The sequence below is a fragment of the Homo sapiens genome, chromosome 4, assembly GCF_000001405.40.
Source record: "Homo sapiens chromosome 4, GRCh38.p14 Primary Assembly".
NCBI classification, from domain to species: domain Eukaryota; kingdom Metazoa; phylum Chordata; class Mammalia; order Primates; family Hominidae; genus Homo; species Homo sapiens.
In genome coordinates, this window is record NC_000004.12 from 133,861,046 (window position 1) to 134,412,730 (window position 551,685).

Consider the following 551,685-nt stretch of genomic DNA (forward strand, 5'->3'; position numbering starts at 1 on the left):
GTATTAAATGTTGTATTCACATAAGCATACTTATTCAGCAATTGATTCCAGCACTGCATAAACTGGAAATGATTAAGAGCATAAGTCTGTCCTTAAAGGACAATGTACTTCTACACATCTAGCCATAAGAGTAGTTGTTGAACCTCTTAAAGTCCACAACAACAGAAGGATTTCTTTGTCACGTTGTGCATTGTTCAATTTATAAGTAGTATTACATTGGAGTGCTAAGTGAAATGAACAATGCCTGATGCTTCCTTTTAGAAATGTGTATATATTAATCTCAAAGTATAATAGCTGTAAATGAAATGTATGGTAGGTTATCAAGAGCCCAGCACGTCTTTTTGAAGGGCACTCTATTTTCATATGACAAATTTGAATCCCCTCCCTAGATTTTTAGTTAAAAGATACAGGGGAATGTTGTTCTTCAGTATTGCAATATAAAGGTACTCAAACTACACATAAGTAAGATGCCCTTTTTGATGCACTTTGAAGCATAGTTTTCACTTCCATAATTCTCTACTGTTTCTTACACTGAATTCTGCTTTGTTAGTTATTTTAATACTTTTTCTGTACAATTCAATTTAGTCTGACAGTGTTAAATCTATTATTTGCAAATCTAAATACACAAAACTGTTTAAAATAAGAAGTTTATTTGTAACCCACTTGGCAGCAAAATATAACACAATTTACATAGGCTACGTTACTCTTTGTTGGAATGGACATTCATATGTTTTACTGATAAATAATAATATGAAGCTGCCCAGATTCAAGTGGTGATATTTTCTAATATATAAGGTGTGAAATTCTGAAACACTTATTTGCAACATGTTCTCTATACTTTATATGTTTAATTTAATAATTTGAGGACTTACTACAGTTTCTGACTTCTTACATACTATTGCCAAAATAGTTATGTTTGGTGGATTTTTCCATTGTAATATAATTAGATTAAATAAAACACACACAAACACACAAAAAATAAAATCTGTGACCATATGTTCTTCACTTTATTTAGTGAATTATCTGGGCTGCCATTTTAAGCCAGGAATTATTCTTTCATTCATTTCAACGAAGCACAAATATTTAAATATACCAGCAGTTCTGCAATGTTTGATACAGTTACTTATACAGAAAAATATGTTCTAAGTTCCTAGTTACTAATTATCCATTTATTAAAGCAATCAGGAAGCAATTCATGAATATTATATGATATATTGCTAAATTGCAATGATATATTGCAATATTATATGATATATTACAATGAAGTTCTAAAAACTACTGGGCAAAGAATATGCATTATTCAATATATTTTGATATCACCAGTAAATGTGTAATAAAATGGAACTGACTTACCCTTCTGACATAAAAGGTAGTTTTATGAGATGTCATCTAGGTAGTATATTGCGGTACACTCAAAATTCATGAACTGTTTCACATCCATATTGATATCAGAAGGATATGACAGCACAACACATGGGATATAAAATTCTTCATAAAACATTACAGCATGATGAGGAAGGGTTTAGGCTGTTTCCTCACTTCATTTAGAGTAATTAGAATATTTAGCTTTTATTTAAAGACACAGATGCTCTTAATGTATAATATTTAAATGTTTACTTTTCTTCTAAACTGTATATTGTCTTTGTCTCAAATGTTAAGTGTTAAGGCAAGGCTTTCCAAACAGCATGAAGGAGTTTCAATTATAGAAGTTGTGAATTGTTAATGAGTCATATGAAAAGCAAAGATCAGAAATGGTTCAGGAATATAGGTAATTTTTGTCGGGATATAGCACTTTAAAAGTATTTTTCAGGAAGTTAAGACTAGCAAACGTATCCACACACAATTTAATTTTAAAGGAAAAATGTGAATATACATTTTTGACACTGCTTTGCAAAGCAAAAAGCAAACCATAAGAAAACAAAACATAGTTTTGTATTTGAAAAAATAATGGAGCTTTCTGATTCCATAAAATAAGCACTTTCTGAAAGTGTACATGCAAATGGGTTTACATGTCTTAAATTTCTGTCACAAATAAAGTTTTATATTACTTATTTTAGAAACAAATGTTTAGATAATAGTGCCAATGAATTAACATTGACATGCTTGACAAAACAGAAAGTTCTAAAGCAAAGGATGGCTGCAGTGTTTTGCTCCTGAAAGTGAAATAGAGTAACTACTGCCATTGCACCTACATTCTGAGACTCCTTCTACATTCCTGTTTCTCTAGTAATGGTTGGCTGATGCATTACTACCCACTGGGGCAATACCGATAATGCTGTTGCTGCAATTGCTGCTGCAACGGCATCAAAAGACTTCCTTAGGCTATTATACCAGGTATAAAAGAGAGATACAAGTTCAGTCTGAACCCCTAAAGAGCCCTCTCTAATGTCTTGTCAGCCGCAATCTCTCTGAAAGCTTATGTTCATCAGGTCCAGCCTACAGCAAATAGGAAATCCCAATAGGTAGTCTGTTCAGGAGAATAGGAAAATCAGTAGAATTAGATCATTTCATGGCAATTCAACCAATGAATGAGTCAATTTTCCCATTTTTATCTATTTTTTAAACATTTTATTTGGCTAATATAGGCATAGCATCTGAAAATTCTTTGAAAAGTCAGTGCTCTGCCACTCATTTTTTTTTTTTTTGTATTGAGCTTACAAATTATTCTTTTAATAGAACAGGACTTCTGAAGACAAGGGAAAGAAATTTCAATCAGTGAAACTGAATATGTGAAGCTGAATATGTATTGTATACTTTAGTGCAAATGAATATAAATTCCATTTGGGCTACCTATGTTTTCTATAATTAAAAAATTATTTTGTTACTATATTATAAACTATATTGCCTACTATTGATATATACTTACCTACATTGACATGTGACACACATTGACCATAAAATCCATTGACAAACTATTTTGTCTGAATCCATTTAAGTTCTAAAGAGGCATACTTTGTAAGAAAAATATGATGGGAATGTGCATGATAACAAATGTTTTATTTATATTTTAATATATTTTTATCTCTCAGATTTTAGTAACCCAAAATAATATTATTAGTAATATACTGATTATTGTTAGAATAATAAAATTATTTTGGGTCACAAATATATAGGATAAATCTATTTAAGTGTGAATAATATATTTATTAACATGCTACTTGATAATTATATTTTGGAAACTCTTTTTGATTTCTAAACTTAGGAGGTAGACATATTCGCTAAGTAGTAGAGAATAATATCACCAGTGTTTGTATCTTCTAAATATTTCTTTATTGCTTAGAATTTGTAACAACAAGTATAGTGACTTCTAATCTTTAACAATTTTCATGACGTTTTTAATCTGTGAAGGTCATACTTTTCTAAGCAGGCATATGAGAGAGGGGTCGCTTGAAACTCTTAAGAGTCCAAGGAGAAACTGATGGTGACTTACCAGAAAAACTGCCTTCATTGGAATGGCTTATATTGTGGATAAAAGTACTAGCTTTCCCTGCTCATTTATGGACTGTTTCTCAGTTCTAAATTTTATAAGTAATTAGAAAAGCGTATCTGGATATTTGAAATATTATGACGCAAATCCATATGTATATGATATTAAATAAATTCAAATGTATATATCATTACTTAAAACTCTTTTTTACCATATGTAATTTTCAAATCCTTTCACTGTTTTTTAATTTCTTTTCTCCCTAATAAATATGTGTATTAATTTATGTGTATGAATTTACAAGTGTTTTATTTGACATTATATAGACTGAGATTGCATGTAGAATTTGTCTGATTAATTAGTGATTTGAGTAAAAATATGTGTTACAGTTGCATAATACAGGTATGTAACATTGGTGATTGCCTTGCCTTTTTAAAAGATTAGACTACATGTTATTGAAAAAAAAAACTTCAAATAGATCTAGTAGCATGTTAAATAGTAAAATATGTAGATTCACAAATATGACCATTTCTCCATGAATAGAGAATGCGGATTATTTTATATTAGTGCTCTGAGTCAGCCATATATAAACTACCATTTCTAAAATTGTTATAAATGATGGAAATTCTAAGGTACTTAGGTAGGTTAGAATACATTATATTTATATGGTGTTGAATTAATAGTTGGGTGAAAATTTAAAGTTTTCAATTCTTCCCTAAATAATAACTTTTGACAGTATGATGAGAAAATATTGATGATTGCTGAATTTATTAAATTAAAATAGTTCACTGTAATTTACTCAATAATTAAATGATTATAATTTTTAAAAAATAGATTGGTCGTTTACTAAATGTAAGTATAGAATTGCCAAGTCTCACTTTTGATCCAAAACTAAACATAATACATTTGATGTGATTTTGTACTTTTTCACTGGCAACTACAATATGCTTCAATTCAAAACTGAATTACAGGGCATTGTAGAAGCATTATTTTATGCTCATTAAGTCTCAGGAATATTTTAGGAGAATTAAAACCTATCAACCTTTTAGTGTATTTTTTTCTTTCTCAGTTTATAAAATAATCTGTGAACATACCCACACATATAGTGTGTATCAATAAGAAATAGAGTTCAATGGTTTTCCAAGAAACATAAAAACAAAGTAGTCTTAATGTTTTTTTTCATTAAAATTTGAATACAAATTTTACAAACACAAATCCAAAATCATTTCCACAGACCCTGTGGTCTGGTGTCAACATTTGTATCATAGGCTACATGTGGAGAATTCCTAGGTTGGGTAGTAGTGACCACACTCTAATACCTTTATCAAGTGAGTCATTGGCTGTGGCCTGATTAAGAAGTGCGTGACCTTAGAAAGCTGAGTCAGAGCCTGAGGATGCTAACAGCTGGAGACTGTTAGCTAACTGCACTTCTTTCATTTGAACAGCAATTTCTCTATTGAGGAGAGATTTGAGTGGCTTGCTTCCATGGCTGCTATAATCTTTATTTTTGCATCATGGATCCACTTCTCCATTAATACTCAGAGAATATCCTTTTTAGGGATCCAAGGGGTCTCTCTTCCTGAGGAAAAACTTAAAAGAGGATATAGTAAAACAAACTGTTGCTCATCCATGGTGGGAAATGAAACAAGGGGAAGTTCATGCTTTCTCTAGTGTAGCCTCTTGGTTATATGATCACAGAAAGTGGTTAGAGGCTTGACTTTTATTTCCATTTTGGCTTGTGACTTTAATTGGCTACTTCAACACCTGGAAGTTTAGCCCTCTCTCTAGCTCACCTGAGCTTCTGAAAACCTGGCTCAGCAAAAGGGTAATCAATTAAGCAGAATGCCATTATGAAGAGCCAAAAGCTGAAAGATGCTGCAGGGCACGTTTGAGAGGTGCTATTGTAGCCTCTCTTACATTCTAAAGGAGTGTGCCAGTGGATGATTTACAAGAGTCTGAGGGCCCTGCTGAGTACTTCAACAATAAGTGTCGGGAAGTGCTAGTGGAGCCAGTGAGGCAGTTGGCCAGCCATGCCAGTTGGTCTTGGGAAGTGCTAGCAGGAGTGCAGCATGCTTGGAGGATGCCAACAGGTTGTTTATATGTGGTTTTTGGTTCCAAGAGGGGGGTCTTTGGTTGTCTTTTGTTCTTGAATCCTGGCTAAACTCCCTTAGTGAGTCAGGTTAGAGATCCAATGGAGAGATTTGAAAAAACAAAACTAGACAATCAGTTTCCTAACTGCTCCCTAGCTGCTCCTAGTGGCTATAACCACTGTTTGTCGGCTTCCAGCAATAGGATCAGAAATGGAGTTGGGACTCGTGGGAGCTGAGGTACTCTAAGCAGGTCCCCAATACTGATAAAAACTCTGCTACACAGTAAGTTGTTGAAACCTCAGAAGAAAAACAGAAGAGTCTAGAGCCTTCAAGATTACTTTGCCTAGTGGCCCCAAGAAACTTTAGAGATTTGGTTAGTACTTCTCCAGAAGTAATCTTACCTAAGCTAATAAGAGAGAGTGGCATGATGTAGGGCACATTACTATAAACTCCCCCCCAAAGTGCCCTGAGAAACCCCTGTCAACAACCCAAAACACAAACGGCAACAGTGATAGCAGCAGTTACTCACGCTAGCTCCCCACCTTCTCTTCACTACCCCAGAAAACTTGTGGACAAATCCTGACAAAGATTTCACTCCCCTAGTTCTCCCTGTGGGCCTGGAGGTGAGTCAAAGATCTCTGTCATTCTTTGTCCAGACCTCTCGACTTTCTGAAATAAACTCAACCGGGGGTTAAACCATATCTCCCTGTTCCCAGGAAGGACTAGAGACCTTATGCCAAGATTAGAGTTCACTGTGGAAATAAAAGAAAATTACATCTCTTGGGCCTTTTAGATAATTGTGCACAGGTGACTCTGATGCACCAACATGAAGGAAAGTTAATGCTCTCTTGCTTGGGGGTTGAAGCTACCAACCTTGGGACCTTTGCCCAAGTGTAACTGTGGATGAGTCCTTCTGGGGCCTACAAAACTACTGTTACAGCCCCCCCACTGCTGAGTATGTCATTGGTATTGATGTAATTTCTATAGACACCCCTACTGTTTACCCTTACATTTTTTTTACTTGGTAACTGTAAACAAATAGACAGCTTATATTTAAGATCATTAGTGCTATAAACTCTAAAGACAAATAATGACAATTAAATTTCAAATTTGAAGGCAGGATTCTTTAGGGTTGATAGTACTTCAATGTAACTATCCACGATATGTGCACACAGTGTCCAATTCTTCATTGAATCAACAAATATTTTTGAGTGCCTGTAATGTTTCAAATTCTACTGCCAACTCAGTTTCGCCTGGCATACATATTAATTTCTAAAATAAACATTATGAGAAGTAGTTCCAAATCAATAATTAAATAAAATTTGAAAGACGTTGACATGGTTTGGCTCTGTGTCCCAACCCAAATCGCACCTTGAATCCCCATGTGTAAAGGACGGGACCAGGTGGAGATAATTGAATTATGGGCGCTGTTTTCCCCAGGCTTGTCTCATGATAGTGAGTGAGTTCTCATGAGAGCTGACAGTTTTATAAGGGGTCTCCTCCTTTACTTGGCTTTCATTCTGTCTCCTGCCACCCTGTAAAGTGGTGACTTCTGCCATGATTGTAAGTTTCTTGAGGCCTCTCCAACTATGCACTACTGTGAGTCAATTAAACCTCTTTTCTTTATAAATTACCCAGTCTCAGGCATTTCTTCATAGCAGCGAGAGAACAGACTAATACAGATGTTGTAAGGGATCATTAGAGACAACAAGATGAGAGCCTAATCTGGTTGGTTACTATTTAATGTATTCATAATATCAAGTGAGGACAAGTAGACACGATTCTCTTTGATAGATATTATGGATAAAGTAGTGAACAGATCTATTACATTCCTGCTCCATTAAGCTTATCATATGAAACTAATTATGTAATCAGAAAAAATATATGCTACAGCTGCTAAGGGCTTCACATGATGTTGTGAGCATAAAATAGAAGATGTCTACAAAAATAAGGAGCACAAGGATGTCAGTGAGGAAATGATGGGAAACCAGAGATCTAAACGAAGTACAAATGTGTTCTCAGTAAAAATAAAAGTCTACAAAGAAGGGTAAGTCTCAGGAAATGACTGGCAGCAGAAGGTAACATTAGTCGTTTGAATAATTAGACAAGCCAGGGATATTAAAGTGAGTATGAGAAGAATAAAAGGCTGCTGGAATGAAGTAGGGCTCCATTACACAGGTCTGTTTAGTTCATGTTGTGGATTTTGGTTTTCCTTCTTAGAACAGTGTGAAATCATTAACATACTTTACACCAGAATTGTGGGGTTTGGTTTTGTATGTTGAAAGTTCTGCATTGGTTATCCTATAGAAAACAGATTGGAGAAGAGGCAGAATTAATGTGTGGATGTGGTGGGGAGGGAGGTTAAATAGGAATTCAAGTCTCAGTCTCAGAGAAGAGAGCTCCATCCAGCCTGCAGATGCAAACATTTAAGCCTTCTGCGGTATTGATGGTAATTAAAGCAGGTGCAAGATAAAAGTTGGCTATGGACATGTAATCCTAGCTCTTTGGGAGGCCAAAGTGGGTGGATCATTTGAGGCCAGTGGTTCGTGATCAGCCTGGGCAACATGGCTAAATCCTGTCTCTACTAAAAATACTCCCCCCAAAACATTAGCTGGACGTGGCAGTGCATGCCTGTAGTCCCAGCTACTTAGGAAGTTGAGGCATAAAAATCTCTTGAACCCGGGAGGCAGAAGTTGCAGTGAGCCCATATCGTGCTACTACACTCCAGCCTGGGTGACAGAGGGAGACTATGTCTCAAAAAACAAAACAAAAACAAAAAAACAAAAAAATTTTGAGAAAGTGTAGAAAAAGGATAAATAAAAGTAAGACTAAACCTTGAAGAACAAATGCTGTGTGCATGTGTGTGTGTGTGTGTGTGTGTGAATGTGTTTTAACAGTGTATGTGTATGTGTGAGGATGTGATTCAAAAAGTACCCATAAAAGTAATTCAAGAAAAGATTAAAAAAAATTAAATTTTGCAATTTATGTTCAAAAAATAAACTTTGTTCTATAAGCTGGAATATTTTTTCCCAACAATAACTAATATGGGGTTGCTGAACAGCAACAACATAAACATTTGAAACTATGCAGCCTTTGACCTCTGAAACAAAGTGCAAGATAACAGAGAATGTGTTGGAAAAGATTTTTAACCACTGGTATTGCTCGGAAACACAAATCAGGCAGCAAATCAGGCAGTCACGATCTCTATGGGGAAGACGAGCTTTGTGATGAGGCCAAAGTTATTGCCAGTCACTCTTCCATTACTGAACAATCTCCAATTTTACCTTACTTTTTAAATTAATGTTAACCAGGTGTGGTGGCTCATGCCTGTAATCTCAGCACTTTGGGAGGCTGAGGTGGGCAGATCACCTGTGGTCAGGAGTTCAAGACCAGCCTGTCAAACATGGTGAAACCCTATCTCTACTAAAAATACAAATATTAGCCAGGCGTGGTGGTGGGCACCTGTAATCCCAGCTACTCAGGAGTCTGAGGCAGGAGAATCTCTTGAATCTGGGAGGCGGAGGTTGCAGTAAGCCGAGATCATGCCACTGCACTCCAGCCTGGGCGACAGAGTGAGACTTCGTCTCAAAAATATAATAAAAATAATACCAGAAAAAGCCTGCAGTGTAAGAAAATGTGGTCATCAAAAAATAATAGTAATTTCATAGGTAAATATAAGCAAGCACTTACCATATAAAATGGTAAAAATAATAAATCATTGGGTTAAAAAGAGAGAAAACAAATATAATAAAATATTACATAAGTCAATAGGGGGGGTAAGCAGAATTATTATTCACCCAGTAATAGGGTGAATAATTTCTAAGTGAGCAGATAATGCAAGTGAATTTAGTGAAAAACTAAAAAATAAACCAAAAGAAAGGCAAAGATTTGTGAAAAATGAACAGGAAGCTTGGAAACACTAGCATGTATGTTAAATTAATAAAATCATGGTTTTTAAAAGTCATATTAATTTGGAAATTAAAAAAGCTAAGTGACACATCAAAAATATCATTAAAATTTGAAATTTTTTTAAAAATTGAACAATTATAAAACATTACATATTTCATTGAGATGGCTGAAACCAAAGTAGTAATTAGAAAATTTTAGCCTTAAAAAGAGGTGGAGCTAATACTTAAATGTACCACTTAAGATGTTTTAAAAAGTATCGAAAATTTTTCAAAAGGAAACTAATAAATATTATAATAGAAATTAATTTGAATATAGAAATATTCTAGAGAAACCACCAAAAGCAACATCTTTTTTAAATAGGCTAGTAGAATTCATAAACAGCTTGCAAAATCAATCAAAAAATAAGAAAAGACACAAATAAACAATATTAGTTGGGAAACGAAAAAATTCTAGAATAAGTAACTTGTGAAAACCTACTAAAGAGAAATTTGAAAAAAAAAAAAGCTTTTATTGTTCTATGATCGTTAAAAACAAACAGTAGTTAAAAATTTTCCCAGGTTTAAAAGGAAAGATTGAGAAGATTTTTTATAACTTCTCAAGAAACAGATTAGTTTTCACTAAAAATTTCTCAAGATAATTAAAAATAAAATAAATTCTCAAGAGAATTAAAAATAAAAAAGTGCGTTTCCATAATACTTACAAGGTAGTATAAATTTAATTGCAAGACAAGATAAAGATATTAATATAAAGAAAGAAAAAATTATAGTCCAGTCTGTCTTACAAACAAGAATGTAAAATCTGTAATAAAAATGTTATCAAACTAAATCCATCAGTGTATATTCAAATATAATACCTCATGGTCAAGAATGGGTATCCTGGGGCAATGTAAGCAATGTTTTCAATCAGGAAGTGATTTAGAAAAATCTTGTGTCATGGAAGACTTCACTCCAGCTGAAGGCTTTGCAGAATGCTGAGGAAGTAGGTGTTGAGGAAAGGAAGAGCTAATGTTTCCATTTCCAGGGTACAGGCACAGCTCACTTGAGGCAGGACTGCAGTGAAGGAAGAACTCAATGTCCTTTTTCATGTGTTACCGAAGCTAGGAATAGAGCCTTTGGTCACATTCTGGCCAGGCCTTCACCCTTGTTTGGCTTCACCAGGCTCCTAGTGCTACACCTATTCCAAAATATTCTCTTTTATTAAATTGACACATAATATTTGTACATATTTATTGAGTACATTGAATTTCCCATGCATATAATGTGTAGTGATCAGTTCAGGGTAATTAGCATACCTATCATCTCAAACATTTATCATTTTTTTGTGTTGGGAACATTCAATATCCTCCTTCTAGCTACTTGAAAGTCTACTAGTGTTAACTACAGTCATCCTAACAGTGGTATAGAACACTAGAACTTATTCCTCCTATCTAGCTTTAATTGTATATTCTTTAACAAATCTCTCCCTGTCCTTTTCTTCCATTACCCTGTGCAAATAAGACCAAGCCAGTAACTTTATTTACAACACTGCATATTATATTGGAATAACAGGTTTGTGAGGCTATAGTGTGCACCACATTAAAACAGCAAGGAAGAGCTATTTATATAGAAAGGTTGGAATGAGGGATTTTCACTAGAGCAAATTAACTTCTTGTCAACTGCCAAAATAAAACAAAACAAAACTGAGCATATGAATGTTAGTATACTGAAGGCATGTTATACCAGTTTCTGTGCAGCATGCTAAAAGTTAGAACTTCTTCACTGGTGCATATCAATCATCAATAGTCATGTTTTATCCCCTTCTTGACAAATTTCAGGCATGTCTTATTTTAGATGGAGTATAGCTTTAGATCCTGAAAAGGTAACTGTTTAGTATGTCATGTAAACATGGTTTAATGGACATTAATTTCTTGCAATATATACATTATGAAACAACTTATTTGACAATATTACTCTATGAATATACTATGATGAAATGTGCTGTAAAATGTAACATCATTTCCAATAATCTGTGGAAATAAACTGTTAGGGCTGCCTAAAATTTAATTTCCCAAATTCCAAACAAATGATGTGTTAATTTCAAACAAATAATCTACTTACATAAAGGGTAACTTTCTGAATATGTACCTAAAATTAAACTGTATAAAACTATTTATTAAAGGTAAAAACTTGAATTCAAAATAGTGTTAAAATTTTATGTAGAAAGTTACTCATCTTATTTTGCTATATATACCTATAGTTTCTTTATTAAACAACTATCAGCTCAACGTAGGTCTCTGTATACTTACGAATTTTTGGTTAGTTAGATCTACCATGACTAGATGAACAAAGTTTGAATAATGGAAATATCATTTAAAAATAGGCTCTCTTTTTTAGAGCAATGTGCATATATATGTATATTACACGTATATTACATATATTACATACATATGTATATTACACGTATATTACATATATTACATACATATGTATATCACACGTATATTACACATATATTACATACATATGTATATTACATGTATATTACACATATATTACATATGTATATTACATGTATATTACATATGTATATTACATGTATAGTACATATATTACATATGCATATTACATGTATAGTACATACATATGTATATTACATGTATATTACATATATTACATACATATGTATATTACATACATATGTATATTACATGTATATTACACACATATGTATATTACATGTATATTACATACGTATATTACATGTATATTACATACGTATATTACACGTATATTACATACATATGTATATTACATACATATGTATATTACATGTATATTACATACACATTACATATATATGTATCCATATTGCTTCACTGAACTCTGTTACCACAGAAAAAATTATCAGGTATGCAGTAATGTTTTGCACATAACTTCTAAGAAATAAGATAAGAGGTTTTTAATGTCATTGAATCCTTCTATATAAGCATAACTTTTAATAAGGTATTTAAAACAGCTTTAAGAAAACACTTATATAACCATTAGTTTTAACTACACCTATTTTCCCTGATTTTAACTTCAGATATCAAAAATCATTTTCCACAACAAAATCATGTCATTATCATTTTAGTTATACATAGTAAAAATATTTATTTAAATTTGCATTCAGAATAAAATGATAAAATATTTTTCATCCAAAACCAGATTTTGTAAGATTGTAAGAAAAAGACAGATACAGATAAACAGTAAAACTGCTAAAGGAACTATGCTTCAAGCAGACAGAGCAGTGATCTCAATGGCGGCTATCCATGAATTTTAAAGGAAGTGAACAAGAGAACCAGTGAACCTTTAACTGACATTTTTTAAAGTTCACTAGACTTGGGAGAGATTCTAGAGGATTTGAAAGCAGTAAACATGACTATGTTATTTCAAAAGGGTCAAGACAGAAGCAAAAATATATATATTATGAGAGCAGCAAGTTGAGAAAAGTCTTACTAAAGCTGCATGCTGAAAGAATACTAGTAAAAGAGAATTCTTTTAATATAAAATGTTCACTATAAATATGCTCATTAAAGTGCTTAAAGAATATAAACATATCATAAGAAAATATATATTTAAATTTAAACTCAAAGTTGATATTGAAATGAACCTTGAATGGTCATAAGCATTGAAGAAAAAGAACATAAAATGTTGTAGTATTTGAATTGTTTTGACAGGGTAAAGAGAAGAAGAAAAAGAACATTCCCTAAATTTAGAAAACATTGCTTTAGTATAGCATCTAAACTAGGGATAACTAAATTGCAATGTACAAAACTGCACTTAAATGATTTCAATAAAGGAGGATGATCCATCATAGGATCACTTAATAACTATTTGAGTCTATTTCCCTCTCTCTCTCTCTCTCTCTCTCACGCACACACACACAAACACACACACACACACAGAGACACACACAATCTTTCATCCTTTAAAGCTTTTAGTTCTTACTCTCTCATAATAGCAAAGTGGGTTTTGTTATCTCTAGTTCAGGTCTGACCTTGACTCAAAATGAACTTAGATCCAGGAACTGTCACTGTCTATCCAACCACATGCCTTTAATTCCAATTACAAAGAGGATCAGTAGGTTTGGGTTGGCTAATGTACCCACCCCTGAGTCAGTAAGATATACTGAAAAAATCTGGGTCATATGATCTCCTAGAATAATAACTTAATGAGAGCATGCAGTGGTACACTTCCAATGAAAGGATGGTATAGGCAATCTATATCTTTTAAGTCATCAATTATGAAGGTTTTGCTTGAGGCTTTGAGACTTTCTTCAACACAAGATGATGGTAATAAATGATAAGGCTATAAGTAATATACATTGTATGTTAGTGAGAGGGCAAGTATATGTTTATATCTATGTCTAAGTGTAAAGTATATGTCTATGCCTATGTCTAAGTGTATGTGTATGTATACGACTATGTCTATGTCCATGTCTATGTCCTATACATAGCAAAATAATTGCTACAGTTACTACTGAAACGTGTTACTACAGGATGGCTAAGGGTTGCTTTTTAACCTTTAATTTCAGGGGTACATATACAGGTGTGTTATATGTAGGTAAACTATGTCACAGAGCTTTGTTTTTACAGATTATTTCATCACCCAAGTACTAAGCCTAGTACCCAAGAGTAATTTATTTTTCTGTTTCTCTACCTCGTCCCAGTCTCCACCTCAAGTAACCCCCAGTGTCTGTTGTTCTTCTCTTTGTGTCTGTGTGTTCTCATCATTTAGCTCCCACTAATAAGTGAGAACATGCAATATTTGGTTCTCTGTCCTTGCATTAGTTTGCTAAGCAGGATGACCTTTGGCTCTACCCACATTGTGCAAAGGATATGATATTGTTCCTTTTTATGGCTGCATAGTATTCCATAGTGTATATGTGTCACATTTTCTTTAACCACTTTACCATTGACGGGCATTTAGGTTGATTCTATATCTTTGCTATTGTGAACAGTGCTGCAATGAACATACACATGCATGTATCATTGTCATTATGGTAGGATGACTTATATTCCTTTAGATATACACCCAGTAATGGGATTGTTGGGTTGAATGGTAGTTCTCTTTTTAGTTCTTTGAGGAATCGCCACACTGCTTTCCACAATGACTGCGCTAATTTACATCCCACCGTCAATGTATAAGTATTCATTTTTCTCCACTATCTAGCCAGCATGTGTTGCTTTTTGACTTTTTAGTAATAGTCATTCTGACTGGTGGGAGATGGTCTCTCATTGCGGTTTTCATTTGCATTTTTCTAATAATCCGTGATATTGAACTTTTTTTCTGTGTTTGCTGCATATATATATATATATATACATTCTTTTGAAGTGTCTGTTTATGTTCTTTGCCAGCTTTGTAACTTTTTTTTTTTTTTGCAAATTTGTTTAAGTTCCTTATAGATGCTGGATATTAGACCTTTGTCAGAGGCATAGTTTGCAAATATCTTCTCCCATTCTGTAGGTTGTCTGTTCACTCTGATGATAGTTTCTTTTGCTGTGCAGAAGCTCTTAAGAATAATTAGATCCCATTTGTCAATTTTTGCTTTTGTTGTAATTGCTTTTGGGGTCCTTGTCATAAAATCGTTGCCAGTTCCTATGTCCAGAATAGCATTGTATAGGTTGTCTTCCAGAGTCTTCATAGTGTTGGGTTTTACATGTAAGTATTTTATCCATCTTGAATTGATTTTTGTGTATGGTATAAGGAAGAGGTCCAGTTTCACTCTTCTGCATATGACTAGTGAGTTATCCCACCACCATTTATTGAATAGGGACTCTTCTCCATCGCTTGTTTTTGTCAGCTTTGTCTAAGATCAGATGGTTGTATGTATGATCTTATTTCTGGGGGTTCTATTCCATTCCATTGACCTATGTGCCTGTTTTTGTACCAGAACCATTCTGTTTTGGTTACTGTAGTCTTGTGGTATAGTTTGAAGTCAGGTAGCATGATGCCTCTTTGTTCTTTTTGGTTTGGATTGCCTTGGCTATTCAGGATCTTTTGTGGTTCCATATGAATTTTAATATTGTTTTTTCCTAGTTCTGTGAAGAATGTTATTGGTAGTTTAATAGGAATAGCAGTGAATCTATAAATTGCTTTGGACTGTATGGTCATTTTAATGATATTGATTCTTCGTATTCACGAGCAGAGAACGTTTTTCCACTTGTGTCATCTCTGAGTTCTTTGAGTAGTGTTTTGTAATTCTTATCGTAGAACTCTTTCACCTCCCTGGTTAGCTGTATTACTAGGTATTTTATTATTTTAGGGCAATTGTGAATGGGATTGCATTCCTGATTTGTTTCTTGGCTTGGCTGTTGTTGGTACATATGAATTCTAGTGAATTTTGTACATCGATTTTGTATCCTGAGACTTTGCCAAAGTTGTTTATCAGATCAAGGAGCTTTTGGGCTGAGACTATGAGGTTTTCTAGATATAGAATCATGTTGTCAACAAAGAGGGATAGTTTCACCTTCTCTCTTCCTATTTGTATGCCCTTTATCTTTTTCTCTTGTCTGATTGCTCTGGCCAGGACTTCCAATATTATATTAAATAGGAGTGGTGAGATCTGGTATCTTTGCCTTTTGCCAGTTTTCCAGGGAAAGGCTTCCATCTTTTGCCTATTCAGTGCGATGTTGGCAGTGGGTTTGTCATAGATGGCTCTTATTATTTTGAAGCATGTTCTTTCAATATCTAGCTTATTGAGAGTCTTCCATGAGGTGGGTGCTCTGTGCTGGGGGTTCAGACAATCCTCTTGTCCTGTGGACTTATCAGGGCCTGGAGACAGCAAGAAAGAGGGTTGCAAGACAGCAATGATACCAACCCACCCCTTCCACTGGGAGCTCTGTCACAGGGAGTTGCAGAGCTGCTACTGGCCCAATAGTCCTTGTGGTGGGTGGCTGGTGACCCAGGCTGGGAGGACCTGCTCAGTGAGAAGATATGGGATTGGTGATCCATGTAACAAACAGTCCGGCCACTTTTTCATAGGACTCCTGCATTATACTGGGGGTCCACTCCGGTGCCTATTGACCTTGGATTTTTCAGTACCAGAAAGTATCAACGGTGAAGTCTGCAAAACAGCAAAAATGGAGGCCTGTACCTCCCTCTAGGAGATTCATTTCAGGGAGGTATGAACCTGTTGCCAGCCCAGACACAATGGAGGGTGAGTGGGGGGCAGTCGAGAGGTCCTGCCCAGTGAGTAAAAATGGGATTGGGGACCTGCGTAAAAAAGCAGTCTGGCGCTTTTATATAGAGCAGCTGTGCTGTGTTGGGGGATCCACTCTAGCCCCTAGTCACCTTGGACTCTTCAAAGTCCAAGGGCAACTATGGCTGAGCCTGTGAAACAACAGAGGTGGTGGCCCGTGTCTTTCTTTGGAAGCTCTGTCTCAGAAAAGTTTGGAAATGCTGCTAGCTGGAAAACACTGGTGGGGATGGTTGTAGACTCCGGTCCGTGAGATCCTGCCAAGTGAAGAGAAACAGGATTTGGGACCCACATGACAAAGCAGTCTGGCCACCTCTTCACAGAGCTGCTGCCCTGTGCCAAGTGACTGCCCCAGTCTCTAGTCACCTTGGATTCCCCAGAGCCCAAAGACATTAATGGCTAAGGCTGTGAAACAGCAAAGATGGCAGCCCGTCTTTCCCTATGAGAGCTCTGTCTCAGGGAGGTGTAACAGTGCTACCCGTGGCTGGCTGGAGTTCCAAGCCAGTGGGTCTTATCCTGTGAGGTGCCTTGGAAGTGGTGGCTTGGAAGTGGTGCCTGCAGACCATTGCTGTTCAGCCCCTTTCCTAAGGGTATGGAAAGGGGTCTGACCTCCCACTTTGCCAGAGTTTAGCCGCTTTTGCCAGGAAGCTGGTATCTAAAGCTCTCAGGGCTCCACGTGTGCCTGAGCAGCTACTCTGCTGGGACTCCCTGCAGCTCTGCATCTCAGATTGAAGGACCACGTGCAGTGGGTTCATGAGGTTATCTCCTGACTCAAGGGTTGCGAAGATCCATGGGAAACGTGTGGGTATCTGAGGTCTCTCACTCACTCACCCATCACTTCCCTGGGCAGGGGAGGCTTCCCAGGCTCCATGTCACTCTCAGCTGGGCAGTTGTCCTGCCTTCCTTTTCTCCATTCTCCATAGGTAAAGTTGTTTTCTTGATGAATCCCAATGCATGTACCTGGGTGTTTCAGTTAAAGGTGCTCTGGTTACTTGACCCTTGTATTTCTCTCTATGAGAGCGGCACACGCTAGCTGCTTCTAGTTAGCCATCTTGTCCCAAAGGTGGCGAAGAGTTCTTATTACTACTGGATGTCCAAGGGTTTGATCTCTTATAAGTCATATAAGACTATTATATTTACGATTTTACATTTTTTAATGATCGAAAGTCAATTTATAAAAAAAGTCTATGTATACCAGAGATGTTCTTAGGCTATCTTGTCATTTGCTTGTTAAACTATATTCAGTGTCCTTATATTATATTCATTTATACATTTAAGATATACATCTATATGCTACATTTATGTATTGAAATGCATACACACACCCAATATGTAATAAATCCACCTCCTTGTGGTAGGACTTTCTCCACTACCCACAACCCAAGCCACACCATTACTCGCCTGGATCATTCCAGCAGCCTCCCTGATGACTTTGTTTTACTCTCAACAAAATAGCCAGAAAGAGACTTAAAAGTTTGGTTATAGTGTATCACTCCTCTGTTCAATCTTGTCCATTTCACTTATAGTAAGTCTAATTTATTTTAAAAGCTAAAAGGTCCTCTTTCCCCATTTTTATTCTTTCTTTTTCTAATCACATCTCCTACTACTTTTCCTCTTTCTTAGGTGGTTCCAGAAATAGTGGCTTCCTGGTAGTTCCTCAAACACTACAGTTACTCACCAGCCTTATCCCCCTTTCACTGGCTGATTCCTTTTCTTTGTACAGAAGTCCCCCTTATCCGCAGGAGACGTGTTCCACGGCCCCCAGTGGATACCAGAAACCACAGATAGTACCAGACTCTCTATATACTGTTTTTCCTGAACATACATACCTATGGTAATGTTTAATTTATAAACTGGACACAATAAGAAATTAATGATAATATCTAATAATTAAGTTACTATTAGTAAAGTATTATTAGGTAAAATAAGCATTACTTGAGCACATGCACTGTAATACTGTGACAGTAAAGACAGTCAATCCAAGGTAACTACTAACAGGTGGGTAGCACCTACAGCAAGGCATGCTGAACACAGGGTTGATTCAAATCCTGGGTGGGACACAGTGAAACAGGATAACATTTTATCATGCTACTCAGAACAGCATGCAATTTAAAATTTATGAATTATTTATCTCTGAGATTTTCCATTTAATATTTTCAGAACCTGGTTGACCACAGATAACTGATACTGTGGAAAGCAAAATCATGGATCAGGTAGAACTACTGTAGACCATTCCTGCAGTTGATTATCCCTGCCTTGCTTTCAGTCTTTGTTCAAATGATACCTTCTCAATGAAGCTTACCTAAGCACCCTATTTAAATACACCCTGCTATTCCCGTCCCATTTACCTTGCTTCACTTTTACTGCTTCTCATAGCATTTACCTCCTTTAGCATATTATATAACTTATTAAGTTCACTTTTATTGTCTACATTACATGGTAATGTGTAAGTTCCACAAAAGTAGGAATCTTTTTCCTCCTTTGTTCACTGATGTATCCCAGGTATCTAGATATATTCTTGATACATAAAAGTAATCGATAAAGATTTATTGAATTAATACATCAAGTGTGTGTTTCAATTTATTTTCTTTTACATATTGGGAATAATGGTACTTCTCATAAATGATTTGCTTTTAACTCAGGAACCATGTAAACATAAAAAATAACTTTGTAAGATTAGTACATTTGTCTAGAAATATCCTAATTTTTTATTATAGTTTAAGTTTTACAGTACATGTGCACAAAATATCCTAATTTTATAGGCCATAATATTGGATATATAGTTTTCAACTCTAGTAAGTGCATAGGATTTTTCTTATTAAATATCACTTAATTGTCTCCGATTCAATTTTTTATTTGTTATTTGTCTTTTTTTAATTATGCTTTAAGTTTTAGGGTACATGTGCACAAAATATCCTAATTTTATAGACCATAAAATTGGATAGTTTTCAACTCTAGTAAGTGCATAGGATTTTTCTTATTAAATATGACTTAATTGTCTCCAATTCAATTTTTTATTTGCTATTTGTCTTGCTTCCTTTTTATGTTATTTATATATTTAATTATTATTTACAACTCTTGGCAACCTTAAGCCCTTTTAAGCTAATTCAGGAGAGAAAATACATAAAATAGATCTCCTTGAGATCTTATATTTGCTTTTGGGGTTCACTTTCCTTTGTTCATAGATTTCATCCGAATTTTGTATATGTTTGTGGTTTTAGCCATTATAACAATGATGAGAAAATAAATTCTTTAGTAGGAAGATTAAAAAGGAAAATGAAGAAATATATTATGAAGACAATTATTTGATCTAAATTTTCAACTATAAGCTGCATACACATGGGAAAAAATATAAATAAAACTACAAAGCTAAATGTGTTAGAGAAGAGTGAGTGAGAAAAATGTTATCATAGGTTTGGCCACCAGTATTTTAAAATAATAGTAATAATAAAAGGCAGAAGATATGTGCACAAGGTAACCATAGGGCTCAAAAATGCACTGGAAAGAAATGAGTTTACAATTTTCACAAAGAAAGTTATTTATAAGGTTCTGAATTTATGAAGAAGTGGAAAAATGAAATTCATCCTTAGCATGCAAAATTATTCAAAGGATAGGAGCCTATCATGGGGAATAATCTGTCTTCTGATTTTCTGCCAATTATAAATTTGAAAATGGTAACATTAAAAATCTCTGATGAAAAACATGGAAAAGAAAAAAAGATCTGATATTTTCTTAAACTGCAGCTTTTTATTTTTAATAGCATTATTTATATTTAAATTTCAAAATTTCTACATTTATGAGGTAAAGTTTAATATTTTTATTGTATGTTCACAGAGTTGATGAACCATCAACACAATTGAATTTTAGAATATTTTTATACTAGCCACCAAAAGAAGCCTCAAACCCAATAGTAGTAATCACCACACATCTACCATGCCCTATGCCACCACTAAGCTATTTTCTGTCTCAATACATTTGCCTATCATGGGCATTTCATGCAAATGAAGCCATACAATATGTGGTTATTTATGTTTGGCTTCTTTCACTGTGCAGAAAGCTTTCAAGGTTCATCCATATGTTGGCATATGTCAGGACTTCATGTCTTTCCACAGCCAAATGATATTTCATCATATAGGTATGCCACATTTTGTTTATCTATTCATCAGTTGATGAACATTTGAGTTATTTCTACTTTTTTTGCAATTAGAGATAATGATACTACGAACATTCATGTACAAGATTTTATGTGGACCTGTGTTTTCCTTCCTCTTAGATATATAGGTAGACATGAAATTGCTGGGTCATATGTACATATGTTAAAATTGTGAGGAAATGCCAAATTGTTTTCCAAAGTGGCTTGTGATTTCACGTTCCCAGAAACAATGCATGTGGGCTTCCATTTCTCCACATTCTAACCAACTTTATTATTTGGTTTATGATTATGGCAATCATAGTGGATGTAAAGTAGTACCTTATTGTGGTTTTGATTTGCATTTCCCTCATGACTAATATTGTTGAACATCTTTTTACATACTTTTTGTCCATTTGTAGATTTTTTTTGAAAAATATCTATTCAAATTCTTTGCCCATTTTTAAATAATTGAGCTACATATCTACTTATTATTGAGTAGTTTAAGTTCTTTATGTGTTCTGTGTACTGGGTCCCTACCAGATACACGATTTACAAATATTTCTCTTATTGTGTTGGTTATCTTTCTTGCTTTTTTGATAATATCATTTATGACACAAAATTTTTTATTAGGATGTAAGCCAATGGATCTATTTTATTTTTGCCACTTTTTGCTTTTGGTATTATATCTAAGAAACCATTGCTTTACACAAGATCACGATGATCTACTCTATGTTTTCTTCTGAAAGTTTTATAATGTTAGCTCTTACCTTTAGGTCTATGATCCATTTAGAGTTAATTTTTTGTATCTGTGTGGTAGGGGTCCACCATTATTCTTTGGCATGTGGATCTACAGTTGTCCAGAGCAATATTTATTGAAAATACTATTCTTGCCCCCATTAAATTGTTTTAGTACCATGCTAAATATCAATGGATTGTAAGTGCGTTGCTTTATTTCTGGACTCTGGATTCTTTTCTTTTCATCTATGTGTCTATTCTTGTGCAAGTACCACACTGTCTTGAGTTCTTCAGGATTGTAGTAAGTTTTGTAATGAGAAAGTATGAGTCCTCCATATTGTTTTGGCTAATCTTGTGCCTTGTAGTTCCATATGAATTTTAGAATCACATAATCATTTTTTTTTTAAAAAGGCAGCTGAGATTTTGAAAAAGATTGTTTTGAATATGTAAGTTAATTGGGGCAACATTGCAATTTTAACAGCAGCAAGACTCCCGATCAATGGATTTGAGATGTTTCTATTCATTTAAAACCTTAACTCCTATCAGTAGTGTTTTATACTTTTCTCTATGCAGCTCTCGCATCTCTGTGTATTTATTCTTTTACTATGCTCTTCTAAATAGAGTGTTTTCTTAATTTCTTTTCTGGTGATTTTTGTATCCTGCAAACTTAGAGAACTTATTCATTAGTTTTAGTAGTTTTTAGTGGGTCTCTTACAATTTTATTGATATAATATTGTATCATCTGTAAAAAGATACAGTTTTACTTCTGCCTTCCAAATAGGAATGATGTTTATGTCTTCTTCTTGACTAACTTCCCAAGTTAGGACGTTCAGTACAATGGTGAATAGAAGAGGCCAGAGTTCAGCTTATTTTCCCCCTATCTTATCTTAAAGTCTTTCACCATTATTTACAATATTATCTGTAGGTTTCTGAAGATGCTGTTTTTCAGGTTGAAAAAGTTCACTCCCATTGCTTGATGGTTAAACATTTCTATAATGAAAGGTGATGAATTCTGTCAAATTTTTTCCTGCATCTAAAGAAATAATCATAGAGTTTTTACCATTTATTCTGTTAAAGTGGTATATTATATCAATTGATTTTTATATGTTAAATCAACTTATATTTCTGGGATAAATTTTACTTGGTCATGGGGTATAATTCTCTTTATATTGCTGGGATTGGCTTGCTAGTTTTGTCTTTGTTTTGAGAATTTTTATATCCATGTTCATTGCAGATACTGATCTATACTTTTCTTTCATGTGGTAGTTTTGTCTGGTTTTATTACCAGGATAATACTGACTTCACAGAATGACTTGAGGATTATAGAAGGGTTTGTGAAGAACTTGTAGTAATTCTTTGAACGTTTGATATCACTAGTGATGGAATCTGAACCTGAGCTTTCCTTTGTGTAAAGTTTTTTCTTTTAATTACTACCTTAAGCTCTTTCTATATTATAGGTTTATTCAAATTGTCAATTTATGTTTTACTCACTTTTAATAATTTGTGAATTCCTAGAAATTTTTAAATTTCATATAGGTTGCCTAATTTGTTAGCAAGCAGTTGTTTATACAATTTTCTTTCAGTCCTTATTTCTGAAAATTTGATATAGATATTACCTCTTTTATTTCTGTCTTTAGTAATTTGAGTCTTCTCTCTTTTTTTCTTTGTCAATATACCTAATTGTTCATCAGTATTGTTGGTCTTTCAAAAAACCACTTTTGTTTCATTGATTATCTCCGTAAGTTGTCTATGTTGCATTTTTCTTTATTCTGCTCCTCTAATCTTTATTATTTCCTTCCTTCTGCTTGCTTTGGGTTTAGTTTGCTCTTCTAGTACTTATTTCTTAATGTGGAAAGTTAAGTTATTGATGTGAGATATTATTTATTTTACACAGGCATTTGCAGCAATAAATTTCCTGCTGAGCACCATTTTACCTGAATTTCATGTTTTGGTATTCATTTTCATTCATTTCAAACTATTCTATTATTTATCTTGAGGTTTCTTCTTTGAAGCACAGATTCTTCATGAATGTGTTCATTTCCATATGTTTATAAATTTCCAAATTTATTTATTTAGAAATCAGTAATAGAAACAAAGTTGTTTATATGTTTATAAATTTCCAAAATTTCTGAATTTATGAATATACAAACAAATTTGTTTCTATTACTGATTTCTAATTTAATTCCATTTTGGTTGAGGAGCATAGTTTTTATGATTTGAAAGGAGTAAATACATTAAATTAGTTAAGATAAATCTGAATACAATATATCCAGAAAACACAAAATGATAGCTGGAAATCTCAGTATAAAAAACACATGGTAAACATTTAGAAAATAAAAACAAAGTACCCCACTATATCATTCAGAGAGATTTGCTTTTTTAAAATAATGTTATAACTTTCTCCTTTTTAACAGTTGCTTTATTTGTGAAGAGAATTTCTAGAAAACAATGTCATAGGGTAGAAAATATGGGTAAGATGTCACTATATGAAAGTTTATATCTAGTAGAAAAATTCTGAACTAATTGATTACTAGTATCAAGTCAATTCAGAAAAATCTTTTACAGAAATTTATCCTTGGCACCAGCTTGACAATGTTGTACAAGGAAAACGTAATTAATAATCATTAAGTCCTTGTTTAGATGGATATTTTTAAGAAGGAAGACACAACCCAGTTTCAAACTGAATTTAATATAATAGAATGAATATAAAGAAAATAACAAGATGAAAGTTTAACAAGCATTTGAATTCAAAGCATCAATTTTTCCATTAATAATAGTCATTTCAGGAAAGCTCAGTGGATATTCACTTAATATTGACAAAGCTTAACAGAAATAAAACAATATGAAAATTAATTATATACCACTCCAATACTAAGCATACACAGTTCACTAAATCCTTACGTTTGTGCCTGTTTGTCCCTAGCTAGTACCCTGCTTCCCTGATCTTTCCAATAGAATTTCCCAGTTGAGTTTCTGTTTGTTTTCTCTAATTCTTTACCTCCCTGTTTCCTATTCTATTCACTCTGAAAGTGCTTTCATCCTCAACACTTCACAAACATGGTCATTTTTAATTTTTAATTTTTATTGATACATAATAGTAGTATATATCAAAATACATGTAATGCTTTAATAAAAACATACAATATATAATGATCAAATCTGAGTAATTGGGATATCATCCATCACCTCACACATTTGCCATTTCTTTGTGTTGGGAACATTCCAAGTCTACTTTATTATTCTGCCATAAAAAAATAATAAGACCTTGTCATTTGCAGCAACATGGATGGAACTGGAAGTTATTATTTTCAGTGAAATAAGCCAGGCACAGAATGACAAACATTTCATGTTCTTACTCACTTGTATGTGGGCGCTACAAGTTATATAAAATATAATGGGGGTAGTTACTAGAATGGCAGTTACCGGAGGCTGGGAAGGGTCATAGGAATTGCAGGGATAGAGAGGTGTTGGTTAATGGGTACAAAATACAGTTAGATAAGAGGAATAAGATCCAGTGTTCAGGAGCAAATAGGATGACTATAGTTAACAATAATTTATTGTATATTTCAAAATAGCATGACTTTTTATCAAGGTTGGCCAGATACCATCTTCCAACAACTAAAAGTGAATTTATGTTTTTGTAACTTGTTATTTTTCTTGGCTTTTGTGATATCAAATTTATGAATTTCTTACTACTCTATGGGCCATTTTTTCTCAAAATCTTTTGTTGGTTTTTGCTTCTCTGCTTAAGTTATTGATTAGGCTCTTCCTCTGGCTCATCTTCAGTATCATGTTTATTTCAAGATATTATATATTTATTCACTCATTGAAAAAATGTTTGTTGAGCAACTGCTTTATGTCATTTGCTATTCTGTAATTTGTAAATTCAAATTTAAGTAGAATTATTTTACCTAATGGTTCACACAGGATGAACAAGACCAGGATTTCTCAAAAAAACAGGAATATTATGATAATCATAATTGAGTTGGGGGAAGGTATAATGGAACACAATATTTACAGGAAGTAGGTCATGTAAGAGGAAATGTGCCAACTAGAACTGATGAAAACAGGTTTTACAGGTGAGATTGAAAGTAAGCATTAAAAATAAATAGAATTACATTATGTGACAAGAGAGAAAACACACAAACATGATATGAAAATGGTAAATAATTTAAATTACTAGAATTTACAACTGTAGTGAGAAACAAGATAATAGAAGTAAGGAAATGCCACTACGTTATAAAAGGGCTTTTATAATACGCTGAAATGTTAATTTTTTATTCAAAAAGCAATGAGTTGCCATTGACGATCTGTAGAGAGGTGGTGACTGGCATAATGAGATTTGTATTTTTAAAATGCTTTTGTTATTCATATTAATATTTTTCTCACATTAATATAGTAAGTATTTGGGGTGAGGGAAACAAGTAACATAGTTACAAGTTCTGCAACATTCTATTTGAAATGTTACTGAGGCCTTAAATAAGATATGGGCAATTAGGCTGAAAAGGAAGGGTTGGACACAAAATATAAATAAGATTTATGGAATTAATAAGACACAGGAATAAATTAAATGTAGAGAGGAAAGAGCACAGGTACCACTCATGTTTCTGGTGTGAGTGACCAGGTGAAAGTGCAAGTTGCTACAATAATAAACACTGAGGAAGTAGAATGCTCTGTGTTTGGCCAGCCTAGGAGGCCCATTCTGGGATACCATCAATCCGGTGTGTTTGTTTTTTTCTTTCCCGAACAATATCCACTGTCATTTTTAAGCAGAGAACAAATGAGATTATTGGAAAGTTATAGAGTAGCTTAGAAAACAAATGAGGTCTACAGAACTAGATAAAGAAAACTGTCAAAAGCAGTGGAAGGTTAGGTAGAGAATTCACACAAGGTCATGACATACAGGAACAGCATCAGTAGGGTACCACTGTGGCATGACTCCTGCTGGCCTCTTGACACTGTCACAACCTCCTGCACCATTAATTTTTTTTTAATTTTTTACCAGAATTTCCTTGTTATTTCCTATGGATTCAAATCTCAGAGGGAAGCTAAGTAACTCGCCAGACTGCAATCATGTGTTTTCTCTTGGCCGCCTGGCATCAGGGAGAGGGTTCTTGGTTTTTTTTCTAGAAGACAAAGTCCTGCCTGCCATGCAGGAAAACGTCGAGGGTGTTCCACTCAAACCACAGGTGTTTTTAGATGTTAGTTGGCTAAAAAATAAAATAATAAACAAAGTGATAAATGTCATCTACATGAGTAAATGAGGTGAGAAATCTCCATAGGAGATTCCACCTACACAGTTGCCTGTGTGAGTTTGGGACACCAATATTGATTTAAGTTTTCTACTCATCAGATGGAGCTGGAGCTGGCACGGGTATTCGCTAAAGCTATAGCAACAGCTTTGATTATCCAAGTAATAAATCTAGATTGGGCAGAGGAAAGATTCCAGACTGTTAGGACGATTAGTAATGCTTAAACACAGAGAAAACCTGGTAGCCCACAAAGCAGAATTAATAGAAATAGTCCGTAAAGCAGGAAAAGAGTTGTTTTCAACAAAACACAAAACTCAGAGTTTCAGGAGGAGAGATTAGACAACTGTGTTAAATGCTTCTGCAGTGGAATAACACAGCAGTTGGTAACAGAAGCTAATGCAGGGAAGGTCCCTAATGACCGTTAATTCAGTGAAAGCTTGAATAGAAGCAAATAATTATTGGGTTAAAAGGATAGTAGAAAATGATTAATCAAGGACAATATGCATGGAAAATAATTTATTGTTTTACTGCAATATTGTCCTTTTACTGGGAAAGAAAGGAAAGCAGAATAGTGGATAGGAAGAAAAAGGATTTGTGGTATTTTTACTTCTTTGAATATTTATTTCGAGCAACATTAATGTGATAATAGGCTCATCAGATGGGGGTTGAAGATCTAGGCATTGAAGTCATGTGTGAGAGGAAATTTTGGAAGAAAAATTCTAGAATTAACACTTTATAATGAAATATTTTAATTATCAAGCTATCTTGTTATCCCTTTTTGGTATCCTTCAACTTAAAATATTTCCAAAGGAAAAAAAAAAAAAAGAAAGGGAACAATATAAGAGAAAAGAAGACACTTAAAAAAAATCCTTACAGAGGAGCACAGACAAAAGCCATAATGTATTCTGCATTGCTACCTATATTTTTTTTTCTGGAAAGGAGAAGTACTTTTCTTCATACAAGCCAAATATTTTGTAATAATACCTTTAGCTAAAGAATCCACTGATGACTTCACAGGCAGAATTTTCTATATAAAGCATAGGTAATTAGTGCCTCAGATTATGTATGAGCATCTGATGGCCCAGTTAGTCCTTCAGAGAAGCTAGTTTTATTGTTGCATTGTTTCTTCTGCATTATTTCCAATTTTAATGTGGCCTCACTATTTAGAGAACTCACTTTATACTTTAATGACTCCACCTGAAAATTGAGGAACTTTAGAATCTAATTTGTATATATCTTCATACTCACACACAGGATAGCTAAAATAACATCAATATAGACGACGTCTGACAAAATCTCATTGACTAAACTTTAGTCAAGTTCCTCTAGGCCCTCTTCTCAATGAGACACTGTCCTTGCTAGACATGCATAGCCTAGCAAGACTGCTGTTTAGTCAGTTTAGCCAGACTTATGCCCAACGCTTGATAACCAACCACCATCCTCCACCATCCACCCAGATGGTATCTGGTCAACCTGGCCTGCCTTGAGAAAGAATCCTGTTTGATCAGCCTATAGGAATCCTCTAGCCTTGATGTTTCCTCTTAGTAATTTCCCTTCCACTGACATTCCCAACACTGCTCCTTGGCTATACACCCCTACTTTACCTTGTATTTGGAACTGGTCTCAGTTCTATACTGAGCTCTCCTTTCTCCCATTTTAATATGTTGAGAAAGGCAGTATCACATGTACTGTCTTTTGACTCCTACTAGGCAACATAAGAATGGGCCTTGGGCCTGGCACACTTCCTTACCAAGAGGTACCACGCCCACACCACCTGTGTGGGCTTATCACCTATGTAAGAATATCTTTTCCTGTTTGACACTCAGTGTCTTTGTTCTGCTTAAGTGTGCATATCATTGGTCGTCAGGCATGCCTCAGCTTTCAGTATTTCAGAGTCATGGGATTGGGTCCTATTGCAGCAAGAGAGGGCTGCTGTTTACAGCCCAATCCCTGTGTAGGCTGAGAGTGGGGTGGGGATAAAGACTTAGTGGCCCACTAGCCCTTGGGGTGCAGAGGATATAAATGCACATTATTGCACCGATCTTGCTCTGTCTCTTCGACGTTAAATAAGAGTATTATTCCATCCAGTTCTTGACTGTGTTGTGTTTTCCTTGGTGACTCCGATGCCAAGTTATAAAGGGCAAAGGCATTTGGACTTTCTTTCTTTTGGTTGGCACAGTGATGACCTTTGTTATCTTCCTCTGATGTTGGTAGCCAGAGCACCGTTTTCTGCTCCATAAAATAGTTCCTAAATTAAATCTGTTTTTCCCACTTCAAGTACTGCCCTGCTCTGTTTTTTTTTTTTAAACACTTCCTTCAGTTCTAACAACATTTTAAAGTGAGTCTTATTCGTGCGTCTATATAAATGCTCATACATGTTTATTATATTGCAACAAAATAATTTTGAATATAATTGAACTTTTACCAGCTTTCATTTAATAATAATTATATTATTCAATAGTTTTCCATTCAGGTATTCTATAGATTTACTTCAAAATTAATCATCTCTCTCCCTGCTCTTTTTATTTGCAGTGATCACTACTCCTTTAATTGTTATATATATGCTCAATTTGACCTTCAGTATTTCTTCCTTTCAAAAGATTTTGTTAAAAGGTCTTGCTTACATTTAATAAAATTATAGTCCTTTGGAGCCATCATTTATTATCAGATTAAAGGAAAACTGTTTTATACTATTTACATTTTCTAATAATAAAGGAATTTATATATAAAGTACTTTTAGAATACTTCTTAAATTGCCATGATAATTACAGTGACATTCTCCTCTGTACATTTTAAATAATATAATCATTCTTCTTTACATATCACAGTTTGAAATGCCTTAAATATTCATATTTATTTGAAATATAATTCAGAGAAATGCATTGGTATGTTTGCCTTCTTGTTGAGTGTGCTTTATTACCAAGTGTTAGCCAAATATCTCACATAATAGCTAAAATTGTAAGTGATCTACAGTACTTACCCTCATTGTCAAATTTGCCCTTCTCTGTTATAAGTTTAATAGAAATTAAATAAGCAAATAAATTAAAATGATTGTTACTTATTCATGTAAGTTACTTTATAACAGTTATGTTGGCATAGACAATCAAGAATTTACATATTCTTTGGGCTTTTTAATTTGTTTTTTTACTCTGGAAAAACACCCAGGTTGATCTCCTATAAATTCACAATTATTCTTTTTGCATGTTTCTTTTTACAATATCTTTTTGCAAGTCAAAGGCATTTTATTCAATTTCTATTTAGACCAGTACTGCTGCCCTCTTTAAGATCTGGTTCATTTCATCCAAATGACTACTAAAGTTAGAAAGGAATTGCCAATTTACTAATCCCCTACTCTACCCACTCCCTGCCAGTTTCCCCCAGGTCAGCCTTTGATTGGATGAAAAATTTATGCATTTTTACACAAGCCTAATCAGAATGCGTGCAGAAAAACTCCATTGCACAATGGAGATGACTGCAAAAGCCCAGAGTTTATGTAAATAAGGGGGTGTTTGAGGTAGCCAATCTAGGACTCAAAAAGCCTGATTTGAGTGTGCCCAAGAATAGCTATAGAAAAGCATCTCTAGTTTGCATTTTAGCAGATGAGCTCTCCTTGCTGATTTTTGCATCAAAGTAAGTTAGTTCAGTTCTTTAAAGAACACAAAAGCATTACAGAAAACACTTTTTTCAAAGGTACAACCAAGGACTGCCAGCTAATTAAATTAACCTACATTTTTAGAGCTTTGTCATTACATATGGAAAATGAATGTAAGTGCTTTCTTTGTCAGAAATCAATTCAATCATCATTAAAGTAACTCAAAAGAATCTCTCTCTCGTCTACTTTTGACACTGACATACACTAGTCAGTAAATTATATCAGCTGTTAATATATCGTGTCTCACTTTTGTTTATTTTTTAATGTTCCTATACAAAATATTAGGTAAAGGAAAAATAACAGTTCCTCAGTTCTTATTTTGCATCAACCAGAGTCAACTAAAATATATATATTTCAAAGGGAGTATTTGGAAATTATTGAAAAAAATCCATATTATTTTAAATTATTTTGGTATTCTGGATATAGCTCATTATTAATTTTGCTGTAGCATAAATGTATTTGTTTGACAGTGCTCTCCAAGACTTCTTCTTGATTGGTCACATTTGAGGATTAATATTTTATCATAATAGCTACCATCTAAAAAGGCCATCATTTAGAGGTGACTTTTTCTTTTAACTTTCATGCCAATAGCAGGCAATAGCCTATTGTTATTTGAAAAATGCCATACACACTTCAAGATACACCCACGTTCTAATTCCTGGAACCTATAAATGTGACCTTATTTGAGGATTAAAAATGTGCAAATGCAATTAAGTTAATGATCTTAAGAGATCATCCTAGATCTTCCAGGTGGATAAATTCGATCACAAGTGTCCTTGTAAGAGAACTAGAGGGAGATTAGATTCACATACAGGACAAGATGATGTGAAAACAGAGGCACAGGTTGGAGTAAAGAGGCCATGAGCCAAGGGATACCAAGGAATGCTGGCAGCCACCAGGAGCTAGAGATGTGAGAAACAGATTCTCCCTCAGAGCCTCCCAGGAGAGCACAGTCCTTCTGACACCTCGATTTTGAAATTCTGGCCTCAAAAACTATGAGATAATAAATTCTGTGTCTTAAGATAACAAGGTTTTGGTAATTTGTTACTGCAGCATAAAGAAATATACACAACCTAAGGCCTTTTTCCTTAGCAAAGGCTTGAGCATCTCTCTTCTTCTCTTTCATACTTTTCTGAGTATCAAGTGTCTGGCTTGATAAAGTTCATGAATGTTGACATTTTAAAGTACTTTCTTTCTTTTCTTTTTTTTTTCCTACCTTGAAGAAGCCTGAGACAAAAATCTAAACTTCAAGTTTTTCTGTGGAGTAAGGGGTAAAAAAGCAAAATAAAGTTCTTTGCCTGAAGGTATTTAGGAAGCAGAATTTTGCATGTCAGACTATTCAGTTGTGATATTTTTCTGAATTGGAGGTTGGAGCAAAAATATCAACTAATCATTTGTGTATCATAGTATTTATTATTTTTATTCTGTATTTACTACATTATCTTATTAGTTGTCCAATGCAGTTTTCAGATATTTTTGGCCAATTAATAAGAATATAAAAATGTATTTTATAAGAATTATTAATAAATCAAAAATTGTTTACATCAAAAATAAAATGTATTAGGATATTTTTAATGAATTTTTATTAGTATTCCTTTAGGTATTACTACTCTATATAGGCAAAGCAAGCTTTTTACAAAATTCTACTAGTAGTCTAGCATGTCAGTTTAATCTGAAAAAAATTTGAACAAAAAGCCCAGTTAAAAAGAGACTCCCAAGTGTATGACAAAGTGTTATTTTACCTGGCACAGAAATTGTGCATTATAAAGGTGAAGCGAACTCTTAAAGAACCAATGCCCCAAGCAAAAAGAGTGAGAGAATCTTAGACCTACAGCAATTCAATGAATTAATATATCTGAGAGCCCTGAAGTAGTTAGTACTTGATTCAAGGCAGAAGTGGAGTTGCTCCACTCTTCATCTTCAAGTAAAGATGAATGGGCTTTTATAATGGACCTTGCTCTGACAATGGGAATAAATGACTGTGATAGCTGAACACTTTCAAGGAGACTGGGAGATTCAATATGCAAAGTTTTTCATTTTATCATTGGAAGTACAGCCTTGGATTATTACTGACAGCCAAGATGCAGTTAAAGTAAAGGCCACACATACTATTGGCAATAATAAATTTTAAAATCTGGTATCTTTTTGCTGAGGCCAACTCTGAGTCATTTATCAAAGAAAAAAAGAGGATAAAGAAAAAGAAGTACGTTGCTCTATTCCAGCTAAAAACAACATATATACATTTTCCAGATTATTTTTGCATGAATACCAAAAAAACTATAGTTTTAAAATTGTGTTAATGAAACTATTCTCTAAATTCCTAATAATAGCAAATCCTATAAACACTAATAGTATAATGTAATTGAAATTAGTATACCTCCGTATTTTGATAAAGGCTTACAATATATTGTAAGAAGTTTATTTTTATTATACAAGCCCAGAGTTAATAGATCCTTCAATTTTTTATTAACTAAATGCCTATTGTAATTATTTATTAAATAGTTCTGAGTTTTGCTTGAAAACCAAGACAAAATGTAGTTTTTAATTAACTATCAAATGGTTATTGAAGTGTTCAAACTGCATGGATAATTAGAAAATAATTTTTCTTTTTTTCTCAAAAATTATCTTCTTAATATAATGATATATTTCTATCAAAAATGATTTATTTATCTCTATATTTTTATGAACATCAACTTTCTTTCATATTTGTATTACTCTTTTTATGTAGAATAAAGAACATATAAAATATAACTATAAAAAACAGTTCCCTATATTCTTCAATTTTACGATATATAGATGTTCTCATCTATGCAGCACAGGAAAAACTTGTTGACTTAGAACTTATTTATTTATTTGAAAGAAAATCATGGAGAAACTAAACTTTTCAATTGGGTAAGCAATGAATACAATACATGGAAATATTTGATTCAAATACCACTCCAAATTCCCCCAATAAAGGTGGTTCTTTTTAATAACATAATGAGAGCAACATAGAGTGACAGGAAAGCACACAAGTCACAACAGTTAGTGATAAAGCGTTGCTAACAGCCAATATCTACAGACATATTAAGAAATATTCCGTTTGTCTTACTTTCCCCTAATGCACATTTTTTGGCACTTCCACAGGGAAAACTGTCCAAACTATTGTTTATTTTTAGGGTCTTCGTTGTGGTCATGAAAATTGTGTAACCAGATGCAGGAAGCCTCAACCATCTCATTATTGAATTTTTATATTATTTTAGCACAGTCACAGTGAAGAATATAATGGAAAACATTCCAAGAAAAGGTCCACTCCTAGAAAGGACACAGATTAATGATAATAATCTCTGCTCCCAATTCTAGCAAATTACTTTGAGAGCAGGAGTTGTAGCTTCAAATGCATCTTTACTGTGTAGATTACAGGTACATAGAGCATCTGGGAAAGTTTGCCGGAAGTGTAGAACCTCAACACTCACGCCATGTGTGTGGTATGACCCATGAACTTAAAATTTGCATTTTAACAATCTATTGCCATTTAGATTTAAATGGTGACAGGAAACATTTTAAAAGAAACATGTATTAATCACCTACAGGGTAGTTAGCTCAGTGTCATTTACTTTAGGTGCTATAAAATACGGAAGAAATATTCTGCATGATATAATCTGTGATAATTGCAAAAGACTTACAAGCCCGGATCTCTTTGGTTTTATAGACACTATACATACGAGCATTTTATATGATTTTCTTATAAATGCATATTATTGCAGTGAAAAGTCAGAAACTTTATACTAATAATTATGGCTAATATTACAAAGCAGAAAGATTGCACTGATATAAAGTTTTCCTTTTGGAAGCTATATAATAAATTATGGTCTCTGGTGCAGTTCTATATTATTGGTTGATTTTATATAATATAAAGACTATAAATATAGAAAAATGTAATATAGACAATAAAGAATTACTCTTATAATAATGATAAAATTAATCATAAACCTATATTGAGCATTTCTCATATATCAGGCAGTTTATTAACTCTTTGTTAGTATTAAAATATTTAACCTTTTCAACAACGTATGTGCTAGGTGATTTTTTTTCTTTTTTTTTTTGAGACAGTGTCTAGTTCTATCACCCAGGCTGGAGTGCAGTGATGCAAACATGGCTTGTTTGCTGCTTGGAACTTCTGGGCTCCTGATCCTCTCACCTCGGTCTCCCGAGTAGCTGGGACTGAAGGTGCACACCACACCTGGCTATTTTTTTTGTTTTTAATTTTTTTATTTTATGTTGAGACAGTGTCTTACCATGTTGCCCAAGCTGGTCTTGAACTCCTGGGTTCATGGAATCTTCCTGCCTCAGCCTCCCAAAGTGTTGGGATTATAGGCAAGAGCCTCCATACGGGACTCTAGGTGACTATTAATTTCTATTTTAAATATGAGAGAAGTGTGGGAATACAGATAAACTTGGCCAAGTGTTCAGAGATTGGGGGACAGAGTCAGTGTTCATAAGATGACAACTTGAAACCTGGGTCATGTACATGGATTTATCTGTGAATTTGTTGAAAGAACTTGGAGAAAAAATTAAGAATTACAGAGATTAAATATTCTGCCAAAAGCCAGCATCTATATGCCAGTAGTCATCAATACCTATAATTAATTTTATGCATAATTATCTATATAACCAGAATGTTAAATTTTTTTTCTCATATTATTTGGCTTTCTCTATCTGTAAAGGACATAATGATGTTGGGTTTACCTAAAAATTATGTACAATTTATTCCACATCATCATTTTAACCTTATATTCTACTTATTCAAGTGTGGGTGCCTTTAACCCATATTGCTTCATGTTCTATAATATTTCACACACATTATTTATACAAAAGCAATATTTTATACCTGATTATAAAACTTTTTTTGAGCTAGGATGAAGAGACAAGTGAACCACAGTCTCATATTTTGAAGACAGGAAAGTGAAAACACTTACAAGGAAATAGTCTATAATATCTACAAAATGGTTTCTCAATTTCTGAATAGCCCATTTGTAAGACATGGTTCTAAATACATTTTAAAGGAAGATGAAGATAGGTCTAAGTCAAAAATAAATGCCATATATTCATATGCTAAAGGGTTGATGATTCAACATTAATGAAAGTTCCAAAGAAACTATAACCTTCAACCAAAATAGAGAAAAAAAAGTAATAAAATCTCATCTTTAAAGGTAAAAAAATTCATCTATTTAAAAAGTAATTATTGAGTGATTATTTGGTGTCAGGCAGCATTTTAGGTGCTTGATTTACAACAATAAAGAAAACAAAAATCCCTGTACTTTGGGAACTTGCATTCTAACAATCACGTTTAAAAGAAAAAAGTAATTGGCTGGGCGTGGTGACATGCGTCTGTAGTGACAGCTACTCTGGAGGCTGATGCAGGAGTATCTCTTGAGCCCGGGAGTTCCAGGCTGTGATGAGCTATGATAGAGCCACTGAACTCCAGCTTGGGCCACAGAGCGAGAGTGTCTCAAGGAAAACAAAATAAGAAATAGAAAGGAAAAAAGGGAAGAAAAGAAAAGGAGAGAAGAGAAAAAAAAAAAAAGGAAAGGAGAGGAGAGCAGGGGAAAGAAGAAGTGAAGTGAAAAGAAAGGGGAAAGGGAAAAGAAAAAGATATTAGTGTTTTCTGTTTAATTATTCAGTATTATTTACTTTGGCCCATGAGATTATTTTTTTCTTCAAACACTCTTTAGATTGCCTAAGAAAGTAATTTGGAATACATAAAATAAAAATGTACAATAATTAAGTTTCCAGGCAAGGTCATATTTGGCCCTTACATTTTATAGGTTTGCTACAAACCATAAATGGTTTTCTTCCTTAATTTTTGAATGTAAACCCTTTAAACTATTTTAATTTAAATATTTTACTTGAATTGAATTAAATTTTAATTTAAACAATTTTTAAATTTGAACACTTTACAGAGCTGGCAGCAAATTTGCTGAAATTCTGTTGTATGGATATATACAACCCCCCTTTAAGAAAAACAGATTATTAAATTTTAACCATTTGTAATGTCAACCAAATAGTCACATATTCAAATTAGACATCCAAAAATTCTTGTTTGATTAATTTTGGAACAAAAATTTAATCACAAATTCTTTAAGCTATGCTTTTGAAAAAATACATATTTGTTTAAATTGTGGTAAAATACATGTAACAAAATTTATCCTTTTGGTTATTATGTTTTATGTGTACAGTTCAGTGATATTAAGTACATTGTCATTATTGTACAACCGTTACCACTATCTATCTTCAGAACTTTTGTCCTTTTGCAAAACTGAAACTCTATACTCATCAAATAACAACTCCTCATCCTCCCTCACTGCCTCTAGCAGCCACAATTATATGGTCTTTCTTTATTAATCTGACTAATATAAGTACCTCAAATGAGTAGAATCATACAGTATTTGCCATTTTGTGATTGGCTTATTTCACTTAGCATAAGGTCTTCAAGGTTCAGTGATGTTGTAGCATGTGTTAGAATTTCTTTCCCTTTTAAGACTAAATAATATTTCATTGTGTGTGTGCGTGTGTGTGTGTACACACGTGTGTGTGTGTACACGTGTGTGTGTGTGTGTACATACACTACATTTTGTTTATCATCCATATATGGACACCTTGGGTTGATTTCACCTTCTAGCTACTGTGAAAAAACATTGCTATGAACATGGGTGTACAAATATGTTTCCATGTTCCTGATTTCAGTTATTTTGGGTAAATATCCTGAAGTGGAATTGTTGGATCACACAGTAATCCTATTTTTAATGTTTTGAGGGACTGCCATACTAGTTTCCATAACGGCTGTGGCATTTTAGATTCCCACCATCAGTGCACTAGGGTCCAGTTTCTCCACATTCACATTAACACTTGTTATTTCATGTTTGTGTGATAATAATCATCCTAATGGGCATAAAATAGCATCTCAATTTATTTTGTATTGGCATTTCCCTAATGATTAGTGATTGAGTGTCTTTTCATGTGCTTATTGACATTTGCATATCTCTTTTGGAGAAATGTCTATTCAGATTTTCTGCCCATATTTGAATGAGTTTTTTGTTGTTGTTGAGTTTTAGGAGTTCTTCATATATTCTGGATATTAATCTCTTATTAGATACGTGATTTGTAATTTTCTCTCCCATTCTGTGGATTGCCTTTTTACTCTGTTGATAGTCTCCTTTGATACACAAAAATTTTAATTTTTTAAAAATCTAATTTGTCTATTTCTTCTTTTGTTTGTTTGTCAAGATTGTGAGATATTTGATATTTGAGGACAAGCTTGTCAAAATACTAACTTCTAAAATTCATTTGTAAAAATAGATTTTTATTTCAGATGCCCAGTAGGTACTAAGTAGAAAAAGGATTGAGCTGACGAAATATTTGTATTTAATAAGCATAAATTGAAGAGAACAGGTAAAATGGGCACATTTAATAACATATATGAAATGCTTTACTAGGATTACAAGAAATGTAAAATAATAAAGCATTGCTGTATATTACAATAAGATTTCAAAAGCAGATGAAGTTTAAATAGAAAAACAAATATGTTTATATAAATCAAGTGTCATATTGTTCAGGCAGTTGAAACCAAATCTAATTAAAAAAAAACACTGAGTGCATAAAAATTAATATTCCGAATTCTTAATATATATATTATTATTTACAAGTTGCTAATAGTAACAAACTTTTTTTTTTTTTTTACAAATCTGTCTTCTGGAATATAAAATAAATATTTACAATTCAAAAATTCAGAGGTTAAACACTCACATTTTTTTCTCTGCTCTATATTTCAGTTTAAGAAAATAAGTATTCTAAATTGTTCTAGGTTCCTCTTATCATTTACCTATATATTCATATTTACAAATGAATTTAAAAGTTAGACATGTACACTAATGTTGATACTATTACAAATAACATTAATAATAAATCTATGTATTGATTATTTACTAAGTGCTAGGATTTTTGCTAAGTGCTTTATATACATTGACTTTTTTAGTCCTGCAAATAAAATATGATAGATGTATTATTATCTCCTATTTTCTACTGCTTTAAGAAAAAGAAGTTATTTGCAGTGGTCATTTTGAAAATAAACAGCATTATTTCTAAAATTTTAATCTCATGTTTTCAAAAAGAATGTAAGTAATCTGAAAAATAATATTTGCATTCAAATTCCCAATGCATTACACACTTTTTATAAAAAAACCTAACAATATATTATATAAAAACACAAAAATAATAGTTGGAGGATGAAAATCTTACCTATCATTCTCTTTCATATTTTGTTCTTGTCTTCCTAATTACTTACTACTCTCAAAATGTAATGGCTCACCACAGAGCACCAAGTAGAAAATAATATTTTTGGTCAATAGATTTTGTATTCTAAAAGGGTCCAAATTCATTGATTTTCTAGAAATAATAAAATAATCTTGGTTATTTAAGATTGTTGTTTTGATAGGTTTTTCTGTTCTAATGGTATATTGAAATTAAAATAATGATTTTATATGTGTATATATATATATATCTATCCACATATTCATACATTATATGAAAAGAAACAGAGCCTTTCCATATTAAATAACTACTATAAATATTTTTTAATCTTGTCTTCTATGTGCTTTTTATTTATGCAGTTTAAATTACATTAATGTTATGTTTTTAATAATAACTAAAACAGAAATAACCATTTCCAACTACTCGGTGTTATTTGGATTTTTAAAATATAATGTATAATATGTTGGGAAATTGGATATTTGAATATAATTTCTGTAATTATTTTATGTTGCTTTTTAAAGAGTTGAGAATAGAATTTTAGAAACTTTTTAAAATGTTGTTTATTTACAAAATGACCACTGTAAATTAACATTATTCCTTCGAAGAGGTGAATGAGTGGTAAGTTTTGCTATAACAAAACATTTGATAGCAGATAATAACTGCCACTGTATAGTTGCCATTTCGCATATTTTTAAACCAAATAATTGAATACTCAAGAGCTTTAAAGGGGGGAAAATAATTACTCAAGTTCCTTGGAAATGCAAAAGGCAATTATGTTGCTCTATGCACTACTGCATTTCTGGAGATGAAAAAACTTTTGTACAATAATTCTCCTAGCACCTGAACCTTTTGTTCAGTAATTCTCCTAGCACTGTTTTCCCAAACAAGTCAATTGTTTAATCACTTTTAGCAAGTTATGGAGGGATTCATTATAGTTTTCAGATGTTACTAATCATAAGAATAAATTCATTCTAAATTATTGATTGAAAGAAGTGATGCAAGACTTGTATTTTCTAATTTCCAGGATATTGCAGGCTGGAAAGAAAAAAAAGAAAAAAAAGCTTTAAAAAGCAGTGCAGGTCTAACGTTTATTCCCTGGTTATGCAGTCCATAATGAGAATACATAATCCTTCAGTATTCCTAAATTTATAGTTCAACCCAAAAGATGAGATTATAGTGTACCCTGACTCGCCCATTCTTCATGTCTCTATCAACAGGAACAAGTCTTGTGTTTAGTTCTCAGTGGTTGTTTGGTAGGTTGGTCAGTTTGCTTTCCTTTGTTATTTTATTATTATTTCGGCTGACTGCAACCTCCAACTCCTGGGTTCAAGCGATTCTGCAGCTTCAGCCTCCTGAGTAGCTGAGATTACAGACACTCGCCACCATGCCCCGCTGATTTTTGTATTTTTTTAGTAGAGATGGGGTTTCCCCATGTATTTTGTTGTTTTTGTTGCCATCATGGGTGTTTTCCATATTCATGACTGCTCTTCATCTTTTGAATAGCCTTTTTATATTTGAGGCCAGACCTATGTATTGAATCACACGTGCTGCTGCTCACAAAGAAGTCAGAGCCTATTACCCATTCTCTTTTACAATTAAATTGTATATGTGTTACTTAGTTTCCCAAAAAGAACACCCACATAAGTATTTAATTCAGAAGTGAGCAATAAGATGCAATAGGTTCTTCTGAAATGTTCATTTTTTCTGGCATAATAGGGAGCAGATTATCAGTATTCAGTGGCGGCAGAGGTAGCTGTAATGGCCCCAGGTTTTCAGTGGTGGCAAACCTGGTTCACGGCGAGGGGTGGAGAAGTCTCTGTGCTAGCAGCAGTAGCAGATTGTGTAAAGCATTGTTTTCCCTAAACATCTGAGCACTTCTATAACCAATTTAATATCATTTAATATATCAATTGTTGAAACTTTCCAGATTTGACTTGTAGATTTTGTTTATTCTAAGAACCCCTGGCAATATTTGTAAATATTCTTGTTTTGAAGAATAAGAGAATTTGAGTAGAATATTTTCTGCATTGTATGTATGGGACTGTAGATATAAATAAAAATAAAATTTTCTGATGTAAAATTTTGGAAACATGACTGCCTCCATTCAAAAATTTTGAAGCATTGATTACTTTTCTTCCAGCATTTATATGCACTACAATCTGAATATTTGTTAGAAAAACACTAGAAATCCCAGTAATGCTGGTAGGTATAAGTTAACCTCATGATCTAACGCTTGCAGGAGATAATTGCAAACATACTCATTTTTTGGTGTCTTTCCTTCAATCTTTTCCTCTCAATAACCCTTCAACTTATGTTCTTTGTTGTTGTTGTTTTTTAACCAGTTGTTCTAGGCTTCCTATTCCACTTCCATAGGTGTCATGGTTTTGTATCCTATTAAGGATGCTAAATTGTCAAAAATTTTATCATGTAGTCTTAGAATAGATCATTTCAATGAGGCTCCTTCTGCTGAATTCTCAGAATTTATTCATTCTGTCTTTCACTATTTCATTTGGTAGATGCTTGCCAAGCCCCTATTAGGTCTCAGATACTTTTCTAAATGTGGACACAGAACAAGGAACAAAACAGATGAAGGACCCAGTGCTCTCTGAGCATATAATCTGTTCATCAAGACCACTACTAACAAAGAGAAAAATAAATAAATCACAGTTCATAGGTAATAGGCACAATGAAGAAAATAATGCAGGATAATAGGTAATTGAGTGACTTCACGTGAGATGGGGTAGGGGAAAGGGAGAGGCATTTTAGATCAAAGTTATCATTAATGTTGTTATTCATATTTGTCCATTGTTGTAAGGGGAGATATCACATCCAAACAACTTGTATGTATAAATATATAAAGCTATAGATCTTAGTATGCATAATTCCCAGACTGATTTCCAGTATTTTCCTGCCATTTATCTACTATGTTTTCACCTGTTGATGTGGGTGAAACCACATTAAACATGTCTAATGCTCTTAGGAGATGGAGAATATTAAACAAATTACTTAATGCAGAAAATAACTCTATTAGAGTTTTCCTTGATTTCACCCTCCTCAGTTAGTACTCTAGTTATGGGAATCATATTATCAGAATTCAAATAATATCAAATAAACCCTTCCTTCCCTTAATCCAATTTTGTTGTTGTTGTTTAAATCATAATATCTGAATGGATAAAGAATGAGATATATTATTAGGGGTCAAGGTCAGGGAGGGGGTTATGGGAAACCATGTAACTGCCTAAAATTTAGCATGCAGTCAGTAGAAGGATGGCTATCCAATGTTCTTCTTGGTTCAGATTTTGTTTCTGGTCCAAAGATTAGAGGAAAAGGGAAGAAATAAAGATCTATCTACTTTCCAGCAGGCAAGCACACCAGCAGCATCATACTGATTATATATTTAATCCACTCCCATTGGCCTTGTATTTAATGGAAATTCCTCTCATATTCTGACAATAAGTTGACAGTGAGTCCCAGTTCATAGTGTTGTGCAATTTCATCTTTTCAAGTCTCTACCTAATGACTTTAGTGAAAAAGGTGGAGGAGGTTGTTTCAAGGGCTGCTTAGACAGATGACATTTTAAACTAGAAATGAAAGTATAGGTTTTTATGGTTTCCAATATATCTGTGAATTCTGTATAAGAAATAATTTGGTCTACTACAAAACAGATGTGTTACACATAGACCTCATAGCAAAAGCTAGAGAGTTAAAGCTAAATAAATAGGATATGTAGTTTGCTAAATTTCCATTGTGATCTCTATTCGTTTTTTTCTTTAACCTGTGTACAATTATAAGTTATTTTTCATGCACTCTTCAAGACAATTAGCATGTTAAGGAAACATAAAGGTTATTAAATAAAAGGTAAGTTACTTGACCTCTTCAGTATAGTTGTAAAAAATTACAATGTGGAAGCAATTGGATATTTTTTGAGAATACATAAAAATTATACATAAATCTTTTATGTGTCCCCTGCTTAGAAAGCCTGCTTTCTGGAATGTTTCAAATTTAGTAAATAGTTATTAATGGAGAATCAACTGGTTTCTCAGCACTGTTCCATACACACAGGAGTAAATAAGACAGGTGAATATGTCTGTCTACATGGAGGAGCTTATATTATTTCCTTTTGTCTGTCTTTGCTAAATTCTCATGCATTTTCCAAGTTTCATGTCCAATGTTACTTTTCCTGACCTGTCGGCTAGTTCATATTCATAGTATCTTTAAAGGTGGAAACCATATTTTTATCATCTTAAAGCTTTTAACCTACTTCCTTAGGATGTGTTTATTGAATAGAATTATATTTAACTACCTAGGTATGCCATTCACAGAAAATGGTGTTTTGTCTTTCTTGTATTTACCCTTTAGAAGAAGTCATTTATTTCATTTGAATATTTCATATTTCAAACAAATATGAAATAAATGACTATAATTATTAGGTAGAAAATAACTCTGCCTTAAGTTTATTGTTACTGGGAATTCGATTTTTATGAATGTATTTAAAACATTGCAAAATTTTGTCAAGTAATATTAGAAAAGTAAACTCATCATAAGTACACTCAAAATGTACACACACACACACACATACACACACACACAATTTTCAGATTAGCTGATAATAATAGCAGTATCCAAAGCAATAGTTAAGTTTATGGAACTTAGTACCATATTAATGTAAAAAGTGAGAGAGATTTTCATAGAGAATATTAACATTACATAACTCTGAACTTTATTTTGCATTTCTTCACTAACAAAAGAATTCATTATTCATAACTGAGTATATATTCCCATAATTCCTCAATCTCAATGTATGGGAATTGAGTCATTACTTATTAGTAACTGACTTTTTAAAATAAAATTGAGAAGTTTGTTTATATTTTGTTCTGTTAGTAAACTGAGCACAGATGTGTGGCTAAATCCATAATGTAAACAAAGTGTTAGGCTTGCTTATAAAACTCTGATTTGCTTCATTGTATTTTATCATATTGTTTTCCTTTTATATCAAATAATAGTTTTCACTGTTATATTTTTACATTTTTCAAACAGTCATATTCATTGTGGAAGACGATAACATGTTGGTCATTAAATATATAAGAAAAAAATATAAAACCTGAAATTCAGGTAATTATTTTCTTTTTCTTTTTCTTTTTTGGAGACAGGATCTTGTTCTGTCACCCAGGTTGGAGTGCAGTGGCATGATGGGGGCTCACTACAGCTTCAGCTTTCTGGGCATGTGCAAGTGTCTTTTTCATATAACGACTTCTTTTTCTCTGGGCAGATACCCAGTAGTAGGATTGCTGGATCAAATAGTAGATCTACTTTCAGTTCTGTAAGGAATCTCCACACAGTTTTCCATAGTGGTTGTATTAGTTTACATTCCCAGTAGCAGTGTAAAATTGCTCCCTTTCACCACATCCATGTCAACATCTATTATGTTTTGAGATTTTGATTAAGGACATTTTTGAAGAAATAAAGTGGTATTGCATTGTAGTTTTGATTTGCATTGTCCTGATAATTAGTGATGCTGAGCATTTTTCATGTTTGTTGGCCACTTGTGTATCCTCTTTTAAGAACTGTTTTTTCATATCCTTAGCCCACTTTTTGATGGGATCGTTTTTTTTTCTTGCTGACTTGTTTGAGTTCCCACAGTTTCTGAATATTAGTCCTTTGTCACATGCATATTTGATGAATATTTTCCCCGAAACTGAGTTGTCTGTTTACTCTGCTGATTATTTTGTTTTGCTGTACAGAAACATTTTAGTCTAATTAAATCCCTTCTATTTATCCTTGTTTATGTTGCATTTGCTTTTGGTCATGAAGTCTTTGCCTAAGCCAATGTCTAGAAGGGTTTTCTCAATGTTAGCTTCTAGAATTTTTATTGTTTCATGTCTTAGTTTTAAGTCTTTAATCGATCTTGAGTTGACATTTGTATAGGGTGAGATATGAGAATCCAGTTTCATTCTTCCACATGTGGCTTGCCAGTTATTCCAGCACCATTTGTTGAATAGGGGTCCTTTCCTTGACTTTATGTTTTTGTTTGCTTTGTCAAAGATCTGTTGACTGTAAGTATTTGGCTTTATTTATGGGTTCTCTATGCTGTTCCATTTGTCTATATGCCTATTTTTATACCAGTACCATGCCGTTTGGGTGACTATAGCCATATAGTATAGTTTGAAGTCAGGTAATGTAATGCCTCCAGATTTGCTCTTTTTGCTTAGTCTTTCTTTGGATATGCAGGCTCTTTTTTAGTTCTACATGATTTTAGAATTTGTTTTCTAGTTTTCTTAAGAATGATGGTGGTATTTTGATAGGAATTGCTTTGAATTTGTAGATTGCTTTTGGCAGTATGTTCATTTTCACAGTACAGACTCTACCCATCCTTGAGCATGGGATGTGTTTTCATTTGTTCATGTGTTTGTGTCATCTGTGATTTCTTTGAACAGTGCTTTTTTAGTTTTCCTTGAGGTATTTTATCTCCTTGTTTAGGTATATTCATAAGTATTTTATTTGTGGCTATTGTAAAAAGGGTTGAGTTCTTGATATGATTCTTGGCTTGTTCACTGTTGGTGTATAGCAGCGCTATTGATTTCTGTATATTTTGTACCCTGAAACTTTACTGAATTTATTTATCAGTTTTAGGAGCTTTTCAAATGAGTCTTTAGGGTTTTCTATGTATATCATCATATCGTCAGCAAACAATGACAATTTGACACCCTCTTTACTGATTTGAATGCCCTTTATTTCTTTCTCTTGTCTAATTCCTCTCTAGGACCTTCAGTTCTATGTTGAATAAACATAGTGAAAATGGACATCCTTGTCTTGTTCCAGTTCTCATGGAGAATGAGCTCAACTTTTCCCCATTCACTATAATGTTGGTTGTGTGTTTATCATAGACAGCTTTTATTACCTCAAGCTATATCCCTTCTTTGCCAATTTTGCTAAGGATTTTAATCATAAAGCGATGCTGTATTTTGTGTTTTCTTCATCTATTGAGATGATCATGTGATTTTTGTTTTTATTTCTGTTTATGCGGTATATCACATTTATTCACTTGTGCATGTTAAACTATCCCTACATTGCTGGTATGAAACTCACTTGATTATGGTGGATTATCTTCTTGATATGCTGTTGGATTCATTTAGCTAGCATTTGGTTAAAGATTTTTGCATTTATGTTCATCAGGGATATTGGTCTGTAGTTTTCTATTTTAGTTATGTCCTTTTTTAGGTTTGGTATTAAGGTGATACTGGCTTCATAGAATGATTTAGGGAGGATTCCCTCTTTCTCTATCTTTTGGAATATTTTCAATAGGATTAGTACAATTCTTGTTCAAATGTCTGATAGAATTCAGCTGTGAATTTGCCCACTCCTGGACTTTTTTATTGGCAATTTTTTAATTACCATTTCCATCTTGCTGCTTGTTATTGGTCTGTTCAGAGTTTCTATTTCTTCCTGGTTAAACCTAGGAGGGTTTTATATGTTCACGAATTTATCTGTCTCCTTTAGGTTTTCTAGTTTATGTGCATAAAGCTATTCACAGTAGCCTTGAGTGATCATTTGTATTTCTGTGGTATCAATTGTAATATTCCCAGTTTCATTTCTAATTGAGCTTATTTGGATTTTTTCTCTTCTTTTCTTGGTTAATCTCACTAACAGTCTGACAATTTTGTTTATCTTTTAAAAACCAGCTTCTTGTTTCATTTCCCATTTGTATTTTGTTTGTTTGTTTCAATTTCTTTTAGTTCTGCTCTTCTCTTTGTTATTTATTTTCTTCTGCTGGGTTTGGGTTTGGTTTGTTCTTGTTTCTCTAGTTTCTTCAAGTGTGAGCTTAGATTGTCTATTTGTGCTCTTTTGGACTTTTTGATGTAGGCATTTAATGCTATGAAATTGCCTCTTAGGATTGCTTTTGCTGTATTCCAGATGATTTGATGGGTTGTGTCATGATTGTCATTCAGTTCAAAGAATCTTTAATTTCCATCTTGATTTTATTATTGGCCCAATAATTATTCAGGAGCAGGTTGTTTAATTTCCATGTATTTGCATGGTTTTGAGAGTTCCTTTTGAAGTTTATTTCTAATTTTATTCCAATGTGGTCTGAGAGAGTCCATAATTTTGATTTTCTTAAATATTGAGACTTGTTTTGTGGCCTATCATATGAACTGCCTTGGAGAATGTTCTGTCTGCAGATGAATAGAATGTATATTCTGCAGTTGCTGGGTAGAATTTTCTGTAAATATGTTGAGTCAATTTGTTCTAGGGTATAGTATAAGTCCATTGTTTCTTTGTTGACTTTCTGTCTTGATGACCTGTCTGGTGCTGTCAGTAGAGTACTGAAGTTCCCTACTAGTATTGTGTTGCTGTCCTCCTCATTTAGGTCTAGTAGTAATTGTTTTATAAATTTGGGAGCTCCAGTGTTAGGTGCATATGTATTTAGGATTGTGATATTTTCTTGTTGTACTCATCCCTTATCATTATACAATGTCCCTCTTTGTCTTTTTAACTGTTGTTGCTTTAAAGTCTGTTTTGTCTGATATAAGAATAGCTATTCTTGCTTGCTTTAGTTGTCCATTTGCATGGAATATCTTTTTCCACCCCTATACCTTAAGTTTACTGGAGTCCTTATTTGTTAGGTGAGTCTCTTGAAGACAGCAGATACTTGGTTGGTGAACTCTTATCCAATCTGCCATTCTGTATCTTTTAAGTGAAGCATTTAGGCCATTTACATTCATCGTTAATATTGAGATGTGAGGTACTATTCTGTTCATTGTGGTATACCTTTTTTTCCATTGTGTTATTGTTTTGTAGGTCCTGTGAGATTTATGCTTTAAGAAGGTTCTATTTTGGTGTATGTCAAATATTTGTTTCAAGATTTAGAGCTCCTTTTAGCAATTCTTGTAGTGTTGGCTTGGTAGTGGTGGGTTCTCTCAGCAATTGTTTGTCTGAAAAAGACTGTATCTTTCCTTCATTTATGGTGTTTAGTTTTGCTGGATACAAAATTTTTGGCTGGTAATTGTTTTTTAAGGAGGCCAAAGATAGGACTCAATCCCTTCTAACTTCTAGGGTTTCTGCTGAGAAATCTGCTGTTAATCTCGGTTTTCCTTTATAGGTTACCTGATGCTTTTCCTCATAATTAATATTCTCTTCTTTGTCTTGACTTTCGATAACCTGATGACTATGTGCATAGGTTATGATCTTTTTGCAATGAATTTCCTGGGTGTTCTTTAAGCTTTTTGTATTTGAACATCTAGATCTCTAGCAAGGCCTGGGAAGTTTTCCTCAATTATTCCCTCAAATATGTTTTCCAAACTTTCAGATTTCTCTGCTTTCTCAAGAATGCCGATTATTCTTGGGTTTGCTCATTTAACATAATCTCAAACTTCTAGGAGGCTTTGTTCATTCTTTTTGATTTTTTTTTTTTTGTTGATTGGGTTAACTTGAAAGCCTAGTTTTTAAGCTCTGAAATTCTTTATTCTACTTGTTCAATTCTATTGATTAGAATCTCCAGTGCATTTTAACCTTTCTCTAAGTGTGTCATTGATTTCCAGTTATGATTGTTTTTTATTTATGCTATCTATTTCACTGGAGATTTTTTCATTCATGTCCTGTATTTTTATTTATTTAAGATAGACTTCACCTTTCTCTGGTGCCTCCTTGAGTAGCTTAATAATTGACTTTCTGAATTCTTTTTCTGGCAATTCAGATATTTTGCCTTGGTTTGGATCCATTACTGGTGAGTTAGTGTGATCATTTGAGGGTGTTAAATACCTTTGTTTTGTCATATCATCAGAATTGTTTTTCTGGTTCCCTCTCATTTGGGTAGACTATGTCAGTGGGAATATCTGGGGCTCAAGAGCTGCTAATCAGATTCTTTTGTCTCGCAAGGTGCTCCCTTGATGTGGTGCTCTCCCCTTTCCCCTAAGGATGAGGTTTCCTGAGAACCAGACTGCAGTGATTGATATTTCTCTTCTGGGTCTAGCCACCCAGCAGAACTACCAGGCTTCAGGCTGGTACTAAGGGGTATCTGCAAAGAGTGCTGTGATGTGATCCATCTTCAGGTCTCTCAGCCATAGATACCAGCACCTGCTCTGGTAGAGGTAGCAGGGGAATAAAATTGACTCTGTGAGTGTCCTTGTTTGTGGTTTTGTTTAATGCACTGGCTTTGTGTTTTTTGGCCCCTAGAGCATCAGCTATAGTACTATAGGGAGAATACGAGCTTGCCCTAAGGTCACCTGAATAAACATTCAGGTTTCTCAGGCAGTGGGTGGGACCATAGAGATCCCAGGGGATTGTGTCCTTTGTCTTCCGCTACCAGGGCACATAGAAAAAGAACATCAGGTGGGGCAGGATTAGGACTCTCTGAGCTCAGACTCTTCTTGAGCTTGCTGTGGCCACTGTGGAGGATGAGGGTGTGGTTCTCAAGCCAATGGAGTTATGTTTCCAGGGTAATTATGACTGCCTCTGCTATATGACACAGGTCACCAGGGGAGTGAGGGAAAGCCAGCAGTGACAGGCTTCACCCAGCTCTCATGCAGCCCAAAAGGCCAGTCTCTCTCCCAATATGCTCCCCCACCCCCAACTCCCGTCAACAGCATTGAGTTTATTTCCAGGCAGCCAGTGAGCAGGGCTGAGAACAACTTGCTCTAGGCTACATGCCTCCCTGCTGAGAAAGCAAGCAGGGCTTTCAGGTTTTACCTCTCCCTACCTACTGCAGTTTCTGTGCTGCTATCCACACTCCAGGTTTTCCCCTGTCCCAGATTCTGTCCAGGAAACGTTGGGTTCTTTTGAAATTGTTACATAGTTCAACTGGAAGTTTCCTTCTTCCTGTCGTCTTTCCCCAATTCTACTGGCAGCCCACCCCGAGGACCCCTGTGAGATGAAGTCAGAAATGGCATCCCTTGGGACCAAGAGTGCCTACAGGGCTTTTCCCACTGCTTCCTTTAGTCCTATATTTCACTTGACTCTCTAAATTCGTCTCAGCTCAAGGTAAGATCTAATCCTTCTCCTGTGATCTGGACCTTCAGGTTCCCCAGTAAGGATGTGTTTTTGGGGACAGATGTCCCCCCTCATCCATTGGGGGAGAACCCTTTGGGCTCTCACAGTTTTCAGCTGTCTCACAAAGCCTGCAGAGGTAAGTAGCTTCCTTCAAAGTGTCTACGGATTCTCTTGGCTTTCCTGGTATGTTCATGTAGTATTTCTTGGAGCAAAAGTGCATGATGTGAGCCTCCATATGTTGCTCTGTTCAGCTGAGTGGGAGTTGCAAGTTAGTCCAGCCTATCTGCCATTTTCACCTATTGTCCAGGATTCCCTGTTTAATAATGGTGCTGGGAGAACTGGCTAGCCATATGCCAAAAATTGAAACTAGACACATTCCTTACACCATATACAAAAATTAACTCAAGATGGTTTAAAGACTTAAATGTAAAATCCAAAATATAAAAGCCCTTGAAGAAAGCTAGGCAACACCATTCAGGACATAGGCACAGACAAAGATTTTATAGTGAAAACACCAAAAGCAATTGCAAGAAAAGGAAAAATTGACAAATGGGATACAATTAAACTAAAGAGCTTCTGCACTACAAAAAAACAAAAAACAAAAAACAAAAAAAAAAAACATCAAATTGAACAGACAACCTACAGAAAATGTTTGCAATATATTCATCTGACAAAGGTCTAACATCCAGAGTCTGCAAGGAACTTAAACAAATTTACAAGAAAAAACAAACCCATTTTAAAAAGTGGGCAAAGGATATGAACAGACACTTCTCAAAAGAAGACATACATGCATTCAACAAACATAAAAGAAGCTCAACATCACTAATTATTAGAGAAATGCCAATCAAAACCACAATGAGATACCATCTCATACCAGTCAGAATGGTTATTGTTAAAAAATCCAGAAACAACCGATGCTGGTGAGGTTGTAGATAAAAAGGAGCACTTTTACACTATTAGTGGGAGTGTAAATTAATTTAATCATTGAGGGAGACAGTGTTGTGGCTTCTCAAAACCTAGAAGCAGAAATACCATTTGACCCAGCAATCTCATTACTGGGTATTTACCAAAGAAATGTACATTATTCTATTACAAAGATGCATGCCTGTGTATGTTCATTGCAGCCATTGTAGCACCATTCACAATAGCAAAGACATGGAATCAACCTAAATGCCCATGAAATGATAGACTGGATAAAGAAAATGTACATATAAACCATGGAATACTATGCAGCCTTAAAAAGGAATGAGATCATGTCCTTTGCAGGGACATGGATAGAATTGGAAGCCATTATTCTCAGCAAAGTAATGCAGCAACAGAAAACCAAACACCACATGTTGTCACTTATCATTGGGAGGCAAATGATGAGAACACATGGACACATAGACATAGACGGGAAGAACACACACAAGGGCCTGTTGTGGGGGACAGGGGAAGGGAGAGCACCAGACAGAATAACTAATGGATGCTGGACTTAATACCTAGGTAATGGATGATCTGTGCAGCAACCCAACATGGCTTACGTTTACCTATGTAACAAACCTGCACATCCTGCACATGTATCCCTGAACTTAAAATAAAAGTCAAAATAATTTGATAAATTCATTCATTGAGTTCCCTCTCTGTCTCAAATAAATATTAATAGCAATAAAAATTAAAGCTAAAAAGACAAATTGACAAATTTAAAAAGCATGTTCAATCTGCAAAACATAAAATAAAAATTGTTTTGAAAGAAAATAGTAATTATACAAGTGGTCCAGAAAGTACAAGCCTACTGGGTGCAGGACATGATGTGTGATTGACAGATGCTTCAAAGTAATATAAGGAGAATAAATATATTTCATGGAAACCAATAAACTAACACCAGGCTCAATGGTTAAAACCAGAGTTGCTATGTACAAGGGCATAATGGCTAAAACATTTCAGAATAGAAGAAATAAGTAAATTATCAGTTTAAAAGTTTAGTCTAAGTTCTGAAGAAGAAAAATAAAATGAATTAATAACTAGATATTTGTCCTTGACACTAAAACACAAGAAGCAAAAAGAAAAAAGAAAGAAAATTATTAAAAGTTACCAGAAGAAAAAAAACAGATTTTCTACAAAATTAAGATAATAGATCACAGATGCCTTTATTTTATGGTAAAAACAATGAGAGAACAGAATGAAGTACTCATTGTACATGCTTAAGGAATTCATAAGATTCAGAATGAACTTCATAACTAAACTGTCATATAAGAGTTTATGTAAATTTTGTTTGCTTGTTTGTGTCTATGAAGATAACCTAAGTGATAGCCTGATAATCTTTTTTCTAAAAACACTTAAAAGTGCTGTATAAACATTTAAATCAAATACCAATCAGAATAACTGAGATTTCGTAAAATAAAACATAACCTGAAACAGGAAGTGAAAAAAAAGAGAGGATTCTGAAAATCCTCAAGGAGAAAAGGCCTTGAAACTACTCAAATTGGGAAAGTGAAACTGAGATTCCATACATCAAGTACGACTCTTAAATACTTAGCAAAAAGAAAAAGAAAGAAAAGTCTGGCCAACTACCGAGAGACAAAAATGTTCAAAGAATTTAAAAATAGATAAATATTTTCTAATGCTTATCTATTAGATTATTGAGAATAAAAATATCGTAGATTATTGAGAAAGTTCCTGTGCATTTTTAAAGTTTAAATCTGAACATTATTGAAAATACCAAACACCAAATCTTACAAAAAAGAGATTACATTGTACTCATAGGTACCTTTTATGTTATAAATGTTTTTAATAAATATACAAGAAAATCAATGAGATAAGTATTGCATGCAAGAAAATAATAAAATAGAGTAAAAATGAAAGTAAGCAATAAGAGTTAAGATGAGAGGAAATTTATATAGTAAAAATTAAAATTAATCCAACATGGATATCAAGAATAGATAAAGAAAACCATTGTTATAAAAGGTTTAAAACACCTTGCGAGCAAAAAACTATATTTCAATAAATTTTGAATCATATATAGAATGGTAATTTCAAATAAATTGTCAAAATTTAGTCAATAAAATTAAAAACATTTTTAAACCAAAACCATGGAAGTGATAGTAAAAAAATCTCCATTTAACAATCTCCACTTGATACTAAATCAAGGTACTTTTAAAAACATGTTTTACCAAAACTTAATGAAACATAAAACTATTATCCTATTTCAAATTTTTAGAAACCAGAGGAGGATCCCACACCTAGTTCATTTTTACGAGGCTAGTACAGCACTGACACCAAAGTGAGTACCAATGCAATGTGCTTTATAGAGCTAAGACAAACATATATCAATCTTATTTACAAAGGTATACATAAATACCACCTAAGTAAATTATATAAAACAAAATACCGAATTTTTCTAAGAAATATAAAGGTAGTTTGTCATCAGAAAAATTGTCTATATAACATTAGATTATTAAAAATCAATATAATCACTTAAATGGGTTCAGAAAAATTATATGTATCAACACTCATTCATGTTTAAAACCCATGTAACCAAGAAAGACAAGCTTAATAACTAGAAGAGAACTGCCTTATCTGGAGTTTAGAACATACATCACTCTTAAGGAAAACTTGAGAAATATATTAAAGTTAGGAACAAGAAACATATGTCCAGTGTCACCTACATTATTGAAAACATTATTGGCCTTAGATAATATAAGAAACCAATAAAATAAATTAAATATAACAATTGTAAAGTTAGTCATTTAAGGATGATACAGTTGACAACATATATAATCTAATGAAGTCTAGAAACAATAAAAATTAATTAGAAATTTCAGCAAGATTGCCAGATATAAGATCAAGATCCAGAAATCAATATTATTTCTATATACCAGCCACAACTTCTAAAATGTAATAATAAAAAATTATGTTCTGCAATAACAGCAAGAATTGTAAGTTACCTGGTGATAAACTTAATAAAAGATATTTAAGACATTTATAGAGAAAATTACTGAAAGCTATAAAATACCTAAACAAACAGAAGTATATCTGTTGCCTAGATGAGAATCCTTTCTAGTTTGTAGTTTTTAATCCTCTGATAGTGGATCTATAACTCAGAAAAATTTCAATTAAAAGCAAATATATTAAGTGAAACTTACCAAGTTGGTATGAAAATAAATAGCTAAACTAGTCAGAAATATATAAAGATATTAAAGTGGCAAATTAAACAAGCTATAAAGAATTATTGTAAAGTCAGTAATTTGGACAGTTTGCTCCTGGTGTAGTTTTATAAACAAATATATCAAAAGAATGTAGAGGACCCAGAATGGGGCATGTGTATATTTAAACTTAGTATGTAAGAGAATATATTTACAAATCAGTAGAAAAAGTAAATACGTTCAACAATACAAAAATAATTGTAGAACAATTTGTTATCATTGTAAGAAGTAAAATACAACTCTATCCTATTATAACAATATACTTAAATTAAGTTTCAGACATATTAAAGACTTGAACTGAAAATATATTCTTGAAAATTGCATTAAAAGTATAGAGAAGAATATTTATAATCTCAGGTTGGGAAGGATTCCTTAAGCAAAATTCAAAAAGCATAATCCATTAAGAAAAAGCAGTATAAATCGAAGTATTATTTTGGTCCATCAACAGGTACCTAAAAAAAGACATGCCAGAGACTTGGAGACAATATTTGCAAGGCAGTACAAGGTCAAAGATTTCTAATCAGATTATTAAAATAATTCCCAAAGAATAAATAGCCAAAGTAAACAAATGAAGAAGACCTTGAAAAGATGATTCACAGAAGTGGAAATATTAACTTAAAATTGATCATAAGAAGGTGCTCAAAAACATTAGTAATTGGGAAAAATCTAATTTAAAACATTATATCATTTCCTATCTATTAGATTTGCCAAAAAATTCAAGTTCAGTAAGGATAATGTATATGGGAACTCTCCTTACTGCTGGTGGGACTGTGCATTACTATGTCCACTTTGGGGAGAAATTTATCAGCAAGTGTAAAGGGAGATGTGCCTACAAAGGTCACATTTCCACTAATAAGTATATATCACTCACAAGTACACACTGAAATCTATACAAAGATTTTCACCGCATCATCATGGGTAATGCAAACATATTGGAAATATGCTTATCAAGAGTATGCATAAATAGCTGTGTGACTATGTATGAATGACACGTGTATTTGTGCTTTTCTTTGTATTTAGGTACATAAAATCAAGCTAATCATATCATTTTTGTGCCACTACCATATCAGGCAATATAAGATTAAATTTTTTTTTATTTTTTATTATACTTTAAGTTCTAGGATATATCTGCAGAATGTGCAGATTTGTTACATAGGTATACATGTGCCATGGTGGTTTGCTGCACCCATCAACCTGTCCTCTAGGTTTTAAGCCCCACGTGCATTAGGTATTTGTCCTAATGGCCTCCTTCCCCTTACCCTCCACCCCCTGACAGGCCCCAGTGTATGATGTTCCCCTTCCTCTGTCCACGTGTTTTCATTCTTCAGCTCCCACTTATGAGTGAGAACATGCGGTATTTGGTTTTCTGTTCCTGTGTTAGTTTGCAGAGAATGATGGTTTCCAGCTTCATCCGTGTCCCTGCATAGGACATGAGCTCATTCTTTTTTATGGCTTCATAGTATTCCATGGTGTATATGTGCCACATTTTCTTTATCCAGTCTATCACTGATGCGCATTTGGGTTGGTTCCAAGTCTTTGCTATTGTAAATAGTGCTGCAATAAACGTATGTATGCATGTGTCTTTATAGTAGAATGATTTCTAACCCTTTGGGTATATACCCATTAATGGGATTGCTAGGTCAAATGGTATTTCTGGTTCTAGATCCTTGAGAAATCACTACACTTTCTTCCACAATGGTTGAACTAATTTACACTCCCACCAACAGTGTAATAGTGCTCCTATTTCTCCACACCCTCTCCAGAATCTGTTGTTTCCTGACATTTTAATGATCACCATTCTAATTGGTGTGAGATGGTATTTCATTGAGGTTTTCATTTGCATTTCTCTAATGACCAATGATGATGAGCTTTTTTTCATATGTTTGTTGGCCATATAAATGCCTTCTTTTGAGAAGTGTCTGTTCATATCCTTCGCCTACTTTTTAATGGCATTGTTTGTTTTTTTCTTGTAAATTTGTTTAAGTTCGTTGTAGATTCTGGATATTAGACCTTTGTCAGATGGATAGAAAGCAAAAATTTTCTCCCCTTCTGTAGGCTGCCTGTTTAAGCAATGGGGAAAGGATTCGCTATTTAATATATGGTTCTGGGAAAACTGGCTAGCCGTATGCAGCAAACAGAAACTGGACGCCTTCCTTACACCTTGTACAAAACTTAACTCAAGATGTATTAAAGACTTAAATGTAAAACCTAAAACCAAAAAACCCTAGAAGAAAACCTAGGCAATACCATTCAATACATAGGCATGGGCAAAGACTTCATGACTGAAACATCAAAAGCAATTGCAACAAAAGCCAAAATTGACAAATGCGATCTAATTAAACTAAAGAGCTTCTGCACAGCAAAAGAAACTATCATCAGAGTAAATAAATTATTGTTTTATATAAGTGTGTGTTAAATTTTCCCTTTCTGAGTTTACTTACACTGGAGGCATCCAGATGCCAATTTGTGAAGACATTCAGGCAGCTCAGTGGGCACGCCCATAGGGCAAGGAACTGAGGTCACCAGCCAACAGGCTTATGTTATCCAAACTTTTTTGGGAAGTTGGTCTACCAATCCCAGTTAAGTTTATAGATGCCCATAGCACCAGCCTACATTTTGACTACAGCCTCCAGAAAAAGCCTAAATCAGAACCACTCAGCAAAGCCATTTCTAGATGTCTTACCCTCAGAAACTATTTGAAGTAATAGATATGGTGTTGGGGTACTTTATTTATTTATTTATTTATTTATTTATTTATTTATTTATTTAAGACAGTATCACTCTGTCGCCCCGGCTGGAGTGCAGTGGCGGGATCTCGGCTCACTGCAAGCTCCGCCTCCCAGGTTCACGCTATTCTCCTGCCTCAGCCTCCCGAGTAGCTGGGACTACAGGTGCCTGCCACCGCGCCTAGCTAATTTTTTTTTGTATTTTTAGTAGAGAAGGGGTTTCACCGTGTTAGCCAGGATAGTCTCGATCTCCTGACCTCGTGATCCACCTGCCTCGGCCTCCCAAAGTGCTGGGATTACAGGCATGAGCCACCGCGCCTGGTCCATATTGGGGTAGTTTTTCATGCGCCAAAACATCACTAATACTACCCTTTCTTCTTAGGTAGCTAAAGTATTTGATATCTATTCTTTGGTAAGTATTAATATATATCCTTGTAGGATATATAATGTTGCTTTTTATGCATAAATTTTGAATTTATGAAAATGCCACTGTGCTTTAGATGTAATTTTCTTTCTTTTCTTCATAGCATGTTTTAAAGACCAATTTGCTGAATGTAGATCTAGTATTTTTTTTCTCTAAATGCAGAAGACCATTCCATAATATGCATTCTTTACAACTTGTCTTCCTCTCTGACCAGTATTCTTAAGGGTATTAAGGGATTGCTGGGTCATAGAGCATATACTTTCCATTTTATTTTTGAAGACTGTCTTTATTGCCTCCCATCTCTTCTCTACCTCCATGAACAATTTTTAGTTAACTTACTATTTTATTAGATAATATATTGATAGAGGGCAATATTTAAAATATTCTAAAAGTTTAAGTCTCCATTATGGCTATTTACTTTTAGCCTCTCATTTTCTTTCTTGAGAGGGAAGTCAATACAATTAGCCCCTTGAAAATTCTATTAAAATGATTTGTTGTACAGGTAAGTGAATATGGGTTATTTACATTTTTACCCAAATACGCATTAAGCATTTTGTTCATGCAATACTTTTTTTTCACTTTAGAATTTCTCTTAAAGAAATTTCCACTTCATAACATAAAAGACTGAGTTCTATAAAAATACATAGTATACCATTGTTTAATTTTACCATATTTATTTAATAATGTCTCTCTAGATGGGTAAATTAGATTAATTCCTATCTATGATATTTCAGATAGTCTTGCAAATAATAATCTCAGATAAAAATTATTTTACATGTGTACAAGTTTATCAGTAAAATATAAATTAACAATATTTTTCTAGGTCAAAGGGTAAGTACGTTCATAATTCATGTAGATATTGGGAAAAACCTCCCTGTAGAGGTTGTACCAATGTACAAATTTATATCAGAGGGTCTCAATGCCTGGGATTACTATAATTTCTCATTGTCTTCCCTTGACTTCAAGCTTTTTTGTTTCTTTAATTTGCTCTGTGTGTGTGAATTTCCAACTGTGGCAGCCATGCTTACCAACTACATAGACATGTAAGTTTGGGTATATAAAGGAATTCCTCTTGTTTGACAAATTTGTACTTTCTGTTGCATTACAAGAATTGAAGTGTGAAAGCTCTTGCCAATTGCTATTTAAAAATAGATTTCTGTATAACCATTTATGTTAGAAATATTTGTCTTTATTATTTCAACATTCAGCCTCAGCCAAATATCATCATTGATGTAGGTCTTAACAAAGTGATGCTTTTATTGACTTTCTGTTTTTTTCAAAAGACCATGGATAAGGGCCCCTACCTTGTTAATGGTCATGATGCTTGAGCCTGCTACAATCTAGATGGCTTAAGTCTGTTCCACAGCAGTCATTCTGGGAGCACCATTCACCATCTTCCAGCCAGTTATTTGGCTTGCCATTGAGTTCGTTGAATCTATAGGTTTTCGACATATTCTATGAAATCCTTTTGTTTGGTTTACTCTTTTTTTGATTGGGGACACAGGGTAAAGCACATCCTCAAGTAGCTTCCTCAGAAAGAATACACAGAAGGTTATCAAACAGACAACCTATATAATAGGAGAAAATTTTTGCAATCTATCCATCTGACAAAGGTCTAATGTCCAGAATCTACAAGGAACTTAAGCAAATTTACCAAAATAAAGCAAACAGCTCCATTAAAAAGTGGACAAAGTTCATGAACAGAAAATTTTCAAAAAAAAGACATACATGTGGCCAACAAACATATGAAAAACCTCAGCATCACTGATCATTAGGGAAATGAAAATCAAAACCACAAGGAGATACCATCTCACTCCAGTCAGAATGGCCATTATTAAAAAGTCAAGAATCAACAGATCCTGGTGAGGTTGCAGAAAAAAAGGAACACTTTTACACTCTTGGTGGGAATGTAAATTAGTCCAACCATTGTGGAAGACAGTGTGATGTTTACTCAAAGATTTAGAACCAGAAATACTATTTGACCCAGGATTCCCATTACTGAGTTTATACCCAAAGAAATATAAATTATTCTATTATAAAGATACATGCATGTGTATGTTCATTGCAGCACTATTCACAATAGCAAATACATGGAATCAACTCAAATGACCATCAGTGGTAGACTGGATAAAGAAAATGTGGTACATATCCACTGTAAAATACTGTGGAGCCATAAAAAGGAATGAGATCATGTTCATTGCAGAGACATGGATGAATCAGGAAGCCATTATTGTTAAACTAACTCAGGAACAGAAAACCAGACACTACATGTTCTCACTTATAAGTGGGAGCTGAACAATGAGAACACATGGATACAGGAAGGGGAACAACACTCACTGGGGTCTGTCGCAGAGCCAGAGTGGGAGAGCAATAGGAAAAAGAGTTAATGCATGCTGGGCTTAATACCTAGGTGATGAGTCAATAGGTGCAGCAAAACATCATGGCACACGTTTAACTATGTTACAAAACAGCACAACCTGCCCATGTACCTCAGAGCTTAAAAAAATATCAAACTTAAAGAAAAGATAGCATATAATTTGGTTAGGTAAAAAATTTCAAACTGGAAATTATTTTCCTACAGAATATTATTTATTTGTCTTTTGGCTTCCAATATTAGAATTGAGATATCCAAAAATCATTACAATTAAATTTTTTTTAATTTGACCTCTTTCTATTTCTTTTATTACCCAGAATTAGAACAGAGAAACAGAACCACTAAGAGATCAATATTAAGGGAATGTTCTGAAGTCATTGTGTGACTTGATTCACTGTAGTCTCTGTAAAGGTGTTGTTGTCTCCCTGTCCAATGCTGGAACTTGAGTCCTTTAGGTTTAGCAAACACTACTGATAGATGTGATTGCTTATCTGCTGGGATGACCTAAACTTTCATTTCTGAGGGGTGTAAACTGTTACCAGTCCTATTCGATTGGATTTTTGTAGCTTACCTTTGTCTTTACTCACTGAACATAAGAGTAATAAGAGGCATTCTAGAGGATCTGTGGCATTCCAGGCACATTTTTTTTTTTTACACTCACTATATAGCAGTGACCCAATTTCCCCTGGGTAATCAGAATCAAACACTGTAGCAGTACCATAACCTCCATCTTTGCTCATTGATTCATCACATGTGGAACATAGTGTGTCAGGTGGCAATCTTAAGTTCCAGTTCAATGGAATAATTGCTTTAACCCCAGAGGGAAACATTTTTCTCTTTAAAACAAAGTGTCCTAGACCATAAAAGCCCAAAATTTTGGAATAGGAAGCAAAAAAAATTGCTAGTGGATCACTACGGTAAATAGTAAAAGTAGCTACTCTCATTTTCACTCCTGGTTTACTACATCTATGAATCTTGGTTATGGGGGAAATAGCACCACTTATTCAGCTATGATTTAGAGTACATTCTGCAACCAGAGTGCCACCTAGCTGGTGTTGTAACTAAGCCATTCTACTATTCAAGCCAGCTGCTTCAGCATGATGGGTGATATGGTTTGGCTGTATCCCCACACAAAATCTCATCTTCAATTGTAATCTCCCAAATCCCCATAATCCCCACATGTCAAAGGCGGGACCAGGCAAAGGTAATTGGATCATGGGGGTAGTTTTCCCCATGCTGTTCTTGTGATAGCGAGTGAGTGTCATGAGATCAGATGGTTTTATAAGCGTCTGGCATTTCTCCTGCTTGCACTCACTTTGTCCGGCAACCCTGGGAAGAAGGTATCTTCTTCTTCTTTGCCTTCTGCCGTGATTGTAAGTTTTCTGAGGCCTCCCCAACAATGCAGAACTGTGAGTCAATTAAACCTCTTTTCTATATATTACCTAGTCTCGGGTATTTCTTCATAGCAGTGTAAGAATGGACTAACATAATGGGGAACAACAACAACAAAAAAAAACAGTGACTTCATGAACATGAGCCCATTGCCACACTTCATTTGTTGTGAAATGAGATCTTCAGAAAAAGCGTGCTATGTGGAATACCATAACAATGAATAAGATGTTAAGTCCACAGATGGTAGTTAGGCAGATGCCTTACAGGCAATTAAGGCAAATTCATATGCAGAATAAGTGTCAATTTAAGGAAGATACTGCACTTTCTATGACAGAAATTGTAAAAAACAATCAACAGTCACCAACTCTGTGGCTGATCCCTTTGGGGAAAGGTGCTATACCAGAAAGTTCAAAGTTGCTATCTAATGTTGGCAGATGGGCCACTCAGAAAAGAGTGTAGCCAGATAGGTCTTGGTCAGTAGAAGTCCATGTTTCTGAGTCTACCCATAACCATCACCCATGCCAGCATGAATACTTGTTCATGAGGAATAGAACATGCATAAAAAATGTGGTACTTTGTTTACATTTTAAAGTTTTAGCTTTTACATTTATATCAATAATCCATACAGAATGTACATTTATATACAGTGTAAGGAATGTATCTATATTTTACTTCTTTTATAGGTAATGAATTTCTTCAGTGTAATGCCACTTTTATCAACATGTCTATTTCCATATATGTCAGACCAGTTCTTGACTTTCTTATCTGTTTCTTTGTTATTTTTTTGTCACTGACAATATTATAATGCATAAATTGCTTTCCATCTCTTACAGAAATTTTTTCAATAGAATTCTTCTTTTAATTTTTGTTGACAGTTTTTTCTTTACCCTTTCATATGAATTTTAAAATTAGATTTTCATACATCACAGACTCAGGTAGACACATACACACCTCCCTATTGGAATTTTCATTAGAATCCCTTTGAATTAATAAACCAAATTATAAAGCATTGATCATTATATGGACTTCTCTCATTCACAAATATGACAAATTTATCAATTTATACATAGTCTTTTTCCATATATTTTAATACAACTTTTAAAAATCTCTTATCTGTGAGATTTTTAAAACCTCACAAAACTTTTTAAAATCTCATTTTTTTGTATGTCCTGTAAAACATCACTTGATATTTTATACCACTTTATTATATTACAAATATTATCTTTGCTTCTTTTGTATATTCTAATAAGTATTTGTTACTGTAAAGGAAGAAAAACAGTACAGTGTACTGTCCATGACGGCCATTATATTAAGTAATATTGTCAGGATGTATAAATATCAATATCAGGATAACAATGGTCAAGTAACCATGGCCAATCTCTCTAACTGTACATGGTTTGGCTTAATAAATTAGAGGTAATAACGTGTATTCAATTTCAATTGATATAACAATCATGTAGTACAATATATAGAATCTCTGCATATATTACAATATGATGTACAAAGTAAAGTGAATGTAATATTGGTAGTTTGCAGAATCCAACTCACAGTTGTTGAGTTATTGAGTGCACACTATGTCCCAGGTACAGAATTTTGGATAACAAATAAAAGCCAAAGAAAATAAACAACAGCAAAAATTTATAAAAGAGGATAACAAACTTTTCGACTTAAGAGACTTACATTCTAAACATTCTCAATGATTTAGCTAAGTGTCCCACTAAGCATTTATTTCTATTCATGACTTCTAGGGCTTTCACCTTACAATCCTTCCCACAGTTGATCAATGATTTTGTGAGTCTGCTGCCATGTAAAAGTTCTTTAAAAAGTGAGGAGAAACAAAATACCAGATTTAGATAGGGGTATTTTAAGATAAGGTCACACAATAGAAATAAAATGTTAACTTAGTCATCAACTATGTTATCTAAAGGTGGACCAAATCTAAAATATTTCAGTAGTTATTTAACTCATAACCTCCTATATCTTTCTTTCTTTTCTCTCTCCTTGATTAAATGTCGTTTCACTACATGAGATGTCTCTATAACAGACATTATATGCTCTATCTTTACATAGTCTCTAAATTTAGTTTTATAATAATTACATAGTCTCTAAATTTAGCTTTATAATCACTAAAGCTTTCCATAAGTTATAGTTCTGAATCTTCAGTTTTCTTTGACAAGGTCTTTCCTGTTTTTACATAGCAATAACTTCAGTATCTCTACATGATAGCCAAATCTCTTCCTCAAATTTCAGAAATTACTCACGGAATACCTGACACAACCACAAACGTCCCATAACAATTTCAATATTAATGTGTCCAAAGTCTAAACTCATTTTAATTCCTTTAAAAGTATTTCATATTCAGTGTTTCTTACTATCATCCATCATCCTTTAGGCACTCAAGTCAGGACCTTGATAGTCTAAGCGTACCTTTCTGTCTCTTGATTCCAAAATGTAGCTTATTGCAATCGTGTGGGTATTAAATTCTAAATACCTTCTTCACACATTTCTATCTATCTCATCCCCTTACCAGAGACTTATTGACAACCCCCTTCAAATGTTGTTTGATGTTAGTGTTGTTTACAGTAACACTAATACCCTATGGTTTCTCTGACACCTTCCTGCACTACATCATTTGACCTTTACCACTGCTATTAAGAGTTTGATGTGCACTTTTCACCTTTGTCTTACCTTATTTTGATTTTTCAGACTTTCCAGGAGACTTAAAACTCTTTATGATTGAGTCCAGCAAACCTGTCCAGAATCACCTTACTATTCTTACCTAAGCAAACTCTATCATTGCCAGAATAAACTACTTGATGCCCTGCACATCTAGTGATCCATTCCATATACTATTTCCTCTACATGGATTGCACTTGCCTCTTCTCTCCTAACAAATTCTACAAAGTGTTTTGCCATTTATTAAGTCAGAGTTCCTCCTACCTGTCTCCATAATGTTTTCCTTACACCTCAAGAAGAGCACTAAGATTTCATTTTATTACTTCTGTTTGGACTCCTAGATAATGTGCATCATTGCAGGGTTTTATATTCTTCTTTAGCCTTTTGCATACTGCTTTGAATATAAAGATATTTCTCTAACTTTACTATATCAACATGTATTTATTGTATTTTCTATTACATACCATGATTTTTTTAATTGTATATAAAAAATTAGCTCTCTGTCTATCTTGGTCTATAAGTATGAATATGTGTTTACATGAGTAACAAATGGCTTATATGATAATATAGAAATAAACAAGATTACTCTAATGTAAATCTCATTTTGGTCCCATTCTAGGAAAGACTTTACAAAACAAACACAAGACAAAATAGGTATAGAAAAATGAGTTTCTAAATGTCTTAAGATACATTGTAAGCTCTACGTATATGACAGGTAAAAGCGAGCATTCAGAACATCTGGCCTCTCTCATATGGCATTACTTACTGTAATGTGTATAAATAGAAACAGCAAGAAAGAGTGTGGCACATTCATTTTTGCATTCTTTGCTAATGCAAGTCTAGCTGATATTTATACCTCAGCGATTTTTGAAAGAAGATTAATGACATGAATATTTGTAAAGAAAGTGTCTATGTGACCAACATTGAAGCTGCTCTTGGATATCAGTGTCATAGTTTTTTTGCAATGGCTGCCTTTTTGCCACACAACCTTATTTTATTGAGGTGACAGGCTGTCACATGTAAGGTTTATTTCTATTACCTCTTTTGCTGCTTTAATTCACAGTCTATTTTCAGTGTCTTTCTTTCCTTTCATATGTTAATTTTGATTTGAACCAATTAACATATCTAACAAATCCTAGAATTAATTTTTCAATTCAGATTGAGCCACATATTTTTGCTGAAATATATTAGAGAATTTTTTGATAGCTCAGTTTTCAATAATTCCCCACATTTTGGAAGAAGGTTATGCCTATAGTTACTTTGTTGTTTCCTGACTTCCAGAGTTACTTCTATGTCTTCCTTCAGTGTCCAATGTTAGGAATTTGATTTTAATGACAACAATTGGAATACATTCTTGTTAAACTCTGTATCTTAAGGCAATCTCTGATATTTGCTGAACAATCAGATTTTTTCCAGAATATGGCTGTGAGCTCAAATGAGACAGTCTCCCTTTAAGTCATATGAGTGGAAGTATGAAGGAAAGTGAGAAATAAATTGGGGCTGGAAAATATGGTTACATTTTTAAAATGAGAGTATCTGAGATGTCAAGGTTGGGAGGAATAAATAACTGTACTTTGCTTCACATAATACAAATACTATTTTATAAAATTTTGATAAACAACTACACAAGGCAGAAATCATTGAGTTGCATAGAAAACCTTTTGGGACCATTTGGAATTAGCAGGGATTTTACATTTACCTTTTAGAGTTTTTTTTTTCTTGCAAAATTGCAAAGAGTTTAACGACATACTAAGTCAAAATCTGCAGGTTATAGAATTGCATTTCCCTTACATCAGCTTTTAGCTTAGTTATTAAGCATCCTGCATCATTGTGGTTTTGTTCAGATGTGAATAAAAGCTAATGTTTATTGAAAATTCTATTATTCCCTGAACAATTTAAAGATTCACAAATCTACAATGTAAAACATAACAAAGCATAACAGACAATGCTCTGTTCACCATCCAGATCTTAATTACATCAGGTGAAATGTGGTCAATTGTAAACTACAGAAAACCCAACTCAAAGTGACAAAAGCAGATGTAAGTACTTGCCTCACATCCACACCAATGGGGTTCACCAAGATGGGCTTTTCCATCTCACAAATAACTAAAGAGCCTGGATTAATTTAGATCAAGTGACCACTCAATATAACTGAAAGACTCTCAGCTCTGCCACTTCATCCACAGGCTGGCTTTTCCTGTAGTAGTGAAATCGATGCCACTATTTAAGATTTTACATTCATTTTCCACACTGTCTAAAAGGGAAAATTTTATATCTTCCAACAATTACCACCATCTGGGCTTGATTTTGTTTAGAACAATTTAGGTTCAGCTTTTGAAGCAACAACTTTTGCAAGAGGAGGTGCCAATCATGACCCATTCTTGGACATGGAAGATCGAATCAAACCCACTCATCCTACAGTCTGGGAAACAATGACACAGGAATAGATGATGAGGAGGCAGTCAACAATGCTCACTGTATTCCTATAACAATGTTATCTTTAAAAATAAGTCATTGTAAAATTCTATAGTAATGGCCAATTAAAAATCCTATACATATTTTACTATAGATTATTTTCAAACTACAAAAGCAATAGTTATTGCAATAAAACAAACCACATACACATGCAGATAAATAATCTGCACATTTCCTTCTATGCAAACCTTCATCCCTGATGATTGATGATAGTCAATCATCAATTTAAAAACAACCTCCATGTCGATCAGAGATATTTGACTAAACATTTTATTGAGTTGAGTGCATAATGAATACTAATTTTTCTGAAGAACAAAGAAAAGTACCTTGTCTTGTTCCTTTTTACAAATGTAGTCTATTACTTCTATGACTCTTTTATTGAGAAGTAAAACCCACATAGAGAAAAATTGAATAGGCCAGGCGTGGTGGGTCATGCCTGTAATCCCAGCACTTTGGGAGGCTGAGGTAGGTTGATCATCTGAGGTCAGCAGTTTGAGACCAGCCTGACCAATATGGTGAAACTCCATGTCTACTAAAAATACGAAGATTAGCCGGGCATGGTGGCACATGCCTGTAATCCCAGCTACTTGGGAGACTGAGGCAGGAGAATCGCTTGAATCTGGTAGGCGGAGGTTGCAGTGAGCCGAGATTGCCACTGCACTCCAGCCTGGGCAACAGAGAGAGACTCTGTCTCAAAAAAAAATTGAATAAAATATGAGTTCAGTGACACACATTGTTTTAAAAAATAACTCCTCCCAACCTCCCAAAAGAAAACAAAATACTGCTATATCGTCATTATCTAAGATAAGAAACGAAACATTTTGATAGCTCCAGAAACATTCAACTTCTTCCTACCAAACATAATTCCATTACTCTCCTTAAAGAAAACCACTATGAAGGCTTACAGTATTCACACCTGTCTTTGTAGGATTACACTTGAATATCCATCTCTGTATGTTAGTGTTTCATTTTGCCTGCTTTCAATTTTTTAATAAATAGAATTGTACAGTAAGTGTACTCTTGTCTGATTTCTTAACTCATATACTTAGAGATTCACCCACTGAAAACATGCGTTGCCATAGTTAATTCATTTTTCATGCTGCATAGCATTCTGTTAAAGGAATATACCATATTTCATTTACCTATTCAATTACTGGTCAATGTTTTATTTGTTGTCAGTTTGGGGCTATTATGAATAATACTGTTTTTCATAAATGTGAATATCCCACAGTGAAAATGTGCAAAAAATTATGTTATAGGTCCAGTAATGAAATGGGGTAGGGGAACTTCCAAGTATTGCTGTGAACTAATGACTATCTAAATAATATTTTTATCAGGGCATACTGGTCTGTCAGGGCTGTTTATTGTAAATAAACCCACAGTTTGTGGTCTTATAATCCATAGCTTTGATGAAAAGTTAATCATGCAGTTTGTCCAGCTATGATTGGACAAACGAGTTACTTCACATAAAACTGTGACAAATATTAGTTATTTTTATGGTTTGGTAGCATCATAAAGTGCTGAATATCCAGATTCACATGCTATACTAATCTTATTCAGCTCTGAGCTATACTAATAATTAACCAAGTACACTAAAAGGGAACCACAACAATGCTACATATTGCTAGCATGAACTAGTAGCAATATATGAAAAAGGAGAAATTCTAGACTAATTGACTCTCCATGATAACTTGTACCATACACAGTTGGCACTGTGAACCCAAAACATGTCCTGTGGAGAAAAGTAACCTTAGGAAGCTGTCTATGACAAGCTCAAGGCCCCACCATTATTGATGTAGCATTGTTGTGGTTCCCTTTTAATGTACTTGGTTAATTATTAGTATAGCTCAGAGCTGAATAAGATTAGTATATCATGTCTGGATAGTCAGCACTTTATGATGGTACCAACAAAATAAAAATTACTATTATTTATCACAGTTTTATATGAAGTAACTTGTCTTATATCCAAAACAACTCTGGCTTTAGGACTACTGTAATTCCTTTCCCAATGTGTACCTTCTTGCGAAGAATAATCTCTAGTTATAATATGAGTCAGTCTAGATAGCATGCTATTTTGAATTTGTGTTCACTCTCTGCAATGTTTTTACTCTAAAACATACTATTATTACCCAGATATAAACAATTTCCAAACATTCCAAATCTAGCACGTACAAAATCATGCCAAAATATGACCCATTTCTAATAGTTACTGAACATATTTATGACATGGCAGAGGTGTCGTAGCATGACATCACTATACCGTGTGATCTGCAGTGCTGTGGCCTGAAAAAAAAATAAAGGACTCTGTTGCGATTCTGGGATGTTTTGTAGATTCCCTTGTTTTGAACTGGAAACAAATCTTCAGGTGTCCCACCTGGGCAATACATGATCTGCCTCTTATGATGAATGTTATTCATATCTGAACTCACCTTTCTGAGAAATTGATGCTACTAAGTATTGTGTTTTAGTTGTGGGTTTTTTTCTTTATTCTCATTTAATGTATATTAAATTTTAATACTGTGACTATAAGCATCAAAGTAATATTTATCTTATGATTACTCAGAAATAAGTTCATTAGTGAACTTTAATATCAAAATATGCAAAAAGTTTTTCTCATTTTTAAACTATTTGATCTTGTAGTGCACTATAAGAGGCATATTGTGGCTGTAAGATTAATGATAGACATAAGGCCCACTCAAACATCTCACAGAACCTACCCTAGTGTCACTTAGCAGTATGATGCAACCTAGCCTGGGAATTTCCAATCCTGACCCAGGGATTTACAGGGGAAAAGATTACTTCAGCACAGATGCAACTCTCATAAACCGTAGAATCAAAGCTCACTCTTACAAGAATTCCAAATCTAGCACATACAAAATTGTGCCAAAATGTGATCCATGTTTAATAGTTCTAATAGTTATTGAACATATTCATAATATGGAAGAGATGCTTAAGCACCTGCTACCTGACACAGACTGACTACTGCTATAATAATGTGTATTCTCAGGACAAACTCTGAGATTGTCTCCAAATGGAGACCCTCTCATCATCTGGCCCCTGACTATATCTGGCTTGTGACATCAGCACACTCCTGCTATCCATCTTGTAAGACTGCTGCCATAACAAACTGCTTGAACAACTGAATATGTCTAAGAATTATGTTTGATATGAATCAGATCAAAGGGAAAAGGTAGCCCCAAACATGACAGATCTCTTTCCCAGGAAACCTATATTGTCATCATTATCATTGATGCTAATAACTACTTGATATTAAGCACTTAATATTAAGTGCTAAGCACTGTATTAACTGCTTTATGTACATTTGATATTTATAATAGTTCTGCCGCTCAGGCCAATGTGGTAGCCACTAGCCATATGTGGCTATTTAAGTTTAAATGAAATTAATTCAAATTAAATAAAAATTAGTCTCACTAGCCACATTTCTATTACTTAATATTGGCAGACAGAACAGATATAGAGTATCCCCATCATCACTGAAAAGTGTATTGCATAGCCCTCTTTGAGACAGAAACAATATATAACCTCAAATTTCAACTATGGAGTGTCTGACTTCCAGAACTACGGCCAGATATTTCACATTATATTGTACATTTTATGAAAGCAGAAACCATGTCTGTTATGTTTGCAACTGTTTTGGGTTATTTTCTTAGCAGAATGATTATGCATGGTAGATCAGTCATGAAATGGTGACAGAAGGAATGTCTGTTTGAGTGAATGAAATATCAAGATAAAACATTTGAAGCTAATTACATATACAGCAATTCTATATATAATTATTCAATATCTGATTCAGTGTATGACCCTGTTACAATTTTTATTTTTTAATACAGAGATGATAATTCATATATGTTTTATGTTTCTACCATTTGAGATTTGTTATGTTACTCTATATCCTTAAATTAATCTCCCCATTGTACATGTTATATTTTTGTTGTTCATTTTGCATATTGGTTAACTTTTTAAGATTTATTCCATCAAAATAGCAATCAATTTAGTCTGAATGACATTTGCCTTTTGAGTATGACAAAAATAAAAATGAACTAAATATTTCATTACTATTCCCAATGGATTTTACTGATGTATTTTCAATACTCATTTTATTGTTATGACATTGTTTTATCAATTTACAAAGTATGTAGACTTCCTACTATTTTCCCCTGACTATTCACTGTATCATCCAAATTTGAATTATGCAAACTTTACTTTCTACTATGTTTCTGTAGTGCACTGAAAATGGCATAAATCTTTTATTTGTATTCAGTTCCTCTAGAGATTCAGCAATTTCACAGGTACTTTTATTCATTGAATGGTGTTCAGAGAACAGTTGTGAATATTGCGAACTTTTCCTTCAGTGCTTGCATAGAATTCATTTTGATAACTAACGTGCATCTGAGAATTTTTTTTTGGCTTATGTATTTTCTTTTTCGCCTTCACCTTGATAGACAGCTTTCAACAGCTGTCAGTCAGCAGTTTTCTGTACACTGTGGAATATTTCATTCACATTTGTAAAAATTAATGAAGGCAAGAAAACATTACTTGTAAATTATTTTAATATGTAGGAATAAATTAATTCTACAGGAGAAAAATTTCAACAAAATTCTATTTAATATGCCTTGTTTGTGGTTACCGAAAAGTGTAACCAAAGGTAAGACCTCAATCTGCTCTCTCAGTGTGAAGATAATACCAGCTAGAATAAATTGTTTGTGTATCTGGATTTGTGTTGTGTAAGGACTAAAGTTAAGGCTCAATATTATGTACTGCCTTGACATCTGGTAAAATTGAAAGAGCTTCAAACGGCCTAACCCCAGTACCCCCCTCTCCTTCTGCCCCCATGGGTAAGGTTTCCTAGTCAAACAACCCTCCTTGTCTGGGGGACCAAATGTAATTCCTGCTTTTCCTTGAGTAATGGATCTCAATTCTCTGGTGGCCTACAGAATGATTCAAATAAGCTAATCACATCTCTCCGTTAAATACAAGGGCACACCATCCTCATCACACTAGAAAGCCTGTCCCCTCCCACAGCCCCTGGTTTACCCTGTTCCCAAGGACAGCCCCATGTGGCTACTGCATGGCATGTGGTGTCCTCTTCACTTCAGGCTGTGCATATATGTGGCTAATAATCTGCTGTCACCCTTACCTGTCTGATGTTGTATGTCCTGTGCTAGGCCATTCACATAACCCTAGGGCAGGAATTCCTCCCATAACAGTAGGATGAAACAAAGGAGTTTATGACAATTTAATGTTTTGTTGCCTGCCACATGAAAAAGTATTTGCATACTCAGAAACAGAAGCATTATTATCTGCACCAAATGAAAATACACTGCAATCTTTTCATAGCTAAAAAAAACTCGCTAGATCACTAAAATTATAAACCTTTCTAATATTTGCTAGATCACTAAAATTATGAACACCTAAAAGACAGTGACTGACTATAACTTGAAGTAACTTAGAGTCTAATGAAAGACACAGAGATATCAACAGGAAAATCAACAAGATGATAAGCAGTGCTATGTGATCACATTTTTGAATCTGGTTTTCTCAGTATGCTGTGAGGAAGCAGAAAAGGCATATTTCCTGGCACACAATATGCATTCAGTGTGGTTTTGAGGGGAAAAAAAAAGTGAAGGACAAAACATAAGCTGGCTAAATCAGAAGGAGGAATGAGAAAAGGCTTCTTTTAGGAGCTACCAGAAACAAAGAAGGAACTCCAAGACTTAGCAATTTGGAGCTGATAGCATGCTGGCCCAAGATACAGGCTTTAGGAATTGAGATTGAGTTTTTAATACATTCTTGTTTAAAAGCTATGTCACCTTGATCTTATACAGTATGAAGAAGTAGAATGAGCTGAAGACCTTGTCAATGTACATGAAAAGCAACTTGATTAAATTAGTTATCAAGTAAATACAAAATAACTTACAACTGAGACAACAGTTCATATCCATCATATTCATGTAATTCAAAATGTATTCTAAGTATTGTCTACATCTAAAGGATGAAAGAAAAGGAGAACTCTCATGTATTATAAATTGTTTCTAACCTATTGTGGTTAAGGATAGTGTATATTAAGTAAAACATCTTAGGAGAGGAAATTCTATAGAATAGTAAGTTAGAAAGTGTCATATTTGCTTTTTTCTTCTCTCTTGGTGAATAAAATCATTTAGAAATATCTGTGGTTATATTAAGTGATATTATTATCTAGATTTAGCTAAGAGTCACAAATGGATAAATGACAAAATATTTTTGCCACAAAACCTTAAATTACTACTAACATAAGATTAAAAGTACAATCTAGAAATGATTGGAAAGGATAATCAACTCTTACATGATTTCAGCCAAAAAGTGAATTATCAAGATTATTTTAAACATGAATTCACTTCTGTGATATTCATTGCTGGGCCAGAACCTAAGTGTGTATTTTGACTTACCCTTTTGGAAAGCTTGAAATCATCAAAAGTAAATATATTTTATCAACAATTTTGTTCTCTATTATATAAATATTTATTTTATAGTATATTAATTTTAAAAATGCACATATATTAATATAGTGGGGGAAGAGAAATGTTTGAGTGTATTGATAAGAGAATCACTGAAATAATAACTTTTGTCATTTCTACTCAATAGGGAATCACCTTGGGAGGAAAACAGAAGAGCTCAGTGGAGATGTTGAGAGAAAAATGTAATGCTAGTGGAGGGGAGCAAGATTTGATCTGTTCACCAAGACTGAGGACTGACTCTTGGTATAATATGGGAGGAGCAGAAGCATAAAGGATTTAGAATTTAGGACTTAAATAAGGTTATGCTTCCAAAATTATTTTAAAAGTTATTTATTTTCTGTTTGAATTTCTGCTCTAACAATCCCTAACCCCAACCTCCAGGGAGATAAATCTGATAAACAACAGCACAATGTTTTTATTATGCATGACCATTAGAGGTACAAACCTAAAAGTTAATATCATTTGTTTCACTAAAACATAGAACCAGCCCTAAGAAATGTCTGGAGAATATGATTGATTCAGAAACAATGAACTCATCTGGAAAAAGAAATCCAGGAGAGAAGCTTGAAAACTCTGAGTCAGAGAAGAGGGAAAAGGAAGGAATGGAACAGCATTATTAAATAGAGAAAAGAGAGAAAGAAAGGAGAAATAAAATGAGTAATTATAATTTGTTGACAGTCTTCTATGCCAAGCAGAGGGCATAATGCTTAATATAGGTAAAGAAATCTCAGTTTGAAACTTCACTGAGTAGATGGCTAACTCAGACTACATTCTCCATAGGATTTTCTTTTTTTACACATGATCTACGCTAAAAATTTTATGAGAAATGAAGAGAAAAGAAACAAAGCAACACAAAATAAAACAACAAAACCTCACAGGGTGGAGTAGGGGTGTAAAGAAAATAAATAGAATAATTCCAGTCTTATTTCAATCACATTTAATCAAATATTGCTTGCCTACTCAATTTATGGAACACCAAATCTCTATTTCTATATCTTTGTTTTAACCCTGTCTGGTTTAAATGTTAAAAACAGAACAAAGTGCACAACCCCCCATTAGAAGAAGAAACAGGGGAAAAGACTCAGAGGAGGAGCAAGGCATGGAGGGAGAAGTGTAGCAAAGACAACAGCTTCCTGAACTCCACATTCTTCTCTTTCCTCTGGACTCACAGCTGGACCACATAACCTTCCCAGCTTTCCTTCCCACCTTTTCCAAACGTGATTGGGTTTTGGCCAATGGAATGAGGGTGGAAGAGAGGGTCCCACTATCAGGTCTAGCCCATAAAAATCTCACAGAAAATTCTCCTCCATACTCTTTTTCCTTCCACGAACTGAATGGAAACGACTTCGGCGAACTTGGAAGTAATGTATTGAAAATCGGAAACTCTCTATCAGCCTGAATCTTTTATCCCTCTTCACCATCCTATCTACCCAGAAACCCTTGCAAATGTTAGGTAACCACAAAATAAATGTGTATGTGTTTAAGCAAAAACAAAACAAAACAAAAAGCACAGCCAATGTTGTTAATAGAAAAATAATTTAAAAATAAATAAAAAATGTCCACTTAAGGACAGACTTGATGAAATTTTAGCATCAATTTTCTTCTTCTTCTTCTTTTTTAATTTTAGAGATGGAGTCTCACTCTGTCACCCAAGCTGAAGTGCAGTGGTGTGATCATAGCTCACTGCAACCTCGAACCTACCTTTCGGTCTCGCAATTAGCTAGGATAATAGGTGAACACCACCATGTCTGGCAGAAATTCTGTATCATTTTATGTTCCAAAGCTGTCCTAACTTTGTATAGCTACTTTTACAGTTCTTTAGTTGTAGCAGGCCAGGTTGTCCCCGAGTCCCTGGAAAAGTAACACACTTTGACTAAGTATTTTTTGCAATGCCCTCCTCAGGCCCCTTACATGTCTATGCCTATACCTACCTCCTCAGGGGCACTTCTTTTGTCTGATGAATATCCTTTGGGTCATAATTAAGCATGATACTTTCTTTTGGTAAAAAATAATAATAATATTCTTACCATATTTTCTTTTTTTAACTTTTATTTTAGATTCAGGCCTACATGTGAAGTTTTGTTTCATAGGTAAACCTGTGTCACAGGGGTTTGTTGTACAGATTATTTCATTGTTCAGGAATTACGCCCAGTACCCAATAGTTCTCTTTTCATAACTGTAGGCTCACGTGCAGTTGTAAGAAATTAGGCTGTGTATATCCTTTATCCAGTTTCCTTCAATACATCTTGGAAAACTGTAGTATAATATTACAGCCAGAATAATGACATTGATACAGTCAAGATGAGAATAATTCCACACTACAGGGATGCCTAATGGTACCCTGTTATAGCCATGCCCACTTCCCTTCCTGCCCCTACCACCTCCTTAGCCCTGGTCAACCACTAATCTGTACTCTATTTCTATAATATTGTAATTTCAAGAATGCTCTGTTTATCAAAATTCTATCTTTAGCAAAAAAATAATAAATCTAGCAAAAAATGTTATCTTTTGGGATTGGCTTTTTTCACTCAGCATACTTCTCTGGGGATTGAGTAAGACGTTTTTGTGTGCTAATAATCCATTCCTTTGTACTGCTGAGTTGTAACTAATAATACCCATGTATCACTGTTTGTTTATTAACTTTTCACCCCTTGAAGGACATCTTTCCATTTTTTAGCTGTTACAAAGAAAGCTGTATAAACATCTGTGTACAGGTATTTTGAGGGAACATAAGTTTTTGTTTTGGGTAGGATAAATGCCCGTGAATGAAATTCTTGGAATATGTGGTAGTTGTATGATTAGTTTCTTAAAGAAAATGAAAATCACTTTTACTAAGTGGCTGCACCATTTTACATTCCAAGTAGCAAAGTGTGAGTGATAAATTTATCTGCATCATTGTTTGAGGTTGTTTGTATTTTTTATTTTAGACCTTCTTGTTTCTTCAAAAGTGTTTAGTCATTTTAGTTATTTAGACTTTCCGTATAAATTTTAAAATAAACTCGAATATTTATTTTAAAAAATTCCTGAGATTGTGATAAAAATGGTGTTAAATCTCTACATCATTTTTGGAAAATTGACATTTTTGCTATGTTGAGCCTTCTAATCCAATAACATTACATATGTATATATATATATTCATAATTTATTTAGTTTTTAATTTCATTCTTCAGTGTTGTGTAGTTGACAACATTTAATTACTCTATGTGTTTTGTCACACAAGTATTTTATTTTTGAATCACTGTAAATGATATATGTTGACCTCGATGCCCATGGGTTCATTGCTAATATATATAAAAATAACAGATTTTTGTATGTTCATCTTGTCTTTTGTGAACTTGTTGAACTCTCTTACTACTCCAAGGAGTTTTTTTTATAGAATCCTTTTCACTATCTTGTCATCAGCAAATAGGGGCGATTTTATTTCTACCTTTCCTATATTTATGTCTTTCATTTCTTTATTTGCCTGACTCCCAGGATAGACTTCCAGCACTGTATTGAATAAGAACGGAAGAAAGAATTTGTTCTTTCTTACATAGGAGTAACCTCTCAAACTTTCATCATTGTAAATATGTTAGCTGTAGGTTTTTAAAGATTTCCCCTATCAAATTGAGGAATTTCTCCTCTATTTGTATTTTTCTAAGAGTTTTTTGATAGTAGGTGTTTACCTTTTTCTGCACAAGTTGATCTAATAATGAAATTTTTCTTCTTTATACCATTAATATGATAAATTATATTGATTAATTTTTGAATACTGAAAGTCTTGCAACTCTGGAATAAACTCAGTTGGTCATGATGTATTCCTCTTTTTACATATTTTAAAATTTTAATTACTGATGTTTTGCTAAGAATTTTTTCATCTGTATACATAAAATAACTATCGGTCTATAGATTCTTATTTTGTGCTATATTTGGTTTGGTATGAGAGTAATACTAATTTCATAAAATAAAGTGAGAAGAGTTTCTTTATTTTTTTTATTTTCTAGAAGAGAACATGGAGTCTTAGTTCTTGTTTAGGCATTCATCCAGTGAAACCAAGTAGCTCTGGAGATGCTGGAAGGATAGGGGAATGGAAGTTAGATTTTTTAAGTCACAAATTGAATTTTCTTAATAGTTATCGTATATTTAAAATTAAAATATTGGGTGACACATAGTAGTTTGTGTTTATTTTAGGGATCAATCTACATGTATAGAGTTGTTCATAGTATTTTTTCATTATGCATTTTCTATCTCACAGGTCTGTAATATTATCTCATTTCATTTCTGATTTGGTAATTTCTCATCTTCTCTCTCTCATTTAATTTGTTAGAGCCTTAAGAGATTTATTAATGTTTCCAAAGAACCAGCTCTTTGGTTCATTGATTTTCTCTTATATCTGTTTTTAATTTCATTAATTTCTTCTCTTATTTTCATTATTTTCCTTGCTTTGAGTTTATTTACTCCACTTTTTCTAGGTTATTGATGTAAAAACTAAAATTTTTGATTTTAGACAGTTAATGTTTTATAATGCAGACTATTAATTTTCTTATCACCATTGATTTACCTGCATCCTAATATTTTTGATATATTGTATTTTTGCTTCTATATAATTAAAGGTATTTTTCATTTTCCTCAAAATTTCTTCTTTATGAATTGTTAGAGTGTTGCTTAGTTTCCAAGTGTTTGGAGATTTTCCTGTTATGTTTCTGTTACTGATTTTCAGTTTTATTCCACTGTGGTCAGAGAACATACTATGTATGATTTCAGCTATTGTAATTTGCTGAGGTTTGTTTTATGACCCAAAATTGGCTCTGTCTTGGTATTTACTCTAGAGGCACTTAAGAGGAATATTTATTATGCTGTTGTTGAGTGGAATGTTTTATGAATGTTGAGTAGATCCTGTTAGTTGATGGTCTTAAGATGTATATTCTTGCAGGTTTTCTGTCTATACATTGTTGAGAGAGGGGTGTTAAAGTCTCCAAATATAATTATGAATTTTTCTATTCCTACTTTCATTTATTTTAGTTTTTGCTTCATATATTTCTAGCTATGTATTTGATATATATAGGTTTAGGATTGCTTGGTCTTCTTGGAAGAGTCATTCATTTATAATTGTATAATGCCCTCTTTGTTTCTGGCAGTTTTCTTTGCTCTAACGTGTACTTAGTAGCCAATACTCATTTCATTTGGTTAGTATTGCATAGTAAACTTTTTTCATTTTTTTTTTACTTTCAACTTGTCTATACTGTTATATTTGAAGTGAGTTTCAGTTTCTGGTTGACAGAAGGTAGTTGAGGCATATTTTTTAATCCACTTTGTGAATCTTCATCTTTTATTTGCTGCATTTACATATTTATGTTTAATAAAATTATTGATATATGAGGGTTTAATCATTCCATTTGAATTTTGGATTTCAGTTTGCCTCTTTGCTTTTTAATTTTTTCTTATTTTATTATTTTGTGCAAAGTTTAGAAACCTTACTTCCTTTACATTCCTTTGCCTTCCCTTATTTAAAACTGTCAAATACATTTAGAATCATGTCACTGTTAAAATTTGTTTCCATCAACAAATATAATTCAGAAAATTCAAGAGGAGGGAATCTACTGTCTTTACTCTTTGTTTTTGCTTATTGTGTACTTTACTGATGTTCCAGGATTCCTTCTTTTCTCATTTCCTTTCTGCTTAGAGAATTTCACTTAGCTATTATTTTAGGTTATATCTGTTGGCAACAAATTATTTTAATTTTCCTTCATCTTAGAGGGTCTTGATTTTACTTTCATTCTTGAAGTTTATTTTCACTGGCTATAGGATTTTAGCCAACAATTACTTTCTTTAAAATGCTACTTCATTTCATTTTGGTCTCTAGCCTTTAAAAGAGAAATCCACTATCATTTTAATTGTTTTTTCCCATAGAAGTAGGATGTCATGTCTGTCTTGCTCCTTTCAAGTTTTTCTGTGCCTTTAGTTGCCAGAAGTGTCATTATAATGTGACTTGAATTGGATTTCTTTGTGTTTATCTTGTTTGTGTTTCACTTAGCTTATTTAATCTTTAGATTGATATCTTTTGCCAAATTTTCAGTCATTATTTCTTTGAACTTTTTTTCAGTCCCGTCCTTATTTTCTTATCTTTCTGGAACCATGATGACACAAATGTCATTCTTTTGTTATAGTCTTACAGATCTCTGAAAACATGTTTTTTTTTTAAATCTGTTTCCTCTTTGTTATTCAGATTGAATGAATTTCTGTTGTTTTATCTACCAGTTCATTGATTTTCTCTTTTATCCTCCCAATTTTGCTCTGAGCCTATTAATTGAGTTTTTAAAATTTAGGTATTATATTTTTCAGTTCTAAAATTTGTGTTTGGTTCTCCCATATCATTACTAAGAAAATCTTTTCTTCTGCTGAGACTTTGTTTTCTATTTATTTCAAACGTTTATAAATTGCTTATGTTAGCACTCTTATAGTGGCTACTTCAAAACCTTTAAAGCTAATGATATTATCCCTCTACTCTTAGTGTTGCATCTATTTATTATCTTTCTTTATTCCATATGAGATTTTTCTGATTCTTCTATGACAATTAATTGTTTATTGAGATTTAGATATTTACAATGCATATTATAAGACCCTGGATCGTATTTAAACCTTCTTTTTTAACTGGCTTCCTTTGAACTCTTGTAGTAGAAGCTGATTTTTTATTTTGCTTCTTTTGACACCCAATGAGGGAGAACCATCATTACTCCTGAGTAATGGCAGTTCTCCTTCATAGGCCTCCAATGATACCTGACTGGAAGGAAAGGAATGCCTTGTTACTGTTCCCCATGTGTCCTCCAGTGACAGAACAAGAGAGGAGTTTAGTCACCTGTCAACCACCGGTCTATGTATAATTCCTTACTATTCACTAGGATAGATATTATATCACCCTAGTGAAGGTGGCAGTATCTCACTACTGAAGGTTAAGAGTGGAAGTCCAGGCTCTTTGTCTGGTCTCCACTGAAATGTGAAGAGGTGGCCTCATTAATATCTGGTGGAATGAAAGTCCAGGCTCCCTACTCTGCCATCTCTAATGCCACTCCAAGGGGAGAGTTGCAGTACTTTGTTACTGCTTAGCAAGCATTGAAGTCTGAGTCCCCGTTCAGCCTTTGCTGACATGAGTGGGTTTTGACCCACAAAATTTTCTGTGGTATCTGTCTGGAATAGAGAGGTTATTCTCTAAAAGATTTTTTGTATTGCTAGACTTCCGTTTTCATGGTCCTTTGACTGTAAAGAGCAAGATTTGAAGGAGGTTTTTGTCAGCTCCAATTGGTGTTGACAGATTCCAGACTTGGAGCTGAAGAAACTGGCAAACAGATAGGTGAGACAACCTATTGACTGTGTTGTTCCTTGGGTCTCTAGCTGATCTGTTTTCTTCTTCTCATTCAGAATCTTCTTATGTTTGGTTTATATATGATGTCTAGAGTCATTTGTTTTATTTGGAGGGTGACATACAGAAATCATGTACATCCAATGATCCTAGAAGGGGAAATACTGTCCTAATGTTTTTACATAAATATCTATTAGGGCAAGAGGTTTTTTTGAATGGTATTACATCTCCTTAGACATTCATTACAATAAGAAAGTAGATCCTTGCTTCTTTGGTTTTTTGAATGAGCCTAATTTCTAGCCTTCACAATATTAAATTAACTCATGTTGAGTTAGCCCCTCCAGCTCTTTATTTTCAGTTCAGAGATGACCTAAATACCTAATGGCCAATGGTTCTAGACTATACTATATTTTATCAGTTCTAATATGTCATAGATTGTAAGATAATTGTAACAAGAGTTAAGTGGGAATGAGTTATATATCAACTTAATGATATATTGCAATTGCAGTAATAACATAATTGAGAGGATTGTCTAATTCAGTATAAAGGTAAAGAAATATGTGATATTTCTTTTCAAGTTTTCAATTCCTGACACTCATGTAGGGTACTCCTAAAATCAACAAGTAAACAAAACCCAGCAATGTAGAGCAACATACGTATTTGTGATATACCAGTATGTAATAGTTAAAACCATGAACCCAAAGAATATTTCATTAAAAATGCTTAAATTTTTGGGAGGCCGAGGCAGGCGGATCACGAGGTCAGGAGATTGAGACCATTCTAGCGAACACGGTGAAATCTCATCTCTAATAAAAATACAAAAAATTAGCCGGGCATGGTGGAACACGCCTGTAGTCCCTGCTACTCAGGAGGCTGAGGCAGGAGAATCACTTAAACCCATGAGGTGACCGTGAGCCAAGATCACGCCACTGCACTCTAGCCCGGGCAACAGAGTGAGACTCTGTCTCAAAAAAAAAAAAAAAAAAAGCTAAACTTTTAATGATGAATAAAATGAAAGAAATTAATTGAAAAGCTAAATATGTTACTATATGTCTTCTCTTCTTACTTCCCCACAATTTTCTGCTTCTCAGTCTTATGTCAATATATCTTTAAAGTTATATATTAGTAAAGTGTTTAAGTATGGCTGAAGATATACAGTATATCTATTTTATATGATCTAGATTCACAATGAACTATGATAAGAATTTAAAAATATAGATTTCTATAACCAAATAGCTAATCTTGGTGAAACAGTGTGAAAGGTATCCAGCCTAGTATCTGGAAACTTTTGGAGATCTTGCAGATTTGGCTTCCCAGAAAAGTCAAGGTGAAGCCATGTAGCCTAGATTTAGCCAATTAAGATCTCTTTCCAGAAGTTTTGAATTTTAAACGTAATGAATCAAGGGTAGAAGAAAACATTAGATTTTTTAATACTAGTACTAGAACCCTAATAATTTGTAGTTTTTGTTCCAGGTAACTATCAAGAGTTCTGTATTTTTCTTCTTTCTACATCAGACTTGATTACCACATTTGCTACAGAAAAAAAAATCCTAATTAATATTTGTAAAAACTTAAGTTAAACTGTAGATATTTAGAAAAATACTTAAATTGTGAAAAATTACTTAACACATTAGCACATAGTGACTCTATTAAGTGATAGCAGCAATAAAATAATTATTGCTTATTTTCCCTGTCATCAATACAAGCAAAATCTTATGATTATTATTTTTATAACAAATAAAGTAATTATAGCGTAAGTAAATGATTCTGAATATACAGCAGTAGAAATTAGAAAACTAAGGTCAGTGAAAGAGAGAACTTGCTCAGGGGGTAGCACTGCTCCCTGTGTATGTACTGCTTTTAGCAACTGTTAGTAAAAATGCAGATCTGGTAAAGTTTACATAAGGGATGTATGCAATGGATGTCACCTTGCTGAAGTAAAATTTTTAGTAAGTTTCTCAATTCAAAATGCAATTATTTTCCAGAAAAATTCAAATATGAAAAATTACATATACAAATTGTATTCAGTTACTCTTTCTCCATTTCTCTCTCTCTCTCCTCTTCCTTCTTTCCTTCCTTCCTTTCTTCCCTCCTTCCTTCCTTTCCCCCTCTCTCCCTTCCTCCCTCTCTCCCTCTCTCCCTCTCTCTCTCTTTCTCTCTTTCTTTCTTTTTCTTTCTTTTGTCTAATGGAAAAATAGATGAAATAGTTTTGATCATTCAAATTAATTCAGAATCCCTAATCTTGTTTCTATTAGTCTTTCTTTGAAAATTATGACATTTGTGCTTTTGGAATTATATAACATTAAAGCTAGTGTGATTTCTTTCAGGGTCTGTTACCTGTCATGTGATGCTATACTAGAGTCAGGTTGGAATTTGTCATCTTATTGCTACACAGAGTCTGTTTTGTCAGTCTTAAGATCTCTGTTTTAATGTTAATGCTGGTAGTTGAGGTTGAATTCCAAAGGCAGTAGAGTATAATGTGGCACGTTAGAACCCCTTTTCCAATCATGGCCTAAACTTGTTTTTCAGGTTAACTTTGGAATGTCCTTGGCTAAGAGGAGGGGTCTATTCAGTCAGTTGGGGAATCTTAGAATTTTATTTTTGATTTATACTGTCCAAGGCACACTTCTGTCACAGATTCCTCCCAGAAAAATGAAGGAGTTATTGTCACATCTGTTTGTCAGTTAGGAAAGAGAGGAAGGCATGGTAAACCACAGGGTGGCCATGATACAAAATAGGCTTCCTGAAGCTGTGCATCAGATGGAGAAGGAGAACACATGAACACACACTGTATGGAGAATACCTGGACACCAAGGCATGAAACCAAAGCAATGCATGGAGTGATATTACTGTCTTGTGAAGATCAAATGAATCTTGAAATCTAGACCTGCTTCCTCAACATTCACATCAGTTACAGAGTATAAGCCTTGGAAACTGAGAAGCTATGTCATAAACTCTTGTATCAAAATAACAAGTGTCTGACTTGATATTACTTTTTGACATTCAAGCTTCATAGCTAGAAATATTTTTCTTTTTCATTGTCACCATGAAGAAAGTTAACATCTCTGCTAGGTAGCTTAATCACCTGTTCAAAAATAAATGTTTCTTAGTTCCTAAAATATGGCTTTCATCTCATAAATGACTTGTGAATAGTTTACCAAAATGTTGGAATAACACGTAGTAAATCTCCAAGGCTCTGCATTTTGTTTCTAGTACACTTGCGAAAATTATATTAGAAGTAATAACTGACTTTCTGCACAGGAAAACCTTGGTCTTGGCACACACACATGGATCATATTCTCATGCTTTGAACTTTGATTTCAAAGAGAATTTTATGAGTAGAGGAGATTTGGAGATCTTATTTTTGATGCAATGTCTATATTCCCAGTGTTGATGATGTCTATGTATAATTAATGCACATCCTTCACTGATTTGAATAATGATGAAATGTTTTAACATTTCTAGGATTAGGACAAAATATAACTGGGTAAACTAAATGTCAAAGTGTCAATATCATCATTTTAGCTCTATTATCTTCATATTTGCAGAACTTAATTTCACTGCTAACCCATTTAAGATTTTCCTTTAGTAGTGGTCACGTGTGCATCTGAGACATAGTTGTTTTCTCAAAAAAATACTGGAGAGAGAAGCCAATGTTTAGTGAATGCAGACAAAAGCAACATAATGGCCTCAGTTTTCCATAAGACATTGGTTCTGGAAATGCTGTCAATGGATTTAAAATAGGGAGTGCATTACAAATGTCATTAGTCAGGCTTATTCCCTACCTTTCAAAAGCCCTCCTGTACTATTACCTTTGAGGAAAATGGATGGAGTCATTTCTCTTTGAAATTCTTACTTGACCCATGGCAGAGTTTTCTCTTCTAAAATTCTTTCTCTTTCATCTTACCAACTCTTTTTACCTTTGAACCTACATTGGCTGCATTGTGTGAAAGTCTACAAACATCATTTACCCTCTATAATAACGGTGTTTCCACTGCAGTGCTGAACTCAGGGATGAGATGATTTGAGCACAGATACGATTCCTGTGTATGTACCATCATTTAATTTCAAGTACCACCACTAAAACATAAAATGTTTTTGTATGTATAAATACATCCAAGCTCATTATAATGTAAAGAACACATATTAAAGGGACAATGTTATATAATATCACAACCACTAGAAGAAAAAAAGGGACACAGTGGCTCACCCTTGTAAACCCAGCACTCTGGGAGGCTGAGATGGGAGGACACTTTGAGCCCAGGGGTTTGAGGTCAGTCTGGGCCACAAAGGGAGATTCTGTCTCTACAAAAAAAAAAATCAAAAAATTAGCCAGGCATAATGGTATGCACCTGTCATCTCAGCTACTTAGGAGGCTGAGGTGAGAGGATTGCTTGAACCTGGGAGGTCAAGGCAGCCACGAGCTGTGATTGCACCACTGCACTTCAGCCTGGGTGACAGAACAAGACTTAGCTAAAAACAAACAAACAAACAAACAAACAAAAAAACTGGTGGACTATCAGTGTTGAGGAGAAGATTGAGTACAGTGAACTCTGCTTTACTACTTTCTTTTGGAAGTGTAATTGGCAAAACCACATTGTAGAAGGAGTGGTAATTATCTTGTAGTTAAACCTGTGAACAACCTAGGATCCAACTGCACTCTTAGACTATGCACTAGAGGAATTATTTAAAATGTGCATTTAGGCCAGGCGCGGTGACTCACACCTGTAATCCTAGCACTCTGGGAGGCAGAGGTGGGCGGATCACGAGGTCAGGAGATCTTGACCATCCTGGCTAACACGGTGAAACCCCGTTTCTACTAAAAAATACAAAAAAATTAGCCAGGTGTGGTGGCGGGCACCTGTAGTCCCAGCTACTTGGAAGGCTGAGGCAGGAGAATGGCGGGAACCCAGAGGCGGAGCTTGCAGTGATGCCAGATCGTGCCACTGCACTCCAGCCTGGGTGACAGAGCAAGTCTCCGTCTAAAAAAAAAAAAATGTGCATTTATAATAATGCTCAAAGATTTTTTTAGCAATGTTTTTTAAAAAATCATGAGGTTTCAATCAGGATATGCGCATCACTCCAGTTACTTTAACAGAGAGAATTAAATATAAAAATTATTAACTATATATAATTTTGTAAACTAGATTGATACCTATCAAGGCAGAAAGAGAATATAAAGTTTTCACAAAGGAAGAAACTGCAGGAAGCAGCTAACATCTTTAGGACTAAAGAGTACAAAATGGAAGAGATGGAACGTATTAATATCAACATATTAGGGTGGAGGCCCTGCATACCCAACATGTAGCTGAACCCTCTGAAGGAGGGCTTGGCTTGTTTCTAAACCTCTCAGGAGGAGGCATCAGTTATCTGGTGCTGGTGTCTTTGAAGGGACAGAATAAGGCTAGTTTTTTGGAGTTTGGGTAAAAGCAGATCTAACTACTGCGGTGGGAAGGAATTTCCATTGCTGAGTACAAGATACTTGGTAAGATGATGCTGAAAGGAAGCTCAAGTAAGCAACAGAAAACTAATAGGAAAAAGCAAGTCTATTCTCCCTCCTCTAATTTGTAGTTGCCTTATAACAACTCATATTAATTGAATCTAACTGAAGTCAGCTGGCAAAGAAAAATGTGCAGTTCAGCCGAGGCAGGTGGATCACCTGAGGTTGGGAGTTCAATACCAGCCTGACCAACATGGAGAAACTTCGTCTGTACTAAAGACACAAAATTAGCCAGGTGTGGTGGTGCATGCCTGTAATCCCAGCTACTATGGAGGCTGAGGCAGGAGAATCACTTGAACCTGGGAGTCAGAAGTTGCGGTGAGCCGATATCACGTCATTGCACTCTAGCCTGGGCAAAAAGAGTGAAACACCATCAAAAAAAAGAAAGAAAGAAAGATAAAGAAAAGAAAGAAAGAAGAAAGAGAGAGAGAGGGAGGGAGGGAAGAAGGAAGGGAGGAAGAAAGGAAGGAAGGAAGGAAGGAAGGAAGGAAGGAAGGAATGAAGGAAGGAAGGAAGGAAAGAGAGAGAAAGAAAAAGAAAGAAAAGAAAAGAAAAGAAGGAAAGTTCAGTCCCAGAATCACAAAGCCAAGCAAGGAATAGAATTATAGGTTTGGAGCACAGGTTTAATACCCTGATAATGCGCAGACTGGAAATAACCCAAAATATCCACTATTTTGTAAAAGGCTTTGAGAAACAAACTCACCCATCCAAACCCAAAGAATGGATTCACAGACATGGAGGAAAGTAGAAGTAAGACTTTTAATGACAGTCTTGCAAGATAGGGTGTCTGATGTGAAGTCACATCCAGCACAATTACAACAAGCAATTTATCCCCTAGTTTACAGGTCCTTCCCCTAGTTCTTCATAGGCTGAGTACTGTGGGGTCACAATCTTCCCATACGTCACCTATTGGTTGTTAGGTAGGGGCTTTCGCGTGTCATCTTTAGGGTTGTCTCACTGCATTTTGTTGAAACCCACAATGCATTGCAATTATAATCAACTTAGGGGCTTTTCAAGTATTTTTGACTTATGACCTAGGTAGTCAGGCAAGCTGGTAAGAGGAGATAAAGTGAGCTATTTTGCAGGCTAGTAAAGTTTTATTTCAGGCTAAACTTTTTTGGTTTGGGTGAGGGCAACTAAGGGGGGCCCCCAATAAGCAGGTGCCAGCTATCAAAGCAGGGGCCTAGTATATCCTGTCATTTTGTAGTTTGCAGACTCAAGCTAATTCAAGGCACTTTGTCTTGGGAACAGACCATCATACACATTATTTCCTTTAATTCCCTTCTCTTTTTCTTTTTACCCCAATAACAGTTGATACGTTACTGACATTTGTTTGCTCACGGCTGTTTTTATTCATTACTGTTAACCCTTTAACACAGGGGATATTGCAACACCCTACAGCTGTTAGAACTCCAGCCATTATTATAAGAGATGTTAGAATGGAAGTTACCATTCCTTTCCATTTCCCGAACCAACCCTCTAGCCAATTAGTAAATGGGTTATTGATTTCAGCATTTTCTGCCAATTTATTGGTTAGAGTTGTTAACCCTTGCAATGCTTTTGTGATTGTTCCATCTGGGGCAGTATTATTAGGAATGAAAATGCAACATTTTTACACCCAGCACAATGCATATGCTCCCTTTCTTTGCTAGGATTGTGTTTAACACAAGTTTGTTCTCCCAGGCCATTCAGCTGGTGGCATTTAAATGGCTAGCCACTCCTTTGAGAGTGTCTTGAGTATAGTTGATGAATCTTTCTTTATTATAATAGAAGTAATTAATCCAATCCACATTTTTATTAATAGTGGAGCACCAGAAGAGTGCTGACTTAAACCTTGCAGCTATTTGGTTTTGGCCCTTAAATTTATTAGGTACTCCTCTAGGGTCTCCTATTGAGTTAATATAAATGTTGGGATTCAAATAATTTATTAAATCTCTCCAACTTCGGTGGCCATGTGAATTCTCAGAGATCTTATGGAATGCCAGGGTGAATGGAATGGCCAACTAAACTAAGGCACAAATCCTGGTCCAATTGGATGGTAACAGGTCACGGAGGTTTCTCTTCCCACAATACCACCAGATATCAGCCTGGGGTATATGAAGAGCCAAGAAATTACCTTGTTTTACTCACCAGTCATGTTTAGGATGTGGGTACAAGTTGAGAGTTCTCCCATGGGCTTATAGAACTATGTCCCCTGCCTAGAGAGGCAAGAGGAGTGATTCATATTCCCTATGGAGAATGAGAAGATTGCTTTAGGGTCTGATCTTTGCAAGGTGGGAAAGAGCAATGATAGACTTTTGCAAGTCTTATTTCCCCATGCATTCCTGTCCTGGTATAGAGCCAACATACAACACATTCTTTTCGAATTGGTATTCCATCCTAGGGGAAATGGAACCACCTGTGCCTGAGGCCTCTCAGCAGAGCATGCATAACAGTCGCTTTTGTTGAGGGCTAGTACCAAAAATTTGACCCATTGAACCCAACATTTACATCCCCATATCTGGTCTCAATTTTTAAAGTTTGTCTGAGATCAGTTATCTTAATTAATTTTACTCTCTCAGGGTTATTGCCTGGTGAGTTGAAGGAAGTCATGGGACTAGGAGTTATAGTAACCCTGGGTGAGCTCAAGTTTGAGTTGGTGAATAGCCTGAGAGCTAACCATTCCATGAGATCCCTTCCTGAGATATCTATTCCTAATCCATACCTCCAAGGTTCCTGGTCTAAAGTAGCTAGTTTATTGTGATTGATATAGGATTCCATTCTAAATTTTCACAGTTGTGTGGCATGGGGGCCCTTATATATATGTATTTTATCCCTTAAAGTTCTGTTTTTGGAAGAATGACTCACCCAACCTTGAAATTGAGTGGTCCACCAGACCTCATTCCAGCTAGCACAGGGCTTTCCCCAATAGCAGCCCATTTCAGAACATAAATATTTGTCTGCTTATGACAACTGCCTTTGGTTTTTTAAAATTTCCACAAGGTGACTTGGCAGGCATCAAACTTTAGGGTCTCAGGGGTGGAGGCCCTAGTTATGTTGATTATCAGCTTGATTAGGTATTCCCTACTTTCCACCACTAGGCCCCAACCAATACTCGGGCTTTCTTTCACACCTTGTATTAGGATTAATCCTAATCATATCCACCCCCAGTGAAGGGGCTCTCTCATAGTTCCCTTCTAGGTTTTTCTCAGAGTTAACTTTAAGGGTTCCTTAAGTGATTTATACATTTCCTATTAGCCCCTTTTACTTTTTTCTAGGATTTCTTTTACCAGTTTCTTGACCCGAGTATAATGAGTACACCCTCATTCAGCTCTTTGCACTCCTGTCTTCGTGGTCAGGAGCACTTGTTAGGGACCTTCCCAGTTTGGGTGGAGCTTGTTTTCCTTCCAAGTCTTAATTAGCACCAAGTTGCCAGGCTGGAAGTAGTGGACTGTGAACTCAAGAGGCAGAGTTTGAGTCAGAAGTCCTTTTAACTTAAGGGATGACAGGGTAGAGGATATGGCCAGTATATAGTTTCTTAATAATTGGTCTTTAGTTTCCATAGTAGGAAGGTCAGTAGCCCTGCCTAAATACGGGAGTCCATATATTAACTCATAGAGGGACAATCCCAGGTATTTCCTTGAGGTTGTCCTAATCCTAAGGAGTGCTATTTGGAGACATTTTGTCCAAGGCATTTTAGTTTTAAGATGAGTTTGCTAATATGCCCTTTGAGAGTTTGATTCATTCTCTCTAGCTTTCCAGAGGAAGGGGGATGCCAAGGGGTGTGGTAATCTTATCTGATGTGTAAAACTTCCATAATTCCCCTTAGCATCCTCGAGTTTAACTGGCTTCCATTGTTTGAATCGGTATTTTTCACCAAGCCAAATCTGGGTATAATTTGTCTTAAAATGATTTTGATGACATTCTTGGAGGTTGCAGTTGGGAGAGGGAAGGTGTTCACCCAGCCAGAGAGGTGGTCTACTATTACTAGTGGATACTTTAGTCTCCCTTTTATTGGCATTTCTGTAAAATTTACTTCCATGTTTTGAAATGGTCTTAACCCGGGAGGTTTTCCTTCAGTAGTCTGTGCTCTAACTACTGTTTTGTTTATTCTTTGGCAGATCACACAAACTCCACATACTTTTTTAACAAGGATATAAATCCCTATATACCCATAATTCTTCAATATTGCATGACACATATGCTGGGGACCCCAGTGACTTCCTTTGTGCAGCATGAACATTAGTTCTCTCATTATGGGTTTACTTATCATTTTTCTCCCATCAGGGAGCACCCATCTTCCATCTTCAGTTTGAGCGGCCCCTATCTTGCCCAGTTCCTCTTTCCCCTGTTTGGAAAATTGGGGCTTAATACTACCTTAGAGATATCTGGAATTAGGCTAAATAGTCTAACTTTTTCCTCCAGGGAAGCTTGCTTAGCAGCTACATCCATAAGCCTATTGACTACAACCTCCATAGTGTTCCCTTTTTGATGGCCATTTATATGAACTGTGTTACCTCTGCTGGAAGCAAGAGGCTACTGAAAACTTGTGTGACCCATTCCCCTGTAACAATTATTTTCCCCTACTATTTATTAGGCCCTACTCTGTCCAGATCTTTCCAAAGGTTTGTATCACTCCATGGGCATATTTGGGATTAGTATACATAATGCTGTCTTGGCCTTGTAGGAGCTTTAGGGACTGGTTAAGAGCATATAATTTACAGGTTTGGGCTCACCAGCCATTAGATAAGCTACCTTTCTTACATAAGGATTGTTTTTTATTTTTGTTTGTTTGTTTTTTTGTTTGTTTGTTTTCCATTAATGACAACATAGCCATTGTCTCTTGCCATTTATCACTCAGGACGACTCATCCACAAGCAGCCTTATCTCATCATGTAATGGAGCTTCTTTAAGGTCTGGTCTAACTTTGGTTTGATATTCTATGATATCTAAACAGTTATGGTTTGATGCCTCTTTATTCTTCTCTCTTTTCCATAAGAAACTGGCTGGATTCAAGCAAGTATCTGTTGTTAAGACCAAATCATCTTTTCTAGTAATATGGCTTCATATTTTAGAATCTGGGAATCAGTAAACTATCTCCCAGCTTTTTTGATTTAATATACTCCTAACCTGATGCGGGGTGCTCACTAACAGGGCCCCATCCAAGGTCAGATTTCGACTCTCCTCTACCAGCAGGGCCTTGGCAGCTACTGCTGGCACACATTTGGGCCACCCTTTAGAGACAGGATCAAGAAGCTTGGAGATAAAAGCAACAGGTTGCCTCTTCTGACCCCAGGTTTGAGTGAACACCCCAAGGGCCACACCCTGGTCTACTGTTACAAACATATGAAACATTTTTTCTAAAGATGGGAGAGCCAGGACTGGGGTTGGGATGAGGGCTTGCTTTAAATCCTCCATTGCCTTAATGGGGTCCCCTATGGGGACCATTAAGTTACTAGAAGGGTAACCCCATTAAGTTACTAGAAGGGTCAGGTTCCCCTTCTAGTAACTTAAAATACAGAATCTTTTTCTTTAGAGCCTATGAGTTAATCCATAACCTACAGTAATGAGTTAAACCTGAAATTTTTTCAGAGTTCTCTCTTTGTCTTAGGCAAGGGCAGACCCACTATTCCAATATTCTTTCTGAGTTTATTCTCCACTTTCTGTCACCAATTAGATGTCCTAAATATTTAACTTCTTTTTCTACAAATTGCAATTTGTTTTTGGAGGCTCACAATCCCCTTTCCCTTAGGAAACTAAGCAAGCTTATGGTAGCTGCTGATACCACGGCCCTTCTTTCCCCCGAAATTAGAAGATTATCCACATATTGTAACAACTGGGTTTCTCTTGAAGGTTGGAATTCCTCCAGGACGTTTTCTAAGACTTGACCAAATAAGTCTGGGGCTTCCATGAAACCTTGTGGCAGCACAGTCCATTGGTACTGTGGCTTTCTCCCAGTTATGAGATTTTCCTATTCAAAGGCAAAGAGTGTCCTAATCTTAGAGTCTAGGGGACGCCCAGAATGCATCTTTTGGATCCATTACACTGAACCACTTATGTTCATAGGATATTTTACTAAGGAGGCCATAGGGGTCAGGCACCACAGGATGGTGAGTTTGGACACTTTGATTTATATCCCTTAGATTTTGCACTAATCTATGTGACCCATCTGGTTTCTTGACCGGGAGAATTGGAGTGTTGTATGGTGACATGCAGGGTTCCAATAGTCCATCTTTAATTAATTTCTCTATTACTGGTTGAAGAACTTTCCTCCCATTAATGAATATGGGATATTCTTTTCTGAAAACTATTTTTCGTGGTTGTTTTAGTTCAATTTGTAAGGGTGTGATTTTTAATCCTCCCCTGTTGCCTTCCTTAACCCACACGAGGGGATTAATTTTACTTTTTCCCTCCTCTGTTAGGAGGCCTTATCATTACTTTTATTTGCCCCTCCTCTACTCCTAATCCTAAACCTAATCTAATAATCAGGTCTCAACCAAGGAAGCTAGTTTCTGCGTCGGGGACATATAGGAGTGACCACTTAATTTGTTCTGATCCCAGCCTAATTAACACTTTCTTAAATATTGGAAACTAAAATCCCTCCCCCTTCACCCCGATACTGTTAACTTTTCCCTAGAATGTTCTGTGCCCCTTGGTTGGTACATTAGGGAGGAGCAAGCCACTCCAGTGTCTATCAAAAATTTTATTTTTTCCCCTTCTGGTTCCACCCTCAAGTTTATCAAGGGTTCCTGGTGGGACCTGCTCAGAAAGAACCACTGATACCCCTATTCTCCATCAAAATTCATAAAGGGGATCACATTCTCTTCCTTTTTCCATTCCAGACATTCTCTCTTAAAATGTCCTGGTTTTCCAAATTTGTAACATCCACTTGCAGTCTTTGGAGTTGTTCCCTTTATTTCCCTCCTGTCTCTTTTCTGAGACCTAGTATTCTCTCATCTTCTCCAAGAGGGGTCTTGATTTAAACTATTTCTAACTACTTCCTCTACAGTGGAAACCATGATCTTTGCCTTTTGTTTCTGTCTATCTTCCTCTCTTCTTAATAAAAACCTTCTGAAATTCCCTCAGTAATTCCTCAATTGGTTTCTCATTCCGTCTATCAATCTTTTGTAGTTTCTTAGTAATATCAGGCCAGCTTTTAGTTACAAAATTAACATTTAAAAGATCTTGCCCTACTGGGTCCTTTGTATCTAATCTTGAACATTTTCTTATTTGATCCCTGAGCCTCTGCAGAAACTCAGAGGGAGTCTCTTCTTTTTCTTGCTGAATCTCAAATGCTTTCAAGACATTTCGTGTCCTAGAAGTGGACTCTTGAATCCTCCTAATTATTACTTCCCTAAAATCTTGCATTTGGGCCCAATTCCTGGGGTCATTATTATTACATTTGGGATATACAGTTGGGAATTTCTGCCCAGATGGCAGGACTCATTGCCTGGGAGGATGCTCTCTCTCCCAAATGATCATGGCTGCCCTTCTAATCATTCCCCTCTCTTCCCCAGTAAACAGAATATTCATGATTGACATTATTTCAGCCCAACTATAAAGATTACATCCTAAAAATTGATCTAGCTGTTCTGCTAAACCAAGCGGATCTTTTAGAAGTGGCCTCATTTCCTTTTTAAGATTTCTAACCTCAGTACTTGTTAAAGGCACACTCACAAATGCAACTCCTACCTGTCCCATAGGGACTTCTCTGAGAGGGAACCTGTTAGACAGACATCTGCTGTTTGGAGGGAACACATAAATTCTTAATGTCCTTCTTACATTGTTCTAATTCTTTCCTCAAGTTCAGATAATGATTTAAGGGAACACTGGGTTTAATTCCCTTAAGGGCCAGATTTCTCTTCCTCTGGCCTTCCTTTTGCCCCCTGATCTTCCTGTTCTTTATTTTGGGAGACATATGTCGGGGGAAAGCATGTTAGGGTATCCCAGGGATTTTCAATGGGTGAGCGCTCTTTACTACGCTCTTTTTCTCCTTCTTTAAGGGGGAACATGGGGACGAATTACCTGATTCAACAAAGAGCATAACCCATCTCTTCTTGTGAGGATGGAGTTTTATCATTTACATAGAGAATTAAAACTTGGCACATTCTATCCTCCTGAGCCAAACATAGGCCAAAAGACCAAAGACTTATGAATGGGATCTTTGGGCCAGGTAAAACAGCAAAACTTTATCATCTCTTGTTTTTCTTTGTCGGTGGTTTAAGGGCTGTCCCTCCAAACCTTCAGAATTCTCCCCAACAGACTATACAGGTGAATATCAAAGGGGTCTCTTTAGTTCCCTCTTTCCTTTGTTCCCTAGGCCTAGAATTCTTGTTTCCCATTTTTGGTTAGTCTCTGTGTTTGAGCTTTTCCCCGTGTACATTTACATTTATATAAAATTAAAAATATGCAAAATTGAACAAGGCATGCTTTAAAACATATAAATAGATGCTGTATGAAAAGAATATTAGGAATTCTTTACCAACTTTAGGATAGGTTTTAACTCTGGGGATAGTAATCAAAGAAGTACATAGTGAACGAGCTGGTTAATGATATTGTTCCCCCACAGGAGAGAAAGATGGAGAATTTGAACAGGGGAGGACAGAATGGTGGATAAGGCCAACAGTATACCCAAACTGCATCAAATTCAAGTTTCCCATGCTCACCAGATTTTTTCCTATGCCCAACAATGCACACTGGGGTAATTTTTGTTCCTATTACAAACATAAATATTAAAAATACAAGTATCACTCTGTAATTAAGGGATAATAACACAGAAACATGAGAAAAATTGATCACTCAAGTCAATAAAGGAAAAAGGGAAAGATAAACAGGCTTATGGAACATTGTGAAAAATTAAATCTAGAACTCACCAATTTGTTTCAGTTTACTCATGGCATACTACATAAAACTGGGGGATAGTTTAATACTTTGGAAAGAAATATTCAGGAGACTGGCTTTGAAAAAAAAAGATTTTTTTTTAAACCTGCTTCATAATCAATGAAAGAATTATATGCACTAAAGTCAATATGCTAATATTATGCTCATAATTTATAATTCAAAAGTATACTGATCTTAAAATTTTCAACTATTAAATAGTTAATTGATTGGTTTAGATTATAGGTATTTCAAATTAAACACTTAAGCTCTGAATTTTTATTACAATTATTAACAGATACTTCTTTTATGAATTTGAATATTATTTGAATATATGAATACATTTTACATGTATTTCTATTTTATACATATAATCCATAGGTTTAAAAATTTAAATTTTGAAATTAAGTCCCAGTTTCATGTAACATGACAGAGAAAAATTACATTTTGTAAAAGAGAATTAAATTTAACAATATTAAGAGGATGGCTTTTAACTTGTAAAGTACCAGCAATGGCTCATCAAAAGAATTTCTGCCAGTTTCTGGAATGCATATTTGATTAACAGTGCCATAGTACTGGGGGTTATGCCTGTATTTTTAGGACACAAAGACTTACTTATTAATGCACCATTCACAATGACTGTATCAAAATATATGTGACCATTTATGCTCTCTTTTTATTCTGAAGAGTCTTACAAAATAAACCTGTTGTCTCTATGTTTTCATTTAACCCCTGGTTATTGGATGTGTCTTGAAATCAGCTAAAGAAGAGTCAATAAATGCTCTTAATCAGCCCTTTGGTGGCTTATCTATTAAATTAATTTGCATCTTTATCTACTCATCTTTGAAGTCCTGTTGAATCAAATGGACTTATTAAAAAAAAATGAGGGATTTCAACATTCAAATCATAAGGGTTTTTCTCATTAACTTAACAGAATGCTTGAAAAACAAATTTAAATTAATTTTGCAAAGAACTCTTTCTTTGATTCTATTATTAGAAATAAAAACACTTTTAAGGATACTTTTTGGAATCAAATTTTTATAAGTGAGGGACACTAGGAATGTAATTATAATTAGTATGGTTCTTGTGAGTCACTTTATTTTCTCTTAAAAGAGTTATATTTTGAAGAAACAAGTGTTAAAGTAATAATAGGGAAGGAGATGCATTGAACACCATGAAAAGATAGCAAAAGGAGAGGATAGCAATGAAGATTCAAACTCACCTGTGTTTCTGCTCTTAATTTGATGCTGTTTTTTTCTCTTTAATTTATCTCCTGATAGGATTCAGGACAAGTTACCCCCAAATATGGTACCTTGGCATTTGAGAAAACAACAGAAACAGGATGGTCACTCTCTGACCTTCTTATACCTTTCTTTCTTGAAGCGGGTCATAAAACCCTCATGTGAGGGGTGTCTACTATGCACTGGGAGGAAAGGAACAGCCATATCTCTGAAGATAGTGTATTAGTCCATTCTCATGCTGCTATGAAGAAATATCCAAGACTGAGTAATTTACAAAAGAAAAAGGTTTAATTGACTCACAGTTCCACATGGCTTGGAAGGCCTCAGGAAACTTACAATCATGGCAAAAGGTGAAAGGGAAGAAAGGCACCTTCTTCACAGAGCAGCAGGAAGAAGTGGTGAGCAAAGCAGGGGAAAGCCCATTTTAAAACCATGAGATCTTGTGAAAACTCATTATCATAAGAAGAGCATGTGGGGTAACCACCCCTATGATTCAATTACTTCCCACTGTGTCCCTTCAATGACACATGGGGATTATAGGAACTACAATTTTAGATGTGATTTGGGTGGGGACACAATCAAACCATATCATTCCACCCCCAGCAGCTCCCATATATCATGTTCTCACATTTCAAAACACAGTCATGCCTTTACAACAGCCCCCAAATGCTTATCTCATTCCAGCATTAAACCAAAAGTCAAAGTCCAAAATCTCATCTGAGACAAGGCAAGTCCCTTCTGCCTATGAATCTGTAAAATCAAAAGCGAGGTAATTACTTCCTAGATACAATGGCAGTAGAGGCAGTGGGTAAATATACCCATTCCAAATGGGAGAAATGGGCCCAAAGGGTCTACAGGCACCATGCTAGTCCGAAATCTAGTGGGGCAGTCATTAAACCTTACAGTTGGTACATAATCTCCTTTGACACCATGTCTCACATCCAGGTCATGCTGATGCAAGAGATGGGCTTCTATGGCCTTCAGCAGTCTACCCCTGTGGCTTTTCAGGGTACAGCCCCTGCCTCCTGGCTGCTTTCACAGGTTGGCATTGAATGTCTGCAGCTTTTCCAGGAATATGGTGCAAGTTGTCAGTGGATCTACCATTCTGGGGTCTAGAGGACAGTGGCCCTCTTCTTACAGCCCCACTAGGCAGTGCCCCAGTAGAGACTCTGTGTGGGGGCTCCAACCCCACATTCTCTTTCTGCACTGCCCCAGCAGAGGTTCTCCATGAGGGATGCACCCCAGCAGTAAACTTTTCTTGAACCTCCAGTCATTTTCATACATTCTCTGAAGTATAGGTGGAGGTTCCCAAATCTCAATTCTTCACTTTTGTGAACCCACAGGCTCAACACCATGTGGAAACTGCCAAAGCTTGGGGTTTGCATCTTCTGAATTAGTGTCCCGAGCTGTACCCTCGTCCCTTTTAGCCATGGCTGGAGCTGAAGCACCTGGGATGCTGGGTGCCATGTCCTGAGGCTGCGCAGAGCAGGGGGCCCTGTGCCCAGCCTAGGAAACCATTTTTTCTTTCTATGCCTCTGAGCTAGTGATGAGAGGGGTTGCCATGAAGACCTCTGACGCCCTGCAGACATTTTCCCCATTGTTTTGGCAACTAATATTTGGCTCCTCATTACTTATGCAAATTTATGCAGCCTGCTTGAATTTCTGCTCAGAAAATAAGTTTTCCTTTTCTATTGCATCAACAGGCTGCAGATTTTCCAAACTTTAATGCTCTGCTTCCCTTCTAAACATGAGTTCCAATTCCAAATAATCTCTTTCAAGTTCAAAGTTTTACAGATCTCTAGGGGAGGGGCAAAATGCCTCCAAACCCAATGCTAAAGCATAACAAGAGTGACCTTTGCTCCAGTTTCCAAGAAGTTCCTCATCTACGTCTGAGACTACCTCAACCTGGACATCATTGTCCATATCACTATCAGCATTTTGGTCAAAGCCACCCAACAAGTCTCTAGGAAGTTCCAAACATTCCCACATTTTCCTGTCTTTTTCTGACCCCTCCAAACTATTCCATCCTTCGCTTGTTACCTAGTTTCAAAGTTACTTCTACATTTTGGGGTATCTTTATAGCAGTGCCCCACTACTCCTGGCATCAGTTTACCATATTAATCCATTTTCATGCTGCTATGAAGAAATACCCAAGACTGGGTAATTTGTAAAGAAAAAAGGCTTAATTGATTTACAGTTCCACTTGGCTGGGAAGGCCTCAGGACACTGACAATCATGGTGGAAGGTGAAAATACCTCTTCACAAGGCAACAGGAAAGAGAAGGGCTGAGCAAATGGGAAAAAGCCCCTTAGAAAACTATCCGATCTTTTGAGAATTCACTTACTATCACAAGAACAACATGGGAGTAACTGCCCCTAAGATTCAATTACCTCCCACTGAAGATTATGGGAACTACAATTCAAAATGAGATTTGGGTGGAGACACAGCCAAACCATATCAGATAGCAATGCAGAGAAGAAACTAAACAAACAGACCTTGCTAAGTTCTCCCAGTTTGTTACCACTAGATCATGCTCCCTTTGTCCAATCATACTTCTTCACAACTATTCACTTCTTCATCAAACTTTGTGTAAAAATATACAGGTTTTCCTGTTTCTATGGGTATTCATTTCTGAAGGCTCCCATGTTACACAGTATTTAGATTAAATAGAGTATGCCAGGACAGTTAAAGAGGCTTCATTCCAAAATACATTTGTTCATTCATTCAGCAAAATTTCTTTAAGTATCACTGTATGCCAGAAAATATGCTGTGTCACAGTAGATAGTAATCAGCAAGAGGACACAATCTGAAGTTTGCAGAGTATACAACCTAACAGGTGAAAAAATACATCATTAGAAATTGTGATAATAGCAATGAAGGAAAATCAAAGGCCTCAATGACAGAACACTATGAGGTGTCTTTTTCAGATAAATACTATGAGAAGGCCCCTCTGCAGAGCTGACATTTTAGATGAGACCTAAGGATAAGAAGAAGCCAGAAATGTGAGTATGCAAGGGAAGTATTTCCAGAAAGAGTGAACTATAAACAAAATGAATTGACCCAAGAGAGAGCTTACCATTTTTGAAAACTAAAACAAGAACAATGTGTTTAGAGTGTGCTGTGGGCTGAGACTAGTTCAAAATAAAATACAAGATGGATTTGATAGGTAGATTATGCAGTACCTCCTAGGCCATGTTTAAAAGACTAGGTATTGTTATAAGCGCAATGAAGAGACCCAGAATGGAAGATGTGAAAAACACACACGCACTGGGAGAAGAAATGCAGGACCCTGAAATTCTAAGCTGAACATAAAGTCTTAAATGACAGTACTAAAAGCTTATTTCCCAGGCCATGCCTATAAATGTGAAGGTTTGTTGATGTTTATACATGAAATTGTTTGGCTATGTTCAAGTCTTTTATGGTATGGAGACATATAGGTGAGAAGTTCATTTTCATCTTTGTCCTCAAAATTGGCTGACGTATTTAAAATGTCTCTTAATGAATATTTCTTATATACATAAATATTTACAAAGAATAACATAATTCTGTTTATATGTGTTTATCAAACTACCTATGTATTACTATATCCAGATGTCAACGATATTCTTTTTTGGACAGAAGGATCATCATTGAGGACGGGAGGCAGAATTACATTGCAGCTCTGACTCAGATGGATAGAGCAGCATGCAGAGATTCGCATTGTGAATTTTAACTCCAGAATGACTGTAGGAATAAATGGGGAATCCCAAAAGGACCCACAGACTCTCTGAAGGAAGCAGACTGCTCCTGAAGGACCCAGGAGACACCCTAAATACTGTGAGTGCCCAAACTGCAGAAGTGGGAAAGGAAGTTCCTCTTTTCCCAAACACACACCCCCACTGAGGAAACTGAATGTCTGGCTTGCAGCACAAGATTTTGACCTCACCTGGAGCTGAGACAATTTAGAGAGCCAAGCAAAATACAGAAGTAGAGGAGCAACGGAAAGACCCTGGGAGCTTGCTGGGTCCTCAAGCAGGCCATTCCTGCCTGGCATCACAAGGATCCTTAGGGTGTGTGGCCAGTGGCCCAAGGAAAATGCCATAGGAAGAAGGAAGTCTTCAGTTGAACTTTGTAATAATTTGGACCAGTCGAGAAGCCTCCTGGTCAGAACTCGGGGGAGGGCACAAATCTGGTGTGCAGACTCCGCAGGCAGGGGAAGAACTAAAGCTCTTTTCTTTTGCAGCTGGGAGGCAGGTATCCTGGGGCAAGTACTCAACCCTGATTGCCCACTGCCTGGAAACAGACTTGGCTGTTAGGGGGAGCATGATGGGAGTGAGACTGGCTCTTCAGATTGCATGGGAGCTGGGTGATGCCTGTGACTGTGGCTTCCTCCCACTTCCCTGACAACCTGCATGACTCAGCAGAGGCAGCCATAATGCTCCTAGGTACACAACTCCATTGACCTGGTAACCTCACCCACATCCCCCACAGCAGCCACAGTAAGATCCGCCCAAGGAGAGTCTGAGCTCAGACACACATAGCCGTGCCCTGACCTGATGGTCTTTCCCTATCCATCCTGGTAACTGAAAAAAGAGCGTGTACTCTTGGGAGTTCTAGGGCCCCACCCACCATTGGTTGCTCTCCTTACTACCACAGCTGATGCTCTCTGGAAAGCACCACCTCCCAGCAGGATACCAACCAGACCAAAAATAGAACATTAAACCACAAAAGCTAAGAACCCTCACAAAGTCCATTTCACCCTCCTGCCATCGCCACCAGAACAGGTGCTGGTATCCACAGCTGAGAGACCCACAGACAGTTCACATCACAAGACTCTGTGCAGCCAACTCCCAGTACCAGCCCAGAGCCTGGTAGACTTGCTAAGTGGCTAGACCCAGAAGAGAGATAACAATCCCTACAGCTCAGCTGTCAGTGAGAGACAGGACTAGCTGGATTTCCTAGGCTGACTAAGAATCCCTAAGCCTAGCTGGGAAGGTGACTGCATCCACCTTGAAACACGGGCCTTGCAACTTAGCTCACACCAGACCAATCAGGCAGTAAAGAGAGCTCACTAAAATGCTAATTAGACAAAAACAGGAGGTAAAGAAATAGCCAATCATCTATCACCTGAGAGCACAGGGGGAGGGACAATGGTCAGGATATAAACCCCGGCACTTGAGATGGCAATGGCAACGCCCTTTGGGTCCCCTCCCATTACATGGGAGCTCTGTTTTCACTTTATTAAATCTTGCAACTGCACACTCTTCTGGTCTGTGTTTGTTATGGCTTGAGCTGAGCTTTCGCTTGCCGTCCACCACTGCTGTTTGCTGCCGTCCCAGACCCGCCGTTGACTTCCACCCCTCCAGATACGGCAGGGTGTCCGCTGCACTTGTGATCCAGTGAGGCATGTCCATTGCCGCTCCCAATCAGGCTAGAGGCTCACCATTGTTCCTGCCTGGGCTAAGTGCCCAGGGTTTGTCCTAATTGTGCTGAATAGAGCTATAACACTCACTGCATGGCCCAAGATTCCATTCCTTGGAATCCATGAGGCCAAGAACCCCAGGTCACAGAACAAGGGGCTTGCCGCCATCTTGGAAGCAGCCTGCCACCATCTTGGGAGCAATAAGAAAAAGGACCCCCCAGTAACATCAGGAATCCACATCCATAGGAAAAGGGAGAGAGTTCTACATCAAGGGAATTCCCCGTGGGACAAAAGAATCTGAACAACAGCCTTTAGCCCTAGACCTTCCCTCTGACAGAGTTAACCCAAATGAGAAGGAACCAGAAAACCAACTCTGTTAATATAACAAAACAAGGATCTTTAACACAACCAAAAAATCACACTAGCTCACTAGGAATGGATCTAAACCAAGAAGAAATCCCTGGTTTACTTGAAAAAGAATTCAGGAGCTTAGTTATTAAGCTAATCAGGGAGACGCCAGAGAAAGGCGAAGCCCAATGCAAGCAAATCCAAAAAACAATGCAAGAAGTGACGGGAGAAATATCCAAGGGAATAGATAGCATAAAGAAAAAACAATAAAAACTTCAGGAGACATCGGACACATTTATAAAAATGCAAAATGCTCTGCAAAGTCTCAGCAATAGAATTCAACAAGTAGAAAAAAGAAATTCAGAGCTTGAAGGCAAGTTATTTGAATTAACCCAATCCAGAAGCACCAGGTAACCTATAAAGGAAAACCTATGAGATTAACAGTAGATTTCTCAGTAGAAATTCTAAAGCTAGAGTTTCTAGCTTGAAGGGATTGGGGCTAGAAGGGATTGGGGTCCTATCTTTAGCCTCCTCAAACAAAACAATTATCAGCCAAGAATTTTGTAGCCAGTGAAACTAAGCATCATATATGAAGAAAAGATACAGTCTTTTTCACACAAACAAATGCTGAGAAAATTTGCCACTACCAAGCCAACACTACAAGAACCACTAAAAGGAGCTCTAAATCTTGAAACAAATCCTGGAAACATGTCAAAACAGAACATTTCTAAAGTATAAATACACAGGATCTATAAAACAAAAAACCAAGATATACAGGCAACAAATATCACCATGAATGGAATGGTACCACACATCTCAATAATAACATTAAATGTAAATGGCCTAAATGCTCCACTTAAAAGATACAGAACTGCAGAATGGATAAGAATTCACCAACTGACTATCTGCTACCTCAAGAGACTCATCTAACACATAAGGACTCACATAAACTTAAAATAAAAGAATGGAAAAGGCATTTCACGAAAATGGACACCAAAATTGAGCAGGGGTAGCTATTTTTATATCAGACAAAACAAACTTTAAAGCAACAGCAGTTAAAAAAGACAAAGAATGACATTATATAATGGTAAAAGGTCTTGTCCAACAGGAAAATATTACAATCCTAAACATATATGCACCTAACACTGGACCTCCCAAATTTATAAAACAATTACTAATAGACCTAAGAAATTAGATAGACAGCAACACAATAACAGTGGAAAACTTCAGTATTCCACTGACAGCAGTAGACAGGTCATCAAGACAGAAAGCCAATAAAGAAACAATGGATTTAAAATATACCTTGGAATGAATGGACTTAAGAGATATATACAGAACATTCCATCCAATAACCAGAGAATAAACATGCTATTCAACAGCTCATGGAACTTTCTCCAAGATAGACCTTATGATAGGCCAGAAAAAAAACTCATTGAATTTAAGAAAACTGAAATTATTTCAAGCACTCTCTCTGACCACAGAGGAATAAAACTGAAAACCAACTTCAAAGGCACCTGCAAAACCATGAAAATACATGGAAATTAAATAACCTGTTCCTCAAAAATGAAATCAAGATGAAAATTTAAAAATTCTTCAAACTGAATGACAATAGTGACACAACCTATCAAAACCTCTGGGTTACAGCAAAGGCAGTGCTAAGAGGAAACTTGATAGCCCTAAACACCTACATCAAAAGACTGAAAAAGCACAAACTGACATTCTAAGGTCACACCTCAAGGAACTAGAGAAACAAAACAAAACAAATCCAAACCCACCAGAAGAAAGGAAATAACCAAGATCAGAGCAGAACTAAATGAAATTGAAACAAAAAAATATACAAAATATAAATAAAACAAAAACCTGTGTCTTTGAAAAGATAGATAAAATTGGTAGACCATTAGCAAGATTAACCAAGAAAGAAGAGAGAAAATCCAAATAACCTCAATAAGAAACAAATGGGAGATATTACAACTGACACCACAGAAATATAAAGGATCATTCAAGGCTACTGTGACACCTTTCTGCACATAAACTTGAAACGTAGAAGAGATAGATAAATTTCTGGAAAAATACAACCTTCCTAGCTTAAATCAGAAAGAATTAGATACTCTAAACAGACCAATAACAAGCAGTGAGATTGAAAATGGTAATTTAAAAATTACCAAAAAAAAAATAGTCCAGGACCAGATGGATTAATAGCAGAATTCTACCAGACATTCAAAGAATTGGTACCAATCCTATTGACACTATTCCACAAGATAGTATAAAAGGAAACATTTCCTAATTCATTCTATGAAGTCAGCATCACCCTAATACCCAAATTAGGAAAGGACATAACCAAAAAAGAAAATTACAAACCCATATCCCTGATAAACATCAATGCTAAAATCCATGATACAGTACTAGCTAACTGAATCCAACCACATATCAAAAAGATAACCCACCGTGATCAAGTGGGTTTCATACCAGGGATGCAGGGATGGTTCACATATGCAAGTCAACAAATGTGATATACCACATAAACAGAATTAAAAACAAAAATCACATGATCATCTCAATAGATACAGAAAAAGCATTTAACAAAATCCAGTGTTGCTTTATGATTAAAACTCTCAGCAAAATCAGCATACAAGAGACATACCTCAATGTAATAAAAGCCATCTATGACAAGCCCACAGCCAACATTATACTGAATGGGGAAAAGTTGAAAGCCTCCCCTCTGAGAACTGGAACAAGACAAGGATACTCATTTTCACCACTTCTATTCAACTTAGTACTGGAAGTCCTAGCCAGAGCAATCAGAGAAGAGAAAGAAATAAAGGACATCTAAATTGGTAAAGAGGAAGTCAAACTGTCACTGTTTATTGACAATATGATTGTTTACCTCAAAAACCTTAAAGACTTCTCCAGAAAGCTCCTAGAACTGACAAAATAATTCAGCAAAGTTTTCAGATACAAGATTAGTGTACACAAATGTAGTAAATCTCCTACACATCAATAGTGACCAAGCAGCAAATTAAATCAAGAACTCAAGCCCTTTTACAATAGCTGCAAAAAATCTGAAATATTTAGGAATATACCTAACCAAGGAGGTGAAAGACCTCTACAAAGAAAACTACTAAACACTGCTGAAAGAAATGAGAGATGACACAAACAAATGAAAACACATCCCATGTTCATGGATGGGTAGAATCAATAGTGTGATAATGACCATACTGCCAAAAGCAATCTACAAATTCAATGCAAGCCCCATCAAAATACCACCATCTTTCTTCACAGAAAGAAAAAAAAATCTAAAATTCATATGGAACCAAAAAAGAGCCCACATAGCCAAAGCAAGACTAAACAAAAATAACAAATCTGGAGGCATCATACTATCTTATTTCAAACTACACTCTAAGGCCATAGTCACCAAAACAGCATGGCACTGATACACAAATATTCACATAGACCAATGGAACAGAATAGAGAATCCAGAAATGAACCCAAATACTTGCAGCCAACTGATCTTTGACAAAACAAACAAAAACATAAAGTGAGGAAAGGACACCCTTTTCAACAAATGATGCTAGGATAGATAATTGGCTAGCCATATGTAGGAGAATGAAACTGGACCTTCATCTCTCACCTTAAACAAAAATCAACTCAAGATGGATCAATGACTTAACTAAGACTTGAAACCATAAAAATTCTACAAGATAACATCAGAAAAACCCTTCTAGACATTGGCTTAGACAAGGATTTCATGACCAAGAACCCAAAAGCAAATGCAATAAAAACAGAGATAAATAACTGGAACTTAATTAAAATAAAGAGCTTTTGCACAACAAAAGGAACAGTCAGCAGAGGAAGCAGAAAAACCACAGAATGGGAGACAATTTTACAATCTGTATATCTAACAAAGGTCTAATATTCAGAATCTACAAGGAACTCGAATCAACAAGAAAAAAACAATTCCATCAAAAAGTGGGCTAGGGACATGAATAGATATTCTCAAAAGAAGATATACAAATGGCCAACGAACATTATGAAAAAATGATCAACACCTCTAATGATCAGGGAAATGCAAATCAAAACCACAATGTGATACCACATTACTTCTGTAACAATGGCCATAATAAAAAAATCAAAAAACAGTAGATGTTGGTCTGGATGCCAGGGAACACTTCTACACTGTTCATGGGAATGTAAGCTAGTAAAACCGTTATGCAAAACAGTGTGGAGATTCCTTAAAGAACTAAAAGTGAAACTACCATTTGAACCAGCAATCCCACTACTGAGTATCTGCCCAGAGAAAAAGAAGGCATTACACGTAAAAGATACTTGCACACATATGTTTATAGCAGCACAATTTGCAATTGCAAAATCGTGGAACCAACCCAAATGCCCATCAATAAACTAGTGGATAAAGAAACTGTGGTATATTTATATACAATGGAATACTACTCAGCCATAAAAAAGCATGAATTAATGGCATTCACAGTCTCCTGGATGAGACTGGAGACTATTATTCTAAGTGAAGTAACTCAGGAATGAGAAACCAAACATCGTATGTTCTCACTGATACGTGGGAGCTAAACTATGAGGACACAAAGACATAAGAATGATACAATGGACTTTGGGGACTTGGGGGTAGGGTGGGAGTGGGGCAAGGAATAAAAAATAAACTGCAATGAGAAGCTTTTGAAATGGTTTCAAAAACATATTAGCAATGCAGACCAGTTTGAAGGTTATTTTGGTGTTCCGGTGAAAGAAATGTACCTTGATCTTTAAGGTGGTGACAGTAGCAGAGGAAACAAGTAACTGAGAAACTAGAAAAAACAAGTAATGGAATTTGGAGATGTATGTAATTAAGGTATTAAAGAGAAGGAAGTACCAAGAATGACCCCAAATTTGCTCTAAAGGTAAATGGTAATGATATTTGAGGAGATGAGAAAAACAGATAGAAAAACGACTAGTATGAAAGAAAATCAAGAGTTCAGTTTTAAATGTATTAAATTTAAAAGTGTTGAGAGGGCCAGGCACGGTGGCCCATGCATGTAATCCCAGCAGTTTGGAGGCCCAGACAAGACGATTTCTTAAGGCCAGACGCTCAAGACCAGTCTCAGCAATATAGCAAGACCCAGACTCAAAAACAAACAAACAAACAAACAAACAAAAAAAGAATAAATAAAAGTCTTGAAAGACATTCCACTCTAGGTGAAAAACAGATAAACATATGAGTATGGAACTCAAAAAAGTGGTCTACTTTGGAGATATATATTAAAGTGGTCTACTCTGGAGATATACATTTAGTGCAAAGTGTCTTAAAGATGTCCTTTAAATAACCTAAGAAGAGAATGCAGAGAGAGAAGAGAGACCTCAGAACAATGAAGACTTCTAATATTTGGACTTTAAATAGAAGAAGAGGACCTAGACAAGGACACTGAACAAGAATTGCTAGAGGATCAGGAAAATGTTTAGTTGATATGCCAAGGGGAAAGAATGCAATGAGGCGGCAGCATCTCTAAGAAAAAGATAATAGTTAACTGCCAAATATTCTTACTATTGAACAAAGGCTAGAATCAGGATATGAGCAGAACTATAAGAATGTAGGCTATGTCAAAACATCACAGAGCCCCTGAATATGGCACCAGGACTCAGGCAAAGTGTAGGAATGTGATGCCAAGCAACTTTAAAGGCAAGGCAAGAATATAAGCTTAAAAGTTAAAGGTTTAGTCTTATGAAATATGAAAATGTGTTTAGAATTGTGGATGTCCCAATAGAATACCCCCTTTCTCTGGCTGAGTTTAATATAAAGTGAGACAATAGACAGAAAAGAGTGTAACAGATTCCTTTATCACTGATAAGACCTAGATTGGATGGTACAGGAATAAATGACATCCTACTAGTGAAACACAAAATTATAGAGTCTTCGCCATTTAGTCGCAGGAATATTATAGGCTTTCCATATAGGAGATCAACCCATACAAGACTAATGGCATAGGGAACTAGACCAGAGAAATTTGCTTTCTTTGAGGTTTAGGATTCCAAATTCACCACCTCAGAAATTACTCCAAGTTCCCTTGGAAAGTAGTGCATGTGGGAATAGGCTAGAGATTAGGAGGTCTTAGAATAATCTCATTTTGTGGAAACCAGAGGAGACAGACTGGGAAAAAACATCCTCCTCACATCCCAACAGACATGCTTGTTGACAACGTGATAAATGTCAAGTTCTTGGTCAGGAAATAAAGGGTGGAGCTAATAAAATTGGAGTACAGAACAGAGAATCCATTGTCTAGGACGTCTTGGGGCTGAATAACACAAACATTACTGAGCAAAAGTTCTTAAACTTCACCATCAATAGCGACAGGATTGAACTTGGAACTGGAGAAAGATTTGATCTTTGAAGGGGCTTAAAGTGGCTCCAGTTGTGAATACAAAAAACAAAAAATGGGCCACGTAAATAGACCATTGCCATGGATAACAAGGCACTATAGTAAACGGATAACTAGCCAGAAGTTATCCCTCTTACATAAGAAAAAAAGAAAAAAATAATACTCTATATGACATAAAGAAAAACTTATAATGCTGGAGAAATGATGAAATCTGTTTCTAGGTTACAGGCAGGTAAAGACATAGGTGATTTGACTTTGATTCCAAATACATTTATCTCAAGCCATACAAGAGTGATTTTCATACACAGGTCAAAGAGAAATGGCAATATTTAATTTTTCATTTATAAAATATGCAGTGTAGTAATCAGAATGTTTTAGTTTAAAATGGCAAAATCCTAACTCAAACTAGACACCCAACCTGGGGTCTAATAGGAGAAACTTTTAAAAGGAAATTGATTGTTATTAACTGGGAAGTACAGGTGTGGTTTGGGTCTCGGGTCTGAGAGGGGCACAGATTATAAATTCAAATCTCTCTCTCTCTGTGTTTGTGTGAGAGACAGAGAGTTTGATGTTTTCTCACTTCTCTGTTCTCATACATATTTCCTTCTCACTCTATATACACTTGATACAAAGCTTTGTGCATGTTTCTCTATGAACTAATTCCAGGGAAATGGCAAGAGATTGCTTTAATCAATACCACCACTGAGTGGTTTTTATGAAACTTTTCTGTGAAACTGAAAATGAAATTGTCTAGATAAAGAAATTATAAAATCATACCCCATTTAAAATAGACTCAGCCATATGAGCTGGACTCATCAGAGAAAAGTGTGCCTCTTCCTCTGGTGGAAGCAGGCCTGTGTCGGCACATGGCTTGACAAGTGGCATTTAGGCTGAATTTCATCTCCCAGTCACTAACTTTTATCTGCCTTTGTGCAGCCAGCAGGAGTCCTTGGTGCCAGGCTTACATTATTCCATAAAAACAACTGAAAGAAACAGAAAACTCCCTCTCAAAATGCACATATGTAATAACCCCAACAAAGACTCAATGACTGCATCAATGTGGTCACAGATTAGGATGCTTTGATTAGCTAGCACTTGCAGAAACACATGGCATGTGGGGTGGGCATTCTGCCAAAAGGGAAGGGTGTTGTTCCCATATGAAGAAAAAAGGGCTGCTGAGTAAAACAAAGCGACAAATGTTCCCTGCCTTCCTATTCTCACCTCTCTCACACACATACGCACACTACCAAACACACAAACAAAAACGCTTATCTTGACTATCATACTTCAGCTATCCAGCTACCCTTTTCCTCTTATCTCTTTTGAATGCAGGTTTCTGAATAAAACAGTTCCTAAAATTGCTGTCTCCACTTTTTCTTTCACTTCTTCTTCAGCTCAGTCTGATCTTTCTCAAATCAATCTACCAAAACAGTGCTTGCTAAGGTTACACACAACTTTCTTGTTAAATCAAAGAAATATATATATATTTATTTATTTATTTAAAATATTTAAAATATTTAAAAAATATATATATTTAAAAAATATATATTTATTTATATAAAATATATATATATTTCTAGTTTGTATCTAACTTGACATCTTAGTAGAATTTGACTTCAAAGATCACGCCTCTCCTTTCTTGAAGAAGTCCTCCTTCGACAAAAGTGACTCCACATTGTCTCGATTTTTCTGCCATCTCTGGCCAATTTCTTTTTAGTGTTGTTGCATTTTCATCTGTTTTATTCCAACTATTAGATATTGGAGCATCAGGAATTTTCATGCTTGGTCTACTCCTCTTTCCTCATTTTACATTCTATCCCTAAGCAATCTCATCCACAATTATATCTTAAAATATACAGAGATGGCTGAAAATCTGGACCCACAGCTAAAGCATCCCCTCTGAGCTATGATTGCATCAAACTGCCATGTTGAAAATTGCTTTTGGCTATCTTAGAGGCACTTTTAATTAAATATGTTCCTAGTTAAAAATGTTATTTTTCCCTCTTTCTTTCATCAAGCATATCTGCGTGCATTTACACAGTTCTCTTTCAGTTGAACCAGTCTCAGGGTGTAACATCACTGCCATGTTCTGGATATATGTGTCCCCTCAAAATTCATACGTTGAAATTCTAACCCTCAAGGTGGTAGTATTAGGAGGTAGGGATTTGGGTAGGTGATTAGGTCATGAGAGCACAGCTCTTCTGATGAGATTAGTGTCCTTATTAAAAAGGACCAAGAGAACTCTCTCACCCCTTCTGCTATGTGAGGATGCAGTAAAGAGACTGCCATCTGTGAATCAGAAAGCAAGCCCTGACCAGACACAAAATCTGCCCAATACCTTGTCCTGGAACTTCCCAGTTTCCATAATCATAAGACATAAATTTCTGTTGTTTATATGTCTCCTAATCTATGATATTTTGTTATAGTAGCCCAAACAGACTAAGACAATCCCCATCCATCATGACCCAGTGACCACTATCTCCTCTCTTTTACTCATCATGTTCAGTGTATATCTAGGTCCTGTAGAATTCACTACCTAGGTAAATCTTATATTCTTTTTTTTTTTTTTTTTTTTTTTTGAGACGGAGTCTCACTCTGTCGCCCAGGTTGGAGTGCAGTGGAACAATCTCGGCTCACTGCAAGCTCCGCCTCCTGGGTTCACGCATTCTACTGCCTCAGCCTCCGGAGTAGCTAAGACTACAGGGGCCCGCCACCACGCCCGGCTAATTTTTTGTATTTTTAGTAGAGACGGGGTTTCACCATGTTAGCCAGGATGGTCTCCATCTCCTGACTTCGTGATCCGCCCGCCTCATTCTTCCAAAGTGCTGGGATTATAGGCGTGAGCCACCGCGCCCGGCCTTAAATTCTTTAATATTATTTCACTTTTATTGTTACTACAAAAACCAGCCTCACCCTCACACCTGGACTGCCACATTGGCCCAGGAGCCAGTTTCGTGTCTAGCATCTTCTACTCTGTCCTCCAGTTTCTCTTTGTCAATGCAGCCAAAGTAATTTTTCTGAAGATCAAATAATATCACTCAGCAACCAAAATCTCAGACAGTGCTTAAAATGTCCCACATTGTCTGGTCCTATCTATATCCATGATTTAATGTTTTGCCACCTCTGTCACTTGGTCTTTCTATTCCAGAGTCACAGGGCTTCTTTCTGTTTTTAGCATGTACCATTCCCTCACAAAATAGGATCTTTGCACATACTTCATACTTTTCATTATGAACAGCATGCTTTTTCTCCCCGTTTTCATGTTGCAACCTTAGATCCCACAGATTTCAATTCAATTTTCAATTCCTCAGGAATGTATTGTCTGACTTTTAAACTGGGTAAAATATTCTTAATATGCCCTCTCAAAAATTTGTGCCCTTCTCATTCACAATACTCTTTATATTGGTAATTTTGAATTTAATGTTTCTTGGATAAATAAATTACCAACATTCAAATAATTTCTTCACTACCATAACCCAGCATACAAAATAAACCATGCTTAACTTTCTGAAAAGTAGACTTGTCCAGGACTCTACCAATTACTGCACCTAATTGAATGCTAAGATCTAGGAGTTACGATTGTTCTCATTGCTTAGATCCAGATGGAGCTCCTTATAACCCAGTAACATATTCCTGAATGTTGTAGTATGTATTTTAATGAACCCAATATCATTGGTGGCATAATAATTTCATTTTGGTTAGGGGTGATTAAAGCAAATATACTCTAGTTGCTAGTCCAGAACCCAAACTATATACTGCTTATCAAAATAGTATACTTATTTTGAATGAATCCCTACTTTTCTGACAATGAAATTATTTCCTTGGACAGATATAGCAAATACTGTTATGTGTCACACATACCCCCCTGTTTTCACACTCCAAGACTGAAGCATCCATTTATCTAGGGGCAGATAGTATTGTCACTCAAGACTCTCAGATGAGTCCATCTCTGGGAGTTCCTTTGGGTCAAGAAAGCGACTTTACTCAAGATTATTTTCATGTTTCGTGGTGATGATGCAGACATAATAAGATGTTTCATAAAACTGAAAAAATGGTGAACCTCAATTAGTAATTTGATGTGAACAACAATTGATAGGACTGCCATGGCAAATCATAGTGAAAAAGATCAAAAGACTCATATAGTTGAGCATGCTAGAGTGAACATATTATGTAAGGCTGAAAAATCCATCTGCTGCCTATGTCCCATGAGAGAGCCTAGAGGAGACTCTGCTTACCGACATAATAAATATGCACTGGGGTAAAGGGCCCTAGCATCATTAAGAAGATCATTGTTGTAGGTCTCATATAATACAGTGCTGACAGTAAGAGATACTATACAGCACTGTTTTGTTTGGCAGTAATTGTTATAACAGGACCTCAAACACAGAAGCGAGATGGCAGAAACTAGCTGTCAGAAACATGCTGAGTGCCATTAGCATAATTACTCATAAGGTCTGGATGTCCTGACAAGCAGAGAGCCACAGAAATTGTTAATAGATAGAATATAATTTCCCTACATGTAAGATATCTAGGTAGCCAACAAGTTTACTGCTAAATATATATGACCAAAATAAAGCAAGAATAGTTGATAGAGGTTGATGCCATAAATCCCAATTAAATGTCTTGATTTATTGCCTTGTTTATGAAATGGAGCAGGGATTCAGACCCACAATTTATTGGCTAAAGAAGATCTTCTAAAAACAAACAAAGAAAACAGGAAACCACCATGTCAAGTATATATCATAATGGGAACACTTCCTGAATGGCAAAGAAAGGACTTACAAAAATCTGATGCCCCATAACAGCAATAAGAGCATAGGAAAAAAAAAAAGCTGATATAAACTTTTTCAGAACTCTGGAAAACAGCTAAATGTTTACAACAATTGAAGGAAGACTTATCCAATAAAAATAGCTGAATCTAGGTAAAATATTGAACTTTGTCACTATTTTAATGTGCTCTAATCCCATTCCCTTCTCCATGGCTTTGCATTATCCTTGAAAACCAATGGCCTCATGATTGTCATGACTGATGAAAACCAGTACCTTATCAGCCACTGAAAGGAACTGAATGGGTTTGGAGATCCCAAAACTCCACATCACAGGGAATTATCACTATTTGACCACCTGGAAACTTTCTGGAAAACACCACTCAGTTTATCTTTATTTGACCTAACTTAGACTTCACTCAGTGTTAACAATGCATATACAACACATTTGTCAAAAACAGTCAGCTGCCATTGTTTAATATTAAAGGTTCTTCAGTCAGCCCCACCTGTTGGGACTAGTAAGAGGCTAGCCAAACCACTTAAAATGAAAAATTAGGGAGTTATATGTCTATAGGTCCTTTGAAAACTCTGACAAGCTCCTGGAAATATAAAATGTTATGTATGCAAATGCACAGAGATGTTCATATACCCAGGATTGTGGAAACACTCAGGAGGCTTGAGATAATCTAAATCTAAATCTAAATCTAATAATGTAAGGAAACCAGAAAGGCCAAATTATCCTTGAAAAGTAAAAACAATGTTGGATAACTCACACTTTCTGATTTCAAAAGTTGCTACAAATTGCAGTAATCAAGAGAGTATGCTACTGGCATAAGGATAAAAATATAGATAATTGGGAAATAATTGAATGTCCAAAAAAACCCCTCAAATTTATGATCCACTGATTTTCAACAACGGTACCAAGACAATTTAATGGAGAATAGTCTTTTCAACACTTGGTGCTGGAACAGCTAGATATCCACATGCCACAGAAGAATGTTAAACTCCTACCTCACACTGTACACAAAAATTAACTTAAAATAGATCAGAGATGTAAATATAAGACTACAAACTAAGAATTTTAAATTATGAAATCCTTAGAAGAAAACATAGCGTTAAATATTCTTGACTTGGGTTAACCAAATGTTTTTTAAATGAAATATCAAAAGCACAGTGAAAAGAAAAGAAAAAAAACAATAGATATATTGGGCCTGACCAAAACTAAAACCCTTTGTGTTTCAAGTGATACTATCAATTAAGTAAAAAGATAACCAACATAATAGAAAAATATTTGCAAATTATATATCTGATAAGGAACTTGAATACAGACTATAAATAAATTCTTCATCTGAACAACAAAAAGTCACATAAGCCAATTAAAAAGGGTCAAGTAATTTTAACATACGTCTCTCCAAAGGATGTGTACAAAGGCCAATAACACATGCAAATATGCTTAAGAAAATGAAAAGAACCATGAGATACCACTCGACACCTACTAATATTGCTGTAAATAAAAATATGGAAAATTATAAGTATTAGCAAAAATGTGGAGCAACTGGAACTCTCAAATTTTGTTGTTCAGAATTTAGGATTATACAGCCTCTTTGGAAAAAAAGTTTGATAGACTCTGATAAAGTTAACATAGACTTATCATATGATCTAGCAATTTCACTCCAGGTGTATACCCAGGAAAATTAAAACTCATGTTCACTCAATATCTTGTACATAAATATTCATAGCATCATTATTCACAATTGCCAGATAGTGGAAACAACAAAAATTTGTATTAACTGAAAATTGGATCAACAAAATGGGATTGGCTATATAAAGGAATATTATTCAGCAATTGAAAGGAATAAGGTACAAATATATATCACAACATGAATAAACCTTGAAAATATACTAAAGAAGCCAGACATGAAAAGATGCATATTGTGTGATTCCATTTACATAAATCTCCATAATAGGCAAATCCATGGAGAAGAAAAGTAGATTAGTGTTTGCTGCAGACTGGGGGAAGGGGAAATGTGGAGGGATCACTAATGAGTATTGGGTTTCTTTTTGGGTGATGAAAATTTTCTAGAATAAGATATAATGGTAGCACCACCTTCTGAATATACTAAAACTCACTAAATTGTGCATTTAAAAAGGGTGATTTTTATATTACGTGAATTATATCTCAATAAATTTGCTATAATAAAATTTCTAAATGACTCTCTAATTTTTAGTCAGAAAAACACATTCTTTGGTAAAGATACACTGGGGAAACTGAAACATCCAAATACTTTGAGGACTGTATGGTCTATTTTAAGATTGATTCTCAGAGACTAAAGAGTCATTTTCCCTCCTAACCCCCATTATAACAGAGGCATGATGATAAGGCAATAAAAGGAATCCTAGCTCAGTTCGGGACATAGTGAATCCACTGTATCCAGGAAATGAGCAAGTGGTCACTTTTCATCATACCTAACTCCATAACTGGAGTGAACATACTTGGTGGTAGAATTTTCACATCACTTTCTTGAATCCTGATATAAAAATATAAGAGCATTTGTAATGAGAAAGCCCAGGAGAAAATTTCTCATACACACACACTCTCTCTCTTTCTGTCTCTCTCTCACACAAACACATATATTTATTTTTATTTTATTTTATTTTAAGTTCCGGGGTACATGTCAGGATGTGCAGGTTTGTTACATAGGTAAATGTGTGCCATAGTGGTTTGTTGCATCTATCAACCTAGGTATTAAGCCCAGCAAGCATTAGCTATGTTTCCTGATGCTCTCCCCTGCCACCTTCCCCCAACAGAGCCCAGTTTGTGTTGTTCCTCTCCCTGGGTCCATATGTTCTCATTGTTCAGGTTCTACTTATAAGTGAGAATATGTGGTGTTCGGTTTTCTGTTTGTCTGTTAGTTTCCTGAGGATAATGGCTTTCAGCTCCATTCACGTCCCTGGAAAGGGAATGTTCTCATTCTTTTTATGGCTGCATGGTATTCCATAGTGTATATGTATCACATTTTATTTATTCAGTCTATCATTGATGGGCATTTGGGTTGATTCCATGTCCTTGCTATTGTGACTAGTGCTGCAATGAACATATGCGTGTACATATCTTTATAATAGAATGACCATATTTATATTCCTTTCGGTTTATACCCAGTAAGGGGATTGCTGGGTCAAATAGTATTTCTGATTCTAAATCTTTGAGGAATAGCCACACTGTCTTCCACAATGTTTTAATTAATTTACATTCCCACCAACAGTGTAAAAGCTTTCATATTTCTCTGCAACCTCACCAGCATCTGTTGTTTCTTGACTTTTTAATAATCACCATTCTGACTGGCATGAGATGGTATCTCATTGTGGTTTTGATTTGCATTTCTCTAATGATCAGTGATATTGATCTTTTTTTCATATATTTGTTGGCTGCATAAATGTCTTCTTTTGAGAAATATCTGTTCATGTCCTTTGCCCACTTTTTAATGGGGTTGTTTGTTTATTCCTTGTAAATTTGCGTGAGTTCCTTGTAGATTCTGGATATTAGACCTTTGTCAGATGGATAGATTGCAAAAATTTTCTCCCAGAAGCTCTTTATTTTAATTAGATCCCATTTGTCAATTTTTGCTTTCGTTAGAATTGCTTTTGGTGATTTTATCATAAAATCTTTGCCCATGTCTATGTCCTGAATGGTGTTACCTAGACTTTCTTCTAGAATTTTTATAGTTTTGGGTTTTACATTTAAGTATTTAATCCATCTTGAGTTAATTTTTGTATAAGGTATAAGAAAGTGGTCCAGGTTTAATTTTCTGCATATGGCTAGCCAGTTCTCCCAGCACCATTTATTAAATAGGGACTCCTGTCCCTATTGCTTGTTTTTGTCTTGTTTGTTGAAGATCAGATCGTTGGAGATGTGTGGTTTTATTTCTGAGTTCTCTATTCTTTCCATTGGTCTATGTGCCTGTTTTTGTACTAGTAGCATGCTGATTTGCTTCCTGTAGCCTTGTAGTATAGTTTGAAGTCAGGCAATATAATGCCTTCAGCTTTCTTCTCTTTGCTTAGGATTGTCTTGGCTATATGAGCTTTTTTGTCGTTCTGTATGATTTTTTAAATAGTTTTTTTCTAATTCTGTGAAGAATGTCAATGGTAGTTTAATGGGAATAGCACTGAATCTACAAATTGTTTTGGGCAGTATGGCCATTTTTTTGATATTTCTTCCATCCATGAGCATGGAATGTTTTTCCATCTGTTTGTGTCCTGTCTGATTTCCTTTAGCAATGGTTTGTAGCTCTCCTTAAAGAGGTCCTTCACTTCCCTTGTTAGCTGTATTCCTAGGTATTTTATTCTCTTGGATACACATATATTTACATAATCTTGATGGATTTTGTAGAAACTGGTGTCACTCTTAAAAATTTGAAAGGCTCATGAATGCCAATAGACTACTACAAAATCAACCCAATAAATTGTAATCTCAATAAATATTGCCATGCCAGATGCTATGTATTTTCTAGAACACGTTAACATATTCCCAGGTACATGGTATGGTACTATCTGGCAATCACTAATATAACATTTGTTTTTCCATTTCTATTAGAATAAAAGGTCAGAAACAGTTTGCATTATTTTTGGGTAGAAAGGCATAAACACTTACCTTCTTGCTCAAGGGTAGTGTTAACTCTTTTGGCATGTGTAGTAATATAGTGCACAGGGAACTGGATTACCTGGACATCCTGCAGGACATATGTATAAATAACATTTTTTAAATCACAGTATGTATGAATGACATCATTGATCTACTCTATGAATGACATTATTTTAATTGCACCAGATGTGCTGAAAGCAACAAGTATGTTACAGGCCATAGTAAGATGTATATGTTCCAGATAACTCAAACAACTCAAAGCTGAGGGCTCTGTTGCTCCACCCCATCTGGACCAGCAGAGGTGCTAGATAAGAGCAAAAAGAGTTCAGAATGGGTAGTAGAAAAGAGAGATAGTAAAAATCAGTTGCAGGATGGGTGTGGTGGCTTATGCCTGTCATCCCACCAATTTGGGAGGCCAAGGCAAGAGGATCACTTGAGCCCAGGAGTTCAAGACCAGCCTAAGCAGCATGGCAATACTTCATCTCTACAAATAATAATAATAACGACAAAATAGCTGGATGTAATTGCGTGCACCTGTGGTCCCTACTACCCAGGAGTTAGAGGTGGAAGGATAGCTTGAGCCCGGGAGGTGGAGGCTGTGTGTGTGTGTGTGTGTGTGTTGTGTGTATCTCCAATATAAAATATTCTAGGTTAAAAAGGCAGACATTATTCTTCAGCCTTGCTCACATGTTTTACAGTTGGGAAAACTGGCCTCTCTGTTAGGAAGAATTGAATATAAATTTATATTATTACTCTCTTGTGATCTTGTTTCTACTTTTTGCTTCTTCTCAAATCCCAATATTCTCTTTTGTTATATTCCCTAACTTAAGTTTCACTAACTTTAGCAAATTGCAGAGATTTTATAATATAATTACCTTGTGATGTGATATCATTCTTTGCAGATAATAAAATTTCTATCCAGGAAATTACTGGACATCTACAAATACAATTAACAAGACAGTTTGTCAGTTATGACCTTATAAACCAGCAGCAAACATTCATATAATGTAATTTGAAAAGACGCAATTATAGTAGCAACAAAAATTGTAAGTTACCTAGAGATTGATGCTTTCAAGATCTTTTGTATAATTATAATTAAAAACATAAAATCTTCCTAAATAAATGAAAAGATTTTCCATGTTCATGGGTGGGAAAAATTGATATCGAAAAGATCTAACATTGATCCAACAATTATTAAAGTTGACTAAGTGTCAGGCCCTTTTCTGAGGAATTAGGGAATCTCAGTGAGCAAAACAGAACAAAAATTTCTAAGTCTAATTCTTTCCATGTTATTTGATAAATCTAATACAATTTTTATGCAATTTACAGCAGAACTGTTTTTCTGAAAAATTTTGTAAGCTAATCCTAAAGTTCAAATGGAAGAGTCAAAGAACAAATATAGTCAATGTAATTTTTAAATAAAGGAGTAGGAGGAACCCTGAGAACAATGAGTGGAAGGAAGAATAAGAACACGTTGTATAGAAAGTATCATTATAGTGCTTTCATAATGAAAACATTCTAGTCCTGGCAAGGGATGTTTCCAACAGATGCAATACAGACATCAAAGCTTCTTCACTATAGGACTGTGCATCGCTTGCCTGGGCTTTCCGTATTAGTTCCATAAAGACGTCGTCCTAGCCCCTTGATATGGCCTGAAATTATCACTTTAAGCATACAACAGGTCCTCTCACATTTACCAGATAAAAAGAATACTACTGAGAATATTACTTTTGCAAAGAAATCAATCAGTTTTTTAGAGAATATCAGGCCTCATGTGACTGTCTAAAATCTATGGATTTTCTTTATAAAAATGAAGTTTTAAAAATATTTTTACCTTATTAAATATTAATTTTGGCATGAATTTTTACAGTTCACTTAAGCTTGCAACACCACAGCCTTCCTGTCTTCCAAAAAAATCAGATGTTTCAAATAATTGATCTTGTTTTTCCATTGTAGGCTACAATAATTCCCATTATTCAAGTGTTATATGTATTTCTATTTTCTAGCTTTAATTTGGTTCAGAAATAGAATATCTTTTGTTTTCTTTTGATTATTTCCTGTTTATAGTGCTTAGGATGTCATACTAGGTACATGTTTTACTACGTGTTGCCTTCTCCACCCCATCTCCTTGAGACTTGTGAAATATCTGCAAATACATATATTTTATAATTTGGCTTTCCATTCTTAATCACTACCTGTCAAAGTGTCTTATAGTCAGTAGACAAACAGTATTTTTGTATAATAATTAATCATTATTCTACAGGAACCAAAATCTAGGCTTCTTATATGTCAAGCTTAATCCCAAACCTTGAGACAAATTAACAAATATTCATTTCGTTTTTATTTCTCTTATTTTTTAACAGCAGCCTTTACATATAGGGTAAATTGGCTTCAACCTGAATAACAAAACTACCCTTGGAAAGATGTGGTCTTAGAATCAACCCACAAGTTGAAATTTATAAGCTGGAGAAATATCAAAGTGTGTTTATTACTTTTTGTTTGTTTAGTATAAGCTTGAGTCTAGAAAACACAGTAAGATGTCAATACACCAGATTTGAAGAGGCATAGGCTATATATGCACACACACACGAGACAGGGAAAGAGAAACTTCTAGTTACTGGCTTGTCCAATAGCTATATTTACCAAACATGTTGGTCACCCCATTTTATGAGACATCGAAATGCGCCAAGAGAATCATGAAAATGAGATATTTCTTCCTTGAGGTTAATCAAACTCCAATGAGTTAACAGGAAATTTGGGGAACTTGTTATGAAATTTTCCACTCTTATGAAGTGTTTATTAACTTTAAAAAAAATGATCATCTTAGAAATGTAGCTAGCCTCGAAATATCCCTTGATATACTTGTTTAATATGTACATAGCCTTTCTGCTCTTCTCACCTCATTAAAAACCACCAAAAGGCCGGGCACAGTGGCTCACGCCTGTAATCCCAAAACTTTGGGAGGCCGAAGTGGGCAGATCATTTGAGGTCAGGAGTTCGAGACCAACCTGGCCAATATAATAGTGAAACCCCATCTCTAATAAAAATACAAAAATCAGCCGGGTGTAGTGGCACACGCCTGTAATTTCAGCTACTAGGGAGGTTGAGGCAGGAGAATTGCTTGAGCGTGGGAGGCTGAGGTTGCAGTGAGTGGAGATCGTGCCATTGCACTCCAGCCTCTGCGACAGAGCAAGACTCCACTGGGGAAAAAAAAAAAATAGTAACAAATATTTTCAAGATCCACTATGTTGAGTAAAGTTAACTTTTATGTCATTGGTTTATTGCTGAAATACTTTTAGGCAACCCTCAATTAGGTTTTATGTGACTTAGTACTGAACTGCACTAATACCTTTGGATCAGTAAAGAAGGAAATATGTTAAAAGAATAAAATATACATTTATACCATTTATATCTTGTATTGACTGAAAAATGTCGGATTTCTGTCTTCTCTAACCTATATAATAATACATTGAAAACAATTCTATTGAAAAAAATAGATGTGCTCAATTAAAATTGCATTACTAATGTTATTCACCATCAGATATTAATTCTAAGTGGTTATTTAGCAGAATCAGCACTTTATCTTAACAGGGGGAAAAATTGTCTTTTAATTATAATACTTCGGTCTGTTGAACATTTGACTTATTGTTTCTTTTAGATTACAATGACACTCAATCAATTATTTCTAGCATAATTTGAAGCTGAAAAATACTTAATTATAGAGGCAAAGAGAAATAATGTGTTGCTTGATATTTAAAACTCAAAAATGAACACTAATGCCATTGAGAAGATGAAATTCTAATGTATATCTTTTAAATTGGTACTTTTCATCAATGTTCTGGAACTCTTTATTAGTTTCATTTTGCTGAAATACTAACACCATCAGCTTTTTGGATATTACAAAGAAAGTAAGTACAGAATATGGTATTTTATTATGCAATTATTAACTTTAACTGACTTGGAAAAATAATTATAATTCAAATCAACATATGTTGTATTGGTTGGACTTTTTTGTATATTTAATAAAGTTACTGTATAGGGACATAAAAAAGGAAAATTTCATGAATATTATTTAATGCCCTTTTTAACATCAGAGATACTAATAATATTGAGGAAATTAATTTTGCCTTGCCATCAAAAACCTTGTAAAATATAAACGTCTATTCCTGAACTACTTCCTATAAAAACGTAATGGAAAGTCAAAAATAAATCTTTCTTTAAGATGTTAAGTAAGGTATTTTTGAAGCAAATGGAGAAGGTAAGCAGAGATGAAGCAGCTTATTTTTTTAATAGTGTTACACAAATTTATTCATATTATTTTGAGCATCCTATTTATATAGTGTATGCCATAGTGTTAAAGACAAAACATCTACTCCTCATGACCTTAACCTTTAGTTAAACAGGTGACTAATGCCATCTTAATTCATGTTTAACTCTTTCAACAATTATTCAGTAGTCCAGGACAGATTTTATGCACCAAGGGAAACTTAAGAAATAGTTGCTTACTTGAAATCTAATTAAGCCTCTAGTGCATTTATGGTGAATTCTTTTTGCAGTGGTTGAATATGCATAATTATCAAATTCCTTATATAAGAAATGTGTGTGCATTTTAAAGAAAGTGTTTATTAATAAATAGTAAGAAGTTTCAAATATTTACTTTGCTGGTTATGAACGTTTTGGAGCAGAAAAAGTAACTCATAATCTCCCATCCTCTCTTCTTTATTTCCCCTCATCAATCCACAAGCAAGCAAAATAGTCATGGTTGCATTCCATGCTAATTTGTAATTGTGGCTTTATGCAGTAAAATTAGTTCTTACATAATTCTAAGTACATATAAAAATAATTACTCAGAAGTAATTTTTAGCTTTCTGAACTGCTCAGGAGCACAGTACTTGTCAAACATGTAATTCACATGAAACTAATTATTTTGTCATACTATAAAATATGTATATACATTTAAACATGCTCTATTCCTACAGTTACAAATATGAACATTTTTAAACTGTAAAACACACAAGCTGATCTCTAACATAGTTTTGTGATGCTTCATAAACAAATAGACTCACCAACTTGTCTCAAGTTTTACATATTCCAGAAATGCTTTCCTGTTTCAAGTCACAAGTGTATTTGTCCAGACCTTTCAAAGAAAATAAGCTCCACTGTACTCAAAGAAATTAGTTGTGTTGCTGAAGTAAATGAGGAGGTTTAGTTCTTACAGTGTCAAATCTCAAACCTAATTTTCCAAAGAAACCTACTTGGTGTACTAATTGGAAAAGTTACCTTCAGTAAGTAACTTAGCCTCTTTGAGAGTCAACCTCATAAACTTTCTCAACAGGAAGGTAATAACATCTATATATATTGTCATATGCAAAATGTCTCATGTCTACTACATGCTCAATTGGCCCCTTTCTGGTAACACAAGTACAATAAGAAAATTACTCTAGATAGTCATCCAGCTCTCAGAAAGGTAAAAAACACAGATTGACAGAATAAACTGGAGTCCTGAACTGACATAAGCCCAGCGAAGGTTTGAAAAAACAAGAAAGAAATAATAACACAATTAATATTTGATAATTAAATGAGAATCTAAGAAGGGGAAATAATATTCTGACAATAAGTAGTAGCATTTAATAAACAGCAAGTATGCCACAGCCTTACCAGAAAAAAAGAAATTAATTAGAACCAGATTTTTATAAAATTTTATTCTTTCAGATTACTAAGTGGATATAATTCTATAAACTTGGAATATTTTGTATTACATTTTAGGACAAAATCAATTAAGCTTTATTGCATCTTATAGGTATATTGGAACATTGTCTCACTCAGAAAGTGTAATTCCTGAAATACTGATAATTTATTTTATTAATAGTAATGCATTTTCTGAATTCCCCTAAAAACAACATATTTACAATTACCTGAATAACTTAAGGGTGTTTTTGGAATACAAATATTCTTGAAATATTGACTAATCATTAATCCCCATTTAAATATTTTGTATAGTCTTTCACATAGAAAGAGTACAAAGAAATCTATATAGGTAAATTATATATGTAATCTAGTGCTGAAAGCTCTGATCCACTGAAAGTAAAATTTTAGGTGAAGAAGTTAAATCATATTGTATTAAAAATATGTTTAAACATGGCATATTTTCAATTGCACCAACAAACACATGTCATCTCTCCAGACATGTCAAAGAATATTTGTTTGTGTAAGCAACTTATGAAAGATAATTATTGACTTTAAAAACAATTTCTAAAGATGTGTTAAATTAAAACACCAAATTCTGTGAAGGGGTAAGTAGGTAAGAGGCAGTGAAAATATTCTCTTTTACAGTATTGGAAGAGAGACAATATTGAAATTGGGATGAGATGCATAATTTTTTAAATTGTGGTCTCATTTTTAATTGTCTACTCTTTACTAAATAAAATATAGTTAAAGGTGTTGAGTTAGATCAGAAATGTAAATTCAAAAATGGCATTTTTTCACTTTGTGAGCAAATTAATGCTCATCACTAGACAGGCATTATTTATGATCTAAATATAATTGTATATCATTAGTCATGTAGGTAGACTAGATAGTAACTAGAGCACAAATATATTTACACTATCTCTGAAATCTATGAAAGTCAGGATAATAAAGAATCATTAAAGTACTGTTTTCAGGGCAGCTTCACAGATTACTTGGGCCAGTAGGTGTGACATGAAATTTCTTTTCATTTCTCTGGGTACAATAGATCATGTAAATGACCCATTCTTTCATATAGCTTTGGAATATTACATATTTAGCCCTGATTTCTTTTTACACCCCATAGAGATTTAAAAGTGTGTTAAAATGACAGCGAGATTAGAGACACTTGTTGTAAGTTTCTCTTTCTTGCAAAAGGAGTTGTGAGCACTCATAGAGAAAAAAAAGTAGATTTGAGGGAATCAAATGGTAGAAAAGAATTAGTAGTAGGACTAACCCAGGAACAGGGAATTTAATAGGACAGCATATGCATCTCTGACTAGTACAAGAACTAAAGGAAGAAAATAGAATTATGGACATCTTTAGCCGAATAAAGTATCTACCACTACTTTCATAGGAAGAAATGCTTGTTGTTATCGAGCTAAGAATTTAAAAACCAAAAACAAATGAATAAACCAAGAAAACGTTACATAAACTGACTCTGGTGTCAATATAGACCATTAAGACTTGGAAGATACAATTTTGCATATATGTCTGAGATAAACCTGGAAATGCCTAAGAAAAATATTTTTCAGAGAGCAGAGATGGTTATCACAACTATAGGTTCCACAAGGGTAGTAAAACACCAGGTTTGAAATATAAAACACCTAAGTCACAGGGTAAAGGAAAAGACAGGCTTCATTCAGAAGTACCTATTTAATTAGCAAACAACTCCTTGCTTCATATTCAATCAGATATGCACTTTGGGGGTGATATGGAGATTGGACTATAAGCAGGAAAAAGCATGATACCAGTATAAGAAGTTTCTCCAATTACAAATCCAAATATATCTTTGCTTAGAAAAATTTGAAGATTAAAATATAGATATTTCTCATATTCATAATTTTTAGAGAAAGAATAATTTATTCAAAACTGAAAGAAAAAAAGAAGGATATTCAACAAGGTGTCAAGTTCTGTTTTTAGAGAGACTTCTATTGTTAATCTAACAGGTATAGTTGCAATTATAATGATTTTAATAGATAAAACAAAAAATTGAGTTGTCAGGTAGTAAAATTGCTTGAGGCAGAAGTATTTGGGGTTTGTTTTTGTTTTGTCATCTCTATTTTCCCTGTTCTAATAAATTATTCTTGAATCCCAAAACATTGAAAGTATAATATTCATATTTCAACATAATGAAACCAAATAATTTCTTATCATGAATGTACCATATAATATTACTTGTACTATAAATTCTCTAACTTCTGATTAAGGTTTCCAAAGCTATAGCAATGCAAGTGACTTGATTCCAGATGAATAATGTCAAGCTCAGTAAAAATTATTAAGCTCTGGTGTCTGCAGAACGTTACAGCACTTGTTTTATATTGTACACATCGAGAATACTCAAGGGAGAATAAACTCTTATATAATCATTATTAAATATTTATTAGTCACAGCTTAAAATTTCATTAATTGTATTACCATAGAAAACTATTTCCCAAACACAACACTTTTAAGTTTTATAATTAAAACTTTGGATGTCAATATCCTTCTAGCTTAAGGTAGCAGGTATTAAATGCTTGTCTGGTAGTGAAAACTTATTGCCATTTAATTTTTCCATTTATAACATAAACAACTTTTTATATCTTTCCTTTCAAAATTATCCCTTTGAATACTTTAAAACTATTGTTTTCTTACTAAGATAGCAAAACAAACCAGAAGCAGAATAAAATACGAGATATATAAATTAAGTAAAATGAAGCACATTGATGACTTTACACTACAAGTTAGAAAAAAGCACTATTTTGGAATTCAGGACATAAAAATTATTTGTTTGCATTTTTTTCCCTATTCAGGACAAATACTTAATGACAATGAGAAGAAAATAAGAGAAATAAAATGCTTTGATTGTCTACAATGTCAATGATCTAAACACCTACAAATATCACTGTAAAGTACTGAAATTGATTTGCAAAACCTCAACATACTAATAGACCAATATGGTCATAAATTAAAAACTTGAAAAAAAGAGAAAATCAAAAAATAATAAACATCTCGGGACTGCCTATTAGATGTGCCTTCATAATTCTGTTTGTGATCATGTGGTACTTTAGTGAGAAGACTTTTTTTTTTTTTTGAGAGGGAGTCTTACTCTGTCACCCAGGCTGGAGTGCAGTGGCACGATCTCAGCTCACTGCAACCTCTGACTCCTGGGTTCAAGGAATTCTCCTGCCTCAGCCTCCGGAGTAGCTGGAACTACAGGAGCTTGCCACCATGCCCTGCTAATTTTTGCATTTTTAGTAGAGATGGGGTTTTGGTATGTTGGCCAGGCTAGTCTCTAACTCCTGACCTCAGGTGATCTACCCGACTCGACCTCCCAAATTTCTGGGATTACAGCCGTGAACCACCGCACCTGGCTGAGACTTTCAATTGTTGATAATGTTCCACAGTCAAAACTGGCTTGAGCTACAAATGTAACTCATCTAACAATTTCAAAGGTTAGTTTTGTTGTTGTTGTTGTTGTTTTGCTAGGGATTTGGTTTTGTTTTTAACGAAGACAAATGTCAATACTGCTCATATCACATTGTCCTGTTACTTATTATGGATGCATCAGGGTGAATACATTTCTAAGGTATGTTATATAAATGCTGAAGCAGGTGATAAGCTGCAAGGCTTATCAAGAAAAGCTAACTTTATTCAAAGATGTATTAAATGAATGCTGTAAATTCAGGGCCAGAAGACAAATAGCTATTTTCTCATTTGTAATTTCTGGGAACAATTATTCTCCTATTTAAAGAAAGTCCATCTCTTCTCCTACAAGAAATTCCACATCCCAAGGAAACAGGTTAATACTACATGTCTATTTCCAATTAACTCTTCTCAAAAATATATTTTCACTTCTCTGAAATGAATAAAATATAAATAAAAATAATATAAACATATCTACAAACATACTACCCATAATCACCAACAAGCCTATACAGATTTTGTGGGATCTAAATTTATAAAATTTGAAAGACCTTTGGTCTTAAAAAGAATACAAACATAGGAGTAAAAAATTAGGTGCAAAGTGAATATTTCTTTAAAATTATCAAAATAATCAAAATGAACTTCAAATTGTAAAGTGTTGCATAATATTGCTAATAAGAAAAAGGACACACTATTATTTTTCTTCTGATATACAAGCATACTTTGTATTAGTTTGTTCTCACACTGCTATAAAGAAATACCTGAGTCTGAGTAATTTACAGAAGAAAGAGGTTTAATTGACTCACAGCACTGCAGGGCTAGGGAGGCCTTAAGAAACTTACAATCATGGAGGAAGGGGAAGCAAACATATCCTTCTTCACATGGTGGCAGCAAGAAGTGCAGAGTGAAGTGGGGGAAAGCCCCTTATGAAACCATCAGATCTTGTCAGAACTCACTCACTGTCATGCAAATAGCATGGAGGTAACTACCTCCATGATTCAATTACCTCCCACAATGTCCCTCCCATGACATGTTGTGGTAACTACACAATTCAAGATGATATTCGGGTGGAGACACAGCCAAACCATATGATTCTCCCTCTAACCCCTCCCAAATATTATGTTCTCACATTTCAAAACACAATCATGCCTTTCCAACAGTCTCTCAAAGTCTGAACTCATTTCAGCATTAATTGAAAATATCAAGTCCAAGGTCTCATCTGAGACAAGGCAAGTGTCTTCTGCCCATGAGCCAGTAAAACTGAAAGCAAATTAGTTAATTCCTGGATACAATGAGGGTACAGGTATTGGGTAAATACATCCACTCCAAATTGGAGAAATTCACCAAAACAAAGGGGCTACAGGCCCCATACAAGTTCAAAATCTAATAGGGTAGTCATTAAATCTTAAAGTTCCAAAATGACCTCCTTTAACCCCATGTCTCACATCCAGGGCACACTGATGCAAGAGGTGGGCTTCCACAGCTTTCAGGAGCCCTGCCCTGTGGCTCTGCAGGATACAGCCAAGTCTCCTGGCTGCTTTCACAGGCTCACATTGAGTGTCTGTGGCTTTTCCAGGAACACAGTGCAAGTTGTCAGTGGATCTACCATTCTGGGGTCTGGAGGATGGTGGCCCTCTTCTCACAACTTCACTATGCAGTGTGCCAGTTGGGACCCTGTGTGGGTGCACCAACCCCACATTTCCCTTCTGTACTACCCTGGCAGAGGTTCTCCATGAGGGCTCTGCCCCTGCAACGAACTTCTGCTTGAACATCGCGCATTTCCATACATCTTCTGAAGTCTAGGTGGAGGTTCCCAAACCTAAATTCTTGTCTTCTGTGCAACTGCAGGACAAACACCATGTGGAAACTGCCAAGGCATGGAGCTTGCACCCTCTGAAGCAGTGGTATGAGTTGACCTTGGACCCTTTTACCCATGGATGGACCTGAAGCAACTGAGACACATGGCACCATGTCCTGAAGATGCACAGAGCAAGAGTTCCTGGGCCCAGTCCATGAAAGCATTTTTTTTCCTCCTAGGCCTCTAGGGCTGTGATAGGAGGGGCTGCAATGAAGGTCTCTGATATGTCCTGAAGACATTTTTTCCATGTTGTTGGTGAATAACATTCGACTCCTCATTGCTTATGCAAATTTCTTAAATTTCTCCTCAGAAAATGGGTTTTTCTTTTCTATCACATCATCAGACTGTAAATTTTCCAAGCTTTTATGCTCTGTTTCATCTTGAAGGCTTTGCAACTTAGAAATTTCTTCCACCACATACTCTAAGTAATCTGCCTCAAGTTCAAAGTTCCACAGATCTCTAGGGCAGGGGCAAAATGCTGCCAGTCTCTTTGCATAACAAGAGTGACTTTCACTTGATTTCACAACAAGTTTCTCATCTCCATCTGAGACCGTATCAGCCTGTACTTCATTGTCCATATGACTTTCAACATTTTGGACAAAGCCATTTAACAAGTCTCAAGAAAGTTCCAAACTGCCTCACATCTCTCTGTCTCCTGAGCCCTCCAAGTCTTTAGGAAGTTTTGAACTTTCCCACGTTGTTCTGTCTTCTTCTGAGCCCTCCAAACTGTTCCAACCTCTGCTTGTTACCCAGTTCTGAAGTAGCTTCCATATTTGGAGCTACTTTTAAAGCAGTACCCCACTCATGATACCAATTTTCTGTATTAGTCTGTTCTCAGGCTACTGTGAAGAAATACCTGAGAATGGGTAATTTATAAAGAAAAGAGCCTTAATTGACTCACAATCCTGCAGGGCTGGGAAGGCCTCAGGAAGCTTACAATCATGGCAGGAGAAGCAAACACTTCCTCCTTCACATGGCAGTAGCAAAGCAGAGCACAAAGTGAAGAGTGTGGGTGGAAGCCCTTTATACATAAGATCTCATAACTCACTCACTATTATGAGAATATCATAGAGATAACCACCCCCATGATTCAATTACCTCCCACCAGGTCTCTCTCACAACACATGGGGATCATAGGAACTACATTCAAGATGATATTTGGGTGAGGACACAGCCAAATCATATCATACTTCATTTTTCCACACCTTATTGCACATCACAAACATTGATTTTTTATAAAATAAAGTTTTGTGGCAACGTGCATCAAGCAAGTCTATTGACTCCATTTTTCCAAAAGCATGTGCTGACTTCATGTCTCTGTATCACATTTTTGTAATTTTCATAATATTTCAAAATTTTTCATTATTATTATACCTGTTATGATTATCTGTGATCAGTGATCATTGATGTTTCTATTATAATTGTTTTGAGGTACAATAAATGATGCTCATTAAGACTGTCAACTTAATTGACAAATATTATGTGTGTTCTGACTGCTCCACTGACCAATTTTCTCCCCATCCCCTTTCCTAAGTGCTGCCAAATCTGTCTGGCAGACTCTGGCTGAGTAACAGATGAAAGAAGTATGCTGACACAGGTATTTTGCCTGACAGCCTGTCTAGGGGACTGCACTGCTTAGCACCACCAATGAGAGTGCAGCACCACCAATGAGAATGCAGCAGCAGCAACAGCAGCAGCCCCCCTAAGCCAAAGATGATTGCATTTATTTAGTACAGATTTAATGACAAAGGCTTGGTGCAAACACAATTTGTGGGTAATTAACATTGCCGACCCCCCCAGTAGAGAGCAGTCCTGCAGCGAATGATCAAAGGTTGGTTTCTGGAGACATAAGTAAACAGATTTATCGAGATAAGTTCCTTTACATTCCCTTATTATCTACCCTTTGCTCTCAGTTTCTGGATAAGAGAATTAGCTGCCTTCAGCTTAATCCTCTCCTGAAGCTTTTTCAAAATCTTCCAGCCTTCCAAGAAAGTTTTCATCTTTCATATAATTTTTCCCACCACCCTGACCAATCTCCTTCATCTCCCTCTTTTCTGTTTTTTGTTTGTTTGTTTTGCATCAGGTTTTGTTGATTGAAGAGTACAGATGTGTGCAGCAACAGGTTTGTCAAGCACAGTGATTATAACTTGTATTCTGGCTTTGCAACATAGAATTACTAAATAACATAAGACAAACATGAGTATAATCAGCAATATTCTTTTCCAATCAAGAAGTGACCCCCAGGAGCGGGGGTCTATCCAAGAGAGATGTTCTCTCACATCCTTCCATATGGCTGTTTGTTGGGTGTATAGACTATGGCATTTAGGGATTCTAGAATTTTAGTCTTAAGTTGCCTTACATCTGCTGTTAAATTATCCTGTAAGGTTCCCCAGAGGTGTTGTTTCACCTTATCCCAACTACGTATTGATTGATTCCAAGGTTGAGAGGTGACACAGATATGCTTATGCTTCCAGTCACAGTTTAATTACTGTTTGAATGCCAGTGCATCTTGCCGCTCCCCTACATATTCCAAGGCAGGCTTGAGGGCTTGCAGGCATGTAAGAATCTTTTGATCTGTATCCTGCTGTAAGAGAAGCTTGTTAGACACATTTCTGGCCAAGCTATCTACAAAGGTAGCTGTTTGTGCTGATTCAGTAAAAGAGGCCACAGCAACACTACCAGTTGCCAAGATGACTATGGCTGAGACTATAAAGGCTATAAGTGTGCCTATGAATCTTTTGTGTCTGACCTGGGACAGGGCACGTTCTAAGGTGGCAAGAGCAGAGGAACCTTGCCAGTTGCGTGTTAAATTGACTGGTAGGAATGCCTCAGATTGTCTCCTTAATACCATGACACTAGTAATATTTAAATTAGATATATTGTAATTAGTGATACATGAGGCAAACCAAGCCTCTCCTTGCACTCAGGTCACAAGTGTGGAGTTTCGGGGTGTAATGGAAATATTGGTTCCCATAAGGAAAACATATGAATGGGTAGTGCAAATCAGGCATTGATCTGTGTGATTATGAATAACGGTCATAGTATAGTTGTTACTGGAATTATGATATGTCCCATGCCAGGTATTAAGGGAGGTGCTAAGATGTCCCAGGTGCCGTAAAGTGTTTTAGGGTGGCATGGACTCTATTTGGGGTCTGGGATGTCCCATCCCCCCATTGGCCCAAATCATAAGGGAATGGGATGTGGCTATGAAATTGTGATCAAAGCCACGATGGATGCAGACATCAGTATGGTCGCCCTGCAAATGGCAGTGGGAGTCTAAGATGTTATAATTGCCTAACTGGAGGCTATGGGCTTCTCCCCTGTGGTAGACCTCTCAGCCATAGTGGAATTCATTACTTTTCTGGCTACATCCTTTTGCACAAGAAGGAATGTTGGAGAAAGTGGCATTAGTTGCATTGCCCAGTTTGAGGCTACCTTCAACAAAGAATGTTAAGACATTTCCTTTGCCCTTATGTAGCCATAATTGTGTTTGGGCAGGTATACAGTAAGGGTTAGAACTTTTATAACTTACACACAGTGGGAGGATAGTGGAGTGATATGTAGTTTTACCTGGCACCTTAGTCCAATGCATGTCATTAATGAGGGACCCCATTGAGAGTAAGTCAATCCCTCCTAGCCAAGCAGTTATATTATTAGAGGCTGGGAAGGGGGTGTCCGCCCAGGTAACAGAGTGGAAGAAGGGTGGATCTAAGAGATGAGGCCAATAGAATGTAGCAGGTACGGGTTGCAGACAAAATGAGAGCATAAAAAGGATCAATACCGTATGCAAATTGCAATGTACAACAGAGAGCATAGCAAGGAACAAATTATGTGGAGTGAATGGTGAATGGTGTCTGTATCCAGTGCAGGATTCACTCAGCCTCCTGAGTTGTCTTTGTCAGCATCCCCCAGGTGATGTTCGGGGCTTGTGTCATCTGAGGAAGCCACATTGTCTGGGACTGTGGGTCTTGCAGGGTCATTTCCTTCATTTCTAGTACCAGGTTGGGTCCTAGCCATGCCATGGTATGGTTTAATGCATCGTGCTGGAATCCAAGGAGGGCCTGAGGGGGTGTGAACATAAGCATATCCTCTTTCCCATGTTAGCAAATCATTTGGACAATGCCATACATTAACATTTACATCCTTCCATAAAACTGCAGGTTTTATGTCTTAAGAGGTTTTAGAAAGTGTTTTTCTATAGCTGATTGAAATTTATGATGTAAATTTTAAAAATTAAGGTAAATAAGGCTTGTGCTAATAGTGTTGCAGGGTCCTTACTCATATTCCCCCTTTTTTGTTTTCTGAGCATATTTTTAAGAGTAGAATGAACACGTTCTACTGTGGCCTGTCCTTGGGGGATATATGGGATGCCTGTAGAATGTTGGATGTTCCACATGTGACAAAATTGTTGAAACTGTGAGCTGATGTAAGCCAGACCATTATCAGTTTTAATTTTTGTGGGCTGCCCCATAAATTCAAAAGTTGAGAGAAGATGTTTAATAACATATCAGGTGGACTCTCCAGGAAGAGCATAAGCACTAATTAAGTGAGAATTGGTATCAACAGATACATGTACATATCTAAGTTTTCCAAATTCAGGGACATGAGTAACATCTGTTTGCCATAACTGATTAAGTTCTAGTCCTCTAGGGTTAATACCTGTTGAAGGAGGGGACATACCTATGAGCTGGCAATCTGGGCATTGCAGGATAATATGTTTAGCTAGTCTTTGGGTTAACTGAAAAGGTTTAGTTAAGTTTCTCCAATTTTGGTGGAAAAATTGATGTGATTGAGTGGGTGGGTCAAGCACTGATGTCATAACTTGCAAGTCGGCTTGATTATTGCCAAAAGCCAGTGGACCAGGCAGTGAGCTGTGGGCTCGAATATGTGTGATAAAAATAAGATGTGTAGATCTAGCAGTTGCTGAAGTAGAAGAAAAAGTGCACACAGGGTGGGCTCAAGAGTAGACTTAATGAGGGCTGTCTCAAGGTTCTGTAATAAATAAACAGAGTAAGCAGAGTCACTAACAATATTGATAGGCTGAGTGGAAAAGGTCTCCAAGGCCAATATTAAGGCTCCAACCTCAGCTCTTTGAGTGCTAGTAAATCCAGAAGGAGTAAGAGCCAATCTTGAGGAATCACTGTGGGGAATTGTTGAAGGGGCCCCATAGGTTGCAAATTAGCATTAATAGCTTGTAAGTCATGAAAAAGTCTCCCTTTGCCAGACCTTTTGGGAATGACGAAAATGGGTGAATTCCAAGGGCTGTTTGATGGTTCTATATGGCTGGCTTTTGGTTGCTCCTCAACTAATTCATAGGCTCTTTGTAATTTCTCTCCCTTTAAAGGCCACTGCTTTACCCAAATTGGATCTTGAGAGAGCCACATTAAGGGTATGGGCGGAATAATAACAGTGGCCATTATTAGAAAGGGGTCTACAGAGTGATCCCCCATTGGGCTAATAGGTCCTGTCCCCAAATATTAATGGGCATAGGCACAATTAGAGGTTGTATAACTGCTTTTCTTCCCTCCGAATCCCAACATGTTAGGGGATGCGTGCTTTGCTTGGCTGTGTGCACTTCCCTCATGCCGATAATTTTTTGCTTCTGAGTGACCCGAGGCCAAGTTTCTGGCCAGTCTTGATCACTAATGATTGAAATATCCACCTCTGTGTCCAATAAGCAATTTTATTTCCAATTTTTAAGGTAATCATGTGTCTTTGATCTGTGATTAATTGGTTCCAGTATGCTCCTGTGGCTCCCGTGCTTCCAAAACTTCCCTTTCCCGTTTCCTTTCCCTGGGCATTGGGGACCCAGTATGGTAAAAGTAGCAACTAAACTATCTTTGATCCAGGTAGAAGAATATGCAGACTTTTACATTTCATCATAAATAATATCTCACTATTAATTACCCCTGTGATCACACTGATTCCTTTACTGGATAGGCTTGATTGCACTAGGACTAATCCCACTGTTCCCAGAGGCAGTGGGCCCCAGATCCCGGTTGCAACCTTTTTAGGGTCTTCTTCTTTAAGGACTAATTTTTTGGAGCAGAGTAAGTCCAGTCATGCACTCCCAGAGGTGGCCGCTCTGAGAGAGAGGACTGTGAACTTTCCATCTGACTGAGAAAACCCACTGGCATTGCCCTAGTTTGGAGCGGGGCCTGGGGCCAGCCCCTCATGAAGTTTCCCACCTGATTACTTAGGGGGTTGCCGTTTTTATCAAATTTGGACAGTCATTGATTTGCCAAATGTTTCCCCTTTTTACAGCAGGGGCATATAGAATGGGGTTCTTTTCCCACGTTACCTTGGTCTCTACTATTGGGGCACTCCCTCTTCGTATGACCTGACTCTGCATAGGAAACAATTTGGGTTTCTCTCCCTTTTCACCTTAGGAGGCTTTAATGCCATAGCCAATATTTTGGCTTTGTGTGTTTCAGTCCCCACCAGTTGACATGCTCATGTAAGTCCCCAGACTGGGGCTGCCTTTCCTCTGATTGCCTGCATTGCTTGCTGGCAGTCAATGTTAGTGTTTTCATAAGCCAATTGCAACAATAAGATATCAGCGGCCTGGGTATGACTAATTTGTCTCTTAATTCCCTGGGCTAACCAATTGATAAATTCAACAAATGGCTCCTGAGGCCCTTGCTGAACATTTATAAAAGATCTCTGTTGAACTTCACTTTTGAGAATTTGGTCCCAAGCCCTGAGAGTGCACAAAGACACTTGTGCATAGGTTTGGGAAGCCAAACTTAATTGTTGTTGTACACTGGCATAGGGACCCCTCCCCTGGAGCATAGCAGCTGTTACGTCTCGCCCGGCCACTTGATTCTGGTTGGCTTGTTCACACAACTCATTATATTCTGCCTTCCAGAGGAGATATTGGCTGGGCTGTAAGGTTGTTTTAGCTAGCACTGACCAGTCCCATGTGGGTATATGGAAGTTGTTTGCTATGGCTTCAATTAATCCTTTTGTAAATGGGCTAGTGGCTCCCTTTTCTCTAATTCTTCTTCATATCTCTTTATAAGCATCAAAAGAAATAGGTTCATACACCTGATTGACTTGTTGATCTTGTATTACCAGGCAGGCCAAGAGCTCCCTTTCTAATGCCACTTGCCTAAGACAGGGTCCCATAGCTGTAGCATATCTCTTCTCTTTTTTCCAATTTATTGCAGGAGGGGGCTCAGGCAAAACCTCTGTTTCCTCTTTGGTATTTTTGCCAGAGAATGGTGGGACTGAGGTAAAGAAGGTGACGGTTCCTCCTCCCTTCCCTTTTTAGGCTCTTCTGTGTAGAGTGGGACCAAAGCAGCCCTAACTAAGGCCCATAACATTAGAGATGTTATTGGGACCTGTTGCCCTTGTGTATGATGTTCTTTAAGATTTCTCCCCACTTGTTCCCAGAGCTCCACATCTAGCAAGCCTTATTCTGAGAACCATGGGTTATGGGAAACAATAGTCTGCATTAAGCCCCTTAATTGAGCCTGCGAGACGAAGGCTCCACTAGCTTTAAGCAGCTGTTTCAGTACTTTTATATACTGTTGCTGTTGAGCTGATAACTGTTGTCCCATGATGTAACCCTAGCCTGAACAAGTCGCTCAAACTTGGAAATCCCCTGCAGGCACCAATGACTTACTGACTGTGCAGTCTCTTCACCTTCATTTTTGAGAGTTCTATTGCAATCCGTTGCAGCATTCCTCACACAGGGCACCACCTGCCTCTAAGTCTGTCCTGCAGACTCTGGCTGAGGGGTGGATGAAAGAAGTATGCCGACACAGGTATTTTGCCTGACAGCCCAGGTAGGGGACCGCACTGCTTAGCACCGCCAATGACAGTGCAGCAGCAGCAGCTACCCCCATAAGTACAGATTATTTAGTACAGATTTAATGACAAAGGCTTGGAGCAAACACAATTTGTAGGTAATTAACATTGTCGACCCCCTAGTAGAGAGCAGTCCTGCAGTGAATGATCAAAGGTTGGTTTCTAGAGACAAAAGTAAACAAATGTAGATAAGTTTCTTTACATTCTCTTGTTATCTATCCTTTGCTCTCAGTCTCTAGATAAGACAATCAGCTGCCTTCAGCTTAATCCTCTCCCAAAGCTTTTGCAAAGCCTCTCGGCTTTCCAAGCATCTTTCCTATAATTTTTCCCACCACCCTGACCAATCTCCTACAATTAAGGCCTCTCTATTACCTGAGACACCATACTGAAATTAGGTTAATTAATAATCCTAAAACGACCTCTAAGTGCTCAAGTAAAAGGAAGAGTCAGGAGTCATACATCTCTCGCTTTAAATCAAAAGCCAGAAATGATTATGTTTTGTGAAGAATACATGTCAAAAGCCAAGACAGCAGAAGCTAGGCCCCTTGTGACAAACAGCCATATTTTAAATACAAAGGGAAAGGTTTTTTTTCAAAATATTACCTCTCATTTACAATGCACCTGGTCACCTAATGGCTCTCATGAAGATGTACAATAAGATTAATATTTTCATGCCTGCTAGCATGACATCCATTCTGCAAATCATGGATCAAGGAGTAATTCTGACTTTCATGTCTTATTAAAAAAAAGAAAAAAAAACCTTTTGTATAGTTGCCATAAAGAGTGATTCCTCTGATGAATCTTGGCAAAGTAAATTGAAAATCTCTGGAAAGAATTCCCACTCTAGAAGCCATTAAGAAGATGTGTGACTCATGGGAGGAGATCAACATAAAAACATTCACAGGAATTTGGAAGAAGTTGATTTCAACTCTCATGGAATGACTTTGAGGAGTTAAGACTTCAGTGGAGGAAGTAACTACAGATGTGGTGGAAACAACAAGAGAACTGAAGATAATAATAATGTCATATAAAGTGTTATGACAAATGTCATATCTTCACTTCCGTGTAATGCATGTTTATATCACTTGAGCTATGTAATTAAGCTGAAGTTATCTTGTCTTATCTTTTAATTTTTAACATGCATGTTTTAATTTATATTTTATGTAGTATTTTATTGTTTATATATATCAGCAATATCTTCTCATTTCCTTTTTAATTTTCAGTACCATTTGTATAATTTTTAAACTTCAAGTACCACTTGTATATAATCAAATGTACAAGTATACATTTGAACCATTTGTATGATCATGGAATTTGTTACTTATATACTTCTGATGTGGTTAAAAGACAAATTATTTAATCTATAATTTTTATAATATATCTTATTTGAAACCTTTTCCTATCCTATGGTTATAATTATATTCTCTATTTTCATTAATATATTAATTATACTATTTCTAAGGCTATAATGATGGTCTATATTTTCTTCAGAATATGATATATTTAGTTTTGTATTAGGACCTGATTTATTTAATTGGCATGAGCTGAAGTTCACATTTTCCCATGGATATTCCACCGTCACATAATATAGTCAATTACCCATTGATTTGCAATGTTATCTCTATAATACATCATGAATCCAAGTAAATGTATGTATCATTTTCTTTTATATCTACTTGATTCTATTCATAGTTTTATATACTATTGCAAAAATAAAAATCTCTCACAAAATACACCTTTATAATAAGCTTTGCTATTTGATGAGATGTTCCTGTCTTTCAAAATCATCTTGAATATTATAAACCCATTACCCTAGAAAAGATCTGTGTTTGTTTTTAAGAGAATAAGGGAATACAAATCTGTGAACCCTTTTTTTAATCATTGCAGTTTTTAACTACACATTCAAATCTGTAAATTCAAATACAATACTCAAACATTCTTAGGTCTATAGTTCAATTGTTCAAAGAAGATGATAATTATGGTTTTTTTTTTCTAATGTTGGCATGGAGTTGGATATTTTTCTTTTGCAATCATTATTTCCATAAGTAGGATCTTTCCCCCTAGTTTAATTGAGAGTGCAATTCATTTGAATGTTTTAATTTTAGTTAGGTGTTTCCAGTTCTGCTTTCCACTAAGTTGCTTGGGTAAACATTTCCCTCTGATGCCAGCTATTTTTTTATTTTTATAATTTCTACTTCTCTGCTGATCAATAGACCCTCATTTTAGAGGTGTCCACCCTATACCCAGATGAAAGGACTGTTCTTATCTTTCTTATCTCTTAAGGCACAAAAAATAATCTGAACATATAGACCTTGCTAAGCTCTTCCCAGTTTATTAGATCATGCCCCTTTGTCCAATCATACTGTTCCACACATATTACATCAACAAACATAGCATAAATATCAACAGGTTTCCCTGTTTCTTTGGGTCTTGACTTCTGAAAGTTCCTATGCTGTGTAAAACCCAAATTTTTACACTTTTCTTTTGTAAATTTGTCTTTTGTTTTAGGGAACTCAGCCATGAACTCAGAGATGGGAAAGAAAGATATTTATTTTCAACCCCTACAGAAGCAAAAGTCTACTGCCATCAAACCTAACACTGGAATTGATATGATTCCAATGCAGCCCTGGCTTTGATGTAATGCTTCCTTTTGTCGTTGTTGTTATTATTGTGTTGTTTGCTTGCTTATTTTGGTCTTGTTGGTTTTATAATTTTTGCAAACATATCAATGACACAAAATATATATTTTATAATGTTTCACATATCTAGGTAAATTTCATCAGTAGATTTCACAAATTTTTTATGTTATTGTAGTAGACAAGAGAAGGCATTGTTTAATTAGCCTGAATATGCTTTTTATAAGATATATCTAATTTAGTGACATCCCTATTTCCTATGAGCTTATTTTTAGTGCAGGAATACAAGGGGAAAAAAGTTTCCATGGGAGTACAGGAAAATAAAGGCTTGGTTCTTACTATGTTTCATTAAAATAATAAAGATATTTGGTCGTTTGAGGAGAGAGAGTTCAATTTTCAGTTCCTTTGTTGAGGGAAATTAGTTATATTTTCCAATGCAAATCTGCCCAGGGATGAAGGGAAAATACTTAAATTTTAAAAAGCAAAGTTTTTAAATGGATTTTATTAAAATATTAAACTTGATATTACAAAGTAATATCACTTTATACAAAGTAATATGTATGTACTTTTAAGTTTAAGTGCAAAATAAAAATATTTTTTTCAAAATTGGCTTGTAAGTTATATTTTAAAAGCACACAGATCAATGATGCACCTGAAATTTTGCTCATCTTCGTGAAGATTCACATGTGTTTACATGGAAATATTTTCAGGCAATCTGAAGAGTTTTAAATAGCAACCACAAGAAAATGGAAATGAATAACTTCATTTTCTTAATGAACTCACAAGTTAGTGGAAATCAAAAAAGCATATACAACTTACTCTGACCCATCATAGTACATGGCATAAGGGCACAGCATTAATGCCATGAACATTAGATGACAAAAGCAATGATTCGTCTAGAAAATGTAAAATGCTTAACAGAAAATATAACATTTGAACTAAGACTTAAATGAAAAGTTAAAGGAAAGGAAGACTATAACAGCCAACAATTTAAAGTAATAGGAAACAGTTACTGGTACTTATTCTTTATCAAATAACATTTTAAGTGCCTCATATTCCCTGAGTGGTTTTATTCTGGCAATATAAAAAGTTAGACTTAATCTAACCTAAAAAATTGGTTTTAATCTTAACCCTTTAAACATCTGTGATAGTTACTTTTACGTGTCAAATTAACTGGATCTCAGAATGCTCAGATAACTCATTAACTTTTTTTCTTGGTATGTCTGTAAGGGTATTTTCAGAAAAGATTAGCATTTGAATTGGCGACTGAGTACAGTGGATTGCCTTCCTCAATATGAGTGGCAGCAGTCAACCCATTGAGGACGTGACTAGAACCAGAAAGTGGAGAAAGGGAGGACTCCACCCCTCTCTGCCTAACTGGTAAGCTGGGAAACTGAATTTCCCTGGCCCTCAATGCTCTTGGTTCTCAGGCCATCAGATCTGGACTGGAACATACACCATCAGCAATCTGGCTTCCAGGCCTTCACCCTACACCACCGGTTTTCCTGGGTCTCCAGCTTTCTGATGGCAGATTTTGAGACTTCTTGGCTTCCATAATCTCAGGAGGCAACACTTCATAATAAATCAGTTTTATATACATATATAAAATCTCCAATTTGTTCTATTACTTTGGTGAACCCTGACTGATAAAACATCTGAAGAAACTAAGCCATAGAGAGGTTACGTAACGTTTTCAACAGCACATATGAAATTTTTAGCAGAGTTTGTATTCAAACTCAAGCAATCTCTGTCTACCATCTGAGTAATTGACCTCTATGTTATGCTAACAGGTTTAAGCATGACAAACATTTTTACAAGCTGAAAAATGGGAGTAAGCACTCCACCCAGAAGAAACAGCATGACAGCATGAGCAAGAGCACCAGACAATTAGAGCACAGATATTCTAGTAAGGCTAGTGAACTGGACCCATGGTAGCTAGGAAGTCATATTATACATTATCCTACACTGCTCACAGAAAGAATGAGCTAATTATGTTGATGTGACCCCTTTATTTTGCCGTAATTAGTCAGATGGTATTCATCCCAACCTCAACCAGTTGCCTTGAGCAATGTTTTATCATCATAGTCATGAGCAGGACTTTACTAGTATTACTTTCTATATGAACAGAAATAACCCAGTCTAGAAAAGTATTTACTTAGCCTTTCCCATTTGTGAGAATGAAAGAAGTTGGGATCGATACTATAGTGATAAGATTAGAATAGTTAATGTGAACTTTCTATTAATATAGGGAAATAGAATCTCCAGGGACAAGATGGAATCTGTGGCATAATTTTTATAAGTGAAGAAAACTTACAATTAAAATACACATACATACTATATAAAATAATTCTCTTTCAAACTAATATGGTGCTACTTTTTCCTTATATAGTAAAAAGACATCAAAACAATTATAAATCATATCTATAGTAACCAATGTGTGTTCACACTCTATGCTTAACAGATTTTTATAAAAACAGATCAAGAAGACAGGATTATAGAAACTCAGTAGTGTTCATGGTTTCAGAGTAGAGCTAATGATTTCAGAATCAAGTGGATAAGCCTGAAAAGCCACAGATTCTTGAAAAATACAATGGCAATGAGATATTGATTAAATAATATGAATCTGCCTGAAAACTGAATTTCAAAATGTGAGATAATAAAATATTGGTGTTTCAATAAATCTTCAGATGTTCTCTATTCTCCAATATGTGGCTTCTTCAGATCATAATAATAATTTTTAAAGTAAGATATATATTGCATAATAATTGGACAGCTTCAAAGAATAACTTAAATCCGGTAAATATTGAAATATCCCTAAAAATGAAAAACTCATGCTTCTTTTATTGTTTCCTAGGGGAAATTTGAAGATATTTGGCATTCACCAAATTTAATACAAAATATTATATTAAAGTATTCATTATATCCTTATTTAAAAGTTATGTAAAAATTTATATGCAGGAATAAAAATATGAAATCATTTTTATCTTCAAGCATGTCTGAATTTAATGAAAGTGATAGACATATATTTGCAATTTAAAATGAATGCTAATACAAGATTAAAAGGGATATACATAAATACAATTTAAGTCAATAATCCTAACTTAACTGAAAATAGGCTAAATAAATCTTCAGAGAAACTTTTTTTATTGTTGTTTTGTTTTTTATGTATTTAGCCATGAATTAATAACTCAAAAGTTTATATTACCTATTTTCCTTGAATAGAATTTAGTTATGTGCCCTTAAACTTAATGATAAGTATCACCTTATATTTGTTCACTACTTTATAATGAGTTTAATACAAATGATTTCTTTGGAGTCTTACAATAGCCAGGATATGAGGCAGGCAAAGAATTATTAGTGCAATTACACAACAAGAGAAATCATGGCTCAGAGAAAATGATACCTTGCAAAATGTGGAGTAATTAAAATGAGTACATGGGTTTTCTGATTCTTAAACTAATGATTTTTCTCCTCACATTGTATCTTCTTCTGGGTATAGCTTGGCAAATTGAATCATCTATGGAACATGAGGAGTCTATTGTTTTTCATGCACCTCTAAAAACTGCAAAACTAGGAAAAAAGACTATAAAAGTTCAGTAAAATTACCCTAAATCACTATTGCACCTGCTTCAGAGGTATATATTGCATGAAGGCTTAAATTCATTTCAGGGGTGTCTCACTTCTCATTGTAAAGTCCTTCAGGCTAAAATAAAAAGAAAATTATAAAGATTCATTAATGTCAGAAGATTATCTGATATAGTCTCTAATGAGGCTCAGCAAAGTCTCACAGTGTCCTTAACAAATTAAGACAAAGAAATATTTAGTTCACGGAAAGGAGAATATGCCTAACACCTTCCAGTTATGTATATTCACATGTCCATTAGAAACACTTACATTTTTTCCAACTCATGGAGAACCCTACTCAACATCCATCACCTTCTTTACATATTTATTCCTCTTAGAACTTATCATCATCTTTGAACATATTGCATATTTCATCTGTTTATGATCTATTATCCTTATCTGAATATAAGCTCTCCAAAGGCAGGGCTTTTGTCTATTTTTTCCTTGTTGCATTTCCTGACTATAAAACAGTGCTTTCATGTGGGATTTTGTAAATATTTATGGAATAAATAAATCATTCATCAATTTTTAAAAGTCTCATTCAATAGCACATTTTAAAAAATAATTTATTACTTTATTAAAAAATAATGATTTCCTACTGTGTTTCTGGCACAGTACTGTATGTGATGAGCCATGCCCATGTTCAGGGAGTTTATAGTCTTGTGGGAAAAAGACTATAGTTGAACCAATTATACTTGTAACCGTCAATGACAATAGAACAGATGGCACACTTTATTTCTCATGGGAGCATCAAGAAATCTTTACACGGGAAGCAAAACGCATGCAGAGACTTCAAGGATTATTAATGTTAAACGGTTGAAAAATAGGAGATTTGAGTTCAGGAGTAGGATATAACATGTGTGAAGGTGTTGAAGCAGAAATAAGCTAGGTATGATTAAGAATAAAGTAATTTTAACTGAATATCCACAGGCAAAACACTGAAAGTGTACCTCATCTCATACACAAAAGTCAACTCAAAATGGATTAAAGACTTAAGCATAAGACATGAAACTCCAAAACCACTAGCCAAAAACATAAGGAGAAACCTACTTGACACTGGTTTACGCAATGATTTTTTGGATAATACCTCAAAGGCACAGGCAACAAAAGCAAAAATAGACAAATATGATTCTAACAAACTAACAAGCTTCTCTACAGCAAAGGAGAAAATCAACAGAGTAAAGAGGCAACCCGAGGAATGGCAGAAAATATTTGTAAACCATATGTCTAATGAGGAGTTACTCCAAAATATATAAGAAAATCAAACAATTCAACAGGAAAAAAAATACGTAATCTCAGGAAAACAAGGGCGAAGGACCTGAATAGACATTTCCCAAAAGAAAACATACAAAAGGCCAACAGGTATATGAAGAGGTGCTCAATATCATCAGTCATCAGGGAAATGCATATTAAAATCACAAGGTGATATAATTTCACATTCATAATAATAGCTGACAGAAGATAAGTGTTGGCACAGATGTGGAGAGATCCTATGTACACTGTCAGTGGGAGTGTAAAGTAGTACAGCCACTATAGAAATCAGTATGGAGGTTCCTCAGAAAATTACCATATAATGCAGCAATCCCACTACTGTGTATATATTCAAAGTAAATGAAATCAGTATGTTGAGGAGATAGCTGCACTCTCACGTTCATTTCAGCATTATTCACAATAAACAAGATATGGAACAACCTAAATGCTCATCAACAAATGAATAAACAAAAAATAATGTGCTATATATACACAATAGAATACTACTGAGATTTTAAAAAGAAGGAAATCTTATTTCCAACAACATGGATGAGTCTGGAGGATATTATGTTAAGGAGATAAGCTAGGCATAGGAATACAAATACTGCATGATCTCTTATATGTGGAATCTAAAGATAATGGAAATCATAGAACCAGAAAGTACATTGGTGGTTGTACTCAAGGCGGCAGTGAGACGGGGTTGGTAAGTGGAGAGATGTTGGCTAAAGGGCACAAAGTTTCAATTAGACAAGAGAAATAAATTCTGGAAATCTATTGTACAGCATGGTGACTATAATAATGATAATGTAAATGTAAAAATTGCTGAGTAGATTTTAAATAATCTCATCACAAAAAATAAGCATGTGAGGTGATGGATATGTTAATTAGCTGGATTTGACCATTTCACAATGTATACATGTATCAAAACTTCATGTACACCATAAATATGTTTGATTTTGTATTTTTCAATTAAGGAAAAAATAATAAAATATTTTTTGTGTGACTCTAACCTAGTGATGGAGGAAAACATACAAGGAAATATGGTTTGACCTGGAAACTGCCATGTATACCTTTGCATATAATAATGAGTATTTTTATCTTTTATTAGTACAACAGAAAATAATGGGAGGGCTTTAAGGAAGAGATGTGATTGTGATCAGATTTATACTTTACAAGATCATTCTTTGTAGTGAAGAGGATATGAATAATGGATTAGTATAAGGCAAAATTAGATGCAGAGATTTTTTATAAGGTATATTTTAGTAATCCAAGTAAATAAATGATAATGGCATAGTTATGTTGCTTACAGCTGGAAGAAGATTGAGCACATTAATTCATTCATTCACTCACTCATTTATTCAAAAAGTTGGTTTTGGAGTGGTTACTGCTTTTCATGTACTATAGACACTAGGCAATCAGAGCTAAACAAAACCCTCATGGACTTAAGTTTACTAGGAAAATCAAATATTTTAAAACACTGGTTAATTAAGAGATTATGTCACTAGGGATCTGCTTTAGATTGGGCTGTGAAAGTTGGCTTCTCAGAGAAAGTGACATTTTACTCGCCATCTGAAAATCAAGATGACTCAATCCAAGCAAACGACAGGGAACAGAGATTACCAGGTAAAGTGAAAAGGTGCAGAGAATATATTTGGATAAAAACATAGTGAGTTGAAACAGTCCAATCTTATGGCTCCAATGTCAGGTTAGGAAGCATAAATTTCAATGCAGACATGATTAGAAGCCATTCACAATTTAAGTTGTGTAATATGTATGTGAAATATATACTTAATATATAAGTAAAATATATACAAATATAACTAAAATCATCCTGTTTCTTTTTAGGTCATGGGGATTACTCACATGAAAGTGTTTTACAGTTGAGAAAGAGTGGACACAGCTTTGTTTTTTCCATGCTGCTCATGGATTGGGCTAATTATAAGAATTTATTAATTTTCATCTAGTTCAATTTATAACATTTCTTTGTGATTTTTTTTCTGTTTTTAAGCTAGTATTGTATGTATATATGTAGTTACATCACATCTTGTACAAACCCACTAAAAAGGGAACAAAAATAATGCTTCTAGTACTATAATCTTGGTAACAAGGTTAATGACCTCATATGGTAGCTATAAGAAAGTAGGGAAAATACCAAGTCCTTCTCCTCCTCTTAAGAAGCATGTCCCAAGCATATGCTACCTGGGCTTTTTCAGCCTTTCTCAGTTTCTAGAAAGTGAGTGGGCAGCCCAGCTACTTTTGTCTCTTTCTGCCTACAGGAATTTCTTGCTTTGGTATGCTTGTGCCTACAGCAAGGATGCATCCAATAACATGCTTCTCATTATGGGTAGGCTTAGTGGGGTAGTATTTAACTTCTAAAGGGTAGGCAGGCTTCTCTGGAAAAAGTATGTTCAAGGTATTTGGGAGGTTGCTTATATTTACGAGTCTATTTTGCCACTTCTACATTACATTCTCCAAATTTCTTTCTTAGTAATATTGCTGATATTTTACTCATCATCTCTCTAAATCTTTTATTTGGTTCAAAACTCGTATGGAGAAATTTTATGTAGTTTTACTTATGTTTTCCAATCTCAAAGTGTGATCTTCTGCTAACATATGAAAGGCAAAGCAATGATGCAAAAAAAAAATTGTGTTGATACTGCAAGTTGTGAATACTGTCAAGTTTATGATATGTAATTAACAGTAACTATTACTACATCAGTTATAAACGGATAAAGTTGTGTTTGGATTAACCAAATGCTCCAAAATATACAAGCAGCATAAAGGATAATGTTTTGGAATAGATAAGATTTTTAAGGCCCACAACCACCACCAAATATGAAAACAAAACAAAATTATGACAGAAAAAGAAGCTCTTCTGAGAACATTATATGGAATCGAGGAAAGACTAAGCATAAGATATGAGTCATCTATTCCCAACTTTACATAATAGGGTTTTATATTTACTATATTTAGACATTCATTCTTGTAATGATGTTAATTGAAAGTTTTTATCTAATTCTTTTAATATGTGGATTAAAGATGGCATTTTGTTTTGTCATAAAATATTACTTTTTCAAAAAAAAAATGACACTTATGTACCTTAAAATAAATTATCTTCCATAAAATACCAACCATATTATTCCTAGTACTACTTCTTTAGTAACCTTTAATAATTGTCAATCACCTTATTGTCAGGTATTGGGCTAAATGCTTTACATATATTATCTCATCTATCCCACACAATTCAAGTTGCTATTACCTTAGTCTTCATTTTATAAATGAGAAGGCTTATATGTAATAAGGTTAAATAGCCTTCTCAATATCATAGATTCCATATGAGATTATACCTCAATTTCAACATAAGTAAAATAATCTGAGCCCATGAGCCTAATTATCATCCTATCTACTACACCCAAAACTATAGATCTTTTTGTATAAATAATACTAATATCAACTTTATAGCATTTTTAAAAATATCTGTATGACCAAAAAGAAAATAGATGTAAATAATGTCTTGAGTTTTCAAGTTAATAAATTTACTAAAATACTCTTAAAAGTAGAATAATACAAATATTTTATTGTCAAAACTATTTTTACATTTTACAATTATTAAAGGAGATAAACTGTTTTACTGAAACTTTTACTATGTCATATTTTAAAAGAGAAATAGTAAATCTCAGAAACTTTGACAGCAATAATCATAATCTAAGATGTGTAAACTATAATGAAATCTGTTATTCAATTATAATCCTGATAAACATCCTCAAGTGATAGTGGAAAGTTATAGATTTCTAGGAGATCATCTAGTTTGCTATGTTGCTCTCCACTCTTAAGTTAAATACAGCTTTCATGAACTTGATGAAGGAGTATTAAATGGTTATTTTGTTTCAAATAAAATCTTGGTACTTTAGAAAAACTTTTAACATTTTTTAAACTGCATATACAGTGGCATAAACCATGTTTTCGAGAAAAATTTTGAAAATTTGTTGGCCAATCAATTATTTGACTTTTTCAAAGCACAATATATTTGGCAGCTTCCTGAACCATTCCATGCTTTGACTTAGCCAGTGTGAATGGATTATAGATGTCTTGCCACAACTTTGTCCTCTAATGTGGAAAATTTGATTGTTGTTTTACTAGTAGACTTACCTAATGCACACAATGTGTCCAAAGTGAGCCTATAAGAAAGTATTAAAAAAAAACCTAAATAACTCAGAAGGTAAAACATGAAAACAACAGCTTGTTTTCATCAAGTCATAAAAATTAAATTATAGAAAGGGGTGAAACTATTTATCCAAACCCTGAACAGAGGAATACAGTTCAAAATAACAATAATGTAGAAATAGATCAAATTTAGCATACATAAATACGGAGATATAGTGAGATGAATATATTTTGACAGTGGGAATTGGTACTTAGGAAAATTACTTGGAAGTATGTAGCAAGAATTTCTAAAATGTGTTGTTTTCTTTTTTTCTTTTTGAACCAGTAATTTCAATTCCTGAAGACATAATATGTAGGATGGTTGAGGAAATATCTCAGTATCTTGACAAAGGTGCTCTTACCAATGTTACATATAAAGTGAAATATTGTAAATAACCTATTGAGGTTCAACAATAAAAGAGAACATAAAATAAAAGGTGAGCATTTGAGTAACACTTGTAAATACTTAGAAGTTGTGCTGCTATAATGTGAAATGGTAAACATAGAGATATAAAATTTTATATGTACCAACTTTTTAAAAATGTTATCAGAAATTATTGGCTATTAAAACACCAAAATATTAGTTGTAATTGCTTCTGGGTAATGAGATTATATGTACTTGTAATTTTATCCTTACATTTTCTGTGTATCCAAAACTTTTCAAAGTAAGAACAAGTCACTCTTATATAATAATAAAAGAAAATTTCAAAATTAAAAATATACACACATATACACAATTATTTTTAACTAGAGAAATTCAGGAGCAACTAAATTTTAAAACACCCAAAAGAATATTTTCTGTGAGTTATTGACATTCTTTGATTGGCACAATACAGATTTGAACATCTTTCATAATATTTACACATTTTACTTATATTTCCCTTGTTTGTGGACTATAATGGACTATACTTAATAGACTATAAACATGTTTAGCACAGTGATAGCACAACCTCTATGGTCTATCTGCTCTCATTATGTTCTCAGCCAATAATTGTTACATTGAAATTTGGAATTAAATATATTGGCTACAGTACTAATTCTGAATACCATTTCAATAGATGTTTGGGCAGCACATAATCACTGTTCTGCAATTTCTAGCCTTTCACTTTGATAGCTTGCAGAAGGAAACACTGCTAGGTTTAATTATTTCTTTCCTATTGTGGAGAACATTTTTTTCAGGCATATCAACCACAAAAAACTTACCATCTTTCTGAGAAATTCATTGAACTAGTAGAGTTTCAGATGTCATAATAGCATATATCTTCCTCTGAAGGCTATGTTGAATTGTGCAAAAAATCCTGAATCTTTGCAATTCTTTTCCCCAATAGAGGGAATTTAGGGACAGTGGTGAACATAAATGTATATTAATTGTTCTATACTAATGTCAAAGAGGACAGTTCTACATTGAAAAGGGTATTTGGGCTGAGTTTGATCTTAATTCTTTTTAGTAGATTCTCATTGATCTGGTTATGAAGCAATTACTTGACAAGGACATAGGAAACTACAAAAGAGAAGCTCAGCTAATGACGGTATAAAGACAGTTCTGATAAGTGGTCAGAAATATGATCAAGGGCAATTTGAGTTACTTTAATCACTCTGTATGGGTTTCTGAATTGTATTAATGATGGTTACATTCTTGTGTTATTAAGCTTCATTTTATACAGGCAAGTGCATGCCAAGAATGTAGTATACTTAAGTCAAAATATTAAGGGTATAATAATTATATTTTCTACTTCTATTTATATTATGTATAATTTGCAACCTGCTTTACAACTGTCTAAAATGTATATTTTAATGCTTTTAGGTACTGCTTTAAGCATGTGAAATCTAAGAAACAAAGCTCATGTAAAATAATACAGATTTTCCTATCAGTGATCAATCAGAATAGATTAAGCCCAATAACATTATTAAATATCTGGCATTTTTATTTTGAACATTCTGACGTAACCATAAAAGCTTTCTAATATGGCTTTATATTTTATTAGTCAAAATAATTAATTTCTGGCTGCTGTCAAGAACAGCCAAAATATCTTAGTGGATTAAAATAATAAAAGCTTATTTCTCCCTTTCATAATAGTAGGGATAAAGTAGGTTTAAAGCGATGCTCTCGTACGAGAAGGATCCAGGGATCCAAGCTACCTGCAGCTTGTGTCTCCAACATCTCTAGGGCTGGATGCAGAATTCTTCATTGGATCCGCTGAATACAGTTGGCAATGATAGCCTATGACAGAGAGTAAAGAATGTATTACAGCCAAGTCGATGTATGTAAATCTCTTCTACCCACAGTCCTTTGGCCAAATCATATAGCAAGTAACAAACCACAAGAGGACTGCAATTTTTTGAAGTACTGTTTCCAGATACCCATGATGAAAAAGTGGGGTTGTGAGAAATCACCCAATCTCTGTCACACATGTTATCTGTTTAGACAGCCCTTTAATAGTTGACATAAGGGAATTACATAACACATATAGCAAGTTTGAAGAATAGAATATTATTTTATGATAAAATAAAATGTAGACTTCTATTTTCTTACTTTTTGGCACTTAAAATTGTGAAAATAAAGCTATTCTTTCAGATACCAAATAATACATTCCTCTGAATAATTTTTAAACTTTAAATTTTAATGAGTGTTGTATACTTTGTTCTACTGTATTATTTACCCTTGATTTAAATTTTGACTCATTTTGTGGCTCAAATAAGATGTATAGAAAAGACACCTTCAATTTATATTAGAAATTCCCCAAATACCTTTACACTGATTTCCAAAATAAGTAGCATCAGCTTCCCAGAGACCTAATGCTAATTTTTATTGATGGCTACCATCAGGAAATTAGTTAACATTACATTACAAGTTTCATTTTGAAAATCATAGAAAGTAAAAGAATGAGGATGCTGGTGTCATATTGTTATAGAATGCTGAAAAAAAATTCCAGGAATATATTCTTGAAACATTTTGTAAATATCAATTGCTTTGGAACTTAATGCAGAAAAGGTAACAAATCATTTTTAGAGAAAAATAATCTCAACATTTTCTTTTTCTAAGCTCCATATTTATTTACTATGCAAGAAACTTTATCAGAATGTGTAGTAGATAGTTTCTTAATATAGGTATATTATTTGACATATTTTCTATAATTATGAATACGATTATTTTATTCTCTCTTTTTTTGCCCTACAAACTAAACAAATTTTTATTTAAATAACGCCAAACTTTTTGAAGACAAAATAAAACAGATATGCTCTCATTCTTTGCTGATGGCTTTCTGGTGCAGTAACCCAGAAGAGTAATTTAACGATATGTAGAAAAAGCCATAAAATCTTGCATATTTCTTGACTCAATCATTCTGTATTTAGGAATTGCTTAAGCAAATACTTAAGCAGGATGGAAAGCTATTTACACTTAGATGTTCATCACAGCATTGATTGTAATAATAAAATATTGGGAGCAGCCTCCCTCTGACTTTAAGTAGTCTCCCTTTTCTGTTTTTCCCTTATTTGTGCCCATATGTACTCTCACTCTTCTTGTTAATCTTTGTATATACTGTATTGAAATCTCTATTAATATATTTATTCTTGAAGATTTTCTTTCTCTTTTGGGCTTTAGAGTCTGTCTATCTGGTTTGAAATGCTGGTTTCAATGCTAGCTCTGTTGCCCCAAACAAGTTTAATTTCTTCATCTGTAAAACTGGTATAATAGTACCTAGCTATACAATTTTTTAAACTTTTATTTTGCATTCAATGGTGTCAGGCCTCTGAGCCCAAGCTAAGCCATCATATCCCCTGTGACCTGCACGTACACACTCAGATGGCCAGTTCCTGACTTAACTGATGACATTCCACCACAAAAGAAGTGAAAATGGCCTGTTCCTGCCTTAACTGATGACATTGTCTTGTGAAATTCCTTCTCCTGGCTCATCCTGGCTCAAAAGCTCCCTACTGAGCACCTTGTGACACCCACTCCTGCCCGCCAGAGAACAGCCCCCCTTTGACTGTAATTTTCCTTTACCTGCCCAAGTCCTGTAAAACGGTCCCACCTCTATCTCCCTTCGCTGACTCTCTTTTTGGACTCAGCCCGCCTGCACCCAGGTGATTAAAAGCTTTATTGCTCACACAAAGCCTGTTTGGTGGTCTCTTCACATGGACATGCATGAAATTTGGTGCTGTGACTTGGATCGGGGGACCTCCCTTGGGAGATCAATCCCCTGTCCTCCTGCTCTTTGCTCCATGAGAAAGATCCACTTACAACCTCAGGTCCTCAGACCAACCAGCCCAAGAAACGTCTCACCAATTTCAAATCCGGTAAGCGGCCTCTTTTTACTCTCTTCTCCAACCTCCCTCACTATCCCTCAACCTCTTTCTCCTTTCAGTCTTGGTGCCACACTTCAATCTCTCCCTTCTCTTCATTTCAATTCCTTTCATTTTCTGGTAGAAACAAAGGAGACACGTTTTACCCGTGGACCCAAAACTCTGGCGCCGGTCATGGACTGGAAAGGCAGCCTTCTCTTGGTGTTTAATCATTGCAGGGACACCTCTCTGATTATTCACCCATGTTTCAGGGGTGTCAGACCACACAGGGATGCCTGCCTTGGTCCTTCACCCTTAGCAGCAAGTCCTGCTTTTCTTGGGGAGAGGCAAGAACCCCAACCCCTTCTCTCTGTGTCTCTACCCCTTCTCCGCTTTTCTAGGGGAGGGGCAAGAACACCTCAACCCCTTCTCCTTCACCCTTAGCGGCAAGTCCCACTTTTCTGGGGGAGGGGCAGGAACCCCGACCTCTTATCTCTGCACCCCAATCCCTTATTTCTGCACCCCGACCTCTTAATTCTGTGCTACAACCCCTTATTTCCACACCGCGACCCCTTCTCTGCTTTTCTGGAGGGCAAGAACCCCCCACCTCTTCTCCGTGTCTCTACTCTCTTTTCTCTGGGCTTGCCTCCTTCGCTATGGGCAAGCTTCCACCTTCCATTCCTCCTTCTTCTCCCTTAGCCTGTGTTCTTAAGAACTTAAAACCTCTTCAACTCTCACCTGACCTAAAATCTAAGCATCTTATTTTCTTCTGCGATGCCACTTGACCCCAATACAAACTCAACAGTAGTTCCAAATAGCCAGAAAATGGCACTTTCAATTTTTCCATCCTACAAGATCTAAATAATTCTTGTCATAAAATAGCCAAACGGTCTGAGGTGCCTGATGTCCAGGCATTCTTTTACACATCGGTCCCTCCCTAGTCTCTGTTCCCAATGCAACTCCTCCCAAATCTTCCTTCTTTCCCTCCCACCTGTCCCCTCAGTCCCAACCCCAAGTGTCACTAAGTCTTTCTAATCTTCCTTTTCTACAGACCCATCTGACCTCTCCCCTCCTCACCAGGCTGAGATAGGTCTCAATTCTTCCTCAGGCTCCACTCCTCCACCCTATAATCCTTTTATCACCTCCCCTCCTCACACCCAGTCAGGCTTACAGTTTCATTCCGTGACTAGCCCTCCCCCACCTGCCCAGCAATTTACTCTTAAAAAGGTGGCTGGAGCTAAAGGCATAGTCAAGGTTAATGCTCCTTTTTCTTTATCTCAAATCAGATAGTGTTTAGGCTCTTTTTCATCAAACATAAAAATCCAGTCCAGTTCATGGCTCATTTGGCAGCAACCCTGAGACACTTTACAGCTCTAGACCCTAAAAGGTCAAAAGGCCGTCTTATTCTCAATATACATTTTATTACCCAATCTGCTCCCGACATTAAATAAAACTCCAAAAATTAAATTCCAGCCTCAAACCCCACAACAGGACTTAATTAACCTCACCTTCAAGGTGTACAATAATAGAGTAGAGGCAGCCAAGTAGCAACATATTTCTGAGTTGCAATGCCTTCCTTGCTTCCACTGTGAGACAAACCCCAGCCACATCTCCAGCACACAAGAACTTCCAAACACCTAAACCGCAGTGGCCAGGTGTTCCTCCAGAACTGCCTCCCCCAGGAACTTGCTACAAGTGCCAGAAATCTGGCCACCAGGCCAAGGAATGCCTGCAGCCCAGGATTCCTCCTAAGCTGTGTCCCATCTGTGTGGGACCCCACTGGAAATCGGACTGTTCAACTTACCTGGCAGCCACTCCCAGAGCCCCTGGAACTCTGGCCCAAGGCTCTCTGACTGACTCCTTCCCAGATCTTCTCGGCTTAGCAGCTGAAGACTGACACTGCCCGATCGCCTCAGAAGCCCCTTAGACCATCACGGATGCCGAGCTTTTGGTAACTCTCACAGTGAAGGGTAAGTCTGTCCCCTTCTTAATCAATACAAAGCCTACCCACTCCACATTACCTTCTTTTCAAGGGCCTGTTTCCCTTGCCTCCATAACTGTTGTGGGTATTGACAGCCAAGCTTATAAACCTCTTAAAACTCCCCAACTCTGGTGCCAACTTAGACAATACTCTTTAATGCACTCCTTTTTAGTTATCCCCACCTGCCCAGTTCCCTTATTAGGCTGAGACACTTTATCTGCTTCCCTGACTATTCCTGGACTATAGCTACATCTCATTGCCACCCTTCTTCCCAATCCAAAGCCTCCTTTGCATCCTCCTCTTTTATCCCCCCACCTTAACCCACAAGTATAAGACACCTCTACTCCCTCCTTGGCGACTGATCATGCAACCCTTACCATCTCATTAAAACCTAATCACCCTTACCCTGCTCAATGCCAATATCCCATCCCGCAGTGCGCTTTAAAAAGATTAAAGCCTGTTATCAGTCACCTGTTACAGCATGGCCTTTTAAAGCCTATAAACTCTCCTTACAATTCCCCCGTTTTACCTGTCCTAGAACCAGAAAAGCCTTACAGGTTAGTTCAGGATCTGAGCCTTATCAACAAAATTGTTTTGCCTATCCACCCCATGGTGCCAAACCCATATACTCTCCTATCCTCAATACCTCCCTCCACAATCCATTATTCTGTTTCGGATCTCAAACATGCTTTCTTTACTATTCCTTTGCACCCTTCATCCCAGCCTCTCTTTGCTTTCACTTGGACTGACCCTGACACTCATTAGGCTCAGCAAATTACCTGGGCTGTACTGCTGCAAGGCTTCACAGACAGCCCCCATTACTTCAGTTAAGCCCAAATTTCATCCTCATCTGTTACCTATCTCGGCATAATTCTCATAAAAACACATGTGCTCTCCCTGCTGAGCGTGTCTGACTAATCTCCCAAACCTCAATCCCTTACAAAACAACAACTCCTTTCCTTCCTAGGCATGGTTAGTGTGGTCAGAATTCTTACACTAGGACCAGGACCGCACCCTGTAGCCTTTTTATCCAAACAACTTGACCTTACTGTTTTGCCTAGCCCTCAAGTCTGCGTGTGGCGGCTGCCACTGCCCTAATACTTTTAGAGGCCCTTAAAATCACAAACTATGCTCAACTCACTCTCTACAGTTCTCATAACTTCCAAAATCTATTTTCTTCCTCACACCTGACACATATACTTTCTGCTTCCTGGCTCCTTCAGCTGTACTCACTCTTTGTTGAGTCTCCCACATTATTCCGGATACCACACCTGACCCTCATGACTGCATCTCTCTGATCCACCTGACGTTCACCCCATTTCCCCACATTTCCATCTTTCATCTTCCTCACCCTGAACACACTTGGTTTATTGATGGCAGTTCCACCAGGCCTAATCGCCACTCACCAGCAAAGGTAGGCTATGCTATAGTATCTTCCGCATCTGTCATTGAGGCTACTGCTCTGTCCCCCTCCACTACCTCTCAGCAAGCTGAACTCATTGCCTTAAGTCAAGTCCTCACTCTTGCAAAAGGACTAAACGTCAATATTTATACTGACTCTAAATATGCCTTCCATATCCTGCACCATCATGCAAGAGGTTTCCTCACTACGCAAGGGTCCTCTATCAGTAATGCCTCTTTAATAAAAATGCTTCTCAAAGCTGCTTTACTTCTAAAGGAAGCTAGAGTCATTCACTGCAAAGGCCATTAAAGGGCATCAGATGCCATCGCTCAGGACAATGCTTATGCTGATAAGATAGCTAAAAAAGCAGCTACCAGTCCAACTTATATCCCTCACTTTCAGTTTTTCTCCTTCACATCGGTCACTCCCACTGATCCTTCACATCCTACTCCCCCGCTGAAACTTCCACCTATCAATCTTGTCCCACACAAGGCAAATGGTTCTTAGACCAAGGAAAATATCTCCTTCCAGCCTCACAGGCCCATTCTATTCTGTCGTCATTTCATAACCTCTTCCACGTAGGTTACAAGCTGCTAGCCCGTCTCTTAGAACCTCTCATTTCCTTTCCATCCTGGAAAACTATCCTCATGGAGATCACTTCTCAGTGTTCCATCTGCTATTCTACTACCCCTCAGGGATTGTCCAGGCCCCCTCCCTTTCCTACCCATCAAGCTCGGGGATTTGTCCCTGCCCAGGACTGGCAAATTGACTACTCACATGCCCCAAGTAAGAAAACTAAAATATCTCTTAGTCTAGGTAAACACTTTCACTGGATAGGTAGAGGCCTTTCCTACAAGGTCTGAGAAGGCCACCGCGGTCATTTCTTCCCTTCTGTCAGACATAATTCCTCGGTTTGGCCTTCCCACCTCTATACAGTCCTATAACAGATCAGCCTTTATTAGTCAAATCAGCCAAGCATTTTTTCAGGCTCATGGTATTCAGTGAAACCTTTATATCCCTAACAGTCCTCAGTCTTCAGGAAAGATAGAACAGACTAATGGTCTTTTAAAAACACACCTCACCAAGTTCATCCACCAACTTAAAAAGGACTACACAATACTTTTATCACTTTCCCTTCTCAGAATTCAGGCCTGTCCTCGGAATGCTACAGGGTACAGTCCATTTGAGCTCCTGTTTAGATGCTCCTTTTTATTAGGCCCCAGTCTCATTCCAGACACCAGACCAACTTGGACTGTGCCCCAAAAAACTTGTCATCCCTACTTCTTCTGTCTAGTCATACTCCTATTCACCATTCTCAACTACTCATACATGCTCTGCTTTTGTTTACACTGCCGGTTTACACTGTTTCTCCAAGCCATCACAGCTGATACCTCCTGGTGCTATCCCCAAACTGCCACTCTTAACTCTTAAAGTAAATAAATAATCTTTGCTGGCAGGACTATGCTGAATCTCCTTAAGCACTCTCTAATTAGATGTCCTGGGTCTTCCCAATTCTTAGACCTTTAATACCTGTTTTTCTCCTTCTCTTATTCCGTTTAGTTTTCCAATTCATACAAAACCGTATCCAGGCCATCACCAATAATTCTATATGACAAATGTTTCTTCTAAAAACCCCACAATATCACCCCTTACCACAAAATCTTCCTTCAGCTTAATCTCTCCCACTCTAGGTTCCCATGCCGCCCCTAATCCCGCTTGAAGCAGCCCTGAGAAACATCACCCATTATCTCTCCATACCACCCCCCAAAATTTTCGCCGTCCCAACACTTTACCACTATTTCATTTTATTTTTCTTATTAATATAAGAAGACAGGAATGTCAGGCCTCTGAGCCCAAGCTAAGCCATCATATCCCCTGTGACCTGCACGTACACATCCAGATGGCCGGTTCCTGACTTAACTGATGACATTCCACCACAAAAGAAGTGAAAATGGCCTGTTCCTGCCTTAACTGATGACATTGTCTCATGAAATTCCTTCTCCTGGCTCATCCTGGCTCAAAAGCTCCCTACTGAGCACCTTGTGACCCCCACTCCTGCCCGCCAGAGAACAACCCCCCTTTGACTGTAATTTTCCTTTACCTGCCCAAATCTTGTAAAACGGTCCCACCCCATCTCCCTTGCTGACACTCTTTTTGGACTCAGCCTGCCTGCACCCAGGTGATTAAAAGCTTTATTGCTCACACAAAGCCTGTTTGGTGGTCTCTTCACACTGATGCGCATGAAAATGGTATATGTGCAGGTTTGTTATATAGATAAATTACATATCACAGGCATTTGGTGTCCAAATTATTTTGCCACCCAGGTAATAAGCATAGTACCCAACAGGTACTTTTTCAATGCTCACCCTCTTACCTCCACCCACCTTCAAGGAGTCTCCCATGTCTGTTGTTCCCTTATTTGTTTTCATATGTACTTTCACCCTTCTTTCAAATATTTGTATATACTATGTTTGGATATCTATGGATACAAAGATTTTCTTTCTCTTTTGCCAGGTTATTCTACTGATTTATTCAAAGCACATTGTTTACGTTCATTGAAATTTCATTTTAAATGCCTTTTTATTGGTGATCATATACAACAATTTTCTATTCTAAGAAAAAATTTTCTCCATATAAATTAAAATATAATTAATTGATGATTATGAGTAAAAAGTAGGAAACTATGAATGAAACTACAGATGGCTTCAAATTTATTTCTTAAAGTAACTCCAATTTGATTTCTTTATTGAATTCAGAGTAAATAAATAGATTAGTGGTATTCTCCTTTCAATATTTTATAAAATGCTTGACTCACTCCTGACATTTTTTGTGTTATTTCCCTTCCAAGTGTGATTTGTCATTGGTGCTATAAAGGAATGTGATCACTTGGGTTGGAAATGACTTAATTTGAATAGTATGCATAAATGTTTCAAATGCAAGTATCCTTCCATTGAAACAACATTTAAATAAAAATTAGAGAAATATGGCTTAGAGGATAATTATTGCCATATGAATGAAGTTGAATAAAGAATGAGAGAAGGAATCTGTTTGTCAGCCTAACTCATAATTTCAATATTGGGCATTAGCATTCATTGGATTTGTTACTAAATGACAAGGGATGAATTGAAAACATTTACATTTTGGTAAGCAGTATCAATTAATTGACAACATACATAAACACATGAATAACTGAAATTGCTGAATTCCAGAAAATATTTTGATGCTTCTTTTGGGGTTCATCTATTAGAAAATATAAAAATGCCTCTTTATAACTTTCTGTTTCTTCATTTGAATAAAGCAGGAAACTGATTTCCATCAAATAAGTTGGCTGCAATGAAATACTTAATTTGGAGAATTGAATTAGCAACAACATAGTAGAGCACTACCAGAGAAGAAAAACACCTTAAATGACAATCGGTAGCTATAAGTTATAGCAGAAAATAAATATCTGATTATTCTCATAGTTTTCATTACAAAAACATATTAATAATTAAAGATGATGTGAAAAATGCAAATAGTTTATCACTAAGGAACAACTGCATAGGTGTATCAGTCTGGTTTGTATTATGCTAATAGACAACCCTAGAATCTTAGTAGTTTTAAACAATACATGTTGAATCTACATGTCTATCACAGATTTTCAGATCTTTAGGAGGTTCCTGCTTATCATAGTCATTAGTCATTTACAACCCAAGATTGATGAAAGAGACACTGGGGTTGGCAGTTATGTACCAGGGTAAAACAGAGAACTTAAAGATGTCATTCTAGAAAATAAATGTTTGACTTAGAGATGACAGACAACCAGAACTAACATCACGTGTTTCTCACACCCACTCACCTATCAAGTGGCCAGAATGTATAAATCAACTGTATTATTTCTCAAGTTAAGAGCTGAAATATTCCTTGAATAATACTAGCTACTACCACAACTAGGTATTACAACAACTACTGTTACAGGAAAGGAGTCCCTACCCAGACCCCAAGAGAGGATTCTTGGATCTCATGCAAGAAAGAATTCAGGGTGAGTCCGCAGTGCAAAGTAAAGGCAAGTTTATTAAGAAAGTAAAGTAGTGAAAGTACAGCTATTCCGTAGATAGAGTGGGATGTTCCTGAAAGCAAGAGGAGGAATGGCGTCCACCCTAGGTACAATGCTTGTTTATATAGGATAAAAAGATCATGGAAGATGTGCTCTGCTACAAGGGTTTGTGATGAAGGATTAATTTTCTTAATTACTGTATTTTGAAACAATCAATGTTATTATCTTTAAAGCAAAATTAGGAATGCCTTTGTTCTCCAGATATTAGGATATCTGGACACACCCAGGTCTGAGTCTGTTTAGTAAACATTACTCATTTGTTCCCTTAACCTTAAACATCTAGAAGCTAGGAATGCCAACTTTCTGGGGAGGGAAACCAGCAAGCCCCAGCCTCATTTTCCTGGCCCTCACTCAAGATGGAGTTGCTCTGGTTTGAATGTCTCTGACACCACTATTCCTTGAATAAGTACTAGCCTACAACACCAACCTGTTCCTGTATTATAATGGTATGTTCATACAAGTTGGTGGATATGGAATTCTGGAACTATACATTAGGCCAAACAGATCATCCCAGGGAGATACTAGTGAAAACCTCCTAGTGGAATTTAAAGATAGATTTTAAAAAGAGATTATAAATATAGGTATAGGTATGGGTATATAATCTCATAATATAGTTATATATAATTGACAACTACTTAGGATATTGCTATTCTATTGCTTTTCCTGTCAGAGTGTTCAATATATTGTACTGTTGTAATTTCATATTTCCTCACAAGTCCTAACTAACTACTTCATTTGGGCACACAAGAATTTACAAAATAAAGTGAAAAGCTTGTTCTTCTAAGTTGAACTAGGAATATAGCAATTATGGCAGCCCAAGGCTTGTATGTCCCAGGATATAGTAATTGCTTCATAAATTATACCTCTTATTTAAGTTTCAACATTCTTTCCCACAAAAAAAGCAAAATAAAACAGTTTGACACATGAACAACATCACATATCACAATCACATATACAGGTAGTTTATTTAAGGAAGTAATCTTAAGAAAGAAGAATAGGAAGCTGGGTAAATGAAATAAACAATTATTAAGCTAACCATCAAAAGAGCAACTGGGGGCTCATTTCCACTAGAACCCACAAGGACCTGTGTAGAAGGTGGCACAGATTGTTTCCTGGGGTGGATAGAAGGAAATCTACAAAATCCCATCCTTTCTAGGTCAAAAGTTGCCCTGTGATGTATTAATAGCTTGCGCTTTCAGGTTTGATCATGCATGGTTCTTTGCACTAGTTCCCATAGTGTCTCCATCAGAAAGGTCCTGGGACAGAAAGTAAACATAAAGTAATTTTGAGAGGAGCTCCAATCAGTTTACAGCTGTCCCAAGCTGTTATCCTAAAAAATGATTGATGTAAAAGGTGTTCTCAATGATCTGAGGTAGGACACAGAGGTGTCTAGTTAAGGACCATAATTAGCTATTATAGTATCAGCTATTGTAATCCAAATAGTCTGCTCCTTCACACCTACTTTAAATTTTCTAATGTGAGTTTCTTCTAGTACATACTTAAAAATGAGCCACCATATCATATTTATTTTGAATGGTCCATTTAGATGTTGCTTCTCAATTTTATATTTCCCTGTTCTAGACATTTTTTTCTGCCTTTGGCTTCATTAATGCTCTTCTTGAAACTTCTAGACACCATTTCCTCATTAGTTACTGTTCCTTTACTGCAAGTTAATGAGCTTCATGTAAAATAAGCTAGACTTTCCTTGCCTTCTTTGTCTTTATTCTCCACAATACTAACAGACAGCTATATCAAACTTAACTGAGGTATTGGAGGCAATTTTTTAATGCTACACAGGAGCAGAAATTTTATAGCTGTGGCTAAATACAGCATTTTCCAAGTCTAGAAAAAAACCCATCAGTTACTTTTGATAGGTTACAATTGCCAGATTATGAATGCTGCTAACCCGGCTTCCTTATCCTGAATTTCTGCTCTTTCCCAAACTCTATTTATTCTGTTCAGTCACTTTAATTTTTCACTACCAGTTTTAATACTGTTTGCCCCAGTATCCAAGTTCTTAATAAATAAAATCTTCATATACTCGGTACTCAAATACATTTAATTAGCATATTTCCCTAAATTAGCCGCATTCAGTTTTGATAACATCCCCAAAATCTTCAGTGATGGAATCTGACACACCAAATATATTTAGGAGGCAAAGACGTTACGAATAAAACACACACACACATGCATGCACGCACACACGCACACAGAAGCATTGGACTGCTACCAGGACTGTGTAATGTAAATTCATAGAAGATAAATATTTTCTTAACTGGCTCATAATTTACAAGACCCCTCTTTTATCAATAGAGTCCTTTCCTTAATTATTAGTTTAGTTTTTTTTTTATTTCCTTTATTCCCTGTTTTCCATCATGAAGTTGAATATAATAATATAGTAACTCGACTATCACCCTCTCCTTAGGGTTTATTACTTTTGGGATTTATTTAGTTTAGTTTTGTTTTTGATGATTATAGACTGTCTTTAAGCTCCACATCAGCTTGAGGTGTAGCCTTAAGATATTCTCATGTCTTCTATGCTTTTCCCGGGGCATGCACAGTGACTTTCTATTTTTCCCCATATATGCAGGAGTTTTGGGGGAATGTTTTGTTTGCTTATTATGTTCTTTATTTTTTAATATTTTAGTCTTTAAAATTTGAATACTATATTTTAGTCTTTAAAGATTTGATATTAATTAATTAATATCAGGATTAATTAATATCAGGATTCCAAAAGGGTTGGGGAAAGAAAAATTAAGGGGGAAAAGACTTTCAGCTCCTTAGATCTCCTGGAAGTTGATTTAGCCAGAAAGAAAGGGACTTGCAACAATGCCCAACACTGTGTCTGCACCTGTTATCAGAAGCAGCAATAAGCAAGTAGAACACAGACCTAGGTATTTGGAAGACAGAGCCCTTATTGCCCACTCTGATTCTGCAAGATTTAGGCAAGCTGTTCTAGGAATATGTGCACAGTCATCTGACACTGAGGCATGAGGAATGGCTGCTCTATGCTAAGATCCAAAATGGACTGAAATTAAATGCAATTTACCAAGTCTAAACTTTTATTGGAAGTTATAAGCCTGTAATATAATTCAAAATTCCAGACAGACTTTCAGTGCGATTGTTGTGTATGTGGGGAGACAGCTTCCTGGTGCTTCCTACTCCATCATCTTCCCAGAGTTCTCTCAGAATAACTTACTTTTACAGCAGTTCCTGATCTGGAAAAGTATTATAAAAGTGGTCTTCTTTGATTCTTCTCTGGATTAAGTGGTTGTGAAAATGTATGTGCCCTATTCTACATATCTTTATAAATTAAAATTATTTATTATTTTTCACTTTTTAAATGTATTCCCAATTTCAATTGCATTTCTCCTTATTTATTTAGGCTTTTAAAAAAGCCAGTATTATGAATTATATTTTTTTAAAAAACATGTAAATTAAGAAACAAAAGAGGGTGTTTTGGTTAGATAATCTATTTTGTTTTCCTTTTGAAAATACTGAATAATGTATTGATTTTTATCATCTTTACACTGAATAAAGAATATTATTATTCTTAGGAACAAGAGTAAGAAGTCACAGATCTCCTTATAAAGCTTGTAACTATGTGAATACATGAATATGATTTTTCCAAATTTATATTTTATTTGGAATAAGTAATTGAAGAAAGTTTTGCTGCAGATTTTGGAGAAAAAAACTTATAAATCTAAAAATCACATACACTTTAAAAATAAATTGATTTCAACACTATTAATTATGATCAATAACAAAAATACATTAAGTAGTTTGTATAATGAAAAGGAATCTGATTCATGTAAAAGCAAGTTCTTGCATACTACGTACAGGCATGACAAAGTAAGTCTACTAACCAATAGTGAATAATCTGAACATCCTTTCTTGATCTGGTCTCTGTTTCTCCAGGTGCATTTTTCAAACTCTCTCTTAGGTTTGAATTCTTTCAGTTCTACTTAAAGATTCTGTCAGCTCTGAATATTTACATAGTTCATCAACTCTCTGGAAAGCCCTCTCCAAAACTCTCCTGTGTATAGAACCTCATTTTCCCCACTTGTCTTGGTCTACTTGGGCGCCATAACAAAAATATAACAAACTCAGTGTCTTAAACAACAGATATTTAATTTCTCACAGATCCAGAGGCTAGAAGATCAGAATCAAGGTCTTATCAGTGTTGATTTTTGGTGCGGCTACTCTTCCTGACCTGCAGATGGCCACCTTCTTGCTTTGTTTTCACATGGCCTCTCTTCTGCCAATGTTCATGGGTGAAGAGGGAGAGCTGTCTGGTATCTGTTTCTCTTCTTACAAGAACAACAGTCCTATTGGATTAGGACCCTATCATAACCTCATTTAACTTTAATTTCCTTTTTAAGGCCCTTTCTCCAACTCTCTAGTGATATTGGGGGTTATAGGCTTCAAAGAAATGAATTCTGGGGGAAACAATTCACTTCATAACACGATTTACATCCTTTAGTTCTCAGATTCAATATATTTTTTAAAAGATTTTTTTTAATAAGTTCTTATTGAACATGAACTTTTTAAACATGTACTGTCTTTATAATAAACTAGCTTTTTTTTTTTTTTTGGAGACAGAATCTTGCCATTGCAGACTTGAACTCCTAGGCTCAAACGATTTTGTCACCTTAACCTGCTGTGTAGCTAGAACCCAGCTAATTATGTAATTTTTTTTTTTTTTTTTTTTTTTTTAAGAAAAGGGGTCTTACTCTTACAGGTCTTACAGGTTGGTCTCAGACTTCTGGTCTCCAGTGATCTTTCTACCTTGGCCTGCCAAAGTGCTGGATTACAGGGCCAGGCACGGTGGCTCACACCTGTAATCCCAGCACTTTGGGAGGCCAAGGTGGGTAGATCATTTGAGGTCAATAGTTTGAGACCTGCCTGGCATACATAGGGAAACCCCGTCTCTACTAAACAAATACAAAAATTAGCTGTGCATGGTAGTGCATGCCTGTAATCCCAGCTACTTGGGAGGCTGAGACAGGAGAATCACTTGAACCTGGGAGGCCACTGCACTCCAGCCTGGGCAACAGAGCGAGAATTCATCTCAAAAAAAAAAAAAAAAAAAAAAAAAGAGTGCTGTGCTGGGGTTACAAGTGTGAGCCACTATGACAGGCCTACACTAGCTTTTGAATATTTCTTCTTCTATTGGAAAATTTACTCCAAGAAGGGTAGAATATACCTATTTTTGCTCATTGCTAGAGCACCAGCTCTTAAACCAGGAGCTGTGTATAAGTGCCAGTGAATAGTTTATCTAATACATTGAACTGAATTGAATCTATGACTGTAAATAAGAGCATGAGCAAAATTATTTTCAGTAATATGCATACAAGGATTATATTTCACATATTTATTTTCTTAAGGAAAGTATTAAATTCTCATTTTATCATGCACCCCACAACTAAATAAATGTTTTAAAACATTTTATATATAGGTAAATTTTCTGAATTTTCAGTGGGAAATCTCTTTTTAAATAATTTTAACTGATTAGGAATACAAATTTAATGTAGTAATCTGTTTCTAAATATTATTACATTATGCTAACTATAAGACTGAAGTTTTGTCAATGATAAGAGAAAATATTTTTAGTAATTTATTTTTCATTCTAACATAATTTTTTTACCAGCATTTGAAGGAAAATTAAGGTAGGGCATGGTATTTCAGAACCAAGGAAGGGAGATATTTTAAACCACAGTTGTATACAATTAAAAGTAATACATTTTTCCACTATTTTATTTCCATGTTTAACAGCTTATAATGCCAATGGCAATATTTTAAAAGATTAAAGCTTTTATTTTTCCCCTTTTAATGTAGAAAGAACAGATCTTTTGTTTTGATTGTCTGTCACCCTGGTGTTTGAGTTTATAATTGGCACTTGTAAATGATCAGTAAATACTAGTCTCTTATTTAAAAAAGGGTGAGTGAGTGAAGTTAATACAAGAATAGCTGAAATATTTAATGTATATATTCAAATAATTTTTGCGATTTTTTTTTTTTTTAGACAAACTCTGGCTTTATCACCAGGCTGGAGTGCAGTGGCACAATCTCGGCTCGCTGCAACATCCGCCTCCTGGGTTCAAGTGATTCTCCTCCCTCAGCCTCCCGAGTAGCTGGGACTACAGGTGCACACCACCACATCCAGCTAATTTTTGTATTTTTTTTAGTAGAGATGGGGTTTCACCATATTGGCCAGGAATTTTTGCAATTTCTGCTTATACATCCCTGTCACCTAGAATTATTTCAAAATATAAAAATGTAGTAGTTAATATGCAAGTCTGATTCAACAAATGAACTAAAACTGCCATATCCTTGTGTATTCCCTCTCTGAATTAGGGGTAGCCCTATGTTATGGGTTGAATTGTGTCCCCCCCCAAAATTCATATATTGACGTCGTAACCCCAAACATCTCAGAATGTATCTTTATTTGGAGATAGGGTCTTTATAGAGATAATGAAGTTAAAGTGAGGTCATTAGCGTGAGCTCCAGTCCAATCTTACTGGTGTTCTATAAAAAGGAAAAATTAGACCTAGACAAACATACAGGGAAATTTTCTTGAGAAGATGAAAACAGAGGTCTACGAGCCAAAGAATGCCAAAGATTGCCAGACAAACATCAGAAGCTAGGGAAAAGTCACAGAATGGATTCTTCCTCATGGCTCTGAATCTAGGAACTGGCTGTCTTCATACCTTGATCTAGAATTCCCAGCCTGCAGAGGGAAAAAAAAAATTTACGTTTTCTAAGCCACTAAGTTTGTGGTACTTTGTTACAATCGCACTAGAAAACTAATATACCCTGTTACTTGTGCTTTTGTTTGTTTTAAATTATTTATGTACTTATTTATTTGATGATTAGCCTTTGACAAATAGAATGTTGCAGAAACAATACTGCATTACTTCTCTGAGTAGATTATAAGCACCCATGCAGCTTCTGCCTGGATCTTTGGAATGCTCTTTTTTTGTGGAAAAGCCAGCTGACATGTAAGAAGTCTAATTAACCTGAGATTGCAATCCTGTGATGGCAGGATGGCAGGATGGCAGGATGGGCCAAACCAGTCACTGGGAGTGGTCACAGGGAGAGAGACAGAGAGAGAGTCTTGAAATTCCAGCCAACCCAGCTATTCCAAACCAGGTGTCAGACATATAAGTAAAGAAGCCACGTTGTTTTTAAGGATGATCAGTATTCCATTGTGTATATATACTACATTTGCTTTATCTATTCATTTTTTGTTGGACATTAGGCTAATTTCATATCTTCGCTACTGTTAATAGTGCTACAATAAATATGAGACAGCAGAAATCTCTTCGACAAACTGATTTCCAATCTTTTGGGTAAATACCCAGAAATAATATTGCTGGATCATATAGTAATTGTATTTTTTATTTTTTGAGAAATCTGCATATTGTTTTCTATGGTGACTATACTCAAATATTTGAGATGATGGATATGTTAATAGTTTGATTTAATTATTTCACATTGGATCATAAATTACAACATCACATTGTACTCCATAAGTTTATACAATTACAAATTGTCAATTTACAATCTTTAGAAAGCCACATTGAATGTCCTCTTCAGTTGAATCTTCAGGTAACTCTAGGTCCATTTGCCAAATGATGGCTGCTGTCTGAGACACCTAAAGTGAGAACAATTTACACAAGCTAAGCCAACCCACGGAGACATGAGATATCATAATAAATTGTTCTAAGTTACTAAGTTTTTGAGAGATTTGTTAGGCAGCATTAGATAGCTGGGACACTAATTTCTGTAGTTAGGTTGGTGTAGATGGGTGTTTCTCAAAGTGCTGTCACCAGACCAGCAGCATCAGCATCATTGGGAACTTGTTAGAAATGCAAATTCTTGGACTCCAGCCCAGAAACTCTGAATCAGAAACTCTAGAGATAGGACTCCACTGTTTGTTGTTTAACAAGCCTACCAGGTGATTCTGACTCACATTATAGTTTCAGAACAACTTTAAATTCTTTCTTAATGAAATCTTTACACTTTTGGTTGATGGAGACCAAATACAGGCAAAAAGATCGACCTTATCATAGCTTAAGAAGTGCTGTAACATCTGTGCACTGCCAGCGTTTCATCCTCTCCTCATGCTAAGCCTCCTCAGCTCTTCATTTTCTATGTGCTCTGCTCTCTCCAAAAGTCCATGGGCTTCCTGAATTTCTTTTCCTTTTTTTTTTTTTGATATTTTTGTCAGCTTTTCCCAGTAACCTATATGTCTTGCTAAGCTTCACTTTTTCATGGGAATCCTAGCTGACTTCTTGACTAGGTCAACTTCACTGTTAATAGGCCTTTAGTGCACTATGTACCTTTTCTTCAGATTGCTTGTCACAGTTGAATGTGCACACATTTGTGCAATCATTTAGAAGTGTGCTTCCTCCCATGATAAACTGTAAACTCACCAAAGCAGAACAATGTTAGCATGAGAATGAGCAAGATAAAAAATTAGCAAACTGATTTCTCACTAAGGAAGTAATAATAATAATATTTATGCAAACTCTCATTAGCACTCCTGTGCAGACCATGTACATTTGGTGAATTATCTCATTTAAAACAGCTTGTAAATTACAGTGATAAGGTCAGATCCTCAAGTTCTAGTTTAAAGAAAAAATTATTTTTGTCACTATTTCAAGCATATCATACTTTTTCCAAAACCAGTGAAGCCTGTTGAAACATAGTGTGTATTTTGACTTTTAAAGTTGAAATTTTTTCTATTACCAAGTAACAGTATTTTTAAAAGAAGGATACTTTGGAAGGCTTTTTATGTAGTAATAGCTTTGTTGGCTTATGTTCTTTGTATAACATATTTTTATAAGTATATTCAGATATAATAATTAAACAGCAAATGTATGAGCAACACTTCTTTTAAGGGATTGTTTTCAATATATTTAACAACCAGCATGCTATAGATAATGAGAAATCAAAGTGGCCATCTGCTACCATGTTCCAGCAGGATCCGGGAGGACGACCTTTACTGTACTAGGCCTGAATTCTTTCTTCTCACATTATGGTTCCAAGAAGGTCTGGGAAGATGCAAAGGAGGGGCCAAGGTGACCTTTGTGCTTGGGAGGGGTGAGCATCAAACAATGGCATTATCTGTTCACACCAACTACTGGAAACCCCTAAGCCTGGTTTTGTGAAATTTAGGGTGAGCTAAGTAGGACATATTTCCTGCCATGAAAAAATGTTATATTCTAGCAGGATATATGAAAATTATACAAACAGAAAAAAATAATTTTTAAAAGTGGCAAGAAGTAATAATAGGTTTGATTAGTAAACATTGCTGTTTGCTTAGCTAGATATACAGAATAGGGTAAACTTTTAAAAATATTTAATAATATAAAATTCATTATTTTCAGTTATTTCATCTTAGTTTAAATTAGTTAGATTATTAAATTATTTTCTTTAGCTTAATTTAGAATTTTAATTGTTACTTATGATTTATATTTTAATTCTGGACATTTATATATATAACATATATATGAAATGTATTTTTTTTAATTTTGAAATACAAATAAAAAGGAGGTGATATGGCTGTGTTCCCACTCAAATTTCATCTTGAATTGTAGTTCCAATAATCCCCACATATTGTGGGAGAGACCGGGTGAAAGGTAATTGAATCATGGGGACAGTTGACCCCATGCTGCTGTTCTCATGTTGGTGAGTGAGTTCTCATGAGATCTGATGGTTTTATAAGGAGATTTTTCCCCTTTGGCTCAACTCTTTCCCTTGCTGCCACCATGTGAAGAAAGATGTGTTAGCTTCCCCTTCTGCCATGATTTTAAGTTTTCTGAGGCCTCCCCAACCCTGTGAAACTGAGAGTGGATTAAACTTCCTTTCCTTATAAATTCCCCAGTCTTGGATATGGCCTTAAGGCAGCACGAGAAAGGATTAATACAATAAATTGGTACTGGGTGGGGTGCTGCTGTAAAGATACCCGAAAATGTGGGAGCGACTTTGGAACTGGGTAACAGGCAGAGGCTGGAACAGTTAGGAGGCCTCAGAAAAAGATAGAAAAATGTGGGAAAGTTTGGAACTTCCTAGAGACTTGTTGAATGGCTTTGACAAAAATACTTATTTTTTTCTAAAAGCTTCAAAGTTTTAATTTTGGCACTTAATTCCTTAATTCGTCTTGAATTGATTTGGCTTTATTTTGTCAGTTTGTGACCCATTTTAATTTTTCTCTACATAGATACACTGTCTTACAGAAGAAATCACATATCAATCCACCTCTTCTGCAATGAGCTATAAAAACCAGGTCTAATATTTATGTTTTTGACATATGCACAGATCAGTATTTCCTGTTGTTCTACTCTGTGTATTTATTCTTTAAACAATACATCACTGTTTTAATTCTACAGTTTTCTAATAATTCTTGACATTTTGCTGGACAAATCTGTGGTAATGAATGAACATTGAAATATCTTTCTTCCTACGTATTCTCAGTGGAGAAAAATAAATGTTTATAAAATAATATTTTGCATATGCCCTAAGAATAAAAAACTGAAGATAGCAAATTAAAATAGAAGAGATTAATAATATAAATATACCACTCTATTCCTTCCTTAATCTGAATAGTTATGAATCCAAATGTGGGTAAAACCTAAATATTCATCACAAATTTTCTTCGTCTGAAGCAGCCAACAGAGTCTGTTTAGTGACCTAAACATTATACCCATTTATGATAATAGCTTTGAGTATCTCTGAAAGGTTAAAGAATTATTAATATTTCATGCACATGCAGACATATGTAAATGTACTACTTGAGAGCGCTATCCAGCTCTAAATGGTTGCTTAACATTCATGTGCAATGTTTTTTGAAAACTGGATATTCCAGATGTCTAATTTCATAACAAGAAGGTTTTTTTCCCAGTTCTCCTAGATATCCATGTGCTTATATCTTAAATCCCTGTTTATATCTGTTATAGTTTATAGTACCTCCTATAGGAAGGAGTCCGCCATAAACTCCTTTCAAAAATTTTATCTGTCCTCTAATTTGTTTTTCTACATTTTTTTCCTATTTGTTTTTGTTTTTTTAGTAGCATCATTGCCAACTAAAATAGTATTTATTTGTGTATTCATCTCTTTTAAGATCTGTTTCTTCCATGGGAATATAAACTTCATGAGAGCAAAATTTTCATCTGGTACCTTGACTGCTTTATCACATCATGTATTACTCACAGTAAATTGAATTTTTTGTAAAATAGACACATTTTTCTTTGAGACTCTTGTGGCTCTGACATCCTCAGTCTTTGATTTTCTATGGTGTTCTTCTCTATCATTCCCACCATTAAATTTTGCAGTTATTTCTCAACAACAAAACAGAGAAGATGATGCAGAAATGCATGTACCACTTCACTTCTAACTGTATGTAATAAGGTGAAAACTTAGTCACTTTGCAACTCATAGCTCCATTGGAGGCTGGAGAGTCTAGACTCTAAAGCTGGTAGCATCTGCCAGAAAAAATAAGAGAGATGATATGGGGATATATAACAATAATCTCTGCCCCTTCCCTCTAAAATCATTTTGCAATGGAGAAGATCCTTAATAAATATTTGTTGAATGAATGAATAAATGCTTCTAAGAAATGTATTAGAATTGCAGACAGAATGAGGAGAAATTGTTCTGTAATAAATCTATACCTAATCAAAATTAAATTTTAGTTTATATTAATAGATCAATTTTTGAAGAGAAGTATAAAAATATATATCAATTTCTCTCTAACCAAATGTTTATTCATAATATCTTATATTTTAATTTACTTATTCCATTGGATCTCTACTGAAAGTGTGGAGAAATATAAGATGACAATATCTTCTTTATAATCATACATACAGAAATAAAGGAAAAAGGGAAGGAAAGGCCACATGTTGATAATGCTTTGACACGGAACAACCCTTATTGATACCATAGCAAAGGCACAATTCCTACAGGAGGGTCATTTGTTTTGATTGTTAAAAAATAAAAATATAATGTATGTTCCATTCTTCCCCTTTAAAAAACATAAATAGGTTTAATTTAGTTATAGTATACATTTCTTTTCTATATTTATCAAGTCAACTGAGTTTTATAAATTCTACTAACAAAAGCACAGTGAGGAGAAGCAGGGAGAGAATTGTGATGGAAGAAACAAGCCTTATTTCTTCAGATTCTAATGGTGTGAAAAAATACAGGAAGAAGAATCTGATTTAGAAACACATTCCACCAATTACTTTTCTTGTTGTCTGCAATCATATATTCATTGCCTGTTAGATTTGTTTGCAAAAATTTGCTTTGTGCCTTGTTCTAAAATATGGTAATGTGAAAATATGCACACACTATAACAGTAAAATGAAATTAAAAGAAGTAAGCAAAAAAATAGTTTAGAAAAAGAAGATAAGGCCTGGTATGCTTGATATATAGGTTTTATAATAAGAGGTGATTTCTACTTAATAAACATGGGTTACAGAATGAATAAAGAACTATCTAACATCCAAATGACAAGAAAAAATAAGTTACAAGATTTAAATCTTTAATTATTCTAGAAAAAAGTGATTAGTTCTAACATCTAGATCAAAGATAATACTTACTTTATTATAAGATGTTAAACTGAGTTTTTATGCTGTGACCATTACTGTCGTGTACAATTTTTCTGAATAAACAAATGAACAAATACTGACTGGTTAGGATTAAAGTTACTTCATTGATTTCTAATTGTATAGAAGTATACCTTGTGTTATTGCAGTTTGCTTTATTGCATGACACAAGTATCCTTTTTTTTTTTTTTTTTAACAAATTGAAGGTTTATGGTAACCCTGCATCCAGCAAGTCTATAGGCACCATTTTTACAAAAGGAGGTACTCACTTCATGTCTCTGTGTCACCTTTTGGTAATTCTCACAGTATTTCAAATTTTTTCATCGCTATTATATCTGTTAGAGTGATCCTTGGTATTACAATTGTAACTGTTCTGGAGGACCACAAACCACACCCATATAAGACTGTAAACTTAATTGATAACTGTTATGTGTTCTGACAGCTCCACAGACCAGTCATTCTGTTGTCTCTTTCCCTTTCCTCTAGCCTCCCCATTCCCTAAGAAACAACAATATTGAAATTGTGCCAATTAATAACCCTATAATGACATTTAAGTGTTCCAGTGAAAGGAAGAGTTGCATATATTTCACTTTAAACCAAAAGCTATAAATAATTAAGTTTTGTGAGAAAGGCATGTAAAAAGCCAAGGCAGACCAAAAACTAGGCCTCTTGTACCAATTAGTAATTTGTAAATGCAAAGAAAAAGTTTTTGAAGGAAATTTAAAGTGCTACTTTAGTGAACATACAAATGATAAGGAAGTGAAACAGTTTTATTTCTAATATGAAGAAACTTTTAATGGTCTGAATAGAAGATCAAACCAGACACAACACTCACTTAAGCCAAATCGCAATCTAGAGCAAAGCCCTAATGCTCTTCAATTCTATAAGGGGCTTAAGAGTTGATGAAGCTGCAGAAGAAAAGTTTGAAGCTAGCTGAGGTTGGTTCATGAGATTCAAGGAATGAAGGAATGAAACCATCTCCATAACATAAAAGAAAATAAAAGTGTAAGGTGAAGCATCACATGCTAATGGAGAAGCTGCAGCAAGTTATCCAGAAGATCTAGCTAAGATAATTGATAAAGGTGGCTACACTAAACAATAGATTTTCAATACATATATAACACTCGTATATTGAAAGAAGATGCCATCTAGAACTTTCATAGCGGGAGAGGAGAAGTCAATTACTTGCTTCCAAGTTTCAAGGGACAGATTAACTCTCTTGTTACGAGAGGTAATCCATCTAGCCACTTTAAGCTGAAGTCAGTGTTTATTTACCATTTGAAAATCCTAACACCCTTAAGAATTATGCAAAGTCTACCTTGCCTGTGGTCTGTAAATGGAAGAACAAAGCATGGATAGCAACATACCTGTTTTTAGCAGGGTTTGGTTAATAGTTTAAGCCCACTTTTGAAACTACTTCTCACTAGAAATATTACCCTTTCGATTATCACTGCTCATTGACAATGCATCTAGTCACCCGTGAGCTCTGACCGAGATGTACAAGGAAATAAATGTTGTTTTCATGCCTATTAACACAACATCCATTATACAGCCATTAATCAAGGAGAAATTTCAAGTCTTATTTAAGAAATATATTTTGTAAGGCTACAGCTGCTATAGAGAGTGATTCCTCTGATGGCTGTGAGCAAAGTAAATTGAAAACATTCTGGAAAAGATTTATAATTCTAGATGCTATTAAGAACATAAATGATTCTTGGGGGAGGTAAAACTATCAACATTCACAGCAATTTGGAAGAAGTTGATTCCATCTCTCATGGATGATTTTGAGGAATTCAAGACCAGTGGAGGAAGTAAGTGCAGATGTGGTAGAAACAGTAAGAGAACTAGAATTAGAGGTGGAGCCTGAAGATGTGACTGAATTCCTACAATATCAGCATAAAACTTGACAGGGGGAGCTTCTTATGAATGAGTAGATAATGTGGTTTCTTGAGATGGTCTCTACTGGTGATCATGATGTGAACACTGTTGAAATGACAACAAAGTATTTAAATATTATATAAACTTAGTTAATAAAGTAGTGGCAAAGTTTGAAATAATTGACTCCAATTTTGAAATAACTTCTACTATGCATAAAATGTTGTAAAACAGCATCACATATGACAGAGAAATATTTCATGAAAGGAAGTCAGTTGATGTGGAAAACTTTATTTTGTCTTATTTGTAGAAATTGCCACAGTCACTCAATCTTCTGCAACCACCACTCTCATCAGTCAGCAGTCATCAACGTGGAGACAAAGTCTGCCAACAGCAAAAAGATTATGACTCTCTAAAGGCTCAGATGATCTTTAGCATTTTTAGCAGTGTTTTTAATTAATGTATGTAACTTGTCTTTTTTAGGCATAATGCTATTGATCACTTAATAGACTACAGTATAATGTAAATGCAACTTTTATATACACTGGAAAACCAAAACATTTGGGTGACTTGCTTTAGTGCTCTATTAAATTTATTGTGGTGGTATGAAACCTGTAATGTCTCTGAGATATGCCTCCATATTAATTTTAAAATAGACACGAAGTAATCCTCAACATTTAGAACATTTATTTTGGACTGATGCTTGGTTATTAAGCTAAAATAATCAAGTAATTCACTTTATTAAATTATAAAAATTATTAAATCTACTATTTGTTTAAGTTTCCATTACAAATTTGTGTGCTTCATGTTTGAAGTTGTATGATAATCTATTTATATGATATAGCAGAGAGGAAAATAAAGGCATAATGTTTATTTTTAATTGAATTTGTTCTTAGTCATTTGTATCAATAAAGTAAGAAGATTTCCAACAACTTAATGTGTTTCTATTAGTCATAAAAAGTATCACTATACTAATGTATAGTCATCAGTCCTCAATTATTTTCTGGACATAGGCTCAGCTCTTCATGTGAAGGTCATTATTATATTCCTATATGATGGTTGAAATGATCAGTGACTTCTGCGTAATAGATGTCATGTTTTTATGCACCTTCATTCATCTGCCTAATTTTATATCTCCTCCTCTAATATATTTTCATTTGCTTGTTTTTCTTATTTTTCAGTGTACTTTAAATTATATGGCCTTATAAAGAGTCCCTTATAAAACCATCAGATCTCATTAGAACTCACTCACTATCACAAGAACAACATGAGGAAAACTGCCCCTATGATCCAATTACCTTTACCTGTCCTTTCCTTGACACTTAGGGATTACGAGGATTTTAATTCAAGATGAGGTTTGGGTGGGGACACAAAACCTACCATATCAGTAGACATTATGTTAGTTTCTTTGAATACTATGAATAAGCTGTAAATAGATAATAAAAGTTTCTCAATGTGCTTTCCAACAGTCAGTAAACAAGAGAATTTTGTAAATAGTATACAATTTTATATCACTGCATTCTTGAGGAATCTGATACTGAATAAACCTTTACCTTTCTGACTTACTATACCTTATTTTTAAACAAATTTAGTTATTTTAACTGCACAGATAAAGCATATTCATGATCTGTCAATAATTCCTATAGACTGAGGATCAACTTTGCTGCATACCAAGCTTCAAACATATTCATAGCACTGGATTTTAAAAAGTAATCATAAGTATAGTACTGGGCAAGAAATTTCAGTAAATCATAGTAGACTAATTACTGTTGGGAAAACAACTTATTTCAAAGAATCTCTTTTCTCTATGTGGTATAGCTTAATAGTAATTTCAGGAGTATAATTTCAGCCACTGGAATCAGATATATCTAGGTTTTAATCTCCATTTTACCAACAAACGACTTTGTGATCCAGAATTTATTTCTTAAACTTTTTGCTGAACATTCTCTATGGCAACTCTATTCTGTTACATTGTTCTATGCATCTTATTTTCTACCAGTAACATGCTGTTTTGATTACTATAGCCTTGTAGTTTAATTTAAAGTTGGGTAATATAGGCCAATGCAGTGGCTCATGCCTGTAATCCTAGCATTTTGGGAGGCTGAGGCAGGCAGTTCACTTGATGTCAGGAGTTCGAGACCAGCCTGGCCAACATGGTGAAACATTGTTTCTACTAAAAATGCAGAAATTAGCCAGGTGTTGTGGTGCGTGCCTGTAATCCCAGCTACTCGGGAGGCTGAGGCAGATGAATCATTTGAACCCAGGAGGTGGAGGTTTTAGTGAGCTGAGATCATGCCATTGCACTCCACCCTGGGGGACAAGAGCAAAACTCCATCTCAAAAAAAAAAAAAAATGGGTAATATGATACCTCCAGATTTATTATTTTCGTATAGGATTGCTTTAGCTATTTGGGCCCCTATTTGGCTCCATAAATTTTAGGATTGTCTTTTCTAATTCTGTAAAAAATATATTGGTATTCTGTCAGTAATTGTGCTGAATCTGTAGATTGCTTTGGGAGGTATGGTCATTTTCATGATATTGACCCTTTACATCCGTGAGCATGGATGTATTTTCATTTGGTTGTGGTCATCTAGATTCCTTTCAGCAGTGTTTTATAGTTCTCCTTGTAGAGATCTTCCAGGTCTTTGGTTAAGTATGTTCCTATGCATTTTATTTTATTTTGTATTTCTATTGTAAAAGGGATTTATTCTTGTAATTACTATCTTTGGAAGTTTTAATATGTGCTTGATGGTGTGCCAAGGACTTTATACTATCATGTTAATACTTCAAACAAATCTCTGAAATAGATGATACTCTCTTGATCTGCAAGGAATACAAACAAATAAGCAAGACAAAAGCAAATAATTCCATTGAAAAGTGAGCAAAAGAATAGGAATTTATCAAAAGAAGATATACAAATGGTTAATAAACATGTGAAAAACATGCAACATCATTAATCATCATGGAAATGCAAATTAAAAGCACATCAAGATAACACTTTAGGGTGAGACGATGGGGTTTTCTAAATATACAATCATGTCATCTGCAAAAAGAAACAATTTGACTTCCTCTTTTCCTAATTAAATACCTTTTATTTCTTTCTCTTGCCTGATTGCCCTGGCCAGAACTTCCAATACTATCTTGAATAGGTGTGGTAAGAGAGGGCATCCTTGCCTTATGCCGGTTGTCAAAGGGAATGCTTCCAGTTTTTGCCCATTCAGTATGATATTGGCTGTGGGTTTATCATAAATAGCTCTTATTATTTTGAGATACGTTTCATCAATACTTAGTTTATTGAGAGTTTTTAGTATGAAGGGCTGTTGAATGTTTTGAAGGTCTTTTCTGCATCTATTGAGATAATTATGTGATTTTTGTCATGGGTCCTGTTTATGTGATGAATTATGTTTATTGTTTTGAGTATGTTGAACCAGCCTTGCATCCCAGGGATGAAGCCGACTTGATCATGGTGGATAAGCTTTTTGATGTGCTGCTGGATTTGGTGTGCCAGTATTTTGTCTAAGATTTTTGCATTGATGTTCATCAGGGATATTGGCCTAAAATTTCCTTTTTTTGTTGTGTCTCTGCCAGGTTTTGGTATCAGGATGATACTGGCCTCGTAAAATTAGTTAGGGAGGATTCCCTCTTTTTCTATTGTTTTGAATAGTTTCAGGAGGAATGGCACCAGCTCCTCTTTGTACCTCTGGTAGAATTTGGCTGTGAATCCATCTGGTCCAGGACTTTTTTGGTTGGTAGGCTATTAATTATTGCCTCAATTTCAGAACTTGTTATTGGTCTATTTGGGGATTCAATTTCTTTCTGGTTTAGTCTTGGGAAGGTGTATGTGTCCAGGAATTTATCCATTTCTTCTAGATTTTCTAGTTTATTTGTGTAGAGGTGTTTATAGTATTTTCTGATGGTAGTTTGTATTTTTGTGGGATCGGTGGTGATATCTCCTTTATCATTTTTTATTGCATCTATTTGATTCTTCTCTCTTTTCTTCTTTATTAGTCTGGCTAGGGGTCTATCTATTTTGTTGATCTTTTCAAAAAACCAGCTCCTGGATTCATTGATTTTTGTGAAGGGTATTTCATATCTCTACCTTCTTCAGTTCTGCTCTGATCTTAGTTATTTCTTGTCTTCTGCTAGCTTTTGAATTTGTTTGCTCTTGCTTCTCTAGTTGTTTTAATTGTGATGCTAGAATGTCGATTTTAGATCTTTGCTGCTTTCTCTTGTAGGCATTTAGTGCTATAAATTTCCCTCTACATATTGCTTTAAATGTGTCCCAGAGATTCTGGTATGTTGTGTCTTTGTTCTCATTGGTTTCAAAGAATATCTTTATTTCTGCCTTCATTTCATTATTTACCCAATAGTCAGTCAGGAGCAGGTTGTTCAGTTTCCATGTAGTTGTGCGGTTTTGATTGAGTTTCTTAATTCTGAGTTCTAACGTCACTGCACTGTGGTCTGAGAGACTGTTCATTATGATTTCCATTCTTTTGCATTTTTTGAGGAGTGTTTTACTTCCATTTATGTGGTCAATTTTAGAATAAGTACTATGTGGCGCTGAGAAGAATGTATATTCTATTGATTCAGGGTGGAGAGTTCTGTAGATGTCTATTAGGTCTGCTTGGTCCAAAGCTGAGTTAAAGTTCTGAATAACATTGTTAATTTTCTGTTTCATTGATCTGTCTAATATTGACAGTGGGGTATTTAACTCTTAGTATTATTTTGTGGGAGTCTAAGTCTCTTTGTAGGTCTCTAAGAACTTGCTTTATGAATCTGGGTGCTGCTGTATTGGGCGCATATATATTTAGGATAGTTAGTTCTTCTTGTTGCATTGATTCCTTTACCATTATAGAATGCCCTTCTTTGTGTCTTTTGATCTTTGTTGGTTTAAAGTCTGTTTTATCAGAGACTAGGATTGCAAGCCCTGCTTTTTTTTGCTTTCTATTTGCTTGGTAAATATTCCTCTATCCCTTTATGTTGAGCCTATGTGTGTCTTTGCATGTGAGATGGGTCTCCTGAATGCAGCACACCGATGGGTCTTGACTCTTTATCTAATCTGCCAGTCTTTGTTTTTTAAATGGGGTATTTAGCCCATTTACATTTAAGGTTAATAATCTCCTTAAGCTGATAAGCAACTTCAGCAAAGTCTCAGGATACAATATCAATGTCCAAAAATTACGAGCATTCCTATACACCAGTAACAGACAAACTGAGAGCCAAATCATGAGTGAGCTCCCTTTCACAATTGCTACAAAAAAAATAAAATACCTTGGAATACAACTTACAAGGGATGTGAAGGGCCTCTTCGAGGAGAGCTACAAACCACTGCTCAAAGAAATAAGAGAGGACAAAAACAAATGGAAAAACATGTCATGCTCATGGATAGGAAGAATCCATATCATGAAAATGGCCATACTGTTCAAAGTAATTTATAGATTCAATGCTATCCCCTCAAACTACTATTGATTTTCATCACAGAATTGGAAAAAAAAAAAAAAAAACTACTTTAAAGTTCATATGGAACCAAAAAAGAGCCCACATAGCCAAGACAATCCTAAGCAAAAAGAACAAAGCTGGAGGCTTCACACTACTTGACTTCAAACTATACTACAAGCCTACAGTAACCAAAACAGCATGGTACTGGTACCAAAACAGAGATATAGACCAATGGAACAGAACAGAGGCCTCAGAAATAACACCACACATCTACAATCACCTGATCTTTGACAAACCTGACAAAAACAAGCAATGGGGAAAGGTCTCCCTATTTAATAAATGCTGTTGAGAAAACTGGCTAGCCATATGAAGAAAGCTGAAACTGGATCCCTTCCTTACACCTTATACAAAAATTAACTTAAGATGGATTAAAACTTATACATAAGATCTAAAACCATAAAAACCCTAGAAGAAAACCTAGGCAATACCATTCAGGACATAGGCATGGGCAAAGACTTCATGACTAAAACACCAAAAGCAATGGCAACAAAAGCCAAAATTGACAAATGGGATCTCATTAAACTAAAGATCTTCTGCACAGCAAAAGAAACTATCATCAGAGTGAACAGGCAACCTACAGAATGGGAGAAAATTTTTGCAATCTACCCATCTGACAAAGGGCAATTATCCAGAATCTATAAAGGACTTAAATTTACAACAACAAAGAAACAAAACCCCATCAAGAAGTGAGCAAAGGATATGAACAGACACTTCTCAAAAGAAGACATTTATGTAGCCAACAAACATATGAAAAAAAGCTCATCATCACTGGTCATTAAAGAAATGTAAATCAAAATCACAATGAGATACCATCTCATGTCAGTTAGAATGGTGATCATTAAAAAGTCAGAAAACAATAGATGCTGGAGAGGATGTGGAGAAATGGGAACACTTTTACACTGTTGGTGGCAGTGTAAATTAGGTCAATCATTGTGGAAGACAGTATGGTGACTCCTCAAGGATCTGGAATTAGAAATAGCATTTGACTCAGCAATCTCATTACTGGGTATATACCCAAAGGATTATAAATTATTCTACCATAAAGACACATGCACATGTATGTTTATTGCGGCACTGTTCACAATAGCAAAGACTTGGAGCCAACTCAAATGCCCATCAATGGTAGACTGGATAAAGAAAATATGGCACATATACACCATGGAATACTAGGCAGCCATAAAAGAAAAGGATGAGTGCATGTCCTTTGCAGGGACATGGATGAAGCTGGAAACCATAATTCTCAGCAAACTAACACAAGAACAGAAAACCAAACACCACATGTTCTCACTCATAAATGGGAGTTGAACAATGAGAACACATGGATGTGGGGGTGGGGGCATCACACACTGGGGCCTGTCAGGGGATGGGAGGCTGGGGAAGGGATAGCATTAGGAGAAATACCCAGGTGATGAGTGTAGCAAACCACCGTGGCACGTGTATACCTATGTAACAAACCTGCACCTTCTGCATGTGCTCTCCAGAACTTATAGTATAATTAAAAAAAAAGATACCACTTTGCCCAGTCAGAATGTTCATTACTGAAAAGTCAAAAAACAATACATATTGGTGTCAATGTGGTGAAAAGAGAATGCTTATACACTGCTGGTGATAATGTAAATGAATACAATCTCTATGGAAAACAGCATGGAGATTTCCCAAACAACTAAAAGTAGATCTACCATTTGATCCAGCAATCCCACTAATAAGTATCTACCCACAGGAAAAGAAATCAAAAAGACATCTGCATGTGTATATTGCAGCACAGCTGACAATTGCAAAGATATGGAATCAACCCAACTGCTCATCAACAAATGAGTGGATAAAGAGAATGTGGTGTGTAAATATAAATCTACACACATATATATAATGAAATATTACTGAGTCATAAGAAAGAATGAGCTAATGCCTTTTGCAGGAACTTGGATGATACTGTAGTTTTTTGATCTAAGTGTAGTAACTCAGGAATTGAAACCAGCTACTGCATAGATACTGCATGTTCTCCCTTACAGGTGGGAGCTAAGCTATGGGTATGCAAAGGCATGCAGAGTGGTACAATGGACATTGGAGACTAGAAGGTTGGGGGTGGGCAGGGAGTGAAGGATGAAAAACTACCTATTGGATACAACGGTCACTACTCAGGTGATGGGTGCACTAAAATCCTATACTTCACCACTATACAATTCATCCTTGTAACTGAAAAACCACCTGTAACTTTAAAGCTATTAATTTTTTAAAAAAGTAATAACATGTATTGACAATTTATAATTATGTTTCGTTCTCAAAACAATTAATTGAAAAAGAAAATTACTTTTATATAAAGACCTCTATAGCTGGAATGACCATATAATTTATTTTCCAAGTCAGTACAATTCGAGGGGGAAGGGAACACTATTAATAATTTTGCCATAACAACAAACTTGGGTCGAGCTGGCCTAGACTTGTGGTGCCTCTAATTGGAGTTTTTCTGCAGCAGAATAGAAATTTTAATAAGTTTTGTTTGATTCTGACATACCAGACTTTCTTCCAACAAAACATACATTAAACATAAACAATAGTGAAGAAAAATTTATATGGATATTCATTGTGAAGTAAACCAAGTGAGAAGGAGAGACAAAGTTTATTCTAGAGCCCTGAGAATGAATATAGTCACATCTTTTTTTAAGGACTCTAGATAGGGTGGCCTATTTTTCCTGTCATTAAAATAAAAAGCTTAGAATTCCGTGACTCATTGACCTCTTTCAATCATCAGTCCCAAAATGTTCACCAGTAAATGAAGGTCTTTTCTTGTATTTTGCATAGATTACTTTGAAATCTCTGGGATTCTAGAATTTCTGTAAAATGTTCAAATTTCTTGGAATTAATAAAAATGCCTTTGTTTTCTTCACCACCAAGGAATAAAGTAACCTCCTTCCAGCTGTCCTATCCAAGAAAATTGCTTCCTACACCCACACACCATATACAGCACAATTTGTTATTTTATTAAATTATGTTGTATTTTCTCCATGATACTAACCACAGGAAGAATTGATGCTATTAGTTTATTTAGGTCTTTGTTTATTGACTGTTTATCTGAAAAGTAAACTATATGAGGACTGTAGTTTTATCTGTCACTGCTACGTCCCTAATGAGTAGAATAATAACTGGAACGATAGATGCATCATTAGTATCTATAGAAAGAATAAGATATTTGCCCCTAAAATGAAACAGTTTTGTGAAATTTGCCACATCAGGTGGTTTTGGAAAATACTATTATGTTGGTGCAAAAGTAATTGCGGTTTTTGCCATTGAAAGTAATGGAAAAAAACACAATTATATTATTGCACCAACCTAATATAAAATAATGATGCTAATTAGAACATAGGTGAGAAGCAGGTACCAAAGTTACTTTCAGCAGTCAAAAGTATTACAGCCAGAAAATACTGGAGCTCTAAAACTTGCCAAAAATGTACTTTTTTAAAAGAAAAAACAAAATACATCAGACACATCAATAAATGACACAATATTAATAACCATATGTAATACAGTGCACTATTGCTGTGTGTGGAAAATTGAAAATAGCACAACTGACCCTAATTTCTGACTGAGAACAAATGAAATCAAATACAAATCTGAGTGTAAATAAATTCCAAATAACAATGTTAGGATTAAGGTTTATTGATAGTTCTACCCATATATGCTGTATATATATGTGTGTGTGTGTGTGTGTGTGTGTCGACGGATGTCTGTGTGTGTGTGTGTTTTGAGACACATTCTGTCACCTAGAATGTGTCTCAAACGACACCTAGGTGTCATTCTGTCACCTAGGCTGGAGTGCAGGGGCACGATGGTGACTCTGGTGATCCCTCCACCTCAGCCTCCAGCTTATCTGGGACTACAGCCATGCTAATTTTTTTGTAGAGACAGGGGTTTCCCCATGTTGTCCAGGCTGGTCTCGAACTCCTGGGCTCAAGTGATCCACCTGCCTTGGGCCTCCCAAAGTGCTGGAATTACACATGCCAGCCACTGCACCTGGTCTATAATGAGAATTTAATATATTTTACTTTTATTATTATTATTATTATTTTTTGAGAGAGTCTCACTCTGTCGCCCAGGCTGGAGTGCAGTGGCACCATCTCGGCTCACTGCAAGCTCAGCCTCCCGGGTTCACAGCATTCTCCTGCCTCAGCCTCCTGAGTAGCTGGGACTACAGGCATCCGCCACCACGCCTGGCTAATTTTTTGTATTTTTTAATAGAGACGGTGTTTCACCGTGTTAGCCAGGATGGTCTAGATCTCCTGACCTCGTGATCCACCCGCCTCAGCCTCCCAAAGTGCTGGGATTATAGGCATGAGCCACCAGGCCCGGCCATTTTACTTATATTATAATGAGCTTCACCACCACTAATTTTAGACATGCTCCATGTTCTTTCTCTGATTATACTTGTCATAGGCTAGATATGAAAGGCAATGGAATTCTGAAAATTCAGAGTACCTGAACATGGAAATGTCTAATGCTTATTAATGTGAAAGCTGAATGTTATCAAATATTTTCAACATATGTTAATATTGCAAGTTTATGCCCCAGCATTAGAATTATGAATTTTATATTTAATGATGTGTCACCTACATTCTCTCCATACCTTATTATTTGGCAGTGTTATGTTTCTAATATAATATAATCTCATTTTGTTTTAACCTAAAGAACTAAAGCAATGAGATAATTCCTTACAAAAACAATTTCCAGTAAAATCATTATCTGCATCTTTCAAATCAAATATTTGCCTAATATTCAGTATGTTAATGGCTGGGTTAAGGTTGGTATTTATAACTTTGTCTTTCTTCCAAGGACAGTTTTATTTTATTCTTTGATCGCAAGAGGAAATTAAATAAATTTTAAAATAAAGTAATAATGCATATAAAATTTATACTTTACTAACATTATGCATTTCTTCTGATATAATCATCCTCTGAAATATCAGCTCTAAAACTGATAGATTGCACAAAATTAAAAATCATAAGTTAAATTTTAAAATATTAGTGAAGATCTATTATACCCATGAAAAAACAATTCTCCTAGTTTACAAAACATGATCACATTATTCATTACCTTTTTCTTATCATTTTTCTCCTCTTCAAAGTGCAGATAGCAATATCTCCTGTTCCTACATTTCGGTTTGGAAGTGCATAGGAAGTAATTCCATCTTTAGATACCTTACTGAGGAAACTAGAATACCAATGCTCTCTTTTCTTTTGCACTCAGTGTCATAAAAGTATGAGAACTGAAGTGTACACATAGTTATTATATTTGAAATCATGAGGAGAAGTGCATAGAGCTTCAGGGCAGACATAGTATGAAACAGAATACTTTGTCCTTGGAAGAGGCTTACATAAGGTTAGTTTGTCTTCTAACCAGCAGCGTGGGTCTAAATTCCAAGTCAATCCTGTTAGGGAAGTTTCCAGAAACTATGTTCTTTTGTGAGAGCCCATGATCCTGCAATTTTGCCGGTGCCGTCCTACTTACTACTATCCTCTGTCCTTTTGAACCACTCCCTTCACCAATAATTTTCCCCTTCAATCTGAGCATGCTGAATGTCTGGCACTATTATGTAAATTATTATTAATCTTTGCTAAGAGAGCATACTGACACATAATTTCCTTACTATGTTCTCTAATACATTCATTATGAAACAATGTGTATCAGAAACATTAATGTAGTATCCAAGTTACCCCATTACCATTTTCATCAAATTTCATAAATCTTTGTTATTTTCAGCTCTTACAAACAAAAAACTGAAGGGGGCCAGCACCTCCACACCTGTGAGTATTTCTCGTCAGGTGGGACAAGAGACTGAGAAAATAAATAAGACACAGAGACAAAGTATAGAGAAAGAACAGTGGGCCCAGGGGACCGGCACTCAGCATAGGGAGGACCAGCACTGGCACCAGTCTCTGAGTTCCCTCAGAATTTATTGATTACTATTTTCACTATCTCAGCAAGGGGAATGGGGCAGGAGGACAGGGTGATAGTTGGGAGAAGGTTAGCAGGAAAACATGTGAGCAAAGGAATCTGTGTCACAAATAAGTTCAAGGGAAGGTACTATGCCTGGATGTGCACGTAGGCCAGATTTATGCTTCTCTCCACCCAAACATCTCAGTGTAGCAAAGAGTAACAGAGCAGCATTGCCGCCAGCATATTTCGCCTCCAGCCACAGGGCAGTTTTCTCCTATCTCAGAATAGAAGGAATGTACCATCTGGTTTTACACCGAGACATTCCCTTCCCAGGGACATGCAGGAGATGGAGGCCTTCCTCTTATCTCAACTGCAAAGAGGCCTTCCTCTTTTACTAATCCTCCTCAGCACAGACCCCTTACGGGTATGGGGCTGGGGGATGGTCCAGTCGTTCCCTTCCCATGAGGCCATATCTCAGGCTGTCTCAGTCGGGGGAAACCTTGGACAATACTCAGGCTTTCTTGGGCAGAGGTCCCTGCAGCTTTGCGCAGTGCATTGTGCCCCTGGTTAATTGAGAATGGAGAATGGTGATGACTTTTACCAAGCATACTGCCTGTAAACATATTGTTAACAAGGCACATCCTGCACAGCCCTAGATCCCTTAAACCTTGATTCCATACAACACATGTTTCTGTGAGCACAGGGTTGGGGCTAAAGTTACAGATTAACAGCATCTCAAGGCAAAACAATTTTCTTAGTACAGATCAAAATGGAATTTCTTATGTCTTCCTTTTCTACATAGACACAGTAACAGTCTGATCTCTCTGTCTTTTCCCTACAAAAAACAAACACTGGCTGGTTTATAATTACATGACAATCTGTGACAGAATTAAAGGCAGAGTCTAAGTCTACAAGCATGCCTTCCTTTCTGCCACTATGACTTGCTGTTTAGAATTAAACCCAGCTGAAAGCATGGCCATGCATCCTCTTGAGGGAGACAGAAAGGACTGGTAAGTGATTGAACAGTTAGCTTATGCTTTAAATTTGAGTTTCTTTCATATTGCAGTGGTGGTTCAGAAAAGAAAGAATTGGTCACTACTAGAGTCCTTGGTTCAATGTAAGCATCATCCCCACAGGGTTGAAAGAGCTTTGAAATATAACGGATCCCTTCCCAATCCCCAAGCCTACTCATCTCCAGCCCTGAACAAAGAACAGAGAGTGCAAATAATACAAAAAGAGATGATGGAAACGGTGAGTGTTCCAGAATACCATGGGGTCCTGATCTGTTTACATCTGAAATAAAATTCCCATAGCTAGAGGCACGTCTTTGAATTGAGGTGAAATAATTATCTCTAGAAAATTACTATTAAAATATACAAATGGCTCAGCCCTCATTAACACACTGTCACAGTTTACTTTATCAAATTAAGAAGTTTATGCTCTCAGGGCTCTGCAGATAAATGGGAAAAAAATGTTGCTTTTACTTCAGGAAATTGAAAAGATCTCAAACATAGCCCTGGGTAGGAAGGGAAGGTCTACAAAGGACTCCACAGTGGAGTCTGCCCTCCCGAGGGTTGTGAGGGTAGCATAGCCAGTCATAGTGCCTGAGGTAGGCAGGCTGCAGTGAGTCTAAACTTGTGTTTTTTTCTCTACAGCTGCACCAGGGTTTTTTTTTTTTTCTGATATGGTCATGCTTATGATGTGTCAGAACACTTAAAATATTTCCTTCAGTATTTTAAAGGGAGTTGGAGAAGGAGAGTAGATTTATAAATGTTGCTATGCTGCAAAATTGTTACATTAATTTTGAAATTTTCTGACGGCAAAGATGGCTGAACACTGTAATAATATTTTAGAAATCATTTTAAAACATGCTTTTTTCCCAAAAGTTTTATTCGATTGAAGAAATCAGGAATTACAACCTTATTTAGAAGTCTTCCTGATGACAAAGGAAAAAAATGTTGCCCTTCAAGGCACTATTTTAAAAATAGTAATTTCATAAGATTTTAGAAATTTGAATATATACATGTATAGAATGTAAATTTAATATTTATATGTCTTTAATGAAAAATAAACTAATAAATATACTTGAGAGACTTATTTGTAACCACAAATATCTGAGATCAAAGTTTAAGAATAGCCCAGATATTTCTTCCATTCAATAGAACTGTAACCATTTTAAAAATATATCTCAATTGAAATTTTCATTCACCATGCAATGCAGTAATATACCCAGATGTTTGGAGGTATTTAACCAAAATGTGCTTTCATGAGGAATGAACTTACATATTTCATTTTTCCTACCTAAACTGGAGAATCTCTGGTAATTAAAGCAATTACTGAGCTTATGCCTTTTCAGTCATTCTTCACAGGTGAGGGTAGAAGAAACTCTATAGTATATCACATTTACTTAATAGCTTTGTGTGTCAATTATACAACACTGCTGAAAATACAATTATTACATTTGGGATTGTTTATTAATTTCCTAATTTGTCTTCTCTCTTACTTGTAGATATAGTAGTAATGATCATTCAAATCACATTTTCCTGTTTTTATTTCCTTTTGATCTTGAATAATTTTCAACATTAAACAAAAACCAATTTTATGTATCAAAGTTATCATCAACTCTTTAATTATGTGATGTTCCAGCTAAATTAATTAATGCTGAGAAAGGAATAATAACTATTGCACAGGGCAAGACAGGCTTTATTTTGAGGAATTGGATACACTTCCTATTTCTCAAATACCTAAATTTTAAAGTTTGTCTTAATTCTATATTTTACCTGTTATGTTAGTAATTGTGTAAAAATAAGGAAAAATTCTAGATTCAAGTATAAAATACAAAATTTGGGGCTTCTGGGTCATAGTCCCATCATCAAATGTTTCAACTGAAATAGAAAAGATTGAAGGAAGAATCCAGGTCTACATGAAGAAATTATAATAATTAAGTAGCCACTGGTATCTGATCCCAAACTCTCCAATTACCCATTTTGACAAGATACTTATTAATGCTTTAAGAGTTGAATACCAATGCTTTCAAATAACACAAATATTTTTGTCATCAAATTTATACTGAACTAAAGCCATTATTTTGAAGAATTTGAAAGAGACTATAAAGTATTCAAAAAACTCACACCAATAGTAGTAACTTAGTGAAAAACCAAATTATTAACAATTCCAAGATGCCTTTCCTCTTTTATTTAGATCAGTTAAATAGATACTACAATGTCAACAAGAAAATAAAGGTATTTTTTATTCTTATAAAGCATACAATTGAGGAAAATGTCTGGCTATAGGCCAACATTATAACTGGGTATCTCCTATTGTATTATGTATATAAATTATCACCTTGTTGTGACAAAACTTACTAACACAATAAGAATTACAGTGCAGATTACATGAACAACTTTGTCAATTTTAACACGGAAAAACTAGCCTCCAGAGTAACAGGCAATTCATCATGTAACTGTTGAAAATAGCTATAATGTAGCTGACTACTCTGCAGTGCTATTTGTTACCAGTTATGGAAACATCTTACTTTTTCTCCTACGGCCAGATCAGGATTGCATATTCTGTTTAGGATATTTGAAAGTGTTTTTTAAAAGATGTTGTTTAAGTGAATATGCAAATTGCTTAATCAACATGCTGTCCCATATCAGGATTAACTGATATTCAGTTATCTGAACTAAAAATGGTAAATGAGACTAACTCAGTTTTTCTTGCTTATGACAGTTTAACAAATCTGTAAAATACAAGAATCTCATCGCATGACTGCAGAGAAGTCACCCTAGTATTCTGAAAATTAATGCAGTTCATAAGATGTCAGTATTTTAAACTCCTTTCACTGGTGGGATCAGACTCATGTGTCTTACAGCTAAATTTAATTAAGCAGTTTGATATGTTGTGATTAACTGATGTGCACTCTTAAGACTAGATGAAGTATATTGCTGAAATTATTTAATAAGCAGAGAAGATTAAGAAAAAGGTTAGAAATTAAATAACATTACATTAAAAAATTTTTTTCAACATCATGGGTTTGTTCTTTAAATAGGGACAGCTAGGGACAGGTTGAAAGGTCATTTGATTAAGACATCTCATGAATGCTCTAAGATATTTTTAATATACGTATTGAACAACTTGACATACCACAAGCCCCATCTGAAATTATGCCTTGCTGTTTCTCATGAATGACAATGAAATAATATCTTGACACATCAAGTAATCGCTGCCATATTTAAAGCATGAATGGACACTGTAAAATCTACAAAAGAAGTGAAAGACGGCTGATGCAGTGGCTCACGCCTGTAATCCCAGCACTTTGGGAGGCTGAGGTGGGTGGATCACCTGAGGTGAGGAGTTCAAGATCAGCCTGGCCAACAGGGCGAAACTCCTTCTCTACTAAAAATACAAAGATTTGCCAGGTATGGTAGCAGGCGCCTGTAAACCCAGCTACTCGGGAGGCTGAGGCAGGAGAATCACTTGAATCTGGGAGGCAGGGGTTGCAGTGAGCCGAGATGATGCCATTGCACTCTAGCCTGAGCAACAGAACAAGACACCGTCTCCCAAAAAAAAAAAAAAAAAAAAAGTGAAAGACAACACGTAAGGATATACTTCAGTGAAACATAAGTACATAATAACAAAGGTTCAGATGTGAGAGTCTTTGAAAATTACAAGCTATGAGTAGAAAAATCACAGACGTGGCCCGACAATTCCTTCAGAACATCTATATTGACCTTTATTTTTTTTTTTTTTTTTTGTATTCTGTGTACCCACATTTGGAAAAGAGTTTTCAAAAGGGTTGACATTGCTCTTCACCTAATGTTACACATTATATTTTGGGACATATTTTAAAATATTGTTCTATTGCATATTTAAATCCATTTTGCTCTTCTAGGTAACAAAATTAAGTCTCTAATTATTAAAGGTTATCAACCAGATGTCATAAAATGTAATAAAAAGTTGATAACAACATGCTATCAAACAAAAATCTGAAAATGTTCTGTTCAATTTCCATAACAGAGTATCTTTCATGTGTGGATAGAAAACAAGACTCAGTGACAAGGTGAAAAGTAGGTCAAAAATGACTTCAAAATGTCAGTGAAACTAAAACAATTGAAGCCCTAATTGTTTTCTTGCCCATCGAAATTAATCTCATTTGCTTAAACTTAGGCCATAACTGTTTTGATCACAGATAGGGAAAGAGTCTAGCAAATTATACTGCTAAGTTTTCAAAATCTTTTAGCTGACAGTTTAACTGAAATGGTAGTAATGCTTAGATTTTAACTCCAAGTCAGAGATGCCATAGGTTTCAAATCCAAGACAGAGTTTGCAATGTGGAGAACTCCACTGCCAATTGAGCATTCTGGGTAATAGTGTTTTAAAGAACGGATGTAGTCAAAACACATTTAGATACCCTGATTACTTTAGCTTTCAGGTTAAGAAATTTTATTTGAAAATGTTCTTTTTAGGCATTGAAAAAATCTTTAAAGTGTAAATAAGCCGAGGGGAGTTATTTCAACTAATGACATGGCCTGAAAAGAACTGAAGCAGCAAAACTCCATGTCTGAAGTTTAGATTGATTGCCACTATGCTTTAGAGTTTCATAGCCTCTCTAGAATAAAGGAAATATCACATTTTAATGTGAAGTTACAATTTAATTTTGTTAGCTGATGTAAACTATTTTTCTGATTTTAATGAACCTAGAACAATGCTTAATGTTTATACATGTCTTCAGATGTTATATATAGTCATAAACTGAGCCAATAAAAATAGGTTACAGGATTAGATATAAATTAAATGGTACTTGCTTTTCTTCTCTTTTTATGTACATTATTTTAGATAAAAATAGAAAACGTTTCTTTTAAAAAAAGAAAAAACAATAATACAATCATTATTATTCTTTGATAGACTATACACAGGCTACTTGGCTGTGGCACCATGGATATAGGGTACCAGCTGATTACAAAAAGAGCCTGGGAATGTCCCCTAGAGACATTGGATCCAGAGATTTTGAGGCTTATGGGATACATCACCTCCCTAGGTTAATTTCAAAGTAGGTTGTTCATTGCCACAAATATTTATATTAAAATATGTACAAGTTGTAATGACATGAATATTCTCAATATATTCTAAATTTAAAGTTTAATTTATCATTAAACCATTTAATTTTTTTAGCCCAGTCAAATTTGTACAAGGTTTAAATGTCTACACAGTGAAGTTGTATTTTTATTTCCTCTCTCATATTTAGAAAACAGTGTTTTACTCTCAAAATTGATCTGGTTTCATCAAGTACTTCCAGTCATTATTAATTATTTTAATAATTTAATCTTTCACTTTTGAATTTTATTTATCAAAATATGGACTATTATGAATAAGAGGATATCATTATGTGTTCCGTGATGTGTGTCAACTTTTCCTATATAAGTAATCTCTTGTCGGTTCATTTCTCCCTGGAACATGAAAACAGAGCAAAGTCAAAATATAGTAAAATGTGACCACCAATCCTGTGTGAAATTGGTCATAACAGGAAAGTCCATATAATTGTCATCTCCAATTTAAAAAAAAAATGACAAGAAACACCTATATTTATTATGCTTGAATGGGAAAGGATACAGTCATCATGTGAGTAAATTTAATAAGATTTGCATTATATAATCCTGATGCAAGAGTTTTTGGTATTTTACAAGAAGAAATAAAAATGTGTGTGTGTGTTTAAGTTTTAGTTTTATATTTTTGTATTTTTGCTCACAAATTATTTTTGGTGTTACATAAAACCTAAGCAGATACATAGTAATTAGGTATTTTAAAATTATTTATTTTCTTTGGAAGCATGACTGTGATAATTTTCTTCTCTTTAAAAAATTCTGTTGTCTTGACTGTCTATAACCATGCTTTGAAGTAGCTAAATAACATGTATTATAGACCTGCAAATTAGCACTTAGTTGCCTTGAAATCCTAGTTGCAAATTAGAGCTTGACCACACTAAATAGGAACAATTCTGTTGCTCACTTAGTTCAACATCAACAAATTTCTTTCCTAAAGACACTAGGAAAAAAATAGAATGTAATAAGCCTTGATCTGTAACAGTTTCCAGAAATGAACTTGGTATATTTTAAAATTGGTTTTATATGCACAACTGCAAGCTATTGATTTGATTATTCATGTTGCTAAGCGCTGCTGAATGTGGATGGGCACCCTTGTTTACTGAGATAGAGCAAGGTCTCCTCAATAGGCAACATAACCTGTGGCCATAAATGCTTAAGTGGATGCAATGACTTCTTCACATGCATGCAAAGCAAGGCAGGTAAAATCAACAAACTAAAGGCCAAGCCCATTGTAATAACCCTGTAGAGAATAGAGCTAATTATCTAGAAAATTCAGCCTACCACCTAAATATTTAGGAAAATCTTGGATTAAAAACACCAAAAACAAACAATAAATCCAACCAGTTTCCAACATTTGTCCCCAGATCTACTTAAATTGCATCCCACATGCCACCACCCTTTTCCTAAGGATATGAGCATCGTTTCAAGTTGTAATTTGTGTATACATCAGAGCACAGGTCTTATGAGGACATTGGTAAAACTTCAAATAAAAGAGAATAGATATTTTTTAAAATAATATTCAGTATTAACCACTGGAATAAAGGACTCAAAATTCGGAATATTGTGCTTATTCTTGTTTTGTCGTGTATTAATACAAAAACCATGACGAAAAGTAATTCTGAGTCTAAGCATCTATATAAGAGGTCCTGATGCTTCTTCCTCACCTACCTTGCCTTTTTAGTGGAATGATGATATCCACACAAAGAACCTTAAACACAAAATCCCAATTGTAAATGAAATCATAAATTTTATGAAAAAAAATACACTAATTCCTTCTGGTCATCTGCAGTACATTTCTACAGTGACAAAGAAGTGAGTATAAATTAATGAGACTTAATACTAGACAAATAATAAACTTTAATGAGAATAAGAGAGCTCTTTCTCCATATAAATTAACAAGCTTAATTTAGTCATCTTCAAGTCTATGAATTTCTTTTTTTAACTATATTGCCTGTGTTTCTAATATATTTTGATTTTTTTTAAAGAGACTACTTTAGTTGTATATGTATATATATATATATATATATATATATATATATATATAGTTATGCTAGTAGTTTTGATTGCAATTCTGGAGTTTTAAATAAATTTTTTTTTATTTTAAGTATAAATTCAGATGAAAATTTCAGTATAATAGAGATCCCTTGTATCCTTTACATAATTTCCATCAATGATAACATCTTAATAACTATAGTATAATACCACAACAAGGATATTGACAGAAGAGTCCCATCACTGGAAGGATCCCCCATTACTGTTTTATAGCCACATCTACTTTTCCTTTGGCCCCTATCACCTCATTAGTTCCTGACAAGCACTAAACTCTTCTTCATTTCTCTAAATTTTGTCAACTTCAAAAATGTTATATAACTGTAACTAACATGTCACATAAAGTATGTGATCACTTGAGATTGCATTTTTTTCACCAAGTATAATGCCTTTGATATCCATTTGAGCTGTTTATGCATTGGTAGTTTATTTCCTTTTTATTGCTCAGTAATATTCCCTGGTATCTATGTTCACTTTGTTTAACCTTCCAACTCATATAGGGTATCTAGACTGTACAAATAAAGGTATGATAAACATTCATGTACAGGTTTTTGTGTGAACATACAATTTCATTTCTTTGGGGAAAATGTCCAAGAATTCAATTGCTGGATTGTATGATAATTTTACTGTTAATATTTTAAGAAAACACCAGATCATCTTGTATAGTGGCTAGACCATTTTACATTGTTGGCAGTGATGTTTTAATGATCTAGTTTTTCTGAATACATGCTAGGGTTTGGTGTTAGTAATGATATATCATTGTGGCTTTAATTTGCATTTTCCTGGTTACTAATGACTTGAAACATCTTTTATGGATTTATATGCTGATATGGATTGAATGGTCTTCCCCATAAAAATCATATATTGAAGCTCTAACCCTCAATATGACTTTATTTGGAGATAAATATGACTTTATTTGTCATGGTTTTCATATTAATACACAACAAAACAAGAATAAAGTGCACTATATAGGAGGGCCTATATAGTGGAAATAAAGGTTAAGTGAGGTCTTAAGGGTGAGGCCTTGGTCTGGTAGGACTGGTGTCCTCATAAGAAGAGGAAGACATATGAGAGAGCTCTCTCTGTCCCTGAACTGCACAGAGAAAAGGTCGTGTAGGGACACAATGAGAAGATGGTCATCCACAAGCCAGAAAGAAAGGCCTCTCTAGCAAACAACTCTTAAGGGCACCTAAATCTTGGACATCTAGCCTCCAGAGCAATGAAAAAATTTTTTTCTATCGTTTAAGCCACCTAGTCTGTGGTATTTTATTATGACAGTACTAGAAGACTAATACATATGCCATCTGTGTCTCTTCACTGAAATGTTCCCCGTGGTTTTTTTTTTTTTTTTGGCAATTTTCTAATTGGATTGATAATTTTTTTTTAATGTTGAGTTTCAAGAGTTTTTTACATATACCAGATCCTAGTGCTTTGTCATAAACATTGTTTATAAATATTCTTTCTCAATTTTGTATCTTGTCTTTTCATCTTAATAGAGTGTTTTGCAGAAAAAGAAAATGTTTAATTTTGTTGAAGTCTAATTCATCAAATTTTTTGTATGGACCATGCTTTCAGTGTCAAGACTAAGTACTCTGCCTAGCCCTAGATTATGAAGACTTTTGTATGTTGTTTTAAAGTGTCAAAGTTCTGGATTTCATACATAAGTCTGTGATGTATTTTGAGCTAATATTTTATATAATGTATGAGACATAGATTGAGTTTTATTTTTTAACTATTGATGTCCAAATTGCTATAGCACCATTTGTTGAAAGGCTATCTTTCCTTCATTGAAGTGCTTTTGCACCTTTGTAAAAAAAAATCAGTTGGGCATATTTATATCGGCCTTTTCTGGATGCGCTATACTGTTTTATTGATCTGATATTGATCTGAGTGTTTATCCTCTCCATATTAATTGAAATATCAATAACGCACAGTTTTGAGTACTCTATATCATGATCTTGAAATTGGTTAGAGTGTTTCCCCCTATTTTATACTCTTTTTCAAAATTGTTTTAGTAATTTTAGATATTTTGCCTTTCTACAGAAATATTAAAATAGTTTATATCTATATCTACATAAATATTACTGTGATTTTGAAGGGAAAAGCATTAAATCTGTATATCAATTTGAAGACAGTTGACAATTTTGCCATGTTGAGTCTTACAGTCCATGAGCATAGTATTTCTTTGCATCTATTTACATTTTTCATTTCTATTAGCAGTGGGTTCTATTTTTAAGCATATAAGTTCTATACAGTTCTGGTTAGAATTATACCTAAATATTTAATTTAGGTATGAATTAATACATAATATTATTTAAACTTTAATGTTAAATTATTAATATCTAATGATTGAAAATCTTATTGTATTTTTTAATTTTAGTATCCACATATTTACTACTAGTACTTAGAAATACAATTGATTTTTTACTATGTATTTAATACCCTCCAAACTTGCTAAACATACTTGTAAGTTCTAGATGTTTTTTGGTAGATTCCTTGATGTTTCCTATTGGGACAATTACATCATTTATAATAAGGACAGTTTTGTTTCTTCTTTTTCTGGCTGTGTATCTTTATTATTTCTTTCTTCCATTATTGCACTGGCAAAAACTTCCAGTTTTATGCTGAATAAACCTGAGCGCCATAGATATTCTTGTCTTGTTCTCAATTGTAGGAGAAAAACACCAAGTCTTTCATCATTAAGTATAACATTACCTAGAGGTTTTTTGTATACTTTATCAAGATGAGTTAGTTATCTCCATTCCTATTTTTCTGGGAGTTTTTGTTATGAATAAATATGAAGTGGTTATCAAGTGTTATTTTGTGTGTGTACATTGAATGATATGGCCATGTGATTTCTCATGCTGACATCTTTCTCCTCTCCCTCTGTGACTCCAGTGACACTAATGTTATATCTTCTGTTATAGTCAGAGAAGCCTCTGAGCCTTTTTGTTTATAGTCTGCTTTGTCTCTGATATTCAAATTGGTAATTTTTACTATTCTACCTTCTAACATATTATTTTTTTCTCTGTCTTTTCTGTGGGGAGTTACTGCTTCATACATGGTTTCCATTGATATAATGAGGGAGTGGTGATGGCCTCGTTACCATTTTGCTGTGATGAAAGTCGGACTGTTCACTAGGCCTCATCTAGCACTCTGACATCATCCCATTGGTGAGAGGGAGGATTGATTTGTCATGGCCAGTTGAGGATGGAAGCCCAGGATTTCCACATGATCTCCATTGGCACAACAGGTGTGACCCTATTACTGCTCATTGAAGATGAAAGTTCTGCCTCCTGACTCAGCCTTTTCTGACACCACCCTGAAGGGAGCATTAAGGTGAGCTGTTGTAACTTGTCAACAGTGGAAGTCTGTTTTTGGTGGTGCGTATCTATTCATGTTTTGGAATTGCTGGCTTCTTTAGCTCCAAGCTGGCAATATATGAGGCAAAAAGAAAACCTACAGAATTCAACACCATGTCATTTCTTGTATCCTATGTGTCTAGGCCATCTGTTTTCTTTCTACCTTTCAGTCTTCTAGTGCTTATTTTATATATAATTTTCAGGGATTCTAGTTATACAAAGATATCTACTTCGTCTTTCTGGAAGCAAAGTAGCTATATTTTCTTTTTGGGGAAGTAAATTAAAATAATTCTTATGAGAAAGAAAAAACAGTATTTCATTCTTTATAATCACAATCAAATTGTGACAAAAACAGCATTTTTAAATATGAGTTGAGGTGATGAAAAATATTAGGATCTAAGTGTCTAATAAGAAACGAAAATGTAGTTATGCTGCTCAAGAATAAAACAGGGCTGTAAATGTCAATTTGAAAACTATGTGCATATCACTAATTAGCCAATTGTGAAATGATTGAGACTACTTAAAAAGTATTTGGAAAAAAGGAAAAAAGAAATATAGAATTTTGAAGATAAAACATACTTAAATAAATTGAGAAGAAGAGTAAGAAAAATAGATTTGTTGTTTTTCCAAAATTTATCTAAAAATAGGCAAGCCCATTCTTTTGGTCTTATATTATTCTTTAAACATAGTTTTGAAAATATATACTAAAAAACTGATAAGCACTTCTTATGATAAACTAGGGTCTGTGCTTCAAAGAACAATATTTGTCATTTTTCAGTATATTAAAAAAAGGTGCCTTAGGCTTTAAAGATGTTAGAAAGAGGAATCAGACACACATGCACACACACACACGAGTTATTGCAACAAGATGGAAATAAGAGTATATCCTATTTCTCAGTCTCATTCTATTACAGCACATCATTTAAGCAGTTTGGTAATATGATATCCTGAGTGTGAAGGCAAGGTAGATTCATTCCTCTAGATGTTTACTTCTTTGATTTTAAAAACTGAAATATTTACTCCTCTCATATCAATATCAGAAAATACCACTGGCCTTGAAATCAACTTTAATTCTTCAGATAAATATATTGAGAAATATCTTTACTATTTCTGCTTCACAAAATTCCAGTTCAGCACCAGTAAAGACATATAATTTTATAAACCAAGGAAGACAAAGAGAATAGCAGAGAGCATGACAACAGATGGGAGATGTCAGTGAAATTATAGAAGAGTAAATTAGTTTAGAGTGTTAACTGATTTAGACGAGCAGTGAACACTGAAATCTAAGTGTTAAAAGAAAAGCCACACCTCAAAAAATCAAATTGAACTGCAATATGACACTCTAGAAAGTTTTATTTATTGAGTGAACAAATATCTCAAGAGAAGGGGGTAAACGGTAAGGCTGAAAAGCAGAATAGTTATTTAAAAGTCTGTATCAGAACAGTAGAAATTCCAGATTTCCTATTTTGTCACCCCAAATCCAGGTAACTAGTACTCCCCAATCTAGGAAAATGATATTTCATGACCTACTCCAAAAATGATCTGATTCCCACCAGATTGCCTGCAATGAAACCTCTTTTCATCTATCCTCATCCATGTACATACATCTCCAAATTATACTTAAAGGTTCGTCGGAAAGTTGAGTAAAGTCTTATCATACAAGACAAGGATGAAAGAAAAAAAAAGAAAAATTAATTAGAGAAAAGCAGAAACAATTTAGGAAACAAACTATATATATATATATATATAGTGTGCGTGTATATATAGTGTGTATATATGTATATATACACACATGTACACATACACACACATTATTTGCAAATACATTTAATTATTTTATATTCTCAGAAAGAAAATACTTACATAAGTTTATGTTCACCTATATACAAATTATTATCCTCAGGGAGATAATAGAACATATGGCACTGATGAAATATGAACAAGATATCATAAAATTAATAATAATCAGAAATAGAACTATAGAAATAATATTATAGAAAAATTTTAACAAAGTTCAATAGAACGGTTAGTTGGCAATATTCAGGAAGTCCCCTGAAATGTTGATGAAAAACAGGAGAGAAAAGATAGGAAAATAAAAGCTTCAAAAAAAGAAAAAAGAGAGGCGAAGCAAGATGGCCAAATAGAAGCCTCCAACGAATCATCTCCCCGACAGGAATACCAAATTTAACAGCTATACAGAAAAAGCACTTTCATAAGAACCAAAAATTAAGTGAGCATTCACAGTACCTGGTTTTAACTTCGTATCTCTAAAAGAAGCACTGAAAAGCACAGGGAAAACAGTCTTGCATGGCTGATGCCACTCCCTCCCACATACTCCAGTAGCCTGGTGCAGAGAGAGAATCTGTATGCTTGGAGGAGGGAGAGCACAGTGATTGCGAGACATTGCATTAAACTCATGCTCCCCTGTCTCAATGGAAAGCAAAACATCACTGAACTCAGCTGAATCCCACCCATGGAGATAGCATTTAGACCAGCTCTCACCAGAGGGGAATGGCTCTTTCCAGCAGTCAGAATTTGAGTTCTGGTAAGCCTTGCCACCATTGGCTAAAGTGCTCTGGGGTACTACATAAACTAGAAAGGCTGTCTAGGCAATAAGGACTGAAACTTGTAGGCAAGTCCTAGTGCTGAGCTGGGCTTATAGTCAGTGGACTTGGGGACCATGACCTAATGAGACACCAGCCAGGGCAACTAAGGGAGCACTTGTGCCAACACTCCCTGAAACCTAGGCAGCACAGCTTACAGCTCCAGATCAGAACCCATCCTTCTGCTTGAGGAGAGGAAAAGAAAGAGTAAAGAGGACCTTTGTCTTGAATCTTGAATACCAGCTTAGTCACAGTAAGATAGGACACCAGTCAGAGTTGTGAGGTCACCCATTCCATGCCCTAGATCCAAGATAACATTTCTAGGCATACCCTGCACCAGAAGGGAACTTGCTGTCTTGAAGGGAAGGACTCAGTCCTGGCAGGACCCATCACCTGGTGACTAAAGAGCTGTGCACCCTAAATAACCATCAGCAATATCTAGGTATATGGTACATATACACAGGGAGTATTGTTCAGATGTAAGAAGAATGAGATCCTGTCATTTGCAACAACATGGATGGAACTGGAGGTCATTATGTTAACGGAAATAAGCCAAGCATAGAAAGACAAACTGCATGTTTTCACTTATTTGTGAGAGCTAAATATTAAAACAATTGAACTCATGAAGATAGAGAGTGAGAAGGATGGTTACCAGAGGCTGGGAAGGATAGTGTGGGAGTGAGGGAGGATGTCAGATGGTTAATGGGTACAAAAAATACCTTGAAAGAATGAATAAGACCTAGTATTTTCCAGCAAAAGAGGGTGACTATAGTAAAAAAATAATTCAATTGTGCATTTAAAAATAACTAAAAGAGTATAATTGGATTGTCTGTAACACAAAGGATAGATGCTTGAGGTGATGAATACCTCATTTACCCTGATGTGATTATTATGCATTTTATGCCCATATCAAAATAGCTCATGTAACACATCAATATATACCCCTGCTAGGTACCCACAAAAATTAAAAATTAAAAGAATTCCAATTAGAGTATGAGTGTTTAAAAAAAACCATAAAAACAGAAAAAATACATAATCAAATAAATAATTCAAAAAATTTCCCAGGGCTCAAAGATACACTCTTATATGAAATGACCCACCGAATTAAAGATCAATGAATGCCAACAGGGTCACTCCAAGATATATCATACACCACTCTGAAATTAAAATCCTGGAATAAAGAGAAGATCCTAAAAGCTTGCAGAAGAGAAGAAAGTTTTAAATCTTAAAAGACAACAGAGATGTAAAGAAGGAAAGTCTGAGAAGAATAAAGAGGGGAAATGTCCTGTAAGAACAATCAAGAAGTGGAATGACACCAGTCTTTAATATAATACACATACACACAAACACAAACATACACAGAGAGAGAGAGAGAGAGAGAGAGAGAGAGAGAGAGAGATTGGAGATATTAAACATTAATCCCCTCTGTATACTTCAAAAGAGGAGGGGATTCAAGAAAAAGACAAAAATTGAATTTACTTAATAGGATCTAAAACAAGAAGTGAAGCATAAATGCTCATGTCTTAATAGTTATTGTTAATTACAGAAGTTTTAAGACACATAAGAGAAAAAAAGAAAAGAAAAAGAAGAAAGAAGGAAAGAAAGAAAGAAGGAAAAAGGTGTCAAGAAAATGACAGAAAATATTATTAAAGATTTTTAAGCAATTTTTAATTATATTGAATACCAACCCTCATAGGATGACAGTTATGCATCAAGGAAAATGCAATAAACATACAACTTGTAAATGCAAGCCAGAAAACAATATGATACTAATCTTAAATCTAATGGAATATCATATGATTATGTTTATTAGTTGGGTGGTTAAGATAGGAAATGTATGAAAAAGAAAAAAAAAACATAGGAACTCTGCCTGTGTCAAAGGGTTTTAAGCCTACCCAGCACTATTTATTTTATATATTGAGGCAAAAAATTACTAACTGTATTGGAGCTGAGAATTTCTGAGGTTTGGAGGTATATCAGCTTTCTTCAAATTCAGGGAGTATATGATTCAAGGGAGTATATGATGATTTTTCATGAGACTCGCAGGTCAGTATATTTTTTGCAGGTATTCATTTCCTAATCCTGTTATTGCATTTACTCTTTTCTAAACTGACCTGCCAAAAGGTTGCAAAATTAGTTTTACTTTCCCATCTCCCCTGCACAATCCTTCTTTTGCCTTTACAAAAGAAAGGCAAGTCTCTTATTCATCTCAAAGTGTTAATATGGAGCATTGTGCTAGCATGTAAAAAAAAATCTTCAAGGCATCAAATACAAAAGTGATTAAACAAATTGATGTTACTAGTAAGAAAGCAGCAGAGAAACATATCCCATTACAATTCAAGAGACTCCAATTTATAGATTTCCACAAAATTAATTAAAACTTAGGCTTACAAATGGTAGATGATGAAATCAATTTTATGATATTTTACTATGCTATTTTGACTATAAAGCTGTTATAAAAATAATTCAGTGATATCACTGTACAAAAAATTTGACCAGTACTACCTATCTTTACATGTGAAAACTAGTTCTTAAAACTTTCATTAATAAAAACAAAAGTTAGGAATAAAAATTCATGGAAAACCTGGATCATTCTACCAAAACTAATATTTATTCATGAACTATATGTAACCTATTTGGAGAAAAAGGGAGGTGAAATGCATTTCACCACAATGTTAATGCTTCATGTTTAAAAATTATTTGGCAGGTTTCTACTTCTGGCTGTAGTGGAGTATGTGGTTTCAACCAGTCTTCTCTCATTGAACAACTAGACAAGCCAGACAAAATATTTTAATGTATTTTCTTGAAGATTGTTTGAAGGCTTTAGCGAGCAACTGAGGCTGTGAAGAATTGTCAGACCAAGGTCCAGGAAAGAAGAAAAGTCTCAAAAGGTGAGCTTACCTTTTAGGGTGACTGTTCAACTAGAGGCATTTATCTGTTCCCATATTGAAAGAAAAGCTGTGTGAGAAATGCCAAGAAGCTAAGTTGAGCTTCTAATAGACGTGTTGGTTTGAGGGGACAAAATTTAGATTCCAGAGCCTGGCAAGGAAAATATTCATTATTAATAGCTTTCTCTTGAATCTCATATCCTCTTGAACTCTCAGTTCTCTTTATAATTTCATAATACAGTGCTGTCAACATAAAAGGCACAGCAAGATAGGGCAAGCCAGGGCACCGTATGCTGAGGGGCAATGGGCAAGGTAAATACATGGGTAACCTAAATTAATATGTATTTGATAAAAAATAGTATAAAGACAATTAAAGTAACAAGATTTGAAATATATACCCACAATAATATAAACACTTGCCAATATTGACTGTATACTGTGTCACAGAGGAGATCTCAACAATGTCAAAGTTACAAATCATAGTAAAAGTGTTCTTCGTACTATTTTTAAAAAGGAAACTGTATGCTAATTTTAAATACTTGTATTAAATCATAATTTTGTTTAATATATAAAATGAATATGAAATCTTGTCATTCTAGGCAGTAAATATAAATACTATAACCAGACCAATAAAAAAAGTAAATGGGTGCTTATCTTTCCTACTAATAAATAAGTTATTTATTGTTCTTCTGTTAGATATGAAATAAAAGTTTCTCTGACAATCTTTTCCTTATACTTCACTTTGCTTATGAACAAACTTGTAATATGGTCTCAATGCTGAGAAAATTAATCAGATATTATAATCATATATCCAAGGACACTCCTGAAAATTATTCCTAAAACATTTATGGTGGCAATTATTGATTTGAATCACCAATTTTCTAGATTTTTATCTTATTCTAAAACCAAACACATGCATAAAGAAAATAATGAACATGCAGAACTTATTCTCCACGATAATTAGGTATTTTATAAATATTTATAATGTGTAATACAAATTTGGGGAGGAATAATATCTAAATCCGATGAGTATTGGCTTGTCCAGATTAGAAGTTGCCCTTGTTTCCAGTTAAAAACTTAAGGGGAAACCAGATGAATGCCAAAAAGAAATTAAGTTAATCAAATTCCCAAGTAGGATTTATGAAATTTGAGATTTGGGTTTACAAAGAGTCTCAGGACACCTTATTATTAAAATCTTGATTTTTAAAATGTAATTAGACATATTCACATATTATAATAAAGAGGCAAAGCAAGAAACTTAGATGGGGACCACTTGGTTGATATTAATTGATAAATAGTAACCGGTGTAATGGGTTAGATGTGCTTTTGGGAGAATAATACAAATAATTTAAATGTGATCTCTTTATAAAGTCTGCCTCTCTCACCTCTCTCGGAATGAGATATCATTCATGACCATATAGAAACACTTGCTCTTTTTTGGTTTTGTTTATTATTCTAACTTTTATTTAGGTTCAGCATACACGTAGAGGTTTGTTATATAGGTAAAGTGCATGTCACAGGAGTTTGGTGTACAGATTATTTTGTCACCCAGGTAAGAAGCATAAAATGCAATAGGTAGCTTTTCATTTCTCACACTTCTCATACCCTCCACCCTCTAGTAGGCCCAGTGTCTGTTGCTTCCTTCTTTGTGTCCGTATGTACTCAATGTTTAGCTCCCACTTATAAGAGTGAACATGAGGTATTTGATTAACTGTTCTTGTTAGTTCTCTTAGGATACTGGCCTCCAGTTGCATCCATGTTGCTGGAAAACGATATGATTTTGTTTTTTTTGGCTGTGTAGTATCCCATGGTCTATATGCACCACAATTTCTTTATTCAATCTACTGTTGATGGGTATTTATATTGAATCCACGTTTTTGCTATTGTGAATAGTGCAGTGATGAACATGAGTTTTCAGGTGTCTTTGTGATAGAACAATTTATATTCCTTTGGGTATAGACCCAATGTGGGATTACTGGCTCAAATGGTAATTCTGTTTTAAGTTCTTCGAGAAATTGCCACACTGCTTTCCACAATGACTGAACTTATTTACATTCCCACCAGCAATGTATAAGCTTTCCCTTTTCTCTACAACCTCCCCAACATCTATTAATTTGTGAATTTTTAGTAATAACCATTTTGATGGGTGTGAGATGATATCTCATTGTGATTTTGGTTTGTATTTATCTAATATTAGTGATGTTGAGCATTTTTTATATGCTTGTTGGCTGTACGTATGTCTTCTTTTGAAAAGTTTCTGTTCATGTCCTTTGCCTGCTTTTTCATGAGGTTGTTTGTTTTTGCTTATAAATTTGTTTAAGTTACTTGTAGACCTTTGTCTAGTATCCAAAATCAATAAGTAAATTAAACAAATTTATATTTACATTGTCTGCAAATACTTTCTTCCATTCTGGAGGTAGTCTGTTTGCTCTGTTTAGAGTTCCTTTTGCTGTGCAGAAGCTCTTTAGTTTAATGATTCCCATTTATGACTTTTTTATTTTTTTCGCAGTTGTTTTTGTCATTTTTATCATGAAATCTTTGTCACATTCTATGACCAGAATAGTATTTCCTAGGATATCTTCCAGGGTTTTTATATTTTCAGGTTTTACATTTAAGTCTTTAGTCCATCTTTGGCAGATTTTTGTATATGGTGTAAGGAAGGGATCCGGTTTTAATCTTTTGCACCTGGCAAGCCAGTTATCCCAGCACCAATTATTGAACAGGGAGTCCTTTTCAATGTTTTTGTCTATCTTGTTGAATATCAGATGGTTATAGGTGTGCAGCATTACTTCCGGGATGTCTACTCTGTTCCATTGGTCTATGTGTCTGTTTTTGTGCCAGAACCATGCTATTTTGTTCAACTTGCAGTATAATTTGAAGTTGGGTAGTGTGATGCTTTCAGTTTTGTTCTTTTTGCTAGGCTTGCCTTTGGTATTAGGGCTCTTTTTTCATTTTGTATGAATTACGAAATAGTTGTTTTTAATTCTGTGAAGAATGCCATGGTAAATTGATGGGAAAGTATTGAATCTCTAAATAGCTTTGAGAGTTTTGTTCATGTCATCTATGATTTCTTTTATCAGTGTTTTGTAATTCTCATTGTAGACATATTTCACCTCACTGGTTAGCTCTATTCCTAGACATTTTTCTTTTTGTGGCTATTGTAGAAGGCATTTCATTCAATTCAGCTCTCAGTTTGGATGTTGCTTGTATAAAGAAATGCTACTGATTTTTTTAGATTGATTTTGCATCCTGAAATGTTGCTGAAGTTGTTTATAAAGACCTAAGAGCTTTTGGGCAGACTATTCGGTGTTCCAGGTATAGAATCATACTGTCTGGAAGCAGAATAGTTTGACTTCCTCTCTCCCTATTTGGATGCCTTTTATTTCTTTTTCTTTCCTGATTTCTCTGGCTAGGACTTCCAGTTATATGTTGAATAGGAGTGGTGAGAAGAGCATCATTGCCTTGTTCCAGTTTTAAAGGGGAATGCTTCCAGCTTTTGCCCGTACAGTATGATGTTGGCTGTTGATTTGTCATAGATGGCTCATATTATTTTGAGGTATGTTCCTTCATTGCCTGTTTTTTTGAAGGCTTTTAACATGAAGAGAGGTTGAATTTTACTAAAAGCCTTTTTTGCATCTATTGAGATGATCATTAGCTTTTTGTTTTAGCTCTGTTTATGTAATGAATTAAATTTATTGATTTGCATATGTTAAACCAAACTTGCATCCCAGAAATAAAGCCCAGTTAATCATGGTGGATTAGCTTTTTTATGTGCTGCTGGATTTGGATTGCTAGTATTTTGTTGAGGATATTTGCATCTATTTTTACCAATAATATTGCCTTGAATTCTTCTTTTTGTTGTTTCTGCCAGGTTTTGGTATCAGGACAATGCTGGCCTCATATTATGAATTATAGAGAAATCTCTCCTCCTTAATTTTTTTGGAATAGTTTGAGTAGGAATGTTACAAGCCCTTCTTTATGCATCTGGTAAAAAGTAGCCGTGAATTTGATCCTGAACTTTTGCCGGTTGGTAGGTTTTTTACTACTTATTCAATTTTGGAACTGTAGTTAGTCTGTTCAGGAATTCAATGTATCCCTTGTGTAATTGTTGGAGGTGGTAAGTTTCCAATAGTTTATCCATTTCTTCTAGGTTTTCTAGCTTACGTACATAGAGATGTTCATAATTGTCTCAGGATTTTTTGTATTTCTGTTGGGTCAGTGTAACATCCTTTTATTCATTTTTGATTGTGTTTATTTGGATCTTCTTTCTTTTTTCTTTATTAGACTAGCTAATGGTCTACCTGTCTTATGTATTCTTTCAATAAACCAACTCCTGGACTCATTAATTTTTATATGGTTTTCCACAACTTAATTTCCTTCGGTTCAGCTCTGATTTTGGTTATTTCTTGTCTTCTGCTAGCTTTGGGGTTGTTTTGCTCTTGTTTATCTAGTTTCTTCAGGTGTGATGTTAGGTGGTTAATTTGAGGTCTTTCTGACTTTTTGATGTGTGCATTAAGTGCTACAAATTTCCCTCTTAACCACCTTAGTAATGTCCCAGAGATTCTGATATGTTATATCTTAGCTCTCATTAGTTTCAAAGAATATTTTATTTCTGCCTTAATTTTATTGTTTGTCCAAAAGTCATTCAAGAGCAATTTGTTTAATTTCCATGTAATTGTTTGGTTTTGAGTGATTTTCTTAGTATTGATTTTAATTTTTTATTGCATTGTGGTCTGAGAGTGTAGTTTTTATGAGTTTGGGTTGTTTGAATTTGCTAAGAATTATTTTATGGCTGACTATATGGTTGCTTTTAGAGAAAGTGCAGATAATAAAAAATGTATATTTTGTTGGTTTGGGGCAGAGTGCTCTTTAGATATTTGTTAGGTCCATTTGGTCAAGTGTTGAGATCAGGTCGTGAATATGTTTGTTAATTTTCTGTTTTGATGATCTTTCTAATAACGTTAGTGGAGTGCTGAAGTCTCTCACTATTATTGTGTGGGAATCTAAAGTCTCTTTGTAGGTCTCTAAGAACTTGCTTTACAAATCTCAGTGCTCCTATATGCTGGGTGCATATATATTAACATAGTTAGGTCTTTTTGTTGAATTAGACCTTTACCATTATGTAATATCCTTCTTTGTCTCTTTTAATCTTTGTTGGATTAAAGTAGGTTTTGTCTGAAATTAAAATAGCAATCCCCGCTTTTTCTTTTCTCCATTTGGTTGGGAGACTTTTCTCCTTCCCTTTACTTTGAGCCTGTTGGTGTCGTTGCATGGGAAACAGGTCTCTTGAAGACAGTCTGCTATTGGATGTTGCTTCTTTATTCAAATTTCCACTCTGTGCCTTTTCATTGGTGTATTTAGCCTGTTTACATTCAAGGTTAATATTGGTATGTATGAAATTGATCATGTCATCATGTTGTTAGCTGGTTATTATGCAGACTGTGAGGTTGCTTTACAGTGTCAGTGATCTATGTACCTCAGTGTGTTTTTGTGGTGGCTATTAGGTGTTTTTCCTTTCCATATTTCTATATTTAGCACTCCCTTCAGTACCTCTTTTAAGATACATCTTTTTTTTTTTTTGACAGGGTCTCGCTCTGTTGCCCAGGCTGGAGTGCAGTGGTGCAGTCTCGTCTCACTGCAACCTCCACCTCCTGGGTTCAAGTGATTCTCCTGCCTCAGCCTCCCAAGTAGCTGGGACTACAGGGATGCACCACCACTCCTGGCTACCTTTTTGTATTTTTAATAGAGACGAGGTTTCACCATTTTGGCCAGGCTGGTCTCGAACTCCTGACCTCAGGTGATCCAACCACCTGGGACTCCCAAAGTGCTGGGATTACAGGTGTGAGCCACTGCACCCAGCCATGATAGGTCTTAGGGTAACAAGTTCCCTTAGCATTTGCTTATCTGGACTAGGATCCTATCTCTCCTTCGCTTATGAAGCTTCATTTGGCTGTATATTAAATTCTTGGTTGGAATTTCTTTTCTTTAGGAATGTATGTCCCCAATCTCTTCTGGCTTGTAGGGTTTCTGCTGAAAGGTCTGCTGTTACCCTGTTAAGTTTCCCTCTATAGGTAACATGCCCCTTCTCTCTAGCTTATTTTAACATTTTTTCTTTCATTTTGGTGTTGGAGAATATGATGACTATGTGCTTTAGGTATGATCATGTTGTATAGTATCTCAGAGGGGTTCTCTGCATTTTTTGAACTTGAATGTTGATCTCTTTAGCAAGGCTGGGGAAATTTTCATGGACAATATCCTGAAATATTTTTTAAGTTGCTTGCTTTGTCTCCCTCTCTTTCAGGGACATCAATGACACACATATTTTGTCTCTTTACATAATCCCATATTTTTGGAGAGTATTTGTTCTTATTTAATCATTTTTCTTTATTTTTTCTGACTGAGTTATTTTGAAGAACTGGTCTTTAAGCTCTGAGATTCTTTCCTCAGCTTGGTCAATTCTGCTGTTAATACTTGTGATAGTATTCTGAAATTTTTGAAGTGAGTTTTTCAACTCTATCAAATCAGTTTGGTTCTTTCTTAAAATGACCATTTCATCTTTCGTATCCTGTATTATTTTATTACATTCCTTAAAATCCTTGCGTTGGGATTTGGCTTTCTCCTGAATATCAATAATCTTTATTTCTGTCCATATTCTGAGTTCTATTTCTGTCATTTCAGCCATTTCAGCCTGGATATGAGCCATTGCTGGGGAAATAGTTCAGTTATATGGAGGGAATAAGACATTCTGGTTTTTGAGTGGCCAGAGTTCTAGCATTAGTTTTTTCTCATCTGTGTGGTCTGATGTTCCTTTGGTCCTTGAAGTTGCTGTCCTTTGGAGGGTTTTTTTTTTTTTTTTTGGCTTTTATTTTCTTTGATGCCCTTGGGGGTTTGATTTTTGCATAAGATGGATTTATGCTACATTTCCAGACATTTTTAGGGGGCCAAGGCTCAGCTCAGCCCTCCAGGAATGTGTGCTGTGTGGTTTCATGTTGGTCCCCAGCTTTGTTTTCTGGACCCTTGTGAGCTTAGGAACGTGCTGCATTGGTGGGGCCTAGGTGCTCCCGTACCACTGACCACAGCACTCTGATGAGTGGTGCCAGCCAGAGTGGTTCTTTAAGACAGTGGCAGCAGGATTCAAGCTTGTTCACAAGTGCCAGCAGCAGCGGCAGTGTGGTGGGGTGCATGTGCATCGGCTGTGGTGAGGTAGCAGTGGGGGCTGGGCTGACACATTTTTGCAGGCCTTCATACCAGCAGCAGGGGTGGTGAACTGGCCTGTGCAAGGCTGTTGGCCTCCTTGTGTCAGATTAAGGCAGTTGTGGTGATGGCACAGCGGGGCATGGGGTTGTCAGTGCAACAGCAATGGTGGCATAGTGGGGTGGAGGGTGAGGTACGCTCATGCCAGCTGCAGTGTCCCAGTGGGTGTGCATGCACTCACATGCCGCTGGAGGAGGGGAGGTGTGGTCTGCCCACCCAGACACTGGCAAAGCAGTGGGGGTGTGGCTGTGGGTCACTGTGGGCCAGCAAAATGTGCAGGTGAACTGGTACATGTTGGTGGAGGTCACTTAGAGCTCTCCCATGGTCAGGTGCAGTCTGCTGGCAAAAGAGCTACCATGAGGGCCCCAGGGTAGCATCCCAGTTGGGCAGCTGCAGCTTCACTGCAACAAGGTGGCCAGACTTGTGCCCCAGGGGAGGCCAGCAGAAAAGAGAGAACACAGATCAGACTGGCCTTGTCTCATGGACAAGACTACTCTGCTCTCTCCAGGTCCGACATTCTCCATATGGCTAAAGTCTCCTAGAGGAGCATGGCGAGCCTTGGGAAATGGGCATTACTGGACATGCTCCACTGCAGATGTTCCCATACCAAACCCTGAGGGCTTCAGACAGGCTGGAGTACTGTTCCTGCCACCTCTCTAAGCAGTTCTCCCTGATAGCTGAAGTGTTTGTGGAGGTCATAAGGTCTCCTGCTGCCAGGATTCTGGAGGTCCATGGCAAGAGCACGTTGCTCAACTCCTGTTCAGCTCATGGCTTCCTGAGGAGTCAGTGGGAGTCAGGAAAGTCCCTGTGTGCAGTAGTGCCATGCAGGGTTCCCAGCTTCCTCCTCATTCTGCCCATCATCTGTGTCCTCCCTCTGTCCACTCTCAGTGCCTTCCTCTGAAGATACACTCTGAGTGTGCCAGTCTTCCTTATGTACCAGTCTCTTGGTGGTAGATGTTCCTTCTAGCTGCATCTTATCAGACATCTTGAATCACTGAAACACTTGTTTTGACAAGTTATGCTAATTGGCCCTAGAACCGATTGAGAACTTTGATCAATATCCAAACACAAGTTATTAAAATTCTTTGGTGTTTTCATTCCTCTACTAATAGATTTCTATGAGTGATCATTGTACCTCTCACACCACCCTATGCCTTTTGAGGCAAACTGTTATAACAATATTGAAGATAATTTAAATGAAATAGTGGGGAGTGACTTTAGGCATGAGGCTGAGGTAGTTTGAAAAAGGAGACTGTTGTTTTCTCTGTAAATTAAGAAACACAGTAATGCACAAAAAATATGGGCAAGGTGATTGGGTTAGACATTTTAATACAGTAAATAATTTAAAATACTCAGTTTAGAGAACCAGGAAGTGAAACAATTTAGAAAAATCTTGTAGAAATTCTAAGCATTTAATGATCCCTGTTAAGAATAATGAAGATAACTTTATAGTTGCCTGTTTGTCTTTAGTAATCCTCAGCAATCCAGACAGGAGTATAGAAAAAGTGGAAAGAGGGGTTCCTTTAGACTTTAGGTTTTAGTTGTATAGATAAGAATGTTGAATGGACAAATGGGTGTGAGAATTTAGCATACTGACAAAAGAATACATGACATCATGGACAAATTAATATAAGCATAATTCAATAGAACATTGTTCTAGGGCCTGCAAAATTAGGATGTCATTTCTCTCTGAAAAAAAAAATGTGATTTCTTTTTGCCTGAAATGAGTATAAAACAACCAATGACATAAATCACAAAATGCCTTCAGCTTCCTTTTTCTCCCTATCAAATGCATTGTCCCATAATACCACAGTGTTATCCCTTTTAGTTCCAGTTCTCTCCATAAAGATGTGATTCTCTCAATTTATGAATGAATGTTTCCTGGCCCCAGAGTTGATGTGAGTCTGTCAACAATGAGTCACATGATAGCCCTCTTTCTGAGCCTTTCAGTTAGTCCTGTGCAAGCTGTTAAACCTAGAACTAGCAGTAGACTAAGTGTTCACACCATTTTATAAGTTCCTTTAGGGCATAAAATGTGACTCCATAGGGATACCTTGTCAATTTTAATTTTGTTTTACTTCTTTAGAATTGTAGGTGTGTTTTCTCTACATTTTATAACAACCTGCAAGTAGGGAAGTGACATTTCTAAAAGCAAGAGTTTAGGAACAGAGGTTTAAAGAATGTATATGGTTCTCATAGATTTTCTCAGCAGACACCCATATATCTTGGTTAGCCTTTGTATTAGTCCATTCTTACACTGGACTTGGGTATGAAAAAATACCCAAGACTGGGTAATTTATAAAGGAAAGAGGCTTAATTAACTCATAGTTCCACATGGCTGGGGAGGCCTCAGGAGACTTACTATCATGGTGAAAGGGGAAGCAAACACATCCTTTTTCACATGGTAGCAGAAGAGATAGCTGACGAGCACAAGGGGGAAATGGGCTCTTATAAACCAACAGATTTCATGAGAACTCACTCACTATCACAAGAACAGCATGAGGGTAACTGCCCCCATGATTCAATTACCTCCCAGTGGGTCCCTCCCATGACACATAAGGATTATGAGAACTAAAATTCAAGATGAGATTTCGGTGGGGACACAGCCAAACCATATCATTCCACCCTGGCCCCTCCCAAATCTCATGTCCTCACATTTTAAAACACAATCTGGTACTTCCAACATTCCCCCAAAGTCTTAACTCATTTTAGCATTAACTTAAAAGTCCAAGTCCAAAGTCCCATATAAGACAAGGCAAGTTCCTTCCACCTATGAGGCTGTAAAATCAAAAGCAAGCTAGTTACTTCCTAGATACATGGGAGTACAGGCATTGGGTAAATACACCTGTTCCAAATGGGAAAACTTGGCCAAAATTAAGGGGCTATAGGCCCCATGCAAGTCAAAAATCTAATAGGTCACCCATTAAATCTTAAAGTTCCAAAATGATCTCCTTTGACTCCATGTCTCACATCCAGGTCACGCTGATGGAAGTAGGCTCCATGGCCTTGGGCAGCTCTGCCTCTGTGGCTCTGCAGGGTATAGGCCCCCTGCTGGTTGCTTTCACGGGCTGGTGTTGTGTCTGAGGCTTTTCCATGTGCACAGTGCAAGCTGTCAGTGGATTTAAAATTCTGGGGGCTGGAGGATGGTGGTTCTTTTCTCACAGCTCCACTAGGCAGTGCCCCAGTGGGGACTCTGTGTGGGGGCTCCAACCCACATTTCCCTTCCACACTGCTTTAGCAGAGGTTCTCCATGAGGGCTTTGCTCCTGCAACAGACTTCTGCCTGCACATCCAAGCATTTCCATATATCTCTGAAATCTAGGCAGAGGTTCCCAAATCTAAATTCTTCACTTCTGTGAGCCCTCTAACACAACACGTAGGCTGCCAACACATGGAATTTGCACCCTCTGAAGCAATAACTTGAGCTGTACATTGGGCCATTTTAGCCATGGCTGAAGCTGAGGTATTAATAGCTGGGATGCAGGGCACCATGTCCCGAGGCTGCACAGAGCAGGGGAGCCCTGGGTGTAGTCCACAAAAGCATTTATCCCTCCCAGGCCTCCAGGCCTGATGGAGGGTCTGCTGAGAAGTTCTCTGACATGCCCTGGAGACATTTTCTCTGTTGTCTTGGTGATTAACAATTGACTCCTCATTACTTATGCAAATTTCTGCAGCCAGCTTGAATTTCTTTCCAGAAAATAGGGTTTTGTTTTCTATTGCATTGTCAGGATGCACATTTTTTGAACTTTTATGCTCTGCTTCCTCTTGAATGCTTTGCCACTTAGAAATTTCTTCTGCTGGATACCCTAAATCGTCTCTCTCAATTTCAAAGTTCCACAGATCTCTAGGGCAGGGGCAATATGCCAATAGTCTCTTTGCATATGAAGGGTGATCTTTACTCTAGTGCCTAACAAGTTCCTCATCTCCGTCTGAGACCACCTCAGCCTGGACTTCATCGTCCATATCACTGTTGGCATTTTGGTCAAAGCCATTCAACAAATCTCTAGGAGGTTCCAAACATTCCCACATCTTCCTGTCTTCTGAGCCCTCCAAGTCTCTAGGAAGTTTCAAACTTTCCCACATTTTCCTATCTTATTTTGAGCCCCCAAAACTGTCCTAACCTCTGCCTGTTACCCAGTTCCAAAGTCGCTTCCACATTTTCTGGTATCTTTACAGCTCCACTGCTCCTAGTACCAATTTACTGTATTAGTTTATTCTCATGCTGCTATGGAGAAATACCCAACACTGGGTAATTTATAAAGGAAAGAGATTCACAGTTCTGCAGGGCTTGTGAGGCCCCAGAAAACTTACAATCATGGTAGAAAGGGAAGGAAACAAGTCCTTCTTCACATGGTGGCAGGAGAGAGAGGTGGAAGCAAAAAGTGGAAAAGTCCCTCATAAAACTACCAGATCTTGTGAGAACTCACTCACTATCATGAGAACATCATGAGGGTAACTGGCCCCATGATTCAATTACCTCCCACTGGGTCCCTCCCACTCTACATGGGGATTAGGGGAACTACAATTCAAGATGAGATTTGGGTGGGGACACAACCAAGCTATATCAGCTGTATTTTAAGACAATTGAAAATAATCATGGTCAGTTAATCTCCTTGGGGAGGGAGAAAAATGATTATGTTTAAATTATATTAAACCTAATATGGGAATTTGTTTAAGCATTTCTTATAATTGAATTAAAGACAAAAAGTGTCTAATGACTGGATATTTCCAAGATTTCAAATACAGGAGAAGTTCAGGGTTTTGAGTAGATAGTCCAAAGGATTTGAAAGTGTCTGATGTCAATGTAGGAGCACTTTAAGGTGATTTTAATTTAGAGATTGTGAATGTGAGGGTTGATGGTAAATGTTTAGAAAAGGAGAACATATTGTGATTAAGGAGGTCAAAGAGCTGAGAGGCCAAGGTTTGAATGTTTCATCCATCTCTTGAACCTACCTAGATTTCTAGCAGTTCTTAAGATAAAAAAGTCTTAGTCAATATCTTCATTGAGTAAATAAATAAATTAATTAATTAATAATGCATTCAGAAGCTTCAACTGGAGTGATATCTGCTGAATCAATCTACTGTTCTTACTTATTGAGTAATGAGTATCATTAATTATCTGAACTATTCTAATAGCATCCGAAGTAGACTGTGTTAAGACTTTTAGCTTTATCCAACATATTCCCCCAAGCGGACACTAGTTATTTTTCTAATGTGATTTAATATAAGATGACTTCCTACTTTCAAAAAATAAAACTCTAAAAATCTGTAGTCAGATTCCAGTTTAATTTTCTTTTTCCATAATTTTTATTATTATATTTTTTCTTTCTTATCTATTGATTAAACATCAATTACTTGCTTCTTATTCTTACTTGACCATGTAAAATTTTATGTGTTCTATAGCATCTGCTGGAGCATGCTGTCCTCGTGGGTACTCCTGGACCATGCCTCTGCAAGCATGTATCCATTGATTCCAAAATATATATTGATTGTTTACATCATTAAATTGGTCAAAGATAAAGATAAGTTGGTTAGCAAGGCACACATTTTCCAGGAAATAAGTAAAGTAAATAAACAAATGAACAGGGCAATCATTTCTTATAATAGGAACTGGAAAAAAAAAAAGAGAAGTGAGGAATGAGGAGCTATAGCTACAACACACACTACCTTTTTTTTTGAATGCAGTTACCTGGATACCTAATTTCAGGAAAATTTTCAGAATGACTTCTTGTTGAAGATAACTTAGTTGAAATAGGAATTTAAAGCCATTTAAAAAGTGGAAATCAGAATTATGACACTTCAAAAAGCCTTAAAAAGGAAAAAGGGTCTGAAAGTTTCTGATGACTGGAGTTGCAACAGATGAGTTTAGAAGAGAGGCTGGGTTAAAATAAGAAAGTTTAGATTTTTATTAACACTAAAGTAGGAAGTGTGGGAGGTGCCTTCAAAGTGACAGCATTTGATTTATTCTTTCTGATCACATTCCTTGGAGAGTGCAGAATGGATTGATAGGTGAAGCCGAAGTAGGGCCAGCAGTAACAGTGAAGATGGGAACATCTTCAGTGCAGAAGGAAGGGACATACATGCGAGAGAATCAACAATGCTTGCCTCTGACTTATATGTGGGGAGTCAGGAAAAGGAAGGAGTCAAAATTATGTAGGTTTTGATATAAGCAAATGAGTAACTAGTGGTACCATTTTGTAAGAAGATAAGACTGATGGAGGTAATCTTTGCGGGCAAGTAATAAACCAAAGGCTCAGCTTTGGAGGTGATACATTTGAAATGCTCATGAGATATCCAAGATTTGTCAGGTAAGCAACTGAGCATGTGGGTCTGGAGCTTTGAGGGGACAACTGTTATGGATATATAGACATACCCATATAGATAGATAGATAGACTTTCATATATACCTAGTTTTATATACATATATGTATATGTGTGAATGTGCGTATATGTGTATACATTTTGAAAGCATGATGTCATCATCCAGATGGCATTTATGTCTATGATAATTAAAGAGATTGCCTGTCATAGCAATATATCTCATAAAATAATTATATTTCTGTGCTACTATTGCTCTATAGAACATTTTTATAGCATGAATAGTTCATATTATAGCTTACTGCATACATGTTTGCAATTTCACATGGTAGCAAACTTCCTTGGGAAGGTTTGACATATTATTCTTTTCTACATCTTCTATTGTGCTTAAATTGTATGTTTATGGGTATATATGTGCACGCATTTGTCTGTGTTTTCTATAATACACATGGATTGAATTAAGTTTCTTGAAATGTTCCATCTTGAAAACTTCTGTACAGCTATGTATTCTTTTTCTGCTCCATTTGTTGAACATTGCTTTCTTTATATTAATATATTCAGTGCAGCCATAAATATAGGCAATCTGGGCACAGAGTCTTACTTTTACTTTTTTCTCCCCAGTAGTAAGATTGTTTTATGAAAGCCTAAAAAAAGCATCTGTGATCTTTGCTGCTATAAAAATAACCACTGATTCATTCAGTGCATTAGTGTTGCAGAAGAGGGGAAAAAAAAGTGTAATTACATTATGCAAATTAAAGAAGCTTAGATAGAATGACTGACCTTGTTATGTGGGTTAACATCATTGGGTGGGTGAGCTAAACAAGATATCCTTTTGGAGTAAGTAGGTTAGCAATAAAACAGAAATCGTAGTAGTGTCTCCAGTTGTGTGCACATTTTCACCTCCCACGTAGAAAGTCTCTCCTAAGGACCAATCATAAGTCCCATATCCTTTACGCTTTTTTGTCTACCTCTGGCCTTTGTGTTCTAACCTCCCCTTCATTATTCAATTAATTTTCTCTATTTCCAGTATTCTCATATCTGTTTATTCCCATGGAAGGTTGTTTTTAATATAAAATCTATTTTCACATAATTTTTAAGTTGATTTCATCATGTTTGCAATTATGTGACACATGGAATCTGATCATGCTTCGGCAATCAATTAAATATTTATCTTTAACTAAATTACATAGAACATCAGCACCTAGGCAAATGCCCATGGGGGAAAACCAACCACCCCACAAAAAAACAAAACAAAACAAAGCAAAACAAAAAACAGAGATTCATACTTGCAGGACAAAAAAGATATTTAAAAAATCAAACTATGTACATAAAAATACTTATCTAAAACAAACTATTTGAAATACAGTGATATAAGGTAAGTGATAACTAACCTAAAATGACCCCCTGGACTTAACATAAGTAATACTAAAGTAAAAGCTTACATAAGTATCTCTATACTATACCAAGCACAGAAATTATTAGAATTAGTTCACCCATGTTCATGCATTCTACTTTCCTAATCAAGGCATAACATATTCCCTGAACTTTTCCATAAATGGAATAATGAGCACCAAAAGCACGTGTATAAAAATAACAGACGTGGGCTGCTTTCTTTTCTGGTTAATATCACCTGTGTATATGTCACACACCGTGTACTTAAAGGAATCTAAAAGGAAAGTGGTTATTCAAAAAGAAAATGAAACTACTGTTACTATTGCTTGTGCTTGCCATATTGCTTAGCACTAAACAAAAAACGAAAGAAAGAACAAAATATTAGAAAGAGAGGCATGATGGGCTAATGTTGGTCAGAGTCCTGGAAAGTGGAATTATGTATAGTTGTTAAACTGATAAAAAAGACTCCAGTGACAGGAAAATACTCATTATAGTCCTAGAATTAGGCTGAATTTTCAGCATAGAGATAAGTTTTGTAGCTTTTTTTTTTTTTTTTTCAGACGGAGTTTCACTCTTGTTGCCCAGACAGGACTGCAATGGGGCGATCTCAACTCACCACAACCTCCACCTCCCCGTGTTCAAGCCTTTCTCCTGCCTCAGCCTCCAGAGTAGCTGGGATTACAGGCATGCACTACCATGCCTGGCTAATTTTTTTTTCTTTTTTTTCTTTTTTTTTAGTCGAGACGGGGTTTCTCCACGTTGGTCAGGCTGATCTCAAACTTCGGACCTCAGGTGATCTGCCTGCTTCAGCCTCTCAAAGTACTGGGATTACAGGCGTGAGCCACCGTGCCCGGGCTTTTTTTTTTTTTTTTTTTTTTGAGGTGGAGTCTTGCTCTGTCGCCCAGGCTGGGGTGTAGTGACCTGATCTTGGTTCACTGCAACCTTCGCCTCCTGTGTTCAAGCGATTCTTCTGCCTCAGCCTCCAAAGTAGCTGGGACTACAGGTGTGCACCACCACGCCCAGCTAATTTTTGTATTTTTAGTAGAGACGGTGTTTCACCATATTGGCCAGGCTGGTCTCAAACTCCTGACCTCGTGTCCCGCCTGCCTCTGCCTCCCAAAGTTCTGGGATTACAGGCTTGAGCCACCACAACCAACCTGTTTTGTAACATTTTAAAAAAAATTGTGCAGCCGGGTGCGGTGGCTCACGCCTGTAATTCCAGCACTTTGGGAGGCTGAGACAGGCGGATCACGAGGTCGGAGATCGAGACCATCCTGGCTAATACGGTGAAACCCCATCTTTACTAAAAAAAAATAAATTAGCCAGGCGTGGTAGCGGACGCCTGTAGTCCCAGCTACTCCAGAGGCTGAGGCAGGAGAATGGCATGAACCCGGGAGGCAGAGCTTGCAGTGAGCTGAGATTGTGACGCTGCACTCCACCCTGGACAACAGAGCAAGACTTCCTCTCAAAAAAAAAAAAAAAAAAAAAAAAAAAAAAAAACTGTGCATCTTTTAAAACTGCTAGTAAGAATACAAGGATGTGTGTCTGTGTGTGTATGTCTGTGTGTGTGTGTGTCTGTGTGTGTGAGAGAGAGAGAGAGAGAAAGAGAGAGAGATTTCCCCCCAATTAATAGAAATAGAGATGAAATCTCATCTTACTGAACTGCTGAATGTGATAATAGCCAAGGTCCTTGGAAAATAATGGTAATTCTAAAATTTAATATTATATGGTTTTTATAAAATGCTTTCTATTTGTGTTAGCTATGACAGTGACAGGTCTTCAGAAAACTATATAGTTTAAAAAAATTTTTTTTTGGAAATGACCAGAAAAATACAACTAATGAGTATAAAACCTGGTATTAATTTTTTTCCATTTTATTTCTATTTTTTTATTATAAATTACTTTTAACCTACAGACATACTATGCTTTAAATATTGGAATGAGATTATTTCCTACTGAATATTGCTGGAAATAATAATAGCTTCAACTAAGAAGATAAATATATGTGGTTTAATCTAGTATTTCAGAACATTTGGAAAAATATCTTTGTCCTTAAATTTGCATCTATTTTGAAATGTCACATGAGTGAATTAGAAAACACGATTTGATCCATATTTCTACCTTAACTACTTTGACCAGTGCCATAGTTCAAAAGAGAGTCTAAGAAGTGTTATTCATGAGCCTGTCACCTCTCAGATATCACCTTATACAGCTTTGCTATTATACCCAGAGCAATGTTTCTCTTTCAATGGTAATTTGCATTTGGCACTTTATCCAGCATTGATTTTTACTTCTGTTCCCAATATAGCAGTAGGAGTTGGAATGTCTGAGTTGTGATTGATGTTTCATTTGGGAATTCTTATATTCTTTTATTACCAAGAAAAAAAATCCATTTTCCAGAGTACTAGAGTTGATTCTTCAAATTAAGTCTGAGATCTTTAATTCTCTAACTTCAGAGTGAAAGGTACAGTGCTAGTTAACTTGGCTTATGAAATAAGAAGGAGTCACCTAATCTCTTTGGTTAATAAAACATCATTTTTATGTATCCACAGAAAGCTTTAAAATGATATTTACATAAAAATTATAGGAAGTGACACAACAAAATAATAAAAATTAAATTCTGAAAAGTTATGTTTCCCTTTAGAATTGTCTCAATTTGTAGAAGTCAAAAAAGGTGATTTTAGGTTATGAAAATTAGTCTATGTTTAATCTACATAGAACTATGGATTACTAACACACACCAAGAAGGTTCCATAGGGATGTCTGTTGTCACTAACACACAGTGTATCATATTGACCATGTAACTGACAACTTCTGCAAACAGACATGTATGCTAAGTTCTAAGGCAAAATCAAGGGATCACTTATTTTATGAGTCAGACTCCAAAGCAATTTTTTTATTTCTATTATAGACATCTAATATATTCAAATTTAAGCATATAGTTATCCAATACATATTTTAAAATGTATGTTCAGTAAAGCCTCAAACTGAATTTACAAGGAAGATTTGAAAGTAAAAGTAGGTATTAAGAAGGACTGTTACTATACATTTAATGGCTGTTGAAGTCTTCATTAAAACTCAATCAACTAGATAGAAATAGAAACAGATGTTTTGTGAATAGATGTGGTGGAATGGGGTTTAGTCCAGCCAAACCTGTGGCTGGAGTTGCCCCGAAAGCAGCTGCAGAGGAATTTCCACAAGAGTGCCCCAAATTAGCCAAGATGGGGCTAGTTGAGGTTCCAAAGAAAGAAGCACTAAACATCAGAGTGGTCAGTCCAAAGCATTTATTAGAGGAAGTTGCATAAAGAGTGGGCTGCAGGAATTCTCACCAGAGGCAGTAAGAGAAGAGGGATGTTCTTCCTAAGTATGTCCACAGCAATGAAGTAAGATTATGGAGTTTATTTGAGAGTTTAAGGAATCTGGCTCAGGACTGAGGCCTTTTTTGGCAGCAGCCTAAATACTTTTATCAGTGCCTGGGGATGTTCAAGGCACCAGATTGGGTTCAAACCTGCTGTGAAAATCCTGCATAGCCAACGGTACTGGAAGACTCTACAAATGGTGTACTTTTAAAATCACAATGCTGTTCTACTCTCACCTGCTTGGTAGAAAAATGTAAAAAAAAGAAAAAAGAAAAACCAACTAACCAAAAAAACACAAATAAACTTAGAAAAACCTGAATAAAATGACATACAGTTCTGACTCCCATTAAGGTCCCTAATGATGCTCATTACGACCCCAACTGCATTTTGATGCTGAAATATAATGCTTCTATTCATCATCGGAATAGAATATGGATGCTGACAATTGACAACACTTAATAATAATAGAAGAGTTCACAAAATTCAAAACTCCCTGTGTATATTGTCAGCTTGAAAGAAAATGTGTGATGGATGTTGATCAGCTCCAAGAAAAGTGAAATGACATGTTCTGGAAGAGGAAATAAAGACAAAGTGATCTAACGAGGTTCAGCGGCATCATTCACTTCAGCAAATAAGCATAAGACAAAGACTTTCTGACATGATTCAAAAAGAATAAAAGGGATGTCTTATTACATTATTTTTCATTTTAAGGAGGTTATTAAAAACAGCTTTTAATAGTCCTAAAATCTCATTCATCTTCTAGTCTCTTTTAAAACTTGTTAGCTTTGTTTTTATTTCTGTATCTGTGTGTACATATCTGTGGTTGTTTTCTTTTTTGAAAAAAAAGATTACTTGGTTTTTACAGGATTTGGGGTATAAAGATGGGAGTCAGACATGTAGGCCAGTGTTAGTCTCAGGCTCAGAGAAATCAAAAGGTTAGTAAAGGTCAGCTATTCCATAGGGATAATTTGTTTGTATTCTCTGTTCTAACAGTTGAAGTATTGTCTTGAGATTCGTTACTAGGATGAAAGCTATCATGTTCTTATTATGTCTATTAAAAAGTTAATTTTTTAATGTTTTTAAAATTTTTATAATTGAAAAAAGTTTATTATAGAAAATTGTGTAAATATAAAAACTAAGAAGAACAAAATAAGCATAATCGATGATCTCATATGGAGAGTCTCCTTGCTGAGAATTGAGGTACTTCTCAGTGTATTCTGATTTATATTGGGCCCATCTCTCTATTTCATTCTCTCCTCAACCTTACATCATTAGCATATTTTTCCTGTTAATATTTTCAAAAAGTCCCATACATTATTTGATAAGATCCTACTGAAAAAAAAAATTATCCCTCAAAGTGTAAAATAGTCTATCCAAAAATTTGTCTTTGTTACGGCAACATGATCGATATTTTCCAGAGCCTAGCTGGAAGCTGGCTGAGACTGTGAGTGTGATCTAACTTCGGAAATAACTTTGGAAGCCCTTCTCTGTACTGCATGAGCACTGGGGTTAGCATGACCATCACCATAGATTATACTACTCTTTCACCTCACAGTGTGACAATGGGACACAGCAGTAGAATTGACTTGATTCAATTTCCAACTCTTTCTAATTTCAATTTTCATTCATTCATTCAGCAGATAATTGTTAAGAACCTACTATTTGAAGAAAAAATAAAGCCTCCTAAATTAACATGCCTGCCTTTCTGTAATATACATTCTGGATGGTTTACATTGAGTCTCTGAATTGGAAGATGAAATTGGTTCCTCTGTTTATCCTCCACTTTCCTTTGACATTTTGTTATAAGCTGTAACCTATATGTCTCCTTATAAATAACATTTCTTGACTGCCAGCTTTACTGATCGAGGATTGGATTATATTTTAAACATATCATGGCATTGTTTCCAAAACAATGGTCAAAGCAACTTGCCAAAAAAAAAATACCAAGAGGGATATATCCTGATTGATTCTCACATTCCTCTCAGATACATTTTTAAATGTGATATACTGTCCTATAAATGTACTGAACAACGTGTGACAGAAACCAGGCAGGGACATTCCTGAAGGCAGGTTTCCGCAGCTGTCTCTAGCCACATACCTGATATGCAACAATCTGCATTCATTCTGATTGTATCAGGTGAAAGCTATGGAAGATTAAAGTGGCCAAAGTGAAGTTGTACTTTGGCTAGTATTAATTCATTCAGAACATTCCTAATTGTGCTAAAAAGCATTCAGATCACTGTTCTAAATTTATCAATAAACCTATGTAAAACACTTTTTGACAACAGGTCTAAAAGCATCATCAGAATAATACATACATTCTAGACCACTTTATGCTGAAAGGCAAATGTATGTTTCCAAATCGAAAAGCTTATATCAAAAACACAGGTATATGTGATACATTATAAAATTAAGATATTATATGTAATATTTCCCATTCTAAATTTATTCATGTACATTTATTAAAGTGTGATTCTTAGGGAAAAATGTTCTTGTCATTTCTTATTTTTATTTAAATGGCTTTTATTTTGTGAAATCATAAGAACACTAGAATTAATTTTGTGTCTAATGTTACTTGTGTAATTTTTATTTTTTTGAGACAGGGTCTTGCTCTGCTGTCCAGGCTACAGTGCAGTAACATTATCAGAGCTCGCTGTAGCCTCAAACTCCTGGGCCCAAGGGATTATCCTGCCTCAGTTTCCCAAGTAGCTAGGACTACAGGCTCACAGCACCATGCCTAGCTAATTTTAAAAGATTGTAGAGAAGAGGTCTCCCGATGTTTCCCAGGCTGGTATCAAACTCCTGGCTTCAAGCAATCCTCCCTCCTCAGACTCCCAGGGTGCTGGGTTACAGATGTCAGCCACCTCACCTGGCTACTTCTGTCATCTTAATATAATCACTTGATACATACAACAAGGAGTGTTCTCTATGAGTTTCCTACTTTATTTGATCTGATATTTTTATTTTAATTATTTCAAGCATCGGAATTTTGATGTTTTAAATTATGTAGCAAATTGATGGATTTTTTTTTAAAAAAAAGATTATTTAGAAAATACCAAATTATCTTAGAAGTGACATTATATGCAATTTATCTTCAAAGGAGATGGATCTACTAAAATATGTTCAGGTTGCCAGTTACATCTTACAGAAAAAGAAAGGAAGAAAGAAAAAGAAATGCAAATGCAATGGAATAAAAGGAAAGAAAAGAGAAGTCTCAGAAGGAAAGATCAGAGAAAGGGAAGAAGACTGAAGTAATACACTTTAATATCCTGTCTTTTCAACACATTTTTTTTGTTCAATGTCTCTGAGCCCTTCATTTTTCTAGCCACAGTGTACTGTTGTTGCCAAACTTTCTCCATAATTCAGCTAAAATCAGAATCTCATCACAAGACAGGGAAAGATTAGGCTCACAAACACATGGAAGGGTGAGGAAAATTGAATTTATTTGATGAAAAGGAAAAAGAAAGGAAAACCCTCAGCAAAGGGAAAGGGGGTCTTGCCAATGACTTCTACCTCATAGATTGAATACCAAGTCCCCACACAGGAACAGCAGAGGCCAGGCTCCTCCCTCCTGCAAATGGTGCGAATTTCCTGAGGCTCCACCCGCTCCTCCTAGTGAGCAGGTGGACATTATTCACGAAGAATCAGTTGAGAAAGGTTGAGCTTCATGTGGGACCAGCAGTCCATTCTTTTAACCTTCAGGCTGTTTTAGGCTTGAAAGTGGGGTTTCCCAGGGGCCCTTGGCTGCCTCCTGTCTCTATCACTGTTTTCATAAACTTTTATAAATTTTATAAACTTTAAAAAGTTGGAGTATGTATGTACATATCATATGTGCATGTACATAAAATACATATATATATCATATGTACATGTACATAAAATACACATGTACATATACAAATCTATGTAAACATATGTGACATATTATACATTCTGTATTATAAATTTATAAAATATACACACATAATACACAAACACACACGCACTAACGCAAAGTCACAAATCCTAAGTGCACATCTTGCTTAATTATCACAAAGAAAACACACTATATAAAAAATAACAAAATCAAGAACTACTGTAGAAATCTGTGTCCTATCTCAGTCACTATCGTTCTCCCCTCCAAGAGGAAACCACTATTCATACTTCTAACACCATATGTTGTTTTTGCTTTTGTTTAACTCTATGTAGATGAAACCATGTGGCATGCTTTGTTTTGCATTTGAATCTTTCCATTCAAAGTTATGTTTGTGGGAGTCTACAATGTTGTTTCATATGTTTATTTTCATTGCTGTATACCACTCTGTTGTATGTATATACAACTATTTGTTCTACTTTTGATATGCATATGTGTTCTTTTCAGTTTGGGACTATTGTGAATAATTGTGCTTTGAGCATTCACGTACATTTCTTTTGGTGCACAGATATCTGCTTTTCTGGTAGATATGTAAGTACGGAATTTCTGTGTCATAGGGTATAAATATGTTCTGCTATAAAACTCATTGTGAAAAATTTCTTCCAACTGATTGTAATAATAGTAATAATTGTAATCACTTCTAACAATAGTGATTTTCCTGAATCTGTACAAACTGTCTAAAATATTATTGGTCTTTTTTACAGTGTCATGAATCCTTGAATAAACAGTAGCATTTCACTGGGGGGTTCTTTTTTCTTTGGCATTTTCCTGGTAATGTAAGAAGTTGGGTTTTTTTTTTCTTCCAATTTTTGAACTTATTGGTGATTTTGAAAAGTAAATATTTACTCTCCTTCTTATTTGGATTGTCTATCTACTCCTTATTTATTTGCAAATATTTTCTATATAATCCAGTTCTGAGTTGTCAATGTTCTATTTTGCAGCTATTCTTTCTTACTCAGTGGCTTGCATTGTCACTCCCCTAAAGGCAGCACTTTGGTTAAATGGATGCATCATCTACTCTCTATTTACTCTCAGATTTAAGCTGTCCTTGAGAGTCTGGACCACAGGGATGGTCTGTCTCTCTGCTCTTTTCCTTTCTTAATAGTAGAAGATACACAACACTTTTCAATTTTTTTTTTTATCAAAAGAAGTGGAACCCTCTTTTTCAAAAGAAATCTCATATGGAACCCAAAAGATAAAAGTAGAGCAGATCTTATTGTAGCAGGGAGATAGTTCCAGAATATTTTTGGCCATGCCACCCTCCCGCTCCACCGTCACAGGGACCTATGTGGCACCTCCAGGAATCCTACGATTCTGCAGAGCAAAGCTTGAAAGTCTTTTTTTTTTTTTTTTCTGGATGATAGGGTATTCTATTTATTTCTTTTTCTTTGTTTGTTTGTTTTTGTTTTATTTGTTTTTTTTTCTTTTATTATTATACTTTAAGATTTAGGGTACATGTGCACATTGTGCAGGTTAGTTACATATGTATACATGTGCCATGCTGGTGCGCTGCACCCACTAACTCATCATCTAGCATTAGGAATATCTCCCAATGCTATCCCTCCCCCTTCCCCCCACCCCACAACAGTCCCCAGAGTGTGATGTTCCCCTTCCTGTGTCCATGTGATCTCATTCTTCAATTCCCACCTATGAGTGAGAATATGCAGTGTTTGGTTTTTTGTTCTTGCGATAGTTTACTGATACCCAAAGGACTATAAATCATGCTGCTATAAAGACACATGCACACGTATGTTTATTGCGGCATTATTCACAGTAGCAAAGACTTGGAACCAACCCAAATGTCCAACAATGATAGACTGGATTAAGAAAATGTGGCACATATACACCATGGAATACTATGCAGCCATAAAAAATGATGAGTTCATGTCCTTTGTAGGGACATGGATGAAATTGGAAATCATCATTCTCAGTAAACTATAGCTTGAAAGTCTTGTATTCATTTTCAGTTCTTCTTTTACTGAGTTCTCAAAAGTATTTGACTCCTTTGGTCACTCACTATTTGGCTTCTGGGACATCACTTTTGGAGAGTCCTATTGCAGGTCAAAATCCTATATATAAACTTGCACACCCAGCCATAGGGCAATTATAAAGGTTTTACATGGCAGATCTCACAGGGTAAAGCTGCCCGCCTAACACCAGTTGTGCTGCAGACCAGTGCAATGCAGTCTCTGGAGGGAGTCACAGACAAGGACTCAAGCCCACCTGCACTGGCAATGTTCCTGTATATAGCTGCATTCCAAGCTCAGGTGCTTCCATCCAGAGGCCCTCTATATGTGAAGTCCTTACCCAAGTCCTTTCTTGGTTACCTCTACAGAGACTTCCTCATCAAGGGACTTTGAAGGCACTATTCTCTACTCTCAGCACTTTCTCATTCCTATTTATCTCCCTTCTTCCTTCCTCCTGGCCTTTTCCCTCTGGCCTCTCGGTCTATAAAACATCATAAATCTTTAGAGCAAGGCTTCTATGGCAATGGGACATACATTCTACGTTAATACATCTAGTACCATTCCACAGGGAAAAATAGAAAATGCTGGGAAAACTGGCAGCTTTTCCTGCTTTGGGTGTTGATTATACTACCTGAGGAAGTGTATAAAGCCTGACTGTTCTTTTCAGTTTGGCTTCTTGTCTTAACTGACCACCTGACCACCTAAGAGCTCAGGCCTCTTTTTCTCTGACAGATTTCTGTTGCTCCTCTTACCTCACCGATCTCCCCTTCTGTCTCCCATTGTTATATCCTCCTCATCTCCCTGTATCCTAAAAATTAGAATATTCTGGGGTTTACTCCTTAGAGCCCTCCTCTCCAGTTATACTCAAGATTCATAGTTTTAAAATCATGTGGCCTCCAACTAAATTTATAGAAATTTATATCTCCAGTTTCAATTTTTCCTCAAACTCCAGGTATCTCCAAGGGAATGGTTCAAAAGCACCTCTACTACTGGGACCTAAGCTGGTAGAGGAAAAGTTTTTCTTCCATTGATACTTTCTAGTCAAGTTTGTAATTAAGTAAATTACAAAGTTACTCCATGATATACATTCCCTCATTATCCATTTGTTCTCTTAATATCATTGCTATGGTGTGAATGTGGCCTCCAAAATTCATGTGTTGAAACTTAATTACCAATGTGAAAGTATTAAAAGGTGGTCCCTTTAGAACATGATTAAGTATAAGGGTGAGCTCTAGTGGATGGGATTAGGGCCTTTATAAAAGGGCATGAGGGAGTGGGTTTGTTTTCTGCTCTTCCTTCATGTGAGGTCAAAGTACCAACTTGGTAGTAAAGACCAAGTTCTCACCAGACACAAAACCTGCTGGCACCTTGATATGGGGCTTCCCAGGCTCCAGAACTGTGAAAAAGTAAATTTCTGGTCTTTATAAATTACCTCATTTCAGATATTTTGTTATAGGAGCACAGATTGAGATGATCATTATTATGATCATTATATTCATTATGTCCACAAATCTTTATTACATAGGCTTGATAAACAATAAAAAATAGAACTAGCACCTGACCTTGAATGGCTCACAGACTGGTGAAGAAATGTATTTTAAAAGTAATTTCAGTTATTTGGAGAGAGGTGTAATAATGTATATAAGTGATTTTAGCAATTTTTTGTCTATCTTCTTGCTTTAAAAGATGAGGAAAGGAACTAAAGTCAGCAGGTTTATATAAACTAAATGTTGTAGTAACAAAGAAAAAGTAAGTTTCAGCAACTGCTGATTGAAAGAATATTTTATTGCTAATAGTAACTAAAGTTTGTTTCACTAAGCAATTTTTGTAAATGTTTTATAAATTTTTATTATTTATTTTCTATGAGATTTTAGACTATTCTTTCAATTTTTTAGTTCTTTTTTAATAGTATTTATTTTTAAAGCAATATTGAACAGAAGTTACAATTTCCCATAGACTTCCTACGCTCACGCACCCAGCTCCCTCATTATTGAGATCCTCCACCAGAGTGCTATATGCGTTGCAATTGATGAACTACATCCACACATCATTATCACCCAAAGTCCACAGTTTACATTAGGATTTACTATTAGTGTTTTACATTCTGGGGTTTAGACAAATAATGACACTTAGCTACCATTATAATATCATATAGAGTAGTTTTTACAGTATACATTTATAATTGTTCTATTTTATTATTATTGTTAATGTCTTACTGTGCCTATTTATAAATCAAACTTTATCACAGGTTTGTATGTATAGGAAAAAACATAATATCTACAGTTATCCTTTGAACAATACACAAATGCACTTATACATTTTTTTTTCTCCAGCCAAACTTGAATTGAAAATACAGTATTCCTCAGATGCAAAATCCCTCATATCAGGAAGGTTGACTTTTCTTTATATGTGGGTTCCATAGGGCTGAGCGCAGACTGTATTATGCCAGGATTTTGGTATACATGGGGATTCTGGAACCATGCCCCTGTGTATAACCTGGGATAATTGCAGAGAGTTTGTGCTGAATGGTTGTAGGCATCCACTACGGATCTTGGAACATACCCTTCATAAATAAGGGGGTAGACTATTGTAGTCTTAGACTCATGACAATATTGAAATCAATTGAGCCCTCTGCAGCAAGAAAAGAGAAGGGTGAGAAGTTTCCACACTGTTTTGTTTTCCCAGAACTTGATAACCAGAAAGGATTACTCCGTTCTCAGGTATTCAGTGATAAGGCCCAACTCCACCTTTTCTTAATGACTCAGATAAGACATACTCATCCCAACGGTTCTGCATGACTCCCATAAGTCTCCTGAATGACTCTCTTGATTGCTTGCTTCTATAAAATCCAGTTATTTGAGATGTTCCTCATTATTTAATGTTTTTTCTGTTACAATTGCCTGAATAAATAATCTCCTTAATTGTTTGGTGTCTTGTGATTTTATACTCAGTTTATAGAATAATTCAAACATGTTATATACTAATACTTTAATAGTTTCATTTTTTTTAAACATTTAGATTCCTGATCCATTTGAAATACATTCCTTCACACAGTTGATATAAGGAATTGCTTTTATATTTTTTCAAATGGCTAACCAAAGTCTCAGCACTATTCATTAAAAAGGCTGTCTTTGGGACCAGGTGCAGTGGCTTATGCCTGTAATTGCAGCAACTCAGAAAGCTGCGATAGGATGACTTGAGGCAAGGAGTTGGAGACCAGCCGAGGCAACATAGCGAGACCCCATCTCTAAAATAATTTTAAAAATTAACCAAGTCTGGTGGCATACCTGTAGTCCTAGCTACTTGGGAGGCTGAGACAAAAGGATTGCCTGAGCCCAGGAATTTGGGATTAGAGAGAGCTATGATTATACCATTGCACTCCAGCCTAGGTGACAGAGCAATATCCTGTCTCAAAAAAAAAAATAAAAAGGTGGGAGGGGTTGCTGCCTATGAAATGATGCAATAGTGAATAGTGATTAGATATGTCACCTTTATCATATAGCGTATTTACTTGTATATTTGGATCTGTTTCTGGATTTTCTATTGCATTTCCATAAACTGTTAGTCTAGTATAGAGGCTTCTAATATCTGGTAAGTCTGACCCCTAAATTTTTCTGGTAATTTTTACATGCTTATTTTCTCATTTTTCCATATTACTTTTGGTATTAACCTGTGCAGTGATATAAGAAAAAAAATGTGTGTTTGTGTTTTGGGGTAGTATTATTTTAACTTTCTATGTTAACATAGAGAAGACTGAGGTCATTATGCATGTGAGTTGTCCTAATCGAGAGTATGGATCCTTTTCATTGATTCAAACTTACTTTTGTGTCTTTCAGGGTTTTTAAAAAGTGTTTCCTCATTTACGCTTTCTACATTTAGTATTAAGTATATTCTTCAGTACTTAACTTTTATTGCCACTGTAATTGACTTCTTTATATTCTAATGGGCAGTTTTTTTTTTATACGAAGACAATTTGATTTCAGTATGTTTGTTCTATAAATCCCTGCCATAGCCCGGAGATTTAAAATGCTTTCCTTTCTTCTTTCAACTTTATAACTTATTGAAATTTTTCTTTGTTTAAAAGTAATTTTTAATTTATTCTTTAGGAACTTTCATCTCTATTATCATCTCATCTGCAAACTGAAATAGATCTATTTCCAGTATAATAGTACAATGTGAAATAGTAGAAAAGGTAGTAGGCATTTTGCCCTATTCCTGAATTTAATGTAAATTCCTCTGATATTTTCCTCTAAGTAAGATGCTGTCTTGAAAACTAAGATAGATAGACAGATAATAGATAATTATATATAAATATAGATAAATACATTGTCAAGAATAAATAAATTTTTGAGTTTTTTTTTAAAATCAGAATTGGATGTTAAATTTTGCTGAAGGCTTTTCCATCATATATAGAAATAGTAACATGATTACATCTAATAATCTAGTGAATTATATTGATGATTTTCCTAATATTGAATCAGCCTTGAATTCATGGAATAAATGCTGGTTGGTTTTCATATATTACTTTCTTAATGTAGCATTGGATTCAGTTTGCAAATATTCCATTTAACACTTTTACAGCAAAGTAATAATGATCTGGCTTTATTTTTTGGGTACTGTTTTTAGGAGCTTTAATAATATATTTGCTTCATAAGAGTTATTGATAGATTTTCTTCATTTTCAATGCTCTGGAACAATTTATGGAGCATTGAGACTGTTTGGTGTTTGTGATACAGACAGGAGGCAGGGAAATACTGGGTAGAGGGGGGTGGTTCCCTGGAAAAGGCCCCACTCACAAGCCTGGGCCCACAGCCCTAAATGAGAACTCCACATCTTTATTTTTCCCACCCAATGTTGCTTTTTCCAAAACCACCCAGGCCTGCCACACCCCCATCCTCTACCTATAAAAACCCCAAACTCCCCTGGCAGAGGAGCAGAGTGGTGTGGCAGAGAAGAAAAGAGAGTAAGTGCCTGAATGTCGAAGAGGCAGCTGGACATTCAGAGAGGAGTTCAGGAAGGTTATCTTCCCACTCCATCCCCTTTCAAGCTCCCTATCCCACTGAGAGCCACCACCATCACTCAATAAAACCTCTTCATTCACCATCCTTCAAATTCCCATGACCTGATACTTCCTGGATACCAGACAAGAACCCAGGTACCAAGAGGGTAGGGTATATATCACCCTTACTCTCCACTGAGCTGGTTAACACTTAGCCATCTATGGACTGCCACTGCTAAAAGGGCATTGTTTGAAACACACACCCTCTGGGGCTCTAGAGGTCACGGTCAACCACTAGACACTGCTGTGGGCCAGTACAAGAATGGTTCATAAATGCATTTAAGGGCACTCACCCCAGCTCCTGCATCCACTCACCTGTATCCTCTCCCTCCCACAAGGGGTTTGAACTCAGTGGTGAGCAAAACAAGCCATCCCTCCCACCATCGCAAGTCCCACAAGAGGGTCAGGGAACACTCCCGCCTCATTTGGAAGTTTAAAACAATTCCCCAGTGAAAATATTTTGCAATGGTCCTTTTCTGAGGTAATTTCCTCACAACTCTCTTATTTTTTTCTACGGAAATTTGACTATATAAGAATTCTGTGAGGTTAATTTTGATAAACTTTTTCTAGCGAATTACTCATTTTTATAGGTTTTTGAATCTATTTGAATAGAGAAAAGTAGCTCAATAATTTTTTTTGTGTTTACTGTTAAAATGGCCATTTTCTCTTTGTCATGTCCTCTCTCTCATTCTCCCACTTTTCTTGATAAAATAAACTAGTGGTTTGTTTAAAAAGCAGGATTTTTATGTATCTTTTTTTTTTGCTTTTTCTATTCTCTAACATTAATTTTTCATTTATTATTATTTCCTTCTTTGTGCTTTCTTTTAATTTATCATTTTGCTTTATTTCTGGTTTTTGAGCTGAAAATTTGACACATTCATTTTCATTCTTTCATTTTTAGTGACAAAAGTACTTAGAGCAATACATTATCCTCTCCTTTGATCAGTTTTAAATCTCATAAATTGTATTTTTTTTATTCTGGTATGTGCTTTTTCCTTTTCATCCAAGAGTTGTTTAACATAATCCATTTCTATACTTGACATGGTTTGTTCTAATTGTTATTCCTTCATTCTTTATCTGTATTTTATAGTTTATAGTCTTCGTAGTGATACATTAAAGTCATCAAAGACCAGGACCCTTTATTTCTTTTCTTTTCTTTCTCTTTTTTTTTTTTCTTTTTGAGACCAAGTCTCACTGTGTTGCCCAAGCTGGAGTGCAGTGGCACTTCATTTCTAATCATGTATGAGACCACCATCAGGGTCAGAGGAAATTCAAATAGCTTTTCCTCATAAAGTAATTTTGATTTATTACAATGATTAAATTCATGGCTTGCTTTGGAAGGGAGTCTTTTTTATATCAGCTAGTCATTTGGGTCTAATTTCTTTTTTCTGTTTATATTGTTCTTCTATTTGAAAGATGTATTAATACCTGCTATTTTGAAAGCCTCAGAAGCAGTTCCCAGCCTATATTTATATTTGTATATTTATGTATTTACATTTTACAATATAATGTGTATTTATGTATTTGTAATATATATTTATATTTTTAAAAATTTCTTGCTGCCATAGCCCAGGGATTTAAACTCTTTCCTTTCAACTTTCAATCAGCCATGATGCATGCCATGTATGAGAAGTCCATCTCTAAAGAAAAGCTTCTTTTTCTCTTCAGAGAGAAGTTCACTAGTAGTTTTAATTTCAGTGATTTTACTGGTAATTATTTTGGGTAACATAAATTATAAAATAACAAACCTTAATGTGTTACGAAGCTTGATGAAATGTTACAAATATTGTTTCTCTATTTTTTCATATCTATAGTCCTTAATTTTTTCCATATTTTTATTGAAAGGTATCCTCAACCAAGATAGCCATTCACTTACAGCTGCCCCGCCCCATGCAGCAATAGAGGATTTGTTATTATAAAACATACAGACCCTAACTCCTAAAGTATAAAACAAGTTATGATACTAAAACTCTATGTCTACCTAGGTCTATAAAGACACTTTAGCTGTAGTTATATACTCTATATCATTTTTTGTGTAGTAAACTCACTTAAAATTCCAAGTAATATAGCATAGCAATTGAAAGTATAGAACACTTCTGATGAAGTTATGGTTTAAAATTAGTTTAATAACATTAACTTTTTTTCAGCTATAGAAACATTTCATATAGTTTTCTTAACATAAGGATTAAATAAGTCTAATTTATGCTTGTAATAACAGATTTTTCCATCATTTGCCAAGTTACTGAAAAATATGTTTAAATCACTAAAAACATTCATACCAGACATTTAACAAATAAATTATAATTAACAAAATAATATTAAAGGTAGCATTTTTCTTTTAAAATAGTGTTACCCATAAATTAAACTGGCTGATTCTGAAATAGTATTCAAGAAGGTAAGTGATTCTGTTAATTTCATTAGAAAAATGTGAAATATAAATTGCTTATGAGAAAAATAATACACTGTAATTTTTCTTCTGTATGTTCTTTTATTTCCCAAACACAAAACTTGCTAACGTGTTTTTTAAAATGGCTAGGTAAAACAATTTAGAAAATTTTATATGAAAAACAAAGTTAGTGTTTGCATTAGAATCATCATTATTTAAGAAAAGTCCATTAAAATTCAGTCTCTTATAGTTTATTATTTCAAGGTAGTACTTCTTTTACAGAACAGATTGTTCTTATAATGTTTCCATATTCTTGGTAAATTTTTTTTAATAAACATGCTTTTACTTCTTTATCTCCTTTGCCTAATTACTTTCTGATTTTTAAGAGATCTGTAATATAGAGCTTGAAAATATACTCCAGATGTCTTCCATCTGATGGTATTGTTCTGAAGTACAAAAGACAACAATTCTCTGTTATCTTTCAAAAATATTTGCCATAGAGCAGTATTATAAAATGAAATATTCACTCTAGTGTGATACAATAGCTATATATGGAAAAGAATGTTAAAATACTCACAAATAACATTTAAACAAATGCATGTTTATATTTGTATGTATGTATGCATTTATTTCTATGGTCATGTTAAACTTTTTTTGCACAAATAACATGAAAATAAATTAGTGATATTCAGAAAATAGATGGAATATTAAATAGACAAACGCCAATCCATATATTCTTTATACTTACTAGTAGTGATCACATATTGCATCCTTGGCCTAATATCTTTAATATTCAAATCTGCAACTTCTAAGTCAGGCAGTAGTTTTACATCATCTTGGTAAATTTTCACTTTTCATAAGCCCTTCAATGTTAATTTTATCTTAGTTGCTTTATCTTGCTATATGATAGGTTCAGTAAATCCTTATCACTTCTCCTTCAGCTACCTTGGCTTCCTTGCACTTTAGTACCTATACACATTCCTATCTTAAGGTTTTCCATTTGCTCTTTAGGGGAACATTTTCCCCCCAGGTACATCCTTGGCCAGCTCTCAAACTTCATGCAGGACTTTGCTCAAAAGTTGCACCCTGCACAGAGAACTTCCAGATCACTCTGGCCAAAACAGCACTCCTAGTCACTCCCTACTCTTTTATTCTGCTTACTTTACTTCAATATCATTGATCCCCAATTGACATTATTTCTCAATGTTTATTATTAACCCCATGAGAATGTAAGCTTCATTGCTTCATGAGGCCAGGGATTTTGTTAGTTTTGTTTATGACTGTATCACCAGGTCTTAAAGCTTTACTTGGCACACTATCAGTGTTCAATGCATTTTAAATAAATAGGTGTGGTACTCATTTTTTATTTATTTTATTGCCATTCTGGGTTGCAAAGAAAATGGAATAGTTTGAAGAAATGTCGGTTTTTTTCAAAGTAAGAAGATGAAAGTGATGGGACTGAAGGGTAAACACACAGTAGATAAATCACAAAGATGATTGTGAGGGCACAATACAGGTTTTATATGGAAGTATGAAAATACTTTTACTTAGTAGAACTTTTGCTTTGATAAATTACTAGTTGTGCCTTAAGATCAACATAGGCTTAAATTTTAAACTTTCAATTAAAGATAAGGAAACAAAAGGGTCAAACTACAGTGGGCAAAATATTCATAAAAATATTGGAAGCCTACAAGTTTTTTGTACATATTGTATACCTCATGTAATTTTCAGATAATAAACTTCATTCTGGGTATTGCATATTTACAATGGCTTAAGTCAGGAAATTAGGGGAACAAAGACAATGTCTACTATCTTCTAAAATAATATTTTTATCAACTCTATAAAGATATTTGCATGTTTCCCATGAAATATTAGTGTGCCTTTTGGTAAACATTTCAAACATTCTACCTAGCCTCAGGAAAACAGAGTTTGTTAGAAACTAAAGAAATAAATGTCCAGTCAATAGAAAATATCATGAAAATATGTTATTGTCAAATTTGTGCTTACATTTTTAATAACGTTTTAAATCACATTTGGTGTCCAGTAACTTTTAGTGAAGCTCTATATTCTTATGCAGATTATGTAAAAATGCTACTTGCATAACATTCTGGGAAGAAGACTTAAAAAGTGTTATCTTCTAAAGATCATTTAAATATAAGCCTATGGAGCAATTATCCATGGATGCTTAAAACATCAGATGGTGGGAAAATCACCTCATGTTGTTCAATGGGAACAATCTGGAGGCAAGTAGTGTGTAATTGTTTTATTACTTTTGGTTGAGGAGAAAATGCTCATCAGAATTTGATTACCTGCCCTAGCCTATACAGGCAGTTATCAAGGAAAAAATATACACCTTGGCAAATTTTGCCTATTAGTTAAAGAAGTGCTTATGTTCAGTTTGTGTGTGATGTTTGAAGACAATTTAAAATTAGAATCTTAGAGACTCTTGACATACTTTTTAAGATTCAAAGATTATATGAAAGAAGGAGACTCAAAAGAAATTCATGTTACATCCACTAAACAGCTGAACATCAGACTTGAGAAAGAAAAAAAGAATTTTTATTCTCAAGCTGCTATGTCTTTGAAATAACTTACAAACACCAAATGGAAATCATTTTTGCCATATTTTACCCTTCGCAGACCAATCAACTACCTCAGAATAGACAAAGAAAAAGAGAGAAACAGAGAGAGAGAGACAGAGAAACAAAACCCTGATGTTATACTCATAATTCACTTTGGATTCTAGTTCTGGAACCAGTACCCCTAAATGAATCTAGAATGACTGTGCAAACACATGCTCAGGATTGGAATAGGTCACAACAACATTTTGTTCATTCATCAAATGCTTGAGTGCCTGTCAGGTGTCTGGCATCCTTCTCAGACCTGTGGATACAGCAGAGGACAAAACAAATCACGACTCGACTCTAACAAAACTTACATTCTAAAAGTTTTTTGTGCTCCACTTTACTCAAACCACCAACCAGTGAATACTTCTGTTTTATTTGTATGTCAGCTTCTGCAACCTCATGATTTATCTTATTTTCACTTGATGCTGTTTTTACTTTCTGTGCCATTGTTCCTAATTGAGAAACTTGTTTGGACTTACTCCTGCGGTTTTGTCATTAGAAATCTTGATAACAGGCAGTAGCTAGACCTACTTCTTGTTTATCCTGATAGGGAAAGGTTCAGAAATGCATTTAATTATATTAAATGAGATCTTATTCATTTCTGATTCCTCTTTAAGACCTGAAAAAAATATAGGTATTCATTAAACTCTGAGGCTGTTAATACTTATAGCAGTCTTACATATTTCATACTATTTATAAGAGCAATTGAAGAAAAGCAATTGGTTAGGACAGGAGGCTAAGAGATTTGCCTTTGACTTGAACTGTATTTGTCTACTGTCAAGTCAATATGCATGGACATAGCGCTAGCACTCCTTTATATGAATATAGTGTAATATTTATTACACAAATTTATAGACAGGCATAAAATTAGTATGATTTGCAGATTTACAAAAAATATGATTTTCCTCTGTAAATGGGGGTAAGAGTTGTTTGCTAGACATCATACTCTATACTATATACCTGGGAGTAATCTGTTTCTTTTGTTTGTTTGTTTTTTTATTTTTTATTTTTATTGTTTTACTTTACCTATGATCTGTGATGGGGAAGACATCATCAATATTGGTGGTAAAGAGGGAGAAATTAAGATTTTGGTTAAATTTTCAACTTGTTATATTTGAGTTACTGATTTAGAATTCCAAATGGAATTGTCAAGCATTTAGTTATATATCCAAATCTAATAAGAGATGACCAGGTTTTAGATAACCTAAAGTTAATGGGGTCTTATGAACATATAGTTGGTATGTAAGCTTATGAAAGAGGATCACAAAGGAGAAAATGCAGATAGAAATGCTAGTCAGACTACCCAATGATTTAGATGATGGGAAACTAAAGAGAAACTAGCAAATGGAGAATGATAATAAAAAATGGTTACTGTGATAAGAGTATCATCTACTAGGAGGTTGTGATATCCTTAAAGCCAAGTGAAGATTTTGTTTCGAGAAGGAATAGTAAGTCAAATACTAATAGAGGTAAGATGAGAACTGAGAACTGACTGTCGGAGTTCAGTACGTGGAGCTTTTTGATAACCTTGCCAAGAATATTGACTTATTTCTAGGAATAAAAGCCTGATTCAAGTGGAGTTTAGAAAGAAGAAAGGGAATGTTGAAGCCAGCAAGTACAGACAACTCTTTCTAGAAGGTTTCAGTAGAGAGTGTTTGTGAGAAACAGGAATCCATTTATTCACAATCCGATTTTACTCTTCAAATGGGAGTTAATAAGAGTAGTTTCCTGGAAATAATATTCCGTAATATTTTAAAATATACGTGGTGATAATACTCTCCAATGTTTTTGCTGTGGAATTCACTCATCTTTTATTATAGATTAAAATTATCTTTTTCTAAAACAAATATGACTCTTTTATATAAGTTTTATGTTAAGTGCATCATTCAAAGCCAGATAGACTATTGTCTCCAAAAATCACTAAGTTTTATAACTGCAGGCTAAGCATGTACATCTTGGAATAAATATACTTAACCTTTATATGCTTCATTTTCCTCATTTACAAAAAAACTGCTGACGAAATTACTTGCACAAAACTAGTTTGTAAATATCAGTTATTTGGCCTCCGTACAATCTTGCTAGAATTCCAGATGATACAAAAACATATTTTTTCTTCTGCTACTTTTTATTTCCAATGAATTCTGTAATGCTTATTTTGAAAGAAGAGTTTTCCATTAAAAACTTTTAAAAAACAATTACAAAATGGGGATTTCAATTTCTAAGTCAACTCTGCAATTGTAAAGGAGTGGGATTTGGAAATAAGCTTGACATTCAAACCTCATAGTATTAGTTCCATTGCTGCTTACTACAGGGATGTAATCCTCACAAAAATGCTATTTGATCTCAGGGAGGGGAAAAAAAGATAATGGATTGACCCTCCACACGAAACCGTAAAAGAGTGTTCTGGGTTGCTGCCATTCAAATGAATAGAAACCGGCAGCAATTCTAACACCTATCCAGTTTCAATTTTGTAACATCTGCAGGCATCATTCTGGAAATGGTAAACATTTTAATGGTCAGACCCTGTCCACTTATGCATTACTATTTCCAGTATTATCCCCCATTTCTATCTGGAAACAGAAACTAAAATGTGACAGATTGCTGTGAATGAAATGAATGAATGAAATGAATGGAGATGCCGCATCAGCAGCGGCAAACTCGCTCCTTTCCCATTCTTTTGTTGTCCTTCAGAGATCTCCCTTATTGCTTTGGAAAATTCAAGAGTCAGACACTACATTTTAATAATGTGGCTTGAACTCCAAGCATCAGCACATGAATTGATTTAAGAGCATCGAACAACTTTATAATTGCAGTCGATCTCTGCCTTTTAAATACAAATTCATTCTGATTGAATTAAGATTGAAGCTGCACCTTTTTTGTAAATTGAATTTTTATAAATATAAAAACTTTAAAGTGTCTAGTATACACCCATTGAAATTCAGAAACTAAACAACACATTACTTGCTTTATATAAATTTAAGATTCAATGAACTAAAACCCTTGCATTTTCCTTGAATCCCTTGTATTAAAAAAATACGTTCATTTCACTCATTTGGTAACCATACCTAGAAGTGTCATATTTGGAAGATGATTCAATGCGTGTGCTGAGTGCATGAATACAATAATGCAACCTGGGTGCACACGCACATATTCTGTTTTTGTAAAAGTCTAAGGAAAAGAAACATTTTTTACTACCTCTCTATGTACCCTCAAACATACACCGAATTGTATTCTGGGTTATATAGTACTAGGAAACTTGCTGAAACATATCATCTCACTTGGTTGATCAATTAAAGGTGAACCATTACTGCAAAACAAAGCCAAATGTGACACCACTTATATGTAAATTACAGTTCAAATTTTTCTCTGAAAGATATCCCTTTGCAATTTTAGAAAAAGACAATGTGCGAGAGATCTAAATCATATTAAGTATTATTTAAGGAAGATAAAACCTTATAATAGAGCTTTAATGGAGAATTTATTTATAGCCAAAATAAAGATATAAAATAATAATTTTAGTGATGTATTTTCTTTCATTTGCCTTTTATCTTCTAAGGAAAATACATATTTCCCATCAAAAACAAATGTATTAGAAGAAAACATTAGAAAATTAATAGCATCTGACATATTGGATCAGCTTGGCAATCTATATTTTGCAACTCTAAAGGCTTAAATAATAATTACATAACAGGCTTTATAGTATGATTGGTAAAGTTGCTAGCTGTAGTTGAATTTTCCTGTTTGTTTTTAAATATATTTTTGTATTAAAAGCATTAGTTATCCAGATACAAAGATGGAGGCGCATTTAACTTAAATGAGGAATACATGCCTCTATTGACTGGTTATCAGTATTTGCATTTTGAAGTTTTCCATTAAAGTAAACTTTAATAATATCAGAGAATACTCAGATTTGATCTTACTAATAATTTTAATTTAAGCAATTAACACAGTGAAAGTCAGAATGTTTTATTTTGCATGTGATAAACTTGCCCAAAATTCTGCTTTCCAACATAAATTCTGATGCACGAAAGATGTTTTACTTGTGAGAAGTTTTTTCCTTGGATTAATTTGAAGTTGTCATGGGTATTTTACTTGGATAGGAAAAGTTAGAAAATATACAGAAAAAAAAAAGAATCTTATTTCTCCAAAGAAACCTCTCATGAAGCCATAAATTGTTTATTTCTATTTATAGGCAACATTTTTCTTTTTATACAGCTGTGGGAATTAACAACCAACCAAGTCAGGGAAAGGAAAAACAACAGTAGCCTCTTTCGTGACACCTTTCAGTCATTTGAGTATTTAGATTGATTGGTGGAACTACAATAGTGTTATTTATTCAGTGTGTGCGTGGATAAAGCATGAGACAAGGCCATACATCCTGTCCTAAATAAATATATGGTAAGGCATCTATCATAGCTAAAAATAGTGTATCCCTTCAATTCCCATCTGATTTTAAGTTATATACAAAATAGCATATGTTTCATTCAACCCATGCTTTAACTTAGAATATGTCACCATATTACTATCCAGACTAGCTTTGTCTCATTTTATAGAATTAAAAATATTCCACTTCTCCAGAGCTGTTTGAATTCTTGTCCAATATGATTCAGTCCATACAAATCTAATTTCACTTGAAAAGTTTTATTGTTCCTGCAAATACTAAGTAATGCCATTCCTCTCATTTAAAAATAACCCTGAACTCTCCAGACCTCTATACATAAATTGACAAACACTATGTTAACTAAGTAGTTAAACAAAATAATTTCTATGCCAGTCAATAGTCTCCAAGAATACTGCGTGATTTCCTGCAAAATACATGATTTTACATAGGGAGTAAAATGACCTTCAAGATAAATAAAATGATATAATAATGTTATAAGTTTCTATCTTAACTGAGCTCATAAAAGTGCTATGAAACTAAAAACTGATTTATGGAGAAGAAATTTTTACCTTGTCTGACTATAAGAATCACCTAGGACATTAAAAAAAAATGTTGATGTTCCTGATACCCCAGCACAACTTAGTCAGAATCTCTGGATGTATAGCATGAGAATTATAATGTTTAAAAAGTTTCTCAGGTAATTCTAATGTCCAGTCAACTTTGGAAAACTCCGCCTCAAAGGAAGAGTAATGATTTTGATTTTCCACTCTGGGCATCACTTATATAAGAGGTTTGGTTCAACAGCCAATCATGGAACAACTCAATAAGTTAAACCACAGCCAATCACGGAAGAAGTCAATCAGCTAAACGTTTGCTGAAGTTTTAAGTGATCTATTTCTCATATTATAGAATATCCAAATAATTTAATGATATCAAAATGTAAACCAAATAATGATATCCATAAAAAGGCAAAAGGCAGAATTTGAACTTAATAAATGTTATTTTATATAATTTCTATATATATTTAAGTCTAAATATGTTTATAAGTACATGTAAAATGGTCTCTATTTTTCTACCTATATGGATGTATAATCCATCTATTTCTATATAGCTATATGATAGTGCATAGAGAATATATAAAATATTTTTGGAAACATTAAAATATTATATTTGTATTTCTACATTGTTTATTTCTACAATTACATGTGGAAGGTTCAGAATAACCCTTGAAAACTGCTCTCCATGTTTGACATTCCTCTAATGTGGGGCATTTGGCCAGGTGTGGGCCGATACTTAATTTCTTAAAGTTCCACAGCAAGATTAAAATATAAATCATGATTTATAATTAAATAAAATATAGGTTATTCCATATTTATATCCCTCAAAATCTCTTGGTATGTTTATTAGATAAGGTGTCACTGCACTAGTATAGCAGAGAAAGCCACAGACTTATGAAAATTAGGTTTTTCCCAAAATATTTTTTGCAGTGATGGGTAGTGTACTTGTTTTCTAAGGTTGCCAAAATATCACAGACTGGGTGGCTTAAAAAATAGAAATTTTCTTACAGTTTTGGATGCCAGAAGTTGAAGATCAAGGTGTCTGTAGATTTGGTTTCTTTCTTCTGAGGCCTCTCATCTCGTCTTGTAGATGGCCACCTTCTCACTGTCCTCACATGGTTCCCGTTTGTGCATTCTCTGTATCCTCACTTCCATTCCTTAAAAAGATGCCAATCATATTGATTAGGGCATATCCATATGACCTCACTTAAAATGTACTACCTCTTTAAAGATCACATCTTCAAATACTGTCACATTCTGATGTACTGGGTATTAGGATTTCAACTTGTGAATTTTGGGAGACAACTCAGACTGTAACAAGTAGATAAAGGAAAATAAATAATCAGATCTATTGTTCTTAACTATTCTGTTTCCATGACTAGCTTTAAGAAATATATTCCAATATCAAGAGAAGTAGTAATATAGTTCATCGATAACTGAAAAGCAGTGTGTGAATGTACATGGAGGGAGAAATCAATTAATTTTGTTAGATTCTCCAAAATGCAAACCTTGCCATTTGTTTGTCATCAGGTGCAATTTGTCTATGAGCTGCTTTTTAATCAATTTTTTCCACATAATACTGATGCCAGCTGAGTTTTTCTAGGATCACCTATAGCATTCATTTGCTTTGATTAAATGCTTTAGGTACAACTGTTTTCCACATTTGCCTAGATATTGTAGCTTCTTTAGTGACATTCAAAAATACACTAAAAGTTTTTGCTAATATTTAAAATAACTTTATGAATTCTGATTCTAGTTACCCTTCCAGTATCACCAATCAGAATCAAACAAACCGCTGGTCTCCTGAATGTGAATTTCTCTAGGCAGCCTCAAACTTCCCTGGAAGTTCTCAAGCTGGCCTTCTCAACAGAACTTTCTTTCTGAGCAAGCATCATCAGAGAGTGCTGATCTTCAAGAAGTACCTCCACTTGTTCCTTTCCTTTCCACCTGACCATTATCAGTTGAACAAAGGCAGTGACTCCTTGGCAGTCATCTAGGTGTTCTTTCTTGAGCAGCAAAGTTGGTGTAATCTAATAGCTTGTTAGATATTTGGAATCTCAGGTCCCATCCACCACCTACTACATACAGCAGAATCCTCATTTTGAAAGGACTCTAAGGTGACCCATATGCCATATAAGCTTGGAAAGCTCTGATCTTTGAGAAAATACGTTTCTCCGAAGCTCAGCACCTGTTTGAGGCATCTCTCCCAACTTGGTTGGTTAAACACCCTAGGTACCTGCCTAGTTATATTTGTGCTCACAGGCCAAAATATGGTGCCTCTTCCAAATTTCCAGTTCTCAAATATTTGTAAATATTTTCACGTCCCTTTAGTTATCCTTTTCTCAGGTCAGCTTCTTTAGTTCCTTCAACCATCTCTCATATAATGGGTTTCAGCTATCTTCAGACTTCAGCCATTTTCCTCAACATGATTTCAAATAAGTCAACATCTATGGCAAACTGCAAAATACCTACTGCACAATTATCTACACAAAAATATTTGTTATACAGAAGCAAATACTGAGAGGTAAATGTAAATGGGAGACAGGCATGACCAATTACACATTACCGGTGTGCTCTCATGTCTTAATAAAGTTGAGATATCAATTTGATTTTTAGCTTTTTTCCAAGAAGTGCTGCCCAACAAGATGCAGAATGATAAATGTTGACCTCTTAAAACCACTAAGGTATAAAGTGCAACAAAAATTGTTAATACAACTATGTGATTAAGTGTGTCTCTGTCAATGAATCACAGTGACAGGAGTATTCCAGAGTTTGCCTGCAGGAGTGAAAAATGAGGTCGTTAGTGAAAATCAAATGCAAATATCATCAGATTCTGGAACATTTCTCTTTACATATTAAAAAAAGATATCTCCAACTTACAGTGACGTACACACTTCAATTTAAAAATATATCTCTGTGGAATATAAAGTTTTTAAACAAAAATAGCCCAATATTTGGAATTCTGAAACTGATTTTGTTTAAACATTTGAAACATGCATGGTTATATCACAAAACAAGTGAAAACTATCCTAAAATTTAAAAATAATAGGTGTATTAATATTAAAATTTCCTGTTATGTATTTTCTATATATGTGGTTGATTTACTTCTAAGAGGCCAATAAAACTGAAATATTGCTGATTCTAAGGATGCCTCCATTTTTTAGAATGTTGACTTTTTATAAATGGAAAAGCTTTGGGTATTAAAAATATAATTTACATTTTAAAATATTTATCTAAGTTTTCTTTACATACAGACATACAAATCTTAAAAACAAAATAGGAAAAGTGTGTTGTTTGGTTTTAGAATATGCTTGGATTTCATCACTAGCGAAGTACAGAGAAAGGAAAATGTTGAACACATCTTATGGATAAAAATATGCAATGAATCAAAACTAGAAAGGTGGCTGTAGAAAGTTTTTTAGTGGGCTTTATTCTCTAATCAATTGTGAGTCATAAAAGCTTACTGAGAAGAAAATTATGTGATTCATGTTTTGAAAAGTTAACTTTGGAGGAGGAGATGAGAAAGCTTTTAAATAATTCAGTCAAGGAGACTTGTTAAAAGACTGCTGTAATAATCCAGAAGAAAACAATTTACTTTTCTTTATAGTTCCTGCTTATAAATTTTTCTAGATAGTGATTCAATTACTCTTTAAAGTCATGTTACGCTTATCCTGTTGCTTCTTTAGATGAATTCCTTAGCTAACTCATTGCCCCTGTTTTATTATGGTCAATATTAATTCATAGCCTGGTACCAAGCTCTCTACTGAAAGCCGTGATTTGTCAACCTGTAATTCCAGATTAAGTTTAATTTTCTTTAAAAATTATTGTGCTTTGATATAATTCTTACTCACTTACCCTGACTATCATGCTCCTGGTGCTTTCCCAATTGCCTGATAATTGAATATTTCAGTAAAAAGATTTACCTACAGTTACACAAAATTCATAAATACATAAGAATGATTTAGGGAAATAATTTAGAAAAATATTTGTATAGAATTAGTCTAATTAATGAAACTCAAATCAATTTTCAAAAGGAAAAAGTGAAGAAAACCATCTCATTCATTCATATGCTAAGAAAGAAAGAAAGAGAAAGAAAGAAAAATAGAAGTGTAAGAAGCAATAAAAAGAAATGTAACAGATCAGAGGAACAAAAAGATAATGATATAATCATTTGCTTCATGGAATTTAACAATTAGTGAGACAGAAAAATATGAAAATAGGTTACTTTTAAATTTAGTGACTATATCAATGGAAACTAATAGCCATAGGTAATTAATAGCAGTAATCAATAGAAAAAATTGGAAAGGAACTTAGCGAAGACTAAGGGATGAGAAAGTACATTATGGAAGATTTCTAAGGGTGGTAATGTGATGAGTCGCATGCACTGAAAAGAAATTTATGTCATGTATTTTCCAGTCTGATTCTTTCTGATACTCAAAAAAATGCAGGCTTGATTTATTGATTTGGGTAGGAGGTTGCATCCTTTCTCTTAAACTATCATCATAGGACTTTTCCTATGATGGGGCACTAATCAGGGGCCATTTTTAACCTATTTATATCATGAGCATACAGAGCATTGGCAAAGATTTAACAATGCTTCTTTCAAGTTTAAGTAAGCAGTTAGTATACTAAACTAAGTGGAGAATTTACCTAGCGAGGAATCTATCATTTAAATAATAATAATATATTGATTTTGTGACTTAAATTTTTTAGGGCACATTAAAATACTGTACCATTTTTGAGCTTCATTGCAGTCTTCTAAATTTTTTTTTCCTTTTTGTTTCACAGAGCTAAAACGATTTACCTACAGTTACACAAAATTCATAAATACATAAGAATTATTTAGGGAAATAATTTAGAAAAATCATTTTATCATTATTCTTCATCTATAAAATAGAGTAGATAGATAATTCCTCTCTAAGGATACTTCCAAGCCTAGAATACTATGATTAATATTTTAATATTTTCTTCACTTATATAATAATTCTAATATTACATTTACCTTATTAATTTGCTTAACAAACAGTTTTATTCATAGTTAATGAAATATCACTGTTTAATTTAGTTAAAACGTGTTTACTTAAAGGAAGTAATGAAAACTTGTCTATAAAATTCCAGGTAAAAACCAATGTACTGTATACATTAAAGTGTGAGTATTGCTCCTATTTGGAACAGGATGCAAGCTTAAGATCATTAAATTCAGCGAGCATCTTCTATTTGCCAAGTATTTTTATACATTGTTTTGTTGCAACAGCCTTTTTTGGTAGATAGAACCTATCTAACTTCTGGTATGTAGAAACAGAACATTTAATTAATCAATAATTTACCCAAGATAGATTGGTTTATAAACAGCATAGTTTGAATTTAAATATCTCTTTATTACAAGCTCATAATTTGAGACACTATTATGACTTCTCAATTCCGTGTGTTCAATTAGTAAGATTTGTTACTTCAGCTTGTTTTAAATATTCTTAACATTAAATATTAAATTATTTCCTTCTAGATATAACACCTAATGCTTTTTAAATTCTATGTTGACCCAAAGACATATATTTTATTCTATTCATTTTTGAACTCACACTTTTACAGTAGAAGAGATATGACATGGAAATTGATTATATTAAAGCTTAAGAGACAAATTTAGATGTTTTAAATAAAAAAGACCATTTACTATATACTTATAGAAATTTGAAGTCCATTAAAAAGTAAATAATAATTTAATTATATTCAGAAAGATGGTCTAACAATGTTACTACTTATATTTTCTGATATCCCTTATTTATAAAATACAGAAAAAGGTACATATGCACATGTACACATATATACTGACATACACAGCCCTAGTCTCATAATTGTGATAACATATTATGGCTCTGATAAAAATGTTCCATACTTCAATTAACTAAAATTATGTGACAAAGTCAAATTTAGACTAGTGTTACTTCTAATTTTGTGTTGTATTGAGTCATGTTTTAAGAAAATTGAAAAGCTTTTGCTCTTTTATTTATGTTTGACACTGGCAAAAGCCTCTTCTCAAATGTAATGAAAATGATAACCTAATAAAATTAAACAGAAAATTGAACCCTTGGGTCTGACATTACTTACACTTATCTCCAGCATAGCTGGCATCTGACCAATTCAAGAATAAAAATGAAGGACTGAAGAATCCACAACTGATATTTATGAGTATATTTAATAATTCCCTTCAAGAGCATATAAACTTAGGCATTAGACAAATTTGTGCTTTGTTTCTTGAATCTTGATTTTTACAGGTTATGATCTTAATTATGATTTCCATGTGTGAATTTTGATGTTCATTGACTCTTCCTTGGTTTCAGAGGTTTCTGGGTCTCCTCAGTTCTCTAGTGCAAAATATATAACCTAGACCCTGATTTTTTTCTTGATTTGGAGATGGTGTTCTCACTCTGTATCTATAAAAACAGACCATTTTGACATGACCAGTTTTGTACAAATATAAAGACAGTAAGGAGGACATTTTTATATAGGTATTTATATACAACATTTTAATTGCCTAATAATGTGTTCAGAAGAAATCCTTGACTGACTTCCAACCCATTTCTGAACTTTACCCCATGGACATTTTCTTATTTAAAAAGTATCAAGTTTGATAAATAAACATTCATGCCAGGTGAACAGTTCAACATATTGAGGTGTACCAAAATCAAAAAACTTTATGTAACCCTAAACAATTATTTTTAAAAGATGTATATTAGTTGATTTGTAAGGTTTGTAATGCTTTTCATATGGAAATATCAAGGTAGAAAAGCAAGATGCAAAAAAGTATGTATCATAAGATTTTCTTTAAACACAAATTACAATATTCATATATGTATACTTGTGTATATGCAGAATGTACATCTTTATGTATACATAAATATATACATATTTTTAAAATGTGCTTTTTTCTATTAAAACATTTGGTGGCTTTTAGAGAATAATTACAGTTGAGCCTAAATTGGAGGCTTTGAATATCAAGTAAAAGCAATATTTAGAAGTATAAATGAAAGAAAAATTAAAGATAGGCTAATTGTGGAAGAAAAAAATGAGAGAAATGACAGATGAATCCAGGTGATACAATATGAAATAAGAAGAAGTGAAATAAATAAATAGAAGGGAGATACTAATTATTCTGATGAAAGAAAAATAATGTCCCTATGGATATTATTCTGGGTAGTATTTATAAGAGAACAATGCAAACTTTGAAAAATTCAAGAAATAAAGGAAAATTCTAAAGACTCCCACTGATAAAAAAATTAATAAAAAAATTAGGTTTCTTTTCACCAATACTGGAAGAAATAATACATTGATCACAAGGAGAATCTTGATATAAATTTTAAATCAAAGATTTTATTATCCAAATTTCTAGATCATTTTTTTTTTTTGAGACATCGTCTTGCTCTGTCACTCAGGCTGGCAATGGCATGGTCTCAGCTCACTGCAACCTCTGCCTTCCAGGTTCAAGCAATTCTCCTGTCTCAGCCTCCCAAGTAGCTGGGACTGCAGGCGTGTGCCACCCAGAAACTCTTGATGGTTTGGAAATTATAGAACAAATTCTGCAAACAATATTTATAGCTACTGAACAAAAAACTGCTTTGCAGAGCCCTGTACCTAACAATGCAATTATGTCATTCATTTGACAAGGTGAAATAAGTTAATGCATATGCAAAGAAACATATCACTTGCTTTTCTACCTGAGGAAAATACTTGACAAAGGATTGTAAAAAATGCAACTAAATAACCAGAAAAGAGCCTCAAGAAAGAGAGCATACAGAGGGAAAAATCAATGGTGGGCAATAAAGTAAGCATATACATAATTAAGTTAAATGAATAAAGAAAGTATACTATAATTACTGAATAACTCTTGGAAAAGAAAATGTTTGCTATACAGGAAATGGTAGTAATTACTGTCAATTAAAACTGCCATTTTAACTAAGAAAAATTTAGGATACTTTGATAGTGTAGGGTTTATTAAAAAGAAGTAAGATTATTCTAAAGGATTTTCAGAATTTTAGATGTAAAAAGAAGTTGGAAGCAGAGTATGAAAAATATTTTTTTCTTAGAAAATAGGATAAATATATGCAGGGAAAAATAAGAGAAAGTAACCATTAATAAAATAGAAAAGTACAATAAAATCCCCCAACTAATAACAGAATAAAAAGTGTATCTTTCTCTCTGTCTTGTGTGTGTGTGTGTGTGTGTGTGTGTGTGTGTGTGTGTGTGTGTGTATTCATTGGGGGATTAAAAGATTGGTTCTAGGACCTTCTGTGGATACCAAAATTCATGGATGCCCAAGTCCCTGATATAAAATTGCATAATATTTGAATATAACCTATGCTCAACCTCCTGTATATGTTAAATCATCTCTAGATTACTTATAATGCAGAATATAATGTAAATGCTATGTAAATAGTTGTTATACTGCATTGTTTAGGGAATCATGACAAGAAAAACAGTCTGTACATATTCAGTTCGAATACAATTTTATTTTTCTGATCCACAGTTGGTTGAACCCACAAATGAGGAACTCAAGGCTATATATGTATACAAATACGTATGTGTATATATGTATACACACACGTGCACAGACACACACTTGCCTTAGTCCATTTGTGCTGCTACTACAAAATATCTGAGATTGGGTTATTTTTAAAGAACAAAAATTTATTTCTCATAGTTTTGAAAGTCGAAGATCAAGGTGCCAGTAGTTTCAGTTATCTGGTAAGGGTCCATCCTCTGCTTCCAAAAAGGTGCCTTGAATACTGCATCCTCCACAGGGGAGAAATACTGTGTCTTCACAAGGCAGAAGGGGGAAAGGCAAAAGGGGCAAACTCCCTTCACTAAGTCTTCTTATAAGGGCATCTAATTTAATTCATTAGAGCAGAGCTCTGATGACTTGATCATTTCCCAAAGCTACAGTTCCCAAATTATTGCATTGGGGATTTTATTTCAACATTTTTCAAATGAATTTTGGAGAGGAAAAAAACATTCAAACGATAACAATATATAGACATAGATGCAAATATAGATATAGATGATATAGCTAGATATAGATAGATACACACACACATGTGTATGTAACTGTGACATATTAAGTGTTATCCAGAGAAACACACACACAAGCACATACACACATATAGACTTCTATTTGTTCTGTGTCTCTAGAGAACCAGGACTATTGCATTGACCACACAGAAAATCTTGATATGATATAAATTTTAAATCAAAGTGTGGAAGGGATCCAGGGGGAGGTAACTGAATCATGGGGGCCAGTCTTTCTCGTGCTATTCTCGTGATCGTTAATAAGTCTCATGAGATCCGATGGGTTTATCAGGTGTTTCTACTTTTGGTTCTCTCTCTTCTCTTGTCTGCCACCATGTGAGTCATGCTTTTCACCTTCCACCACGATTGTGAGGCCTCCCCAGCCATGTGGAACTGTAAGTCCAATAAACCTCCCTCTTTTGTAAATTGCCCAGTCTCTGGTGTGTCTTTGTCAGCAGCGTGAAAACAGACTAAGGCACAAAGATTTTATTACCCAAATTTTTATAGAATTTTGATAATTAGGAAAAGGTAACCAGAAAATCTTGATGGTTTGAGAATTATGAAACAAGGAAGATTAAAATCAAATATGAAATATCAAACTATACAAGAAGTAATAAAATTGTTATTCTATATAAAATAATGACATAGTAAAATCTGTACTCAGAAGAAAAAATACACATTGCAATATAGTCATTAGTGAAGAAGAAAGAATAAAATAGTTTAACAACAGGTCACATTATTTAGAAAACTACAAAGTAACCAAGTGAGATTAGGCTAAAAATATTATAAAGATAAAAGCTAAAATAAATGAAATGAATGAAGTAGCTATGCAAAGTATGCATACATTCAAACTCTGATTTCTGGAAAATACTAGTTAAAAATTGGTTTGCATTTCATCACATAATAGCTTCACCTTCTTTGTAAGAGTAATATATTTTACGGATGATTTTATCGTTGTCTCTTTTTTCACTTCTGTACTCCATATGTCAATATACTCTAGTAAGTTCTCTCTGATTTTAGATTATATACAACAATCTATTGACCAATTTGAAGTTATCTACTCAACTTATAATAATCCTTTCTCTTTAAGAGAGTTGTTACTGCAAAAAACAACTGGATCCATTCGGGTAATTACTATGCTCCACGTAACTATCTATCTATCTATCTATCTATCTATCTATCTATCTATCTATCTATATATCTATCTATATATCATCTATCTATCTACATCTATACATATATGCACACTAATGTATATATAATGGTTAACATATATGTATATGTATGTGCATGTATATATATGTGTGTGTGTACATATATTTGTAGGTGATTTTACTATTCTATGCTTTCTAGAATAGTATTAGAATAGTCTACTATTTTGCTATAGTATAAATCACACAAATAAGCTCAGGGAGGTTCTTTAGGAGATGTTCCAGAAGAAGGCATTGTCATAGGAGATGATAGCTCAATGCGTGTTACTGCTTCTGAAGACCTTCCCTTGGGACAAGCCATGGAGGTAGAAGACAGTGATATTGATGAACCTGACTCTGTGTAGGTCTAGGCTAATGTGTGTGTGTTTTAGTTTTTAACAAAAAAGTTTAAAAACAAAAACAAATTGAAAAATTTAAAAATGGAAAAAAATTTATAGAATAAGGATATAAAGAAAGAAATATTTTCATACATCTGTACAGTCTGATTGTGTTTTAAGCTAAGTGTTATTACAAAAGAGTCAAAAAGTTCAAAATGTTTAAGAGTTTAGAAAGTAAAAAAGTTACAGTCAGCTAACGTTAAAGTTAAATGTAGATTAAATGTGCAATGTTTATAAGGTCTATAATAGGGTACAATAATGTCCTAGACCCTCACATTCACTCACCACTCACTCACTGACTCACCAGAGAAACTTTCCATCCTGCAAGCTCCATTCGTGGTAAGTGACGTATACAGGTATACCATTATTTTTTCTTTTATATCATATTTTTACTCCACCTTTTCCATGTAACACAAACACCATTGTGTTATAACTGCCTACAGTATTTAGTACAATAACATTCTGTACAGGTTTTTAACCTAGAAACAATAGCTGTATTATAGCTTAGATGTGTAGTAGGCTATACCATCTGGTTTGTGTAAGTACACTCTATGATGTTTTCACAAGGATGAAATTGCCTAAAGTTGCATTTCTCACAACCTATCCCCACTGTTAAGAAACACATGATTGTACTGCCATACCAGATATAGTAAACATTTTTGAAAATTAGAGAAATAGAGGTAACTAATTCAGTTACAGGGGTTAAAAAAGACTACTGAGCTGATGCTTGAACTGTGTGGTTGAACGTAAGTAGCATTTAATCAGTGCAAAATGTAGGAGAAAGTCACGCTAGACAGCAGAAACCTGTATAAAGGCCCAGAGGAATGAGAGAGAAGGTCATTTTCAAGCATCTATAAATAATCAAAAGTGTAGAGAGAAGAGGGTGGCATAATGGAAAAAGGAATGTAAATAAGGCAACAAATTATACTCAACCTTTTGCTGTGTGTAATAGGAAGTCACAAATATTTAAATCTGGGTGTTATGATAAATTTTAAATTCAGCGGAACACTTTGGAAATACTTTGGAGGACAGGCAATGGGCAAGAAGCAAGTGGAAAGATAAGTGGAAGCTATTTGAAACTTCTGCTTGAAACGGGGTGAATAGTTCAGCTAAGCAGGGGGAAATGGTAATAGGAACAAGAGGGTGGATTTTGGAGTTCACCAGGAGCAGACCTCCACAAGCACAAGTTGGAGTCACTTTCAGAGACTCTCTTCACATCTGTCACACAGGTAAAAAAATGTGAAATGTGAAACATCTTAATGGTTCATTTTCAAGGCATGATAAATATAAATACTGGCAGTCAGCCTGCAGATGTAACAAACCTCATGGCTCATGCACCTAGAAGGTTACAATAAGCAAACAGAATGTAGAGGAGGGGTCAGCCCATAAAAGGGAAGAAAGTTTTGTTTTTGGGAAATCAAAACTTAAGTGGGGAAGGAGATGGGGTATAACCTTATAAGGGAGATGGTGAAACTTAGGTGACATCTGGCAAGATTGTACCTCCGTAATACTCAACCAATGAGGAACTGGGGGAAGGACTTCCATCTTAGGAGATAAATTACCTGCTGTAACTGCCCTGGGTGTGCCTGCCTACCAGACACTTGATCTTGCAAGACCACCATTAAAAGTCTCACTTCTCTTGTTCTTCGTGTCTCCAAGTCTATTCGTTGGGTTTGGACGGGTGAATGTGTCTTTCTCACAAAACCTATTCAAACTTTTATGTGAAGGCAAACTAGTTAATATGTGTCAGAGCACGTTAAAAAATTTAAAACTATAAATATCTTTGGTATTGATCTTATTAAAGTTACACCAATTAAAGTTAGAGTCATTAAAATGAATTATCATCTCTGCCTTTTATAGTACAAATAATATCCATCCTTTTGTTATCAAAGAATTGTAGTCAATTTATTTCAAACATTTTAGATAGAAGACAGTTGCCTTATACCAGAAATTGAACATTCTTTTTGATCACTCCAATTAGAGCTCCTTTCCATTATATTGGGAATGCACCACTGTGTACTCTGCTTCAACATTTCTCATTTCTGCCATCTTGCTTACATCTCCTTGCTTTCTCCACTTTCCTTTTGTATTTACTCAGCTCCTCTTTCCTTTCTTTCCCAAAGAACATGTTTTCAAAGAGATAACACAGACTATGAATAGGGATTAATACAATTCCTCAGAAATCAAAATGTATTTATTCATTGTTTACTTCACACTTAGACAATAGGCGAGGCACTGTCTATGGTCCTAGTGATCAAATAGTGATGAGGCAAACTTGGCCTCTGTCCTCATTAAGCTTATAGTCTACTATGAAAGGTAGTCAATTAAATAAGTGATGACTTGCCTGAGTGTATGTGTGTACAAGTAGAGAGAGGGGGAGAATGAGGGGAAGAAAAGGAGATAAGAAAGAATTTGAGAGGTCTTTGAATTTCTATGGAATTATAGAATAGGAACCTAATATACAGCTAGTTGTGTCAACCTTCACAGAGGAAATTATGTTTAGAAGGAGATCTAGAATAAGAGAAAAATTTATTCAGGTACCAGTGAGAGTCAGGGGGATGAAAATTTCTCCAGGATAAGGAAATAACTTTCTTGAATATCTTCATGCAGAAGAGAAAATAACTGTTTCCAAGAATAAAGAAGTACAATTTGGCTGGAAAACAGAGTGAAGACAGAAATAGTGAGGGTTTCGCTGCTGGATGTCAAAATTAGTATGGTGATACTACATGAAGAATACTGCCTGAAGAATAATATAGTGCTACCAAGATATGTTTTAAAGCAAAACTCCACCTTAAGAAAAAACATCTGAATCAGAATAATATTTTCAATTATTATCACATCTGCGAATCTAGGGAGTATTAAACTGATTGGAAGAGGAAGGAGAAAAATGGTGTTTTTATAGAATTAAGTAAATATTATTTGTATAAAAGAATATATTTGATTAGATAAAAAAGATAATGTACTGACTGAAAACTAAAATTTTAAATGCTTGCATAGTAAAAGGAACATACTGTACTTGAAAAATAAATGTATAATTGCAGCATAAGTGGATTATCTGCTCATATAGAGAGGGTCCCACTTTCAGAAATAAAGACAGAAAGAACAATTAATAGGCAGAAGCTGCATCAGGGACTGCAAAGTAGAAGCACATCATTTCCACATGGCATGACCTCCATTATCTGCAGACCTGTTATTCACTCCCAGTCAGGAAGTTAACTGGTAGTGTTCAAAGAAGTTTACAATTATAAGTCCAAGTGGAAGAGTCACATTACATGTAAGTAAATTGCCCATCAGCTTACAATGGCAGAAACTCTTCAAGAAATGATGCAAAGGGCAAAGGAAAAGTGACTAAAAGCCCACTGACCAACAATGTTATAAGACATAGTAACTATTTTAAGTTATAGCTCTTTGATGTTTTTCAAGTACTCAAAAACTTATTAGAAAATCCACAAACCCCTTTGTTCAGAACTAAAGCCATCGGAATCACTAAAATCCTTTCTAGTGTAGGAGAAAATACTTAACCTAATGACCAACTGAAATTTAAGTTTATGTGGACCTATCTATCTTAGTTACTTACTTATTTCTATCTATGCTCCTAATATGGCTATTTTTGTTTTACTCAAACTACTGTTTGGTGTGAATCAATGTTAGGCAAGAACAGAATAATATTACATTATTAACAATGAAAATTAAATATAATAACAATATTAAGATGTATAAATTTATGTTCCAATTAAGAAATATATATCTTACATTTATGTTTAAAGCACCCAACCAGATCTCAATAAAATTTCAATAGTTTTCCAGTTCTTTATTCATCCAGTAGTTCCTTCATTTGATATAAACTTATTTGGCAATCAAAATCCTAACATAAGAATAAAATAATTAAATGTATGCATCTACAATAAGATCTTTGTATGTTTTACAGTTTTGCCCTGTTACTATAATTATATTCTATGATATTTAGGTTATATTTCTATGTTACTCTAGGTTTGTTCTTTCTTTCTTCTTCTATTTTTCTGTCTCTTTTTTTCTTTTTTCTATCCTTTCTTTCTTCTATATTCTTTTCGTTCAGCAATAACGTCTAAAAGAATGTAGCTATTTGCATTTTCAAACTATAGCCATGACAGTATCTCCCATTCCATATTTTCATCTTAAAATGTAATCCTGACACTTCTACCATGGTGAGAGGGGTCCTATGTTCTCCCTGTTGTGTCTGAGCAGGCTGCTGACCATGGAGGAAGTAATTCCTAAAGCAAGCTAACAGAGAAAAAGTAATTCTCTGTCTTACTTTCTGGAACATTCACTTTTAGAGCTCTGAATCTAAGTACCTCAAGGAAGTCAAAACTGCACAGTTACGCATGAGGAGAGACCACATGAGAAAGCCCTGATAACTACATGGAATGATAAAAATATCCAGGCAGCCACCATCTTCTCCAATTTTCTAGAGTTCCAGCTGTAGCAGCCATCTATCTGCAACCATTTGAGAGATCCTGAGCCAGAACTGCTCAGACAAGCTCTTTTTTATTTCCTGACCATAGAAACCGTGACAGTTAATAAAATTATTGTTGGTTTGAACTATTAAAATTGGGATGATTCATTACACAGCAATAAAGAAGCAGAGAAAACACTGAGTTGATGTCAGTGTTCATAGATGCTAAGGTCACAAGCATGAATGGTTTCTCTCAGTGTTTTTACAGCCTAGTTTGAAGAAAAAAATCAATATATATTAAAAAATGGCAATATAATGCAAAGAGTACAACAACAAAGTTAGCCCATCATGCTGTGGGATTCCCAAATAATTGTAGGGAGAGGCAATGCGCCCTGAGGATCCCTGCACATTCTTGCTGCATATGCCAGGAATACATTTTCTGGGGTTGGGTTTATAGCCAACAATGATCTGGGATGAAGTAATAACTCCTCTCAAAATAAAAGCAGCTTTGCTTTTACTTCCCATAAAACATGCTAAGCTCAGCATTTTTCTCCTGTAATCCAGCCCATTACAGGTGCAGGCAATCATCTAGCCCAATCTGTGTTCCCCTACTGGGACTTAGGGGACCTAAGGATAATGGTGTCAACAACATGAGGACCATGCTGCTTTCTCTGCCATGAGTAATAAACTCCTTTGCCCCTGACTCAGTAGTGTCCTACCTTTGCCAGTACCCATGAGAGAGTGACAGTCTGGCCTGTTATTCATAAGTAGGTTAAAATGCCAGACCTTACAGAGTTCCTGTAAAGGATGTCTCAACTTTCCTTGGAAAGTCATGGAACAATTCAGCAAATGATGGTTCAATTGAAAATCATGGTTCAATTCACAGTTGAATGTTACAGCTTTTCAGGTCTATGTGGAATAGCACACTCCATTTTCATGGTTACATAGGCTGCCTTTTGATTAATGAGAAATTAAAGCTAGCCAATATAAAATGTAATTTTATAAATGATATTTTATGATAATGGAAGATTATGATTGGAGTGATTGACAGTCTAAGGCAACACTTAGATTGACAAATATTTAAAGATTAATTTTTATCCTGTTTGATTGACAAATATTTAAAGATTAATTTTTATCCTGTTTGACCAAGAATTTCAAACAAATAGGTAAAAAAAAAATCAATTTTCCCTTATTGCTGATATTTTATATTTTAATTAATACAGCTGGATTTTATTTGTTGGCATTAGATTTCAGAGAGATTTCTCTTTTTTTCTTTACTTGCTTAAATTCTACCTTCCATTTCAAAAGTATATTCCCTAGTTTGCTTCAGTAGAATAGCATGTTCTCAATTAGTAATTGACATTTACCATCTGCTTTTAAAGAAATGTAGCTGTCTCTTGTGTGTTGTAATATGATTCATCAACTTAAACACAGACTGAGGCAAAATGGTTAAAGGAAATTTTATAAAGCAAATTATTGGCATCTCAAAACAGTATAACAGTGTCTTGTTTTATAGCATGATTTTTTTTCTAAAATAGTTTAAATTCCTCACAATTAAGGTACTACATATAAATGCAATATTTGTTATCAATCATGAGTCTTAATATTATTAATCACTGTGACACTATGTTTTATGCTTGAATTCTCAAGTATATGCTTATGAAATTTGATATATCATGTTTCTTAAACAAGTATTATCGCATAACCACATGCAAGATGTTAATGTAAAAGTCTTAAAGCAAGAGGAGAACCATGAAATTTTATAGTACCAATCTCTCTTTTACAAATTAAAAACAAGCGACAGTGACTGGTCTCTCCCAGTATCACACAGCAAGTTAAAGGAAGATCTACATTTAAAACATGTTTTCTGACTACAAACTGATATAATTTTAAATGCTTTTTAAAGAGAAGTAGATATGATCTTCTTGCTCTTGCACATACCTTATACATTGGCCTCATATAATTATTTCTGATTATTTCATTTTTTTCAAAATAATAGTTGCCTTGAGGGTGTGGGGGGAAATAATGTGAGAAGGAAGACAGAATAATGTTTTATTTTTTATAAAATATTTAACTGGAGCATATAAAGTAAGTTATTAACCACAATATTATGCCAGTGTATTTTTTATGTAACCTATTTATATTAAAATGTAAAGAAGAAAAGTACACAAATCTTACATTTACAAGTCAATACATCTTACCCTGCAAACACACCTGGTAGGTGTCACCCAAATCAATGTTCAAACATCACCAAGTACCCAGAAACAACCTATGTGCCCTCTCATTATGTTCTCCAAAATATATTCTCTCCTCTGACTTCTGTCTCCAGAGATTAATTATACTCTTTATATTTTTAAGAAACATTACTTAAATGATGTCATATGAAGTGTCCTCTTTTATGTTTTGTTTCTTTCTTTTAACATTATGTTTGGGAGATATGCCCATCTAGTTCTTGTAGCAGTATTTTGTAAATGTTCATTGCTGCACTCTGAGTGAATAGATCACATTTTTAATCCATTTTAACCTTGAAGGACATTTAATTCATTCTAACATTGATAGCAATCATTTGAATTTGGAGTGTTTTATATACTGCTCTGGACATTCTTTCACATATTTTCTGGTACATATATACATTTATGCACTTCTGTTGACATTGATCTTGGAGTGGAATTTCTGGGTCACAGGATACACATAAACTATCAGTTAATACTGACAGTTTTAGAAACTAGTATAGTAATTTGTACTCTGATTAGCATTATGTGAAGGGTCCCCTAGCTCCAAGCCCTAACCAGCACTTGGTATTGCATTTTTGTTCTTTGGTTTTTTTTTTTTTTTCCTTTTAGCCATTCTAATGAACTAGAGTGATTTTTTACCATGGTTTTAATTTAAAATTATCTTCCACATATAGGCTATTATTGATAATTAATTTAATATTGTGTGTATTTAATACTTCCAAAAATATTATTGCTAATATAAATTTTTAATATTCATTTATATTTAATAATTTATTTATATATTATAATGTTCTTCATTCCTTCTTCTTGTATGTCCTTCCAAGATCCCCTTATTTATGCCTTAAACAATTGTTTCATGAAGGGCCGCTGGAGAAAATTTTTTTAGTTTTTGTTTGAAACGTCTTTATTATAACATCATTTTTGAAGAATGATTTTACCAGGTATATACTTCTATGTTCCTTCAAGATTTTAAACATGCTATTACATAATCTTTTGTCATTCTTATTATAAAGTCAGCTATCAGTCTAATATTTACTTCTTTGAAAATCATGTGTCTTTTAATTTCATTTAGGACACTGAATATTTCTCTTTATGTTTGCTTTTTGTTGTTTACTATATGTGTTTAGGGTTTGTGTGTGGGCAAGTGTGTGTTGTGTATTTATTCTTTTTGGCATCGGTAGCAGCTTGATGCATTTTTAAATCTTTTTAAATATATATTTTTTAAATTGTTTTTCTCCTCTCTCCTCTGTGGAGCTATTTACATTTATTCTGAGCTTTTTCACATTTCTAAATGTGTCTCATATTCTTTTTAGTGCTTTATTTTCATTCATTTTTGTCTATGTGTTTTTAATTCTGTAAATTTTCTACAATTCTACTTTCTATTTCTTAACTTTCTATCCCACTAACATAATATGCTGTTAACCCATATGGTGAGTTCTTAATTTCAACTATAATTCAATGATTTTTAGAATTCTCAATTCTTTATGATCTTTATAAATATTATCTCATAAAAGTCTTAACTTTGTAATCTCTTTAAAAAATATATAAATTATAATTATTTTGTAACTCTGATAACTAATATCAGGATTACCTGTGGGTCTGTTTATATTATCTTTTTTTATTATTTACTTTTAAATTTTCAGTTTATGTCTTCCTTCGAGTTTTGTAACATTTTATTGAATGTTGAACATTTTTATGATAAGTTATAGCGATTCTGAATGATGTTACCTTTCTCCAGAAGAGATACAATTTTTAATAGAAATTTTGTCTTAAGTTAGAGTAGGGACAGATCATATTGATCCAAACAGATTGAGATGGTTCGGAGCTAAATTTAAAGTTTATAAATACTACTTTATTAGAAGCTATCAATTTCCCCAGAATATAGCTTCCCATAGGTCTCAATTAAATACCTGAGATGTTTTCACTATCCACTCTCCAAGGTAAGCCTTATTCTCCTTTTTGTTTGTTTCCCACAATTCAATGATCCTGTTGAAATCTTTGCTTAACCCTTTAAACTGCTTTTTTTCAACTTCCAGCTCCTGCACAAGTTAGAATTCAACAATTTCCTGAGGACTAACGCCATGCTGAATATCAGTGTTCTTTGTGGTTACCTTTTCTATAGGATGGTGATCCTTTACTATTATTGCATCCTTGTACTCCAATATTTGTTTCAAAAGCTTATTTATTTCTGTTTAGGATCAAAGCACTGTGTAGCAAATCAACAAATATCCCATGAAGAAAAATGAAAGACAAGTTCGCCATGATGTGTTTTCTTTAATTGTTGAATCTTGGCTTCCATACCCTGTCTTAGTTACCCGAAAGTAACTTCAAACTTATAATTTTTATTTTTTTATATTTTAATCAAATTTCATAGTAATTCTCAAGCAATATGTTTGGATTGACACAACTACACTACCATATCCAGAAGTAAAAATCATATTCACTTGTGTTTGGTCAACAAAGTCAACTGTCATTTTTTATTATTTCTTGGTGTGGTTAAGATTAATTCAGAAACAGCAAATGTAATTACACTATCAAATCAGCGTTCATTTCAGTTTTCTTATTCCATTATACTAAAATGATTTTCTTTTGCACATATGACTGTATTGCCTCACAGAATATCTGCCATCATGTACCATGATTTTATCACTTAATATTTTCTCATAAGCATTTTTTTAAGTAACTTAAAAATTATTTTACAGACTTAAAATTGTGCAATATGCTTATTAATCATTATTTAAAGCAATTTTAAAATATTAAATTGTATTGTGTTTAACAATAACAATGAGCATCTTAGAGACTTCTCTATCTCACTTTTATAGTTTTGTACACTACAGTCTTAGAAATATGAAAATTAGATCAAAAGAAGTAAGCATTTTAAACATTTTCTACATAATACCAAATGCATTCAAAATGTTGAAAAGCAATTTCTAGTTCCATCATCAGCAAATATTTCATAATTTTAAAACAAACTTGATAGCATTAGTTGCTATCATTAAAAGGGAACTCAATTTAAAATATTATCTAAAGTCTCTCTAATTTGCTTCTCTTTGATTATTAATACAAATAAAAGTATTTCTACATATTTGCTTACAATTTTTACATTTCCTTTTTATTAATTGTTTATATGCTTCTTCTACTTATGTATTGATGATTTTATTGTCTTCTTATAGTTTAAGGTGTTTTGTTTACATCACATATTTATATATACATATATTAACTATTTGTCATAATTTTCCAAATATTTACTCAGATAGTGACTAAAATTTCTCAGTGCTTTTGCAATTAGGAATACAGACAATTCTCATCATTTACAGTAGTTACATTCTATAAAGCTGTCACATACACTAAATTAAACTATACAAAGCATTGCTCCTAGAGGAAATACAGGGTTAGGTACCTGTGAGCCTCTAGTCACGTCATTTGTATCAATATAGACTTGTTTTATGTGTGTCTTTTAAAGGCACCTTATTTAATATATATTGCTGATTTACTAACATTAAAGTTCATGGCCCACAGCACTATCACTCATGCCTGAATTAAGGTTATTCAACACACATGTTTTCTCCATAATGTACCTATTAGCCTTCTTGTGTTTAGAAGCACTAGACAGCATCTCAGAACTATGCTTAGAGACAATTTTAAACAGAAAAATTACCAATAAGAAGCACACAAATGAGAAAAAATGTGGCAATAAGTAGATTACCAAGTAGATTATAGCCTGAGAGGTGAAACAATAACTCAGGGCATCACCTTATTTAACCTCAGCCAGAAAGGTGCCTGTCAGGTGACTCAAGTGTTTGGTGCAGTGCACATGTCTGCAAACAACTGTGAAAGTGCCATGAGCATCGATTTAGTGGTTACAAAGAAATTTTACCTAGTATGCAAATTTACAAATATTGAATCCATGAATAATCAGAATAGACTGTAGACTATACAGGAATTCCTGTTATATGTTTAAATACAAAAAGCCACAAGGCAAATACAGAGCGAGAGAGAGAAATCTTAATATCTTGGGACTTGTGAAGAAAGTCTGACCAACATTTTAAATCATTATGATAATTTTAATTTTTAAAAAATGCCTAAGAGAAAGGCATAGAAGAAATATCAGATGTGAGCGTATTTAGTATTTGGTAGTTCTTAAAAAAAAAAAGAAACTGTCAAAACAGGTGTAAATGATCTCCAGCCAAAGACTACCAGATGCAGAGCTGCAATTGAAAAAAAAGTTGGGTATACTGGTTATTGCATTGAGGGAGAACACACACTAATGGGAATTTTGTGATGTCTCAGAAAGAAGTGTTCAAAAGTACTTACAAGGTTTGACCTTATGTTAGGTGATTTTTAGAGAGAGTTCAAAGTGATGCTTTCTTCTGGATTGAACGCAATCAGAAATCAGGGGTAATTCTATGGTTGACCATCTTAGTAAATATTAACTAAATCATGGGAAGAGTATGGTGAGGTTATACCTGTAATAAGTACTGTGAAAGCTAATCATGCAAATTGGGTTTTTTGTCATACCCAACTAAAACAGAGTCAAGAGGCCAAGGGACAAAGCACTCAGGGTACATAAGACCTCCTTGAATGCAATTCTCTGCAAGCCTGGCTGCTAAAACTGCCTGCTATACTTGGAAGTCAGTTTTATCTAATAACTACTAAAACAACCTGCTGCTACTCTAAAACTAGTTTTACCCACCACCCTCACTTACCAATTGGAGCTTGCTGGGTCCCCAAAAGTTTACTAGTACCAATTAAATTTCTTATAAACAATATATAACACTTCTCTTTTCATAAAACCTCTAACCTTCTCTTTGTTCTTCAGGTACATGGAAGATCACCCTGTCTGTGTGCATACTCCAAATTGCAATTCTTGTTTTTCAAATACAATGTGTTAAATTTACATTTCTTTCTATATTTTGACTTCAGTGGTACACAGCAGTAGGCATTCTTCCAGGAAAAGGAGATGTTTGGTTATATTTATGGTTTAAACAATTTTCTTTCCCTTATCTAAGTTCAGTCATAATGATAAAGTAGCCTTACTTTTGTCTTGATCTATCAAATTCACAGGGTGGCCTGGTGCAATTATGGCATTTTTTACAAAATTCATATATTCAACAGGAGAGTACAAAGAACAAAGACCTAGCTGTGAGCACCAAGCCATCTCTTAGCAACACCATGCCTCATGGGTAATAATGTCAGGCAGGTACTGATAGTGAAGGGCTGTTTTTTCTTCTTTCTCAAGGGTACAAAGCATTAAAGGCATTCCCAATAACTGGTACTGTGTCATCTCTAGTATAATACTATAATATATTATTGAAGACCACACCGGTAATCTGATCTGTGCATATAGGGGATGGTAGTAGAAAGACTAAAGGACACAACCTGTATTAACCTTAAAGTTTTAAAATACATTCCTGAGCAAGAAATAGAGTTTTGAGAAAAATATTGCAAAATCATAAACTGTTTACAGAGTCCGTTGTCTACATTAAATTGAGAATACTTTTTGAAAAGAAAAAACACACCCTGATGGAAAAAAACCAAGAGCTCTATATTGAACCTGGGTACTCCTTTTCCTTTTATTTAGTCACTTGCCTGCTTTTACTTCTGTACATATTTCCGTCAAATATCAACATCCTCCTCTTTTTTTTTTATTATTATACTTTAAGTTTTAGGGTACATGTGCACAAAGTGCAGGTTAGTTACATATGTATACATGTGCCATGCTGTTGTGTTGCACCCATTAACTCGTCATTTCAACATCCTCCTCTTAAAAGGGCAGTCTGAATTCTTCTGTATGGAAGTTTATATTCAAAATTCTTGGATGTACATTTTGCTATAAACTGTTGCCTGGTTTAAGAAGCTACGTATGGATACTGCAGTTTATGGTGAAAATTAAATAAATTAAAAGATCATTATTACATGAAACAATAAACAAAGAATCATGCTGACATATATCAGTGGCCAAAATATGTTTATTAAAATTCAAATATTAATGTTATTTTAAAATGTGAATATGTATCTGTCATTGTAATAGTCATATCCAAAAATGTGTCTTTAAAATGTGCATTAGTAAAAAACAAAGTCTTGGATAATGATCTCCAAAAAGTAAGAAAATCACAGAGTTTAAAATTAAAAGCTAAATTGATAAAGACATTCATTTGATGCTTTAAAAAAACTGTTGAATTGTGATGTTTATTCACACACACACACATATACATTCACACACAGAGCTATTAACTCTTAGAAGTGCACATTGGGTTAAACACACATACTCTAGAACTGCAGGGTGTGGTGCCTTGGGGAATAGTAGGTAACTTTCAGGTCAGTAGGATTTGATGACATTTGAGTAGACTTCTGAATATTGAAAATATTTGATATTTGTAGGACTTATATTCTTTAATAAGTAAATTGATAACATTACCATTTTATTTCCTATGCACTCAAATACAGGAGAGTGTGGGAGAGAGAGAGAGAATGCATCATATGACAGTCCTGTATTTCCTGGCTCATATCATTTGCCTACTTACAAACATCACAGCTGAATTAGATGTGCCCCTGGGGACATGTGAGAATTCAACTTGAACTAACATATCTATCCCCACTGTCAAACTACTGGGCTTCAGTGATTAAGTCTCAACTTCCAGACCTGCAAAGACTGTAGAGACTATTTCTTAGTCTCAGCTGGTAGAATCAACATCCTCACTTATCAGAGTCCTTTTGAATATGCCTTTTGAATATGACTTATCAGAGTCTCCAGATTATGTATCTGGATCTTTATCTGGCACTAAATTCTTGACTTCTTCAAAGGTTGGTGTTACTTCCCATGCTTATTAAAGAGACCCTGTGGGATACTTCGTTATCAGAGGCATTTAGATGTATTTTACTGAATTTCTGGTCACATCAGTCACATTTCCCTTTAGTCTTTTTTTTTGGTTTTTATTTTTTCCTCTATCCTATAAAACTTCCAAATTGTAATTTTTTATTTTCCTTAAAAAATGTAGAGGCAGCTCCCACTTGGATGGACAGAGCAGTGTGAAGAGGCCCACATTGTGAACTTTTATTCCAAGAACTATCACAGAAACATACGAGGAAAGCCCAGAGAAACAGACTCTTTGGAGGAGGTAGATTTCCACTGCAGGCTCTGTGGGACAGCTAAGGAACTGTGAGTGGGACTGCTTTCTAAGATGGGAGGCTTGTAGCCTGGGGCAAGTTCTCAGCCCTGCTCACTGGCTGTATGAAAATAAAATCTATGCTGTTGTTGGGGGCATGGTGGGTGTGAGACTGGCCTTTCTGGCTGAGAGCCGTATGGGCGCAGGGTGAGGTCTGTGGCTGCCGGCTTTCCCTGACTTTCCTGGTGACCTGTCTGACACAGAAGAGACAGCCATAATCCCCCTGGGAACATAACTCTATTCCCTGGGAACCACACCCCTATCCCACCCACACAGCAGCAGCAGCAAGCCCCACTCAAGGAGAGTCAGCTCAGACAGTCCTAACCCTGCCCCCACCTGAGGGTCTTTCTCTACCTGCCCTGGTAGCCAAAGACAAAGGACATAATCTCTTGGAAGCTCAATGGCCCCGCCCCCCACCTGACCCTAGGGCAAGCTTGTATCTTCCCTATACAACGGCAGCTGATGCCCTCTTCAAAGCTCCAACTCCTGGCTAGAGGACTACCAACACAAAACCAGTGTACTAAACAAAAAATCAATGAGGACCCTCACAGAGTCCACTTCACTCCACTGCTACCTCCACCAGAGTAGGTGCTGGTATCATGAATGAGAGACCTGAAGACGGCTCACATCACAGGACTCTTTGCAGACACTCCCCATTACCAGTTCAGAACCCAGTGGCTCTGCTGGGTGGCCAGATCCAGAAGAGAAGTAACAATCACATCAGTATGGCTCTCAGGAAGCCCCATCCCTAGGGAAAAAGGTAGAGGACTGCATTTAAAGAGCACCCGTGGGACAAAAGATTCTGAACAGCAGTCCTTGAGTCCCGGATCTTCCCTCTGACATAGTCTACCCAAATGAGAAAGAACCAGAAAAACGATTCTGGTAATATGATAAAACAAGGTTCTTTAATACCCCCAAAAGATCACACTAGCTCATCAGCTATTGATCCAAACCAAGATGAAATCTCTGAATTGCCAGAAAAAGAATTCAGAAGGTCTATTATTAAGCTAATCAAGGAGGCACCAGAGAAAGGTAAAGTCCAACTTAAAGAAATAAAAAAAGAAGAATTGATACAGGATATGAATGAAAAAATCTCCAATGAAATAAATAGCATGAATAAAAAACAATCACAACTTCTGGAAATCAAGGACACACTTAGAGAAATGCAAAATACACTGGAAAGTTTCAACAATAGAATCAAACAAGTAGAAGAAAGAACTTCAGAGCTCAGAGGTAAAGCTTTTGAATGAACCCAATTTGACGAAGACAAAGAAAAAAGAATTTTAAAAAATGAACAAAGCCTACAAGAAATTTGGGATTATGTTAAACGACCAAACCTAAGAATAATTGGTGCTCCCAAGGAAGAAAATGTATCTAAAAGTTTGGAAAACATATTTGAGGGAATAATTGTGGAAGCCTTCCCTGGCCTTGCTAGAGATCTAGATATTCAAATTAAAAAGAAGCTCAAATAACACATTGGAAATTCATGGCAAAAAGATCATTGCCTAGGCACATAGGCGTCAGGTTATCTGAAGTCAAGACAAAGGAAAGAATATTAAGAGCTGTGAGTCGAAAGCATCAGGTAACCTATAAAGGAAAATCAACTGCAGATTTCTCAGCAGAAACCCTACAGACTAGAAGAGACTGGGGTCCTATCTTTAGCCTCTTTAAACAAAACAATTATCAGCCAAAAATTTTGTATCCAGCAAAACTAAGCTTTGTAGATGAAGGAAAGATAACAGTCTTTTTTCAGACAAAAAAATGCTGAGGGAATTCAGCACTATCAAGCCAGCACTACCAGAACTGCTAAAAGAAGCTCTAAATCTTGAAACAAATCCTCAAAATACAACAAACTAGAATCTTCTTAAAGCATAAATCTCATAGGATCTACAAAAAATAAAAATAAAGAAATAACACAATGAAAAAAGATACAAGGTATTCAGGCAACAAATAACATGAGGAATAGAATAGTATCTCACATCTCAATACCATTGTTGAACGTAAATGGCCTAAATGCTTCACTTAAAAGATGTAGAATGGCAGAATGGATAAGAACTCACCAAACCAAGCATCTACTGTCTTCAAGTGACTCACCTGACACATAAGGACTCATATAAACTTAAGGTAAAGGGGTGGGAAAAAATATTCCACGCAAAGGGGCACCTAAACAGGCATGATTAGCTATTCTTATATCAGACAAAACAAACTTTAATGCAACAGAAGTTAAAAAGGACAAAACGGACATTATATAATGATAAAAGGACTAGTCCAACAGGAAAATATCACAATCCTAAATATATATGCACCTAACACTGGAGCTCCCAAACGTATAAAACAATTACTACTATACCTAAGAAATGAGATAAACAGCAACATAATAATAGTGGGGGACTTTAATACTCCACTGACAGCTCTGGACAGGTCATCAAGACAGAAAGTCAACAAAGAAAGAATAGACTTAGACTATACCCTAGAACAAATGGATTTCACAGATATTTACAGAACATTCTACCCAACAGCTGCAGAATATACATTCTATTCATCAGCACACAGAACGTTCTCCAAGATAGACCATATAATAGGCCACAAAACAGTCTCAACAAATTTATGAAAGTCAAAATTATATCAAGTACTCTCTCAGACCACAGTGGAATAAAATTGGACATGAACTACAAAACGACACCCCCAAACCATTCAAATACATGGAAATAAAATAACTTGCTTCTGAATGATCATTGGGTCAACAATGAAATCGAGATGGAAATTTAAAAATTTAAATTTAAATTTAAGTTTAATTAAATTTAAATTTTTAAATTTAAACTGAATGATAATTATAATTAAACTGAATGATAATAGTGACAAAACCTATCAAAACCTCTGGGATACAGCAAAAGTGGTGCTAAGAGGAAAGTTCATAGGATTAAATGCCTACATCAAAAACTTTGAGGCTGGATGCAGTGGCTCACACCTGTAATCTCAGCACTTTGGGAGGCCAAGGCGGGGGAAATCACGAGGTCAGGAGTTTGAGACCAGCCTGACCAACATGGTGAAACTTCGTCTCTACTAAAAATACAATTAGCCAGGCGTGGTGGTGTGCACCTGTAATCCTAGCTAGTCAGGAGGCTGAGGCAGGAGAATCGCTTGAACCCAGAAGGTGGAGGTTGCAGTGAGGCAAGATCACACCATTGCACTCCAGCCTGGGTGACAGAGCGAGACTCTGTTTAAAAAAAAAAAAAAAAAACAACTTTGAAAGAGGACAAATAGTTAATCTAAGGTCACACATCAAGAAACTAGAGAAACAAAAACAAACAAAACCAAAACCTAGCAGAAGAAAAGAAATAACCAGGATCAGAGCAGAACTAAATGAAATTAAAACAAATAAAAGATAAATGAAACAAAAACCTGATTCTTTGAAAAATTAATTAAAATTGATAGATCATTCATGAGATTAACCAAAAAAAGAAGAATGAAGATCCAAATAAGCTCAATTAAAATAAAATGGGAGACACTACAACTGATTCCACAGAAATACAAAAGATCATTCAAGGCTATTATGAATGCCTTTATGCAGATAAACTAGCAAACATACAGAAGAGGGACAAATTCCTGGAAATATATCACCCTCCTAGTTTAAACCAGGAAGAAATAGAAACTCTGAGCAGACAAATAACAAGTGCAAGATTGAAATGGTAATTAAAAATTTGCCAAGTAAAAAAAAAGGCCAGGCCCAGAGAGATTCATAGCTGAATTCTATCAGATATTCAAATAATTGGTACCAATCCTATTGACACTATTACAAAACATAGAGAAATAAAGAATCCTTCCTAAATCATTCTATGAAGTATCACCCTAATACCAAAACCAGAAAAGGACATAAAAAAAACTATAGGCCAATATCCCTTATGAACATAGATGCAAAAATTCTCAACCAAATACTAGCTAACTGAATCCAACAGCATATCAAAAAGAATATCCAACAGCATATCAAAAAGATAATCCACCATGATCCAGTGGGTTTCATACCAGAAATGCAGGGACGGTTTAACATACAAAAGTAAATAAATGTGACACACCACATAAATAGAATTAAAAACAAAAATCACACGAGCATCTCAATAGATACAGAAAAAGAATTTCACAAAATACATCATCCCTTTATGATTAAAACTCACAGCAAAATCAACATAGAAGGGACATACCTTAAGGTAATAAAAGCTATCTATGACAAACCCACAGCCAACATTATGTAGAATAGGGAAAAGTTGAAAGCATCCCCCCTGAGAACTGGCACAAGACAAGGATGCAAACTTCCACCACTTGCATTCAGAACAGTACTGGAAGTCTTAACCAGGGCAATCAGACAGGAAAAATAAAAGTAAAGGGCATCCAAATCAATGAAGAGGAAGTCAACCTGTTGCTGTTTGCTGATGACATGATCATATACCTAGGAAATCCTGAAGACTCATCCAAAAATCTCCTAGATATAGTAAGTGAGTTCAGCAGAGCTTCAGGAAACAAAATTAATGTACCCAAATTAGTAGCCCTACTATAAAGCAACAGCAACCAAGCTGAGAATCAAATGAAGAACTCGATCCCTTTTACAATACCTGCAAAAAAATTAAAATAAAATACTTAGGAATATACTTAACCAAGGAGGTGAAAGACCTCTACAGGGACAACTACAAAACACTGCTGAGAGAAATAACAGCACAAACAAATGAAACACATTCCATGCTCATGGATGGGTAGAATCAATATTGTGAAAATGACAATATTGCCAAAAGCAATCTATAAATTTGATGCAATTTGCATCAAAATACCACCATCATTCTTCACAGCGCTAGAAAAAACTATCCTAAAATTCCTGTGAAACCAAAAAAAAAAAAAAAAAAAAAAAAAAAAAGCCTCCATAGCCAAAGCAAGACTAAGAAAAAAGAACAATTCTGGAGGCATTATATTACTCAACTTCACACTTTACTGTAAGGTTATAGTCACCAAAACAGCATAATACTGTTGTACAAATAGGCACATATAACAATGGAACAGATTAAGGAAACCAGAAATAAACTCAAATACCTACAGCTAACTCATCTTCAACAAAGCAAACAAAAACAAATTGGGGAATGGACATTCTGTTCATCAAATGGTGCTGGGATAATTGGCAAGCCACATGTAGAAGAAAGAAATTGTGTCCTAATCTCTCACCTTGTACAAAAATAAGCTCAAGATAAATTAAGGACTTAAACATAAGATCTGAACCCATAAAAATTCTAGAAGATAATATCAGAAAAAACCCTTCTAGACATTGGCATAGGCAATGACTTTATGACCAAGAACCCAAAAGCAAATTAAACAGAAACAAAAATAAATAGATGGAATAAATTAACCTCAAAAGATTCTACACAACAAAAGAAACAATCAACAGAGTAAACAGACAACCCACAGTGGGAGAAAATCTTTGCGGTCTGGATATCCAACAAAAGATTAATATCCAGAATCTACAAGGAACTCAAACAAATGAGCAAGAACAAAACAAACAATCTCATCAAAAAGTGAGCTAAAGGCATGAATAGAAAATTTTCAAAAGAAGATGAACAAATGGCAAATAAACATATGAAAAAATGCTCAACATCACCAATGAGCAGAGAAATGCACCCAAAACCATAATGCAATACCACCTCACACTGGCAAGAATGGCAATAATAAGAGAATAAAAAAAAATCGATGTTGGACTAGATGTGGTAAAAAGAGAACAGTTTAACCCTACTGGTGGGAATGTAAACTAGTACAACCACTATGGAAAAGTGCGTAAATTCTTTAAAGAATTAAAAGTAGATCTACCAGTTGATCCAGCAATCCCACTACTGGTTATTTACCCAGAGGAACATAAGTCATTATACCAAAAAGATATGTGCACACACATATTTATAGCAGCACTATTTGCAATTGCAAAAGTATAGAACCAGCCCAAATGCCCATCAATCAATAAGTGGTTAAAGAAAATGGTATATATATGAGATATATATATTATATTTTATATAAATGTATTAAAATATTATATATTATATATTGCATATTATATATAAATTATACATTATATAAACATTATGTAGAATGTATAAATATTATATATTATGTATATAATTAATATATATGATATATACTATATGATAGTATATACTATATATAATATATTTCATACATTATATATATTATTTTGTATATATAATTTATCACATATTATATAATTATATATTACATATAATTATATATTATATAATATATCATATTACATATAATTATATATTATATAATATATCATATTACATATATGATTATATGTAAAGTGTAATTATATATGTATACAATGTCTAATATTGTATATTAGATATTTAATATTACATAATATTATATAAATAATATACTAAATTATTTATTATATATAATTGATATATTAATTATATACAAATACATAATTATATATTTAATTTTATATAATATATAACCATATCTTATATATAATTGTTATATAATTATACATAATATATAATAATAAATATTATATATTATTATATGGTATATTATATGTATATATTAAATATATAATATATAATAAGATATCATATATTTTATATATACACTGTGGAGTACTACTCAGCCATAAAAATGAATGAAATAATGGCATTTGCAGCAACTTGAATGGAATTGCAGACTGTTATTTTAAGCAAAGTACCTCAAGAATGGAAACCCAATCATCAACGTCGTATGTTCTCACTCATAAGTAGGAGCTAAGCTATGAGGACGCAATGGCATAAGAATGATACAATGGACTTTGGGGTCTCTGCGGAAAGGGTGGAAGGGGTGTAAGGGACAAAAGACTATACACTGGGTACAGGGATGGGTGCGCCAAAATCTCAGAAATGACCACTAAAGAACTTATTCATGTAATGAAACACCACATATTCCCCAAAACCTATTGAAATTATTTTTTTTTAAATTAGAATTTCTTTGACTGGGACTAGGTCATTGATAATATGAGTATCTGAATGTAAATTTTAGTTGTGCTTTTTATTAAGGTTGTCAAACTGATTTTTTAAAAATAGTGTTTGCTTAACCATGTAAAAGAGATGCTATTCTCAATTTTTAACTTAAATATTACATTGAAAGAAAAAAAACTATTTTGCCTATTTAAGCCATTACACATACTCATTGATAAATAAATTTCAACAATATAAAAGTATTGGAAACTTAAATATAGAATTTAGATGATAATTTAATAGTTTTTTCATACATTAGAATAAAAGAGAGTTACTTAATATTCCTTCCCTTGAATCATCTGATTTTAAGTTCTAACTATCCAGGTAACAATATGAGTTTAAAATTCATTCTTAGCTGTTGAAGCCTACAGTTTAGTGCTAGCTTTGCAATAAAAGCTACTTTAAATTTTAGTCTGATTTCCAAACAGTAAAACAAATGTATCCTAATATAATGACTAGTTGCATATATTTATCTGTTATGTAAGAACTTAGATTAAAAAAGTGGATGATTTCAGTAATAAAATGGCTGTATTTAAAAACCAATATAACAGACATCAGATAGTTTTAGATGTGTTCAGATCTAATAAGGACTTTTTACTAAACAAAGCAAAGTAATTTTTTTAAAGGAAATACACTCTTAAATAAAATCTTAAGTCAATTTGTGGCATATCATGTTTAGATAACTAAAACAGAGAATGTTAGTTAAAGTTTAAGTGAGCTGTAAATTTATACAATACAATCTATTTCATCTTCATTATTATAATCTAGTCAGCCAAAATAGCAATTTTATATATAAATAAATAAATGTAATATATAATATATATTTTAGATGTAAAACTTATTTAATATATTATGTATTTAAACATATCAAATAAAATATATAATACAAATATGGTATACTTTATCTACATATATGAAAACAAACAGAAAGTGGTTCTTTCTTGTGTCTTCAATTTCCTGCTGGAAACTGGATTGAGAGTGAGCTGAATAAATTTACTGAGAACCCAGTATAACAGAGTGGGAGTAAATTCAAGGGCAGAACTTGGAATTTCAAGTGTGGGAACCAGAAATCAATAGAAGAAAGATCTGTGTGTTAAATTTAATACTCTAAACAGTTATTGAAGCAAAGAACACCATCCAGAAAGCAACGAGAACTAGCGAATTAATACATATACTAAACAATAAAATGTTTGCAAAAAGGGAATTTGCCCTACTGAACCTCAATAGATTAGGCTAATCATTGATAAGACACGCTAATTAATAAAGAAGAAATACATTCCCTTGATGTAGAAAATACATTACATTAGAAAAACAAGCTGCTCTGCTACCGTTTATGATTTTTTTCTGTTCATGATTTTAAGGGGTAAGTGAGCAAGTTTTCTGGTATTTTCTGATTTTGCTCTACCATCTGCTTCTTAAATGCAGCAATGACCTAGGTCTCTGTTCTCAAATACTCAAATTGTCCTTTGCTGGTACTTTCTGAAACAGTCTTTACCCCCTTTCTTCCATTTTCACTTCCTGTCAAATGTTTATCAAATCTGCATCTCACATCTTGAACTTCATGTTCCCAAATGCCTGATAAGCATCTCCATTAAAGTATATTAAAGACAACTCAATCTTACATATCCTCCACTAATTTTTGAAAAAAATTTGGATGTTCTTAAAATAAAACACAGCCGGTATGGTGGCTCATGACCGTAATCCCGGCACTTGGGAGGCCTAGGCGGGCAGATCACCTGAGGTCGGGAGTTTGAGACCAGCCTGACCAACATGGAGAAACTCCGTCTCTACTGAAAATACAAAAAATTAGCTGGGCATGGTGGCACATGCCTATAATCCCAGATACTCGGGAGGCTGAGACAGGAGAATTCCTTGAACCAGGGAGGTAGAGGTTGTAGTGGGCGGAGATAGCACCATTGCACTCCAGCCTGGGCAACAAGAGCAAAACTCTGTCTCAAAAATAAATAAATAAATAAAATAAAACACAGCAGAAAAGTACAATACCCATTTCCCTATCACTCGATTGAATCACAACAAGTACTGTGGTATGGTTTTTACCACTTTTTTATTTTTAAGCATAACTCCTCAATTATTTTTTATAAAAATAGCATCTTTCCATTATAAATATTTGAAGCATTTCAAAAAGTATGAGGATAAAAGGGAAATATCAGATCGAATCCCATGACCCAAATCAGGAACACTGAGTATCATTGCAGAGAAATAGTATAGATTCAAACCTTACCACTAGTTCTTTAACACAACCACAGCTTTACCAAATTCAATATTTAATTAATCTTTTATCTGAATAGATGTAGTGGTTAAGTAGACAATCTCCCATCCCACCCAGAAGAGCACAGAGGTGCTGTATTTATTGAGCTTGTTCATGTTGAGCCAGTCATTCAGTCTATTTTATTCCTGCAAGGCCCATATACTGGTTATAAACTTTTCAAGGTATTTTCTCCTTCAGACATTGTAGACTTTGTCACATTGTCTTCTGACATTCCTTCTGTTAGTCTGCTTTGTTTTGTTTTGTTTTTAAAGAGATTTGAAAGAACTATGATAATTTTTACCCATGGAGCAATTTGTTTTCCTTCCTGGATTGCCAAATATTTTTTTTCTTTCTCCAATCTCAATTTTGTTAGAGTTTTTAACAATTTAACTTCCTTTACATTTGTTAAATTTCTCAGTTTTATTATATTCTTTAGGATTCTTTTTAGATATTTATGTGCAGTTTTTCTTCATTTTAAGAAAATTCTATTGTTCACTTTGGACATCTGCATTCTAGAAATATATTACAATATTCCTTTATTTGTTTAAATGTTTTGTTTTTAAATGTATTTGCAGCGACTATGATCATCTCAAGCCTTTCCACTGTGACAGTGATTAGATTTTTAGTGGCTTATCTTCTCTTTATTTTTCTTTCTAATTTTAAAGTTCAAATTGTCTGACACTGAAATTTGCTCTGACTATGTAAGAATTCTTGTCATCCTTCCCACTGAGGACAGTTTATTTTCTCCTCTGAGCTATAGTTAGTTTGAGGCTAAGTATCCCTTAGAACGGATGATGAGAGGAGGTGAAAATTCTTAGTTGTGTTGATAACGCTGTGGTCTATTTTAGAACAAATGGGCTATGCTTTTTCTTCTGATAGTTGTAAAAATATCTGTACTGGAGTTCATTCTCATAAATGTCAAGAGCAAGGGAGGAAGACCAATTTTTATGTGATCTCAATTATTTACCCAGTTTAAGAATAGCCCTGAAGGATTTACCTTGTTCAGGAAAAAACAAAAATTTCCTTCATTTGTTTTCCCCAGTATACAGACATATTTGCATAAGTTCTTTCCACTAATTCTTAACAAAAAATGAAAAAGCAAATGATATGTTTCTCTCCAGATTTAGAAATAATATTAATAAGAATCTGGGATACTGTAAACTCAATTCTATATTACCAAGGAGTAGAGAAGTATACTTCTCCTTTACTCAAGGATCTTCTACAATGAAATCCAATGTTTACAAGTATAAGAGATTAGAATATTCTCCTTTTTAAAATTATCACTTGAGTTGCTTTATTTCATTTGATCTTACCATGTTTAGCTTATTTCACTGGATTTCAGGAAGGTCAAATACCGAGACTAGTTTCAAACGGCATTCTTAACCTGAATTTCCAATCAGCTTTCTATTTATGCTGATCTGAAGATATCACAGTTTTTCTAGTCACAAAAATTCAAAACCCTGGAGTTCTTTTTTATTCCTTATTCTTGCTCCTCTAAAAATCCAATCAGCCATCAAAGTACATCAATTCTAAGCCGAGAAAACCTTGATGGCTCTTGATATTTTTTGTCTCTGAACTGTATGTTCGTAGTTCCATCCTACATTCTTTCTATAATGGACTATTATGCAAACCTCTTAACTAGAATTCCAACCCTGTCCTTCTAAAATAATGAAGAAATAAGCCTTTACTGATACCCATTATACAAAATTTATCTTCTCTAATTATAAAATATTATAAAATATATGGCTTTTGTGTTATTAAGTACATTTCCCAAATTACTCACTTAACAAGGGACAGAACTGGGATTTGAGCCCATATGTGAGAAATTCCATTACTGTACCCATTCCACTACTCTAAGTATTTTTCCATTTATTTATATGATATCTAAGCCAGTATATGCATGGTGGATGCTTCCATTTTCAAAGAGTTAAGATTTAAAATGTTTTATGAAAATCTACATCTAAAACAGCATTAAAGTCTGCATCTTTAAAAAAAATCAGCTTTTAAAATTAGATACCTGAATTAAAAAATAATGTTGCCCTATCTACTTTCTGACTTATTACCAAAACCTAGTAAAAATATTTTGTACTAGAATATTAATGAGAATAACTACACTTACTCATTACACATTTATTAATGTTAAGAACCCTGATCAATTGGGAAGAAAAATAAAATGAAAGGAAATTATCCCTTTTCTTACAACTCAGTTATTCTCATTGGAAGTCAAATTATTGGGATATCTAAGTGTCATTTGCAAAAAAAGAAAAACTTTCTGTCTTTTTTCTCTCAATCAGTAACTCTAGTGATTACTTAATAATTTTATGCATGAAAAAGGAGGACTATTTTTAATTACTGTTCATTTTAGTATAGGTGAAGCATTTTGGGACTTTTTCACCTAATATTTTCTTTTTATATAAATGCTTTTTCAGTGGTAGGGGATCTAGAATTCACTGCTTTAGAGTTGTATGTATTTTCCAGTGGCCAAATGATACTCAATTTTATTATGCATTCTAATTTTAATTTTTTTTGAAATTATAAAGCTACATTTAAACCCATACATGTGTAAGTAATGTGTTCTATAACCTATTATGTATATTCAATAATATGTGTCCTTTAAAATAAATAATAAAGTCCTCTTGCCCTTTGAAGAGCTGTAACTCTTTTTCAAGGAAGATATTATGATAAATTTCTGAATCAGCTTTGTGCTCATACTACAACTAACTTTGCTGCAGACATTGGATTTTCAATATCAAATCTCTATTGTCTAAATATTCAAACTGACTAATATCAGCTAGTGAAAGAAAATAAGAAAATAGGTTTCACTAAGCACCTAATGTATGGCAAACTATATGTCAAGCCTATTTCATTTACAATATCATTAAATCCTAAAAAAGTCCTGTAGAGAAATACTTCATACAAAGAAAGCAAGTGACTCAACACAAAGGCTCACAAATACACTCTTCTTAGAATATGTTTTATCAATTCAACTAAAATGTGCTAACTGTCCAATATTTAGTTAGCTTTGAAAATATGAATTTTAAACCTACTTACTTTAGATCCCTAACCTTGAAGTGATATGTATTCAATCTCAGATCAACTGAGCTAGATAATGATTGGTTCATGATAATAGAATTTCCAAGCAGCCACTTTCTGGTAGGCAGGAGAAATCAAGTAAATATGTACTGATTCGTGACATGAAGCAATGAAGCATTGTTGCTGACTGCTAGAAACTGACAACAATCAATCAAAGTGACATGTAGCAATTAGAAACAAGGTAGCTGTAATTGAACAAATGTGTCAACCAGCTTATAAGTGAAAAGGTAGTCACAAACAGCTACAAGACCTAAAACACTGGACCTATTCATTAATCAAAGGGCAGATTTCATAACTATACTCTGTAATAATGCTTCCAAATAAGGTCTATTTTAGTTTTCAAGTGTCATCTAAGTAAAACAAAATAGATACATGTACAGTCATAGATAATTAAGGTGCAAAAGTATGTTTTACAAGAAATGTTCTATTGGCTTAACATTCATTCTTTTATTTTTTTACTTTTTTTTTTGGAGAGACAACACTTTGCTATGCCCAGGCTGGTCTCAAACTCCTGGCCTCAAGTGATCCTTCCACCTAGGCCCAAACAAAATTGCTATGGTGTGAAAAGTTTCAAATAATTTTATCTAGCATTTTTGCAACATGGAATATTTGATCTCTTGAGAATGAAGGATGTTTCCCATAAAATAGTGCATTTTCAGTCATAGTAGCAGGACAACCAGAAATTGTTTATGGTGATGCATTTAAACAGGAAGCATACAAAATAATACATTTTTCATTGTATTAATTTTGTTATTTGGTTCATAAGGGAGTTTAAAATGAAATAGATAATTTTAGTAGCAAAAGCTTCTGTAAGCTATTTTGGTACTTTTTCTGAAGTGCTATTCAGACCCCTGTGGTCAAAGAATATAAAGTTTTAGTTACGTAGAATAAATAAACTGAAATATCTAACCTAAAGCATGAAGACCATAGCTAACAGTATTGGATGGTATTCTAGAAATTTACTATGAGAATAGATTTTAAGTACCTTTTCCACACACACACAAAGTAACTATATAAGATGATGGATATGGTAATTTGCTTGACTTTGGTAATTATTTCATTATATATACATATATCAAAACATCATGATGTATACCTTAAATATATGCAATAAAAGTAAATTAAAAAATAACTTGGGAGACTGAAGTCCAAGGTGACATTCTAATATTTGTATAATAAAGAATTGTTTTTTAAATGAATTTCTCATCAAATATTTATACAATTTTATATGACATGCCTTCATAACCATTTATACATTTAAAATAGGATGGTGTGTAGCACACGATGATGGCTGTCAGCCATACTGGCTTTACTGTTTTTATTACTGTAATGTATAATAAGGTAGGGTGGAATTAATGTTAGTAAAATGTTGCTTAATTAGTTGTCTCACATAAGAGTAGATAAATGTAGGGATTTTTAATCAAATTGAATATTTTCAAACCCTGATCTACGTTTATACATAATTTATAGGAGATACAATATGTATATGCTCCTATTTGTAAAGATATGTAGGAGTTTTGACTAGTTTGATTATGTTGAGCATAGTTTTGGACAATGGAATGCACTTGCAAGGTGACTGGATGGTAGTAGTGGATATGTGACCATTGATTGTTGGAAATAAAATAAGTCCTTAGGGAAAAAAAATGTAGATTAAACTAGAACATGACCCAGATTTCCTAAATCTTCTTAGGGCTCATTCTGCTTCAGTGTATAATACTTGATTCTATCATAAGTATTTGAAAATTTGCAGTAAAACAAATATGTATAGATTTGAAATTAGGATGTGCAAATTTTATTCATGAGGAAGAAAACTAGAATAAAATTATTTACTTCATTTTTCATACAACCAGAGAATGAGCTAATGGAAAACTACATTGTACAATCAGTACAAAATAACCCTTAGAATGATATGCTTTTCCTGAAAATAGGCAATTATGAAACTACTACAACTGTAGATAGTCCAAGTCATGCAGTTCCAAAAGAACCAGTACCACCACCCCTGTGGACAGAGGATGCAAACTACTCCCTGTGGCTTTTCTGAAATGTATCTGGTAGAAAAGAGAGAACTGGTAAGCAAAATTTATTCCCAGTAATAAAGCTACCAAACAGTGAAAGCACAAACTTGGATAAAAATGAAAAAAAAAAGTATGCTTCCTTTCATCACCTTGATGAGCTATAGTTTTCAAAGATGAGAAAAAGAAAGTAAATAGATCTCTTTCTATATATATGTAAAATACATATAACTATATATTATATTATAACTATTATATGTAATTATAATATTTTAATGTCTGGTGAATTTAGAGGTGAGTAATCTGTATGTTTCAGGCAATTAATGTCTTGTTATTGTTAAAGTTTTACAGGCTTCCTAATCAATGTTTAGATCTTAAAGCTATTAAGCCTTATTCATTCATATTATCTTCCTTTTCCAAAATTCACTGCACAAATCCTTAATTTTCACTTTTATCTTTTCTATATTTTCATATATTTATAAATGTCAGCCACTGGGGTGATGGAGAGATTGAGAGCCTTTCCTTTAAATCACATAGAGGCCATGTCAAAAGGTCATCAAGGATGGAAAATGCAGGCACATTCTGAAACATTGAGCACTGTACTGCTAACTAGGTCTGATAGACACATAAAAAAATCTCATAAATGCAAATAGCATTCCAGAACAAAAGATTGTCACTTCTTTCTTTGAAAAATAACTGTCTGGCTTATCTGTCTTTCCTCACACTGACGACTGCCTTCGTAAAAGCAAAAGATACACAATATGGATTGAAAGGTGTATTTCATGTTTATGCAGAGGAAAAAAAGTGAATTTCTAATAAATGAATAGTGAGATGTAAATGAGAAAAAAATGCCTATATGGCACAGGAAGCTCTCAGAAATATCAATTGAACTAAGTAGTCCCAAGTTTTTCAAAGATTAGTAGTTCTTGGGCAGTAGCAACAACAGATCATTGATTTAAAAAACACTGTAATTTTTTAAAATTATAATCACAGTACCTATTTCTGCTGATCTTTCAAAACAGACCTTTGGTTAGTCATTTGTAAAGATGACTGTATCAGAATAAAGGATTGTCATCCAGCAGATGGCAATGAAAGGGAAAGAGACACGTTTTATCCGGGAAAAGCATAGTCGAACCTTCTTATAAATCCGTGGGAACTCTGTGAAGAATATGCATAAAAATATTAATTAGTTGGCAGTTATCAAAAGTGACAAATGTATCCGATGCCTTTAGGATTGATATGTAAAAATAGCACAACTAAAGAAACATCTATTGGTCTTGTAGTATTTATAAGGAAATATTCTATGCCTCATATAAATTTTTTTTAATGTGTAATATAATATCACATGTTCCGTGTTGTCAAGAAATACAATCTAATGAGACATATAGGACATGTCCACAACTAAAAATACTGCCTGCCAAATGATTATTGGTGTAATTAAGGGATATATAAACTGCAGGAGGACTTAGAAGAAGGAATTTAGTGTTTCTAATATGAACACTCAAACATACCTCTTACTGAATCAGTAAGAATTCCTTCAGCAGGAAGTTTTGGTGCAGACAGGAAAAATTTAATAATGAAAAGACACTTATATAAAAGAAATGACAAGCTAGCATAAAGCTTTTGCAATAGCACTTAACGTATTTCTTCCCAGTTGGTTCTACTTCTATTATCTCCGTCCTTGTGGAGCCGTGGATATGGGGCCTTGTCTAGTCTAGTCAGTGGCTCTCTCTTTATCAATTTGACATAATTTTTTGGCACAGTTCACTGAACTCTTTACATGGCAGTAAGGGAATCTTTCACCATAAAATACTACAAACCTCCTGGTATTTTAGAAACTATACACACGAATGAATGAAATGCATGACTATTTCCCTCAAAATATATATTATAAAACCTCAGAGTTTGTATGACAAGCTCTATTGTACTATTTTACTATTATGTAAAAATTCTATTGTATTGATACATTGTAGATATTATTGAGAAGATATATATCTTAATAATATCTTAATAATAAGCATACTAAATATAATAAATATTATGTGTGTACATATGTAATATTTACTATATTAACTATGTTTATACCACAAATACATATTATGTAATATTTATGCACATATGTAATTGTGTATATATATTCATATGTATTATATTCATATATATTATATTCTTGTTTAAATTGCTTTGTCATTGTTTCTTATTTGTTGTTTCACATAGATTTTTAAGATATTTTTCAATATTAATAAATACTCATTTGGAATTTTAGGGAACTTATGTTAATACACAAAATTAAGATAAAGGCATATCTTCGTAATAATTTTCTTCTAATACATGAGCATACTGTAGATTTCTGCTGAAGTTGAATTTTATTTTATTGGCATAAAGTAAATTGAAATAAAATTCTACAGAATTTCCCCATAACTCAGTTCTAAGCCAATTAGAGTTTATAAGAACAATATGTATTAATCACCTAAATTATAAGAAAAACTTCAAACGTTTTTAATAATTATGATAAATAAATGAAACTTTTTAAAGTAACTTTAGTTACTTTCCTGGAATTTTACAGACATGGCTAAATTTCTATTTTATAGTGATCTCTGTTTTTTACCACTATGAAAATAGAAAGGCTTGGATTTTAATGTCTCTACTTTTATTATTTATACATTTCACCTGCATATTTTACTTATGACAACTGAAATGTTCTAAAAGAAATGTGCAAAATAGATCTTCTGATGACAATTGATTTTATTTTGAAAAGATCATATGCCTTAATCCCTTAAGGTAACCACTCAGTCAAAGGCTGAAATAGTACAAGATTTGGATGCCATGTCATATCAGAATTCAAGACTTACTTGTTCTAAAAACTTGTTATAGTACCTTTTTCTTTGTAGTTTTTAAGATCACTATGAAATTCTCCTGAAGGTATTTATAAAAATATTTGACCATCAGAATCAGTTGACACAAGCTAGCAATACCTTTGCAAAAGAAAGAAAGAAGTTCAACTGAACAATTGTGGTAGGCAAAATATTAACTTCCTTATCATTATTCCCTATACCTATCTATTTTCTAGCACATGAAATACAATCTTTACTTGGATTTTCAATAGGCAAACACATCTATTAAATAATCTCTGTGTATTTATCACCCACCATCAAACCAATCCATTTTACAAACTACACTTTAAAAGACACAAATTTACTTTTAATATGTATCTATTGATGTCATAAATCATCATATTCATAATTAAATTGTCATCCGACTGAAGCAGGGACACAGAAAAAAATAAAACAGCTTAATGAGCTTTCTCTAAGCCATTGCCTACCAGGTTAAAAAAAAAAAAAAAACAGTTCAGTCTTTTTATATGAAAGAAATGTTTCTTTAAACCTACTATAAACTAGTGGATTTACAGCTATAATTATTTTTCTCATTGACTTTTCTATTATACTCGGGACCCTGCTGTTATTCAGGATTTGCCTTTAGATCTATTTTCATCAGACAGTTTTCAAAGTATATTTGCACATCTCAATTCAGTTACGTTAAAATTATTTTTAATCTAAAATGCATTTTTTAGTTATTTATTTCCTTTTCCAATCTGAATCATTCTGCCCTAATTTGTGTAAAAATTCATGCTGACTTCTTTTTCCTTGTTTATGATTTGTGAGCCAACTTTCATCCATCTAATTAAAACTTTTGTGAAGGACAAAACATGAAATAACTGCAAGGAGGCAGTCTGAAGTTATCTGAAATGATTCCAACATCAGTGATGTAACTTTCTATAGTACGTTCAAGTGTTTGCAGACCCAAATAAGTAAATTGCTTGGTCTTTCCTGAGTGTAATTAGTACTTAATTATAGGTTGGTGCAAAAGTAATTGCAGTTTTTGTTATTGAAAATAATACTACACTCTGGTGACTTGATGAGCCTATCTGACAGTCAGTTTAAGATGTTAGCAAAATGATTCCCATGATATTCTGTTATTTATAACAATAAATAAATACTGTTTGAATGTAAGAAAAGATTTAGAAAGAAAGGAAACCAAATAAAACTAATTACAGACTTTACTCCTATTTGGAAAAGAAAAAGATTGGGAAATAAAAACTATGAGAAATCTAGGCTAACATGAACAGTGAATAAAAGAAAAGCGGTAAGCCTCAGAAAGATGTTGATATGAATGAAAATAACGATATTAAACCCCCCTTCCCACACACAGACAAATCTAGAACTATTGCTTAGTTTTTCTGTCCATATACAGTCTATTTTCTTTCTATGAAGCTCTTCAGTATTGCTGAGTGAGTAAGTCAAATGTAAATGAGGCTGTTGAAGGGTAAATGGGACCTAAGAGGGGAGAAAATGTTATGCTAATAATCAGAGAGGTCTCTAAAGGTCATGGGAGAAAAGTACATAAGGGCCACAATAAAGTTTTTCATTTGGTCTCTGAGACTTGCTAGAAAATTACACTAATATTGATGAAAAGAAGATTCCTAGTACTCTCTAAAATGTTTATATAAAATAAATAACATGTTTTTCTAGAATTTCACAGGCAATATAATTCTTGAGGCCTATAATAAATATTCATTACACCCACTATATCAAACAAGCATATCCCTGCTATTAGACATTTGATAACATTTAATCTTGAAAGTTTAAACTGAATAGTGAAAAAATTATTTTAAAAATGGTCCTAAATGCTCACCTCACAATGTGTTGAATATGGCAGTGGTAATTTGATATTTATACATCCAGTTATGGACAAGTCAGTATCTATCCTTTTATAAGATATTAATATATAGTTGTGGATTTGTTTTGTATTAAACAAATGCTTTTATATTTGGATAATAAAATTAGTAAAATGTACATGTATATTTTATTTACTCATGTTGAACAAAATTCTGATACTTTTTGTTTTGGGTTTATTTTGGCTTTGTGTATCATTTATTAACATACTAAATTTATTAGCAAAATAATATAATGAGAATATCTATATTTCAAGTTTATACATTCTCATGTCTAATGTCCATATTACTTATGATAGAATAATAAAAATATAAAGTGAATAAAAGATGCAATTTGAATAAAAAATTCAATACAGTGATTTTTAATGTTTTTTTCTATATAAGAAATTATTACAAAATAATAATTTATCAAATACAAATGATATGGCTTTTTCACTCCCTTAGTTTGGAGAATGAGAAAAAATGGCACCCAGCAGCTTCTTCTCTCTTGTTGTCTGACAAGCAATAGGAAATATTTCAGCTCTTTTACTACCACCGCCAGCAGCTCAGCAAGCAGGAGTGTTACAGATCTTTTGCTCCTGCAGTTTGGTGAGTTTTGGGTTCTTGTCCTGTGACTAAGAGGAATAAGGTACATGGACACTGAGGAGTGAGTAAGGCAGAGTAGAATTTTATTGGGTGACAGAAAGAAAGCTCTCAGAATCAAGAGGGTACCCAATAGTTGTTTGTGAGGCTGAGTCCAGGGTTTTTATGGGCTTAGAATAAGGCAGTGTGTGCTGATTGGTCCATGGGTGGTCTTGGAAAAAGCACCATTTGATTGGTTACAAGGCATCATTCAGAAGGAACCAATCTAGAGAGAGTGAGTAAGATGGCAATGGAAGTTCTCACTCAAGTCATGGACTGTATCTGGAACTGGCACCTCAGTTTTTCAGGCTTTAAACTACCCTTGGCTTGAAGGTCGAGTTTCACTGGGGTCCCAGTCTTGTCTACTTAGGAATTTGTCTGTCTTCTGTCACTATCAAAAGCCAGAAACATGTTAATCCAATCAGTGAAGTGTACTTTATTTTTATCTTGATAGAAATACAAGGAAAGCATTATCATAACAAAATAATACACTTTCTTTCCATACATCAGCATTTCTCAGATAACTGATTTGGGCTGTTTATTTCATTCATATTTGAACTACAAATTTCAGCTTGTGTTAGAAAGCAACAACTCATAGTTTCGTATTTTTAATCACATGTTGGCCAAATTTAAAAATTTGAACTCAATTGTTTGTCAATTTTAATTTTTTAAATGTTATAGAAATAATAAGTAGAAAATATTCTCCCTTGAGTCTTAGTTTCAGTTTGGATTTAAAGTAAAGGCAATGTTTATCAACAAATCCTGCATGATGTTTAAACTTCCTTTAATTTAACTTAAAGATGATCCTACAAAAACTATGAAAAAAATTAACTATTTTGCTAATATTTATTTTTGAGGAGATGTGTGAAATTTATCTGGGTAACTGAAGTCAAATGTGTAATCAAGGGGTTTATTATATAGGAGATAACATTTGTATAAATTTACTTATAAACCACACATTCATTACATATATTCATGAACTAAAAGAAAGACAAGTAAATTCAATTTACTCTTGAAATGCTATTCTATCTTAAAACAAATTATACAGATGACTACCACTGTCCATAACATGAGGATTTAGGAATTACCCCCTCTTTTGGTAGTCAATGTTCAGAAATTACAGTGTGTGTGTGTGTGTGTGTGTGTGTTGTTGTTGTTGTTGTTGTTTTTTCCTAGAAGAAGATGTTAAAATAAGTGTTTGAATGCAATTAATTGGTTTGAATTTCAAATGTCATTGTTGGAGATGTGGAAAAATGATAGGGAAGAAAAGGCAGTCATAAAGGATGCATTACAATCGGCTATCACAGTGGATACCTGGAACTTAGTCCCATTGAGAAACTCTGGAAAATGGCATAAAGTCACACTTCATAATTTCACTTGAGAGGCACAGGAGCTGGTATATTTATGTATTATTTCCCAAGATGATTATTTGAAGACTGCTCATAGAGTGGTGTGAATTCCATAACCCATTCATTCCCAGCACTCACAATGCACAGAGAGCAGCCTTCTGTGCTGTCAGAACAAGTCCTCAGACACAGAAACACAGAGATTGATACTTGGAAATTAGCCATAATTTACTGAACCATTCCAAGTATTTGGGCAAGGCTTTGCTATGAATACTCCTATCTTTACCTTACATTGCTCAGAACCCCCTCAGGCTCTAAATTAAATTCATAGTTTATTTAATGTTATTCATGGTATATCCCTTAATGTTATTTATGGAATATCCCTTTTTAAGGGATGGTCAAAAATTTTTTAAAACACAAACAAAACCAACAAATTACAGGATGATGGAGAGTAGGTCAAGCTTTAGCTCTGCTTTTTTAGTGGGTCCTGAGTCTGGCCACAGCTGATATTCTTTATATCCATCTTTTACTGCTCCTATCAGATTTCCCTCAACTTGTGTCAGCAGTTCGGCTAGTCCAGAGTACTTTCCCAGTGTGACAAATTATACTTTCATGCCTGAAGCTTCCAAACCTTTGGTTACCAATTGCTTTGTCAGATTGTGTCTTATGCAATTGCCATTTAAGATTTTGATTTAATGGAAGCACTGAGATAACCCAAGGAATTGTTTTAACTACAGACATATTTCCTTCTACCCTCATTGCACAGCAACAACCCCACCTTCTCATAAAAATTATGGTCTGTTATCCCTGCCAGTATACTAACTCCTTTTTTGTGTGCTGTTTTAATGACATAAGGAGCTCAAAATAAGTTGAATGACATAAGGAGCTCAAAATTAGTTGAATGAATAATTTTTTTTTGGTAGTATCTTCAATATGTTCTTGGGTAAAAGTGTCCCTCCCCTCATAACAAAGACCTAGAAGAGGTCCAGAAGGCCAAAAATTGCTCAAAAAAGCAAAAATATTCTCAATTGCATCACTGGGTACAATGGTGAGAAAACACTGAGGCATAGGCATTCTATGTATCAGAAATATATTCAGTCCAAAGGATTCTAGGGACATTTTATTCATTGTTGCACTACCTTTCCTATATTGATTACTGCTTGTTCCAAAGCACTGTTCAAGATAATTAATCAGTCAATGTGTTAACCTTTGAGTAGAATTGCTGGTTAAGGCACTGCAGAAAGAGAAGGAAAACACATACCCGTTCCCAAGTCAAAGCAAAAATTAAGCCAGATAAAGTTAAACAGGCAAAGAAGACTTTTTAATTCAAGAAGATTGCAATAAAGGAAGCTGAACTCCACTGTAAAAAAGATGGGAGAACTTTTAAACACTGGAATGAACTAGCGAAAAAATATTGGAGGACTTTGAGGCTGGGGTTGATCAACGGCATGTGTCTAGCACATTGATTTATTCCTGAGTTTCTAAATATTTTTCTCTGTGATTATGCTATCGGTTTACTAATCGTTGCCCATTGAAAACAGGCTCCTACCCTCCCATGGAGATTAGCAGATAGGGGTTGCAGCTCCTTTGATGTTTACATTTCAAAGAAATTGTTCCCAGGTCCTTGAAAAAGACATTTCTTGGGTTATACAACTGGCAAGGGTCAGGAGATTTACATACATTTCAAAGTGACAGGAAAAGAATACACAATGGAAATGTTTCCGTAGCAAATGCTATAAGACTAGGCAAGTCAGGTGTTCATAGTCAGAAAGAAATCCATCTAAAATTTAGTCAAGCTAAGGAGAACTTTAAAGAGTATGTGAATATATGAATCCAGTATAGGTAAATTATTTACTACTTAAGGGTGAAAAGGATCCAATGTAATCAATATATCACACAGTGGCTAGGTGAGCTTTTCAAGGGATGGTAGCAATACTTAGGGCTAAAGTTTATTCTCTACTGCTAATTGGTTAGCATTCAGGCATGGCAATATCTATTGCAGGAAGAGGGAGCCCATATTGGGCCCAGGAATATTTACCAGTTCTGCTTGGTTCTACAGTAACTAAGGACAGACCATTTTTGCTGTTTTCTGTTCTTTTATTCTTTTATCATTTTTGGTTCTTGGTTTTATTATGTCTTTTTTTTTTTTTGAGACAGAGTCTCACTCTGTCACCTAGGCTGGAGTGCAATGGCGCGATCTCGGCTCACTGCAACCTCCGCCTCCCGGGTTCAAGCGATTCTCCCTGCCTCAGCCTCTCAAGTAGCTGGGATTACAGGCGCCCACCACCATGCTCGGCTAATTTTTGTATTTTTAGTAGAGACAGGGTTTCACCATGTTGGCCAGGCTGGTCTCAAACTCCTGATCTCACTTGATCCACCTGCCTTGGCCTCCCAAAGTGCTGGGATTACAGGCATGAGCCACCGTGCCCTGCATATTATATGGCATTTTTAGCAATGCTATAATTAATAAATATGGAGTATGTCTTTGTTGACTTATCCAGATATATCTGTAGTATTAATTTCTACTTCAGTTCTTGAGCCAAATATACATGTGATGATAACATTGCAGGTAATTTTGATAGAGAATGCAAATTTCACTTTAAAAAAATTAGATTCCTACTTTGTGGGTGTATGAAAAGATCAATTAATTTGATTAAGCCAATTTCAAGAAAGATCATGCTATAATGGCCATGCTATTTAGGTTCACCTGGACTCCTGGTACAAAGATTTTCCACGTTCCAATCCAAGATATGAAACCTCCCCCACCCTTGGCATTCTTCAACTCATGGGATTTGTGTTAAAGTTAGCAATGGAGTTTGATTAATTAATTAAATCCTCACATAATTGAAGCACATGCAGATACATAACAAGTTCACTATCCAGAATGCTTTTAGTAACATTTTTTATGCCAGTATAAACTCAAAATATCTCAAATGTCCATCAGCAGTTAAAAAGACATACAAATTTTGGTATATTAATAAACGAAACATGATACAGCCATGAAAATACATGAACCGAAGTAAAACTTCTTGCAAAAATAGAATGGATTACACAAACATGTAAAGTGACTGAAGTCAGACCCAAATGAATACATACTATATAATTCAGTTTACATAAAGTGTAAAGTAGCCAGAAGTATAGTATTGTGTTAGAATTCAAGATAGTGCTTATTTTGGGGAAAGGGAGGCTAGAATCGGAAGGGAAATAAAATAAATTTCTGAAAGGCAGGCAATCCCTTGTTCTTGACCTGTTTGTGATTACACAGGCATTTATGTTAAAAACATGGAGCACTGTATACACTACATACTTTACTGTATATGTATTACGGTTAAAAATAAAAAATAAAAAGAACACAAAATTAAAATCTCATAGTTGCACATGCTAACCATTATATCCCAAAACATGGTTACAATTTTCTCAGCACTTCATAAATATTGCTTTACTAAATTTTTGTTGGTGTTGTTCATCAAAACGATCATATTATAATGTCTTAAGAATAGAATCGAGAGGTGTGGAAAACTTTTCCTGATATAAACAATGTTCATTAAATATTCTTTCTGATCATTTTATTTCAGAATGGTAACTTATAATATAAAGTCATTTATATCCTAACAATATCTATCTACTCCATCAACACATACAAAATTGTCAGAATACCTACATTTAAATAGTACATTTCATCTTATCTTTTCTAATGTTTTGCCAATTATTTATTTTATTAACTCAAAATAAAGAGAATAGAATTAACTATTAGTGGGGACACATCAAAGTTGTAAAATTTTATCATGTATTTCTAGAATATAATATATGTTACCATTTTCATAGCAAATTTAAAATACTTTGAAATGACAAAGGGAAAATTGGACAACAGAAAAATATGTAAAATGGTAAGTTAATTAAAGCTTATTATAATATAAGAATATTCCTGGTAAATTCCCATCATGAAATTAAAAACTATATTATCAGTTAAAATTTTTTGCAAAAAATAATGTAACATATTTTTATATTTTTACTGAATTTCCATTTTATGTCCATATCAATTTAGATATTATTATTTTTGAGCAGCTTTTCAAGTTTTTTGCCCAATTTTCTAATGGATTGTCATTCTTTTATTTATTGATTTATACAAGTGCCTTATATAATCTGAAATCAGGTCTTTTGTTAGAGATATTTATTGTAACTATTTTTCTCCTGTGGTTTACACTCTTTTTTCTTAATGTTTCTTTTGATAAAAATGAATAATAATATTGTTGTTTAAGCTTTTAGCTTCTATAGCTACGAGAGATATTGACTATTAATATATTTCAATATTATTTTCAGGTTTTAGTGTTAAGAATATGTTACATTATAAAGTATGTTAGGAAAGTATATTGTAACTCTAGGTTTTTTGAATAATTTCATGTAAGATCTTGGAGATTTCCTTCTTAAATATATGGAAAAATTGACTGTTGAAAATTAATAAAATTTAAGGCAGTGGCCCCATTTCCACAGCTCCACTAAGCAAAGCCCTGGTGAGTACTGTCTACAGTGGTTCTGCCTCTGTGGCAGGCTTCTGCCTGAGGATATATCCTCCGAAACCTAGGTGAATGTTACCAAGCCTCCAGCACTCCTGCATTCTGGGCATCTGCACACTCAATACCATGTGGAAGACAGAGGGGCTTACAGCTTATGCCCTCCAAACGCTTCCAACCTCTCCCCATTGCCCAGTTTCAAAGCTGCTTCCACATTTTCAGGTATCTTTACACCATCCCTCCTTTGGTACAGATTTACTGCATTAGTCTGTTTTATGTTGCTATAAAGAAATATCTGAGGCTGGGTAATTTATAAAGCAAAAAGGTTTTATTTGGCTGACACTTCTCCAGTATGTACAAGAAGCATGGCATCAGAATTGCTCCTGGTGAGGGTCTCAGATTGCCTCCACTCATGGTAGAAGGAAAAGGGGAGGCAGTGTGTGCAGAGATCACATAGTAAAAGAGGAAGCAAAAGAGTAGGAGAGGGGTGATGCTAGCTTATTTTTAACAACAAGCTCTGGAAGGAACTAATAGACCAAGAACTCACTCAACTCTCACACTAGAAAGGTTAATCTAGTCATGTGAGATCTGCTCCCGTGACACAAACACTTTCCATGAGGCTCCACCTCTAACACTGGGGATCACATTTGAGAGTGATCATCACATTGGGGATAAACATCCAAACATAATAGAATTCCTTTCAACTCATTTTCATTATAGCTTGTCTCTATTTTTTTAGTACTGTGTCTTTCATATTGAGTATAAATAAGGTATTAATCGCAATATAAAATTCATCACTCTTCTGTCTTTCTGCCTTCATAGTGTTTTAGTTTGCCGAGTCATCACTGTTAATGCTTGGATATAATGTTCAGATGCTGGTTTTTGAAGTATGTGTGTATATATATATATATTTTAAATATACCAATAGACCAAGAATATTTTCCATGCAAATGTCCATAAAGGTTACAAGAAATAATATTTACTCTAAGTCAAAAACAAATCACAATTTTGAGTTTGACAGTGAAAGATTTTATTTTCAAAATTTATTTAATTGTTCACGTGATATTATTTATTTAATGTGAATAAGGGTCACCTTAGCTAAAGGCCGTATACTTTTGGATACTTTTCCTCCCCACATTCAGTATTCTGTTTTGTTTAAATACAAGCATATTTATTCTTTCTTTCTTTATTTTTTTATTTTCTTAAGATAGAGTCTTGATCTGTAGTCCATGCTGGGGTGCAGTGGTGTGATGTTAGCTCAAAGCAGCCTTGAACTCCTAGCTCAAGCAATACTCTTGCCTCAGCCTCCAGAGTAGCTGGGACTACCGGGCATGTGCCCCTATGCCTAGTTTTTTTTTTTTTTTTTTTTTTTTTTTGTAGAGACAGGGTCTCACTTTACAAATATCTTTATTCTTAATGAGCTTTTGCTACTTTCTGCATGTTTTAAAGGCTACATAGCTAAGATTATTACACAATAAATTAGGAGAGGATTTTAACATTTCAAACAATTCCAAAGAGGAAAAAGGAAGGTGGTGAATCCTGTCTTGTCTTTATAAATGAAACGCGTCCCTAAAGGAGCTAAATTGGGATCAAGGAACCAAGAAAAATCACTCAGTAAAGATAATCTATCTTATTATCTATATGAAAGTTTAAATGTATTCTTATAGGAAACATTGACTCCATAGAAAATTGGTATCTTTAAATAAAATATTATGAAATATTTTTTATAAGAAACTCTACTTCAATCTTACCTATATCCATATTTAGGCAGACTGCCTGAGCTCAGGAGTTTGAGATCAGCCTGGGCAACACGCCAAAGCCTCATCTCTACTAAAAATACAAAAATTATCTAGGCGTGGTGGCGCATGCCTGTAGTCCCAGCTACTTGGGAGGCTGAGGCACGAGAATTGTCTGAACCCTGGAGGCAGGGGTTGCAGTGAGCTGAGATCCTGCCACTGACCTCCAGCCTGGGCAACAGAGCCAGACTCTGTTTAAAAAATAAATAAATAAATAAATAACATCTCCCCTATCCTTTTGAATTTTACATATGATTTGCAGTTTATTATATACCTAATATTTTACCTTCTCATTGATTCCTCTATAAACATTGCCTTTGGACAATCAGAAGAATAAATTACTCCCTTTTAAAACTTCACATTTGGCTGGTAAGATTTTTTTTTCTCCAGTGTTGTGTGGTTCATCATATTAATATTTTGCATTATTTGTACTTTATATATAAAAGAAACCTTGCTCATTCTGAATTTAAGTGTTTTTAAACATTCTAATGACAGTAGAATTTTTTTAATTTTTAAAATTTTTTTAAATTTCTTAAGTTTCAGGATTATGTGAGCTACTGTACTTCTTTTTAAACTTCGCATTTAATCTTAACATTTTTGTTGCTTAATTTGAAAAAGAAGTTGGTAGATTACATTCATGATATTAATTTTCAGGTAAAGTGATAAAACACTATAGCAAAACTTCAACCGAATATTGTAGATGTTTTTTCTTTATATATAACATTATTAAATAGAGTCGAAATCACCATTATTATACAAATGCTATCACAAAATGATGCTAGTGATGTCAGTGTAGAAGCTGAAATGACAATTCATATGGCACAAATGGTATTGCCAGAGGTGACATGATTTTCCAAAATGTTGAACCACTCTAGATTACATTTCAAAGAAAGCAAAATACAATCTCCATATAATTTATCCAGTACTTTAATTTGACGGGCCTGAAAGCTATGTAAAATTTATTTTATATTTCTGTGTAAAATGGAAGGCTATATTTAAAGTAGACTTCTTATTCAAGTCATTTGTCTATTACATAACTTTATTTTTCTTACAAACTCTGATAATAGGTTGTCTATTTTCCTATTCCTTCTTTCTCTCCCCCAACACACATTATCTATTTCTAATCAACTTCTAATCATTATTTCTCTCCCAGTTCACACACACACACACACACACACAGAGTCATGTACAAAACATACTGTCATATACACACAGTCTGAATGTAAACTTCTGAGATCTATGTCTATCTTCCCCATTGCTCTATCCTCTATACATTGTAATTATTCAATAAATATTTGTTAAAGAAATAAATAATTTTTATTTTCATCATTTTATTTGAAATAAATGTACTGTTCCTCTAAGTGAATTACATATAATCATTTAAAACCCAAAGTTATTATGACAAGATTAGAACAATTCAGCCAGAACACTGCAGTGATAGTACTAGTAGCTGTCTTCCATGGTTATTTTATCGTTAACTACCAAAAAACCACAGCATTTAAATCAGAAGATAAATATTTTTGTAATCTGAATTTCTACACTAAAAGTCAAATGAGCTAACTCTAATAATTGTACACTATGTTATTCACCTACAAACTTTTAAAAATGGATAGCTGTTAGTTTCTAAGTAAGAAACAATAACATAAAAAGCATTGAATTCAAAATGAGCCAAGGTACCCTTTAGCAGAAATGTTGAATTATAGTTTGTCTAAGGAATGCTAGTATTGCTCACGTTTGCATATTTAGATTAATAGTACATTTCTACAAGGTTTGTGCTGTAATTGGAACTTAAGTAACATTTGTAAAGTGTTATCTGTCGGAGCCTGAAGAGACCCAAAGAGAATGTATGTCATTATGCAAAATTACTAATTAAGTACAAGTAATTTAGCAGATAATTTACATGTTCATTTTATAATAGAAATTATTTAGTTTTAAGGTCCTCTTTGTATTTCTAAAGTAATCTCGACCTAAGGGATCACAGCCTGTTAAGAAGAAGTATAAATTATAGAATGAGACATATGTTTAACTGACTCATAGAGCTTTTGTTGTGGCTAATGATTTTTCTAACAGTAATTGCATAAGGGAAAACATTTTCTTTTTAAGTAAATAGTGCTCGTTACCTCTTAAATCTACTGTCACTTGACAACATTAATGTGGAAAAACTTCTACCTTCTTGATTAGCTCTCCAAGGATATTCAGCAGCTTTAAATTAATATTGATGAAACAGAAACCATCATATCCATCAGTGTTCTTACAAATGTGGATGCACGGAAAAAAATAATATTTCAATAGATTCTGGAAAGAGAAACAATTAGTTTTCTGAAACATACTGTAAATTACTGAAATATAGTGTAAACTATAAATATAAGGAAATTATATTAGAATGGGGTATTTATTGGGTACCTGTTAATAAATACTAGATCTATATATAAATCTTAAATATTTCAGTAATAAAGTCTGCATTTGTATAGTCTAACTGTGACCATATTGTGTTACAAATTGTTATCCCATAACACAACTCTGGAGAGAAAAGAAATCAACCTGCCTTTCCAAGCCAGTCCTTTTTAAAATTCAAATCGTCTGAAAGTTCCATGAAGGCAGCAATACTGTTTATTTAAACAGCTCTGGTCCACTAATGTAAAACAGTGCTGAGGTACACTCTAATTTAGGTGACAATTCCCTCAAATTCTTCTCCCTGTTTTCTTTAGGTTTAATATGTTGTTGGTTTTAAAATAACTTTAAAAATGATATTAATTCAATTTTTTTTCTAATTTTTATTGGTGCATATATTTAATGCTGTCAAATGTTCTCTGATTCTTACTTTAGCTGTATCCCATAAATCCTGATAAGCCCCATTTTAATTTTGAGAAATAATGTAGTTTTATTTGTTTCCAGTTTGATCCCGGGGTTGTTTAACACTGTCCATTTTAATACCATGTGGAAGAATTTTTTGTTTTCAAATTTGTTACAAATTATTGTTTTATTCAAAATTCACAGAATGCTCTTAGTTTTTTTTTTTTTAGTATTAAGATTTCATTTGTGGTATAAAATGATGAATTTTTATGAATAACTTTGCTGTACTTAAGACAAGTATAGTATCATCTGGGTTAAGGTTTCAATATATTAATATAATATCTAAATTATTGATGACAGATGTTCAGTACTTCAATATCTTTATGAAACTTTTGTCCACTTGATTCACCTTGATTAAAGAAGAATGTGTTGATTTTTATTTTTATTAATTTCCTTGTACAGTTCTTTTTGCAGCTGCAGTTGGTGTTTAAAGAAAGTCACTGCTATATTACTATTGGCATAAAAATTAATGGCTGTTACAGCTTCACTGAGAAATATTGTTTTTAAATTTATGAAATATTTCATCATTATATAATCTACTTGGCATCAATTTTGTACTTTTGGATATCAAGATTTTAACTCCTACTTTACTTCAATTGCATTTGAGTAGTACATATCAGTGCATCCTTCTATTTTTATCACTTTTTAATGTTGTTTTTTCAGGTCTGTCACTTATATAAAGTGAAATTTTGGATTTTACATTTTTATTCAATAAAACAATTTTCTTTCTACTGGTGATTTAAGTTCATTTCATTACACTAGAATTAATATATTTGGCCTCCATTCTCTTATATTTTTAATGTTTTATGCACACAAGGTATGTCATTATGTGGTCACTTATTTGTTCTCTCTCTCCTCATATATTTTGGTATTTAGAAAGTTTTGCAATTCTAGAATAATGGCTATATTTATAACATTTATACTAATGCTTTTGAAGAATATCCTTAGTCCTCTAACTTTTTCAAGTTCTATTGTTTCCCTCTGTAAATGAAATTAAATTTTACTGGGGAATTTTTATTCCCCTCCCCCATCTCCCTACAAATCTGATTTGAAGTAATATCTTTCACTCCCAGTTATTATCAGTAAATAGTGAAGTGATTATCCTTTCCATACACTTTCTTAATTTTGTAAACCACTATTGATTGTTACTTTATCTAAAATGTCAGAATATTTAACCTACAGATACTTTATTGTCTTCTTTATATCTGTTAGTCATTTCTCTATAGATAAACATATATTCAATGTTTAGCACCAGATTTTAAGCTCAATTGTTTTTATATTCTACAGATAATTTTCTAGGTAGGAGTTATGGAAACAGTATTCCTTCCATTCTGACATATTCTTAAAGTCTACCTTTACACTAGAAGGTAAATTTAGACAGACATAAAATCTTTTTGTTATGCTTTTTCTTCCTTAGAACTTTAAGCGTATTAATAGTTTTCTTTGGCACAAAACATTACAGATAAAAAGGCTGAATATCAGTCTTATTTTATTTGCTTTATAAGTGACTTGAACTTCTTGCCTGGATACTCAAAGAATGTTTTTTCCTTTGTTTTAAAGTATAATAGCTTTGCTAGAATATATCTAGGTGCTAGATGTCATCTACTGTAGGTTGATTTTACTATGTACCAGAATATAAATATGGTCATGTGCCTCTTAATGATGGGGATATGTTCTGAAAAATGGCATCATTAGGCAACTTTGTCATCCTGGGGATATTATAGAGTGCATTTACACAAACTTAGATGGTATAGCCTATAACACACTCAGGCTATATGATATAGCCTATTGCTTTTAGCCTAAAATCTGCGTAGCATGTTACTATATTGAATACTTGTAGGTAATTGTAACACAATGATCAGTATTTGTGTATCTAAACATATTGATACATAGAAAAAGCACGGTAAAAATAGAACATAAAAGATAAAAAAATGGAACACCTGCATAGGGCACTTATCATGAATGAAGCTTATAGAAAAGAAAGTTACTGTGGGCAACTCAGTGAGTGAGTGGCGAGTGAATGTAAAGGCCTACAATATTAATGTGCACTACTGTAGACTTTAGAACACTGTTCACTTAAACTACACTAAATCTATTAATTTTTCTTCAATAATAAACGTAGGTAATTCTACAGGAGAAGCAGAGCACAATGGCCAAATAGTGACCACCCCCCTGTAGGAACACCCAATTAAACAACTATCCATGCAAGAAATCGCCTTCATAGGAACCAGAAACTCAGATGAGTAATCATAGTACCCGGCTGTAACAGAATAACAAGGAAAGAGGCATTGAAGGGGACAGGCAGGACAGTCTTACATTGCCTACAGGACCCCTCCCTCAAGCCCAGACAGCACAGCACAAAGAGAATCTGTGTGCTTTGGGGAGGGAGAGTAAGCATGGGACTTTGCATTAAAGCTCAGTGCTACCCTATCATAGGGCAGAATTCTGCTGGCACACTTAAAGGGAGCATTTAGACCAACACTGGGCCAGAGAGGAATCCTCCACCCTAACTTGAGGAAACATGAGTCTCAGCCAGTTTCAACATGGGCTGACTAACGTGGCCAGGGGCCCCAAATAAATTTCAGTGTCAGTAAGGCCACAGAGACTGCAGTCCCTGGGCAAGCCCTGGTGTTGCACTGATTTTGGAGACAGTGGATATGGAGTGAGACCCAGAGTGTCACCAGCTGCAGAAGCCCGCAGCCCTGAGAGTGCCTGCATCACCCCTCCCCCAATTGCAGGATGAGCAGCTCACAGGCAGCCTCCTTTTTAGGGGAAAAAGAAAGAATAGAGAAGATTTTGTCTTGAAACTTGAGTATAAACTCCGACACAGTAAAATAAATCACCAAGCAGATTTATAAAGCACCAATTCCAGGTTTTTACTCCTGCATGGTGTTTATAGACCCACCCTGGGAATTCGCTCCCCTAATGGAATGGACCCAATCCAAGAAGGATTCACCACCTGCTGCTTAAAGTGATCCAGGACCTTGAATAAAAATGAGTGGCAGCTAGGCATTAGTGGCCACAAGCCTTGGGCAAGGTTTAGTACCATGCTGATCTGGAAAACAATGGGCTACAGATGTGACCCAGGGCCATGTCGGCTGTGGTGGCCATGAAGATGCTCATATTACCCCTTACCAAACTTTAGGCAGCCCAGTGCAGAGAGAGATCCCTTCTGATTGGAGAAAAGAGAGGGAAGAGAGCAAGAGACTTTGCCTGGTATCCCAGATAATACACCCTCCTCCAGGTAACCCCAGGCTATGTAATTAGGAGTCTACAAGAGCCACAGTGTTCCTATGCTTAAGACACTCCCCCGTGCTGAAAGAGCTGCAGTGACCACAGGATTAAGTCAGAACACTCAAGCTCCTTTGAATTCATGGAAAGAAGGATAAGTACAAACAAGCCCAGACTGTGAATATTGTAATAAATGCCTGATTCTTCAATGCCAAGACGTTGATAAATGTCCACAAGCATCAAAAACATCCAAATCTAGATGTGGTGGCTCCTGTCTATAATCCCAGCTATTTGGGAGGTTGATGTGAAAGGATTGTTGAGGTCAGAAGTTAGAGTACAGCCTGGGCAACATAGTAAGACTCCATCTCTCTCAAAATATTAGCCAGGTGGTATGTGCCTGTATTCCCAGCTACTCAGGAGTCTGAGGTGTGAGGATTGCTCAAGCCTAGGAGTTTGAGGCTGGACAGAGTGAGACCCCATCTGTAAAAATAAAGTAAAATTTAAAAGAAAAAAGTAAAATCAAAAAAATATATAAAGTAAAATTTAAAAGAAAAAAGAAAGAAATTCCAGGAAAATATAACATCACCAAATGGACTAAGTGAGGAACCAGTGACCGATTCTGGAGTGACAGATACATGACCTCTCAGACAATTAATTCAAAATAGCTGTGTTGAGGAAGCTCAATGAGCTTGAAGTTAACACAAAGAAAGAATTCCAAATTCTTTCAGAGAAACTTAACAAAGAGATTGAAATATTTAAAATAATTAAGCAGCAATTCTAAAGCTGAAAAATTCAATTAACAACCTTAAAAATGCATCAGAGTTTCTCAACAGCAGACTTAATCAAGCAGAAGAAAGAATTAGTAAGCTTAAATGCAGGCTACATGGAAATACACAGTCAGAGAAGAAAAAAAAAAGAATGAAGCATGCCTATAGGATCTACAAAATAGCCTAAAGAAGAAAAATCTAAGAGTTATTGGTTATAAAGAGGATGTAGAGAGAGAGAATGGGATACAAATCTTATTCAAGGAAGTAATAACACAGAACTTTACAAACACAAGGATAAACAAAGAATCCTAATAGCAGAAGGAGAAGAAAACAAATAGAATATAAAGGAGTTAAAATACATCTGGAAGCAGACTTCTCAGTAAAAACCTTAGAGATCAGGACAGATATTTGAAATGGTGAAAGAAAAAAGAAATCCCAACTTAGAATGTTATTTCCAGCAAAATTATCCTTCAAACATGAAGTAGAAATAAAGATCTACCAGACAAACAAAAGCTGAGGGATTTCATCAACAGCAGACTTGTCTTACAAGAGATGCTAAAGAGAATTCTTCAGTCTCAAAGAATAGGGCATTAATGAGCAAAAATAAATTAACTGAACATATAAAACTTACTGGTAAAAGTAAGTACACAGACAATACAGAATACTCTAGCACTGTAGCTGCAGTAAGTAAAAAAGCTCATATATTTCATAGAAAAAACAAAAGACAAACCCATTAAAAATAATACTACAGCAATTTGTTGAGACTGTACAAATATATAAATAGAGTCAACAAATAATTAAAAAGTGGGGGGATGAAGTTATAGAGCTTTTTAGCTTTCTCTTGTTTGTGTGTTTATTTCTTTTCTTTCTTTTTTCTTTTGTTTTCAGTGATCAAAGTTAAGTTTTCATCAGTTTAAAATAATTGGTTATAAGCTTCATTGTAATCCCAAAGCAAAAACCTTGTAACAAAGACACAAAAATAAAATGCAAGGAATTAAAAAATACTACCAGAGAAAATAACTTTTAAACAAAGGAAGACAATAAGGAGGAAGAAGAAAAGAAAGGGAAGAACAACAAAACAACCAGAAAAGGGATAACAAAATGACAGTAATAAGTCCTTCCCTAGCAATAACAACATTGAAGCCACAATAGTAAAACCAAACAAAGAAGGTTATTATGTAATGATCAGTTCAACAAAAATATATTACAATCCTAAATATATATGCACCTAACTCTGCAGCTCCCAGATCCATAAAACAATTAATACTAGACCTAAGAAAAGAGATAGACACCAACACAATAATAATAGGGGACATCAACACTCCACTGACAGCAGTAGACAGATCGTCAAGGTGGAACGTCAACAAAGAAACACTGGACTTAAACTGTACTCTAGAACAAACAGAACTAACAGATATGCACAGAACACTCTACTCTAGAACTGCAGAATGTACACTCTTCTCATCAGCACATGGAAATTCTTCAAGATAGACAATATGATATGCCACAAAAGTCTGAATAATTTTTTAAATATCAAAATCCTATCAAGTATCTTCTCAAGGCCACAGTGAAATAAAACTAGAAGTCAACTCCAAAAGGAAACCTCAAGACTATAGAAATACATGGAAATTAATCAAATCTGCTCTTGAATGATTTTGGGGTTAACAATGAAATCAAGATAAAAATTTAAAAATTTTTCAAAATGAATATTAACTGTGAGACAAGGTATAAAGACCTCTGGGATACAGCAAAAGCAATGCTAAGAGGAACGTTTATAGTGCTAAATGCCTACATCAAAAAGTCTGAAAAGATCACAAATTGGCAACCCAATATCTCATTTAAATGAACTATAGAAACAATAACAAACCATATTCAAAGCCAGCAGAAGAAAAGAAACAAAGATCAGAATAGAACTACATGAAACTGAAACAAAAAATTACAAAAGATCAATGAAACAAAAAGGTGGTTCTTATAAATAATAAATAAAATTGATAGACCATTAGCTATAGAAGAACCAGGAAGAGAGAAGATTCAAATAAGCTCAATTAGAAATGCAAATGGAGGCATTCCAATTGACAATAAAGAAATACAAAAGATCATTTGAGACTGCTATGAATACCCCTCTATACATACAAACTAGACCATCTATACTAAATGAATAAATTCCTGGAGAAATATAACCCTCCTTGCTTTAATCTGGAAGAAACAGAAATCCTGAATACACCAATAATAAGCAGTGAGACTGAATCAGTAATGAAAAAAATGACATCAAAAAAGCCCAAAGCTAGATGAATTTGCAGCCAAATTCTACCAGACATTCAAATAATTGGTATGAATCCTACTGAAAATATTCCAAAAGACTGAAAAGAAGGAAATCATCTCTTATTCATTCTGTGAAGTCAGCATCACCCTGACATCAAAGCCAGGAAAGAACATAAAAAAAGAAAACTACAGACCAATATCCCTGATGAACATAGATGCAAAAATCCTCAACAATATACTAGCAAACTGAATCCAACAGCACATAAAAAAGATAATTACCATAATCAAGTGGGTTTCAGCCCAGAAGGGATGGTTCAAGATATGCAAGTCAATAAATGTGATTCATCACACAAATAGAATTTAAAACGAAAGTCATATGATCATCTCAATAGATACAGAAAACACATTCAATAAATTCCAGTATCTCTTTATTATAAAAATCCTCAACAACTTAGGTATAGAACATACATACATAAACATAATATGTCATGTAGTACACACCCACAGCCAAAATCATAGTTAACATGGAAAAGTTGAAAGCATCCCCACAAAGAACTGGAACAAGACAGAGATGCCCACTTTTACCACTTCTGTTAAAAATAGAAGTCCTGGGCCAGGCGCGGTGGCTCACGCCTGTAATCCCAGCACTTTGGGAGGCCGAGGCGGGCGGATCACGAGGTCAGGAGATCGAGACCATCCCGGCTAAAATGGTGAAACCCCGTCTCTACTAAAAATACAAAAAATTAGCCGGGCGTAGTGGCGGGCGCCTGTAGTCCCAGCTACTTGGGAGGCTGAGGCAGGAGAATGGCGTGAACCCGGGAGGCGGAGCTTGCAGTGAGCCGAGATCCCGCCACTGCACTCCAGCCTGGGCGACAGAGCGAGACTCCGTCTCAAAAAAAAAAAAAAAAAAAAAAAAAAAAAATAGAAGTCCTGGCTAGAGCAATCAGGCAAGAGAAATAAATAAAGGACATCTGTTTGCCAATGATGTGATTGGCTACATAGAAAATCCTAAAGACAACTCCAAAAGACTCCTAGATTTTATAAATGAATTCAGCAAAGACTCAAGCTATAAAATCCATGTATACAAATCGGTAGCACTGCTATACATCAACAGCAACCAAGCTGAGAATCAAACAAGAATGCAATCCCTTTTACAATAGCTGCAAAAAAATTGAGATACCTAGAAATATTCTTAAAAAATGTGAAAGATCATTACAAGGAGAAATACAAAAGTGTGGTAACATAAATCATCTTCTATACAAACGAATATAAATACATCCTATGCTCATGGATTGCAAGGATAAGTATTCTAAAAATGACCATACTGCCCAAAAGAATCTACAGATTCAATGCGATTTCTATCAAAACATCACCACCATTTTTTCACAGAATTAGAAAAAAAAAGCTAAAATTCATATGGATCAGGAAAGAGCCCCAATAGCCAAAGCAATCTTAAGCAAAAGTAATAAATCTGGAAGCATCACATTACCTGATTTCAAATTATACTACATGGGCATAGTTACCAAAATAGCATGGCATTGGTTAAAATAAAAAAAGTAGATACATAGAACAATGGAACAGAATAAATAACTCAGAAATAAAGCCAAATACTTATAACCAACTGATCTTTGACAATGTACACAAAAACATAAACTGGGGAAAGGACTCCCTGTTCAATAAATGGTGCCAGGAAAACTGGGTAGCAGCCACATGCAGAAGAATGAAACTGGATCCCCATCTCTCACCATATACAAAAATCAACTTAAGATGGATTAAAGCTTTAAATCTAAAACCTAAAACCATAAAAATTCTAAAAGAAAACCTAGGATAAACTCTTTTGGACATTGGCCTAGGCAAAGAAATTATGACTAATATCCCAAAAGCAAATTCAACAAAACCAAAAATGAATAAATGAGACCTCATTAAATTAAAAAGCTTCTGCACAGCAGAAAAGTAATCATCATAGTAAAGAGAAAACCCACAGAATGGGAGAAAATATTTGCAAACTATGCATCCAACAAAGGTCTAGTATCCAGGGTTTATAAGGAGCTTAAATCAGCAAGCAACAATAATAAAAATAATAAACCCCTCAAAAGGTGAGCAGATGACACGAGTAGACATTTTTCAAAAGAAGATACACAAATGATCAATAAACATGAAAAAATGTTCAACATCACTGATCATTATGGAAATGCAAATTAAAACCATATTGAGATACCTCCTTATACCAGCCAGAATGACCATTATTGAGAAGTCAAAAAACAATAGATGTTGTCATGGATGTGGTGAAAAGAGAACTCTTACACACTGCTGGTAAGAATGTAAATTAGTACAATTCCTATGGAAAGCAGTTTGGAGGTTTCCAAAATAACTCAGAGTAGATCTGTTATTCAATCCAGCAATCCCTCTACTGGGTATCTACCTAAAAGAAAAGAAGTCATTGTATCAAAAAATACTTGCACACGTATGCTTATCATAGCGCCATTCACAATTGCGTTAGTGACCAACATAAGTGCCCATCAACTGATGAGTGGATTAAAAAAATGTGGTATACATCATGGAATACTATTCAGCCTCTAAAAAGAGTGAAATAAGGTATTTTGTAGCAACTTGGATGGAGGTGAAGGTCATTATTCTAAGTGAAATAATTCAGAAATGGAAAACCAAATACCATATGTTCTCACTTATAAATGGAAGCTAAGCTATGGGTATGCAAAGGCATACAGAGTGGTACAACGGACACCACAGAGGCAGAAGCCAGGAGGGTTGGAGTGAGGTGAGGATTAAAAACCTACATATTGGATACAATGTACACTACTCAGGTGATGGCTGCACTAAAACTTCAGACTTCACAAGTATATAGTTCGTCTATGTAAGGAAAACCCACTTGTACCCCCAAAGCTGTTGACATAAATAAATAAATGAATATATATGTAGATAGATGATAGATAAATAGATGTAAATATAGAAAATAAATCAATACCATAGAAATAAAAATAAAAGAAAATAGTTATCTGCTTCCTGAAAGCTTAGGTTTCCCCATCTTGACCAGTTCTCAAAAGAGAAAATGCCCCTAAGCCTGCAGAGGTCCCAGAAGAAACCTGATCTTACTGACCTGGCTCTGTTGCCTATGAGGGTCTAGAATGCTCTGCCTTGGGCACCATCCTCTTGGGCAGGTCACACCAGCATCGCTTTCCTTCAGGCCCTCTGAGGGTTACAGGGTCTACTTTCTGTGCCTTGTGCTCACAGGAGGCGGCAGATGTAACAGAGCTGATTTTCTGGAGGATCAAACAGAGGCATGTGGAAAGAAAAGTAAAGAAACAGATCACAAATTAAGCCAGTATATCTGCTTTGATTTTTGTCCCTTCCTATTCATTCCAGAGGATTCTGAGAAAAAGCCACTTAGATCCAGAGGTGCCCAACTTAAAACCCTTTAGTGTTCTATATGCCTCATGCCCACCCTCTGCCCTTCATTCACTGACATGGCATGCTGGACTTTCTTCTTTTCCTTAAATATATTGGATTCTTACCTAACCCATACCATTCTTCTCTTTGCTTCAAGCACCCTTCAATCATCTGTCCTGTCTAACTTCTTTCACCTGGCTAAACTCTATTTGGCTTTCTGTTCTTGGCTTAAGTGTTTCTTTTTCAAAGATGTCCCTTTTGACCATTCCTATCCTAAAAAGTAATCCAATTGAATGAGAGAACACAGAGGATGTTTAGGACACTGAAACTGCTCTGTGTGACACTGTAGTGCTAGATACATGGTATTATACATTTGTCCCAAGCCACAGAATGTACAACACCAAGAGTGAACCCTAATGCTAACTATGGACTGTGTGTGTTAATGATGTATTATGACAGGTTCATTCATTGCAACAAATATGCCACTCTAGTGGGGATATTGATACTGGGGGAGCCTGTGTGCATGTGTGGTAGCAGGGAGTATTTGGGAAATCTCTGTACCTTCATCTCAGTTTTGCTGTGATCCTAATACTGCTCTGAAAAATAAAGTCTATTATAATAAAATAGAAAACAAAGCAATAATAATAATAATAAATAAATAATAATATGGCATGTAAGTGATCAAAATTCTCCAATACAAATACATAGAGTGGCTGAATGGTTAAAAGAAAAACAGGACTCAAGTATATGCTGTGTATAAGAAACTCAATTCACTTATAAGGACACATAATAGAGTTACAATAAACAAATGGAAAACTATATTTCATGCAAAGGAAAATCTAAAAAGAGCAGGAATAGCTATACTTATATCACAAGAAATAGACTTCAAGACAAAAATCTGTAAAAAGAGACAAAGAAAAATAATTATATAATAATAAAGGGGTCAACTCACTAAGAGTATGTAACAATTGTAAATATATATGCACTCAATACTGGAGCACCCAGATATATAAAACAAATATTATCTGAGGTAAAGAGAGAGATAGGCCCCAATACAGTAATAGTTGAGAACTTCAACACTGTACTTTCAGCATTGGATATATCATCTAGACAGAAAATAAACAACAAAACAGAAGACTTATTCTGTACTATAGAACAAATTGATTTAATAGACACTTATAGAACATTTCATATAACAGCAGCCAACTTCACATTCTTCTCCTCAGCACATGAAACATTCTCAAAGATAGTATATGTGTTAGGCCACAAAACAAGTCCTGTAAATTTCAAAATAATTACCTTTTCTGACAAAAGTGGAATAAAACTAGAAATCAATAACAAGAGGAAATTTGAAAACTATGTAGACACATGTAAATTAAACAACATTCTCTTGACTGAGCATTGGGACAATAAAGAAATTAAGAAGAAAACTTTTTAAAATATTGAAACAAATAAAAATAAAAACACAGCATGCCCAAATCTATGGGATACAGAAAAAGCAGTAATAAAAGGAATGTTTATAGCAATAAATGCCTACATGAAAATAGTAGAAAAACTTTAAATAACTAATGATGCATCTTAAAGAAGTAGAACAGCAAGAGCAAACCAAACCTCAAATTAGTAGAAGAGAAATAGTAACAATGAGAACAGAAATAAATGAAATTGAGACAAAAAATACAAAAAAATTGCAAATGAAAGAAAAAGTTGGTTTCTTGAAAAGATAAACAAAATTAACAAACATTTTGGTCTGAGTAACTACGAAAAAAAGAGAGAATACCCAAATAAATAAAATCAAAGAGAAAAAGAAGGCATTACAAATGATACCACAGAAATTTAAAAGGATCATTAAAAACTATTATGAGCAACTATATGCCAATAAATTAAAAAACTTAGAAGAAATGTGTAAATTCCTAGACACATAAAACCTACCAAGATTGAACCATAAAAAAATCAGAAACCTGAATAGACTGATAACAAACAAGATAGAACCAATAATAAAAAATATTCTATCAAAGAAAATCCCAGGATCTGATGATTTCTCAGCTGAATTTTAACAAACACTAAAAGATGAAATAAAATCAATCCTACTCAAAAACTATTCCAAAAAGTTGAGAATGAGGGAATACTCTCAAACTCATTTCATAAACTCAAACTCATTTCATCATGCAAGACCAGTATTGCCCTGATGTCAAAATCCAACAAAGATAAAACAGCAGCAACAAACTGTTGTTGGTTTGGTGATCAATATCACCAATCAACATATATGCAGAAACCTTCAACAAAATACTAGCAAACTGAATTCAACAACTATTCAAAAGACCATTAACCATAAAAGGTGGGATTCTTCCCGTAAATGCAAGGATGAGTCAACATATGCAAATTGAAAACTGTGAGAGATCACATCAAAAGAATAAAGAGTAAAATACATATGGTCATTTCTACTGATGCTGATAAAACTTTTGATAAAGTCTACATCTCTTTATGATAAAAACTCTCAACAAACTGGGTGTAGAAGGAACAAATCTCAAAAATCTAAAAATCCATATAAGACAAACCCACGAATATTATCATACTGAAAAACTGAAAGCCTTTCCTCTAAGTTCTGGAACCCAACAAAGATACTCAATTTCATCACTGTTATTCAAAAGAGTACTATAATTCCTAGCTAGAGCAATCAGACAAGAGAAATAAATAAAAGGCATCCAAATTAGAAAGAAGTCAAATTATCCCAGTTTGCTGCTGATATAATCTTATATTTAGAGAAACCTCAAGACTCCATCAAAAAAGACTTAGAACTAATAAACAAATTCAGTAAAATTGCAGGATACAAAATCAACCAACAAAAACCAGTAGCACTGCAATATGTCAACAGCAAACAATCTGAAAAAGAAAAAAAAATTCCATTTATAATAGCAAAAGATAAAATAAAATACCTGGGAATATACTTGGCCAAATAAGTGAAAGCTCTCTACATTTAAAACTATGAGTCATTGATGAAAGAAATTGAAGAGGACAAAAAAAGTAAAGACATTCTATGGTCATGGATAGGAAAAATAAAAATTGTTTTGTTATTATCTTATGCATTTTACTTTTTAATTTTTTTTAACTTTTAATTTAGGTTCAGGACTAAATATGCAAGTGTGTTACATAAGGAAATTGCATGTCACCCGTGTTTGGTATACAAATAATCTTGTTACTAAGGTAATAAGCACAGTAACTGTAGTAACTGATAGGTAGTTTTTCTATTTTCTTTCTCCTTCCACACTCCACACTCAAGTAGACCTGTGTCTGTTTTTCCCAAGTAGAACTGTGTCCATGTGAACTCAACATTTAGCTCCCACTTATAAGTGAGAACATGTGGTATTCGGTTTTCTGTTCCTGCATTACTTGGCTTGGTATAATTGTATACCATTGTATAATACTTGCAGCTCCCTCTATACTGCTGCAAAGGACATGATCTCATTATTTTTTACAGCTGTGTAGTATTCCATAATGTATACATACCACATTTCCTTTCTCCAGTCTACTATTCATGGACATTTTTGTTGATTCCATGTATTTAGTTTTTATGAATAGTATGGAATTAACATAGGTGTACATGTGTCTTTATGATAGAATGTATCAGTCCATTCTTGCACTGCTATAAAGAAATACCCAAGACTGCATAATTTATAAAGAAAATAGGTTTAATTGCCTCACGGTACCATAGGCTGTACAGGAAGCATGATGCTGGCATCTGCTCAGGTTCTGGTGTGATCTCAGGAAATTTAAAATCATAGCAGAAGGTGAAGGGGGAGCAAGGTGCCTCACATGGTGGAAACAGGAGCCAGATACAATGAGGGAGGAGGTGCTGCACACATTTAAACAACTAGATCTTGTAAGAACTCACTATCATGAGAACAGCACCAAGAGGATGACAATAGACCAATCATGAGAAATCCATTACCATGATCCAAGAACCTCCCACCGGGTCCCACCTCCAACACTAGGGACTACAATTCAACATGAGACTTAGTGGGAACACAGATTCAGACAATATCATAGAATGATTTCTATTCCTTTGGGTATATACCCAATAAGCGGATTGCTGGATCAAATGGTACTTCTCTTTTAAGTGCTTTGAGATATCACCACACTGCTTTCCCCAATTGCTGAAATAATTTGCATTTCCCCCAGCAGTGTATAAGTGTTCCCTTTTATTTGCAACCTTGCCAGCATTTGTTATTTTTTGACTTCTTAATAATACTTATTCTGATTGGTGTGAGACGGTATCTCATTGTGGTTTGGAATTCCATTTGCATTTCTACTAATGATTAATGATGGTGAGCATTTTTTCATATGTTTTTGGCCACTTGTATGCACTCTTTTTTGGCTCTGTCAGCAAGGCTGCAGTACAGTGGCACAATCTCAGCTCACTGCAACCTCCACCTCCCAGGTTCAAGCAATTATGCTGCCTCAGCCTCCCAAGTAGCTGAGATTACAGGTGCATGCCATCACACTTGACAAATTTTTGTATTTTTAGTAGATATGGGGTTTCACCATGTTGGCCAGGTTGGTCTCGAACTCCTAACCTTGTGATCCACTTGCCTCGGCCTCCCAAAGTACTGGGATTACAAGCATGAGCCACCACGCCTGGCCATATGCATTACTGTGAAAAGTGACTGTTCATGTACTTTGCCCACTTTTAAATGGGGCTGTTTTTTGCTAGATACTGTGTTTAAGTTCCTTAGAGATTCCGGATCCTAGCTGTTTGTCAGGTGCATAGTTTGCAAACCAACAGCCAACATCATACTAAATGGGCAAAAGCTGGAAGCATTCCCCTTAGAAGTAAAACAAGACAAGGTCGCCCACTGTCATGATTCCTATTCAATACAGTACTATAAGTCCTAGCCAGAGCAATCAGGCAAAGAAATGAAAGGCATCTAAATAGGAGGAGAGGAAGTAAAACTGTCTTTGTTTGCAGATTATGTGATGCTATACCTAGAAAAACCCATAGTCTCTGTTGAAAAGGTCCAAGATCTAATAAAGAACTTCAGCAAAGTTTCAAGATACAAAGTCAATGTACAAAAATCAGTAGCATTTCTATATACCAACAACATCCAAGCTGACAGACAAATCAGAAAGACAATCCCATTCACAATATAGCCACAAAAACAATAAAATACCTAGGAATACACCTAACAGGGGCATGAAATATCTCTACAATGAGAATTACAAACCAGTGCTCAAAAAAATCAAAGATGACATGAACAGATGAAAAAAAACATTCCATGCTCATGGATAGGAAAAATCAATATTGTTATAATGGCCATATTACCCAAAGTAATTTACATATCAGTGCTATTCCTATAAAACTACCAATTACATTATTCACAGAATTAGAAAAAAGTATTCTAAAATTCACATGGAACCAAAAAAAACTCACATAGCCAAGGCAATTCTAAGCAAAAAGTACAAAGTTGGAGACAGCACGTCACCCAATTTCAAACTATACTACAAGCCTATGGTAACCAAAACAGCATGGTACTGGTACAAAAACAGACATATAGACTACTAAAACAGCATAGAGAGCCCAGAAATAAATCCAAACCCCTACAAACATGTGATCTTTGACAAAGTTGACCAACTAGCAATGGGGAAAGGACTATTCAATAAATGATGCTAGGATAACTGCCTAGCCATATGCAGAAGATTGAACCTTGACTGCTTCCTTACACCATATGCAAAAATCAGTTCACAATAGATAAAAGGCTTAAATGTAAAACCTAAAACTATATAAATTCTTGGAGATAATCTAGAAAATACCATTCTGGACATAAGTCCTGGCAAAGATTTCATGATGAAGATGCCAAAAACAATTGCAACGACAACAAAAAACTGGCAAATGGGACCTAATTAAGCTAAAAAGCTTCTGCACAGTAAAAAAAACTATCTATATCGTTTAAAAGTCAGTACTATTCAATGAAATCTGCAGATCCAATGCAATCTCCATCAAAATACCAATAATATCCTTCACAGAAATATAAAAAATATTAAAATATATATGGAATTACAGAGCAAAATAGAACAAAGCTTCAGGCATCACATTACCTGACTTCAAATTATAGTACAAAAATGGATAAAAGGTATGAGCAGACATTTCTTAAAAGAAGACAAACAAATGACCAACAGTTTTATGAAAAAATGTTCAACATCATTAATCATTAGATAGATGCATATAAAAACTACAAGGAGATGTCATCTCACCCAGTTAAAACAGCTTTTATCAAAAAGACAGGCAATAACAAATGCTGATGAGGATGTGGAGAAAGAGAAACTCTTGTACACTGGTGATGAAAATTTAAATTAGAAGAGCTACTATGGAGAACACTGTGGAGATTCCTCAAAAAAAAAAAAAAAAAAAAAGAAACTGAAAATAGAACTACCATACGATCCAGCAAACCCACTGGTGGGCATATATCCAAAAGAAAGGAAATCTGTATATCAAAGAGATATTTGCACTGCCATGTTTGTAACAGTACTATTCACAATAGCCAAAATACAGAATCAACCTAAGTATCCATCAGTTAATAAATGGGTTTAAAAAGTGGCACATATACACATTATAATCACAAAAATGAAATCCTGTCATTTTCAATAACATGAATAGAACTGGAGGACATTAAGTTAAGTAAGACAGGCACAAAGAGACAAATATCACATGTTCTCACTCATATGTGGGAAATAAAAAATACTGAACTCATGGAGATAGAAAATAGAATGATGGTTACCAGAGGCTGGGAATGGTAGTTGGCAGGGAGGATGAAGAGTGGATGGTAAATGGGTACAAAAATACAGTTAGATAGAAGAAATATGATCCAGTGTTTTGTAGCAAAATAAGACAACTATAGTTAACAATTTATTGTACATTTCAAAAAAACTAAAAGAGTGAAATTGGAATGTTTGTAACACAAAGAAATGATAAGTGCTTGAGGTGATTGATGCATAAGCCAATTACCCTGATCTGAACATTACACATTTTATGCTTGTATCAAAATATCACATGTACCCCATAAATATTGATAATGATTGTATATCCATAGTAATTAAAAATAAAATGTTTTTATAAAATTTAACCTGATGGTACTGTAACTTTTTTACTTTTAAACTTTTAAATTTGTTAACTTTTGTGCTCTTTGGTAATAACAGCTTAAAACACAAACACATTGTACAGAATATTTAGTACAGCTGTACAAAAATATTTTCTTTCTTTATATCCTTATTCAATAAGCTTCTTTCTTTTTAAAAACATTTTATTTTTCTTTTACTATTTAATTTTTTTTTGTTAAAATCTGTGACATCAACACACATTTTCCTAGGCCTACACGTGGTCAGTATCATTAACATCAACATGTTCCACTTCCATATCTCATCTCATATCTCATCAAATATATGGAGCTATCATCTCCTATCATAATGTCTACTTCTGAAATAACTCCTGAAGGAATTGCGCTGGGCTGTTTTTACAGTTACCTTTAAAAAAAAATAGTAAGTAGAAGTATATCCCAAATGAATAATAAATAGTATAGTAAGTTCATAAACCAGTAACATATTTATTATCAAGTATTAGATACTGTACATAATTGTATGTGCTATACTTTTACACCACTGCCAGGACAGTAGGTGTGTTTACATCAGCATCACCAAAGACAGATGAGTAAGCCTTGTGCTATGACCGCTATAACCATGTTATGACTGCTACAATGACACCAGGTGATAGTAATTTTTCAGCTTTATTAGAATCTTATGGGACCACCATTGTACATGTGATATAACACTGATCAAAACATAATTATGTGGCACATGACTGTATATGTATTTATGTTTGTATTTGTGTGCATGCATGTGTGTATATATGTTTATATGTGTCTGCGGTTTTTCCCTTTTGGCATTATCTACGTAAGTATTCATTATTGTTCTCCTTTTTGTTTAAACTTCATTTCTATATATTTTTTCCTTTTAGAGTTCATTTATTTCTAAGATGACCAGAAATTTTTTATATCACCTTGTCTAATTTTATTTACAGATTTTTCTAAATTTGATTGATGTTGTTTTTATAATTTCTCTCATTTTCTCTAAATCTTTAGCGGGTTTTGAAATAGTAGGGTAAATTTTTCATGTTTCCTACGTCTGTCCTTTAAGTATGGTTTCATTGTAAGAATGCAATCCTATTTATTATTTTATGGCCATGTGTTTAATACTTGGCCACATCACATACATAGGGAACTACCTATACCTTCATTCAGAACAGAATTGAGGGAGCAAGAGGTAAGATCAGATCTTCAGAACATAGTAAAACATGACAGTGATAGTTTTTATAATTCCACGCATATCCATGTCCTTTTAAGGACAAAATATAAGTACCCGCGAAAAGTAGCTTTGAGTATCTTAACAGATATAAAAAGTATGAAATCTGAAAAGCATGAAATCAAATTTGTTTGAAGAGTTGTGAGATGTCTACAGAAATAAGAATAAATAATTAAAATGTGAATTACATGTGTGCTATGTCAGCCTCTGTAGATTTAAGCTGTTATTGTTTTGGTTTGTTTTATTATGATGCCACCCAAATGATCTGACCTTTTTTTAATAATTTAATTTAATTTATTTTTTAAATTAATTAATTAATTAATCAATCAATTAATTAATTAATTTGAGACAGGGTCTCGCTCTGTCGCCCAGGCTGAATTGCAGTGGCACAATCTCGGCTCACTGCAACCTCCGCCTCCTGAGTTCAAGCGATTCTCCTGCCTCAGCCTCCTGAGTAGCTGGGATTACAGGCATGTGCCATCACGTCTGGCTAATTTTTGTATTTTTAGTAGAGATGGGGTTTTGCCATGTTGCCCAGGCTTCTCTTGAATTCCTGGCCTCATGTGATTCACCCGCCTTGGCTTCCCAAAGTGCTGGGATTACAGGTGTGAGTCACTGTGCCTGGTCTGATCTGACAGTTTTAAAAGAAGCAATTAATAAAATGGATTTCCTTAAACAATTTGAAAACAGGAGACTAATCCTAGGCTGCAGAGTAATAGGCAATTGAAAATACCTGCAAGAGCATATAACAAATAGAAGAAAAAAAATTGAATAGAAAACTGCAAATGTAAAATAGTCTTGTCTTAACTGCAGACTCTTTCCAAGTAAATTCAGATTCCTGAAAAGAATATAAAGCTTTTACAAAGATGTTTAAGCTAAGGATAAATTTCTACGACTATTTTGGAAAGAAACTATACATAATGAATGGTGACCTAGAATCTTCAGCTAATCTCATGGTCACAGTTTGAAGAGGTAAATCAGAAAGAAAATAACATCTTGCATAAACTATTTCTTTAACATTAAAGTTAATTATTCTCTTAAATACATGTTAAATGTCAGCATATTAGAAACTGTGAAGGTATTAAATTTTTATTCATGATATAATTAATAGAAAACTCAAGTTATATTAATAGATAAATGATTATAAGCTATATTATTATTTATATCATTTATAGAAATAAGTTATGTCTACCTGCTCAAAAGATAAAGATGTTGGATAATTGGTTGTTGTGTTAAAGTAAATGTAGGGCCAGGTGTGGTGGCTTATCCCCGTAATCCCAGCCCTCTGAGAGGATTGCTTGAGCGCAGGAGTTGGAGACCAGCCTCGGCAAAACAGTGAGACCCTGCCTCTTCAAATAATAATAATGATAATAACAATAATAATAAGCAAATGTAGAAACACTTAAAAATAATCAGATTTAGGGTGAGGCCAAGATGGCAGACTAGAAGCAGCACATGTGTGCCTCTCTCATGGAGAGGAAACAAAAAGGCTAGTGAACACTAACCCAACAGGCCGATCATCTGAAAAACCACGTCGGGATCCATCAAGGCAGCAGGGGGACACAGAACAGAGGGGAGAAAAGCTGGGTGCTAGCATGTTTGGGCTCAACACGAAGCCAGGAGAACCTCTCTGACATAGGAAAGGGTAAGTAAGGGTGCCCAGGGTGATTCATGCTCTCCACAGGGACCTGTGTAAGACTGGGAATAAGAGAATCCCCCTGGCGCCCCCATACCCCCACTGCACTTCTAAACTGAGGCAAAGAGCCACCTGGATGTTTTGCAGGGGCAACTCACAAGTCCAAGGAAACTTTACAAGCCTTGAGCCCTGCAGCAGACCTATACTGGTGGCCACAACCCCAATAGAGTCACCAATTGTGGTGACTTGGAGCAGTGAGATTGTTGCACCGCCCTTTCCGGATAGGGCTTGGTGGCAGCTTCCAGCCCAGTGGTCCTGCTTAGGCCCAAACTTGCCTGCCCACTCCTGCCACACCCCCACCACTGATAACTACATGGACAACCCCTGCTAGAGCTTCTATCCCAGCCATCCCTTTTTTCTTTTCTTTTCTTTTTTTTTTTTTTTTAGACGTAGTCTAGCTGTCACCAGGCTGGAGTGCAGTGGCAGGATCTTGGCTCACTGCAGCCTCCACCTCCTGGGTTCAATTCTCCTGCTTTGGCCTCCCAACAGCTGGGACTACAGGTGCATGCCACCATGCCCAACTAATTTTTGTATTTTTAGTAGAGACGGGGTTTCACCATATTGGCCAGGATAGTCTTGATCTCTTGAACTTGCGATCCGCCCACCTCGGCCTCCAAAAGTGCTGGGATTACAGGCATGAGCCACCGTGCCCAACCCAGCAGTCCCACTTCTGTGTGAACTCAGTTGGAGGGCACATCTTCCTGTTGTCTCAGAAAACACCCAGACAACAGAGTTGGTGACCACACCGGCCCTCACTACTGGTAACCAGGCAGGCAATGCTTGCTAGAGCTTCTAGCCCGCAGTTCCACTTCTATGTGAACTCATCTGGTAAGCACAACTTCTATGTGAACTCATCTGGTAAGCACATCTTTATATTGTCCCCTAGGAAACATCCAGATGTCAGAGCACATGACACCACCTGGCCCTACCAGAGGTAACCAGGTAGGCAGGCCTGCCACAGCCTCTAGCATGGTGCTCCTGGTTCTGCATGAACTCAGCTGATGAATGCAGCCTCCTGTTGTCCCAGGAAACACCCAGAGTGCAGGGCTCATGACCCCACCCTCCCCCACCATTAATAGCCAAGCAGGCAACACTTGCTAGAATTTCCAGCCTAGCAACCCTGATTCTGTGTAAACTCAGCTAGAAGGCACAGTTTCCTGTGTCTCAGGAAAGGCCTAGACAGCAAGGCAGGCATCCCCACCCATCCCTATTTCTGGTAGCCAGGAAAGCCATGCCTGCTAGAGCTTCCAGCCCAGTGGTCCTACTTCTACCTACTTCTGTCTGAGGGCAGGCACAACCTTGTATTTCCCCAGGAGGCATACATATAGCAGATTAGGGCTGACCTCACAAGGATATAGCTTGTTCGCTAACTCAGGCCCCTGCCTGTGAGAACTCACGAAGCAGAACACCCCACATAAGAAATGTGGGCATGGAGAGTTAGTGGAGGAGGTTCCTCCAAGACCAGGAATGAACTAGAATTGAAGTGAGTAAACCAAACACACCATATACCATAATTAACCCCTCAAGGGTATTAAAAAAGAAAAAAGCAAAAAAAAAAAAAAAAAAAAAATCCCCACAAGGACAGTAACTTCAAGGCTGAACAAACATCAGCCCACACAAATGAGAAAAAACCCAGCACAACAACTCTGGCAACTCAAAAAGCCAGAGTGTTTTTTTACCTCCAAATGATTGCACTCGTTCACCAGCAATGGTTCTTAACCAAGCTGAAATGGCTAAAATGTCAGAAATAGAATTCAGAATAAGAACAGGAATGAAAATCATCAACTTACAGGAGATAGTTGAAACCCAAACCAAGAAATCTAAGGATTACAATAAAACAATACAGGAGTTGAAAAATCAAATGGTCATTATAAGAAAGTACTAAACAGTTCTGAAAGAGCTGAAAAATACACTAGAAAAATTTTATAAAACAGTCTCAAGTATTAACAGCAGTATCAACTGAGTTGAGAAAAGAATTTCAGAGCTTGAAAACTGATCCTTTGAAATAACTCAGAAAGACAAAAATGAAGAAAAAACAATAAAGACTGAATAAAACATCTGAGGAAAAAAATGGGATTATGTAAAAACACCAAATTTATGACTCACTGGCATCCCTGAGAGAGAGGAAGAGAACTAAGCAACTTAAAACACATATTTCAGGATACTGTCCATGAAAATTTTCCCAACCTCACCAGAGAGGCCAACATTCAAATATTGAGGAAATACAGAGAATCCCTCAAAATACTAAATAAGAAGACAATCCTCAAGTCACATAGTCATTAGATTTTCAAAGGTCAAAATGAAAGAAAAAATGTTAAAGAGCACTAGAAAGAAGGGGCAGGTCACATACAAAGGAAATCCCATCGGGCAAACAGCAGACCTGTCAACAGAAACTCTATGAGCCAGATAAAACTGGGGGCCAATATTCAGCATTCTTAAAAGAAAAAAAAATTTCAACCAAGAATTTCATATCCAGCCAAGTAAAGAAGAAATAAGATCCTTTTCAGATAAGTAAATGCTAAGGGAATTCATTGCCAGCAGATCTGCCTTACAAGAGATCCTGAAGGGAGTGCTAAATATGGAAAAGAAAGACCTTTACTGCCCACTACAAAAACACACTTAAGTACATAGACCAGTGACACTGTAAAACAGCCACACAAAGAAGTCTGCATAATATCCAGCTAACAACATGATGACAGAATCAAATTCACACATATCAATGGTAACTTTGAATGTAAATGAGCTAAATGCCACAATTGAAAGGCAAAGAGTGGCAAGCTGGATAAAAATGGGAAACCAAACAGCATGTTGCCTTCAGTAGCACCATCTCACATGCAATGACACCTATAGGCTCAAAGTAAAGGGATAGAAAAAAATCTAGCAAGTGAATGCAAAACATAAAGAGGCAGGGGCTGCTATTCTAATTGGTTTAAAGATACTTTAAATCAACAAAAATCAAAAAAGGCAAAAAAAAATGCATTACCTAATGGTAAAGGCCTTGATTCAACAAGAGGACTTAACTATCCTGCACATATACACACCTAACACAGGAGCACCCAGATTCATAACACAAGTTACGAAGACCTATTAAGATACTTAGATAACCACACAATAACTGTGGGATACTTTAACACATTATTGACAGGATTAGACAGTATTAGACAGATCATCAAGGCAGAAAACTAACAAAGGTATTTGTGACCTGAACTCCACACCAGACAAAATGGTTCTAATACACATCAACAGGACTCTTCATCCAAAAACAGAATATACACTATTATCATTGCCACATGGCACATACTGTAAAATTGTCCACAGAATTGGGCATAAAACAATCCTCAGCAAATTCATAAAAAACAAAATCATACCAACCAGGATCTCATACCACAGTGCAATAAAATAGAAATCAATGCTAAGAAAATCACTCAATACAATAATATGGAAACTTAAAAACTTGGCTTTTGAATGACTTTTGGGTAAATAATGAAATAAAGGCAGAATTCAAAGAATTATTTGAAATTAATCAGAAAAAAAAATACAACACACCAGAATCTCTAGTACAAAGCCAAAGTAGTTTTAAGAGGGAAGTTTATAGCACTAAACACCAACATTAAAAAGTTAGACAGATCTCAAATTGACAACCTAATATCACAATTAGAGAAACAAGAGCAAACCAACTCCAAGACTAGCAGAAGACAAGAAATAACCAAAGTTAGAGCTGACCAGAGGAAACTGAGATGCAAAAAATCATACAAGAGATCAGTGAATCTAGGAGCTGATTCTTTCAAAATATTAATGATAGATAGACCTCTAGCTAGACTAATAAAGGAGAAAAAGAGAGATGATCCAAATAAATACAAGCAGAAAAGACAAAGAGGATGTACAGTTGACCTTACAGAAACACAAAAAAACCCTCAGAGATTATTATAAAAACCTCTGTGTACACAAGCTAGAAAATTTAGAGAAAATGGATAAATTCCTGGAAACATACAGCCTCCCAAGTTTGAACCGGTAAGATATTGAATCCTTGAACAGATCAATAATAAGTTCCAGAATAGGATCAGTAATAAAATGCCTACCAACCAGAAAAAGTTCAGGGCCAGAATAATCCATAACCCACTTCTACGAGATAAATAAAGGAGAGGTGGTAACATTCCTACTGAAACTATTCCAAAAAATTGAGGAGGTGAGAATCCTCCCTAACTCTACGAGGTCAGCATCATTCTGATACAAAACTTGGCAGAGACATAACAAAATAACAGAAGTTCAATATTCCTCATGAACATAAGTGCAAAAATCCTCAATAAAACACAAGCAAACCAAATTTAGTAGCAATTCAAAAAGTTAATCCACAAGGATCAGTTAGGCTTTATCCCAGTGATGCAAAGTTGGTTCAACATATGCAAATCAATAAATGTACTTCACCACATAAACAGAACTAAAAGCAAAAACCACATAACCATCTCAACAGATGTAGAAAAGGCTTTCAATAAAATTTAATATCCCTTTATGTTAAATACCCCCAACAGACTAGGCATTAAAGGGACATACCTCAAAACAGTAAGAGCCATCTATGATAAACCCATTGCTAACATCATACTGAATGGCAAAAGCTGGATGCATTCCCCTTGAAAACTGGAACAAAACAAGGTTGCCCTTTCTCACCACTCCTACTCAACATAGTGCTAGATATCTTAGCCAAAGTAATCAGGCAAGACTAAGAAACAAAAGGCATCCAAATAGGAAGAGAAAAAGACAAACTATCCCTGTAATTCATACAATATGTTTCTATACCTAGAAAACACCATAGTCTCTGCCCCAAAGCTCCTAGATATGATAAACTACTTCAGCAAAGTTTCAGGATACAAAATCAATATATAAAAATCAGTAGCATTCATATACAACAGAAACATCCAAGCTGAGAGCCAAATCAGGAACAAAATTCCATTCACAATTGCCACAAAAAGAATAAAATACCTAGGAATACAGCTAACCGGCAAGGTAAAATATCTCTACAACGAGAATTACAAGATGCTACTTAAATAAAACACAGATAACACAAACAAATGGAAAAACATTCCATGCTCATAGATAGGAAGTATCAATATTGTTAAAATGCCCAAAGCAATTGACATATTCAATGCTATACACATCAAACTACTAAAGACATTCTTCACAGAAGTAAAAAAAAAAAACAAAAATTAAAAAACTCCCAAAGCAATTTGCATATTCTGTGCTATACATATCAAACTACCAAAGACATTCTTCATAGAACTAAAAAAACAAAAACAAAAAAACTATCTAAAAATTCACATTAAACTATAAAAGAGCCTTAATAAAAGCCTAAGTAAAAAGAAAAAAGCTGAAAGCATCACATTGCCCAACTTCAAACTATACTACAAGGCTATAGTAACCAAAACAGCATGACACTGGTACAAAAACAGACACATAGACCAGTGGAACATAATAGAGAGCCCAGAAATAATACCACACACTTACAACCATCTGATCTTCAACAAAATTAAGCAAGAGGGAAGGGACTCTATTATATAAATGGTGCTGGGATAACTGTCTAGTCATATGCAGAAGATTGAAACTGGACCCTTTCCTTACGTCATATACAAAAATCAACTCAAGATGGATTAAGGACTTATATGTAAAGCCCAAAACTATAAAAACCCTGGAAAATAACCTAGGAAGTACCATTCTGGACATAGGACCTAGCAAAAATTTCATTATCAACACACCAAAAGCAATTGCAACAAAAACAAAAATTGACAAATGGGATGTAATTAAACTAAAGAGTTTTTGCACAGGAAAAGAAACTATCAACAGAATAACAGACAAGACAACCCACAGAATAGGAGAAAATATTTGCAAACTACTAATCCAACAGAGGTCTAATATCCAGAATCTATAAATAATGTAAACAAATTTACAAGCAAAAACTAAACAACCCCATTAAAAGATGGGCAAAGGACATAAAGAGACACTGTTCAAAAAAAGACATACACATGGCCAACAAGCATATAGGAAAATGCTCAACATCACTAATCTTTAGGGAAATTCAAATCAAAACCACAATGAGAAAGCATCTTATACCAGTGAAAATGAGTATTATTAAAAAGTCACAAAATAACAGATGTTTGTGAGGCTGTGGAGAAAAGGGAACACTTATGCACTGCTTGTGGGAATGTAAATTAGTTCAGCTATGTGGAAAGCAGTATGGGAATTTCTCAAAGAACCTAAAACAGAATTACCATTCAACCCAGCAATCCCATTATTGGGTATATACCCAAATGAATATAAATTATTCTAACACAAAGACAATAGCATGCAAATGTTCACTGCAGCACTATTCATGATAGCAAAGACATGGAATCCACCCAAATGCTCATCAATGGTAGAGTGGATAAAAGAAAATATGGTACCTATACACAATGGAATACTATGCAGCCATAAAAAAGAATGAGATCATGTCCTCTGTTGCAACATAGATGGAGCTGGAGGCCATTATCCTAAGTGAAGTAAAGCATAAACAGAAAACCGGATATCGTACGTTCTCACTTATAAGTGGGAAATAAACTTTGAGTACATATGGACACAAAGAAGGGAACAACAGACACGGGGGCCTACTTGAAGGTGGAGGGTGGGAGGAGGAAGAGGGTAAAAAAAAAAACTACCAATAAGGTACCATGCTTATTACCTGGGTGACAAAATAATCTGAACACCAAACCCCTGAGACACAAAATTTACCTATATATGTACCTATACATGCACACCTGGAAGTTACCTGCAAATGTACACCAAAACTTAAAATAAAAGTTAGAAGTAAATGTGTTTCCATATATTTGTTAAAAACAGGAATTAGTATTAAGTGTTTTATAGAAACTTAGAAATATCATGCATCTAAGAATAAAACTAATAAAGATATGCAAGAATTCTACACAAAATCTATAAAATATTGTTGAAAAAGAAGAAGACCAATAAATTGATATTTATTTTCATTGATTAGAAGGCTATATTTTAAGGATTTTAATTCTCCTTAAATGTATCAAAAAAAGCCATGATTGCAATAAAATCCCTAAAAGATTGTGTGTGTGCGTGTGTGTGTGTGTGTGTAGAACTTAACAAGTTGATTGAGTGCGATTGTAGAACTTAACAAGTTGATTTCATCATATCTATGGATATTCATAGGGCCAAGAATAATCAAGACAATCTTAAGTAAGAAGAAAAAGATGGAAGATTCCCACTCTCTGAAATGAAGACATCTTATCAAGTAATAAAGAGTGTATGACACTGGCAGAGGATAGACTGGTTAACCAGACTAATGGAACAGAAACCAGAGACTGACCCAAACATAGAACAAATAGGGGGATCTGATTTATGGCACTATATCATTTTGGGATACTGCAGGAAAAGGCTAAACTTTTCAATAAACAGTACTGAATCTGCTGAATGTCTAAATAGAAAAAGTAAGACACACCACTCTGACATTTCATCATAACAAAAAAAATTCCAAGTGGATTGTATATCTAAATGTAAAATATGATTTTAGAGATCACAGAAAGACAAGCAACAGACTGGGCTTCCTCCCCACCACCACTGGCAACCACTGATTTTATTATCTCCACACTTTTACCTTTTCCAGAATGTCATATAGTTGGAATTATACTGTACATAGCCATTTCAGATTGGCTTCTTTCACTTCATAATATTCATTTAAGATTCCTCCATATCTTTTCATGGCTTGACAGCTCATTTTGTTTTAGTGCTGAATATTTCACTGTGTGCATGTATCACCACAGTACCACAGTGTATTTCTCCATTCACCTACTGAAGGGCACCTTGGTGTGGACATAACTTTTCACTCCTTTGTGTAGATACCAAGGATTGTGATTTCTGAATAATATGGTAGAAATATGTTTAGTTATGGAATAAACTACAAAACTCTCTTACAAAATGGCTGTACCATTTTGCATCCTCACAAGTAAGGAATGAGAGTTCCTATTGTTATACATCCCTTTTGGAATTTGATGTTCTCAGTGTTTTGGATTTTGGCTATTCTAATAAGTTTGTAATGATACTGCACTGTTATTTTTATTTGTGAGTCTCTACTTACAGCTGTTCATATGCTTATTCACCATCTGTATATCTCCTTTCTTGAGATGTCTTCTGCCTATTTTTTAAATCAGGTAATTCACTTGCTTATTGTTGAGTTTTAATAGTTCTTTCTATATTCTGGATAATAATCCTTTATCAGGTGTCTTTCTCATTGTGTAACTTGTCTTCTCATTCTCTTGACAATATATTTTGTCAAGCAGAATTTTTCAATATATTCCAGCTTATCTATTACTTTGCACGAATTGTGTCTTTGGTGTGGTATCTAAATAGTCATGTCACTCTCCACAACAAAAAAAAGAGAATTTTAGACCAATATCCCTGATGAACATCAATGCAAAAATCCTCAATAAAATACTGGCAAACCGGATCCAGCAGCACATCAAAAAGCTTATCTACCACAATCAACTTGGCTTCATCCCTGGCATGCAAGGCTGGTTCAACATAGGGAAATCAATAAACGTAATCCATCATATAAACAGAACCAAAGACAAAAACCACATGATTATCTCAATAGATGCAGAAAAGGCCTTCGACAAAATTCAACAGCCTTCATGCTAAAAACTCTCAATAAACTAGGTATTGATAGGACATATCTCAAAATAATAAGAGCTATTTATGATAAACCCACAGCCAATATCATACTGAAGGGGCAAAAACTGGAAGCATTCCCTTTGAAAACAGGCACAAGACAGAGATGCCCTCTCTCACCACTCCTATTCAACATAGTGTTGGAAGTTCTGGCCAGGGCAATCAGGCAAGATAAATAAATAAAGGGTTTCAGTTAGGAAAAGAGGAAGTCAAATTGTCCCTGTTTGCAGATGACATGATTGTATCTTTAGAAAACCCCATCGTCTCAACCCAAAATCTCCTTAAGCTGATAAGCAACTTCAGCAAAGTCTCAGAATACAAAACCAATGTGCAAAAATCACAAGCATTCCTATACACCAATAACAAACAAACAGAGGGCCAAATCATGAGTGAACTCCCATTCACAATTGCTACAAAGACAATAAAATACCTACGAATCCAACTTACAAGGGAGGTGAAGGACCTCTTCAAGGAGAAATACAAACCACTGCTCAAAGAAATAAAAGAGGACACAAACAAATGGAAGAACATTCCATGCTCATGGATAAAAAGAATCAATATTGTGAAAATGGCCATACTGTCCAAGGTAATTTACAGATTCAATGCCATCCCCATCAAGCTACCAATGACTTTCTTCACAGAAATGGAAAAAGCTACTTTAAAGTTCATATGGAACCAAAAAAGAGCCCATATTTCCAAGACAATCCTAAGCCAAAAGAACAAAGCTGGAGGCATCATGCTGCTACCTGACTTCAAACTATACTACAAGGCTACAGTAACCAAAACAGCATGGTACTGGTACCAAAACAGAGATATAGACCAATGGAACAGAATAGAGTCCCTGGAAATAATACCACACACATCCACAACCATCTGATCTTTGACAAACCTGACAAAAACAAGAAATGGGGAAAAGATTCCCTATTTAATAAATGGTGCTGGGAAAACTGGCTAGCCATATGTAGAAAGCTGAAACTGGATCCCTTCCTTACATCTTATACAAAAATTAATTCAAAATGGATTAAAGACTTAAATGTTAGACCTAAAACCATAAAAACCCTAGAAGAAAACCTATGAAATACCATTCAGGACATAGGCATGGGCAAGGACTTCATGACTAAAACACCAAAAGCAATGGCAACGAAAGCCAAAATTGACAAATGGGATCTAATTAAACTAAAGAGCTTCTGCACAGCAAAAGAAACTACCATCAGCGTGAACAGGCAACCTACAGAATGGGAAAAAATTTTTGCAATCTACCCATCTGACAGAGGGCTAATATCCAGAATCTACAAAGAACTTAAACAAATTTACATGAAAAAATCAAACAACCCCATCAAAAAGTGGGCAAAGGATATGAACAGAAACTCCTCAAAAGAAGACATTTATGCAGCCAACAGACTCATGAAAAAATGTTTATCATCACTGGCCATCAGAGAAATGCAAATCAAAACCACAATGAGATACCATCTCACACCAGTTAGAATGGCAATCATTAAACAGTCAGGAAACAACAGGTGCTGGAGAGGATGTGGAGAAATAGGAATGCTTTTACACTGTCGGTGGGACTGTAAACTACTTCAACCATTGCGGAAGACAGTGTGGCAATTCCTCAAGGATCTAGAACTAGAAATACCATTTGACCCAGCCATCCCATTACGGGACATATAACCAAAGGATTATAAATCCTGCTGCTATAAAAACGTAGACACACGTATGGTTATTGTGGCACTATTCACAATAGCAAAGACTTGGAACCAACCTAAATGTCCATCAATGATAGACTGGATTAAGAAAATTTGGCACATATACACCATGGAATACTATTCAGCCATAAAAAAGGATGAGTTCATGTCCTTTGTAGGGACATGGATGAAGCTGGAAACCATCATTCTAAGCAAAGTATCGCAAGGACAGAAAGCCAAACACCACATGTTCTCACTCATAGGTGGGAACTGAGCAATGAGAACACTTGGACACAGGGTGGGGAACATCAGACACCAGGGCCTGTCGTGGGGTGGGGGGAGGGAGGAGGGATAGCATTAGGAGATATACCTAATGTAAATGACACTCTGTTTTCAGGCACATACACAGTAAGAATCAATATGTATTTTTGGAGAATTGACTCCTTTATTATTATGTAATGCCCTTCTTTTTTCCCTGATAAATTACTTTGAAGTCTGCTTTGTCTGATGTTAATGTAGATACTCCCTCTTTCTTTTTATTAGTGCTAGCAGATTTCTTCTCTTTACTTGCTTCATTCCTTTACTTTTAATTTACTGTGACTTTATATTCGAAGTGAGTTTCTTGTATACAAGATATATTGTTTTTTGATATAATCTGATTTCTGTCATTTAATTGGTGTCTGTAGACTACTGATGATTAAAGTAATTTTTATTTAGTTGCATTAATATAGATGATGTTTTTATTTTTTATTTAGTGCTTATGATTTCCCTCCTTTTTTATGTCTTCCAGACTTTTTCTAACTTTTATAATTTTAACCAAGCATTTTACATAGTTCTATTTTCTCTCTTTCTTAGCATATCCATTATACTTCTTTAATTTTTCATGTGTGTGTGTGCAGGGGTGTTTGTGTGTGTGTGTGGTTGCTCTAGAGATTACTATATACTTTCCAACTAATCCATGTCCACTAATTAAAAAAACAACAACAACACTACCACTTCTGGTGTAATACAAGGGCAAGTGTATGCCCATGAAGTGGGTAATATCCATAATGCCCAGTTCATGATCATACATAATCAGATGCATTGTTTTTATAATTACTTTGGATGAACTTTTATTTGGTAGATCAATTAAAGGGAAGATAAATCATATTTTTATTTTACCTTCAATTATTTCTTCACCATGCTCTCCCATTCTTTATGTAGATGTTAATTATTGACTTATAACATTTCCCTTCTCTCTGCAGAACTTCTAACATCTCTTGCAAGGAAGGTGTACTGGCAACAAATTCTCTCAATTTTTTTTGGTTTGAGGAAGTTTTCATTTCTCCTTCACTTTTGAAGAATAATCTTGCAGAATACAAATTCTAGGATGGAGAAGTTGTTGTTTGTTGGTTTTGTTTTGTTTTCTCTCAACACTTTAAATCTTCACTCTACTTCTTGCTTGCTTGGTTACTAAGAACTCAGTTACTCATCTATAGATAAGGTGTCTTTTTCTTCTGACTTTTTTCAAAACTTTATATTTGTCTTTATTTTTCTGCAGTTTGAATATGATACTTCCAGGCATAGTTTTGTATTGCTTTTAATTATCCTGCTCAGTGCTCTCGGAGCTTCCAGAATCTGTTGTCTGATGTTAATTTTGAAAAATTCTTGTCATTATTGTTTCAGGTATTTCTTTTGTTTCATTCTCTCTTTCTTCTTCATTTAATATTTTCATTATTCGTATGTTACACCTTCTGTAGTCCCATAGTTCTTGGATAATTTTATTTTGGTTTTTTCTTCACCGTGTTTTTCATTTTGTAAGTTTTGTTAACAGATTCTCAAGCTTAGGGATTTTCTCCTCAGCCTTATCCAATCTACTAATAATGAGGCCATCAAAGGCATTCTTCATTTCTGTTACAGTGTTTTCGATCTCTTGAATTTCTTTTTGATGATTTCTTAGAATTCTCATTTCTCTGCATACATTGTCCATCTATTCTTGCATATTGTCTACTTTTTCCATTAGAGCCCTTAACATATTCACTAAAGTTTTTTAAATTCATGATTTGATAATACCAACATTGTTGTCATAGTTGAGTCTGGTTGTGATGCTTGCTGTATCTCTTCAAATTGCATTTTGCCATTTAGTATATTTCACAGCTTTGTTGACAAGCAGGTATATATCTTTTTTGTTGACAGGCAGATGTGTGTACACACACATACACACATATACATGGTATATATGGTATATATGTATACATACATATATACATGGTATACATACATGTACATACATATATACATGGTATAAATGGTGTATATGTGTGTATATATATACAGTTTCTTTTACCATGTGTATATACATTCACATATATAATGTGTGTGTGTGTGTATTCTTTTTACACACACATGGTAAAAAGAACTGTGGTACCTAGGCCTTTAGTAATGTAAGTGGTAAGATGTGGGTGGAAGGGAAGCATCCTGTAGTCTTATGATTAGATTTCTGTCTTTTAGTGAGTCTGTGCTCTTGCACTATGAACTTCATAAATGCTTTCATTTTTCTTTTTGTTGGTTTTGTTTTCATTTTTCAAACCCTTCCTTCGTATGGAATAACTAGAGTTGACTGGAATTGTGTATTTACTTTCCCCTGATTTGGTCAAGGTCTAACAAAACCCCCTAGGTTAGGCTCTGGGAAAATAGTTTCTCTTGAGGGTAGGCCTTATTAAGTATAACAAAATACTGTCTTCCCCTTACCTGGTAAGAACCATAAAATAATTTTACTCTGTTTTTCACTGTGAGAAACTGGGACTGCTCCTGGGAAAGCTCCGGAAAGTAAAACTCACAAAAGTGTGGGAACCCCCAAGGACTTTGTCTGCCTGCAGTTTTGATCTCTCAGGCTTATCTGCATTAAGCCATCAGCAATACAGTTACAGTTTATATTTTCCTACTTGAGTACTGGTTACCATACAGGTTTCTGCTTGTGAGCCTCTGTTCTGCTAAACTGTGATTCTCTTTATCTGTCTATCTGCCTCTCTAATTTTGGATATAGTGGTTTGTCCTGACACATACTTCTCTGACATATCTAAGAGTTGTTGATTTTTCAGTCTGTTAAATTTTTTAGTTGTTGTTAGAATAATGTGGTAACTCTGAAGCAACTTACAGATTGAATTAGAATCTCTCATGTTTTTAACAGACTTGTATAGGTACCCTTCAGTTCTTGTGTGGTTTGGGGCTTTCTTTTTTCTAATTCTTTAATTTTTATTCTTAATTTTCTTCTACTTTATTCTAATTCCTGTCCTTTCCCCAATTTCTGGAGATGAACACTTAGCTCATTTCTTCAACATTTTCTTTTCTAATATATACATTTTAAGACTACAAATAAATCATAAAGCATGACTATAATACTTCTCATAAGTTTGGATAGTTTATATAATCATTGTACAATACTCAATTCATATATATATACATATGAATATCTGGAGACAGAGTCTCGCTCTGTCACCCAGGCTGGAGAGGTGTGGTGAAATCTCGGCTCACTGCAACCTTTGCCTTCCAGGTTCAAGCCATTATCTTGCCTCAGCCTCCCCAGTAGCTGCAGTTACAGGTGCACCTCACCACGCCTAGCTGATTTTTATATTTTTAGTAGAGATGGGGCTTCTCCACATTGGCCAGGCTGGTCTCTAACTCCTGACCTCAGGTAATCTGCCCACCTCGGCCTCCCAATGTGCTGGGATTACAGGCGTGAGGCTCTGCACTCAGCCTCAATTCAAAATATTTTAAATGTCCACTGTGCTTTCAGTGTATCTCTTGATTTCTGAATCTGTAAGGATTTTCTAGTTATATATTCTTCTTGATCCCTAGTTGAATTGCATAATTGTCAGTAGAAATATTCAGTATGATATTCATCTCTTGAAATGTATTGTGGCTATGTTTATGGCTTATTATTGGGTATATAGTTGAAAATACTCCACTTATACATAAAACTAACGTGTTCTGCAGTTGTTTTCTCTTGATTCTATATATACCAATTGGATCCATTTGTCCTACTCTATATCTTAACTGATATTTTGCTTGCTTATTCTATGTGTTTCAACCAGACGGAAAATTAAAAAGGAAATACATGACTGGAACAACAGTATATACCAACTACACCTAACACATATCTATAGAGTACTCCAGCCAATAACAGCAGAATGCACAGTTCTTCTCAAGTACACATGAAGCATTCCTCAGAATATGCCACATGTTAGCTATAAAGTAAGTCTCAATAAATTTAAAAAAGGATTGAAATAATACAAAGTATGCTCACCAACCACAATGGAATGATATTATAAATTAATATCAGGAAATAATTTGGGAAATATACAAATATATAGAAGTTAAAAACAAACTCCTAAATCACCAATGAGTCAAAGAAGAAATCAAAAGGGAAATTAGAAAATACTTTGGTTTCAATGAAAACAAAACACATACCAAAGCAGTTTAAGATCAATGAAAACAAAAACACAACACACCAACATATTGGTTGACCCTAAAGCCGTGCTGAAGGGCATGTATAGCTGTGAATATTTATATTAAAAAAGAGGAAAATTTTCAAATCAATATCCTAACTTCTCATCTTAAGAAAATACACATAAAAAAGGACACTAACCCAAAGCAAGCAAAAATAAATAAATAAATAAATAAAAAGGGAATGGTAAAGATTACATCAGAAACAAACAAAATTAAGAATAGAAAAACAATAGAAAAAGTGAATGAAGCCAAAACTTGGTTTTTTGAGAAGATGAATAAAATTGATAATGACAATGAGAAACTGTCTTTGTCTATTAATATAACCGAGAGAACTGAACACATTTATTCATATAAAATCCTGTACTTGAATGTTCATAGCAGTAGTATTCATTACAGCCAGAGTAGAAACATTCCAAATGTCCATCAAGTGATATATGAATAAACAAAATGTGGTGTATTCACACAAATGAATATTATACAGTCATAAAGAGAAATTAAGTGCTGATACATGCTCCAACATGGATGAAACTTTAAAACATTAAGTGAAAGAAGGCAGAAACAGAAGATCATATATTATATAATACTACTTATACTATATATATGTACATATGAAAGGTCCAGAATATACAAATCCCTAGAGACACAGACTATATTATTGTTGCCAGAGGCTGTGGAGAGATGAGACTGGGAAGCGACTGCTCCTTGGCCTGAAGTTTTGTTGTGAGGTGATGGAAATGTCCCAAAATTAAATAGCGGTGATTTTGCACAATCTTGTGAGTACATTAAAAACCAGTAAATTTATACTTGAAAATAAATTTATACTATCTGAATTATATCTCAATCAAAAAGAAAGACATCTATGATAATTTTTATAGTGGCATTACTTGTTATTGTTCTAACACAAAAGCAACCCAAATGTTTATTCATGGTGAAAGAATAAATAATTTGTCATACAGTCACACAACAGAAGAATATGATGATGACAATAAGTACACTACTACTAAACTCAGTAGTATGAAATGAATCTCACTAAAATACGCTGAGTAAAAGTATGTGACACAAGAGGATTCATGCTGTATGAATCAATTTGAATAAAGTTTAAGGTAATCAAGATTAATCTTTAGAATCTGAAGTCAAGATAGAGTTTATATTTGAATAAGTGAGATAGACAAGTGCTTGGGAGAGAGTTGGAGGGGTACAGGTAATGTTCTATTTCTTGACTTGAGTGGTAGTTACAAAAAATACATACTTTAATCATTCATTAAGTTATATGCTTAAAATTTCTGCAATTTTCTATTGTGGATATTACCTCTTTAACATAAGTTCTAAATAATAAAAAATTACCTAAATGAATGTCCCTCATCAATATGTTGATTTGCCCAACTTTGTTTTTGCCTATAGTGTTCTAGTTTTGTGCTGCCGTAGTGTATGCACTTTGTAAGCCAATACCCGATAAAAGATTCAGTAAGAAGCAGTGATTTTCTACTGAATATTCCTCCCTATCCCCTACTTCATCTTTTTAAAGAGTTGAAACTTACTTTACTTTTTTTTTTATTATGCAACAGAGCTTCTTTCAAATGGTCCTTCTAGAATAAGATCAGATATCCCACAAATAAATATACCCATCCTATATCCTAAAATACAAAAAAGCAGAAATGTGAAGAATGAGCTATTACTTAAAATAATATATTTTTTAAAAATATAAATATTTGAAGGTGATCCTCCCCAGCTTTTCCAAGAGACTTACTCTTTTTCTCCCTGTAACACCATATGTGATCTAATTTTGAAAAAAGGTATCAGTTTTTGTAGGTTAACATCCTATAGGGAGACTTTCCTGTCTCTTGAAAGAAAGAAAAGTATTTCCATTTTGAAAAGAAGATCATTTACATATTTCAATTTGGCTCCCAAATTCTATACTGTGTATATGAGCCCAAGTCCATGTTGGGCATCAATATTTAATCTAGTCTGGTTTGGATGGCTTCTGATATTAGCAAGTCCAGAAGCATAAGAATATCTAGATCTTGCCCAAACACCTTGTCTCTCCACAAGGGTCCCTAGAGAGAGGTATAAAAGAAACATTAGAACATTAGACTGATAGAAAAAAAGGAGTTAGTTATATCCATATAAATATTCAATAAAATAAATTTTAGAGAATTAAAAAACATGGATAAAAACTGTGGCGTAGATCTTGAAACTTAAGAATGTTCTTCTATCACTTCCTGAACTTAATTTGGAATTTCATGCTTTTATAGTCACCTGTATAGTGAAAGATACCTGAAAGAGACAGAACTTTTCAGGCGATATATTGGCTTAGTAGTCCAGTCACATGTATTAAGAAAGAGAAAAGAGTAGGTAATTATGTGTAATAAGTTTGTCAACTGATAAATAAGGATTAATTAATGAGCCAGCTACTAATAAAAAAAGAAGAGTTATGTTGCCTGCCTTGGGGGTGGAGGAGTTTTATTTTGCTCCTCTAATAAGTGCTATGCTAGTAAAGTAGAGAGGGAAATGGGAGTACTGAGAGTTCAAAAGACTGTGCTTGAAAATAGATAAGCAAGAATCAGTCAGATTAAAATTAAGGGAGAGTATTCTAGGCACTGAGAATAGTTTATCTATAATAGCTCATGTATTGCAGATGCCGGGGTGGGAAGTTTCATTCTACAGCAATTCACACTTTTTCTGGCACTTGTATCTTGATTTTTCCTTGAAAAACAACCTCTACCTTTCTCGGTCAAGGATATTTTTGCTTAACGTTTGAATATGTTACCTAACCCCAGCTAATCAGCAAATCTCATTACCTTGGTTACAATGATTGGTTAAGAAAAAGAACATCACATAAACAGAACCAATAAAACTTACACTGAGAATTCTGAAACAAAAACCTATTCCTGGCTACCTATACCTATAATATCTTTTTTCTAGGAGGTAATTAAATGCTTTCACCATATATTTTTTCATAAACCAGTTGGAAGATTTGTTCCACCTGTACAGTACACAGCCTTCTATCTGTTAAAAGGTTAAAGCTTTTAGTGAGGCAGGAACTATCCTGACAGTTTTAAAAGAGTTGAAACAAGACCAATTAATTTCCAGTATATTGACAAAGGGAAATAGTAGCACAAGAAAAGTTTTAAAGAATACACAAGGACCAGAATGCAAGGAATCCTAGGACACGGTAAATATTTATACCTGATTTTAAGAGTAATGGAAGGCCATGAAAGGTTTTTAAGGAGAAGAATGATATGATCAAATAGGCATTTACCAATATCTTTTTAATTAAAATCAAAATAAATATTAAAACTTGGATTACCATATAACTGATGGCCTTTTGCCAATTGCAATCTATACAATATAAATGTCATTTGTATACAAACTATATATAAAATGTTAGTGACTAGAGTGGTGAATAATACTAGGCTTCTAATGCTTCCTATGGTAATTCAGTAAAATAATAATGTGTCAAAACAATCTAGTTATAATTCTAAGATTTGCCTTGCATTCAAATTGAGGCATGTCTTTGATTAACAAAGATTTGCTGGAACTACTATTATAAAGGTTTACTTTAACTTCAAGGAATTAATATTGGCTGCCACTAGCACATGTACAAAGTTGAAATTAAATGTAAATCAAAATTGTGATGCCCTACAATACCATTAGACATGGCTTCCTGAAATAAGAAAATTCCACTGGAGATACTGATTGTAAAAACAAAAAATGAATTATGACTGATATTCACTGAATGCAAAAAAAACAATAATTATATCTGCCACTTCAGTGATATTGCCTTCGCAACTCAAATGTGCTATTAGTGTTTGGCAAAACTTTAAAATAAGGATTTTTAAAATATCTAAGGTGATGTAAATATAAATGGGTTAACAAAATCTGATGGAATATCATTGTACAAATTATGAATCTCTCTCAGAAGTTAAGGTGTTTTCTCTACTACAGTTAAGAATGCCACTAAGAAGATAAATTTCCTTCTCATTTGGATTCAATTGTTTCATTCAGGGCAACTACAATTTAGTTCAGAGCATTCTGTGAACTCCAAAATATGACAAGACCATGAGACAAAACCAACACTTAATTATACATATTTCCTCTGGGCAAACCTGCAAAATAATCTGACTTTAACAAATTCAGATCCAAATGTATGTGTAACTCAGATTTGAGTACACATGCACTTGGGAGATACATATATGTCAAAAGTATCGTGAGGGTATTTAATTTGTTCTACTTTTGAAAGTGTAGATTTTTTAAAATTATATTTTTACTCTATTGTTTTATTATATATATTTTTAAAATTATATTATGGGGCATATTTCCAAATGTACTATGAGTAAGTCAATTCTAAGCACTTGACAGGTTAGTTGAATTTAACAATAAATTCAGAAATGTCTTTAAAATAGTTAATTATTCCTCATTAAAACTTGTTAGTGTTTTGTTTTCAACTGTGAGTTCATAATTATGAGTAACTTAAAAAAGAAATACTAGTTCATAAAGAAATTGTCCTTGAAAACCTGAAATACAAGTATTTCACTAAAAACACAAGTAATTTTCAGTTCATTCTTAAGATAACTGGTCTTTGGAAAATCAGAAATACTTTATAATAAATAAAAATCATTTTCAAACATGCTTTCACCTTTGAAATATTAGATTTTATTTGACATTTTCTCAGTGGATCTATAACAATATTGAGAACATGAAAATGACAATATTAAATCACTTTAAAATTTTTATTTTTACCAACTATAAATTCCTATTTGAAATTTAAAAGATAAAATGTTAAAAGAATACATTTATTGAAATGGCTGTACATGTAAGCAGGTAACTACACAGCAGACGTGGCAATATGTGTGGAGAGAAGGGTGAAAGTAGAAACAGTGGCTCAAGGCATATCTATGTACATTAGCTTTTACTGGAATGCTTATCAGAAAAGTTAAGATTCTACTTATTTATTAAGGCACTTGGGCACAAAAGATTTAATATTCTTTAATGAATGAATCTCTATTTTCAACTAAGATAACTTGCTATTATCACGCACCAAAAAAAATTAGAATGAACAAAATTTAAATAAATTAAATCCATAGGATTGTATATTTTTGTAAACTGACTGTCTTTTTTTTTTTTACAGCAAATGCTGGAAATAAGCAATTTCTACTAAGAAGGCAGATTATTGTGTAATTAAGCCATAGCTATAATTCATCTAGACATCTGATGTTATGTCCTATTAACTACTTACATACATGAAAGAACTCTGTTTCCTGATATTATCTTGAAAGATTATGTAAGCATTATCAAATATTGTTCAAATATTTGAACAGTTTTACAGATTAGCTTTCCTAAATTAAGATGTAGACTAGATTATCCAGAACAAGATGTCAAGGCCAGGCACACTTAATACACTTTCCAGTCTTGTTGTCTGGTAAACCTTTTTAACAACTTTCTGCTTCTGATACATGTTTTGGTAAATACTTACCTAGTATAAGAATCTATGTGAAACTCATATGCCAACTCTAATTCATTGGCTCTCTGAATCAAGTATTTACCAAAATACATGTTATTAAAAATGGAAAAGCACATTTTTAAAATATTTACTATAGGTTTTATATAAGATACTTTTTATGAACCAAAATTTTAGTTAGAAGCATTGAGAATATGAAAATCTGAAAGTCATAAACACAATACAGATAAATTGTGTGGGTGTATATATATTTGTGTGAATATATGTATTTAAAGTGTTCAAAATATTTTGAAGCATGACATCAAAGCCATTTCAGTAGAATACTAAAACTTTCCAGCTTAACATTCAATTTTGGAATAACCTTCAAAACTATAAAGACAGTGAAATATCAGGGGGAAAAGTCTAAAATGTAGTCATAATATGCAAAGAAATCTAAAAATCCATGTAAATAAAAAACACCCCAACAGGAAAATAAATTATGATCATGAGACATTAACTTATAAGTATGAAAATACAAATGGTCAGTGAGTACACAAATACTGTTTAACTTTTGTAATTTACAAAAGTGAAATAAAGCAATGATGAAATGGTTTGTTTTACATATCATGTTGAATTGACCAACAGCTTAAAAAAAACCCTTGTTTCTTGGAGCATATGGAAATAGGCATTCTCCTACAATGACAATGGAAATGTAAGTGCCACAAGTATTCTGGACAGCATTTAAGCAATATTTATCAAAATTACTTTTTAAAATTGATTCTTTTTTAACCATTAATTCTACTTCTAAACATTTTCTTAAGAAAATAGATATATTTGCATATATAAGTTCGCAAGGATGTTAATCTCCAAGTTATTTATGACAGAGGAAGAAGAAAAAAGGAAGAAATTATCTAGCAACAAGAAGTTTATCAATAAGAAATTAGTTATATTTTGGTACAGTCATTGAACAAAACATAAAAGTCACTCAGATTATAAGACAAATAATTATTGTGAGCATAAAAGTTGACCATAGCATATTGTTTAAGAAAGCAATTTCAAACAACATTTGTAATATTATCCTATTTTTCTTAAATTACCTAGGTGTATATATGTAGAGAGAGAAAAAAATAGAAAAATATGTAACAAATTATAATAGGGAATTGGTTTGCATAATACAATTATATGCAAATTCTTTTAATTTTTTCATTGTCCATAATTTTTTATGGACTAAAAGATTTTCATTTTAGAAAATGTGCAAAGAATATACATATAATTTCTATAAAAATAAAAGGCAACAAATTTTTCTCATTCATAAGCTGAGGTATTGCCAAAAAATATTTTACTATTTCTTTTATATTAGTAATATATGAAATAGAGAATGTGAATAATAGTTATGAGAAAAAACTAAGCCAAGTAAAAATATGAAAACAGTAAAAACAAAAGCACTTGCTTGCTAGATACCTTTGGTATGAATCAGAATTTGTAAAGCAATTATTTAAATGTAATTAAATAACTCTTGCCTCGATTTCCAAATGGATTTGAAGCAGCACATATTAAAAGCCAACATAAAAAAATCCTTTAGAAAGTATTTTAAAAAGCTGAGGAATATAGATGAAAGGCAGGAGAGCAAGGAAAATAGGGGAATGGTTCTAAACTAAAAATTATGCTAGAAAACAGAATAAGTGATGTAACTTCAATTCATCAGAAAATCAATCAGTGTTTCTGATCAATGAAGGCTAAAAGTGAACCTTAATGGGTTCCATAGCTGCCACATTCTAATAAAAGGAGATGTGAGTACATAAAAATAGAGGAACTTACTTTTCTGAACCCTAAGAGAAAATCACTACACAAAACAATATAAAAGAGATTTTAAAAGTTTTTAAACAGAATTTCTATAATCTGTATGTATGATTTTCATAATATTAGCATCTGGTAAAAATTTAAGATAATATATTAAGCCATATAGGTATGAAGAGATTTAAGACCAGGCCAACTTTGGATCACCTGAGTTGATAACAGATTTATAACTTAAGGAATGTAGAAGTTAAGGTTTTACAGTGCAAGTTACAATTTAGATTAACTAGTAAGTACCTGAATTATAGTCAACTAATGGAAAGAACAAAACACATAAAGCCAGTTTTTAGGCAACATTAAAAACTTCCATCATCTTAATTTAAACCATCCGAAAAACAAGCATGTCAGGATATAAATTTAAAAGAAATTCAACTATATCTGACTATTTTAAGCATTAATTCAAAATGAAATTAGGTCTTTAAATTCGTACTATAAATTTCTAAAAGTTTGATTTCTCAAAACTTGGATGAAAAATTAGAAAATTTCTGTTGGTAAAAATACTTTGGAATCTTTAGTTGTAAGAACTATTTTGAGCATATTTTCATAGAAGAAATTAAAGCTAGCAATATTACTAAAATAATAAATATGCAATAAATTCAAATAATTACCTCATTTCATTTGGTTCAAATGTAAAAATATATCTATTTATACTTATTGCTATGAACATATCAAAATAAGAAAAATGTGCAATATTAAAATTAGAAAATGTGCCTCTGTAAAATGAACTAAGCTCCATCTATTTTTCCACAAAAGAAAAAAAATGGCTTTGTATAAAAAACGTTTTATCATAAAGTTTACTAAACTAAGCACCCATCATGTGGAATATGAAATTTACTGAGGTCAATTCAGGCAGAGATCACTATCATTCTCCCACCTGCTGCAGATACTAGCTGGAAAGGTACGTTTTTCTTTCCTAGTGTCTCTGGGCCAAGGCAATGCTAAGAGGTTTGGAGCCCAAGATGCGGCCATTCATCTCAGTCATTGCTTTAGTAGCATCCTCAGGAGAGGAGAAGCAGATCAAGCCAAACCCTTTGCTCTGCCCCTCTTCCTGCATTACCTTAACTCTGCTAATTGATCCAAATGAAGAAAATTCGTTTCGTAGTTTTTCATCATCGATGGTGTCATCAAGGTTCTTAATATAGAGTTTTACCCCCTGGCACCCACGAATTCGTTCCCTTTTCAGCTGCTCAAACATTTGCTTTAACTCAGCCTGTCGCTCGACTTTCTTTTGAGCCCGGCCTACAAAAATCAGCTGCCCATTTATGTCCCTTCCATTCATTTCTTCAACAGCTTTCTTGGCAGCCTCATGGCTATCAAAACTCACAAAGCCAAAGCCTTTGGATTTCCCACTGGAATCTGTCATCACCTTAACACTCAGAGTTTTGCCATATTTGCTGAAAACGTCCTTCAATCTCTCATCATCCATGTCACCTCCAAAGTTTTTTATGTAAACATTGGTGAATTCACTGGCTTTGCTTCTGAGTTCAGCTTCACGATCTTTTCGGTTTTTGAATCTGCCAACAAACACCTTGCAGCCCTTGAGTAGTTTTCCATTCATCTCCTCAATGGCCCTGTCTGCAGCACTCTGGTTCTGAAAGTGCACAAATGCATAGCCCTTGGAGCCTTGATCATCACTCATCACCTTGGAGGAAAGGATCTTTCCAAAAGCTGAAAAATGTTCATAAAGGGTTTTGTTATCGATAGATTTGTCCAGATTCTTGATGAATACGTTCCCAATTCCAGATCTCCTCAAGTAGGCATCGCGCTGAGACCACATGAGACGGATGGATTTGCCTTTTATGATGTCAAAGTTCATTGTGTCCAGCGCCTTCTGGGCATCAGCCAGCTGCAAGAAGTTCACGTAGGCATAGCCCAGAGAGCGGCGGGTGACCTGGTCCCTGCAAATGCGGATGGACAGCACAGGCCCCACAGTGCTGAACTTCCTGAACAGCAGGTCCTCGGTGACATCTGCATGTAAGTCACCCACATACAGGGAGGCCATGCGGTACTTGGCTGCTACATTCATCTCCTTGTCCTTGCCACTGTGAGTTTGTCCCCTGGAGTTCTTTGAGCAATCCCTGTGGGGGGATACTAGGTCACAGCTTTGGCCCGGTTCAAGTGTGGAGGCCTCGGGATCACCACACAAAGGCCAAGCAATGGAGTTCAGACACGACTCCCCCAGCTCAGGCAACACCCTCATCCAAAAGTCCCCACAGCCACCAATCTGGCCCTCCTAGGACGCGGCAACAGAACTGTGAAATCGCAAAGAGAGATTATTAGGACAAGACGTTCCTTCCCCTCAGATTTGTGAGAAAACTTCAAGTGGCGGGCTGGCCCTCCATCTGAGCATTCTCCACAGACGCCCTGGTCGCTGGTTTCTGAATAAAAATAGGCCTCGCTCAGAGTGGTTTAAAGTTACAGCCGCTCAGGGAAGAACTCCACAAGCGGAGGCGTCAGAGGCCCCAGCCGTGGAGTATGGGCTGCGAGGTTCTGCCCGGCAGAGACCCGAACCTGCCAGGTACCGGGTTCTGCAGGCGCCGCCGCCGCCGAGGCGCTGCCGGCAGCGACGCGGGCCAAGGGCGTCCTGAAGACCTAGGGGGCCCCTCCGACCTCCCGACCCGCGCGGCGCCCGGAGAAAGGAGGCGTGGGGGAAGGGGAGGCTGACAGACCGACGGACTGACGGACGCGGCGAAGCGGGCGGCCAGGCGGGGGCTGGGGGCTCACCGGCGGTCGTCTGCGGGCGGGCGGGAAGCCCGGAACTCGCGCGCTGAACTTCCCGCGCACTCGCTGCCAAGTGGGATGTTTTCTTTTTAATATTTTTTTTAAGAACGTTTTTCTTCCCCCCGCCCCTATTACACGTTTCCCACCCTCCTCAGATGGCTAAGCTGAGAAGCAGGAGGCGGTGACTGGGGTGGAGAAAGGCAGCCGAGGGGAGTGGCCCCAATAAACCCACCCGCCCGCAGGGCTTTGCATGGGTCTGAGTGAAGGAGCCTTTCCAAATGTGGATCAGGGCCTGTCACTTCCTGGCTTCAAACCCTCCAGTGGCTTCCTTTGACTTTTGGATAAGGTCCAACATCCGCACCTTGTTCTATAAAGTTCTGCAGGATTCCTGAAATGTTCCAGCCTCAACTGCTGCTTAGTTCCCCTTACAAAACTCCAAGACACACTAGCGTTTTTCAGAGCCAACTTTATAAAAATGTGTTCTTCGGAAATGAGTTAAAATGCTCTTTCCAAATAGATGTTTTTTCTAAACCCCTCTGACAATTTAGGTTTCCCTCTTAGAAACTCTAACACTACCCTGTACTTGCCGGCTTTTGTCTAATTACAAAATATTGCATATTTCGTAACAATAGAAGCCATGTGCACTTTATTCTCAGGGACTTGCAGACAAGGGATGTGCAGTATTTATTGAACAAATCTTAGCCTCAGGTTAGTTTTCACATCTAGTTAAATGGAGGCGGTGGCACTTATCTTAGAGAGTATTTTACGTGTGAAATGAGTTAATAGATTTGGAAATGGATAACACAATATCAGATACATAAGTGGTTTCCAGTAACAATGATTTCATTTTCTTTAGCATTAAATAAAATTCTTTAGTATCTAATGAATCCTTAAAATTTGAATCATAATGCATCTTAGAGAGTCAATAAGTTACTGTCACGGTAGCATGACCTTGATTCTCCAAGAGTGCCAGAACCTATGAAATTAACCTGTGGTCTCAGTTGTACTTGTTTACAGAAACAAAAGCCGGGCTGGATGCCAGTAGCCACAAACAAGCCACGAGATAAAAACTCAGCTTGGCAGTGCTACTCAGACAGACCTGAATCCTCACTTCCTTATCATATTAAAATCTCTGCCCAGTGGGGAGAGATGCCCTTTGCTAGGCACATATAGTAAGTGCCCAGTGCAAAAGAAAGAACAAGACTGCACACATTCTAGTTTTCTCTGGAAAGTCCCACCTCTTTCCAGGAATTCGCATCCTTAGTCTCCACCTTCATGCTCTAAGAGACCTTAAAAATCCCCCTTCTGCACACACCTGGGGAAAAGGTGAATGGGAAGCTCACCTTCTCTACTCTTTGAACAACAAATAAAGTTTCTGCTCTGCTTAACAGAACCTCCCGTCTTTCTACTGTCTCAATGGCAACAGGCAGGTAAAGGACCCACTGGGGTAAAACAACCCCTCTTCAGGGCAGAACATTACCTGCAAATCTGAATTGGGTGGATCAGTTAATGTAAGGCAAATTTAGTACTTTTTCACTTTACTGGACATAGGAAAAAACTAGTGCTCTTGTTGAAAAAGCAGATTCTGATTCAGTAGCTTGAGGTGGACCTGAGATTCAACTTTTCGAACAAGTTCCTGAGTGATGCAAATTCTGCTGGTCTCTGAACCACACTGAGTAGCAAGACTAAATGAATCCTCATTTAGAGGGATCTTTTCTAATGTAAGAACTGGAAAACTAAAAATATGTGTTTAACTTGCAGAAGATAATAATACTCTAGCAAAATTCATTCTTAGAAATGCATTAAATAAAACTGGAGCATGATTTTCACTATAAAATCCAAATTGATTGTAATCTATCTAAAATTTCCTATGTGGGAGATGAGAAGATGCCACTCCAAAATATGAGAGATTACTGAGCTGAAGATAATTAAGAAGAAGCAGATGCAGGAAAGCTCACTGCCCTCCATCTACTTGCCTAAAAGCATGATAGAGTTATAATGAAAAATGTTACCTTGCCCTCCCCAAACCCACTCGCAAATGTTAGCCACTGAAGACAACTTTGGACCCTATCAGCCTGGAGAAGGTACGAGAGGAATCTATATTAACAAATTTTAACAAGATAACTAGCATTTATCTACCATTGATTGATTCACCTTCCCCCAAGTTGCTGCCCGTAACAACTTAAAGTCCTTTTTTGTTTGTTTTACCACTTCTCTAAGAATTTACTTAGAAGAAGAAGGTGCTATATAATCTGAAATTCACCAAAGAGGTGAGTCACCTCTTTGAGAACTACTCATTATATATTTTATATATACATGAGAATATATGTAAAATATACATACTCATGTACATATAAAATATTTTATATGTACATGAGAGTATAAAATATATATGCTAAATTACACATGAACTTGTTTGTTTTTCTCTTGTTTTTGTTTTTTTGTTTTGTTTTGTTTTAGTTTGTAATTTTTTTAGGCAGGGTCTCACTCTGTTAGCCAAGCTGGAGTGCAGTGATGCAAACAGGGCTCTCTGCACCTTGGACTTCCTGGGCTCAAGCAGTCCCTCCACCTCAGCCTCTCTAAGAGTTGGAACAACAGACACATGCCACCATGCCAGGCTATTTATTTATTTATTTATGTTTTATTGTGGAGACAGGGTCTTGCCTGTTGACCAGGACTATCTCCAGTTCCTGGGCTCAAGTGATCCTCCTGCCTTAGCCTCTCAGAATGCTAGGATTAGAGGCATAAGTCACTGTGCCTGGCTGTTTGTAAAATTTATTTCAATATGTGTTGTTCCTGTAGCATCATTTGTTCAAATAAATAAATACAGTAATCTTTTCTTTCAGCCTGTCTTGAAATCTGCAATTTTAAAAAGGAAAAGAAATCACCAACATAGTTGTAGATACCATTAATGGATTTGGGCAGTACTCCAGCACATACTTTAAGAATTTAGATGCTATTTGGTGTTGTTTAACATAAATAAAACAGTGATTACTATGTTCAATATTATCAGGAGTTTTTTTTTTTGTTTTTGTTTTTTAAGAAAGCTCCTAAGTGTGTAGTCCCTAAGAATTTAGTCTTAAGATTTTTAATTTCTAAAAAATATAGTTTAGATCTCATCAGTTCTTTGTGTTGTTTGAATACAACGGTACTTCAGCTATAACAAGATACCAAAATATTTCAAGAACTTGTGGGTTTTTCATTTTACCTTAGTGTGATCTTCACTCGACATTTTGTGAAAAATGAGAAGAATCTCCAAATTTAGAATTTAGTCCTACATTCTCTAATCAACTTACAGGCAACTGGTACAAACCTCAGTTGGTTAAATGACTAATTATTATACATCTTCCTATTTGTTCTAGTTATGGTGTTTTTCTTTTTATATTTTAACAAATACAGCATTTTTTAAGTAACTATGATTCTTCCTTGTCTTTAATTCACTAAATCTCCTCTTTTTGTCAGTTGTGTTCAGTGAATAATTTCTTCACTTGGGGTGTCCTTTACATTTGCCCTTTCTTTCCCTTCCCTTTGCTACTGCCTTTACTTCATTTCCTTGTATATTACTGCATGAGTCTTATTCATTCACCTTCTTTGATTCGGGCTGTCTGTATATCAGTCCATGTTGCATTTTGTTACTGGAATAATTTTACTAATCTCTCTTTCATAACATTTTAGTAAAAAAATAGCAAATGACACCAAAGACTGCAAGATCAATATCATTGTAACTACATATATTTTCTCTTGTCAAGCTAATCCCTCGCTTGCTTTATATGTACATGCAGTTAATTCTTTTAAAAATAGAAAGGAATGCAATATATTTGAAGAGATTATCTGCATTCTCTTGTTTATTACAGTACTATTCACAACAGACAAGATTTATGGAATCAACTGAAGTGTCCACCAGTGGATGAATGAATAAATAAAATGTGTGTGTGTGTGTGTGTGTATATATATGCATATATATATGTATATATACACAATGGAATATTATGCAACCATAAAAAAGATTGAAATCCTGTCATTTGCAGCAACATGGTTGGAACTGGAAGTCATTATGTTAATTGAAATAGGCCAGGGACAGAGAGATAAATATTGCATGTTCTAACTCATATGTGAGAGCTAAAAAATTGAATCTCTTGAAAATAGACAGTAGATTGCCTAATCTTGAAAAAAAATTGTAATTTTGCCTACCTTATGTTATTTAGTTCAATTGCCCTCCAATGTACAAGGTTGTTGTGTGGGTGGCTCACAGAATTAGGAGAGGATGAGACTGCTGTTTTGCTTAAATGGCAGGAAAACCGTCAGTATTTCTACTCACTGATATTCACAGCAATGGAAGTTATTGTTTATTTTGGTATTTATCATGAAGATATTAATAAGTAGCTATTTTGGGTATGGAAATGCATTTTAAAATAAAAATCTCTCATACTAAATTAGGTAAAATTAGTTTCTGAAGTCTTGAATCATTGTTCTGATGTAGTCAACTATTAATAAAATTTTTGTTATTTGAGTTCAAAATGGTCTTTATTGCCTTAATACATAGTAATTAAATAAAGAAAACTTGTTTTTGTTGTATTATGAAACTACCATGTTCAATTTACTACAAAGTATAATATTGTATCTTTCAGATTATTTGGTTCTTTTTTTTGACAATAATCTCTTTCCAGTTGTTATTTGTTATTGTTGTTGTTGCTTGTGTTTTTCGTTTTGTTTTTCTTACCCAAATATAGTGTTAATTTCTTGAGAATGAGGAATATGATTTACATTTCAGAGTTACCTTTCTCTATATGGCACATATGGAAATTTTTCAATAAGTAATGCTTGATTGCTAGTAGATCTTGATGAAAGGTAAATGTCCCCCAAGGCTGAAATAGATGGTGTCAATCATCACATATCACCTGATATACAGCTTTGAGCAGAATAAAAACAATGGAAATTCATTTACTTCAATCCCAAGCTGTCATCACACCAGTAGAAACTGATGTGAAGACTTACTTTATGATAAAAGGTTGCTTCGTTTATGTACATCCCCTGATCCTCCTCTGTCCCCCACCACAAACTCAGTCATTTCAATGAGAAAGATAATTAGAGATAGGGCCAAGGCTCCTAAGAGAAATAAGACAATAACATCATTCAGACCTATTTAAGAGAAAGATAAATAACATTATTCAGATCTATGTAAGCATACTGAGGTATTATATTTCAGGAAATAGCGTCAAATTTCAGTGGTTTTATTAGATACTGATACCCAAGTTATAATACTGCCTGGTTCCCTGGCAGGTGAGAGTGCCCAAATCCAGCTGATGGGGTTTAGACAATGTTCACAGTAGGGAAAGAAGCTAAATGGACCTTGTGGGCTGCTTCATTGGACCAATTTAATGTACCATTTTTACTTATTTTACAACTGATTTATAACCAATTTCACAACAAAATTTATAATAGGAATTTATATGTTAGATGCTTATACATTTCTACAAATTGGCAGATTCTAGGGCACTGAACTGTGGAAATAAATTGCTATCCCTTATAGAAACATCTTGGTCCTTCATGTAGATGCCATATTAAGGGTCATTCACTCATAAGATAGTAATTGAGCTGGAGATTGACCTCGCACCACTCAGACTGCTACCATTGCTAACTGTGTCCATCAATATATCATACATTTTCTGACTTGCTTTTGAGGCAAGGAAGGCTACATGGCATTGAGTTCTGACGACTCCTGGAAAGCTCTAGTGGGATAACACTTCTTGAGGCTATCAGTGCTGTCCCACCACCATTGATCCATTTTTAGGTTGCAGTGTTACGGTTTAAATTCTATCAGCCCACTGCGGCTACACTATTGTGGCCTTTGGAACGAAAGTCTTACATTTTTAGTTTTTAGAACCAGAAATATTGACAGTCTGACAATGGAATATCTTCTATCATGAAACCCACTCTACAACACCTTGATAATCAAGATAGACTTCAATAGACTTTCCTTATGCCAAACTATCTGTAGAAATCAGGTTGTGCTGAAAATTGGAATGTCCTTCTTAAAAAAATCAGTTCGAGATGTAGATCGGGCAGCAAAGATGGCCAAATAGGAACAGCTCTGGTCTACAGCTCCCAGCGCGAGCAACACAGAAGACGAGTGATTTCTGCATTTCCATCTGAGGTACTGGGTTCATCTCACTAGGGAGTGCCAGACAGTGGGCGCAGGACAGTGGGTGCAGCGCACAGTGCGTGAGCTGAAGCAGGGCGAGGCATTGCCTCACTTGGGAAGTGCAAGGGGTCAGGGAGTTCCCTTTCCTAGTCAAAGAAAGGGGTGACAGACAGCACCTGGAAAATCGGATTACTCCCACCCGAATACTGCTCTTTTCCGACGGGCTTAAAAAATGGTGCACCAGGAGATTATATCCCGCACCTGGCTCGGGGGATCCTATGCCCACGGAGTCTCACTGATTGCTAGCACAGCAGTCTGAGATTAAACTGCAAGGCAACAGCGAGGCTGGGGGAGGGGCGGCCGCCATTGCCCAGGCTTGCTTAGGTAAACAAAGCAGCCAGGAAGCTCGAACTGGGTGGAGCCCACCACAGCTCAAGGAGGCCAGCCTGCCTCTGTAGGCTCCACCTCTGGGGGCAGGGCACAGACAAACAAAAAGACAGCAGTAAGCTCTGCAGACTTAAATGTCCCTGTCTGACAGCTTTGAAGAGAGCAGTGGTTCTCCCAGCACGCAGCTGGAGATCTGAGAACTGGCAGACTGCCTCCTCAAGTGGGTCCCTGACCCCTGACACCCGAGCAGCCTAACTGGGAGGCACCCCCCAGTAGGGACAGACTGACACCTCATAAGGCCGGGTACTCCTCTGAGACAAAACTTCCAGAGGAACAATCAGACAGCAGCATTCGCGGTTCACGAAAATCCGCTATTCTGCAGCCACCGCTGCTGATATCCAGGCAAACAGGGTCTGGAGTGGACCTCTAGCAAACTCCAACAGACCTGCAGCTGAGGGTCCTGTCTGTTAGAAGGAAAACTAACAAACAGAAAGGACATCCACACCAAAAACCCATCTGTACATCACCATCATCAAAGACCAAAAGTAGATAAAACCACAAAGATGGGGAAAAAACAGAGCAGAAAAACTGGAAACTCTAAAAAGCAGAGTGCCTCTCCTCCTCCAAAGGAACGCAGTTCCTCACCAGCAATGGAACAAAGCTGGATGGAGAATGACTTTGACGAGTTGAGAGAAGAAGGCTTCAGACGATCAAACTACTCCAAGCTACAGGAGGAAATTCAAACCAAAGGCAAAGAAGTTAAAAACTTTGAAAAAAATTTAGACAAATGTATAACTAGAATAACCAAATACAGAGAAGTGCTTAAAGGAGCTGATGGACCTGAAAGACAAGGCTCGAGAACTACGTGAAGAATGCAGAAGCCTCAGGAGCTGATGCGATCAACTGGAAGAAAGGGTATCAGGATGGAAGATGAAATGAATGAAATGAAGTGAGAAGGGAAGTTTAGAGAAAAAAGAATAAAAAGAAATGAACAAAGCCTCCAAGAAATATGGGACTATGTGAACAGACCAAATCTACATCTGATTGGTGTACCTGAAAGTGACGGGGAGAATGGAACCAAGTTGGAAAACACTCTGCAGGATATTATCCAGGATCACTTCCCCAACCTAGCAAGGCAGGCCAACATTCAGATTCAGGAAATACAGAGAACGCCACAAAGATACTCCTTGAGAAGAGCAACTCCAAGACACATAATTGTCAGATTCACCAAAGTTGAAATGAAGGAAAAAATGTTAAGGGCAGCCAGAGAGAAAGGTTGGGTTACCCACAAAGGGAAGCCCAACAGACTAACAGCGGATCTCTCAGCAGAAACTCTACAAGCCAGAAGAGAGTGGGGGCCAATATTCAACATTCTTAAAGAAAAGAATTTTCAACCCAGAATTTCATATCCAGCCAAACTAAGCTTCATAAGTGAAGGAGAAATAAAATACTTTACAGACAAGCAAATGCTGAGAGATTTTGTCACCACCAGGCCTGCCCTAAAAGAGCTCCTGAAGGAAGCACTAAACATGGAAAGGAACAACCGGTACCAGCCGCTGCAAAATCATGCAAAAATGTAAAGACCATCGACACTAGGAAGAAACTGCATCAACTAATGAGCAAAATCACCAGCTAACATCATAATGACAGGATCAAATTCACACATAACAATATTAACTTTAAATGTAAATGGACTAAATGCTCCAATTAAAAGACACAGACTGGCAAATTGGATAAAGAGTCAAGAACCATCAGTGTGCTGTATTCAGGAAACCCATCTCACATGCAGAGACACACATAGGCTCAAAATAAAAGGATGGAAGAAGATCTACCAAGCAAATGGAAAACAAAAAAAGGCAGGGGTTGCAATCCTAGTCTCTGATAAAACAGACTTTAAACCAACAAAGATCAAAAGAGACGAAGAAGGCCATTATATAATGGTAAAGGGATCAATTCACCAACAAGAGCTAACTATCCTACATATATATGCACTCAATACAGGAGCACCCAGATTCATAAAGCAAGTCCTGAGTGACCTACCAAGAGACTTAGACTCCCACACAATAATAATGGGAGACCTTAACACCCCACTGTCAACATTAGACAGATCAATGAGACAGAAAATTAAAAAGGATACCCAGGAATTGAACTCAGCTCTGCACCAAGCGGACCTAATAGACATCTACAGAACTCTCCACCCCAAATCAACAGAATATACATTTTTTCAGCACCACACCACACCTATTCCAAAATTGACCACATAGTTTGAAGTAAAGCTCTCCTCGGCAAATGTAAAAGAACAGAAATTATAACAAACTGTCTCTCAGACCACAGTGCAATCAAACTAGAACTCAGTATTAAGAAACTCACTCAAAACCGCTCAACTACATGGAAACTGAACAACCTGCTCCTGAATGACTATTGGGTACATAATGAAATGAAGGCAGAAATAAAGATGTTCTTTGAAACCAACGAGAACAAAGACACAACATACCAGAATCTCTGGGACACAGTCAAAGCAGTGTGTAGAGGGAAATTTATAGCACTAAATGCCCACAAGAGAAAGCAGCAAAGATCCAAAATTGACACCCTAACATCACAATTAAAAGAACTAGAAAAGCAAGAGCAAACACATTCAAAAGCTAGCAGAAGGCAAGAAATAACTAAAATCAGAGCAGAACTGAAGGAAATAGAGACACAAAAAACCCTTCAAAAAATTAATGAATCCAGGAGCTGGTTTTTTGAAAGGATCAACAAAATTGATAGACCGCTAGCAAGACTAATAAAGAAAAAAAGAGAGAAGAATCAAATAGACACAATAAAAAATGATAAAGGGGATATCACCACTGATCCTACAGAAATACAAACTACCATCAGAGAATACTACAAACACCTCTACGCAAATAAACTAGAAAACCTAGAAGAAATGGATAAATTCCTCGACACATACACTCTCCCAAGACTAAAGCAGGAAGAAGTTGAATCTCTGAATAGACCAATAACAGGCTCTGAAATTGTGGCAATAATCAATAGCTTACCAACCAAAAAGAGTCCAGGACCAGATGGATTCACAGCCGAATTCTACCAGCGGTACAAGGAGGAACTGGTACCATTCCTTCTGAAACTATTCCAATCAATAGAAAAAGAGGGAATCCTCCCTAACTCATTTTATGAGGCCAGCATCATCCTGATACCAAAGCTGGGCAGAGACACAACCAAAAAAGAGAATTTTAGACCAATATCCTTGATGAACATTGATGCAAAAATCCTCAATAAAACACTGGCAAATGGAATCCAGCAGCACATCAAAAAGCTTATCCACCATGATCAAGTGGGCTTCATCCCTGGGATGCAAGGTTGGTTCAAAATACGCAAATAAATAAATGTAATCCAGCATATAAACAGAGCCAAAGACAAAAATCACATGATTATCTCAATAGATGCAGAAAAGGCCTTTGAGAAAATTCAACAACCCTTCATGCCAAAAACTCTCAATAAATTAGGTATTGATGGGACGTATCTCAAAATAATAAGAGATATCTATGACAAACCCACAACCAATATCATACTGAATGGGCAAAAACTGGAAGCATTCCCTTTGAAAACTGGCACAAGACAGGGATGCCCTCTCTCACCACTCCTTTTCAACATAGTGTTGGAAGTTCTGGCCAGGGCAATTAGGCAGGAGAAGGAAATAAAGGGTATTCAATTAGGAAAAGAGGAAGTCAAATTGTCCCTGTTTGCAGATGACATGACTGTATATCTAGAAAATCCCATTGTCTCAGCCAAAAATCCCCTTAAGCTGATAAGCAACTTCAGCAAAGTCTCAGGATACAAAATCAATGTACAAAAATCACAAGCATTCTTATACACCAATAACAGACAAACAGAGAGCCAAATCATGAGTGAACTCCCATTTACAATTGCTTCAAAGAGAATAAAATACCTAGGAATCCAACTTACAAGGGACGTGAAGGGCCTCTTCAAGGAGAACTACAAACCACTGCTCAATGAAATAAAAGAGGATACAAAGAAATGAAAGAACATTCCATGCTCATGGGTAGGAAGAATGAATATCGTGAACATGGCCATACTGCCCAAGGTAATTTATAGATTCAATGCCATCCCCATCAAGCTACCAATGACTTTCTTCACAGAATTGGAAAAAACTACTTTAAAGTTCATATGGAACCAAAAAAGAGCCTGCATCGCCAAGTCAATCCTAAGCCAAAAGAACAAAGCTGGAGGCATCACGCTACCTGACTTCAAACTATACTACAAGGCTACAGTAACCAAAACAGCAAGGTACTGGTACCAAAACAGAGATATAGATCAATGGAACAGAACAGAGCCTTCAGAAATAATGCTGTGTATCTACAACTATCTGATCTTTGACAAACATGAGAAAAACAAGCAATGGGGAAAGGATTCCCTATTTAATAAATGGCGCTGGGAAAACTGACTAGCCATATGTAGAAAGCTGAAACTGGATCCCTTCCTTACACCTTATACAAAAATTAATTCAAGATGGATTACAGACTTAAACGTTAGACCTAAAACCATAAAAACCCTAGAAGAAAACCTAGGCATTACCATTCAGGACATAGGCGTGGGCAAGGACTTCATGTCTAAAACACCAAAAGCAATGGCAACAAAAGCCAAAATTGACAAATGGGATCTCATTAAACTAAAGAGCTTCTGCACAGCAAAAGAAACTACCATCAGAGTGAACAGGCAACCTACAAAATGGGAGAAAATTTTCGCAACCTACTCATCTGACAAAGGGCTAATATCCAGAATCTACAATGAACTCAAACAAATTTACGAGAAAAAAAACAAACAACCCCATCAAAAAGTGGGCGAAGGACATGAACAGACACTTCTCAAAAGAAGACATTTATGCAGCCAAAAAACACATGAAAAAATGCTCACCATCACTGGCCATCAGAGAAATGCAAATCAAAACCACAATGAGATACGATCTCACACCAGTTAGAATGGCAATCATTAAAAAGTCAGGAAACAACAGGTGCTGGAGAGGATATGGAGAAATAGGAACACTTTTACACTGTTGGTGGGACTGTAAACTAGTTCAACCATTGTGGAAGTCAGTGTGGTGATTCCACAGGGATCTAGAACTAGAAATACCATTTGACCCAGCTATCCCATTACTGGGTATATACCGAAAGAACTATAAATCATGCTGCTTTAAAGACACATGCACATGTATGTTTATTGTGGCACTATTCACAATAGCAAAGACTTGGAACCAACCCAGATGTCCAACAATGATAGACTGGATTAACAAAATGTGGCACATATACACCATGGAATACTATGCAGTCATAAAAAATGATGAGTTCATGTCCTTTGTAGGGACATGGATGAAACTGGAAATCATCATTCTCAGTAAACTATCGCAAGGACAAAAAACCAAACACCACATGTTGTCACTCATAGGTGGGAATTGAACAATGAGAACACATGGACACAGGAAGGGGAACATCACACTCTGGGGACTGTTGTGGGGGGGGGAGGGTGGAGGGATAGCATTAGGAGATATACCTAATGCTAAATGACAAGTTAATGGGTGCAGCACACCAGCATGGCACATGTATACATATGTAACTAAGCTGCACATTGTGCACATGTACCCTAAAACTTAAAGTATAATAATAATAAAATAAAATAAAAAAATAAAAAAAATCAATTCGAAAGGATTCTGAGTCTATATCCCTCAAAACCTCTCAGTCCCCAGCTTTTAGCAAGAGAGTTCAGTGGTTATCCCCAGAAAGTGGCTATCTCATTTGGCTACTTCCTGGGTAATCATCAGGACAAAAAGAGTGGGTTACATAGATCTATTATGAACAGTTGGCATTCTACCCTGTTCATTCTTGATCATGATACCTTTTCTTTTCCCTAATGTCATCACCATGCTGTCTTTCAGAATCATCATGATGAAAAAAAACTCCTTGGTGTGCGTCTCCCTAACTGTGGAAAGTGCTTTCAATTTAAGTGACAGCAGAGTCTTTCATCCTCTACCACATGGAAATATGACCACGATTTGAATGCTGCTTTCCTAAAATTCACTGTGAAGTCAACTGGAAAACAGCAGAGGACGCCCTCAGTTCCTGCATATCCCATGCAAAATAACTGTCAGCACCTTGGGATGTTTCTCGCACTCCACTTTCCACAGATATTATTCAGTTATTTCATGTAGTAGATGAATGCCACCTTGCTGTTGGCACAGACAAAATACTGTAAGTTGTAGTGACGTGTCAGGCAATCCCTCAAGAAACATTCTATTTGAACTGAATTGGGAATTCTAAAATGTGCCAGCTAGCTGGGAGGACACATCATAGGCACTATCAACCTGTGACCCTCATGATATAAGCCCCATGTGGGGCACAAAATTTGTAATTATACTTTTCTCTGTGGATACTATGTAGATCTGTGAGATTGCACTTCTGCTTACAAGCCAGGCATTAACTTGACTACCCTCTGAAGACATGGTAACTTGCCCTTTATGAATGACCATAAAATATCTTCAAGTATTTAACAAAATTACATCAGTATAACACGTAGCTTTCAAATAACTATGGAGAGTTCCCTGAAATGAGGCAACCCTTTGGTGATTTTTCCAGAGGTAAGTGACTTATTCATGTGAAACCTGTATACAATTATCCCTATAATGGAAGTCATACAATTTGAAACGGTAATATGAAATTTGCTCCTGATTTTGTCTGAAGTAACCAGTAACACTATTTCGGCCCTGAAAGATATTCAGGCTTCACTTCACTGTCCAAAGTTGTTATGGAAGAAATAATTACTCTATACTTTGTGCTTGAAAACCAAGACAGTTTCTGTGCAATCTCAAATATATTCTATTGCACTTGGATTAGTGCCTCAGGCCAGGTGGAAAGGTCAATATGGGAAAAAATAAAAATAAAAAGAAATTCATTCTTCATCTCAGGTAGACCCTGATGCTTTTAAGGAGTTGTTGAGTTGGTTGGGTCTAGAACCCTGGTATACAAGGTTGAAAGTTATACCATAGGTTTACTTCATCCTGTTACTTGAAGTCCTGTTGATAGTAGCCTTTCTACCAACAATAAATATGGGACAAATTGAGCAGCCTCAATTTTCTCCCTGCTTCTGTTGCTTAGAATGGCCAACAGAGTGGTATACTCCTAGGAAAATTTGCCAAAATACAAGATAGTGTAGAAATAAGAGGTGGATATTAATAGGGAACAATTCTCCATGGTTCTTTTGTGTTTCTGTATGATTTACGAGCAGAATCACTGACTTTCTTTTTTTTTTTTCAGATTGTCTTTTCTAAGATGGTTTCATGGTAAACAGTCTGGAAAGATTGATGGTGTCTCCATCTAAAGAAAGAGCAAATATTTTTACTATTCCTTATAAAAGATCTGTGTTCCCTAAACTTAGGTTTCCCTCTCTTAATGCAACATACTGAATAGATAGGTGTCATCTGGCTCTCTTCACATGGCCTTTTGAAAATTGTGCTTGAGGAACTGACACAAGAAAATGTTTATATTCTGGCTCCCATTGTTGTTGTGAGTGATGAAGTCCTTTGTCTCTGACTCAGAAGTCTCATGTCTCCTGGCAGTATCCATGCTAACTTGGTAGTTTGTAAGTAGGGTAAAAATATCAAAGTCTTCACAGTTCTTGACACTGAACAAATAAATGAATGAATTAAGGATAATCTCTCATGTTTAGAGCAGAAATCTCATGACTTTGAAAGAAGATCACGTTTATTTTACAGGTATTATTTTCTCTTTCTTCAGCATTACTGGTATATCTCCACATCCTCATACTACACTTGGCAGTACTCCTCTATCCTCAGTTATGGAAGTAGTAATGGACTTAAGGTTTTATCAGTAACGCAGGAAGCTGCCTGGTGTGCAGCCTATTATCCCTCTTTATTTTGTAAGTTCCCCATGTCACAAGTTTCACTAGGTTTCTTTAGCTTCCTTTGTTGCTATTGCTCTTAGTAAAATTATCTTTAGTCTGACAACAAAATTAAAAACAAATTGGATTTAGAGAACATTCTTGGCATTTTCTACTTCATCAAAAACTTACATTAGAGCAGTCAAATATGATGTTTAGGTGTCTACAACAATCTCAGAGAAAGACTTGAAAGTCTCCATAACATTCTTGTTTTATGGTATCTGGAACACTTCATTTCAGTCTCTAAAGCCACATATCTGCTAATAAGCCTTATAAAAATTCTGGACTTTTGCAATCTGATGACATAAAAGAATGTCTGGCCAGCTTATCCTATCTCCTTCCTAGCACTGATAGCAAATGATCCCTTGGTGAATGGGGTACAATCCAGGATTGACTGGAATCCTTCCGTTAGCTCTATCATTGCCTACATGTCACTTGTTTCTTTTCCCAGGAATGAGACATTGGAATGTCTTTAATGTCTGTAGTCTTAGCATTACTCATCCTGGGCTCCCTCTCCTAATATGTCATGCAGAAAATTTGCTTTATGGCTCATCCTAATAAACTTAAACTAAAAGGTACAGTCTTGGCTGGCTTTCTAGTTAAAATCTAGTTAGAAAATCCTTTTTTAAAATCTATGTAACTACAACTGTCCTAGTGCTAAGGTATCTGCTTTTTTAGATTCCTCTTTCCTAAAGCGTCAGGGATCATACTTTCTAAGGCTAAATCTACACCTCATCCTATGCATCATTATTGTAATAGTTTCTAACAATTGTAATAAGATTCAGGGCAATCACTTACTGCATCAGAGTTTAACAATCCCAAAAGAGAGACTGGACAAATACCAGCCTGCCTTTATGTCATACAAAGTCTGCAACTATGTGCAAATCCAGTATATTACCAGAAAAAAATGCAGTCTTGTCTATAACCAATGATAATTGCCTTTCAGGAAACATGGAGTCGGTCTCAGAAGGAAAGCCAGAAGTTGACTTTCTCACTGATCTCTCTCTCTTATGCCTTATCTATCTCTATTTCTTCAGAATCCCTGGTTTATCCTGTACAACTGTTTGTCAGGGCCAGAAAAACCCATTGTGCCTGGATCCTGATATTCCTCCAGGAGGAACACATGTAAAACAAAACAAATTTTTTCATGCTAATGTTGATTTACTCTTAATATTATAATATTTTTTAGACTAACACAATGTTTCTTCATTGTTAAAGACTCCACCCTACCGGGGTGAGGATGGGAAGAACAAAATCCTAAAGAGATATAGAACCTGGGCCAACCACACAGTCATTGGGATAATGATAGATAAAGGCCTGAATTAAGGCAGTAGCAATGGGAAATAAAATAATTGGGTTGCATATGCAAGAATTCAAACTGGTATATAATCTGAAGTTATAATTTGCTTCCTAAAATTACGCTGCTAAAGTTGTAGTATTTAACTAATAAGAGCAACAACCTAATGAACATCATCTATGTCCCAAACACTGTAATATAAAGTATTAAACACAGAGTAAGTACTCATACAGCACTATTAAAACAGTATTATATTGTTATATCAGTTTTACATAGTGATGCCTACTCATTTCTGGCAACAATCTTAAAGAGGAGATTTTAGTGTAACTGTTTTTGATTTGGACTTTAGACTCAGAAACTTTAACTTGTCCAAGTAATCAGAATATTTAAAAAAGGTGAGTATTTTAGTCTATGTCTCTCTAATTTCCAAAATCATGCTTTCATACTCATGCTTTTGTTTATACTGCATTCACTTTAAGAATACCTTTGATGGCTCAGTGAACATGTCTTTCTATTTTTTAACAATATCTAAGCTGCTTGAGCAGACATTTTTACAACAAAGCCAATATAATCAAAGTTTCAAGTAATTTTCATAGTTTCTGCCACAATTCTGATTTGTATTCCCACTTGTTGACTCAATCCAGTTGTCATTTACAATGTCCTGTATTTATTCTTTATACCTTTATTCTCAGCATTTCTCTAATTTATCTTCCTCTTATATCTTGACAACACATCTCTCCCTCTCCTCAGATAGCTAATTAAAAATTTGCAAGACTAAATAATATGAGTTCCCAATAGACAGTGTGTCAAGGAGACATTAGAGGCCATGGATGAGGTGTAGGGAAATGCTGGGAAGACATGCCACTTTGATAGACAGGCATTTTGAGCTAATAAAGTCCTTAGAGATCTCCCTGACCCTTTGGAATGCACATATGGATACAGCTGAAATCCTCTCCAGCTGTTCTGTTCCCAGAAGAGATATGGGCTAACTTTAGATGACCCACAAAAAGCCCTCTACTCAGGAAAATTTCAGAGGAGATGATCCAGAAGGAGAAAGAGTGTGAGGGAAGAAAAATTTAGAACAAATGGGCATGTTCCAGAAATATAATAAATGGACATGAAATATTTTAGAAGAACTTGAGGAAAAAGGTTGTTTCTGTAGTGATGTAAGGCTAATCATGTTTATGAACTTCTCTGGGATTTTTTTTGCATTTGTGAAAAGGAAATTATGACACCTATATTAATGTAGAATTACCTGGTATAATTATGAAAGCCAACAATTACTGAATACTTACTAGGAACCATACTGTCTTATAAGCACATTACATAAATTATCTCATTTAATGTTTTATAAAATAATATATGGTAAATACTATTACTAGCTCCATTTCCAGATGCAGGTAGTGAGGTTCAGAGAGTTTGAATAACCTGCCTTAAGTTATATGGATAACCTCAACAGTCTTACTCCAGGGTCAGTTCTCTGCTCAGCATCATTGGTGAGAAATGTCATAGCAGTTAACCTTTCACTTCAGACACTGCTGATCAGCCATTCGTTTTTGTTTTACTTTATTTTATTTTATTTTATTTTATTTTATTTTATTTTATTTTATTTTTTCTCACAAGGGAATTGATCTTAAGGGAATTCCTTTGTGGGAGGCTAAAGAGTGGACTCCAGGGTCCCACTCTATCACCCAGGCTAGAGCCAGTGCAGTGGCACAATCATGGCTCACTGCTGCCTCACCTAGGCTCAAATGATTCTCCCACCTCAGCCTCCTGAGTAGCTGGGATTACAAGCACATGCCACCACACCTATTTGTTTCTTTTTATTTTTGTAGAGATGAGGTCTCTCTATGTTGTGCAGGTTGGTTTGGAATTCCTGGCTTTAACCGACCCTTCCCTCTTGGCCTCCCAAAATGTTGGGATCGAAGGTGTAAACCATTGCACCTGGCCTGATTGGCCATTCTTAATGGCTATTTCTGGAGAGGTAGGGCAGTGATAATGTCCATTGTGCCCCTGGTTCTTTTACACTTTAACCAGTATTAGCTAACAGGCTCTGACACAGAACCTACCTAGTTTACTTACCTATTTGCCTTCTACCCTCTCTCTGGTTTTTAAACCCTCTTTAATATTCTGACACCCATTATTTGACTGGGGTCTTCTTTCTTACACTGGAGAGCCACTGAATTTTTGCCCTGGTCTTAAGGACACCAGGTTTCCTTCTCTAAGGGCCATCCTCTCTGCCCTTTGCCCATCTAACTCTCTTCAGCTCAATATTCATTGCTCTCTACTTCCTGAGTTTCAATTTTATCTACATTATCTTCATCCCCCTTGCCCACCCCAATAAACAATGCAAACTATAAACATGCAAACAATAATGCAAAAAATAATGCAAACAATAAACACTGCCAGGCCAGACATTCAGGTCCTCTTACAGCACAGCAGAAATGGGTAGTTAGAAGATTTACAGACAGACACAATTTCAGTTGGCAGACATTCTAAGCAGTGACAACTTTTTTTTAATTAAACGAGAGTATTGATTTTTTTATGTCGTGTGCATTTTAAAATGTCATCAACAACCCTCCATCTCCTCTTTCACTGATGTATTTTGTCTTTAAAAGCATTTCAACCTCTTACTTTTCCTCTTGAAAACTGCACTTTATTTTATCTTCCTTTATTGATTATTAGTAGGTACTTTTTGTTTTATTGATACTTTAATCCTTTTATGACCATTAGAGTATTTGTTTTAAATTGTTCTTTATTTCTACTCACTTAAACAAACAAACTAACAAACAATAATATGCATTACCTGATCATTGACTTACCTCACTCATCCTGTATGCCACAGTTTCATTTGTGAAGACGTAAAACCCTTCTAGTAACTCAGCTCAAAGAGAAATTCTCTAATGGTTCCTATCACATTTTTATTTTGCTAACAATCATAAAATTACCTATCCTTTCTCTATTTCTGAACTATGTTTTGTATCTTATTTAAGTGCTTTTTGCAATAAGAATTCATTTAGCTGTTATGAAGCTCAAAAATTCTACAAAAAAGCACAATTTTGGAAATCGTAGTCTAATTATTGCAATTGATATTTGCCCTTTTTTAGCATTAAATAGTGATGAGATTTTTCTTCTTAGAAATATTAATTAATCATTATGACTTATTAATTGAGAGTAGAACAAGATAAAAATGGGGCTTATCATAAGAAGCAAATTTAGATGAACAAGAGATTTTAGCTTGAAAAACAGGAGATTAATGGGTAATTTTACAATTGTCTTGAGAAATAAGTTTCGACTTAATATCTTGGTGTTAAAGGACAGAACTAACAACTGTTATATGAGGAACATTATAGCATAATTTGAGAAACCACTAAAAATTAGAAGAGTTTAAAAATGAAAATTAGCTGATTTTTTGTAGTAAGTTTAAATATTTGAGCCGTATAAACATATAGCAGAAGTATGACAAAGGGAAAACCTTTGTGGGAGGCTAAATAGATATTCTTTGAGATTGATTCCTACTTTATTATTCATGACATATTTTACAATGTCGTAGAGGCATGATATGAAATAATTAGAATCGACCAAAATCTGTGGAAGTTTAAACTGTGTACAGGGATGATTCATTTCTACATGATGTTTTGAATAGTTGCAGTAGAAAGATATTTTTAAGAATGTTCAGTATGTAATCAGCACATATTGTTTTTTGTTGTTAATTATACCTACTTATCTGTTTATGTCTTTTTAGTAAAGATTAGCTATAGATGCATATTCATAATTTTCCTTAAAATATCTATAAAAACAATAGCATTAATAACTATCGTTAAAATTAAAATATGGTAGCAAAATTTTATTTCTACTTTTTCTTCATTTTCAGGTATACCAGGAAGGAATATCAACATCTATAATTCTCAGAACCTGCATTTAAATATCTTCAGATTACTTGAGTAAATATTCTTGATTTTTGCAAGGACAATTAGTATATTTCTTCTCTCAAGTATAGATTCTGGATTTAGAAGAACAAAAGTCTTCCAAAATGTATATGCACTTTTTGCATTCATGGATATTTGTGTGTTATAGAGCTATGTTTGTGTGTATATTTTTACATTGAACAGGGTAAAAAATAGGAAATATACAACTGTACCTGAATGTCAAATCCCCTGTTATTTGAGGATATGCTATTTAAAGTGATTTTTAACACATATGTAAAGTAATCAACTCAGGAGTGCTTCTAACAATGTTTGGTACTTGTCAAGAATTGTATTAAATACTGGAAAATAATGATGCTAGACACAATTCTTACCCACAGGTACATATAGCCTAGTGAAAGGAGGGAAACAGACATAAATATCTAAATAAATAAGTTATAATAAAATATTAATTAATATTTCTTAATTAGTAGTACTTATCACCCATTCACAGATGGTTTAATATGCTTCCATTTGTATTTGTCTATTGTGATCATCAGTGCTTAATTGAGTAACCTTGGCAAAGTAGATGTCTAAGTAAAATTATTTATTAAATGACCAGCTAAGTTATTCAAGTTGTACCTTTTTTTATATTCAGCAAAGCTGATAAAGAGTATTAGTGAATAAAAATAAATAAATAATGTAGTTTGATCAGTTAATGTGTTGCAAAGTATTGGTAAAAACAGGTTTCTTAAGGAGGACACTTAGATTTGCCTATAAAAATTTTTGTTCTGCAATACTAAATTAGTCCCATAAGCTACAATGTAGTACAGTATTAATTGAAAAGAATTTTGAGCAGTTTATCTTACATAGAATAAGAAAATGAAAGCTTATCTGTAGCAAAGAAACATGAATGGATTTAACTTACAGTAGCTAACTCTGGCTGAGAAACAAACAACAAATTCCAAATATTATTCTTTCTATTGCCATGGAAATCTATTATCCTCCAGCACCTTTCCCCAATTCACTCTGTTGAAATTGTCTCTTCATAGCCCTCTGATATTTATTTTATAAAAAGATTGAAGATTCCAAACATTGACAGAAACATAAAAAGTTAAAAATAACTTATATGAGGGGTGATGAAATTGTGGCAACAAAAATTTGTGACTTCCCAAGCAATTTAATTAAAAATGTGTTTTGTTTTCCCTGAATGATAAACTGTTAGGTCAAAAAAGCAGGCTTCAAAATGTCCACAAAATAGCAGGGATTGTTGTATTAATTTATTTTCTCTCAATTGCTGACTCTCGTACATTAACTAATTTAACTATTCAGCTCTTATCAGAAACAAATAAGTATATTCAAGATTTTGAATATGCTTTGTTGCCAATAGGTAGCTTTTTATGGCAGGAGAAAAAAAAGAAGACATGGTGTTTTGGAGGTTCATTTCAGAAGTTAAAGGACTTGAAACCCTAAAAGTTCTTAAAAGTTCTTAGTCTGAAACTCAGCTCAACACTTGTGAGCTATGTAACCATTGGGAAGTCACTTTACTTTTGTAAGCCTCACATTCCTAATTTGTAAAATTAGGTTAGTGTCAGCCCTTCCTATCTCACGCACTATGTTTGGCATATATATCTATATATCTATATCTATAGATCTATGTCTATAGATCTATAGATATATAGATGTGTGTGTCTGTGTAATGCTATATAGGAACACACACACACACACACACACACACATCCATATGTATATACCAAACTTAGTGTGTGAGATAGGAAGGGCTGAATCTATCATAATTTTACAAATTAAGAATGTGAGGCTGACAAGTAAAGTGACTTGCCAATGGTTACATAGCTCACAAGTATATATACTATATATATAACATTACACAAGCACACACACATACACACACATATCAATATGTTACATTTAATCCTTTTTACTTGAAATGTGCCTCATACCCCATACTCTCACTGAAATTGTAGCCACACAACAGTTAAGTACAGTGACTAACAACATGTTGACTGCTTGGTACATATAGTAGAGGCACTAGGAGTCTTTACTGAAAGCAAACAGTGAGGTAATTTTATCAATGTCAGCCTAATTATCTGGCTACACTTCACACCAGTGAGTTAGGACTTGGATTTCTCTAACAAGCAGAGTAAGAATCTATTCAGAATTCCACCATTTTTATTTTCTTATAGAACAAATAACATAAAATGAAAGGTGCATATCTGTCTTTACAAGGGAGAGAAATGGTAAGAAAGTAAATTTAAGAAGAAAGAGGAGAAGGAGAAGTGAGGAAAACAATGATAGAGTAAAGTGGAAATGACCTTGACGGACCAGATGATTTATGGGGATTTCATTGAAGCTGTACAACAATTGGGACATAGTCAGGAGACCAGGGGGATGGAAAAATCACAGTAATTGTACTTTATAAATAAACTTGAAACATGTTCTTTTTTCATCTATCAGGGTAAGAAAACCAAGTCAAAACTTAAAGAAAATTGTATATACTTGGCGAATGTGCTAATACTGCCAGCAACATTGTCTAAGTTTCTAAATTAAAAAACAAACAAACAAACAACAACAACAAAAAACCATCCTTTCACAGGGCTTACTCTAGCCATTGTAAATATTCTCAACTTCATAAAAAAATGCTCAAACCAGGATGGTTTGTAAAAACTGTCTTCACTTCCACTCTCCTAAATCTATGCACTGAATACTTCACTACAACAAAGTAGTAGTTGGTAGTAGCAGTTGGCCTTTTGCCTTTTAAAGGCTTTCATACTTCCATCACACAAATTCTATGGTCAGTTTTCAATTTTACTTTTCCTCAGTCTCCCAGCAGCATTTCACACATTATTTTCCATTCCTCCTGCCCAAGTTTCTGTTTCTGGTTTCTTTTCCTTTTTCCTACCTGTAGTAAAATGTATTTTTAAACATATTTGTTCCTAATTTATTAAATATGATCAATAAATATATACTGAATGAAATTAAGTGAAGCTAAACTATTAAAATCTATGAGTCCATATTGTATTACTAACAATAGGCCAGATAACCCAAAATATCCACTGTAAATCAGTTGTCTTATGTTGTCTTCATTCTTGGGTGAATCTGACAGAGTGGCCTCGACCTAGATCATTCTATAATGATTCCTTCAGCTGAGAAAAAATATGGCACTAGCTCATATTTCATTGGCCAAAACTAATAATATAGCTCTGTATGAGTTCCACAGGGAGAACATATATAATCCTCCAGCAAGGAGAGATATCAGTTTTGGTGAGCAGTAATACAATCAACTAACAAATATGAACAACAACAACAACAAAAAGAAACAAAACATCCAGTAGAGATAATTATTACAATATTTTCCCCCTGAAACTTGGTAATTTTAAAAAATCAATAATTTCTCTGCCTTTTAGGACCAACTGTAAATTGTCTTCATTGTTGGAGAAACACTCCATTACAGAAAATGCCTGCTAATAAAAGCAGAAGGAATATTCGCATTTCAATGACAGATTCAGGCAAGGATTACAAACAAATATTAAAAGGAGTAGCTTATGCTGTTGGGAAACAATATATGTTCAGTTCCAAAGTAAGACCTCACACTTCTCTTAATAAATTCAAAGTGAAACACTGTATCTGTAAATTAGAGAGGTTTGGAGGTTAGTATGAATAATCCTAACAGCACTAATAAAAGGACACTCAATATTATGTCCCTCTCCCTATTGTGTTGCAAAATGAAGAGGGATCATTGCACATGAAATATTTATGCAAAAAATGTTTAACTTGAATCCAGTAAAGCCTTGAGGCATAACTTTTACTTTACAAGAATAAAGTTTTAAAGGAACATGGAATGACATCACAAGGGAACACTTACTAAAATTCACTGTGTGAGGCATTTTACAGAAAAACTGGCTAGGACTTTTCAAAGAGTTAATGTTATTTTAAAAATGTAAAAGCTAAAAGGATTTTTTTCCATCAAAAAAGACAAAGAAGGCACACAGGTGAATATGTTACATGAACTTTCATTGGACCCTCATTAAAATTATACAGCTATAAAATATTATTTTGGAAAAAAAAGATATTTTCAATATAGATTTGATATTAAAAATGACTTCAGTAAAGTTTAAGGATATAAAAATCAATGTACAAAAATCAGCAGCATTTCTATAGACTATCAATGTTCAAAATGAGTGGCAACTCAAGAACACAATGCCATTTACAACAGCCATTAAAAAAAAATCTAGGAATACATATAACCAAAGAGGTAAAGATCTCTACAAGAAGAAATACAGTCACTGCTGAAATAAATCAGATTTGACACAAACAAATGGAAAAATATTTCATGCTCATGGATTGGAAAAATCAGTCTCATTAAAATTGCCACACTGCCCAAAGCAACCTAGAAATTCAACAATATTCCTACCAAACAATCATCATTTCTCACGGAATTAGAAAAAGCTATTCTAAAATTCATATAGAACCAAAAAAGATCCCAAATAGCAAAAGCAATCCTAAGCAAAAAGAACAAAACCAAAGGAATCACATTATTTGACTTCAAACTATACTATAAGGTTACAGTAACCAAAAGAGCATGGTACCAGTAAAAAATAAACACATAGACCAATGGAATAGAACAGGGACCTCAAAATAAAACCACACACTTACAGACCTCTGACCTTTGACAAAGTCTACAAAAATAAGCAATGGGGAAAGACTCCCTATTCAATAAATGGTGCTGGGATAGCTGGCTAGCCATATGCAGAAGAATGAAACTGAACCCCTCTTTTATCATATTTAAAAATTAACATGAGATGAACTAAAAAGTTAAATGTAAGACCACAAACTACAAGAATCCTAGAAGAAAACCTAGGAAATACCATTCTGGACATCAACCTTGGAAAAGAATTTATGACCAAGCCCTCAAAAGCAATTGCAACAAAACCAAATTTGACAAGTGAGACCTAATTCAAATAAGAGCTTCTGCATAGCAAAAGAAATTATCAACAGGGTAAACAGACAACCTACAAAATGGGAGGAAATATTCACAAACTATGCATACAACAAAGGTCTAATATCCAGAATGTATAAGTAGCTTAAACAATTCAACAAGCAAAAAACAAGTAACCCTGAGCAATTCTGTAAAGACAAGTAGGCAAAAGACATGAACAAACACTTCTCAAAAGAAGACATAGAAGTGACCAATAAACATAGAAAAAATGCTTCATATCACTAATCATGAGAGAAATGCAAATCAATACTACAATGAGATACTATCTTATACCAGTTAGAATGGCTACTATTAAAAAGTCAGAAAACAACAGATGCTGGTGAGGCTGCAGAGAAACGGGAACACTTATACACTGTTGATGGGAATGTAATTAGTTCAGCCACTGTGGAAAGCAGTATGGTGATTCCTCAAAGAGCTAAAAGCAGAACTACCACTTGAACCAGCAATCCCATTACTGGGCATATACCCAGAAGAATATAGATCATTCTACCACAAAGACACATGTGTGCATATGTTCATTGCTGCAGTATTTGCAATAGCAAAGACAAGGAATCAACCTAGGTGCCCATCAAGAGTGGATTGAATGAAGAAAATGTGGTCCATATACACCATGGATTACTATGCAGCAATAAAAAAGAACCAAAGCATGTCCTTTGCAGTAACATGGATGCATCTGGAGGACATTATTGTAAGCAAATTAATGCAGGAACAGAAACCAAATACTGCATGTTCTAATTTATAAGTTAGGGCTAAATATTGGTAAAAATGGACATTAAGATGACCACACTAGACACTGGAGAGTGCTAGAAAAGGAGGAAAGGAGGGAGGCAAGTGATGAAAAATTAAGTGTTGGGTACTGTGCTCACTACCAGAGTAATGGTGTCAATCGTACTCCAAAGCTCAGCATTACACAATATATGCATTTAACAAACAAGCACATGTACCCTATGAATTTAAAATAAGTTGAAATTATTAAAAAAATGGTGTAATTGTTCATTTTCTCTTGTAATTGAACTGAGATCAAATCCTGATTATTATAACGTTATATTGAAATATTTGTAGATGAAGTTCTATAAATTTGCACTAACTTTCAAATGCTTTAAAAATAAAAATAATATGGCAAAATAACTCGAATTCAGGTGTTAGATCTATAAAATTTCATTTTATTATTTGATTACTTTTAGGTATGATTAAACTTTTCAACAGTAAAAAGTAGAGAACAAACTACAATGAGATGTCACTTCTTCTAATAAGACTTGCACAGCTTTGAAAATCTCACCTTGTCTAGTTATGGGAAGAATATGGCCAACTGAGCAATTCCGTATATCAATAGCTAGATTATACATTTTCATGAAAAACAATTTTTGAAAATCTTGTGAAAACTATTTGATAAGAATATTCATTCCTGCTTAATTTATACTATTAAACAATTAGAAATAACTAAGATATCTGCAAATAAAAGGATGTTTGCATGAAACATGATCCATTCATATGATAGATAAGGAAAAATACACATTTTATTAGTAAGTAAAAAGAAAATGCAGGCCCGGCGCGGTGGCTCACGCCTGTAATCCCAGCACTTTGGGAGGCCGAGGCGGGCGGATCACGAGGTCAGGAGATTGAGACCATCCCGGCTAAAACGGTGAAACCCCGTCTCTACTAAAAATACAAAAAATTAGCCGGGCGTAGTGGCGGGCGCCTGTAGTCCCAGCTACTTGGGAGGCTGAGGCAGGAGAATGGCGTGAACCCGGGAGGCGGAGCTTGCAGTGAGCCGAGATCCCGCCACTGCACTCCAGCCTGGGCGACAGAGCGAGACTCCGTCTCAAAAAAAAAAAAAAAAAAAGAAAATGCATTTCAGATCCATACCTCTGTTGTAATACTAGGAATAAAGTGTTGGTATAAATAAGTCTATATATAAGTCTAGAAAGAGGACAGTTTTATTTTTATTTTATACTTTTTTATATACTTGAAAAAATTAAGCCATGAAACACTGTGTAATAATGATCACATGCCAATCCAAGTGTCAGAACTGGAACTAAGTCAAAGAATATCTGCATCTTGTTTTTTTTTTTTTAATTAAAACAAAACTATGTGAAAATAATAATAAAACTTAAGCCCAAATTTTTTATGCCTTTCTTTACATTGCTTAGCTAGAGTTTTACAGAACAAAGAATCCAGGTCCTATGATGCTTATGCTTTTATTGTGGTGTGATAGCAGTCTGCATATACATTTTCTAACTACACAGCTAATTACAAAATGAAGTTCAAGATAGGATGCTTTTGTCAACATCAGTTTAAAAAGTTAACATTCTGATTTGGAATATGCTTGCTAAAATAAGCATGTTTATTAAAATATAATACTTTAGAGTTTCTATTTAGTATTTGAATACAATTTTAAAATTGAATGACATTTTTTAAAATGTCAGGTTTTATTTTAAATAAGTAAAGATTAAGGTTTTTTTAAGTGTTTTCTTTCAAATTGCCTAGCTATTTATCTTTGTTTTTATTGCATTTGCTTTTGGGTTCTTGGTCATGAAATCCATGCCTAAGTCAATGTCTAAAAGGTTTTTCCGATGTTATCTTCTAGAATTTTTATAGTTTCAGGTCTTAGATTTAAGTCCTTGAGCCATCTTGACTTGAATTTTTTATAAGGTGAGAGATGAGGATCCAGTTTCATTCTTCTACATGTGGCTAGCCAGTTACTCCAGCAACATTTATTGAATAGGGTGTCCTTTCCTCACTTTATGTTTTTGTTAGCTTTGTTGAAGGTCAGTTGGCTGTAAGAATTTGGGTTTATTTCTGGGTTCTCTATTCTGTTCCATTGGTCTATGTGCCTTTTTGTATACCAGTACCATGCTGCTTTGGTGACTGTAGCCTTATAGTATAGTTTGAAATCAGGTAATGTGATGCCTCCAGATTTGTTCCGCCTCCCTGGTTCACACCATTCTCCTGCCTCAGCCTCCCGAGTAGCTGGGACTACAGGCACCCGCCACCATGCCTGGCTAATTTTTTTGTTGCTGTTGTTGTTGTTGTTTAGTAGAGACGGGGTTTCACCATGTTAGCCAGGATGGTCTCAATCTCCTGACTTTGTGACCTGCCCACCTCGGCCTCCCAAAGTGCTGGGATTACAGGTGTGAGCCACTGCACCTGGCCTGTTCTTTTTGCTTAGTCTTGCTTTGGCGATGTGGACTCTTTTTTGGTTCCACATAAGTTTTAGAATTGTTTTTTGTAGTTCTGTGAAGAATTATCGTGGCATTTTGATGGGAATTGCATTAAATTTGTAGATCGCTTTTGGCAGTATGGTCATTTTCACAACATTGATTCTACCCATCCTTGAGCATGGAATGGGTTTCCACTTGTTTGTGTCATCTATGGTTACTTTCAGCAGTGTTTTATAGTTTTCCTTGTAGTGGTCTTTCACCTCCTTGGTTAGGTATATTCCTAAGTATTTTTTTTTTCAGCTATTGTAAAAAGAGTTGAGTTCTTGATTTGATTCTCAGCTTGGTCACTGTTGGCGTATAGACAAGCTACTGATTTGTGTACATTAATTTTGTATCTAGAAACTTTGCTGATTTCTTTAATCAGTTCTAGGAGCTTTTTGGAGGAGTCTTTAGGGTTTTCTAGGTATACAACCATATCATCTGCAAACAGCAACAGCTGGACTTCCTCTTTACCAATTTGGAAGGCCCTTGTTTCTTTCTCTTGTCTGATTGCCCTGGCTAGGACTTCTAGTACTATGTTGAATAGAAGTGGTGCAAGTGGGCACCCTTGTCTTATTCTGGTTCTCAGAGAGAATGCTTTCAACTTTTCCTTGTTGAGTATAATGTTGGCTGTAGGTTTGTTATAGGTGGCTTTTGTTACATTGAGGTATGTCCCTTGTATGCCAATTTTGCTGAGAGTTTTAATCACAAAGAGATTCTGTCAAATCCTTTTTTGCATCTACTGAGATGATCATGTGATTTTGGTTTTTAATTCTGTTTACGTGGTGTATCACATTTACTGACTTGCTTATGTTAAACCATCCCTGCACCCCTGGTCTGAAACCCAGTTGATCATGGTAGATTATCTTGTTGTTATGTTGTTGGATTTCGTTAGCTAGTATCTTATTAAGGATTTTTGCATCTATGTTCATCGAGGATATTGGTCTGTAGCTTTCTTTTTTGGTTATGTTCTTTCCTGGTTTTGGTATTAGGGTGATACTGTCTTCATAGAATGATTAAGGGAGGATTCCCTGTTTCTCTATCTTGTGGAACAGTGTCAATAGAATTGGTACCAGTTCTTCTTTGAATGTCTGGCAGAATTCAGGTGTGAATTTATCGATGATTCCTGGGCTTTTTGTTGTTGTTGGTAATTTTTTTTTTATTAGCATTTCAATCTTGCTGTTTGTTATTCGTCTGTTCAGGATATCTAATTCTTCCTGATTTAAGCTAGGAGGCTGGCATCTTTCCAGGAATTTATCCATCTCCTCTAGGTTTTCTAGTTTATGTGTGTAAAGGTTTTCATAGTAGCCTTGAATAATCTTTTGTATTTCTGTGGTGTCAGTTGTAATATCTCCTGTTTCATTTTTAGTTGAGCTTATTTGGATTTTCTCTTTTTTTTTTTGGTTAAGATAACATATTAATATTGAAAAGAATTTAAAGTAGCATTTTCTCCATAACAACACTTAATTGATTAGAGCATCATGCTGTTGTAAGTGGGGGTAGGGGTGGGGAACAATTATCACCTTTATCGTTTGGAGTAGGGGGAGTAGACGCCATTCTTCAGGGGGGTGCCATGTCAGGCTTGGTATTCTCTATTCCTTTTCCACACTCTCCTTTATTTCCTCTTATGCAAAGAGAAATTATTTATCTGATTGTGGAATTGTCAAGACACTGATATCCACTGAGTCATACCCATGCTATGTAGTGCGCGTATCGCTACATGAATAGTGTGCATACCTATGGACACTAATTTACAATTTGTCTGAACAGCAGAAACAGCCCTGACTCTGTTTCTTGCTCTACAGTACCACCAGAAATTGTATGCATCAAGTCTTTGGAGCCTCCTAGGACTCTGACAGGAACCCACCAGGCTTCTTCTTTCCTTTTCTGTGCTTTCTGCTGTGTTACTTTTGTTAGCTGCTGAAATCCTTCATATAGTTGTCTAGGCAAGTGTCTGCTATTCAGGCCCAACATTTTCCAAGAAGATAATTCCATAATTTCATTCATTTGGGTTTGACGATTTGGTAGGAGAACATATACATTGAAGGAAGTTCTTCTTTTGAGTAGAATCCAAACTGCATTCTCCAGTTTAGCTATAACGGAAAGCCCTTGTACTTTTAGTGTTATTGAGCTCTTACATTGTGTATTAATGTCATTAACCTGCATATTTTCAATATTCTGCCCTAGTATTCAGTTTTAGTTTGTAAAAACTTTAAAGGAGAGAGGTATTGATTCTTGAATACTCACATAATTCTGCCTCTATATAATGTATCTAAATATTCGCCCTCCTTTTCTTTTCCTCCATGCTGAATATAAAATAAAAATCAAATTTCAGAATTTAGTATTTTATTAAGTGAGAGAGCAATATAACATTGGGAGAGTGATCTTTTTATTATTTATTCTTAAAACTTTAAAAATGTGTTATGAAGCTGACATTTTGATTTGTTGGACTGAGGGAGGGGATGGGAAGAAGGTATTATTCAATATATTTTGGATAATATTCAAATATATTTATTTTCAAAATTTTACCCACATTTTTCTTAGGTTGATTTGTGATCAAAGAGAAAAAAGGCAAGCCAGAAAATAAAATATCCTTACAATTTTAATATCAACTATTTACATAGTCTAACATCACTCCATGCTAACTTAAAGTGTGGAAACTCTTCTAAAACACCAAATAATTACTGGTTTAGTTTTTTATATTCTAATAAACTGTGTAGTACATAGGAGCCAATGGTGTTTTACAACTAGCAAGCAATTTCTGTAAAAGTAGGGTATCTGTTTCAGACAACATAAAACATAATTTTCAGATTAATTGGAATAAGGAGGTGATATGCTCAGATAACACTAAAAGGAAAACAAGGTTCAAGAATCAGAAAATTCAATAAAATAAGCACCTTATCTCTAGCAAACCATATGGGACCTTAAGCCATGAATCCTTAGGTGCTAACTTTACCTCTTGGTTTACTGGATTTATTTATTTTGACTCATCAGAAACTTCATATTTTTCTATTGTGTACATTTTTTGTAAACCACATCATATTTTTTGTGGAATGGTATAAAGTATAGTTGATTAAATATGTTTCCAATTTTAAGGAGTTTAGATTGCTTTTAGAGGAGATTTTTATGCTTTACACAACCAACCTAGTGCTTCAAAATTCAATCAACTTTACTTTGTACAACTGCTTTAAGTACTTGTTTACACATTTTTTTCTAGAATCAATTATGTTATAGGTCCTTATATATGATTTACTAAGTAGTTTGAGTAGAAGTTTTAGGAAGCATAGAAAATATTTATTTTATTCTGTAAATAGAGCCAGTTTATTGATTCAAGTAATAGTGTATATTTTCAATTTTTAAAGTGGTTCTAGTGATTTTTTTCACTTAAGATTTTATTTAACAATGTTTTCACAGAAAGAAAAACAGCATACAATATATCACAAATAGATTAACTAAAATATCGCCAAACAATGCTTACATCTTTGTAAAATGACTACCTTACAGAGCAATCTACTCAAAATTATATATAAATAAATATTCTGGTTGTAGTATAGTTGATAGGGAATTATATTAGATAAAATAGGCCAGAAATGTTGTTTTATAGTAAGTTTTCCTTTGTTCCAGGAAGTTTCAATTCAGAATTTCAGAAACATAATTCTCTGAACTTATTTGTTCATTTACCTTCCATAGAAATATTTCAATAATATGTGAATTTTCAAGATGACCCGGAATGAGAGCGATCAATGTTCAAACCATTCTTGCTACAGATTTAAGATGCAATTCAATTCAGAGGTTTGACCTTGGTTTTCATAACTTAACTGTTTGTCTCCATACAATGTTCTACCTTTGAAGAACTGGCTTTAAATCTTTTTCATTTTTTTTTGAGATGGAGTTTCACTCTTGTTGCCCAGGCTGGAGTGCAATGGTGTGATCTCGGCTCACTGCAACCTCCACCTCCCAGGTTCAAGCAATTCTCCTGCCTCAGCCTTCCCCGTAGCTGGGATTACAGATACCCGCCACCATCCCCGGCTAATTTTTTTTTATTATTTTTAGTAGAGAGGGGGTTTCACCATATTGGCCAGGCTGGTCTTGAACTCTTGAACTGGCTTTAAATTGTTATATTGAGTTAAATAACTAATTTGGAGTCAAATTACTCAAAGAATATAGATATGGTATTGCTAAGGGAATGTAGGTGCTGGGTTATTACTGTTTGAAAAATATATGTAATATGAAACATTAAAAATAATTAATTATTGCTCTTTGAATAACTTTATACAAATGGAGAAAAAACTATTTGAACAATCCCTATGGGCTTGAGGCTCAGACTTCTGAGGATAGGATGCTATCCAACTGTTGGTATCTCTGAAAAGACAGGATAGGGTGCTTCTAGGAGTACCAAAATAAGTTAGACTCTAATTGCTAATGCCTGGGCAACACTAAGAGGAACATTAAGTGGAAAGGAGAAAGTCCCTTCTCTCCTTCTCAGCTTTCTTTTTTGAGAGCCATTTACTGGCAAAACCTAACAGAAAGTCAACGCTCCAGCATTACCGAGCAGATGGAGGTGATGATAAATACCTGGTCTAGGACATCTCCCTATTATTCAGTATTCACGGATATTCCTACAAGCATAATAAAACGTCCATCCAGTATTTACTTCATGTTTCTATTTAACAAGATGTGATGATTCTCCGACAAATGAACTGTTACCATCAAAAGGTATAAAAATATCTATCTCTGCATGATGTTAATTCTTCTTCTGGTTTAATCATTATCCCAATGAATCTCTATTAGAGATAAAAAAAAATTTAGAACAATATTGCCAAGGAAGTATTGTCACTATCATTAATTTTTTAAAGAATGTCTATAATATATAAAAAAATTTAAATCATCATTAAGTCTTTTCGAGTTTTGGATGGGTGCCATCATCCATCACATTAAATCTGTATTAAAGCTGAACAGCTTAATGGAGTGGTGGTGAACCACTGGACATACAGATCTGTGCCTATTTACTATTTTCCTAATTATCTATCTGTTTACCCTGCCTTCCCTCACTCCCTCCCTACATTGCTCTCTCATTTCTTTTTCTAACTTTCTCACTTGCTGGTTCTCCTTCTAGTAGAAAATCTTAAATACTTTAGGAATTGATGAGAACAAGTTGAGGGGGAAACAGAGATAGAGTTAGTGTCTGCAACAGCTGAAAAATAAGAAGTTGACCAAATTTGTAGACTTAATGAAGAACATTAGACCCAATGTCAGCAACATACTCCTTAGCATTTTAGATACCTTATAGGGATTTTACTTGAATCATTATTTTTTATAAAAAATATATCAAATGAATAAATTTTAAATTACGTTCTGATTTTCTTTTTTGTATTACATTATCAGGCAGGGTACATTAATAAAAGTATTAGAGTTATAAAGGCAAAATAGAAACCATGTTATAAACAATATCATAGCCTAAGTTTTTGCTTCTTTGCAGATGAATTACTGAGATTTTGAAAAAATTCTAAAAATTAAATAGCATAATATATAGAGAGGGATTCTGGTTTAAACTGGCAGACTTATAAATAACTTCCATTTGTAAAAGGTCACGTTGAAGTCATAGAAAATACGTAAAAAGAACTAAGTAAGTAAATGTAAAAAATCATGAAGCACAAAAAAATAAGAAAATACAAAAGTTTGGAGAAATTCCCAGAAAAAAGGCAGATGGTAGTTGATCCAATTAATCTAATTAGCCTTTACAATTAATAATATTTTTATAATTCTAATAAAGTAAATGCTACTTATCCATTTTTAATTTTCAAATGTAACATATAGAAAAATCCTGATGAACTTAATTATAGGTAAAGCACAGAATGTAAATGTTGTAACCTGTATTTAAAAAGTAAAATAATAGTAATAATAATATAGTACAAACAGAAAGAAGTAATATTTTAAATATCTCCCTCTTTCATATTTGAGAATCAATGTAATCTTTAACATTTACATAAATCAAGACAAGTATGTAAAGTGTTATTTATACACTAATAAAGATAGTAAATAAAAGAAGCAAAGTTTGTCAAAACAAAATAAGGGATGAAGACATCAATAATATACTGATAAATGAAGAGAAAACTAAATATCATATTTGTACTTATAAGAATTACTACTTAAAATATTAAAAAGAAGTATTTTATGTGGAACAATTTGTCACTACCTTTTGTCTTCTTAACCGCTTTATGTTTGAGGAATACAGCAAGATATTAAGCAGAATGACTCCTAATTTTGGTTTATTTGATGTGTCCTCATATTTAGATTCAGGTACCATTTTTAGCAGAATTTCCCCAGAAATACTATGTCATCATTTTAGGAAGTAAGTAATGTTAAATTTGTGCACAATTTGTTGCAATATTATTGATTGTAACTTTAATCACTTATTTAGGGTGGTAAAAATTAAGGTTTTCAACTGTGAAATCACTCCCTATTGTAAGTAATAAGAAATTTGTAGGTAGATACTTTGAGAATGTGCACTGTGAATTTGATAATACTGCATTGATGTTAAATTTCTAGATTTTGATAATTGTATTGTACCTCTATATCAGAATATGTTGCTGATAAGAAATACATGTAAAGTAGTATATTAAGATGTAAAAGGATACAATATCCTGAAATTAATATCAAATAGTTAAAAAAGAATATTATCTTTGTATAAATATATACATAGAGAATAATAAAATATCGATGTTGCAAAGAGTTAGAATTGATGAATCTGAGTGAAGGATACCTGGAATTTCCTTGTGCTATTTTTGAATCTTCTTTGTAAGTTTGAAAATAAAATAAAAAACTACAAAAATAAAATGATGGTGTCCTCTCAGATTTGAGACTATGTGTTGAAGATGGTAACAGGGAAATTATCTCATTTTTTTCTTAATACATGCATTGTATAATTCTTTTTTTTTTTCTTTTTTTGAGACGGAGTCTTGCTCTGTCACCCAGTTTGGAGTGCAGTGACATGATCTCGGCTCACTGCAACCTCTGTCTCCTGGGTTCAAGCGATTCTTCTGCCTCAGCCTCCCAAGTAGCTGGGACTACAGGCACGCACCACCATGCCCGGCTAACTTTTTGTATTTTTAGTAGAGATGGCGTTTCACCGTGTTAGCCAGGATTGTTTCTATCTCCTGACCTTGTGATCTGCCCTCCTTGGTCTCCCAAAGTGCTGGGATTACTGGCATGAGCCACCACGCCCAGCCATATAATTATTTTAAGTAAGCAAAACAATTTAATAATATGAAACTTTAAGCATTTAGCACAATACTTAGCACATAGTGAGGACTTAACAGTGGTGTATGAGTAGTGTGCTATTCCTTGAGGAATACAAAAAGAAACATTTGTTCTTCACATTTTCTAAATGAAGAACTCTAAGGTTGTGTATTAATGGTTGTTTTGTAGAGAACTTTACTCTCAGGCTCTCTGAACTAACACAAACCTTTTGACTGGTACCATTTCACAGGTCACATGGCAGTAACCTAAACATATTAAAATTAACTGTGGGAAACAGTAAAAAGGCTGCCAGGACAGGTTCAAATCACTGGACAAAATGATGATATTCAAAAAATGAATTTCTGTAGGTTTCCTTCAAATTAAGGTGACTTATAAGAAGTAAATGAAGATAATATGCCCAAGACTTTTTACACTCATTTCTTCTTTGAGGTATGTGCTTAACAAATAAAATTTGTAAAACATTGGTTTTTTTTTTAATTTCAATAGTTTTTTTGGGAACAGGTAGTTTGTTTACATAAATAAGTTGTTTTGTGGCGATTTCTGAGATTCTGCACCCATCACCCGAGCAGTGTACACTGTTCCCAATGCGTAGCCAACCCTTTCCCTTGAGTCCTGAAAGTCCATTGTATCATTTTTAAGCCTTTGCATCCTCGTAGCTTAGTTCCCACTATGAGTGAAAACATGCGATGTTTGATTTTCCATTTCTGAGTTACTTCACTTAGAATAATGGTCTCCAATTCCATCCAGGTTGCTGTAAATGCCATTATTTTCTTTCTTTTTATGGCTGAATAGTATTCCGTGGTGTGTGTGTGTGTGTGTGCATATATTATTTATATATATATATATATATATATATATATATATGTCACATATATATGACATTGCCTTTATCCACTCATTGCTTGATGGGCATGTAGGCTGGTACCATATTTTTGCAATTGTGAATTCTGCTGGTATAAACATGGGTGTGTAGTTATCTTTTTCATATAGTAACTTCTTTTCCACTGGGTAGATACCCAGGAGTGGGATTGCTGGATCAAATGGTAGATCTACTTTCAATTACTTAAGGAATCTCCACACTGTTTTCCATAGTGGTTATACTAGTTTACATTCCCACCAACAGTGTAAAGTGTTCCCTTTTTACCACATCCACACCAGCATCTATTATTTTTTGATTTTTTTATTTATGGCCATTCTTGCAGGAGTGAGGTAGTATCGCATTATGGTTTTGATTTGCATTTCCCTGATCATTAGTGATGTTAAGCATTTTTTTAACATTTGTTGGCCATTTGTATATCTTCTTTTGAGAATTGTCTATTCATGTCCTTAGCCCACTTTTTGATGGGATTGTTTGTTTTTCTTGCTGATTTGTTTGAGTTGTTTGTAGATTCTGGATATCAGTCTTTTGTCAGATACATAGATTACAAAGATTTTCTCCCACTCTGTGGGTTGCCTGTTTATTCTGCTGATTATTTCTTTTGCTGTGCAGAAGCTTTTCAGTTTAATTAAGTCCCATCTATTTATCTATGCTTTTGTTGCATTTGCTTTTGGTTCACAGTCATGAAGTCTTTCCCTAAGCCAATGTCTAGAAGGGTTTTTCCAATGTTATCTTCTATAATTTTTATGATTTCCTGTCTTAGATTTAAGTTTCTGATCTATCTTGAGTTGATTTCTGTATAGTGTGAGAGATAAGGATCCAATTTCATTCTTCTATACATGGCTTACCAATCATCCCAGCACCATTTGTTGAATAGGATGTCGCTTACCCACTTTATGTTTTTGTTTGCTTTGTTGAAGATCAGTTGACTGTTAGTATTTGGCTTTGTTTTGAGATTCTCTATTCTGTTCAATTGGTCTATATGTCTATTTACATATCGGTACCATGCTGTTTTGGTGCCTATGGCTTTATTGTATAGTTAGAACTCCAGTAATGTAATGGTTCCAGATTTGTTCTTTTTTTAGTCTTGCTTTGGGTATGTGGGCTCTTGTTTTATTCCATATGAATTTTAGGATTTTTTTTCCTAGTTCTGTGAAGAATGATGGTGGTATTTTTATGGGAATTGCACTGAATTTGTAGATTGCTTTTGGCAGTATGGTCAACCAGCATCTATTTATGATTAGCCCTTAGCAAAATTGGTATAGAGGAGACATACCTCCAGGTAATAAAAGCCATCTATGACAAACCCACAGCCAACATTATACTGAAGGGGAAAAATTTAAAAGCATTCCCCGCTGCAAGCACTGGAACAAGACAAGGATACCTACTTTCACAACTGCTGTTCTTCCCCAGAGCAATCAGACAAGAGAAAGAAATAAAGGGCATCCAAATTGCTAATGAGGAAGAAAAACTGCCCCTCTTTGATTATGACATGATTGTAATACCTAGAAAACCCTAAATCCTCATCCAAAAAGCTCCCTGAACTGGTAAATGGATTCAGCAAAGTTTCAGGATACAAAATTAGTGTACACAAATCAGTAGGCCTGCTATACACCAACAGCCACCAAGCTAAGAATCAAATCAAGAACTCAACTTCTTTTACAACAGCTGCAAAATAAATAAAATACTTAGAAATATACTTAACCAAAAAGGTGATAGACTTCTACAAGAAAACTACAAAACACTTCTGAATGTAATCATAGATGACACAAAGAAATGGAAACACATCCCATGCTCATGGTTGGGTAGGAACAATACTGTGAAAACACAGTATTTTAAAATGTAAAATGATCACTTTTTAATTTTAATCAAGGGTTATTGAAAGTGCATATTTAGTAAAGGTAAATATGTAGAGGAGATTAACAAGAGGCTTGTCATTTTTAGAGCCCATATCTGTTTAAATAAGTCTGACTGGGTTGAATGAGGTAATATTGGTATGATAGAATTAAGACACAAGTGAAACTTGGTATTTATTGGAAAGTAGTTATCATTTGTTCTGCTGAATGCAAAAAGGAAACCAATAAAAGGACAGGAAATTATGTCTTAAAAAGCCCAGAAAATATGTAACAAATAAATTCTCACATAAGCTTTTATAAAGATCCATTTCTAGATTAAAGTTAGTATGACATGTAGTCCCAGCTACTGGAGAGGCTGAGACATGAGAATTGCTTGAACCTGGGAGGCAGAGGTTGCAGTGAGCCAAGATCGTCCCACTGCACTCCAGTTTGGGTGCCAGAGTGAGACTCCATCTCAAAAACAAACAAACAAACAAACAAACAAACAACAAAAAAAAGTTAGTATTCCATGGAACCACACATACATAGGCATAATGTAAGTAAATAAAGTTTTATTGGCTTTTTCAGAAACATCTAAGAATTATACACTACATGAATATTTTGTATGTCAATATACATGAGCGGAGAAGATTTTTGCTTTTCCTTGATGTGTTTTGAAGTATTTTAGAAACTATTTTAGGAGTGTTTTCAAAGCTAAAGCATTTTACCTTTTGTAACATTTGAATATTTGATATGTGTAAATAATTTGAATGCACTAAAGGCTGAATTTAATTAACTACAATCTGAATGAATAAAAATAAAGAATAAAAGTAAATAACATAATTTGAGATAATAAAACATACTGTGTAAACATACAGTATTAGGATGGAATTTCTTGTTTAATTTATGAATTCAGACTAAAAGAAAAAAAGTCCTAATTTATTTTATTGTAATTTTGTGGGGGAATAAATGTATTTTATTGCAAATCACTGCATGGAATTAAAGTGTTAAATAGAATATACCTTATAGGCCAGTATATGTTTGAACAAATCACTCTGGCATTTTATAGTTTATTCATTTAGTCACTCACAAATCATAAATTACATTCCTACACATACCAAACTCTGTACTAGTGGTGATTAGCTTTTACCTATTCCTTTCCATTCTACATCAGACACTCTATTAGAAGCCTGTTTCTTCACACACATGAAGACTGAGATTTAGGTAAGTCATTTGTCCAGGATCACATAGCAAGAAGTGATATAAAACAGATTTGAACCTATGCAATTTAATTTCAGAGTTGACTACACATAAACATTATATATACTTTCTAGGACTTGACACAGTTTCTCAAAAGGCTTACAATACTGAAGTAGAGAATAGAATTATAAACTAGAAAATCTTGAAAATAAGGGAAGTATGTATTAGTATGCAAATCTTAATCAATTTTTTTAACGAAGCACAAAGAGAGAAAGAAATTTTGGGGTAATAGTGTAGAAGCGATGAGTATTCACAGAGTCAGATTTGAGTTCCATCTTGTATCAATCACTTACTTGATGAGAAATTTTGGGCAAGTAATTTAACATTTCTAAGCCTCATTTTTATTACCTCTAAAGTGAGACTATTAATACCTACTCCATGGAACAGATTTGAAGATTAAGTAAAACGACACACAAGGCCAAAGCAGCATAGCAAAGGCTTGGAGAACTGAACTATGTCATAGACTACTGGCAATATCTCAGATTAATCCTGAGTGGAACAAGTATGGGACACACAGAAAGCAGCACAGGAAAAACTTTAAAAACTGTAAAGTTATTGGAAACACAAATAGCAAAACATCAAAACAGTGTATGCAGTCTGAGTTGAACAATGTTGATTTCCTGCTAAACAAAACCAGGAAACCCCACAGCAGTTCTCCAGAGAATTTAGCAGGACCAATAATCTCACAACATAGTTTTAAAATTTACTCAAGGTCTAAAGAACAAGAAAAATGTTATTTATTTCAAAGTTATTAGCAAGAGGAAAAGCTATAACTAGTACCAACCCCAACCCCAAGATAAATAAGATGTTGAAATTATCAATGAAGTCTTAAAGCAGCTATAATAACCATATTCCTTGAGATAAAAGTAATAATCTTAAAATAAATGGAAGAACAGAAGTTCTCAGCAGAGGGTTAGAAACTATAAAACACAAATGGTAACTTTAGAACTAAAAAGAAATCTAATATTTGTAAAGAATTATTGAATGAGGACCATATCAGAATGATGATCACAGTGAAATGTCAGTGAACTCAAAGAAAGATTAATAGGAATTATCAAATCTGAAGATTAGAAAGAAAATGCATGAAAAAGAAGCATAAATGAAGCTTCAGGAGCCAATGGGACAGCATAAAATGTATAGTATTTGTGACTTTGAAAAACTAGATGAAGAGGAGAAAAAGAATAAGGCAGAAAAACAAACAACAAAACCTGAGCAAAACCTGGCCTAATATTTCCAAAACCTGGTGGAAGACACAATTTACAGATTTACTTCTTGGTGAATGCCAAAGAAGAAAAATTCAGAAAGACTATGCTCATACAGAGTGTAACTAAGTTGCTGAAAAATCAAATAAACTTTGAAAATACCCTGAGAGAAACAAGACATTAAAAATAAGACAACAATGACATGAAAATCTGCAATTTCTCATCGGAAACCACAAAGGCCAGAAGACAGTGAAATAATATGTTCAAATGGCTGACATATAAGAATGTCAACCCAGAATTCTATATACAGAAGAAAGATCCTTTACTTAGAAAAGTAGAACAAAGGTATTTTTTAAGGATGAAAAATTTTTGGGAGACATGCTTTAATGAAGTGCTGATGAAGGTTCTTCAACCAAAATGGAAATGTTACCAGAAAGAAACATCAATAATGAAGGAAATGATAAATATTGAACAGATGTGGTGGATTATTTCTTTCCAGAAGTGTTTATTAAAATATGTAGAACAATTTAAAGCATAAATTATACCATCAAATAGGGGGAGGTTTAAAATGTATGTAGATACAATGCTTATGACAACTATAACATAAAGAGGAGGTAGTAAAATGAATAATATCATTGTAACTCTTCTATATTTTATGTAAAGTAGTAAAACGTTAACTCTGTGGAAGATTACTTATGTGTATTTCAATCCCTAGTACATTCATTAAAAAATTATACAAAGAGATATTGTAAAAGTCGGTAGATAGTTAAAATTGTTTATGAAAAATATCCAAATAATCAAACAAAAGGCAGAAAAGAGAGCAAAATACCAAGGATACAAACAGAAAACAAAGCTAAATCCAATATTTCAATGTTATATTTAATACAAATGGTCTAAAACTTCAAATAAAATATATTATTAGATTAGATTTAAAAATAAAAGCAATGCATATACCTTAAATATAATGATATAGAGATGTTAAAGTACAAGTATAAAATAACTTACATTTTAATATCAAAGTATGTTTCAGAGTAAAAATAATATGACCAGGTATAAAAGTCATTTCATAACAATAAAGGTTTCAACTAATCAAAAGGACATAACAATTGTAAACACCTACACCTTTAATAACATTACTTAAAAATACATAAAAACTTAATGGAACTGCAGAAGATTTAGACAAATTCACAGTTAACAAATACTTCTTTCTCAAAAATTGACAGACTATGCTGTCAGAAAATCAGCAAAAATATAGTAGACTTGGATAACACTATCAACAAACTTGAGGTTATTGACATTTTTAAATATTTGTAGAACACTATACAAAAAAACAGCAGACCTGAATTCCATCAAGTGCAAAAGATAGAATATTTGCCAAGATAAATCATATTTTGAGACACAAGACAAACCTCAACAAATTTTAAAAGGTTTGTCAGACAAATTATGTTTTCCGACAACGATGAAATTAAACTCGAAAATGGTAATAGACAGATCTTGAAAAACCCACACATATTTTAAAATTTTAAAAACTTCAAATAAAATGACTTAAAAAGAAATATTAAAAAAACAAAAAAATTGAACTGAATAAAAATATAAATGCCCATGCCAAAATTTGAGGGATGCAGTTTAGCAGTAATTGGAGTAAAATAATAGCATTAAATCTTTATTAGAAAAGAAGAAAAGTCTTAAATCAGTAACTAAAGTTAAGCATTAGCAAATTTTTCTGTATAGGTTCAGATGTTAAATATGTAAGCCTTATTAAGTCACATGGTCTCAATCACAGCTACTCAACTGCCATTTTAGTACAAAAGAAGACATAGACAATACATAAATAAATGTCCATGACCAAGTTCCAATAAAACTTTATTTACAAAAAGTAGGCAGCAGACCAGATTTGGGCATAGTTTGCCAATTGTTGACACTCACCTTAAAGACCTTTTTCATGCCCAAAGCATGCAGAAGGTAGTGAAGGCAGCGGCGGCCCTTCTGGTGCATCCACTGCAGGATGCCAGCTCCAGCATGGGAGGCGCAGCTGGGCCTGCATGCTCTGTGAAGCAAGTGGGAGCCAGGAACAGGCGAGAGTCCCGCCCCCTTCTGAGTTGGCAGTCAGTTGCCACTCAGCTGCAGCTGCGGACCCAGCATTCTGTGCTCTTAGGGGCCCGGGAAGTCCACCTGCCCCTGCAGGCTCGGAAGCGCCTGTTTCCACTGCTTGGCCTCTCCCTGCTCTTGGCGCCCAGTCCAATTTTGGAGCAAAGTTGAAGCCAAGCTTGGGTGTTGCGGCAACCTGGCTGGGTGTCCGTGTGCTTGGGGGTGGTGCTGACACGCCAGCCTCCCGCCCCCCATGCCTCAGCCCCCTATGGACTTTGGGCACCAACAAGCACAGAAGGGAGGCTGAGGGGGACTGAGGACGGCAGCGTAGTGCCAGCCTGCAGGTGGCCCTCGGCATGAACGGCCTTGACCCAATGGACCACATGATGGATAGCAGCAGGAGGCAGGCCGGTTCCTGGGTGGGAAGGGGCCGTCCTGGGTGAAGCCCCACCTTCAAGCCAGGGATGGGCTGAAGCTTCGGGGCTGGGCTGACAGTTCCAGGTGAAGTCTGCGGCCTAGGGTGCTTTGTATCATGTTTATATATAGTAAAAGCACAGTTCATTTTACTTGAATTAAATGTCTACCTCAAAGATGTTTTACCATAATAAAACAGTGTGCTTCACTCAAAGTTGGTTCACTGCATTCATTAACACATTATGTTTAAGAGACTCATTTGGAGTTGAAGGTGAAGAACAATGGCGAGTTGATTTTATGATGAACCTTGTACTCTGATTATGATGTCTAGGGCAGGCAAGACATACTAACTGAAAATTAAAACTACTAATATAAGGAAGGAAATAAATAACAGCCAAACAACCATATAGGCTAGAATTCTACCCATGTTCGTAAGAAAAATACTATAGACTTCTGTAGCCAAGAAATATTTGTTGAGGTTGTTCTGAAACTATAATTCTTCTGAAACTTTTAGAGTAGATGTAATTTGTATAATCATGCTGAGGTAAGAAAGAAAAAGATAATCAAGGTTGGAAGAATGGAGTGAGTTTGAGAATAGTGAGTGCTATGGAGAACACGTTTAGGGTGTTTTCAGTGGGTAAATAGGATTATTCCACAACTTTGTTTGCTGTAGTCCTCATTTTGGTTATCATATGACCTTTGAAGATCAGGAACAAATTTCACACAGGCAGCAACAGCAATTTAATTTTAGCAAATTAACCTCACGTGAGAGGAAAGAGAGGCAGCATCCCTGTATTCAAAATAATCCCTCTAAAAACTCCATTCTCTTCAACGGTGGGCACGGTGGAACAGAGCAGTGACCAATAAATATTTGTTGAATAAATAAATCGTAAACATAAAACACACATAACAAACACATTTATTGCTTATCAAAATTCTAATGACATAATTATGAAAACATTTACTTAAAGTTAGTACTCTGTGGAAATGTAAGCTCCCATTGGAGCATGAATTTATTTTTCTACTCTTCAGCACCATACAACAAATGTTTAGTTTAGTGCCTCATCCATGATAGGAACTTTATAAATATTTCCAACATGAAAGAAAAAAAGAATGGCTGAGTAAAGGAAAAAAACAGTATTGTTCAAACAATGGCACCAGATAGAACTAAATTTATTTTCTTTCTTTTCTGGTGAAGGGGTTGTTTTGTGTGTAATTTGTTTTAAAATAGAATAAAATATGCAATAATTAATAAATACAATAAAGGCAAATGGAGAGAAGTAAAATTTTTACCATTTTTATGTATTGTAAACAGTTTTGCATTTAAGATATATACACAATACCACAAGAATAAAAGAAAGGAAGAAAGTGGAAATGAAAAGAAAATAATAACAAATATTTATAATAAAGGAAGGAAGACTTAAAATTTAAAGAGGTGACAAATTTTCTTTCTTCTGTTTTAATTCTTTTAAGTTATTACTAGCTATATTGGTCACAGAGGCATAAATTGAGGTAATGATACATGATGAATATCCAAAAGCCTTTTTAAATTGAAAAACATATTAACTTTAGATAAAATATGTAAATGTACCAATAATATTTTTGTAAATGTTCACTATACTGTATTCCATTTGTTCCTATCTACAAAAAGTGACTATGAAGTATTATATTAAGTAATCTAAGGAAAATAATACACACAGTTCTCTATCAGCAAAGGTGGGAGATACATGAATTTTTTCAGACTTATCAGAGTATGGAAATGGAAAACTATAATTTCCAGGTAATTAATTGCTAATGTAATTACCTGGAAAAAGGTTTATAACTTGTTCCTCCAGAAAACACATTTTTTTATCCCCTCATAATGAGAGAAAATTTTACAAGTTTTAAAAACTCTTTTTTTTTAAATTTTATTTTATTTTATTATTATCATACTTTAAGTTTTAGGGTACATGTGCACAATGTGCAGGTTTGTTACATATGTATACATGTGTCATGTTGGTGTGCTGCACCCATTAACTCATCATTTAGCATTAGGTATATCTCCTAATGCTATCCCTCCCCCCCCCCTCCCCACAACAGTCCCCTGAGTGTGATGTTCCCCTTAATATTTTTCCATTTACACATTATTCAGCTCCTTCACATTACCAAGAAATCCCCAACATTTACCAGTCTCTCATCTGAAAACATTTATTGCTATCAGCTTAAAATTAGCACTTAGAAATTTTAATAAGTAAAATTGAGTTTAAATGTGAAAACTTACTACATAAATATTAAATAAACATAAATGTGGACTCTATCAAGAACCCCCCAAAATGTTATGTATTTTTCTGAATATATGCTTTGCTTATTTTAAGATATTTTTTAAAAATTAAAAATATAAACAAGAGAAAGATCTGTCATTCACTATAAAATCTTAAAGTATATTACATATTAATTTCACTGTTTGTATCTATGAATATGCATATATACTATACACACCTATATAGATACACCATATTTTTTCATATCCTCACAAAGAAAAATTTGTCCATATTTTAGGACAAAAGCAATAAGCATGAGCTTATTGGTCCTCTGTTTCTTAATTATGTGTATCTACCATGTGTCCACTTTTATATTTGATTTTTAAACATTTTCTTATCCATTGTAATTTAGTAATATAAAGGGTATTATATCAAAGATTAGCTCTTAAAAATGATCATAACTAACATTTACCGAATTTGTTACGTGTTTTGCTGTTCTAACTTCTATATCAAAGGAACACTACAACTTAGTGACTTAAAATCATCATTTAAATTTGTTCATAATTGCATGACTCAAGAATTCAAGGAGGACTTAGCTATATATTCAACTCTGGTACACATGAAATTAGCATGGTACCTGGGGCTGGAGGACCTACTTCAAAGTTGGCTTCTTCACTGACAGTCTGACACTCCCGTGCCCCTTGGCCTCTATATTTTTCAACATGATGTTTCTCTTCCAAGACTTCTTCATGGACTTGGACTTTTCACAGCATGGCAATTTCAGGTCAGTTGTTTATATTGGCTTACTTTCCTTAGAGCTAACATTTCAATAACAACTATTACAAGTTACCTGGACACAAATTGAATCACTCATATATTGTTGGTGAGAATATAAAATGGTATAGACACTCTAAAAATTAGTTTTGCAGTTGCTATTACAAAACGAAACAATCAATTTTCATGCAATCCAACACGTTCACTCTTGAGTATTTAACCCAGAAAAAAATGAAAATTTATGTTCACACAAAAACCGATAAAAATAAAAATTTATGTTCACACAAAAACGTTCATCGAAGCTTTATTCATAATAGTCAAACACTGGGTATACACCACATATGCTGTAGTACATTTTTACCATGAAATGCCCTTCGACAATAAAAAAAATTGATGAATGATGCAAAAACTTAGAAGAATCTCTAGAGAATTATGCTGTGTGAAAAGATCAGTATCAGAATTTTGCATACAGTAGAATCCAATTTATAAAACATTATTGGAATGACAAATTATAGAAATGAAGAACATATTAGTTATTTACAGGGCTGAGAGATGAGGAAAGAAATGGTATGAGAATTTATTATAAAAAAGTGACAGAGGAATCATTGTGGTGCTGGAACTGTTCTGCACCTTGACTGCGGTGGTGGCTACACAAGCCTGCACATGTTTTAAAATTTCATAGAACTTCATAGAAACTGTGCAAATAAATCAGTACTTGTAAAACTGGAGAAAGCTGAATAAGATCAGTTCATTTTACTAATGTCAATATACTGGTTATGGTACTGTACTGGTGTTAAAAGGTGTTACCATAGGAAAAAACTGAATAGGATACATTGAATGTCTCTATATTAGTTCTTAAAACTGCATGGGTCTACAGTTATTTCAAAATAAACATAATTAATTTTAAAAAGCAAAGCCAAAATGTACAAATGTATATGTAAAAATGTTTTATTATTTTAAAATAATGCATTTTAATATCACAAATGATAAAAGGATATTTCTTGTCAGCCTTTACATTCAACACAAAATTGGTTGTTTAGCCATAAACATAAGAAAATACAAAGAAATAAAATTCATTAGAAATGAAAACAAAAATATCAGTGATGCCAGATGTTATGATTCTAGACTGAAATAAAACTCAAGTTTACAAAAAGTTTACAAAAGCAAGTAATTAAAATTAATAAAGTTAGGCAAGTTTGACATACACAAGGTCAATATACAAAAATCAAATGATGTCTGAAATTTAAGAATAGTATCAAAAATAAATTATGAATAAATCTAAGGTTCTACAAAAGCTTTTTAAATGAAATTATACCATATTATATATTGAAAGAAATGAAACAGGATATAAAACGTTATATCATATTCATAGGAAAAGATATTACAAAGATGACAAATGTCTCTAAATTGAGATATAGATTTAATGTGATTCTATTTATAATCATAACAATATATTTTTTCTACTTGACAACTTTATTCTAAATTATTTGGAAAAGTAAAGGGACAAGAAAAACAGAAAAATTCCTGAAAACAGACAAGGAAAAAGGAATTCTAGTTTTAAATATAACGACTTCTTCTAAAGCTATAAATATTTAGGACAGTGTGGAAATAGTACAAAAAAGGCAAATAAAAAAGGAGAACAGAATAGAAAGCTACAGACCTATACATTTATGGAATATGGATATAACAGAAGTGTTTGTTCAAATCAGTGGAACTGGATAGACTATTTAAGTATTTATGGATTACTTTATTATATAGATTTTTCAAATTAAAATAACATTCATACCTTAAGCAAAACGAATTTCACATGGCTTAATGGATAAAAAATGATACATTGAAATGTATTAAATTTAAGTACTTATATTCATCAAAAGACTCATAAAAACAAAGTGAACACCAAACCCTATGAATCTGAAAAGATATTTGAAACACATTTAGCAGTCACGAATTCAAATTTAGAAAATATGAAGAACACCTAAGATAAATAACAAAAAGGTAAATATTACAATGGAAAAGTGGACAAGGAAAACTGACAGAGCATTTCATCAAAAATCAAAATATAAGTGGCCCATAACAGTAGGAAAATGACCAATTTTATCATAAAAATGAAATACAATGAAATAGCATTGCATGCCTATCACATTGGTTGAAAAGGATGTTGAACAACAGAAGCTCTTTTTTTCCAGTTTTAAATTGATACATAATAATTGTATATATTTATAAAGTGCATATGATATTTTGATACATCTGCATTTTGATGTATTTTGATACAGATTGCATACAATCTGTTATGATCAAATCAAAGTAATTAGAATATCCATCACCTCAAACACTTATCATTTCTTTATATTGAGAACCATCTAAATCTTTCGAAATATTCAATAAATTATTGTTAACTATAGTCACCCTACTGTGCTCTCAAACACTAGAGTTTACTCCTTCTATTTAACTGTATCTTTGTGCCCATTAACCAACCTTATCCCTCTCTTCCCAACACTTTCCAGCCTCTGGTTATGATCATTCTACCTTCTATTTCCAAGAGATAAACTTTTGTAGCTTCCACATATGAACGACAATATGTACCATTTGTCTTTCTCTGCCTGGCTCACTAAAGGTAACATAATGACCTGAAGTTCCAAGTATGTTGTTGCAAATGACATGATTATATTCTTTTTAATGGCTGAATACTATGCCATTATGTATGTATACCGCATTTTCTTTATTTATTCATCAGTGTTGGATACTTAGGTTAATTTCATATCTTGGCTACTGTGAATATAGCTGCAGTAAACATGGGAGTGCAGACATCCCTTTACTATAGCAATTTATATATATATATATATATATATATATGGCAGTAGGGATTGCTGGAAAGTTCTATTTTTAGTTTTTTGTGGAACCTCCATACTATTTTCCATGGTAGCTGCACTAACTTAACATTCCTACCAACAGTACACTAGTATCCCCCTTTCTCTGCATCCTCACTAGACTCTCCTTTCCACAATGTTTATTCTTGGTGCCTTTGATATCTTTTTAGAAAGTTCACTATTAACTAAAGTTTGTATGTTGATTCTATACTATGAAACGTTATGGGATTGGTTTATGTGTTGTCAAGAGTTATATGTTAGACTGTTTAGTTTTTTCTGTATATAAGATCATGTCATATGCAAACAGGGACAAATTGACTTCCTTCTTTCCAATTCAGATGCCTTTTGTTTCTTTCTCTTGTCTAACTGCTTTAGGTTGACTTCCAGTACCATGTTGAATAATGGTGAAAGTGAGCATCCTCGTCTTTTTCCAGATCTTAAGCAAAGTCTTTCGTTTTTTTTCCTGTTCAGTACGGTATTAACTGTGGATTTGTTACATATGGACTTTATTGTTTTGAGGTCTGTTCCTTCTATACCCAGTTGAAAGTTTTTAATTATGAAGAGATGTTAAATTTTATTGAATGATTTTTCAACATCAGTTGAAATGATTACGATTTTTTTCTTCTTCATTCTGTTAACATAATGTATCATTCACAGTTTGCATATATTGATATACAAACTAATGGTCAATGATATTTTTATTGTGTTGTTGAATTCAGTTTGCTAGTATTTTGGTGAGAATTTTTGCATCTGTGTTCAATAGGGACATTGTCCTGTAGTTTTCTCTTTGTTATCTTCTTTTCTGGGTTTAGTGTCAGGGTAATTCTGGCCTTAAAAAATAAGTTTGAAAGTATTCCTTCCTACTTAATTATTTGGAACAGTACAGTAGAATTACTTTTCATTTTTATTCAATAGGTAGAATCTAGCAGTGAAGCTCTAAGGTCCTGGGCTTTTCTCTGGATTTTAAAATTATTTTTTATTAATTGTAAATATTATATTTATATTTATATAATAATAAAATATATTATTTTAATATATTTAAAATAATATATTTAAAATAAAATAATAAAAAATATAATTATTTTTTATTATTTTTTATTATAGTATTAAATTATATTAAATTATATTAAATTATAATTTTTAATTATAGGTTTTTTTATTATTACTTCAATCTCAGTTTTTATTGGTCTCTTCAGTTTTTCTGTTTCTTCGTGGTTCAATCCTGGTAAGTTGTACTTGTCCAGGAATTTGTCAGTTTCTTCAGGTTTTCCAATTTGTTGGCACGTAATTGTTCATAATATTAGCTAATAATTATTTGTATTTTTGTGATACCAGTTGTAATGTTTCCCTTTTCTTGTCTCTGATTTTATTCGGGCATTTTCTTTTGTTTTCTAATTAATGGTAACTATCTAAATGTATGTCAATTTTGTTTATCTTTTCAAATAATCAAGTTTTTGTTTGGTTGATCTTCCATGTTGTTCTTTTAGTCTCAATTTTATGTATTTCTTCTGTGATCTTTATTATTTCTTCCCTCCTATTAATTTTGTGTTTGATTTATTCTTGCTTTTCTACTTCTAAAAGGTGAATTGTTAGGTTATTGGAAGTCTTTCTACTTTTTTGATGTAGATGTTTATTGCTAAAACCTTCCAAGAACTGTTTTTGCTTGTTTTGATATACTGTGTTTCCATTTTCATTTGTCTCAAATAATTTTTAAAATTTCTTTCCTAAATTTATTTAATGGCCCATTTGTTGCTCAGAAGCAGGTTGTTTAATTTCAATAAATTTATACAGTTTCCAATATTCCTTCAGCAATTGGTTTATAGTTTTATTCAATTATTGTCAGAAAAGATAATTGATAAGATTTTGATTTTTAAACATTTTTTAAGACTTGTTTTGTTACCTCATAGATGGTCTAAATGTTCCATGTGCTGATAAGAAAATGTGTATTCTGCAGCTGTTGGGTGAAATGTTCTGCAAATGTCTGTTAGGTCATTTGGCCCATGATACAGTTTGACTTTTCTTTGTTGATTTGCTGTCTAGATGATTTACCCATTAATGAAAGTGGGGTATTGAAGTCCCTCCCTTAGTATTATTGTATTGCAGTCAAATTCTCTCTTTATGTCTATCAGCATTTGTTTTACATTTTTTGGGTGATTTGGGGTTGAGTGCAATATATTCATAATTGTTATAAGTTCTTGCTATACTGACCCCTTTATCATTATGTAATGGCTTTCCTTGTCTTTTTTTATTTTACTTTTATCTTTCTTTACTTAAAGTCTCTTTTGTCTGATATGGTTATAGCTACTCTTGCTCTTTTTTGGTTTCCTTGTATGGAGCTACTTTTTTTTTAACCCTTTCATTTTCAGGCTGAGTGTTTCCTTGCAGGTGAAGTGTGTTTCTTGCAGGTAGCATATAGTTGAGTTTGGTTCTTACAGATCTATTCAGTCCCTCTGTTTTCTAATGGGATAATTTAATCCATTTCCATTTAAGGTTATTATCTATAGGTAAAGGTTTACTGCTACCCTTTTGTTACTTTTTTAAAAAATTGTTTTGAAGATCCTTTCTTTCTTTTCTGTCTTCTTGTATGGTTAAGTGATTTTCTCTAATATTATGTTTGGTTTCTGTGCTATTTATTTTTAGTGTAATTATTATAGATTTTTGCTTTGTGGTTACCATAAGGCTTACAAAAGCATCCTATAGTTGTAACAAGTTATTTTAAACTTATAGTGACATAACTTTGATCTCAAAGAAAATAAAACTCTATAACACAATTCCCCTCTCCGTTTGGATGTAGCAATGTTTCAATTTACGGGTTGTTATATTGCCCATCTCTTAACCTATTGTTTTAGTTATTATTGTATTTAAAAGTTTTTCCTTTTAGTCTTCTCACTTAATATATAAGTAGAAAGACTGGTTGACTTATCGTGAATACAGTATCCATAGTATTTTAACTTTGTTTCTTTACTTTTTTCAGTGAATTTTATGCCTTCAGATGTTTTATTGTTACAAATTAGTGTACACTTCTTTCAGACGGAAGAACTCCCTTTAGCATTTCTTTTTTAAAAATTATTATTTATTTATTTTTAAAAATTTTACCTTTCATTTTATATACCAAAGGGTACTTGTACAGGTTTGTTATATGAGAATACTGCATCATGCTAATGTTTGGGATACAGATCTCATTACCCAGGTGGTGAGCATAGTACCCAATAGGTAGTTTTTCAACCCATGCCTTCCTCTCTCCTTCCCCCATCTAGAAGTCTACAGCATCTAGTGTTCCCATATTTATGTCCATGTGTACTAAATCTTTAGCTTCCACTTATAAATAAGAACATGTAGTATTTAGTTTGCTGTTCCCACATTAATTTGCTTAAGATTATAGCCTCAAGCTGCATCCATGTTGCTGCAAAGGACACAATTTTATTATTTTTTATGGCTTTGTAGTATTCCATAGTGAATATGTACCACATTTTCTCAGGCAGCTCTGGTGTTGATGAATTACCTCAGTTTTTGCTTATCTAGGAAAGTCTTTATTTCCCTTTCACGGTTGAAAGATAGCTTTGCCAGATACAGTTTTGTTGGTTGGCAGAGGGTGTTTGTTTATTTGTTTGTTTGTTTTGTAGTTTTGTTTTCTCCCTTCAGCACTTTGAATATAGCATTTCAGTCTCTCCTGGCCTACAGCATTTCTGCTGAGAAATTTGCTCAACACCATATTGAGTATCTGTTGAAAGTAAAATGTTTATTTTCTCTTGCTAGTTTGAGTATTTTTTTCTATGTATTTGAGTTTTGCTAAATTGATTATAACGTGCTTTGGGAAATCCTACTTTTTGTTGAATTTGATTAGTGACTTCTGAGATTCCTGAACCTGGATACTGTCATAATTCTCCTGATTTAAAAACTTTTCAGCAATTATTTTCTTAAATGTGTTTATAAGCCTATTTCTCTCTCATCTTCCCCAAAAATTCCAATTATGCGGAGATTAGTTTACTTGATGGTTTCCCATAATTCTTATAGACCTTCTTCACTCTTTTTAAATATTTATTTCTTTTTGCTTCTCTGATTGGGTAATTTTATATATTCCATCTTTAAGTTCACTAATTCTTTTCTCTTTTTGATCAAGTCTGTTGTGACAGCTCTCTAATGAGTTTTTTGGTTCAGTTATTTTAATTTTTATTCCTTGGACTTTTAATATTGTTTCTATTTTTTTCAAGTTTCTCATTTTGTTAATTGATTGTTTTTTAATTTTTATTTACTTTCCATATTTCTTTGTGATTTTCTAAACTTCTTTAGGGGTTCTCCAGATTTGGAATGGCTGAATTCCCAGCCATTATTTATATAAAGAGAGGAAGAGATTTTTCTGAATGCTCTGTCAGACATCTCACAGATCTTTATTTATTCTGGATCCATCGATGGAGCCTCCTTGATGCCTTTTGGTAATTTCATATCTACCTGAGTTTTCACCATTCTGATGTGCTTATGTTGATGCCTGCACATTTGAGGAGACACCCACCTCTTCCAGTTTTTGCAGATGTTCTTTGGTGATGTTAGGGGTTATGTCTTAGTATTAAATTTAAACACTTGAATGTTGTTTCAATTCCTGGGAAGGACTTATAGTGAATATCGGAACTAAAATACTGTACTGAAACTAAATTATTGCCTGTCATTTTTTTCTCAGTCTCAGGATGACTTATGTTAAGCTGAGCACTAGATCTTAAATACTGCCCCAAACTGTATTGCTGCCCTGACATTATTTCCCATTCTAGGGAAATTTTACGGGGACACTAAACCATGTAGTTGTTTATAGGCAAGGGTAAGGCTCTATGCAAGCACCTGGGCTTTGTGGAAACTCCAGCTAGGAATGTAAACCATCCCTAAAATTGTGCCTCCTGTGTTGCTATGGCTCCTACCAATCTCCTCAACAGGGTGTCATCACTGCCTACAGTACAGAGTAGCCATCGAGATCCATGCACCAGTCACTGCAATCAGCACGCTGCTTTTTCTTTTCAATTCACCTCAGATGGTTAGGCCTCCTGGCACTCCCATTAGTTTCCACAGGACAGGACTGGAGTAGATTTCCTGTAAAGATTTACAGAGCAATCTGAAGATTGTACTTCCACTTTTAATTCCCTCCTCTCACCTCAGAGACCACAGGTCTAGAGAAATTATTATTACATTTTTAATTTTTATTTTTCAGTTGGAGTCTCACTCTGTCACCCAGGCTGGAGTGCAGTCACATGATCTTGGCTCACTGCAACCTCTGCTTCCTGGGTTCAAGTGGTCCTCAGTCTTTTCAATAGCTTGAATTATAGGCACCAGCCACCATGCCCAGCCAATCTTTTTTTCCATTTTTAGTAGAGATGGGGTTTCAACATGTTGCCCAGGCTGGTCTGGAACACCTGACCTCATGTGATCCACCCACCTTGTCCTCCCAAAGTGAGGGGATTACAGGCATGAGCCATCACGCCTGACTGGTCTAGAGAAATTCTCTGTGAGAGGTGTTATGCCAGTTTTGGGGAGAGAGTAGCACACATTAAAATGACCATTTATTTTACTATTCATGGCTTCTGTCAGTTCTATGAACTTAAAAGCTTTCTTGGCTTCTCCCCTGAGTTCTGGTTTATTCAGAATGATATTTTTGTCTTTAAATAGTTTCTAATTGTATTTTTGTTGGGGAAGTGATGCCAGGACATTTTCTGTTTCACCATCTTGCTGATATCACTGATGAAACTGCATCAGAAATTTTATACACTATTACTTAAAGGGTAGGATGCTAAAGGCACTTTGAAAAAATATTAAAATTGGTTTTGTGGAGTAGAAGACATACAGACTCTATAGATCATAATTCCCATTTCAGATATACATCTTGAAGATATTCATTCATGTATAACTCTCTTCATATCTCTCATGCCTTCAATACTTATAAGTATAAAACAGTAATCCTTTTTTGGCACACTTTTAGACCCTGGACAATATTTTATAGTAAAATTTTGGATGCAAGCATATAATATTTTTATTTTGTAGAACGAAGAAGGCATGTCTTCAAAGCGGAGCTCTCAAGAAGTTTTAAAATAGACTATGTATGGAAGTTTAGAATAAGGAAGAAAAACATTTTGTTAAAATCCGGTGCCTATGAAACACTGAAAATTATTTCATTTATCCAAAATCACTAAAAATGAGTACTCAAAATTACTCATTTTCACTTTTAAAAATCAATATTCTAGGATAACCCTTTGTTTTTTTAAGCATCCCTTTTCTTCTCTACCAAGATAAAGTGAACTCCCTGATAATTAGGTTATAATCATTGATTTGTGTATTTAAATTGGGTAGAAACAACCTCTCATAGGTCTGTAAGCACTGAAGAAATCTTAGATTTTATCAAGCTAGGTTTACTCATTTAATTCCTAAAGAAAGTACCTTGTGAGGTAACATATATCTAACATATATCTAAAGGGATATATTTATGAACACATAAAACATTCTTTTCCTCTTTTTCATTATTTTATATTCAAACTTATATAGCTCACAATTTCTTCTCACATCCCAAAACAAATTCTGCCTCTCAAGCAAAACAGTTTGATCCTCAAACAGAAATGAAGTTATTCATCAAAACCTTGGCACTAAAAAGCTCCCAGAAATCCATAAATGGTAGTTTGTACTCTTACTTCATTCTTTTTACCATGTTCCCTTTTACTTTTTTCCCCTTACTCAAGAGAAATGGCTGAAGAAATAACTTCTTTGTACACTTTCTGATCCCAGAGTAGATAATATCCTGCTAATAATATATATGTATTTTATTACTGTTCAATTTATTTTTCAAATTTTCATAGTAATCACATGCAAAGTTTCCTCTATTTTAAATGAAATTTTAATTTTAATGATTTTTAAAAATGTAACTAATATAGAGATACATACTCTTTATCCTGTGAAACATGGATAGATTTGCCTAAAATTGCCTCTTTTGAAGAAGTTAATGACTTCCCTGGATTAACAAAAAATCATGTTCTTGAAATACACTCTGGCCTCAAGTCTCCACAATCACATACGTCATTTTTATTTTGTGGCATATCATTGCAGAGGAAAAAAACTCAATTTTTTCACTAGTATCAATCAATACATAGGTAGCTAGCTAGATAAACAGATAAATGATAGACAATTTTCAGGCCAGAGTAGCTCAGATTTAAATAAAAACTTACAGATATAATGAACGGTTTGTATTATAGCAACTAGAATATACTTCTCTCTATATATATATATGTGTGTGTGTGTGTGTGTGTGTGTGTGTGTGTATACATATTTTAGTTTGTCAGGTTTCATCGTTGCTCTAAATTCCCAAGCTCTAATTTCTATCTAACTAGGTCCTCACAGATTCTGCTACTCTTTCTTTTTCCTTCTATTTATGCTTCATGTTAAAAGCAAAATTTACTCCTCTTGCCCCATACAGCAACTCCCCCATTGCTGACAAACAGTTCTTGGTGGAGGAGTTATTAGAGCTCAAGTTCACAGTCTACCTTTACCATCACAAAGCAACCCTTTTCCTAAACAAATATTAAAAAGTCAAGAGAAATTCTGGTTCTTGTAGATAGAATATCCTCTTTGTTGTAATTATAAAAGTGATACTTGCATTATTTGAATTTTAACATTTATCTAAAGGGATATAGAATCAGAAGTGAATATTTTCCTCCTCAGCCACTTTCTTTCCACCACATTATGATTATCCAGTGCTTAACAATTTATTGTATTGTTGCATAAATTTTCAGTGCATATAAAAACATTTTGCAAGGTTTTTTCTTCAAGTATGTATCTTGGATATGCATTTGTATCTGCATCTAAAATTTTAGTGTTTAACAGTGGCAGAGTGTTAAATCATTTAATGAAACAATGACAAATGTTTACCATTATCCTATCTCCCTGTCCTACTCTCTCTATTTTACTGTCTCATTATTTGGCAAAATCATGTGAATACTTGAAGAATTTCCTTGTGTGTCTCTGTGTGTGTGTGTGTGTGTGTGTATGTGTGTGTGTGTGTGTGTGTCAGGGAGAAAAAGGTCTATCAAGAGCTTATGGCATAGGAGGATATCCCCAGAACAAAATGCTTTTTTCCAAACACAACAAGCATTATCCATTAATTTAATTGCTTACCACAGGAAGATAAATATTGCAATTCTGGATCACTTCTCTGAAAGTTTCAAGTTCCCTCAGAACATCCAATTCTCAACTTCTCAAGGACAGAATTCCAGCTTTTGGCTCCTAGACTATTTCTGCCAAATTCCCACTAATTCAAAATAAAATATTTGGATGGGAAGAGTAAGGAAGTAGCTGAGGGAATAAACAAGTCAAGTTCGACTCTGCACAAAATCTTGAATGCCCGATATAATTCAATACTTACAACATCCTGTGATACAGCTATTTTTAAATCAAATCTAGTGCAGGTGAGAAACTAGGCTTAGAGAGTTTAAGCAATTTTCCCGATGTCTCTGCATGTGCTATTTCTGTTACATTATATCATTTTCTTGTCAAAGAAAGAAAAACATCTCCGAAAAGATACACCTAAAAATGCCTGAAGTTGTTGCACTGTGTGGTCTTCCCTTGTATTAGTCCACTTTCATATGGCTACAAAGAAAAACCTGAGACTGGCTAATTTATAAAGAAAAGGAGGTTTAATGAACTCACAGTTCCACATGACTGGGGAGGTCTCACAACCACGGCTGAAGGCAAAGGAGGAGCAAAGGCATGTCTTACACGGCGGCACACAAGAGAATCTGTGTATGGGAACTGCTCTTTACAAAATCATCAGATCTTCTGGGACTTAATCCCTACCATGAGAACAGCACAGGAAAGACCTGCCCTTATGATTCAATTACTTCCTACTGGGTCCCTCCCATGACATACAGAGATTATGGGAGCTACAATTCAAGATGAGAGTTGGTTAGGGACACAGCCAAACCATATCATTCCACCCCTGACCTCTTCCAAATCTCAGGTCCTCACATTTCAAAACCAATCATGCTGTTCAAAAATTACCCAAAGTCTTAACTCATTTCTCCATTAACACAAAAGTCCATGGTACAAAACTTCATTTGAGATAAGTTCCTTCCACCTATGAGCCTGTAAAATCAAAAACAAGTTAGTTACTTCCTAGATACAAAAAGGGTACAGGCATTGGTAAATACAGACATTCAAAATGGGAGAAATTAGCCAAAACAAAGAGGCTACAGGTCCCATGCAAGTCCAAAATCCAGCAGGGCAGTCAAATCTTAAAGCTCCAAAATGATCTCCTTTGACTCCATATCTCACATCCAGGTTAGACTGATGCAAGAGGTGGGCTCCCATGGCGTTTGGCACCTCCTACTCTGTGGCTTTGAAGGGTACATCCCTCCTCACGATTGCTTTCACGGGCTGGTGTTGAGTGTGTATAGCTTTTCTAGGTGTACGGTGCAAACTGCTGGTGGGTCTACCGTTCTGAGGTCTGAAGAATGGTGGCCCACTTCTCACAGCTTCACTAGGTAGTGCCCCAGTGGGGACTCGGTCGGTGCTCCAACCCATTTTCTTTCTGCACTGTCCTAGCAGAGGTTCTCCGTGAGGGAAAATCTGCAGCACAACTCTGTCTGGATATCTAGGTGTTTCCATAACATCCTATGAAATCTAGTCAGAGGTTCCTAAACCTCAGTTCTTGACTTCTGTGCACCCATCAGCCCAAAACCACATGTAAGCTACCAAGGCTTGGGGCTTGCACCTCTAAGGCAATGGCCTCATCTGTACATTGGCTCCTTTTAGCCATGATTGGGACACAGGGCACCAAGTCCTGAAACTGCACAAAGCAGCAAGTCTTTGGGGCCTGGCCCATAAAAGCACTTTTTCCTCCTAGGCCTCCCAGCTTGTGATGGGAGGTGCTGCCATGAAATCCTCTGACATGCCCTGGAGACATTTTCCCCATTGTCTTGGTGATTAACATTTGATTCCTGGTTACTTATGCAAATTTTAGCAGCCAGCTTGAATTTCTCCACAGAAGATGTTTTGTTTTCTTTTCTACCGCATCATCAGGCTACAAATTTTCTGAACTTTTAAGCTCTGTTTCCCTTTTAAATGTAAGTTCCAATTCCAAAGCATATCTTTGTGAATGAATAAAACTTGATGCTTTTAAGTTATGTCTTGAACACTTTGCTGCTTAGAACTTTCTCCCACCAGTACTCTAAATCATCTCTGTCAAGTTCAAAGTTCCACAGATCTCTAGGGCATGGGCAAACAGCCACCAGTCTTTATGCTAAAACATAGCAAGAATCGCCTTTGCTCCAGTTCCTAGTAAGTTCCTTATATCTATCTGAGACCACCTCAGCCTGGACTTTTTGGTCAAAACAATTCAACCAGTCTCCAGGAAGCTCCAAATTTTCCCACAACTTCCTGTTTTCTTCTGAGCCCTCCAAACTGTTCCATCACCTACTTGTTACCCAGTTTCAAAGTTGCTTCCATATTTTTGGGTATCTTCATAGCAGTACCTCACTCTACCAATACCAGTTTACTGTATTAGTCCATTTCTATACTGCTATGAAGAAATACCCAAGACTGGGTAATTTATTAAAAATAAAGGGGTTTAATAGACTCATTATTCCGCATGGCTGGGGAGGCCTCACAATCATGGCAGAAGGTAGCAAACAAAGGCACTTCTTACATGGTGGCAGGCAAGAGAACCTGTGCAGGGGTACTTCCCTTTATAAAACCATGAGATATCATGAGTTTTATTCACTATCATGAGAATAGCATGGGAAAAACCTGCCCCCATGATTCAATTACCTCCCCCAGGCTCCCTCCCATGACATGTGGAGATTATGAGAGCTATGATTCAAGATGAAATTTGGGTGGGGACAGAGCCAAACCATATCATCCCTTATACTAATTGAATATCTACCTTATGGTTGATGAGATTGTTGGAATAAACTGCATAGATAACTTTAAATGGTGCTTATCATGAGGCGGCCAAGACATTAACCCTCATTGATGTACTCAACAATACTCCATCTGGTTTGTGACAAGACTTAAGGGGTGATGATGGAGTTTTGTTATCTGAAAATGTCATATAATGAAATCTTCTGTTTTTATAGACAGGAAAATGAGTATCAGAGATGTTGTGGGGTATCTGTCTAATAACAGACATATTTTATGGTGAAACTGAGATTCCTCTGTGGTCTTATATTTCCTCTGAGCAAAACCATGCTGGTGAACTAGAACATCTACAAATAATCATGTATCTCATGGGATAAATCCTATAGAAACAGTGAATTGCATCAAACAATAGTTTAAGGTAAAGCTAAATCTGGAAAGATCGCAAGAAGACTGAGAGATATAGCCATCTCATCTTTGGTGTTTAAATTTGAAGGATTAAACTGAAAGGACAATTAAATATGAAGTACTTGTTTCAACCAGTTTGTTCTCACCTGTCCAGATTTAGTTTTTCTGCTAATCAACTTTAGTTCTCAGAGATAAGACTAAAACAAAAGTAGCAACAAGTAGATGCTTGCTAGTATTCAGGCCATCAGTAGGTTCAAGAATAAATTTCTATATGTTGATGCAAAAAATAAAGTGAAACAGGAAACAAAACATATGTTTCATTATGAAAAATAACAAAGTGAACAATTATTATACTGTAAAAATAATATGTATTTTATGAAAGGGCTTTTCTATCAAACCTCAGTTATTAAAACTTATTTTTAATAATATTTTATTGTTATTCAGTTTTAACTTACGTTAAAGTGATTTGAAGTGATTAGCAAAGTCTGGTACTGAATGTTTTATTTTTCCTTTCTACGTCTATAAATGAATTTACAAATCTCTTTAAATTGTGGAAAATTTTGAAAATAATTGTTCATGTGCTGTGTAATGTGCTTTCTTTAGTGAAATCTTTACATAATGCCATGATCATGCAGTGTTTTTATGTTGCAGATCAAAAACAAAAGAGAAAGCATGGTAGCATTATTTTCCAAGGTGTTAGCACAGGCTTATTTTCCCATAATAATGGAGTCCAAGTAGCTGGCAGAAACATTATAAAATGTCAACTTTCAAATGTAGCTGCACAGTTTAAATTCAGTCATATTTCACATCTGTGTTATGCAGCTCTATCCTAACAGGGGTAGAATCCAGAACATAATCTGTGTTAGAATGGCCTTGAAAGTAAAATGAGAGAACTCTTCACCTGCCCACTGATGTTCTTTCTGCTGTACACAGAAGCAAAAAACACAGGTTCAAGTTGCTGAAAACAAACAATTAGAAATCAAATCAAAGCCTGTTTGGCTTCACAACTGAATGCTGAGATGCAATAGGAATCCTAACAATGCAAAGTAATAGCCTGCTGAATTCAATGAATACGGCTTAATACCTTTAGACCATAGCAAGACTTGGGTAAAATTAAAAAGTAATGTAAAGCTCTTTGGTATGCTCTACTAAATTAGTATTCTGAGGCATGTGTCTACACACCATACATAATGAGGACTGTTGGTTTCATTTACAGACACTGGCTACATTAGCTAGCACTAATGTGTAAAAACGTATTGTATGGTGGTCTATAGAGGCACTCCAAATTTTCATTATGTTTTAGTCAAAAAGTGCTTGTTTTGCAGGATGGAATCCATGTCAATAAAATGGATTGGGTGTCACTTAAACCAAGTGACATGCTAATCTTCTAGAGGCCTCTGTCCTTAATCTCTACAGGACATAAGTCAGTTTAGCAGCGTGAGCTGTTCTCACAGGTAGCAACTATTGAGCTCTTTAATGTAAATTCAAAAGCAAAGCTTATCAGTGTGTTTCAGAAATTGCTTCAATGTGGGTTGCTGTCTATGAAAAAAAAAATCCCCCTACTTCCTCCAAATCCGTGGGCAACTTCCAAGTTTTTATAGTGCCTGGGAGCACCATTTAATTATAAAGAAATTGGTTTTGGTGATAGCTGCTCTGTGACCAATTGGATTGGAGGCATTTCTTCTGGCTATTATTAAGGTAACTTTACTATTGCCCTCATATAGTCAGGCATGATCAAAATATTAAGCAAAGCAATGTCTCAATCCAGAATTTCAAGACCCAGTACCTAGATATTTTTAAAGTACAGCTATAACTAACCATTTAATAACAAAAGAAAAGAGTAATGGGATTGGGATTAATAATTCTTTAGTTTGTAGAGAGAGTTACAAAATGTGGAAAATGACACTAATTTAACTGCATTTGTTATATCATAGGAAAGCTAGAAAAGCTCAAAGAAAAATTGCAAGACATTTCCAGAATCTAAGAGCTAAATTAGTTGACAATAAAATCTTTAAAACACAAAATTAAATAGAAGTCTCCATTCTGTATATATTTTATTTTCTAAATACCAAGTAGTATATATTTTCTGCTCATTTGCTCCAAATAGAATAAAATGCAATCATTACTGGAAGTTATTACTTCAGTAGAGTACACTGGAGTATATTCTACTCCAATATAACACTTTCCACAAAAGAGTAAGAGTCTTACACCTATTATTATTTCTGGTATTACATGACACTCTGTTAATAAATACACACATGAAATCTTGAAGGCATGCATTGAACTAAAATTAGAATCACTCACATAAAAAGATGTAATCAACAGAATAAAATGATAAAATATTCCATTACTTCTGAGAGCAAAGCAATAGGCTAATATCTAATAAGTAATGAAGTTAATGAGAATGCTTGAATGCAGGGATATTTTCTTTAAATTGGAATTAGCAAATACCTTTTTTAAAATTTAAACTATTTTTAAGAGTGGGTGCAAAATATATTTTTCACTCAGGAAATAAAATACGCTGATTCAAACTTTATTTTTATTGGATAATTTCAGGTGTCACTGACTTGCATTGTTAATATAAGTATCATTTCTTTTAATTGCTTATCTATAAACACCGAAGGATATCGAGTAGTATCTGTAATGATTCCAGGATAAAGCAGTCCCATTTCTCTTTTTAATATGTTTTTAATATTAACTTGTTTTATTCCCACATTCTTAGAATAAATAATGTATGTGTTGTTGAATAACTCAGTGCATATTGTGAGCTCTAGTTAATGAAAAATTAGATTTACAATGATAAATTAGTTTGCTGGTAGAAGTAAAATACAGATTATTTTTACTTAGTTGCAAAATGATGACAAGCTAAAATTTTGGAACCATTGCCAAAGGATTAGTACTATCAAAGACACAATATAAATGCATCGTAACATTAGACACATTTAGGAGGAAACATTTTTAGAAATCATTTTGAAAATAATATTTTATACAGCTAGAAGGATGTTGATTTTGTTGCAAGTATAACGTTTAAGAAATATTTAAACATGTAAGTTAGTATGTCTTAATGAAATAAAAACATAAGTATGTGTAGAATTAACATTAGTCAGCTTTGAACACTATACACGTAAGACATTCCTTCACGTAATTAAAATGTTTGTGTGTCAATAAATATATAAGTAAACATGAATTCTAACATAAGTTATATAGTGTTGTTCTTGATTTTTATCCAGTGTTCTTAGGCAAGAACATTGAAATCTTTTTTATCTGTTTTTATATCAAAATACTTTATTAACTACATATAAAATACTCAGTTGGTTTTGGTTTTTTTGTTTGTTTGCTTAAGGAAGATGATTATGATAGAATTGTTTGTGTTTCTTAAAAGAAACTTGGAATTAACATTTGTCTCTAAAATATATGGAGTTCATGTGATTCCTTTGATGTCTCCAAACTGACGCTCAGCTGTTGGAAAATGTTCTTTGTTTTGTGTGACATTTGCTCACAGATGCTTTTGCATGATTCTGTCCACAACTGTTTATTCTTTTAAGTGTCTGCCAATCTGAGAGCATCAGTATATGTAATGCATGGATATATATTAATAGAAACAAATACTTAAATGATAAATAATTTAAAAATAGGGATAAAAGTGCTTTGAAATACACTGTAATAGTTGCTTTCTACATTCTGTGATTAGAGTTTAAAGGATATTTAAAATGTGTGAGCACAAAAAAAATATTTTAAAAAAAAGAAGAAAAAAGAAAAAAAGCAATAATTGAATACAAAACTATATTTCCAGAGGAGACACATTTTTTTTTTCTTTTGGAAACTACTTACGTAAATTTCTTTTCTTTCTGTAAACAAATGAAGAAACACCAAGTTAGGAAATAAAGAAAAAAATATAATACTGGGTAATTAATCAAAAAAAAGTCATAATGGAGCGCTACGAAATGATATATTTACATTTTAAGTTTATATATGTATATAAAATAGTGTAGACAAGAAGTATATGTATTTATTTTCCCTATAAGTATTACAGTCTTATTCTGGAAACTATTAGGGTAATTCAGAAAACTATCACTCCGCATTGCTACATCAAAAATATCATTGTTCTGGAATAGATCTTGGGGATAAGTAGAAAAGGTAGTGGAATTGAAATGATATCTCAAGCTTATTGAATTGCAATATATCAATATTGCTTTTCTTAGTTTGAAAATGTATCATGGTAATATAAGATGTCAACATCAGGGAAAATAGTAAAGACTATATGGAAAACTGTTGTAAATCTAAAAATATGCCAAAATCAAATTTTATTTAAACATATATCATATGTTGTTGTATTAGAGATGTAGCCTTTAGCCATTCATTTAGCAGAGATTGATTCAATGCTACTGGTGCTGGTCCCTCAACTTGGCACAAAGTCGGCAGTGAGATAATTAAAACCAAACTACGTAACATAGAAAATACAGAAACCAAGCTGGGTGCAGTGGCTCATGCTTGCATTTCCAGCACTTTGAGAGGTTCAGGCAGGAGGATTGCCTGAGGCCAGGAGTTTGAGACCAGCCTGGGGAACACAGTGAGACCCCATCTCTATTTTTTTTAAATTAACTTGGCACAGTGGTGCACACCTGTAGCCCCAGCTACTAGGGAGGTTGAGGTGGGAGGATTGCTTGAGGCCAGGAGTTTGGGCTGGGTAACAAACAAAAAAAGAATTAAGAAGGAAAAGAAAACATAGAAACCAAGGTTACTGCCCTCATGAAACTTACAGGCTCATATAGCGAAGATTTGCTAATCATATGAAAAAATACAGATATACAATGATAAATTCAAATTATTTTACCGTTAAATTTTAATGATAATTTTAATATGGGAAATGCTTGTTGTTGAGAGAGAAAATTAAAAAAGAAGTGCCACTGTAATTTTTAGGAGATTTTTAAAAATTGTGGTAAAATACAACATAAATTTAACAATTTTTAAGTGTACAATTCAGTAGCATAAGTATATTCACATTGTTGTGGAACCATCATCCCTATCATTCTCCAAAACATTTTAACATTGTAAACTGAAATTATCTACTCCTTAAACAATAACTCCCTATTTCTTCCTCCACACAGCTCCTGATCACCGCTATTCTACTTTCTCTATTTACCTTATATAAGTGGAAATGTGTAGTATTTGTTCTTTCGTGTCTGGCTTATTTAATTATCAATGTTTTCAAGACTCATCCATGTTGTAGCACATATCAGAAAATCATACCTTTTTGAGGCTGAATAATATTCTATTTTATGTGTATGCTATTCTTTGTCCATTCATATGTTGATGGGCATTTGGGTTGCTTCTACCTTCTGGTTATAATAAAGCTGCTATCAACATCAGTGTACAAATATCTGTTCATATTTCTGCTTCCAATTTTTTTGGGTACTCAGAAGTGGATTACTGGATCATATTCTATGTTTAATTTTTTTTTGAGAAATTGACATGCTATAATCCACCACTGCTATTTTTCAGCAAAACCTAATGTGTACAATGAGAAGGTCAATTGAAGAGTATGTTAGATAGTGATGAGGGGGTGAAGGGCATTGGAGGGAAGAGAAAATTTGAAACTGAGGTGACATCATGATGCAGAGGCCCTGAGGCCACATTGGCTAGTTCTGAAGATGCTGAAGGCTTAAAGGAGGACAGCATGTGGTTGGCCATGAAGACAGGAAAGGAATTGGGTTAAACACGATTTGCAGACCTGGTAAGGTGCCAGATAAGACAAGACCATGTAGGCCACTGCAGTGTGTTTTCATTTTATTCTCTGTACAAAGAAAACACTGTGACAAATTTTCAAGTAGGACTATCCTAGGGCTTAAATTTTATCATACGAAAAATAGGAGTAAGGCAAGAACATATGAAGTGAGACACCTTAAGAGGCTATTACCAAAGTTCTCCAGGTATGACTTTATTATTACCTTGCATGAAGAAGGTGGGGTTTGTGATATGGACTTAGGAAACTTGGTGATGAATCCAGTATAGGAAGTATAGGAGGTAAGAGAGATAGAGGTGGCAGGATTAACTTACAGCTTTTTGTTTGTAACAGCTCAATGGATGTTTGCATCATTTACCAATGAGGAAGAGATTGTGGGGGAACATGTTGGTTTGGGAAATTTCAGATTAGAAGTGCCTATTAGAGATATGAAAATCCTATGATTTAAAAAGTCTCTCCTTGAGTTTAGAGTTACCTAAAGAGGAAAAACTTTGGAAATTATTATTTTTTTCAGATTTGACTTAACCTGCAGAGATATAGTGATCCTATAGAGTAAGCGTTTTTTTTTTTTCTTTTTCTTTTTTTGTTCATTTTACTCTGGAAGCCAAAGATGACTGCATTATTAAAAGAAAACAAAGATAACAAAATGTACCTGAAACCTTCCTTCAAAAATCATTTTATTTCATAGAGACACTAAAATTTGTTACTCACAATTACCTGGTAAATTTACCCTATATAATTTGTCAAATGTTGTAATTCAGGCAAAATATGTACTACCTTCTCAATATATTAATACAAAATGACCTGACTATACAAAACCAATTCACTGTATATATCTGAAATCTCACAGTTGACTTTGTTTTATAGATTTCTTCTCAATTTTATTGTCTTCTGCCTTAGTAGAGTGTTCTCTGCATATTACATTTTAGTCATTACTACTGTTTGGTTGGACTTTGTGAAGTCTTTTTTTTTTCTTTTTCCTCATGAATAGAAGTGTCCTGGCAAAGAAAATCAATTTGTCACCCATTCTTAGGACTGTAAAACTGTTGCCACTTGGTCACTTACAATCTTAGTGTGCATTGAATTTTATTGGTTTTATGCCACCTCACAAGTAGCTCTTTGCCTTTGATATTTTACAATATTATTATGTAATCTGGTGAAACTACTTCATGTATTTCTTCTAGAATACATTTCAAAAAAAATCTGCACAGGAGCTCAGAAACATATTAAATAAGGCTAAAATATGCCATAGTTCTCCTGAGGTGATTCTTGTAGGAAAAAATAAAAAATAGTTTACATTTGGTAATATATGTGCCATGTTATCATTACTAGAAACATTAGAAAAAGCATAATTGACATTGTACTAATATGGTAGCAAGGAAAAATTATCACTTTGATTTTAGGGCTATGATTTTTTTTCATATTTTTATGGTTATATGACTCTATCATGTGTTTTGTTACGTGTCCTTCCAACTACCCACTAGCCAGGAGAAAAATAAAGCTACTTTAGGAAAAAATATAGAAGAAGAAGGAGAAGAAATGAAAGAGGAGGAAGAGGAAGAAGAGGATAACTTTAATGAAATTTGACAGTTATATGAAACTGTTTTCACTGGTTATAAATATAATAATATATAATTCATAATAATATAATATTTCAGAAAATTAGAAAATACAAAAAAAATAGAAGAAGGTACTGCCAATGGTAATTCTTTTCACAAGAAGTAAACATTGTTAACATATTCTCGTATATTCTCCAGTATTCGATGTATAATGAGATTCAGCTGATTTTTTTACTTGCCTTTTTTCATTGAAAGCCAATCACAATTTAAATAATAATATAAACTACTTCCAAATACTGTTTCACCTAGTGTTGAAAGGCATTATTATTCTCATACATGTCTGGTAAATTTGCATTGTAAAACTTGTCAGTCTGGATTATTGACATAAAATTTTTGACTCTCTGCATTTACCTTTAAAAGTGGCATGCTTATACAGATTATTTTAGACATTGAGAGGACAAAGATGACCCATATGAGACAGCAATAAAGGGGCTAGAGATGGCCATGATGACCCTGCCTAGACTGAGTTGGCTAGACAATAACAGTCCTCTGACAAATCTGTAAAAGTTAATTCACTGAGAATTAAGAGTGGTAGCAGCCATTTAAAGAACAAAAGAAAAGATATCTAAACATATATGCAAGATTGTAGAAAGACACAAAATATATTTCTTGAAAAGAGTCAAAGGTAGACAAGTTGACCCTTAGCTGAGGCTTCTTTTAAATATTCTAATATTAGTGATATGATATGCATTGTGATAGGAATGTACTTGTAGTTAGACAGGCTTGTGTCCAAATTTTGAATTTACTTCTTATATTTGTATGAATTGTGCATGTCATTTAACTTCTCTAACTTGGCTCAGTTTACTCATCATTAAGATGATATTAATTATAAGATTTCTTCATTGGATTCTTGTGATTATTGGATGAAATTTGTATAAACAGCTTAATACAGTGAGTAACATATAGTAAATGATTAATTAATGGTACAAGTAAATGACAGCTATAGAGATATTTCTTACATCACTGATTTTTTTCTACTCGAATTGCTATATTACCCAAATAAACAGATATCATATATTCTATTCATATTGCTATTCCATTAAAATGTACAACTTATTTAAATTATCCATGATACTTCAAATGTGTAAAGAATGTCCATTTTCATCTGCTCTATTTTGTGATTTTTAAAGAATACAGGCATATCATTTTATTGAACTTCACAAATGCTGCTTTCTTTTTTTTTTTTTTTTTGAGAGGGAGTCTTGCTCTGTAGCCCAGGCTGGAGTGCAGTGGTGCGATCTAGGCTCACTGCAAGCTCCCCCTCCCGGGTTCAAGGGATTCTCCTGCCTCAGCCTCCTGAGTAGCTGGGACTACAGGCGCATGCCACCATGCCGGGCTAATTTTTGCAGTTTTAGTAGAGACGGGGTTTCACCATATTGGTCAGTCTGGTCTCGAACTCCTGACCTCAGGTGATCCACCTGCCTCAGACTCCTAAGTAGCTGGGACTACAGGTGCCCGCCACCATGCTTGGCTAATTTTTTTGTATCTTTAGTAGAGACGGGGTTTCACCGTATTGGTCAGGCTGGTCTCAAACTCCTGACCTCAGGTGATCAGCCTGCCTCGGCCTCCCAAAGTGCTAGGATTACAGGCGTGAGCCGCCACACCTGGCCAAATGTTGCATTTTTAACTAATTGAACCTTTGTGGCAACCCTGTGTCGAGCAAATCTATGGGTACCTTTTTTTTTTTTTTTTTTGAGACAGAGTATCGCTCTTGTTGCCGAGGCTGGAGTGCAATGGCATGATCTTGGCTCACTGCAACCTCCACCTCCTGGGTTCAAGGGATTCTTCTGCCTCAGCCTCCTGAGTAGCTAGGATTACAGGCATGCGCCACCACGCCCGGCTAATTCTTGTATTTTTAGTAGAGACGAGGTTTCACCATATTGGCCAGGCTGGTCTTGAACTCTGGACCTTGTGATCCGCCCACCTCAGCCTCCTAAAGTGCTGGGATTACAGGCGTGAGCCACCGCACCCAGCCGGGTACCATTTTTTCAATAGCAGGTGTTCACTTCCCATCTCTGTGTCACATTTTGGTAATTCTTAAAATATTAAAGTGTTTTTTTTATTATTGTATCTGTTCTGGTCATCTGAAATCAGTGATCTTTGATATTTCTATTGTAATTGTTTTGGGGCTCCATGAACTGTGACCATATAAAGTGACAAACTTAATTGATAAATGTTCTTAATTGACATGTTCTCACTGCTCCACTAACCAGCCGTTCCTCAGTCTTTCCCCTCCTCTTGGGCTTCCCTGTTCTCTGAGACATAACAATATTGAAATATACTGAAATATTTAAATTAGGCCAATTAATAACCCTATAATGGCATTTAGGTCATCAAATGAAAGGAAGAGCCACTTTAAATCAAAAGCTAGAAATAATTAAGCTTAGTGAGTAAGGCATGTCCAGATAGAAATGGGCTAAAAGCTAGGGTTCTTGACTTAAACAGCTTAGTTGTGAATGCAAAGGAAAAATTATCATAGGAAATTAGAAGTGTTACTCAAGAGAAGACACAAATGATAAGAAAGTGACAACAGCCTTATTTCTGATATGAACTAAATTTGAATAGCCTGGATAGAAGATCAAACCAGTCACAAAATTCCTTTAAGCCAAATCCCGATTTAGAGCAAGGCCCTAACTCTTTTCAATTCTAGGGAAGCTTGGAGAGGTAATGAAGCTGAAGAAAAGTTAAAAGCTAGCAGAAGTTGGTTCATGAGGTTTAAGGAAATAACCTGTCTCCATAATGTAAAGTGCAAAGTAAAGCAGCATGTGCTGATGAAAAAGCTTGAGCAAGTAATGCAGAAAAATCTAGCTGAGATAAATGCTGAAGGTGACTATAGTAAACAACAGATTTTAAGTGAAGATAAAACAGCCTTTTATTGGAGGATAATGCAATCAAGGGCTTTCATAGCTAGAGAGGAGAAGTCAATGCTTAGCTTCAAAGGACAGGCTTAATCTCTTGCTTGGAGCTAATGCAGCAGGTGACTTCAGGTTAAAGTCAGTATTTGTTTGTTCTAGAAATGGAAAAACAAAGTCCAGATGACAGCACATCTGGTTACAGCATGGTTTACTAAATATTTTAAGTTCACTAGTGAGACCTACTGCTCAAAAAATAGATTCCTTTTAAAATATTACTGCTCACTGACAATACCCCCAGTCAGCCAAGAGTTCTAATGAAGATGTACAAATGTTGAATGTTGTTTTCACACCTGATAGCACACCCATTCTGCAGCCCATAGATCAAGGAGTAATTTCAACTTTCAAGTTTTATTATTTGAGAAATACCTTTTGCAAGGCAATAGCTACCACAGATAGTGATCCCTTTGATGGATTTGGACAAAGTAAATTGAAAACCTTCTGGAAGGGATTAGCTATTCTAGATACCATTAAGAACATTTGTTATCCATGGAAGGTCATCAAATATCAACAAAGTTTGGAAGAAGCTGATTCCAACCTTCATGGATGACTTTGAGGGATTCCATATTTTAGTCCAAGAAGTAACTACAGATGTAGTGGAAATAGCAAGAGAATTAGAACTTGAAGTGGAGCCTGAAGATGTAACTGAATTGCTACAATCTCATGATGAAATTTAAATGGATGAGGAGTTGCTTCTTAGAGAAGAGCAAAGAAAGAGGTTTCATGAGATGGAATCTACTTCTGGTGAAGATGCTGTCCACATTGCTGAAATGACAACAAAGAATTTAGAGTCTTGCATAAACTTAGATGCAATAGAAGTGACAGGGTTTGAAGGATTAACTCCAATTTTGAAATAAGTTCTATTGTGTATGGAATGCTATCAAAGAGCCTTGCATGCTTGATATGGAAAACCTTACTGCTGTCTTTTTTAAAAAAATTGCCACAGCCAACCCCGGCCTACTACAATCATCACCCAGAGCAGTCAGCAGTCATCAACATTGAGGCAAGACCCTCCACTAGCAAGAAGATTATAACTTGCTGAAGGCTCAGATTATTGTTAGCATTTTTTAGTAATACATTATTTTTAAATTATGTATTTTTATACATAATGCTATTGTACACTTAATAGAGAACATTATAGTGTAAACATAACTCTTAAATGCACTTGGAAACCAAGAAATTTGTGTGACTTGCTTTATTGTGATATTCACTTTATTGCGGTGGTTGGGAACTGAACCTGCGATATCTTTGAGGTATGCCTATATGTTGCAGAAGATACTCCCTATAATCCAGTGACTGCTCTTTATATCCAAGGGCATGGCCCTTTCATGACAGACTTTGTAAAGGCAACACTTTTTCCTCAACTGCCCTTGGGAGAAAACATACTCACTAATAGGAAGGCAATTATAGTTTAGAAAAGACACTGACAGATCAGATGAAATTTCTGGCTTCAGACCTTGTTCTGCCACTCAATAATTATACATTCCCTGCCAAATTATTTATTCTGTCTGGAACATAATATCTTGTTTGGAAGTGAATGAGTTAATTTGCATCATTCCATTTATTTCCAATATTGTCTTCTCTGTTTCCTGTGCATTGCCTTTCTCTTTGCAAATATAGAGTTCACGTAGCAAATCCTCTTCAACATTAAAAGTCTAACGTTGGTTATAAACTGAGTACAGAGATGACAAAACTAAATACATGGTACAAAATGACACTTTCCTTTATTGAGATGTATGAGAAGCACAAGGGCACCATTGTCAAACTATCAAAGATAGATGAATGGGGAAGTTTTATTGCCAGAGGAAAGAGATTTGATTTTCAGTTGCCAAAGTACTGTGAGAGCTGACAGAGGAGCCTGTACAAAAAGCAGATGAATAACTTCTTTCCATTCAATGAACAGATTTCATTTGGACCTTGATGACACATGCTTGCTTCTCACATATGTTTTTATGCTATTTCCATGACTTAATTCATTTCTGACTAAGAGTGCTCCATACACCTATAACGGCCCTCTCCAACTCTGTTCCAAGTAGATCTGAACTTGGTAGAATGGGAATGAGGGGTGGGTAAAAAATGAAACTTATTGAATGTTGAGTACTTGTCAAGGAATTTGCTAAGGAATCAACACTCTGATTTAATCATAGACACTGTCTGAAGTAGTCATCCTCATCAGCTCCATTTTACAGATGTAAAAACTGAGTGTCAAAGAAATGAAGTTACTTACCCAATATAATAGAGTTAGTAGGTGTCTGTGCCTGGATGTGAGCATCTACTCAAAAAATTTTAAACCTCACACACTTAAAAACAAAACACAACTCAGAACTGGTGACTTTGATACATTAGAAGTATGCTGAAATATTTTTCTCTTCAGTCAGTCCCTAGAGCTGTCGCCTATGCCCCAGGCCTGTTTGCTCCAGCCACCAAAGGCCTTCTCCATTTCCCCCTGCACATGGTGCTGGCATCATTTTCCATGTATGCATGATGTGATAAAGTTGAGAGGCCCAGCTCCACCATATCACTTGAACAAACATTGGGAATAGAAATAATACATATGCTAAGTGACACACTTATGACTTTTATCAGTTTTTTAAAAACAAGAAATTAGCATGGGTAAGAGTCATGAGTCCTAAGAAGGAACGTATATATCTGTACCTTCCAACACTGTTAAAATATGCCAAATTCATACCTGTGGAAAGAAGTTTAAGATAGCACCTGGGTGGCTGTCTTTTCAGAAGTGCCAAAGAATGGAAGAGTAAGAAGATCAATGCGATAATTGGTTATACTAAAATTATACAGTAGCAGCTCTGACAATATTGTCTGTTAAATTATTTATTTAACATTAGTACACTGTTTATGTCAATAACATTGAAATCCAAAGAATACCTGTCATTTCTCACATATAATTTCAATGTTTTAAAATGCCTTTACAAAGAAATACATTTAAATCTAGAAATTTTCGTAAGTGTATTAATATAGTCCAAGTTTTGAATTTATTGAGATACCTGGTTTCTAATTTATATCTTCATTCTTTTTTGGCAGTTTTCAAAACTATATATAATACACTATGACAGAAAAAAAAAGTACAGGAAAGATATAGCCCAAATAGTATCTTGAGTCACTAGGAGAAATTAGTTCTGAAAATTTGGGGGCATCCTAAAATTTTCTAATGGTTCGGTTCTGACTTCTTACTTTGGCATATACGTTAGTTCTTCTCTCAAATTTGCCTTCTCTTTATTTAACTTGGTATGTTCCAGTTTTTTCATTTAGAACACAGAAACAAATTTTCCCTTGCTTATCTGACAAAACTTTTGTGATGTTCACACAAAGCGACAGATCACAAAGTTACGAATCTGAAAATAATTATAAACACCTATAAAACTATAATAATACACATTTGTATGCTCTAAGGTGTTACATAGGTATTACGGTAGTTGCATATATAACAATTGTGTAATTTTTATTATAACTAAATCCAAAACTTCATTAAATTTAAGTTCTAAAAAATAAACAAAACCTCATTATTCTACTAAAACAAATTCCAAAGAAAATCTAACTACATGGAAGACACCATTAATTTTTAAAATGTAATTTTCCCTTTAAAAAATTTAATTTTTTGCTAGAACTTGTATAATAATATATGGTGATAATTGCTTATAATATACATTTAACCTCGATTTAATTTTGAAGGATAAACAATAAGAATATGCTGACCTGGATTTTGGGCTTCACGTGTAGTTTTCCAAGTAGTTTAATCCATAAACACTGCTTGAACCTTTGTCCATATTTAATACCTCAACAATGTTTAAGTACAATTGACCTTTGAGTAACACAGGGGTTAGGGGTGGGAGTCCTAGTTCACTCTCCTACAGTCAAAATTCTGCGTAAAATTGTAGACTTCTCAAAAATGTAACTGCTAACTGCCTATTGTAAACCAGAAGCTTTACCAGTAACATAACCAGTCAATTAACATATACTTTTAATGTTATATGTATTACATACTGTATTCTTATAACAAAATAAGTTAGAGAAAATAAAATATTATTAAGAAAATCATAAAGAAGAGAAAATATTTGCTATTCATTAAGTAAAAGTAGAACATCATAAAGGTCTTCATCCTCATTGTCTTCACACTGAATGGGCTGGGAAGGCAGAGGGGGAAGAGGATTGTTTGGCTTTGTTGTCTCAGGGGTGGGAGAGGTGAAAAAGAGGAGTCAGGAGAGGCAAGCACAGCCACTGTCACTTTATGGAAATGCATTGTAATTTCAGTCTGATTTTTTTCTTTTTTCATTTATTTACAAACGTTTCTATATAGTACCAATCCTTCTTCTACCATTTGCTTTAATTTTAGTATCCATCTAATAGAAGGGTCCATGCCATAAAATAAGTAAAAATAAATCCTGAAAAATCAAACCCTCTGTCAGATTCTCTAATGCCAGTATGTTTTATGACACTGCTTCCACATCTTCTTCCTCATCTTCTGACACTGGTTTGGAAGCACTCACTTTCATCAAGTTGTTTTCTTCTAATTCCTCTGGTGTGATGTCTATTAGCTTTTGCATTTTTCTAAGGAGTCTATCTTGAAACACTTCAACTTCTACTTTTTTGCCATAGCTATAATCTCTTTCATAATTTCCTTAATTCGTTCTGTTGTAAATCATGTGAAGTCATGCAAAACATCTGGACAGTTTTATCCAGCAGAAATTTATTGTTTCAGGCTTGAAGACTTTTACGGCTTTTTCTATAACAATGATGGAATCTTCAATGGTGTAATCCTTCCAGACTTTCACAGTGTTCTCCCTATTGGGGTTCTCTTCCACAGCCTTGATAAGCCTTGTCATAGAGTAATATATGTAATGAGCTTTAAAGGTTCTTATGACTTCTTGGACTAGAGGTCGAATCATAGACTCTGTGTTTGGGAGTAAGTAGACCACTGTGATGCCCTTACTGTTGAACTCATGGGGTTCTGGGTAGCCAGGGGCAATATCCACTGTTAAAAGAACTTTAAAATGCAGTCCCTTACTGGTAAGGTATTTTCTGACTTCAGGGACAAATAATTAATCGAACCAATCCAGTAAAAGCGTTTTCATCGTCCAAGACCTCTTGTCAGATAGACAAAAGATCAGCAGCTGGTGTTTATCTTTTCCTCTTAATTCTTGGAAATTAGTAGCTTTATAGATAACGGCTGAGTTGATCAAAACCTCAACAACATTTGCATAAAACAGTAGAGTTAGCCTATCCCTTTCTGCCTTAAATCCTGGTGATCGCTTCTCTTCCTTACTAATAAACACCTTTGTAGCATTTTTTTTTTCCAGGATAATCTACTTTAATCTGCATTAAAAATCTGTTGAGGCAAATATCTTTTCCCCTCAAGGATTCCTTTAGTAGTGTCTGGGAACTTTTCTGCTGCCTCTTGGTCAGCAGAAGCTGCTTCTCTTGTTATCTGGACACTGTTTAGAGTTAAATCTCTTTCTAAAATTATCAAGCCATCCTTTGCTGGCATTAAATTTTCCAGCTTTAGATCCTTCACTTTCCTTTTACTTTGTCATATAATGACTTCACTTTTTCTCAAATTTTGTGAGTCTACAGGTATGCCTTTCTTATAGCAATGTGCATCCACATAAAAGCTGCATTTTTAATACAAGATAAAAAGGCACATGTTTCACAAGAAGTGCAAAGTTTTGTGCCTGCTGGAGTAATTGCAGCAATGGCTTTACAAATTCTCTATTCTTTTTTACAATGGTCCTAATGCTGAATTTGTTTATCTTGAAATGGTGGGCAACTGCTGGAACTGCAGACATTATTCTATGGTACATATGAAGCAATTTACCTTTTTCTTACAAAGTCATGACTTTGCTTCTTGGAGGCACTTCTAGCATCACTAGTGGCACTGCATATGGATCTCATGGTGTTATTTAAGGTTTACTGTATTGCACTAAACACCACGGAAAATACATGAGAACTATGAGAGATCACTTTTTACTGCAGTATGCAATTTACTGGCGAGACAAGCTGCTCACAGGGAGATGATTAGCATCACATGGTGTTTTAAGTGGATACAACAAGAGCTCACCGCAATAACAGGAGGTGGCCACAAAATTATTACATTAGTATAATATTATTATAGTTAATTTTATACAGTTATAATTTAATACAGTATTTTTACTTTTTTTTACATTTCTCTCAACAGCCAATGGCACCATTACTATCTGTAAGCGTGTACACAAGTTTTGATTTTTACTTTTTGTAATAGATTTGTGTATATTTTATGGTAGTAAATGATAAAATATGCTAACATGCTAATATTTACGAATATTTTATGTATTCATGACATATCTTACCTTTTCTTAATTTTTAAAATTTTCTAGGCTATGGGGATTCATCTGTGAATTTTTTCAAGTTATTGCAAATCTTCAAAAAGTTGATATATTCATTGAAAAAAAATCTTTGTGGAAGTGGACCCACACAGTTCAAACCTGGGTAGTTTGAGTGAAGTATTTTAGTCAAGTATTTTAGAAAGTTTACCTATCTTATTCCTTCAAATAGAATAATAACACTCATGACTTCCTCAATGGTAAATAAAAAAACTAATGGTAGAGTTTTTTTTTAGTGTACACTTTTGTAAATTATCTAATTGTTAACAATGAACAAGTTTTGCTGTCTGAATTAGAAAGGAAAAAAAAGTAAAAAGTCAAGATAAAGTAAAACTCTGTAATGTGTTTTAAGTAAAATGATTTGGTCATTACTATAATTCTTAAAGGTCAGAATAAGAGTAAAACACTCTAAATGAGTCATTCTTTAAAAATCATATTAAAATGTTTGGATTTAAACTGATAGCATCTCTAAGTTGAAAACTTTGATTTAGGGCTTCATAAATTAGAAGTCATTGTGGGTTTAGTCTTTTGAGATACAACAGCAGTAGTTCCATGGAGTAGGATAGACAATTTATAATATATAGAGACACAGATAGCACTTTTGGACTTCCTAATAAGGATGCCATTTTACTCAAGCTATCTACTTGTAAATTTTAAACGAAAGACCAAACTAGCTAATAGAAACTGTCTCATATGAATAATGTTTAAATTTTATAAGGATGATTTCATTACATAGACTTGTGCTCTCCAACAGGCATTTAATTTCCTTTAGATTTGTGGTGATAAAGCATTGTGTACTTCATTTTAACAACTGTCCACTTTCCTAACATAGAGTAATATGATTTAAAATAAAACAAGTGTACATATGTAATAATTTTATTAATTTTTGATGTTGCATATTAATATAAATATGAAAATTCCTTGAAATACTAAAAAATAAATAAGCTACTGATTATACTGTCAACATACATTTGATATAAAAAATTGATATGCTAGTCATTTTGTATTTATAATCTTTCCATGGATAACCATTTTTCCTATTTTTTATACATGAACATAGAAAGAGATGCGTATATACATAGCTAGTGCAATGGTACTGGAACCGATAATATTGATAATAACAAACATTAATAACAATAACAATCATGTGTTGAGTGTAAATATGTTCTAGTCACATTACAGGGTTTTTTTTTAGCCCTAATAGTAGCCCTGCAAAATACAAATGTATTTACCCATGAGGATGCTCTTGTTCAAAAAAGTCAAATAACTTACACTCTTTTTCTTATCTCACGGCCTCTGATTCTTCTCTGTTTCATTATTATATTGGTGCATTTTCTACTGCATCAAGTTTGTAATCTATTCTCCACAATAAATAGATTACACTTTATTTTAACTATACTACTTACTAAAAGGTATTCTATGTATATATTATGTGCCTTAAATTGGTGTGTTGTTTTCATACTTAAATTTTATGAAGACACCACATTATTTATACCTGTGCATTTAGAACGATAAGAACAAAATTTAAACAAAATTCACAGAGTTTGTATTTCACATGTCATTAAAAAAAAAACAGCCAAGGTACAATATAATCTGAGTTTGCATAACAAAAATGTATCTTACAACAATGTTGAGGTTAAAGTCAAGTGATAAGAGCCTCTCACTGAACTTTATTCTTGCCCATGGTCTCTGGAAATAGACTAGACACATTTACAGATTTTTAATGCCTATTTCATATACCTCCTTATGTCAGACATTATAAATTTAGGATTAGTGGTCAAATTCTTTTCCTTACTCTGAAAAGTCTGTTATTCTTGAGGAAGCTTGCTCACGATATTCACTTGACATTCAATTGTTTACTAGCGCCTCAATGTGCCCAAAACGAGATTCATTTTCCAGGATCCCAGATAAGATTCTTCTCTTACTCATTCTCTTTGATTAGCATCCAGTTGCTCAGAAAACAAATCAGGCCATCGTCTTAAGTATTTTTTTTTATTCACAGCCCAAAAGCCAATATTTATTTCTGCTTTCAATTCAAGTCCACTTCTGTCTCTCATCATCACCAGCTTCAATGTTTGCTATACCTTCTAGGTTATTTATATCTACTATGACTTTCTAGCAATTTTACTCATTATGCTGTCATATGAATACTTTTTTCAAAGTAGTAATCTGATGATATCATTTCTGTGTTTCAAATCCTTCAAAGAGTGATTTAAAAAAACCCACACCCCTTAGCTTTGCACAAAAACCATGGGATTTCTTGGTTTTCCTGGACTCTATGTTTCTTTCCTGCCCCTGCTCCCATCACTTCCTCTTAAAGTTTGCTTTCCAACAGTGGTGAGCCACTTTGAGTTTCCTGAAAAGTAACACCCAATTTCTTATCACCAGTCATCTGTCTTTAGGAACTTTTTTTTTCTTATCCGTCTTTATCCTGCAAAATGCTGCACCTCCATCATATCACTCATAATCTCTTTGACCTGTATCTCTATGACTTCAGTGCAATTAATAATTAACTCTATGTACTACTTCTTCTTGACATATTTTTATTATTAAGCGTGTTACAAAGCATTCTAATTGATAGCATATACTTTTTTTTTTTTTGCTATTGGACCAAAGCAACATGAAAACAGGCAGTACGTTTTCTTTATTTCCATAGCATCTAGCACAGTACATGAAATAAAAATGATGCTCAAATCAACCCTTCTGTAAGGAAAAAAAAAGGCTTTGGAGAGTAGAGACTTGAAACAGAAAAGTTAAGAAAGAAATAATAACGTAGTAAAGATCCAGTGAATTTTATTTTTAGTCTTAACTGTAATTTCTGAGTCCAGCGGGCAATAAAACCTTAGCAAAAAATCTTTAATGACGAGAAATATTTTTCCTACGTAAAAAGAAGTGAGAATTTGAGTTTTTCGCTATATACTGTTTTGCTTCAACTTCAGAGTTAGGGTTTAAGTGCAGATAAAACAGAGTCAAATGAGAGATCAAAGAACAGTGGAGTTTTTTTGGTTATTATAAACATTAAGCATTTACCCATTAAAATTTGGGTATATTATGGACTTCTTTTCAGCTGATAAGTTAATAAATTATGTATTTGTACTTTATAGTGGCATCACACATTCTCAACACAGACGTTGATAGTAGTATTTAAAAATAAGAGTATCTAAACACACTATAATAAATAGCCTTACTTTTTAATGGAAGTTGAATTATCATTGAATATGGATAAACACTAAAACAGTAAAATGACAAAATATTTTTTAGGTTTTTAAATATTATTTTAATCTCACTTTAGAAACACAAGAAAGAAATCATAATCAATTAATGCTATCTCAAAATATATAAAATATTCCCATAAAATGTTTTATATTAAGAATAGAACAATCTTGTCTCAAAAGTGTTCTTTGTTGAAAGAAGAAACAAAAGGCCTCTGAAATTTATTTATTTAGCTTAATTCATGACATCTATTCTGAATCAGTTCAGCAAATTAAAATCATCAGGAAGGTATCAGATGTACAAGCCATAAAAAGTTAAGAATTGAACATAGATAAAACGCTCTTTGAGGAAGATCACAGATCTTTCAGACTGACTATTAAGTCTTGTTAAATAAAATAGTAGCCAAAAAGTAAAATTTTTTAAAAATGAAAATAAATCAATGGCATTTAGCTATTATTATTGTGACTTTGAATGCCCAATTTGAAATTTCTGTACTATTATTAACAAGAATATGTCAGTACTTTTTATTATGAATGCCTATAATGTTAAAATACATTTCCATTTTAAAAATTTTACCCATTCATCTCATTATATATATATATATTTCTCATTATCTATCTATCTGTCATCTATCTATCTATCTATCTATCTATCTATTTCTTTTGTAAATCAGATACACAGGCTATAGACTTATTTGAAAGGAAATTTACAAGTGAATTTCTTTCTCTATTATGTGAGATGGAATAATTGTAATTTCTGATATACTAAATTTAATTATTTAAGATAAGTAAATATTTATATAACATTTTAATTTTTGCACCCTACTTTAAAATTTCAGTCTTGAAAAACAGTTCCTAAGCTCAAGCAATATTTCCTGAGTTGACTGATTTTATACTATAAACATTTCTTAAAAATCAATATCAGTTACATCTTAGTAACAAGTCACAGATCACCAGATGTAACAAGTCACCAGCTCCATGAGATCAGATTATTGAATATTGAAATTCACTATAAGCATTATTTTACCACAAAATATAGAAGAAAAGGAACTCAGAAAAAATGAAACTGTCAATTCAAGGAAGAATTGTGTATACAGACTTGATCGCATTAAGTCTGAAGTATATTTTTAACAAAGAAACAAAGAGATAAAATGTTGAGCACTTTGCTATGTCAAGTCAGCAATGCAAAATGAAGCATTCACTCTATTCATTCTTCTGATAGAAGATGTTTTCAGATATCATAGAAATAGACTTGCGAGAACTTTTTTAAACTAAATTAGGAGGATTATTGCACAATATTTCAGGAGATTCTGAAATATCAAAACCCATAAAAGAATTCAAAGAAAATATAAAAAGCATAAATGAGAAGACAGTGGTATGTAGATTTACATCCACTTTAACTCTCTGATCTTAGGGTTGCCTAACTTCTTGGGATTCAATTTTTTTTTTTAATTTATCAAACAGAAATGCTATTTGTTGTATAAGTTATTCCAAAACCATAGTATGTATACACCTGTACAGATTTCTGGGATAATTTAACTATAAACACTGTATTAACTTTATTTGGCAATGAAGTTCAACCCTCTTTTACTATTTACCTGGAAGGAAAGAAAATGTTCTATGTAAAATTTGTAGCATAATACCATCTATGTACAAATGACATCCTATGACAATGTAAACAACAATGATAAATGCATCTCATGTGTTAAAATATCAAAGATAGTATAACATAATTAATTATGTTATTAAATGTCCCACAAGGTAATAATTAAACAAACAATATAGAATTGAGGGCAATTGATAAAGTGATGAATCTAATATATGGGTAGCATTTAGAAAAACCACCAATGGTGATGTTTTAGTACTCATGGGCTAATAAGGAGAGTGAGGACAGCTGTAACTAACCCTAAGTTTGAAGGGGAAGTGATTACTAGAAATGAAAAATGGGAGCTATATGGAAAGGGATGTTCAAGATGCACTGTGAACCTAGATCCAGTCAACTAATAGTGACCTGACAGAAATTGAACAGAGGAAATATGTATCTTGACCTCACTGTTCATCTATTCTTTTACATTCTTCTGATGACTCTGTTGGCCAAATCCTTTTGCAAGACTGAAGTGATACAGTCTATACAAGACAACCTCTTTAGACCTAAAGCAATGGAGAAGGGTAGAAAGTGGATCCAGAGGACTAATAATTTCAGGAATATATTATATATTCATCAAATATTTTTCCAAATATTTAAAACTTTAGCAGTATACACCAGTGGAAAGAATGAAGATTGCAATCAACACACCTGTATTTGCATTTAAATTCCATTGTTTTCTAGCTGATTTACATTAGGCAAGTTAATTATGTTTTCTATATTATAGTATCCTCTATGAACTAGGAACAATAGCACTTGTTAATATGTGAGGTCACCGTATTGTGCTCATAATAGGCTATATACAAAAAGCATCTACACAGAATTTGGCACGTAGTAAGCATTGGAAAATAAAATTATTTTGTCTTTCTTTTTCCCTACAAATCAGATTTTACTTAGATTACTCGACTTCACGGCACATCACTTTAAAAAAAATTTGGATAACAGCTAAGTTCTGAGAACATTATACTCAATCAATTTCAAATTCTTTGAAGGCAAGAGAGAGTCTGATGCACTTGAAAATTCTGCTATAGTAAATATTCTTAGGGAAATCAGAATTAATTTAACACTATAGGACATTTTTTAGTCATATGCTATAATTTTAGTCTGGATTTTATGATACTTCATCTTATGGAAATAATTCTCAACAGAGGAACAAAGCAGACTAATATATTGTGACTATGGCTGTTTGATGTCATCTTGAATATGTATTTACAAACTCCATAGAAGGCAGGAATTGATGTTAGGTTTGCAAGAAGTGGTGAATCATCTCTTTGACAATGATTGCATTACAAATTCAAAAAGTTATCAAAAATTAGCATGAATATGCAAGAACTGGTGTCTTCACCCATTTTTGTGTTGCTTAAAAAGGAATACAATACCTGAGGGTGTGCAATATGTAAAGAAAAAACTTTATTTGTCTCACAGATCTGCAGGTTTTATGAGAAGCATGGCACCAATTGCTTCTGGTGGGAGGCTCAGACTACTTCCACTCATAGAAGAAAGCAAACGGGAGCAAGAGTGTGCAGAGATCACATGGCAAGAAAGTGAGAGAGAGAGGAGAGGGAGGTGCCAGGCTTTTTTTAACAGCTAAGTTTTTTGAGAACTAATAGAGTGAGAACTCACTCATTACTGAAGGACAGCACCAAGCTATTCATGAGGGATCTGCCCCCATGAACAAAACATCTCCAATTAGGTTCCACCTCCTAAATGATCAAATTTCACCTTGAAATTTGGAAGGGTCAAATATCCAAACCATTGTAATCAGTAAAAGCAATATTGACAACTGATAAAACTTTGTCCTAAAACTAAGTGTGCAGTATATAGTGCTTGTAAGTGTCCCAAATGAAAAAATGCATATTTAAAACTATAAACCCTAAGTAAGTCAGGAAATAAACAAGAATCACAGTTTTGCCATAATATTTTAACTTAAAAGAATGTCATTGATTACTTAAGTATTCAATTGTGTGAAGAAAAAAATCTAACTTTCAATTTCAACTGAAATCAACAGCCATAATGCATTAAATTTAGAAAACCATTAATCAAAAACCAATATACAATACAAAGAATTATCTTAATAGTAATTTAAATGAAGTATACAACATTTGAGCACATATTAAGTGCTCACTCTGTGCCAGGTATTCTGTTAAGTGCTCCAAACAAATTACCTTATGTGATCCTGATCTATACACTACTCAATATCCCCATTTTATGAATGAGGAAAGTGACTCTTAATGGAGGTTAAATAATTTGCCTAAAACATCAAGATAGTAAGTTTTGGGGTCAGAATTTGTATTCAATCAGCATGACTCTGAGACTCTACCCTCATTTACTGTACCACACTGAATTTTTCATGCATTTTCAAAGTTTTACATCATGACCCTGAAATAACTAATGAAATTCTAAAAAGTGTAGGTGCCAAAGATGTAGTAAAACAATATATATAGTACAAACAGAAGATGACAGGATATAGGTCACAGAGGAAAAAAAATATTGATGGCACATAAGTTCAACTGAGATGTTCCTGAGTGAACTACCGATGTGATAAGCCAACAACAACAAAATGCAAAAAGGAGATATATAATCAAGGTAAAAAATAATGATCTTATGATTTTCTGGGTGGGAAAAGACAGATAAATAACATAATTTTTCTACCATGTCCAAGAAGTTTAGAAGTTTCTGATCACAGAGGGCAAAGTACTTCTCTAATTGATGTTGCTATTCTTTCTTTTTTGAAAGATTGTAAAACAAGTTTTTTAAGAATGAAGTTTGAAGCTGTGTAGTTCAAGGCTATTTTTGCTTTTGTTATATACAGGTGTATTATGTAAACTACGGTGCAGATTATATTACTCACCCCAAATTGAGGGAAAGAAAAAAATCAGTGGTTAATGTGAGATAATTTACTACAAGTTAAAATAAACACATTACAGGTTCTGGAGGTAATATCCCCTGTAACAGGTGTGAGGCAAATATCAGTAGGCTTAACTCTTTGACTATATCAAATACGATATTCTTATGATTATTAGAAAATTTTTATTATAATATATGATAGTGGTTAAGAAATGAAAACCTGGAATGACTACCTATATAATTTAACTGTGTGTCTCACTTTCCTTATCTCTAAAATGAGGGAAATACTGTTAATATTTTACAGACCTTTAGCTATACATTGATGAATCTCAAATTTATTTCTTTCGAAGTTTTCTCTCCAGCTCTGACCTCTTCTTTGAGTTCTAAAACATATACATAATAACCTATTCTATTTATTCCACTTAAAATATTACAGTCATCTTAATCTTAACATATTTATTATTAAAGTTTTCATTTACCACCTAAGTTAGGTACTTTCAGCCTTTCCTCTCTCTGTATACTTCATACCATCTGACCATCTGCTTAAGAGCCATAAGTGTCAGTCATCGTTATTACCTCTCACTCTCTCCTTCACTCACCATAATTCATTGGCAAATCAGCTCCTACTTCTATCTTCTTTGCCACTACTTTGCTTAAAACCATCCTTTGTCTTGATGAAAATATTATAATATCCTCCTAAAAGCAACATTGCTATATCTCAATGTTAGGGACAAAGAAAGAAAAACTAACAGAGTGAGAAGGTGATCTACAGAGAAAATATTTTCAAACTACACATTAGACAAAGGGTTAATATCCAAAACTTATAAGGGACTTAAACAACTCAAAAGCAACAAACAAAACAAAACAAAAAACTTCAAATTATATAATTAAAAAATGCACAAAAATAATCTAATAGAAATTTATCAAAAGACAGCATACACGTAACACACAGGTATATGAAAAAATGCCCAGCATCACTAACAATCAGGGAAATGCAAATTAAAGCCACAATAAGAGATGCCATCTCACTTTATTAGAATGGCCATTATAAAAAAGACCAAAGAAAACAATTGGCAAGGATGTGGAGAAAAATAAACATGTACACAGTTTTGGAGGAACTGTAAATCAGTACAGCCATTATGGAAAACATTATGGAGGTTCCTTAAAACATTAGAAATGGAACTTTCATGTGATCCAAAAGTCCCACTAATGGGTATATATCCAAAGGAAATGAAATCAGTATGCCAATGAGATATCTACACTCTCATGTTTGTTGTGGTACTATTTACAACAGCCAAGACATGAATCAACCTAAGTGTCCAACAACAGATGAATGAATAAAGAAAATGTGGTATATATACACAAAGGAATACTATTCAGCCGTAAAAAATAATTAAATCTTGTCATACACAATTACCTGGAAGACATCATTCTAAGTGAAATAAGCCAGATACATAGACAAATACCACACGATCTTATTTATATTTGGAATCTTTAAAAAAATGTTCATATCATAGAGGTAGATTAGTTACCAGAGACTAGGGTAAGGGGACAAGGAAGAATGGGTAGAGGTTGGTCAATGAGTATGACATTACAATTAGATAAGATGAATAATTTATCGCTTTCTATTACTATGGTTAACGGTAAGGTATTGTATATTACAAAATAGCCAGAAGAGAGGCCTTTGAATGTTCTCACTGTAAAGAAATAATAAATGTTTGAGGTGATGGGTATGCTAACCATCCTGATTTTATCATTATACATATATGTATCAAAATCTCAAATTGTACTCCATAAGTAGGTACCATTACTATTTGTCAATTTAAAAATTTAAAAATTAATATGTACCCCCTCCCTCAAATTTTGACATAAAAAAACAAAACAAAATAAAGTTAGGGGTATGTGAATTAAAAGTGTGAGCTGCTAATTGCCATGCTCTAGAGATTGTAACTTTAATGGATGATTTCAGAAACAATTGCCAGTTGGAGTAATAAGGGCTAAATCCACAAAGATTCCACACAGCTAGATGTTAAAGGACATATTAGCTGATAAAAGAAAGGAAGGCACTTCATCTTTGGAGAGACTACAAGAGCAAAGACCTGAAGGTAGAAATGGTCTCTCTTCATATAAAGAATAACCAAGTGCTCTAATTGGAGAAGAATTAGAGAAAATTAATTAAGTGACAAATCCATTGACTATTCTTTGCACTACTCTCAGAAAAATTTCTATATGTTGCTAATATAAAATATTGTGAGTGACTATTATTGGATTTCAGGAAACATAACTAACATCATAGCAAATAAATGTTATTCTAAATCTTAGATAACTTACGACTACAGGTTTAGCCTGTGTTAGAGCATATGCATATTACATTTGAAAGAAGGGAATGAGACAACATTATACAAACACGTTGCTCCAGACTACCTTGCATTAAAAATTTCAAAATATTTCAGTTAGAAATAGCAGTTCCAGTAGAATTTCAAAGTCCTTCTTTAAAAAAAGTAAAATTTCTTTTGAGCTATTGCTAGCTGAACATGAACAAACAAAAGCATGAAAACATAAGCAATTAGTATTTGTGTTTCCTCAATAATCCTCGTCAGACTTTCCCAGTAATTCCTTTTCCTGCTCTCAACCAAAGGGTTGTGCTACAGGGAGAATGATTTATTTCAGACTTCAAAATGTAGTATTAGTGGATGTGAATTAAAAATAGATAAGAGCATAAACGCTTTGCTAGAGACTATTTATTCTTCTTTACATTTATTTATTTATTTATTTTTTAATTTTATTATTATTATACTTTAAGTTTTAGGGTACATGTGCACAACCTGCAGGTTTGTTACACATGTATACATGTGCCATGTTGGTGTGCTGCACCCATTAACTTGTCATTTAGCATTAGGTGTATCTCCTAATGCTATCCCTCCCACCTCCCCCAACCCCACAACAGTCCCCGGTATGTGATGTTCCCCTTCCTGTGTCCATGTGTTCTCATTGTTCAATTCCCACCTATAAGTGACAACATGCGGTGTTTGTTTTTTTGTCCTTGTGATAGTTTGCTGAGAATGATGGTTTCCAGCTTTATCCATGTCCCTACAAAGGACATGAACTCATCATCTTTATGGCTGCATAGTATTCCATGGTGTATATGTGTCACATTTTCTTAATCCAGTCTATCATTGTTGGACATTTGGGTTGGTTCCAAGTCTTTGCTATTGTGAATAGTGCCACAATAAACATACGTGTGCATGTGTCTTTATAGCAGCATGATTTATAATCCTTTGGGTATATACCCAGTAATGGGATGGCTGGGTCAAATGGTATTTCTAGTTCTAGATCCCTGAGGAATCGCCACACTGACTTCCACAATGTTTGAACTAGTTTACAGTCCCACCAACAGTGTAAAAGTGTTCCTGTTTCTCCACATCCTCTCCAGCACCTGTTGTTTCCTGACTTTTTAATGATTGCCATTCTAACTGGCATGAGATGGTATCTCATTGTGGTTTTGATTTGCATTTCTCTGATGGCCAGTGATGATGAGCATTTTTTCATGTGTTTTTTAGCTGCATAAATGTCTTCTTTTGAGAAGTGTCTGTTCATATCCTTAGCCCACTTTTTGATGGGGTTGTTTGTTTTTTTCTTGTAAATTTGTTTGAGTTCATTGTAGATTCTGGATATTAGCCCTTTGTCAGATGAGTAGGTTGCAAAAATTTTTTCCCATTCTGTAGGTTGCCTGTTCACGCTGATGGTAGTTTCTTTTGCTGTGCAGAAGCTCTTTAGTTTAATTAGATCCCTACATTTATTTTTATAGTAACTTACTGACAGATTACTTTAAATGTGTTAAAAGAGACTTATCCAATAATAAAATTTAAGAATTTTCCTATCTGAAATATAGTATACATGTTCAGAGAAAACAGGAAAAGGAAACTTCAAGCTAGCACATTCACACTATGATTTTTTAAGCTGAATGGCTCATATGAACTTCTTATGCAACAGACAAAACACTGAATGAGAAATATATGTTAATTTAGAAAAATGCAATATAAAATAAAGCATTGATTAGTAGTAAAATTTTAGCTTGGTTAGTGCTAATATTCCAATGTTAATATACCATAATTGTGTAAAATAAAATATTAGTTAAGTCTTTCATGAATTATTAAATATATTGATTTTGCTATATGTAATTTAGAATCAGTCTGGCAATATAGTGTTTTAAAATGGTTTTAATATATTATAGGAAGATATCTCCATTTAACCAGGACAAATTTTCTAATAACTTCTACTACAAAACATTATTCTTGCCTATATTGCATAAGACTATAAATGAGAAAATCATTGTTTTTAATTGCACTGTTTTAATTGGGAAAATAAGCTCCATTTAATTTCCTTATTATATTTTAATTAATCTTTTTAAAAAAATTAGAAGAACTCATTTTCAATGCTTTATTAAACAATTTGAGAGACAAATATTCTGGTTTTAAGTGGACTTTTGATATCAATTTTCAAAGTACTTATAATTAGTGTAAAATAATAGAATTCTATGACATGTTAGATATTCTTACAAAATAACCTACCATGTGTTTTGCATTTAATTTACAGCTGGGAACTCACTAGGGTGTATTTCGATATTTCTATATGAAGCATAATATCGTGATTTTGACCAATAATGTTTTGTTTTTAATAATTTTCACCATAAAATAGGTTCTCTGGGAGCTTTCAAAGAAGTGTGTATCCCCATCCTCCACATTTTTTTAACATAGATCAAAGATACAGACCTTGCAAAAATTTCGGTTTGACCACAGCTTTCAAATAATTAAAAGAAAAAACATCTATTTCTAGTGAAACATATAGTTAAAAATAAGTAATGGAATTTACACAAACACTTCTAAAATAACTAGGCTCAAATGAACATCTTTTCAGGTTTCTAACTTCATGAATTATTTACTTTTGTCCAGTTGCTTGAGAACTAATAATTAGTCATTTCAGAGATTTTGTCTTAATTTTTAAGGCCTAGAGATTTGTGAGTAAAAATTTTGCACATGAAAGGATGCTATAAAACTTTACTAAATACTATAATGTTTTACTAAATATATACTTAACAGATAGAAGCAATAACCATGACTCACTTATTTTTAAGGACGGATATTACTGGGAGAAAATAGACTGCATGTTGAATTAGACTTGCCTTGCTTTCAAAAGATTCCAATCTAAATTTGACTATGTTTTAATTAAAATATATATTCATTGGAAATTATTCATTCCTATTTCAAAACGTAAATTTCATGAGAATATCATACTCAATGTTAATAATCATTTAGTTGGCACTTAGCACAGTTCCTAGCTGACTTTGTTTTATAAAATATGGGTAAAGGTGAATAAGGCATAATAAACTCAGTTTTCTTGAAAAGTAGGAATATACACTCTGGGAAATGGGAAAATAATTAAGAAAATGTTGTCTAATAGGAATTATTGAAAATATAATCAAAGCATGTCCAGGATGGCATTACGGAGAATGACTAGGGGTATTTCAGAGGTGGAAACAGGGGAATATCATGACTAAATGGAAAGGACATAGTGATGATTTCCATAGAATCTGGGATATGTAACAGCCTTAGATCTACTTCTAGTTTAGTTAAGAATAAAACAGAATGGCAGGTTTTTAGGTCTGGAGGAGAAGGGATGATATACAGTATGCAACTTTTGTAATTTTTGAGGTTAAGTTGCTTGTGGAACATCTAAGATTTAATGTTCAGAAAGATCTAGGTACAGAAGACAACAGCTACACAGATTAATGCCAGCACATTTTTAAAAAGGCAACATGGAAGTTAGTGACTTTTTTTATATCAACAAGTATTACTCAGTAAATGAATATTTTTGTATTAAATCTAATTGTGTGTAACCTAACACCAGCCTCATCCAAACCTATAAACAGCCAAATATCAGGGTAAGGTACAGTTTCCCCAAGGCAAATATTCAAATATATTTTGGTTTAAAAGGCTATTGTCTTAAACTCGAAAAGAAAACTAAAGGGAAAATTCAATAACTTAATTGTAATAATATATAATAGATAACCAAATTAGAAGAGTCTACAATGATGACGATGGTGATAGATAATATTTATATAGAGAACAAAACAAATATAAATGTTTTAATTGACTAAAATAAAAATATACATGAAATCCTAATAAAAACTTGAAACTATTTTTTCATATTTTGAGATAATTCTTGATATTTAATAGTGACTACATATTTAATTTTAAAACATTTTAGTAGGATGATATTAATATAAAGATAAAAATAATCAAAGTTATACACCTTAAAAATCAAGTTAGAAAAGTTATATGGCTGTCAGAAAATATATATACCTCCTATGTGCTAGGAACATCTATATAATGTTCCAAGGACTTTACATAAATTAGTTCATATATCCTCAGAGTATGCTTATGAATTCCTGTTTTACTAAGAAGACATTGAGGCTGAAAAATGTTTTAATTGGAGTCAGAATTCCAACCCTATTAATATATTTTATCAAGATATAGAAATGTTATCTTAAAAGGACTTTAAAAAATATGTGATCAGAGTTTTCTTATCTGATCACATAACACAATAATTTTGTGCTTTTGGCTAGTATTTATGAAACCTAATCTACATTTGAAGTGATGTACCAAGAAGCCTAATCTAGTACACCCAGGCACCAGGCAGGATCCACCCCACCTCAAACCCCTGGTAACAGGCCTGTGGACCTCACTGCAGACTCAGCAGTAACCATGTGACCTGGCTCCAATCCCATAAGACCCCTATTCTGGAGGTAATCCCATCAGCCTATGGACCCAAAAGATCTTTACCTACCAAAACCAGTCTGTAAAGACTGGAAGAGGTGTTTGCTCCTTCAAATGCACAAACACAAATGCAAGCCTATGCAGATCATAAAAAATCAGGCAACTGTCACACAACCAAAGGAAAGCAATAAAATCCTAGCAGCCCACTTCTACTAGATCTCTATAGAACTACCGATCTATGAATTGTCAAAAAACAAAATGATCATCTTGAAGCTGAATAAGATGCTCAAAACAGATAAGCAACTAAATAAAATTAGGAAAACAATGCATCGGCAAAATAAGTTTAATAAAAAAATGGAAACCATAAAAAGAACCCAATAGAAATCCTGAAGCTAAAGAATGCAATAACAGAAGTGATCATTTTATAGATAGCTTTACTGGCAGACATATTCATGCAGAAGAAATTCTTTAAATTTTTAATACCATGATTGTTTTCAATACCATAGAATATTAGAAAACTCAGAAACAATACAAAGTAGACTTTCATTGACTGAAATAATAGTAACACATAAAAACCTAATAAAAATTGGAAACTCATTTTCTCACATTTTGAGATCATTCTGGATAACACTTAATGACTACAAACATCATTTTAAAATGTTAGTTGAGTGGTACCAATATGAAAATAGGAAGATTCCATCTGATATATAAACTTATATAAATGATATGGCTATTAGAAAATATGTCCAAATGGAAGCTGAGCACATTGGCTCACACTTGTAATCTCAGTGCTTTGGGAAGCAAAGTGGGAGGGTTGCTTGAGCCTAAATCACAACTAAAAGAACTTGAGAACCAAGAGCAAACAAATCCCTAAGCTAACAGAAGACAACAAATAACCAAAATCAGAGCTGAACTGAAGAAGATAGAGACACAAAAACCCTTCAAAAGATCAACAATCCCTCAAATAGTTGAAGTCTATAGAGTACACTTCATCCAATTTTTGTTATAATATTGCCCACCAATAGTAGAAAAATATTCCTAATAAAACTAACAAAGTAGCAATTACTTGGAGCTATTAATATCTCATTAAGTTTATATATTACAAGTACATATCAATATTAACAATTTCAATCAATATTCTTTAAAGAGTAGTTTAGGCCTTAGCTATCAATAGGAAGACTAATGAATATTTTTTTTCTCCAATGCCCACACTGAATTGTATAGCCTCACAAACCATTAAAAAAACAAAATGATTAATAGGGACAGAAAGTGAAATAGTGGTTACCAAGGACTTGGGGAAGGAGGAATGGGCAGTTGTTGTTTAAAGGGTACAGAGTTTCTGTTTGGGATGATGTAAAAGTTCTGGAAATATATAATGGTGATGGTTGCACAACATTGTGAATCTACTTAATGCCATTTAAATATATATTTAGTAATTTTTAAATGCTATATTTTATGTCATGTATATTTTCTCATAATAAAAATGCAAAAAATAAAACACCCCACACAAAAGGAGCATTTTTGGAGTTGTTCCAAAATATTCCACATGCTAATAAAGCATGAAAATTGAATAACCTGCTCTTGAATGACTTTCGGGTAAATAATGAAATTAAGGCAGAAATCAAGAAGTTCTTTGAAATTAATCAGAAAAAAAGATACAACATACCAGAATCTCTGGAACACAGCCAACACAGTTTTAGGAGGGAAGTTTATAGCACTAAATGGCCACATGAAAAAGTTAGAAAGATCTCAACTTAACAACCTAAAATCACAACTAAAGGAACTTGAGAACCAGGAGCAAACAAATCCCTAAGCTAGCAGAAGACAACAAATAACCAAAATCAGAGCTGAACTGAAGAAGATAGAGACACGAAAACCCTTCAAAAGATCAACAAATTCAGAAGGTGGTTTTTAGAAAAAAAATTAATAAAACAGACAACTAGCTAAACTAATAAAGAAGAAAAGAGAGAAGATTCAAATAAACACAACCAAAAATGACAAGGGATATTACCATTGACCCAATAAAATATGAACAGCCATCAGAGAATATTATTAACAGCTCTCTGCACATAAACTAGAAAATCGAGAATAAATACATAAATTCCTGGACACAGACACCCTCCCAAGACTGAGCCAGGAAGAAATTAAATTACTGAACAGACCAAAACAAGCTCTGAAGTTGAGTAAGTAATAAATAGCCAACCAACCAAAAAAAATCCCAGGACCAGAGGGATTCTACCTGATGTACAAAGTAGAGCTGATACGACTCCTGCTGAAAATATTCCAAAAAATTCAGTAGGAGGAATTCCTCCCTAACTCATTCTACAAGGCAAGCATCTTCTGATACCAAAATCTGACAAAGATCCAACAAAAAAAGAGAACTTCAGGCCAATATCCCTGATGAACATCAATACAAAAATCCTCAACAAAATACAGGCAAACCAAATCCAGCAGCACATCAAAAAGCTTATTCATCACAATCAAATATGCTTTATCCCTAAGATGCCATGTTGGTTCAACATACACAAATCAATAAATGTGATTCATCACATAAGCAGAACTAAAGACAAAAACCACATAATTCTCTCAATAGATGCAACAAAGGCTTTTGATAAAATTCAATACATCTTCATGTTAAAAACTCTCAATAAACTAGCTATTGAAGGAACATACCTCAAAATAATAAAAGTCATCTATGACAAACCCCCAGCCAAAATCATACTGCATGGGCAAAAACTGGAAACATTCCTGGCAAAAGACAAGGATGCCCTCTCTCACCACTCCTATTCAGCCATAGTATTGGAAGGCTGGTCCAGGGCAATCAGGCAAGAAATAAAAAAAAATAATAAAGGGTATCCAAATAGGAATGGAGGAAGTTAAACTATCTCTGTTTGCAGATGACATGATCCTATATCCAGAAAATCCTATTGCCTCAGCCTAAAAGCTTCATAAGCTGATAAACAACTTCAGCAAAGTATCAGGATATAAAAACATTGTGTAAAAATGTCTAGCATTATTATATAGCAACCACAGTGAAGCTGAGAGACAAGTCAGGAGCACAATCCCATTCACAGTTGCCACAAAAAGAATAAAATATCTGGGTATATAGGTAACTAGGGAGGGTGAAAGATCTCTACAAGGAGTACTACAAAACATTGTTGAAAGAAATCAAAGATAACATAAACAAATGGAAACACATCCCACAGTCTTGTATAAGAAGAATAAATATCAAAAAATGGCCATACTTCCCAAAGCGATTTATAGATTCAATGCTATTCCTATTAAATTACCACTGACATTCTTCATGGAACTAGACCAAACTATATGAAAATTCGTATGAAACCAAAAAAGAGCCTGATAGTCAAGACAATCTTAAATAAAAAGAACAAAGCTGGAGGCATCATGCTACCTGACTTCAAATTATACTTCAGAGCTACAGTAACAAAAACAGTATGGCACTGACACAAAAACAGGCACCAATGGAACAGAATAGAGAGCCCAGAAATAAGTTCACACACCTGCAAACTAATGCCTATCTGATCCTCAACAGACCTGACAAAAACAAGCAATGGGGAAAGGATTCTTTATTCAATAAATGGTGCTGAGATAACTGGCTAGCCTTATGCAGAAGATTCAAACTGAACTCCTTCCTTACACCATATACAAAAATAAACTCAAGATGGATGAAAGGCTTAAATGTAAAACCCAAAACTATAAAAACCCTGGAAGACAACCTAGGTAATATCATTCAGGACATAGGCATAGGCAAAGATTTTATGATGAAGATACTGAAAGCAATTGCATCAAAAGCAAAAATTGACAAATGGGGTCTAATTAGACTAAAGAACTTCTGCACAGCAAAAGAAACTATCAACAGAGTGACTAGATAAACCTACATAATGGGAGCAAATTTTTGCAAACTATGCTTCCAACAAAGGTCTAATAGCCAACACCTACAAGGAACTTAAACAAATATACAAGAAGAAAACAACCCCATTAAAAAGTGGACAAAGAACATGAACAGAAACTTCTCCAAAGAAGACATACATACAGCCAACAAACAGGGAAAAAAAGCTGAAAATCATTGATAATTAGAGAAATGCAAATGAAAACCACAATTAGTTATCATCTCATACCAGTCAGAATGGCTATTAATAAAAAGTCAAAAAATAACAGCTGCTGGCAAGGTTGTGAAGAAACAGGAATGCTTATACACTTTTGGTAAGAGTGTAAATTAGTTCAACCATTGTGAAAGACAGTGCGGTGATTCCTCAGAGACTTAAAGACAGAAATACCATCGATCCAGCAATCCCATTATTGGGTATATACCCCAAAGAATATAAATCATTGAATTACAAAGACACATGCACCTGTATGTTCGTTGCAGCACTATTCACAATAGCAAAGACAGAATCAACCTAAATGCCCATCAATAATAGACTGAATGAAGGAAATGTGGTACATATATACCATGGAATACTATGCAGCCATAAAAATATAACAAGATCCTGTCTTTTGCAGGGACACTGATGGTGCTGGGCGCCATTATCCTTAGCAAACTAATGAAGGAACAGAAAACAAAATACCACATGCTGTCACTTATTAGTAGGAGCTAAATGATGAGATGATAATACATGGACACATACAGGGAACAACACACACTGGGGCCTATCAGAGGGTGGAGTGTGAAAGGAGGGAGAGGATCCAGAAAAACAAGTGGTCCTTGGCTTAATACTTGGGTGACAAAATAATCTGTATAACAATAACCCATGACACAAGTTTACCTATATAACAATCCTGCACATGTACCCCTGAACTTAAATAAAAGTTAAAGAAAGAAAATTTCAGGAAAGTTTTCTAGAATTATCTGAGCAATTACTCCAAGCCATTGCTCAATAAGATTTCTGTCTAACCTGTGCTTACTATCCAAATGCAGCTCCACTTTTTAATACAGACCCATATCTAAAGGAGCCCATTAAATCCCACTATAAACCAAATTTCTTAACAGCTAGCTGTGAGAATCAGTTGCAGAAAGCTTGTTTTTCAGTGGAGTTAACTGCTCACAATCAAGAGAATTTCCAGGAATCCCAAGTTCAAAGGTAAACACCTACTTCAGCTTCATGCTATCTAGAACTTGATAGAAGAGAGCTAGGAGGCTTTTATGATTTTCCTGTGCACAAGAACTAAACTAGCAGGCTTTAAAAAGTATAAGTGAAACTTCAGAGGGTTATATAGCTCTGAAGTAATGGTAAAAAACCTAGCAGGGGAGGTGAATGGTGAAAAAAAGAGATGATTCTAAGGGGATCTCTGGTAACTATGGCATAAACTGACTTGGCTGCTAAAACACCTGCTGTGTCTGAACATCAGTCAAGAAAGGCAAAAAAAAATGCATTTTGATTTTTTTGGTTAAAGTACTGTGTTTAAAATTGAAGACATCTAATGTTATTCTAATTCATATTCTCATTGTTTCTTCACATATCCTTTTAAAAACATACTACAATTGAACATTTAGCTCTTTTTAATAAAAATTTGTATAGGGACTTGTTTATAAGCACAATAAACTATTCTGTGTGTGAATTATGGGGTAACAATTCACACCTTGTGCATTAAATGGAGCTCAGTATGATCTTATGTCTACCCATGCAAAGGATGTGAATTATTACATCATCATTCACATCCTGTTGTGTTGTGCTTCTTAAATATCATCTTTTTGCAGAAAAAAATGCTTTATATTTATGTGTTTTATTCTTAAATTTGTGTTTGGGTATATGGCTTTGGAAACTGTACAAAAATGCAAGGCAAACAATACTTTAATGCTGTATTAGAGGCATTGTTTATTTTACATTTGAAATGTTGTTGGCTAAGTTTAATCAAGCTATATCATCATACTAGCAAAGGCACTGCATAGGTATTACACATTTCTTTTACAGAGCAGACATATTCATCTGTTTGACTACCTTGATTATCGTCTTTAAAGTTAAATTTGTCTGTTTGCCTCTTATCTTGTAAATTGAGGCAAGAGTTGTAAATTAATTATTTAATGTTACCCAGATGGTAGAGATTCTTTCACATTTAAGGTTGCATCTAGGCAAATACTTCAAAAATTTCTTTTACTTGTTATTTCTAGAAGTAGAAGTACACAAATTTGGTAATTCTACCAATTTTGTTAAATATTTTTTATCTAAATATTTAGTAATGAAATTAAAAAGTGAAGATTAATTTTGTTGTAGAAATTCTTATTTATATGTGTCCATGTTTATCTTAAACAGAAATATAGGATTTCAAAATTGAGGCTTGTTAGATGTTTCATTTTATTAGAATCCACAGAAAGCAGCAGACCTAGAATTTGCTTGGACTCACCTGCTTTTTGTCTAATTATTTACTTGTTTAACGAACTAACTTAATCCTAGGGAGATTAAGCTTATCAAATTTGATAATAGAAGATTTAAATATTTCAATTTTTCAATTGTAAGTTTTGTAAGATTTTGTAACAGTGAAACAGCAAAATAACTAACTCCATTTTTGTCTAAGGGGCCTTTACTCATTCCTGCAGGTAGGCTAGTATAATTTTAGAGCACTAAGATAATATGTAAAAACAGCCATTATGTAATTTTTAAAACTAACTCTGAGATTAAAGGAGAAGTATGTAAACAACTATGTTTTGGGAAAGGCTTATAGGAGCATTGTGACCTGACCAAGGGCAAAAATGTTCCCAGCCTCCTCAGACCCTCCCTGGTGCCCAGATGTCTGTGTTTGTCAATCACCTCTTGATCCCAACCCCCTCTTCTTCCCCCTGCCCTTAACATTAAAAAAGCCTAAAATTTGTTCTGACTTAAGATGGTATTTTAGGATACTAGTCCACCATCTTCGTGGTTTGCTGGCTTTCTGAATAAAACTGCTTTTATTTTCTCACTAATTCTCTTCTCTTGTGTTTGGCTTTTGAGTGGTGAGCAGCTGAACCTGGACTTGCATTATTCTGTTGTAACATGAACCTGTGATTATATTGTTTAGTATAATTAAATAAATATATATATATGCACATATACATATAAGCATATACCATACATTATATATAATACCAACATAAATTTAGATTATATATGTACATTTTATACATAATTACATATATAATACCAATTTATAGATAAGTTTTGCTCTCCAATATGATATTCACTAACTCATCTGTTATTTAAATTCAAATTTTGATTGATTTAAATTAAATTAAAATTTCAGTTACTCAGCTACACTAGGCACATTTTAAGTGTTCAATAGTCCTCATCATAGAAAGTCTTACTGAACTGCACTTAGTATATATGTACACACACATACACACACATGATATATATATACACACACACAAGCTTATATATATGCTGCTTAAATTTAAATATAATCCATACATATACATGCACACTACATAAATATAAGTTTTATAGCAGATTCTTCTATTTATTGACCACGTTGAGTAGGTCACAAGAAATTACTAGAAGCTCTACCAAAAAAAAGCTAAAGCTCTCTTGAAGGCAAATTTTATTTAAAAAAATTATTAAAGAATTTATCTCATTTGCCAGTATGTTTCTTTTGTATGTTTGTTTCCTTGTTTGTGTTTGAACACTTCTTTTTAACCCAAACTACCATTGAAAATTGTTACTTTAAACTGCAAATTATTTACTTTTAGAAAAATAAACTGAAAAATATTTGGTGGATGGTTCTCTCTCTTAATTTATGTCAAATGTAGCCATTGTCCTTGTCTTTATGTTGTCTAAAATATTTCTATGCTATTATTATATAAATTTATTTTTGTTAATTTGTAAATATGTATTATAGTTTTGATTCTATCACTTAAGTAGGCTATAATTGAATTTGACTGCAGTTGTGTTTTTATAATTAATTTTCATGTTTATTTGCAGAATGTATTATGTACACTTTTGAACAGTGTGCCACATGCAATTAATTGCAGAAGATTTGACTTGGTATGCTCTTTTTCATTTAATTAAAACTCCAACTCATTGCTATGATGAAGACTGGCACAATGGGAAAGGCAAATAATCTAGAAAAGAGTGAAAAGTAACAAGCTTCAATGAAACATATGCACAGTGTGGAAATAAGTGAGAAAATGTTAATATCTTTTATCTTGTGCTCTAGTTTATGAAAATTGCCATGGCATATATTCATTCAAGTACCCATTCATTAATCACTTATTTAGTACCTACTATGCATGAGGTACCATGTTAGATGAATGCAAAACTAGAAAATTGTGGTGCCGGAAGAAATCCAGAGAAGCACAAAGTTATTAGAAGAGAACTCTTTCCAGACCATTTTCAAGTAGATATGTTTTGCTTAATCAAAGGAAAACTAAAAAGAGGCAAATTTTTAAATGTATGCTCAGTGACTGTTCTCCAATTGTTGATTCCTGCTACACAGTCTTTTTCTCATGTACAGGCTTGAATGCAGCTGATTGAGAGTTGCAGAGAGGTCACTGTTGTAAAACGGTATGTGTATAAACATCTAATGAACAAAAAGCATTTGTTATGTTGTGTATTCATTTTCTAGGGCTGCCATAAAAAGTACTGCACCACTGAGGAGCTTTTATCTCACAGTTCTACAGGCTAGAAGTCCAAGATCCAGGGTCAGTAGGGTTAGTTTCTTCTGAAGACGTGTCTCCTTGTAAATAGTTATATTTGCCGGGTATCTTCACATGATCTTTCCTCTGTGTGTGTGTATCCTAATCTCTTCTTCTTATAAGGACACTAGTCCTATTGGATTAGGGCTCACACCAGTGACCTAATTTAACCTTAATTACCTCTCTAAATACATTATCTTCAAATAAGAGTCACATTCTGAGGTATTGAATGTTAAGATTTTAACACATACATTTCAGGGCACACAATTTAGCCCATAGCACACTGCCAGACAATATACATATATATTATCTTATTAGATTCTTCCTAGTCTTACCACCAAGCCCCTGTTCCATGGTTACCTCAGTCCTGCATCCTTATTACCCTTACTTTGTGGGACTTTTACCTTCAGACTTTAACTTAAATCTGATTCTCCCTGGAACAGAGTGCTTTTCCTGTATCCCTCAAAGTGGAGGGTGTTTGGGCTATCTGACTAAAGCCTCTCTCTCACCTTAGGCAGTCTTCATTTCACTAGTGAAGTGGCATGTAACTGGCAATGTTCCCTTTCAATATAAGTCTCATCTCATTCTTGCTAACTGTGCTGCCCATGTGGGCAAGATATCTAATGATTTATTTCTTATTCATTGAACTCTGCAACTCCAAAGACCTCATCTACTTCAGCTACAACCTCCCATGGACTTTCATCACCAAAATTACTCTGTCTTAAAGTTACAAATTATGTTTGTATTCCCCCTATATCTTTCTCAGTAGGTATTCACTCAACAAATTAAGAGTGAAATATCAAGGTTAGGCTTTATTCCAGGGTCTTAAAAACATTAAAGGACATACTTATATCTTAAAAAAGTAAACTGCACTATAAAATACTAAACTACACTATGCTAAATGAAATGTAGTACTTTACAAACAAGAAATTTATGAAACATTGACTATTCACCTTTCTAGTGTTTCACATCAAGGGGAGATAAGCATATTAAGAATGAGCAAAACTAAAACTCCAGATATTATAAAATTTACATGAGGCTATTAATTTCTGAAACTTATTTATTTATTTTTTGAGATGGAGTTTCACTCACTCTGTTGCTCAAGCTCGAGTGCAGTGGCATGATTCATGTTCAAGTGATTCTCCTGCTTTCAGCCTTCCAAGTAGTTGGCATTACAGGCACATGCCATCACACCCAGCTAATTTTTGTATTTTTAGTAGAGACGGGGTTTTGCCATGTTGGCCTGGCTGGTCTCAAACTCCTGGCCTCAAGCAATCCTCCTGCCTTGGCCTCCCAAAGTTCTGGGATTACAGTCGTGAGCCACCATGCCCAGCCAGACTTTTTTTTATCTCAGTGGCTTTAAAGGTACAAGTGATTTTTGGTTACATGGATAAAATATGGGATTTTAGTGTACCCGTCACCTGAAGCATGTACATTGTACCCAATAGGTGGTTTTTCATCCCTCACCACCCCCCCAATCCTCCATGCTTTTGAGTCTCCAATGTCCTTTACACCACTCTTTAAAATAGAATCTTGCAATAGTTGGTGAGCCTTGTTCTTCCAAGGCAGTGCGGAATTAGGTTACTTATTTACGTGCCAGTCCATTTGCAAAATTTACCCCTTTCTGCTGTGCATGTTTTTTGCTACCACCCTTGGCAGATGGACGACTGTGAGAGCCACAAATGCCTCCCTGCTCCCTATTTCGTACCCCAGCTGACTCCCATTCTTTCTCTACATAGCAGGAGTTTGGTCTCGCTAAATCTCATATATTTGATTGTTTCCCCACACTACTTACAGAAGTTCAATAACTTTCAGTGGCCTTCGCTTATGAAAATGTACTCTATAAAATGAAAGGGATGTGTTACACAACACCTAAATGTGTCTCTTTTTTAACTTTTATTTTAGGTTTGGGGCTACATGTGAAACTTTGTTATATAAGTAAACTCATGTCACACAGGTTTGGTGTACAGATTATTTTGTTAACCAGGTACCAAGCCTAATATGCAGTAGTTGTTTCTTCCTGCTCCTCTCCCTCCTCCCAATCTCCACCGTCCAAAAGGCCCCAGTGTCTGTTGTTCTGTTCTTTGTGTTCATGCGTTCTCATCATTTAGCTCCCACTTATAAGTGAAAACATGCAGTATTTGGGCTTTTGTTCTCTTGTTAGTTTGCTAAGGATAATGGCCTCTAGCTCCATCCATGCTCCTGCTAAAGACATGATCTTGTTCTTTTATATGGCTTGATAGTATTCCATGGTGTATATGTACCACATTTTCTTTATTGAATCTGTCATTGATGGAGATTTAGACGGGTTCCATGTCTGCTATTGTGAATAGTGCTGCAGTGAACTTTCGCTTGCATATGTCTTTATAATAGAAAAATTTATATTCCTCTGGGTATATACCTAGTAATGGGATTGCTGAGCTGAATGGTGGTTCTGTTTTTAGCTCTTCGAGGAATCACCATAGTGCTTTCCACAATGGTTGAACTAATTTACACTCCCACTGACAGTGTATAAGTGTTCCCTTTTCTCCACAACCTTGCCAGCATCTGTTATTTTTTTGCTTGTTAATAATAGCCATTCTGACTGGTGTGAGATGGTATCTCACTGTGGTTTTTGATTTGCATTTCCCTAATGTTGAGTGATATTGAGCTTTTTTCATATGCTTGTTAGCCACATGTATGTCTTTTTTAGAAAAGTCTCTGTTCATGTCTTTTGCCCACTTTTTAATAGGGTTGTTCATTTTTTTCTTGTACATTTGTTTAAGTTCCTTACAGATTCTAGATACTACACCTTTGACAGATGCATAGTTTGCAAAAAATTTGCTCCCATTCCGTAGGTCCATTTATTTTGTTAATAGTTTATTTTGCTATGCAGAAACTCCTAAGTTTAATTAGATCCCATTTGTCAATTTTTGTTTTTGTTATGATTGCTTTTGGCATCTTTGTCATGAAATATTTGCCTGTTCCTATGTCCAATATAGTATTTCCTAGGTTGTCTTTCAGAGTTTTTACCCTTTTGGGTTTTATATTTAAGTCTTTAATCCATCTTGAATTTATTTTTGTATATGGTATAAGGAAGGGGTTCAGCTTCAGTATTTTGCATATGGTTAGCCGGTTATCTCAGCACCATTTATTGAATAGGGAATCATTCCCCTATTGTTTGTTTTGGTCAGCTTCGTTGAAGACCCGGAGGTTGTAGGTGTGAAGCTTTATTTATGGGCACTCTATTTTTACCACTGCTATTCAACATAACTATGAAAGTTCTTGCCAGAACAGCCAGGCAAGAGAAAGAAATAAAGTGTATCCAAATAGGAAGAGAAGAAGTCAATCTATCCCTCTTTGTAGATAACAAGTTTCTATATCTGGGAAATCCCATAGTCTTGGCCCAACAGCTTCTTAAGCTGATAAACAACCCCAGCAAGTTTCAGGATACAAAATCAATGTGCAAAAATCACTAGTATTCCTATACACCAACAATAGCCAAGAGACGAATCAGGAATGCACTGCCGTTCATAGTAGCCAAAAAAAGAATTAAATACCCAGAAATAATGCAAAAGATATCTACAATGTGAATTACAAAACACTGCTGAAAGAAAACAGAGATAACACAAATGGAAAAACATCCCGTGCTTATGGATAAGTAAAATCAATATCATTAAAATGGCTATACTACCCAAAGCAATTTATACATTTAATGTTATTCCTATCAAACTATCAATTACATTCTTCACAGAACTAGGAAAAAAAAACTATTTTACAATGCATATGGAACCATAAAAGAGGCCAAATATCTAAGGCTATTCTATGCAAAAAGTACAAAGTTGGAGGCATCACATTACCCAACTTCAAACTATACTACAGGGCTACAGTAACAAAAACAGCATGGTACTGGTACAGAAACAGACACATAGACCAAAGGAAAAGGTGTTTTAAATTACTATATTTGTTGATCTGTATATATGAATTTTCGTTATGTACTATGATTTTCAATTTTGATTTGTAAATACCAGATATTTATTACTTGAATAAAGTACTCGATTTCAATTAACTTGGTTAGTTGTTGCTTTGTAATTTGTAGAAAACCAGTTTATATAGAACATGGAAATATACATACTTTCACTTATGTCATTCTCACAACAATTCCATGAACTAGGTATTATTATACCATTTACAAATGGAGGCACAGAAAGTCTCAGCAACTTATTCAAAACCATACTGCTTAGGATGGAGTATTATCCAAATGAGGCTAGCCCACTTTTGGGGCCCATAACTTAACCTTCATCCAAAGACCATGGAAGAAGGTATAAGAGCAGTTTGTTTCCTCTCCTCAGTTTTTCTCTTTTCCCAAAAGAAAACTTTAGTATTCTTAAGGAAAGTATTGACTTCCAAAATTACTACAAGAACATTACTGTAAGAACAAAATAGAAAGAATAACATAAAATATTGTCTACTTTATATAATTAAATTGAAATAACTATGCTTCTTTAAGGCCACATACATCTTAACCCACTCAAACTCATGTTTTCAAAGGTGCATTTATCCCGTATTACTATTTATGTTCAAGTTTATACATTTCTTAATTATGTGGACTCCCTAAACATAGTGCATTTAGTTTATTAATATAAAATGAGAGCTGTTACAATTTACTGCTTACTTGTCTTCTCATATAGCAACCTATCATTCAGGCAAAGAAAACATGTCTAAGATTAATGAAGGTCACCCTAACCCAAGTATTTTGATATTTTTGGAGCAAACAGAACCAAAAAGTAAACAGGCAAAAAGTCAATCTTTAAGCCAACAATGATAACAGGATATGTGTAAATAAATGGTTATTATAACTTTTTTTTTAATACCAAAACAGGCAAAATAAAAATTTCAAAACCTTTCATAAGGCCATGGGGCAGATAAAGACAGGAGAAGTCTAATTGCAATATATCCTGTAATGGAATCACCGTCTGTGTAGAAGCTGATTAAGGTTAATTTGAATCACATCAATTTGAATTAATGTGGCCTTTGCAGAATGAACAACACCTTAGTGCCAACATGATCAATTAGTACTTTTAACTCCATACATCCGCCTAGAAAGGTTAGATTTATTAGTTTTCAAGATAACATATTAGAATGCAAATCCATGTTACTTCATTTTTCTCCAGCCCACCTTATCTGAACACCTGGAATTTCTCAGGACAGATGTGTCTTAGAGTGAATTCATTTATAATGTAAAGCAAAAAAGGATGTACGGAGAAAAACAGCCAGATAGTTTTGCCTGTCTTCCAATGCTGGACAAACAAGTTCAAGTTACTCAATTAAGTCAGAGATCATAGTTTAGAAAAAAAATAACTGGTTATATTAGGTATAGAGTCATGTGTTACCCATATGGATTTCAAATCTTAGAGCTCAAAGATCCTTTAAGGTTTTATGGACAATTTATTTTAGTTCCCTTATTTTATGGATTAAAACATACTGCAGACCAGCAAATTTAAGTAACTTGCTTATAGTCACACAACAAACTGGACCAGAAGTTTAGTCTTTAGGCCACACTTTACACTTTATAATACCTGCTGAATTGGATATTTTACATTATTTGCACACACATGCAAAAACGTGTCACTGGCAAGATACAGTATTTCTATCAATTGTTGTGGTATCAGCAACAATCTTAGCAATTAAATTTTCAGAGATGAGATGTCATCTCTTTACTCCTAGAAAATTTACTTTAAAAAAAAAAAAAACCTTTTCAAGTTAATCATCTTATCACTAGCCACTTTGACTAACAGGCTACTGGAATGTATTCAGGCATACACAGTAGTTTCATGCTTCTATGCCTTTATTTCCACTCTTCCCTCTGGAATGAATGCCCTTTATCATTGTATCTTAACTGTCTACTCCCTCTATTCCTACATGGAATACTCACATTTTCACTGGTTTATTGTTACATAACAAATCATCACAATCAATTCCTTCAGATGGCAAAAATATATTTGCTCATGATTTTGCAGCTTAGGCAGATAAGCATAGTTCATGCATGTCTGCTTCACATGGTGAAATCTGAGACAACTCACCTAAAGCTAAAGGATCCAAGATGCTTCACTGGCAGGTCTGTTGCTTTACCTGGTATTAATGAAATAGTTGTGGGACTGGCTGGGCTTGTCTTCCTTACTTCTTAGTCTGTTATTATACAGGGTCTCTCTGTTTCCAAAGTCTAGCTCTCAACCAAGATATTCAGACTTCTTTATGATGACTGCCTTCCAAGAGAAAAGAATAGCTGTTAGGCCTCTTAACTTCTAAGCCTAAAGGTCATACAGTATGACCTCTGCCACTTTCTATTGGTCAAAGCAAGACTCAGAACTATACTGGATCCAAGGGATGGGAAATCAACTCCCTCTCTGGCTGGAATGAGTGGCATATACTTATTGGAATGGGAGCATTTGATGATGGCCTCCTTCTGATCAGTTGACATCAGCTAGACTAAGCCAAGTCCTTTTCCAGAAGCACCCCTAGCATACCCATAGTCAACTGAAGCTAAGCGAAGAGCTCCCATTTTGTACCTTTTAATCCCTTATCATTTTACTTATCACATTCTTATATGATTTAAATAATATAATTTATATAATATAATGATATATTTATATAATGATTTGAGACCGCTTCCTTGCAAAATAATAAGAAACCAGAACATGATCAGTTATTAATCATCCTTAAGTCATTCGTATTTAGAGTATGTCTGGCAAAGAAAGAGCTCAATAAAAGATTGCCAAACATAACTCAAAGTTTTAAAAGTACCGAAAGGGGAAGAAGCATGTTTTTCCAATACATTCACATGGCTGAGGAAAGTTGAATTTGAGAATAGGGACACTTAAAAAGATGTAACAATGTAGCTAGAATATTTTATGGAAAAAAATTCATAATAAAATGAAACAATGAGATAAAAGGTGCCCAGAAGTTTGTTTCATAATAGTTTATTGCCCTATGTGGTGATAAACAAGACATTTGATTCTATTTATTTTATTTGTATCTTCTTTTTTTATCTTTTTGTTGTTGTTGTTGAGACGGAGTCTTGCTCCATCACCCAGGCTGGAGTGCAGTGGTGAGATGTGATCTTGGCTCACTGCAACCTCCGCCTGCCGAGTTCAAGTGACTCTCCTGCCTCAGCCTCCTGAGTAGCTGGAATTACAGCTACTCAGTGGCGTGGCACCACCACGCCCAGCTAATTTTTGTATTTTTAGTAAAGATGGGGTTTCACCATGTTGGTCAGGCTGGTATGCAACTCCTGACCTCCTGATCTGCCTGCCTAGGCCTGCCAAAGTGCTGGGATTACAGGCATAAGCCACCTTGTGCGGCCTATTTGTATCTTCTTTAAATGAAATAATTCATATTGGTTCATTAAATATGTCTGTCTGCATGTGGCATTTGTTTGTAAGTATTTATTCTTATACTGGTAAATTTTCACAAATCTAAAAATTTTGGGAAATCCAAGAAAGGCAAATATTGCATAGAGTGAAATTTTCCTGAGGGCAAAATTCTAGCATGAAATCTTTAAGGGAAAATTATTTATCAAAATCCACAGTCTGAATTAGTGTATTTGAAAGATGTGGAGGCTTCCTCTCCCTCTAACATTTCCATCTGTTTCTTATTTCCTATCCCCACTTTGATAATAGCTGTGAACTTGTTGAAACAATCCAAATGGACTATTTCAAAGCAGTAAGCTGACTCTGCATAAAGCCATTTCTTGAAAATGCTCAATAAACACCAATGCTTTTATTTCCCTTTTTAAAAAGGCAGTAGAGGACTTGCTAGAACCTAGGGATGGCTTTCTTATTCCTTGTCAAACCACACGAGAAAGAGAAATAGAGATCTGGACATGACACCATCTCTAGCCCTGAATAAAACTTTTGTCAATGAATGCACTACCTGTAAGCTCATACAATGTTTTTACTCTGGAAAACCATGATAATAACGGATATTATATGAGCATATTTAAAGAATCTTTTATGTGTCAAAATTGCTTAGATAAAATAGAAATTTTGTTTTCAACTAGGAATCACAATGAAAAATAGATAAGTCATTACTCTCCTTCAATGGTAGCTTTATTTATACTCACAAGGATTTAAGTTGTTAGTTTGTCAATTAATTTCATTAGCTTTGTATTTCTGTTCATTATGTTGAAGGCTTTGAGAAAGGTCTATTTGAAATGTGTCTCCAGAGATATCTTTTTTTACTAGAAAATTAATGTGACATTTATCTGCTAGACAAAGAACCATGAACACAGTAAATAAACTTAAAATTTTCTTTCAAATATTCCTATGTCTAAATCACATGGTTAGAAACTATAGTAGACGTAGGACAAAAATGGAAAGCAGGAAAATGTGTGTCCACAGATTTTATTAGTAAGGCAGGAATTGTTAAGCAGGCTAAAAGCGAACAGGAGGGAAGCTGGGTAGGCCCTTCCCACACAGTTGGTACAAAGGTTGAGATAAATGAAGCAGCTAAAAGCACAGGCTTCTTTTTCAAAACTACTCACTAAAAGCAAAGTGGGAAATGAGAGAGACTTGCCTATAAGGAGGCTATTTTCTGAGACTCACTCCTGTGGTTGATACAGGAGAAAAATACAGGGCTACACAATAATATGGGTAATACTACTCCCTCTCAAACACAGCTTTTCTAGTGTTGGTCATTACAATCAGTCTCAGTGGACAAATGCCCATCTTTGGAAGCATCTAAGCATATAATTACTTAATAAAAAATAAAACAAGTTACATGATTATAACTGTCTTTTACTAACATTACATGTTTTATTACATTGTCTAGCAGTGAATGTGAGTGCTATAAAAATATCATGAAAATATCTTTTAGCAAACATTGGTCTGTGAATTTAAAATATTGACATCTAGTGTTAAAATATGTTGACATAAACTTACTAAAATTAAAAATGTAACAGATATTCATCTGCATTTTGTTTAGCTGAATATGTCTGTTTTCTTTTTAACTTGTGTCCAGATAAATTCTGGAGGGTTTTAAAAAATCGATTTCCTGTCATTTCCATTTAATAATTATGTTTTGTGTTTGTTCCTCTTAGCACATTTCATATTCATCAATTTAAATAGCCTGTTTTTATTTATGGAATTCTAAACAATGTTAGAGTAAACTACTGGGTGCTCCATTCCATTTAATAAAAGATTGCTGTGCATATGTCTGCAGTTGATATCCTATTTGAACATGTACAATTTATATGTGTGTATATGCATATTAAGTCATGTGTCATTTCACAACAGATATGTTCCAAGAAATACATCGTTAGGTGATGTTTTTGTGTGAACATGATAAGGTGTGTTTATACAAACCCCAAAATTATATTACTACACACCTAGGCTACATGGTATAGCCTATTGCTCCTAGGCTACAAACCTGTACAGCATGTTACTGTACTGAATACTGTAGACAATTGCAACACAGTATTAAGTATTTGTGTATCTAAACATAAAAAAAGAGTAAGAATGCAGTATTATAATGCTATGGGACCACGAGGACATATGTGTTCCACTGTTACTGAAAAGTTATTATGCAGCACATGACTGTATATACATATATATTTGTGCGTATATATATATATATAAAAACACACATATATACATTTTAAGGTATTTGTGTTATGTTTTCACAATTTGCATTTAATATATACTATTTGGTATAATATGATTTGATATAGCAATACTATAATAGTAATGTGAAATATTTGGAAGATTTAGGATGAAATGAGAAAAGATTTGACCTTATACAAAAATTTTAAAATTAGCCTGGAAAAAATAATAAAATTGAGAAAGACAACAAACTGTGGTGTTCAAGGCAGTTGTTAAATTTGTCAATTGTGTTAGCTTAAAAAGTGATTTAAACTCTTGAGTCTAAATAATCTTTAGATTCGAGAATATAAAATTGTCTCACATGCTTCTGTGATTAAATTCATAAGAAAGTTCTGGCAGATAGGAGATGCTCAATAAGTAGTGGCTTCTTTCCTCAGCAATTTTTCAAAATTGATGCAAGGCTTTGCTCATTCTTTTTAATCTAGGAAGAGAATAAAATCCAGAGGAAAGGAACAAGAGTTTCTATGTTTGGGAAATATAAATCGAAATCTCAGTCTGTGCTTAGGATTTAACGTGAATGATTTAGATGGTTAAAACTGAGTGTCAACTTGATTGGATTGAAGGATACACAGTATTGATCCTGGGTGTGTCTGTGAGGTTGTTGCCAAGGGAGATTAACATTTGAGTGAGTGGGCTGGGAAAGGCAGATCCACCCTTTATCTGGGTTAATCTGGGTGGGCACAATCCAATCAACTGCCAGCTAAGCTAGAATATAAACAGGCAGAAAAATGTGAAAGGGAGACTGGCATAGTCTCCCAGCCTACATCTTTCTATCGTGCTCCCAGCCCTTGAATATCAGACTCCATGTTCTTCAGTTTTGGAACTCAGACTGACTCTCCTTGCTCCTCAGCATCCAGATGGCCTATTGTGGGACTTCGTGATTATTTGAGTTAATACTTAATAAACTCTCATATGTATATGTGTATATATATATGTGGATGTGTATATATATACACACACACACGTATATGTATACATATATATATTCCATTAGTTCTGTCCCTCTAGAGAACGTTGACTAATACAATGATCTTTTCATGTCTAATTTCTATTCTGCAAAATGCATTTCAAGTTTTCTGTTATATAAAAATGCAATGATGGTCGATGGGGAAATATATATCACTCATCCAAAATATTATTTGACATATAATTGGCAATAACCATATATATTATATATACATATATATACACACATATACAGCTTTTGCTTTCTAATGAACACTACACTAAGTACTTTAAATGCATCATCTAGTTTACTACTCAATAATTTAATCATTATTACCTTTATCAGTTTCTCAAATTTTAAAAAAATATTCAAGCAAGTTCAATAGAACTTTCTTCAGTAATAGAAGTTTGGTGGTTTTTTTTTTAATCTTCTGATACGGTAGCTACTAGTTATATGTGGAATATAAAATATGACTAGTACAACCAAAAATTTGTTTTTAAATCTAATTTTATTTAATTTGAAACTAACTTTAAATAGCTTCCTGTGGCTGATACATATTGGACAACATGAACATAATCTATATAGATATAACACTAAGTTTATAAATAAAAATTAAATTTAACTTGGAGCTGACAGGATCTCACTCTGTTACCCAGGCTGGAGTGCAGTGGCATGATCACAGCTCACTGCAGTATTGATCTCCCAGGCTGAAGTGATCCTCCTTCCTCAGCCTCCCAAGTAGCTGGGATGACAGGTGCACATTACAGGACCTGGCTTTTTTAATTATTATTACTTATTTTGTAGAATTGGGCTCTCACTATGTTGCCTAGGCTGATCTTGAACTCCTGGGCTCAAGCAATCCTCCTGCTTCAGCCTCCCAAAGTGCTAGGACTACAGGCATAAGTCACCATGCCTGGCCTTGGAGTTATTTTCTAAGATGAGAAATACTTAAAGTTTGTACCGTACAATTCACCACCTCATCTTACATTATTCTGTTCAATATTTTTTAGTGTATGTTAGAGTTATCTCCCCAGATTGTGTGGTGAATTCCTTGAGAGTAATAGCTATGCTTTTTATTTTTTCTTTTTTTCCTGCTACATGCCTATGCCAGAAAGCCTTTGCACAATCCTGCCCAGTTAGGCTGAAGGCGCTTCCTTGTCCATTTGCCATATGACAATGTTTCCCTCATCCGTGAACATCTGGATTGGTAAAACTACCATGGCTTAGGCTATTGATTCGCAAGAGGTAATTTATAACAAAGGAGATCAATTGTGTGATTTTTTTTTATATAATGACATAAAAATATTAACAGAATTTTTACCTTTTTTGTTTACTTTGTAACACTTTTTTCAAGAAATATATATATATATATATATAAACAAAAACCCTGACGCTCAGTGGCCCAAATAAGAAAAACAATTAAAAAGTTAAAACTGGGTGGCATCACTGTTCAGCGTCTCATGTTTGAAGGAGCATGATATCCTAGGAAAGAGAAAATTGAGGAAAAAAATATTGGTCCAGAGAGCTTGTCTGGGATCAGGTCCCTTTTTTGTTTATCGAAGTTGGGAAAGGTATCAAATATCTTTGATTCCATTAAAGAAGAGTGAATTTATGAACAGAGCAAATAAAATACAATAGGAACTATATCTTGTATAGCAGGTCACGATTATAATGGTGTTTTGCTACAGAGCCATTCTAATTGATGCCTTCCTCTTAAGACATTACTCACTGTCCACTCATAGTTTTAAAATAACCCACTAGCTTAGGGGAGAGAAATGTCTAGCCAAGAAAAGTACTTATCCCTTCATCTTAGACCAAAATTTACCTAAGATATTTTAACTTTTACTTAATGTTTAGAAAAGCTTACAGAAAAATAAATTTTTAGAATGGGAAGATGGTAGGAATTATTCAGTCCAAACTCTCTTCTATTATACAGAATAAACTATGATCCAGAAAATACAGACTTGTTTAATGTAAACAAAATGCTTAGCATCAGAGTCAGAATAATACTTTTTTTCTTTGTCTGATGTTCTAAGTAATAGTGAATATTAAGATTACACTTGAGGCCGGGTGCAGTGGCTCACACCTGTAATCCCAGCACTTTGGGAGGCCGAGGAGGGCGGATCACAAGGTCAGGAGATCGAGACCATCCCGGCTAACACAGTGAAACCCCATCTCTACAAAAAATACAAAAAAATTAGCTGGGCGTGGTGGCGGGCGCCTGTAGTCCCAGCTACTCGAGAGGCTGAGGCGGGAGAATGACGTGAACCTGGGAGGCGGAGCTTGCAGTGAGCCGAGATCGCACCACTGCACTCCAGCCTGGGCATCAGAGTGAGACTCCGTCTCAAAAAAAAAAAAAAAAAAAAAAAAAAAAAAAAAAAATTACACTTGAAACAATACTAAATATCTGAAGAGTATAGAACTTTTAAAACACTCATACAATAAATAAGCAAGATGTATTGGATAAACAGAAAGTGATTGCTGCAAGTTATTTGAAAAACCTATCAACTTTATTCTCATTCAAGATGGCTATGTGTTCTAAATATAGAACATTGCAATCCTCTGACCTTAAAGTTATTATAAGACACGGTATGTGTCACTATGGAAGTGTTTAGTCAAGCATATAAAACTCTTAGAAAATCCAACTTAATTTTACCAGCAAATTATTAGGCCTACTAAAATAGGTTTTTACTTTTTTCAAGAGCAATCAAGTCAAACAGCATATATCAAACTTTGATCAACACACTTTTTTCATCTACAATACTGCCAATAGGTAGAAAAATGGAGACTGACTTCTCTACCATTCTGAAAGCTTCTTGCCTCTGCTCTCCACACTGTGTTATTAGGTATCACAGAAACACATAAAAACCATGCTAATAGGTGTCATGGAGACACAGAGTAAAAAGTATATCGATTGCTCAAATGACACTTCACAGCTGCTTAAAGAGGCTTTAAGGCCTCCCAGGCTATGCAGGTGAAACAACTCATTTTGCCAAGCAGTTTCCTTTTAGGGTCCTCAGCCTTGTGTGACCATCTAATCTGATTTTATCTTCAGCAGAAGTTATTGATTCAAATCAGACAAACCTTCATATATGGAACATGGGCCAGGGAACACCTGCATCTGGCTAGATAGCACATTTAAATTTCATTCTTGGCAGCTAGAATCCAGGATTTTTTAATATGATTTTTATAAATTTATAAGGTGTGACCACACATAATATTTTGTATTATGGAAAAAAATCTGGAAAACAGCCATGTTTTTAAAGCCCATAGGGACATGGTGCTGTGACATTTATAACTCTCATTTAGATATAAATAATCAACTATCTATTTAATAATGTAAATAGAATAATTTTAAAAAACTAAAAGTTCCTTTTTGTTTTGTTTTCATAATTTCTACCAATTATGGTTGTTACTCTAGGGAGAGTCCGCAGAGCTCCTGCTACCACCATTCCAAAAATACCGTCTTTCTCTATCAATACTGTATACCAAAATGTAATTGGTATACATTTATTTCTTAACATGTTTCAAGCTGAATTTATTCTATGCTCTAATTTAGGGTCACCCTTTTACCTTGTGCTCTTTCTTTAATATCATTACTTGATAAAATATTATTTATTTTCTAGATGAAGTTTAAGCATTGTTTTCTTTAAGGAAGGTTCTTGATTTCTCAACTTGGTCTGTTCTTAATATCTTAATCCATGAGCCTTTTATTTCAAATATGTCCAGTCACTTACCTTTGCCTTAGTTTGGAGTTGTTCTTTTTTATTCTTTTCCCTGCCTTTGATTTTAAGTTCCTCCAGGAAATAAATTATATTTTATCTATCTTTGTATTTCTTATCTTTTTTTTCACATTTTAGCATCTATAACAAGTAACATGTAAATAGTTGTCAATACATACTTGGTTGTAGAAATAAATTAATGAATGAACAAAATGAAAATAGTTCACAATATGAAATATATCATAAAACCACACAGATCAAACTGCATCTCACAAGGTTCCATAACATATTATTTTAGACTTCTTTTGTCCTAATGTCAGCTTAGCAACATTCCATATTCATTAAAAAAGTGAGTTGAGAGAAAAATATTACTACTATAATGTATTTAGCTCAGCCTTAATGTACGAGGGGATTATTAAGCTATTAGGAAAACATAAAATGTAAAATTTGTATTTAATAATTCAAGTGAAAATCAATCAAGAAGCTTAATAAGATTTGTCAGAAAAAGATATTAAATGGTACAACAGTGCTAAATGTTTTTAAGTGAGGTCTGCAAACACATATTTTAAGTTATATTAGAATATTTTGAATTTGTCACTGAATATTTCCCTCAGTTTTATTTATCATCTTGGAAATCACTCAAAACTTTAATCTCACAAAGGGAAGGAGAAGGCAGACAAGGAGGAAGAGAGGAAAAGACTAACTTTTTTATTAAGTCTGATATTATGAAAAAGACTAACTGAGATATTGTGATTTCAGATTCAGACCACCACAATAAAACAAATATCACAATTGGGTCACAGAATTTTTTTGATTTCAAATTACATATAAAAGTTATGTTGGCCAGGCACAGTGGCTCAGGTCTGTAATCCCAGCACTTTGGGGGCGCCGAGGCAGGCAGATCACGAAGTCAGGTGATCACGACCATCCTGGTTAACATGGTGAAACCCCGTCTCTACTAAAAATACAAAAAATTAGCTAGGCGTGGTGGCGAGCACCTGTAGTCCCAGCTACTTGGGAGGCTGAGGCAGGAGAATGGCATGAACCCAGGAGGCAGAGCTAGCAGTGAGCCGAGATCCTGCCACTGCACTCCAGCCTGGGCGACAGAGTGAGAATCCATCTCAAAAAAAAAAAAAAGTTATGTTTACATTAACTTTATAATAACTGTGCAATAGCAGTATGTCTTAAAAAATATATACCTTAATTAAAATGCATTTTATTATTGAAAACACTAATAATCCTCTGGCCCTTAGGCCAAACATAATATTTCTGCTGGTGGAGGATCTTGCCTCGATGTTGATGGCTGCTGGCTAATCACCATGTTGGTTGCTGAAGGCTGGAGTGGCTGTGAGAATTTCTTAAAATAAGACAGTGAGGTTGCCACATCAACTGACTTTTTCTTTCATGAAAGATTTTTCTGTAGCATATCATGCTGTTTGATAGAATTTACCCACAGAACTTAACTCAAAGTTGGAGTAAATTCTCTCAAACTCTGCCACTGTTTTATTAACAAAGTTTATGCACTATTCTAAATCATTTGCTGTGATTTTAACAAGGTTTGTAGTGTCTTAACCAGTAGTAAATTCCACTCATGAGATCATTTTATTTGGTCATCCACAAAAAGCAACTCTATCCATTAAAGTTTTATCACAAGATTTTAGGAATTCAGTCACATCTTCCAGTTCTTTTGCTCTTCCCACCACATCTATAGTTATTAACATATCCTCTACTGAAGTTTTGAACACCAAAGTCAACTCTGAGGGTTGGAACCAACTTCTTCCAAATTACTGTTAATGTTAATATTTTGTCCTTCTCCCATGAATCATGAATGCTCCTAATGGCTTCTATAATGGTGAATCTTTTTCTGTAGGTTTTCAATTTACTCTTCCCAGATCCATCAGAAGAATCACTCTCTATGGCAGGGATAACCTGAATAAAGGGCATTTCTTGAATAATAGGAGTTGAAAATCAAAATTATGGCTTAATACATGGACTGAAGGATTGGTGTTGTGTTAGAAAGCATGAAATCATATATGTATCTTCTTATACATCCCCACCAGAGCTCTTGGATGACCAGATGCAGTGTTGGTTAGCAGTAATATTTTGGAAGAAATCTTTTTTCTGAGCAGTAGGTCTTGACATTGGATTTAATACATGTGCTGTCTTTCAGGTTTTGTTAATCCATTTCTAGAGCACAGGGTAGATTTAACATGATTCTTAAGGGCCCTAAGATTTTCAGAATGGTAAATGAATATTGGTTTCAACTTAAAGTCAACAGCTGTAGTAACCTGTAAGAAAAGAGTCAACCTGTCCCTGGAAACTTTGAAGACATACACTGACTTTTCCTCTCTAGCTATGAAAGTCCTCAATGACATCTTCTTCCACTATAAGGCTGTTACATTCACATTGAAAATTTGTGGATAAGTGTATCCACCTTCATTAATTATCTTAGGTATGTTTTCTGAATAACTTGATACAGCTTCTACATCAGCATTTGCTGCTTCACCTGCACTTTTTTGTTATAGAGATGATTTCCTTAAACTCATGAACCAACCTCTCCTAGCTTCCAACTTTTCTTCTGCAGTTCCCACACCTCTCTAAATTTTCATAGATTTTAAGAGAGTTAGGGTTTTGCTCTGGTTTACGACTTGGCTTAAGAATTTAACACTAAAACTTTCTTCATATCAGCAATAAGGTTATTTCACTTTGTTATCATTTGTGTGTTCACTGGAGTAGCACTTTTAATTTCCCTCATGAGCTTTCCCTTTTCATTTACAACATGGATAACTGTTTGGTGCAGGAGGCCTACCTTTTGGTCTGTCTTGGCTTTCAACATGCCTTCCTCACTAAGCTTAATCATTTCTAGCTTTTGAATTAAAGTGAGAGACATGAGACTCTGCCTTTCACTTTAACGCTTAGAGGCCATTGTAGGGTTATTAATTGGTTTAATTTCAATGCTGTTGTGACTCCGGGAATACAGATGTCTGAGAAGAGTGAGAGAGATGGGGAGAACATCTGATCAGTGGAGCAGTCAGAACACATGTAACATTTATCGATTATTTTTCCTGTCTTATATGGGCATAGTTTGTGGCTTTCCAAAACAATTACAATAGTAACATCAAAGATCACTGATCGAAGATCATCATAGCAGATATAATAAAAACTTTTGAAACATTCCAAGAATTACTAAAATGTTATACAGAGATACACAGTGAACATATACAGTTGAAAAAAATGATGCCAATAGACTTGCTTGACACAAGTTTGTCACAAATCTTCAATTTGTGAAAAAAACAATATCTTCATAGGGCAATAAAATGAGGTATGTCTGCATTCCCTACAATCAAATGGAGCAGAGAAAAATAAGCATTCTTTGTGCAGTTGTAATATCACATATAAATTAAACTATTCATAAATTTTAATGTTGTATCAGCAATATGAATGGGATACATGCTACCTGTTTGTGAGGGTGGTGTCATAGAAATTCAAGTAAGAAAAAGAAACAATAGTGTAAGGAATAATTCTATAGCCACTATTTATTTACACCATTCGTCGTTTTCTATATGTATTATCTAAGGCTCTCTTCACACAAAAATAGCAGAGTTGTGTAGCTGTGACTAAGATTTTACGGTCTACAAAGCCAAAAACATATACTACTTGACCTTTACAGAAAAAAAAAATTGATGACCCCATCACAGAACATGTGCTCAGTGAGTCAGATAAGTAGTGCTTTATGAGGACTCTTCACAGCATCAAACCAAGAGAGAACCCAAGAGAAGGTCTGAGAAAGGGCTCTGTGCTCATATGCTGTATATTCTGTTTGATGATAAAAAATATGCATGTTGCTTACTTCAGGAAGTAATAACATGTATCTTAGATTAGGATATCTAAAAGCAGAGGCTGAGACAGAGATTTGGGAAGTAGTTATATACTGAAGGATAGCTTTTAATAAAAAAAAATATAGTCTGAAGTGAGTGAAAGGAAAAGGGAAGGGTCAAGCAAGACTATTAATCCTGGTAAAGTATACCCTGGGCTGAGTCCACATTGGAGGATGAGGCCTCTGAAATAGAAATCTTACTGTTGTGTTTTGCCCCTTTGAGGGAAAGTTGCCCCTGTATCAATAGTTCATGAATGGACACTGCCTCAGTATGAGCAGGTGTGTACATAACATTCCAACAAAGTTGGCTTCTGCTAGCTGGAGCAATTATCTAGGAACTGGGGTAGCTGTGAGCCATTAGCAGGCAGCACTTACAATAGCTGGGGGATAAGCACGTCATCCTGCTAACAGGAGATCCAGTGGAGAACAAACAGCACCTACAACAGAATCTTACTCAAATAACAGTCAACTAAATGTCTACTGGATTTCAGTCTTGATTACTACCAAATGATGCATCCAGAATGATCTTTCCAAAGTGCAAACCTCAGCAGCTATTTGCTTAGAAACCTTTGAGAGTCCTCTTAGGATATCTGTTGAGTCACCCATGGGCTGGCCTTTCTAGATACTCATTACTTATTCATGGACCCAGCAGCATTTTCTATGAACAAACCCTAATCTTACTTCCTTTACTAGTACAGTATAAAAATATTTGAATTTCCCTAATTCCTTAGAACTTCCTTATTCCTTAGAACTCTGCCCATGCTGAAACCTGTGTCTTACGTCAATATGTTGACATATACATTGAAGAATTCAGTGCCCCTCCTATCCTCAAGTGACCACTTCAATACAGGAACTGCTGAGACTTAAATATTAAATTCCTAGTGGCTTTATTCAAAGGGAATACGGTAGATTGGGGCAAAAAAAGATAAATGCTCTGCAGCTCCAGTTATCAAGAGGTCAAGTTTACGTTAAAATCTCTTGAAAGGTGGCAAGGCTTATGACTTGCTTAGGCCAGTGGAACAGTAGAAAACCTGATGCAAGTGGATATTTAAAGTGCTGGCACAATGAGGCTTTGGAACTCTAGGGCTACCATGGGAATGAGTTTAGGCAAGGCTAATGTAGGATAAAAGAACACATAGAGAGAAGAGCAAGTTGGTCCCAGATGTCCCACCCATCATAACCAACCAGTCACAGCTGGCCCACCATTTAACTGCAGATGCATGAGGATGAGATAATCCATGTCTGGTTCAAATCAGAACTGCCTAGTAAATCCAGCCCAAATTATCTACCTACAGAATCATAAAGTCAAATTTTTAGCCACTAAATTTTTTTGGCAGTTACTCCTATAGAGAGAGTTGTCCAATAGAAGATACTCCACTCCTTTATCAGGCTCTATCAAGTATAACTAAAATATTGAGAAGCCCTTAAAACTGGAGAGAAAAACAAGTTAAAGTGAAAAATTAGGAAAAAATATTCTTAGAGACTAAATGAGTGAGTTACATTATTCCTCTGAGAAGGTTTATACCCAAAAGATTATAAATCATTCTACTATAAAGATGCATGCACATGTATGTTTATTGCAGCACTATTCCCAATAGCAAAGACTTGGAACCAACCCAAATGTTCATCAATAATAGACTGGGTTAAGAAAATGTGGCACATATACACTGTGGAATACTATGCAGCCATAAAAAAGGATGAGTTCATGTCCTTTGCAGGGACATGGATGAAGCTGGAAATCATCATTCTCAGCAAACTACCACAAGAACAGAAAACCAAACACCGCATGTTGTCACTCATAAGAGGGAGTTGAACAATGAGAACACATGGACATAGGGAGGGGACTATCGCACACTGGGGCCTGTCAAGGGGTTGGGGGACTAGGGGAGGGATAACTTTAGGAGAAATACCTAATGTAGGTGATGGGTTGATGGGTGCAGCAAACCACCATGGCACGTGTATACCTATGTAACAAAACTGCACATTCTGCACATGTACCCCAGAACTTAAAGTATAATAATAAAAGAGATAATGCAAGAATATTGACTCCAAAATGTGTACATCTGTTTTCAGATAACCTATTTTCAACATTGTCCCCATTGTGTTCCATTCCTAAATTCTATTATCATTCACTCAATCAAATCTGTGGACTGAAATTCCATCACTCTCATTAATTCCATTGGGTCCTCGCAAACAGTATGTTAAAGAATCACACCAAATGTCAGAGCTCTTCCAAAAGAGTTGAGTTTTTTTGTTCCAATGAATACGGTTCATATGAGAAATATGGTTCACATGAGACAAAAATAATTTAAGAATAGAAGCCTTCTAAGCTCTATGCAACTGTTTATAAGAAACATTTGCAGGTAATCATCATTATTGCCACATAATAGGCATTGGGTGTTTATCATATAAATTAGTTTATCATCACCAGATAAATGAAGTTACTTTATTGCCTCTATAATTAAGTAGAAAGATGGCAGGATGAGAAAGTAACTCTTGCTTCTTTGGTTTGCAAAATTCGAAATGTTGAACTTGATCAATTTGCTTGCAATGACCAAAAACTTTAGTTGCAATAACATTCATAAAACCTATCCCTGCCAATGCTACAGTAATGCAAGCATAATATTTCTTTTATCTTGTTTACACTTGGAAGGTAAAAGAGATAAAAATTGTCAGAAAATCTCAGCAGTTCAAATAAATTTATGTCTTCTTAAACATCTTTTCCTACAACATAACAAAAGCACAGGGAATCATGCTGTATTTTATTGACATTGTAAATAGTGATTTTTAAAGATTTCTGGCTTCATGATTTCCTCTTTCCTGTTGCTTTCCACAAGTTTCAGGAATAAAGTAAGAATATATACAGTCAAATATTTATTCCTTCCACACCCTGGACCATACAATATGTCTTCAATGTTATCCTACAAAACACTGTGTTAGACTGTGAACAGAGATGACAGCCTAAAACGAAACAAACAACCCCCACCCCCCAAAAAACAAATATACCTAAAGCAAGGATTTATAAAGTCATTGCAAAAAGAGTCCAAAATTGCCATTATTGGATAATATGGGAGTCTGGTGCATGGATTTTAAAGCAATATACAGACATTCACTACATCTGTCTTCAAATGTGCATAGTTTTTCTTTAGTTGTGACAGCAGTCACTTGATATTGATGAACTCTGAATGATGCCCAAATACAGAAAGATGCTCTTAAATGTGGCCAACTGAAGACAAAGTATCATGGTCACTATGGTGCTTATTATAATATTTGCTTTACCTATATATTTTAGTACAAACAGAAAATATCAGAACATGAAATGTTTTCTATGCCATGCTAGAATTTAAGTTTCACATATGTACAAACTGTTGTTTAGCTCACCAATGTATTTAGCTCACCAATATATCCCAAGGATATAGCCTGACATGTAACAGGTGTTAAATTAGTGACTGGATGAATATATGATGAGATAGATTCTGGTTATTTTCTGTACTGCTGAAGTGTTAGGGGTTCTTTTCTCCTTGAGTTCTTCAAATTATTTGCTGTTCTGTATATTTTGTCATAAACATAACAGAGGTCAGCTTAAAATATCTATTGAGATGTATTTTATAGGTATTAAGAGGAGCAGGACAAATACTTGAGGAAACTTTGCAGCACAGGACGGGAGTCTGAACAGCTATCAGAGTATAATTTTAGGTAGAATGCAAATCAGTAATGCTGTGGTCGGGGCCTGCTCTTGCTTTTAGGTTTTCCTGTAATGCTAATCATTCACATTCAGAGTCCTCTTCAAGAAGAGTGAATTCTCTGTGTCAATTTTAGACAACCAGAGAGGCTTAAAAGAAAAATGATTGACTCTTTATCCTTTCTTTATTCCAAGAATGCATTGTTCCTTTTATTTTACTGTCCATTATCCTTAACATATTCAGCATTAGAATTTCAGTTACGAATCTCCAGTGTGTATTTTAAAAATTCAAATAACTGATACTTTGATCAAATCTTCAACTTGTATATCAGAGCATTAAGGATGTTAGCTGAAGTCTGTTCTCTCTCTAACCTCATACAATACACACACAGATGCACACACACACACATATAAATATATATAAATGTAAAAAATCTCATATATAAATATATAAAATAGGTGTGTGTATATACATAAATATATAAAATGTGTGTATATGTAAATATATAAAACGTGTGTATATATATAAATATATAAAATGTGTGTCTGTGTGCTTAACACTTTAGGAAAAAACATAATGCTCTCTTTTCAAAAGGAGACTCAGATTTTTAAATACAAATTCCATTCCTTTGAAGAAGGGTCAATTGTATTTCCTATTTAAAATTTAAAGTGAAATCACCTATTAAGAAGAAAAATACTTTTTCTTCAAATAAAATACAGTTCTTACTAAAATATTCTTGATGAAATCTAAATGAATAAAACTGTAAATGAACCAATTACCTTGTTCTTTTATTAAAGATTAGTAGACGTCCCAGGGAGCATTAAGCTTAAATTTGAACAAATTATTGAAACTTGACCAGCAATTTGAATGGAAACTGTATGTGTGGAAAATTATACAATGTAAAAAGCTAGTATTTTTTGTACTTTTTGGGAAACTATGTGGCAGTTTTTATTACATATATTTTTGCATTATTACCCTGCAACAAGTCAGAGGGATATAATGCTTCATGGAGGGTGATGACACTGTGAGACAGCAGTCATAAATAACAGAAGTGAAAGCACACTTTCGACTTTTGAATAAAATGTCTTTCCACTGATTCTGAGTAAGCATCAAAGCTCTGCTTTGAGAAATCCTATCTTTGAACTACTCTATATGGAGTAGAGTAAATATGGCCTTATCTGGGTTCAGTTTTCAAATAAAAGTCAAAATAAAAATGAAATCATCCATGCATTTCTAAATCAAGTTATGTAATATTGTCCCCTCACCTTTCTTCCTTTGCATCAATGTACCATGAATTGAAGGTTATTTTTGTTGTCATAAAGTCATATTTATGAAATGCAAAATACCAAAGAAGGAACTCCATAAGGTGGGCTAAAGCTTATTTTAAAAACACAGCAAATAAAAATAAACACCAAAACTTTATATTTTAATTTTCTTTGTCAAAAATTCAGACATGCTAAAATAGTACTTTAACATTCTCTAATTGTTTTTATATAGACTTTTTGATAATTACTTATCTGTGGAAAGTTTTAGAAGGAACCATAGTTTCACAATTGTATGGATAATTTTGTTCACACTGCTAATCCTTCTCCATTAATTATTGTTGTATATTTCAATTTTTGCTATTTCTTGAAGCTAGAGTTTTCAAACTCCTCTCATGCATATGAAAACCTACTTAATTTGAGATCAGTGTATACGACTACTTATTAAGTATCTACAACTTGGATTCCTTAAAGGAACCCAAAACCCAACTACATATCTGGGCTCATTATCTTTTCAATCAAACCAATCTTTGTTCTGTCATCTATTCAGATATTAAAGCCAAAATTTAAAAAGTTGCAGGCAATCCTTGCCAAATTCTCTTTCCTTGATAGCCCCATATTTAGTCTCATAACAAGTCCTGCCAATATTACCAATGTATTTAAGAACTTCTCTCCATCTCCATTCTTACTACTTATATCCAAACTATCATCCCATTTTTTTTCTGTATTGATGCAACATCCTCCTACATTCCTACATTTGTTTTTACCCTTTTCAGCTTCTTTTATATATTACAGCTGGAGTTATATTTCCAAAATGACAACCCGAACATGTCCCCTCAGTGTATAAAAACGTTAAACTGATCTCAATGCTATTAGCATAACACCCCCAAATTTTTACATACAAGGTTTTGCACAATATGGTAACTGACAAATTATGTCTCCTTGTTATAGGTTACTATAATGCTCCAATTTTTCTTCTTAAAATATATGGACATTTACACATACATACCTATGTTTTTATTTGTCTCTCATCTCTTACACTTAAGATTATGAGGACAGAGAGTTTGCAGTTCTGACCCTAGCCTGCTTTCTCCAGCTTCTAGTCCAATTGGTTCTGAACGAATAAATGAATTTCAAAAACACAGAGGAGAAAATTACCAGGCTATGCATAAAGGAAAAAGTAAAAATAAGATAGCAATGGTTAATTTTGACAGCCTTAACTAAGAAAATGAATAAAATAATTTGACAACTGAACAAAAGTAACTTGGCAATGAGAAATTCATTTATTCATTTACCCTTGAACTCAAAATAAATTTCCTGAGAGTAGATAGTGTTTTGGAAACTCAGTTGCCAAAAAACAACTCATTCAATAGAGTAGCATATAAACTTATAAATATATCATTGAATTGAAGTGAGAGATGTTTTAATGGAGAAATTCAGAAGAAACATTGAAAGCATAAATGAGAATAAGGGAATCCTACATAGGATTTGAGAAATGTTTAAGAATTTGACCATATAAATTTTTCTAGTTAATACTGTATAAAAAAATCCTGAATGTTTGGTATAGGAAATAAATATTTATAAGTAGAGAAATGATTCAATAAAGTATGCTCTGGTCATAGTAAGAAATACTCTGGAACCATTATACACAGCAAGGTAGATGGGTAGTACTGACCTGGAAATATATCAATGGCATTTTGCTTAACAAAAAAGAGAAAGTTGCAAAATAAAATATATGAGCATATGTGTGCAGAAATCGTGTGAATGCAATTTAAATGGTCTAAAAGGTAAACATTACATGGCAAATGAGATGTCTGAAGGGAACTTTCTAATTATTGCATGCTATATATTATTTTCTTGTTTGTGTTTCAGTATATGCATTGTTTTTGCTTTTGTATTTGCGAAATAATTGTTCTAAAAATAAGTTAAAGGTGCTCACCTATTGGGTTGGATATAAAGGGAAGAGTTCATCATTTGTAGATTTGACTTTTGCCCACATTTGTTCTGTACTGTCCTATGGCTGTTTAGTTATCTCTTTATGTGCCCAGTGGGATAGAAAACAAAAACAAAAACAAAAACTGCTTGCAGTTTCAGAAAGACCATGATACTGAATAACACGTTGTTTGAACTTTATAGGAATGAGACCATTAAATAATTTTTTTCAATAAAGTAATAGTTACTTGAACCATAATAGAGTAGCCTATAGGTCATTAAAAGGCAATGTAAACATTTTTTGTAATACATTTTTATCCCCGAAGTTGAAATATATATTTAAATGTTAAAACTGAAGACTGAATGTTACGAAATTAATTAATATAAAGTTTGGTTTATATTTAGAGAGTAAAAGATTTTTACCAGAGGACAAATACAGACTCGCGGAGGAAGTGGCACTGTCAGTTCGCGGAGGAAGTGGCACTGTCAGTCCGCGGCACTCGTGGGCTCCTCAACATGGAGCTACAGGAGGCCTTGAGAAGCAGCAGCAGGAACGAGGCTCGCCAGCCAACCACAACACCAAAAGCAAAGCCCGAAAGAAGCTCCCCCTGACCATGGCTGACTCGAGGCGGCCGTGCACCCTGATGGGCATTTATCCCCATGAACCCAAACACGAGAAGAAGGTTAATAAAGGTGCTACTGCGGCCCAAACTTCTTACCTCATGGAAGATATCAGGTTTCTCATCCAAGAATTCATCGTCAACAAGGTCCGAGAATGCAAGGTGTCTGTCCGGAAGCCCCGGGAGGCCTATGAGAAGAGCGAGCGGAACACCGTGGAACATCTAAAGGACAATAAGGCCGACTACAAACATGACCACATCATCAAGGAATGGTACCCCACATTCATCGACGCCCGGGGGGACCTGGGCGGCTCCGCCTTCTCCACGTGCTTCCTCTTTTCCACCTTCCCCCGGACTGACAAGTGCCATGTGCAGATCGTTCCGCTGTGCTGCAGGCTCGCAGCGGAGTTCACGTATTACATCATCGCTGCCTGTGCCCCGAGCAAGGTCTTCCTGTCCATCAAACGCATTTACTACCAGGCTGAGGTGCTGGCACAGCCCATCGTGTGGATCACCCCCTGTGCTTTCTCCCACGACCACCGGACAGACGTGGACTACAGAGTCATGGCCACCTTCACCTAATTCTACAGCACCCTACTGGGCTTCATTGATGAACTTCAGCCTCTGCCAGTCGCTCAACGTTCACTATCCCCTCAAGCTGAGGGTCAGGCCCAAGCAGAGGGGAAAGCCAGTGAGGGCACCTACGCGCTGGACTCAGAGAGCCCAGTGGAGAAACTGGAGGCCCTCAGTGCCAGCCTGGCCCGCGCGGTGGTGCCTATCACAGAGGAAGAGGCCGAGGTGGATGAGTTTCCCGCCAATGGGGAGTTGGCGGTGCAGGAGGAGGACCACAGGAAGGAGCTGGAGGCGCAGGAGAAGCACAAGAAGCTTTTTGAGGGCTTGAAGTTCTTCGTTAACTGACAGGTGTCCCCTGAAGCCCTAGCCTTCGTCATCAGGAGTTTTGCGGGGGGGGACATATCCTGGGAAAAGCCTTTGTGCATGGGTCCCACCTATGCAGCACCCACCAGATTGTCGACTGGCCTGGGCAGCAGACCTCAGTTATTGGCAGACACTACGTGGAGCCCCAGTGGTTGTTTGACTCCGTGAACGCTAGACTGCACTTCCCTGGAGCAGAGTACTTCCCTGCAATGCAGCTACCCCTACATTCTTCACCCTTTGTGACTGAGGAGGAAGGAGATTACATCCCATCTGAGAAGCTGAAGCTTCTGGCTCTGCAGCGGGGAGAGGACCCAGGAAACTTGAATGAGTCAGAAGAGGAGGAGGAGGAAGACAACCAAGGTGATGGTGATGAAGGGGGAGAAAATGAAGGGGAGAGTGGTTCGGAAACGGAGGAAAAGGCCTGGCTGGCAGCACCGGAGGAGCAGAGAACGGAGGGGAAGAAGCCCAGGGTGATAGCAGGACACGAGAAGCTGGAGAAGCAGCAGCAGCTGGCCCAGGAGGAGGAGAGCGAGGCCAGGCGCCTGGCCACTATGATGATGAAGAAGCCGGAGAAGTACCTGTACCAGAAGATCATGTTTGACAAAAGGCGAAAAAGCCAAGAGGCCAAAAAGCTACCAGAGTAGCAGAAAGCCCATGATGAGGCAGTGAGATCTGAGAAGGCCGAAAAATCAAGGCCGATTTGAGTGCCAGTGGCCCCTCAGAGGGCCGAGGCCAGCTCCCCAGCAGCCGGATGTGGCAGAGGCAGGCCAGAGCACCGAAGTGTGGTGACAGATCAGAGTCGCTTCTTTTCTCCTCTTCCTTCCTCCAGCCAGGCCTGGCCCCTCATGCTCCTTGGCTAGCCTGGCGGGGAGCTCTGGCTTCCTTTGGATGGAGCTCCCCTGCTGGTGCCTGGGTGGAGAAGAGGCCTCTGTGCCCAGCCTGATTCTGTGCTCCCAGAAGCCAGTGACACGAGGTGCAGGTGCCTGACCAGGCCCTCACATGCTGTCCCCATTCATCCTGGCTTTCCACGGCTCCCTCCCACACAGTGTGTCCCATGATTCTCAGGCTGTGATGGGTTAAGGGTGTGGGTAGCAATTGTTATTAAACGACTGGACTTTTGCAGCCAATTGTGAAGAAAAGGAATAGATTCACTAAAAGTAAGTCATTTAATGTATTCACCCAATTAATTTAATTAATTCATTTCCCTGTTATTGAAGTATAACAAACCTGTAGCATATTGTACCTTTTTAAAGAATAGAGTACAATAAAAGTTTAAAAAATCTAAGGACTTATATAACCATGATGGAGGTTAAGGTAAAAAAAAAATCTATATTAGATGAATAGGAAAAAATATTATGTGTGTGTGTATGTGAGTCCATTGGGTGCAATAGTAAGATAACTAAATTTTACCTTAGCCCCCAAATAGTTGATTTTCTATCTGTCAAACTCTGTAGCGAACTCAAAAAAGTTATTAAATATATTATTTAAATATGTTGGAAGAAATTGTCTGGACATACAAATTTGCATGGCGAATGGAGTAGCCATGTGAAATTTTTGGACTAAAATGTATGTATATACATTTGTTTAACAAATTTAAATTTTAAATTAAAATACAAGCAATGCATATTTGTAGTTTGTAATAAAAATACAAAAATATTAGGTATGGTGATGAAGTATATTTAAAATATTAAAAAATAGGAAATATTTAGTAAAAAACTAGCTTGTCTTGGCACATATACCCACCAAAACAATCATTTTTGAAATGCATAAATTACTAAGGTAATCCCAAAAGTGCATTTAGAATCTAAAGAATAAATTAGATAAAAATAAATACATTTAAAAAAATAAGCTTGTCTTTGAATTGACAGTGTTGTAAAGACCAAATGATTTTAAAAAATAAGACATTATGAATATTACAAGGATATAAGTTTGACATAATTATTAATTTTATGGCTATATCAAAACTATGCAAAAGCTATGCAAGTTATAAAAGTAAAACAAATATTTTCATAGGTACAAATAAAATAATCAAACCTGGACTAACCTAAATATTCTCAAAGCAAATATTTTAATTAGTTGTTCAGAACTATACAATTAGTTGTGTTGTTAATAATTTACTTAATTATGTAATTTATCATTGGAAAATGGTGAGTCATGCTGTCCATATGATGTTTTGGCCAGTGATTGACTGCATAGGTGACAATGGTCCTATAAGATTATAATGGAGCTGAAAAATCCCTCTTGCCTAGTGACGATATAATTGTCAGATTGCTGTAGCAGAAACTCATGTGCTTGTGGTGATACTGGTGTAAACAAACCTACTGCCCTGCCAGTCATATAAAAGTATAACACATACAATAAGGCACAGTACATAATACTTGATAATGAAAATAAATGGCTATGTTACTGGCTTATGGACTTACTATACTATGATTTTTATTGTTATTTTAGAGTATACTCCTATTTATTTAAAAAAATTAACTATAGAATAGCCTCAGACAAGTTTTTCAGGAGGTCTTTCAGAAGAAGGCATTGTTGTCATAGAAAACGATAGCTCCATGTATGTTGCTGCCCCTGAAGAACTTCCACTGAGAGAAGATGAGGAGAGGGAAGACAGTGACATTGATAACCCTGGCCCTATGTGGGCCTAGACTAATGTGAATGTGTGTTAATTTTTAACAGGAAAGTTTAAGAAGTAAACAAAAAAAAAATCAAAAAATAGGAAAATGTTTATAAAATAAGGAAATACAGGAAAAATAATTGTATAGCTGTACAACATATTTGCGTTTTAAGCTAAGCGTTGTTGTAAAAAAGGCAAAAAAAATTAAATACTTTATAAAGAAGTTACAGAAGCTAAGTTTAATTTATTATTAAACAAAGAAAATGTTTTTTGAATAAATTTAGTGTAGCCTCTGGTCAGGGTTTATAAATTCTACAGTAGTGGAAAGTAATGTCCTAGGTCTTCACATGCACTCACCACTCACTCACTGACTCACCCAGACAACTTCTAATACTACAGTTCTCATCCATTATAAGTGCCCTATACACATGTACCATTTTTTATCTTTTATATTGTATTTTTACTGTACCTCTTCTATGCTTAGATATGTTTAGATTCACAAATCCCATGCCATACAGGTTTGTAGCTGGGAGCAACAGGCCATACCACACAGCCTAGTTGTGTAGTAGGCTATATCATCTAGGTTTGTATAAGTGCACTCCATGATGTCTGCATAAGCAAGGACGTCATCCAAGGATTCATTCCTCCGAAATTATCTCTGTCATTAAGTTACCCATGAGTGTACTTGTATGTGAGTGCATGTGTATGGTGTGTGTGTGTGTGCATATATATATATGCATATGTATATATATATGCATATGTATATATATAATTACCATACACTGATAATGTAATTTCGAATTTCTAATAAGAAATCTATGAACTCTAATACTGCTTGCTTTCACCTTATCCTTTCATTTGTTTTTACCTTCAAGCTAATAACTGAATTTATTCTCCTTACTTTTTTTTCTTTGAAGATTAAAGGCATGCCTAGCTTTGTACTGCAGTTGCCTGGACAGTTGACAGCCTATTTAACTGAAGTCATACAAGCTGTACATTTTAACCCCTGGATTCCAAAGTGCAATCAAAATGACTTTTTTATATGTAAGAGCAGTGCACTTCTGAAATATTTGTAGATGGATACATAACAGTTTCATAAAACTCTCTTGGCCTTTTGCCTTTTAAAAAAACATTGAAGTCAACTAAGCTGATTAAAGAATTTTTAAGTTGGGAATTCTGGAGAGATTTTAGTGCATATAAAACATGTAATTCTGGTTTATTATTAACTCTAAATTAACTTTAAGAGTATATATATAGTAACTGAATAATCCTGTATTGACTATAGGATTGCCTAGTAATGGTTGAAAGCAATCACATCAAAGAGGTAACAAATTTTAAAAATAAGTAAATAAAAACCTGGAGATAATCTAGTCTAATCACATTATGTTATCATTACTGTTATCCTCGTTCCTAACTCGTGACATTTAATTATCTTTTTTATTATACATTAGAGAAAATAATGGCATAATTATATGCATAATTTAAGTATGCTTTATACCATATTTTACCTATTAGGGAAGGTATTTTTCTACTCCGTATCCCAAATTCTTCACAGAAACTTACAGGTCAAGCCCCTTAACATGTAAAAACAAAAATGCCCTAATGTTGTAGGACAAGAGGTTTGCTTCCTGGTGTCTCTGTCCTACTCCCTTTAGCAATGCTTTAGCTGGAAATCAAATCAGCAATAGAAAAAAGTCAAATGTGCATAATTCTGAGGTGTTCCTAAAGTAAGGATAGATTATTTTTTTTAGCATGGAGTTAGCTTTTATTCTCTAATTATCTTCACATATAGCAATTATAAACCAGTGAAGAACTAACAAATTAAACCTTTCCCAGAAGTATTCTGAAATTTGTATTTTTCCCAATCCATGATTCTCCCTAAAGTAAGGACAGATTTTTAAATGGAAACTTTTTTTTAACACCTCTTTAACAAGAAATCCCTATTTTAAAGATGGCCAAAGTGTACATCCTAAACAAGAGCTCGCGCAGATCACTGTGTATAACAGTGATGGATGCTGGTTGTTATATGGTCAGATTGCTTATTCAGATCTGAGCAAAACAGCAGTATATTCTACCTCTCCTCCACTTAGAGTCTCTAAAGTAAGAATAAATTGCATTGCCCTTGATGTGCATATTTTTCACTTAGAAGCAGCCTGCATCAATTCAAAAGTGTTAAGTTTTCATGTTTTGGCAATACATAGATAAAAATTTAAATAAATGGATAAAAGAAGCTGTTTGTTTTTTACTTAAATGGAGAAGTGCTAAGGAAACAAGTAAATTTGACATGAATAGCAACACTTGTAAACACATATTTAACAAGACTAAATTGTAATAGCATACTTTTCAAAGCAAGGGAAAACACAAATTATTTTTTAGTGCTCAAAGTAAATTGAGGACTTAAGAAAATGAGCTAAATATTATGCAGAGAATGATCAAAGCAGAACATATTTCTATTTTCATTTTTATTCATTTAATTAATCAAAGAGCAATGATATGAAACTATTGAACACTAACTGGAATTTAGTGTATGTTAATTGTCACATGTTATTCCTGGCTAAGAAATTTCATTCAGAGAGAAAATATGTTTTTCATTTTGAAAAGGCGGTCACATTTTTTGACTCTATCAATGTATTGACATTGATATGTAGTTTCACATCAATTCACTGTATTAAGCTCCATTTATAAATATTTTCTGAGTTGTTACTTTGTGCAAGTCATAATGTTCAGAAAATTAACTACTAAAATAGGTCTTCTCATTTACTTGCTTCTGTTACAAAATTAGGTAGCAATTGCAATTAATGTTAAGCATACTTGGCAGTCCACTTTTGTGTGCAAATTGCCACAAATCTTATTCTCCCTGCAGCTTCCTTAGATTATAAAATAACCTAGATTTTTTCAAAACAAATATAAAAATTTGCCATGATCACATTTTATCTATTAAAAGTAAAACTAGGTTTTAAAAATTGCATTGAATATCCCAAGATATTATTTTTTCCAAATTACACATGGGAGGATTTCAAACAGTTTCTTACCTTTTCGATGATTAACTAATATGTTACTAATTGATCATAATCATTTCTAGATATCTAACCAAGTGCCCCAGTTCAACAACTCATTATTTTACTCTTTCATTTTGATATTATTTGGTACAACTACATAACGCTGCTGAATGGAATATACTTATTAGCATGCAACTTTATGACTGTAATTTTGTTTCTGTTTTCTTGTGATAGTCGCAGAACTCTATGATTACATTAAAAATCACTAAATTGTACATTTTAAAAGTGAATTTTATGGTATGTGAATTTTATTTCAATAACATATTGAAAAATATGTTATTAAATAATATATAAATATATATTGTATATTGAATCTTTTTTCTATATATATTCATATCCACTTTATTATTTTGTTTCTTTAAACAAAATATCAGGTTTTCTACTTGTCTTTTAGATAAAATCCAAATTTTTCATTCTGTTATTTAATGCCCTTCCCCTTAAAACCAATGTAATCCCCAAATGTAAATTTTTTTACTGTCCAATATGGTCTTTTCATTTTTCTACAAGCATCACATGCTATTTCCCAACATCTTCCCGATTGAGGCATACTAGTTTTTTATGATAATCTCTTAATTATCAAAGCAGCAGGCACTTTTTTTTTAAAATTTATTAAATGACTCAAGTAGCAATGATCTGAAACTATTGTATGTCAAGTAGAATTTAGTGTATATTGCCACCTTATTTTATTTTTGGCTCTGAAATTTCATTCAGAGAGTTTTTTTTTTGGTTGAATAATTTTAAAAGGCAGTCAGTGTTTTGGCTTCATCATTACATTGATATTCATATGTAATTTTTTCCATTCATTCTATTAAGCTGAAATTATAAATATTTACCAAATATTTAAAGGTTATAGAAGCCTACAGTTATTTTGCTTTAATTTCATCTCAACCATAGATTTATCTGTGCCAATTTATTTTGATAAAGTATTATTTATCAAATATTGTTTAAAAGTTAAGAGAAATAAGTATAAATAATTAATTTTTTTCTTTTAAAAATTATTATTTAGTTGTTTGTGGATGGTAAGTAGTCTAGCTCCAGACCAAAAACTGTGTGTGTATGTGCGTGGATGTGTGTGTGCATGTGTGTATGTGTGTGTGCATGTGTTTTCAAGCCCCTCTATAGGCAGTTGCAAAAGCTTTACATGGCAGGCCTTCTCTAGGGAAAGCTGCTACCTGCCCACCAGACATGGTACACAGCCATTTAGTGCAGTCTCTGAAGAAAGTTGCAGTCAAGGATGCAGGCACTCCTGTACTCCTATGTCATACTTTTATGTGTATCTGTATTCCTAGCCCAGCTGCCTCTCCAGCTGCCTCCATTCAGAGGCTTCTTTACAGAGGGCTTAGACCAAGGTCTTGCTCAGGTTCCTTCCCTGAGACCCCCTTACTGGAAGAGTAGGGAGGTGGCGACATTTTTCTCCACTCAGTCTCAGTATGTTTCTCCTTGTAGCTCACCTCCCCTTCCTCTGCCCCGTCAAGGCCTATCAAATGGCAGGAGGAGAATGTTTTTCTGGGCTCCTTTATTAGTGAGACATTCTTTAGGTCTGCGCAGATCCTTCTGATCCTCATCTCCAGTCCATGTAGAGAAATGGAATGGTGATGGAGGAACTTTTTCTGTGTAGCCTCTTGCCCATAGTATGGCAGTGATTAAGGCTTCACTGTCCCTTCCATGCTGGCTTGGTGCTTTAATCAGCTACTCTAACACTTGGCAGCTCAACTCTCTCCAGCTCATCTCAGCTCTTGACACAGAGTATCGTTGTGTAATAGTTAATTTTATTTCCCAGCATATGAACAGTAATAATTGGTACTTACTTGATATGGTTTGACTGTTCCTCACCCACATCTCATCTGAAATTGTAATCTGAATTGTAATCCCCGCACGTCCAGACAGGGGCCTGGTGCACATGATTGGATCATGAGGGCAGTATCCCCATGTTGTTAGTGAGTGAGTTCTCACGAGATCTGGTTGTTTGATAAGTGTCTGGTGCTTCCCCCTTCTCTTTATCTCCTGATGCCATGTAAGATGTGCCTTGCTTCCCCTTTGCATTCCACCATGGTTGGAAGTTTCCTAAGGCCTCTCAAGCCATGCAGAACTGTGAGTCAATTAAACCTTTTTTGTTTATAAATTACCCATTCTCAGGTAGTATCTTTATAGAAGTGTGAGAATGAACTAATACATTACCAGATTCAAAATAAATAATTTCTGAAAGCATGGAGAGGTATTTGCTCTTGTTTAATACTTTTTAATTTGTCTGTGCTAAGCTTTCCCTAACTGTGTATTAGCTGGATTTGTACTATATTATTGGGGTGAACAATATTAAAAATTTTCTTTTCTACCATAATATAGGTCTATTTTCAGCTATAGTATTTTAATTTAATATGAGTTTTTAACCTACTTTTTAAAAGAGCACTCGTATCATTCTTTTTAAAAAAAATTTTGTTATACTTTAAGTTCTAGGGTACATGTGCACAACGTGCAGGTTTGTTACATAGGTATACATGTACCATGTTGGTTTGCTGCATTCATCAACTCGTCTTTTACATTAGGTATTTCTCCTAATGCTATCACTCACTTAGCCCCCTACCCCCTGACAGGCCCCAGTATGTGATGTTCCCCGCCATGTGTCCATGTGTTCTCATTGTTCAACTCCCAGCTATGAGTGAGAACATGCGGTGTTTGGTTTTCTGTTCTTGTAATGGTTTGCTTAAAATGATGGTTTCCAGCTGCGTCCATGTCCCTGCAAAGGACATGAGCTCATCCTTTTTTATGGCTGCATAGTATTCCATGGTATATACGTGCCGCATTTTCTTAATCCAGTCTATCATTGATGGCCATTTGGGTTGGTTCCAAGTCTTTGCTATTGTGAATAGTGCCACAATAAGCATACATGTGCATGTGTCTTTATAGTAGCATGATTTATAATCCTTTGGGTATATACCCAGGAATGCGATCGCTGGGTCAAATGGTATTTCTAGTTCTAGATCCTTGAGGAATCACCACACTGTCTTCCACAATGGCTGAACTAATTTACACTCCCATCAACAGTGTAAAAGCGTTCCTATTTCTCCACATCCTCTCCAGCATCTGTTGTTCCCTGACTTTTTAATCATCACTATTCTAACTGGCATGAGATGGTATCTCATTGTGGTTTTGATTTGCACTTCATTCTTATAGCTGAGATTTGCTTAAGTAATATAAATTAAATTATATTCACTTATCCATGGTGATGATTTTGCTAGTCATGTTAGGTTATTTTGGTTTGTGTTATTCATACACAATGTTTTAGTACAGTTCAATTCTTTTTTTTTTTTTTTTCTTGAGACGGAGTCTGTCTCTGGAGTGCAGTGGCGTGATCTCAGCTCATTGCAACCTCTGACTCCCTGGTTCAAGTGGTTCTCCTGCCTCAGCCTCCCGAGTAGCTAGGATTACAGGCATACACCACCACGTCCAGCTAATTTTTGTATTTTTAGTAGAGCCGGGGTTTCACAATGTTGGCCAGGATGGTCTCGATCTCTTGACCTCAGGATCCACCTGCCTCGGCCTCCCAAAGTGCTGGGATTACAGGCTTGAACCACTGCACCTAGCCTAGTACAGTTCAATTCTTAATTCTTGCAGAAGTGCGTTGAACTAAGGTGATGTAGATATCTGTCTTCATGTGTGATCTAAATACAATGGAAAGAAAAAAAGCTTATGTAAGAACACTGGTGTTACAGTTTCCTAAAATATTTAAAAATATATGTCAGATTCTGGCTTTCATTCAGAATAGAGAATATGCTAAAGTTGGTATTTCTGGATGGCTAACCAAGTAAATAAAGTTTAGTAAAGGAAAAAAATAAAGGAAGTACCTTTAGTTAACACTTCCAGTTGAAAACTGAATCATGCAACAATTTGTGCTATGCTTTGATAATTTGCCCAAAGTCAACAAGAAACAGAATGTGAATAACAGCGAGAAAATCTTTCAGAGAACCTTTCAGCTATGTTGTCTTTGGCTCAACATGGCAACTGCTAAATATAATCTTTGTGTCAAGCAATCTATATCCTGTCATCTACTTATTCAGTAATTCTAATCATCCAATATTTTTCAGAAACATACACATCAGTTTACATGCAGACACACATACACATACCCAAGCATGATTGTGTCAAGCAGTCTATATCCTGTCATCTACTTACTCAGTAATTCTACTAATCATCCAACATTTATCAGAAACATACACACAGTTTACATGCAGACAGACATACACATACCCAAGCGTGATCTTTAAAGCTCCATAGTGTTTTACATCTGCTCTCAAACTCTTTGAAGCCTTTGCACTCTTCCTATTAAAGTGTTTAGGACATCATTTCAATGAGTCTGTTTCCAGCTCTCCGGCTGACGCTTTAATGTGTACCTGATTTTGTGTGTGACTCAGCTGCCAGCTGTTTTCAGGAAGTTTCTTTTTAAATATTCGTTTGGAAGTGGTTATGACAAGTTATCTTTGCTGTAGTTTATTTGATGTGAGCAATTTTTGCTCATTTATATGAGGAACAATAGCAAAAATACTTATTAGAACACATGAATCTTTGCAACATCTTTCTAATTTCATTCTGCTTTTCATATTATCGAAAGAAGCCCAATTTTCTTTGACTGTTTCTAATAAAGAATGGTTTGTTTTTACTGTACATTAAGTACCATAAATCTGAACCATCAAAGGTCACATATAAAAATATGGCCAAAATCTTTATAACTGAGTAATTGCTCATTCAGAAAAACCCCTTCATCAAACAAACTGTTTGAAGGTTACTTCAAAAGATATTTTTTTCCTTAAGGGTTTTCAGTGTTTGTCATTTAACATTAAAACATTGATTTTTAAAAATTAGAACTAAAGGTCACATTTATAAAACAACTGTATCTTAAATTAAAAAGAAAATCCAATGCATACAAAATCTTCATATCAGATGTAAGTACAAACAGAACATCTGTTCAAGGCTCATATGTCAAATTACATCTTCTATTAGCTTAGTGTTTGAAATGTATACTTTCATACATTATGGTTTATTCAGGAGACAGCTACATTAAAAAAATAAGTCGGCCAGGCACGGTGGCTCACGCCTGTAATCCCAGCAGTTTAGGAGGCTGAGGAGGATGGATCCCTTGAGGTCAGGCTTTCAAGACTAGCCTGTCCATCATAGTGAAACCCCGCCTCTACTAAAAATACAAAAAATTAGCTGGGCGTGGTGGTGGGCACTTGTAATCCCAGCTAGTCAGGAGGCTGAGGCAGGAGAATCACTTGAACCCGGGAGGCAGAGGTTGCAGTGAGCGGAGATCGTGCCATCGCACTCCAGCCTGGACAAGAACAAAACTCTGTCTCAAAAATATATATATAGTAATAATTAAATAAAAAATAAGCCAAGGGTAGAAAGATATGAATAATTAATTTATTATCTATATATAAGTTTGAGATAGTGCTGAGCATGTATTAAATATGATCTTTTGCATCACAGGAAAGAATATGCTTTTCGACTTCTTATCTCAACTCTTCCCCTCACCCCTGTGTTACTTTAAATAAGTTACTTAATGTATCCATAACTTAGTTTATTCACCTTTAGCTGCTTAAAACCAGCTAATACATTTGAAACACTGACAAATAAATTGACTATCTCTCTCTGTGCATTTGTGTCGATACAGTATGAAAATAACAACGTGAAGTACTTATACATGAAAGTCCCTATTTCATTAACCATACTTAAAATCAGTATGTGTACATATAGAGATCAAACTAAATATGCGCTTTCATCCAGTACATGGTAGCTGCCATACCATTGAAACCATTTACTAACAGGCTTATGATTAATGCACGTAGATGTAATTCTGTGCTTAAAAAAGAAAAATAAATATTAGGAAAACAAGCAAAAACTGACATTATATGACATACTGCATTTGGAAATCTTGAAATGGATTTCAATATTTATCAGAACTTCAGGCCTGAAAATTTAGCTTAGTTATTTTTGTTTGTGTGTTGTTTAGTGATATGCACTTCAAGCAATGAGACATTAATCTAATACACAAGATTCATAAGCTATTTTTTGGCAAACATATAATAAGATGATTGTGTCATTGTTGCTTTAAAGCCCAAGATCTCCCTAATATCCAGTGTCATCCTGTCCAGTGCCGTATCAGTCTGTGAAATCTAAACTAATGTCTGTTTTAGGGTATCATTTATTAGTACAGGTTAAGAGCAATTCTATTGAATCATAAGTGGCAAAACAAGGCTCACCAATTTCTGGATTTTCATCACTTTTTTGCTTATGAAATATAACTAATGACCTTCCATGCTTGCTGGGCTGGTCATGGATGAGAATGGACAATAGTTGAATCTAAAACTGAAAACTAAGTTTGTAGTTTCCTTGATGGGCAACCTCAAGCAATGTGGCCTCTCTATTAGCTTGCTCAAAAACAAATGGTAGCCCATATATCATTTTATTTTTCAAGCATGAAAAGTAAAACCTTTGGGAAAGTATCTTTGCCTTGGTTTTAAATACTCTTCTCAGATTCTGCTACTAAATATATTTCAGTAACATGACTATATTTTTTAAAATAGCAATCATTTAGTCCATTTAGTATGAGAAGCATTCTATCTATAACAAATTATATTAATATGTACTTAAAAACATACAGCAACTTCCTAACCAAACCTTGGATACAGTCTTCTTAACATAATCTAGAATTTTAGTCCAAAATAGCTCATGATGAGAAAGGAACCAGGGAATTTAGTATAAGAAAAGAAATAGAGACCTGAAGGACAACTAAGTATTATAGTTATGATTTCTTAAATAAATGAACAGCAGCAATCAAAGAAAGGGTACAGATATATAAGTCATACATTCAAATAAAATCGAACAAATCACATGTAACTACTAATGTTTGTATCAATGATCATCAATTTGAAGCATCCACTGCAATGCATATGAAAAATGGAACGACAGTATACATTCTCAAACTATATCCCTACTCAGATACAATAAAATGGACAATATGAACAAACAATGTAACTGAAATCTAAAAATCAACATTTTACATTTTTTTCAAAGTGAATTATTCCTTCAGTTCTTATTATTAATTGACCAAAACCTAAAACTAACATTTTTTTTCTTAAATTTTCCCATAAGAGCAAAGTCTTAGCATCTATTTTGATTTTTTCCAATAACTCTGTTTCTTGCCTAGAAAGAACACATTAAGGAACAGATATTTAAATTAAGAAGACCAAAAGAAAAATAAAGGCAGTTTTAAACATTTAGTATTATTCATAGTAGATTAAGAAAATCAGAATTAATACACAGATAATGAGATCTCCAAAACAAACTACCCACATTTGATTTTAATAGCTTGGTTGAGAAATGGGAAATGATGGGAATAATTAATTTTCAATTTGGAAAGTCTGTGGGTGATGTCATCCTTTTTAATCTATGAATCAACAGTTAAATTCGAGATTAGTGGTTCCTCCACTGGCTGATATTTCAAAAAATAATGTTTTCTGGTTACAGATACTCTGATTCATTAGATTTTAGGTGGTTCTAGAGATGCAGGGAATTCTGATAGCTACATTGGGGGATGTTCATTTAGAAACCATAACTGCATTATCTGGGTTGTGCATGTAGCAAACATATTTTACACTTTTCTAAGTATTAATGAATCCTCTTTAATATGAACAGGCATGAAAGTTTTTGTTTGTGTTTTGTTTTTATTTGTTTAGTCATTTTTTTTTCTGCTTCGTTTCTAATGAAGGTTCTTGTGAAAAGTGATACAAAATTTGTGTCATTGACAAAGTCTAGAGGATATAATAAATAGTTAACATGAATAATTATTATTCTCAGACTTTGTGATTATAATCACTAGCTCTAAGGTTCTGACAAAGTTTAGAAAAATTAAATGAGAATCTCAAAGATGATTAACATCTTTGAAATATGACAATCAAGCAAGGTGAAAATTATTCAGTATTACATTTTTTAAAGAAAAATAACTGAAGGGAAATTTAAACAGTCTCCAAACATGGTAGAGATGGAAAGCTAACCCTTTCCTCTCTGAGACTTAGTATTCATCACTTATAAAGTGGTAGAATTGAAATAGGTATTCAGTAGAACATAAATGCTTACAGATAGGGAGTTGGTGTTTTTTATGCCTGTAACTCTAGAGCCTAGTATAACCTGTAACATATAGCATGTTCTTGATAAATATTTATTAAATGAATGAAACTATGTGTTGTTTAGGTACAAAAAAATGCATGGTTACATCTTTATCCAACGTGAGCTAATGAGAAAAAATATATTTGTCCTATGTTTTGGAAAGTTGTATCTGCTTTGTTTTTGTTTTTGTTTTTTCACTCCAGCTCTGTTGCCAGACTGGAGTGCAGTGGCACAATCTCTGCAAACTGCAACCTCCGACTCCCTGGTTCAAACCATTCTCCTGCCTCAGCCTCCCGAGTAGCTGGGATTACAGGCATGCACTACCATGCCCAGCTAATTTTTGTATTTTTAGTAGAGATGGGGTTTCACCATGTTGGCCAGGCTGGTCTCGATCTGCTGACCTCGTGATCCACTCACATTGGCCTCCCAAAGTTCTGGGATTACAGGTGTGAGCCACCATGCCTGGCCGTATCTAGTCTTTCTTAAGAAAGAGTGATAAATTGTATCAGTTATGTTATTCATAATATACAAAATTTATAGATAAACTTAATATTATGTGTTTGTTTCCCAAATTATATTTTGCCATCTGTATTAGTCCATTCTCACACTGCTATTAATATAAAGAACTGCCAGAGACTGGGTAATTTATAAAGGAAAGAGGTTCAATTTTCTTTACAGTTCAGCAGGGCTAGGGAGGCCTCAAGAAACTTACAATCTTGGTGTAAGTGGAAGCAAACACGTCCTTCACATGATGGCAGGAAGGAGAAGTGCTGACCAAAGACGGAAAAGCCCCTTATAAAACCATCAGTTCTCATGAGAACTCAGTCACTGTTATGAGAACAGAAGCATGGGGTAACTGCCCCCACGATTCAATTACCTATCACCAGGTCCCTCCCATGACACGTGGGGATTATGGGAACTAAATTTCAAGATGAGAGTTGAGTGGGGACATAGCCAAACAATATCACCGTCCTTTTATTCAAAGTTAAAAGATAAATGTTTAAAGGATATAAATATACATATATCCACTTTGCAGATTTATTGTGCAACTCAAAAATTTTAATGTCATACTTGACATTTCAAAATGCATTCAGAAAAATCATTTGAATATTTAAGCCAACACATTTATCTCAAATATTAAATTTTATTAACTAAGCAAAATTTATATAATTAATTTAACGTGTTCTAGTTAAGTGGGAGGAATTTAATATGACTTGTAAACCTATGCAGAAGATGATAAAGAATACCAAAATCCCACACTCCCCAAATTATTTATTCCTCTTCTTGGCCACAGGAATTCTTGAATTCTTTCCAATGGTGTTATTGCTTGCATTCTTTTGGAAAAACTTTGTGTTGTGGCTAGGTTAATTATTATAACACTCTTAAACAGTAATTAATATTGGTTTGCTTTCAGTTTATTAGTGCTCATTCTCATCTGATAGGCTAAAAGAAGGGGGAAAAGTTGAGAAACAGGGATGGGTCTGGACCAAATTATATAGAAAGAGTGGATAGTTATCACCGCTAAAGAATCATTAAAGAAATTGCTCACTCCTGGCCAGGTGCGATGGCTCATGCCTGTAATCCCAGCACTTTGGGAGGCCAAGGCAGGTGGATCACAAGGTCAGGAGATCGAGACCATCCTGGCTAACACGGTGAAACCCCATCTCTACTAAAAATACAAAAAATTAACCGGGCATCGTGGCAGGTGCCTGTAGACCCAGCTATTCGGGAGGCTGAGGCAGGAGAAAGGGATGAACCCAGGAGGCAGAGCTTGCAGCAATGAGCCGAGATCGCGCCACCTCACTCCAGCCTGGGCAACAGAGCAAGACTCCGTCTAAAAAAAAAAAAAAAAAAAGAGAGAAATTACTCACTCCTTTCCCCTGTTACCAAAGGCACACAAGAATTTTATTTATGTATAAAGTTGATGTGTTAGTAAATGTTTTACCACTTGGCTCTCTGAAAGAAAAGCCCTCATCTGTAGTGTTTGCTGATTTCCATGGAGAAAATTCCCCAGGATTTTTCCATATTAACTATTGCCAAGCAAGCTTACTTACATTATGGACTGTTTTTCTACAGATTTATCATTTAATGTCTCTTTCTCATACTACAGTATAAATGATAAACCCAAGGGAAGCACAATATAGATAATAAAAGAGGAAATAAAATATCACTGTTAGAAAGGTAGAGTTCCAAGTAAATGATCATACAGGTACATTATTATTTTACGGTAATGTAGCCTTGAAGGCATCTTTAAAAGGAATAAATTCCAGAAAAATATCCTGCAAAACCAGCAGTGCCTGAAGGAGTTAGTAATTAAAATGTGCCAGAAAGACTACACTATAGAATTTCCTACATATTCACTCTAATAAATGTTTCCATTCAAGGAAAAATGTTAGAAAGAAAAAATCAAATAATAATTGACTTGAAAACTTGTAGGCCAATTTTTAGCTGGGAGCAAATATGTAATACAGATATATAAATCTCTCCAAAAGGATGTTTGATGATGGAAGTCCTTGGGGGTAAAGTATACCTATGGCAATTCATTACTCCATTTAAAGCACTGCATTGTACTTTATTTACAAAAAATAGTGTATAAAATGCTCAGACATTCTGTGAAAAAAGTAAGGAGAAACAAGAAATATAGGCTGTTTTTTTTCTGCGAGTTGTATATAATTTTACCCAAAAATATCCTGGTTTTCCTTTATTATAGTCTACCAATGAAATTATCAAGAGTATACTGGAGAGGAAAGATATAGACTTTGTTGAATTCCAGTCTAAATTATTTGCATTGTCACTTTAAGTTGCCTAACATATCTAGCTTTCAGTTTCCTTAACGGTAGAATGTGAACAGTAATAGTAATATTTACTATGTAGTGTACTCTTTCTATTTCTTAAGTTACGCTAATCATTTCAGAAAATTTTCTCATTAAACTTTCAAACAACATGAAGATCCAGGTATTATATACCTATTTGTAACAGATGAAAAATCTGGGACACAGAGCATCTTGAATTCCTTCCTGAGAGTCACAGAGCAAATGCGTGGTCTAGAAGAGATTGTACTTGGATATTTGTTTCCTAAACTCAGACTTCCAACCTCCTCTCTAACTTCATAATATTTGCAAAATAATTAAATGGATATGAAAAGCTAGCAATGTGCTGAGTATCTAGTAGGAGATCAGTAATTATTAAATGCATCCAATTTTTCCTTACATTTCTAAAGGTACTGTGAAGAAAGGATGTATAGCTTTTTTAGTCAAAAATAATTAGCACAAGTATTCTGCTGGGTATTTTGTATCCTATTGATGAGTTTCCTTATTGGTGGGAGTGGAGAAGAATAAAGAGAATTAGGAAAGAGAGAGAGAAGAAATCTCCAAATTGAACTTAAATAGCGGGAGCTGTCCTTCAGAACCAAGCCTGCTATTAAACTAAAAAGGTGCACACTGGATGCACATCAATCTTTACTGTCACCTTCTACAAACTATGATTGAGTAATAGATGAGTATTTGAATACAGCACTATATTCCATCGTTGGCATGTCAGCTCTCAGTGCTGACTAAGTGAATTGTGTTGCTCTCTGATTAACTTGAAATAAAGAGGATGTTCATTTCCATCAACATTTATCAGAGCTTTGTGGTACAGGCTAAACAGTTTGTGCCACAACTATTCTTGAAGTTAAGTTCAGAAATTCCAATTTATCAGCAGAATTAGTTTCCCAGATTTTCAGAGCTGTATTCTTGAGTATATTTTCTGATAATTTCCATAGAATATTTTCAGGTATATTCGTTGAAAATTTATCTTGATACATAAAATTACCTTGGTCAAATATGTAATACAATTATGACTTTCCTTTCATCGTCATTTAATAATAACAAATTCTCAAAATAGTTTTCGAAGCATTTTTTTTTTTTTTTTTTGAGATGGAGTTTTGCTCGTCTCCCAGGCTGGAGTGCAAAGCCACAATTTTGGCTTACAGCAACCAATGCCTCCCAGGTCAAGTGGTTCTCCTGCCTCAGTCTCCCGAGTAGCTGGTATTACAGGCATGCGCCACCACCCCAGGCTAATTTGTGTGTGTGTGTGTGTGTGTGTGTGTGTGTGTGTGTGTGTTTAGTAGAGACATGGTTTCTCCATGTTGGTCAGGCTGGTCTCGAAATCCCGACCTCAGGTGATCCGCCCTCCTAGGCCTCCCAAAGTGCTGGGATTATAGGCATGAGCCACCGCGCCTGGCCCCTATCAAAGCATTTTTAATAATGTATTGTTTGTGGGGAGTGGAAGAGAAACAAGTAAATGCCACCAACACTGATCTACATATTTGTTAACAATCAACTAACAAATGATAAAATACAAATATTATTACAATGACAGAATAACCATTTCTTCTAGATTTTACTAAACTTCAAATTATACATGGCTTGAGTGCCTATTTTAAAAGCAACAGGAAGAATTATACTTGGAGATATTTCAGAGATACATTTCAGAAATGAAATCTGAGGGTACAGATTCTAACTCAATCAAAGGTCTATGCATCAGACAAAACAATCTGCCCAGCTAGATCAAGATGATTACAGTCTCTCCAAAATCCAAAGTGGTAGCATATTCCATTATCTCACTAAAGTCTTGTGTGATCTCCTTTAACCTTTTCTTCTAATATAACTCACTTAACTCTTTTAGTACTTTTCCTTCCCTCAAATCATATGGAATATTTCTTTTCTTTCTTCTTAGAATGTATAGTATCTGACATTCTTATCATTTATTTAGAACCATAAAAATACTAAAAAGGGGTATAGGGATCCTCTAATTATTAGACACTTATTTAATTTTTTACAACATGTCTGATATTAGTCAATGAATGAAGAGGCTCGGTTTATGGTGACAAATGAGAGCTGATTATTATGATCAATGACAGCAATAAAATGGAACAATGGAAACCATGGAAAAAAATAAAGCTCCACCCCATCTGAAGGTGGTCATCATACACAGTGCTTGCTGATTATTGAACAGACAGAATGCAGGTTCAGGACATCCATTGTGGAAAAAGTTGATCAATACTTCTTTTTTTAGTAAGATGCTGTGTTAGACGTCTCAACACAGTTTTAAATACAGTATTGGTACTAACCCCGCACTTTAAAATAGTCCAATTTAGGATAAGCCAAATAACTCCCCAATGTCAAAGCAGGAAAGGCATGTATTCTATAAATAGCAGATTTTAACTTTGAAAATTCTTTAGGAATGTCAGCTAAAATAAAATCATACTACATAAATATTCAAGCATACATGAAGTTCTGATATATTCTGAATTTTCCTGAATAAACAAGAAAGTCAATATTTGATATTTAATTACAAACAATAAAATGTAGGTTTCTTTTAATACAAGAGAACATGAAAACAAAATTCACAATTGCATAATCCCTGTGACACTGAAAACAAACAAAAAACATTAACAATTCCAGAGGTAAAATTACATTATCTGTATTGTTCTCAGTATTTTACATGCATTATGTCATTTAATCCTTACAAAAATCCCATTCAATTGCTTCTATTCTGACCTCCAATTTATATAAGAGAAAACTCAGGCCCAGGTGAGAAAAGTGGCTTGCCCAAGGCCAGACAACAATAAAGTTCTAGAGTAGAGTAGGATTTGAGCATGCGCTCTCTTTCCTTTCTTTCTCTTTCTCTCTCCAGTGATTTGTCCTTTCTTTCTGTCCAACTTAATTTTAAACAACTTGTACATATTATATACACCTGCATCTTGTTTTTTCAAATGGAATTAAATTTTGGAATTATTTTCTATCAACTTATCCAGATCTACCTCATTTCATAACAACTACATGGAGGAATCATAATTCATGCAAAATATACAGAGTAGCAGCATAGTGTTGTGTTTTAAGACACAGACTCTAGAGTTCAAGTTCTGGGTTTTGGGTCTTAGCACTGCACTCACATCACCATTGCCCTTACTAGCTCTATGATCATGGTGCAAAACGGGAACAATAATAGTAATAGCTCACAAGGTTATTATGAAGGTTAAACAAATTAATATTTCAAATCATATTGAATAGAGCCTGATGTAATTAACAAACTATATAAGCATTGTTAATAAACATTAAGGAATTTTTTATTTCTAAGTTGTTGATATCCCCAACAATTTAAGTTCATCAAAGGACATAGCATTTTTAATTTTGAATATTGCCAAATGATCAAAATTGTGCTGCCTTATAGAATAAACATTATCAACATTTTTAATATTAGTTAATTTTTAAGTGGAAAATTATAGTTATTTAATTATGAGAAAGGTGAAACACCTTTTTGGTTATTTATTATTTGCATTTACTTTTTAAATATTATCAGATCTATTTCATACTTTTCTAATGGATTTCTTCTCTTTACTTAATCTTTAGAATATTTTTACAAATGTGTATCTTGTATTCCCAATTTTATCCTTCATAGTTTTACTGTATTTATATATTGCTATGCTGAATTTTTTTTTAAAATGCCTATTTCTGTAAAATTTAATTTATTTATCCTGGAAACCTAGCAGAAAAAACAATTTAATTTTTTTACTAACAATTTTTTAAATTTCTTTATTTTCTCAATAATTATAAGTGCAAAATAGCTCTGCTACTTATAAAAATACTTCGTGGAACTTAAATGCTCATGGATTATATTTAATTTACTGGTCATATATAATCAACTCAGTGTAAAAGGCAAATATTTCATAATGAGACACTTTAAAATATATGCGCACCTTTTTAAAAAAATGTGTACAATAAATTAGTTTTCTTTAGTTTCTCTTAATCTTAATCTAATAAAAATAGAAAACCCAAAACTATAGATTAAATATTTGAAAATCTAAGTGGACAATATGTATACACTTTTTTCTCAATCATGATAAAATAACTCAACTCAGCTGAAATTCAAATGTATTACAAACAGTTCTGGTCATTTTTCACTTGTCAATGAGCCATTAGGCACTACATTAATTTATTAGAATCTGTTGTTGCTCTTTTGTGATACTTAGGTTCCCAATAATTCTTTTTTGCCGTTGACAGTCTCATCATTCCTTGAAACAAATGATAATTGTAAATCTTTGGCAAAGAGTGTATCATGATCATACCTATCCTTTATCCTGTCTTTCATTAGTACATTCCTCCTCTGCCTTGTTTTAGCAGAGTAGAGGAGAAGAAAGATTTATTGTTTATTGAGTATAATTTGAAGGACAATCAAAAGATTCATTTGTGATATAGTCAACACTAATTGAAGTTACAGCAAATTCTTCTTATTTGGAATGAGATGTTACTTCACATACTGTTATATGGGATAATTTTATGATAAAATAATATGTTGAAATTATCCACAAAACTACTCTTAAAATACTCAAGATAATATGGAATATTTCAAGATCATTTTCTAATAGCTGTAAACTAACATTGAACAGAGGTAGTGCTAGCTTATGAAATCTTCGATGTAACATTGAGCATTCAAGTACCAAAATAAAAATCTGGAGTACAAAATTCTAATATCAGAATGACTACAGAGATGTAGGAGGAGAATAAAATAAAATGAATTCTTTGTGTAGGGCAATGAGGGACCTGAATCATGACAAGTATGTGAGATGTACCTACAAAAGGAGCTTAGAAAAGCCAACTATGACAAAACATAGAGGACTGGGGCATGTTAAAAAAATAAATATAAATATAAAATAACAGTCCAAAACATCATCAGACAGATGAATTTTAAGACACATAAACAAGCAAACAAACTTTGTATTAAAGCTCAATTTAGAAATTGGACTAAATATAGAGCATATTCAGTCACACAAAAATATTAGTTGCTACAACAAAGGTCAAGATAATTTATAAAATGAAAAGAGAAATCTTAAAATTTTATTTGTGCTATAGCTCTTCATATTAAACTACCATGCTTATGCTTCATTTACTTCAAAAATCTCATTTGCCAAATTTTAGGTACTGTTTACTTATTTTGACATGCTATGTTACTAATTTGTACTCTTGTTTAATCAGTAGACCCCCAGTTGAAATAGAGATGAATTTTAAAATAATTTTTATAAAGGAAAGAAAAAATGAAAAAGTCTGTCTACAAGGAATTTACTCTGTAGTGAATAATATTTGTGTGTTTCCATTTAAAAAACACACATATTTATAAATACTCTAAAGTCTTATGTACCATTTTATATATTATAAAGATATACATAATCACTAAAGAAAACTTGGAAAATATACAAAGAGAAAAAAATACATATTTGCACAATCTGTAGCCTGTCAATCATCTGTTGTTTTTCTTAGTAGTCTTCTAAAATATTGTAGGAAAATTCTCAAAATAGGGAACTACAAGCCACAGAGGAGTCACATAGATGAAGTCATCTCTCTTGATTGAAGAGGCTTATGAATCCTTTATGAAGGAGACACATGAGCTGTGTCTTGATACTAATCAAACAAAGAAGGGAAATGCCCAATAGGCAAAGGAAAAAATAATGTACAGAAATGTAAAGGCAGAAATAATATCAAATATAAGGCAAAGGATAATTACTTGTTTGGTCTATGTATAATTTGGCAGGGGGAAGTCATAGTAAACAGGTCCAAAATTGACAAAAAGATTCCTAAGGGAAGCTGTTGATGGCAATTTACTGTAAGGGTAGTATAACTCACACTTGTTCTAGGCTTATGACTTTGAGAGCAAAGAAAATTATTGTCAAGTTTAAGATGAGAAACAAGTGGAAATAATAAAATTTGGAGACAGTGAGACAATTTAGAGGACTGTTATAATAACTTGGTGTGTTAGATTATGCAGGTCTGAACTCAAATAAATACAGAAAGGATGAAGAAGAGAACGTTTACCTGGCACTTCAATACTCAGAAAACAGAAGAGACTACCTACATCTTAAAAAGCAAACAAAACAAACAAACAATGAAAGAAAACAGAATACAGAGAAGATGAAAAACACTTACACTACAGAACTAGTGACCAACTGAATTTTGGAAGAAGAAAAGGTATAGGAAGCAAGGATAATCCCTATGCTTCTGACTTAGAAAATGTTGGTATTACTAACAGAATAAAGAATAATGGTAGACTTTTAGGTATGAGAGGAAATGATTAATGCATAAACACACATAAATATAAAAAGTGGAGTTTTACTTTTAATTATAAAATATATTTTTTCTAAATATAGATATTTATTATCAAAATGAAGACACATTTAAAGCCATATGCATTTGGAATTTTCATGAATAAGAATAAAATGTATAAAGAAGTACTAATTCACATAAATTCGTTTAAATAGTAGACAGAAAGATTCTACTACAAAAGAAACAAAGATTGAACAATCAGAGACAGAGGAAGTTGACTAGAATTTTGAAATATTATGAAAGCCAAGGAAGGAGAAAATTTAAGAGGTGGAATAATGAAGTGTCAAATGCCACAGAGAGGTATATAAAATAAAATAAAAAACATGCCCAAAGGCATTGGCAATATTCCAAGTCTTTGGAAACCTTAGTAAGAGCAGTTAGAGCAGAGTGATGAGGACAGAAACCAGGTTGCATGGGATGTAGAGAGGATGTAATCTTATAAGGCAGAAACAGTAATGTATATTCCTTGTTGAAAAAGCTTGCTTCTGAAGAAAAGAGAATAGATAAGACAGTTATTAGAGTTCACAATGGGTCATGAACAATGAAATAAGTGAATATAAGTGAAAAAAGGAACAATTAGAAAGCAAAAGTTGAAAAATATAAAATAAATAACAAGGCAAGAATTTCTGATAACACAGAAGTTAGAAGGAAAAGTCAGTTTTCCCCTAGAGATGGGGTCTCACTATGTTGCCCAGGCTGGCCTCAACCTCCTGACCTCAAGCAATCCTCCCAACTCAGCTTTCCTAGTAGCTGAGATTACAGGTGTGAGCCACCATGCCTGGCCAAAAAAAAATCTTGAGAAAAATAAGGTGTACTTATCTAATTGAGGCAGGAGAAAGTTAGGTAAATACGACTATATGGAGGCAAACACATCTGTAGATAGTAGAGAAAAATTGAAATATCGTGTAGCATATGACCAAAAGAAAGAGAATCCCAGAGTTAATTTATTTTCCAATCCTAGTATGTTACATTGCAGATGTTATATCATCTCCCACACGTTTCTAAATTGTAATTAAACGCTGATTAATAGCAGAAGCTGAGAGAGAAAAGAAACATAAAAATCTAAGACTGTCTGATTTCATAAGATTGACTGAATTCTTAAAGAAACAGAGTAGAGAGCAGTTTAGGAAGGCAGACAAGGGCCCTGAGGGCACCATCACCAAATTGATATCAGCTTGGCTCAGGTTCCCTTAGCTTTTTTTAGATTCCATTTCCAGTTGAACTAAATATGTTTGCTTTATCACTATTTTCGTCTATCTTTTCAATGTCCTCAATACATTTTCACCCTGAAACTTCCTCACTGATCTATAACTGACATCTGTTGGGACATTCCCGAATGGATAAGCATTTGATTGTTGCATGTCTGCTTTTTTTTTTTCTCTAAAATGTGTATTGTGTATAACATCAGAAAGAAGTGTGGAGTAGTTGTCTAGGGGCAAATATTAGTGGATGCTTGTCATCCACAAGTTATCAGCTTGTCTCTGGATGAAAAGACAAACTTCAGTGAATTGGGTAAGACATTATAAATTGAAGACACATGCTTCCAAATGAAACTGGATACTTTATGTTTAAAAAGGTACAAGAAATATGTTGTGATACTTCACAGATGAATGTCAAAGTAATAATAGATCTTTTAAGTCCACATTTTCTAGGAAAATGTTAATAATTATGTCATCTTTCTTACCTTCTTTCATTTCTCTCTCTCTGTTTCTCTTCATTCAGAAAATGAAATACTTAGGGTTTCATCAATTGTTCTGTAAAGAAAATTTTGTGTTCAAAAGTATCCAAATAATATATGCCATGTCAGACCGACACAAGAGACAGACCCCTTATTGAGCAGGGGACCTATCCAGAATATTCAGTCAACATATATTTTTTGTCCTTACTTTACTCAAAAAACAGCATTAGAAAAAAAACTTACATGGCTTTTTGTGTCTCTGTATTCTGTTACAGTGCTGAATCATCTATGCCTGCAGCAACTGTAGCAAAACTGACTTCAAAGTGACTGTTTTTTAGATTTAAACTAACGAGAAGTAAAACAAAACTTGGCCGTGATGAGCCAAACAAAGATTAATCTATGAACTTGATATAATCACAGCTAAATTTTGTGCGTTGGTGTAAAAAATGTCTCTAAATTAAAACACAAGTAATGATAGAGGAAACCAAATGTCAATCATCATTTTATATAACTTTTAAAACAATTTAAATTTACAAATTAATGAATCACAAAGGAAAACAAAGAATAATGTTGAAGGTAAAATTAATAGGAATCTAGATCTTATTTTTATGTAAACTATAATTTAATATTAGCATGTTTCTAAAATACATTTACAAATTAGGTAATATATGTGGAAGAGCATATAAAAATATAAATATTTAATCAAATGTGAAGGCTTATTTTGAATCCTTGGTTGTAACTCAGATTTGGCCTTCATGTGCGTGGAAACGAATCCCCTGTATCTGAGTTCAGAGAATTTTAATAAATAAGATTATATTAATAAAATCCTGTTTTGGGAGGTCCATGTTTATTAGAAGCATCATCTGCTGAAATCCACATCAACATTCATTCAATAATAATCATAAATAACATAATTAGTTATTATAAATTAGTTATTCTAATTATTGGAATATTTGTAAAATTAATGACAGCAAATATTCAAGGCTAAAGAATAATTATTTACTTAGTGGGGAATCATACCTCATCATATGTATACTAATCAAATATCAAGTCTAATCTCTTTTTTGTGTTTTTTCTGATAATCCTGCAATCATTAGGCATTTTGCTCTTACAGTTTTGGCTTTTACATGTATCAAGACATGTCTGAGCAGTATAAGCTTTATCCAGTTTGAAAGTTCAATAATGAACATTAGATTGAGAAAAATATATTATTGCATTCAGTAGTGTTCTTTTTATTTGCTTTATTTTGTGGTTGTTTGTGTTGTATAAAATTGTGTTGTACTTTTCTTCTTCATTCACAGAAATACATTACTTGAGTACATTGACTTTATTTGGCAAACCTGTTTCATGTAATATTAACAAAATGAGGACCACTTATTGTTAGTTGCATTAAGTCCAAGCTTCTTAAATGAGTGAATTTATGACCTTTCAACCTACCAGTTAATATTATATTATTATTATTATTTTATAAATGGTGGGCACCTCTAGGCTGTAATAATAATAAAACAAAAAACTATCTGAAGAACCTTAGAGTTAAGGAAGGTATGCAACCAAAATAAAAACATATAACTAAATGTAATAAGCATTGAGGCAAACACACAAAATATTTATAAAACATGCTATTGGAGAACAGTGGAGCCGTTGTCTGTTTTCCTGAGAGACAAAAGTAGACTTCCTTGAGGAAATGGCATTTATCCTGAAAGTTAAAGCATGAATAGGAATGCCCCAAATGGGCCAAAGATAGTGCTAATAAGGAAGAAGCTGTGTACAATCACAGATATGTGAAGCAGGGTGCAGATGACTCAAAGGTAGTTGAAAATATATCAGCCTTAAAAAATGGAAATCAGATGATCATTGTCACTGTGTTATATGCTTAAGTGTTTGGAGTTTAGCTCATGTATCTACCTCCTACAACCCTCACACACAAAACTTCTTGTCTAAACAATAAGTTAATAAATTATATGGAATTGTAATAGCTGTAATTGAGATAAAAGAGATTTGAGAATCTAATACATGTGATGAACCTCAACCCTATAATATCAGGACTTAACACCCAAAACCAAACTATCCCCCTAACAAATGTGCACTCTTCTCTCTTGCTCTCTCTCTGTCTCCCTCCCTCTCTTTCTCCCTTTTTCTCCCCCCTCACTTAGTGGGTGTGTTTTTGTTTCACTTAGTTACTTGCACATGGCAAAAGGCTATTAAGCCTACCATTGTTATTATATGTAATGAAGATGTGACCTGTAAAAGACAGACAAAAGTAAGCAGGGGGAAACACAAGTATTTTGCTTGAGAAAGAATTTTATCATGATATTGGGAAGAAGGAATGTATAGAAGGAGAAGTGTAAGGAAACCTACCCAAATAAAGAATCTCCAAGAGAAAAAAAGAGGAATGCTGTATCTCAGAAAGACATGTGACCATACATTTGTTGTTCCTGAGACAACTCATAGAACTAATGAAAAGAGGTGCACACTATAAAGAACTGCCATAGATCAATACCAGTGGAAGGAAAGGGAAGAGAAGACAAGGATAGAGGAGGACAAATATTTGGGCAGGAGAAGTTGAGTGGTGATATAGGTCCAATATTTGACTCAGCTGACTCCACAGGAAGCTCCAAGGCTTAAATGGTCAGCAGTAGCTGTGTTATGTTGGTCAAAAAAGGGCAAGATTTCAGACCTCTACCTGAATGAATTGAGTTCAGGCTCTCCCAGATACAGTGTGACTTTTAGATGAGAGTGCTCTTTGCAGCTGAGGTAATCTATGGAGGAGCTGAGAGTCGATGGCCATCTACTGACAGTATTCCTAAAAGCTGGAGAGCTAAGACTTTTCTTGAAGGGAGACTTGAGTGGGACACTATGCCCAACTTACTCCCCTCTACTAATCTGCTCTTCAGTTAGTTGAAGATGGTTATTGAGTTCCTTAGCAATAATATCTTCTCCAAAGCAAGCGTTCACATCTTTTCCATCTCTTTGCCTTTTATGTTATTCTTGGTCGTAAGTTCTAAAACGGTTTTTCCCTTCCTCAATTTAGAAGCCTAAGACTAAACATGGAATTCTAATAATATGTAAACCGTAAAACACAGCATGGAAGGCTACAAAGGACAAAACAAACAGTTAGCATTAATCAACTTTCTTAAGAGATGTAAGGGAAAATTCCTAAGTGAAAAACCGGAAAAAACAATTATTTTACTTAAGCCTAGCATTTTAAGGACGTTTGAGTTAAATAGACAAAAAAGATAGGGTTCCATATAAAAAATTAACTATGTACTTAATGGCAATCTGACCCTTGTAAAATCCTTCAACGAAATTAAGTAGCCTTGTTAGCATCTCATTTTAAATGTGTGAATGAAACTACTGAACTAAACTAGAAAATAAAGGTCACCGATCTAAAGAATGTGTTCCATGGGAATATAGGTTATAGTGTTGGTTGGTGTGGAGTTATAGGTCATTTTCCAGAAAAAGATATAAGCTAAAATACATTTCTATCCAAAGTTGGGCTATATTTATGTAACCACTGATCTTCAGAACATGTCATCTGCCATCCTGCAGCCATGTGGAAGTTCTGGAAAGGCTTTCATATTACCAAAAAAGAGAGGACATTTATAAAATATATTACCTTTTGATGTCTTTTTAAAATGTTTCTGTCACCATTTTTTTCTCTGCTTATCTGAACTTTTACAAGATGAAGATCATACTCACACTTAAGCATGTGAATAAGATTGCTAATTAATAAAATTAGTGAATCCTAATTCTACAAATGCTGAGCAGTTTACAAAAGCTGCTAGAGATCACAACTATAACCTTTCTCATCTATTAAAGCACATAATGTATCATCAAAAAGGAAAAATACATAAACCAAACACAACTACTGAGATCAGAAACCTTAAGCAGTTATCTTCTGTGCATACTATCTGAATCTTCTTTAATGCATCTGGCTTCCAAAATGCCAACTAAGGGAACAAATTCCAGCAGGTATAGCTACATATTATGCATTCAAAAATAAAACCTCACTAAAAAGAAACATATTTTCTGCTTTGTGATTTAAACTTCTCTTACCTCACGATTTATACCAGGTTTCAAATACATACTAACATTGAATTTCAACAGTGAGAAACAAATGAGATGAATATCGCTATTAAGTTTGCAATGTTAGTTTGGTATATTGCTTGAACTTTTGGACCTCTTTTTAAATATAAAGCTTCTGGGCGTAGACAACTACTTTTAGAAGTTATCCTTACTAAACAAGGAGATTTCTGTACAATGATGTCACTGAGTCTGCTGATACTAAATGAATTTAGTGTTCTTCAGTTTGTCTTAGTGCTATATGATGTGAAACTTATCTATCCTCCTTTTCAATGATAGCCTCACTGATATATTGGTCTAAACATGGATGTGTAGATGACGCAAAGATACTACCATTTGTTACAAATAAAAGGTAGAACAATGGGTAGAGGATTGCCTGTTCTGCAATGACAAATGACCAGTAATCTACACAGTGAATATATTCCTCTGAAGTAAAATATTTCTAATATACCATAAAGTATGAATTTATTAATAAAAAGTAAGAGGAGGATAGGTATTCATTAACAGTTTTATTATTTATAGATAAGGAATTCTGCCTCTGTTATCCAATACAAGCTCCTTTTTTCCATCCATGAGAGAAATCACTAATCAGCGATGGACATTTTCTCAATACCTGCAGAATTAACCCCATAATCCTTTTTCACCTGGCTTCTACCAACTGATCAAAATTGGGACATGATTTAAAATCTGTCTTTGATCTTTTTCTACCTGATGGCAGTCATCACTTACAAATATAGCTTCTCGTTTAAAGCTGGCTTTATGTAAAATTGGAAAATAAAGTTTATGGCAATTTCTGATTTTCTTCTATACCTTGTAGCACAGTTTTATTTTTTGCATGTTCATCTTAAAATTTCATCCATGTCCCTTTCCATATATCCTTCTATTCTATCTTGTAATCTTCATATCAAATGTAAGATTGATATGTAAGTAGGTCTGAAAACTTCAGAAGCCACTGTCCCCAGTAAAGGGAAATATCTATAGACAGTTAGTTCCTTGTGCCTGGGTCCTCAGGATATATAGCCTATGGCCTCATTTTCCTGGCCAATCAGAAGACTTCTGAAACAAAGGTAACAATTTACAGGTTGGCCCCAGGTTTGATCTGAGATTCTTGGTCATTACAATTCTGTCCATCAGAGCACATTTTCATGGTTGCTTGTAATCTTCATATCTATTCTATTCTATCTTGTAATCTTCATATCAAATGTAAGATTGCTTAGAGAAATGGCTACTTCCAATCGGTTACATTATAATCTCTATTGGAAATTTATTTTAAAAAATATTGTCAGGTCCCTGTCTCAAAATATTATTATTTAGCAGATTGGATTCTATTGAAAACAGACATTGTGATGGAGCTTATATGCAACAAGGAAATGTGGGAATGCTCTTGGGAACAAGAGCTATAAAGGAGGGAAGGAAGCATGATGAGCAAAGGGAGATGCTAATAGAATGTTCTGTAGCTAGTATGTCCTTTCAGAACTACCCCAAACTGAGGTAAGATGCTGGCCTTTGTAGGCTCACATTGACTAGTGATGCTGGCTATCCCAGGAAGGGGCATGACTTAAGGTAAAACATCTCCTGCTGAGAGCAATTCCCAAAGCGGGGATTTCTGACCTTCTCCATTGTTTCTGCCTCATGACTAGCAACCATGAAAATGTGCTCTGATTGACAGAATTGTAATGACCAAGAATCTCAGATCAAACCTGGGGCCAACCTATAAATTGTTACCTTTGTTTCAGAAGTCTTCTGATTTGGCCAGGAAAATGAGGCCATAGGCTACATATCCTGAGGACCCAGACATAAAGAACTGTCTATAGATATTTCCCTTTACTGGGGACGGTGGCTTCTGAAGCTTTCAGACCTACTCAAGCTTTTCTCCAAGACACTCAGCAATCTCATATAAATAAAAATAATTTAAAATATACACATAGCAAAAGAAAGAAACTATTTTTATGGTAAATGATAAAAACTAAACATTTAGATTCAAAGATAAATTTTCAAATGGATAGACAAGTTTATTTCTTCATTCATTCAACAATTATTTACTGAATATCTTTCATGTGCCATACATGGTTCTAGACTCTGGGGATACCACACTGACAGAACTAGTATACAGACAAACTCTTTGTGGTGCTTACTTTCTACTAGGATATATATTATTTAAATGAGTTAATAGATTGGGATTTATATTATTTAAATAAGTTGATAGATCAATGGAAAATAATAGGAAACATAGAAATAAAGCTGCATACATATCTGTTTAATCTTCCATAAAATTGAGAAAAATAAGCGATGGGGAAAGGACTGTCTATTCAATAAATGGTGCAGGGATAGCTGACTAGCCATATGCAGAAGAATAAAACTAGACCCTTAATTTTCACCATATACAAGCATTAACTGAAGATGGATTAATGTAAGACCTCACTCTCTAAGAATACTAGAAAAAAATCTAGGAAACACTATTCTGGACATCAACCTTGGGAAAGTATGACTAAGTTCTCAAAAGCAATTGCAACCAAAACAAAAACTGACAAGTAATACCTAATAAAGGAGCTTCTGCACGGCAAAGGAAACTATCAACATAGTAAACAGACAACCTACAGAACGGGAGGAAGAGATTCACAAGCTGTGCATACAACAAAGCTCAAATATCCAGAATCTATAAGGAACTTAAAAAACGGAACAAGCAAAAAACAAATAACCTCATTAAGAAGTGGAAAAAATACATGAACAGACACTTCTCAAAAGAAGATATACAAGTGTCCAAGAAACAAAAAAATCCTCCACGTCAGTCATCATCAGAGAAATGCAAAGCAAAACCACAATAAGATACCATCTCACACCAATCACAATACTGTTATTAAAAAGTCAAAAAACAACAGATGCTGGCAAGGCTGTGGAGAAAGCGGAACACTTACACACTATTGGTGGGAATGGAAATTAGTTCAGACCCTGTGGAAAGCAGTTTGGAGATTTCTCACCGTACTTAAAACAGAGCTACAATTCGACCCAGCAATCCCATTACTGGATATATATCAGAAAGAAAATAAAGTGTTCTACTAAAAAGACAAATGCACTTGTTTGTTCATCACAGAGCTATTCACAATATCAAAGACATGTAATCAACCTATGTGGTCATCAATGGTTCACTGGATAAAGAAAATGTGGTACATATATATTATGGAATACTATGCAGCCATAATAAACAATAAAATCCTGTCCTTTGCAGCAACATGGATGCAGCTAGAAGCCATTATCCTAAGTGAATTAACACAGGAACTGAACACCATACTGCATGTTCTCACTTATATGTGGGAGCTAAACATTGGGAACACATGGACATAAAGATGGGAAATACTAGAGGATGGAGAGAGAAAGGGGAAGGATTGAGAAACCAACTGTTGGGGACTATGCTCTCTACCTGGGTAACAGGATCAACTGTATCCCAAATCTCAGCATCCCACAATATACCCAGTTAACAAACATGCAACCATGAACCTAAAATAAAAATAGAAATTAGAAAAAAAAGAATAGAATATGACATACTACTGAAAAATAAAAAAATAAGCATGTTGTGCCTTAATCTCCTCAATAATAAAAAATAATACTGGCTTTGCATGATTAATATAAAGAGGTGTGTGTAAAGTACTCAGACTCTCTTCCTAGTTGATATTAATTAATAAAAAAGCAATGCCTATTATCAAGGTAGCTGATGGGATGGTACAAATGTGGATGTTGGAGTAGTTTAACCCTGTCTTTACTATAGCTTGTACTCTACTGTTTTTTGTTTTTTGGTTTTTTGGTTTTTTTTTTTTTTTTGGTTAAGTGAGAAATTTACCTAAGCTCTCTCAGCATTGAATTTGAGAGATACACGATGTTAAGTAAATACAAATCATGGATATGGAATGACAAATATTGGTTTAACACAGACATTTCTGAATAAAAGGATGTATTTTTGACTTTCTGCCCCAATCAATTTATAGCTCAGAATAGGCATCATAACATTATTTATTGAGAAATGAAAGGAAACATTGTTTATCATGGCATAGATTATTTTACTAAACTAAACTATGCCACAGTTTTCTCAGTTGTCTTCCATATTATTAATTTCATATAAGATACTGTCTTCAACCTGCCTGGTCACAGATTCTTCATGTGTGAAAAATATCAAAGGTTTAAAATGTTAACAGCATTTCTACCACAGAAATGAGTAGACTGGAAAGAAAAATAGTGTGCTGTCTTCAGTGTAAGAAGGTAACTGGCATCTTGTGCTGACATTGTTCTTATGGGACAGAGGGTGAGACATTTCATGATGAAGATCAGAGAAATAGAAAATCTCTCCTCCATGTGCAGACATGCAGGTTTGGTTTTGTTTGTTTTTTCCTTGCTTTTTGGTAGGAATATGTAGAGATTTTGCTTTGGAACTGTATTTGTTTAGGGTTGCCAAGATTCTAATGTTGAACTGGGTATTTGCTTTACATTTCAACCTAATAAAAATTAAACATTTTAGAACAAATCTAATGAGATGTATACATTTCTAATCATTAAAAAGTGTTGATGTTTTAGTAGAGCAAAATAATTCTGAATTTGTAAAACCTGTATACAGATAAAGCAGGGACAAAACCATTATTCTAAAACTGAAAAATATATATTCCAGCTGCACTAAATTTGAAGAAGAAATGTGTATACTTTTATTTAAGAAAGATTATTTTGGAGACATTTTCAATCATATGTAACAAAACAATAATAAAACAATTATAGAAAGTGTGATTTTCCTGTGGAGAAGTGGGGTAGGTATTCAAGTGAAAAGTCTATCTTTATGAAAGCATGATGGGACTTGACTTATGGTGGGGTTACCTTCGACAAATTCATCATGAGTTGAAAACACCGGCCGGGCGCGGTGGCTCATGCCTGTAATCTCAGCACTTTGGGAGGCCGAGGTGGGTGGACCACAAGGTCAGGAGATCCAGACCATCCTGGCTAACATGGTGAAACCCCGTCTCTACTAAAAATACAAAACAAATTAGCCAGGTGTGGTGGTGGGCGCCTGTAGTCCCAGCTACTCGGGAGGCTGAGGCAGGAGAATGGCGTGAACCAGGGAGGCAGAGCTTGCAGTGAGCTGAGATCGTGCCAGGGCACTCCAGCCTGGGCAATAGAGCGAGACTCCGTCTCCACAAAAAAAAAAAAAAAAAAAAAAAAAATATATATATATATATATATATATATATAAAGCTGAAAATGTACTTAATATACCTACAGAACATCATAGCTTAGCCTAGCCTACCTTAAATGTGCTCAAAAACACTTGCATTACCCTACAATTGGGCAAAATCATCTAACACAGAGCCTATCTTATAATAAAATGTTGAGTATCTCATGTAATTTATTGAATACTGTACTGAAAGTGAAAAACAGAACAAAGCACGGCTTTATTGGTGCCTATAGCTTTCACACCATTGTAAAATTGAAAAATTGTAAGTTGAAGTCTTGTAAGTCAGGAACTGTCTGAACATCTTTTAAAACTAAGCGAATTGAAATTTCCTCTATTGTTCTGTGAAACATGGATAGGATTTGGGAAAGGAGAGCTTGTTCAAAGACTGAGGAAAAGAGGACATGTATATTTAAAAGGGCCTTTTCCCCTTAACTTTTATAGTTCGACTGTATGAACTCATCTTCTCTTGCCTGAATTGGTGGGGGGCATTTTAGAGGACAGAAGACAGTTGGTCACTATACACAAAACTTCTCAGAGATATCACAGACACTTGAGCTAATACAGTGTAGGAAACATCTCAGGGGGAAAAAGGTTGAAAATGCTAAAGGACAGACCTCAGGATTTAAAACTAAGAAGTAAATGCTAGATCTTGAGCAAGCAAACAGCCTTAGAGTTAAAACATCAGTTCTATTTAGAAATGTGTATATACATTCCTAGCTATCTATATAGCTAGATAATAGTTTTGATTTCTCAGGATCAAATAATAAAACAACAAAAAAATCAAACAACTTAAATATATGAGCTGTACTGCATTTTTTTTGTTTACAAAAGTGGAATTAGAATGCTTTTTACAGTATAAAGTTTAAGAACACAAACTTCAGGATTAGTCTGATTTCTTCCCAGGTGTGCCTCTTACCACATGTATGACTTTTAATATATTATTTCACCTTTCAGCATCTCAGTTTTCTCATTTGTCCAGTGAACACTAATAAAACATCCCTTTCATGATTATTGTGAGAATTAAATTAAGTAATTTAAGAGAAGCAAATAATCAGGTTAGTGCCTAGGAAATTCTTAGCTATTGCTTTATTACTACTATTATTAGTAGTAGCAGTTATTTTATCTACGCAGTTATGGGGTTTATCAATTTATTAATTGAAACAGGTTAACATATGATTTCTAGCTACACTCAGTTAATTTGTTTCAATTGGCAAAAATTGTGCAAATCCAACCATTTCTGATTCTCCTATGATATGTTATTTCTCATCTCTTTTAAAAAGACGAAAGGAAAAGATATTTCCTTTCTTTCTTTTGTGGAATCTTTTTCCTGAAACAGAAGACAGAAAATTGATGGGAAGAGGAAAGATACTATGGCTCCTGCAATAAACCTGCCCAGATGGTATCAGTGCTTGTAGGGAAAACAGAAGAATGAGAATGTCCCTGTTTTGGTCTTTTACTGGATATTTAATAAGTATGTGGTTTAAATGAGTTTGTTCTCCATTCAATGTACTAATTGGATGGATGATAAAATGCCATACAGTGATGCATGAAATGTTTAACATTCAGAAACTTATTTATTTATACATAGGAAAATATTTTTGTCATCCCAAAAGAATGAGTCTGACAACCTTCAGTAGTCATTCATTATTAAGAAAATTACCAAGTTAACGAATACAATACTGTTTCAGAATAGAAAGCTAATTGCTGAACCTCTAAAGCTTTCCTCACCAATCCAGAATACTTAATGTCTAATATTTGAGTTTCTGTCTCAGAAAATAAGATAACTGTTATAAGTCTCCCAAAAATTCCTCCCACAAATGCTTTCTAAATTAAACTGTAATCCCTGCTACCTCCCAACTATTTTTCTTCTTTAGAATTATAAGGAAAAAACTGCTGCACTTACACATGCTAAGATATAATTTTCCAAAGCCTGTGCCCCGTCCAATTTTTCTAATAGCTCTGAAAACCTAATATAGTTTCTATACTTAAGGTATATAAAGCCTGTCAACATTAAAATCATCTCTTTCTTTCTCTGTCTGTCTCTTACCCTAACCTAACCTTCTTCTCCATTCTTAGTTTAAAATATATTTAGCTCTTAGGACACTTCTCAGACTTTTATTCTTTTCAGTATCCTAGAGCTCAAGAATTTAGCTCTTCAAAGTATTAAACTCATTAAACTCACATTTGCTTTGCATTTTAAAATAAATCACTGAATAACTTACTTAGATTTTTTTTTATTAAAGTAGAATATTAAAAGTGCTGCTTTTCATTATATTAACATATATGTTTTACAGTATTTTGACTTCTGTCTTGACTTCTGTATTAGTTTATTCTCACATTGCTATAAAGAACTACCTGAAACTGAGCAATTTGTAAAGAAAAGAGGTTTAATTGGCTCACAGTTCCACAGGCTGTACAGGCAGCATGGCTGAGGGGACCTCAGCAAACTTACAATCATGGCAGAATGCAAAGGGAAACCCAGCATGTCCAACATGGCTGGAGAGGGAGGAAGAGAGAGAGAATAGGGAGTAAACTTTTAAACAACCAGATTTCATAAGAACTCACTCACTGTCACAAGGGAACAGCAAGGGGAAAGAGAACAGCAAGGAGTAAGTCCATCTCCATGATCCAGTCACCTCCCACTAGGCCCCTCCTCCAACACTGGAAATTACAATTCAACATGAGATTTCGGCAGGGACACAGACCCAAACCATATCAACCTCTACTCTGCTATTTTTGACAAATATCTCTAATTTTACTTTATTAAATAGATTGTCTTCGATAAAAGTATACTCCTATAGTTAACTATTGTATATACTTAATAGCAAACATATTCTTCACTAAATTGTATAAGGAAAGCTTCCATAAGTACTTACATAGATTTTAAGTATAATTATTTTAAAATATATTTTTGAATGTTTTCTTTTTAGATTTCTTTTATAGTCCCAGACAAAAGAAATGGTAACTATTTTATCAGTAAACATGTTATTTATCACACACTTTACCAGGGATTTCCAAAGTTATCCTTTATCATAACATTAGTGTCAAGAGCTACATTATATGACACAGGTTGCGTAATATACATAGGGATTTTAGATACTCTGTGAAGCATGGTAGGTATGACACCAGTCTTGTTTAGTTCAAAGTGTATAACCTTATTGAAAGATAAATTGCTTTATTAATTTATTGTTAATATTTATTTAACAAATATTTTTAACAATTACTGTGTGTCAAACTATATTCCAGGGAGAAGAAACAGAGAGATCTATAAGAAATATGAATCCTGTCCTCATGAAGTTTATGCTATAATAGTAATAATTAATAATAAAGAGGGCTCTTAATATAAGTAATCTCAGTTACCAAAACTCAGTTTTATACATTTAAAAAGACACCATTTCTTAGATTTAAAAAAACACTCTGAAACAGAGAAAGTTTGTAAATTCCCAGGGTCACACATTTCATAAGCACTAGAGCTAAAGTTCAAAACCAGTGATATGGTTTGGCTCTCTGTCCCCAACCAAATCTCATCTTGAACTGTACTCCCATAATTCCCAAGTGTTGTGGGAGAGACCCAGTGGGAGATGATTGAATCACCGGGGCAGTTTCCCCCATACTGTTCTGGTAGTAGTGAATAAGTCTCACAATATCTGATGGTTTTTATCAGGGGTTTCCACTTTTGCGTCTTCCTCATTTTCTCTTTGCCTGCTGCCATGCATGTAAGACGGGACTTGTTCCTCATTGCCTTCGGCCACGATTGTGAGGCTTTCCCAGCCCCGTGGAACTGTAAGTCCAATTAAACCTCCTTCTTTGTAAATTGCCCAGTCTTGGGTAGGTCTTTGTCAGCCACGTGAAAATGGCCTAATACAACCAGGTATTCCATTCCAAATCCTGTGTTCCTGAACACTAGACTACATCTGCTTATGGAGCATGACTTTGCAAATACTGCAAAAAAAAAAAAAAAATGTTGATTGCTTGAGATCAGAGGTCTGTTGTATCCTGTTGAAAATTGTATCCATTCTTCCTAAAATAGTTCCTAACATACTGTATTGCCATAGATACTGCCCAATAAATTAGTGAATAATTGAACAAATATGTGTTCACTACTGGACTAAGAGACAAGTAACTAACTGCTGCTCAGTCAGATCTTGTTTCCTGTTGCATGGAGACAATTAAGTCAAGGTTAGTGCCTTTCATATTCTTGCTTTCCTCTTTCCTATTTCCATGTCCACTGATTTATCTGAAAACATACCTAATCGTCAACTGTTTTTCTAAGACCAAAACCTGTTCAAGGACAATCGCATCACCTATCACCATGAACTGATCTTTGCCCATCCATTACTGTCTAGCTCTTTTGTACCATCGACTAGTTCCTTGCTACTGGCTCCACTCTCCTCTTAGTTCTCTCCAAACCTAAAACAAGCCTTTATTCACCATAAACTTTCAACTCATTTTCATATTCCTTCCTCATATATGTTTATTAAAGGGTAGTTCATAATCACCACTTGCCTATTTCTTTCCCTTAATTTCCGTTTATAATCAGACTCTGAGTCCTGATGACTTCACATTTTTAAATATTTTGCGATCAAATCAGCATCTACTCATTCACTCACCTTGTTTATCAAATAACATCTGAGAGTTTAATTCTTCCTCTCTCTCACTCTTTACATAAAATAAATCACCAGCACTGTTAATTTTCTCTCTTTTACTGAATCTATCCACTTCCTTCTGTTTTTAATGCTATGATTCTATTTGAAGCAAACTTTTTCCCCCTGAATTATTTCCATAGCCTCCCTACAGGTCTCACTGCATTTTGTATTTCCACCTTCTCACTGTAATGAGAGGAATATGTGCTAGAAAGTGACTAAGACACCCTTTCTCCTATTCCTATCAGAAGAACATCTAGAATGTGTAGCTATATTGTGAAAATAATTCAACATTGCAAAGTAAAACACCATGCTTCATATGGTCTTATTTCTGGTGTTAGAGCCAGATGTTCCATATCAACTTTCCTACTAAAATGTATTAGTTTGTTGGCTTTTTCAGTAAGAGAGAGCAGGATAACAAAATAGCAAGAACTGTTACATTGAAAAGAGTATTTTATGCAGCATGAATACTTTCCCTCCTCCCTTTCAGTAATGGGTAGGTGAAGTCAAGTGTTCCTACTTCCTCACCACTTTACTCCTAAACTCAGAAAGCCCCGTTGAATTCTCATAAGTCTTCATACCACTGATGGATGTTGCAATATGGGCATGTAAAATAAAGAAGAGACCGTGACACTGAGTGTGCAGCAATTGTGATTTCCACCTCGTGGTGTAGCAAGGGTCGATGTGTTTCTCAGAGGAGCAGAAGAGGTGAGCTTGCACAAAGTATCTGCAACAAGAGGGTATGGGATAGAAGGAAAGTTGTAAAAATGTGGTATAAAGAGCATTTCACTTTGCTAAGCTCACTCAAATCAGAGAACAGTACAGGGAGCAGTGTTGTGGGACAGCCTGAAAACCATCAAACATATCCAGAGAGAAAGACAGCATTTTGAATGCCAACAGCACTCTGAAAGCCAATGGCAAGGCAGAGGTAGATGAAACAAATCAGCAAAGAAGAAATCTGAAAACTTGCAACCAATATGTTTTTCTTATCTATCTTTGACATTTTTCTCTTATTCCTCTCCTGTTCCCTGTTTCTGCAGCAGACAGGACATCCATACAAAGAACAAATGGGAATGAGAAGCAAGAAAGTAACTGGGTCACCAAGCTTCCGCTTCTGCCCTGCTGGTGACTTACCAAAGCCAGTAAGAACCTGGCTTTTGGAGTGCTTATCATGACAGAAGGAAGAGATAATATTTAAATATTTAAAATAATTAAAATTTACCAAATATCTGCCAAAATTAGTATCTTAAAATATGAAAATACGTGAATAAGTGTATGTAATGTGTATATATATGTATGTATATGCATGTATATGTGTGTATATATGTATATATGTATACACATACATATATAATTTTTTTTTGCAAATACTAAGGTCCCATTATTTGGCCCATTTATGTTCCCTTTTACCAGCTACACAATCAATAAGGTTTCAAATGTTAAAGTTAATATTAGTTAATCTGGTTTAAATATTGCGGCAATTTTTAAACATTATTAAATCACTAAATCAAGATTGTTTAATTTGCATATGTTAAATCATTGTAAAAGAAAATCTATAAATTAATTCTCTTGCTTACATTGCTTCTATTAAGGCTATAATAGAATCTAAGCAATTTTTTTTTTGTTGTAGACAGCCCATAATTTATTCTATGCCTGTTTTCATAAGCTTCATTTTCCTATATCTTCCATTTGCATTGTGTGGTCTAATTGTACTGATTTCTAACTCCTTCTTGAATAATATGCCTTGTTCTTGCATCAGGTCCTGACATATGCTGTTCCCTATGCCTGAAATACCACTTTTAATCCAGCTCACACTTCCAATTTACAGGTCTTCTTTGTTTTCACCTAGAGAGAAATGACTTTCTTGAAACTCTAATCTAGATTACCTCCCACTTTTATGTTCCTCTATAGCATCAAGCACATCCTTTTTGTCAAATTCATCATATTTGAAGTTACTACTTCAGTGTTTTTCTTCCCAGCCAAACTGTAAAGGAGAGGAAAAATATCATCCCTTCCTTATTATTAAATTCCCACTTTCTAGCATAGTGTCTGGTAAATAATAAGCGTTTCACCAATTTCCTGTTTTACAAATTCATTAACTGTGGGTAATTGAACAGTACTATTTACCTTGGGCTATCAAAGATCACAAACAGTGCAAATTGAGACAGAAACAAAACAAAACACAGGTATCAGAGACTCAGTAATCAGAAGGAGTCACCCAGTGAAGTCATATTAAAGCAACGTCATAGAACAATGTGGAGAATTTTTTAGGACAAAGTATTGTTAAACTTCTCCAAATAAATGTCTAAAGAGTCATTAGCATATATTAACTGTTGTTTTAAAGGGTGCATAATTTTACAATTTCCAAGTCTCCCAACCTCTGCGTAAAAATAAAATCACATTAGAAAGAAATAACCCAAATATCCCTAGAACTTTGTGCACACCTACATGAAAAATATTTTGGATTTTTTTCTCTTAAGTTTTTTCATTTCTGAGGGTCTCAAGTTGCTACTATGCATAAACAGTCCCTATACATTCTTTCAGTTCTGTCCACCTTACTGCTGTCTGTTATCCATGAGATCATCTGAAAGCAGGGCCTCTAGATAGCTACAGATTTCTATCCCCTCCATGGGAAAATAGTGGAACTAGGACCTTCAGCTTCAGTCTGAAGACTATATAAAGGGATACAGTTAGGTGATTAAATATGATTTGGAAAGAAATATCACAATGTCACTCTAGTTTCCTGAATTTTCTCTGGTGCCAGAATATAACATCCTCTAAGTGACCACTTGTTTTGAAGCACTAGATGTGAATAGATATCTAGGGCTGCTAATTGGAATAACTCACCAAACAAACTAGACATATCTGAATCTTAGTTTTACTCCACTGCAATTACCTACCACACTAGAACTGCTCAATTTGTAAACCACACACAATCATATAGGTATGCTTGAATAATAAATATAAAAAATCTATTTAATGTACCATGCAAAAAAGCCTTCACTGAAAGGACATATCAAAGGAAATTATTTTAACTAAATATTTTATTGGGTATTAAATTGGGTATAATAAATACATATTTCTTTTCCGAAATATGGAATTCATATAGCTTTTCTATTTCTAGGATATCACATCAAAATTGAGATAAAAAACAAATATCCTCTACCACAGAGCAGAATTAACAATTACCAAGTATCACACTGTATTACGTATTCTGATGGACACTTTTCATTTGTTAAATTATCTTCCCTAAACACAGTGCAAAACAATTATTGTTAGCTCAATTTTCTATTTAATATCTGCATAAAAAAACTGCCATTTTGTGGAGCTTTAGTAGCTAGTGGAGGTACTGCTATTGGTTCTCTGTGTCTGATTCTAACAATTTAAGAACAGAAGTAATTAGTACAACACCCATTTTACCTATGCTTATTATAACATTATTAATATACTTGAGGAAGTTGTTTGCCTAAGATCTTTCCCTTTCCCCAAGATATGAACCCTTAATATCCTTTTTTTCCCCATTCTTCTCTTTTAACCAGTATTCGTAATGTAAATCAAATTAACTGGAAGTTGGGCCCAGATTTATCCTTTCAGGATTCTGTTTCTCCATTTAAAAATTGTGAAAGATGTAACAGATGAGCTCTGAGATATCAGTCACTACTCCCTTCTATGAAATATTCTTCAGCAGCTAAGCTGATGGTGAAATGTTCCAAGAAATGTTTCTCACCATTATGTTGTGTTTAATTATACACAATTTTTTTCTATCTCCTTTTCATGATAAAGAAATTGTCAATGCCATCAGATGTTGCTAAATAAAATCACTAATATTGTTATTATAAGACACTGTGGTGAAAAGTCCATGACTGGACAAGAATTTTTGTTCTGAACAGAGCGCTCTTGGGAAGTCACAAAAGCTAGAGCACTGCTCAATTTTAGGGTGTGTCATACACATCTGAGTTAAGGTGAATAGGAAGTCCTCTGGGTGTTCAGGTCACAAAGTTCTATGATACATGAAGTGTCCCTGAAAACCTCTCAATGTACACTTCTGGTCCGTGTAATATGAGTGGAATTTCTTTATCACTTGAATGCAAGGGTGATCTTAAGACTAGGTTAGGGTTGTAAGTGAAACAAATCAATATAATTAAACAATCCTTAGAACTCACCAGGAGTGATAGGGAAGAAAGTTCTGTCTTCCTTATGAAATGGGAATTATGCAGATGCATGCTGCAGTTACCAACATTTGTCTTGCTATTACATAGAAAGACACTCAAGATTTGTGGTATCCATCTGTGTCATGCAAGCCTATAGATGTGTGAGCATATGCATGTGTAGGAGGTATCCCTGTGTCCTTCAATGTTATAACCTTTCAGTTTATTTGTTAATTTATTTTTAATTTTAAATTTTAGATACAGGGGGTACATGTGCAAATTTGTAACATGAGAACATTGCATGATCCTGGGGTTTGGAGTATAGATCCCATCATCCTGGTAGTGAGCATAGCACCCAATAGGTAGTTTTTGTTGTTGTTGTTGTTGTTATTTCTTTCTTTCTTTGAGACGGAGTCTCGCTCTGTGTCCCAGGCTGGAGTGCAGTGGCGTGATCTCGGCTCACTGAAAACTCCGCCTCTTGGACTCGTGCCATTCTCCTGTCTCAGCTCCCGAGTAGCTGGGACTACAGGCGCCCGCCACCACACCTGGCTAATTTTTTGTATTTTTAGTAGAGACGGGGTTTCACCGTGTTAGCCAGGATGGTCTCGATCTCCTGACCTCGTGATCCACCCTCCTCAGCCTCCCAGAGTGCTGGGATTACTGGCGTGAGCCACTGTGCTCGGCCCCAGTAGGTAGTTTTTTAAATGCATCCCCCTTTCTCCACCATTTAGTAGTCCACAGTGTCTATTGTTCCTACATTTATGCTCATATTTGCCCAATGTTTAGCTCCCACTTATAAGTGAGAACATGCAGAATTTGATTTTCTGTTTCTGTGTTAATTTGCCTAGGATTATGACCTCCATCTCCATGCACGTTTCTGCAGAGGATATGATTCCATTGTTTTTTATTGCTGTGTAGTATCCCATAGTTTATATGTTCCATACTTTTTCATCCAGTCCACTGTTGATGGGCACCTGGGTTGATTCCATGTCTTTGCTATTGTGAATAGTGTTGTGATAAATATAAGAATGCATGTAGCTTTTTAATAGAAAACTTTATTTTCTTTTGGGTATATGCCCAGTATAGGGACTGCTGGGTCCAATGGGAGCTCTGTTTTAAGTTCTTTGAGAAATCTCCAGACTGCTTTCAACAATGGTTGGATTAATCTACATTCCCACCAAAGCATTCCCTTTTCTCCACAGCCTGACCAAAATCTGTTTTTTGACATTTTAATAGTAGCCATTCTGACTGGTATGGGATGATACCTCATTGTACTTTTAATTTGCATTTCTCTGATGATTAGTGATGCTGAGCATTTTTTCATGTATTTGTTGGCTGCTTGTATGTCTGTTTTTGAGAAGTATCTGTTCATGTTCTTTGCTTATTTTTAATGGGGTTGTCTGTTTTTACTTGTTGATTTAAGTTCCCTATGTATTCTGGACATTAGGCCTTTGTTGGATGCATAATTTACAATCATCTTCTCTCATTCTGTAGGTTTTCTATTTGGTCTGTTGATAGTTTGTTTTGTTTTGTAAAAGAACTTTAGTATAATTGCATCTCATTTGTTTATTTTTGTTTGTGTTGCAATTGCTTTTGGGGACTTAGTCAAAAATTCTTTGTCAAGGTTGATGTCAAGACAAAATACTACAAAATAGAGCCCAGCAGCACATTAAAAAGTTAATAGAGCCTCATCAAGTAGACTTTAGTCCTGGGAGGCAAGGTGGGTTCAACATATGGAAATCAATAGATGTGATTCACCACATAAACAAAATCAAAAGCAAAAACTATATGGCCATCTCAATAGATGTAGAGATGGTTTTCAATAAAATTCAACATCCTTTCATGATAAAACCCTCAACAGACTAAGCATTGAAGGAACACACTTCAAAGCAATAAGCCGTCTATGACAAACTGACAGCCAATATCATACTGTATGGGCAAAAGTTTGAACCATTCTCCTTGAGAAAAGGAACAAGACAAGGATGCTCACTCTCACCATTCCTATTGAACATAGTACTGGAAGTCCTGGCCAGAGCAATCAGGCAAGATAAATAAATAAAAAGCATCTGAGTAGGAAAATAAGTCAAACTATCTCTCTTCACTGATAACATAATTCTGTACTAGAGGCTCTGCCAAAATGCTCCTAGAATTGATAAACAACTTTAGTAAAGTTTCAGGATACCAAATCAATGTACAAAAATTAGTAGCATTTCTATACACCAACAACATCCAGTCTGGGAGTAAAATCAAGAACACAATTCCACTTACAGTAGCCACAAAGAAAATGATATACCTAGGAATACAGCTAACCAAGGAGGTGAAAGATCTCTGTAAGGAGAATTACAAAACACTGCTGAAGGAACTCAGGGATGACACAAATTAATAGAAAAATATTCCATGCTCATGGATTGAAAGAATCAATATCATTAAAATGGCCATACTGCCCAAAGCAATTTACAGATTCAAAGCTATTTCTATCAAACTCCCAACGTCATTCATCACAGAATTAGAAAAAAAAAACTTTTCTAAAATTTATATGTCACCAAAAAAGAGCCCGAATAGCCAAAATGATCCTAAGCAAAAAGAACAAAGCCTGAGGCATCACACTACCTGACTTCAAACTATACTATAAAGTCACAGTAACCAAAACAGCTTGGTGTTGGTACAAAAACAGCCACATAGACCAATGGAATAGCATAGAAAACTCAGAAACAAAGCTGCACACCTACAACCACCTGATCTTCCTGAAGGCTGACAAAAACAAGCAATTGGGAAAGGACTCCATATTTAATAAATGATGCTGAGATAACTGGCTACTCTTACGCAGAACATTGAAGGTGAATGCCTACCTTTCACCATATACAACAATTAACTTAAAATGGATTAAAGATTTAAACTCTTCAGTTTATAATATAAAGTTGGGCTTCTTTGTTTTTTGTAACTATAGACTTCAGAGTAATTCTTAATTTTATTTTGATTTTGACATTTACTATTTTTTTTTAAATTATGTGTTAGTGTGGTCCATTTTATGACATTTTTCAGGAAGAAAGATTCATTCCAATATTTTCACAGGTATTGAAATTACGTAGAAGACAAAAGTTAGACAAAATCGGTGGGGGGAGCACTTAAAATAACCTTAATGAAGAAATTTCTTAAAAACTGAAGAATCCCTTGTATAGTTAATTTAAAACTTCTTTGTGTGGCAGAAAAAAAAAGTAAATAATTTTTTTTTAAAGTCACTACATTGACATTGCCAATAAAAATAGAAGAAAGAAAATGCTAAGAACCTTTAGGCTATTATTAAATAACTCTAAGTTATATTAATATAAACTACCTGAAAAGAGGTAAATGGTCTTACATTTGTGTTCAAACAATTAGGTTTATAAAGGAGTTCTTCCTATTAAAAGGTCCATCAAAGAGGAGATTTACCCGTAAAACATAAACACATGTGGGATTAATCTCGGTTTCAGTTTGTTCTTACAGTCAGTTTTTTTAAGCAAAATTAAAAGAATATGGAACTGGGTGTTGGTATTCAAGTTTTAAATTAAGGATGTTCAAACTGCAACTTAATGCCTGTCTCAGTAAATTGTATGCAGACTGTTTAAACAATTTTTTAAAAGCTCTCAAAAATTTAAAAAGCATGTGAAATGTTAAGCTTTCCTGAAATACCACCATGGCCTTTAGTCAGGACCCATTGTGGGTACCTGTCAGGTTTTTGAAACCAAAGAGACAAAAACATTGGAAATTTTTAATTTTAACACTTGAACCTGAAAGAATACCAGATTTAGATTATTAACTAGTCAGATGGCTTTGTTTCCTCTAGCAGCAGATATTCAACTCGATTCAGCTATAAACTGTAATGACATGAAAAGCATTCTATTCTACCTTTGAGGAAATATGGAGGCATGATTGGGTAAAGAAAAGGAAAAATAAAACTAATGCCAACATGTATCATCTTCATAAATATCCTGTTAAATATCCTCATGTTATTTTTTTCTTTCTTCCAATGTCTAGGCACTCATAGCCAAAATATCTTTGTAAAAATTTATAGAAAAGGGGGAGAAGGATGGGAAATGTGAATAGTTAATGAAACTCTACATCCTGTTTGTTACGTTAAATGTTGATGTGGTGATGTGCTTTTATGTTGCAGATTTCTACTATATTTGAGATGATACCAGAATAAACCTTTTTATTCTGGAGAAAAATCTTGTCAAATCCAAATTTCTTGGCAAGAAACTTTGAGGATGATAATAGTGACAATAATGATAATATCAAGAATAAAGCCAATGTTTTTTAAGTGCTTAATATGAGCCAGGACTTTATGTATATTATGTCACTAGATCTTTTCAGAAGCTTCGTGGAAGATAATGCTGTCATTATTATTGTAGAAAATGAAACTAAGAATCAGGGGAGTTGATTATTTTGCTTATAGTCTCTATGCTAGTAAGTGGTGAACTTATTAATAGAATATGAAATTATGTAGTCTTGTTCAAGAGCCCATGAGCCTAACAATTATGTTCTTCTGCCTATCTATATTAACCAGTTTTAATACTTTTATGTAGCAAGTTTGAACATTGTTTGATCACAATATTCTCAATCTGGAACATCACCGAGATCACTTTATACTGACCTGATGGTAATGTTTGACCATGTTACCTGGCTTCCCTTTCTTTCATTATCAGTCACATACAAACATCATGTCCTGAAAGTCTCCAGTTCCACTAACATGGGTCAGCATCCTAAGTCACATCAACCCTTTTCTTCTCCCATCTCACCCTGTGGATTCAATGTTTCTAGTTTTGAAAATTTACCTACAATGTAACACAAAGGATATCTATCAGTATAAATACTGAAGGTATTTTGATATTACATATAATTAGTAATCATTTGAAAACAATCAAATGATAATAGTTATCTTTATTTTAAAGATGCAACTTCTAAATGTAACCATGCAATAATTGCAATTGTACTTCATGTGAGAGTAGACACTTAAGATTACATGAGGAATCAGTAAGGCAATGTGAGCTTTGTCTTAAAAGTCCTTATATAATACAGAGTAGAGAATTTATAGCATTGAAATGGCACTTAACATATTGGGTTACAATAATAACTCTTTTCCTTTATTTATAGAATGTGTTCATTCAATTGCTATTGCATTAAACTTCTAAAGCATGAACCCAATAAGAAACAGTATGGCTTATTAATTTTAATTCAGTCCCTTTCACTTTTTGATGAATAATACAACTTCTTGTCTACTCTAATTCACATAAAACAGAATCTAAAAATATTACAACAGTGAAGTTTAATTCTGCTATTTAATCAGATTTTTTCTTAATTTATACTTCCCCTTCATTTATATTTCTTTGTTCATTTATCTTTCTAATACTGATGAATGGAGTTTTAAAAAGTATTCCAAAATTGGTGCTTCAATCAAAACCTGTGCTTCTTTCAGCTAATGCTTCACACATACTACTTTCCAAACTAGCTGCCTTTTGCTTCAACTGTCACATTTTAAAATAATTAAGACACTTGCCATCCACTGGCTATTGAAGTTCATGAATTAATTGACCTGAATGTTTTGGATTTCTTTGATCTAAGCTATTTTCTCTATAATACTGTGATTTACCTGACATTAAAGGGCAAACTAAGCAATGAGTTTCTGAACTACATTCACACAATACAGCAGCAGTATTCCAATAAGTGGCATTAATTGCAATTAGGATATTTACATGGAAGCAGGATGCAAATATAACATTTTTGGGATACATCAAATGCCAGAAATTATTATTAAAATTAGACCAATGGAAGATATAATCATTTGGTTCTATTCTGCAAATGTAGTTCAACACCCACTATATCCAGGCATTTTGGAGGAAATCAGTAAAATGCCTGTGAGTCTAATTGAAGAAAATGAAAATGAGTATGGTCTGAATGTAGCCCCTCCTACTCCTTTTATTATGGCGAGAGAAAGTTTTCTCTTTTAATATTCACCTTTTCACTTTAAAATTAAAAGGCCAAAAAAAAAAAGGCAAATAATTGAGAATAAGAATTAATACAGGTTAAGGTAACTGAATTTTTGCAATCATAATTTCAGCCTAGGTAGATAAATGTAGAAAACATAATTCCAATTATTTGTCTTTATGATTAAGAAAAATTTGATGCAAATATACATTTGTAACTGAGGACACTCACTACCCCACCCTTCTAGCTTTATATATCTTTTTTATATACTCACTGGCTTACTTGCACAATGATTTTATCTTCCTACAGAATTTGAAGGCAGAGGCATTCATTATTATAAACTTTGCACGAGAACACAGAGAAAGCATTGAATCCGTTTGTTAATTCCCATTGTATATTTTCTTGCAATATTTAGCTCTTTTATATTTCCTCTTCACTTGCATTATGATTCACATTCCAAACTGATCATTACCTCCTAAACTGTATCATACACATCTTTCTAAAATTCTGCCTTCTTAATAGAAGGGCCCTTTTAAAAACCTCTAATTATGAGAATCATACAATAGTATTACAATAATAGAGGAGGAAGAGAAAATAATTTCAAGGAAAATAAATCCAAATTTTTGTTCAGTAAACAACTTAGACTGACCCAAGCATGAGACATAATGAGCTAATGGTGAGGGAGGGGGCAAAAAAGTGGGACCACATGTCAGACACTTGACCCTAGGAAAACCAATCAAAGTCTTTTTACATGGATTAATATGGAATGCATCAAAAATTATCTTTCTTTCTGAGATCATAAGCTTGAACATTATGTAAAATTTCTGATGCTAGAGGCTATCTTTCCAACCTTAATATAAAAATCGCACAGAAGTGTTCCAATGTAGAGGACAGCAGAACTGATGAACAAGGAAAGACAAATTCATCAGTTCATTGTTTCAAAACCTAGATGTACCTGTGCTTGAACCCCTGAACTTTTTAATGAAGAAAAGCCAATAATTTTGTAATTGATGTTATGTTAGTTACATTTGATTGGATTTCTGTCCTTTGCAAAAGAAGATATCTTGGCAAAAAGTTGAATGGAAGTGGGACAGGTACAGAAAGTTAGGTCATTTGTGACCCACAGAATGATCTAGACCTAGCTGACAATAATACTGCTTGTGATTAGTACAAAGAAGACAAAGGCAACCAAGATCTGCAGCTTGTCTGAGCTACTACATACTAGATCTCAGAGCAGATAAATGTTAAACCTCATAAGACGTAGGATAAGAACAGTGGATACACACTTTTCCTCTGTTGAGATTTGCACAGTAGGTGTACCGAAGTGAAAGACTTCATGGTTTCCACCATGTAAGAGACTGTCAATTTCCAGTTCCATGGGAGTCACCTTATTCAATTGGGCATGCTTTTGATTACTCATCATGGTGGTACTTATTTCTCCACACATTATCACATGCATTTTTAAAACCCATAGCACCCTTTTTTCTTCCCACTTGCTTAGCAGAACTCTAAGTATTTTTCTAAGTGTTCATTTCAAGTCCTACTTGAGTTAAGCTAGACTTTATCACAAATAATAAAGCTTACAATGATAATTATTTTATCATCAAATATTTGCTTCATAATTACAATAATAACTAAAACTTCCAAAGTACTTATCATGGATCAGATATTGTACTAAGTATTTTACATTTCTTAACTCATTTAAAATTTACAACTGTCTTAAAAGGAAAAAAAAACTTTATAATCAGCACCACAATATTTAATACTTAAGGAAAAAAGCCTACTAAAGTGTAGTAGTTATATTCTGTAGTCACACAGTGAGCTTCTAATGAAAAATGTAGGTAAATTGTCGTTTTTCTTTTAATTTCAAAGTAACACAATATTGGACATATAAGTGATATTAAACCACATTTTCAATAGATTATACCTTGATCCAAGAAAAAGAAAAAGGTGTCTGGGATTGCTTCACCAAGAATATCAGTTTCCTGTTCTGCCATAACAAACTATCATAAATTAAACAGCTTAAAAACAATATGAATGCATTATCTTATCATTTATTTAGGTCAGATGTCCAGGTACAGTGTGCCTCAGCTGAGTCCCATGCTTAGAGTCTCACAAGGCAAAACTTAAGGTATCAGCTGGCCTCTTCCTTTCTGAAGGTATGGGGATGAATGGTTTTACCAGCTAACTCAAGCTGTTGGCCGAATCTAGTGTATGTAGGATAGAAATCTAGGGGTCACCATCTTCTTGCTGGCTGTCATTTGGAACCACCCTTAACCCCTACAGGCTTGCCTCTCATCCTTGAAAATAGGACCCCACATCTGAGAGCCAATAATGGAGGATTAAATTGTTCTCATTCTTAGAATCTGTACTTTCTCTGCTCCATCTCTTCTGTCTCCTGTCAGAAAAAGTGCTCTAATTTTAAAGGCTTACATAATTAGATTGCAGCCACCAAGGTAATTCAGGAAAATCTCCCTATTTTAAGGTCTATAACAAAAATTACCTCTGCAAAGTCCCTTTTGCCATGTAATGTAATATATTCATAGTTTTAATTCACGGATTAAAGCATGGGCATTTTTGAGAGACCATTCTGCCTACTGCACCAGGTAATCATTTTTTTTTTCTTTAACTCATACATTGCTAATATAATTTTTTTTTGAATGAGCATTGGAGTTTATGTCCAAAACAACTATAATACTACAGAGTACATGAGAGTAAAAGTAACTATTGGCAAGGAATACATACAATGCCTCTGCTATGGCTTCAGCTTTTAAAAAGTTATGTCTGAAAAAAGCCATGCCATTCCAACTAAAAAAAAAAAACTTGCTAAGGTTATGAAAATACTCTTTGTGAAGGAGTAATTCCAAGTTGTTAAGGGTGTTGTATGAAATATTTTGAGAGATCTTTCTCTCAAAGTAAAAACATACTGAATTAACTATTTTATAATTAGAGTTCAGTTATTTTAACAAACATTTACTAAACACCCTAACCGATTGTAGTGAAGAAGAGAAAAATCAACATTTATAGACATTACTCTCAATGAACTTACAATTTAATTATAATATAGTGGTTATAGAGGAAGACAAACAAACCCATTAGTGACTTCATAGCAAAAAGAAGATTAAATATTTACTTTATGTCCTTTAAATTTCTCTAGTCTTTCCTTTTCCTCTTTAGGAGGCATTTATTAATATTATCCTCGCTTCTGTTAAAAATAAAATTTCACTTTTGACCACTGCTATGTAAAATTAACACCATAGGATCACAGAATTGACAGTGATATTAGATCTTGCAGGCCCAACCTCCTCAATTTATAAGGCATAACTGAACACTTTTCCTGCTTGTAAGCTCATTAAAGAACATGTGCTTAAGAACAAAAGATTTGCCCAACCCAGTCAGATTCAAGAGCTATGTAACACAGTATTAGATCTCCGAACAGGTGGGTTTAAAAGAACATGGTTGCTCTTCACAATTTCTATTTCAAAATACGAGTCATGCCTATGTTCTATGTTCCCTTACCTATTCGTTAAATTTCAAAATTTCAAAACTTTTAAAGAAATTGGGGAAACAGTTCTTCTTTAATGAATGACTTTCTGCACATTTCATAAAATGTTTAGCTACCCTAGGCTTCACCCAATAAATGCCACTAATTGGAGTGACAAATTTCCTCTTTGCCTCATCCGAAAAATCAGAGAAAAACCTGTATTTTTTCTAAGTCTCCACAGGTGGGTGGGTACTAATAATATTAACTAAGTATGATGGAAAAGACATGAGTTTCTACTTTACTATTAATGATTTAGAATATTTTGTGTGAATGAAATACAAATCTAACTGGGAAATTCCAATGTTCATTTAAATATGTCACAAAAGACATAATATAATAAATAAGCATTAAAGACAGAACATGTGACTATTACTGTGAATTCAGATTTTAACCTGGGCAAAACACAGTGTTTAAAGTTGCAGTGTCACTCTACAACAATAATTCCCCACTCACAAAAGATACTTCAAGAATGAAACTTACGGAACCCTAAATATTGTGATATTCTTCTTTATTTCCTCATTTCATATAAATTCACAATGAGGAAAGAGCAGAAGTTTCTAGAAATAATATAATTAAATTTTTCTTTTAAGGCAAGTACATATAATTTTTAGTTTTATGGCTTTTATTCACATCAAATAGGTGCTTGCTGACTTGACAGATAATTATAACAGCAGTGTATTCACAACACATGATTTTATGAATAAGGATTAAAGATGAGAATAGAATTAATCACAAGGATGCCTTTCTATTGAGCCACCAAAATGATGTCCTAGGGCAAATGAAATCCTGGAAAATGGATTGATTACAGGGCCTAGCCCAGACATCAAGTTAGCAAGTGGGAGATTTTTGTTTCATTATGTTTTGTTTTGTTTTTCTCTCAGCTTCAAGACTGAAAGTTTGTTGGGGTATGGAGCCAGCCAGGTTATTTTGTTACCCATTTGTTTTTACAACTGTTTTATCATTGGATTTCCATGCATGTACACGTGCACACACACATGTGTGCATGTGTGTAGTTGTGTTATTTAAGGTTTTCTCTTTTTTTGAGGCATAATCTCACTCTGTCTCCCAGGCTGGAGTGCAATGGTGCGATCTTGGCTCACTGCAACTGCCACCATCTGAGTTCAAACAATTCTCCTGCTCACCCCTTCAAGTAGCTGAGATTACAGGCACCCACCACCAAGACCAGCTAATTTTTGAATTTTTAGTAGAGATGGGGTTTGGCCAGGCTGGTCTCAAACTCCTGACCTCAGGTGATCCACCCACCTCTGCCTCCCAAAGTGCTGGGATTATAGGTGGGAGCCACTGCGCCCGGCCTTAAGGTCCTTTTTGTTTTGTTATTAAGATTTAAACCTGCAGCTTGAAGATTATTTTTCCTAGGTCTACTTTCTCAGTCATCTGTTAACAAAACAACATCTAGGAATACCAACTTCTTAACACATACATAGCTATTTTTGTTAGTATTTTTTGCAAATTCCAATGCATTGTTTGCTTTGTCCTTCTTATCCTTATTCTTTGAAGTTCGTGTAAATATCTGTATGTCTTTTCATTTGTCCATGTTTATGAATATTTTCTTTTGTAAGTCTCTTTTAAAAATCCATGCTCATCTAAAAACCCCTCTTTTGTTTCTCATCGGCTACGTTGTCAAGATTAATTTTTAAAAAATCTTTCATACCCCTTTAGTCATAGAAAAAAACTTTCACTTTTGGCTTAATCCCATCCAATACAAAAATAATTGATGAGCAACAGGGAAGCTATAAGATTTTTAGTGTTTGAATGAAGCTTTGACATTAGTTGAATCTGTAGATTTTACACATGAGAAGACAAAAGTTTAGAGAGGTTAAGTGCCTGGCATAAAATCACATAGGTAGCCTGTGGATTTTTATGCTCAGCTATTTTGATTCAACAGTTAGTGTTATTTCTGACCAAAACAATGTTATGTTTGTATCTCTATCAGGATTAGAAGGAAATATTAGAGATAGTCAGAATTTAGAAAATCATATTTTACAAACTTAAGAAAACATATATAAATAGAAAGATTGCTTGTCTGCAAATAAGATAAAAGCAAGTATGTTTTACCACCAGGTTGTCATAGAAGGCTAAAAATATTTTATAAAATGGAGGATGTGGTTGAGTGTTACCAGATTGGAAAAAGAAGAAAAATAACATGTTTTGGAAAGTCAATTGAAAACAATTTTGAAGATCTATTACATAATTGATTCCATAAAACCTGGGTGCCATCCTATGTAGACAAGGTTTGACATAATTTTCCAGACTGGGATTGTGTCTTTAAAGCACTTAAGCTGAACTAGACAATTTCATACACTTATGTTGTTGATAAAATGAAATTCCCATTTGCTTCTCATTACCTCTGACATGAGCATATGCAGTTACAGGATGTCTATTGTAATTATGATTAGAGCTTAAAAAACAAACAAGAAAAATTACCATACTAGCTAGAAAATGCTGGGAAACCACATGCCACAAACTTTGAGATGTTTATGATTAAAAAAAAAAATCACATTGTAAGCTCCATGCAAAAACCTGTGTTTGAAACAAAAGTCTAAAATGTAAGATCTAGACCCCTCTTGAGAAGTCCACTTAAGCAGGTCATAAAGTGGTTTTAGAACATACATGTATTTCAATATGATATTTAAGAATCTCATCAGAGCTCAAAGGCTACTCAAAATGGTGAAGCCAGGAGAAATTTGCCCCAAGCTTAGTGTTCACTTGAGTAGCTACACAAGAATGAATTGGAGCACAGCTGTATGTCATTTTGAATTAGGACAACTGAGAAAGGCAAATGACTATCATTGTTTCACTATTATAATTGGTAGATGCTATTGACACAATGATAGAGGCATGAGGCTGAGAAATTCTAGGCAGAAAAGGGTAGATCCCCAGCGAAACTCCACCCCCAAACCTAAAAGCCTGAAACCGTGGCCCAAAGTGAGAACTTCTATTCCGGTTTTCCTGCTTGAATGTTGCCTTTTTCTAAACACCTATGCCCACTCCACCCCATCCTGCGCCTATAAAGACCCCAGACTCAGCCATCAGAGAGAAGAAGCAGCTGGACAACAGGTCGACTACAGCTGGACGATGGAGAGAAGCAGGTTGACTTCAGAGGGACAGTTTAACGGCATAACTTCGGAGAAGAATCCAGCCAGAAACAGCCGAACTTCAGGGTAAGATTATCTACCCCCATATCCCCTTTTCAGCTCTCTTTCCCTCTGAGAGCCACTTTAATCAGCAATAAAATCCCTCACACTTACCATCCTTCAATTTGTTCGTGCAAATTCATTTTGCCTGAATGTTGGACAGGAGATCGGGAGCCATGAGTGAGGATACAAAGGGCTGTCACATCTGGATGCAGTGATTCACACCTGTAATCCCAGCACTTTGGGAGGCTGAGGCGGGTGGATCACCTGAGGTCAGGAGATCAAGACTGGCCTGGCCAACATGGTGAAACCCTGTCTCTACTTAAAATACAAAACAATTAGCTGGACATGGTGGCACGTGACTGTGATCCCAGCTACTTGGGAGGCTGAGGTAAGAGAATCACTTGAACCCAGGTGACAGAGGTTGCAGTGAACCGAGATTGTGCCATTGTGCTCCAGTCTGGGAGACAGAGCAATACTCCATCTCAAAAAAAAATAACAAAAAAGCTGTCACACTGGCCCTTTGCCCTCACTGGCAGATGGCAGCCATGGACCCACTGAGCTATTAACACTTAAGCTTTCTGTAGAAGGCAGAGCTGAAACAACACTGTAACATGCCCTTTGGGACTTCAGAAGTCACCGGCACCCCAACTTGACACTGCCACAGGGACTGCATGGAGTTCACTCCTGCCTATGCCCGAAAGCGCTTGCTGCAGCTCCTGCACCTGCTCCCCTGCCCATTCCCTCTCTGGAGTGGTGGAATGAAGCTGGTCCAAATGAGTGGGGTTTGATCCTGCCAGCACCAAAATGGCTGGCTGGTTCAAGCCCTCATGCACTCCAGTTCCCACCTCATTCACTTGCGCTCTCTCTTCTATGTGGAGTTGAGAGCAGCAGGCTGAGTAAACAAGGCATCCCTGTCATGAGTCCACGATCTAGTCAGGGAGATATCCTGCTTCACTATTAAACAAAAAGATGTAAAACATGAGGCACCGACGGATTTCAGCTCTGACTTTTTCCCTGATCATCTACAGGTTAATGGATATCTGAATTAACAATGTATAACCTAGTAAATACAATTATTTTTAGTCTCTTTGACTGAAATGAAGTATTGGAATAAGGATCCAAAAATCTCTGCATGTATTTCAGATCTGCATACTGAACTATTTATAGATGGGTGGAGACTATTTACTAACTCTATCTAAAACATATATGTATATAATACTTCAGATGACAAGGCCATTGAGAATTCTCTGAATATATTTTTAAAAGGTAAAATAACAGAAGAAAGCTGCTATGACCAACATAAAGACTATGTCTTCAGGTCAATAGCGTTCACACAATGCAAGAAAAATATAATTAAGACATTTATAAAATTATCCATTCATGTACTGATTCATTCAACAAGTATCTTAGATGCTGAAAATATATCAATTAACAAATAGATTAAATTCCCTACACTTCTGGGGCTTAAATTCCAGTGAAAGTAAGCATGATATATTGGTAAACTATACATTAGAAGGTAACAAATGCTAACTAGAAAAATAAAACAAGTTTAAAAATGTTCTGAAAGGGGAGAAGGTTGGTTTACACTTTTAACTAAAATGGTCAAGAATGATATCCTTAAGAATGCAGTATTGAGGCTAAGGCAGAATGTTGTGATGGAGAGGCCCTATAATATACAAGGAAAAGCATTCCATAGGTAAACATACTTTGGGTTCCATTTAAAAATATGTAATCATATTTTAAAGAGGAATTTTAAAGTTAAGGAAAGATACAAAAATCTTAGATAAATCCAGGCAGAAAAACTGAGTACATAACAAAGAGTAATTCAAAATATCAGATGTTCCCTTCTCAAATCCAAACAACAGAAAGTGACAGAACAATACTGGCAGAGTCTAGAGGACGTTTGAGTGCAAAATTCTGACTGAGCCAAGTGGGTCACTCATGTTTGACAATACCTGAAAGTCATTTTTGCTCATGCTTGAATTCAGGAATTATATTTAAATATATTTTTTAAAAATACCAAATATATACTGAAGAAAATAGATTGAAAATTGATTCTTATGAGAGAGCTAAAGAATAGAAAAAGTATTAAGAAAAAAAGAAAAGATTATGGGAAATAAAACATTGAAATTATGCTTTTATAAATAAATAGTTATTGTGAATATAGTTATATAATGATACAAGATCAAAATGATTTTCAAAAGCAAGAAGAGTTCATTTATCGTTTCTCTTAGTTTTATGTTGACACTTATTCAAGGGTAATGTTTCCTTATGTTTTTGATTATCACTGTCTGTTAGACTTTATGCTTAGAATAAAATACTTTTGGAAATAATTAAATGATTGTTTTAATAATATCTTCCTTCAGATAGTTTCGTTTGGTGCAATATGTTGTTACCATTCTTTGCTCCCTTAAGCCAAATATAATGTTTGAGAGTTCCTGAGCCACTCACATAACTTAATGACAAGAAGGCAGGATGCAAATCCTTGAATGGGCTACTTGATTTGTCTTTGCACTGATATCCCATGAAGACACACACACATATAAACACACTATATATACACATATATATGTATATCTGTGTGTATGTATATATATGTATACATATACGTGTACTTTATGTATGTATATAGTGTGTGTATATATATATTATATAGTGTATACAAATATATATAAACTGTATATAGTGTGTGTTTTATATATATATATATAAAATATATATATGAGACCAATAATTCATGATTGGTTGCCAATATATATATTGGAGTATAATGATACATATATATCTGTATGTACATGTATATATATGTATGTATTCACATAATATATATATACATCGGTACATATATGCATACATATATATTGCGTATATATACATAATATGTGTATATTTACATAATATGTGTATATTTACATACATGGATATATTGCATGTTTATATATACACACATATACACACTTTATATATACAAAACTATATATACATACATAGGTATACATACATAGATATATGTATATATGCATGTACATAGACAATATATACACACAATTCATATATAGTGTGTGTATATATGTATACACACAATATATAAATATATACATATTATGTATATACATATTATATGTGTGTATATATATACACACACATAGATATATGTATATATGTGTGTATGTATACAATACTCCAATTCTTACTTCAAAGATTACTACATATGATACAGACAGGAGACAGGAAAATACTGCATAGAAGAGGGCGATTCCCCAGCAAAGGTCCCACCCTCAAGCTTAGAAACCCATGACCCTCAGTGAGAACAGGCATTATTGTTTTCATGCCCAAAAAGTTGCCTTTTGTCCCACCATGTCCCCCTGTCCTGAACCCATATAAGCATCAAACCCCAGGCTCCAGAAAGAGATGAGCAGACAAATGGGAGAACAATGTGGCAGAGAAGGAGAGAAGAGGAGCATCTGAATGCTGAGGAGAGTTTTGCTGGGGACGATCAAAGAGGAGATTGGCCACTGTACGGCCAAATTCCAAGAGAAGATCATCTTTTCACTCCATCCCTTTTCCAGCTCCCCATCCATCCCACTGAGAGCAACCTCCACCACTTAATAAAACCCCTGCATTCACTCTTCAAGTCCATGTGTGACCTGATTCTTCCTGGACTCTGGACAAAAATGTGGGTGCCAAGAGGGCACTGAGCTGGTTAATACTTAAGCCATCTGCAGGTGGCAAAGCTAAATGAGCACACTGTAACATCTGCTTGGGCTTTGGCATTCACAGATACCCACTCCTAGACACTACCATGGGGCCAGAGCCCAAAGCACTTGCCCCGTCACCTGCAGCTTCCTGTCTGCATGCTCCCCATCTTGTAAGGGGTTTGAGCTCACATTAACCAGAGAGCCACACACCTGTCATATGTCCTGTAATGTGGGGCCAGGGAATTCTCTCATTTCACAAATATCTATGTGCGTATATATACAATTTATTTTATATATATATATATATATATACACACACACATATAGATATTTGTGAAATGGGAGAATAAATATATACAATTTATTATATATATACACACACACATATATACACACACACATAGATATATGTAGTATTCTATTGCTTCTGTAACAAATTATGACAAACTCAGTGGATTAAAATGATACAAATTTATTATCATACATTTCTTCAGGTCAGAAATCTAAAATGAGTCTTCAAGGATATGCTTTACCTGAAGGCTATAGAAGAAAATACATTTTGTTGCATTTATTAGCTTCTAGAGGCCACCTGCATCTCTTGGTGTATGGCCTCTCTTCCATCTTCAAAGCCAGCAGCATAACATCTTTAAAACTCTGTTCAACTCTGCATTCCTTATACCTTCTCTGATTACCTCTCCCTTATATAAGGACTCTTGTGATTGCCATGAGTCCAGATAATCCAAAAAAGCCAGGATAATCAAGATCTTTAAATTATTTACATCCACAAAGGTTTTGGCCATGTAAAGTAACACACTCACAAGTTATAGGGATGAGGACATGGACATTTCAGGGATACTATGCAATGTAACAGATGAATAGAGAGAGAGAAAAAGACTGACAGAATAGAGAGAGAATATGTATATACCAGAACAGACAGAGAATACATACACACCAAGGCATCCTGGTTACAGTACAAAAGTTTATCACTGAAGTTATTTTTTCTCTCCATTCACCTATAGGCCATTTGATAGTTTAAAAATTAATAAAGTGAATATTAAGTTCTGTTATGGTGGGAAAAACTGCTGTTAAAGAATGCATATGAACAATTACCTAATGAGAATGAACAATTAGCTATTCCGTATATAATGCAACAGTTTTACAGATTTCTGTTCTTGGAGTTCATTAATATAGATACATACTGTTAGAGCAGAGGGAAAGACGTGAAGGAAGACCAAATGAGAGAGCCGCTCAATGGTTGAGACAGGTTTTTTGAGAGTAAACCTGAGAAGGGCTTCTGGCCGGCAGGGTCAGGAGCAAACCTCTCTTACAGCCTGAAGCTTTTAAAAAGGGCCTGGTAGGGGAAGTGTATTCTGAGAGAAGTTCCTAATGGGGAGGAGTTAGGGGAGTGCTGGCTGGTTGGGACTGCTAGAGACTTTGATAAGCTTGGTTGGGATTGTTATGCTCTGTTGAAGATACAGGTGGGGCTGACTTTTGCATTTTGGTCAAATACCAACGGACAGTTTTGAGAAATGGAAACTTGATATTCAAGGTGGTGGAGTCTCATTAAGATGGCAGTATTATTGTCCTATCACATACAATACTCCAACTTTTACCTTCAAAGAAAGTAAAAACAGAACTATAAAATAAAAATCACTAAGAGCTTAGACAATCATTTCTCTGAGAGAGAAGATATAAATTTTTTAGAAAGGATTTTAGGCTTTCTTAGCTTTTAGAAACTTCCAAATTCCTTGCCAGCATGCAGAAAGTGCTCTTTGAGCAATTTTAACTTTTTTAGGTGCTTTTATTAAAGGGAAATTTGGGGAGATTTTTACCTGCAGGGACTACATGACTATATACTGTAATACAAAATACCACTATGTGTCTTAGCTTTTCACCATGGTATTCACAAGGCTCTTTAATTGAGTAGCATTCTAAAATAACTTTAAGCAGGATGAGATATTTAAATATATACAAAAAATTGCTGTTTTGGAATGCTTTCAAAAGCAACTAACTCTAATTACCAACATTGGCAAAGTAAATACTACCTATTATCATGAAGGTGACCTGTAAAAGGAAACAAGTTCTAAGACAAATAATGCTATAACACAAAGGAGAAGCAGACTGGAGGGCAAAGGAAGATGTGGTTTTAGTTTGACATCCTCAAAGACATGTAGAGAATTACAGGCATCATCAGGATTGGTAGTGATCTTACAGATCAATTTTTTGAATAACAATTACAGACATCATGAGCTAGAACCTGAGAGCTGGAAAGCTCTCTTTGGCCACATGTAGTGAAGTGTGGAAAGGGGATATTATAGCAATAGCCTGCATAATGGTGAACAACACTGCTGCATCTTGTACATATCATGAGCCAAAGGTAGTCATAAACAGAGATTGGGGGTAGAGATGCCAGAGGAAAAATAAAAAAATTTTTATTAAAATGTTTAATAACAACTTAAATTAAAAAAATTTAAAATTTTTAATAAAAATCTTTTTATTAAAAATGCAAAATGATCAAACATCAAGTGTGCAATTATGGGCATAATTGGGGGATGGCAGAAGATTAGATAATAGCAGTTAGAAATGAATAAATGCGTACATGTAGATTTTTCTTTGTATATGGGAAAACAAATCTTATATTTCTTTTTTGCTTTCTGTAGAACACAGAAGAGAAAAAAGCCCAAGGGCAGGCAGAATAAATGAGAAAAATGAAATGACAGAAAGAATTAAGTCTCAAGTGGCTTGGCTAAGCAAATTTAAATGTCTTGCTGAGTTCTTAAAGGAAAAAAATAGATTCAGGTCTTTTCTGTTTGTTTGTTTTCTTCCTTTGGGATTTTGGTTAGTACATGGTATTTATATTCTACTTTTGAGTGTGGTTTTTGTTTGCTTCTTTTATTTGAGTGAATCCTTTTAAGTGCATTTGACAGAGATTTACATTCATATATCCAGTGGGGCACACATGACATTTTTCCGTAGAGCATATTGGCAGAGATGATGAACCTTTTCTTTTTCTTCAGGTTATTTAATGACTACTTGATAGAATTAGATAGTCTTTTCCACATTGTTTGGCACTCACAATATAATAGAGCTAAACATAAAAAGATTTGGAATCAGTCTCTAAGAAAAGTGGCTATCAAACTACATTTTCCAAAGATGTCCCTTATTCATTTTACAGTTTTGTCCTGAATATTTAGCCTAACATTTTGTAGTACTGGTAAGCGAGGACATGATAATAATCTGACTTCTTGGTTGTATGCATATCATCCTGACACCTGATTTTCCTAAGGGGATTCATGATTGCACAAAGCTGCCATGTTATTACAGTCCTTCATGAAAGATTGCTTGAAGTGATGTCACAACATCAGACATCAGCTTTAGTTGACACTGAAACATCACTTCCAGAAAACGGTTGCTTTGGGCATATTTTTACTTTAGCTTTGACAACTCCATATAATCATCTAAATGACATACCTGTGGAAACAACATTAATCAACAGCTTATTCTATGACTCTTCCTATTTAGTAATTATTCATGGCCTGCCTAGTTTTTCACTTTATTTTTCAGAATGCCACATTAAACATTTCTATTGAAAAATGATACACAACATTTCAGTCCCTTACCTTTCATAGAAGAGTAATATAAATGCCTTCATTTTCAAGATCAACACGACTACCATATAAAACAATTTTGAAAGCTTCCTTTATTACTGTAGTTTAATTCAACTGATGTAACAAAAGAAACCAGCACACATGATCAAAAATATGTGCTTGCAAGACCAAATAGAGGATTAAACAGAAAATTTTTAGAGGAGACAAATCAAGTCACAGATAAAGAAGATTAAATTTTTAAAAGTACAGCGTTTACTGATATACTAAGATAACTGCATTTACATTTTTGGTTATTTCTGTAAGACACAAGAATGTCAAGGTAATGCTCACAAATTATTGGTCTCCAAAACTATTTACCTACTTCATGATTGTTGTTTTACAAAAGATATTTTTCAACAACTCTGAAGTGTAATGCTGTATCACTTCTTACTAAACAAATTTTGAGACTATTCTATGCAGTATTTTTCCTTATGATTGTATCATATATCTTGTTGGTAAAAAAAAGTCCTCCCTTACATTATTCTAAAGAAGAAAAAAAAGTTTCTGACACCTTCATCATTCTCTCTCTTTTTGACAGTCCCAATAGGGCCACAACTGCTGCCTGATTTTCTCTCCTGACAGCAAACCAAGCCAGACACAAATTCAAATGACAGATTGGGGGTTATGGGGTAGAGGAGCAAAAGGCTAGGTTTATACAGTAGCTTGAAAATGTTTCTCATAGCAAAAAATGTAGTATGTCATAGATCAAAACAATGTATAACAAATGATTTGGTTAAGATATCCAACTCTTTTCAACCCTGGTCTAATTAGGATCACTCCCTCTCACCTCAGATTATCTTATTATCCCTCACAGTCCTATATAGAATTGTATATGTCATCATTTGACATTCCAGGTATCACTTTATCTCAGGACAAAAATGAGTTTTGGGATGTCCTAAAAATTTTACCCTTGAAATTATTCTGGATTATCCAGGTGAGCTCTAAACCCAATAATTATTGACTTATAAGAAGAAGTGAAGACACAGAAAAGGAAAAGACATAGAAGAGGAGGTCAAATATAGAAGGAGGCAGTAATTGAAGTTATACTATTATAAACCAAAGAATGTTTGGAGCCACCAGAAGCCAGAAAAAGCAAGAAACAATTCTCCCCCAGAGCCTTTGGAAGGAGGATGGCCCTGGTGACACTTCGATTTCAGACATCTGGCTTCCAGAACTGAGGAAACAGTTTCTAATTTTTTTAAGCCAACAAGTTAGTGGTAATTTGTTATAAGACACTAATACAACATTGAATAACTCTAGTAGAGACCATATGCAGTAGCCTGATAATATGCAAGATAAGGTAGGCATTAAATAGATCACTAAAATATAACTAAAACAGTGTTAAGATAAGGGAAGGCCGAGATATCTTTAACACTAATCACTACATTTGTTGCTACTGGTTGCCTACATTGTAGGCAATATATGTGCCTATGCATATTGTCAACTATATATATCATAAAAAATAACATTGTTATGAAAATAATATTAATGAAAAATAATATAAAAGTAACATTATCCATGGAGAGAAATAAAAGATAAAAAAATTCCTCTCATGTCTATTTTATGTCTTGTTTCTCTAAATAGGCTGATGCTGCTCAGCACAGCACCTATATTAATTTCCTGGGGCTGAAATAACAATATACCACAAATTGATGGCTTAAGCAACAGAAATTTATTATTTCACAGTTCTGGAACCTAAAAGTCTAAGATCCAGGTACTCTCAGAGTCTTGCTTCCTCTGAAGATGCTCTCACCTAGCCTCTCATCGTTCTTTGACTTGTGACAGCATTAACTCCAATCTTCACACAGCATTCTCTCTACATTCAAATATTACCTTTTAAAAAAGACACTGAGATATTGGATTAGAATCCACACTAATGATTTTATTTTAATTTGATGATCTGCAAAATACCCTATTTCCAAATTAGGTCACAGTGACAAGTACTGGGGGGTTAGAACCTTAACATCTTTTGGGGAATCACAATTCATTCTGTAACACTGCTCAACTTAATACATGTGAATTGAGTTGTTAAATGGTATGTGACAGGGAAGAGAAAACAAAACTTTTTGGAGACTTGAAAAGATATTAAAAAGAAAGAATATAATAAATATAATTTTGGTTTAGGTAGAGACTTCATGTGCCAAAATATTGTCCATATGTAGCATACATAGCAGAGTCACATATTTATTACAAGGCAGCTCCTCTATTTTCTATAACTGAGCTAGTTTTGACTTGTGAGCCTCCAATCCAGAGTATAGTTGGGTGGTGGAGGAGACCTTAACTGAGGGTTTATAAAGCTGTGAATTAGCAGGATCTTTGATTTAAGGTAGGCTCATTTGGGTAATTCAATTTTTCAGGAGCATTCACTCTGTCTCAGGTTTTCTTCCCATCATGGATCTCTCAAGATCTGAGAGATACAAGATAAGGTTCTAATAGATGTGGCAGACAGTGGGAGAGAGAAAAGTTTCAAATCAGTGTGCTACCTGGGTGATTTCCAGTACTTGCTGTGGCCTGATTGGTCTGGCCTGCAAGTGTGTCCACTGATGAAGATTGCTGGAGAAGATTGCAACTGGTGAAATTGTGGTCTTTCCTTTAGGATGAATTCAAGACAGTAGTCTTTCTGGTGATTTGTCATTATCTTTGCCCTTGCTGATGTTATAGACCTCTCTGAAGCTAGTCACATTTTCTACCCAGCTTCTGGCTACTTTGCTTTATCATGAGCTCTATGGAATTTACCACATCTGTCACTATGGCTATGCTAGGCAAGTCTTTAGGCTCTTAATTCAACTTCATTTTGCCTCTGCAGTGGAGTATGTAGAAATTTCTGGCAACTTTCATGCCAAAAGTTTGCTAGGGAGGCTCAAAACAGCAAATGCAGGCCAGTCCCTCTGTGACCCAGCATAATCCACTGCCACTTTTTACTATACTCCAGCTTTCCTATGCTTGCATCAGACCACCTTGCAAATATAATCCAGTCAGCTTCAAGATATGGAGAGCGGGCACAAACCCTTTTTTTTGCTTTTGGTTTATATGTTCAATTCTACTCTATTCCTTTGAGAATTCAGCTAATAGAGAGATCATGATATCAGCATTCCAGAATGTCCCGCTTGTCTTTCTCCTTCCCAGACCCCTTAGTAAATAAGTTGAAATATTTATTTTTTATCTCTATTTGTCTGGAAGAAATACCTCTTAGATTATGTCCTCTTTTTGAATGTGAGTTAATGCCATGGCTAGCTGCTATTGGTAGAGGGAGTATTATTTATACACAAAGGAAGTCATTCTATAACTGGTTTTATGAAAGTTGACTTGATATGGAAGCATGTAGACAACTTCGAATTAGGGATTATCAAAGACAAAGTGAGTTGGTTTGATCCCCCAGAACACATTATCTCCATTACTGCTAAATAATGCCAAATTTAGTGGCATAAATAAAAGTGCATTTGCTTTCATTTAAAAAGGAACACATTTTTTTCACATTTTTAATACATATCTCTATTTTTTTTTCAATCTTCCTTCTACTCTTGCTTCTTTCCCTCTTTTATGTGTTCATAAAACACACATATAGACATTATCATGAGACGGGTACTGAACTACATACTGAAAATACAAAAATAAATAAAATATACTATGTTCCCTTAAATATTTCATAGGCTAGTGTGAGTTAAACACATGAGATTTTAATTAAATGTGATTTTAATTTGGTTAAGTATCCACATCTCCTTGCCCAGTATAATAAAACATCTTGGATATTTGCTGTTTAATCCTTTAATTTTTCAGGTTTGGTAAAATGTCAGGCAAATAGGCTGTATAAATAACTGATAAAAGGGGAGCGATATGAGCAAGAGGGCAGAACGGGAGGTTCCAGCCTTTATCTTCCCACAGAAAAAAAAAAAAATAACAAAAAAAAAAAACACAGCTCTCCAGGAATAAAAATCACTCTGGAAGAGTTCAGGACTTAAGGACTCTAGTTAAAAAACTACAGCAACACAGAACCAAAAAAAAAAAAAAAAAGTGAGAATAACTGCACAGAAAGGGTAGAAAGAACAGCTTCATTTTGCCTGCGTCACTCTATCTCAGCACAAGCCAGCACAGTTCACCACTGAGAGGAGTCTCCTCAGTCCGTGAGTTCCCTTAATAGGCAAAAGGAGAAGGAGAACAGGACAAGTAACCAGCCTCCTCAGCTTTTTGGGGCACTGCCTGAAAGACCCACTTTGGTTTCACTCCACTCATATTGCTGGGGAGATCAGCATAGCTGAGTCATCTGGAGATGACTAGAAACAAAAAAGGGCAGAGGCTATCAATATCAGCCATTGGCAAGAGCCACCAGGTCTCCAGTGGCCTGTCAGGCAGAGGACACCAGCAGCCTTTAGTGCTGAGGATGTCAATACCATTGCAGCTGCTACAGACCCTCTGGAAACAAAGAGATACCATTGTACACCCAGCTAAAGTGCTATTTCTTCCCTGCCCTCAATTGTTTTCATGTCTAGACCACAGACCCATATTTGCTCTCTGCATACCATGATCTGGATTCTGGTTCCGCAGCTACTGTGCATACACCCATTTTCTAGACGCTGGCACCACCACCACAGCAGGCACAGCTGTGTTCCACACACTGGCATACTACCACAACAGGTGAGTCTATACCCGGAAACCCAGGGTTGCAATCATTTAATACATGCCTATGCTTCAGGACTCAGCTTTGCATCTATTCCATGTATGCTTTCACATCAGACAAGGGCACTACTGTCACTGCAAGTTTATTCCAATGTTGGACCCAGTGCCAAGAGTAATGCTATTGAAAATAATTTCTTCCCAAGGAGAAAAATAGAACAGAAGGATTTCAGCAGCCTCCACCACCAATGACCAAATTGTTCTTGCTGTCGTTGTAGACAATTGCAACCTTGACTGCCAAGAACTCCCACAGCCTTCTCAATACTGACCTCAGTAAATGTTGTTGCATGGAGACTATGCCACTGTACTCTCCCCATAGCTGAAACTTCTGCACCCAACCCATCTAGCACCTTTGCATTCACCTTTAGGTGAAGGTCTTTCCCCACTGAAACCTATCCTTTAAGGCTGGATGAGATTATTGCTCCCTTACATGTGAAAACATCAATAAAAATCTGGAAGAAACACAAAAATGCAGGAAAAATTACATCACCAAAAGAACACAATAATTTTCCAATAACCACCCCAAAGAAATAGAAATCTATAAATTGCCCAGTGAAGAATTAAGAACAATTCTTCTTACAGAACACAGACATCTAATCATCAGGAAAACAATACATGAACAAAATGAATAATTCAGCAAAGAGTTAAAAACCATAAAAAGAATTAAACAAATTCTGGAAATAAAACATATAATGAGGGAAATAAAAAACTTAGTAGAGAGACTTAACAGATTCAATCAAGCAGATGAAAGAATCAGCAAAAATAAAGAGAAATCATTTAAAATTATTCATTCAGAGGAACAAAAATTTGAAAATAAATAAAAAGCGTCCAGGCCCTGGTGCTCATGCCTGTAATCCCAGCACTTTGGGAGGCCAAGGCCAGTGGATCACGAGGTCAGGAGTTTGAGACAAGCCTGACCAACATAGTGAAACCCTGTCTCTACTAAAAGTACAAAAATTAGCCAGGCATGGTGGCGTGTGCCTGTAATCCCAGCTGTTCAGGAGGCTGAGGCAGGAGAATCACTTGAACCCAGGAGCTGGAGGTTGCAGTGAGCCGAGATCATGCAACTGCACTCCAGCCTGGGCAACAGACTGAGACTCCATCTCAAAATAATTAATTAATTAATTAATTAATTAAAAGCATGAAGAAAGCCTATCATGAAATATAGCATTAAGCAAACAAATATGCAAACTATGGAGTCCTATAATGAGAAGAGAAAGGGACAGAAAGCAAACATAAAGAAGTGACATACTCCCAAATCTGGAGAAATCTGAATGAAAATCCACATTAGTGATGCTCAAAAAATCCCAGATAAGCTGAATATCAAGAAATCTTCAATGAGACATATTATAATCAAATTACCTAAATTCAAAAACAAATAAAGTTGAAAGGAGCAAGAGAAATGCAAATCATCACATATAAGCAAATCCTCACAAGACTGTTCATGAATTTCTCAACAGAAACCTTGAAGCCAGGATAGAGTGGGATGATATATTCAATATACTCAAGGAAAAAAAGAAACCATTTTAACATGCAGAAATATTATACCCAGCAAAATTATCTTTTACAAGAAAGATATGCCTATTGTTGCATTTTTCTTTTTTTCTCTTATTTTAGGTTAGGGGTACATGTGCAGGTTTCTTATATAGGTAAACTCCTGTCACAGGGGTTTGGTGTACAGATTATTCTGTCACCCAGGTACTAAGCCTAGTACCCGATAGTTATTTTTTCTGATGATCTTCCTCCTCCCACCCTCCACCCTCAAGTAAGCCCTAGTGTCTGTTGTTCCTCCCTTTTGTGTCCATGTGTTCTCATTATTTAGCTCTCATTTATAGTGAGAATATGTGGTATTTGTTTTTCTGTTCCTGCATTAGTTTGCTGAGGATAATGACCCCAGCTCCATTCATGTTCCTGCAAAGGACATAATTTTGTTTATTTTTAGGGCTGCATAATATTCCATGGTGTACATGTACCACATTTCTTTATGCAGTCTACCATTGGTGGGCATTTAAGTTGATTCCATGTCTTTGCTATTGTGAATAGTGCTGTAATGAACATACGTGTGCATGTGTCTTCATAACAGAATGAGTTATATCCCTTTGCCAGTAATGGGATTGCTGCTTTGAATGGTAGTTCTGTTTTTAGTACTTTAAGAAATCACCACACTGCTTTTTGCAATGGCGGAACTAATTTACACTCCCACCAGCAGTGTATAAATATTCCTTTTTTCTCTGCAACCTCAACCTCATCAACATCTATTGGTTTCAGGTTGTTTTTTTTTTTTTGACTTTTTATTAATAGCCATCTGACTGATGTGAGATGGTATTTCACTATAGTTTTGATTTGCATTTCTCTTATGATTAGTGATACTGAGCATTTTTTCATGTGCTTGTTGGCCACATTTATGTCTTCTTTTGAAAAGCGTCTGTCTATGTACTTTGCCCACTCTTTAATGGGTTTGTTTGTTTTTTGTTTGTAGATTTAAGTTCCTTATGGATGCTGGATATTAGACCTTTGTCATGCATAGCACACAAATATTTTCTCCCATTCTGTAGGTTACTTGTTTACTCTGTTGATAGTTTCTTTTGCTGTGAAGAAGTTCTTTAGTTTAATTTAATTAAATCCCATTTGTCATTTTTTACTTTTGTTGCAATTGCTTTTGATGTCCTTGTCATGAAATCTTTGCCAGTTTCTCTGTCCAGAATGGTATTTCCTAGGTTATCTTCCAGGATTTTCATAGTGTGGGGCTTTACATTTAAGTCTTTAATCCATCTTGAGTCTATTTTTGTATATAGTATAAGGAAAGGAAAGGATCCAGTTTCAATCTTCTGCAGATGGCTAGCCAGTTATCCCAGCACTATTTATGGATTAGGGAGTCCTTTCTCCATTGCTTGTTTTTGTCAGCTTTGTCGAAGATCAGATGGTTGTAGGTGTGCAGCATTATTTCTGGGCTCTGATTCTGCCCCATTGGTTTATGTGTCTGTTTTTGTATCAGTACAATGCTGTTTTAGTTACTGTAGCCTTGTAGTATAGTTCAAAGTCAGTGATATTTTTCACAGAACTAGAAAACGCTATTTTAAAATTCACAAAAAGGAGCCAGAATAGCAAACGTGATCCTATCTTAGCTTTCAATATGACTTCCTCGCTAAACTTAATTATTTCTATCTTTTAATTTAAAGTAAGGGACATGCAACTCTTCCTCTCACTTGAACACTCAGAGACTATTCTAGGGTGATTAACTGGCCTAATTTCTGTGTCTTAGAGAAAAGAGAGGCTCAATGATAGGGAGAGAGACAGCAGAATGGGCAGTCAGTGGAGCAGCTGGAACACACAGAACATTTAGGATTAAATTCATCATACTATTTGGGTGTGGCTCATGGTGCCCCATAACAATTACAATACTAACATCAAAGATCACTGATCACAGGTCACCATAACAATAATGAAAATGTAATAATAAAAAACATTTGGAATGTCATGAGAATTTTTAAAAATGTGACACTGAGACATGAAGTGAGCACATGCTGATGGAAATTTGGCACCAGTAGTTTGGCTTGAGACAGATTTGCCACCAAACTTTAATTTCTTAAAACTGCAATGTCTGTGAAGCACAATAATGTGAAGCATAATAAAGTCATTAGGCTGTATAAAGGAGATAATGCAAAGTGAAAAATGCATAAAATGAGGAAAGAATGGAAAACACAGATATTTAAGGTACAAGCAGAAGAAGGAATAGAGCTGCCTGGGAAACTGAGAGAATTCAACAGGGTGGGTCAAAACTATAACAATATAACTGATTAACCCAGTCCTGCAAACAGAGTAAAGTCACATGGGTTTCAAATGCATTCCATCAACAACTTATGTATACTATAGAAGAAGATAATTCATTTAACATATTGTACTATTAACCAAGAACAAATTATTATGTTAGTCCATGTTGCCAAATTGCAAAGAAAAAATATTTATGCATACAATATTTACCTTTTAAAAATTAAAAAAAAATCATGGAAGATATATTTTATTATATACTTTAGGCAATATATACATTCTTCAAGATTATAGACTATCATATGCCAAGTGGTGTGCTATCATGTATATAATTATACTTTTGATACATCAATATAGTGGCTATCTAGAAGCTATGTTTTCAGCAAGTTCCATTATCCCTTCTCCTGCTCTTTTTCACTTCCTCACTACTCTACCAAAGATGCTGATGCAGTAACCTACTAAATAAGGCAATACATCTAGCCAAGAAATTGAATACAACTATAATGACATCATGGAGGCAAATTTTAATATATAACTTTCTACAGTATTTGTGGAATACTCTCTTAAAGAAACAGGAAGCTTTAAAAGTAAAGGGATCAAATACTTTTCATGCCTTTTATCCTAAAATACATATTTTAAAATATATTTGCAATATTTTTACAGTATAAGTACATTTTTAAAAAATTTCAACTTTTCAATATGGAGAGTACATGTGCAGGTTTGTTACATAGGAATACTGCATGATGCTGGGGTTTGGAGTATGGACCCTGCCACCCTGGTAGTGAGCATAGTACCAAATAGGTAGTAATTTTACCGACACACCCCCTCCACTCTCTAGTAGTCCACAGTGTCTATCGTTCTCATATTTATGTCCACGTGTGTTCAATGCTTAGCTCCCACTTACGAATGAAAACATACAGTATTTAGTATTCTGTTCCTGTGTTAATTTGCCTCGGATTATGGCCTTCAGCTTCATCCATATTTCTGGAATGGCGTGATTTTATTCTTTTTATGGCTGTGTAGTATTCCGTGATGTACATGTACCACATTTTCTTTATCAGATCTACCATTGATGGGGACCTGGGGTGATTTCATGTCTCTGCAATTGTAAATAGTGTGCTTTGATGAACATACAAGTGCTTGTATCTTTTTGATAGAATGAATTCTTTTTTTTTTTTTTGTATATACACCCAGTAATGAGATTGCTATGTCAAATGAAACCTCTGCTTAAAGTTCTTTAAGATACCTCCAGACTGCTTTCCACAGTGGATGGACTATTTTACATTCCCACCAACAATATATACGCATTTCCTTTCCTCTGGAGCCTTGCCAGCATCTTATTTTTTGAATTTTTAATAAGAGCCTTTATGGTGTGAAATGGTATCTCATTGTGGTTTTGATTTGCATTTCTCTGATGATTAGTGATCCTGAGCATTTTCTCATGTTTGTTGGCCATTTGTATGTGTTCTTTTGATAAGTGTCTGTACATGTCTTTTGCCCATTTTTGGTGGGGTTATTTGTTTTTTGCTTGTCGATTTAAGTTTCATATAAATTATGGATATTGGGTCTTTGTTGGATGCATAGTTTGTGAACATCTTCTGTCATTCTGTAGGTTGTTCACTCTGTTCATAGTTTCTTTTGCTGTGCAAAAAGCTCTTTAGTTAGGTCTCATTTGTCTATTTTTGTTTTTATTACAATTGATTTGGGGGACTTAGCCAAAAAAATTTGCCATGGCCAATGTTGAGAAAATTATTTCCTATTTGCCTTTCAGGGTTTTTATAGTTTTCGGCCTTACGTTTAAATTGTTAATCCATTTTGAGTTAATTTTCACATATGGTGAAAGTTAGGGTCCCAGCTTCATTCTTCTGCATATAGATAGCCAGTTATCTTAGCACCATTTATTGAACATGGAGTCCTTTCCTCATTACTTGTTTTTGTCAGCCTTGTTAAAGAACAGATGGTTGTAGGTGTATAGCTTTGTTTCTGAGTTTTCTAATCTGTTCCATTGGTCTATGTGTCTGCTTTTGTACCAGTACTGTGGTGCTTTGGTTACTGTGGCTTTATTGTATAGTTTGAAGTTGGGTAGTATGATGCTTTGGGCTTTGTTGTTTTTGTTTAGGATTGCTTTGACTGTTTGGGCTCTTTTTTGGTTCTGTATGAATATCAATTTTTTTTCTAAATCTGTGAAGAATGACATTGGGAGTTTGATAAGAATAGCACTGAATCTGTAAATTGCTTTGGGTAGTATTTCCCTTTTTACAATATTGATTCTTCCAGTCCTTTAGTATGAAATATTTTTCCACTTATTTGTCATTTCTGGTTTCTTTAGCATTGTTTTGTGTTTTCCTTGTATAGATCTTTCACCTCTTTGGTTAACTTTATTCCTAGGTATTTCATTTTCTTTGTGGCTATTACAGTGGAATTGTGTTCTTGATTTCACTCTCAGCCTGGATTTGTTTGTATATAGAAATGCTACTCATTTTTATACATTGATTTTGTATGCTAAAACTCTACTAACATTGTTCATCAATTCTAGAGACCTTTTGGCTGAGTCTTTAGGATTATTCAGGCAGGTATAGAATCATAGAATTGGTAAAGAGTGATAGTTTCGCTTCTATTTGGATGCCTTTTATTTCTTTCTCTTGCCTGATTGCTAGGAAATGTCGTGTCTCCCATTACTATGCTGAATAGCAGTGGTGAGAGTGGGCCTCTTTGTCTTGTTCCTGTTGTCAAGGGGAATGGTTCTAGCTTTTGCAGATTCAGTATGATGTTGGCTGTAAGTTTTCATAGACTGCTCTTATTATCTTGAGGTATGTTCCTCCAATGTCTAGTCTGTTTAGGGTTTTTCATGAAAATATGTTGGATCCTATTGAAAGCTTTCTCTATGTCTGTGAAGATGATCATAGGGTTTTTGCTTTGGATTCTCTTTATGTGGTGAATCATATTTATTGATTTGCATATGTTGAACCAGCCTTGCATCCCAGGAGTAAATCCTAGTTGATTGTAGCATATTAACTTTTTGACATGCTGTTGGAGTTGATTTTCTATTATTTAATTGAGGATTTTTGTTTCTGTATTCATGAGTGATATTGTTCTGAAGTTTTGTTTTTTCATTGTGACTCTGCCAGATTTTGGTAGCCCCTCCTCCTCAATTTTTTACAATGGTTTTAGTATAATTGATATCATTTCTTCTTTTTATATCTGGTAGAATTTGGCTGTGAATCTGTCTGGTCTGGGGCTTTTCCTGGTTGGAAGGTTCTTTATGACTGATTCAATTCCAGAAATTTATATTTGTCTATTTAGGGTTTCAATCTTTTCCTAATTCAATCTTGGGAGATTGTGTGCTACCAGGAATTTACCCAGTTTCAAATTTGGGTGCACAGTGTTGTTCATAGTAGTCTTTGAGGATCTTTTTTATTTCTGTGGGATCAGTTGTAATATCACCTTTGTAACTTCTGATTGTGCTTATTTGAACTTTCTTTCTTGATTGATAGCCAGGAATCTGTCAATCTTAATTATTTTTTTTGAAGAAACAGCTATTGGTTTCATTGATATTTTGTATGGATTTTTGCATCTCAATTTAATTAAGTTCTTCTATAATTTTAATTATTTATTTTCTTCTTCTAGCTTTGGGGCTGGTTTGCTCATTTTTTTTTTTAGTTCCTTTAAGGGTGAAGTTAGATTGCATAAGCAAATTTTTAAGATATTTCACCTTTTAAACAAAGAAAAATATTTTGAATTATATATTCCTACAAGAGGAACAGTTAACACAATTCCAGTAGTGTTATCGGATTTCTGTATTTGCAATGGAAGGTTATACGATTGAAAGTGTTAACAAATTAATGTTTAAGTAAAGCTTGTCAGAAATAATAAGGAAGAAGGTGTATAAATATCCACCTTAGAGTAAGCATTAATAAACAAACAAACATTCAAACAAACAACAAAAGCTTTTCCTTCCAAGCCCAGAAATTTACACAAGTGATGAAGATGAGAGACATCTACCCCTTCACTAACTCAGATCGATTAACTTAAAAGTTTTAAGTTTTATACCACAGACATTTCATCTCTACTCTCTTTATATATAGATTTCCCTGTACTGGACTCTCATATGGATTGAATTATAGATGTGGTCTTTTGTGACTGCCTTCTTTCTCTAGGCATAGTGTTTTCAAGTTTCATCCATGTTGTCACAGGTAGCAGTACTTCATTTTTTATGGCCAAATAATACACCACTGTGTGGACACACACTTGGTCCCTCCCTTTGTCTATCAACAGCCAACTGGATTGTTTCCACTTCTTGCCTATCTCAAATATTGCCATAAATATTTATGCACAAATTCATCTGTGGAAATATGTTTTTATTTTTTCTGGGTATATACATAGAAGTGTAATTGTCTAATCATATGGTTAACTGTATGTCTAATCATTTGAGGAACTGCCAAACTGTTTTCCAGAATTAAGCCCCTTGTCAGATATGTAATTTGCAAACATTGTCAGTCATTTTGTGGGTTGTCTTTTTACTTTCTTGATAATGTCCTTTGAGGAATGAAAATTTTACATTTTGATGACTTCTAAATTTAATTTTTCATTTGTCGCTTATGCTTTGTGTGTCATATCCAAGAACCTTTTGCCAAATCCAAGGTCATGAAGATTTACCCCTTTATTTCTTTCTAGAAGTCTTAAGTTTTGGGTCTTACATTTAGGCCTTTGATTAATTTAATTTCACTTTTGTATATGATGTGAATTAAGGGTTCAAATTTTTTCTTTTGCATGTGACTATCCAGTGTCTGAGCACTGTTTATTGAAAATGCTATTCTTTCTGTATTAGATTATCTTGACATTCTTGCTGAAAATCAGTCTACCATTGATCTTTATGTGCATCCATTGATCTATATGTGCCAGTGACATATTGTCTTGATTACCATTGCTTTGTAGTAAGTTTTGAAATGAAAGAATGTGGGTTCTACTTTATTCTTCTTCAGGATTGTTTTGGCTATCCTAGGTCCTTTGCAATTTCATGTGAATTTTAAATCATCTTGTCAGTTTCTACAAATAACTCAGCTGGGATTCTCATAGAAATTGCATTGAATTTGTAGATCATTTTAGAAATTACTGCCATCTTAACAATGTTAAGTTTTTCAATACATGAGCATGAGATTTTTTTTATTTATTTAGATCAACTTTAATTTCTTTCAATAGTGTTTTATAATTTTCAAAGTATAAGCTTTACATTTTTGTTAAATTTATTCCTATTTCATTATTTTCAGTGTTATTGCAAGTTGAGTTGTTTTCTTAATTTAATTTTTGGATTGTTCATTCCCAGCTATATTTTTATATACATCCCTGAATAATAACTATGAAATCTATTATTTTAGTGTTCGCTATTGGCTATTTCTGAATACAACCTTAAATTTTAAAAAGTGATTGCTGGGAAAATATTGAATTAAAAAGTGGTCATCTTGTAGTCTTTTGATTCCAAAAGTAATATATGTTCACTGGAACCGTTTAAAAAATGTTATGAAATAATTAACTTATTGTCTAAAGATAACTATAAAAACTTTAATACAATGTCATGCAGTTTCTTGATACAGAGATAAAATATATAAAGAAATATGTGGATATAATATATAGAAAAATCCATGGATATAAAAGTAGCATATACAAATGCAACCTATATAAATGCACCTGTATAAAACTATATCCTGCATTTTGGCTTTCTTATATAATCAGCTTTTCCCCACACTGATTAATACTCCTGAAAAATGTCATCTTTGAAGATAAATTATTCTATGTGGATGTGTGGCATTTTGTCATTTACATACAGGAAATAAATAAGTTATTTCCCAATTTTACTATTAGAAATAATATTTTGAAAAAATACTTTATTTAGTAGCATTGAAATCTCATATTATTTATGTAGAATAAAGTAGTACATGTAAAATTACTGGGTCTAATATACAAAAAAATCCCCTTTTCCAGTAAAATATATTTTCTTTGTATTTAATGTAAATATATAGTTTCCCAACTTACCTTAGCTTTAAACACTCCTACACTCCTGAAAATCTAGTTCCCAAATATTTTTCTAGAACTTTCTCTTTTATATGCCCTACAAAAATAAATATCTTCCAATTTTCTATGACACTTTTTTGTATCTTTGCTGAATATTTTCCTCTTGCTAGATTGCCTTTTCTCTATGAATAGCATGTTATATGTTACTTCTTCAAAGACTGTTATAAAAAAAACCTCCTCTACAAAATTTTTCATGATTTTTTTTGCTCTGAATAACTTCTGTAACACTTCCTTCTCTCTCTACCCTAGGCTTGAATTATTGGGACCTATTTATTTTATCCCCTACCAAACCATAATTTCTGAAGTATCAGTGCTTTTATTGATGAATATTTTCTTTATGCATAAAAGAATCTCAAGTACTTGTTGCACAAATAATTAATTACATCTTTATGTTACACAAAATTGCAAGGGGCTTTGATCTCAGGGCACATCCTACTTATGATAATTTATTCTGTTGCAAGTAAACAACTTGCAACGCAGAAAAAAACCTTTGAATTGATTTTGTTAATTTGAACCATGTGTATCTTTGTATGTGTTAATTGAATTGTATGTTATGATGTTCTCAAATATCAGGACATTGTAAAGTCTGCACTGTAAAGTGTAGAAAGATGCTCAGTATTTAAATCTCAATAATAATAGAATTTAGTTTTTGTAACTATAAGGTATTCATCTTTGAATATTACTCATATTCAATGAAAATATCTGGATATCTGTATATTTAAATTAAGTCAGAGCATACATGCTTAATTGGGAGAAGAGGTTAGAAATCAATATTTATAAATGACAATATTCAGTTTCTCACTGCAAACATCATTAGTACATTTTTAGAAGAAATACATTTTAGGCTGTTTTGAAAGACAAAAAGAAGTTATCCTTATCATTTTACTTCCAATATCTGAAAATTATTTTGTTTTCAAGAAAATAGTGGTCCCTTAATAAAGCACTCATATATACATAATTTTTTCTTGAGTTTGCTACATCAGCTATTCCTCCCTCCCTTCTACTATTTATGGAGTTTTCCCTCTGGTGGAGTAAATTAATTAATTTGAAGAGGGAATATGTTCAAAATCAAAATGTAATAAGATAAAAAGTTTCTTTACTCACCTGTAGAATTGCTTCAGAAGAAAGAAGAGGTAAAAACAGACATCTCTTTTGAAGAGTGAAGACCATATATAGAATACATATTAAAAATTAAAAAGGGATAAAAGTTATTTATACCTGTAATAACAAAAAGCCATATAGAAATATATTTGAGGGTACCGAATGATACAAAGTAACATATATTCCATAATTCAGTTTTTTTGTTTGGTTTTGTTTTTTACTTCCTAGCTTCCAACTTTCATTCATTGGGCTTTTCCTTTCACCCTACTTTATACTTCTAGGCTAAACATTGTTACATATAAAGTAGAAGAACAATTGTCATGTATTTGTTTTATTGGAAATCAATTATTTTTTTTCCTTTCTGAGAAGATGCAAGTCCATACTAATGGCTATGTTAAAGAGAAGAAATAGTGTTAATTATGGGGAAGAAGAGATAGAAATAGGAACAGAGACAAGATAGATAAACACATAAGCAGAAGGAGAAGCAGAATTTCTATACAGTACAGGCAAAGCATGCCCATTTACTCATATCTGTTTCACTCCTAAATACCTATTGGCCAAACACAAATGCCTTCACTCTGAAATATGCTCTCTGACATATCTCTTTAAATGAAATTTTATGGATTTACAGATACTGCTTAATTTTGTCTCTGTTAAAACATGGTCATCAAAGGATGCTAAACTTCTAATAAGTAGCAGTTTACTACGGTTTTTGTAAAGATTCCCAAGATTTTGTTGTCAGTTTTTTATCAGCACGTCACTACGAAAACTCAGGCATTATTTGAGATGTGAATTTAAAATGTCCATGTTTTATATCTGTGGTCTTAGTCCCATTGAATCAATGCACTGTACATATTACAATGACGTATTACATATTACAATAATCTGAGAAGGAAATCCTCCTAAATCTTTGACCCGCATAACATTTATCACTCTATATTTCATAATACTCTTTCATTTTTTTTAAAATTTTACACTGGATTCTGAGATTCTTGGTGGAAGACATTTGATATGGCGTGGCTGTGTCCCCACTCAAATCTCATCTTGAATTGCAACTCCCACAATCCCCACCTGTCATGGGAGGAACCTGGTGGGAGGTGATTGAATTATGGAGGCAGGTCTTTCCTGCACTGTTCTCATGATAGTAAATGAATCTCATGAGAGCTGATGCTTTTAAAAGTGGGAGTTTCCTTGCACAAGTTCTCTCTCTTTGCCTGCCACCATCCACATAAGACGTGACTTGCTCTTCCTTGCCTTCTGCCATGATTGTGAGGCCTCCCCAGCCATGTGGAACTGTAAATCCATTAAACCTCTTTTTCTTCCCAGTCTCGGATATGTCTTTATCAGCAGCATGAAAACAGACTAATACAAGATTATATCTTTTATTGTATTGAATTATATGATTTTGCCACTTTTCAGCCATCTTTTGCTTAGTAAAAACAAAAATGCTATATGATTCAATTTAATATACCCCTCTCCTTAACGCTTAGCTTTATTTAAGGAACGTAATAGGTATTGGCTGAGTTAATGAAAAGATGAATGGTAACTTATGTTGTAAGAATTATTGAAACTATCTGAATAGATTTACCATTTTATTCCATGTTTTTATTCACAGAAGAAACATAAAAAACAAAACTCTTCCTTATTTTTCAGGTAATATATAAAAGAAGAGTCCATCCCCTCTCCTAATTCCCTCCTCCCCCCACCCCGCCCCACACACACAAACCAGAAATTCATACAGATATTTTGTATAGGTTATTTCTGGCATACCCTCCATCCCTACAAACTGGGCCATAAACCTTGCGTCTTGTTCAACCACACTTGTTAACAGAGGAGAAATGGATACACACATATTTTTACTTATTAATTATCAGGGTCTTCTTCCTGGTTAGCGCTATGTGACTAGAGTGTGATTCTACCTGCGTCAACATCAAATTATGTTATTCACTGCCGTAGTTCAGGTTGCAGTAACAAATAGCATAGACTGTGTGACTTAAACAATTAACATTGATTTCTCACCGTTCTGGAGCCTGGAAATCTGAGTTCAAGGTGCCAATATGATTGTGTTCAGTGTGAGCTCTCTTTCAGGGTGAAGAATGCCAGCTTCTACTTGTATCCTCACATGGCAGGAAGAGAAGCAGCTAGTGGCTCTCTGGTCTCTACATTTATAAGGACATTATTTCCATTTATGAGGACTCCATCTTTATGACCTAATTATATCCAAAAGGCCTCAGCTTTAAACACCATCACACTGGATGTTAGAATTAAACATATGAATTTTGAAGGGACACAAATATTCATTCCAGAAAATCCATCCTCTATGGAATCCTGCTCTCATAATCATTAAACTACATTAAATCCTCAGCTTCTTTCACAGGGTAATTTGTTCTCCATTCATTTCTCTGTCTTAAATGAATTCTAGCCTCTCTTAAGAGGCCCTCTCTGGGATCGAGCTCATTCTCTCACATTTCACATATGTGCAGGATATCTTATCAGCATCCTACTGCCACCACCAGATCTGTGTCTAGATCATTATGTCTTCATCCTGTGGAAACACCTCTGTCTGCTTGCATAATCAGGCCATCCAGCACATCTGCATGAGCTCTCCTTTCATCTCCTACACTTAGCAATCTCAAAGTGATGTATTAAGGTAAATATTTGCCTTATCTTCATCAGTACTCAGAAAATGACAGGGAAGATAAATTGCATATTCAGCCAAACTGATATTACATTAACGTCATGGTAACTGATCTAGACTAAACATCTGGCACTAGTTAGCAAAACCTTATATCCTTATATGTTCTGTTTTTACACATCTTTAGCAAGTATTTCATCCATGGGTCACTCTTCTCAAAATCAGTTACCTCACTATCAGCCTGGTAAAGACCAAATCTTAAAACATGCCAACATGTTTTACCCTTCTTTGCTCTTTACCTCCTCTTATGTGTGCAGTGTTTCTCTTTACATCTGTCTCCATTCTCTGCCTGATATCCTCCTTAGATAATATCACCATGCCATTTATCCACACTCTATTTATAGCATCATGTCTTTGCATAACTCCCTCTACTGTCTCATGCCAACAATCCTTTGACCGTTTGACCACCTCAGGGCCTCCAATACATCAATCCAATTGATCCTTGTTGTCTCTGAAGTCTTGGTGTGCTCTCTTCCCTCTATATGCAGCTTAAATACATGGTCAATTATTAAAATTACATCCTCACATATACATTGACTCTACCCACTTGTTATAGAGTACTTAATTGGTGAAACCACAAACCTGGTTAAATGCAACTCTCACTTTACTCTGGGCTTGTTCCCTGCACTGAAGGTGTCTGGAGGAAAATATAAAGTTATGCTGACTGCTCTCACTTTAAATTTCTAGTACAAATCACAAATGAACCTTTATTACTACATTCCAGTCATACTAAATTTACTTAGTTTGTTCTCTCACCCATGCTTGATAACTATTTGTTCCCAGATAAGCATTTCTTTCTTTTCCCTTTTTCTCGAACCTTCTTTCTAAATGTATCCAGAATACCACTTCTTATTATCACCACCTCTATTTCCCCAGTCCGGGACACAAGCATCTCTCATCTGGATTGCCATTGTAACCACAAGTCTGGTCTTCCTCTATCCAGCCTTTCTCCCAAATGTTTATTCTCAACACAGCAGTGAGTGTGATTCTATTAAAATACAAATAAGATTATATGTTCCTCTAAAATCATCGAGTGATTTTCCATTTCAATCTGAGTAGTAGCCAAAGTCTTTTAATGTTCCAAGGGCCCTGCACAATCTTAGCCCCTCTTCATTTTCCCCACCTCATCTTCTACTTTCCATTTTGTTTTCTCTGCTCCAGGCACATGGGCTCCTCATTAAGGGCCTCTGCCATACCCATACCTGTGCTTGAGATATTCTTTCCTCATGTATGTAAGTGACTCAGTCTCTTGCCTTATATCTTCTATTTATTGAAGAATACCCAAATTTAAATTACAAACCCATTACTGGCTCCTGATATCCCTATCAAGTTCTATGTTTCACAGAATTAACCTTTGATAATGCACTGTTCCTTTATTTAGTTATTATCTTACTAATGATTTTGTTTATTTAACATTTCCATCAGTATAATAAAACTCTTTCTTCTTTTTAAACTTTTATATCTGAAATATCTAACACAAACCTGAGATGTAATGGAATTCAAACATTTGATGACATACTAAATGAAGTGGTAAGAGTAATACCTCTAATTTTATTCACAATTCTATCCATTTCTTCTACCGATATTGCATTAAAGCTTGTACTAAGTTTTATACCTGCCACATACTGTATTTTCTGCTTCTCTCTTTGTGCTCATCTCTTTTACTATTTGCAACTCAAAATTGCATGATCTTTTTATATTAAAAAACCTCTCCCTTAGCCCTTAGCTAACTTCATCTTCAGCATTAGCTTTCTTCTGTACTTTGAAATCAAAATTCTTTAGAGAAATAGCAGTAATCGTTGACTCCATTGCCTCATCCCACTTAACCTCTGTCCCCATTATTCACCAACACATAAATTCTCTTGAATTTTCTTCTGCCTCACTCTCAACCTATGTTGGGGAAGCTTCCTGTACTAAATTATTAGCATTGCAGCTTTTCATAGATCTGTCTTAGGCTCTGTCTTATATTCATGCAATATAATAGTCACTCGCTCCTTGGGCATCTCATCTATTCCTACATCGTCTATTATTACTAAATGCCAACATCTTCTGAATTTACCCTTCTGGTCTAGACTTCTCTCATGAGATCTGGAACCACACCTTCCATGTGGATTTATCAAGTGCATCTAAAAATATATCACCCTTCATCTTCATTCACAACCTCTGCTCTTTTCTCCACATTTCCTTTCATGATGTGCCATATTATGACTGCTCTATGCTAACTTTTAATCAAGGAGAACAGTCAATTCTACATTTTTAATTACCTTGTGACACTATTTTTTTTTTATTCCCCAATACTACTTTCTTTCTCTGTGACTTTTGTCTCTTGACTGAATAATTTTTAGGTTTGTGTCATTACAAGTCATTTACCATTCTGCAAAATGTGTTATCCTCAGCATCCAAATATCATTATTTTATCCTCTCATTGAATTATCTTAATGAATTCATATTCCTTACTAGGTATAATAGGACCATTTAGATTAGAATCTGCTCTCTGCTTTACTTTCTAGCCTCATTTTTCTTTATTACCTATATCCCTCTCCACAGTGTTCCTCACACTGAACTATATGCAGTTATTTGAACATAACAGGTTTTCTCGCTGTCATTTCTGGTCCTTAGCACAGAATCCCATCTCTTATGGAACATATTTTCCTCAACATATGAACTTCACTAGTACTCTTCACATACATTTTTATGGATACAACACATTTTTTTTCCAAGTCATGTGAATTAGGAAAGTTCCTTAACACCTATTTTCTCATTTGGAAAATATAGATAATATAATTTCCAGCTTAAGTTATTGTTACTTATCAAATAATATAATGCATGCAAAGCACTAATAGTTTGTGTTGCATATAGTAACTCTTCTATATATATTTACTTTTATTATTTGTATTTTTTCTATTAATATTATATTGTTTTCTTTCTAAAATTTTGCCAGAGTTTGAATTGTAGCTTTGGATTCTGAAAGCTAATTAAATTTAATGAGAGAAATCTATCTATGATGTTTGATAAAACAAATGTTAACATAGCAATTCCTCCCCCTTACACTATTCCCAAAATGCTAGGAAGGAACTCTTGTACAAGGAAATTCTTGTTTTTGCATTTTCACTATTTATAAAAAAATTACCAGAATTATTAGAAAACTGTCACACAAAATCAAAGATTCTTGGCATAAACTGTACTGAAAAATGAGGAACTTTCTGTTCCTAAGTTTTTTAATTTAGTAAATTTCTGTTCAATATGTTACATCATTCTAGATGAGGTATCGGTATCAAGAAGGACCTGAAGCAAGGTCTCAAGTGCCTTTAATTTATTTGAGATGTGTGTCAGGCTGAACAATGTTTCCTCAAAAATACCCATAACTTAATCTGTGGAACCTGTGAAGGTGTCACTGTCTTGGGAAATGAGACTTCCCAGTTCTGATTTAATTAAAGATTACGGAATGGGGAGATTATCCTGAACTACCTAAGTGGGCTAAATGTAATCACAATGGTCCTTGTATTGTAAGTGGTTGGCAGGGGGATATCATGGTAATAGATACTCTGCTAGTGCCTCCAGAAACAACCAATCATGCCCTCATC

General features: G+C 34.6%; 1 protein-coding gene and 1 pseudogene across 12 annotated transcripts, besides 9 other annotated features; one reads left to right on the plus strand and one right to left on the minus strand.

The window, feature by feature from the left end:
• Nucleotides 1-87,413: 87,413 nt before the first annotated feature.
• On the minus strand, nt 87,414-340,856 carry PABPC4L (poly(A) binding protein cytoplasmic 4 like). Of its 12 annotated transcripts, XR_007096357.1 has the most exons (10): nt 340,673-340,744; nt 339,006-340,200; nt 305,441-305,603; nt 242,324-242,472; nt 149,564-149,645; nt 147,371-147,399; nt 117,787-117,848; nt 116,921-116,999; nt 95,362-95,451; nt 87,414-87,512 (listed from the first exon to the last, which is right to left on the minus strand). XR_007096357.1 is itself a non-coding variant. In XM_047449600.1 (3 exons), exons 1-2 carry the CDS (start codon nt 340,146-340,148, stop codon nt 305,454-305,456), a joined length of 1,293 nt encoding a protein of 430 aa, XP_047305556.1. In that variant the 5' UTR covers nt 340,149-340,534; the 3' UTR covers nt 294,524-295,507; nt 305,441-305,453. The 12 variants fall into 12 exon arrangements, 3 of the variants coding, with proteins under 3 accessions (XP_047305556.1, NP_001108206.3, NP_001350514.1); XR_001741134.2 differs by lacking the exon at nt 340,673-340,744 and having other exon boundaries at nt 339,006-340,534; XR_001741133.2 differs by having other exon boundaries at nt 147,371-149,645; nt 339,006-340,856.
• Nucleotides 99,809-100,308: an enhancer, noted in NCBI's record as "H3K27ac hESC enhancer chr4:134882009-134882508 (GRCh37/hg19 assembly coordinates)". NCBI's record gives its function as "activates a minimal SCP1, AML or CMV promoter by ChIP-STARR-seq in naive H9 embryonic stem cells {active_cell/tissue: H9 hESC(naive)}" and the evidence as "EXISTENCE:reporter gene assay evidence [ECO:0000049][PMID:30033119]".
• Nucleotides 108,449-108,743: a silencer, noted in NCBI's record as "tiled region #7344; HepG2 Repressive non-DNase unmatched - State 24:Quies". NCBI's record gives its function as "represses a minimal TATA promoter and a strong SV40 promoter by Sharpr-MPRA in HepG2 cells {active_cell/tissue: HepG2}" and the evidence as "EXISTENCE:reporter gene assay evidence [ECO:0000049][PMID:27701403]".
• Nucleotides 151,035-151,565: an enhancer, noted in NCBI's record as "NANOG hESC enhancer chr4:134933235-134933765 (GRCh37/hg19 assembly coordinates)". NCBI's record gives its function as "activates a minimal SCP1, AML or CMV promoter by ChIP-STARR-seq in primed H9 embryonic stem cells {active_cell/tissue: H9 hESC(primed)}" and the evidence as "EXISTENCE:reporter gene assay evidence [ECO:0000049][PMID:30033119]".
• Nucleotides 152,998-153,498: an enhancer, noted in NCBI's record as "H3K27ac hESC enhancer chr4:134935198-134935698 (GRCh37/hg19 assembly coordinates)". NCBI's record gives its function as "activates a minimal SCP1, AML or CMV promoter by ChIP-STARR-seq in naive H9 embryonic stem cells {active_cell/tissue: H9 hESC(naive)}" and the evidence as "EXISTENCE:reporter gene assay evidence [ECO:0000049][PMID:30033119]".
• Nucleotides 153,499-153,999: an enhancer, noted in NCBI's record as "H3K27ac hESC enhancer chr4:134935699-134936199 (GRCh37/hg19 assembly coordinates)". NCBI's record gives its function as "activates a minimal SCP1, AML or CMV promoter by ChIP-STARR-seq in naive H9 embryonic stem cells {active_cell/tissue: H9 hESC(naive)}" and the evidence as "EXISTENCE:reporter gene assay evidence [ECO:0000049][PMID:30033119]".
• Nucleotides 199,341-199,550: a silencer, noted in NCBI's record as "fragment chr4:134981541-134981750 (GRCh37/hg19 assembly coordinates)". NCBI's record gives its function as "represses an EF-1alpha promoter that drives an FKBP-Casp9 reporter gene in an ReSE screen in phorbol 12-myristate 13-acetate-treated (for megakaryocytic differentiation) K562 erythroleukemia cells {active_cell/tissue: K562(+PMA)}" and the evidence as "EXISTENCE:reporter gene assay evidence [ECO:0000049][PMID:32094911]".
• Nucleotides 209,641-210,329: an enhancer, noted in NCBI's record as "H3K27ac-H3K4me1 hESC enhancer chr4:134991841-134992529 (GRCh37/hg19 assembly coordinates)". NCBI's record gives its function as "activates a minimal SCP1, AML or CMV promoter by ChIP-STARR-seq in primed H9 embryonic stem cells {active_cell/tissue: H9 hESC(primed)}" and the evidence as "EXISTENCE:reporter gene assay evidence [ECO:0000049][PMID:30033119]".
• Nucleotides 347,139-347,639: an enhancer, noted in NCBI's record as "H3K4me1 hESC enhancer chr4:135129339-135129839 (GRCh37/hg19 assembly coordinates)". NCBI's record gives its function as "activates a minimal SCP1, AML or CMV promoter by ChIP-STARR-seq in naive H9 embryonic stem cells {active_cell/tissue: H9 hESC(naive)}" and the evidence as "EXISTENCE:reporter gene assay evidence [ECO:0000049][PMID:30033119]".
• On the plus strand, nt 465,948-467,945 carry PES1P1 (pescadillo ribosomal biogenesis factor 1 pseudogene 1; annotated as a pseudogene).
• Nucleotides 504,315-505,514: an enhancer, noted in NCBI's record as "MED14-independent group 3 enhancer chr4:135286515-135287714 (GRCh37/hg19 assembly coordinates)". NCBI's record gives its function as "activates an origin of replication core promoter dependent on BRD2, BRD4, P300/CBP and CDK7 cofactors, and independent of MED14, by STARR-seq in HCT116 cells {active_cell/tissue: HCT116}" and the evidence as "EXISTENCE:reporter gene assay evidence [ECO:0000049][PMID:35650434]".

Bases quoted from the DNA above. Each gene is read 5' to 3' on its own strand.
- PABPC4L (XM_047449600.1), bottom strand. From the start codon at position 340,148: ATGAGGGTGTTGCCTGAGCTGGGGGAGTCGTGTCTGAACTCCATTGCT. The intron at 305,604-339,005 runs GTAATGCAGGAA...TTGATCCTCCAG, and splicing joins GATCAATTAGCAGAGTTAAG to AAAATCAGCTCTGTTACATC.